The sequence below is a fragment of the Ahaetulla prasina genome, chromosome 1 (assembly GCF_028640845.1).
Source record: "Ahaetulla prasina isolate Xishuangbanna chromosome 1, ASM2864084v1, whole genome shotgun sequence".
Lineage (NCBI taxonomy): Eukaryota > Metazoa > Chordata > Lepidosauria > Squamata > Colubridae > Ahaetulla > Ahaetulla prasina.
In genome coordinates, this window is record NC_080539.1 from 183,653,212 (window position 1) to 184,229,927 (window position 576,716).

Below are 576,716 nucleotides of genomic sequence, written 5' to 3' on the forward strand. Positions count from 1 at the left end.
AGGGATTTGGGAACCTGCTACAAGTTAATCCGAGAAGATTGCTCTATGCGTGCTTGTACATTGTCTTTCGCTAAGAAGAAAGCAGTCCTATATAAAATGGGATCCCATAAAATTTTATAACGGTGTCTCGCATCTCTCAAAGCCATTCGCTATAAGTTTAATTTCTAGATACAGGTAGCGCTTCTTTGTCCCACCTACAAGCCTCCGGCCAGGCTGACTCTTTTTCTCAGTCCATCACAACAAGAGCAATTGCGTCGCGGGATTGCCATGGGTACGAGCAACACTGAAGCGGACGGATACAGGCCAACCTCCTTTGGAAGGAAAAAATGCATAGGGACAATGAGCCCCCATTTTCATTATGTTTTTAATTTGGCAAAAGTGCTTCCTTCTGCTGTTCTTGATCACCAAAGCGCTAGTCGGAACCTTCAGGCAAGAAAGCTGGAAGGAACTATTTTTTTTTTCTGGCGGAGGGAACTGATCACGGCTTTGGCGTACCACTGCCAGTGAATTTGGCCGTGGCCGGGCAACGAAACAGACTCTGCCCCCGGGACGGGGATGGGTAGGAGGTATGGAGGTGGCGGAGAACGGCGTGAGTCCTTTCCATCTGGGACCGTTGACATCTACGCCTATAGAGTCATCTACCTCGACCCTCCCCACACGGGTGAGTGGAGTTGTAAACTGAGTAGTTGGAAATGAGGACGAAGGGAATCGCCCAGCGCGGTAATGTTTTAGGACTTGAACCTTCGGAATGAACCTCGTGTGTCAGGATTCCACAATATCCCCCCCCCCGAAACGCGGACTATAAATGGAGTGACCTCCAAAAATTAAGTAGCATCGGGTTTAGTTACAGATCTAGGGCTTGGCACATCCCTTTACTGCAGAGGTAAAGAATATGGCCCCAGACAAAACTGTACGGACATTGCCACAACCTCAACAGGAGTCGACTTTGGTTTCAGAGAGAAGTTATGTTTTAGCATAGTAACACATTGAGTGCCACACTAAGCTCCACTGGTTCTAGTTCACCCAAGATTGTTGCCAGCCACAAACTATCCAATTGTTTTTATATAGCTTAGGATATAGTGCTAGCTAGTCTATGGTGGTGCCTGCTTAATTAAGTAGTTACTCCATTATATAAAGACTGATAGTGGGCTTGAGATTAAATTAAACATCTGGCCATCCCAGAGTGTGATTCCATATAGAATTTGACATACCTAAAACCACTAACGTCAATGAATGCAAGAACTCTAGGAACATAAGAGTTTGTTACTTCACTGCATTTTTAAATGAAATCAATAGAGTGTATTCTTGAGAAATTTGTAATCAGTTGGGTGTTACACAACATGCTAATTCAGAAATAAACAGGCAGTTGTGTATGAGTTCTCAATCAATTCAAATCTTTATTGTCAGTGCACAACATATGTGCAATGAGATTGGTTGAACTCCCTCAGGGCACCCCCCCAACACATTACAACTCACAGTGAAGACAGAAAATCCCTAACCCAATAAATCATATTAACAAAACACCCAGTCCTATTGCACCAGTTTGAACATGTTACACATTGCGCTGGCCTTGCAGTCCGTTCTTAGAGTTTATGGATTATCCTGGTTAGTTATGGTTTAACTAAAACCATAATTAATTTATATATTTAATTTATACATATACATAACACACATTATACATAACTTAGTATTATGTATAAGACTGCTAACTTTTGCTAAGAAGATTAATGGAGAGAGGAACTTTTCCTCCCATCAAGTTAGAATGTCAGATTAATTTCAGATAGCTCTTCATTTGCCTTAAGGTCCCAGGTACTCCATATCCTAATCTCAAAACAAAACAAACCTAATAAAAAAACACCTACCCCCAACAAAACTCACTAAGATACTTCATTGTGCCTGAGCTCTTTCATTGGTAGCATGTCTCTAAAAGCAATAACAGTCATAGTGTTATAGAATGTAGTATTGCAAGCTAATTCTGATTGCCAGCTGCTATCAGTTTGGCAGTTCGATTCTTACCGCCTCAAGGTTCTGAGATCTGTAAAATAAGGACCCAAATTGTTGGGGGCAATATGCTGACTCTGTAAACCTCTTAGAGAGGGTTGTGAAGCGGTATATAAGTCTAAGTGCTATTGCTATTACAAACCACAGTGACTAGTCCAAACCCAGACAAATCACATAATTATCTACACAGAACATGCTTATCTGTAGCTACTTTGACTAGTTTATGGCATTTATTCAGATTTTTGGGGTTCTTCATCTACAACCACATGGAGGGAAGTATGCAGTGGAGTACTCCAAGGCTCTGTTTTAGGCCCAGTACTCTTCAACATCTTCATCAATGACTTGGACAAGAGGATAGATGGGGAACTCATCAAATTTGCAGATGACACTGAGCTGGCAGGAATAGCCAACACTCCAGAAGATAGGCTGAAGATACGGAAGGATCTTGACAGACTTGAACATTGGGTGCTATCTAACAAAATAAAATTCAACAGTGAAAAAAGTAAGGTCCTACATTTAGGCAAAAAAACCAAAATGCGCAGGTATCGTATATGTGGTGCCTTGCTCAATAGTAGTAACTGTGAGAGGGATCTTGGAGTCCTAGTGGACAACCATTTAGATATGAGCCAGCAGTATGCAGCAGCTGCCAAAAAAACCAACACAGTTCTGGGCTGCATAAACAGAGGAATAGAATCAAGAACACATGAAGTGTTAATACCACTTTATAATGCTTTGGTAAGGCCACACTTGGAATATTGCATTCAGTTTTGGTCACCATGATGTAAAAAAGATGTTGGGACTCTAGAAAGAGTGCAGAGAAGAGCAACAAAGATGATTAGGGGACTGGAGGCTAAAACATATGAAGAATGGTTGCAGGAACTCGGTATGCCTAGTTTAATGAAAAGAAGAACTAGGGGAGACATGATAGCAGTGTTCCAATATCTCAGGGGTTGCCACAGGGAAGAGGGAATCAAACTATTCCCCAAAGCACCTGAGGGTAGTACAAGAAGCAATGGGTGAAAACTAATCAAGGAGAGAAGCAACTTAGAACTAAGGATAAATTTCCTGACAGTTAGAACAATTAATCAGTGGAACAACTTGCCTGCCGAAGTTGTGAATGCTCCAACACTGGAAATTTTTAAGAAAATGTTGGATAACCATTTGTCTGAAATGGTGTAGGGTTTCCTGCCTGGGCAGGGGGTTGGACTAGAAGACCTCCAAGGTCCCTTCTAACTCTGTTGTTGTTGTTATTAGGTGACGTTGAAATATGAACTACACAGACTGAGTGGGCATGATATCCTCAGAATATTAATTGGCAGGTTTGTTGTTCATTGTGTTGTGAACACAACATAAGCCTGAGAATGATATCATATTAAATTAATGTTTTATTTTAACATAATTTGTGTGAATACAAATGTAGTGTGTTAATAATATATATGGTTTAGCATATAAATTCTATTGAATGTATGTATCTAGGCATATTCAACAAATGTAGTATATAATTATATCAGGTGAATTTTAAATAAATCCTAATTCAAGGTCTCTGAACGATATTTCAAGTTTATGTATTATTTTTCTTGTAATTATTGTAATGTTCAGTTTTTCTGGAGTTTTCTGTCTAGTTTTTCTGCCTAGTCTTTAATTTATTCAAGTATATGTACACATACAGTACTTGTGTGTGTGTGCATCCTTTAATAGTTTAAAAGAAATTTGTAAGTTTTAATATATTGTTTTATAAACTTAACAAAAACAAATTAATGGCCTGTGCTTCAGCAATAATATTGCACTGAGAGGCAAGCAAAATCTATGTTTACCAAACATATTGTATGTACAATTAAGAGGAGCTGATAGCTGATTTTAGCCTAGTGCAGAGATTCTCAAACTTAATGGTATAAAGAAACTCTAAAATGATAAATGAAAATGTATATTTCCTTCCACAAAGCTTCAGTAATAAAAATAAAGGGATGCAGTGAAAAAAAGGAACTTAAATATACAGAAGACTAAATTAATAACAAGTACAGCAACTAGTGTTCCAGTATTTGAGAGGCTGCCACAGAGAAGAGGGGATCAAATTATTCTCCAAAGCACCAGAGGGCAGGACAAGAAACAATGGTTGGAGACTAACCAAAGAGAGAAGCAACCTGGAATTAAGGGGAAAGATCCTAACAGTGAGGACAATTAACCAGTGGAACAGCTTGCTTTCAGAAATCGTGGCCACTCCATCACTGGAGGTTTTTAAGAAGAGATTACACAGTTCACTTGTCTGAAATGGTATAGGTTCTCCTGCTTGAGCAGGGAGTTGGACTAGAAGACCTCCAAGGTCCTTTCCAGCTTCTATTCTATTCTATTCTATTCTATTCTATTCTATTCTATTCTATTCTATTCTATTCTATTCTATTCTATTCTGCAAAAAAAGAGTATTGTTGGTTTTGAACTTGTTGGAAAAGACGCCTGAGAATACCTTGGATAGGCGAGTAAATAAACAAATGGATCATCAAACAAATCAGTCCAAAGTTCTCAGTTGAGGAATAATTTGTTATTATTCACGTGAAGATATAGCTCACTTGAGAGGTTTGTAATACTGAGAAAGGTGAAAAGAAAAAAAAAGGGGTGGGGAAGGACATCTACAGCAAAGTGGATGGACTCATTTTTAGTGCAAATCATTGGAAGATCTGAAGGACTAGATTGGAGATTAGACAGAGAAGTCAAATTTATACCTGAAAAGAAGCTGTTCAGATCACATTCATATTGTTGCCAAGTAAATGACATGGACATAATCAATGTAGACAACAAACGTTGACTTCAACTCAAGGAAAACATTATTAGTACCACATGAGTTTATGGTGAGGTGAGGGGGAATTTTGTACATACAGTGCCTGAAGGAATAAAACCTCAACTCCTTTCCCACTTTTTTTGTCATCTAGAAGGAGCATTGAATGGCTCATAGTCATTATTGCATCTTCCCAGCATTTCTAGTTTAGCAGAAGTGAAGTTATTGCAGATACAGCAGAGATCGGTTTATTCAGTTTCTGCTCAAAACTTTAAACAAGCAGGAACTAAGAAAATTACAGTAATTAAGTGCCTTCTTTTTTTAATAAAAGTATTTTGTGTTTAGTTTTTTCTTCACATTGCATAATTTAGAACATTTTTGAAATTTTCATTCGGGCTTGGAGATGAGAGAAGTGGATGGAATAATTGCAGTGTAGAAGCATTTGTTACAGGTTGGTTTGTAAAATGCCTATTCTACAATGCACTTTTTTAAAAATGGTTTTTTTAATGTTTTGTTTTTCAGGCTGATTCCTTGTCATCTGAAAATAGTGACAGTTCAGGAGAAGACTGGCTCATAAAAGTTCGTTGTCCAGGAGCAAGGCATCGATACAGTAAACGAGCTCATGCAAAAAAGGTTAATATTACAATATTATTAATTTAATTAATTAATCAATTAAACATGGTTAAAATTTGTTAAGAGAATAGTGACCCTTTAGAATGCTGGGTGGTATAGTAGTTTTAATGTAAAACCTATATATCCATGATGGCAAACCTATGGCACGCGTGCCACAGGTGGCACGCAGAGCCATATCTGTGGGCACGCAAGTGTTGCCCTAGCTCAGATCCAGCATGCATGTGTGTGCCGGCCAGCTGTTTTTTGGGCCTGACGGGCCCACTGGAAGTCTGGAAACAGTCCGTTTCTGGCCTCTGGAGGGCCTCCAGGGAGGTGGGGAAGGCTGTTTTCACCCTCCCCAGGCTCCAAGAAAGCCTCTGGAGCCTGGAGAAGGTGAAAAACAGGGGGGTTGGGGCGTGGGGGCATTGAATTATGGGTATGGGCACACACATGCACCCCTGCATGATCCCCGCTTTTGGCACTCGATGGCAAAAAGGTTAGCCATCACTGCTATATATCCAGCTATTCAGTTGATCCAAGAAAGAATTTTGTGGAAGTTCTTATTCTATTGCTGTTTTTCACTTCCCACCTTAAGTAAATTAGTCACATGACATTAACACTCAACATGTAGAGAAGATACAGAATTATTTCCTGCTATATTTTGGTATTTTGCTTGTGACAGCAGTTCAGGATGGAAGATGAATATAATATGCATTGATACACATCTACACAAATCCCAAAAGTATTACACAGCATCTAAAAACTTTTAGGGACTCATCCCAATTTTGCTTGACAAAAATTGAAAATTGCAGGATGACTGGCCTCGCACATATGTGCTAGTTGTTCTCAACTCTAGGGGGTGTTGCTCATCTCCGTTTCAAAGCTGAAGAGCCAGCACTGTCCAAAGACATCTCCATGGTCATGTGGCCGGCATGACTAAATGCCAAAGGCACATGGAACGCTATTACCTTCCCACCAAAGGTGGTCCCTATTTTTCTACTTGCATTTTTTACATGCTTTCTAACTGCTAGGTTGGCAGAAGCTGGGACAAGTAACAGAAGCTCACCCTATTACATGGCCCTAGGGATTCGAACCACTGAACTGCCGACTTTTCGATCGACAAGCTCAGTGTCTTAGCCACTGAGCCACTGCATCCCTTTGGTAGGGTATAGGGAGGATATAGTTAGAAATGACTTAATTTACTAAAATTATTTGAGTAATATGCATACTTGGGAACATTAAAAATCAGAAGAAGAATGCCAGCAACTAGGCAAGCACTAGTTACCATATTTTTTGGAGTATAAGACGCATTTCCCTCCCCTAAAAGAGGGTGAAAAAGAGGCGTCTTATACACCAAATGTAGCCCCGCCTACCCTGAAGCCCTCATCCTTGGGCCATTTTCAGCCTCCGCACATCACGTTTTAGACCTGTTCCAGGCTGCAGGGATTGCCACAGACCATTGCCTACTCTGTGCCTCACCTTTTTGGCTTCTGTGCCTTGCGTTTTCAGCCTCCAAATGCTCCATTTTACACCTGTTCAAGGATGCGGGGATCACCAGAGCACATCGCCACCAATTGCCATCTCTGTGTATCATGTTTTCGGCCTCTGTGGATCGCGTTTTCAGCCTCTGCATGTCCTGTTTTTGGCCTCTGCGCATTGCATTTTCAGGCAGTTCCAGGCAGTGGGGAGTGTTGGTGTTGGCATTCAGCATTCGGAGGCTGAAAATGCGAGGTACAGAGTCCAAAAACATGAGGCATGGAGGTGATGATGGTCTATGGCAATCCCTGCAGCCCAGAGGTGGGTTGCTACTGATTTGGACTGGTTCGGGAGAACTGTTAGCGGAAATTTGGCATGTGTCAGCTTTGGAAGCCATACTAGGCCGAAGGCTTCTACACGCATGGTTCTCCAAACCAGTAGTGACCTCTAGCTGGCCATGCCCCTGAACCGGTTCCTGATCCCCACTCGCTCACCCTGCCCACCCAATGCTCGCTCGCCCTACCTGCCTGCCCGCCCAACTCAGCCATTACTTGCAGAATCTAGCCACATACTTCTGCTCACTACTCCTGGCAAAGGTAAGGCCGAAGGGCACGGGCCGGCGGGTGGGCAGAGGAGGGAGAGCTGGTGGAGGGGTGATACCAGCAGCGGGTAGTGGACCGATGTGCATGGGGAGGGAGGGGAGCACACTGGAGCTCTTCCCGTGCGTTTCCCCCAGCCGGTTTGGCCTGCGAGGGAAGCACACGGGAGATCCTAGCTGCAGTTTATTCGTGAGCAACATTGGCCAGGAGAGGCAGGGAGAAAGGCCAATGGTGCTCATGAATAAACTGAGGCTCCTAACGGGGGGTTGAGCCTCCCTGCCCACAACATCTTCATCTGAGGGCATCGCTGGTAGCCATTTCCTGTGCCTCCTGTCCCATGCTCTTCCCGCTGCTGCTTGGCCTCCTCGATGCACAGAGGCAGGAGGCGGCAGTTTCTTTCACTGCCTGCAAGCTGCTGCCTGCGAACAGCAGAGCGAGTAAGCCAGTGATCTGCTGGCTGCCTCTAATCTGCAGTTTACTCATGGGCAAGTTTACTCATGAGCACGGTGCTCACGAGTAAACTGCAGATTACAGGTAGCCGGCAGATTGCTGGCTTACTCGCTCTGATGCTCCCCTGGCAGAGCGCAGACTGGCAGCTGTGGGTCATCTTTCAGCAGTTGTGTGTAGGGAAAAATATTGCAAAGTAAAGAAAAACTTTTCCTAAGTGCGAGAAGTTAATTGCCTCGCACTCACAAGAAGTTTTTCTTTACTGTGGCAAAGTGTTTCCCTGCACGCAACAGCTGAAAGACGACCTGGAGCTTCCACTCTTCGGTAAAATGTGCGTCTCGTAGTGGGGCGCAATTTGGGGTGGCAGGTGGGGCAGAGGATGTGGGGGGCTCGGCAAATTTTGCAGCTGCATGGCTACAGAGGTTGCCAGGCCGGCTCCCCTCTCCCTGCCGGCCAGCGCTTCCCGAAGCTTCCAGCGTTGCATGCAGCCGCTGTGCTGGGACTGATAGGGGCAGCAGCAGCCCTCTCCTGTCTTTTTTCAGCTGGGCGGTGAAAAAAAGGAGGGGGACTTCACAAACAAAAGAGAACTATCTCTTTTGGTACTGGAACCAAAGCTAAAAGAAACTGGTGGGGAGAAAAAGAGGGAGGGTAGGAAGAGGGAAAGGGCAATTTTTTCATTGTTTTAACTCCGTAACATCCTTCCCAGCTACTGCTTTCTCTGCTCAGCAGCAGAGCTTTTTTTTTTAAGGTTAGTCCCCTTCTTCCTAGGAGAGAGAAGAGCAGGGGTGGGGAGAGAGAAAGAAGGCGGCACGGGATAGTGAGAGGTGGGAGCGGGGGTCCTCTTAGTCCCGGCCAATTGCTGCTTCCTTGGGTCCCCTTAACTTTTCAGTCCCAGAAAGTGGCTGAAAAATGCCCCCCTCCTGTTTTGCAGCCATGCACCATTTTCTGTCCTTGCCTCCTTCCTGTTTTCATTTGGTTTTCCCTCCCACCCTGAAAGGAGTTTCAAGCAAAATGAAGCGGCGGTTGGGGGGGGGGAGAAGGATCCGGGAGTGGGTAGGGAAGGGATTGGGAAGAATGAGAACAAGGAGGGCTTCCCGGCTCAGGGAAGGCTCGGAGTCTGGAATCCAGAGTGCGCCTTTCCCCTTTTCTCTTGTGGCACTTTTATTTCCACACACACCCCAGTCCCCTCTCTTTCCCTAAAAACGGAGCTCTTGGTCCAAAGCAGGTGGTGTATAACAAAAGCAAGATTTAAAGGCACAAAGTTGAGGTAGTTTGCAAGGAAAACAAGTACTGTCAAGGTTCATTGCAAGCCATACTAGTATTCCAAACTAATGCGTCTTAATGTCTGGTTAAAATGGGTAGTACTTCCATTTAAAGAAGAAAAGCATAGCTCAGACTATTGCTATGATTTTTTGCTCCTATATTCTGTTGTTTGGGTATAAATTTTGTTAATGTAGAAATTTTACTTACAGCCTATTAAACAACGGACCTAGCTGTCTGCCTGCAATCGTGTATCTATTAGGAGTAAATCCCATTGAAAGAGAGTAGCCTTACTGCCAAGTAAACATGCATAGGTTTTACGTAGTTGAGAGATAAGGTATTGATTAGTAACTGGTGTGTTATAGAGAGAAATGAGAACTTCTGTAACAACAGATGCTTTGTGCCCAGACCAGGTGTGTGTGTATGTGTGTGAGAGAGAGAGAGAGAGAGACAAAGAGAAAGAAAGAGAAAGAAAGAGGAAGTGTGTGTGTGTGAGAGAGAGAAAGAGAGAGAGAGAGAAGAAAGAAAGAAAGAAAGAAAGAGAGAGAAAGAAAAAAAGAAAGAAAGAAAGAAAAAAGAAAGAGGAAGGGAGATAAATGAGAAAGAGACAGAAAGAACGGTGGGGAGGTAGGAAAGAGGAGAAGAGGAAGGAAGAGGGGTAGAAGAAGGAGAAGGAAGGTATAGGGTGGAGGGAGGAGAGGATGTAGATAAGAGAAGGAGAGGAAGGTCTGGAAAGTAGAAGGTAGAAGAGGGAAGAGTGTTAAAAAGGGGGGTGGTGACTGGGCAGGCCCGACTAATTGTATATAACTGTACATTGAATGAGATGTTTGACATGATTGTAAAAATAAAACTTTTTTATGGAGAGAAAGAGACAGAAAGAAAAAGAAAGAAAGAGGAAGGAAGGGAGAGAGACAAGAAAGAAAGAAAGAGAGAAAGAAAGAAAAAGGGAAGGAGGGACAGAGAGAAGAGGAAGGAAGGGAGAGACAGAGAAAAAAAACTCTGTGTTATTATTTTTAATTGTTCCATTAGTTATCATGTGTTAATATTTTACGCTGTCCCTACACCTAGAGTGATTTTACTGCCTTCCTTTTGCCTAGGGTTACCACATATATTTCAGAGATTTACATGCAGTCAGTGTCTGTAGTCCACAGCATAAATATGTGTGTGTTTATTTTGTACATCAGATTACATAAATTTATTTATTTATTTATTTATTTATTTAATTTGATTTTTATACCGCCCTTCTCCCGAAGGACTCAGGGCGGTGTACAGATAAAACCAGCAATACAAATATACAAGTTAAAATTCATATTAATATGCTATTCCTGGTATGTGATATTTTGTATACATACAGAGAAAGAAGCACTCTTGTCATCTTTGACTTTTAGGCTTGCTGTCAAACATCAGCCATAATACTAATTACTGTTTTGAACAATATGCAGGTTGTATGCCTGTCCTACAGTTTCCTTTCATTATATCCAATTTATATAGTTATTACATGCTTATACTCATATATATGCTTATATGTTGTATGATTGCTTCATGCTTATGCTTATGTATGCTGTTATGACAAATAAAATAAATAAATAAATAAATAAATGGCTATTTTATATGTGCAATTATGACTGAAATATTTCTGTACCTATATGGGTTCTCTCTGTCAGGAAGTTCTCCTTAGTTTTAGGTTGCTTCTCTCTTTATTCAGTTTCCATCCACTGCTTCTTGTTTTGCTTCTGGTGCTTTGGAAAATACATTGCCCCCCCTTCTTTCTGGCAGCCCCTTAAAAGCCTGTTACCTATTACACTCTTGGGCAAAGCATGTGAGCCATTTCCTCCTTTCAATGGTCCATGAAAGTGCATCTATAGTATGTAGATAATAAAGTTGAAAAAAGGTGAACAACATTTTTACAGAACTATAGTGTCAGTTTTGGAAGACAATTTTCTTTTTGCTTCTTAACTGCCACATATTTTAGCTGGGGAAGTTGGGAGGGGGTTGTTGTTGGAGCGATAGGAAGTTAGTCATAACAACATTCCATATTCAAGGACTTTTGCCTGCGTCTGATGTAGACTGCCTGAAGATTGTATCCAATTGAGTGGGAAGAGTTGATTGGACAACGTGATGAACTTGTAGCTTTGGGGCAGGGTTGTGAACTATCAACTGGATGTGGAAAACCTGGAAGCTTTCAGTTTTGGGTTTTCCCAGCTGTGCCAACATGACATCTCTAATAAATTGGAACTTCGAGGAACCTCAAGCCTCAGAGCTTTATTTCGTTGGGGGTGTTCCTTAGAACCCTGACATATAGATAGGTTGAGACTGGGTGTGACAAGGCTGGGAGGGGAGGGGCCAGGTGAGGCACCCCTTGACATGAGTGACATTGAGTTGGCCACGCTCACCCAGTCACATGACCATCAAGCCACGCCTACAAAAACAAGCCATGCCCACAGAATCGGTAGTAAAAAAATTTAGAACCCACCCCTGCTGCAGCCTGGAACAGCTGATTGGGGGTATTCCGGGAGGCCGATCCACCCGCCAATCAGCTGCTCATGCTGAATCAGGCTGCAATAATGTGCTGAAGCTGACCTGGGTGTTTGCTGTTTGCTGCAAGAATGCTAGCCAGATGAATACTGATGGATGCTGGTAGGCAGAGGCAGAGTGTTTTTTTCTTATTTTCCTCCCCAAAAACTAAGGTGCATCTTATACTCCGAAAAATACAGTACTTCAACAGAAATTTGACTTAAAACTGCATCTTCAATTCAGAAGCTGTGTAAGGGACTTTGTTTTCATACTCGTTATGGTAGAGTTCACAGCCACCCTTGATTTATATGATAAATATTCAATGAAAAAGCTTGGACAACTTTGCCTGGATTATATGTATTATATTCTGTGGGTTCCGTAATAATTGAGGCTCCACAGATGTTCACACATAACGTTTATTTTAACTCACAGAGACCAGCAACAACCAGAAGAGCAGGCCTGCTTTGACAGCCCTTTTATATTCAGCTGTCAAAAGCGGGAGCCAATCAGAACAGAACAAGAAACCATCTCCACCACTAGGGGCCGCCACTGCCGGTGCAGGACATAACACTTCTTTCCCCCTAGCTTGCGCAATCGTAATCCTGGAGATATGCTGGGCGCCGCTTGATTCGGCTGGACCTTCGTGGCTCCGTTGTAGCCATGGTCACTGGCTGGCCCAACTCCTCAGCCTCTTCTGTGGGGGACGTCTCCGGCCCAGGGACCCTTAGCCCCTCCACCGGCAGAGCAGACAAGGCTTCCTCTTGGTTATCAGGTACAGGGGCTGGGCGTCTTATTCCCTTGTAGCTTAGCTCCTCTGCCCGGGATGATTGGGTTGGGCTACCTCCTGGCTCTTCCTGAGTGCCCCACTCTGGCAGCTGCCAGTCCCCAACCTGACGCCGGGCCCTGAGCTGGTCACAATGTCTGCGCCACACTCTACCCTCATCCAATTCGACCCTGTATGAGCACGGGCCGGTGATTCCCATGATCTTTCCTGGGAACCATAGGGGGTGGCCGCTGTAATTCCAGGCATACACCGCCTCCCCCAAATCAAATCTCCTGTTTGCCCCCATGGAGTCCAATGGCTGACTAGGTGAGTATTGGGGGTGCAATCTATCAAGTGTGGTCCTCAAACGCCTGCCCATGAGTAACTCTGCTGGGCTCTTATTCGTAAGTGGGCACGGCGTGGAATGCTGCCCCAGGAGGTACTCATCCAACCTCTCCTGCCAGCCCCCTGGGCCCGACCTGGCCAATGCCTCTTTCACTGACCGGACTGCTCGTTCTGCCCGGCCATTACTGGCCGGATGAAACGGGGAAATGAGAGCATGGCGTATTCCTAGGCCCGCTAAGAATGACTCAAACTGGGCGGACGTTAGCTGTGGCCCGTTGTCCGAGACCACAAGGTCGGGTAACCCATGGGTTACAAACAACCGTCGCAAAGTTCTAATGACGGCTTCTGAAGTGGTGGAATGCATTAGTGCGATTTCCACCCACTTCGAGAAAGCATTGACGACCACTAAGAATACTTGCCCCTGGTACGGCCCCACAAAATCTATATGGATGCGGGACCAAGGACCCCTAGGCTCCTCCCACTCTCTAGGGGGAGACTTAGGTGGCAGCGGTCTTGTCTCCTGACACTGGTGACAGGCCGACACACAGGCCTCTATGTCTTTATCTAGTCCTGGCCACCACAGGTAGCTCCTACCCAGGGCCTTCATCCTAACAATGCCCGGGTGACCCCTGTGAAGTGTCCCTAGAATGGACTGTCGGAGGGGGGGCGGAACTACAACCCTATGCCCCCAGAGGAGGCAACCCTGTTGGGTAGAGAGCTCGTGCTGCCTTCGCTTATAAGGCTGCAATTCAGGGCTGACAGGACCCTGGGGCCATCCACGGAGAACCCAATCAAGAACTTTTGAGATGACTCTGTCCAAGCCAGACATTCTAGCAATGTCACAAGCAGTAACGGGAAAGGCGGAACCGTCAATCAGAAAAACATGGGATGCTGGAGCCGGGTCTTCCACCTTGGACATCAATGGGCAACGGTTCAGCGCATCAGCATGGCCCAAATGTTTCCCAGGCCTATAGACCAGGGAATAGGAATAAGCTGCCAGGAACACCGACCATCTGGTCATTCTTGGTGATAGTACTTGTGGAGTCTGTCTATCCCCAGCCAAAATCCCCAACAGCGGCTTGTGATCGGTAACAAGTTCAAACGGGCGACCGTAGAGATACTCATGGAACTGCTTGACCCCCACGACCAACGCCAATGCTTCTTTATCCAACTGCGAGTAGTTGCGTTCCGCGGCAGCCAAGGTTCGAGAAAAGAATGCAATCGGGGCTTCCGACCCGTTGGGCAGCCGATGACTCAACACAGTGCCAACCCCATACTGAGACGCATCGAAGGAGAGGACAAGCGGCAGGTTTTCGTTGAACTGTGTAAGAACTGCGTTAGACACCAAGAGTTGCTTGACAGCCTGGAAAGCAGCAGCAGCATTCGCATTCCAAACCCACGGGGACCTGCTATCCAACAGGCGGTGGAGAGGCTCTGCAACCGAAGCCTTGTGTGGCAGAAAGATTGCGTAAAAGTTTAAGAGCCCCAGGAATGCCTGTAACTCTGACTTGTTGCGGGGTGTCGGCGCATCAAGGATTGCCTTGGTCTTGGCCGTAGTGGGGTGTAAACCCGACCTATCCACTAGGAACCCTAGGAATTCTACCTGGGGCACAGCAACTACACACTTGCTTTTCTTAACTTTGAGCCCCACATCCCTGAACTTAACTAGCACCTGGCGTAGTCTGGACATCAGTTCCGGAGTGCTTGCTGCCGAAACCAACACGTCGTCGAAATACGGCACTACCCCGGGTATTCCGTGGAGTAGGCGTTCCATGAGGCATTGGAACAACCCCGGGGCCACACTGACGCCAAATTGGAGGCGGCGGCACTTGAACGCCCCTCGGTGAGTGACAATCGTCTGTGCTGCTGCTGTGGACTCATCCACAGGCAATTGTTGGTATGCCTGTGCTAAGTCAAGCCTCGCGAAGATGGATCCTTGCCCCAAGGAGTGCAGCAGATGCTGCACCACTGGCACTGGATATGCATGGGCTTGTAATGCTCGATTAATGGTTGCCCTATAGTCCACGCAGATGCGGATTGAACCATCCGCCTTAATGGGAGTCACAATGGGGGTCTCCCATTGGGCATAATCTACTGGTTCTAAAACGCCCTGGGCAATGAGTTTGTCCAATTCTGCATCCACCCTAGGCTTCAGGGCAAATGGCACCCGGCGCGGTTTTAATCTGCGCGGCACCACCCTAGGGTCTAAGTTAAATGAAACAGGCATTCCGGTATATTTTCCCAACTGGCCATCGAACACAGTGGGAAATTCCCTGACCAGTGTATCCAGCTGACTAGCTCCAATCGAGTTAACACCCTGAATAGTCAAACCCAGGGCTTCGAACCAATTAAGCCCCAGAAGACTAGGCAATGAGCCATCTACAACTACCAGTGATAGGCGGCCTACAAATTTCTTGAATTGTACCCTGAATTTCCCACTACCCACAATGGGAATTGGCTGTCCCTGATAGTCTTTTAATAACAGCGCACAAGGCTTCAGACGCTTCTTAGCGATAGTAGGCACCAGACGCTTTATCGTGCTCCAGGAGACTATGGAAGTTGCAGATCCGGTATCAACTTCCATCAAGCATGGCCGCCCTTCGATCAGGACGGAAATTCGGATTTTCTGCTGGACCGGTTCCTCAGATCGCCACCTGATCCCTGTTCCTCGCATCTCATCACGGAAAATGGCATAGCAGTCATCCTGCGGCCTCCTGGATCTCAGGTGAGGTCGTCTTCCAAGAGAAGGGCCGGCTGACGGACCCTTTTGTGGAACCCTCTCAGGCTGGACCGATCGGCAAACCCGGGCAATATGGCCCCGTCGGCCACAACGGCGGCAAATTGTGTCTTTGAAATTACAGGCGGCTCGCATATGATTTCTCCCACACCCAAAACAGCCAGTCAGAGGGAGGCTATCTCCCGCATGAGTATTTGGTTTCTTAACCTCTTTAAGGCGATGGACAGCGTCTTCCTCCTCCTCCTCCTCATATAGTGGATCAGCTTTGTTGAAATGAATTGTTGCTCCTTTCGCTATCTGTGGGCTCTGCCCTCGAAGCATATCAGCTAATGAGAGGGTGGCCAGCTCTGAGGCACATGCCTCATCTAATGCCATCTGAAATGTGAGGTCCTGCTTAGCGATGAGACGCCGCTTGAGGCGTTCATCCCGGACACCGCTGACGAGCCGGTCCAAAAGGTAATCATCCAGATCAACAAATTCACAATGGCGCGCCACTTTACGTAAAGCGGCTACATACTGGTTTATCGATTCCCCCTCAGCCTGATCCCTATGGTAAAACAGCTGCCGCCGGGCGATTCTGGAGGGTGTCGAGGCGTAATGTCTTTTTAATTTAGCCATGAAGTCATCTCAAGTCCCTGCATGAATTGACTGGGGGGCCATCAATGTCATGGCTGTCTCGAACATTTCTGCCCCACAGAAACCCAGGAAATAAGCACGCTTCCTTTCACTAGATATGTTTGTGTATTCATTGGCAATAAGAAAGCATTCAAAACGGGCTACAAATGCCTCCCACGATTCGGTCACTGGGTTAAAAGGCACAAAGTTCTGAGGCGATGCCATGGTTTGCTCTGTAGGCCAGGGATCTGAATAGCTCTGAGGAGAAATTCACACTTTGGCTCGCTCAGCAGCTCAGCAACTCACGTACTTTCCTCAGTCCTCGTCGCCAATATATTATTCTGTGGGTTCCGTAATAATTGAGGCTCCACAGATGTTCACACATAACGTTTATTTTAACTCACAGAGACCAGTAACAACCAGAAGAGCAGGCCTGCTTTGACAGCCCTTTTATATTCAGCTGTCAAAAGCGGGAGCCAATCAGAACAGAACAAGAAACCATCTCCACCACTAGGGGCCACCACTGCCGGTGCAGGACATAACAATATGTTTTTTGGGATCATATCCTCAATATGTTAAATTAGCATAAGAGTTATGCTAGTTTTTAACTAACATCACTTTTCAAAAGTTGAATCTTTCCTTCTGTCAAGGGACTGTAGTTACCAATTTTATGTGCAACTAGTTCCTAGAAACAGGCTTACTTCTTTAAAGGTAAAGGTAAAGGTTCCCCTCGCACATATGTGCTAGTCGTTGCTGACTCTAGGGGGCGGTGCTCATCTCCGTTTCAAAGCCGAAGAGCCAGCACTGTCCGAAGATGTCTCCATGGTCATGTGGCTGGCATGACTCAACGCCAAAGGCTCACAGAACGCTGTTACCTTCCCACCAAATTTCTACCTGCATTTTTACGTGCTTTTGAAACTGCTAGGTTGGCAGAAGCTGGGACAAGTAACGGGAACACACCCCGTTACACGGCAGCACTAGGGATTCGAACCGCTAAGCTGCCGACCTTTCGATCAACAAGCTCAACGTCCTAGCCCCTGAGCCACCGCGTCCCCCTTCCTTCCTTCTTTATATCATAACAAATTTATCTCTTTATATCATAATATCATAACATAATTTATTAAATTATAAATTTATAATTTATAAATAAATTATAAATTTATTTAAATTTATAATTTAAATATATAATAAATAATAATAAAAAAGAAAAGAAGAGAAGCAATACCAACTTCACATATTACTTCTTCTTACAGTCCATTTTTAAAATTAATCCATCTTCTCAAATTCAATTTTTTTTCCACTTGTATATTCCTTCAAATTTCATAAGTCCATTTCTCAAATTACAGTCCATCTTCTCGAACTCAAATTTTCATCACTTATATATTTCTTCAATTGCCATAACATTTAATGTCCGTTCTTCTTACAGTCCATTTTAAAAATTAGTCCATCTTCTAAAATTCAAATTTTTTTCACCCACTTGTATATTCCTTCAAATTTCATAAGTTCATTTCTTAAATTACAATCCAGCTTCTCAAATTCAAATTTTCATCACTTATATATTTCTTCAATTGTCATAACATTTAATGTCCAATCTTCCAATACTACTCCATCAATCAAATATCATTTTGAATCAAATCTCTCAAATACAATATTTCCAGCTTAACTTCATAACTTTTACTATCTATAAATGTATCAATTAAAACAAATAATCATTTAAACTACATCCACAATATAATAGTAAACAGTTAAAATCATTACATCCACATTATCTAAATTCATAAATTTTACTTTCCATCCTTCACAATTAAATAATATCATCCCATAGATTTATACATACAAATAGCAAATAACGAAAATCCTATAATTTATATCCTAAACAAATCAGTTCCAAAAATTAACCATAATCATCATATTCACATCTTAAACATTCCTCCCCTCTCCCATTCATATTTTCCATCATTTCCAAACCAATTAACTTAGCATCTAACAACAAAGGATTCCCACTCTTTAAAACATTAATATAAAAATGTCTCGCTTTCATAACTGAATTAAGAAAATACTTTCTGCCTCTAAAATTCACTGACAAACCCATTGGAACTTCCCATCTAAAATATATCTGATGTTTCTTAAACTCATCCACTAAAAAAGCAAATTCTCTTCTCTTTCTTAACATTTTAGGAGGAATTTCCTTCATCATTTTTATATCTTGTCCCAATATTTGAAATTTATTTTTATAAAGGCTTGCAAAATTTCATACCTAATCTTTTTAGTTGTAAAATAAATAACCACATCCCTTGGTACTCTATTTTGTCTTGCCCAATTAACACGATAAATTCTTTCAATATTAATCTCAAAATCTTCTGGCTCCACACCCTTTATCTGAGCAAAGGCTTGCGTAAAAATCTCTTTTAAATTTTCCTTCCTACTTTGCTTCAAACCCCTCACCCTTATAGCATATTCCATCAATCTATATTGTAATATTACTCTTTCTTCATCTGCCCTATCTACCTTTGCCTGTATATCTTCCATCTTATTATCTAAGTTCCAATTGTTTTGATTCTTTTGAATTTCCTCTATTTTCCTTTGCAACTCTAAATTAGCTTTATTAATTTCTTCAAGATCATCTTCCATCTGAATACAAGAGCTTAATATTTGCGCAATTGGATCCTTTACCATTTTCATTTCCTTCTTCTGCTCGTCCACCACTTCCTTAAAATCCAACATCTCTTTCTCTGTTTCATCAAATTTTTGATCTATTTCTAAAAAACGACTCTCCAAAAACTCCTGTAAAGAATTTCTTAATTCCTTTTTGATTTCTTCTTTTAATTTTTGAATCTGAACTGAAGAAATTTCAAAGTTTTTAATGACTTTTAGTACTATTTGCTTAAAAGCCATTTTTTAAAAATATAACCTAATAACGGACCAAAAAAAAAATTAAAAAAGAAAAATTGAAAAAACTTTTCTTCTAAATCACTATAATCCCAAAGAAGAAGAAAAAATATAAATCATAAAATTCTTGTTTCTTCCATTTAGTCAGTATCTTCTTATATATCTTCTAATTCGACACTAGCTGTTAGTAAGCATTTCTTTATCTTTCGTTTCCAGTACACATATTCCACAAAACCGCCATTTGCTTTCTTCTCTCCTATCTTCACAACAAATATATCCTCAGGGGCTTACAGTCTTCTTACAAACAAATGCTAGAACTCCAGTTTCTGCTCCGTCCACGTTACAATCCATCATAAATCAATTCCTGCCGTGGAAATTGGACGCTACGTTTTGTCTGCCATAAAAGGCAGATGCCGTCCCCCAATCTGGAGCTTTTCAAGCTATGGAAGGAGAGCTCCCCGCAAGCCTCAGAAGCTTTTTCTGTGGCTTTATTTGGGTGTCTCAACTTCAGCCTGAATGCTCATCTCTCCCTCTTTGCCCGAGGGAAGAGATTTCCAAGCTGTCAAACCAGATTTACGATGTCCTGACAGCTCTACAGACTAGGGAGTTAGCAGCCTAATCAAGGCTGCTTCTCAACGAAGCGGAGCCATACCGGAAGTCCTATATATATTTTTCTGGATTTCTGATGAGCTGCGGCTTTGGGGCGCTTCTCCCTGCCCTTGCGCCGATCAGCTGAGCTGTGGGACTCTGAGCGGCAGCTTTTTACAGCCAACGGCTTGCATGGAACTTGGACAGCCTATTTGTGAGTTTTGGAGCCGGATTTGCATGCTAAGAGCTGTGTTGTTGGCTCTGCCTTGATCTAGTTCCATCAGCAATCACTCCTTATTGATTTAAAGTTCTGGCATGCAGAGGGTCCATATCGTCGTCCCAGCACTGTTTATTCTACCTGCCTCTACCTTTGACTGCCCTCTGGAGCGCGAAGGGCCATGGTGCCGGCCCTGCACCATTCACTTCTGCCTAGTGTTATAATGTTCATTTTTTTCTGGCGTGTGAGGGACTGTGGTGTTGGCCCTGCACAGTTGTCACGCATTTGTTTTCTAACATCAGGACTGATGTTTTAAGAGCCGTAGTGTTGGCTCTACATCCTACTCCTTCAGTTTGTGGCTTGAAGGCAGAGTTTGGCATAATTGGTGTCGGCTTCACATGTTTTTTGTTCCTCAGGGGCTGCAGGCCTTGGCATAAGGGCATTTTGCACACAAAGACCGATGGTGTCTGCTCAGCGTTTATTCCCCCTGTCAGGAGTGCCTTCCTTGCCAGCGCTGGATTTGCGTGTAAAGAGCTGTGATGTCAGTCCTGCGCATTTAATATTGGAATAGGATCCGTGATGCCGGATTCCTCATTCCCTGGTAAAATGGTGGCATTCTTGGCGATTGGAACTGTTGTGTCAGATTCCCGCCATTTTGTGTGCACTCCACAGATTAACAGTGCCTGACTTCCATTTATGCTTCAGAGCCATGGTGTCGGCTTTTGCATTTTTCTCTGGCCTTCCCAGCCACCTTCAATCACTGGGGTCACACAGACTAATTTCTCTTGAGCCATCCTTAATTTCAGACCTATATTTGATTGCCCTGAGGGATTATTGTTGAGTTTCAAAATGGCATCTCGCAGTCACTCTCCCTCTCGCACCTCGGCCTCCTCTCCTCTCAGTCATCATGTATCAGAGGCTTCATCTCACAAAACAGGCAGATCTCGTTTCAGGGGAGAGCAATCTAGGACTCAACCATCTCTGTCGGCCTCTTCCTCTGTGGCCTCTGAGAAGGATGCTCAAAGGTGCTAACGCACCTTGGAGAAACAATTTGATAAGGCCCAGAAGAGGGCACAACAGGCCGAGAATTCTGCCACCCCTGAGTGCAGCAGAAGATCTGTTGCTTTCATCGATAAAGGGCTGTGCTCCTAGAAACACAACCAGAGCAGCTTGGCTGGTCTCCTAATGCCTCTACTGACATGCAGGATCAGCAGGATCTGACCCAAGCTCCTACCTCGGGGTCACACCTGCCAGACTCGGGATCTCTCCATTCCTGTAGGTCTTCCTGTGCTTTGGCCACATTTATGCCTACCGTGGCTGGGCTCTGCCCGGATGAAGGCATAGGCCCTTCCCTGTCGCAGGAAATATGTGCCATAATAGCATAAAGTATTTTCAAGAGCATTGATACTGCCCTCATTCAACGAGGCATTTTAGCACTAGCACAAGTGGCTGCACCTCCTTTATGGCCCATTCCACCCTCGGGTCATGTGGACAGAGGGGGAACGTCGGAGCCTCATTTTCCTTCACCGTCACAACATTCTGATATGTCATATGTCTGCAAGGAAGAGATGACTGACTATAGTCTTTCAGACAATGAAAGGGTTGTTCCTGACAAATCTTCTACCATGGGTCTGTTCCATCATGACCTTTTTCATTCCTTGCTGTACAAGGCCAAGACTATGACCAACATGGGGGCACTCATTGGGCAACAAGAGGGATCTTTGGACCCTCCAGATCCCACTACTCTTCTGTTCACCAAACCAGTCACTGAGCAAGAAGCAATCCTGTCACCTAGGCTCTTCGTAGACATTATCCAATGCCAATGGAACCTGCCAGGATCTGTCACTGCACCCAGTCGCATGGACCAGAAAATGTATATGGTGGAGCATGAGCTTGAGAAGCTCCTAAAAATATCCCACCACGGATGCCCCGATGGCCAGTTTGGCCTCACCCAATATTCTTCCTTCTGATTTGATTGAAGGTTTGAAGCTGAAGATCACAGGGCTGAACTCGTGGCTCGTAAGACCCATCAAGCAGCTGCCTGGGCTATCCGATCTGCCATGGCGGTGTTCTGTTTCCCCTTCCCAATACTCCCAACAAAAAGTCAGTCAAAGGCCTTCTTTTCAAGTTTATTTACATTTGGCTGGATTCCTTCTGGCACAGAGATGTTCTGGCCACATCTACCCACGCGCCTGCCAAGTCTCTGGAAATAACTAGGAAATTATAGATAAGGCAAGAGTCACTCACGGACATATTCTTCCCGCCATTGAAACAGTTTGCCCGCACAAATTCACTGCTTTGTCCAAGACAAAAAGCCAAGAAGCTCCGCCTCCTGCTTTATAGCCCCTGTGGGTGTCACTCCGTGACTCATCATTCTCTGACCTTGTCCCAACACCTCCTCTGCTGCATGCGCCGGTCATGTCTGTGCAGTCTCGCATCAAGCCAAGATTGTTCTTGGGGCGTTGCCAAATCAGAAGAAGGCCCGGGGGAATCAGGCCTTGCCAGCCCCTCCTCCTCCTCCTGGGTGGGTGCCAGGCCTTGCCAGCTCCTCCTCCTCACTCTCTGAATCATCCTCCTCCAGGAGTCTGAGTCCAGGAACCTGGGTCACAACAGGCGGTGTCCTTTTTTGCCAGCACATCCCTGATTTGGCTTCAACAGATGCAGTCATGTGCACCTCCAGAGGACATCCGTTTGAATTTTTGAATATTAATAAGTTGACTGCGGCCACCAAATATTTCGCGGATGCCACACTTACTTCCGCTAAATTTGTCTCCAGGGCCTTAGTGTCGAATGTCACATCCTGACGGCTATTATGGTTGTGGCATTGGCAAGCAGACATGAAGTCCAAATGGCAATTGGCAGCAGCACCTTTCAAAGGAGGTTCTCTCTTTGGAGAGGCCTTAGATCCTGTTCTAGTCGAATGCAAGGATAAAAAGAAAGTACTCCCTCAAGCATACTGGCAGTCAGACAGAAGGTCAACCTTCCCTTTTCTCAGACAGTCCTTTCGGGCTTCAGCCCAGGAGTTCCAGAACCCAGCCTATCAAAGATCCTTTAATCAACCTGCGGATTGCTCACTTGACAGACAGCCCTTTCGGGATCGTTTTCGTCAGTCACAGGCCAGACATCCCTTTCAGGGAGCGGGCCACAGACCCTACCGCGGTCGCAAGTGACTGCCTGGGGGCCTACTTTCATCAGTCACCCTTCGGTCTTTCCTCTACCCTGAGGACATTCATGAAACTCCTTGATGTAGTGGCTGCCCATCTGTGGGCACAGCCCATCCGTTTGTTATGCTGTCTAGATGACATATTAATCATGTCCTCATCCCATCAACAAGCGCACCTGGACTTCCAGCTCATGATTCGAACACTCCAAGACCATAGGTTCACTGTGAATTGGGAGAAAAGTCACCTCACTCCCGCCACCTCCCTGGTCCATCTGGAAGCACAAATCAATACTCAGACCTGCTTCGTAGTCCTGTCCAAGGAACATCTGTCTAGCATCTGAGCCACAGTGAAATGGGTTGGTAGCGTCTGGAACCCTAAAGTCTAATAGGGTTAGACCCCTTGGGCAGTTTCCAATACTGTGTCATGCCTTTTGGCCTCCAAGGAGCTCCAGCTGTTTTTATGCAACTAATTAATGAAACCCTGCACCCCCACCTCTACAATGGGGTTCTTGTCTACTTAGATGATATTCTTATCTACACAAACAATATCGAAAAACACATCAAATTGGTCAGACAAGTCCTTAAAAAGCTCCTAGCGGCCAAGCTATAAGTCAAACTTTCCAAATGCAAATTCCATAAGGAATCCCTAGACTACCTAGGTTACCGGATATCAAACAAAGGTATCGAAATGGACCCAGGAAAAGTAAAAGCGGTGTTGGATTGGCAACTGCACGCACACGTAAGCAACTTCAAAGTTTCTTGGGATTCGTGAATTTTTACCGCAAATTCATTCCTTCTTTCGCAGAAGTAGCTCTACCATTAACAGAATTGTTAAAAACTGGGCCATTACCCGCCAAACCTACCCAACCCCTACCTTGGACAATGGACTGCCAATGTTCCTTTGAACACCTGAAATGCCTATTCTCAATGGAACCAATTCTTCAACACCCGGATCCAAATAAACCTTTTGTGGTCCAAGCTGATGCAAGTGATGTAGCAGTAGCCGCTGTCTTATTACAACGAAATACCGACAACAATCTAATGCCCTGCGCGTACGTGTCTAAAAAACTGACAGACACTGAACGCAGATGGGCAGTTTGGGAAAAGGAAGCCTTTGCAGTGCGCTGGGCACTCCTCTCCTGGAGACACTTCCTTGAAGGGGGAAAAGAACCATTCGAGGTGTGGACCGACCACAAAAACCTCGAATACTTAAAAACCCCTAGAAGCTTTCTCCCAAACAAGTTCGATGGGCTCAGTTTTTCAAACGGTTCCATTTCACCCTCAAATACATCCCCGGTGACCAAAATCTACTGGCTGACGCTCTATCTAGGAAACCACAATTTGACAGCCAACGTGAAGAGGTAGCACATGCGATGATTCCCGATAGCGAACCGGCCAGCCAAGCACTTACTCGACCGCGTTCACGCCGTAGTACTAACATCCCACCAAATAAACTACTAGCGGAATTAAAATCAGCACTCACTGACGATGCTTGGTTTAAAGAAAACTTGCCAGACCTCACCTTAAGAGATGGGATACCCTGGAAGGGAACCAAGATTTATGTACCCGTCACTATGTGGCTTCCTATACTACAGAGAAGCCACGACTCTCGCCTAGGAGGTCACTTTGGATTTTTAAAGACTCTCCACTTGGCTAGAAGACAATTCTGGTGGCCAAAAATGAAATCAGATGTCGAAGACTATGTCCGGAGCTGTGCTACCTGCACTACCATGAAGTCCAGACCAGGGAAACCCCCTGGACTCCTACAACCCGTAGCTGAACCCACCAGACCCTGGGAAGAGATTGCCATGGATTTTATTGTTGAACTCCCATCTAGTGGGGGAAATACAGTGATATGGACTGTAGTGGACTTGTTCTCTAAACAGGCCCATTTCACTGCATGCACCGGATTGCCATCGGCGAGAAAATTAGCAAAGCTCTTCGTCAAACACATCTACAGACTGCATGGAGTTCCTAAAAGGATAATATCCGACAGGGGTGTTCAATTCACAGCCAAGTTCTGGAGGGAGTTCCTACGGTCCATTGGGTCGTCTCAAGGACTTAGTTCTGGGTTCCATCCGGAGACCAATGGAGCGGCTGAAAAAAGAAAACTGGTTAGATTTGTTACCATTTGCAGAAGTCGCATATAATAATGCTGTACACAGCAGCACGGGGTTAACCCCTTTTCAAGTAACCACCGGCATGGACTTCGTTCCAATGCCTGAACTCCCTGTGCAACCCCCCACTTCCGTTTCCCTAACGGACTGGATGAATTCGTTGAAAAAAGGTTGGGAAAATACAAAAAAGGCCTTAGCTGTGACAGCTCGGAATTACAAAGCCCAAGCTGACAAACACCGTTCCCTTCAACCCCCTTTTCGCATTGGAGATAAAGTCTTTTTATCTACTAAGTATCTGAGGTTGAGAATACCCAGCAGAAAATTCGGTCCAAAATTTTTGGGTCCTTTCCCCATTGTAAAAATTATTAATCCCGTTACCGTCCAACTCAAGCTCCCTCGAATGTTGGGGAAAATACACCCGGTATTCCATACCAGCTTATTAAAACCTGCTAGACAGTCTGGTCTGAGACCTCAACCTGCCGCTCCCCCACCACCCTTGATAGGTGAAACCCACTATGAAATCAAGAAAATCCTTGACTCTAGACTATACAGAGGTCAATTACAATATTTAGTCCACTGGAAGGGATATCCATTATCTGAATCTACTTGGGTCAAAAGTTGGAAAGTAAATGCGGACAATTTGATTAAACAATTTCACGACACTTTCCCTGACAAACCTAAAAAACCTCTTGGAGAGGGGGGGGTAGAAGGGAAGTGTGGACCACTGACACTCTTCTTTATCAACTCTTTGTTTTCTTTCCTAGGATATAGCTTCTTTTCCAAGGGGGGACGCCTGCCAGGCCTGGAAACCATATTAGACTTTAGGGTTCCAGACGCTGCCACATTTTTCCCCTGAGGGGAGGAAAGGGGGCTGAGGGGAATGGTAACATTCTTCAAGCGGTCAAGGTCAGATGGTGTTCACATCTGCAGGAAGAGTGGCAAGAAGATATTCGAATGAACTGGGAGAACGTGGGACCATGTGACCATCAAAGGGGTCAGAGGGGTGGGACTCTTGGGGTTTGTATAACTGGGAAAAGAATCTGGAAATTCAGTTTTGGAATTTCACTCATCGTGTACCAGTTTCCTCATGCTAGTAAAGAACTCTGGAAAACAATGGCTTCTGAGGTTTTTTTATGCAGAAGAGGTTTTTCTGGAACCTTGACACGGGTCAGGTCCCACCCAAGGGTTCCCTTGGTGCTCCTCTCTCAGCTGTTGGGCAAAATGATCTCCTCCCTAGCAATTGTGCCTTGGGCAAGGCTTCACTCCTGGCCTCTCCAGTGGCTTCTTTTACCCAGTCAAAAAGCTGGCCTCAGCAATGCCAATAAACAAATCTGAGTTCCCCTGAAAGTGCAAAAATCCTTGGAATAGTGGACATCAACAGCCATGGAAAAGGGGAGTTCCTTCAGGGAACACCCCCATCTCATCCTGACCATGAATGCCAGCCTGTTCTGTTGGGGTGCCCATCTGCAATCTCAGGTGACCCAGGGTCTCTGGTCATCAACCAATCTCCTCAATGACATCAATTGGCTGGAACTGAGAGCTGTGCACTTGGCGTTACGTCATTTCAAACACCAACAGTCGGGTCACCATGTGCTGTTGTTGACGGACAACATCACCTCCAAGGCCTCCAGGGAGAACGCAGTCCAGAGTGCTGATGAAGGAGGCAGAGGCACTGGGTCTATGGGCAGAGAAGCACCTCCTATCGCTGCAGGTGAGTCAGTCTCCAGAGTTTCCAACACCCGAGCGGATTGGTTGAGCAGAACAACCACCAATCACGCAGAATGGCAGCTTCACCCACACTTTTTTCGTCAAATAGTGGACAAATTTGGTCTTCCAGTAATGGATCTTTTTGCAAGTCCATCCAATGCCCATCTTCCATGGTTCTACACCTGGTTCCAGACACCAGGAGACGAAGGCACCAATGCCCTTAGATGTCCGTGGCCACAGGGCCTATTATATGCCTTCCCTTTGACCTCACTTATACTGAGGGTCATCAGGAAGGTCCTGGAGATGGATGTGGAAGTCCTTCTCGTGGCACTTCACTGACCCGTTGACCTTGGTTTGCGGTTCTCATGAATCTCTCGTCCTCCCTGCCATGGAGGATTCCTCCAGACAGGATTTCCCTGTGCCACGGGGCCATTGTACATCCAGAGCTGCAATGGCTTCAACTGGCCATCTGGCACTTGAACGAGAGACCCTACAGAAGGACCGATTCTCTGGAAGCATAATTGCCACTATTTTGGTGTCTCACCGCCCATTGATGTCCCACATCTACAATGCCACATGGCCTTCCTTCTGCCACTGGTGTCTCCAGAAAAGCCTCGCCCCGACATCAGCAGACATTCCGCACATCCTGGAGTTCCTTCAAGAGGGATTAGATGCCAGGTTGGCTGTCAACACACTCGGCAGACAGATTGCTGGTCTGGCAGCTATTCTGCCTGGGGCTGGAACGGAATCCCTCTCCCATCATCCAAGTGTGTGTAGCTTCCTGAAAGGTGCATCCAATCTATGACCTCCACCAGTACACAGATATCCTTCTTGGGATCTTTCCCTCGTGTTACAGACTCTTAGCTCCCCTCCGTTCGAGCCTATGGGAACCACCAGCCTTAAGATGCTGACCTTTAAGATTGCCTTTCTCATAGCTATAACGTCCGCTAGGAGAGTTTCAGAATTGGCGGCCCTATCCATCCACAAGGACCTGTGTACCTTTTATCCCAACAGAGTTGTTCTCCATCTGGACCCTACGTTTGTTCCAAAAAAACTCCTGGTTCCACAGGGCCCAGGAAGTCATTCTACCTGACTTTTGTCCACAATCCAGACATCCCAGGGAACGGCGGTGGCATTCCCTAGACGTACGCAGGGCTCTGCGCAAATACATCGATCGGACAGCTTCCTTGCGACGAACTGAGACATTATTTGTCTCCTTTCAACCTAGCTCCTTGGGCACTAAGGTGTCCCCTTCCACCATCAGCCATTGGCTCAAGGCTTGCATATCCCTGGCCTATGATCAGAAGTCCAGGCCTTGGCCGCCTCAAATCACAGCTCACTCGAGGGGTGCAGCCACATTGGCTGCCTGGGCCACTCAGGCTTCAATACTCGAGATTTGTCGGGCGGCTACCTGGACTTCACCCTCACCCTTCATCTGCAATTACCGAATTGACAAGTTTGCCTTGGCTGAGGCTTCCTTTGGGCGGTGAGTGCTGCAGCAGGTTCTTCCAAATGAAGGGACCCTGGGTGCTTCCATTTCCTGCCCTAGGGATACTTAGCTTGGGTATATCCCACTGCTTGGACTCTCTGAGCAGCACACAAGAAAAAGAACATTGTACTTACCTGAACATTTGTTCTGTGTGCGCTGCATGAGAGTCCAACCCCCCCCTTTTCTCACGGGGGTCCAGGGTCTGGGAGTGAGTGTTTATTTTTTGTTGCAGGTTTCATCCTCTCCAGATCTAGACCTCGTTAACAAACTGGAGCTCCTAGGAGGAAGGAGGCATATTTAGGCAAATTTTAACTCAGCCTCTGGCCAGTCAGATGAGATTAAACCCACTGCTTGGACTCTCACGCAGCGCACACAGAACAGATGTTCAGGTAAGTTCTTTCCCAGCAGAGTCACCCAAGGTCATCCCAGCTGCCCAGCTAAAGCAAGCAGGCATTTTTATTGGGCAGCAGCAGCATAGGAAAATATCAGAGGCAAATGATCATATTAGTGACAATGGCAAAGGCATCAATTCATACTGAATGGGACAAGGCAGTGGTAACCCACTTCTCTATTTTTATCGAGAAAGTCAGATGTACAGAAAATATAAAATGATTGAGGAGATAGTACCAAATAATGAGTCCCTCAGATTGGATGACACTCAACATTTTATTTATTTATTCAGCTTCTATAGTTGCCCATCTCAACCAAGTAACTCTGGTGGCTTATAGTTCTAAAACTACAAAGTGGTTAAAATAATTAAAGCAATAAACAATAAAAACATCCAAATAATAAGTACATATAGCTGCCAAGGTAGTTAAGCAACTAACAGTAAAGCCAAGAAATGGCACCTTTAACACATTCAGAGCCCAAAGCCCAGGTATGTAGCCAGGTTTTTTAGGCCTTATGAGGCCAATAGGGTTGGGGGAAATTCCTTTTTTAAAAATAATTTTTATTAAACTTTTTTTTTAAATGACAGTTTTGTTCTTCACAACATTTCCACCTCAGTGTACTTCTATTGTGTATTCATTTTCTCACCCTTCAATTTACCTCTAACTATACATGTGGTTCCATCATTTTTTATACATGTTGATATATTAATATATTAAGTTACAATCATACATTTTGTGTCATTTCCATATATACAAGTTTGTTTCTAATTTCTAACTCCTATATCTTCCTCATTTAGTCTTTCCTTAACCTTCAATCCATTTATACCATTTATTTCATAACCTATAGTATTCTGTTTCTTCTTTATCTTTTAGTTCTTTTGTGAGTCTATCCATCTCTGCACACATGGTTGAGGGAAAGTCTAATCTCTGAGGGGAAAGTATTCCACAAAACAGGAGCTGTAGTATCTCCTAGTTCTTGCTAGTCGACAATTTAGCTGATGGGTTGTGCACCATGTCCAAACTGATGGAAGAAAAAGATGGTCCCTCAGATAGCCTTCTAATGGAAAAGAGTTGAGAAACTGAAGTACTAAAGGTGGTTATGTTATGGTTAGATTAAAATCTTTGGGACATCTAGTTGGTGATGTTGCCATACTGGAAAAGAAAATGTGAAGCTGCAAATTACAGTAGAAACATGGAATGTACGAAACAGGAATAAAGGAAAGCTCAACGTAGTGAAAGATGAAAGGAAACAACTGCAAATTGACCTCTTAGGTATCAGAGATGGACTAGGATTGGGCATTTTTGTGTTAGAAGATCACACTTTTCCTGAAAAACTAAGAAGGAATGGCATTGCTTTTATAGTTAGGAAGAATATAGCAAGAACAGTACTTGGCTACAATGCAATCAATCAGCAAATTATATTGATTAGATTTTATGGACAATACTTAATATGATGACCACTTAAGTTTATGTTCCAACCACCAGTGCTGAAGAAGAGGGAGTTGATGAGTTCTACAATCACATTCAATTTGAAATGTACAGAACATGCAAGCAATATATTGTTATTTGAGACTGGAATGCTGTAGCTGGAAACTTGAAAGAAGAAAATATAGTTGGCTTAGGAAACTGGAATAAAGCAGACCCTTCAATGATTTCTTTATAGCTAACACTGTCTTCAGACAAACAAAACAATGGACATCAGATGGCGTATATAGAGGTTAGTTTGACTATATTATTGCTAAAAGCAGGTGGAGGAGCTCAGTTGTAGCATTAGAGGCATGACAAGATGCTGACTGGAATAGATCATGTGCAAGCTCTGAGTTAAGCAAAAGAAGAAAAATAGAGCCAATTAATTTCTGATCATGATTTGAACATGTGCCCACCATTTTCAGGAAGAACATCAGGAACCATTCTGAAGTTCTCAACTTCACTGAAAGAGAACCAGAGGAATTATGGAATGAACTTAATGAAATTGTTAAAGATAAATGTGAAAAGAGACTATCAAAAATGAAGAAAAAGAAGTAAGCATGCTATGAACAAACTGTGGTAATTGCTGTGAAGAGTAGAGAAGCCAAAACCAAGAAAGACAAAAATCTCAGGAATTATATCAAGGATTTTAGAGAGCTGTTAAAAAGACAAGAAGTAATGTTGCAATACATCTGTAAAGTTATTGAAGATTGTAACAGACATGAAAAAACAAGGAAAGTCTTTCAAAAAATTTCTGAATCCAGAAAAAGGTTCCAACATTTAATTACTTTGCTGAAGGATGCCAGAGAACATAGAGTAATCAATTCAAAGGAGTTCAAAGGAAGATGGAAAGAGTATACTGAAACATTGTATGGTAGAAATGTCAAAATCCAAGATACCCTAGAAGATATTCCCTATTTACAAGAATCACTAGTACTAGAAGATAAAGTTACATCAACACTCTGGTTATTACCAAGTCAGAAGGCTACAAGAATGGATATAATATCGATTAAAATATGACAAGCAAAGAAAAAGGATCAGTTTAATCAAGCTATTCCAAACAATCTGGAAAATACAGTGGCCACCTCATTGGAAAAGGTCAATCGTCCAATGCCGGAAAAAGGAAACCTAACAGTGTGTGCAAACTATCATACAATATACTAAATTTCATATACTAGCAAAATAATGCTTAGGATCATCCAATGCAGATTAGAGTCACACATAGAAAAACAGAGATATTCAAGCTGGCTTTAGAAAAGCCTGCATAACACAAGACTTTACTGCTGATGCATGCTGGACAGTTGAGAAAGCCAAAGAAAACCAAAAAGAAGTTAATATGTGGTTCACCAATTATAGATAGCTTTTAATTATGGTAAAACGTTTGGCAGAGGAGTGGGAGAAGGTTGTATCCCCTTTATTTATTCAACCCATATGCTGAATATATATTAAGGGAAGTTTGATTTTAAGAAGATGAGTGTGATTTTAAAATTGGAGGAAGAAACATCTGTAACTTGTGCTAGGCTGATGACACAACTCTGATAGCTGAAAATGCAAAGGATCTGCAAGTCTTGGTGCTAAAAATCAAAGGGCAAAATGAAAAAAACCAAATTAAATATAAAGAATACCAAACTAATAACAACAGGTTGAATAATCAGCCTTAGAAATGGCAATGGAAATATTGAAGTGGTAAATAGCTTTTGCTTTTTAGGATCAATCATCAACAATAAAAAAATACAAGCAATCAAGCAATATGCCACATATTAACATTTGATACAGCAGTCAGGAAGGTTTTGGAAAAGATGTTCAAATGTCTATACAAAGTTCACCATGCATGTCATGGTATTCCCTTTGACACTTCATGGAAGCAAAAATTGGAGTTCAAAAAAGCAGGCTAGAAAGAGTATGCTTTTGAACTTTGATGTTGGACAGAAACCCTGGGATTACTGTTGACAGCCAACATGGATCATCAAATAAATCAACCCAAAATTCCCACTTGAGTCACAAATGACCAAGCTCAAAGTATCCTATTTAGGACACAGTGTAATACTGTAATACTAGAAAATATGAATATTAGAGCATATTGATAAAAATGAGATTTTATACAAAATTATTTAGCATATAAAAGGACACATTTTACTGAAGAAGAATCAATATTGTTTATGCAAAACATAATTAACTGACTTCCTTGCTTTTTCCTTAAAATTTTTTGCTTCTCATCCAAGAAACTTCTTCAGTTCTGAACAACCGTGACTTGGATGATTGAGAATCTCCACAGACAAAAAGCAATGTCAGAAAATACCCAATAAAACATTTTGAACTTTTATAGCTGTCCTTCATTTATTATTGCATTTTGCTATTTTTTTCCCCAAAAATAGGAGTCAAATAAATTGTATTGGCTCTTATAGGTGTTCTTATGGAGAAAAACAATGCAAATATTCAAGTACATATCACTTATTTAATTAAAAAAATTATATTCACATTCCATTGTGAAAGTACATTATTTGTAAATAATGTATTTGTTCAAAATTGTTATTTACATTTAATATGAAAAAGTAATTCAAGTATACAAATGATTTATGAGGTCTTCATTTTTAAATACAGACAATCCTCAGCTTATGACTTTCAATGATTGCTCAGTGAATGGTTGTAAATCAAAGGACTATCTGTTATCCTCCAAATAGAACCCTTGTACAAGCTGTGATTTTCAGATGATTGCATTACAGGCAGAGGATGAGGATGAGTATTTTTTAAACTTTGTAGTACCTGTATTGATTTCCTCACAACTGTGAAAACATTCAGTATGCATTGTCCATCTATTAATTTGTAAAATAAGAATATGTAATTAAGAAAGAGGAATTAGGAAGCTGCCAATATTGTATCTTTTTATCATCTATGTTTGGAATACATTTCTTAGTATAACTGTAGTTCTTCCAACATATAAAACTGTACTGTGAAAATCTTATACAGTAATATTTTACTGCCTTTAATGCTATATAGTTAAGATAAAGAAAGATAGAAAAAAAGCAGTCAGATAAATTATCTTAACTGGAAAAATTCTTAAAATAGGGTTTATAAGGGCCCTTTAATTAAGAAAATAGAAAATTAGAATTTAGAATCAATATAACGAATCTTGATTTAATCTGATCTTGGGTAGTATTGTTTTAGTCAGATTGATGCTAATGGGATATATCCATATAAGTGTAGAATTAATGCTTTTCCCTAATTTAACAGAGCATATCATCACGCTCTACAAAAACTGAAACCTCAAGCATACTAGATAAAAAAGATGACTTCACAGAGAAAACAGAATTGACGCCTACTACATCTTACCAGGTATATGGATTAAACATTTTATTTCAGATCTCAAAGTAACTATCTTGGGGGGGAAAAAACTTTACGAGTACAATGCAGTAAAACATTGCTTAACTGACATAAATCAATATTTTTTAGTAGACCACATCATTTTACAATAGTAGTTATGACATAACACTGGAAAAGTTCTTTCTGTGCACATCAACATTCTGGTAACCAACACCATTTATTTGCTTTAGAGCTTCATTTAACAGTGAGTTACTGGAAGTTGATACAGTTTGGTAACTTGTGTGTGAAAATATAGAAAGCCAATATATTTGTTAAATCTGAAGATTATTTTCTGAGAACACAAAGCAACAAACACAACCTATTTTAACATTCTAACATTAGGAGTATACAAGAGTGCCAAGGCAAGAGAGTACAGACTTGGAGTGGCTGATAAGACTTCGTTGCCCAAGAGCTCAAATGGAACAATTGATGCCAGATCTGAAGCAAGTAGGTTTGGATGTGAATATATCAATATTTTCCAATGCAACATCATCAGATAAATAATTTAATGGTAGAAATTTACAACAGTAAAAGCAGAGTTTCATCTTAGACGTATTTTTTAAAGTCTACCAGTAGTTAATAATCATAAAAGTTCTAATCTAATACATGATGCTAATGTTTCTAATCCATACTTTTTCAATTTACATGAAATACATTCTCCTTTTTAAATGTTCTTAATGAGGAAAAGTATGACTAAGGATACAAACTTAACTTTATCTTGGATTAAGGTGCATTGATACTACATCCAAATAGATTTCTAGGCAATTAACCCTAATTTGACTCTGACTCCACCACAAACAGATTAGATGGCCTTAACAAAGCCATTATCTGTCAGGTCTCAATCTGTAACATAAGGATCACCATACAGTTTTCCCTTCAAAGGTATGTGAAATTTTGAAATCTTCAAATGTTCATCATCAACTCCATCCACTGCTAAATTTATTGAATTTTTTTAATGTGGGTAACGACAGCTCATCATATCCAGAAAAAAGTAAGCATTTTAAAATAAATATGCTGCATTTTGTTTATCTGCATTGTTATGTATATATGTACCTTGCAGTCCCACAGTTTGATCTTGTTTTGTCTTATTTTATGTGAAAGAAAGATCATATAGGCTACTATTTAAATGCAGATTGAAGCCAAATGTGGTGCCCAAATTTCAGGAGAGTACATATATATATAGTCATGATATATTTCAAAGGTAATCAATATTGTGCAGTAAAAGAACAAAATGTTGAGACCTAAAGGAAAGCAAGAGATGAGAGAAAACAAAATCTAAGTTTTTACACTAGCTTCATTTATTTTATTTCATTCTTTTTTATCCATTGCAAATTACGTTTGCTTTCTGTACATTCCTTAGAGTTTTCTCTGTTTTTGAAGATCTCATGAACTCAATGCAACCATGACTTCTTTTTGTCTTCCGCTTCCTAATCCATTTATTCATATTTGTATTTTGCAATTTGATCCTAATTAATTCTATGACCAAATTATTGTCAACATATAGTACTTCTTTCATTCCTTTCCTTTGCTTTTATATTCAGTCAACATTCATTCAGCATCCTTTCTCAAATTATGCCTATTATATTCTATTTATTTTTATCTCTTCTTGACATATTGACTCTCACTTCCTTAAAACAAAGCGGTACAAGCTTCTTTGACAAACATTCATTCCTTGTTGCAAACCATGGACTATCCACTACAAGCATTCTATTTGCATTTAAACAACCATATTTTCCTTTTCTTTCTATTAAGGTATACAAATTCATTTTCTTGCTATAATTTTCCACATTCTATTATAATTTTCAGTTGTTAATTCATTGATCTTTGATGCACTAATTTTCAGATCCGTGTTTTCAGTGTAATTACTGTTTATCTGACATTCACTACAAAGCATTTGGTTCTTAACCAATAAAATGGCATTTTCTGCATAATAAAAATATGTGCATGTTCACATCCCTCCAACCAAAATAACCTTTAACACCACCACAAACATTCCTTATACGTTTGTTCATAAATATATTAAGCAACTAAGAAGACCCCACCTGTCTCTGTCTCACTCCTTGCTCAATATTCAATTACATGCTGAGTATTTCATTTATTTTTAAACTTGCTTTCCTTCCATTATGGGCAGAAATTCTTTGATTATCCACATAAGCTGCTTTTCATTTTAAGGATTTTTTTAAAGGAACTATGACAGAAAACAAACGGAACCCACGATATATTGTAGTTTTATAATTTGAACTAATATTTGAAAGTAAAATACATACATACATACAGTGGTAGGTAAGTTTGATTTTTGGTAGCTAAAAGTTTCATTCATTCACTTGGATTCTTTTCATTTTTCAAATAAGTCTTTTCCAGGAATTACTAGTTTCCTGAGTAAATCACAGAGCAAGGTTTCCGGAAGAAGTCAATCTGAAAAGACAAAAACTTCAGAGAGTTGGCTAACCCAGAAGCACTTGTCCATTGCACAGGTACCAATGTACTGGGGGCACTGAATAGAGACAAACATCTATAACTGGTAATGTTTTGCTGCCTCATAGCAAAGTGCATATTTCAAAAGGCCTTAGAAGGCGAGCAATCCATTCTTTGAGTTCCATGCAGTTTATTGAATGTGTTTGTTGGTGATTAGAAAAAATTGAATTCCTGTCTGCTCTAACTACAAAAGGGTTGTAACATAATCAAAATGCAACCACAGTCTCTTTCTCATTGTGGTTGCATTTTACAACACAATTCTAGCATGCGGATCCATAGAGGGTAAGGGGGTGGACGTGGCTTATGTCTCTACAGAAAGGAGCTTTGCTTGTGATGGGACATGTCTTTCACAGAGATGTCAGTGGAATGCTTCAGCATCTTTTCCTAATATGGGTTTTCTCCAGCAACAGATCCCCAACGGACTGCTGAAGATGTTCTCCTTCTCTGTCATAGATAATAATAACAAAATAAAATAAAATAAAATAGATAATAATAATAAAAGACTCAGTAGTAGGGGACGCGGTGGCTCAGGGGCTAGGACGTTGAGCTTGTCGATCAAAAGGTTGGCAGCTCAGCGGTTTGAATCCCTAGTGCTGCCGTGTAACGGGGTGAGCTCCCGTTACTTGTCCCAGCTTCTGCCAACCTAGCAATTTCAAAAGCACGTAAAAAATGCAAGTAGAAAAATAGGGAGCACCTTTGGTGGGAAGGTAACAGCGTTCCGTGCGCCTTTGGCGTTGAGTCATGCCGGCCACGTGACCACAGAGACATCTTCGGACAGCGCTGGCTCTTCGGCTTTGAAACGGAGATGAGCACCGCTCCCTAGAGTTGGGAACGACTAGCACGTATGTGCGAGGGGAACCTTTACCTTTACCTTAATGGGGTCCTCCCACTCATAGCCCCCACTCATAGCTCCCCTTTCATAGTCACTTGGTTAACTTGGTCCCAGTAATTATTTGCTCTGAATATGATTATCAATAGCCATCAAGCTCCTATTCACCTTGTCTAATTTCTTCAATACTGCCCTCCGTCTATCAACTACCCATGATCAAAACTAAGATTGGTTCATTTGGCTTTTTGAAGAGAAGTGAAGATGATTTTTCTCAGTTTGATCTTTAGAGTTGTAGATTTGTTTTCATACTGTTTTAATATTAAATATTGTTTTAAATATTTAATTTAAGCATTTTAATATGCATATTGTTTAATTTATCAAATTTAATATCTTATTGGTGATATATATAGAAAATTGTATATTACTATGGTAATGAAGAGTAAGGAAAACAGTTATATTGAGGCAGATTTTCTAATTGTTACTTTCTTATCATTACATTTATAAAGCATAATAGAGTATTGTTCTCTGGAGAATTATACTGAATTTGCTAAGTTTAGTGCAACAGATTATTAAAACTTTTATTGCAAAATTTATGAATATTCTATTTATTCCAAGTTATTTCAGGGATTTTAAAGTATTTAAAATTGACATTTCTAATAATCAGAATCAAATCTTCTTTTAAACTTTGCTACAGTTCAGGTAATAACAATAATGGCTTCTGTCATCACTTTTATTATACTGAAATTCAAAATCTACTTAGGGATCCAATCCACCTGTGTTTCAGATATTTATTTTTTAGTTAGATTTTAATTTTTCCTTCAGGAGTTAAAGTCAGCATATATCATTTTTTCCCCTGCAGCAACAACCATATGAGGTTGGTTGGGCTGAAAGACAATCCTAGTGAGCTGTTCTGGTTGAAGGTGGATTTGAATCTGGGACTCATGTTCCCAGTCTAATATAATATAATATAATATAACAACAGAGTTGGAAGGGACCTTGGAGGCCTTCTAGTCTAACCCTCTGCCCAGGCAGGAAACCCTACACCATCTCAGACAGATGGTTATCCAAAATTTTCTTAAAAATTTCTAGTGTTGGAGCATTTACAACTTCTGCAGGCAAGTTGTTCCACTTATTAATTGTTCTAACTGTCAGGAAATTTCTCCTTAGTTCTAAGTTGCTTCTTTCCTTGATCAGTTTCCACCCATTGCTTCTTGTTCTACCCTCAGGTGCTTTGGAGAACAGCCCGACTCCCTCTTCTTTGTGACAACCCCTGAGATATTGGAACACTGCTATCATGTCTCCCCTAGTCCTTCTTTTTATTAAACTAGGCATACCCAGTTCCTGCAACCGTTCTTCATATGTTTTAGCCTCCAGTTCCCTAATCATCTTTGTTGCTCTTCTCTGCATTCTTTCTAGAGTCTCAGCATCTTTTTTACATCGCGGTGATGTATCTTAATCACTAGACCACACTGGATCTCTGAAAAATTAGCCTTGTCAGTGTTGGATCTTGGAACTTGTAATTGATCAACATCTGAAGAAACACAATTTGCCATCCTTATGATATAGTAGCATCATTGATGCACCAACTCAAATTTCAAATAAGGCTTCTAATGTAATTTTATTTTGCATTTCTTCTCAGTGGCATGGAATTCATTGTATCGTATAAAGCTGATCTGTTTATAAAATTATTTTTAATAAGTATGTTTAATTTAGTAGTTCTCTTTCACAGATTTTATTGATATTTTATTAGGCTTTAGTTAATGAAAGCCAGGATGTTATTGGTCCCATTCAGTTGCTGCTGGAAAGAGAAAACTGCTTTATAAGGGTAAGAAATAAACATTGCTTGCAACGTAACATTCTGACTATTGAGAAAGACATAAAAATACCTGAACCAGTAGTTCATACTCGTGACCATCATGCAGGAAGAGAAGATCTTGTTTTTTGATTTTTGGAAATCTTATTGTGAAATAACAATTTTCTATAAAAATAAGGAATAAAAACATCAGTATTAAGTCTCCTCCCTCCCCCCCAATATCTGTATTTTCTTGACAAAAATCACACACATGAAAAAGTTTGTAAAAGATTTAGTTCCTGGTCATTTAAAAAAAAATTGTTTTTTAAACAATTTAATTGTTGTTTAATTGTTGCTTAAATTGTCAGTACTGAAGTATCTTTTACATCTGATCCTTTACTTTTCAGCTATGAGTGTAATAGTTTTTCCAAGGAATAGTGGTCTGTTGTTGGTCATTATGGCTTGCAGTGTTGATAGCGGTGGGGCAGGGATGTCAAACTGGCGGCCCATGGGCCAGATTCGTCATGTGCAAGCCACACCCACCCCAGCTCCATGAAGGGAAAAAACAGTGAAACATCATGTGACGGCAACATCATGCTGCAAGTTTGACACCTGTGCTGTAAGGGCATCACATCTGGAGGGCTTTAAATTAGGGAAGGATGATGTAGACTTTATAACTATTAGGTCAGTGATGGCGAAAATTTTTGGCATCAAATGCCAAAAAGGTTACACGTAACATCACGTGTGTGCGTGCTTTTCAGGGCCACACTCTGGAAAAGCCGAACTTCTAGGTTCTGGCATGCATGCACACCCGAAAATCAGCTGGCCAGTATACTTGCAAACACCGATTTTCGGCACTGCCGCACTCGCAAAGGACAGCTGATTGTTCCATGCGCATGCATGCCAGAAACCCGGAAGACAAACAGGCAAGGCCATGCATGCCGAGCAACATGGCTTTGTGTCCACTTTGGGCACGCGTGGTATTAGGTTATCATTTAGGTTAATTGAAGCTTGTGAGCTTGTTTTGAAAGGAAAAAAGGGGAAAATGGATGGATAAAAAAAAAAAGATGGGTATTAGAATTATCCATGCTTCCCTCTTTGCCCTAGTGCCAAAATACCCTCTTTACTATTAGTCAAGGACATTTTTCTCCCAACAGAATGTCCTCCTCAGTTCCTACCTACTTCTGAGTCAGGGTAAAGGTGGATCAAGGTAATACAGTAGTAAAGTGGGGTTTTCCATTGGAAAATAATACAATGCAGACATCCTGGTTCTTATGGAGGAGGAGCCAGAAGGAGGTCGGTGATCTTCAAGGTTTATGCAGGACTTCCCCCTCCCAGCTAGGCATGGGGCTTGACATTTCTCTGGTTGGTGTATTGATATTAGAGAAAACAAAATTTGCCTGAAAACCAAAGGGGATGTTTTGTCCAGGAAATACCAATTTCATAGAAGATGTTACATGAGGTAACATATTCTTATTTGTATTCAAAAGAAATTAACCTCATTGTTTGTTCTAATTCTGGGTCCCACATTTGTATCCTTTTATTAATGTGCAACAGTACTGTGGTCACTTCTCCAAACAGCTTCTCTAATCCATGAAGGAAAATACATCACTAGTGGTGAGGGGAAAAGCCCAATTTCATGTTTGAGTTCTATCATAAAATTGATATATTCTTATGACCCTTTTATCTAGGAAAGCCATCTATCTGCATTGTCCTCTCTGTATTATTTATTTTTTTGCATCCTGCCTTTATTATTATTTTTTCAAATAACTTAAGGCAGTGAACATATCTGATATCTTTCCTCCACCTGTTTTCTACACAACAGCCCTATGAGTTGAGTTAATAAGAGAGTGACTGGCCCAAGGTCATCTAGTTGGCTTTCGTAGCTGCTTTCTCCTGCTTTCTTGTCTGGTGCCTTAAGAGTAGATTGTGTTTTTATGTATTATTAATTCCACTTGGGATAGATTAGTCTTAACTTTTCTAAATTTGCCTTGACATAGCTAATGGTCATGTAAGGCTTTAGTATTAGAGATCCTGAGAGCTAGTTTTGTGTAGTGATTGAAAGTACCAGGCTAGAAACCAGGAGACTGTGAGTACTAGTCCTGCCTTAAGCACAAAGCCAGCTGGGTGACCTTGGCCTAGTCACTTTTTCTCAGCTTTGGGAAGGAAGCAAGGTCAAATCACTTCTGAAACACCTTACCAAGATAACCGCAGGGACCTATCCAGGCAATCTTCAAAAACTGGACATGATTGAACAAAGTAAAAAAGATACTACATATTTCAAGTTTGATTTCATATTCAAACTATTGAAAAAATATGAAATGAGTTGTGGTTCTAGAGCTGTAGCCAGGAAATACAATGCATAATTTTGAGAAATATTAAACACAGGAGTGGGAAATTTGTAGCCCTACAGGTACTGCTGAAATACAACTCCCAGGAACAACAGCTTACATGTCAACAATACCTGTAGTGCTACAGATTACCCATTTCAAATAGCCCCAAGAATAATCTCATATTTATTTGATCTGTTTTCAATTATGACAAATGGCAACCTTATCTAAAGAAAAAAAAGATTAGAAAAGTTAGATTCTGATAGGTATATCAACAGCCATTAACACTAATATAATAGAGCTTTGACTGATAACCTGTATGTTTTATATCCCTTAAATAGTTTAATATTCTAGTCTTATCTTGTCAAGGTAAATATAACACAATTTTAGTTAAGAAGACTCAGGCCTGTATCTGGCTGCTATATATATTTAAAAAGTCCAACAGATAAATTAGATATCTGTACCAAGTAAGATGTATACTATATATTCAAGTATCACAAAACTGGTTTCCTGTAGCAATTGCATGAAATTGCAGTGGCTTGTAGACACTAGTGATACATATTTTATATATGCAAGTGTTGTCTTTGGAGGAATGTTATAATGTGTTAAATATTTATTAATTACTAGTATTTCTCAATTTCTATGAATTATTTATACTGTCAGATTTGTTTTAAAATTTCATTATTTATTCAAAAATTACTTTTGTTAATCATAGTTTCTCTGTTAATTAGGAAGTAGACAGGTATTTGAAGCACAATGATTTCTTAGCTCTAAGGAGAAGGGAAATGCTGTACAAGAAATGGTTTGAAAGTGTTTCAAGACCTCTGCTTCAGAAAATTCAGGACAAAGTTGACAACCAGTCAAGCAAAGAAATAGAAGAGAGGAAGCGAAAACAGCTCTCCTTTTATCTAAAGTATTGTAATGAGAAGGTATCGGAAAAGAAAAGCTGTTATTACTACAAGACATTGGGAAGCTGTTTGCAAAACTATTGGATTGTGATTTTGGATGAAAACTGAAATTATTACTAGCTCTTTATAGAAGATGTAATTATTTTAATAGTAATATCTGAGGGAAATGTGTTGTTGAATGTGCCAGTTTAAAATAACATGATTAGAATTTCATTTATTTATTTATTTTTAATTACAGTAGTTAGAGCAGTGATAGCAAAACTTTTTGGCCTTGGTGTCAAAATTGGGAAAATATCTAACTTGACTCTTCTGGTGTGTCAATCAAAAACAAACAATTCTGTATTCTATCTCACCTCCTCCCCATCTAGGCCACACTCAACAGTGGCACTCAGCACTGAGGCTGGGAAGCAGAAGCCCGGGCCTTACATTCAGCCCTAATGAGAATCCAGATTGTTAGGGGCAATATGCTGACTCTGTAACCTGTTTAGAGAGGGCTGTAAAGCACAATGAAGCCAGAGGTGGGTTTCAGCAGCTTCTGACCAGTTCTGGAGAACCGGTAGCAGACATTTTGAGTCGTTCGGGGAACTGGTAGTAAAAATTCTGACTGGTCCCGCCCCTATCTATTCTCTGCCTCCCAATTCCTAGCTAATCGGGAGGAAATGGGGATTTTGCAGTAACCTTCCCCTGGAGTGGGGAGGGAATGCAGATTTTACAGTATCCTTCCTCTGCCATGCCTACCAAGCCACACCCACCAAGCTTTGCCACACCCACCAAGCCACACCCACAGAACCGGTAGTAAAAATTTTTGAAACCCACCACTGTATGAAGCGGTATATAAGTCTAAGTGCTATTGCTAATGCCACTGCTGCCACTGAAAAAAGCCACCTCATGCCATTCCCCAAGGACATAACTCTTGGCATAATTGCCCCCACTATGCGACACTCCCCAGGATCTGTTGCATAGCAGTTATCTTCAGGTGGTGCTCTCTTTCTGTTGACAGGCCCCTGCAAACTATCAGCTCCAGGTTGCACAAGGCCTTCGTTCTTGAAGCAGCTTTGGAGCATGCTCTTCCATGGACTTCATAGCCTTCGGAAACTGTAAAAACACATCTCATTCTCATGCAGTTTTCAGAGGCTCTGGGGGCTATATGTGCCACAGCCCTTTTGTATGACTTCTGGAGGGTTCAGGAGCCATGTGAAAGCACACCACATTCTCATGCAGCCTCTGAAGCCTCTCAGATTTTGAAAGAATAGGGCATGCTTTCAAGAACAGTTGTTTTCAGGTGTTGATGAAGCCAAAAGGTCATGGTATGTCTCTTTTGATACATGTTGTAGATTGACCATCACTGAAATGGATCTAGGACAACTCGGCCTGGCCAGCTCACCAATGCCAAGCTGCCTTTCCCAACTCACCGCCACCATGTCACCACAGGACAACTAAACATGGCCAACTCACTGCGGGGACAACTTGCTGCAGGTGGACAGAGGGAGAGCCAGGTTGGCAGGTGAGCAACCGGGTAAGCAGAGCAGCAGTGGCGGCTGGCGGCTTCCCATTTTTATAGACCCCTGCTCCCACTGCCTCTGCCATCACACTGAGCTCCAGGCCAAAGAGGTTGGGGACAGCGGCAGCAGGATGTGTGTGAAAATGAGATAGCCCTGGGCTGCCATTGCCTCCCCGCCACCTCCCCTGCACACCACTGCTACCACCATCCCTGGTCTCTGGTCCAGAGTGTGGCAGCAGAGCTGGTGGGGTGTGTGAAAATGGGAAACCCCTGGCCATTGCTTTATGCTCTGCCCACCCACTCACTCACCTGCCAACCTGGCTCTCCCGCCATCACCTGCAGTAAGTTGTCCCCACAACGAGTTAGCCATGTGGATTTGTCCTGTGGTGACTTGATGGTGGTGAGTTAGCAAACACAACTTGGCAGTGGTGAGCCAGCCAGTTGTGCTAAGTTGTCCTAGACCCATTTCAGTAATGGCTAATCTACAACATGTACTCTTCCTCCAGCTGACAACAGCGAGGTGGCCCTGTGCAGCTGTCCTTTGGTGACGGCAGTGAGTTGGAAGAGGTGACTTGGTGGTGGTCAGATGGTCTCTCCAAGGGAGCCGCACTGAGTTGTCCCATTCTACACTGAAACAGAGTAACTTGCTGCATGTTTAAAGTGAGGCAGAGATCATTGGAAATGGAGGAAATGAAGCCTGTGCAGAGAGAGTCATTGTATATAATATATTCTGAGAATTCACTGAGCTCTGGTGATGCCTTCATGTAAAAAACCTTCAGCATTACTTGGGTTGAATAGACAAATGTAAGATTTCAACTAATCAAAAACATGTTTTCTTGTGAACAGAAGATGATTTTATTTTATTTTGTCACTTAGAGTGAAACAAGGCCCTAAGAGTTGTAAACCTAATTTTACACAGCTTCTTTTCAAAAAACTCTACACTACTAACTAGAGCATACAAAACATTTGCCAGACCTATTCTTGAATACAGCTCATCCGTCTGGAACCCATACCACATCTCTGACATAAAAACAATAGAACGAGTCCAGAAATATTTTACTAGAAGAGTTCTTCACTCCTCCAAAAACAACAAAATACCTTATACCGACAGACTTGAAATCCTGGGATTAGAAAACTTACAACTCCGTCGACTTCGACATGACCTGTGTTTAACACACAAAATCATCTATTGCAATATCCTTCCTATAAAAGACTACTTCAGCCTCAATCGCAATATTACAAGAGCAAAAAATAGATTCAAGTTAAATGTCAATCGCTTCAAACTTGATTGCAGAAAATATGACTTCTGTAACAGAGTTGTTAATGCTTGGAACTCATTACCTGACTCCATAGTCTCTACTCAAAATCCCAAAATCTTCAACCAAAAGCTGTCTACTATTGACCTCACCCCATTCCTGAGAGGACTATAAGGGGCGTGCATAAGAGCACAAATGTGCCTACCGTTCCTGTCCTATTGTTCCCTTCATTATATCCAATTAATATAGTTGATGCATAATTTTAGTTATATATATATATATTTTCTTCAAGATATGCTGTTTTATCTATGACATTTGTTTGTGTATACTGTTGTGACAAAAAAAAAAGGTGCCTGTGTGCAGGAATGTAACAATACAGACAGTAAAGTTGGCTTCCTGTCCTCATCTCTCACTTATTTTGGTACTATAATGATGAAGATCCTGGCCCTTAATAGTTGCTTATTTGCATGCACTATTTGCTGTACTTCAGGGTGAGCCTGGGAGACTCTGCTATGTTTGTTTTTTCTGTAGATGGGTGGAAAGTAAAATGCGGAAGGGAAAGTTATATTTTTTCCTCTATAAGGTCTGTTTTAGAGAAAAAAACAATTACTTCCTCTGATTTAATGTTTTAATGTATTTAGCCAAATGTATTTAGCCAAATTATTAATTTCGTTGTGGGTTCATTATGATGAATGGTTGAATTTTTTTTCTTGAAATATTTGAATATGTGCCAAAGACTTTATATGCCAAGGAGTGAAAATGTAGTGGCAAGATTAATGAGAAGGCAGCATCTATGGTATCTGTGAAAAGAAGACAATCTGCCTGCTTGTAAGAAAAGACAAGGGAGCATAACTCGCAGAGCAAACCAAGCAGGATTCTTCACTCTAATCTACAACATCAGTGAAGTGCATGGAACTCATAACTGCAGAATGGGAAAAAAGACCAGTTATAAGACTTAAACCAGCAAATATAGAAAGTTGAATTTAAATTGCTCTCATGGACTTATTGCACAGCTTTGAACATATAGTACAGGTAATCCTCAATTTACAACCATTCATTTAGTGACAGTTCGAAGTTACAGTGGCATGGAAAAAAGTGACATGACTGTTTTTCACACTTCTTTGGTTATGTGATCAAAAAATTCAGACACTTGGAATATGTTTATGGTGGTTGCAGTGTCCCGGGATCACCTGATTACCTTTAGTAACCTTCTAATGAGCAAAGTCAATGGGGAAGCCAGATTCTCTTAATAACTGAAGCCATACACTTAACACTTGTGGCAAGAAAGGCCGTAAAATGGGACAAAACATGTTTAACAACTGCCTTGCTTAGCAACAGAAATTTTGGGCTCATTGTGGTCATAATTTATATAATATAATCTCTATATAATCCAGGGGTGAAATGCTCCTGGTTCGGACCGGATCTCCTGATCTGGTAGTGATGGCAGCGGATGCCCAGCTGAGCCGCGTGATCATCAGAGGTGGTTTTTTTTTTACTTTTAAAAGCATTTTTTCTTTGACCGAAAAATGCTTTTAAACGTAAAAAAAAAAGCCTCTAATGATCGCGTGTCTCAGCTGGGATCATCAAAGGCTTTTAAAAGCATTTTTTACAACCTCTTCTGCTGAAGAGGTTGTAGAAAAAATGCTTTTAAAAACCTCTGTGTTGTGTCTGCGCCCCCCGAGCCGAGCCTGCTGCCATAAAGTGACTTGGACAGTGAGGGGGAAGGGCCATCAGGATTTATCTCGGGAGCACCGGCTTGCCTGGCTCAGCTCCAGGAGCCAGAAACAGGTCAGGTAGAAGAGATAACGAGGCCTCCATCCCCTGACTCTTCCCCCATGCAGGCCATGCCTGCAGACCCAGCTGATGGCAATCAGGCTTGGTTTCGTAGGCAGGAGAGGAGGGAACAACAGAAGCAAGGGTGGGGCAGGCCTAGGAAGTGCTGAGTCATGGAGCCACACCCCACAGGATATAAAAGTCAGCCAGAGCTGCTGTGTCTCTTTGTAACAGGCAAATCCACTGATTAAGAGCTGAAGTTTGTTTCTAGGTGACTCACCAGCGTCGTGGAAGATAACGGAGGCTCTTGGTAGATGCTGGCTATTCTGCTGCCAGAGCTGATAGTGACGGCTAATTAAGCCATCATTCGGATGGAGGCGAGGGAGGACAGAACACTCTGATGATCAGGCAACTCAACTGGGATCACCAGAGGAGCCTTTTAAAAGCATTTTTTCTACAACCTCTTCTGCCAAAGAGGTTGTAAAAAATGCTTTTAAAAGCTTCTGATGATCCCAGCTGAGCCGCGCGATCATCAGAGGCTTTTTAAAAACTTTTAAAAGCATTTTTTCAGCTGAAAAAAAATGCTTTTAAAAGGCTCCTCTGGCGATCCCAGCTGAGTTGCCTAATCATCAGAGACTTTTAAAAGCATTTTTACAACCTCTTCAGCCAAAGAGGTTGTAGAAAAAATGCTTTTAAAAGTAAAAAAAAAAGTTGGCCACACCCACCCAGTCACATTACACACACCCCCACCAAGCCACGCCCACAGAACTGGTAGTTACAAATTTTACATTTCACCCCGATATAATCTATATAATTTCAATAATCTCAGAAAGTCAAAACAAGTCAGGTTATTTTGCTTACTGCAGATTTTTCAGTTGGAGGACTGACATCAATCAGTTTTGAGCCTCATAATAAAATTTCAAGGGTCTGACCTGGGGGAGTAGAAACTGCTCATTACAATCAACATAAGTAATCATAGTTATTTCTATTCTTGGTTTATTTTGCTTCACTCAGCAAAATCGTCTTCCATTCTCTCAGACATGATATTTACTGAAAAAGTCACATACATACAAGTATGTATGTGTATGTATACAATTGGCTAATCTCCAATTATATATGCAGTATATATAAATGCAAGCCATATATTAGACTTCTGTTTTATTTGGGCTCCTGATTAGCTATATTATTGTCCCAAAATGTTTGGATAAATATATCTTTCTATGTATTATGTACAGTCTCAGAGGCAATATCAATGAGTAATCCTCAAAAGGCAAAAATAGTGATTTGCAAGTATGAAAAATAAGATTTATAATAAATGATTAGAAAGTGTGTGCCATTTCTATATGTGTGCATCATAATTAACACTTGTGAGTGGATTTGTATATAAAACTGCATTCTGTCATTTTAAAGTTTATTATTTCAGTCTCACTTAACTGCCTTTGGCAGTAAGAAAGAATGAAACTTGTCCTTGACTTTCTGCTGTTATTTAGTATATTTTAAAGTCTGTGCTTTTCTGCTCATATATTTGTTTTCTGCTTTCCTTGTATTTTTCCTTCTACTAGGCATCTTCTGCTCCAGGATCCTCCGTCTCATTATGTGTGCTCCTTCCTCCATTTCATCCACTTTTTGAGTCCCAGAGTCCTCCCTATAGTTCCTATTTCCCCTCTTTTCTTCCTCCATTTCCCTTCTCTCTCCTTTCCATCTCCCCATCTGCCTCCCCTCCAATTATCGTGCTCCCCTCAGTCTTACTTCCTCCATCTGTTCCATCTCATTTCTTTCATTTGCTTCCTCCATTTCCCCCTTACCTCCATTCACCTTCTATTTTTTCCCCATCACCTTTCCTACAGCTGTCCCCCACAGAACTGGTCAGTTCTCCAAATGCTTTGTCATCTCTCCCAAAATCTGAAATTCCCCCTACCTCATCTCCTGTCCTTCAATCATCTGCTTCTTCAGCCATGGATAGCTCCTTGGCTTCACAAAATCCTCCAGACTCCGAACCAAAATATGGTTGTGATTTCAGTGCTTATCATTCCCATAACCCTTTCTTCCTCCCTATACTTCCACCTATCCAGTCTCAGAGGAGGTATCAAGCCCGGCAGAAGAATAGTGACAGTGTTAAATATCCCTGAAGACAGAAGATGCTTTGGGTTTCTTCAGTGCTCTGGCCCATAAATAAAAGCCAGTTTTCTACCGTAGACCAGATTCAAATGTTTATGGTGGTAATGCTTCCTTAAATGTTCATTGAAAATGACTGATGATTTCAGAGACTCAGGATTCACTGTTAATTGTATTTTAAGCACCATGGAGTGAAAAAAAAGAACCAAGAGATTGTGTAATTATGGATTTTGTGTATTGTCTGCTCACATAATATTGTTATTTCCCTTAATGTTTGTAAGGCTGTGAACTCTGAAGCAGGAATATAGGCTATATTTTCTGTTTAGTAGGATATAGTTCTTGTAAATCTATATAAGGTATAACATAAAAATCTTACCTGGGATTATTTATTAAAGATATCGAGCTATATGGGAAATTTCATCACTGTCAATGCATTTGGCTTCAAGTCATTCATAATATAAATATACTATATAATAGGAAAATAAATTGTGAGGCTGCCTCATTTTTTTAATGGAGAGTGCTAGTCCTTCCCTAGAAGTGCAGTTTGCAAGGCTCCTTAGTTCAGATATTGAAATATGTCTTACAAATGAACTTAGAACAAATAAAAATTCATTTGAAATGTGGCCTACATCTCATTCTAAAACTAAACCATCATTCCCCATGTGTTATATTTAAATTTATTTTAAAAGCTTGCTTCGTTATGGTAACTTTCTTCTTTTTCAGAAAAAGAAGTTAAGTTTTGCCTTATTGGTATCAGAGCTATGGCATATATGAAGGGAACGATTAATCATTTCCTTCACATTTTTTTATCTTCTGAAAATATTCCCAAACAAAAACATATATTTTGTTTTTCTTTGAAATCATCATTTTCTGCAGTGTGGCAGGAAGAAAGAATGGAGAGGAAATAGTTAACCTCCTTCCCTCCCTGTTGGTCCCCATACACAAGAATAGAATAGAATAGAATAGAAATAGAATACAACACAACACAACACAACACAACAAAACAACAGAACAGAAATTCTTTTTTGGCCAAGTGTGATTGGACACGAGCTCCTTTTTCAGGAGGGGAAAGGTCTCTAGTGATTAAAATAAAAGTCTAAAAATCTGCGTTGTGGAAAGTGTAATTTGGTCCTTTCTGTCTCGAATAACTAAAATTTCTTCAAAAAGGATCCATTAAGTTATAGGTAAAGGGCAAATTGCCCTCTAAAAATGTCAACCTCGGTAATGCTGAAAAGGTGTTGAGGCTTCATTTAATACAGTTTGTGTAGTAACTGAAATACTTGGTTTTTATATTGGCTTGAATGAATCCCCTTTCCTATAAGATGGATAAAAATACCCTGATTTAGTGTTGTTGATTCACACTGCTGATAAAAATAAACTCATTTTATTGTATGGTATGAAAAGATGTTTCAAAAGATGTTATGAAAATTGGGCTATAAGACTAATTTGTGTAAGATATTTGTATTAGGTTTTATTTAAGCTATCAAACAGGAAATACTAATTCTCTACTCTGAAGTAATAATATGTGATGGCCACAAGGTCACGGAGTGCTTTTTCTACTCACTCAGGGAGGTGCATTTTTAGAAAGTTATAGTCCGTCATCTTATGATCCTTTCTTCCTGAAGACTACTCCAGACTTGTGGAAGGTGAGAGAGGCTGTGCATTCCCGTTTTCCTGAATTGACTTCTTTTTCTTAGCCTTCTGGACTGGACTTGTGAAGGACAGGCTTGGGTTAGAGATTTTAAAAGAAGAGGTGGAAAATACCTCACAGGTGAATGGGTAGTTCTGGGATTGGCCTCCTGGCTACCAAAATTTAAATAAAGACACATCATTGCAGAGCTGGTCTTGCCTTTCCTGTGAATATTCTCACCTTTCCCCCTTCCCACATTTAGAGCTTATGCAGTTCTTGTAGTTCCCAGTTTCCATCTATTTAAATAGAATGGACTTGTAATTTCTAAGCATAGGAGGGAAGCACCATGAAGACAAAGAGAGTATTTTACTCACTTGAAATGTTTATTGCTTGTAACTGCTGGAATATAATTTACATAATTTACATAGTTTTACAGAGCAATTAGAGAATAGCACATCACACAATTAGTTTCATCTTGTTTGCCTCTTTGTGTAAGCCTTTTAAACAATGGTGAAAAAAGAGTGATAAAATATTCAAGGTTTCCTAGGGTAAGAATATGTGCACAAGTTCTTCATAGAATGATTACCCTAATGCTCACATCAAAGATAAAGGATGCATTGGTGTAGTTACTCCTATATTATAGATTAGGGAATGCAATTAGAAAATGTTGACTTGCTGAATGTTTCTGGTTGAGCTGAAGATGGAGCAGGCAATCAGAGGGCTTATCCAGTACCTGACTCAGCTGCATTGGCCAGAAACGAGATATTTTTCAGGGAGCCTATTATTTGGCAGTGCAGAAGAAAAAAGAAGGGGCCAACTTGACCTTAATCTTTCCTTGGCAGTTGGGTCTAGCTAAAAAGAATCTAAAGTTGAACTGTGGGATGGAGGAATTGGCTAAGCCCAATAATAGAAGGACAAGTTCAGTATCTATAGTTGTGAACAAAGTATGTTTGGTATCTTCTTGAAGGGTGACATGATTGCATTTTTCTTTCAAGGTTCAGTGTTCAGGCTTCTAAATGTTCCTTGATGCATATAGAAAGTAGTTCTCAACTTACAGACAGTTCATTTAGTGACCATTCAAAGTTGCAATGGCACTGAAAAAAGGGACTTATGACCGCCCTTTACACTTATGACCACTGCATTATTCCCATGGTCACGTGATCAAAATTCAGACACTTGGCAACTGACTCATTTATGACTGTTTCAGTGTCCCGGGGTCATGTGATCAACTTTTGTGACCTGACAAGCAAAGTCAATGAGGACGCCTGATTCACTTTACAACCATGTTTCTGACTTAACAATTGCAGTGATTCACTTAATAATTGTGGCAAGAAAAGTTGTAAAGATTGTAAAATAGGGCAAAACTGACTTAACTGCCTAGAAATTTTGGGCTCAATTGTGGGACTATCTGTGTAGGTCTGACGGTCATGAAGTATTGAAATATGAATAGTAGCTGTTTTTTTTCCTCTAGGCATCAGTTCCTCCTTTACATGACCCCTTGTTAAAGGAAATAGAAGGAAGATATATTGAAGCCAGCATTATGCAGCAGTGTGAAACAGGTTCTGTAATATTTCTGTTTGCTTCTGATAATCTTCAGGTTTAATATCTGAGCGTTTAGAGACCCTAGACCAGATTGTTGAATTATTATTCTTTTACTTTTGCATTAATCTTAAAATAGTATGACTAATTTGAAAATATTGGAAATCGTTTCCTCAGTGTGATATATTCATCAGATTATATGCCTGTAACTTGTGGGTGGGGTGGGGAGATTGGATTTGTCTCAATATTGTACAGGTGTTTTTTCATCAGAAAGCTTGCCAAATGAGGAAAAAGCCTTTCTTCTGTATGCCTTGCAACTTTCCACAGGAAAATTATATTCCTCTAAAGATATTCATGAACTACATAAGACTGAGTTACCACCACTTCCTTTGGGTCGGCAGTTTATGAACCCCGCAGAGTGGCTGAAAATCCCATTCCAGTATATGGAAAGTGATGTCCGTAAAAAAAGCCGGTAAAGTTTGACAAACTTTTACATTTAAAAGTTTACATTTAAAATTCATTTTCTGTTGAATAGCAATACGTATTTCCCCGAAAATAAGACCCTGTCGTATATTTTTTGAACTCCGAAATAAGTGCTTGGCCTTATTTTTGGGGAGGTCTTATTATTTTGGGGCACATGGAGCAAGATGGAGCTCCTCTTGCAGTCTTTACTGATCTCTGCGTTTAAATATTTTTGGGGAGGGCTTATTTTTTGGGGGGAGGCTTATTTTAGCGCATGCGCTCAAAAGCCCAATTAGGCTTATTATCAGGGGATGTCTTATTTTCAGGGAAACGGTAATATATAAACATTGATTATGAAGCGCCGTTTTCACTAGCAGAGGCACTGCGGGCGGGTCATTCGCTGCTTCCAGGGCAACCCTCTGCGCCAGATCTAAGCACCCCACTTTGAGTTTGACACCCCTGAAATAATAGAATCTCTTCTTGTGATGGGGCTCAGTTCTTGTTCTTCTGAATGTTGCTTCTAGTTTCACTTTGTCAGAACTGAATGTAGTTCTCTGTGATAGCCACCTGTGTCTGCAGTTAGCCACAAAGCTATCAAGATGACATTTGCTCTTTAATACTTGTACTTCACCACACAAGGTCAAAAGGGTTTATTGATTGTTGAAATGCATATTTTACTTCTTCTCTGTGTCTCCCCCACCCCATTGATGAATGAGTATATACATTGCTCAAAAAAAAAAGGGGGGGAACACTTAAACAACACAATATAACTCCAAGTCAGTCACACTTCTGTGAAATCAAACTGTCCACTTAGGTAGCAACACTGATTGACAATCAATTCCACATGCTGTTGCACACATGGAATAGACAACAGGTGGAAAGCATAGGCAGTTAGCAAGACATCCCCAATGAAGGAGTGGTTTTGCAGGTGATGACCACAGATCACTTCTCAGTTCCTATGCTTTCTGGCTGATGGTTTGGTCACTTTTGAATGCTGGTGGTGCTGTCACTCTAGTGGTAGCATGAGACAGAGTCTACAACCCACACAAGTGGCTCAGATAGTGGAGCTCATCCAGGATGGCACATCAATGCGAGCTGTGGCAAGGTTTGCTGTGTCTCTCAGCGTAGTGTCCAGAGCATGGAGGCGCTACCAGGAGACAGGCCAATACATCAGGAGATGTGGAGGAGGCTTTAGGAGGGCAACAACCCAGCAGCAGGACCGCTACCTACGCCTTTGTGCAAGGTGGGACAGGAGGAGCACTGCCAGAGCCCTGCAAAATGACTTCCAGCGGGCCACAAATGTGCATGTGGCTGCTCAAACGGTCAGAAACAGACTCCATGAGGGTGGTATGAGGGCCCGACGTCCACAGGTAGGGGTAGTGCTTACAGCCCAACACCGTGCAGGACGTTTGGCATTTGCCAGAGAACACCAAGATTGGCAACTTCGCCACTGGCGTCCTGTGCTCTTCACAGATGAAAGCAGGTTCACACTGAGCACATGTGACAGACGTGACAGTGTCTGGAGACGCCGTGGAGAACATTCTTCTGCCTGCAACATCCTCCGGCATGACCGGTTTGGCAGTGGGTCAGTAATGGTGTGGGTGGCATTTCTTTAGGGAGCCGCACAGCCCTCCATGTGCTCGCCAGAGGTAGCCTGACTGCCATTAGGTACTGGGATGAGCTCCTCAGACCCCTTGTGAGACCATATGCTGGTGCGGTTGGCCCTGGGTTCCTCTTAATGCAAGACAATGCTAGACCTCATGTGGCTGGAGTGTGTCAGCAGTTCCTGCAAGACGAAGGCATTGATGCTATGGACTGGCCCGCCCATTCCCCAGACCTGAATCCAATTGAGCACATCTGGGACATCATGTCTCGCTCCATCCACCAATGCCACGTTGCACCACAGACTGTCCAGGAGTTGGGGGATGCTTTAGTCCAGGTGTGGGAGGAGATCCCTGAGGAGACCATCTGCCACCTCATCAGGAGCATGCCCAGGTGTTGTAGGGAGGTCGTTCAGGCATGTGGAGGCCACACACACTACTGAGCATCATTTTGACTTGTTTTAAGGACATTACATCAAAGTTGGATCAGCCTGTATGTTGTTTTCCACTTTAATTTTGAATGTAACTCCAAATCCAGACCTCCATGGGTTGCTCAATTTGATTTCCAGTGATAATTTTTGTGTGATTGTGTTGTCAGCACATTCAACTACTGTACATTGTGTTGTTTAAGTGTTCCCTTTATTTTTTGAGCAGCTTATTTTAAGGGGAGGAATCTTGGGAGTCATATGCCTGCTTGGTTCCTTCTAGGAATCTATGACATATGTCCCATTTTGTTTTAAGTTACATGTATCATTTGAAACAAAAACACTAACAAAAGAATGCCCATTTAATCAGTCCCTTTAGTGTAGATGCTATTTCCTGTTTGGAAATGAGTAGTCATTTGAAAATACATAATACGATGGCTTATAAGATAGCTGAAGACTATTATTAAAAAACTTCTAGTTATACTTGGCCTTTGGTGAATTTAACATAACTAAATTGGAAGGGATCTTGGAGGCATTCTAATCCAACCCCCTGCTCAAGCAGGAGACCCTATGCCATTCCAGACAAATGGCTGCCCATTCTCTTCTTAAAAACCTCCAGTGATGAAGCACCCACAACTTCTGAAGGCAAGCTGTTCCACTGGTTAATTGTTCTCACTGTCAAGAAATTTCTCCTTACTTCTAGGTTGGATCTCCTCGATAAGACTCTATCCATTTACTCTTTGTCTTGCCCTCAGGTGCTTTGGAGAATAGGCCAACCCCCTCTTCTGCATGACAGCCCCTCAGATATTGAAATGCTGCTATCATGTCACCTAGTTTTTCTCTTCATCAGGCTACACATACCCAGTTCCTGCAACTTTATTGAAGCTTGAAAATTTGCTTACAAAATTTGTTTGGAAGTTTGTGCATTTAATAGGTACATGGTAAACTGAAATTCTTATTACTGTTATCTACACACTAACAGTCACACAATATGAGACTTCTTTGTGTCCAACACGGCCTTCTCAACCTTGGCAGTTCTGAGATCAACTGGGAGCCAAAGTTTTCATATCTCCAAGTTGCTAAGGTTGTGAAATGCTGATTGAACACAATTGCTATTTTAGTGTGTCTCATATATAGGTTGTTTTGTGGTCTATGTACGCATAAAGTGGGAGGCCTACTCAGCCTAGATAATGCTTTAAATCAAGTCATGTTTTTGTCTTGTCCTAAAATAGGGACGTGTGCTGTTAGTAATTTGAATGAGAAATCCTGTTAGAAGTTCATTGAAAACTGTTAATGAAAATTGAAAAATCAGCCTGAAGTGTTAAATCACATCCTTAGATACAAGGCTAGTTTTTATTTTAAAAAAACCACACCTGTGACTTTTGAGGAACAGTTGTAACATTTCCCCCCCAAATAAGATAAGTGAGGAGAAATTAAATTCAGATTTGCCAGAAAAACAATTATATGAAACTGTGGAGGGAGGGAAAAAATTATCCAAGCCAGGATGAAGTTGGCGGAGGAAATCAGTGAAAATACTAAAAATCTCCGTGTGTTGCACAGAATAGAACTGAGAATATTGTGTGCAGGACAGTATGCCAGATAATGATGTTGGTGTATTAGTAATAGAGAGTTGATAAAAAATCCCATAATTTTTTTTAGGTATCAACACTAAATAGTAACCACATGTATGAAGTTCTTACACCAGACAAATGCTTTCTTTTCATTAGTCACAAATTAATCCTTTTGTCCAATCCATTTTCATATAAAAGTATACCAATGTTATTAATTTTATCTTGGAAGAAGTCTGTGGGATAGACATCTGTAGCTGCTTTTTCCGCATTTAGACAATGTATTGTTTGGCATAAAGAACTCTTGATAGAGTGTTTCAGAAGGAATCGAAATATATTCTCTGAAAAGTTATATGATGCTGTATTTTGATGTAAAAATGATAGATTGTGATGGGTAACCACTGTGGGCAAATTTCTGTCTTCTATTACTTTGAAGATTGTTAGGGGCAGTTGAGTATAAAATGTATCTCTTTTATTTTATTTTTTCTAGTTGTATATCTGCCACCTCTTATTTGTGACTTTGGAGAGTTCATAGTTAAAAACAACCAAAAACAGTAACACAACCAATAAACAAGCACAGGAAAACAGTAAAAACACAGTAGCTAAATAAATACCTAATTCAAACCAACATTCATAAAAAAGTAGGCAACTGCAAGTCTTTGATCACTAAGTATAACCATCAGGTCCCATCAGATGAAACTCCTTCATGGGCAGGACTCTTACCATACCCTTTCTGCAGGACCTTAGAAGGTTGGTCCCCCTTCTCTAATAGAGGAAAACCATTCTTATACTCTCACTTGAGGCTTCCCCCAGTCTGTGTTCAAGTATACATAAAGACTATTCATGATGTATCACGCTGAGATTCTGATTTCCAATTTAAAACTGAATGAGTCATATTCTTTAGTTCTTTAATTTTCACTTTCATTGGTTCAGGACTAGGCTGTGTGAGATAATTAATGATTTGTAGCAAGATAACCTCTTCCGTGAAGTGGAATTCAGTATAGCACTTCTAGGGATCCTTCAAGCCCTCCTTCGTAAGAATTACAAATGAAATGATGATGAATGCAACTGACGTTCTAACATATCACTAGCCATCTCTTTTCCAAATGTATTGAAGTTATTTAGCAAAATAACTAAATTTTCTTTTTACTGTTTTTCTCATTAGTTATCCACTTCCTTCCGTATTAAAGGTCAGTTTTAGAACAAAACTGATCCACTTAAAACACAAGGCTTTGTTTAAAAAGTAAACATTCACAGCCTGATCTATATTTTGGAGGAACAATGGAATTAGGTTGGCAATGTTAAAGTAATTAGATCCAATAGTGACCTTGAAATTTCAATTACAGAAAAAAAAAGAGGAATTGGCAGGAACAAATCCTTGTAATTTACCTCTAGGGAAGTGTGTGGTTCCTGTTCTTATTCTTATTCTTTTTTGTAGGAAGGCACATATGAGAGCTAGGAAAGGTAAAGAGCAAGAGAAAGCAAGAAAGAAGGAAATAAACTTTCTCCCTAGGGGCTCAACAACCAGGAAAGCCAGGAACCTGCTCTCCGGTTCAAAACAGGAAATGATCTGGGTCTAGCCCCAGACCTTCTGCCAACACTATAACAGTCTGCCTTTTAAAGCCAAGGGGAGGAGACTTCCCACTGAAGATGATTTGTCCTCTCCCTCACAGAATGTAATTCCATGTTGCTCGTTCACTGTGCATTTTATATTGTCCACAGCTCCACCATCATCAATAGTAACAAGGTTTGGTTTTATGTATCCTTGAAATCAAAAGGTAATGTTTGAAAATTGGCCACCTTTTTGAGTGTCAAGTAGCATCAGTGTAGTACAGCGTACAACTGCTTCAACAGAGGTAAACACTGGTGCTTAGAATAACAGGCAGCATTAACCATCCTAATTTCATTCTGTTAAAAGGCAAAAAATGAGCACAACTAGAAACCAGAATACTATGGATTTCAAGAGCTGGGGTGACCCGGCCTGGCCTCCACTGAAGAAGAGATTCCCCTCTATCAGGAAATCAGAATTCACCCAAATGGCCAGTCTTTTGTCAAAACAAATATTTACCGGCTCATCGGTTTTGAAACCAAAAATAAAATTTGCTTCCTATTGATCTTTCTTTGAAACTGATTCCTCGTAAAGGGATAGTGCCAAAATTTGGTGCATAAAAGTGTGATCCAATTACTTAGAAGGAATGATTAGAAGCTTGTTTCCACGTCCGGGACTACCGAGAATAGTAAAAAACAGGATACAGGGATTTTATTCTTAAATGCTTAAAATTGTGATTGTATATTATGCTTTCAAAAGTATTGCTAAGCAGCTGCTTCATATTTTCTTATGGGGGGAAAATCACAGAACTTGCTACCTAAGTACACTTCATTTCAGAAGTATAAGTGGAATACGGGGAGACAGTGCTTCAGATACAGAGATAAAAAGATGTTTTGGTGCACACAGGGATATGCTCTTAAAAGCAGCTGTGTTTTTTTTCTGCAAGTGTGTGTGCTTGCTGTAGCTGTTGGGAAAAAAGCATTTGGCTTAAGAAGTTGCAATCAGTTGTTAGGTGAGTGCCTTACATGCTCCAAAGCATATTTTGGTCTTTAAATTCAAGGTTCTGCTGACCCCACTTGAATTGTTCCAAAAGATTGAACAACAGACTTTTATAGATTTAGCATGAATATGGCTTTTAGTGTTTCTATAAGTTGTTTTTCTATTCAGATACAAAGCAAATTTAACAGCCTGTCTACAAAGCAGCTAAAAAATATTCAATTACATCATTTCTAAAGGCTCATTGACGGATTAGTGATTCTGCTCCTGGTGCAATATAAACTTTTTACATATTTAAACTAAGGAACCTTCTTCAGTGGAGTTAAGAATTAATTCAAGAGTTTATCTGTAAAGCTCAGAGCTGATGTTTTCTTTCATAAAATCCTCCTCTATCACCAGAAACAATTTTTTTTTATCCATTTAACTTACTGTCTCTTAACTTCATTTGATTCAGTTTTATGGTATTGTCTTTTGTCTTTGTAAAACCTAAATAATGTGCAGGAACAAAGATAGAATTAGTGTTGCAGCTTACAGGAAAATACATAATTTTTTTCAAAAAAAAAAGCAGTATTTTTCCAATTTTCAATTTCAGAGACTTAAGTGCAAGTTATTTCAAGCCAGTTGCCTAATCCTACATTGCTTTATGGCTGTGAACTGTTAAAATATACCTGATTATAAAAAGTATAGTCGTCTTCTGCTAAACATAATCTCTTGAGGTAAAGTGAAAAGTTTCATTGCATAGCAGTAGGACTTGAGGCCAATTATTCAATGGCAAATAAAGTAATGTACACGTTTGATGTTCAGGATACACATATGTGCACCATACACATTTGAGAAAAGTAGAAAAGAACCAGAAATGGATTGATGAATGAGGGTAGTTTTGTACTGTTAGCAGATTACATTCTCCTGATGTGTTTTGGGAAGGAATGGCTGTTAGGGACAATTGAATGAAAATTTCTGCTTGGAATATCTTTTTAATATTGAAATTTTCTCTTTTTCTGTTGGCCTGAAGCATATCAGTTGCAAATAAAAAAGGAACCAAAAATTCAAATGGTCTAAAATTGTGAGAAAATTATTTTTGTAGCACTTTGTAGAGCTATGTTTTGCTTTCTCTGTACCTAAGAAATATGCTTGTGTGTATGAGTACATTAATTTCAAGATAAATTGTATCTCCTGACAGAACCAACAGAATTATTTCCTTTCAAATGTTTTTAATTGTTTTAAATGTAATTGTTTTCTTATGGTATAAACTTGGAGTTTTTCTTTCTTCAATGTATTGGAGTTTTTAAACTGCAATTTGGCTTATGTAAACTTCAATAGTGCTTGTTTCTTTTCCACTTGCCCGTAAATGACTATCATACAGACGTTTATACAATGTATTTAACTTCAATTAATTGAATATATACTTTTGGGAACATAGGCTTTTATTTCATATTAATAAAAATGCATTTCAGAAAACTGTTTCTCAGGTTTGCAATTCACTTAGCTATATGGAAAAGGCAGCACTTGAGGCATACAACTTCATTCATTATTTTAAATTAAAAATAATACATATACCTAAGATGCATATTCAAAATACACATCTCTTTCTCAACCCTTACATTCTAAAAAGAGGAACCCTTCCCAATAAAGAGCATGGTTCAATTGCAGCACATTTTTAAAAATTGCAAATAAATAAACACTAGCTGTGCTCAAGCTCTATTAGTAAAGCCATACCAGAGGAGTTTGGACAAACACTCTTGAATATTGAATTCCATAAAATCCTATATAGCAATTCCAGTAGTAAATGTACCTGGTTTTAAAACATTGATAATTTTGCACTATTTCATTCCTAGATTCTTTCTTACTCATTTACATTCCAGAATACAATACAATTGGCTTAAGAAAAGCAATATGCCACATATTAATATGTAGAGAAATTATAGTATATTCACCAGCTTATTTTATTTATTATAGAGCCCAAGATAACATTAACGTCCTCCTCCTTGGAATCTTCGACTTGGACATGTTTTAGCTGCATGTTTTATTGAGATCTGCAAGAAACTCCACTTTTCAAAACATTATTAGGCGATGTGAATCATTTGGAGGCGCTCTCTGAAGTCATGGCTTGAGCATAAGGGTGGCTTGGCATGGCTGCTTCAAAGGCTGCTCCCTATTGTCTGCACACACACTTTCTTAGGATTGCTGCTGATGGGCCACCTTGAAGAGGATATGGTCTTCTGATGCCTTAAGCAGTGGCTTTAGAGAGAGCTTTGGTTGTTTGCTTCTGCAGATAAGTCGCATAGCCCGAGCCATTATGTCCCACATTATACAAAAGAATTTATCTTATTTACCACCAAAAAACCTTGGTAAATTTCCAAAATTATTGAGAGAGAGAGAGAGATTTTATTGCCTTTTTACAACAGAAGCAAGTTTTTTAAAGGCTGCACTTTGTGTCAATATGCAATTTTGAAAGGATTCTGAAGTGCTGAAACTTCTTCCAAAATTATATCCTGAGATAACCTGAGATAAGGGTCAATCACACTCAATTTTTTGAACCTGAGGAATGATTTTAGCCCAGAACTAAAATATCCTATGCAGGGGTGAAATGCTTCCAGTTCGGAATGGATCGGCCGATCCGGTAGCGATGGCGGTAGGTGGTTCAGAGAACCGGTAGCAAAAATCCCTGCCCCCCCCCGCCCATGCCCAGCTGAGCCATGCTTTTTCTTTTAAAAGCATTTTTTCTACAACCTCTTCGGCTGAAGAGGTTGTTAAAAAATGCTTTTAAAAGGCTCTGACGATCCCAGCTGAGCCATGAGATCATCAGAGGCTTTTTTTTAACTTTTAAAAGCAGTGCTTTTAATAGTAAAAAAAAAGATCACGTGGCACAGCTGATCACCGCCCCCATTCTACTTACCGCATGCCTCCTTTTGGCGTGCACTGTGTGCGCACACCTCACATTTGGTGCATGGTGCGCACTGCGCATGCACGCAGAGCGCGCATGTGCAGCCAGCGAACCAGTAATAAACCGGTTCAGATTTCACTACTTATCGTATGGTTCATTGAAATCTAAGCGGAGATATTTCAAACATTTTAAATTGCCAGATTCCTTGGTAACGCTTTAAAGGAATCTGAAATAAACACTGACATTTGCTTTAAAAAATATTTACTTTCAATAAAGAAAGGCACTGTCTTATATTATCTCATATACAGTATATTGCATAGATTGCCACCAATATAGGAGTGCAAAGCACAAAACTAAATAATATATACCAGGAGAAATAATGTCCGTGTGACCAGGCAAAATGATTTTGCAGCAGTATATATACACCGCTTGTAAAACATACCAGTAAGAGCAGTTCAATGATCTATGCTGGTCCTGGCTGTTATAAATAAAACGTATTTTTTCTCTTTAAACAAGTGTTTTCTGGTCAAATAACTGTAAATCAAAGCGTACCCAAACTTCCCCTGTTGGTACTTCATGCAGTAGTAAACGTTTAGTTGTAGGTCCCTTGTTTTCTTGCTCTGTCCTGATTTTGGCTACAGGAACTTCAGTGCGACCCAAAAACTCTGCATAACAACAACAAAATTCCTAAGTCAGATCACCAAATCGGAAAAATAATCATGAATAGACAATGAAGAGAGATCTTAGAGGAATAAAGAAAATTAAGCATTATCACAGCATTTTCTGGACAATCGAAATCAGTAGGGAGATTGCAACGTTTTGAGCCTATGCTTCTGTTTTCTAGTCACTAGAATTGGAAGGAAATTTTAAATATTTGAAACACAGAATTCCACACATACCATCAGGTGAAAACTGATCCCTGTCAAACATGGTGATACACAATACATCTTGATAAAGGTCTTTGATGAAGAATTGACAGTTAAAGTTCCATTTGGGATTCAAGGTATCCGGCAGTGTCCTGGTAGTATAGCTTTGAGATCCCATGCTAACTTCGCAATATGGATTGCTTTTTCCTTAATTCAAAACAGAAGTGCATTTGTTTATTTATATATTAAATTTATATGCTACTCATCTCACTCTGCAAAGCAACTGTGCGGATTACAATTAAAATAATAAATTTTAAGAACCTTAAATACAGAAATAAAAACCAAAGGCAAGATTGGTATACCAGTGGCATCATATAGATAGTCCTTGACTTATAACAGTTGATTTAATGACGGCACTGAAAAAAGTGACCTGACCATTTTTCATACTTGTGAACATTGCAGCACACTCATGGACAGGTTCATCAAAATTTAGCTGCTTGGCAACTGACTCATGACGGTTGCCATGTCCTGGAATCATGAGATCACCTTTGGCAACCTTCTGACAAGCAAAGTCAATGAGGACGCCAGATTCACTTTACAACCGTGTTACTAAGTTAACAACTACAATGATTCACTTAACAACTGTGGCAAGAAAGGTTATAAAATGGGGGAAAAGTTAGCAACAGAAATTTAAGGCTCAAAATTGCTAAGGACTTGGTTGTACATCGAGGGCTACTTGTTCTTATTAGTCCACCCACCTCCTCCAACACAGAGCACCAAGCCAACTGGCACAGCCAGGTTTTAATACCTTCCAGAAGGCCAAAAGGTCTCCAAAGAATAACTTCATGACTTTAATATCTGGTTATAAATGTCTGCAATTATCTTCAGCATGTTTGTTTATTTAATTTATATCCCACCTGTATTATTCATAGATCTCCCCTGCAAGGCCACATATTATATTTTGGAAATACATTCTTGGCAGCCTCTACTTCTAAGAGCAAATCCCCCCCACAATTAGTTTAAACTATTTGGCCAGATAGTTGACAATCCATCCCTGAATTATTACCATTAGGTTTACAGGCTTTTAATTCCGTTGCTTCAATCACATGCACCATCAAGCGTCCTATTCCTGAACTTTTTTGTGATCGAGCTGAAAAAGAAATTAAAATGAGATGTGAAAAAATCTATTGGCAGGTTTGCACAAAAGCTATTTTTGCTGTTTGTAAGTTTATCAATTTGTTCTGGGATTGTTTCATGAAAACTAGTCACTACAGCAACCAGGTTGTCAATTAGTATTTATACAGATCAGTGTACAAACAGTGTTTTTCTGTTAACACATCTACACCTAAGTAAAAAGGAATCTAGTACATTTTTAGAGATGGTACTACTCAGCTCATTTAAAAACCCAATCTTTGATGAATACTGCTGTCTTAGGATTTTTGAAAATGTCACTTGGCTAACAAAATATATCACTTGACATAAATGCCAAATCCTTCCAATCTCACAAAAACACAAAAATAGTTGCTACTAAAAGTTGTAATCAATCGCAGACCATCACCTTGGTAAGCCTTTTCATGTTTCTTTTTTTCAGTTTCAATATATTGTTCTGAGGCGCCTTTAATTTTCTGGACCCAGGCAGTTCTAAAAGAATAAATTTTGTTAAAGCACAATAATATAGACAAATTCCTTGTGAGTCTAATCACATTTGGCCAATAAAACCTGTTCTGTTCTGTTCTGTTCTGTTCTGCTCTGCTCTGCTCTGCTCTGCTCTGCTCTGCTCTGCTCTGCCCTACCCTACCCTACCCTGTTCTATTCTATTCTATTCTATTCTGTTCTGTTCTGTTCTGTTCTGTTCTCTTTATTTTCATTATATCTGGTTTTTGGTTACAGAGATAATGAATCCTATAATTTCTGCAATTTGTGAAATTATCAATCTATTTTTTAGGTATTAAGATACAAAGCTGAAGTATGCAGCTGATTTTTGATATACCCTTGTGTTTGAACATTTTATTTTCAGTGTTTTTTTTTTCACAGTAGCCTTTTGGATAGTAAATAAAAGATTTACTACAGCCAAAGAATCCAAGAACAAGCATAATAACAAAAAAGAAAACAGCATACATTTTGACATTTCATGGGAAAGAAATTCAGAAAATGTTTTATTCCTTTTTTAGGCAAAATTTGGAGGCTCACCTCTCATTTATATTGTCTGTTTTCAGTGTGTAGACTCGGTCAATATGGGAGATGTGGAAAATTGGCTCATCACTAGAAGGGTCAGTTGGCAATTTCACTAGGACTTCATTAAGAAAAATAGGCTGGAAGAAACAGATTTTGATTCAGTTAATTCAAACATTTCAGCAAAAAGTGACAGGCTGATTAGCAAAGAGGGATTGAAAAATTTGCTAATCTGAAAAGAGGCTTGTTCTGAATAAATTTTGTATCTGAAATTAGGAATAATTTTGAAAGAAGAGTCAACTATTCATGCAAATAACATTTAATTCAGTGCATTTATTTTTTCTTTAAAAAAAACAAGTTGAAGGAATTTGATAACCATAATCACTTCACCTATTATTTTCTTTTTAAATCAGGCAGATATTCTTTCTAAAGAACCTATTGTGCCCACAAATTAAAAAATAGAAGTGTTGAATATAGCTCTATACATCTTAAGCAAGGAGAATAAGTTTAATCTTCACATCAAGGATTCTCTTGGAACTCCTTCCCAAGTGTATATTTGTTGTTTCATCTCTTGCAAGGAATGATGACTTTCATATTTAGATGAGCCAAAAGAAAAGACAGGCTTTTCCAGCAAGTTCAACACAGTTGAATAGCCACAGCACACATCATCCATGTGCTCATAGCCAAGAAAATGCTTCTAGAAACTCACCCAAATTTGAATGCACAAAAGTAAATTTAATAGCATAAAAATAAAATCAGCAACATTTCCATAACCAGTATGGCTCCTTAGTTTATCTTAAGAAGGAAAGACAAGTGTTTATCTAATGGTATGCTGCTGAAATTTGGCTAAATAATGATATTGAATGGAGCAACCTTGTTCTTAAAAAAATGTCCACAATTCGGGTATGTTATGCTTCTAATCAATGCTTAGGCAGTTTATAAAAATTAAGTCCCATTGATACAGATAATGACTTTAGATGAGTTTGATCAGTAAATTCAAAACTATTATTGATAATTAGAAGGTGATATAATACAATTAACATTAGCTGCATATTGGAAGAAGAAAGTTACAGGTTAAAGAACAACATATTTCTATTCCTAGAAATCCCATTTCCTCCCAGTTGAAAGTATTCTGAAATTCTTAAATTCACTCACCACTTTGTATATTTTAAACTGGGAATTTGATTTGGGGCTGAACAGTTTATCTGATCCTGTAGAGACGAACTGCTTCACCATGTAGGTAAGAAGCAGGAAGTCATTGAAGAGAAACCCATAGAGTTCTTTGTTGCTCTTTGTCTTATAAAGCTTGCCACTGTGCAGAAGTTTCCGTGGTCCCAAACAGTTGGTCAGTGAGTTGAAAATCAGTTGCTAGGAGAGAAAGAAAACGATGCAAAGCACACTGATTTTCTTCACGATATAAATTATTCCACTTAAAAACCATGTTGCTGATAGCATGTCTTATGGTTCAATTTTCTCAGTTTGGAATATGACATTTTTACATATTTAGTGTCTATGAAATGCTTTTAATAGGCTTTGAATTTTGCTTTTGTGTTCTGACAGGCTTATAAAGGTATAATGATACAACAGTCCTCTGAACATTTCTGGAACTTGAACTAATTATTTTAGAAGACATAAAACATCTTTCTTTAGCCTTGGGGTTTTGTACTAAAATATTTCATTTCTTTTAACATCTTTTATTTTCTTAAAAGGCATACTTTTCATTCATCTAGAAACAAATCAAGTCTCAGAATGGCTAACTATTTGCAGAAAGCATTATGGAGCTTGCATATCCTGGGGCAGTGCATGGCCCCAGTTTTTCTTTCATTGCCATTGTTACGTAGTTGTTCCAAGAGTTCATTAAATCAGCATCCTTTCCTTTTTTAAAAAAATTCTTGTACATCTGGTAAACTATATAGATTGCCTATATAAAACATGGATTAATATACCATGTTTTCCCTTGTCTTATGTTTTTTTGAAACCTGAAATAAGCGCTTAGCCTTACTGCCATTTCACTGAAAAGCCTGATTGGTCTTATTATCAGGGGATGTCTTATTTTTATTTTATTTTATTTATTTGATTTTTATACCGCCCTTCTCCCGAAGGACTCAGGGCGGTGTACAGGCAAAAGTAAAAAAAAACAGACAATACAATATACAATTTAAAATGCAAGTTAAAAAACTTATTATAATTAGCCTAAAAACTTTAAAATATATAAAAAACTAAAATCCCATTTAAAATTAGTAATAAGAAATTTAAAATCGATAAAACTTAAGCCAGCCCCGCGCAAGTGAAAAGATGTGTCTTCAGTTCGCGACGAAAGGTCCGAAGGTCAGGTATTTGGCGTAAACCCGGGGGAAGCTCGTTCCAGAGTGTGGGAGCCCCCACAGAGAAGGACCTTCCCCTGGGGGCCGCCAGCTGACATTGCTTGGCGGACGGCACCCTGAGAAGTCCCTCTCTGTGAGAGCGTACGGGTCGGTGGGAGGCATGCGGTAACATTATTTTGGGGAAAACAGGGTATAAGGTATGTAATTCAGATATTATCTAAAGATTTATGAGGTGTTATCTAACATTTCTTCCATGCCATAGGAACTATGCAATAGCACATTTGAGTTGGATCTCTTGACCACTGAGCCCATTACCTCAACAAGTCCTTCGCACTGGACATGGGACTGTATCCATTCAAGTCTGTCTGAATTCTCCTTCTCACGCACCCCCTCATTCACCTGGGAACACAATTCTTCAGCACGCTCGAGAGCCTGCTTCAGATTATTGTGATCAGGATGAGTTTCAGGGGTATTTTCCAAAATCTGGTTGCAGAAAAAGACAAATTAACTCATGGCTTAAATAAAAGGCAATATTGAGACAAAAACCTCATTCTTATATTTTCATAAATGTATTTGCCATGCTGTATTCACCCTTCCACATCAGGCAACTTATTTAGAGATTCAGAAAAAGAGCAACCAGGTACTCACACTCTTGATGAGCAGAGGGTAGCGAGTAATTCTCTGCATCGGTTTCAGAAGAAAGCTGGACAGGGGCATGCCTTTACAGCGGGAATCTGAGGCCAATTTCTACAAGTTTAAACAAATTTGAAACAAAAACATTCATTATAGAAATATAGAACATCTCTAGCTTCTGAAAAGTTTTTAACAGTTGATTTTCCATGTTTCGTAACCAGCGACTTGTGCCTGTAATTTACAGAAGAGGATATCTTAACTTTTGAAAACTGCAATAAAGCTGCTTGTCAGGAAATCTGTGAGTTGGGCAAAATACCAGCCTTATATTTAATATTAAGATTGTTCATTTTAAATGTAGCGAAGGGCTTTCATAATTCAGAAACTGCATGATTCCCCTCCAGTGGACATATGCATACGAAAAGATAAATAATAGGATAAGGGTGGGAGTCATATCAATTGGTTCTGACTAAAGCTGCGAATGCACAGACTAGAACTACATAATGAGATAATAAAACCTAACTGAAGGTGTCTCAGTTAATTTAACATTTCCTTCAATGTGCTAAGTATTTTTATAAAGGAAATCTAGAAAGAAGGAAGGCAGATTCATTGATCTAAATCATGGCATCATCTCAGCACCATCCACAGGTTATTTGTCTATGTCAAACCTGCAACACCGCAGGTGTTGGATTGCAATCAACACTCTGTTCCTTTTGTATTTCAAGATGGTGCCGCCGAAGGCTGCCTCGGTGAAATGCTCTCTAATGGTTTCTTTATTTCTAATTATTCTCTGCGACTCATCATGGATTTCTTAATCACAAGACCATCTGCTAAAAATTAAGCAATGTTTCTTTAAGGATCAGCTCTCTGGGATCTCACAAACCACCCATCCCCGTCTTTACAAACGCGGAGGAGAGTCTAACACAGGAAGAAGCAATTTCCCCGGAGCCATTACCAAAAAAACCAAACAGAAGAAGCGAAAAAAGAGAGGTAAATGAGCTGGGATTTTAAACTTATTAAGGAACAGAAGAAATAAAACTCCTCTGCCTTCAATTTTCCTAACCAATGTATGTTCACTTGCTAAGATGAAATACTCCTCTTAAACAGATACAATTCTGATTTTCACAATTCAGCAGTCCTATGCTTCTCTGAAACCTGGTTAAATGAATCAATTGAATCAATTGAAGATAGCAGCTTGCATATCCCAGGGTTTCAGATTGAACGATCAAACAGAATTACAAAAACATCTAGTAAACAGGGAGGAGGCTTATGCTTATATATTAACAACAGCTGGTGTCAGAATTTAACTGTAATTTACAAATTCTGTGATGAAAATTTAGAGACATTAATTACATCAACTGCAAACCATACTATTCGCCTCATGAATTTTCCTCATTTCTTTTAATTGCTGTTTATGATCATTGCATGATTCACCTTGTACCTACTTACAGGCAAAGACTTAAAACCACAAAACCAACAATCAAATCAAGACCTGGACTAAGGAGGCAAAATTAAAGCTGCAGGCTTTCTTTGACTGCACTGATTGGAAAATTTTTGAAGATACCTTTGCAGACCTGGATGAATTCACAGATACTGTAACATCATATGTCAGCTTTTGTGAAGACCTATGTGTATCGACAAGAAATTTGCAAATATACAGCAACAACAAACCTTGGTTCACAGCTAAACTTAAGCAGCTATGTCGTTCCAAAGAGGAAGCCTACAGAAAAAGTGATAAAATGCTGTACAATTAGGCCAGAAATGTATTAACAAGGGAGATCAGAGCAACAAAAAGAGGCTATTCTGAAAAGTTAAAGAATCAGTTCTCAACAAATGAGCCAGCAAACATGTGGAAAACTCTTAAAAATAACACCGCCTACCGCAAACCTCCTTCCCAGGCTGAAGGAAATTAACAACTGGCAGATGACTTGAACGTGTTTTACTGCAGGTTTGAAAGGAAACTACAGCCACCTATCTCCACAACCCCCATCTCAGACACACCAACAACAGCCAAGCCTCCTACAACTGACCCCATCCCATTGGGTTCACAACCCCTAGTGATCACAGAAAAGGAAGTGCAGGACCTATTTCACAGACAAAAGCCAGGAAAAGCTCCAGGCCCAGACAAGATAACTCCTTCTTGCTTAAAAGTCTGTGCTGACCAATTGGCTCCCATCTTCACCCATATTTTCAATAAATCACTAGAGATGTGCTATGTTCCTTCTTGCTTCAAACGCTCTACCATCATCCCAGTGCCGAAGAAGCCCACCATCAAGGAACTGAATGACTACAGACCAGTTGCTCTAACATCTGTAGTCATGAAAACCTTTGAAAGGCTAGTGCTTTCCTACTTGAAAACCATCACGGATCCGCTGTTAGACCCCTTGCAATTTGCATACCGAGCAAACAGATCAACAGATGATGCTGTTAATATGGCTCTGCACTACATCCCACAACATCTTGAACCTCCAAAGACCTATACAAGGTCCTCTTTGTAGACTTTAGTTCAGCATTTAATACCATTATTCCAGATACTCTTCTAACTAAGCTAAACCAGCTACAGGTACTTGTAAGTGGATCACAAGCTTCCTAACAAACAGAAAGCAGCAGGTGAAGCTAAGCAGAATGACATCAGATACCTTTACAATTAGCACAGGGGCCCCCCCAAGGCTGTGTGCTCTCCCCACATCTCTTCTCTCTGTATACCAATGACTGCATCTCCAATGATCCATCTGTCAAACTACTGAAGTTCACAGATGACACAACAGTGATCGGTTTCATTCGAGACAATGTTGAATCCGCATACAGACAGGAGGTCGAACGACTAGCCTCATGGTGTTACTAGAACAATCTGGAACTGAACACACTCAAAACCGTAGAAATGGTGGTAGACTTTAGGAGAAACCCTTCCATACTTCCATCTCTCACAATACTAGACAACCAGTATCAACAGTAGAAACCTTCAAATTTGTAGGTTCTACAATATCGCAAGATCTAAAATGGACAGCTAACATCAAAAACGTCATCAAAAAAGGACAAGAAAAAATGTTCTTTCTGCGCCAACTCAGAAAACTCAAACTGCCCAAGGAGCTGCTGACCCAGTTCTACAGAGGAATTATTGAGTCTGTCATCTGTACCTCTATAATTGCCTGGTTTGGTTCTGCAACCCAACAAGACAGACACAGACTTCAGAGGATAATTAGAACTGCAGAAAAAATAATTGCTACCAACCTGCCTTCCATTGAGGACCTGTATACTGCATGAATCAAAAAGAGGGCTGTGAAAATATTTACAGATCCCTCACATCCTGGACATAAACTGTTTCAACGCCTACCCTCAAAACGACGCTATACAGCACTGCACACCAGAACAACTAGACACAAGAACAGTTTTTTCCCGAACGCCATAACCCTGCTAAACAAATAATTCCCTCAACACTGTCAAACTATTTACTAAATCTGCCCTACTATTAATCTTCTCATCATTCTCAACACTCATCTCCTTTCAGTTACAACTGTAACTTTGTTGCTTGTATCCTTATGATTTATACCAGGGGTGTCCAAACTACGGCCCGCGGGCCAACTGCGGCCCGCGGGTCAGTTTTTATTGGCCCGCAGCAAATTCTCGGTGGACAGTGGGGTGCGGCCCCCGTCCTGGCCCCCAAGGAAGCCGCCGCTCGCCCGGTTGCAGATGCGGAGTGGCTCCGCTGAGGCGATCCCCGCCCACCCGGGGCTGCGGGCCGGCCATTCCGCCACTGGGCTGTAGGGGGCGCCCAGGACGCCCATGGCTCCAGCCCGGCCCACCAGACAGAGGAAGAGGCGGGCAGGCGGCGACGCCCATCGTCCCCACGAGGGGCTTAGCCCCGGAAGCCAGGCGGGTGAGGCACTCTGCTTCCCAGCCCCGCGCGGGATCCTCTCCGGGCGCGGCGCTCTGCACGCGCTCAGGGGGCGCTTACTTGTCGCGGATGATGGTCTGCAGCTCCCGGATCTGGTCGTTCATGGGCAGGAGTTTGAGCTGGGCCGCCGCCGATCCCGGCCAGTCGTGACGCGTCGCCGTCGCTGACGTGGCCGTGGCCTCCTCGGCGCCCCCGTCGCCCGCACAGCAGCCGTTCCCGCCAGCGCAGCAGCATCGGCTGCCGTCGGCGCTGCTGCTGCTGCTGTCCGGGCTCAGGCTGTCACCGCTGCCCGGGCCGGGGTCGGCGGCGCACCTGCCGAGGCCCGCCCTTGCCGGCATCCCGGCCTCTGCCCCCACCGGGCCCACCACGCGCCGGTCGCGGCAAGGCATCGCCTCCCTGCGCCGCCGGAGCAGCCCCCGCGGCGCCCCCCCACACGCCCCGCTTTACCTCCCCCGCGGGCCCGTGTGCCGCCCGTGACGCGCCGAGCTCGCCCGCTCCCATTGGCCGCCGCGCCTGCCGCTCCGCGCGCGCCGCCACTCGGCGTTCGGAGGAGGGCGGTGCCCGCCCACTCGCCCCTAGTTAGCCCGTCCCTTTCTGGCCTGGGTGGAGCCGCGTGGCACACCTGAGTGGCTGCGAGGAAGCGGTGCGGGCCTCGCCTGGGCCTCCCCGGAGTCCCTCCATTGGCTGCTGTGTCTCCCTCAGTGGGAAGAGAGTTCGCGACGGACGGTGGAAAATCCCCAGTAAATACATGCTGGTTGCCAAAAGCTTGACTTTTGATGTAACTGGGGATGCTGCGAAGGTCATAAATGCAAAGACTGGTGGTAAGTCACTTTTTTCAGTGCTGTTGTATTGGTCGCTAAATGAGTGGTTGCAAGCCGAGGATTACTGGTAGCCGCTGTCAGTATTTAGGTCTCTATGTATTTAGGTTTCTATGCCCATAGCCACATCCACTCAGTTACATGAGGAGTTAGCCACGCCCACCAGTCACATGACCACCAAGCCACACCCCAAAATAAGCCACGCCCACAGAACTGGTACAAAAATTTTTAGCCCCCCCCCCCCCCCCCCGGTGGCCCAGGCCTTTGCTTATTTTTCTGTATTTGGCCCTCACTCAAAAAACTTTGGACACCCCTGATTTATACTGATATTGTTTCCTGATTGCTTATTTGTAGCCTATGACTATCATTAAATGTTGTATCATTAAGTGTTAAATTTGTACCCTATGACTATCATTAAGTGTTGTAAGTGTCGTACCTTGATGAAGGTATCTTGTCTTTCATATACATGAGAATATGTGCACCAGGATAAATTCCTTGTGTGTCCAATCACACTTGGCCAATAAAAATTCTATTCTAAATTCTACCTGCATCAACATGTACTTACAAATTCTGCCCTTCCCCTAATCACTATGCATCATCCTTGTTAAACTGCTAACAGCTCTACATTTTTACAGTGAAAAAGAAAAATGGCTTGTGTCCAATTAATGGACACCAAAACATCCAACCATCCGTCGTACAGAACTTTCAACCAGCTGTCATCCAAAACTAGGTATGCACGCCCCTTATTTCCTCTATACCAACCACTACAGAACTTAAATGCAAACTGATAAATGCAAGAAGTATTGTAAACAAAATGCCTGAATTTCTCCTCTTGTTAAATACTGGTACATTAGACATTATATTTGTATGCGAAACATGGCTGAACTCATCCCTCCCAGACTCCATCATTTCAGACAAAGAATATCATGTTTTCTGGTCTGATCGTGAAACCCGCAGAGGAGGTGGAGTGGCTATCTTTTACAAAAAGTCACTGAATCTAAAAAATATTCAAGTTGTACATAAACTCGCTCTTCCAGAAACTATTGTCTGTGAACTGTCCCTAAACATTGCACTTTGCTTCTTGCTATGCTACAGAGCCCCCGACTACAACATTGCACATGCAAACATGTTAACCACACTACTAACGTGGGCTGCCTCTTGCCCTTATCCTCTCATCTTCCTGGGTGACCTCAACCTACCTCTTATTAACTGGATAACAAACGAACGTACAACTGAACCCATCCATACTACCCTGTACAATGCTGTTACAAATCTAGGTCTTGATCAACTAGTAGCTAACAATACAAGACTAAACAACTGCCTTGACTTCACCTTCTGCAACAACGCAAACTCAATTTATGGACTACAAATAAAAGAACCCTTTTCCAACAGTGAGCACAGCATGGTAGACTTTTGTCTCAATATACGCCCTTACAATAATCTCCATAATAATGGTATACTAAACTACAATTTCAAAAAAGCCAACTATAATCTTATAGACACCGACCTTTCATCTCTTGACTGGCAAATTCTATTCTCTAACTGTATCACTGCTGAAGACCACTATAGTGTTTTCCTACTTGAAGTCAATAAAGTCATTAAACTATACATACCACAAACCACCACCAAAATCAGGAAAAACAAACTACCCATTTCAAGAAAAAAACTCCAATCCCAAAAAAAATCCCTCTGGCAAACAAACAAAACTGGCTATGTAGCCAACTTTAAAAACCACTACAAAAATATATGCCACCAAATAAAGACTGAATGCACCAATTACCACATCAAACAAGAAGAAGACCTTCTGCGCACAAAATCCAATCGCACTTTCTATAATTTTGTAAATAACAAACTTAAAGACTTGAGATTCATCCCACCCCTAAAAGGATATAACGGGAAAGAATGTAATGATGGAACAGTTAAAGTAAACCTCTTTAACACATTCTTCAGCTCAGTCTTTGTTAACAGTAATGGCTCATACCCAAAATTCTCCAATCATACCAACAATGATTACGACAATCTAACACAAATAGATTTCACAGAAGATAAGGTTGAAAAGGCCCTTCGCAGACTGAAACCATCTCTATCTATTGGACCTGATGGTCTATGTGCATACTTCTTAAAAAAGCTCTTTTTTTTGTTATAGCAAAACCCCTAAGCATAATCTTTGAAAAATCTTTCAGGACCAGCTCCCTTCCCAAACTATGGTCACTAGCCACGGTCATCCCTGTCTTCAAAAAAGGAGACCCCAGCCTAGTTGAAAATTACAGACCAATTTCTTTATGCTACGTCACCTGCAAAATAATGGAATCAATCATTAACCAATCCATCACCCTCCACCTTGAAACAAACAACCTACTCTCTAATAAACAATTTGGTTTCAGAAAAAAATTATCCTGTAATTTACAACTTCTTCACTGCAAAAACATATGGACTACAAATCTTGATCAGGGCAAAGCAATAGATGCAATTTACATAGACTTCTGTAAAGCTTTTGACTCAGTGGTACATGACAAACTTCTTCTAAAACTAAAATCCTATGGCATCTCCGGACCCCTCCATAATTGGATAACAGCGTTCCTGTCAAACAGACAACAAGTGGTCAAAATAGGCAGTGCCCTATCAAATCCTGCTCCTGTCAATAGCAGTGTCCCCCAAGGCAGCGTTCTAGGACCAACACTCTTCATATTATACATTAACGACCTCTGTGACCATATTATAAGTAACTGTGTTCTCTTCCCAATGATGTTAAACTATTTAACACTACCAACAATACCGCTACCCTTCAAAAAGACCTTAACCTTGTGTCGGAATGGTCAAAAATTTGGCAACTCCAAATCTCAATCAGCAAATGCTCTGTCTTACACATTGGAAAAAAGAATCAGAACACTAAATACAAGCTTGATGGACATTACCTTGTAGATAACCCTCACATTGTCAAAGACCTTAAAGTTTATCAAACGATCTAAGTGCCAATACCCACTGCAACTACATCGCCAAAAAGGCTTTAAGAGTTGTAAACTTAATCTTGCGTAGCTTCTTCTCCAGAAAGATTACACTACTAATCAGAGCATACAAAACATTTGCTAGACCAATTCTCAAATACAGCTCACCTGTCTGGAATCCACATTACATTTTGAACATTAATACAATTGAGCGTGTCCAGAAATATTTTACAAGAAGAGTTCTCCACTCCTCTGATCACAACAAAATACCTTATGCCACCAGACTTGAAATCCTGGGTTTAGAAAATGTAGAACTCCCCCGCCTTCGGCATGACCTGAGTATAACTCATAAAATCATTTGCTACAATGTCCTTCCTGTTGAAGATTACTTCAGCTTCAATCGCAACAATACACGAGCACACAATAGATTTAAACTTAATGTGAACCGCTCCAATCTTGATTGTAGAAAATATGACTTCAGTAACAGAGTTGTTAATGCCTGGAATGCACTACCTAACTCTGTGGTCTCTTCCCAAAATCCCCAAAGCTTTAACCAAAGACTATTGACCTCACCCCATTCCTAAGAGGTCTGTAAGGGGCGTGCATAAGAGCATCAGCGTGCCTATCGTTCCTGTCCTAATGTTCCCTTTGATTGTATCCAATTTGTATGGTTATTTCACGCTTATACTTATATATGCTGTTGTGTTTGACAAATAAAAATAAAAAAATTAAAATATACCACTACAGCAAGTTATACATTCTGTTACGATCTTCCTTTGCTTTTTGGAGAGGGAGTCAAGGCTTGCTTCTATTCTTCAAGTAGAAAGTTACTGTTACACTTGCACATGCAACCCAAAGGGAAAGGAAAGATAGTGAAGAGAGAGTTACTGAATAACAGCCTACTTTCAAAAATTCTTTGAACTCTGGCTCTTCATCCGTTTTTTGCTGTAACAAGGCAGCTCCATTAAGCTGGCAGCTGCAGAATCGAATATAGGCTTGCATATGGGATAACTGAGCAGCCAAGATGTCACCAATCATCTGTACTGGCATTTTCTCCCCCCCAGTCTTCTTGCGCACCCGAAGGGCTCTGGAAAAAAAAAACCATAGGAAAACAGATTGATTCCAGAAATTCCAGAAAGATGTAGCTATAGAAGGCCTTGTAAACAAGGCTTCCTGTTTCACAAGACACTGTGAGAAATAGGAGAGATGTGGATCTGGCAGGCACACCGAACAGGTAAAATATAGACTCTCAGAATTTGCCAATTTGGAATTCAAATATTTTGCAAAATGGTTGTCTTGGTGGGCTTGACAATACACAAAGCTTTTATTTAGCAAGAAGGAAAACTGACAAGATTGCTTTCCAGGAGTTCTTGAAGCTTTCTAGGGCATTACTAATCAATCAATCCCATCACTCAGTCAATCTTATTTACAACCAAAAGGCCCAAAAGCAAGCTACAAATATAAACTTAACATTAGATGTCAACCATCCCAGCTTATCTCAATGTCCAAACGAACATTGGGATTATAGTCTTCTATCAGTTTTATTTCGTAATAATGCTTCTGGAATCTGTGAGAGCCCCAGAAAAATTCTTAGAAAATTATGCTTGAGGCTCACACTGCTTAAATATTCATTTTATTTAAAAAAAAATTAAATCAGAAAGATAAAATCAGGGCATGAAGCCTGGAATGTGCCAGAGGAGGTATCTATGAGCACCGTGGAATTCCCAGTGCCTGGAACTGTGCCTGAAACCCTGGAACTGTAATCAGATGAGACTGTGAATGCCAAACTAGAAATCTTCTCCCTTCAAACTTGTATCAAATCAGGCAATAGATGGCAGATAATACAACGGAATAACCTTAAGGAAGAAAGCAGGGACACACGCTCTTTATATTTTGGAGAAAATTTTAAAACTGAGGTAAGAGGTACTCAAATGTAATTTGTGTCTCCATTGAACAATATTGGTTTGGGGTGGGTGGGGATGATATTGCTGTTTCGGATTGAGGCATTTAGCAGGACAAAAATTAACAAAACAGTAGCAGCACTTACTTCAATAACTTTGTATTACACAATATGAGCTCTTTCCAGTTAACAAAGATTAATCCCATTTCGGCTTCCAAGAGACAGCCTGCTTCAGTCATTTGTTTCTGGAAAACCTACAGAGAGGAAGAACAATATTAGTGATAGTTGTGACTCAAATCACAACTGATTCAATAAATAATAATTTATGAAATATTTTATTTATTCTTTCTATTGGACTCAAACTGTCTGATAATTTTTTTCAAAATATTTGACATTGTTGAATTATAGTAATCAAATGCAAAGGCTGTTTTCTTACTTGTTCAGTTTATCAATTTTGAGAAAAAACACAAAACAGCAGATTCTTTCTCTCCTGTAGCACTGTGACAAGAGGTACTAAACTTTCTGGAAATTCTAGAACTCGATTTTCTATTTCTCCTGATGGAGAAAAATGGTTCTTTCAAATCTGTGTATTTTTCATGTGGGAGACAAACTGATTTTAGCCATTCTTCTACCAAGAGGATCAAACATTCTTCCTTGATCTGACTGAATCATTATATTTCCAACAATATTTAGAAAATGAACTATACCAGGGGTGAAATCTAAAAATTTTCCCTACCGGTTCTGTGGGCGTGGCTTAATTGGTGGGCATGGCTTGGTGGTCAGATGACTGAGTGGATGTAGCCAATAACAATAAATAATAAATATAATAAACAAAGTATAAAAAACAATAAGAGGTATCAAAAACCAACTTTCACACTTTACACACACACAACACAACACAATTGACTCACACACAATGTAAAAGCAGCTGCACTTCACACTTCACACAGTCACAAAAAGCTCAAAAACCAACTTTCACACTTTACACATACACAACTCACACACACACACACTCACAAAATGCCATATACAGCTTTCTGAGATTTTGTGTGTTTGTGTAGTTAGAGTGAAACACTACAGAAACACCCCAAATCTCAGAAAGCTGCAAAAATATTTTATTTTATTATTTTATTTTATTTTATTGTGGACTTCAAATCCCAGAGTTCCTCAACCAGCAAAGAAGGAAGTTAAAGTAAGCTCTTTTTTTCTTCAGTAGCTGAAGAAAACATGCCTTGCCAGCCCAAAAGAGCAGTAATTATAGGTAAGTGAGGAGGGAGAATTGGCTGGGCTTGGCTGGGGGCTCTTGTAAGTGGGGGCTGTTAAAAAGTGAGTTTAAAAACCTGTGAGGATCAGGAAACTCCTCTGGGATCGCCAGAGGAGGCTTTTAAAACCTCTGGTTTTTTTCTTTTTTTCCCCCCCCCTTCGGCTGAAGGGTTTTTTAAAAAAAAAAACTTTTAAAGTGTTCTGATGATCTCTGCTGATGATCATCAGAGGTTTTTTTTTAACTTTTCAAGGCATTTTTCAGCTGAAGAAAAACTTTTAAAAGTAAAAAAACAAACCTCTGCTGATGGTGCGGCTCAGCAGAGGCAGGAGGGGCGGGCCCAGGGATTTTTGCTACCGGTCCTCTGAACCAGCAGCTGCCATCACTACCTAATTGAGGAGCCGGTGCGAACCGGGAGCATTTCACCCCTGAACTATACGTTTTAGCAATCAGACCTATATGCCAGCAAATAAAATACATTACATTAATTTTCTCCAAGTATGGTATATAAATTTAATCCTTCCATTGAAATTCCCATTTTTGCATATCTATTATTATATCTAATTTTGCACTCATATAATTATACAGTCCTTAACTTGTTCAATTTCTGAGTCATATTTCAGCAATCATCTATAGATAAGACCCAGCATTACTCCAAATGTAAGGTGTTGGTTACGACCTTTAAAGCGCTCCATGGCTTAGGACCTGGGTACTTACGGGACCGCCTGCTGTTACCACACGCCTCCCACCGACCTGTACGCTCCCATAGAGAGGGACTTCTCCGGGTGCCGTCCACTAAACAATGCCGGCTGGCGGCCCCCAGGGGAAGGGCCTTCTCTGTGGGGGCTCCCACACTCTGGAACGAGCTTCCCCCGGGTTTACGCCAAATACCTGACCTTCGGACATTCCGTCGCGAACTGAAGACTCATCTTTTTATCCGCGCGGGGCTGGCTTAAATTGGGATTTTAATGTTAATTTATTAATTTTAAACAGGGTTTTTTAGTATGGTAAATTTTAATCACCAGGCTAATTTTAAATAAGTTTTTAAAATCGTATTTTAAACCTGTATATCGTATTGTCGGTTTTATCATGCCTGTACACCGCCCTGAGTCCTTCGGGAGAAGGGCGGTATAAAAATCAAATAAAATAAATAAATAAATAAATAAATAAATAAATAAATAAATAAATAAATAAATAAATAAATGTCATATTGTAAGGCTTTAAAATTCAATCAAATCTCTAAGTATTCCTTTTGTTTCTGCAATTCTTCTAATACAATACTATTCATTTGCAATATTAAAATCAATGTAGAAGATGAGGTCATTACAAAAATAAAAGTATTAGGAGAGTGTCTTATTAATAAAATCTTCAGTTATATGAATAATTTCTCTCTTCTGTGCTTTCTTTCTGCTTTCCTTTTCATAAAAATTAACAAAGTAAGAGATAATAAATCTGGACTAATTCTTTTTTTGTATTTATCCCAAACACTCAGTATGCTGCTCTTTATTACTTGTAAGCTGCTGATTTCTATTCAATCAATTCAGATATACCATCTAGAAGTCCAGCTTCCTCCATAAAGATCTCCAGCCCATAACAAGTTACAGTTCAGTCTGTAATCTTCCTCAGTCAACTATCTTGATAAAATTTAATAAAATTAAAGTTTGGAGTCGCCAGTTGTCCTTTCATTTCCTATATAATGAATTTAATCCTTGGCTTGTTTGTAAAATCCATATACCATTTGATAGTTGTTTATGCCAGTCATTTAATGTCTTGTTTTCAATATTTAATTAAACAATTCCAATGATTTCAAGGGAGACATCATATGATAACTAAGACAATCACATTTTGAACAAGAAATTATTATCTCTGGAGTCCTTGGTGCTCTCTGACTTGGCATTTGCTTGAGATGTTTGATGCTTGAGATGTAACATCATCAAGGCTAGGGAGTGTGGGTTTGCTCCCTGTTATTATATAATAGCTTGTCCTGCCAGTGATTGGGGCTTTCTTCTTGGTAGTTCCTTGTTAGGCTATTGCTTTCTGTTAGCTTGATTGTCTGGTGTTAATTCCTGCTGATTTGGGGGTTAGCTATGGTCTTTTTTTCCTTCTTACCTTTTTTATTGTCTCTTTTGAATGGTGTGTAAATGTGGTTTGTATCTATTTATTTATTGATGGCTGATTTGTCTGAAAGCCAAACAAAATATTACACTGCATATTCAAAAGATTAATGTGTGTTTTTACTGTATAAAATATGGAAATTCTCATGGCTGATGATTCTTACAATACTGTATTGAACGATGAAGTATGCATGCTATTTTATTTATACTGTGTGGTCATTTCTCACAAGACCTTCCAATTTAATTAAAAGCTATGAAAACATTTTTATACAGCAACAACTTTTCTTTCCAAGCAGATCTTACCTCTACGACAAGCTGAAGGTCATCCATGTATTTTTCTTCTGTCTGGATCAACTCATGTATATAACCCTGCTTCTTCCTTTCCATGGGTTGCATTGTGTCAAGGCTCTGGAGATCAGCACACCCTGTAAAATTAAGCATTCTTAATCGTTTTGAGCTTATTTGTTCAATACCAAATAGGCAATGAAAATTCACAGTGACTCTTTTAATGAATAAAAAAACCCAAAACTGACGCTGAAATAGGTGTATAGCACACATACACACTTTCTGATGTCTGCATGGTTCTCATTGAGGGTATAATTTCTAGTTCTCATAATTACTGTAGAAGTTATGTTTTGCTAAATTTATTTTATTGTCTGCTTCTGAGCTGTTCATGTTACATCACAATTTTATGTTTGTAGTATATCCAACATCACTGACTTACAAACTGGGCACAAGTGGCTGACTCTTACTTCCCTTGGCCTGCAAAAGGTTTCTCTCCCCTCCCCCCAATTTTTCCCCCAAAAGTTTCTTTCAACTAAGGAAAAGAGCAACTGGCATAAGAAAGAAGCACCATAATATATGCAACACAGCAGGGGTGAAATGCTCCCAGTTTGGACCTGATCGGGTAGTGATGGCAGCAGGTAGTTCGGAGAACCAGTAGCAAAAATCCCGGCCCCCCCACATGCCCAGCTGAGCCGCGTGATCATCAGAGGTTTTTTTTTTTACTTTTAAAAAAGCATTTTTTCTACGGCCAAAAAAATGCTTTTTAAAAGTAAAAAAAAAAGCCTTTGATGATCACACGGCTCAGCTGGGATCATCAGATCCTTTTAAAAGCATTTTTTCTACAACCTCTTCGGCCAAAGAGGTTGTAGAAAAAATGCTTTTAAAAAAAAAGTTGGCCATGCCCACCCAGTCACATTATCCCACCCCCACAGAACCGGTAGTAACAAATTTTACATTTCACCACTGCAACAAAGCCTTTGAAACTTTGGAGCATAGTGCACCGCTGATAAAATAAAAATGCTAGGTAGTTTCAATCCAGGGATTTGGAAATGGTCATCTGCCTCAAACCAAGTAAAATGTAAAAGCTGGATAGAAAATGTTCAGTAGATGAGAGAAGGTTTGGGAAACAAATGTGTTGATTTAGATTCTGGAATGTAGGCATTTTGTGGCATGCCCAACATGGAAAGTATTTGGGTAAGAGATAAACTCTTCCTTTTATAAAAGTAATCCCAATATATTCTCAAAATGCCGAATATGTAAATAGGTCCAAAATTTTGCCTATCTTCTTTTACTAGTACCTTAAAATTATTCATAAATGTTATCCATGAATAATGTAGATAATTATTTACTAAGAAAACCATTTACCAATATTGATATTTAAACCAACTATCCTTATTGTCCTGCCAATTGGTGAAAAAAACATGATCATTCTCATATATGCCCTAAACTGAGAAGTATAATAAAGTTGGCAAGAGAACAGAAATGTTAGCATGTTATATAAAAAATATTCAAAATAACTCCAAACAAAAAATCTTGCACCATAAGAAATATTTTAAAGCAAAAAGATTATACTGATAGACTGTTTATATGAAGTTGCTCTCAGTCCTCCTCTTTTTGTAAACCATTTACATTTATAAACCAGTTACTGTAAATCATGAACAGCTATCAGTAGAAATATTTTCTGAGAATGCATATGAATTTATCAGTAATTTTTGTTGTTCTCCTAGAGAATAAATTAATCCTCGAAGAAAATAATTCCAAATTCTAAAGCCCCCAGATTTCTCATGGGGTTTGAAGTTTCCATGAATGTTTTGAGTGGCAATTTAAGTACAGACTTCAGTATGCTACTCTTCAGATATAATACAAGCTCAATTGGCCTTTAATCATTTTAATCCTAAATACTGCTGTATCTCCATTATTCTACTGCTGTGAATTATTGTAGCCCTAACACACAGAAGAAATGTAAACTGTATGTGGGGAAGCATATTTAAATAATGTTCAGTTTTATGACAGTGGCAAATGTCCCGGATTCATGTGATCACCTTTTGCGATGTTCTGACAAGCGAAGTCAATGAGGAAGCCAAATTCACTTAAAAACCAGGTTACTAACTTAATAACTGCAGTGATTCACTTAACAAATGTGGGATAAAGTCATAAAATGGGGCAAAACTCACTTAAAAAATTTCTCACTTAGCAACATAAATTTTGGGTCAATTGTGGTCGTTAAGTCGAGGAATACAATGTGTCTGTGTCTGTGTGTGATGAAAAAACCAGCTTATATCGTTCTCCCTCACTTTTATATTCACAACAAAGCTGTGAGAAATTCAGGAGAGTTAGGGTCACAGTGAGCTTCATGGTAAAGCGTGAATTCAAACCTACCCATTATAAATCCAGGACAAAATGCTAATTTCTCTGAGCAATATAAAGGCAGAGATTATTTCCTAAGCTTCATTTTTTTTCTAAATAAGCATAAGGACCTTTAAAACTGGTATAAAACTGTGGTATAAAACCACAGAATTCCACAACAGTCAGCATCATTAGCCATAGCATTAGACTCTCTGGTTGAGAATTATGGAATACCACTATCAATCCAAGTGACTAGAGAAATCTCTTTGTGAATTAGTAAAAGGGTGAAAGGATGTGGGCATATCTTTTTAACCTATGCCACCGGTTTCCCAAATAACATGATTAGTTGAGAAAGTAGCATTTAGTGAGAAATGAAACAATTTAAGAAGGAAACTGACAACCTATAGCACCTGCTAGGAAAGCAAAGATCAGCAATGCATACCGTGTTAAAAGACTTGGCTTTGCAGAGTTATATGTTTATATTATAAATTTAAAACTAGTCTTGATCTTGTTTAGAGATCAATTTTTACAAGTTTGATCCCAATTTAATAGTAATAACTTCCTTCTTACATTCTGGGAATTCTTTTTGATGAGAATTGAAAACCTGTGTTGAATGAAGAGGTTTAAATTGATGTTAGAAATGACAACTTCTCCTCTATCATACACCAAAAATTGATCAAAGTACGCTCTAGCTATGTGATCATCTTCCAGAAGATTTTAGTAATTGGTTGGTTATATAATGAAGGAACAACACAAATGAATAATTTATGAAAATGTATCATCAAACCTGAGAATGGTTAAATGCGCTGAAAAGAAATCACACATCAATAAGGATATTTTCTGTGTGTCTCTTTAATAAAATATTTTTGCATAGTTATTTCCAGTGTTCAAAAAACAATGTTCATGCACAGCATCGGCTGTGTTTGTATAGCAAAACACTGATTATTATTCCACTGCTTTAATACTAGAAAGCTTCAAAATACAAATATCAAAACAGCACACAGCATAGTGATATTTAGGAAACAAACATAATTAATGACAAGAAAGCAGCGTTTTGCGGTAGCAGCCCAAAACACCACTACAGCTGGAAGTCTGTCATCACTGATTGACTTTAATAGAAAAATAATACAAGTCATAGGACATATTTTAGCAAATACTGGTTTGTGCGTTTCTGGCAAATCACACTGGGTAGTACAATTAATTTGTAAAAATAAAAATCAAGAATTCTTGAACTTTTACATTCTTTTTGAAAACAGAAAAAAAAGCATTGTCACAGCTATTTCATACTCCATTCAAAATGTCAAGAAATCACAAGCCTTTCTCTAAAAACTTTAAGAAAGTTGAATATTAATTTCTAAGTTAGGAAACCCCTCATTCCTATTTGGAGAACTTTAGTTCCATTTCCAGAATGGGGACAAATAACATATGCCTCATATGCAATTTGTAGATTATGCAATCTGCAAATAGATACTGTTATCTATTATATTAAAAAACCTTAGCCATCCAAATGAAAAAAATAAAGCTATTCATATCTAAAGAACATAATTTATATAGATCAGAATGCTTAAAACTTGGACTCAACTATCATAATAGTCTCCTTTTTATTTTGAAAATCCCTGTGACAAAGAAAACTATTTTGCAACTTTTGTAAATTGGGATATTGAAATTAAGAGAAGAAAATTTCCCCTATTCTATGTGAATTTTATTTGGGTAAGTTTCTCAGAATCCTAATTGTGAACCCTCCTCAAATAATTTGTTGCACAATACATTTTTTAAATTACTTCTTTCTGAAATTTTAGCAAGTATAACTCACTATAACCATACACAAATTTTATGCATGTTTCTGAATTATTATTTAGTTATGCCGTGATCTGCTTGGGCCTAGCTTTTTTAACATATTAATATACTAGAAATAAAATTATAAATACAGAAATGAATTCTCAGTGAAATAGAATACTAATAATAAATAATAGCAAATTAGCCTGTGCATATCAAACATTCTTATTAATGTCAATGAATAATTTGTACCTCTTTTGAGCTATATTGTACCTCTTGCATTAAAATGCATTTTATCTCTGAAGATTCTTAACTGACAAAAACATCTTTTTTTTAAACTCACCCTACTGGTACAGTAACCATTTGTTCATTCTAACAGTAATAATTAGTGCTAAATTAAGTCCAACAAACCAAAGCAAACACCCTTACTTTTTTACTGGGAAATCAACCAGACATTTGAACTTTAAAATATGGTTAAATTCATTTCTGCAACTGATAAGCCAAGGACAAACAACCTCAAGTCCCCAGTACCCTGAGATTACAGGTAATCCTCACAACAGTTCATTTAGTGACCATTCAAAGTTACAACAGCAGTGAAAAAGTGATTTATGACCATTTTTCACACTTACGACTGTTGTCGTCACCTGATCAAAATTTAGATGTGTGGCAACTGACTCATATTTATGACAGTTGCAATGTCCCAGGGTCATGCGATCCCCTTTTGAGACTTTCTGATAAGCCAAGTCAATGGGGAAGCCAGATTCACTTAACAACTGTGTTACTAAACAATTACTGGCAAAAAAAGATCATAAAATGGAGTAAAACTCAATCAACAACCATTTCACTTAGCAAAATAAATTTTTGGGTCCAATTGTGGTCGTAAGTTGAGGACTACCTGTATCAAACTGAAATTTCATGGCAAAATACCACAATTTCTATTTCCATCCCCCTTCCCATAAGCTCAGAAAGCACAATGCTTCCATTTCTGCCATTAAAACTCCTCAGGCCTCTGAAACAGCCTGAAATTGTACCAAGTTTAACTTTAGGTTAAACATTTTTTAAAGGTAGAAACGAGCAATAAGCCCCTCGGAGGCTTTCTGCTCACATTCTCATCCTTAAAAACCCATGTAACTAACCAATCAACAACCAAAACTACAAAAATTCTCAGTTCCTGCATTTATTGGCAGAGAGGTCATGCCTAGAAGCAAAGAGAAATTTTCTGACAGTGAGAACAATTAAACAATGGAATAACTTGCCTTCTGAGGTTGTGGATGTTCTATCATTGGAAGTTTTCAGAAATACACTGGACAACTATTTGATCAGTATGGTATAACCATTTGAGCAGGGAGACCTCAGGGCTCTTCCAGGCATATGATTCCATGTTCTATGATCTTGGGAGTTCTTACACAGCATAAACCTGAGATCTACCAGGAGAATGATATACTTCATTTTGTTGCTTTTGTTGCTATTTTGGTAAACCCAAATAGGTGAATAAGCACTCATCTTGCCACTATAAATGGCTGATGTACTATAGCTTGGCAAGAATTAACTAACAGAATTTAGTATTTGGTTTTAATTTGGGATTTAGTTGCTATATCTCCTGTAAGAGATCTTCTAGTTGGCAGCTGCTAAACTACAACTGTGCTTTGCAAGAAAAGACTATCATGTACCTTGATTAACATATTAGGTCATATGATAGATATTAGTATGGGATAATAATCAATATTTGCAGATCTGCTATTGATATTAATAATATAGAGATAAGATAAATATTTATTTATAACTTGATTTAGGCACCTAACTGATCAATTTGGCATGAAAGACCCTCCTCCTACAATCCATTATTTTGTACTAGTAATAAAGGCATCAGTGATTTGATAAGCCTATTATATTCATTTAAATAGCAATTCTGAACACATTTATCAGAGACTAAGCACCACTGAACACAATAGCTTATTTCGGACTAAATATGCACAGGCTGCACTGTGAGGCAATGGCACTAAAAATACTTTGTCGAAAATAAATCACTCATTAAAGAATTTTAGGATTACACCCTTAGAATATTGAAAAAAAATGGATATGCACTCCAAATTAAATATCTAATGTTGTACAGAAGAAATGGGGAACTTCTTTCAATCTAAGGACTCAACTAATTTTCATACTGGTGTCTGTAAACCAACAGGGTGAGAGTTGGGTCACTCCACACAGCCCCAAATCCCACCTAATATATGCTCACATGCAAATATACCTCCTGAAAACAGGGCAACTAACTCTGACTGCAGCACAGCACAACTATCCAAGGTGTCTAGAGCAGTTTAGCAGGCAGGACAAGGTAACTTTACAAATGGATATGAACTACATTGGGGGTGGAGGGGTGGGGAAGCTTGATTGTCTGGCCAAAAAGGCACCATGAAGTGAGGTGATAATGGTGAATGCTTTAGCTTTTTAAAAAATGTATCTATAAAAATGGGGCAGGGGAGGGCAACTGTAGAATCTATTTAGCTTCTTGGGCTCTTCAATATCATGTTGGTAGCAAATACCCTGTTTCCCCCCAAATAAGACATCCCCTGATAATAAGTCCAATCAGGCTTTTGAGTGCATGGCATAAAGCCAAGCGCTTATTTCAGGGTTCAAAAAAATATAAGACAGGGTCTTACTTTCCAGAAAATACGGTATCTAATTTTCAGTTGTGTTTTTTTGTATTTTTTTCTTAAGAATAAACCTAAAACATATATTTAATTTGCATTTAAAAGCCTAATAATGGTGGGGGGAGACAAAAATGTGAGCCTTGCCCATTACATTATGACCGGTATTATCCTGTCATAATATAGTGTTCTTTTGAGGATTTTTTCTAACCCTAGGCACAAATAACTAGAATGCAATAACATGCTATTTCCAAATATCTGGTCTCCAAAAGACTTCTTTTAATTTTGAAAGACCCACAATACCCACAGTACTATGTCCTGCTCCTCTCTTGCAACAACCAGGATCTGAAATGCTCTTGGAAGGGTGATAATGCCAGTAGCATTGAGATATTTCCCTTAAGTCTCCCACATTTAAAAAGATTCTTTTTGCTGCTCCACAAATCCCACAACCACCCGAAGTATCAGCACCAATGAGAGGAGTGGACAGAAGGGAGAAGCACCTTTAAGTGCTACAGTATTGGGAATTCAAGACACAGAGGCTTCTCAGACTTTCAGCAAGGTTCTAAAAGAAGTTTTTCTCAAAAACAAACTTTGTCCAGCTTTTAAAAAGTTACTTTCTCCTTTAACATACCAAGAAGTGTGTAGTATTTAGGGCAGAATCTTTCCAACTTCTGTAGCAAAAGCCGCCTTATATATTTGTTTCAGGTGAAACTAAAGAGCTCTAGTATATAACATATATAGACATAACAGTGATATAAAGTGTCTTTAAAACAACACAACAGATTTTATTCTATCTCTGCTCTGTTTTCTCACAATAGCATTGTCACCGTGTACAGGATCATACATGAAGTGCATAGTGAGAGATCAACATAGGAAACATATGATACTAATCATGAGAACACAATTTCCCATGTGATAGTACAAATAGTAGGTCTTTGTGTGCCTAAAGTTGCATTGTGCCAAGAGATAGCTTGGACTAGCATTCTAATAATTCATTATTGTTCCTAAATAAAGAGAGTAGAGAAAACCAGATTGGAGAGTGCAGAAAGCCACACAAAGACCCACTAATCAGTTTGCATAAATGAATTGTAATTGTACAGCATAGAACAAAACGTGAAGTCTTGAGTGGATTTAATACTGAAGCGAAGCAAAGAAATCGTTTCAGAGATCTGAGCAGGCTGTCCACCCTGCCGCCATGCTATAGTCAAACTTGTATAGTGGGTCTCTGAGGTGCTTTCATACTGGAAGACAACAGTGGGTCCTTGAAAAAGAAAAGAAAACAAAATTAGGGATAAAAAATATAGTAGAATATGCTGAAATGTATAAGAAGCAGTACTGTCTTAATAACTAATATTGTAAAGACAGAATTAATATGTTTTTAAATATTTCTGATAATTTAAAACTATGTGAAAACAGGACACACTCTGTGTTTAAACCGCCAGATGCTGTAATAGTTCATTTTAAAAATTAAACTAACATAAGGGAAAATAAAATCAAGCAGCAAGGTAATTTCTTAGAATATTCACTGAACTTGTGATAGGTAAATTTTAAATTTTTAATATTTACACCTGATCTTAATCAAAAGCTCAGAAGCAATGCTTATTTGTCAAGCCTTCTATCCCATCAGGACTGACATATCTTCCCAGATTGCCTGATTCTATGCTTCTATTTGTTTTATTCGTCCCATCTGCAACTGAACATTAGTATTAATTTTGGTGAACCTGACTATGACCTGCATTATATTTATATTATTGTCATGTTATCATTGTATTTTACGCTTTTTACTGATATCTACAATTTTAGATGTGTATGTTTCTATGTAGTGATTTCTGGCCTAAAGGCATAATAAAGGCTTGCTATTTAAATTCAAAATCTGGGTTATATATGTTCAAATTGCATAATACCAAGAGCATGAAACCCAATTAAACAATCAACAGAGATTGTCATATTCATCTATTTTTGTGGGCCAATGAGTTTAACACCTATTTCAAGAGATAAAATGGGCATCAAAATGACAATGAACATTGGTAAAGATAAAAATGGCATTTAACCCCTCATGACTACATGTCCATGTAATTTCCAGAGTAACAGTTTTTTAAAAAATGTTTCTTTAGTTTCCCGACCAGCTTGCAAGTACTAATCATATCTGATTAGACGGTATCATTTGTTGTTGCGAAGCACATAATTAAGATATGTGCTAATGTTATATTAGGATATCCACCAAATTTGGGAGATAAGACAATGTCCAGGAAGACATTTTGGCACCTCATTATTAAATTAATATTTTTTTCACTGACACGTTTTATAAGTAGAATGAACAGACCTAAAAATAGCAGCATCTTGTTTCCTTATGGTGCTATGTTCATTTTATTTAATGAGCTATAGTGGATAAAATGAAATGTAATGTTCATATTATATACAGAATGGAAGACAAACTACACTTATTAAAGATGTATACTCATATGTATATTTATGTGTATGTGTGTGTGTGTGTGTTTATAGGCATCTAATACATATCAGCACTCAGACCTTTGCTGCATTAAATATGCTACAAACTCTTTCCATGTTCATACCAAATATGGAGAGAGGTGAAAAATAGGGTTACAAACTCAGTGTACCTGGAGGGGTATGGGGAAGAGCACTGAAATCTTTGCTAGAGTAACTACATATTTTGAAGAAACAGATTTTCATTTTGAAGTAACTATGATGCCAACACTGAAGTTCATACAAGCCAAATCATTAGAGTAGAATATAAGTAATTACTAACTTTGCATAATATATACAAACCAGAGACATTTTGTTTACAGCAACTTCCTTCTTGGTATATGCATAAAAAACAAACGAAAAACCCAATATTATGATATGGGAATGACTTTTCTTATCTAGAAACTGTCCCTATATAGACAAATGACATGTTTGCAATTGCGCTAAAGGATAAAAATCTGGCCAATCCACAAATATGAGACTGGCCTTCTAGAGGAAGATTAAAAACGCCAGAAAACCTTATCTTGCTATTATCCCAACATAAAACATTGGTTTATCCAATTACTATGGTGCAGCCCAATTTGTTAAATATGTTAAATCTAAAAGTATGAACTAAACTGTTAACTGTGTTAAAAGCCAGAAAAATCATTCTAACCATATAGGAAATAATCCAAATTTCATATCAAGGAAATATTTCAATTAGGCCAAATCACAATCACAAAACAGAAAGCGAACATTCGTGTTTTATTGATCAAATGGTAAACAAAGCAAAAGTCAGAGGGAAGATACAAAACAGTGAATGCTGAAGCCAACACTATTCCAGTTATTCACAAACTGTGACATAAGCCTATATGTATACAAATTCGATTCCACCAGGCACTTTAATTATATTAGGCTACATATGAAATTATACCTAGAACAATTCTTGAATCTCCCATTTTTTTAAAAACAAAAGATAAAATCCTGCTTCAAAACTATCTCCATCCCTTGGCAAAACACAGATCTCTTAATAATTAGAAACCAGAGTAATGAAAAGTTAGTAACCTCTGAATTAATAAGACTGATGTCAAGAAATATTATGTAAATGACCTCACTTTGATTCTCTTTGGTACTAGATGGGCAGAGAGAAACTTTGACAAGTTTTCAGGATTGTTATTTTATTGTTCAGTCTGCTATAGTGGTTAAGGCACCAGGCTAGAAACCAGGAGACTATGAGTTTTATTTCTGCCTTAGGCATGAAGTCAGTCAGGTGACCTTAGGCCAGACACACTCCTTCAGCCCTAGGAAGCAGGTTAGTGTAAACATTGCCAAAAACGTTGTCAAGAAAACTGCAATAAAATTGCCAGGAAACAAAAAGCTAACTTGATGGCACAAAAACCCAAGTCTACAACAATAAGCTAATATGCCTGGAATCAGTGGTGGGATTCAGCCAGTTCGCACCACTTCGGGAAAACCGGTTGTTAACTTACTGAGCAGTTTGGCAAAGTGGTTGTTGGAAGAAATTATTAGGGCAGAGAACCGGTTGTTAAAGTTCTTGAACCTACCACTGCCTGGAATCCTTGTAGGGTATGTTTCCTGACTTGGTCTATCTCAAAGATCTGACAGATTAGACCTGTGAGGTTGGAAGTTATGAAACCTATATTGTAAAACTTCTTTGATGCTTTCTTTTTAAAAAAAGAAAGAAGGCAATAATCCATATTTAACTCTATTGAGGAAAGTTGGACTAAGATATATTATTTTATCTGTGCAGTGTGCCCATTTGATTGTGTTATTTATGTTGTTATTTTGATTTTATTATATTGTTTGTAGAAGTTATGAATTACTGAGCGTTTTTTTGACTGTACCAGACATAAATACCAGACATAAATTAAATCAGTCTATTGCTCTCTTATTCAAATAGCTCACTACTCACAGGAAGAGTTCAGCGTAACATAACTGGAAGCAGGTGGTAAAAATTTAATGGATACTTAATTGAGCTTTCCAAACAATTTCCTTAAAAATTACTGCCATGTTTAAAAAGACACAGTGACTAAACTATTTTAGTCATTATTTTAGCCCTGCAGTTCTAAATAATTCAGCATTTTCCTGTTGAAGAAATGGACGTGACCATACAAATGCACACCTATTTTGAATTAGGTATCTGAATTTATTTCATACCAAAACATGAATACTTAAACAAGTTTTACTTACACTGTTGACTTGGATCAGAGTCTACAGTCATCTTCACATAGTTTGAAGGAAAGAGGCCATAAACGCCATTGACTTCCCCTTGCCACCAATCCATATCTTCTTTGTTCATTACATTTATAAGCTGCCCCTTAGAAAAAGTGAGCTCATCTTCATTGTTTGCTGAGTAGTCATACATTGCTATCACTTGACACACTAATAGAAACAAAAAATATGACAAAGGACATGTTCTTCAGGAGCACCAACAAGAACTATTTCACTACTTGCAAAAATCCCCATCCTTGCCTAGAAATTTACAAACCATAACTATTTAAGTTAGCGCATATTAAATATTTACATTTTACAGTCAAAAATAGTTCTAATTCAGAAATAGCAATCTTATTTTCAATGGCCCGGTTCTGCTTCTGAGTTGAAAAGTTTCAACTTCTGGATTGATTTATCTCAGCAAATGCGGATCTGACCATTCTGCACTCAATTCTTAAAAGAAGCTACCATGGAAGTATAGGACTATAAAAAACAACAACAACCCAATTGCAATAAGGTAAAGGGTGTCGTCTTTTTGAAAGTAAACTTTTGGCAAAAAACATTTACTAATAAATTTGATTAAATTCAGAAACTTAATTTATTTTCCTTAATTTATTTACTTATTTGTATACTGTCTCCTCCAAAGTTTCTATTATATTAATTATAATAAATGCAATAAATATATGTCCCACATTCTGATACAACTAAATTGAAACATGTATAAATAGGATACATACTTCCTAGTTTAATCCTGTCTTTATTTTGCTTTACTTTCATTCTCATTTTATAGACTACCTCTCAGAATAAAGATTTGTTTTTTTCTTCTTCATAAAGTACAAAGCCAAAACTTTATAAAATTCAAATACTTTGGCTATAATGCATAAACAAGTATGCATTATATGATTTTGTCCAGTGGTGAAATGTAAAATTAGTTGTTACCAGTTCTGTGGGCATGGCTTGGTGGTGGGGGTCATGTGACTGGGTGGGTGTGGCCAACTTTTTTATTTATTTTTTTAAAGCATTTTTTTACTACTGGTTCAGGTGAATAGGTAGTAAAAAAGTGCTTTAAAAAGTTAAAAAAGGTTCCAATGATCACAGCTGTACCATGCGATTCTGGGAACCTTTTTTTTACTTTTTACTGGTTCTGGTGAACAGGTAGTAAAAAATGCTTTAAAAAAGTAAAAAAAGGACCGGTAGTTTTTACATTTCACCCCTGATTTTGTCGTAACTCTACATATCAATGGTTTTATGTAAAATCTGAAGAGAAACACACACATATTGGGAAGGGAAGTCTAAGAAAATCAATCAATATAACCACAAACAAAAGAATAAAAATGAAAATAATACCCATTTTATGGCTAGCACATAAAACTATGAGAATCTGTAGTTTATTGAATATATCACAATTGTGTGGATTCCCACATGAATCTAAGTCATAAACTATAGATTACAAATTACAATGGATGAAGTCACACAGTATGCTAAGCTAAAAAAAAAACCCCAAACACTTTGGTTTTATCATAAAGTATGAACTTGGCCACCAATCAGAAATAAGCTTTAATTGCTCACCTGGATGAACAGCTGGCATAGTCTTTTCATTGCTGGGACCCAACAGTTTCACATGAGTAGCAGGAAACCATCCTTTTTGTCTTTTTTTCCCTCTTGCCTGAAAAACATAATTGGCAATCCAAAATCTAATGTCCTTTTACTTGCACACTTTTACCTGTGCTCAGATTGGCAGTGTTTTCTTGCTCATGCTTTCTTGCTCTAGCTAGCCTCTGTACCACATAACCACAGTCTCAGATTTAATACCTTCAATATTCATACATTTTGGGACAGCTGGATTAAGAAAATGTGTTCTTTTTCTACTTGTGGATTCATAAGGAGGAAGAGTGATACATTCTTCTCAACAGTAGATGATGCAAAAGGGATACAGATTTAGGTTTTTGTAGATAAGTGCTTGATATGTCTACTTGCTTATTCCTTGTTTTCATTTATATTTAACTACTATATATTGCTTTTGATTTCAATAATCAATCAACCAACCAATCAATGAGGTCTCCTTTTTTATAGATTTTTTTCTTCTTGAAATAAATGCAGTTTTGCTCAAAATATTTTTTTAGCAACAAGTATTTTTACAGACATAATTTGCTCATCTAGATAAGAAACATGATATCCAGTCAGAGAAACCTTCTACTCTATTACCTGTAGTTCTCCCTGCCACCATCCACTAGAATTTTTCTTCAAAATTACAATCAGCTGTCCAGGAGCAAGACTCAGCTGTTCCGTTCCTGATGCAGCGTAGGCTGTTGTAACTTGAGCAATTTCTAAAGAGAAATATGTATCAGTGTAAAATGAATGATTATAATATAGAAGAACACAAAAATATCAGTAATACTCACCAGGTTTTTTATTTAATGCTCCTGTTTTGCTAGCTGTAGGAGAAGTCTACAAGAAAGAACAAACAATTGGGAGCCTAAGTTTAATTTTTTAAAATTAAACTTTTTAAATTTTTATTGCAAGTAACCATTTTTGAAGCATAACACGATGTTAGAAAATCTAAAATCAATTTTTTCTGCAACAAATTCTGCCTCCTCCCATCATCCCTGCCTTTTATTCCCTGGCCACAAGTGCCATCAGAATGGACAATATTTATTCTCTGAGACAAAGCTGAATTCTTTCCTATTACATTTCCCTGGGCTTGTACCAGTATCCCTGCAACAGTCTCAGTTTTCATCTTGAAATCCTGAATCTCTAACTGGAAAAAAGGAAATCCTAAAAGCAGAATACTTTGGAAGTCTTACATCATGATCCTTTGGTTTGACATAGTTTGAAGGAAAGATTCCACTTCTATCACCAATTCTTCCAGTCCACCATTCCCCATCTTTCTGACTCACTACTATTTCTTCACCTTCAGTGAAAGTTAAATCACCATGCTCAGAACTTGAATAAGGATATAGTGCTATATATTCTGAAAAGGTAGAGAAAAATTCAGTCATGTAGTAAAGCTGTATATGACTAAAAATTGTAAAACACTGATTCATATAATCCTTTCTACTTCAAAATCTTTGACTAATGCTCAGGTAACATCAGGCACAAAGGAAATTATAGATACCTTTCTTAATGACAGAAAAATCAAGTCAAAATGTAATACTGCAATAGCTTAATCACACATGAACATATTCCTCTCATATTCAGACATCTTATACCAGTTGTTGGCAGTGTGTAGTGTCCCTTCATGTATCCAGGTCTAGCATGGCAGAAAATTACAAATATGATGCTATCTACTGTGATTTGTAGTGTAGCTTACTAACGGAGGAAAAGATATAAACATACTCTCATCACACACATATACACTGCACATTTTGGTATTTGCAAGTATAGCATTGCTTTTGCAAAGCATATTTATATTTCACTTAAGTTAATACTGGTTAGCAGATGAGAGTTTGAATACTGTGCTTAGCTTAACTTCTTCAAATCCAGCATGTTAATTTCTTATCATGTGTCACAATTTAACCTGCATTTAACCATTTTAATGAAATTATTTTATTAAAATATTCAGAGTACACTCTTCAGGTAAAATATATGGAGACCAGAATAAAAGGCTTTTCTCTCTTATTACAAATATTTATCTCAGAACATTTATAGTATTGGACAAATATGTTAGTGCTGTAGCATGGGTGTCTGAAACCCTGAGCAGTACTATGCATGTTCTTTATTCCTTGAGACACATACACTCATTCAAAGATTTAAGAACCAGAGTGCTTAAATGCAGGTCTTACTCTCACCTGAAACACAAGTTGATGTGGGAGGATTCTTATTTATAACTGCATAAACAGCTTCGGGTCTGCAGAAGAAATAATTAAGTTAGTTATTTTTCCATAATCAGTTATTCAAACTTAGAGATGCTTGAAAATACTGGAAAGTATCAATTCATCACATCAATTCATGATGAGATAGATCCTCATCTCTTTCTCTTCTCATATACTGTAGCCCTCCCCATCCTACCCTTAGGGTGGATTCAAAGTGAAGCATTTGTTTCACACTAGCTATAGTTTGGTGTTAATATTAATTCTGATTTGTTAAAATAAGCCATAATTGGAATCCATGGTTTAAAGTTGGGTGATTTCCTACAAGCCCATCAGCAGAGGGCATTAATAAGAACACAAATGTAAGAAAGGAAGGGAAATAAGAATTCTAAGTTTTGTGTGAAGATGATATTTGTTAAGGTAAAACCACTGATCTGGTAAAAGGGTTCTTCCAAATATATTTCTCAATTTCAAACTTCATTTTAAAAATTCTGAATTTATCTAAAAATTTGGAAATATAATATATGAACAGTTAAAAAGAGAATAAAATGATCTGTGCAACTGTTCTTAATTCTAAAACTAATATTCAAAGCCAGTGAAGTTTAAAGACAGACATGTTGAAAAATCATCTGTGGGGAAACAGAGACTGTCAATATGAATCCCTCCAAATCTCAACCAATGTCTTCTATTCATCCTGTACACAAACCACATGTATTTTGCCAATAGTTTCAGTTCAAATATTCTGACAGCCTTACTTACTCCTCTCTTTGGCATTCATTTCCAGGCAAAATCTTCACATAGGATTTGGGAAACCATCCTCTTCCTTTACCAGCTTCTCCATACCACCAATTTTCTTGCTGCTCCAGCACAGTAATTATGTCATTTCTTGAAAAGTTTAAGTGATTATCTTTTTTTGCAGTCCAAGAGCAAAGTGCTTGTGCTTTTATGTTTTCTACCATTTGTCCCTGTCAAAGGTAGGTAGTATGTTAATGCCAGCCATGCAAGTTTTAAAGACACAAAATATCTACTAAAATATGTTCACTCCAAAAACATACAAATGATAATTTAAAACAAACTAGCAGCTCTACTTTGGAAGAAGCTAAGCACATTTGGAATATACTGCAATTGATCTGGGGTACTCTAGAAAAAAATGAATAACTCCATCACTTAACTAGAAATACTTATATCTATTACCATCTTTTAAAGTACCTATTAAAATAGATTAAAAGTGTCTTTTATGGGTAATGTAGTTTGTTAACCACAAGAGCTGAAAAAGCTTGGACGAGAAGCAAAATGTCTTCAAAGAAAAACAAAAAAGTCCATTTGCCTCTTGAAAAAGCACTTTTGGAACAACGGTGACTTGGATAACCGAGAATCTCCCTACATATTTGCCCATAAATAAGTTTTTTTTAAAAAAAAATCTATTGTCTTGCCTACAAATTCCAATTGAATTATGGAACATTTTCAATAAAATAGAATCAAGCAGGACAAGGTTTGGTAAACTACCTTGAAAATTTGTGTGGTAGACAGGATAACCTTTCATAAACCAACAACTAGCCAATTATGCAGGTTACCATTATGTATTTCTTGTATATAATGTTTTATATTATATGAAAGAGAATACAGAGTAATTTTCATGGAATATACATTTTCTAGATGAATGCTACAAATTGGACGGTTATAGCAATATAATATTTTAGTTATTTACATATTTATGTGTTTCATATGTAGATTGTTCATTTCCAAAAACTTTGGGCCATTAATAACAGCATCATAAAATAAAATGAGCTCCCCAAAGAAAAGTCAACCCCAAATATACATTTAATGACAAAATCAAAAATATAAAATAAAGTACAGAACCTATGTGCTTCGGTGTCCTTGACATATTGATGCTCCGAACCCTGTGCCAACAGTTCCATTTTGTACCAAGAACATACCTGTCCATGGATGGGAGAAACAGATCCTGGGGAAACAGTGCGAGTAAAGGCAGACTTTTTCTGCCATGAGCTAGCATTTAAATTTGCAAAAGATACATTTTGGTATTCTGCTTCATCTGCTGGTTTACTGGATGAATGTACTCTGCAAGATCAAAACATATACATAAGGGAATTACTTTTAATAAAATCCAATAGGTAAAACTATCATAGCAAACTAGCCAAATAATGTTTAAGATCTCCCAGAAAGGACATATTAGGGATGTCTTTATAATTCATAGCTTCTGCAATGGTTAAGGAATTCTTACTGTGCAGAAAAAGAGAAATTCTTGAAATCAACTTGGAAACCTTTTGCATGCTGATGGACCCTCCAATTATTATCATTTTTAATTCATTTAACATCAAAACACAGTAGAAATACATTTACATTTTTAAACTGGAACGGAGATCAGCTGCTCTTAAAGGTAAAAGGTAAAGGTTCCGCTCACACATACGTGCTAGTAATTCCCGACTCTAGGGGGCGGTGCTCATCTCTGTTTCAAAGCCGAAGAGCCAATGCTGTCCGAAGATATCTCCGTGGTCATGTGGCCGGCATGACTCAACACCAAAGGCGCACAGAACACTGTTACCTTCCCACCAAAGGTGTTCCCTATTTTTGTACTTGCATTTTTTACGTGCTTTCGAACTGCTAGGTTGGCAAAAGCTGGGACAAGTAACGGGAGCTCACCCCATTATGCGGCACTAGGGATTCGAACCGCAGAACTGCCGACCGTTTGATTGACAAGCTCAATGTCTTACCCACTAAGCCATCGCGTCTTATATTATGTTGTTATATTATGTCAAATTAAAAATTTGTGATGGTGGTGCATTGACTGTGAAATAGTTTTATTGTATTGTATTATCTATATACAATCTGTAATATCTGTATTGTATTAATGGTTATTTTTTAATCTCAGCTACTGATTACCTATTTGTGTGTGTGTGTGTGTATGTGTGTTAGGTTATTATTCTTAGCCAGCCAGTCACCAAATAAGTTGAATGTCAGCGTTCCAGAAAATTCCTCCTGCAGAAAAGACTCCGAAGCCAACATCTTTCAAAGTTCTTTTACTAGCATAGGTAAACTGGCACAGTCGGATGAAAACCTAAACTGGGGATTCGGATTCCTCCCTCAGCAATTCAAACTCCAAAATCTCCACCCTCATGACCCCTCTGCTGGTCACATGTTCCAATCCTCAACCGTCCCATGTCGAAGCATCACTCTGGCCACCCCTCCTCCAAATGTGAGCCCAGCCTGACCTTGACTAGCAGGAAAAATGTTACATCTAATAGCCCCTTGTACCCTCACCCCCGCTCTCCTACTTTCCCATACCGAAGAAAGTGGCAGCATGTGGAAGCCTTCGGCTTAGTATGGCTTCCAAAGCTGACATTGAATACATAAATTTATATTTACTCTAGAGGAACTGAAGTAGCTGGTACAGTGACTGTAGGAGGAAGTAAGGCTTTCTTGGGAGGTGAAACAGCTTTTTCATTTTCAGGCATTTTCTCTACATAATTGCATGGAAACCAGCCAAAATGTCCTTGAAAATGTCCATATAACCAGCCAGGTTCTCCTTCAGTTTTCTCAGCAACCTGGAAAGAAAAAGAAAAAAATAATCAAATGTAATTTTTTTTAACTTGTTTACAAATATGGTTTAATTCTGCTATGTGTCAGTTGGTGCATTTTGTAAAGAAAAAAACAAAATTATTTGGGGTTAAGTAAATTATTTATTTAGTATTCAAAAATGATAATTTACCTCAATAATATCTCCAGTATGGAAGCTTATCTCATCTTGATTCCTGGCTTCAAATGGGTATAAAGCTCTATAATTCACAAAGCCTACTGATGTCTTGGAGTCAGCAGCACTAACCACATGGCCTGAAGAGTCAAGGAGAAACTATTAATTGATTGCTAGTTCCTGACAAATGCTTTTTCAAAAGTCTATGTCTAGGAAGGTCAGGATTTCTGCAAGCACACAACCGTATCCTCTTGTTTAAATCTTGGGAAGAGCCAAATACACAGGAATCATTACTACTGAAAAGTTGCCATCCCTTTAAGCTTCTATTTTCTAACCAGTGAGGAACAGCAAAAGACACTGTAGACAGCTATCAGAGGTCACGGTAGATCCTATTTAAATGTCTATGTATAACAAAGCCTTTCCATTAATACACAGGAATCTTCTTCTGTGGTAACTACCACTGTTCCATAAAAGTCTCCTATCCTCAGTAGAAGGTTTCGAAGCAAAGAGAAGAGGAAATTAATTTTCTTCCCCAAGATGGCCCCGACGAAGGCTGCCTCGGTGAAATGCTCTCTAATGGTTTCTTTATTTCTAATTGTTCTCTGCGACTCACTACGGATTTCCTGTTGTGGCTCCCGCCCCCGAACCTGGCTCCATGCCTGAAAGTGGCTCGGAGCCGGGCCTGCTGCCAGAAAGTGGCTCGGAGCCGGGCCTGCTGCCAGAAAGTGACTTGGACAGTGAGTGGGAAGGGCCGTCAGGACTTACCGCGGAAGCACCGGCCTCCCTGGCTCAGCTCCAGGAGCCAGAAGCAGGCCAGGTATAAGAGATAACGAGGCCTCCTTCCCCTGACTCTTTCCCCCCCCCAGGCCACACCTGCAGCCCCAGCTGACAGCAATCAGGCTTGGCTGAATCCTAAGTTTCGTAGGCAAGAGAGAAGGGAACAACAGAAGCATTGGAGGAAGTGCTGAGTCATGGAGCCACACCCCACAGGATATAAAAGGCAGCAAGAGCTGGCGTGTCTCTTTGTATCAGGCAAATCCACGGATTGACTAGAGCTGAAGGTTGTGACTCACCAGCGTCTTGGCAGCTAACGAGGGCTCTTGGCAGACGCTGGCTCTTTTGCTGCCAGAGCTGATAAGAGCTGGCTAATTAAGCCATCGTTGGGACGGAGGCGAGGAGGACATAACATTTCCTATTCACGAGACCATCTGCTAAAAACTAAGCAACATTTCTTCAAGGAGCAGCTTTCTTTGATCGCACCCCCGCCTGTCTTTATAAACACGGAGGAGATTCTAACACAGAAGGAGGCAATTCCCACGGAGCCATGGATTACCAAAAAAGGCAAACAACGGAAGCGACGGAATAGAGGTAAACGAGCTGGGATCTTAAACAGATTAAGAAATTGTGTTAAAACTCCTCTGCCTTCAATTTTCCTAACAAATGTATCTTCACTTGCAAATAAGATGGATGAAATACTCCTCTTAAACAAATACTATTCTGATTTTCGCAATTCAGCAGTCCTATGCTTCTCTGAAACCTGGTTAAATGAATCAATTGAAGATAGCAGCCTGAACATTCCAGGGTTTCAGATTGAACGATCAGACAGGATTACAGAAACATCTGGTAAAAAGAAAGGAGGAGGCTTATGCCTATATATTAACAACTACTGGTGTCAAGATTTAAAAGTAATTTACAAATTTTGTGACAACAATTTAGAGACTTTAATTATGAACTGCAAACCATACTATTCGCCTTGTGAATTTTCCTCATTTCTTCTAATTGCTATTTATGTCCCACCACAAGCCTGTGTAAACAAGGCATTACGAACTCTAGCTGACCAAATCATGGAGGCTGAAGCCAAACACCCTGATTCACTGGCCATTATTTTGGGAGATCTAAACGAGACAAACTTAAGGAAAGAGCTACCAAAATATTTTCAGCATGTCAACTGTCCCACCAGAGGCAAGAATACACTAGACCATTGCTACACAACACTAAAAGATGCTAATCGGTCTTTACCAGTGCAGCTGTAGGACACTCTGATCATTGCATGATTCACCTTGTACCTGCTTACAGGCAAAGACTTAAAACCACAAAACCAACAATCAAATCAAGACCTGGACTGAGGAGGCAAAAGTAAAGCTGCAGGCTCTCTTTGACTGCACTGATTGGAAAATTTTTGAAGATACCTTTGCAGACCTGGAGGAATTCACAGATACTGTAACATCATATGTCAGCTTCTGTGAAGACCTATGTGTACCTACAAGGAACTTGCGAATATACAGTAACAACAAACTTTGGTTCACACCTAAACTTAAGCAGCTATGCCCTTCCAAAGAGGAAGCCTACAGAAAAGGTGATAAAATGCTGTACAATCAGGCCAGAAATGTACTAACAAGGGAGATCAGAGCAGCAAAAAGAAGCTACTCTGAAAAGCTAAAGAATCAGTTTTCAGCAAATGAACCAGCAAACATGTGGAAAACTCTTAAAAATATCACTGGCTATGGCAAACCTCCTTCCCAGGCTGAAGGTAATCAACAACTGGCAGATGACCTGAATGAGTTTTACTGCAGGTTTGAAAGGAAACTACAGCCACCTATCTCCACAACCCCCATCTCAGACACACCAACAACAGCCAAGCCTCCTACAACTGACCCCATTTCATTGGGTTCACAACCCCTAGTGATCACAGAAAAGGAAGTGCAGGACCTATTTCACAGACAAAAGCCAGGAAAAGCTCCAGGCCCAGACAAGATAACTCCTTCTTGCTTAAAAGTCTGTGCTGACCAATTGGCCCCCATCTTCACCCATATTTTCAATAAATCACTAGAGATGTGCTATGTTCCTTCTTGCTTCAAACGCTCTACCATCATCCCAGTGCCGAAGAAGCCCACCATCAAGGAACTGAATGACTACAGACCAGTTGCTTTAACATCTGTAGTCATGAAAACTTTTGAAAGGCTAGTGCTTTCCTACTTGAAAACCATCATGGATCCTCTGTTAGACCCCCTTGCAATTTGCATACTGAGCAAATAGATCAACAGATGATGCTGTTAATATGGCTCTGCACTACATCCTACAACATCTTGAGTCTCCAAAGACCTATGAAAGGGTCCTCTTTTTAGACTTTAGTTCAACATTCAATACCATCATTCCAGACACTCTTCTAATTAAGCTAAGCCAGCTACAGGTACTTGAACAGACTTGTAAGTGGATCACAAGCTTCCTAACAAACAGGAAGCAGCAGGTGAAGCTAAGCAAGATCACATCAAATACCTGTACAATTAGCACAGGCTCCCCCCAAGACTGTGTGCTCTCCCCACTTCTCTTCTCTCTGTATTCCAATGACTGCATCTCCAACGATCCATCTGTTAAACTACTGAAGTTCGCAGATGACACAACAGTGATTGGTCTCATTCGAGACAATGATGAATCCGCATATAGACGAGAGGTCGAACTAGCCTTGTGGTGCGACCAAAATAATCTGGAACTGAACACACTCAAAACCGTAGAAATGGTGGTAGACTTTACGAGAAACCCTTCCATGCTTCCACCTCTCACAATACTAGACAACACAATATCAACAATAGAAACCTTTAAATTTCTAGGTTCTATCATATCGCAAGATTTCTGTCCACAAGAAAAACACAGACTTCAGAGGATAATTAGAACTGCAGAAAAAATAATTGCTACCAACCTGCCTTCCATTGAGGACCTGTGTACTGCACGAATCAAGAAGAGGGCTGTGAAAATATTTACAGATCCCTCACATCCTGGACATAAACTGTTTCAACTCCTACCCTCAAAACGACGCTATAGAGCACTGCACACCAGAACAACTAGACACAAGAACAGTTTTTTCCCCGAAGGCCATCACTCTGCTAAACAAATAATTCCCTCAACACTGTCAAACTATTTGCTAAATCTGCACTACTATTAATCTTCTCATTGTTCCCATCACCAATCTCTTTCCACTTATGACTGTATGACTGTAACTTTGTTGCTGGTAATCCTTACGATTTATATTGATATATTGACCATCATTTGTGTTGTAAATGTTGTACCTTGATGAAGGTATCTTTTCTTTTATGTACACTGAGAGCATATGCACCAAGACAAATTCCTTGTGTGTCCAATCACACTTGGCCAATAAAAAATTCTATTCTATTCTATTCTATTCTATTCAAAAACCAGCATCTGCTATCTGACTGGAACATCCATGAGAGGGACTCTTTTGGGGACAGTCCTATCTCAAGAGTGGAAGCCATCTCAGGATCCTAAATGTTGTTTCAAATTACAGAATAATCTAAACTAAACCACTCACTTCTAAAAAAAGAATAGTTACCTTCATTTTTCAGGGCAGACTTAAGATTTCCCTTTGTTTGTTTAAGAACATTTACGTTTTTCTCATTTAAGTGAGAAACAGATTTCTCAGAATCTTGCAAATTAAAAATATCTTTTCTTTTCTTCCCTTCTTCAAATTGTTTAAGTTTCTCCTCAGCTTCTTTTGCAATTTTCTCATGTCTTTTTTTTTCTTCTGCTTTTTGTTTCTGCCTCTGCTGCTCAGGCTCTCTTAGAATTCCTACTTGTTTATTTTGTCTTTCCTCTTCAAATTTCTCTTCTGCTAGTTTTTGTTTCTGGATCTCCCTCTCTCGTGCAATGGCCTCCTCAGCTCTTTGTTTTTCCTCATGGATCTTTTCCTGCATTCGATCTTCTTTCAGACGCTTTTTTCTTTCTTCTTCTTCCTTCCTGATGGTTTCTTGCCACAAGTTCTCCTTTTCCTGTTTTGCTTTTCTTTTGAAAGATAGAAAAGAAACAAACGTAATTATTCTGATATTAGTATTGAAAAGCAAGAATGAGTAGCAAACACCTTGATGCGAACCTTATACCAGCTTTCTTTTCATTGCTTTCTGAAGGTTTTGGGTTCACCTGTATGATGCAGTCTTGGTTATAGCAATATTAATGTGTACTATTCACTGAAATGCATGTATTTTGATGCAGAATGTTAGAAATAAACTTAAGCCCGATTTTAATTTTGTCACAGCAATATAATCAGTAAAGAGTGGTAAATATTAGCATGCATAAGGACTCTCAAAATGCAGTTTCTGCATTTATTGTTGCCTATTAATCGGAAACAAAGAATGAAGGGGCTAGAGGAAAAATTAGGAATACTTTAAACACATTACCGTGTAGTCTCATCTTCTATTCTTTTTTTCAAAGCAAGTTCAGTTCTTTTCTTTCTTCCCTTCTTCAAATTGTTTAAGTTTCTCCTCAGCTTCTTTTGCAATTTTCTCATGTCTTTTTTTTCTTCTGCTTTTGTTTCTGCCTCTGCTGCTCAGGCTCTCTTAGAATTCCTACTTGTTTATTTTGTCTTTCCTCTTCAAATTTCTCTTCTGCTAGTTTTGTTTCTGGATCTCCTCTCTCGTGCAATGGCCTCCTCAGCTCTTTGTTTTCCTCATGGATCTTTTCCTGCATTCGATCTTCTTTCAGACGCTTTTTCTTTCTTCCCTTCTTCAAATTGTTTAAGTTTCTCCTCAGCTTCTTTTGCAATTTTCTCATGTCTTTTTTTTTCTTCTGCTTTTTGTTTCTGCCTCTGCTGCTCAGGCTCTCTTAGAATTCCTACTTGTTTATTTTGTCTTTCCTCTTCAAATTTCTCTTCTGCTAGTTTTTGTTTCTGGATCTCCCTCTCTCGTGCAATGGCCTCCTCAGCTCTTTGTTTTTCCTCATGGATCTTTTCCTGCATTCGATCTTCTTTCAGACGCTTTTTTCTTTCTTCTTCTTCCTTCCTGATGGTTTCTTGCCACAAGTTCTCCTTTTCCTGTTTTGCTTTTCTTTTGAAAGATAGAAAAGAAACAAACGTAATTATTCTGATATTAGTATTGAAAAGCAAGAATGAGTAGCAAACACCTTGATGCGAACCTTATACCAGCTTTCTTTTCATTGCTTTCTGAAGGTTTTGGGTTCACCTGTATGATGCAGTCTTGGTTATAGCAATATTAATGTGTACTATTCACTGAAATGCATGTATTTTGATGCAGAATGTTAGAAATAAACTTAAGCCCGATTTTAATTTTGTCACAGCAATATAATCAGTAAAGAGTGGTAAATATTAGCATGCATAAGGACTCTCAAAATGCAGTTTCTGCATTTATTGTTGCCTATTAATCGGAAACAAAGAATGAAGGGGCTAGAGGAAAAATTAGGAATACTTTAAACACATTACCGTGTAGTCTCATCTTCTATTCTTTTTTTCAAAGCAAGTTCAGTTCTTTTTCTTTCCAGTTCTTGAATTTTTTCATGTTTGATTTTGTGGAGCTGCTCAAGCGCCTTCTGCTGTGTGCAGTAAGTTTCTCTTAGTTCCTATTAAAAAAGCACAAAATTAAGTAAGCAAAAAAGCAAGCAGATTTTAGAGAAGTGATTCCATTTAATATTCTGAATCCAAATGTTCCTGCAAGTTTCCAATCAATCATATAGACCAAGGCAAAATTATTTTAGTTTATTTTTGCTTTTGAGGCCCTCCATACCATTTAAACTGCCCTTTAAAAGTCATTTTTTATGGTTTTACAAATGTGCAGGAAAACTGCTGCAGTGAACACTGTTTTCTAATCACTTATTATGTGCATACCCTACTTTACAAGTCAGATCCAAATTTCTGTGATGACGATGGCAAAAAGTTACATTTCTTCACAACTGCTACAGCCTTGTAGTGATGTCTACAGCAGGGCAAGAGGACTTCTCGGTCTACCTGATATGATACCACGGATACCTGCCAACGCTTTGAAGACTGTATTATTCTATTCTAATCCCTAAACTGTGAGATAATTTTCAACTGCTGAGGCATGAATATTCTGTTATTTCTCTACTAAATTACTTCAGAACTTTGTTTGAAAAGAGTCACAAAAATACTTCAAAAATGTTAAATAACAGCAATATGAAGAGGAGAAAAACTATGTAATTCAAGGTATTAGTTATGACCTATACTGCCCTACATGGCATGGGGCCAGGCTACCTATGGAACTGGCTTTATCCCATTACATCAGCCCATCCCACCTGATTAGGCAGGGAAGGTATGTTGCAGTCTCTTTCTGGGTCTAGGAAGACAGCCTTCTCTGACATGGTCCCCACTCTATGGAATACTCTCTCCCCAGAGGTGAGGCAGGCCCCCATTCCCTGGCCTTCCGAAAAGGAGTTTATTTATTTATTTATTTATTTTGTCATAACAATATATGTAGGTATCATACAAAAAGATTATATAACATATAAACACATATATGGGTAAATATAAGGAGGTATAAGCATATATGTATATAGGAAGAAGAAAAGAAAAACAATAGGACAGGAACAGTAGGCACGTTTTGTGCGCTTATGCACGCCCTTTATGGTCCCCTTAGGAATAGGGTGAGGTCAATAGTAGACAGTTTTTGGTTGAAGATTTTAGGATTATGGGAAGAAACCACAGAGTCAGGTAAAGTATTCCAAGCACTGATGATTCTGTTACAGAAGTCATATTTTCTGCAATCTAGATTAAAGCGGTTGACATTAAGTTTAAATCTATTGGTTGCTCTAGTATTATTGCAATTGAAGCTGAAGTAGTCTTTAACAGGAAGGACATTACAATAGATGATTCTGTGAGTTAAACTTAGGTCTTGTCGTAGGCGACGGAGTTCCAAGTTTTCTAAGCCTAGGATTTCAAGTCTGGTGGGATAAGGTATTTTGTTGTTTTCAGAGGAATGGAGAACTCTTCTTGTAAAATATTTCTGGACACGTTCAATTGTATTGATGTCAGAGATGTGGTGAGGGTTCCAAACAGGCGAGCTGTATTCTAGAATTGGTCTAGCAAATGTTTTATATGCTCTGGTTAGTAGTGTGGTGTTTTTGGAAAAGAAGCTACGCAAGATTAGGTTTACAACTCTTAGAGCTTTTTTTGCTATGTAGTTGCAGTGGGCTTTGGCACTTAGATCATTTGATATGAAAACTACAAAGTCTTTAACAGGGTGGGGGTCATCTGCAAGGTAATGTCCATCAAGTATGTACTTAGTGTTTGGGTTCTTTTTTCCTATATGTAAGACTGAGCATTTGCTGGTTGAGATTTGGAGTTGCCAAGTTTTAGACCAAGCGGTTAGATGATCAAGATCTTTTTGAATGATAGATGTATTGTCTGTGGTGTTAAATAGTTTGACATCGTCAGCAAAGAGAACACAATTATTTGAGATATGGTCACAAAGATCATTAATGTATAGTATGAAGAGTTAAAACATGGCTCTGCAGGCTTGGGTGGGGAGCCCAGAGGAGCAAGCAATCAGGCTTGCGTGGGGAGCCCAGAGGGGCACGCAGCATTTGTTAGTGCCCTCTCTTTGCCTTTATCAACCAATTGTTGAAAATTTTAATTATTCTTGCCTCCTTAAAAATGTGTATAATTTTTCAATTTTTAACTTAAAATTTTAATTCTAAAATTTTAATTTTTATATACTGTTATCATGTTTTATTGTACACTTCCAGAGTCCATCTTTGAGAGAGATGGGTGGTTCAGAAATGTGAAATATAAATAAATAAATAATCTAAAATCTATGAACACCACCTCACCTTCCCAGCTAAGATGAACAGTGCTTCAAGACTATTTACTACATGTTTATTGGTGCAGGAACTGGAGAATTATTATTTTTATTTAATAATGTTCTGCACAGACTAATACATTGACCTTATTTATTAAGGTCAACATGCACATCTTGTGGATCACACACATATCGCTCTCTAAAGATTGCACCAATTGCCAAAACCTCAAGGTGTTAAGGCCTTTCCTACATTTTTGAGAACATTAAATTGTATCAGCAGACATAGAATTGATGTTTCATTTCCATACAATGAAGGGGCTAAGGATGACCGTATGACAGAGTTATTGATATTCTGATTTTTTTAATCGTTTCCAATATCACAAAAATAACACACAAAGTCTCTGAACAAAAACCAGTAGCTGAACTATTCATATCTATTTCCCACTACATTTCTGACCTGTCATCACATTCTTCAATGAACTTTTCAAATGGTTCTTTTCAGTCCCTCACTTTTCTCTAGTAATTATTGAAGAAAAAAAATAAATGAACGTTTTCATATTTGGGTTACATGCTTTGCTGAAATCAGTTAATCTTCAAATCAGGCTTGTTTTGGTTATGTAATATGTTTCACACTCAGCCCCACTGAGTAGACCAGACCAAGAAATTGCTCCTCATTGTCTATTCATGGAACTTGCATATCTTGGTCCAAGTCATTTACTTTACTTGCTACATTCATTAACAACATGCATTTTGTTGGGAGCATTTCTCATCCCATTTTTCCCCTGATTCAATGAGAGCACTATTAATTCTACTTATATTTAAGTAGTTTTCCATATGGTGATGGGAAATTTTCCAAAGCTCCCCCATCAACAAAGAGTGAAAAAAAACTTCAATAACTACTGTATCTACATATTCTTCATAATTTCCATAAATTGTAAACTATAGCACTATAGGTAGTTGGGGATAGAATTACTGGAAGGAATCATAAAAACTTTGGTGTGAAACACCAATGTGTAAGAAGGCTCCTCAAAGATTCTCAAGACCTTTTGGTATCTTACGTCTTGTCTGAATAATGAGAGGCTCTTTGTAAATAATCTTATTTTATTCAGTGTTAGAAAGTTGCATGCCAATTACCTGAGTTGGGTGAAATGCCTGTTCTGGCTGAGTCACTTTCTTGCAATTACCTTTTATACTGACATAACAATACCATTGTTAAATTGAGTACAGAACATTAGACTCTTCTAGTACACATCAGCCGTATGATTATCAAGTAACTTTATTATACTATTAGACATTATCAGCAAATGTCAAACCAACTGTTAAACAATCAAGATAAATTACAAAATCTGAGAGTTACTAAGGTATAGTAGCTAAGATGCTAGACTAGAAACTAAGACATTGGAGGGAATTTCAGTCCTTCCTTAAGCACAGAAACTGGCTGAATGACTTTGAGCCAGTATCTGTCTCTCAGCCCAATCCACCTGACTGGGTTGTTATAAAGAAAACAGGAAGAAGACACATTATGAATGTCACTTTGAATTGTACAAAATAAAAACAATCTTGTATTTATCCCTTGCTCTTACTTTCATTCCATCGCATCATGCTTTCAAATGGAAAGCTTTAGGTCCAAATCAAATCCCAAGCCAAGTCTTCAAAAACTGTGCTTGCACGTACACAGAGCATTTCTTACATATCCAGCATGTACCTACCTGCCTTTCTCCATCATGCATGTAGGAAAATATAGATTGCTTCCCACCTTCCAAAACTGCTTTGTTGCAGAAACAGTGGAAAGAGGCATTGGTTCTTGCCTGACACACACCTTCTCATTGAGTGGAGACAGCAGCCAAGAATGGGTTGTGCTCTGTTCAGACGGAGGACTGAGCCTGTGCAAAGTTGTTAAGTCCTGCCCTTGTTGCCAGGGACTCCCAGCTTACGGCGAAGACGAAGAAACAGACTTGATGTGTTAGAATAAGGTAAGAAATAGAAAGAAGGAAAGATAGACCAGACAGCAAGGGAGGGGCTGGCTGCTGTCTCCACTCAACAAGAAGGTGCGTGTTAGGCAAGAACCAATGCCCCTTCTCCGTACTGGTGGAGACAGCAGCCAAGAATAGGACATACCCAAGCTTACTGTCCCAAACTACGGGTGGGCCCTAGTCTGGTCTTGGGACTCCCCACTGGTATGAATCAGTGGTGGGATTCAAATAATTTAACAACCGGTTCTCTGCCCTAATGATTTCTTCCAACAACCAGTTCACCAAACTGCTCAGAAAGTTAACAACCGGTTCTCCCGAAGTGGTGCGAACTGGCTGAATCCCACCACTGGTATGAACCCTTTGCAATACTCTGCGGCCAAATGCTGCCTCAGCGGAGGCGAACTGATCTATTTTGTAATGCTTGATAAAGGGTGAAGGGGAAGTCTAGGTAGCTGCTCTGCATATTTCAAGCAAGGATGCCTGAGTGGCCCATGCTGCTGATGTAGCTGCGCTGTGGGTAGAATGCGCCATTAAATGAGTAGGCTGAGGCAGAGAACGCAGTTTGTAAGCCTTGGCTATGGTCTGACGAATCCACCAGCTGATGGTGGATGGAGTAACTCGAGAACCCAAGGAGACTGGTGTAAAGGAAACAAATAAGGACTCTGTGCGGTGGAGGTCCTTAGTTCTCTTCAGGTAGATACGAAGTGCTCGGCGGACATCCAGGGAATGCCATTGCCTTTCCAAAGTGTGGGCTGGGTTAGGGCAAATGTTGGGAAGAATCAGTTCCTGCATTCGATGGAATAGAGTATTGATTTTGGGGATGAAAGATGGATAGAGGCAAAGAACCACACGGTTGGTATGGAAAACACACCGGTCACTGTGGATGGAGAGGGCGGCAATCTCCAAAATTCTCCTGGCAGAAGTGATTGCCACCAAGAAGGCGACAAGCATAGACTGGTCGTCCGTAAAGGCTCATCTGGCACTCCTGTAAGAGAATTCAGGACAATAAGAGATCCCAGATGGGATACCTATGCACGACAGGGGGGCATAAGTTAGTAGCCCCTTTCAGAAATTGCCACATTGTGGGAAGCTGGCATAATGAAGAAAGCGATCCACAAGTCAGGACAGAAGATAACGCTGCCACCTGCCGCCAAATAGTGTTGGGCGAGAGACCGCGGTCGAGTCCATCCTGAAGGAAGTCTAGGATCTGGGCGATTGATCACAGCAGAGGATTAATTGATGCCCAGTCACACCACAAACAAAAGGCCCATCAAGTGGCCGAATAAATACATTCTGTGGCCGGCCTTCGAGAAGCCTGGATAGCCTGGATAACCCTGGAAGAAAGGTGGGCTCCACTCAGAGTGTGCCGTTCAAGTACCAGGCAGTCAGTTGGAGCCACTGAGGATCCAGGTGAACCAATGACCCCTGGCTGAGGGGAGCGACAGTCTGAGGAATCCTCCAGGGCGGCGCTATGGACAGAGTCTTGAGGTCTGCGAACCAAGCCCATCATGGCCAATGCGGTACGACAAGAATGACCTCCGCCTTCTCTTGCAGGATCTTCTGCACCACCTTTGAAATGAGCGGCAGAGGGGGAAATGCATAAAGCAGGCCCCAAGGTCATGGACTCCAGAGCGCGTCCACGCCCTCTGCACGCAGATCTGGAAAGCAGGCATGAAAGCGCAGAAGTTGAGCATTCTCCGGGGTAGCAAATAAATCCACTTCCAGAAGGCTGAAGCAGTCATACATCTGTTGGAAGATGGACGGGTGCAGGTGCCACTCTGCATGGCCAATGGTTTGATGGCTTAGCCAGTCCGCCTGCACATTGGATATCCCGGAGATGTGTTGCGCCTTCAGTGAGCGCAAGTGGTGTTCTGCCCAAATGGAGAATGCGAGTAGAGGGGTCTAAGCGACTTTTTTCCAAGTTTAGCGAAAAGCCGTGCTCCTGGAGACAGGAAATAGTTACCTGTAGGTCCTCGATAGAGGGATGCCTTGACGAGGACTGGATCAAAATATCATCCGGGTAATATTGAACATGGACAGGGATGGCCCAAAGATGGGCTGCCAAGATGACTAGTACCTTAGTAAAGGTACGGGGAGCAGAAGAAAGGCCAAAGGATAATGCCCAGTGTTGATAGTGCTTACCAGCATAACAAAAGCTGAGAAATCTACGATGGGATAAACAAATAGGGATGTGTAAATAAGCCTCAGTGAGGTCGACGGAGGTGAGGAAGTCGCCCTTCCTGATGCCAGCTAAAATAGACTGTAAGGACTGCATCTTAAAACGGCAATACACAGTGTATCGGTTCTAAAATATTGTTCCAGAATGACTATTAAATTAGAGAAAAAAACAATATAGTTGATTTAATGTTCAATTGATTAAAATATTTGATTATAAATTGGAAGATAAAATATATGATTAAATAAACTAATGATAAGTAATTGTTGTTTGCACAAAAAATTGTAACTCACCCACCGACACGTATTTGAAATTTGAATGGAAGATGCTTTTATGTTTGTATGTTTTAAAAATAAAAAACATTTTTTTTAAAAAAATGTATTAGTTCAGTCTTTTAAGGTCAAGAATAGGTCTCCACCCACCCGAGGATTTAGGCACGAGAAATAGAAGCGAATAAAACCCACATCCTGCTTGATCCGCAGGTACATGCTGGATTGCTCTGATGTCCAAAAGATGTTGAACTGCCAAGTCCATAAGTATCTGCCGATTACTGTCCTTTGAAATAGGACAGCGGATAAAAAATTCTGGAGGGGTGGAAACGAATTCTAGGGATAGACCAGATCTTATCATATCCCTGACCCAAAAGTTGGAAGTAAGTCAATCCCATCAGTTGGTAAAGAGAGCTAATCTGCCCCCGATGGGAGAATCTGCCCTGCAATTAATGCTGGCGCCGGAACAAACAACTTCCTCCCCCTCGAAAGGGCCGTTGTCCTGAAAATGGTTTACCTTGGGTCGGTCTATCAGGCTGACCTCGCTGTCTAGCTCCAAAGGAGGGTATCACACAGGAATGTGCTGCACCCCCGTCGGATGTTCTAAACTGCGGCCTGCGGTAGGGAGTAAAGTAGTGGAACTCAGAGTTGCGCTGAGCGCTTGGTAATATCTTCCTCTTATCCTTCATCTACACGAGTAGTGGTTCTAAGGCCAGTCCAAATCAGTTGCCTCCCGCAAAGGGAGCCAAGGTGAGGTGCCACTTGTGGCATGCATCCGCAGGCCAGTGTTGGAGTCAAAGCATCCTATGTGTCGCGACCACCACCGCCATGGACTTGGAGGCGAAGCTTGCCAAGTTCAGTGTTGCATCTGCAGAAAATTGGACTGCTGCAATAATTTTATTCAAGTCTTGTTGCAGTCAGGTGTCCTCAGATGGCAACTTGTCGTGAAGTTGTTGAAGCCAAACCAGGGTTGCCCTGTTGAAGAAGAAGGCCGTAGACGCTGTCTGAATCGCCCAAGCTGCTCCTTGATGAACCCGCTGCAAAGATTGATCAGAGCGCCACTCCTCAGGTCATAATCCCTCTTCTGGTTCACCGGCAATGGTGGAATTGAGTAACAACGCAGTGATCGGGGGGTCTACTGAAGGGACCTGGAGAATCGAGGCCAATTCTGGAGCCATATTGGAAAAACGACAGTCCAATGATGAGGGAAGAGGAGCAGAACCTGGAACCGCCCATTGCTTCTGAACTACATTGATAAACATGGGAGGAGAGGGAACCACATCTATTGCCCTATAAGGCTCCAAAAAAGAGGGCCAGAGGGACCTTAGAGGTAGAAGGAACCTCCCCGTCCAGGGGAATCCCCAATGCCTTCAACAACAAGGATTTGAAGACCGCCAGAGGAAACAGGCCAGGAAACGCCAGTTGTTCGGGTAATAGACCTTTATCATCAGAAAGGTCGTGCTCGTGGTGTTGAAACTCCTCCTCACTGGGCGATGGGCAGCCATCATGAGAAGGGTCCGGAGACCCCTGATCCCAAAATGAGTGGAAGTCCTCCACACTTGGGTTGTAATATGACTCAGAAGCCAATGACACAGCAGGGGACAATTGTCTGGCCTGATTTAGAAAGGCTGCTGCCAGACTGTTGGATAGCCCTGGTCAGAAAATCCTGAAAGTTGTCAGGTAGGGAAACCCCATGTTCCATCATGGGTGACCGATTAGGACCCTGGGATGCAGGCTGGGCAGGAGCAACAGGAGGTAGATGTGGGGCCCACAAAACAGTTGCTGGAATAGGCATGGGGCAATCCTGTAAAGACACCTGATCTGAGGTGCCCCCAGGAGATCCTGGTCGAGGGGCTGCAGTGGCTCCCTCCCAGGCACTATCCCTGGACAGAGGTTGCGGAGTAGATTTACTAGCCTTATGACCAATTTTTTGTAAAGCCTGATCCCTGTGGTGTTTATCTCTTAGGGTTGCCTGACTGCATCCTTGGTCAGATTTCTTTTGCAGATGGGAAACAGAGTTACCCTTCTCTTGCACCAGCTGAGTCACGGGCCCAGCCAAAGGTTGATTAGGTTCCGCCACGTCTACATCTGCCGGAGTTGCCCCCTGCTTATTGGGCCTTGGGCATCATGGATCCCAGTAAGGAATCACTATAACTGCAGGAGTATTAGCCAGAAGGCAAGACTCTGAAATTCAGAAGAAACACCAGGGGCTTAACAAAATGACTGCCAAAATGTTATCTTATTCCGCCCAGTTGCCAAAATGGCTGCCACGCTCGTCCTGCAAGCAGAGCGCGAAGCTCTTGGATCAGACAGCCCCTGTGTGAGAAATGGAATTATTCATGGAATTATTCCTGTAAAGAATATAGCCTAAGTAACTCCATATTATACTCTTCCTATAACCTGAGTTAACCTGAGCTATTTTAGCAATGTAAGACATTTAATAAGGGGAAGTTTGTGTAATGCCTGTTCTGAGGAAACAAGCCATAAAATGATGTTTGTACCCTTTAAGCAGGACAGGCTGACCCAAGCAAAATCATGTTCCATTTAATTGTTTCTGTAAATGACATAAGGGAACTCTGATCTCTGGGGGACTTTCCAGAGGAAGAAGATGGTGCTGAATAAGCCAGAATTGTTATGTAATATGTGAAGAACAATGACAGATGGGGGCATTGTAATTGCCCTGTTGATTGTCTGAAAATGTATTTAAACCATGTATTCAGAGCTGTCAGACTTTCTCTCCCTTGCAGAGAACCCTTTTGCAAAAGCTTTTTGATATATATCTTTTTTGAAATAAACCTGCCTTACCATGGTTGCCATTTCCTTTTTATGAGATTTACCATTATTGTATTTCTCACACCCTGGATATATGTGGATTATGGTCAGGGGAGCTGGCAGCGGTCTGATATTTCCTTTGAGAAATAAGACCAGCAATGGAGCGCAAGGCTCCTGAAAGCTGTGTCTGTGCCAGAGGCCTTAAGCCACAATGACTGAGCCACACGATCCACAGTAGCTGGGAAAGCGCTTAATAGGAATAATGCCAAAGAGGGGTCAAACATAGGGGGGAATCTTAAGTAATGCCAACTAAGAAGCAAACTGCTTCTACTCCGTTCAGGCAGCTAGAATAACACGAACGGCTGCCCAAACAGCCCTCAGGGAGTGTCAGGCTCCTGTACCAAAAAGAGGGCCCAAAGCTGTTTGAATAGCCCTCGTGGAGTGCAAGACTCCTGCACCAAAATGGGACTCCAAAATGGCCGCCCGTCACTCATGCCGAAGCTCCTACAATGGCTGCCCGGCAATTTCGGAGCATGAAGCTCCTGTAAACCTCCCCCAGCCAGCCAAAATGCTCCTGTGTTCAGGACGATCTTAAGTCCCCCAGTGAGATCGGCAAGCTGAGGCTCCAGCAGCGGCTTGAAATGGCAAGGCCAAAGCCTCACCACTGAGAAATAAACCTCCCCCCTCCCCGGATCTAAAGAAGGGAAGGGATCAGAAACTACTCACAACACTCAATCAATGAGAAATGGAAAAATTCCAAGGGAAGGAAAGGTGAGGCAACAGCCAGAAATGGAGAGAAATTTCCAACATATCCATCTAGTCTGAGGACTGAGCCGAAAGCTGGGAGACCCTGGCAACAAGGGCTGGACTTAACAACTTTGCACAGGTTCAGTCTTTCATCTGAAAAGAGCACAAGCCATTCCTGGCTGCTGTCTCCACCAATATGGAGAACTATAAGATCCCCCTTCTTTCAAAAATGTCTCTTACCAATGGCACAAGAAAAAAGGACCTGTGTAGCTTAATACAGCCTAGCAAATTTCCCATCCCATTCTAAATAAGCGCACCTCAGGCAAGACACCCTTCCCACAATGCTATAGGCTAGCACAATCCTATCTTATTCTTGTTAAATGGAGTTATCATTCTGAGTCTTCTGGATATACTTTGATACTAAACAGACAGATAGAATATTCTTTCACAAAGACCGGTGATGTTTCTTAATGATCTTGCACCCAGACTAGGTAACATTATCAATGCTAGTGAAGCATTGAAGCACTAGCACTGATAACATTACCTAGTTTGAGTAATGAAACATCAGAAAGTGCCAAAAACCTGCACATTTTGAAAGCAGCCACAAAACTTTAAAACAAACTGGAATTAAAATGCCAGGAAACAAATCCTGTGATGAAAGCAAATGACAACTCTATTCACACATTATATTGACAATATGAGGAATTCATATATTTGTTCATCTTCTTATATAATCTATTTATCAGAAATACTATGCAACATTCCAAAAACAATAAGCTGACCAGTTACTCTGTGAATAGATATAAAGTATGAATATTGGTATTTCTCAGGATACTCTGTGACTGTTCTCAAAGGGATTATTTGTGAACGAATGATTACACAAAGACCAGTTTCATAATGAAAAATGAAAGTCACAATTCACAAAGTTCAACTGGATAATCTATGATTTTAAGCAGATACCAAAGTGTTTTTTTTGTAAAAAGCATTTATTAACATAGAAAAGTTGTACAGCTAATGACAATTATCAACATCACTGTCTGTAAGTCCTGCATTTCAATTCTCCTTGACTTCTCTGTTTTATAATTCCCTTTGTTCTTTTTCAGAATAATATTCAGTGCATGTGTTGAAGCAATCATTTATAAAATCTCATACCATACTATTGTTTTGCTACAAAAGACCAACACTGCTATATTTCCATGTCAATAGCTCTGGAAATGCTTTCTTCTCTTTGATCTAAGGGGAAACTGGAAAAAGATGAAGGCAATATATGGAAGCCTGTATGCAAGTTATCAGAGCAACTGTCATATTGTGATAGTGGAAAAGCCAAACATAGATGGTCCTATATATAGCATGTTCAGCTATATATAGCTGAACATTTTGGTGCGATGGAACTTGGATCCAAAGAGGTAATCAAATGGGTTTCTGAAAATAGTCTAAAGGTGTAATCCATGAGAGAACAAAGATCTTAAATTTTTTACTCTGCAAAATATAAAGCTTGCCTTAGGGATCATCTATTTGGCAGTTGGTTTGTTATAAAAAGCCAAACATATGGGAGAACAATTCAATATGTAATTGGCTCTGTAATTTCACAAGGTTTTTCTCCCAGGTATATATAGTCTTGAGATTTTATGATCTGAATCCAACTTCCTCTGATTTTAGAACTATTGGTATCTAAAAAGAAAGTTGCAGGCCATTTTCTTCAAGTGTAACTCAGAACTCTAGCTAGTTTATTATTTTTTTCTGTCAATGTTCTTGAGGCAAAATCAAGCATATATATTTATCAGTAGATTTTTGTTGGTCTGGGGAGAAGCAGAGATTGTTTTTCACGAAGTTCTTTTTTTTTTTACCATACTTATTCTGGGAATTCTGGCCTTAGACTTTTCCTTTGTTATGAATATAATAGACAAGTATTTTTCTATGGTCAAAATAGAAAAAATAATAACAATCTTGATTACAGATAGGACTTTGTTTCAGATAAACTGGTAATGAGTAGTAATCCATCCACCAAACTCTATGTGAGTTTTAAGGATTTTGCTTAAAAGCAGCAACGTGAGGATTATTCCTACCCTTTCCCATAATTGAAAATATGTAGTTAGTGGACAGAGTTTAAAAGCAAGCAGAAGGCAAATAAAATCTGTTCCTGCAATAGAGCACCAAATTATTGCATAGGAAAATATTTTAAGTGCTATAGAAATGCAAATTATTTTTAAAACACACACACACTCACACACACAAACATGGAAATCATTAGAAGCAAAAAAAGGCCAAAGATTAGAAAATAACCTTAAGTAAGAGGAAGAGGTTGTTGAGACAGCTTAGCAGATACAAAAGGCACTGAAGAATAGAAGCATCCATAGTCTCACACTGTAAGATAAGGCAGATAAAAAGCAGTTAAACGTTTCACTGGGATTGTTGTAAAGGTGGAAAATTTAAGGGTTATGACAAGGCATTGGAATAATTAATCTAGCAATCAGAGTCAACTCTCATCATAGCTACCCATATATTATGTGGAGGGGTGAATGACAGTGAGAGAGACAGAGTCCTCTATAGCCAAAATTAGTAATATTAATGGTTCACAAATAAGATAAGCAATAAACTCTTGTCCTCTGCAACGTTCCTTTTCAGCCATCGCTGCTTCTGATGTATACGCCATTCCATTTCTATTCTCATTTCCTACAATAAGTCAAGCATGCCATAGAATGGATAAACATAACTGGGCGGAGTTTGGGGAATGGGCATTCCTTCAACTGTTGATCTCTTTGATGCTTCTTGCTTGAGATGAAGTGGTGCTATTTTGTAATATAAGGATTGGTACTTGGGGTAGGCATCTTTCTATAGTATTTGCATGTAAGCTCTACAGTGAAAACAGGCATTACAATGGATTTGGCCTCAAAAAAGCAGGATAGTCTTTTATATTTGTTGCTGTACCCCGTGACTTAGACAGAACAGACAGGTCAGGAACTATGGTCCAATCCTCTTGACTACAGCATTTCATGAAACAGATCAAACAGCTGCTCCTTTACAATCTCCTTTCATTTGCTCACAACATATATGAGTCACAGATAGAGCTTCCTTAATGACTACCATGTTTAGTAATCACTCAAAGTTATAACGGTACTGACAAAGTAGTTTTACAATCAGTCTTTCCACTTACGACCATTGCAGCATCCCCACAGTCATGTGATTGCCATTTCGGCACTTTTACATCAGACGAGTGTTTACGACTACTGCAGCATCCCAAAGTTACGGGATCACTAGTCCAAAAAGCAGAGTCAATGGAAAGCAGTAAAATCATAAGTCACAGTCATGTGATGTCTCATTTAACAACTGTGGCAGGAGTGAGGTTGTTAGTCTGTTGCAGTCACATGATTACTTGTTTAATGATTGGCTTGCTTAGTGATAGAACTAAGCAACCCACTTCGTCCTAATTGTAGTCATTAAGCAAGGACTACTTGTAGTTGGCTAGGTTAAGCCTCCAATGTTAATCAGTCACAAGAGAGCTCAAATATGTAACTGAGAAGAGGAAGCTGCTTCTTCCATATCACCTGCCTATGCTGTCCACATAGAGAAGGGAAGAAAACAAGAACATAAAGAATAGAAAGTGATGGCAGCACTGACTTTCCCTTTATTACATTTACAGGCATACTCTGTTGTCTATCAGTTACATGAAAAGGTTTCAGACACAATATTGTTAAGTAGGAAATAACTAATCACTGCACTCCCAAAATTATCTTAAACACAAAAAATTATAGCTTTGCCAGCCAGTCATATTCTAATTAATATGCATGTATATGTATTTAAAATATGTTTTATAATTTAAACACATATGTTGTAATGTAGCAGGGAAGACTGTCACTAAATGATTTATACATCTCATTTGTGCCCAGGATTTGACAGTTGAAGGAGAATTTCAAGTTCTCCATTCATAACCTTTGGCTCTGGAAGAGATTTGAATCATGCTCTCTGTCATGCTGCAATCATGGCTTTTGGGAGGAGATGACAGAAAACAGGTAAGGAAGATTTCAGGTGTAGCTTAAGCCCATGCTTCTCCATTTTGAAAAAACACTTCTATTTTAGGAAAGCGGTTGAGTGGAGAATCTGACATGCAAAGAACATGGAATAGATTCTTCGTTTAGAAGCTTAGTAACTGCAGTTTGTATACATTTTTGGTTTTCTCATCCTTTTCAAGCTTTTTATTTTCTCCATATTTTCCCCTTATCTGCATATTCCCAATTCTCACTATGGTGACATACATTCTGTAGCTGAATGGAAGGAGAATAGATGGTGTAATAGTAACTTCACTTGCACTAAGAAATTGCTTTTATATGTCTTAAATAATTAATGTATTGAGTGAAATAGCTGGCCTTTTGTTCTTATTATATTATATATAAGCTTTTATTAATTAAGAAAAAGAGTATTTGCAAATTTTATTTTCATCTATTTCCCTATGCCAAGGTTCACTTTCAATATTTTAGTGGAGGTTACTTCGAATAATATTAATTTACCCTACAATATGCAAAATAATACCCATGTGAATCTTTGTGTAAATGGGCCAAACTGTAAAATGCTGGTACTAATTCTTTTTAAAATCAAATTGGAGATTTAATGGGCATTTGAGTATCATCAACAAAATGCATTTTTCATGAACAGAAGATAACACACAGGGCTTAATTGGTTGAAGGAACAAATTGGAAAGTTTTGCTAAATGAACAATCTTAGATGCTTAAATAAAAGGCTACAACAAAATTGTACCTTGAGCTGCTTATTAAAAATATCAATTTCTGACAGCTTGGAAGTGGTTTCTTTTTCTAGTGTATCTAGTTGTTCCTGAAGTTTTTGGCATAATTCTTCTTTTTCTAATGATTTCTTCTGCAGCGAATTTAGCTGTGTATCTGCAAATGAAAGACTAAATATTTAATATTTACTTACACATTTTTAATTTTTTGTCATTCACATATCTATATATTGTATTTACTTAATTTACTAATACTGTTGTTACAGTACAAAAAGGAATGGGAAATTTTTCTGTGTGTCTGAAAAGGGGATCTCGTTTTCAGACATACCTCGTGAGGGAGGAAAAAAACTCTTGAATTCTTAAAAACATGTACACATAAGACCAATGATACTTACCAAAACAGTTGCTAATCTTGTAATTTATTTTCTCACTCAACTGTTGTTTCTCAGGAACAAAAGCAATCAGCTTATTCTGATATTCCTGTAGAGTTGAGGGTGATATATTTTAGAAAAGTATTACCAGTATAATATGTTTGACATAATCTGATAATACAAATTAAAACATAGAGGTAAGAAAAAACAGTCCTGCACCCTTTTAGTGGCTTCCAAAGTACCCTCCAAGTGACTATGGCCCAAATTTTCAAAGTTTCTTGAGAAATTAACAGGGTAAAATGGGTTCTTTAAGTATCGGACTCATATCAATTTTGCACCTTAAAACCCCCAATCTGAGAAATGGCCAGTTCCTAAGTATGAATTCTTAAAGTCCTCATATACTATTATAATGATTTCATTTTAGTCATCCCATGATCCCTGAAGCCAAAACATTTCCAAAAATCTGTGTCCTTTGAATGAAACAAAACCAAACCTATTTCTGATGTAGCAGGATATATTCTGGTATGGAGAATATATCTCCAATAATAAAAAAAAAGTGAGAAAAGAGTAATAATGTAAGTCAAGGGTCAGTAATCCTTATATACGGAATGTATCATTTAAAAAATTCTGCATCATGAATGGATAAATGAAATCACCAACATTTCATGACACCCTGTCAAACAATGTCTTTGCTTTGTGATGTTGGTCAGATAAAAGACATTATGTCCACTACCCCATTTACAACAAAATGAGGACCAAATTATTGATGGTAAGTGAACTCAAGGGCTCAGATCTTGAAAACTCTTCTTGTAGATTGGTTCTCAATTATCAACAACCAAGTTGCTACTTTTGCTCTGCTGCCATTTAAACTTAGAAATACTTAATTTCTTAGTTGTAGCTCTGGTTTATCTTGCTATAATCTTTTTACATCTAATACTCTTTTTATTTTACAGTACTATATTTTACATCACTACTGTTTTATTGTTTTTTATGGCATGGTATATGTAATTATCTATAGTTACAAGAATAAATTTACTTACTAACTTTTCATGAGTTAAGCATGTATTAACAAAGAATTTTTGGAAGATTGGGATATCTCACATATCTATCCATTTTTTCTAACATTTTCTTTTAATGCTGCAGAAGGCCAAACAAAGCAGGCAATCCTGCTTTAGAAAACAGTATGCCAAAACAAGCTCCAATGCCCTGCCACATGCCAACACAGATGTACATACACAAATAATGAGCTTTAGGGCATATATTCTATACTTTAAACTAATTTTGACACATTTTAAAATGTTCTCTTCAATATCTAGCCCCATTCATCTGGGCAAGATCAAGGAAGCAGGAACTACATACATTTCAGTAAGTCATTTTTAATTTAGTTTGGAGTAAATACTGAATCTTAGAAGCTATAAGAAAAATTTCCAATCTTCATTCATAGTGAGTTCATTAAAGCAAAGTTTCTTTGAATAATTTGAAAAGCTTCTTTCCAGGTTTCTTGTCTCTAGGATTGAGTTTATGAGATAAACCTCCAAATAATTTGTCTTCTGCTTTTGATTTTTTGTGTCTTCCCTTGTTCCGTTTTCTTTTCCAATTTCATCACAATCTCTCACATTTGTCAACAAAAGAAAATGTTCACTTAGTTGTAATTAGGTATAAAGACTAATGAATAAGAAGGAATGCTTGATGTGCGTTGGTAGCAGTATGTATGTGTGATACTATTGTATGCAGATAATGCCATGTTGCCGGCTGAGAATCTTAATGGTTTTTAACAAATATGACATAATTACATGATGTGATAATTCTCAGAGACTAGAGCTTGTATTTAATAGAGAAATCACATGAACACAAGTTGTACACAAATGCTGACAATTTAGATCAAAAGAGTGAACTTATGTATCTTGGTAGAATGTTAATTAATAATGGCACAATGGATGAAAAAAATGATTTCTTCTTTTATCTAACCTCCTGCTTTAATTTCTTTTGAGTACCATTTCTTACTCCTTTTTTGCAGTTTGCTTAATATTGCTTACCCCCCAAAAAATAAATGAGTACCATTTCGGTAGGTATCATACATAGGTATAACTCATGGGAACACAAAAGGAGGTCCCAACTGGGCATCCCCCAAGCAACAGTGATGTCACTGGCAAATCCTTTCACCATGGAAGCACTTTGATGCTTCTGACATAGAAGTATTAGCATTACCGCAAAAAAGAGCAGCATTATACATAAGTGTGGGTACACTCACACACTTGTCTATACATCTCTCTCATTTGCTACATTAGTTCGCCACCCTTCACCATATGAACTATATATTTAATCTCTCTACCTCTACCTATCCAGTCCCAACTAAAATAATTTTTCTTTGTGCTTTCTGCAGTTTTCTTCACATGGTTTTACAGAGTGGTTTGCCATTGCCTCCTTCCTAGGGCTGAAATAAAGTGACTGGCCCAATGTCACCAGCTGGCTTTGTACCTATGGCTGGATCACTATCTCCTGGTTTCTAGCCTGGTGCTATACTATATCAAAGTGACTCTCAAAAATCTTATAGCATATTTTTTTAAAAATAATAATAATGGTTGTGCTATATTTTTGCTTTCCTTATTTGCTTTGTATAGTTTTTGTGGTTATGATCTGCATTCATGAAAGGACAACAAATACATCTCTTTAAAATCTTAAAATTGTCATATTCAACTTCTTTGTTAAGAAAGCTGGATAAACACTCCTGCTTAGGAAGGATCCTTAGGAGCCTCTGGTACCTTCTGGACTTAGGGCTGATTAGCAGTGATTCATATTGTTCCCGCTCTGTAGAACGTCGCTCTCTGTGTGCTTGAAGCAGCAGTCAGAGATCAGGAATCATAAGAACCTAAATTGTCAGGCTTCTCAAACATTTTGTATTAGCACTGAGAATAGGAATGAGGAACCTGCTGCCCAGAACCTAATTTCAAAGAAGGTGCAAGGCCTCAATTCTGATATTGGACTGCAGTAATCTGTTCCTTCCAGAGAAACGAACTGTGCATATGAAAATGAAAAACCAAAGAGAGAATGGATGGCAGAAAATAGGCAATCTTCTCAAGAAAAACAACAACAAAGAAACTTGGAACACTCAGAGGACTGTAGCCTTAATAGACAAGTTCAATGTTTTTTTTTCTCTGCATTGACTGTCATTTTGTGGGAATGAATTCCAGACTTATCAAAACGTCACATACTTGAAGCTGTTGTTCCAACTGCTTGATTTCAATAATTCCCATATCACATTTCTTTTCTAGATTGGCAAACTCATTTTTATGCTTTTGTTTTCTGTTACAAACATCTTCTAGTCTTCCAGAGATCTGATGGTGTTTGTCATTCTGTATTAATAAATATTTTAAACATTACATCAATAAAATACACAAATTTCTTGACCTACAATTATTCATTACTTATTTAGGATTTAATCCAAACTCTGGCATGTGTTATTGAGACTTGGCTAAGTAAAAAGACTTCTCTTAGAGTTCTGTCTAGTGAGTTCCTCCACTGAAAGACTACATGCTGGGCAACTTGGATAGGCAGTAGGATGGATATGCTATACATGAATGCAATGACCAGATGCTCCATTTAGCAATTCATTAATTCTGAATATAAGTTAGCTACTTACTGGGACAATGCAGGGATTCTGTTGGTATACTATCCACTCTTTTGTAACTATATTACTCTTTCTAGCAAGGCAATCTCAGGGACAATTTGGACTATCTTTACTGGATGGTCAGTATTTTATATCCCCAATGCAACTATACAATTATCCCAATTAGGATTTGGATTGCAAGGAACTGGATGATTTATTAAGGCAATCTATTCTAAGCATCTGCCAGATCACTGTTTAGTGAATGACTTAAAACTGATTTTTCTACCACTTCTTGTAGGCAAAACTGTAAAACTCTCACCAATCTATGAAAGACAAAAAGTATGTAGGTGATTTACTTCTGGGCTAATCCCATGCTATAAAATATATTTCTTTTGGCACTCTTCTCTCCACTTCAGCCATGGTTTTTAAGGTGAACTGGCAATTTCAGTTGTTTTTAAGTGGGAGAGTGTAAATTGAATAATACAAGAAATAACATCACATTGCTTCAAAGGTAAGTGTTATTGAAATGAATAAATAAAACATAATTGAAGAAATACTAACCAAGGTATTCCCCTCCTACACAGTTACTACTCGTGTTTCCCTGAAAATAAGACTGAGTCTTATACTAATTTTTGCTCCATAAGATGTATTAGGGCTTATTTTGGGGAAAATACAGTACTAAATGCGCCTGTCTTAACTGGGGGTTATTTTTGGGGTAGGGCTTACATTACGAGCATCCTGAAAAACCATGCTAGGGCTTATTTTCTGGGAAACAGGGTATATAGTTTCATACAGCTAAAAGCTTCTTCAAATCTTCTGATGCTGTCCTTTAGTTGTTTTGTCTCTATAAATGACTACTCTTAACTTCAGTATGAGAAGTGAGGAAATGGCATCATAGAAGCAAAAATAAATTCTACAATTTATTTACAATTAAAGCATTTAGACAAAAGATATGTAGAAGTCAGGGGAAAACAACTGAGTTAAAACAGAATGTTTAATTGTAATGCTATACTTTTGTGCAGTATGTGACTCACCAGTGCATCTAGTTCAAGATTAAGACTCTTTTTTTTAGAAGATAACTTCACAATTTCCTCTTGTTCTCTATTACGTTGATTAAGAAGGTCTTGACGACGAATCCTTTCCCATTCAAGCCGTCTTTGACGCTCGAGTTCTTGTTTAGCTGCCTGAAAATAAAACACCTAAACTTTCAGCTTCAATGCTTCTGCAATAATAGAATAATTAATAATATTGTATTCATTTATTGTTTTCATTGAAGACAGTAACTCAGAACCTTGCGGGGAAAAGTTTAGATAAAAATAGTGCATATTTAAAAAAAACTAGTATGTAACATATAAATATTCTTTTACATTCTACATATAATTTTCAGAAAAGCTTTCATATATATCTTTTGCAGCAAAATCAATGCAATGTTCTTTGACCTTATGAAGAATAATGGAGGCATGATAATGGAATACTATCCATTTTAAAAAAATTTAAAATGAAGGTATTTGTTATTCGTAAGTTGCAACTTTTGTATTTATTCCAATCAATGCTCAGGTTCACAAAATGCACCCTAAGAAATTTAGACTATTATTTACTTTAATGATCACTTATTTGTATGAAAACTACCTGCTTATATTAGAATTCAAAATAAAAGCTAAAATATAAAATAATCCCAGTTTCTTAGCTGTTAATATGGAAATATTTTCTAAAAGAGTACACTTAAAGAGCCCCAAACTCTCACAGGAATCGTTTTATTTATAGTCATGGCCGAAATTGTTGGCACCCCAGAAATTTTTCCAGAAGTATTTCTCACAGAAAAGTATTGCAGTAACACATGTTTTGCTATACACATGTTTATTCCCTTTGTGTGTATTGGAACAAAACAAAAAAGGGGAAGGAAAAAAGCAAATTGGACATAATGTCACACAAAACTCCAAAAATGGGCTGGACAAAATTATTGGCACCCTTATTTGGTTGCACGGCCTTCGGAAAAAATAACTGAAATCAATCGCTTCCTATAACCATCAATAAGCTTCTTACACCTCTCACCCGGAATTTTGGATCACTCTTCCTTTGCAAACAGCTCCAGGTCTCTCTTATTGGAAGGGTGCCTTTTCCCAACAGCAATTTTAAGATCTCTCCACAGGTGTTCAATGGGATTTAGATCTGGACTCATTGCTGTCCACTTCAGAACTCTCCAGCGCTTTGTTGCCATCCATTTCTGGGTGCTTTTTGACATATGTTTGGGGTCATTGTCCTGCTGGAAGACCCAAGATCTCGGACGCAAACCCAGCTTTCTGACACTGGGTTCTACAGTGCGACCCAAAATCCTTTGGTGATTCTCAGATTTCATGTTGCCTTGCACACAGTCAAGGCACCCAGTGCCAGAGGCAGCAAAACAACCCCAAAACATCATTGAACCTCCACCATATTTCACTGTAGGTACTGTGTTCTTTTCTTTGTAGGCCTCATTCCGTTTTCGGTAAACAGTAGAATGATGTGCTTTACCAAAAAGCTCTATCTTGGTCCCATCTGTCCACAAGGCGTTTTCCCAGAAGGATTTTGGCTTACTCAAGTACATTTTGGCAAACTGTAGTCTTGCTTTTTTATGTCTCTGTGTCAGCAGTGGGGTCCTCCTGGGTCTCCTGCCATAGCATTTCATTTCATTTAAATGTCGACAGATAGTTCACGCTGACACGAATGCTCCCTGAGCCTACAGGACAGCTTGAATTTCTTTGGAATTTGTTTGGGGCTGCTTATCCACCATCCGGACTATTCTGCGTTGCAACCTTTCATCATTTTTCTCTTCTGTCCATGCCCAGGGAGATTAGCTACAGTGCCATGGGTTGCAAACTTCTTGATAATGTTGCGCACTGTGGACAAAGGCAAATCTAGATCTCTGGAGATGGACTTGTAACCTTGAGATTGTTGATATTTTTCCACAATTTTGGTTCTCAAGTCCTCAGATAGTTCTCTTCTGCTCTTTCTGTTGTCCATGCTTAGTGTGGCACACACAGACACACAATGCAAAGACTAAGTGAACTTCTCTCCTTTTTATCTGCTTTCAGGTGTGATCTTTATATTGCCTACACCTGTTACTTGCTCCAGGTGAGTTTAAAGGAGCATCACATGCTTGAAACAATCTTATTTATCCACAATTTTGAAAGGGTGCCAATAATTTTGTCCAGCCCATTTTTGGAGTTTTGTGTGACATTATGTCCAATTTGCTTTTTTTCCTCCCTTTTTTTGTTAATATTTTAATTTGTATACCGCCCTTCTCCCGAAGGACCCAGGGCGGTTTACAGCCAACAATAAAATACAAAAAACAACACATACAATGCTAAAAACAAACATTAAAAAACTTATTCAATTGGCCCCATTTAAAATACAATATCAACCCTATAAGATTAATAAAAATTTAAAACCCATAAAATCAATTAAAAATTTTTTAAAAATTCAAGCCAGTCAGGTAAGACGAAATAAATAAGTTTCAAGTTCGCGGCAAAAGGTCCGGAGGTCAGGTAATTGTCAAAGTCCAGAGGGAAGTTCGTTTCACAGGGTAGGAGCCCCCACAGAGAAGGCCCTTCCCTTGGGGGCCGCCAGTTGACATTGCTTGGCTGACGGCACCCTAAGGAGTCCCTCTCTGTGAGAACGCACCGGTCACTGGGAGATAGAAGATGGCAGTAGACGGTCCCGTAAATATCCCGGTCCTAAGCCATGGAGCGCTTTGAAGGTAGTCACCAATACCTTGAAGCGCACCCAGAAGACAACAGGCAGCCAGTGCAGTCTGCGCAGGATGGGTGTTACATGGGAGCTCCGAACTGCTCCCTCAATCACCCGCGCAGCCGCATTCTGGACTAACTGGAGTCTCCGGGTGCTCTTCAAGGGGAGCCCCATGTAGAGAGCATTGCAGTAGTCCAAGCGAGAGGTAACGAGAGCATGAGTGACCGTGCATAGGGCATCCCAGTCCAGGAAGGGGCGCAACTGGCAGATCAGGTGAACCTGATAAAAAGCTCTCCTGGAGACGGTCATCAAATGATCTTCAAAGGACAACCGCCCATCCAGGAGAACGCCCAAGTTGCGCATAAACAGCTGTATAGCAAAACATGTGTTACTGCAATACTTTTCTGTGAGAAATACTTGATTTTCTGGAAAAATTTCTGGGGTGCCAACAATTTCGGCCATGACTGTAACTGATAAACCGAAACAAATTTTCCAAAGGTTAAATCCTAAAACAATTAGAAAAACCACCTCTCGTCTTTCAATCTCTTTTTTCCGTTCTTCCTCCCTTTGTTTCTCCATCTCTTGTTGTTTTTCCAAGCGCCTTTCTAGCTCAAGTTGTTTCTTCTGCTCCAGTTCCTTCCTCTCCCTTTCTCTTCGCTCCTTTTCTTCTCTTTCCTTCTGTGCTTTACGTTCCATCTCTCTTTGCTGCTGCTCAAGGAGCACTTGGCGCCGTTTCTCCAGCTCCAGGTTGCCTCTTTCATAGTTTGCCTTCCTCTTATCCTCAAAGGTAACTAGATTAAAGAACAGTGAATGGCATTGAACTATAAACACTGATCAGGTCATATTTTTCTCAATTATTTTGGATTATGGTAGAAACCATGCAATAAGCAAAGGAAGACAAATGGAGATGCATTTAATTTATTTGGAGGCTTTTCAAATCTCAAGGTCTCTATGTACCCTGCAGCTGCTTCAAATGTTCTGCCCAGGTTCAACTGTCCTTACTGCTATTTCTCATCTGTTTTATTATTGAAATGTATGGCTCTAATCAGAATGTACCTGGGCCGCACAATGCAATAATGACATATTTAGGGCTGTAATTCAGAAAGCAGCTTCTAAAGTAAGGTCAACCAGATACATCTCAAATAAGAGATATAATTAACATAATTAAACTGCTAACATTTTTTTTCAAAAATATTACCCCCTATTGCAATGCAGAAAGAGAGGATCCCAATTACCTGGAAGTTTCTGGGGAGGTTCCTCTTCTTGTTCATAAGCTGGCAGAGCACAGTTAATATTTTCCAAATGCTTTCCATTTCTAGTAGAAAAAGAGAACACAGTCGTTTTTTAAAATTTCAGTTCACTTGGCATTTTTCTGTAATTTTAATTACATGTCACCTGGTGTTAAGCACCTCAAAGAAGGGGGCACAAACTCAGGAGGCAGACTTAGTGGGAGTGGGTGCCCAGCTTTGGCCATATCAGTTAAATGCATAGCCAAGATGAACTCCTCTGCTTTCAGCTGTCCATCACCATCAATGTCAGACAGAGACCTAGGAAAGACAGATCTGTGTTAAAAGAACCAAGAGAACTGGGGAGAGCTATTTTGTTCTTTGCATACAATGTCTCCAGGGTATCCATGATGAAGCAGGGACCACTGTTAATGTGTAAGCCGCTAAGACTCACCTTGCAGGGGAGATGAGAAGAATAGAAATTTAATAAATAAATAAATAAATAAATAACAAAATGTTGCTGAAATCCAGACAGGCTGGCGTTGCTGTGAGTTGACATTCATTATCATCCACAAGACATTGGCTTCCCTGTTCTCTATGATTCATTTATTGGCACATACAGTATCAATTTGAGGACTCCAGATATAGTTCAGCTAGGTTATGTGGTTGTGCGCTATTGATTTTTTAACAGCAAAAAGTCAACATTTGCTTAATTTTCTTATTAGTATGATAATAACCATTGTCTTCAACCTACTTTGAGATATCTCTCTATAGAAGCCCTACAAACCTGAGCTCCAAGATAACTTTCACAGCAACTCCTCTAGTGAAACACAGCTTGTTCTCCATGCTCATCCCAACAGATTCTCTAAACATGGGAGGTGAAAAGAATGGAAGTCTGGAAATCCCCCTGGGAATCAACTTGTATTTCTTGTGGCATGATTTGGTAAGGCTGCTAAAGTGTAATGCTTTTATTATGATTATGTAATGTGGTTTTGTAATTATAATTGAAAATATTACCGTATATTTAATGGCTTATCTCCACTATCATGAAAAATGAATTGTTGTAGATTAATCAGCACACAAACTAAATGAATAAATGAACAATCCAGGGGGGAAAATCAATATTCTTTTGCAATCTAGGAATAATAATACAATATTAAATGCATAATGATCTAGTCTGCACATAATGCTGAATACAAGCTACTACATGTATCATGCAAAGAAATAAAAAAGAAACATGCAGCAACAAAAAAGTAAACAGATTAGCAACCACATCCATAAGCAGGCATCCATCTAAGGCCGTTTCCATAAACACAAAAGCAAAGAACACAGAATACAATAATGTTGTACCAGTACAAAACAATTCCATTCTACAACTTACAAGTTATTTGAAACACCAGCTACTACTAAGAAATGCAGGAAAAGCATATTAGGAGTTGGTCAAGCAATCCCTGATTATTCCATCTGGAAAACTAAATCTGAGCTATTCAATAAACTTTCGTTAAAACAATGCTTGTTTTAGCATTATTTGTGGTTGTTGTGAAAGTAGGTAGTTACAGCCATAGTACTTTTCAAGAATTTGAAATAAAAATGTCAATCTATTGAAAAAAAAATTACAAACATGTATTTCTGAACAAACTTACCAGATAGTGGCTAACTGTGTCTGAGATAGGTTTGATTGTAGAAGAGCATTTCTTGCCTGAAATCCTTAATAAATCAAATGTAACCATTTACTACACACATTAACATGTAAAACCAGTTAACGCTATGAACTAATTATCTATATTTTAAAACATTATAGAACTTATTTCATTTAAAATTTCATCCCAAAAAACAATCTTACAAAAAATCATTCCAAACGTATCAGTACCGGTAGCTCTCAATTTATGAGCAGAATTAGGACCAAAATTTCTGCTGTAAGTTCTTGCAGTCATAAAGTGAATTGGACAGAGTTTTTATGATAATTTTTATGGCAGTCAAGTGAATCACACTGTTAAGTGAATCATGCAATTTGTTAAGCTAATCTAGTTTTTCCAATGGGTATGTTTTGCTAGAAATCAGCAAAAAAAGTCCCAAATCATGGGACCGCAGGATGCTGCAAATAATCGTAAATGTGAGCTGCCTGCCAAGAGCCCAGACTGCAATCACATAATTACACTACTTAAGAATGCAGGAGAACTGTGGCCCATAAACCTTAGGAGATATTGTATATGCACTGCTTTTCCTAATTGTAAATTTTAATGTGTATAAGGCAAAAAATAATACACCCAACTGGTATTATCATAATAATTTGTCAAAATTAAATTATATTAAATTTAGTTTTTGTCCCGACACAACTCTCAGGGGACGTCTCCGGCAAAAAGTCATGTATGGTAAATGGCCTGAAAAATATTGTCATTTATTAATAGCAATAGTATTTAAGACTTATCTACCACTTCGTAGTGCTTTACATCCCTCTCTAAACAGTTTAGAGTCAGCATATTGCCCCCAATAATCTGGCTCCTCATTTTAGTGACCTTGAAAGGACGGAAGGCTGAGTCAACTTTGAACTGGTGAGAATCAAACTGCTGGCAGTCAGCAGAATTAGCTGGCAATATTGCATTCTAAACACTGTGCAATCACAACTTTCGGTTCGTCATTTCTAATTTATACACTTATGAAAAACCACAGCATGTTTGCATGCACTTGATAATGGAGTATCACCCCAGCTAGGTGTGAGAACTAAGATTCAATTTGTGTACAGCTCTTTAGTCCATAGTCCAAAGCTGAGCAGGATGGAATCAGATGAATATTGGGAAACTCCCAGGAAATCCAGGGCTTGTGGGAAATCGAAAAAATATTCCTGAAAGGATTTCAAACCATATCCATTCTATGACCAACTATAGAGATACATCCATGAAGTCTCCAAATATTGCCCTTGACTTGAAGGAGATTCTACTTCATTTATTTCACAATATATAAAACACTACTTTTCAAAGTAGTTCCCTTTGAAATGCTATCCATTTTAATTTGTATTGCAAAAATACAGAAAAATCATTTTGTTAATTAAAACTAGGACAATATGATGTGATGTGTAGGTGCTTTTAAAACCAGAAAAATAATTACTGAAAAAGAGTATTAATTTTAAAATAAATCTTGTGTATTTTTATTGCTGAGAGCCAGGCTGGTCTAGTGGTTAAGGCCCCATCTAGAAACTGGGAGACTGTGAGTTCTAGTCCCACCTTAGCCATGAAAGCCAGCTGGATAAGCTTGAGCTTGTCACTCTCTTTCAGACCAGTCCACTTCACAGGGTTGTTGTTGTGCGGAAGACAGGAGGAAGAAGGTGTGTCGGATATGCTTGCTGCCTTGAATTATTTGTAAAAATAATAGAGGGAGATGTAAACAAATATAAACAAATAAATCTATCTTTAAATCCAGCACTAACCTGAAAGGTATCCAGTCATCCCTTTATCAAGGTAGTTAAATTTTTGTCTGTATTTTAATCTTGAAGCCTGAGGAACTGCCCAATCTGAAGATCCTGTCTTTGGTGAATTGCCAGTTAATGAGGTAGTAGAAGAAGAATTTGAACTGTAATATAATCAAGAGTTGATTTTAAAAAAAACTGTGATATTTAAAATTAACAATCTTCTTGTATTTTTCTGCAGATTGCTATTTTTTCCCAACCAATCTTCCCAAATACTGAGATTACACTTCAGGTGTAAAGATAATAAAAAGAAATGATCTTGTTGGGGAAAAAAAGAAATTAAGTCTATCAATTGAGACTTAATATTTCAGGTTTGAAGGTCCATACCTACTAGATCCTAAATCTATCAAGGACTGAGTTTTCTGGATGTTGGAACCACCAAATCCTCCTATCATGGGAGTGTATGAACTAGAATGAGGCAAAGCTGAAACAAGAGAAATGTTGAAATTGGTTAATAATTAGTCGAGTCCTAGAAAGAAACATCATCACCTCTACTTGAAAAAAAGACTTATCCTTGTTCCTGAACCTTTACTGCCAGTACTGAGAAAGACAAAGGATGTGTCCAACCTTGGTAACTTTAAGACATGCCTGGCTATAGAATTCTGGGAGTTGAAATACACAAGTTTCAAAGTTGCCAAGATTGGACATCCCGACATATAAAAACAGTTGAAGGTATGCTTAAGTGCATTTCTTTTAGGTACATAGATCTGATTTTATGAAAACTTTTGGATTAGCTCTGAGAACCTCTCTGATTCCAATGCCTATTAGCCAAAACCTGAGCGAGGAACCTGGAAGGGGGTGGGGTTCCTTAAGCAAAATAATCGGTCTTTTGAGGGGACAGGAGTTAGACTGGGAAATAAAATACTTAATGTAATTTAAGCATCTGCAAAGCCTCCCGGGTCAAAGCAACATGCTCGGAGAACAAACCACAACCAACATCAGGCTGTCAAAACTGGAAACTTTCTGGCATGAGGATACTCACTGGAAGAGTAGGACATAGCTAATGGCTGAAGAAGGCTGGATGTTCCATTTGGCAATGATGGAGGAGTGGCAGAAGGCAACAGTGGGGTTGAAATCACCATGGGAGAAATGGAAGGTACAGATGTCAGATTGGACATGGGAGCCAAAGGTGCTACTGTAGACAGATTTGGCATACTGCCCATACCTGGAGAAATTCAAGTGTCAATATAAATACACCAGTCCAAGACTATGGAATCCACCCCTCTCCCTGAGATTGGTGGCTGGCCCCATTTGCATGTTTTTCCCCTTTATGAAAATTATTTTTAAGAAACTGGCAGAGATATCAAAGGGCTAAACTAAACATTTCTTACTTTGATGGGATTTTTATAAACATGCCTTTAATATTAAATTGTCTTAATAAATTACTATCCTTTTATATATTTGTATTCCACTAATGTGGACATTCGTATCTAGCACCAGAACAGATATTGTAAAAACTAGTTTTAGTTAGGCAGTTTACACTTGCACAAAGCATTATTTCATTTGTTCCATCAAATGGCCAGAGTTTACCCCTTCCAGCTGGGAAAATTACCATAAGTCCAAACACTGGAAAGCAGCATAATGAAAATAATATAATTAAGTGCTTGTTTTTACTGTACCCAATGGCTATCAAAATAATCTTTAACTATATTTTCTTCATATAGTTTTAACAAATGTGATGCTTATACAAATTTACAGAGAAACCTCCATCATTATCACCCATAACAGAGAAGGGGCCAATCTCTAGATGTTTATGTGATTACCAAAACGAGCAGAAATCAAAGGAGAAAATGCTGGAGTCTGTTTCATGATTGGAGGAAGCACCATAGGCAAGGACTGGCCTTGCAGTTTTAGTTTGATGAGTTTCATAGCTATGGAGAACTCCAGCTGATCCATTTTCCCATCTTTATTCAGGTCACTAAGAGCCCTTTAAAACAAACAAAATGCATACAAACTGAGTGTATGTACATATGTTCAATTGTTAGTGACAGTGGATATTACTGGGTCAATTACTCACATCTAACACAGCATGAAGTTTTTTCCACTATTTCTAGCAATATCTGTTGCTGATCCCTTATCTCCAAACAAGTCTCACAAGCCTGGTTTTTTAGCAACCCTATTATGTAAATCAGCCAATGGGCAAGGGTGAGAATTCAGCACACTGAAAATCATAAATCCAAGGGCTGTATTTGGCCATAGTCACCAAATGCTATAACTATTAGGAAAAGGATACAAAAGTACATCCACATTCCTGACATCAAAACTCTCTTTACAAAGTATGCTTAGTAGAAAACTTAACAATCTAATAAACTCTTTGTCAATTAGTAACCATTCAAATGTGCTCTTTGTTAATAAACATAAAAGAAGAAAATGTAAAAGAAAATCCTTCTTAAAGGATGAATTTTCAGAAATGATACTAATGATCCATTTTAAGAGTTCTGCCTTAATAGGACTGCTTTACAGTAGAAATTTAAATTTAGTTGTAAATACGCCATTTTAAAGATAATGCCAATCCATTGAGTATATTGCATGGGTCAGAAGGGGGGCTGAGAAAATATCTATAGATCCTTCACATCCTGGACATAAACTGCTTCAACTCCTCTCCTCAGGATGCTGCTGCAAGGCATTGCATGGCAAAACAACTAGACACAGAGATAGTTTTTCCTTTGTGCCATCACTCAGCTGAAGACCTAAGTCCCACAGTACCGTCTTATGTCTTAGGACCGTGTTGGCAAATCTATGGCACACGTGCCAGCCATATCAGTAGGCACACGAGCTCAGCTTCTTCAGGCCTTCTGGGCCCACCAGAAGTAGGGTAACAGGCTGTTTCCTGCCTCCAGAGGGCCCGGGTGGTGGTGGGGAAGGCCTGTTTTTCTCTCTCATCTGGCTCCAGAGCCTCTCTAGGAGTCTCTGGAAGCTGGGGATATCAAAAAACATCAATTCCTGTCCAACCAGAAGTTGGTAAACGGGCTGTTTCTGGCCTCCGGAGGGCCTCCAAGAAGTGGGGGGAAGGCAGTTTTCATCCTCCCAAGACTCATAGAGAGGCTCTGGAGTCAGGTGAAAAAAACGGGCCTACCGGACCATTGCATGCCAGGAATGAGGAGGGAGTTGTGCGCGCATATGTGGGGCGCACAGAATTATGGGTGTGGGCACACGGGCACCCGACCCCCCCCTTCCTGGCACGTGATGGCAAAAAGGTTAGCCATCACTGTCTTAGGCTATTTACCCATATAATATGGCTTTAGTATTATTATTATCCTTCTCATCTTTTCTACTACACAGCAGCATACCTTTGCAGTGGCACTGGGGCCTTTTGGCAAATGCCATGATTTTGGTTTCTGATAGTTGAGCCCTAACTGGTCTTCCTTTCAATACTGTGCTAATGCTCTCAGTTTCTTTTAAGAGTAGTAGATATTCTTGAGAGTATTGCTGCATTGTCTGCATAGAATAAAATAGATGTGTCTCTAACATGTATGGGAAGTGAAAGTTTGTGTTGAGGAAATGGCTCACCATGGAATTGATATAAAAGTTGAGTAGAAAAAGGGCCAATATTCAGCCTTGTTTTATGCCTTCCGGTTAACAGTGGCAACAGGGAGTGCCAGGACTGCCATTGCTAGGCAATGCAGTCATGTGATGTTGTGGTTAACAACTGCATTGCTCAGCAGTTTAGTAAAGCAAGAGGCTGTGTAGTTTTTATGAGGAAAGGGGGTCAGTTTTGGAGAGAGCATCAACAGTTTTGAAGTAGAAATTTCCATATACAGAAACAATAAGGATCTATTTTAAAAAATCATACAACTACAAGTTCCTGATCATAACATTATTCAATGAGAGTAAGGAGGCTCATCTCATGCAATCATTGGAACAGCATCTTTCTACAGTAGCCCTGGAATCTCTTAATATAATGAATTCACATAGTGAGATGCTCACCATATTTCAGCCAAAACAGGACTTGACAAACCTGACTGTAAAAAAAACATTCGTGCTTGATCACCTGTATGAAGAAAAGAAAGGGGGCAAAAAAGGATATAATAATGCATTTCCACACTCTCAGTTGGCAATTTTGTTCTAAAAGACCCACATTTTTAAAAGAATTCTGTCAAGATTCTAATACACTTAGTTATGGGATAGGTTATAAAATCTGCCTGCCTGAACAATTACAGTGTTATTACTCAAAAGGCAATTCATAATTTTAATTTTCTTATCAGACTGAGTGTGTGTGTGTGTGTGTGTGTGTGTGTGTGTGTGTGAGAGAGAGAGAGAGAGAGAGAGAGGGAGGGAGGGAGGGAGGGAGGGAGGGAGGCAGAGAGAGGGGGGTGGAAGATAGAGAGAGAAAGAGAGGGAGAGAGAAGGCAAAAGACTAATGAGAAGCATACTGGACTGGGTAGGAGCTCCGAGCCTTTGAACAAAATAACCTTGAGGCTTGAGCCTTTCAGAAAAGATGCCAGTTTAGTTTGGAGAATCATAAGTCAACCATAGGGAGAGCATGGATAAGGGATCAAGAGGATGAGATGACTGCTATTCAATGGCCATTTCTCTTCAGCATTTGTAGGTGTCTGTTCCCTTATATAGAAAAAATAAATGTTCCCTGCTTGCTATCTCACTCAGAGACAGAATCTGAATAAATTAGAAGGATCATATATACTTTCTTCCATTCCAGGAAAGTGTGTGGATGCTCTGATACTTGACTCCACTTCCTAACTTTCTTCTCTTCTCTCTTTGAAAAATGATAGAAGAACTGAACTAACAGCAGAAAATGAAAATTCGAAATACCAAAGCCATATGGGGCAAATCTCCCATAAACCAGAAGCAGCTTAAGTTAAAGCTGCTTTGAGCCAGGTTTGGCTATTGGTGTCATTATAGATATGTCCTTGAAGTTTTCTTTGAAACACTATGGAAGTGAATTTCCACTGCTTCCTTCTCAGAAATGTCCCCCCCACTAATTTTCTAGCCCATCTACAGCCCTGGGTTTCCCTAGTTTCTCTAGTCTTCCCATCCAAGTGCTAATTAAATACATCTGTAGCTTTTCTGAAATCAGGCAAGATTGGGGAGGTGGGACTATCTACTCTGATGCCTCCTAGAAGCAGATCTATTATCTTCTTATGTAAAATTAGGACAGCTAAGAGTACTTCTAATTCAAAAAATATTGCTTATGTCATGTATTGTTGTCTAATAAACTGTGATATGATTATTAGATAAACACAAACATGTCTTCATTACTTCCAAAAAGTTATGTCAACCATAATTTTATATGTGGCTTATATCACTACCAATTTTTGTGGTATTGACAGTTAACAATATTTTTTTCAACTAATATTTTTAACCAGATAGCAATTCAATGAACCAAATCTTCAAATCATATAGCAGAAAACCATCTACTGCAGAAGACCACACTAACCTGTAATATATCCCCCAACTGGCTTAAGGCTGTCAAACTGTTTATCATATTTCTTTCTTTCTTCAGAAGTGATGGCCCACATATTTGGGCCTCCTGAAAGACAAAAAGTAATACTTTTTAAAAATTATATTCAATTGGGGAAAATAACTTTTGTTGCCTTAGTAATAATATTAAACCTAAAACTTTTATGACCCATCTTGCTCCTACCAAATTGACAGGAATGTGGTTTTTTTCTTGGCAGTCATTCATTCTTCCTTCAAGTTTTTCACTTTATTATCTAGTTTTTAATATTTCAGACTGCTTTTTCACACATTTTTACAAACTCCCTCTTAAGAGATCAACACTGCCCAAATTCCAGATTTTTTAGAAAGCAGAGATTTTTGTCTCTCCCTTCATCCCTTACACTCAAAAAAAATCACTACTGCTGTTTTGCTAAATGGCAGTCTAATTTGCATAGAATCTAATTGTAATGCAACATTAAAACAACAGTTTCTTTATTTATTTAGATTCAGAACTATATGACTATTATAGATTTTAGAAATGGAGGGACAGGAGAAGTGGGGTAAAATCAATGTTTCTTTAGACACCCACCTAGAACATCTAGGACTGAAGCATACAACTTCCTAAAACATTATCTGAAATATTTTAATTCATTGACATAAAATATAACCCTATTTTGCAAATTGTAAGAATGCAACTTTATGTTACTAATATTTCTTAACATTAAAGGAGGCTGCATCTAAAGCTAGTTGGCATGGGTTTCCTGACTGAAGCAGGAAAAAAAAAGAGGAGTTGCAGAAAAATCATCAGAAAGGGTGAGGCCTTCACTGGACCTTTTCCTCTATTCCAGTGATGGCTAATCTTTTTGCCATTCTGTGCCAGGAGAGTGGGAAGGTGGGAGGGTTGCACGTGCGTGTGCCCAAACCTATAATTCTATGCACCCTGCCCAGTGGTGAAAGGTAAAATTTGTTACTACTGGTTCTGTGGGCATGGCTTGGGGGGGTAATGTGACTGGGTGGGCATGGCCAACTTTTTTTAAAAAAACTTTTAAAAGCATTTTTTCTTCAACCTTTTCAGCTGAAGAGGTTGTAAAAAAATGCTTTTAAAATCTCTGACAATCCCAGCTGGGTTGCCTGATCCTCAGGCTTTTGTTTTCTTTTAAAAGCATTTTTTTTTGCCTTTAAAAGAAAAAAAAGCCTCTGTCAATCAGGCAACTCAGGTTGGATTGTCAGAGCCTTTTAAAAGCATTTTTACAACCTCTTCAGCTGAAGAAGTTGTAGAAAAAATGCTTTTAAAAGGCTCTGACAATCCCAGCTGAGCCGCATGATCATCAGAGGCTTTTTTTTTTACTTTTAAAAGCATTTTTAAAAAAATTTGAAGAAATTTGAAGAAAAAAATATTTTAAAAGTAAAAAGAAACCCCTCTGATGATCGCATGGCTCAGCTGGCCAGGGGGGGCAGGGATTTTTGCTACCAGTTCTCGCAACCACCCGCCGCCATCGCTTCTTGATCATGCGATCCGGTCCAAACTGGGAGCATTTCACTCTTAGCCCTGCCCCCGCGCATACATGCTTTTTTTTAATTTGAATTTATATCCCGCCCTTCTCCGAAGACTCAGGGCGGCTTACATTGTGTAAGGCAATAGTCTCATCCATTTGTATATTATATACAAAGTCAACTTGTATTGCCCCCCCAACAATCTGGGTCCTCATTTTACCTACCTTATAAAGGATGGAAGGCTGAGTCAACCTTGGGCCTGGTGGGACTCGAGCCTGCAGTAATTGTAATTGCAGGCAGCTGTGTGTTAATAACAGGCTGCATTAGCCTGTTGAGCCACTTTCCAGCCCTTGTGCGATCCCCCTGCTCCCTGCCCCTGCTGCTGGCACACAATGGCCCGGTAGGCCCATTTCTCTCTCTCACCTAGCTCCAGAGCCTCTATATGAGTCTGGGGAGGGCAAAAACAGCCTTTCTCACCCTCCGAGGCCAAAACCAGGCCCATTTCCCAACTTCAGGCTGGACAGGATGTGACTTTTTTGCTGTCCCCAGCCTCCAGAGACTCCTAGAGAGGGACATTTCTGGCCTCTGGAGGGCCTGAGGGGTCGGGGAAGGCCGTTTTCACCCTCCCGAGACTCAAAGAGAGGTTCTGGAGCCAGGTGAGAGAGAAAAACAAGCCTTCCCAAAACCCCTAGGCCCTTCGGAGGCAGGAAACAACCTGTTTCCCTACGTCTGGTGGGCCCAAAAGGCCAGAAAATGAGCTGGCTGGCACACGCATGCACACTGGAGCTGAGCTCACATGACCACTGATATGGCTACGCGTGCCGCCTGTGGCACACATGCCATAGGTTTGCCATCACAGCTCTATTCCCTGGATTGCAACCTGCTTATCATTAATCTGGCAATGTATTAAAACCAGCCAAAAGTTCTTCCCTTGTTGGGTTTCTCTTTTGAGGGCATGGGGTGTATTTAATGCACACTGGTCTTTGGGGAGGCCATGTTGAGATGACAGGAGGACCACTACACCCACAACTGGTGAATGTTTGTTAGTGTATGTGTACTATTTGAGACTATTGAGGAAAGAAGGTTAAGTCCCACTTGGCTTCCTGCAGAAATGATACCTGAAGTGAGAGCTTGGCTTCCCCTTCAGAGGATGTTTCCAGTCTACCTGGTGGAAGGTAAGGTTTCTGAGTTCCTGAGTTTTTACTATTTTGATGGTGGGCTGAAAGATTTGTATGTGTATATGAATACATTAACATCTTAATGTATTGTTTACTATTTACAGTTTTTTTTCTTTTCTCTTATTTAAATTGTGTGACCAAATATTTTTACACTTCAATAGAGACCTTTTTCTTGACCAGAAATTAAATATGAAATGTCTATCAGGACTCTAAGTTATTAACATTAGAATATGTTAGCCATATGATATCTTCAATCTGCTGGTTAACTCCAATTGATTGGTTATCCAATTGTATTCTACTGTCTATATTGTCTTTCCTATAGTATTTACTGCATTCTATATTTGTACCACCTTTATTTTTTCTTGAAATAATACCAGTATTAAAATATATATTTTGCAATGCCTGTATGCTTTTCATGAGCATATCTGCACTGTTGATCCTTCATACTTACTGGATTATCAGCATATATATATATATACAGATATAGATAGGTGTGCACACATGGATACTATTATGAATAATTAATTTTTAAATACAAAAACCAAGAGTGAAGTGGTATATTTTAATGTGTAAATAACAAAATGACCAAATATAATGGTGTGTAATTAACAAAAGAACTAAAAGAACAATGCTTTTAAATGAAAAGCCCAATACTGACCAGCCAACTTATCAGTAAATAAGATTCTTAAAAAGTATTACCTGGTGGAGTGAAAGAGCCTTATTCAGTATTGGAAAAATAAATACTTTAAAGAAACTATTTACCATTTATGGTGGTAGGAAGCTGAGCCAACATAGTCTTGAACATAACTTGCTAGTTCTTAGCCATCTGCAAGAAAACATCATGAATAAAGTATTATTAATAACACAAAAGTACCAAAGGAAGCACATCTTTCTATAAAGGGCAAGGAAAATCCATCTCCAACTTCTACATAGAAATTCTGATCTATGTTGAGAGTACCCAAAAAAAGGATTGGAAGAAAGTTTACAAAGTATAACATGCAACTGGAAAAAATACTTTGTTAATTAACAGTACTTTTTAAATTAAAAGTGATACTAATTGTCAAGCAAGTTCAATGAACAGAACAATTGGCTTTTTTGCTATTGCTTTTTCCAGCTTTTTAAATTTAAATTTTAAAATCTTTTTAAATTTCTCAATCTAGCATTCATAGATCTGGCACTACCTGTTGGTCTCTAATCCAAGTATTATCTTTAATTTTTTTGAGATCAGTCACAGTTATTAGATTCTGCCACTTGCTGTGGCTTGGGCTAAGAAAAGGATACTCTTAGAAGAGAATCAATACATCTCCATACCAAAAATTGTAAAATCTCAATTAAAGGATCTCAAAGGAATGAAAAGGATATGAAAAAGATGTGGGGGGAGGGAAAGAAATTAAATACAATAAAGAAAGAGAAAGAATACAGGTAGTCCTCAACTTATTACGGTAATTGAGCCCTGAACTACAGTCCTAGGTTGTTGTGGTCATTATATGTGTCACCATGAGATCAGACCCAATTTTACAACATGTTTTGGGTGCTCATAAGCAAGTGCAGAAGTCTTTAAGAAACGCTGTGGTTGTTAAGCAAACGCTGCACTTGTCAAGCAAATCCATTTTACTCAATGGGTGCTTTTTTATTAAAAATTGGAAATAAAGTCTGGAAACGATAAAAAAATGTCAAAAATCATGGTGATGTGACCTTGGGATGCTGAAAACAGCCATTAAGTTGAGCCAAATGCCAAGGGCCGAAAATGTGATCGTGTGACTGAGAGGATGGTGCAACCATCGTAATTTTGAAATTTCATTGTAAGCAGCTTTTGGGTGTCCATCATAACTTTGAACTGTTGCTACCGTAAGTACCTATTCATAAATGGAGGACTACCTGAGGAGATCAAATAACTTTGATTATTTACATCCTTCACAATCCTAAACAAGTTAAAATATTCATCTGCTAATAGAAAGAACAAAACTATTGACTCTGCCTATGCTGCTAATATCCAGGTATGAAAAACATGCTTGTGAGGAGATACATAGTAGATCAGGCATGTGCTAATTTAGTCAAAAGCTGACTTCTCAGAAAATAAGTCAATCAAGCGGTGGTCATTTAAGTTCTGAATAATTATTCTTTTTCTATTTTCTACCCACTGACATCATTGGCCGGACGTAATCAAAACAAGAGGCAACCTGGAACAATTTCTAAAGACCAGCAATTTATCATTCAGTGATCAACTTTGTCTGGACAAGTTTCTTAACCAAGTAAAAATTATTATTCCACAGTGTAAGAGCTCTCTGCCCACCTCTCAAATATTGCCAGAAAATCTCAGAGAGAAAAACAAACCTAGAGAAGACAGAACTGTTTGCAGAAGCTTTGGTGGTTTGAACAAGCCAAAATTTCCATAAAGAGCAATGTTCCTGATTTTTCCAGATAGTAATTTATCCTCTAGTGTCTGAACAGTGTCATGAACTTCCCTGTAATAGTTTTTGTTTATGTCATGTCCTTATGGTGTTGCCTTTATGTCATCATCAGCTGCACTTAGCTGTTAAACTGATTCAATTTTAAAATTCCATTTTAAACTACTTTCTCCAAATACAAACTTTGCCCTGGCCATGCTCTTGCAGTAGAGAGCATCCAGACTAGTTAGGTGTGTGTGTGTGTCCAATTAAGCAGAGAGGAAAAGCCTGGAGCATGATCTGGGGGGGGGGGGAGAGGACCCTCTGGCTCTGTGTGTAGCCCAAAGCTGGCTCACTGTCAGAACTCACTTCTGTTCTGCCAGGGTAAACCAACAAAGTTAGGATTTTCTACAATGGCTGCTATAAAGAACAAATAGAACTCCAAAATACACATGGAATAGAAAAAAAAGAGTATCAGAGTCAAAAATAAAATCTAGATTGCAAGAATTATGCAAAACTAAGTTCACCTTTTTCATAAAAAATATAAATAATAAAATTTATTTTTGAATGTGAAGAGAGTTTGTTTCATAAAATTGTAATGTAATGTTCAACCCTTCCCCTAATGAAAGAATTACTTCAGAGACACACGTGAAAAAAGCAATAAGAAAGAAAGGTAGGAATAAAAAAGAGTTGAAACAAATAGAAAGGACAAATAGAACTGAAAGTAATCCACTTGATCAAGATTTAATCCCTACTGAAAAAAAGGATTGGAAGATCCATTGAAGCAAAAATATTTAAAGCTTCCAGTGCAGTGAGTTATTTTTTCACCAGTGGAAAACTGGTAAAATTTGAGCAGTTTGATTATGTATTATGCAGGGACGTGCTGAGGAATTTGGAAGGTATCTGCATGATAAAATCGCTCAGATCCGGGACGGGCTGGACGCCGATTGGGTGGATTCAGGCGGGATGACGCAGGCAGGTCTTGAGAATATTGTTTGGGTGGAGTTCGACTCTGTGACTCCCGAAGACATGGACAGGATACTGGGGAGGTTGAATGCTACCACATGTTTAGTGGACCCGTGTCCCTCCTGGCTGGTGCTGGCCACTCAGGAGGTTACACGAGGCTGGCTCCAGGGAATTATTAGTGCTTCTTTGATGGAGGGAGTCTTCCCAGCCGCCTTGAAAGAGGCAGTGGTGAGGCCCCTCCTTAAGAAGCCTTCCCTGGACCCAGCTATTTTGGCAAATTACCATCCTGTCTCCAACCTTCGCTTTGTGGCAAAGGCTGTTGAGAGTGTGGTGGCATGGCAGCTTCCCCGGTACCTGGATGAAACCATCTATCTAGACCCGTGCCAGTCCGGCTTCAGGCCTGGGTACAGCACGGAGACGGCTTTGGTTGCGTTGGTTGATGATCTCTAGAGGGCATGGGACAGGGGTTGTTCCTCTGTCCTTGTCCTGTTGGATCTGTCAGCGGCGTTTGATACCATTGACCATGGTATCTTGCTGCGACGGTTGGAGGGTCTAGGGGTGGTGGGCACTGTTTTTCGGTGGTTCTCCTCCTACCTCTCCGACCGCTCACAGACGGTGTTGACAGGGGGGCAGAGGTCGACTGCTAGGCAACTCACTTGTGGGGTGCCACAGGGGTCGATCCTCTCGCCTCTCCTGTTCAACATCTATATGAAGCCGCTGGGGGAGATCATCCGTGGTTTCGGAGTGAGTTGTCAACTGTATGCTGACAATACTCAGCTGTACATTTCCACCCCGAACCACCCCAATGAAGCCGTTGATGTGATGACTCGGTGCCTTGAGGCCCTTCGGGTCTGGATGGGGACGAACAGACTCCGACTCAACCAATCCAAGACGGAGTGGCTGTGGATACCAGCGTCCCGACACAGTCAGCTAATTCCATTGCTGACTGTGGGGGGTGAATCGTTGGCCCCAAGGGAATCGGTGCGCAATTTAGGCATTCTCCTGGATGCACGGCTGTCTTTGGAAGATCATTTGATGGCCGTCGCCAGGGGAGCTTTTTATTAGGTTCGCCTGATTCGCCAGTTGCGTCCCTTTCTAGACCGGGTTTCCCTTTGCACAGTCACTCATGTCCTCGTTACATCCCGCCTGGACTACTCTCTACATGGGGCTCCCCTTGAAGAGCACCAGGACGCTCCAACTGGTACAGAATGCGGCCATGCGGGGGATTGAGGGAGCGCCTCGTAGCTCCCATGAAACACCTCTCCTGCGTAGGCTGCACTGGTTACCGGTGGTCTTCCGGGTGCGATTCAAGGTTTTGGTCATCACCTTTAAAGCGCTCCATGGCATAGGACCGGGATATCTACGGGACCGCCTGCTGCCGCCAGTTACCTCCCATCGACCAGTTTGCTCTCACAGGGAGGACCTCCTTAGGGTGCCGTCGGCCAACCAATGTCGGCTGGCGGCCCCCAGGGGAAGAGCGTTCTCTGTGGGGGCTCCGGCCCTGTGGAATGATCTACCTGTGGGACTACGTCTTCTCCCTGATCTACGGACCTTTAAACGCGAGCTCAAAACCTTCTTCTTTCACCAAGCAGGGCAGGCCTAATGATAAATTTTTAATTTGAGCGTTTTTAGTAGGGTTTTTAAGGGGTTTAACTTATTTATTAACTATTACTCAGTAATTTTAATATTTAGCTTATTGAATCAGATTTTTAATTGAATATTGTATTTTAAATTTTTTTGATATCTATGTTTTATCTATGCTGTACACCGCCCTGGGTCCTCGGAGAAGGGCGGTATAAAAATACGAAAAATAAATAAATAAATAAATATTAAATATATACTTGAATATATTAGCTATGGGAGCTGCCATGGGAACCCCCTTAACTTTCTTGTACCTTTATTTATTATTTTGATTTGTACTGGCACTGTTTTGCTGCAGTTTTCTTTCCTTATCCATGGCTGGATTTAGTCTGTGTTGGGAAAGAGAGTTGGGCCCTAGGCCTTTGCCCCTGGGGCTTGGGTCTCTCTCTTCTCCTCTTTAACATTTACATAAAACAGCTGGATGAGGTCCTTTGACAGTATGGAGTGTGGTATCATCAGTACATTGATGATATCTATTATACATCTCCACACCTGGTAGGGCAGATGAGGCTATTAGGAGGCTATTAGGTGAAAGTCCAGATAATGAGAAACCAACTTTGACTCAACCCTGGCAAGACAGAGTGACTCTGGGTTTGGGGCCTCCAGCGACTGGTGATTTGCCATGTCTGAGTCTGGATGGCGTGGAATTTGTGCACAAGTTCAGAGTCTACCTAAATTTACAGTTATTCCTCTATGAAGAGGTGGTAGCCATGGCTGAAGGGAAATGGGGGGGCTTTGCACTAATTCATCTTTTGGAACAACTGTGCCCTTTCCTGGACTGGGGGACCTTCCTCACAGTCACTCATGCTTTAGTTACTTCCCGTTTGGAATACTGCAATGTTTTACAGCAAACTATTCTTGAAGACCACCTGGAAATTACAGTTGATCAAGGATGGATTGGTGCATGCAGCATTGGGCACCCCTAGTTGGCCTACATTATATTCCTGTTGTGCAAGCTGCACTGCCTCTAAGTTTCCTCTCAGGTACAATTCAAGATGCTAATTATCACTTTTAAAACCCTACATGGACGGGACCAGGTTACTTGCAAGACTGCCTCTCCCTATAAAGGGCTGTGGGAAACATGAGAAAGAGCTGCAACCAAGCCAACTATCAGATTTGCAAGACTGATATCAGCCCTTCAAGATAAACCAGATTTGGAAACCAAAATCATGAATAATAAAACTACTTTTATTATAGGATTACATTAATAGAATCTTGCAAGTCTGAAAATGCCTCCCATCTCCCTGCCTTTATTTACAACAGAACTAGGGAGGGTCAAGTCTGAGATGTTTTCTCAAATTATATTTCTGCTTCAGACTAAGATTCCTCTTTTCTAACTGCTGTTTTGGTTACAGCTCTTCCTCTTATTTCTCAAGTTATTCTCACAGCCCATTATACTCCCTGGAGGTATCTGCCTGTCCCACTAGAGCATTGCTTCTCAAATAGTGGGGCGGGCCCCCCAGGGGGGGCGCGAGGCTCCGTAAAGGGGGGCGTGTTTGACCTCGGCAAACACTGTCATAACAACCTAAGCCCCGTGTTTACAGTCGCGCGGGGGGGCCCACGAAAAATGTTTTCTTCTTCCTAGGGGGGCATGACAGAAAATAATTGAGAAGCACTGCACTAGAGAGATAAGAAATTATATTTTTTTCAGCACGTTTATTGCAATACTAGCATTTCCCGAGACAAGTTCTTCATGAAAATAGTGTTCACTATTAGATTGAAAACACCACCAACAAGTCTTCAACAAGAAGATTTGTATCTCAAATGTTCTCCATTTACTCTGTTAAGAGTCATTCAAAACCTTCTAGATTTAAGCATAAATAAATTAGCTCATTTACTGAGAAGTTCAAACTGTGCTTCATTTAAATGTTTCTTTAAAGAAAGAAGGAAGAGATGCTTGAACAATGTCAATTTACTCATTGGGTGACAATAATCTCAGCTGGGTGGAGTCAGAAGTTTCCTGCTAGCTTATATTTGTGAGACAATACACTTCATGTCTGGTTTCCTGTGACTAGCCCAGTCTTTCCTCCCTACTATATCTAGAATTTGGATATAGAAAGTCTTCATACCCGTTAAAATGCCAGGTTTTTGAGATGTAAAAAATAATCAGACCAAGACCATTTCAGACCCCACCACCACCTTATTATGGTTTGTCGCATAGTCAGATTAGATTTGGCTTTATTCACCTATTGAGCTTTTCCCAAGACCCTGGGATAGTCAGATGTGGATGTTTGATGGTGTTTATTTATTTATTTATTTATTTATTTATTTATTATTTAAACTTTTATAGATATTTAAACTGTTACAGAATGTAAGCTATTCCAAGGAAAGCTGCCTTTTGCAAGTGACTGATGGTGAATTTGTCAATGCCAATGGTGTTCAAGTGATGCTCCAGTTCAGTACTGGGTTCTACTTACCTTCGCTATCGGTTCGGAATTGAGAGCTCACGCAGGGCGCTTCTGTGCATGTGCAGAACCTTCTGCGCATGCACAGAATATCCATGATGACGTCTGGGTGGGTGAGCGGAGCCATCCACTGCTGCCACTACTGGCTCACTGGAACCGGGGCAAACCGGTAGAAACCCACCACTGCTCCAATTGTTTTGCACCAAAGGCAGCTATTATTACTAGCTTTGATTTCTTTTCCCACATTCGTGCTAAAATCCCAGAGCACTTTAGTTTCTTATTTTTATTGAAGTCAGCCAAATGTTCAGACTGGATTTGGCATTTTATCCATCTATTTGTTGGTATCCCACTTCTATGATTTTTACAAATAACTCAAGGCAGTGAACATATCTACCACACCTTCCTATTTCTCCCACAACCACCCTGTGAGGTGGGTTGGATTGGGCTGACAGAGAGTGACTGGCCCAACTGGCTTTCGTAGCTAATATGGGGACTTGAACTCATGATCTCCTGCTTTCTAGCCTGGTGCCTTAACAACTTTAATTAACAAGCTCTCTTAATATAATACGTGTTTAATATTTAATTTAGCATATAAACTGCTCATAAGATTAATCCAAACCTTATGTAGAATTCCCCAAAAAATCAGGCAACTTGAACAAATAATAGAGTTCACTAAGTCACATGATATTCAAAGCAGATCTGGATCAATATGTCAAATTGCCCTCTTCAGATTATACTACAGATTACCCTCTTCAATTGGATTCATACAAAAATTTGATCTTCTGGTAAAGCCATTATTTTATTGATTTAGACATATGCTTTGGATCGTCATGTTGAAAGGTGAAATTCCTCTTCATCTTTAGCATTTTAGCAGAGGCCTAAAGGATTTGTGTCAAAATTGACCGATATTTGGAACTGTTCATCTTTCCCTCCTTCAGCCCCAGTTCCAACTGAAGAAAAGCAGTCCAAAACAAATAGGCAGGGTTTAGGAAAAGTGCTTTTTCTGTTGCTGCTCCTCTGCTGTGGAACATCATGCCCTCAGAGATGAGGAAAACCCCCAATCTTTTGACCTTCTGCTATGTAGCATTACATGGGGAATAAAGGGATCCACATAACCATGGGGCTGATTGGTCCCACAAGGAATCCCCCCTGCCTGAATTAACTGCTAATCTCATCTTGGAATTCTCCATCTTTTGAAATTTTACAATGTTGTTTTACATGTATATTTTAAATTTTCCTCTTAAATTATTTTGTTTTTTAATGCTTAAATTTACTAATTAAATTGTACCTTTCCCAGAGTCCCTGTCTGAGAGAGATGGGAGATTAAGAAGTGTGAAAAATAAATAAGGCTGCTACCATCATCTTCACTTTGGTGATGCACAGTGTTGTTTTTGAACCAAAATATGTTTTGGAATTATGGCCAAAAATTCGGTTTCATCAGACTACATGCTTTGTCAAGACTTGTAGGTTTTTGCAAAATGTAGCTTGTAGCTGGGCTTGGATGTTTTTCTTTGTATTAAAAAGTTTCTGTCTTCCCACCCTACCAGACAACTCAGAAGAATATGGGACATTGTTGTCACGTGTAGTACACAACCAGTACTTGCCAGAAATCCCTGCAGCTCCTTTAATTTTGCTGTAGGCCTCTTGGACTTGTTTTCTTCTTCTTCATCAATTTTGAAGGGACATCCACTTCTTGGTAATGTCACCGTTGTGCCATATTTTGTCTACTTGTTGATGACTGTCTTCACTGTGTTCCATGTATATCCAATGCCCTGGAAATTTTACTGTAGTTGTGCCCTTCTCCAGACTGATAACTTTCAACAATGGGGCCTCTGTGGCTCAGACTGCTAATGCAGTCTGTTATTAACAGCAGCTGCTTGCAATTACTGCAGGTTCTAGTCCCACCAGGCCCAAGGTTGACTCAGCCTTCCATCCTTTATAAGGTAGGTAAAATGAGGATCCAGATTGTTGGGGGCAATAAGTTGACTTTGTATATAAATATACAAATAGGATGAAGACTATTGCTAACATAGTGTAAGCCGCCCTGAGTCTTCGGAGAAGGGCGGGATATAAATGCAAAAAACAAAACAAAACAATGAGATCCCTTTGATGCTTTGTAAGTTCTTTGCAGACCATGGCTTTTGCTGTAAGAGGCAACTAAGTAGTTGTAAGAGGCAACTAAGACAGAAAAACCCAACTAGAACACCTGAACCCTATATGGACTTGATCAGAGTCATTTTAATTGATGGCAGGTTTGAAATGACTGTTTAATGTCAGTCTGAACGTGACTGGTTAATTCTGAATACAGTCACATTTCTATTATAAGAGGATGTGAATACTTATGCAGCCACATTCTAGTTTCTTACTGTTATTCCCCCTCCCCCCCATTTCAAAATTTTTCAATTGAATTGTGCAGCTTATATGTTATATTAAAGGTGTGGAAAACCTGAAGTGATTTATTCTGGTATGGGGTTTTTTTTACATCTCAAAAACTTGGCATTTTAATAGGTACCAATAAAGGAGAATACAGTATTTGTAGCTCAGGGTTGAAATGAGGGGGTCCTTGGTGCTCTCTGAGCTTGGTTGTTTTCCTGTAGATGTTTCATTACCCAAACTAGATAACATCATTAGTACTGAATGATGTTAACTAGTAATGAATGTAATGAAACATTTGCAACAAAGCAACATAGCTCAAAAAGCACCAAGGACCCCTTCATTTTAATAGGGTGTGTAGACATTTTATATCCACTGTATGTCCACATATATACAAGAGAATCTCCTCCCTAAAATTCAACTTTTGTTATTAAGAAGGAATTCACTTCCTCCTTAATAACAAAAGTTTAGACTGAACAACCAGTACCAGATACCTAAATGATTCTTAGGTATCTGGTACTGGTTGTTCAGTCTAAACTACCTTCTATGGAAATTGCCAAACTCCCATAAAAATATTTTTTGTTGAAATCATTCTGTCATTGACATTAAGATTTTGCCATGCAGATGAATATTTGAGTTTCTCTGTAACTTGATTTGGAAAAATATTAAGAATTAAGGTTACTGAAGAAGGCATATAAACTTCCAGTTTACTTTAAAAGCTACTGACCACTTCTAAGCTTTTCTCTGAATATGGCCTTGTCAGCCTGAAGACAGTGATGCTTATGTCCCGGACATTCATATTTACCTAGAGTTTAAAACGATTAAATACATCATGACAAACAAATTGGGTTGCAAAAAGAACCAATTATTCTCCATATGCATAACCTATAAGCTTTGAATTCCTGTAGATCCAGAAAAGAAATCTTCCCAGGCCCACAAGTAGCTTTGAAAGATACAATAAGTGCACAGCAACTAGTTCAACCTGTTCTACCTGGCAAGGTTGACAGTTCAGATGCCAATACCACCTTTCCTGCTTGATCTGCTCTCTAGTCTAAACATTTCAGTATACTTTCAAAATGTATATCTTCAAAGGCAAAAAAATGCATCTTTTAAATATCTGACCAGGGGTGCTATAGTCTTCTCACTATTTATAGTATTCTTGCCAATCCTCAAATCCATTAGAAAACTGCATCAACATGAACTTTGTTATCTTCATTGTTAGTCTCTATCCTGCTACTATTGTCTCTACCCTTAGTCATTGCAAGCCACCTGACTTCCCTCCAACATAATAGGTGGCAAAGCCTTAATAGATGTTGCACGTTTTGAGGCTGTCCTTAGTATAAAAGGAAAATGCTACCTTTCATCAGATAATACGTAGAGGAAAGAATTTTTTAAGATGGCATTCAAATTATATAAACAAGTGTTTCTCAACCTTGGCAGCTTTGAGATGTGTGGACTTCAGCTCCCAGAATTCCTCACAACTCAAAGCTGCCAAGGGTGAGAAGCACTAGTCTATATAGAGAATACACTCACATCAATTATATCTGATTATATTAAAATGAATTAAGGACCTATCTCACAATAAACGTTGGATCACTTAAAACAATTCATCTACATTTCTAAAAATATCTGCTCTATAAGCAATAAAATTATGTTTAGTTTGACATTTAAGCAATGAAGACATTTTTTTATATTGCAAGCCTGATATGGGATAAGTTAAAACTACTTGTGGGGTGAATATACAAACCTAAAGGCATAATTAAGCTTGATTGAGCTCCATTTCATTTTTTTGCATAAATAAAATATTTGGAACAAGTGACAAACTTCAACGATCCTGATTGCACCATAGCTTTTGCAAATGGAAAGAATCTACTTTCTATTTGGCTGCCTTACTGCACAATATGTGTAGAATGTTTCTATACATATAGAGATGGGTTCACCGCTACTGTGCTTGGATATGTTGGCAATAACACAGGCAGATTTTTTGAACTATAGCTCTACTTTATAATGTATCTCTAGCAATGAATTTATTAGCAGCTTGGCAATGATAGAATGTGAACTCAGATAAAACTCCCACTATTCCTAGGACACTCTAGATGATTATTTTTTGGAAAATCCTATTCTAGAGATTAGAATACTAATCTCAAGAATTTTTAGTGTCAAAAATTAATTACCAACTCAAACATTTTCTTTAGTTTTTCAGAAAGTTCTCATACTAAAGTATTTTATACAAAGAACTTATTTTTATATAAAAATTCACAAACAGCACATAATGAGGTTCACAATATTCCTAGTAATTCAAAAAAGAGGTTAAGCCTAACAAGCCTCTCAGAACACAGCAGAACTGGTTCCTGAGCAAACATTCACACAATTAGTATGTAGTCTAGTTTCTTTCAATGTCATGTATGTTTCCTAAGATGTCCTTTAAATAGTTTTACTCTTCAAAAACCTGTTAACCCAACTGCACTTCTTAGAGTATGAGAAATAAGATTCTGAAAAAATATTATGTTAAAATAAAAATAATAATCTTGATATTTTCATTTCACCTCATGTTAAAAAAATTTTCAAGTCATCCCATTACTTTTAAGTATGATTTTATTCTAAATATTGATAGGATATGGAAAAAGTGTGTGCTCTGTACTGATTACTTTAAACAAGACAAAAACATGGATTTCACTCATCTTATTCTTTTTCACCACACCCTCAATTTTTGCCAAAAAAGTCTAGTATTAGTTAGTCCAAAAGAGAAACTTCTTTATTTTTAATAACAGAATAGAGTTATTCTGTTGACAGTAGTACAACAGAATAACCAGATTGACAGTAGTACAAATACTTTTGTTAATTTTGAATATAAAACAACTTCTTTGTTCCATTATATCCTGGTAATTAAGAGTTATAAGGCTTCTCTATCTATAATACACGCATACATTTATACACGACCATATTAACTCTTATTTCATAGATATAAATATACATAGCATCCTTTGGTTAGCCATACAAATGCATTTACTTATTTAATATCATCCAAGTTATACTACTACAAAAAGCTTGATTTATATAGAAACACAAATAAATATTTAAAGTGTATGCATTTGTACACGTATATAATTTATATATGGATAATTTCACAAAGAAAGTCACTTTTACAGATTTTAAGTTTGAAAGCAATAAATGCAAGTTACAGGAACACTGCAAAAAACACATTAAGAAAGGTGATAGATATCCAAAAGCTTCAAAACACACAAGACTTGCTATTTAACAATAAATTGTTAAAAATCAGCTATAGTTCTAGTTTTATTTTTGTTTTAAAGCCCTGGCCACTGCAACTATTTGTATCCCCAAGTCATTTTGATTGGCAAGGCAACACGCATAGCTGTACTGTATTTATTTTGCCTTTCACTTTCTGCAAGCTACCCCAACTAGAGAACTCACACAAAACGAAGTCATTAGCAAAAAGCGTGCACTTGCAAACCGAAGCCCCTTGGAGCAAAAGCAGCCGGAGGCCCCGGGATTAACGGTAGGAACACTGGGATGCATTTGGCTCCAAGCTTGACAGATGCAGCGGAAGGGGAGCCGACTGGTTGCGCTTAATGGCGACTCCCAATGGCCTGGCGCTCTCGCTCTTCCAAATCCCGAGCACAAGCCCCGCCCCGGACCCTTCGCGGCTGGCTCGCAAAACACCGCCGCAGCTGGCAAGACTCTCTGCCCTTGGCCACGGCTCCGAACGCTTCCCCAGATCCTCGCTCAGCCCGCCGGCCGACCCTTCCTCTCCGATGCGTCTTCCCTGCAACCGCAACCAGCCTCCCCCGCCGCAGCTCTTCAGAGCCCAACCCGCCTTCATCCCGATGTTACCACCGCACTTCCCATTAAACGCAATGAGCAAAGAGACCGCCTACCTCCCCCCCCCCCAAGGCAAGGGATTCAAGGCAGCATTCTCAGATAACTCCGGACCTCGGTCGCCTGCCTGCTTGACTGCGGGTCGCCCTGGCTCAGCCATCGCCCCTCCGGCAGACTCTGGCGATAGGCCTGGAGCAAAAGCACCTGCGCCTACCTGTTGCGCCGCTTGTCAGCACTTTTCTCTTCCGAGAGAGCTGGTGGACTGCCTCCTTCCTCTGGCTTGCACTTCCTCCTCCTCCTCCTCCTCCTGAGGCGGCTGCGGCTGTTACCACCGTTGCGTCAAAACCGGAACATGGCGTCGGGGCCAGCTACTATATATACAGGAGGGAGACGCGGGAGTAGGAGTTCCCTGCGTGGTTGGGCTCGGGCACTCCCGCGGAGTTTCAGGGAGCCTGCAGATCGCCAGTAGAATACCGCCTTCCGGAATTCTTGAATCGATTGCCGAAAGGATATGCAACCCAGACGGCTTGTTTGTTTGTTTGTTACCGATTTAGTTTGCCACAAGTGGACAAAAATGGCCGAAAGCGCACGTTCTTTGGGTGAGCCAAAACTGTGTGAGATACCGATGCTCCCCCTTTCTGTGGATGGCAAACGGAGGTTTAGCCCCACTTCTGGCCAATCACCGTTATGTAGCGAAACTCTCCCGTCGCTCCGCTCATCTGGAAGCCCAGTAGAGCCTGTGACCCTTTTAATCATCACACAGGCTGAAAAGAGAGGCAGGTACTTGTTCACCGATATACTTTCCCAATACTGAATTCTGCTTGATACCCATGAATTTTGCCTAAACTCAATTGCTCCTTAATTGCCCCGGAAGAACCGAAGAAAACTTATTCCTCAGCACTAGTCTCCCCGCCTACCATTACCAACTTGACATTTAAATTTAGTGGGGAAAATGTTTCTAATAAAGCTTTTCTTTTCCTTGGGATTAATTGATTTTGGATTTCCAAGATTAATTTCAGAAATTTGGACGAGAGAGGTAAAGATATGTTTAGCTCTCTAAAGTCTAAAAAGCAATGTTTAAAAAGTAGAATTGCTGCAATGATGAAAACATTAAGGGAAAAACTGCGTTAATCTAAAATTTATGCCAAAATTTATGCCGTTTAATAAAATTGTTAGAAAGGGTGCTACAGATTTTTTCCCCAATGGTCTAGATGTCAGGAAGGGCATAAGCTTTTCAGCATGTAAAATTGGAGTATTCTTTAACAGAGTTGCATCTTTGACTTGTCTATTTATCATGATCAAAAAAATAGGTTGTTTTACCAATTAAAGCTACACATCCTATAGCACGCAATTTGTCATCCAACCCTCTTCCTCATACATGTGTCAAATAGCAACAGTCATAGAAAAAAACAAAGCCAAATGAAGAGCAATAATCTCATAACCACTTTTCAGAACACTGGAATGACTCCATTTGACAAGGTCTCTAGACCCAATGACTGAACCTACCTTAAGCTATTAGCTAGGGACAAGCAAAACATGAGCAAGAATGCAGTACTGTAGCTGCATCTGATACAGTGACTTGAAATTCAACAGATTCTGCATTACAATCTAAAGATTGTTTAAGAGAAAACTGAAAGGTCTTCAAAGATGTGAAGTCCGGTAAGATTATCATACAACATATAAGTTATTTGCAGAACTCATTAGTTAACCCATCTTAGCCTATTGCTGCTATAGGCTACATTATATGAATAGTTTATAATGTTTCAAATTCTGCAAACGCAGAAAACTGATTAGCTTAATATCCTTAACATGTCATGTGAACACGAGCATTCACTATTTAGTGATTGAGCTATGCTCACATAAGGTAGTCTTTGAGCCAAGCTCAATTCCCAATGATTTCAAAGCCTTATTCAAGATAAATGGAAGAACTATTGCTTCTGGAATTTTTTTTATTCTCAATGTAGACAATAGCCCCGAATTCTGTTTCCCATCCCAGTAGTACCATACTGATTTCAAAACATTTACTTTTTACTGAAATGAGTTGAAATCAAAAGCTGATTTCATTTCTCAACAATTAAGAGTTTCTGAAATTAACATGGCAGCATTACTTTGCTACCATGTTTCAAATTAACATGTTATTTATGATGTAAATAAAGCTTAATTTCATTTCTGAATAGAAATTTTATAGTGCATATTATAATCTTGGCCAGCATTTGTTTTTATCCAATTAAATATTATTACATTTTTTTATACAATACATAAACATGAATAAAATTGGATTTATCACTGATTTCTGAATCTGCACTACTATTAATCTTCTCATAGTTTCCATCACCAATCTCTTTCCATTTATGACTGTATGACTATAACTTGTTGCTGGCAATCCTTATGATTTATATTGATATATTGACCATCAATTGTGTTGTAAATGTTGTACCTTAATGAACGTATCTTTTCTTTTATGTACACTGAGAGCATATACACCAAGACAAATTCCTTGTGTGTCCAATCACACTTGGCCAATAAAAAATTCTATTCTATTCTATTCTATTTCTGACAATACTGTGCTCCAATTGAAGGTTTATTATAATGGATGAGTTATATCCTAAAAGTATGTAACAATGTTGAGTAACATAAATTGGAAGATACGATAGCATTTTTGTTTCAAATAACTAAATACTAGTGTTGAGGTTCCAATTACTACAATAGTTAACTATTCTTCTTGGCATATTTACCTTTCTTTACCAATGGATAGGGGCAATACCTGTAACATTATCACTTTACTTTTACTGCTGCTAAACCAACAATAGTAAGAGCAGAGATGGCGCAGTGGTTAGAATGCAGTACTGCAGACTACTTCTGCAGTTCAAATCTCACCAGGCTCAAGGTTGACTCAGCCTTCCATCCTTCTGAGGTTGGTAAAATGAGGACCCAGATTGTTGGGGGCAATATGCTAACTCTGTAAACCGCTTAGAGAGGGCTGTAAAGCACTGTGAAGTCTGTAAGTGTAAATGCGATGCGACGCTATGCTTTATTGCCTTTATAAGGCATTAAACATAGTTACAATAGAAAATGAATTGGAGAATATAATGCTTTTATTGAAGGTATGTTATACTACTTCGATTTCCTCTTACTCAGTATGCCCTACAAGTCCAAAGTCAATCCTACAGTATTTATCTTTTTATTTGCCTTATCAAATACAAAAAGAACTTCTGGAGTGGACATGAGCACCCCTTGGCAACCACTTTCAATTTTGTAGCACTTTGGCAACAAATTAAGGGATTATCTTTGAAATGTGAAAACTCTTTTGAAAACTCCCATTGCAAAAAAGTTAAACTTTGGGGACCAATCCCTTCTAAAGATGTCACCAACATGTTTCTTATGGCCTTCATATGTTCCTCAATTGTCAAAAAGGTTACCTGCTCTTGTTTAGAATGTTTATATATGTAAAGACTGCTAAACACAAAAAAAACCCTAAGTTTTCTTAGGTAACTTAGATACCTTTCATCTACATGCTTTTTCAAGAGTCACTGTTAAAGATATATCCTAAAATTCCTCGAACAATGTTTTTTTCCAAGTAATAGCCCCCTAGCTTTTATTCAGTTCTTCATTCACTTCTTTCTGAATTTCTTTTTCAATTTTCGATGTATCATACTCTAGTATCATATCAAATTGTCTCCAAGGCATTTCCCATTTTTTAATTCTTTCTTTGTCTTTTTCTGTAAGATATTCGTCAAAGTTGATGCCCTGGATATTGTATTTTGGATGTTCCCAGCGTTTTGACCACGGTTTAGGCTTCATTTTGACCTTCATCTAATATAATTCAAAGTAAAATGTGTTAGTATGTGAATATTGTATTCCAGCAAACTACTTTCAAAAATTATATATTATACTCATAGAAGTCCCAGTTCATACATACTGATTTTTATCAATGCTGAGAGATCAGATGTTTCCCAATTATTCTTAGAATGGGTGAACTTGTGCCAATCACCGTTTGCTGATTGAAACTCTCAGGGATTATTATACTCCTTGATGAAATAACAACAGCAACAAAAATAGGTGGGCTGTACTTCACAGGAACCTTATTGGTCAAATACAATGCTGTGCTGAAACCTAAAATCAACTGGAAACCTTTGGAATTTGGCAGTTTTTAGAGAGATCTTCATGCTCATAATAAGATATTTGTTTTTCTTTGTTAACTCAAAAACAATTATTTATATAGGAGGAGAATGCTGACAATAATAAAAACAGGGTAATTACCATATACACGATAGTCCTCAACTTATGAATATTTGCTTAGCAACTATTCAAAGTTATGATGGACCTCCCTGGGGATATTTACAACCAATTCTGAAGTTCTGATGGCCAGGCCCCCTCCGCAGACACGTGTCTGCATGTTGGGTGCTTGGCAACTGGCCCGTATTTATGGTCCTTTGCAGCATCCCACAGTCTTGTGATCTCACTTTATAACAGTTTAGCCAAAAACTAACATTTACTTCTGGTTTTCAGCTAAACTGGCCCCTAGTGAACCATTGGTCCGCTTATCAACTGCAGCTTTGCTTAATGATCGCCACATAAAAAGTCATAAAAAATTGATAATATAGGTGACCTGATTTATGACCATCGTTACTGTGTGGGGCAGGTTCCATTTCAATAATAAGTCAAGGACTACCTGTAACCTGACAGGAAACCTCTACTGGGAAAACATTCTCCAAGCAAGCAGAATTCTGTACAACAGCTTTACAATGCAAAATTATTTTCAAGGACAACAAATTGTTAGCTGCATGCAGCAGTTACCCCTTCATATTACCTTATTGACAGGAACTTCATCATAAAGAATGTAAGACACAGGCTTCATGTTTACATCAACAGTGCTGAACTCTGGCAGAGCATCTCGTAAATACATCAAGTTATCATCCAGCCTCTTCTCCAACTTCAAAACCTTGATCTCATGGATTAGAGGATTATATAATTCATAGCAGATTTCAACACCTTAAAATGAACATTATTTCTTTAATTGATATAGCAAATGCTTACCACACTTAGCTAACATATTCAGGTTTTCTTAGAATGGACCCATAATGCTCCAGATTTTAAAAATAAGAAAGCTGAGTTTTCTTTGTGTGATATGGTCAGTTCTTAGTAATTTTTAACCTTGCTGTTTGAACCCGATACTGTTCCCTTTTGTGAATGTCCTGACTGCATCCTTAAAAGGCATAACAAACTTTGTGTACTCACCTTGTCCATTTATTACATTTCGAAGTTTGAAGGTTGCACCAAGTCCCTTTCCTGATCGCTGAACACAAATTCCTACAAAAGTGTTGCATTTTCCATTGGAATAGGGATCCATTGCAGAAACAGCAAGTATACTTCCTGGGAGAAAAGAAAATAATTCAACATTCAGAGAAACTAAGTAAAGTCAGACCAATGGATTAATATAGAGTAAATATAACACATTAAAAGAAAAGTCAACTATTTTCTGATATAGTTTTGTTGCATGTTGCATACTTTCAACATTCTGGAAATCACATGAACAGCATGGGCAAATACTGCATATGGGACTAGGATTTCTGCATGAGAACTAACGAGAAACTCTGATTCCTTCAGAATTAAATGAGAAGCCAGGCTCACCAGCAAGCAATTGATCAAAAATATACATATCAGCTCCCATGCCCACTCTATTATACTATTTATACATATTTATATAAGGAGAAATATTACTAACTCTGTAACATTTAGAATAGAATTTCTGTCTAAACTGAGTACTGTATTTGGTTGTTTACTTAGGTATGCACAACTATTACATTAATTTGTAGACAAAACCTTCCAAATAATATTGGGGGGAAAATGTCACAGTTTGGAGGTACCTACTCATTAAAGTTAATCCAAACCTTATGCAGAATTCCCAAAAAAGTCAGGCAACTTGAACAAACAGTAGAGCTCACTAGGTTCACATGATGTTCAGAGCAGTTCTGGATCACTTCAATACTACTAAATTGAACATTATATATAAAAACATGTTTTCTTTTACATTACAGTACAATTATTTATGATGTAAGCAATGCCACATTATGAAATTAACATTCCAAATATAGTACAGACCGACATAAAATTCTGGAATATTGATTACTTTTCTTCTTTTTATCATATATTGTCTTTCAAGGAAGAATTTTAAATTATTTGTTCTCTGCCGTGGAGGGATGAATTCAGGACTCAGGAACCTATAAATATAAAAAAGAACATATAAATAACTGCAAAATAAAAGAAAATATGACTTGTTTAACATTTAAAGATCAAATATAACTAATGTTATTTTACCTTTTCTCTTTTGCTTGTTGTTTTAATTCATCGATAATGATTGGCTTGGGAGGTGGTTTAAATTGTTCTGGTTCTCCATCTTTACTGTTGAATCGTCGAACTGATAAAGAAAGGCACCCTTTGGAAGAATATTTACATTAATTAACTATGTTTTAACAATATCTACATATCTTTACTAGTCTTGTGTACTGTACAACCAAACATCCTTGTATTTCAAGTCTGTATAAAAAATTATGAAGACACTTAAGAAATATAATCAGATCCATATTGGCTTCTAATTGTGATCCACCTTAGATATTAATAACTATACATGTAAAGGATGCAGCTGGATTGTTGAAAATGCAATTCATACAATAGAAAAACAGTCTTCGGCTATTTAATACGTTTATCACAGCATAAATTTTTGCGGACTAGGGTTTATTCCATCAAACGCATAAAGTGCTAACCGCAGTTGACAAATGCAAGTTTTAAAAAAAATGAAGATAGGCTTGATTCACACACAAGGTGCAAAAAGCCGAAAAGTAAGACCAGAGTTCTAAGGAAAGATGGGGGAGCCTGAGATGCTACAATTTTCCGTTACGGGGTTCCGGGATATACAAAACTAGAACCAACTGAAACGGCGATCCCTATTTCCATAGCCTCTCATGCGGAGAACAACGACAAAAGCATGCACAAGGAGACAAGCCAACACCTTCACACTCAACAAAGGCCTTTCTTTTTAGGAATAGGTCTCCTCGGAAGGCGGAACACGTTCAGAACGAAAACTTACTACAGCGTCCAACAAGCGGCGACCAAACCTTCCTTGCAAGAGCGGCCATGACGGTTCAGGACTATGCCGTCCAAAGAGAAAAGAGCGCATGCGCCTGAGAATGCTACGGCAGCCTCAGAGAGACAAAATTGTTCTCGCAATGAAAATGCTATCCAAGCGGGAACGTTCTGATTTCATTAGAACTTTTCGTCCGGTTTTGCACCGCTGAAAGTGAGTATTGTCGAAATTAGGGACGCATTTCTGCGCCAAACTGCCCCTCTCCCCATATATTGATGTTCAAAATAAGATTCTTAAATTCTCACTCAGTTTTCCTGGTGACCTGAAGCCCTGTTTTCATTTATATTAAATATATACACATTGGTAAGAAAAAAATCTGTTTCCAGTCTCTAACAAATCTGAGCCTTACTGTCAAATTCTCAATACTATCTTTGTCTAATGTTAACAACAGTTGTCAATGCCTTGGAATATCCCTAGTATACCAAATTCATTTAGTATATATTAAGAAAATATATATATATGTTTTATATATATATTTATTATATATATTAAATTTAATATATATAATATAATATATATAAATTTAAATATAATATATATATAAAATTAAATAATATATATATATATATAAATATAATATATATATAAATTTAAATATAAATTTAATATAATATATATATTATATTATATTATATAGTATATATTAAAAAAGATATATATTATATATATCTTTTTGTATGATACCTACATATATTGTTGTGACAAAATAAATAAATAAATAAATAAGCATTAAGTTTGTACTCAGTTTCATAAATAATGTTGGGCAATTATAATGCACAAACGTAACATATCTCTGCCATGTTTTAAAGCAGCATAGTCTTTGCCTGGAATAACGGCAAGCAGTTGTATGATCTTTGGAAAACGTGCAGCTATTTCAAAAATTGCTGATTGGGGCTATATTCGTGTTTCTAAATGTACTGAAACACCCTTTCCATAATTATTTCCAAAATGCTATACAACTGAAACTAATGCTATACAACTAAAAATATGACTACCGTTGAAAAATTTCTGCAAGATTTAGTTGGTGCAAAAAATAGCATCTAACCTGATTGGATCCTGCCTATTCTGAAATTTCTGTACCAGCTTTCTTCACATTTTCACACATTTCATATTTTAGCATTTGTAATTGTGTAATGATACGTTATTACAGTATTACTCTATATTTATGATTTTATGTTGTTTTTATTGTTGGTGGTGCTTTTTAATTGGTTGTGTTTACTTTTTTGTCGGTAGATTGGCAGAGCTATTAGATCTGGGTTGTAAAAAGAGGAATGACCACTAGATGGCAGCAAAGAAATATTAATATTCAAAAAAATCCTGGCGGCCAACCTATCAGCATCTGGATTTTAAGTTCAGAGAAAAGGTAGCATACAAATTATTAAAAATTAGGTTAACCTGAGGCAGAGCAAATTACCAACAATTCCTGTATGGATTTACTGGGGATCAAATAATATGCAAACTTTTGAACAACAGATAACTGGCATATAATTCAATTCAAAGTGCTGGTCATTACCTTTAAAGCCCTTCATGGCTTAGGACCAGGTTATCTGAGGCACCATCTTTTGCCAGTCTCATCTACCTGACCCATCAGAGTGGGGAGGCAGGAAATGTTGCGGGTCCCATCCCCGAGGGAGATATACTTGGTGGGACCCAGAAGAAAGGCCTTCTCCATGGTGACTCCCTCTTTCTGGAACATCATTTTCCCAGAGATTAGAATGGCCCCCACTCTAACACTCTTCCAGAAGGTGCTGAAGACCTGGTTCTGCCAGCGGGCCTGGGGAATCCAGAGTGGGACGGAGCCCATTAAATGACTCATGTGATCTGCTGTCGCGAGGATAGTGGGTGATTTTGTTATATTGTACTATATTAATTTATTTGATTCTTTTTGTTAGTTTTTATTGTTTTAAATATGATTTTATATTCTGTAAACTGGCTTGAGTCGAATAGGCAGCAATATAAATTCAGTAAATAAATAAAATAAATATAGAGATTAGTATCACATATATTTCAGATTTCTGAGCATACTCTTTATTCTTAGCTAAGTATGAATAAATATTTAAGCAAAATCCAACATTGCTATAATATTTGGCTGTAACTGCTATAAGTAATTGGAGAATAATATAAATAGTAAATCCTTTTCTGATAGAATAGAATAGAATAGAATAGAATTTTTTATTGGCCAAGTGTGATTGGACATACAAGGAATTTGTCTTGGTGCATATGCTCTCAGTGTACATAAAAGAAAAGATACGTTCATCAAGGTACAAAATTTACAACACAATTGATGGTCAGTATATCAATATAAATCATAAGGATTACCAGCAACAAAGTTACAGTCATACAGTCATACGTGGAAAGAGATTGGTGATGGGAACGATGAGAAGATTAATAGTAGTGCAGATTCAGTAAATAGTTTGACAGTGTTGATGGAATTATTTGCTTAGCAAAGTGATGGCCTTCGGGAAAAAACTGTTCTTGTGTCTAGTTGTTCTGGTGTGCAGTGCTCTATAGCGTCGTTTCGAGGGTAGGAGTTGAAACAGTTTAATGTCCTGGATGTGAGGGATCTGTAAATATTTTCATGGCCCTCTTCTTGATTCGTGCAGTATACAGGTCCTCAATGGAAGGCAGGTTGGTAGCAATTATTTTTTCTGCAGTTCTAATTATCCTTTGAAGTCTGTGTTTTTTTTGTTGGGTTGCAGAACTGAACCAGACAGTTATAGAGGTGCAAATGACAGACTCAATAATTCCTCTGTAGAACTGAATCAGCAGCTCCTTGGGCAGTTTGAGCTTACTGAGTTGGCGCAGAAAGAACATTCTTTGTTGTCCTTTTTTGATGATGTTTTTGATGTTAGCTGTCCATTTTAGATCTTGTGATATGATAGAACCTAGAAATGTAAAGGTTTCTACTGTTGATACTGTATTGTCTAGTATTGTGAGAGGTGGAAGTATGGAAGGGTTTCTCCTAAAGTCTACCACCATTCTCCTAAAGTCTACCACCATAGCCAATTGTTTCTCCAAGCTTGTGTTATTCTATAATCACCTCAACACTGAGATAAAAGAGGTTTCTAAAATCAACACTCGATAAACCTGCCCTATTCGCCCATCTCAGGGCTGTCCTGACCAGATTCAGAGAGGCGGGCCTTAAAGTTAAGCGGGAAAAATGCCACATCGCAGTACCCTGGGTGGAGTCCCTGGGATACACGATCGATGGCTCAGGGATTCACCCCATCAAGTCCAAAATTGCTGCCATTCAGAACGCCCCTACCCCGCAAAATAAGAGGGAGCTGCAAGCCTTTATAGGTTTGCTCAATTTCTAAAGCATATTTTTGAAGCATAAGGCCACCATGGCCGAATCTTTGCATAGGCTGCTTGGAAAAAAGGCTTCCTGGTTCTGGGGCCTGGCCGAGGTGGCTACTTTTGCCGCTGTAAAGAACCTGCTGACATCTGACAACCTGCTGGTCCATTACAGTGACTCCCTGCCTCTGATTCTGACTTGTGATGCCTTGCCTTTTGGGGTGGGGGCCATCTTCAGCCATCATCTTTCCAATGGCCGGGAGGCTCCTCTCGCTTTCTATTCCCGCACCTTATCCACCGCCGAGCGAAACTACAGCCAGCTGGATAGAGAAGTGCTGGCTACGGTTGCTGGGGTCCGGCAGTTCCATGACTACTTGTACTTCAGACACTTTACCCTAGTGACTGACCACAAGCCCCTGCTGGGTTTGTTGGCAGGCAACCGCCTGACTCCGACCGTCATGTCGCCTCGAATGGTTTGATGGTTGCTCTTCCTGGCAGGCTACAGCTTCTGGCTTATTCACTGGCCCAGGAAGTCCCTGAGCCATGCCGATGCGCTGAGCCGCTGCCCTCTGCCTACTCTGGTGGAAGACCTTGCACTGGTCTGCCAAGTCCTCATGCTAGAAGACATTGCTTCAGGGCCCATCACTCACAGCAGCTGAGATTGCTCGGCATACTGCTAAGAACACTGAACTAATGCAAATTTTAAACTATGTGTGGCGAGGTTGGCTCAGAAACCCAGTGTCGGAATCGGCACAGCCTTATTTCTCGTGCCGGAATGAACTGTATGTATTAAAAGGTTGTTTGTTATAGGGGGAAAGGGTGGTCATACCCTCCAAATTATCGAGGAAAGTGCTGGAGGTTTTGCCTGCTGGGCATCCTGGTATAGTCAGCATGAAGGGTATGACCAGGAGCTATGTCTGGTGGCTGAAAATGGACCATGACATTGCGGAATGGGTCACCACCTGCTTCCCGTGCCAGGAATCCTGATCAGCTCACCCCGCTGCCCGGCTGAAACATGGGAAGCACCCCAGGGTGCATATTGACTTCTCAGGGCCAGTAAAAGGGCAAACATTTATTGTTGTGGACACTTACTCTAAGTGGTTAGAGATAGTCCTAATGACTTCTACCACTGCTGAGGCTGTCATTAAGGCACTTAGAAAACTGTTCACTACATACTGCCTCCCAATGTGCTAGTCTCGAACAATGGCCCACAATTAACGGCCGTCCCATTTGAGGCCTTTTTGGCCAACTTGGGCATCAGACATGCCCTGGTGACTCTATTTCCTCTGGCCAGTAATGGGCAGGCCAAACGATTAGTGAGATTTACAAAGGAGGCATTGGCCAGAATGGGTCCAGGGGATTAGCAGGCCCGAATAGATAAGTTTTTATTGATTCAACACATCACCCCTTGTGCTGCCACCAATAGAAGACCCTTGGAGCTCCTCATGGGATGGAGAATCTGATCCCAATTGGACTGATTACATCCACATTATATTGCTGACACCACCATCCCCTGATTCCACTGGGAAAATTCAAAAATTTGAGATTGGGGACAAGGTCTATGCCCACAATTATGCCGGGGGTGCTCTCTGGATCCCTGGCATGTTCGTGGAAATATCTGCTTCTCGCTCCTACAAGGTTGAGTTAGAGGATGGGAGATTGTGGTGCCAGCATTTGGACCAACTCCGAGGCCAGATTTCAAACTCTCTGCTTTGCACACCAGGCCAAATTCAATCTGACAAGTGGCCAGACCCTGACTATTCTAAACTGTTAAATCCAATGTCTAACACTAACTCAAACTCAATTGTGCAGCTTGATTGCCCACCTGTGGAACCAAGACTCTAGCGCAGACTTCCAGAGGGGTTGGGCCTTCCAGCTCCTACCACACCCAGCAACGTTTTCCAGGAGGTTCCATTGGCGGGTTCAGAGACTGCAACTAATCCACCCACTCAAGTCAATGCCCAGGATCAAACTGAACTGAGCAGGTCAACTAGGCCTCGAACCAGCCCTGCCTACCTGCCTGATTATGTCTGTAAATATGTACATATATTAAGTAAATGTATTCTAGGAGGGGAGGGGTGTAATGTACTATAGAAGGAGTGAGCTATAGGCTTCACTCAGGTCCTCCAAAAAGGCAGGAAAATGCTTGAAGTTCATTGGTTAAGCCATCTGACAGCCCTCTATAAAAAAGGACACTGCCAGACAAGCAGGTGGTTGGGTTGTACTGGTCTACTAATAAAGAGCTGTTGTTACTGAAAGACCTGTGTCCGCCTCTTCCATTATCGAATCTAACACCATGAGTATCTCCATCCAGAGAGACCAGTGTGCCCAGTGTCAGCAATTTGGCCATCGGAGGAGAGAATGCCCCCTTGAACAACAACATCCCAGTCCAGTTGAGGACAAGGACAACACGGGGTGGGGAGGCTTCAGGCCAGAAACCCCAATACCCTTCAGGCCACAAACCCCAGCTCCTTCACCCCTCATGTCAGCCCAGACCCCTGAATTTTATCCTGAAAATTATTGACGTGCTCTGGAGGCCAATCGCTTCCCCAGACCCTCTGATGGAGCTAAAAGTGGGGGACAAATCTTACTCCCTTTTGATTGAAAGAGGCTACTTTCAGGGACCATCACTGAAGCATTCCTTTCTAATATTGCCACAATGTCCCATCAACCTTTTGGGAAGGGATCTCCTACGAAAGCTGGGGGCAGTTATACAATGCACTCAGCAGGGAGTCTCCCTTAAAATTCCCCCAGAAAGGGCTTATCTTTATTTCCGGTAAAAGGAAATGATCCTTAACGGCCCCTGACTCTAACAAGATAAACTCCCAGAACACCCCAGGGCAGAGACACATAGTAACAATCTAGTGCTTAAATAGAATAGAATAGAATAGAATAGAATAGAATAGAATAGAATAGAATAGAATAGAATAGAATAGAATAGAATAGAATAGAATAGAATTTTATTGGCCAAGTGTGATTGGACACACAAGGAATTTGTCTTGGTGCATATGCTCTCAGTGTACATAAAAGAAAAGATACGTTCATCAAGGTATAAAGAGATAGATTAATGGGTAAAAGTGAGAAACTCATAGAAGAAATGGTTAATTTATGCTGTTATGTGTGGTAAGAAGACCCAGGAGTAGAAATACTGCAGTGTTATAAAGACCTTGATAATTTACTATTCTCAAAAGAGCCAGAGAATTCTGAAAGAACTGTAAATACAGAAAAAAAGGTTTATTTTTCCTACCAGGAAGAATTTATTTTTATTTCCTGGAAATAGCAGGAAATAAAAAGGTAAAGCCTGTCTAAATGGGAAGATTCAGATAATTTGACTAGATCAATTTGGTGAATTTCTTCCAAGATGGCGCTGACGAAGGCTGGCTCGGTGAAATGCTCTCTAATTGTTTCTTTATTTCTAATTGTTCTCTGTGATTCACTACGGATTTCCTACTCACGAGACCATCTCTAAAAATTAAGGAACATTTCTTTAAGGAGCAGCTTTCTTTGATCTCACCCCCCGCCTGTCTTTACAAACACGGAGGAGATTCTAACACAGGAGGAGGCAATTCCCACGGAGCCATGGACTACTGGGGGAGGGGGGTGTCGTATCAAATGTTGGGAGCACGTGCTCGCTGCTTGAAAGCGATCATGTGCTCCGGCCCCTCAGTTCCTACCCGTTCCTCGGGCGGTCATGATCCTCAGAGCTTGGATCTTCGGTTGATGTTATGTAATGCTCGGTCCGTGGTTAATAAAGCTCCCCTGATTTGTGATCTTATTCAGGGGGAGTCCGCGGACCTTATGGGCATTACGGAGACCTGGTTGGGCCCAGAGGGGGGGTCCCCCTTGTTGAGTTGTGCCCTCCGGGTTTCCGTGCATTTCATCAACCGAGGGCCCAAGGTAGGGGTGGGGGGGTGGCGGTTGTCATTAAGGAGGATCAAGAACTGAGGGAGACCACTGTTCCTCAGATTGCCGGCTGTGAATCCCTCTATGTGAGGTGGGGCCATAGGAATCAGTTGGGCTTGTTGATCGCGTACCTGGCTCCTTGCTGCATGAACACAGCCCTGCCCGAGCTGTTGGAGGTACTTGCCGGTGTGGCGGTTGAGACCCCCAGACTTATGGTTATGGGGGATTTCAACCTGCCATCAGCTGGCTTGTCATCGACTGCAGCTCAGGAGTTCCAGGCTTCCATGACGGCCTTGGACCTGATTCGAGTAAATGATGGCCCTACACACATGGGAGGAGGCACGCTGGATCTAATTTATGTCTCTGGACAGTGGTTAAATGATCTGGAATTAGATGATATAGTAACAGAACCGTTGTCATGGACAGATCATTTTCTCCTTCACCTAGACCTCCGAACCGCCACCCACCATTGCAGGGAGACGGAACCTATACGTTGGTTCCGTCCCAGGCGCCTGATGGACCCTGAGAGGTTCCTGACGGAGCTTGGGCCAATTCCTGAGGGTCTGGCCCGTGGCTCGACTGAGGAACTAGTTGCAGCCCGGGAACAGGCCGCGGCTGGGGCCTTGGACCGGGTCGTGCCTTTGCAGCCTCTGACCCGGCGCAGGTCTCGTCCGGCCCCTTGGTTCTCCGAGGGGCTGAGGGAGATGAAACGCCGGAGAAGACGCCTAGAGAGCACCTGGAGGTCCAGTCGCTCCGAAGCTGATCGGACACTAGTTAGGTCCTATTCTAGGACCTACCTAGTGGCAATGAGGGAGGCGAGGCATTCCTACGCCTCCACCCACATTGCGTCGGCAGATAACCGCCCGGCCACCCTGTTTCGGGTGACCCGCTCTCTCCTTCACCAGGAGGTGCGGGATGACCCTTTGCAGGGACGTGCCGAGGAGTTTAGTTTTTTTTTTTTGTTTACATTTATACCCCGCCCTTCTCCGAAGACTCAGGGCGGCTTACAGTGTATAAGGCAATAGTCTTATAGTGGTTATCTATACGATAAAATCGCTCAGCTCCGGGATGGTCTGGACCGAAATTGGGATGATCCAAGCGGGGGAGAGGAGGCACATCTTGTCGAGTCTGTTTGGGATGAGTTTGACCCTGTGGCTCCCGAGGACGTGGACAGGTTGTTGGGGAGGCTTCACGCCACCACATCTTTACTGGACCCGTGTCCTTCCTGGCTGGTGCTGGCCACTCAGGAAGTGACACGAGGCTGGCTCCAGGGGATTATCAACGCTTCTTTGTTGGAAGGGGTTTTCCCTGCCGCCTTGAAAGAGGCGGTGGTGAGACCCCTCCTTAAGAAGCCCTCCCTGGACCCGGCTATTTTGGGTAATTATCGTCCGGTCTCCAACCTTCGCTTCGTTGCGAAGGTTGTAGAGAGTGGTGTGGCGTGACAGCTTCCCCAATACCTGGATGAAGCCGTCTATCTAGACCCGTTCCAGTCCGGCTTCCGACCCGGATACAGCACGGAGACAGCTTTGGTCGCATTGGTGGATGATCTCTGGAGGGCCAGGGACAGGGGTTATTCCTCTGCCCTGGTCCTATTAGATCTCTCGGCGGCTTTTGATACCATCGACCATGGTATCTTCCTATCTCTCTGACCGGTCGCAGACGGTGTTGACAGGGGGGCAGAGGTCGACCGCGAGGGGCCTCACTTGTGGGGTGCCGCAGGGGTCGATCCTCTCGCCCCTGCTGTTCAACATCTATATGAAGCCGTTGGGTGAGATCATCAGTGGCTTTGGGGTGAGATACCAGCTGTACGCTGATGACACTCAGCTGTACTTTTCCACCCCGGGCCACCCCAATGAAGCTGTTGAAGTGCTGTCCCGGTGTTTGGAGGCCGTACGGGTCTGGATGGGGAGAAACAGGCTCAAGCTCAATCCCTCCAAGACGGAGTGGCTGTGGATGCCGGCACCCCGATTCAGTCAACTGCAGCCGCAGCTGACTGTCGGAGGCGAGTTATTGGCCCCAAAGGATAGGGTGCGCAACTTAGGTGTCCTCCTGGATGAACGGCTGTCGTTTGAAGATCATTTGACGGCCGTCTCCAGGAGGGCCTTCCACCAGGTTCGCCTGGTTCGGCAGTTGCACCCCCTCCCTGATCGGGGTGCCTTGTGCACAGTCACTCATGCGCTCGTTACCTCTCGCTTGGATTATTGTAATGCTCTCTACATGGGGCTCCCCTTGAGGTGCACTCGGAGGCTTCAGTTAGTCCAGAATGCAGCTGCGCGGGTGATAGAGGGAGCTTCGCGTAGCTCCCACGTAACACCGCTCCTGCGCAGACTGCACTGGCTACCTGTGGCCTTTCGGGTGCACTTTAAGGTTTTGGTTACGACCTTTAAAGCGCTCCATGGCTTAGGGCCTGGTTACTTACGGGACCGCCTGCTGTTACCGCATGCCTCCCACCGACCCGTATGCTCTCACAGAGAGGGACTTCTCAGGGTGCCGTCCGCCAAGCAATGTTGGCTGGCGGCCCCCAGGGGAAGGTCCTTCTCTGTGGGGGCTCCCACACTCTGGAACGAGCTTCCCCCGGGTTTACGCCAAATACCTGACCTTTGGACCTTCCGCCGCGAACTGAAGACACATCTTTTCATTCGCGCGGGGCTGGCTTAAATTTTATCGATTTTAAATTTTCTATTACAAATTTTAATGGGGTTTTAGTTTTATATATTTTAAAGTTTTTTAGGCCAATTATAAAATAAGTTTTTTAATTTGTATTTTAAATTGTATATTGTATTGTTTGTTTTTTACTTTTTGGCCTGAGTCCTTCGGGAGAAGGGCGGTATAAAAATCAAATTAAATAAATAAATAAAAATAAATAAATACTAAAAAAACCAAACGACGGAAGAGAAAGAAGAGAGGTAAACGATCTGGGATCTTAATCAGGCTAAGAAATCGCATTAAAACTCCTCTGCCTTCAATTTTCCTAACAAATATAAGCTCACTTGCAAATAAGATGGATGAAATACTCCTGTTGTGTCTTGCCCGCTCTCACCGCAGCCGGGGTCTGCTTATCTGCTTCCGAACGCTGAAGAATGTCCTCCCGGCCCCAGCCCTGGCTCCATGCCCAGACAGGCTGAGGAGGGGGCATCTCCCGGCCCCAGCCCTGGCTCCATGCCTAAGCAGGCTGCAGAGGAGGGAGCACCCCCAGGCCCCAGCCCTGGCTCCATGCCCAGGCAAACGGAGCAGCTAGACCCCTCCCCCTCCTCCACAGCATGTGAGCCTGAGGAAAGTTTATTTCCAACAGCTGCTGATTGGTGTGACCCTCGCATCAGAAGACTGGATAGGCGGAGGCAACAGAAGGAAGGGAGGGGCAGGCCTTAATGAGTGCTGAGTCATGGAGCCACACCCCATGGCCTATATAAAGGATCTGCTTTCTGGCAGTCTCTGAGTCAGGCAAAAGTCGAACTTATCTTGCTGAAGTCACTTTCTGGTCTCCTGCCTGCTCTGAGGACTTTGCTAGGACTTTGGGCAGAGCTGCAGAGGCAAGCCTGATTCGGATTTCCCTGACCCGGCCGTCAGCGGAGGAGTGGGACACGACAACTCCTCTTAAACAAATACTATTCTGATTTTCGCAATTCAGCAGTCCTATGCTTCTCTGAAACCTGGTTAAATGAATCAATTGAAAATAGCAGCCTGAACATTCCAGGGTTTCAGATTGAACGATCAGACAGGATTACAGAAATAATGGTATTTCTGGTAAAAAGAAAGGAGGAGGCTTATGCCTATATATTAATAGAAACTGGTGTCAAGATTTTAAAATAATTTACAAATTCTGTGACAACAATTTAGAGACTTTAATTATCAACTGCAAACCTTACTATTTGCCTCGTGAATTTTCCTAATTTCTTCTAATTGCTGTTTATGTCCCACCACAAGCCTGTGTAAACAAGGCATTACGAACTCTAGCTGACCAAATCATGGAGGCTGAAGCCAAACACCCTGATTCACTGGCCATTGTTTTGGGAGATCTAAACAAGGCAAACTTAAGGAAAGAGCTACCAAAATACTTTCAGCATGTCAATTGTCCCACCAGAGGCAAGAATACTCTAGACCATTGCTATACAACACTAAAAGATGCTTATCGGTCTTTACCACGTGCAGCTGTAGGACACTCTGATCATTGCATGATTCACCTTGTACCTGCTTACAGGCAAAGACTTAAAGCCACAAAACCAATAATTAAATCAGTGAAGACCTGGACGGAGGAATCAAAATTAAAGCTACAGGCATGTTTTGACTGCACTGATTGGAATATTTTTAAAGATACCTCTGCAGACCTGGATAAACTCACAGATACTGTAACATCATATGTCAGCTTATGTGAAGACCTATGTGTACCTACAAGGAACTTGCGAATATACAGTAAAAAACAAACCTTGGTTTACACCTAAACTTAAGCAGCTACGACATTCCAAAGAGGAAGCCTACAGAAAAGGTGATAAAATGCTGTACAATCAGGCCAGAAATGCACTAACAAGGGAGATCAGAGCAGCAAAAAGAAGCTACTCTGAAAAGCTAAAGAATCAGTTTTCAGCAAATGAACCAGCAAACATGTGGAAAACTCTTAAAAATATCACCGGCTATGGCAAACCTCCTTCCCAGGCTGAAGGTAATCAACAACTGGCAGATGACCTGAATGAGTTTTACTGCAGGTTTGAAAGGAAACTACAGCCACCTATCTCCACAACCCCCATCTCAGACACACCAACAACAGCCAAGCCTCCTACAACTGACCCCATTTCATTAGGTTCACAACCCCTAGTGATCACAGAAAAGGAAGTGCAGGACCTATTTCACAGACAAAAGCCAGGAAAAGCTCCAGGCCCAGACAAGATAACTCCTTCTTGCTTAAAAGTCTGTGCTGACCAATTGGCCCCCATCTTCACCCATATTTTCAATAAATCACTAGAGATGTGTTACGTTCCTTCTTGCTTCAAACGCTCTACCATCATCCCAGTGCCGAAGAAACCCACCATCAAGGAACTGAATGACTACAGACCAGTTGCTTTAACAGCTGTAGTCATGAAAACCTTTAAAAGGCTAGTGCTGTCCCACTTGAAAACCATCACAGATCCGCTGTTAGACCCCTTGCAATTTGCATACCAAGCAAATAGATCAACAGATGATGCTGTTAATATGGCTCTGCACTACATCCTACAACATCTTGAGTCTCCAAAAATCTATGCAAGGGTCCTTTTTGTAGACTTTAGTTCAGCATTCAATACCATCATTCCAGACATTCTTCTAACTAAGCTAAACCAGCTACAGGTACCGGAACAGGCTTGTAAGTGGATCACAAGCTTCCTAACAAACAGGAAGCAGCAGGTGAAGCTAAGCAAGATCACATCAAATACATGTACAATTAGCACAGGGGCCCCCCAAGGCTGTGTGCTCTCTCCACTTCTCTTGGTATACCAATGACTGCATCTCCAATGATCCATCTGTTAAGCTACTGTAGTTCTCAGATGACACAACAGTGATTGGTCTCATTCAGACAATGACGAATCCGTATATAGATGAGAGGTCGAACGACTAGCCTTGTGGTGCAACCAAAACAATCTGGAACTAAACACACTCAAAACCGTAGAAATGGTGGTAGACTTTAGGAGAAACCCTTCCATACTTCCACCTCTCACAATACTAGACAACACAGTATCAACAGTAGAACCTTCAAATTTCTAGGTTCTATCATATCGCAAGATCTAAAATGGACAGCTAACATCAAAAACATCATTAAAAAAGGACAACAAAGAATGTTCTTTCTGCGCCAACTCAGGAAGCTCAAACTGCCCAAGGAGCTGCTGATTCAGTTCTACAGAGGAATTATACCTCTGTATAATTGGTTCTCTATAACTGTCTGGTTCGGTTCTGCAACCCAACAAGAAAAACACAGACTTCAGAGGATAATTAGAACTGCAGAAAAAATAATTGCTACCAACCTGCCTTCCATTGAGGACCTGTATACTGCACGAATCAAGAAGAGGGCCGTGAGAATATTTACAGACCCCTCGCATCCTGGACATAAACTGTTTCAACTCCTACCCTCAAAATGACGCTATAGAGCACTGCACACCAGAACAACTAGACACAAGAACAGTTTTTTCCCGAAGGCCATCACTCTGCTAAACAAATAATTCCATCAACACTGTCAGACTATTTACTGAATCTGCACTACTATTAATCGTCTCATAGTTCCCATCACCAATCTCTTTCCACTTATGACTGTATGACTATAACTTGTTGCTGGCAATCCTTATGATTTATATTGATATATTGACCATCAATTGTGTTGTAAATGTTGTACCTTGATGAACGTATCTTTTCTTTTATGTACATAAACATAAACTGTTTCAACTCCTACCCTCAAAACGACGCAATAGAGCATTGCACACCAGAACAACTAGACACAAGAACAGTTTTTCCCGAAGGCCATCACTCTGCTAAACAAATAATTCCATCAACACTGTCAGACTATTTACTGAATCTGCACTACTATTAATCGTCTCATAGTTCCCATCACCAATCTCTTTCCACTTATGACTGTATGACTATAACTTGTTGCTGGCAATCCTTATGATTTATATTGATATATTGACCATCAATTATGTTGTAAATGTTGTACCTTGATGAACGTATCTTTCCTTTTATGTACACTGAGAGCATATGCACCAAGACAAATTCCTTGTGTGTCCAATCACACTTGGCCAATAAAATTCTATTCTATTCTATTCTATTTCTGTTAAAAATTCTTGGATATGCATCTATTATAATCTCATGTAGAATTGAACGGGATTGAATTGATCGTGATATGTCTGCCCAGCCTGCAAATTAAGTAAACTTCTCAGCTTGGAGCTGTGGGAAACAGAGAGTAGTTAGGGCCCACAATCACATTTATGATTTAAACTGCTCTCTGAGTTTTCCCACTGCTTTAAGAATGAGATTCTTATAGATTGCCCAAGGAAATAAAAAGGGTGGATTTAAAGGGAAAAACTTCCCCAGGTCTGCAAATGTTGTTTGATGGTGTGTCTGTGTCTGTGTTTGTGTCTGTGTCTGTGTGTAATCATTTTCAGACCTGGTTGAAACCCTCAAAAAATTATTTAGAAAATGGAGCTCATTGGCTTGGGAAAAAGCTCCCTGAAATAAGTGTAATGATTGGTTTGCATGAAATGTGAGTGTGTGCATGAGAAATTGTTTCTGCAAGCAGCCTGATTGCAATGTGTTGCAAGAAAAAGAAATAGAGAAACTCATTTTCTCTATTTCTCGAAGTATGCTGAGGGAGGAAAAGGTGTGAGATTTCTGTGTTGTCCTTTGGATTTTTCTCTCTCTGTCTATCCTCACTGGCTCTTCTTAACTAACCTTCCCCTCTCCTTTCTTGCTCTCCGCCGAACAAGGTTATGGGGTGGGCAAAGGGGGAGAAGTGTGGTTTTCCTACTCATCTTAAACATTCCCTCTCCACTTTATATCAGCCATGCAGATATATTTTCTTTTCCGCCTTGAATACGATTTTGATTTTATACTATTATTATTATTATTATTATTATTATTATTATTATTATTATTATTATTATTATTATTATTATTATTATTATTCAGAGTCAAGGCGTCCCACCCTATGGTATTTTGTTTGTTTGTTTGTATTGTTTGTTTTTTTAGCAGGACAAGATGTCCCTTTTTTTAGCAACTATTTCAGAGGTAAGTTAGAAAATTATAAGATGTAGAAAGAGATTTAGAAGGGTGATCGGATACTGGTGCTGTGAAGGGATTAATTTGTTTATAGATGGGAGTGCTAGAAGGTAAGAGAAGTAGTTCTGAAAGAGTGTAGAAAGTTAACTTGGTCTGTAAATCAAGCTTTGAATTTGAAGCTTGAGGCACTAATTTAGCTGAAGTGAAGGTTTAATGTTAATATGAGAAGAAAGAGTTAGAAAAGTATGAGCAAGTAAGGCAAATGTTAATTTTGCTAAGATGATGTGATTTGTTTTTGGAAGTTTCTGATACTGTGGATTTGTAAACAAGTGAACAAGTTCTACACATGAATAAAAGGGAGGATGTTGGGGTTTTTGTTGTTTGTTTCTTTCTTTCTCTGTCTTCTATGCAACCACGTGGTATGTTTGTTAAGATTTGTGCCTTCCCTAATTTAATTGAGGTTTTTTTTTTGTCACAACAGTATACACAAGCATCAACATAAAACAACAACATATCATATAAGCATATATATGAGCAAAAGTATGCAACAACTATATTATTTTGATATAACGAAAGGAAACAATAGGACAGGAACGGTAGGCACTTTTGTGCTCTTATGCACGCCCCTTATAGGAATGGGTTGAGGTCAATAGTAGACAGTTTTTGGTTAAAGCTTTTGGGATTTTGAGAAGAGACCACAGAGTCAGGTAGTGTGTTCCAAGCGTTAATAATTCTGTTACTGTTCTGTTCTGTTAATTAATTCATATTTTCTGCAATCAAGATTGAAGCGGTTAACATTAAGTTTAAATCTATTGTTTGCTCTTGTTTATTGCGATTGAAGCTGAAGTAGTCTTTAAAAGGAAGGACATTGCAATAGATGATTCTGTATGTTAAACACAGGTCCTGTCGAAGACAGCGGAGTTCTAAATTTTCTAATCCCAGGATTTCAAGTCTGGTAGTATAAGGTATTTTGTTGTTTTCAGAGGAGCGGAGAACTCTTCTTGTAAAATATTTCTGGATGCATTCAATTGTATTAATGTCAGAGATGTGGTATGGGTTCCAGACAGGTGAGCTGTATTCAAGAATAGGTCTAGCAAATGTTTTGTATGCTCTGGTTAGTAGTGTAGAGTTTTTGGAAAAGAAGCTACGCAAAATTACTCTTAGAGCCTTTTTTGCTATGTAGTTGCAGTGGACTTTGGCACTTAGATCATTTGATATGAAAACTACAAGGTCTTTAACAGGGTGGGGGTCATCTGTAAGGTAATGTCCATCAAGCTTGTACTTAGTGTTTGGGTTCTTTTTCCCAATATGTAAGACTGAGCATTTGCTGGTTGAGATTTGGAGCTGCCAAGTTTTAGAACAATCGGATACAAAGTCAAGGTCTTTTTGAAGGTAGTAGTATTGTTGGTGGTGTTAAATAGTTTGACATTGTCAGCAAAGAGAACACAATAACTTGAGATATGGTCACAGAGATCATTAATGTATAATATAAAGAGTGTTGGTCCAAGAACACTGCCTTGGGGAATGCCGCTATTGACAGGAACAGGATTTGATAGAGCATTGCCAATTTTGTTGTCTGTTTGACAAGAAAGCAGTTATTCAATTGTGAAGAGGTCTTGAAATGCTGTCGGATTTTACTTTTAGGAGAAGTTTATCATGTACTACTGAGTCAAAAGCTTTGCAGAAGTCTATGTAGATTGCATCTATTGCTTTGCCTTGATCAAGATTAGTAGTCCATATGCTTTTGCAGTGGAGAAGTTGTAAGTTACATGATAATTTTTTTCTGAAACCAGATTGTTTATTACAGAGTAGGTTGTTTGTTTCTAGGTGGAGGGTAATGGATTGGTTGATGATAGATTCCATTACTTTGCAGGTGACGCAGCATAGAGAGATTGGTCTGTAATTTTCAACTAGGCTGGGATCTCCTTTTTTGAAGATAGGGATGACTGTGGCTAGAGACCAAAGTTTGGGAAGGGAACTAGTCGTGAAAGCTTTATCAAAGATTATGCTTAGGGGTTCTGCTATATTAGTGGAAAGTTTTTTTAAGAAGTATGCACATAGTCCATCAGGCCCAATAGATAAAGATGGTTTCAGTTTGCGAAGAGCTTTTTCAACATTATCTTCTGCGAAGTCTATATGTGTTAAGTCGTTTTACTCATTGTTGGTACGATTGGGGAATGTCGGATATGAGTCATTACTGTTAACAAAGACTGAGCCAAAGAATGTGTTAAAGAGGTTTGCTTTAACTGTTTCATCATTACATTTCTTTTAGTGGTGAGATGGATCTTGATTCTTTAAGTTTATTGTTCACAAAATTATAAAAAGCACGATTGGAATTTGTGCGCAGAAGGTCATCTTCTTGCTTGGTGTGGTAATTGATGCATTCAGTTTTTATTTGGTTGCAAATATTTCTGTACTGGTTTTTGAAGTTTGCTACATAGCCCTTTTTGTTTCTTCTCCAGAGGGATTTTTTTTTGGATTGAAGCTTTTTTATTGATATGGGTAATTTGTTTTTTGTTTTTAATTTTGTTGGTGATTTCTGGTACGTATAGTTTGATTATTCTATTGATTTCAAGTAGGAAAACTCTATAGAGGTCTTCAGCGGTGATGCAGGTTGGGAACAGATTTTGCCAGTCAAGAGATGAGTGGTCGTTGTTTATAAGGTCATAATTGGCTTTTTTGAAATTGTCATTAGGTGTACTATTATTATGACGATTTATGTGAGGGCGTATATTGAGACAAAAGTCTATCATGCAGTGGTCACTTTTGGAAAAGGGTTCTTTTATTTGTAGTCCATAAATTAAGTTTGTGTTATTGCAAAAGATGAGGTCAAGGCAGTTGTTGAATCTTGTATTGTTAGTTACTAGTTGTTCAAGACCTAGGTTTGTAACGGTGTTGTATAGTGTAGTATGGATTGGTTCAGTTGTACATTCATTTGTTATCCAGTTAATAAAAGGTAGATATAGGTCACCCAGGAAGATGAGAGGATATGGGCAAGAGGTAGCCCATGTTAGCAGTATGGTTAACATATTTGCATGAGCGATGTTGAAGTCAGGGGCTCTGTACCATAGTAAGAATCGAAGTGTGGTGTTAAGCTCAAACTGCCCAAGGAGCTGCTGATCCAATTCTACAGAGGAATTATTGAGTCTGTCATTTGCACCTCTATAACTGTCTGGTTCGGTTCTGCAACCCAACAAGAAAAACACAGACTTCAGAGGATAATTAGAACTGCAGAAAAAATAATTGCTACCAACTTGCCTTCCATTGAGGACCTGTATACTGCACGAATCAAGAAGAGGGCCGTGAAAATATTTGCAGATCCCTCGCATCCTGGACATAAACTGTTTCAACTCCTACCCTCAAAACGACGCTATAGAGCACTGCACAGCAGAACAACTAGACACAAGAACAGTTTTTTCCCGAAGGCCATCACTCTGCTAAACAAATAATTCCCTCAACACTGTCAGACTATTTACTGAATCTGCACTACTATTAATCGTTTCATAGTTCCCATCACCAATCTCTTTCCACTTATGACTGTATGACTATAATTTGTTGCTGGCAATCCTTATGATTTATATTGATATATTGATCATCAATTGTGTTGTAAATGTTGTACCTTGATGAACGTATCTTTTCTTTTATGTACACTGAGAGCATATGCACCAAGACAAATTCCTTGTGTGTCCAATCACACTTGGCCAATAAAATTCTATTCTATTCTATTCTAATAGACAGGTCGCATACAATAGTTTCAGGAAGAGAAAGTTTATGTGCAACTTGAATATTTTTTAGGTTCAGTGATTTTTTGTAAAAGATAGCCACTCCACCACCTCTGCGGTTTTCACGATGTGATCGAAAAACTTGATACTCTTTGTTTGAAATAATGGAGTCAGAGAGGGATGAGTTCAGCCATGTTTCACAAACAAATATAACAAATAAATATAAAGATTTGTGTGTAAACCTTCCCCCCAGTTCTGTTATCCCCTCTTTGTCCTTGTTTTTGTGTGTGTATGACTTGCAATGTCTGATCAGACATTGTTCTATGTCTGATCCCTAGGGATATGAATTTTAAATTGTTAGAAAAGAGTTAAAAGTGCTGAAAAGAAGAAAATGACTTTGCCCAGGTTGGTCTGGCTACCTAGACAGGGTGAAGAACAGAGTTCAACTTTCTTTCTTCTCTGTACTTTTGTTTAAATGATTTTACATGATCATCTCCTTCCTGAAGCATGTGAATCCAGCTACCTTTTCTCATATGGGATATCCCCATATTGTACCAGTTTATCCATTCAGTACCTGCAATACTGATGTGTTGTTGTTTCTTTTCAAGTTCTGCCTGCAAGCTCTCTCCTCCCCCACTCGACCCCCCTTCCCTAATCCTCCAACAATGCCTTTCCTCAAGGGAGGAGAAGACCCAGTTCTCATGTCTTTCAGCTCTGCACAGATGACTCAAACCTGTGGAAGCAGAACACATCCATTTGAGCCAGTAATTGGGTTTGGATCCAGCCTCCACTGAAAATCATCACAGCAACCAGAGTGGAGCAGACCTTTCCAAGCCTGACATGAAAGAAAAGACCCTGAAATGGACAAGTAATGACCAAAAGACTCTTTTCAATCCTCAGAAGACAGCTGGAAAGACTAGGAGGGGGGAGGGGGGAAATTCATTGCAAGGTTTTCTTTCTTGTCTCATTTATATTGTTTCAGCAAGTTCTGAATACCTTAGATTTCTGTCAGGTAGGAGGGAAATTTGCCCTGATGAAAGAACTTAGTGTCAAGTGATTCCTGGAGACCATCTGAGAATGAACGTTTTAAAAAATGTGGTCATGATGATATGCATGAGTTTTGTTTGAGATTTTTCTCCTTGTAGGAGAAACAATTTTTGTCTTTCTGGCCTGATTGGTGGCCTCTTTTATTCCATCTGAAGATCCTAAAAGCAACTGTGCAACTTCGCACTCTACAGATTGTGTTGATTTTATGATTGTAACTGTATCACTGAATGCTGTTATTATTGTTGTACTTGTGAACTGATACAGGAATAGTGGGACACTGTGTTTGTTGAAATGTGCAAGGGATTGATCTTATAGAAACCTGACTTGAACACAGTAGTCCTAGGAGATAGTGATATCATAATCCCCGAAGATGTAAGATCTATTGATTTAATGCAATGGTTCAACATTTGAAATTTTCTTATGCATAGGTCAAATGGGAGGAGCAGATAATGCAATGATAAGAGTGAAAAATCATACATTACCAGCAAGGGTATTAACCTGATACAACCTAGTCACCCATTTGAAAATATAACTAGACTGAGTGGGTTATGGATGGATGTGATAACTCTTAATTTGCATGCTCCAGATGGCTTACATTGGAAATTTTGCCTATGTGTAATTGCCTAGCCGCTGGTATGAAGCATGTGTGTTAGGAACTGTGAAACCAATTTTTCCTTTTTTATATACTGCCCATACAACAAGGTAATCAATTGGGTGTACCTGTTTGTGAGAAAGTAGGCCAGAGAAAGATTATTGGCCTCTAGATTTCAGGTAAAAGGCCAACCACCTGGGCAAAAGCTGGAATGTATGCTCATAGGAACACTCCCATTTATATGCTGAATAGAATTATAAGGTTATTCACCATTTAAGTTTGATCAAGATTAAATGCTATTTTACTCAAGCCTCTGTTTAAGTTTCTTGTTTGACGTTTATGAGCTTAAACTTATTATTATTGGACCTTAGTTTATAAACAAGGGTTTCTTGCTAAGCTCTGCCTTCTGGAAGACTGATCAGGGCAACAGTCGTTTCTCCATAAAAACTAGTGATTCCTTGCTTGTTCTCCTTCCATCCCATGCAATAATTAACATTACAGATGAGACACAGTCCTGACTAAGTGTCACCACAATCTCAGGGAATGGTGACAATTTCTTTAAAATCCTCACCCTTGTTTTTGCTACAGTGGGAACAAATAAGTGATTAAAGGTAAAGGTAAAGGTTCCCCTCACACATACGTGTTAGTTGTTCCTGACTCTAGGGGGGCGGTGCCCCTCTCCGTTTCATAGCCAAAGAGTCAGCGCTGTCCAAAAACATCTCCGTGGTCATGTGGCCGGCAGGACTCAACAGCAAAGGTACACGGAACGCTGTTACCTTCCCACCAAAGGTGGTCCCTATTTGCATATTTTACGTGCTTTCGAACTGCTAGGTTGGCAGAAGCTGAGACAAGTAACGGGAGCTCATCCTGTTAGGTGGCACTAGGAATTCGAACCGCTGAACTTCTGACCTTTCAATCGACAAGCTCAGCATCTTAGCCACTGAGCCACCATGTCCCCTTTAATCACTTTAATAAGTGATTAAAGGCAACTAAACATTAAGCATCATGTAGAAATAGGTGGAACATCTAGGGAGATTGTGTATGGAGATTCTCCCAAATGGTTGTCCCAAAGGTGCTTTTTTCAAGGGGCAACTGGACTTTCTAGTTTTTTCTTGGAAGACTTTTCGCTTCTCATCCAACCAGCTTCTTCCACCAACCGGTCAGAGCTGAAGAAGCTTCTGGGATGAGAAGCGAAACGTCTTCCAAGAAAAACCAGAATGTCCAGTTGCTTCTTGAAAAAAAGCACCTTTGGGACATCTATGGAAATTCTCAATCATCCAGGTCATGGTTGTCCCAAAGATGCTTTTTCCAAAAAAGCAACTGGAATTTTCTTGGGTTTTTTTATTTTTAAATGTTTCGCTTCTCAGCAAAGAAGCTTCTTCAGTTCAGGAAAAAAGAAAGCAAAGAAAGTCCAGGTGCCTTTTGGAAAAAGCACCTTTGGGACAAAGATGTAGAACCATCTCCACTATACTTCAATGCAACTAAGACACAGAACGTGCAGGTCCTGCCTAAACCTCGTTTTTCTGCAGTTTCTCAACTCATGGGGAGCTATGGGGTTTTAGCACCACAGTGCAGCTTTAACCCAATTGCCAATTTGCTGCGTCTCTGGTCATCACCTGGAAGCAATCCATGTTCAGAAGCTTTGCAATACCTTAAACACAAAACACCTTTATTATATATGTTAGGAAATTGTTATTGCCGAACTGGTTGGTCAGGAAATATATAAACCAACATTGTGTGTTTGTAGCTAAAAGTATTATGTAGCTTTAAAAACTGTGTTGCATCATCATGCTTCCTGTTTGGCTGAGCTCTGTAGCCAATGTACTTAAGGAAAGCTGAATTCCGGTTTGTTGTGGACACTACACCATTTTACCTGCTGATATGCTGTAACTCTATATTGATCTCTGCATGATCATTGCTTGATCATGGCTATTAATTGTTTTACTAATATTTATTGACTGTTTCTTTTTTCCTGATTTAAACTAAAGATGATCTGTTTTATTGTATTTTTCTACAACTGGTAAGAAGACTTTATCTTGGAGAATATCCCTGGACTGATCTTATCTCACTTTAAATGTCTATGACTTGGATTGTTTTTTGGACTATGATTTTGCTTTTTCCCTAAAAGTAAAATATTAACAAAACCCAGTTTGTTTGTGTTAACCGTTATTATCCACAATCATTCTCAGTCGCTTTCGTGCGTAAACTCAAAAGGCATTCTGCTCAATAACCCACAACATTGGTTATGAGCTAAGAATATCCTTATCAATATACCTCATGCCTCAAGCTACAGGATGGAACAGATGGCATAGAGGAGAGATGGTTTGGTGGATGCCTGAATTACGGAAGAAATCCACGCAGTGGCCTGAAGGATATTTTTCTTCAGAGGCCATGATGGCAAAGGCTGTTCTAATCGACTCTTTTACAAGGATGATAATTTACAAAGAGACTTTTCCCAGATTCACACCTCACATAAAACCCTGATAGAGTTCATTATGCTTGTCGTGTTAGTTTCTCTTCATGCATAATGGGGCAGAACGTGGAATTGGTCGTTGAGATGGGTAAGACTTCAACTCCCAGAATTCCTCAACTAGCTGGGGAATTCTGGGAGTTGAAGTCCACACATTGGTGCCAAGGTTTGAGAAACTCTGGTACAACATAATGGATGCTTCTACAAGGGCAGCTGAAGAGGTCTGTTCTAGATGGAACTGTTTTTACAACAATGAGAAGAAAGAAGGAGATATCAGGCAGAGTTTTTCTTTATTATCTGAAGAGGTCTTCAAGTTCCTAACATCGATGGGAGAAAGAGAAGAGAAAAAAAATCAACATTTTCCTTGCAGACTTTTCAAATCTGTTATTTTAACTCACATGCCCCCTTCCCCACAATTCCAAGCATTGTAATTTGATGAAAGTTTATGGGGAACTCTTCAATCCTTCTCATAAATATGATTTATGATCATTGTATTTTATGATCATATAATCAGAATTTATCATTTGTAGCTTGCATGTACATCAGAGACTTATGCACCAGAGACAAATTCCTTTTGTGTCCAGTCACGCTTGGCCAATAAAAAATTCTATTCTAACACCAGAAGCAACTTTTCATAGGTCAAATTTGCAGATTGTGCCAAGTATTGCTTTACGTTGCCTTTGTGGATCAAATCACAAATAGTTGCATTCATCCAGCATATAAAATCAACTTTAATTGTAAAAAACCATAATTTATTAGTATAAGGTGGGAATCAGGCCTCTGTCTCTTAAGACATAATTCCTCCATTGTGCAAATAACACTTCTCTTAACTATGGTTTATTGAATAAACGGCAGGGACTAAGTTCGTACCACAGGCTAAATCTAAGGCAACAATGTCAGTTATTTTGCAAATGCTTTACCACAATTCACAAACTCACCAAACAACTCTCAGGACAGTTTTGAAATCTCAGCAATAGAGTTAACCAATGATTGCTCCCAATGGGGTTAAAAATATGCTCAGAAGCTAGCAGTTTCCAGATGTTCTTTAAATGGAGAAGGAATTTCCCAGCTGATAAGATACTGTTAGTTCTCCTTTAAAAGCTAAGCTTTTCAAGGATAACTTGGGAATTTGATAGCAGCATCCTCTTACCTCTCCAGAAAAGTATTTCTCAATGAGGGCTAGAGCAGGGCGAGAGACCATGTTATCCTCATGTGTCTGGAGGGCTTCAATCTTCTCCACACCTTTCAGCTCCTTGACCAAAAGGCCCAATTTTTCTTTCTCACCCAACTTCTCAGCTGTCTGGTATGGAAAAAAGAAAACACGAGTAGCAGGTGAAACACTGCCTTCCTCTGTTGCACAAAGCCATGGTTTAATCCCGGTGAATGAAACAAGATACATAGGTTGGATCTACCCATTGCTCCAAGAAGGGTCTGCTTTGAAAGCAAAACTGTGCTTAGGCAAGGTTAGACAATCATGGTTTTATACAAGGGAAGATCCAGGATACCTAAGGGTATAGATGCATGATGGCGAACCTATGGCGCTTGCCACAGGTGGCACGGGGAGCCATATCTGTGGGCACTCGAGTGTTGCCCTAGCTCATCTCCAGTGTGCATGTGTGCGCCAGCCAGCTGATTTTCAGGCCTTCTGGGCCCACCAGAAGTCGGGAAACGGGCTGTACCCACAAGTTCTGAACTAGTTCCACTGGTTAATTGTTCTCACTGTCAGGAAGTTTCTCCTTAATTCCAGGTTGCTTCCCTCCTTGATTGATTCCCATCCATGGTTTCTTATCTTGCCTTCTGGGTGCTTTGGAAGATAACCCCCTCTTCTTTGTGGCAGCTCCTCAAATACTAGAATACTGCTACCCTGTCCCCCCTAGTCCTTCTTTTCTCTAGACTAGCCATACCCAATTCCTGCAAGTAGGAACCTAAGTGAATCAACAGAATGACTGACAATATATCCAAATTCTCTATCATTCCATTCTATAGTTTCCTTTCTTAGCCTTACCTGGAAGAAGTTGGTGAGACTCTCCAAGATCACAAGGATAGTGGTGTTATCCTTGATGGACAACAGGTTGAGCAGAGGTTTCAGGACTCCGGCCTGGATCATCGACATCACTTGCTGCACCGTGCCACCCATTGTGATACTGGCCACAGCCCAAACACCTTCCTTTTGGGCTTTGTAGTCTCCCTACACATGGCAAAGAAGTACAGAACCTTAAGAAATACATGAATATGGCTCTTGCAGGTAGCTCTCAACTTACGAATCGGCGACTTAGCATATGTTCAGTGTTATGACGGACCTGAGAAAGAGGACTTATGACCCGGATTTGAATTTCAGAGGGCTCTCCTATTTTCCCACTTGTCACATGACCGCAATTTGGTGCTGAACACAGCTGCGGATGGCTTTTTGCTGCATCCTGTATCACAGGAGGTTTTACAATGTTTTTTGTCAAAAAGTAGTATTTGCTTCCCATTTTGGCAAAACCATACCATAGCAAACGATAGGTTTGCTTAACAGCTACCACAAAACGGTCATAAAAGTACTCAGTCACATGATCAGCTTATTTTACAACCGTTACAATTTATGACCCAATCGGGCAGGTTCTGTTACGGTTGTGACTTGAGGGCTACCGGTATCACAATTATATAATCTAGCACCTTCACAAAAGCACTCTGTCTGTGGCTGGCAGTTATTGGCAAAGCTCTCTTTGCTACAGTTAAAATTCATTATCAAAAGTCCCCAGAGGTTCCACTTTTTTTAAAAAAAAAAAAAACCACCTGCAACTTTTAATACTTTGGTGAACCCATGAATGATTTAATTCTAGATTCAGTTTTCATTATGTGCAGCTGCCCTAAACTGGAAGGAACTGTAAGCATCATGTATCTTGCTTTGAACACCTGCAAAAATAGGCATTTTCCCCCAAATTAGTAGCTATAAATTTAGAAACTTAGATTTTTGTCTCTAAAAAGAATGCAGAATCCCAGGAAATGCACTCTATGCGTCCATAATAGGTATTTCATTTTATCCAGACCAAATGGTGGACGTGTTAGTTGGCCTACGTCAATCTGTAAGCATGACAAAGGCCTTGCTGCATGTTGGTGTGTGCCTATATATGGTTGTGCATATACATGTTGGTGTGTAGCAATAGTACTTAGACTTATCTACTGCTTTACAGCCCTAAGTGGTTTTTACAGTCACCATATTGCCCCCAACATTTTGGGTATACCCTAATCTGTGTGCATGCATTGTTCATATACTTACAGGTAGTCCTTGACTTACAACCAAATTTCTGTGACTAAAGCAAGACAGTTGTTCTTCCCCATTTTACGATCTTTCTTGCCACGGTTGTTAAGCCAGTCACTTGCAGCTGTTAACTTAGTAACAAGGTTATTAAGTGAATCTGGTTTCCCTCTTGGCTTTGCTTGGCAGGAGGTTGCAAAAAGGGAATGCAGGACCCTGGGATACTGCAACCGTCTTAAGTACATGCCAGTTGCCAAGCCTCTGAATTTTAATCACATGACCCTGGGGAGGCCGCAATGGGTTGTCAGTTTGAAAAACGGTCCCAAGTCCCTTTTTTCAGTGCCGTTGTAACTTTGAATGGTCACTAAGAGAACTGTTGCAAGTCGAGAACCGCTTGTGTTCTGATCTGTGTGCATGTATTGTTCAAATAATAATAATAATAATAATAATAATAATAATAATAATAATAATAATAATAATAATAATAATAATAATAATAATAATATCAGAGTTGGAAGGGACCTTGGAGGTCTTCTAGTCCAACCCCCTGCCCAGGCAGGAAACCCTACACCATTTCAGACAAATGGCTATCCAACATTTTCTTAAAAATTTCCAGTGTTGGAGCATTCACAACTTCTGCAGGCAAGTTGTTCCACTGATTAATTGTTCTAACTGTCAGGAAATTTTTCCTTAGTTCTAGGTTGTTTCTCTCCTTGTTTAGTTTCCACCCATTGCTTCTTGTTCTACCCTCAGGTGCTTTGGAGAATAGTTTGACTCCCTCTTCTTTGTGGCAACCCCTGAGATATTGGAACACTGCTATCATGTCTCCCCTAATCCTTCTTTTCATTAAACTAGGCATACCGAGTGCCTGCAACCGTTCTTCATATGTTTTAGCCTCCAGTCCTCTAATCATCTTTGTTGCTCTTCTCTGCACTCTTTCTAGAGTCTCAACATCCTTTTTACATCGTGGTGACCAAAACTGAATGTAATATTCCAAGTGTGGCCTTATCAAGGCATTATAAAGTGGTGTTAACACTTCACGTGATCTTGATTCTATCCCTCTGTTTATGCAGCCCAGAATTGTGTTGGCTTTTTTGGCAGCTGCTGCACACTGCTGGCTCATATCTAAATGGTTGTCCACTAGGACTCCAAGATCCTTCTCACAGTTACTACTGTTGAGCAAGGTACCACATATCCGGTACCTATGCATTTTGGTTTTTTTGCCTTACTTTTTTCACTGTTGAATTTCATTTTGTTAGATAGTGCCCAGTGTTCAAGTCTGTCAAGATCTTTCTGTATCTTGAACCTATCTTCTGGAGTGTTGGCTATTCCTGCCAGCTTGGTGTCATCTGCAAATTTGATGAGTTCCCCATCTATCCCCTCGTCCAAGTCATTGATGAAGATGTTGAAGAGTACTGGGCCTAAAACAGAGCCTTGGGGTACTCCACTGCATACTTCCCTCCATGTGGATGTAGTTCCATTGAGGACTACACGTTGAGTGCGGTTGGTCAGCCAGTTACAAATCCATCTGGTGGTGGTGCTGTCTAACCCACATTTTTCTACTTTATCTAGTAGTAGGTTATGGTCTACTTTATCAAATGCTTTACTGAAGTCCAAGTAAATTATATCGACAGCATTCCTCTGGTCCACTAATTTTGTCACTTTGTCAAAGAATGCAATAAGATTAGTCTGGCATGATCTGTTTTTGACAAACCCATGTTGGCTTTTGGTTATTATTTTGTTTGCTTCTAGGTGTTTGGTGATTTGTTGCTTGATTATCTTTTCCAGAATCTTCCCTGGTATTGAGGTTAGGCTGATAGGTCTGTAGTTTCCTGGATTTGTTTTTTTTTTCCTTTTTTGAAGATGGGAACTACATCAGCTCTTTTCCAGTCCTCTGGCAGTTCCCCTGTGCTCCAGGATCTTTGAAAGATATAGTTCAGTGGTTCCGAGATTTCGTCTGCCAGTTCCTTCAGAACCCTGGGTGTAATCCATCCGGTCCTGGTGATTTGAACTCGTCTAGGGTAGACAGATGTTCACTTACCATTTTTTCCCCTATTTTAACTTGTGTTCCTAATCTGTTTTTTGTGGTGCTGTTTTTGATAGGTTGGATTGTTTTTTCCTTTTGTGTAAAGACAGATGCAAAAAATGAGTTAAGTAGATCTGCTTTCTCCCTGTTGCTTGTCACCTTCTTGCCACTTTCTCCCAGCAATGGGCCAATTGTTTCCTTGACTTTTTTCTTGTTTTTAACATGTTGGAAGAAGCTTTTTTGTTATTTTTTACTTTTGTTGCTAGCCTTTGTTCATTGCGAGCCTTAGCTTTCCTCACTTCATCTTTACAGGCTCGGGCTGTTGCTAATATTCTGCCTTAGTTATTTGCCCCCTTTCCACTTTTTATATGTGTCCTTTTTGTCTTTCAATTTGTCAGATAGTTCTTTATGCATCCATGCTGGTTTCTTTTGAGATCTATTATTTTTCTTCCTCATTGGTATTGTGCTAGACTGGGCTTTTATAATCTCACTTTTCAAAATTTCCCAAGCTTCTTGAGTTGTTTTCCCCTTGAAGATTCTCATCCATGGAATCCTTCTCAAGCTCTCTCTGAGTTTATTGAAATTAGCTCTCTTGAAGTCCAAGACTCTAGTTTGACTTTGTTCCACTACTTGTGTTTGCATAATATTGAATTCCAATATTGCGTGATCACTTGCCCCCAAGATTCCTATAGCTTCAACACCTTCTATCATTTCATCTCTGTTAGTGAGAATTAAATATATAATCAGCTTCCAATCCCAATGGTTCAAAACTGTATGTCAACCCTGAAGTGAGCCTGGCTGAAGTCATCTTGGAGGCTTCAGGGATGCCACACAGCAGTGGCAGGGGGAGAAATAGTTAAATAGGGTTTTGTAGCCAAAACAAAAACATTTTCCTGTAGGAACCAAGGACATTCTCACAGGTGGCTGTCCAGAGGAGGAGCAAATAACCCAGCAACCAGCCAGCACCTGGACTGGACAGTGTGACCAGTGACTGGGGGGGGGAAGGGAAACCTTTTACTTTTAATTAGGTGAAAGCCGCAGGAAATCTCAAAGTCGGCTTTCACCAGTCTGCGCCAATGTAATATATCCAATATAATATATCTAATATAATGCAGCTGCGCGAGTGGTAATGGGAGCCGCTCGAGGCTCCCACGTAACACCACTGCTCCGTAGTTTGCACTGGCTTCCTGTGGTCTTTCGGGTGCGCTTCAAGATCCTGGTTACCACCTTTAAAGCGCTCCATGGCTTAGGACCCGGGTACTTACGAGACCGCCTGCTGTTACCGTATGCCTCCCATCGACCAGACGCCTCACAGAGAGGGCCTTCTCAGGGTGCCGTCCGCCAAACAATGTCGGCTGGCGGCTCCCAGGGGTAGGGCCTTCTCTGTGGGAGCACCAACGCTCTGGAACGAACTCCCCCCTGGCTTACGTCAAGTTCCTGATCTTCGGACCTTCCGTCGTGAGCTAAAAACATACTTATTTACTCAAGCAGGACTGGCATAAATAGTTGATTTTAAATTGGGGTTTTAGAGATTTTAAACATTTGTAAATTTTTTAAATTATCGGCCATTTATTAATAGTTTCTTTTAATTTCTTTTAATTGTATATACTTTGTATTTTATTTCGGCTGTACACCGCCCTGAGTCCTTCGGGAGAAGGGCGGTATAAAAATCTAATAAAATAAATAAAATAAATAAATAAATATCCAATAATCCAATATATCCAATATATCCAAGGAACTCGAGTGCCTCGCAGTTTGTTTTCTATGCGTGCATTAGTTGGAAGACTGACATTGTACCTTCTCCAGTAACTCCACCAGAGGAGGAATCAGCCCGCAGGTGATCAGCTGCTGAATTTGGCTGCACGGTCCAACAGCAATGTTGCTCAAAGTCCACGCGGCCTCGTTCTGGATCAATGACTTGGGATGATGCAAGAGCTGTGGCAGGACGGACAGAATGCCCGCACTGATGGCCATCTGGGTCTGTTCTTCTGTCCCGGTGACCACATTGCCCATAGCACGCACAGCTGGGGTCTACAAAAATGTCCACCAAAGAGAAAGATAAGATGACCATGGAGGTCCATCACTTATGTTCCCACAAAAGGCATTTTTACAGATTTACAGATTAACAGAGTTGGAAGGGACCTTGTAGGTCAGCTAATCCAATGCCTGCCCACCCCCCGCCCATGCATACACTACACCATTTTTGACAGATGGCAGTCCAATCTCTTATTGAAAGCTTCCAGTGATGAAGCTCCCACAACTTCCGAAGGTAAATTCTGTTCCCTTGGTTGATTGTTCTCATGGTCAAAAAATATACCCTTAGTTCTAAGTTGAATCTCTCCTTGATCAGTTTCCATCCATTATTCCTTGTCTGGCCTTCAAGTGCTTTGGAAAATAGCTTGGCCCCCTCCTCTCTGTGGCAGCCGCTCAAATATTGGAAAACTGCTATCATGTCTCCTCTGGTCCTTCTCTTCACCAGACTAGCAATATCCAGTTCCTACAACTGTTCATCGTCTTTTAGAATAGAACTTAACTAGGGGCTGATCCCCCACTAGTCTAGCATTGTTCTTCAAGAAATCACTCTTGCTTACCAGAATGACGTTGCCTATAGTACATAGAACTGGGGCCTACAAAGATCTCCACCAAAGAGAAAGACAAGAAGATCATGGATATCCATCACTAATATTCCCACAAATGGTATGTTTGGATAGATGATCTTCATGGAGGCTGGACCCTCACCTAACCTAGTATTACCTTCAAAAAAAAATCACTCTTTCTTACCAGAATGTTGTTGCCTATGGTACAGTGTTGGCTAACCTTTTTGCCATTGCATGCCAAAAGCGGAAAGAGTGTGTGGGGGGGGTCGCGTACATGCATGCCCATACTCATAATTCAATGTGCCCCCTCACTGCATGCATGCGCACATGATCCCCTCCACGGATGACCCCCTGCACTTTGTTTTGGGCCTAGCAGGCCACCCTGAAGTTTTCTGACTTCAGGTGAGCTCGGTAGACCCGTTTTTCACTCTCCCCAGGCTCCAGAGGCTCTCTTGGAGCCTGGGGAGGGTAAAAATGGCCGCCCTTGCCCCCCTGGAGGCCCTCTGGAGACCAGAAACAGGCCATTTCTTGAGTTCTGGTGGGTCTGGTAAGTCCGTTCTTCACCCTCCCCAGGCTCCAGAGGCTTTTCTGGAGGCTGGGGAGGGTGAAAATGGTCTCCCCCATCCCCCCAGAGGCCCTTTGGAGGCTGAAAACACCCTCCCAGAGCCTCTGTGCGAGCCCTACACTTACATGGCATCCCAAACGGGCCACATGGAGACTCTTGGGAGGGGAGGTGTGGGTTTGGCCAGCTGCAAATTAGCTGGCAGGCATGCGAATGAGCGCTGGAGCTGAGCTAGGGCAATGGCTCATGTGCCTGCAGATATGGCTTCACGTGCCACAGGTGGCACATGTGCCGTTGGTTCGCCATCACGGCTATAGAAGACGACCATGGAGGTCCCTCACTAATGTTCCCACAAAAACCACTCTTGCTTACCAGAATGGACAGCTCGTTGGTAAACAGGAGCTCCACCAGCCGAGGGAGGACTCCAGCCTCCACCACAACCTGGATGTGATGGTGGGTGGCATTAGTCAAGTAGTATATCGCCCAACAGGTGTCAGAGATAATGTCTTCATCTTTGTGTTGCAGGAGGCAAGTGAAGGTGGGAAGCATCTGCTTCACAGCGTCCAGGGGAGGGGAGGGGTTTTTGTGTTTGCAGAAATTGGACAAGGTCCAAATGACTTTCCTCAGGAAACTCACCTAAGAAATTAAGATGATGTTCCTTAGGTTGAAAACATACGAGCCAAAAAAAAAAAGACATACGAACATGTTTCCAGATTCTCAAGGATAAGGCAGAGCCTAATTCTGATTGTTAAACCAAGGACCAATTACATAAGCTAAATATTTCACTTCAGGGTAGATGTTATCGGGGGGGTGGGGGCAGAGTTCCAATCACAGTCCTTAGATCCCAGTCCAGTATATTTTGGACTTTCTTACCGCTTTTCATTTTTTGAGAATGTTTTGCCTTATAAAGAGTCCAGTAGAGCTGGACTCTTTATAACCTTAACCTTAACCTTCCCGTTACTTCTCCCAGCTTTTGCCAACCTAGCAGTTTTGAAAGCATGTAAAAATGCAAGTAGAAAAAATAGGGACCACCTTTGGTGGGAAGGTAACAGCGTTCCGTGCACCTTTGGCATTGAGTCATGCTAGCCACATGACCACGGAGATGTCTTCAGACAGCACTGGCTTTTCGGCTTTGAAATGGAGATGAGCACCGCCCCCTAGAGTTGGCAACGACTAGCACGTATGTGCGAGGGAACCTTTACCTTTACCTTAGAGCTTTAAAAGGGACGCAGTGGCTCAGTGGCTAAGACATTGAGCTTGTCAATCAGAAGGTTGGCAGTTCAGCGGTTTGAATCCCTAGTACCGCAAAATGGGGTGAGCTCCCGTTATTTGTCCCAGCTTCTGCCAACCTAGCAGTTCGAAAGCACGTAAAAAAATGCAAGTAGAAAAATAGGGACCACATTTGGTAGGAAGGTAACAGTGTTCCATGTGTCTGGTGTTGAGTCATGCTGGCCACATGAGCACGGAGACGTCTTTGGACAGTGCTGCGACTTTGAAACATAGATGAGCATTGCCTCCTAGAGCCAGGAACAACTAGCACATATGTGTGAGGGGAGACAGAGCAATGATAGGAGCACTGGCAATGGCAAATACCAGACCTTAACTCCGTTTTAGGACTGCATTTAAGAAGAACAAAGGAAATGGCGCCTGTACTTAAAAGGGTGTGAAAGTGAAACTTAAGGAAGCCTTTGTTAACATTGTTGCGCTCTCAGTCTTCTTTAAACTTGCCGGATTTTACATTTACATGAAGACATTTTAAAGTGAAAAGTGGAAAGACTATAGAATTGATTTACCTAACCCAAATACAGTGTTTATGTAAAAATTTGAAGACTTATTGAATTTGGAAAGGGTAAATCATAACCGAAATTTTTGAATATACTTAAAAATTACTGTGTATGTGTTTAAATCTTGAAGAAGAGTTTGTAGTAATGTTATTTGATTATATGCGGCGGGTCTGTTAGAAACCTAGTTAAAAATTGATTTTGGGAATATAAGGTGTTGATAAAAATAGAATAAGGAATGGAATTAGTTAAGGATTGTATGATAAAAGGGGAAATTGGGTTAAATGTTAAATTTATATAAGTTAAAAATTTAAGAGGAAAATTTTGTAAAATGTTTTAGAGATGGTATCTAGATTCTAAATACTGGCGTGTACGTATTTGAATTTATAATTTAAATGTTGGAGATCTGGTTGGGATGATACTATTTATTATTATATATGGTGGATACATAAATTTGGTGGATTATACAAAATATTTTGAAGAAGAAGATAACGTTTAAGGATGTAAATTGATTTTAAATTAAATATTAGTAGCTAGACTACCGGTAGTGCATTGGAAGATGGAACATTTGCTTATCATTGAAGACTGGACACTAAAAGTAGTGAATTTACTGGAGATGGCCGAAATTTCAGCGTATCAGAAAGACTATTCACAAGAAAGATGTATATTGGAAAGGAGAAGAAGGATCGACTATTTTTAAAACAAATATTGGATTAAGAACTATCAAATAGCCTATGAATGAATAGAATGTATTGTATATTTTCTTTTTTTCCCCTTTTTTATGGAGAAGGGGAGTTAAGGTTCTAAGGGACGGATGGGAGTTTATGGATAGTTTGCGTATTCTAGCTTATGATTGTTAGATACTAAACCCTGTATTTTGCTCTGGGAAGTCTGGGGGTGGGGGTGGAAGGATTGGGTGAAGGTGGGAGGTGGGAGGGGGAAGGGTGAGGGTTGGTGGGAGGAGGAGGGGATGTATGGGTAAAAAAATTTGTAAAACTTTTTAATGAAAAAAAATCATGAAAAATCTTGCCAGATCAGATCAAGAGAACCAACAAACTAGTGGTGGAATTCAAATTTTTTTACTACTGGTTCTGAGGGCATGGCTTGGTGGGTGTGGCAGGGGAAGGATACCGCAAAATCCCCATTCCCTCTGCACTCTTGGGGGAAGGATATTGCAAAATCCCCATTCCCTCCCCACTCTGGGGCCAGCCAGAGGTGGTATTTGCCGGTTCTCCAAACTACTCAAAATTTCCACTGCCGGTTCTCCAGAACCTGTCAGAACCTGCTGAATAGCACCGCTGCAACAAACCCAAGGGAACAGACTTTCTACATACCGGGTTAGAAAGCTTCACCAGTGACAAAACTGGTGGAATTACATCGAAGTTGATCAAAGTATCTCGGTAGACAGATCCATCTCCTACACAAAACAGTGATGGGAAGGAGAATTGTACTTTCAAAAAAAAAATATCAACAACTCCAGGTAGTCAATTTACAACAGTTCATTTAGCAACCGTTCAAAGTTACAATGGCACTGAAAAAACGTGACTTAGGACCGTTTCAGCATCCCCAAGGTCACATGATCAAAATTCAGATCCTTGGGCAACTGGCTCACATTTATGATGGTGCCGGGGTCATGTGATCCCCCTTTTGCAACCTTCTGACAAGTGAAATCAATGGAGAAGCCAGATTCATTTAACCAACATTGTTATTCTCTTAACAAATGCAACAATTAATTTAACAACGGTGGCAAGACAAGTAAAGTGGAGCAAACTCACTTAACAAATGTTTCACTTAGCAATCTAAATTTTGGGCTTAATTGTGGTCATAACTCAAGACCTACCTGCTTCTTGGAACTATATACCAGCTCAGATAAGTTGGTCAGACCCTGCCAATTTAGAAGAGATTCCGGTTTCTAATCTTCTGCTTCCACAGTACTGCAGTGGTTAGAATGCAGTCCCGCAGGCTACTTCTGCTGACTGCCGGCTGACTGCAATTTGCCAGTTCAAATCCCACTAGGCTCGAGGTTGACACAGCCTTTCATCCTTCCAAGGTTGGTAAAATGAGGACCCAAATTGTTGGGGGCAATAGGCTGACTCTGTAAACCACTTAAAGAGGCTGTAAAGTACTGTGAAGCGGTCTATAAATCTAAGTGCTATTGCTATCCCAGAGTGAAACTAGCTATTGTAGCATAATACAAAGCAGCTGATTTCATGCCATACGCTAAATTTTACACCCTTATAGGTGTTAACTGGAATAATAAAATTAGTATATTTTTGCAATTACACTGGAGTCATTAAATTGCTGTGTGCATGGAATGCACAAAACAATCCAATGATTTCTTCACTTATGACTTCGTCCACCTCCATGCAGAGATGATGGTTGGGTTCCTACAGAACAATAACTGATGGACATTGTTGTGATATCAAAGAAGCCATTTGTAACCTTTCCAGTAAAATAAAAGTCCATTGGACAGAAGATAAAAAGAGATAGGGAAGGCATTCTGTACCACAATCCACTAATAAAGGAGAGCTAAGATACACCTATTCCATTTCCATGATTCTGTAATCGGCGTTCCTCAGAATGAGCCAGCCCCACAACTTACCGGCAATATTGGCGAGTGCCCACACCGATTGCTCACAGATGTGGATGTGTGGAGAAGACAAAAGGACAACAAAGCCCTGAACACCATTGGCATCTATCACAGCTTTGGTTTGCTCAGAGGTTCCTGAAGCAATGTTGGTGAGTGCCCAGGCAGACTCGAACTGCAAGTTGGGAGTATCATGATAATACAAGAACTCCACCAGTTTAGGAATAATTCCAGATTCAATTATTTGATTGATGGGTGGAACCTTCTTGCACAGCATCTTCCTGTTGGGAGAGGAGAAACAAGGGTGACCTTTAAGGTGGCCTCACCCTTTTGGAAACATGACACCAACAGTCTCAAGGGACTTCTAAAATAACTGAAGTCATTTGAAGGTCCTTCAGAAGCAAGCTGACTATGCATTGCCCATATATCTGATGGGATTTCCAATAGGCAGTATGGTTCTTAGAGGCAGGAGAACATGGGGATTGACAGTTTAGGTCACCTTTCATGTTGGATCACTCTATCAGGATTGTACCAACCATCTTTAGATGGGAATTTATGCTCTAGAAACCTAGTGATCTCCATTGACTGGAGCCTGTTTGCTCTCCTATTCTTCTCCTATGCCTGAGAACCAACCCAGTAAGTTAACTAACCAATGGCAACTGAGATTAATTGATTGATGGTGGACACAACTAATGGCTTTTAACATACCTGACTGCTTTGGTTGCCTTCAGCTGAAGAAATAGATCATCCGACTGGATCAGCTCAACTATATCTTTTAAAGAGATCTGAGTAACCTGCAGCAGGAAGCAAAAGGATTGTCAGAACACCACCAGAAAGAGGTCATCAAGATTCACAGATACTTCTGGTCATGTCAGGTATCAAACTACAAAAAGCAGCCAAGAATTTCATCTTCCGGTCAATACATGGTTTACACTTATTATTCACACTAAGCCCCAAATAACAACCCATATCATAGTTTAGTATGCCACTTGAACCAAGCATGACAAAGTCCTCAGATTTTGGTAATGCTCCGTTTCTGCTTTCATCACACACTTCTCCAAAACTCTCATGTTCACAGTCACAAGTCCTACTCATATATGGAGATACGGAAATACGTAAAATATCTCTGGACTCTTATAAAAACCAGGCTCCTTCCAGATGCGTGAGAATTACAGACACAGAATTCACAACCAAATACGAGTGAAATTTGGATTTCTGAACCTTGCAATCCCAAGAGATTTAGACAGCATAGGTTGGAAAGGCTGCGATATAGAAATGTGTACTCTGGTAATATTGTACTACCAACTAGAGCATACAAAACATTTGCTAGACCAATTCTCAAATACAGCTCATCTGTCTGGAACCCCCACCGCATATCGAACATAAATACAATTGAGAGAGTCCAGAGATATTTTACGAGAAGAGTCCTCCATTCCTCTACCCGCAATAAACTATCTTACGCCACCAGACTTTAAATTTTGGCCTTAGACAATTTAGAACTATGCCGACTTCGGTCTGACCTAAGCGTAGTACGTAAAATTATCTGCCACGATGTCCTACCTGTCAATGACTACTTCAGCTTCAACCACAACAATACATGAGCAAACTCAAGGTAAACCACTCCAAACTTGATTGCAGAAAATATGACTTCAGTTAGAGAGTGATCAATGCCTGGAACTTACTACCTAACTGTGGTTTCTTCCCCAAATCCCCAAAATTTTAAACTTAAGCTGTCTACTGTTAACCTTACCCAGGGGTAAAATGCTCCCGGTTCGGACTGGATCGCCTGATCTGGTAAGGATGGCGGCAGGTGGTTCAGAGAACCGGTAGCAAAAATCCCTGCCCTCCCCCATGCTCAGCATGTGATCATCGGAGGTTTTTTTTTTTTACTTCTAAATGCATTTTTTCTTTGGCCAAAAAAATGCTTTTAAAAGTAAAAAAAAAGCCTCTGATGATCACGCAGCTCAGCTGGGATCGTCAGAGCCTTTTAAAAGCATTTTTTATACAACTTCTTTGGTCGAAGAGCTTGTAAAAATGCTTTTAAAAGGCTCTGGTGATCCCAGCTGAGTTGCCTGATTGTCAGAGGCTTTTAAAAGCACTTTTTACAACTCTTCGGCCAAAGAGGTTATAGAAAAAATGCTTTTAAAAGTAAAAAAAAAAGTTGACCACACCCACCCAGTCAAATTACACCCCCCCACCAAGCCACGCCCACCGAACTAGTAGTAACAAATTTTACATTTCACCACTGACCTCATCCCATTCCTAAGAAGTCTGTAAGGGGTGTGCATAAGCACACCAGGGTGTCTTCCGTCCCTGTCCTAATGTTCCTTTTTACTCTCACTTTTTTCATGTATTCAAATTATCTTTATACTTTTACCTGTTACCTTATATATGCTTGACAAATAAATAAATAAAAATAAAATAAATAAAACTAGATGTAATATATTCTTGAACTAAGATCTACAGAGGGAGGAGGTAAAAATGAGTTTTACTATGGAGCATTTCTCCTTATCACACTACTACTACCACCACCCACACATACCATGTTTTTATCTTTCACGGGAGACAGGCTGGCTTCAGGGAAAAAGCAGATGTTCCTTCGCTTTAAAAACTGTTCGTCTTTCCGTATTTTGCGAATTTCAACTGTCATTTCGATTATTTTTCTACGTATAACCTACCAAGGAAGAGGGCCGAGCATTATTGATTTTTAAAACAGCCAGTTATGAGTCGTACGATTGGAAGTGCAGGGAAAAAGAGGAATTCGGGATCATCAGGGTTCAAGATCAAATGTCCCTGAGCAAAACCAATTCTTATCTGCCACTATCAAACTTCAGAGAAGGATAGACAAGGGTGTTTATAATAGTGGCCAAAATTGTGGAAACCTTTTGGGGAAAGTGTATTTTTGAGGTTTGATGGCTAATAACGCCACTTTTTTTTTTTTTTGAGTTTCAAGATAATCATATTCCACTGCTGGAATGGCTTGGGAATAGCCCAGACCTTAACTGAATGAAAAACTATGGAGCCGACTAAAGAAACTTGTTAGTCAGAAGCAACCCAGCAATAAAATCCAGTTAATAGAAGCAATCATTTAATCTTGGTTTCACATTGTAACAGCTGCAGAACTGAAAGACTTGGGTCACTCCATGGGAAGACGTTGTAAGGCCGTAATTCATGCTAAAGGTTCCCCAACTTGAGTATTAACTGACATTTTTGTATATCTCATTTTTTCTACATGTTTCACTTTTCTTCTTTATACTGTAACTGCTATTCTAATAGCAAATCCTTCATAAAAGCTATTGCATAACATTCTTGATTAAATTATCTTTCCATTGATATGTAGTTTTATGGTACTCGTGCAACAAAAGTGATATTAGCTAGTTTTAGAAAATACACTTTTCTCAAAAGGTTTCCACAGTTTTGACCACTACTGTATGCCTTCACCCACTTTGTGTTATGTCTGGGTGGCTGATGGCCTGAGGACACGCCTGCTGCCTTGTTGCCCCTCCTAGCTTTTTGAATTTTGGGCCTTGGTTTTCATCTGGATGTTTTAAATTCTGTTTTTTATCCCAAATGTGCTTTTCTAAAAGGCACCTGGACTTTCTTGGTTTTTTTTTTTCTTTGAAAACGTTTAGCTTCTCATCCAGGCAGAACTGATGAAGCTTCTTGGATGAGAAATGAAATGTTTTCAGGGAAAAAAACAAACCCCCCAAAAATCCAGTTGCCTCTTGAAAAATCACCCTTTGGGACAACCATGATCTGGACGATGAAGAATCTCCATGGACATTCTGTTTTTAACATATCTCTTTATTTCTGTATCTCTATGTGGTTTTATTATGCTGTTATTTAGTTGAGATAGGCTGGGTAGAAATTTACTAAATAAATGTCCCTTCACTTTCTGCTTTATTTTACAAAATCATACACTTCTCAAAATGGTCGAAGCAAGCTACAAAATGAACATGGTCACCTGAACAGAAGTATCCTTCTTTACACCAGGGTGGATCAGAGCCTCTATGAATACAGCTCCAGGTTGTAAGTGCCACCTCTGGATACCAGGAGTGTATTTGTCCCCTTCTGTTCCTGAGCAACTGTTGGGGTTTCATAAGTACTTACTAAAAACTTTTTACTTTTCTTTTTATACAAGTTCTTGTGTTTATTTTCCTCATTTGTGGTAGACATGGCTCGCGTTCTGCAAAGCCCAGAATATGTTTCTTACACCTAGGTAAACAGAAAAATAGTTGACTCAGGAGCTCAACTTCACCAGCCAGTAGTTTAGTTTGGTTTAGTTTAATTTATTGTCATTGCACATACTACAGCGAAATTAAATGCCGTCTTCAGTGTACATTATAACTATAAAAATAAAAACAAACGTACATCCTTTACATTCTATATAATTGAAATTGAAAACCTGATATTGCACTATACTATAGAATTCAATATGGTTATTGCCCTGGGATAGAAGCTGTTTTTCAGCCTATTTGTCCTTGTTTTTATTATTCTATACCGTCTGCCAGATGATAATAGTTCAACAAAAAAAATGGTGCCCAGGATGAGATAGATCTTTAACAATATTTTGAACTTTCTTAAGGCAGTGAGAGCTATAAAGCTCTTCCAAAGAGGGGAGAGGGCAATCAACGATCCTCTGGGCAATGATGTTGACCCTCTGGAGTGTTGTCCTATCTGCCACTGTGCATTTGGCAAACCATACACAGGTGCAGTAAATTAAAATAATTTCTATGGTGCAGTGGTAGAAGGTCACCAGCAGTTTTTCATGCATTTATTGTTTCCTGAGAAGTCTCAGGTAGTATAGTCTCTGCTGAGCCCTTTTGACCAGTGCTGCAATGTGAGTGCCCCAGGTCAAATCCTCTTTTATGGTAACTTTTATGATAGTACAATGTGTTCTACTGCCCCAATAGGATTCTCCTAATGGATTGGATAGCATTTATAATTCACCCAAAATTCATTTTTTAATGGAAGAGAAAAAGAGTGTTCTTTTTTTGCTTTGCAAGCTGCAGCAAATTTAATTTTGGGCTGAGGCCAATGTGCATTGGTCAAGGCAGAGAAAGGAGATTTTAAAAGGCAGGGCAGTTTGGTTGCAAACTAGGCTGAACTGCTAGCACCTTGGAAAAAATAAATTCTAGCCCATGAAGAGCTGCAGAAATTACTTTAAAACAGACTCGGGTGTTGTACTAACATTTAAAGAAGCAAGTTACAAATCCACCAGCTCTATTGGCACTAAGTTTTCTTAATTTTTCACCTTGAGCAGGTGAGGTTTTTCTCCTCTAACGTGTTTGGTGAAGCCAGACCTCCTAATTGTTGTATAGTCTAAAGCTCCATGCATGGGTTAATTATGGGTTAATTATTCATTATGGGTTAACTTAACATTCAAGAGCCAGTCTGGTCTAGTAGTTAAAGCACCAGGCTAGTAAATTGGGAGACCATGAGTTCTAATCCTATCTTGGCATGAAAACCGGCTGGGGGACTTTCGGTTAGTCCCTCTCTCTCAGCCCAACCTACCTCCCAGACAGTGGTGGGATTAACCGGTTGTTAACTTTCTGTGTAGTTTGGCAAACTGGTTGTTGGAAGAAATCATTAGGGCAGAGAACCGGTTGTTAAATTACTTGAATCCCACCACTGCTCCCAGGGTTGTTGTGGGGAAAAGAGGAGAAAGTATATGAAGTACATTTGCACCTTGAGCTAAAAATACAATGGGATAAAAATAAGATAAAAACGTAAGAACCCAGGTTAAGCATGCAGCCATTGAGAGCCACTGGGTAAAAAAACTTCAGAATTATATACAAACCAAACCTTCATTTAATTGTTATTTACTGTGTAACATTTGCAGAAGCAAAAAAAAAAAAACCCCATCCCAGAATGAATAACATATCTTGGACATAAAATTGAATACATTTATAAACTTCCTTCCGCGGCTCTGTTCCTTGTCCACAATACATTAAAACGTCATGCAAAGAAAACCAAATTACACCCCAGCTACTTACTGTCTCCCGGTACAAAATACTTTTAGCAACTGCAGCCGCTCTGAAAAATACTTAAATTTCCCGGGAAGTGGGTCAATCACCCATCCTTGTCTTTTGATTGGTTCACACCTCCAAGAAGCTTCGCCCCTTTTCAGGGCTCTTATTTACACAAGCCTCGGAACAGAACTGCGGGCGAGTGGGTTCCCACTGCGCCTGCGCAAGACTGGTAACTTTTTGCTCGTGTGAATTGTTGCTTATCAAGCCTGTGATGACGGGCGATGGTTAAAAAGTTGCAGAGCATTGTTGATTGGCATGGTCACCTGGAAGAAATCCTCTTGAAGTGCATTAGGACTTACTTCAGAGTAGACCCCTAGAAGTTTGAATCCCCTTATGTTCAATGGGGTTTACTCGTAAGTTTTGGTCCTTCATTCTTCGCAATGGACTTGCTTTCAAGCTGACCTAGATGCAGAACCCGCTTCCTGAATTAACTTTAAAGAAGAATATTTGCAGTTCAGAGTTGAAATGAGGGGTCCTTGGTGCTCTCTGAGCTAGGTGGTTTTCTTGCAGATGTTTTGTGATCCAACTAGGGAACATAATCGGTGTTAGAAGGAAGTGGGGTTTGTGGAAAGAAGGAGGAAGTGGGTTAGGAGGAGGAAGAGGAGAACTGTGGGGTCCTTGGTGCTGTCTGAGCTGGGTTGTTTCTAGCGGAAAAATTTTATGGCCCAGCTAGGTTACATCTTCAGTGCTAGTACTTGCCAAGCACTGATGATGTTACTTAGTTGGGTCATGAAGCCATCAGCAAACCGTTTGACATCAAGAAGTCCTGTTGGGTGAAGGATGAGAAAGACAGCTTCTTGTCTGGAGAGATCCAGTTGGAAACTGATACTCCAGCCACGGTGAAGACCGTGACCAGTCAGATGAATTGATAGAAAGGGGAAAGTCCACTTGGACTTCGTAGGTCTCTTAAGTTAGGACCTGGCAGGGTTGCTCAGATCAAGGGGCGGGGAAGATGAGATAGACCCTATTTTGAACGTTGCATGGAGTGTCTAATGGCTGAAGTTTCCACTTATTAATCACCTGTCTTCCATTGAGTTTTTATTATTATTTATATTTATATATATGTAGGTCTTGGCATATTCGGGTCTTTTCCCGTGTAAGGTTGAGGGTATCTTGGCGACATTTTAATGAGGTCTCACTCATCATCTTCAGGCTGGTGCTTTTGGCTTCATGCTTCTGTGAGCAAAGTGTGGTCGGAGCTGCCGTCTCTCTATAAATACTGGTGGGGAGGTGGGGAGTGTTGCTGTGAGTGGGTTGGTTGGCTGTGTGGTTGCATCTTGATTGGTAGATGAAGTGGGTATTTACAGATTGGTCGGCTGTTTCGTAGCATCCTGTGTGGTTGTGGTCCTAGTCTTTTGTTCCTGAGCTTTGGTGTGTGGTCTCTGGGGTTCTGTGATGTGATGTCTTGAGCAGATGGCTGTGATGCAGCATCCCAGGTTTTGGTTTGGCTCCAAGTATGAGGTCTTGTCATGTGTTCCTGGTGTGTGTCAGCTTGCTTTGTGTGCGGATCGGAGGGGGGCACAGCAGCCAGTGGTGCCAGCATGGTCTGGCTTCTGGATGGTGGTTGTGTTTCTGGATGGTGGTTATCTTATATATATAGTATTATATAAATATATATTTATAAGTATATAAATATTATTATTAATAACAACAACAACAACAACCAACCTGCCTTCCACTGAGGACCTATATACTGCACGAGTCAAAAAGAGGGCTGTAAAAATATCTACAGACTCCTCACATTCTGGACATAAATTGTTTCAACTTTCTCGAATGCCATCACTTTGCTTAACAACTAATTCCCACAAATATTCTTCTTCTTCTTCTCTTCGTTACTAGTATCTATCTCTTCCCACTTCTGACTATAACCATGTTGCTTGTATCTTTCAATTATATTATTTTTATTTGTTTCCTAGTACGATTTGATAGCTTGTCAGTAACCTTGACTATCGCTAAGTGTTGTATCTTTTTATTCTCGATGAATGTATTCTATTCTCCTTATGTACACTGAGAGCATATATACTTAAGACAAATTCCTTGTGTGTCCAATCACACTTGGCCAATAAAGAATTCTATTCTATTCAGTAGAATACGGATAATAGTTAGAAGGATCTTGGAGATATCTGATCTAACCTCTCACCCAGTGCACGAATCCACGATTACAGCATCCTTGACAGATGGCCATCCAAGTGGATCTGTTGATCTGCAGAGAGCTCACCATCTATCAAGGTAGACTGTTAAACAACCTTTGGTGTTTGGGATTTCTTCCTGGTGCCCCACTAGAATCAACTCCCTTGTCATTGAAACCCACTATTTCTTATCTTCAGGAGAGGGACAGGAACTGGTGCTTTACATGAGTTTCCACATTGGTGGATTTATTTCATTTAAGGGCTGACTGACCCCAGAAATTACCCTGGGAGGTTCACGGCTATCTTTTAACCCCCACAATAGATGCTCACTGTCAAGAAGGACGATGTCCAGCAGATGAACCCACCTAAGTTTTACCAGATCAGTGATATGGCCAACATGACTTTCTTGAATGAAGCCAGCATCCTGGATAACCTCCGGCAGTGCTACATTATGATGAGGATCTACGTAAGTGGGAAGATGGGTAGAAGCATTTGAATTGCTTGGGGAATCCCTGGGAGACGGTTAGAACCATCTTCCATTCCTGGAAGAGGCAGATATTTCAGAGATATTCTTGTTTGTTTCTTTCTTTCTTTCATTTTTTGAGTGGTGCGGTGGCCTAGAGGTGGAGCTCTAGCCTCACAATCAGGAGGCTGTGAGCTTGAGCCTATGTAGCAGCAATTATTTCTCTCTCTGGGGACAATGAGAATATATCTCTGAACAAAATTCCGCATTGGCAACAGGAAGGGCATCCGGCCATTAAAGCACTCGGCTAGGTCCATTCAGTTGCCCAGATTCCAACCCGTAAGGGATTATGGGGTAGTTAAAAAGATGACTCACTTATCAAGTCCTTCCCAAAGACCTGGGATAGGCAGATGTGGTCATTTGATAATGTTAAAGCTATCAGTGTAGGAAGTAAGCTGTTCTTTTATAATTGACTGATGATGATCAACACAGACAATGTTCACTCTATAGTATCATAATACTGTAAAGTAATATGGGAATTGTCCCAAAGATGCTTTTTCTAAAAGGCAACTGGACTCTCTTCATTTTGTTTCTCTGAAAATGTTTTGGTTCTCATCCCAAAAGTGTCTTCAGTTCTAACTCACTATTAGTTAGAACTGAAGAAGCTCCTTGGATGACAAGCCAAATGTTTTCAAAGAAAAAAAAAACCAAGACAGTCCAGCAGCCTTTTAGAAAAAGCACCTTTGGGACAACCATGACCTGGATGATGGAGAATCTCCACAGACATTTTGAGCAGGGGGCAGGACTAGAAGACCTCCAAGGTCCCTTCCAGCTTGATTCTGACTCTGATTCTGAGATGGAGGCGGTTCCCTATTACACGATCCACAAATGGAAACCCTGTTTCTCCTTTGTAATGAAGAATAAGATGGCATCTCCTTGGTCGCTATTGGGTTCTGCGTGGAAGTAGAGGATGTTCATTTGGCAGATGAAACCAGTTTCAGCACTGGTAAGTGGACAGCGTCCAATGTTACCAAAACTCTGCAGCAGATTTGGGCAACTACAGGTAGTTCTTTTTTTTTTTTTAATTTGAATTTATATCCTGCCCTTCTCCGAAGACTCAGGGCGGCTTACATTGTGTAAGGCAATAGTCTCATCCTATTTGTATATTTATATACAAAGTCAACTTATTGCCCCCCCAACAATCTGGGTCCTCATTTTACCTACCTTATAAAGGATGGAAGGCTGAGTCAACCTTGGGCCTGGTGGGACTCGAGCCTGCAGTAATTGTAATTGCAGGCAGCTGTGTGTTAATAACAGGCTGCATTAGCCTGGTGAGCCACTTCCCAGCCCCAGTTCTTGACTTACAATGGTTCATTTAGCTACCGTTCAAAGTTACAACGGCACTGAAAAAAATGACTTGTGATCGTTTTTCACACTTGCGACCGTTGCAGCATCCCTGTGATAATGTGATCACAATTCAGACACTCGGCAATGGGATCATACTTATGACGGTCGCGGTGTCCCAAGGTCATGTGATCCCCTTTTGCGACCTTCTGACAAACCAAAGTCATTGGGGAAGCCAGATTCACGTTAACAATGAGATTACTAACTTGTCACCTGCAGTGATTCACTTAACATCGGTGGCAAGGAAGGTGGTCAAACAGGGCAAAACTCACTTAACAAATGTTTCACTTAACAACAGAAATTTTGGACTCAATTGGGGTCATAAGGTGAGGATTCCTTGTATGGCCCCTTTACAACCCTGTGGACTTCAACTCCCAGAATTCTTGAGCAAGAAGGAATTCTGGGAGTTGAAGTCCACAGATTATGAAGGGGCCATAGTTGCCCATCCTTGTTCTGCAGTATCTGTTTACGTGGGAAATTATTACTTACAAGGAGATGGTGCAGAAAATAAAAATCAAATTACAGGTAGTTCTCGACCTACAACTCCATGGGCACCTGGCAACTGGCCCACATAGCTGGACAAAATTTAAAATTTCGATTGAGAACATTCACGCATTATCCCCTCTTCATTTCCAAAGTAACTTTAACTCTTTTGCGACTGAAAGGAAACTTTTATTGTGAAGAAAAAAAAATTTGTTTTCATTTTAATTGGAAAAATGAAACTCACCCTCCTGGTCCGAATTGAGCAACGCATAATTTAAATCGAATTGCAGTTTGGTCAAAGATGCAAAAATACTAAGAGATAAAACAAATTCATTGGGAAATTAAGTTCAGTAATGATTGATACTAGACTTATGGATGAGACGGAGTTGGATTTTCCTGCTCTTAAACCAAACCATGTTAAAATGTGATTGGAAAGTTTTGAAGTGGGCAAGAGTTGATGGGTAGATGATTTTCATCTTTATTATTGTTCTGGTCCGGTTTTCCTTTTTCCTCTCTTTCTTTTAAAGCATAGCAATCAAAGTATGAAGTGGGCAAGAGATGATGGATGGATGATTCCTCTTTTTTGTTGCTGCTCTGAGTTGCTTTTCCCTCTCTCTCCCCCTCTGTTCTTTTTCTCTCTCTTTTTTTAAGGCAGGTGACATGATTAGAAGTTAGATAGGAAAGAAAGAAAAAGCTTCTTAATAAAGGGTACCATGATTAAAAGCTAGAATAAGTGATAGAAATAGAAGGAATATTAATGTATACATTTTTATTTAATAAAATGAAAGCAATAATGAGAAATAGGTGGAATAATTGAATAATGATAGACTGTAATCAAATATAGATGTATATTGTTATTAGAAATACATAACTTGATTGAATGTAATAATAATGTTTAATCTGATAGTTTCATTTGTATTGGAATATATGGCACCCAGGTGCTACACTGTTCACACCAGTGGGGAAATTCAAAAATTTTCCCTACTGGTTCTGTGGGCGTGGCTTGGTGGTGGGGTCATGTGACTGGGTGGGCGTGGCAATTTTTCCCCCTTTTTTAAGCATTTTTAACTTTAAAAAGTTTTAGAAAAGTTCTGACAATCAGCTGTGACAATCATAACCTTTTTTTTTACTTTTTTAAAGCATTTTTTTACTACCAGTTCAGGTGATTTTATTTATTTATTTATTGTTCACACTTTTATACCGCCCCATCTCCCTAGGGACTCAGGGCAGTTTACAGCCATATAAAAACATGTATATATACAGAGTAAAACATTAATTTAAAAAAACTTATTACATAGGCCGAATATTTAAAATAGAGATATAAATAATAAAACCCCATTAAAACCAGATTTAAAATTTAAACATTTAAACATTTAAAAATTCTAGTCCTGTCCTGCGCAGATAAATAGATGGGTCTTAAGCTCGCGGCGGAAGGTTCAAAGGTCAGGAAGTTGGCGAAGTCCTGGGGGAAGCTCGTTCCAGAGGGTGGGAGCCCCCACAGAAAAGGCCCTTCCCCTGGGTGTCACCAGTCGGCACTGCCTGGCCGACGGCACCCTGAGGAGTCCCTCTCTGTGAGAGCGCACAGGTCGGTGAGAGGCATTCGGTGGCAGCAGACGGTCCCGTAAGTAGCCCGGCCCTATGCCATGGAGCGCTTTGAAGATCATTACCAAAACCTTGAAGCGCACCCGGAAGGCCACAGGCAGCCAGTGCAGTCTGCGCAGGAGAGGTGTTACATGGGAGCCACGAGGGGCTCCCTCTATCACCCGCGCAGCCGCATTCTGAACTACCTGGAGTCTCCGGGTGCTCCTCAAGGGGAGCCCCATGTAGAGAGCATTGCAGTAATCCAGACGAGATGTCACGAGAGCATGAGTGACCGTGCATAGGGCATCCCGGTCTAGAAAGGGGCGCAACTGGCGAACCAGGCGAACCTGGTAAAAAGCTCTCCTGGAGACGGCCGTCAAATGGTCTTCAAAAGACAGCCGTCCATCCAGGAGGACGCCCAAGTTGCGCACCCTCTCCATTGGGGCCAATGACTCGCCCCCAACAGTCAGCCGCGGCTGCAGCTGACTGTACCGGGATGCCGGCATCCACAGCCACTCCATCTTGGAAGGATTGAGCTTGAGCCTGTTTCTCCCCATCCAGACCCGTACGGCTTCCAGACACCGGGACAACACTTCGATAGCTTCGTTGGGGTGGTCCGGTGTGGAAAAGTACAGCTGAGTGTCATCAGCGTACAGCTGGTACCTCACACCGAAACCACTGATGATCTCACCCAGCGGCTTCATGTAGATGTTGAACAAGAGGGGCAAGAGAATCGACCCCGAGGCACCCCACAAGTGAGGCGTCTCGGGGCCGACCTCTGCCCCCCCGTCAACACCGTCTGCAACCGATCAGAGAGATAGGAGGAGAACCACCGATGAATGGTGCCTCCCACTCCCAATCCCTCCAACCGGTGCAGCAGGATACCATGGTCGATGGTATCAAAAGCCGCTGAGAGGTCTAATAGGACCAAGGCAGAGGAATAACCCCTATCCCTGGCCCTCCAGAGATCATCCACCAACGTGACCAAAGCCGTCTCAGTGCTGTATCCGGGCCAAAAGCCGGACTGGAACGGGTCTAGATAGACGGTTTCCTCCAGGTACTGGGGTAGCTGACATGCCACCACACTCTCTACAACCTTCGCCGCGAAGTGATTAGATAGTGATTGCGTAGCACAGCTGATTGTCACAGCTGATCATCTGAACCTTTTTTTTTTACTTTTTTAAAACATTTTTTACTAACAGTTCAGGTGAACCGGCCCAAACAGGTAGCATTTCATACATTGATTTGCCATTTTTATAAAAAATAAAAAAATAAAAAACTTTTTAAAAAATAAAAATAAAATGTGATTGGAAGCTGATCTTGACTGCCTTGTTCTCCTTCTAGACATATTCTGGCCTCTTCTGTGTCACCATCAACCCTTACAAATGGCTACCCATCTATGGGGCACCTGTGGCCCAGATGCACAAGGGCAGATAGCATACAGAGGTGCCTCCTCACTTCTTCTCCATCTCTGTCAATGCCTACCATGACATGCTTATGGGTGAGTGCAGAGAAGGTCCTTTAACAGTTGCAGGAATTGGGTATATCTAGCTTAATGAAAAGAAGGACTAGGAGAGACATGATAGCATTCTTCCAATATTTGAGGGGCTGCCACAAAGAAGAGGGAGTCAAACTATTCTCCAGAGCACCAGAAGGCAGGACAAGAAGTAACAAATTGACACTCTTCAAGGAGAGAAGCAACCTAGAACTAAAGAGAAATTTCCTGACAGTTAGAACAATTAATCAGTGGAAGGACTTTCCCTTCAGAAGTTGTGGATGCTCCAACACTGGAGATTTTTAGGAGGAGATTGGACAACCATTTGTCTGACATAGCAAAAGTCTACTTGCTTCTAAGTTGGACTAGAAGACCTCCAAGGTCCCTTCCAACTTTGTTATTCTATTATTCAGTAAAGGTCCTCTCTTTGTCCCTTGTGTTAGGGTTCTGATGAATGCCCTAATTAAATCATGAGCCTTGAGCCAAGCTTCAAAACAAATCCAGTTATTTATTAAGAGCTTCATGTCCGCAGGTTCCAAGTGAAGTCAACTCTGACCCCACATAATTTACGGCCCAGACTTGACCCTGTTTCCCCCCTCCCTCCAGGGTATGTCATCAGTCACATTCACCTATTTATTTATTTATTTATTTAATTTATATACTGCCCTTCTCCCGAAGGACTCAGGGCGGTTTACAGCCATGGTAAAAAGTAAAATCAAAAAGTTGGGTCGATGGGAGGCTATTGGTAGCAGCAGGCGGTCTCGTAGATAACCCGGTCCTATGCCATGGAGCACTTTAAAGGTGATAACCAACACCTTGAATTGAATCCGGAAGACCACCGGAAGCCAGTGCAGCTCGCGCAGGATAGATGTTACATGGGAGCCTCGAGTTGCTCCCACTATTACCTGCACGGCCGCATTCTGAACCAGTTGGAGCCTCTGGGTGCTCTTCAAGGGGAGTCCCATGTAGAGACCGTTACAGTAGTCCAGGCAGGAAGTGACGAGAGCATGAGTGACCATGCATAGGGAATCCCGGTCCAGAAAGGGATGCAACTGGCGTATCAGGTGAACCTGATAAAAAGCCCCCTGGCAACGGCCGTCATATGCTCTTCTAAAGACAGCTGTGCATCCAGGAGGACGCCTAGATTGCGAGCCCTCTCTGTGGGTGCCAATGACTCACCCCCAACAGCCAGCAATGGCGTCAGCTGGCTATACTGGGATGCCGGCATCCATAGCCACTCAGTCTTGGAAGGGTTGAGTCGAAGCCTGTTTCTCCCCATCCAGACCTGCACGGCCTCCAGACATCACTTCAACGGCATCATTGGGATGGTTTGGGGTGGAAATGTATAGCTGAGTATCGTCAGCGTACAGATGACATTGCACCCCAAAACCACGGATGATCTCACCTAGTGGCTTCACATAGATGTTGAACAGAAGAGACAAGAGAACCGACCCCTGTGGCACCCACATATGAGGCGCCTCGCGGCTGATCTCTGCCCTCCTGCCAACACCATCTGCGACAGGTCAGAAAGATAGGAGGAGAACCACCGCAGAACAGTGCCCCCCACTCCTAACCCCTCCAACCGGCGAAGTAGAATACCATGGTCGATGGTATCGAAGGCCGCTGAAAGATCTAATAGGACCAGGACAGAGGAACAACCCCTGTCCCGAGCCCTCCAGAGATCATCCACCAACGCGACCAATGCCGTCTCTGCTGTACCCAGGCCGGAAGCCAGACTGAGACGGTCGAGAATGAAGCAATTTCGCAGGTTGTAGAGACCACTCCCCTCTGGCTGCTGTTGGTAACCCTGGGAGACAGCCTTGAGAGAGGTATGTCCAGAATGTGCTTTTGTCTTTTGGGTGACGTGCTGCTTTGCCATTTTCCTATCCTATTTGCCTATGGCAACTCGAGAGCAGGCCAAGGATGGTTTGCGAGTTGACACCTTGTTCCATTTAAATAAAGCCAAGTGTACCAAGGTTGGGCTAGAAGACCTCCAAGGTCCCTTCCAATTATGTTATTCTAGTATTCTGTAAAGGCCCTCTCTTTGTCCCTTATTCCATTTACCCAAGTGTACCAGCCTGAATTTTATAATCAAGCAACGGTCCATTTCTAAGGCTGATGCTTCCCAAGAGTTTATTTGGATAATTGGCTATTGATCAATTCCATGGGATTTAGGGAAAAAAAACAGTGTTCTCTTTCTCTCTTCCACCGTAGAATGTGAAACGTGATCAGTCTATGCTGATCATGTAAGTGGCCCTATTTCCCTCCCCCCCATATATTCCCTTCAAAAATGTTAATAAAAATGGCTTGGTTTTTAATGCTCTAGACACCATACAAAGAAAAATAAAAGCATATCATATTAATTAACGACCAAATTAATAATAAAAAAGTACAGCTTAAAATCTATTTCCCAGCAACAGACACTAATGAGAAAGTTTGTTGTAGGCATGAAGAAATGTTTCCAGAAGATGTTTTTTTCTGAGCTAGTAAGAAAGGGAGACTACAATTTTATTTAAGGAGTAAATGTTCCATCTTGAAACCATCCTAAACCATTTTTCAGGTGGCTAGCCTATATGGGTCCCATACATTTATACCCTAGACTCACTTTTGACCAATTAGTTCACATATAATCATTAAAAGTTTCTCTTAGCCTCCCAACAACAATCTTGTAAGGTAAGCTGAGCTGAAAGTCTTGACCCACCCCAATTCTCCCAAAAAGTTTCTGAATTTGGAAATATGTCTGTATGTGTGTTTGTGGGATCTTGGATCTTCCTGTTCCAGCAGCTTCTTTTAAATCCATTTTACTTTTTTTTTGCTAAGGAATCCAAAACGGTAAGGTCATTGACATTTATTTTTGGAGAGGGAAAAACGGCTAAACCGGGTAAAAAGATCTTGCCGGCCTTTTGAATCCAAACCCCAAAATTACTGTATCAAATTTAGAATTGTGCGTGCAGCTTATTTCAATTGTAATACACCTTGGGGCCGTGATGGCTCAGCAGCTAAAGAGGCTGAATTTCTTTAGATGGTTCAAGACCCCAGCGCCACTGGGTTAGGTTGAGCTCCATTCTTTGCTCCAGCTCCTGCCAACCTAAAAGTTTACAAAAATGTAAAAATGGAAGTAGATTAATAGGTATCACTTTGGTAGGAAGGTAACAGCATCCGTGTGCCTTTGGTGTGCAGGGTGAAATGCTCCTGGTTCGGAGTGGGTTGGGTTATCTGGTAGCGATGGTGGTGGGTGGTTCAGAGAACTGGTAGCAAAAATCCCTGCCCCACCCCTGCCCATGATCACCCAATTGCCCAGTCTCCACTTGCCAGCTTGCTGCTTCTTTCAGGCTCGCTCGTTTTTCCTGCCTTGCTTCAGCTGCTGCAATCAATTGCATCAGCTAGCAACTCAATCTGCCTGCTTGCAATCAATCTCATCGGTGAGCAACTCAATCTGCCTGCCTTCTGCCTGCAATTTGGTAAATAATTGGGTTTTGGGTTTTTTTTTGGAGCTTTAAAAACAGTTAATTGGGAGTTTTTTAGGAGTTTTTTTTTTAGACATAGAAATTTAAAGTTAAGGAACTTTTAAATTTAGCTGCTTTTATCTAAAAATATAAATAAAATAAAATAAAATATTTGTGCAGCTTTCTGAGATTTGGTGTTTCTGTAGTGTTTCACTCTAACTACACAACACAGAAAATCTCACAAAGTTGTATGTGGCATGTAATGTATCTTTAAATATTTTGGCGGGAAACAAGCACGTTGCTGATTGGTTAAAGCCGCCGGTTAGACTGTATATAAGGAGAGGTTTTTCCCCAGCCCGGTTGCTGGGTTCACCATATATTAAAGAGCTGTTGTCACTACCCTGGTCTCCAGCCTCGTTACTTCCCGAACTTAACACTGGCGACGAAGGTGGGATCTCGAGGCTAAGAGCACCAGGAACGAGCTGAACGCGCGAAAGAACCGAACCCAGCAAATTCAGGGCAGAAACGCAGCGATGGCCAGCTACACTCCGCCCGCACCGTTTGACCCATCCAGGGAGAAATGGGGAACGTACATGACCCGTTTCGAGAGTTTCCTCGAGGCAAACGAACTGCAAGGAGTTCCAGACAACCGCAAAAGGGCGTATTTCCTGAGCCACTGCGGTCCCGAGGTCATCGACATCGCGGAAGCCCTGGCAGAGCCAACGCCGGTACAATCGGTATCGTGGCAAACTCTGCAAAATCTATTGAAGAACCATTTCGCGCCAACACCGTCCAAATATGTACAGCGTTTTGAATTTGGAGAGCGCAGACAGCAAGAGGGCGAATCCATCAGCGATTACATGGCCGCCCTGAGAAAAGCCTCAAAGGACTGTGGGTACCGAGACTTGGATGAGGAGCTGTTAGAGCAACTCATCCGTGGGGTCAGAGACATTCGCTTATGGAGGCGGCTGCTATCAAAAGCAATCTAACGCTGGCAAACGCCTGGACGAAGCCAGAGCTCATGAGATGTCCACCCAAGCGGCGGAAACCCTACAAAGCCACTCACGCCAGGCGGCGCAAAATCAACCCCGTCCACAACGAAGAAATCCAGACCGAATCAGACGGCGAGGATGAGGAAGGAGTTTGCCTCACCGAGAGAAGGGGCAAAGAAGACCGATGAATGCGGAAGTTGCGGAGGGCAACACCAGCGTCAACGATGCAAGTTCAAGGACGCTACATGTCGGTGCGAGAAGAAGGCACCTGGCTCAAGTCTGTCGAGCACCCCAACCTTCCCGCCGAAAATTCAAACCAACCAATCAGAGCGGGATCGCAAGGCGACCGCGATTGGTCAAAACAAAAGGCGCGAATTCAAATCGAACGACCGTGATAATAGGCCGTGCAGCAACCGCGAGAAGAAAATCTTCACGAAACCGAAAATCGAAGGAGTGCCGTGCCGACTAGAAGTGGACACAGGGTCAGCGATCACAATCATGTCCTGGGACACTTTTGCGAAAGCTTTGCCGAAAATCGCCGAACGCAAACTGCAAACACAGCGGCTAAGAGTTCACGATTACCAAGGGAATCGCATCCCTGTTCGAGGGACCACCTCTGTCCGCGTCGAGTACGGACCACACAAAAAGACCCTGCCCATCACGATAGTCGAAGGGACCCTGCCAAGTTTGTTGGGACTAGACTGGTTCCGTGCATTGGGCATGGGAGTGACTGGCATCTACAGAAGTGACTTCAACCTAAAAGACACACTCATGGACGAATTCGAAGATGTGTTCAAGGACTGCCTGGGCAAGTACAAGGGGACCCCTATTTCCTTCAATTTAGACTCCCAGGTAGCCCCAATACGGTTAAAAGCAAGGAGGGTCCCTTTTGCCCTTAAACCCAAAATTGACAGGGAGATAGACAAGCTCATCAGTCAGGGGATACTGGTGCCAGTCAATCATGCAAAGTGGGAGACGCCAATCGTCACCCCAGTGAAACCAGATGGGTCAGTTAGAATCTGCGCTGATTACAAGGCAACGTTAAACAAAGCCTTACAAAAAAGCGCTTACCCGGTCCCAATGGTGCAACACTTGCTGCACTCGCTGGGGCAAGGGCACGTTTTTGCAAAATTAGATTTGGCCCAAGCCTATCACCAACTAGCCGTACACCCCAACACAGCCGAAGCCCAGACAATTGTGACTCACAGAAGTGCTTTCAAGTGTACCCGGTTACAGTTTGGGGTGAGTGTGGCTCCTGGTCTATTTCAAAATTTAATGGAGCGACTTCTGCAAGGGCTCCGGGGTAGTCCCTATTTCGATGATGTATTGGTATCAGAAAATTTAGAAGAATTGGGGAGTTTGAGAAAAGTTCTGGGCATTTTCCGGTCAGCCGGTCTAAAGGTTAAAGTGAACAAATGCCAAATAGGGGTAGAATCCGTAGAGTTCTTGGGCTACAGAATAGACAAGGAAGGAATTCACCCCACTGAGAGCAAGGTCAAGGCAATAAGAAAGGCTCCAGCGCCCAAAACAAAACAGAGCTACAGGCATTCCTGGGTCTAGTGAATTTTTACGCGGTCTTTTTGAAAAATAAGGCAACCGTTGCCGAGCCGCTACATAAGTTACTGGGAAAGAATACTGCTTGGTCTTGGGGAAAGTCGGAAGCTAGGGCTTTCGAAGCAGTAAAAAACCTACTCTCGAGCGATAGTTTACTGATCAGTATCATAGCACAATGCCATTGGTATTAGTTTGCGATGCTTCCCTACGGGTGGGGGCTGTGCTCAGCCACAGGCTTCCAAATGGCACAGAAGCCCCAATAGCCTTCTACTCCAGAACGATGTCCTCGACAGAGAGGAACTATAGCAGTTGGATAAGGAAGCTCTAGCTATAGTGTCAGGGGTAAAAAGTTTCACGAACGTTTTTGGTAGAGACTTTGAAATTGTTACAGACCATAGACCACTGTTAGGTTACTGGCTGGCGATCGCCAACGCCTGTGGCACTTTCGCCACGATTGACCCGATGGACTATCTTTTAGCCGCCTATTCTACAAACTGCAGCATCGGCCAGGAAAAGAGTTGGGGCATGCGGACGATTAAGCAGATGCCCACTACCAGGGGCGATCGAAGACCCCACCCGGGACGCCCATACTGTTAATTGACTCTCTGACTCTGGCCCAGTCACGTCTAAGGAGGTGGCTCGGGCGTCATACCGGACATTACTTTGAGAACTGTACTTGGTTGGGTACAAGAGGGTGGCCCGCTCGGGCGGCGTTTTAAAGAATTTGTAAAAACGTGGGGAACTGTCGGCTCAAGGGGTGCCTGCACGGTCGAGAATGAAGCAATTTCGCAGGTTGTAGAGACCACTCCCCTCTGGCTGCTGTTGGTAACCCTGGGAGACAGCCTTGAGAGAGGTATGTCCAGAATGTGCTTTTGTCTTTTGGGTGACGTGCTGCTTTGCCATTTTCCTATCCTATTTGCCTATGGCAACTCGAGAGCAGGCCAAGGATGGTTTGCGAGTTGACACCTTGTTCCATTTAAATAAAGCCAAGTGTACCAAGGTTGGGCTAGAAGACCTCCAAGGTCCCTTCCAATTATTTTATTCTAGTATTCTGTAAAGGCCCTCTCTTTGTCCCTTATTCCATTTACCCAAGTGTACCAGCCTGAATTTTATAATCAAGCAACGGTCCATTTCTAAGGCTGATGCTTCCCAAGAGTTTATTTGGATAATTGGCTATTGATCAATTCCATGGGATTTAGGGAAAAAAAACAGTGTTCTCTTTCTCTCTTCCACTGTAGAATGTGAAACGTGATCAGTCTATGCTGATCATGTAAGTGGCCCTATTTCCCTCCCCCCCATATATTCCCTTCAAAAATGTTAATAAAAATGGCTTGGTTTTTAATGCTCTAGACACCATACAAAGAAAAATAAAAGCATATCATATTAATTAACGACCAAATTAATAATAAAAAAGTACAGCTTAAAATCTATTTCCCAGCAACAGACACTAATGAGAAAGTTTGTTGTAGGCATGAAGAAATGTTTCCAGAAGATGTTTTTTTCTGAGCTAGTAAGAAAGGGAGACTACAATTTTATTTAAGGAGTAAATGTTCCATCTTGAAACCATCCTAAACCATTTTTCAGGTGGCTAGCCTATATGGGTCCCATACATTTATACCCTAGACTCACTTTTGACCAATTAGTTCACATATAATCATTAAAAGTTTCTCTTAGCCTCCCAACAACAATCTTGTAAGGTAAGCTGAGCTGAAAGTCTTGACCCACCCCAATTCTCCCAAAAAGTTTCTGAATTTGGAAATATATCTGTATGTGTGTTTGTGGGATCTTGGATCTTCCTGTTCCAGCAGCTTCTTTTAAATCCATTTTACTTTTTTTTGCTAAGGAATCCAAAATGGTAAGGTCATTGACATTTATTTTTGGAGAGGGAAAAACGGCTAAACCGGGTAAAAAGATCTTGCCGGCCTTTTGAATCCAAACCCCAAAATTACTGTATCAAATTTAGAATTGTGCGTGCAGCTTATTTCAATTGTAATACACCTTGGGGCCGTGATGGCTCAGCAGCTAAAGAGGCTGAATTTCTTTAGATGGTTCAAGACCCCAGCGCCACTGGGTTAGGTTGAGCTCCATTCTTTGCTCCAGCTCCTGCCAACCTAAAAGTTTACAAAAATGTAAAAATGGAAGTAGATTAATAGGTATCACTTTGGTAGGAAGGTAACAGCATCCGTGTGCCTTTGGTGTGCAGGGTGAAATGCTCCTGGTTCGGAGTGGGTTGGGTTATCTGGTAGCGATGGTGGTGGGTGGTTCAGAGAACTGGTAGCAAAAATCCCTGCCCCACCCCTGCCCATGATCACCCAATTGCCCAGTCTCCACTTGCCAGCTTGCTGCTTCTTTCAGACTCAATCTGCCTGCTTGCAATCAATCTCATCGGTGAGCAACTCAATCTGCCTGCCTTCTGCCTGCAATTTGGTAAATAATTGGGTTTTGGGTTTTTTTTGGAGCTTTAAAAACAGTTAATTGGGAGTTTTTTAGGAGTTTTTTTTTTAGACATAGAAATTTAAAGTTAAAGAACTTTTAAATTTAGCTGCTTTTATCTAAAAATATAAATAAAATAAAATAAAATATTTGTGCAGCTTTCTGAGATTTGGTGTTTCTGTAGTGTTTCACTCTAACTACACAACACAGAAAATCTCACAAAGTTGTATGTGGCATTTTGTGTGGAAAAAGTGTGAAAGTTGGTTTTTGAGCTTTTTGTCTCTGTGTGAGGTTCCTGCTTGTTGCAGGGGCCATTTTGGGTGAAGTGCAGCTGCTTTTACATTGTGTGTGAGTCAGTTGTGTTGTGCTGTGTTGTGTGGTGTGTGTGTAAAGTGTGAAAGTTGGTTTTTGAGCTTTTTGTGCCTCTGTGAGGTTCCTGCTTGTTGCAGGGGCCATTTCTCCCTCATTAATATTCAACACCGGTATGGAAGGGTTTCTCCTAAAGTCTACCACCCTTTCTACGGTTTTGAGTGTGTTCAATTCCAGATTGGTCCACTCGCATCACGAGGCTAGTTGTTCAACCTCCCATCTGTATGCGGATTCATCATTGTCTCGAATGAGACCGATCACTGTTGTGTCATCTGCAAACTTCAGTAGTTTAACAGATGGATCATTAGAGATGCAGTCATTGGTATACAGAAGGAAGAGAAGTGGGGAGAGCACACAGCCTTGTTGGGGGGGGGGCTGTGCTCATTGTACAGGTATCTGGTGTGATTCATACAACACCATACTACAAGTACATCATGTTTGCAGGTTTCTAGAGGTGATAGTGTGCTGCCAAGTCAATCAATCCATGTGTACCAGGCAGCTAGAACTGAATCACTACCTCTAAGATCTGCACTAATCCACCCCTTGCTCCTCTTTACTCAAAAATTATAATAAATTACTACTTTTTCTCCATGTTGGCAAACCTCCACATTGCCTGCCGAATTGCTAACTCTCATGTTTCAGCAACTCTGTTTTAGAGCCCCTTTGTTTAGTTGTGACAGCTGACATGATGGGATGGGTGTCAAGATGGAGTAAAGCCAAAGAAAGCATAGATTATCCCTGGTATAATATCAAATCACAGGTTGTCAGTGTTTCAAAAACAAGCATCCAGTTAATGTAATCAACAGGAGATTTCTTCCACTCTGCTACTGGAACTCCTTTTAAACTTTTAAATGCCATCTTGAAGCTAAGGAGACTTTTCAGTGCCATCTGCTGGCTGGAGATTTCACAACACTTTCCATTTGCTAATTACTATTTTTCTTTGCTGGAATTTACAGCTAGTCCTCGGCTTACAACAGTTTGCTTAGTGACCATTCAATGGCACTGAAAAAAGTTACTGATGACCATTATTCACCCTTACTACCATTGTAGTATCCCCATGGTCATGTGATTTACATTCATGTGCTGACAACAGATTCACATTTATGATGGTTGCAGTGTTCTTGGGTCACGGGATCCCCTTTTGTAATCTTCTGACAAGCAAAGTCAATGGGGAAGCTGTTAGATTGGGTAATCGAGGATGCACGAGACCAGACTAGTGACAATAGCTCTTTTATTTAGAGTGAGACTTCAGCAAAAATACCGATAGAGGGTCCCTCTTTTATACACACCTGGACCAGATGTCAGCCAATAGGATTTGAATGTCTTCCCGCTGGAAAATCCCACCAATAGGAACATACAAAACACTCTTTCTCCCCCCCCCGAATACGCCCTGTTCTTGCATAAATTAGCATACGTAATCGCGCAAATAGCCAGGGCATTCACTGTGTCTACTTGACTTGCGCAGTTCAGTTTTGGCGGGGGAAGCATGCTGGTCGGAGGTGCTTTCGGTTCCTCCCAGCTGTTCCATTGGGGCCCTTTCTTGTGGATTATTGACAGTTATTTCTTCAAACCCTTGTGGATTACTAGCTGTTGGATTGTCGGCGGGGATTGTAGGTGGACCCAAACAGCGCTGGACACTGAAATCGTCAGGTAAGTCATCCGTTTCCCTCGGGTTTGAGTCAGCTGTTGGAGTAATTGGATTGTAGTTAGGGCCTGTTTTTTGTGATGTTTGGATTGCTCGTCTGCGGATTTGATCTATGTGTTTCCTTTCGACTCTACCGTTTCCATGTCTACCGTGTATGATTTGGGCCCGGTTCTTTCTTTCATTCTGCTGGCTACCCATGTGGGGCCTTCAGCGTGGTTTTTCGCAAAGACCGGCTCACCTATTTGGAACTCCCTTGTGCCCTCCCCTCATCCCTGGTACCCGTCAGGGGAGTAGTTTGGGATGAGGCGGTCGAGTGTGCATCGTAATTTATGCCCCATGAGTTCGGCCGGGCTCAGGCCCGTGGCCAAACAGGGTGTTCCATGTTGGACCGTGAGAAAGGTATCAATCCTTTCCTGCCAATCTCCTGGGCCCAGGCGTGCCAACACCTCCTTGGTGGATTGGACAAATCTTTCTGCCAATCCATTTGTGGCCAGTTTGTAGGGCGCTGAGAGGGCATGGCGGATCCCTAAGTTTGCCAAGTAGCCCTCGAATTGTAAAGAGGTGAATTGAGGTCCATTGTCAGAAACAAGGGTGTCCGGAAGCCCGTGGGTGGCAAATAGTCTCTGGAGCACCCTGATCACAAATTCTGCTGTGGTTGATTTCATTAGGAATACTTCCAACCATTTGGAAAAAGCGTCCACGACTATAAGGAAGGTTTGGCCGTGGAATGGTCCGGCAAAGTCAATGTGAATGCGGTACCAGTGGCTTCGGGGGCGTTCCCAATCCCTTATTGAGGCTGCGGGGGGATTGGGTCTGGACTCTTGGCAAGGTGAACATTGGGCAACCTATGTCTCAATATCCGTATCCAATATCCGTACCCTTCTTATGAACTATTCCTGGGTGTCCTTCGTACAACATTTCTAAAACCCTTGTCTGCAATCCCCACAACAAACAACCCCCTTGTGTGGCTAATTCAGTTCATCTAGTGACGAATTGCTTGAACTCTTCTGCCAGACTTCCCTGGAGCCACCCTCTCTGCATCCAGCCCATGACAATTTTGATGGTCATATCATGCTGCGATGCTCTAGCCAGTTCGGTTGAAGTCAGTGGCCCCGAGGTCACAGAGTCTATTAGCAGGGCCAGCCTTCTCGGGGTTGGATCATCCACCAGTGTTGGGAGTGGGCATCTGCTTAGAGCATTGGCATGACTTAAGGCCTTGCTGGGGCAGTGGACCAAAGTGTAGTTGTATGCTGCCAAGAAAAGTGCCCATCTCATTAGTCTAGGTGACATCGCGATGGGAGTGGGTCGGTCTCCCGCCAACAGTCCTAGTAGGGGGCAGTGGTCGGTGATGAGTTCAAATTTCCTCCCAAATGGGTATTCATGGAATTTCTTCACTCTGGCCACAGCAGCCAGGGCTTCCCTGTCCAGCTGGCTTTAGTTCCACTCAGGGCTGGACAGGGATCAGGAGAAGTAGGCGATTGGTGCTTCGGAGCCGTTGGGCAGCCGATGGCTAAGGACGGCACCCACTCCGAAGGGGGATGCGTCGCAGACGAGGACCAGGGGAAGTGTCTGGTTATATTGTAGCAAAAGGCTGTCTCCAGTTAGTAGTCCCTTGACTCTTGCGAATGCTGCGGCTTCCACCTTGCCCCAGACCTAGGGGTTTTTTTTTGCTAATAGTCTATGGAGGGGTTCTGCTACGTTGGCTTTATGTTTTAGGAAAATGGCATAGAAATTTAGGAGGCCCAGGAAGGCTTGTAGTTCGGTTTGTCCCGAGGGGTGGGTGCCTCCCTGATTGCCTTGATCTTGGATTTGGTTGGGTGAATACCTGCATGGTCGATTCTGTAGCCCAGAAATTTGACGGATGGCACCCCAATCTGGCATTTCTCTAGTTTAAGGTGAAATCGTGCAGATCTAAATATGGTCAGGACTTCCCATAGTCTGGTTTTTAGTTGTTGATGATGGTCTGCTGATACTAAGACATCATCAAAGTAAGGCACTATTACAGGGATTCTCTGCAAGAGTCTCTCCATTAAGTTTTGGAAAAGCCCCGGAGCGATGCTGATCCCAAATTGCATTTGAAGGCACCTCAATGGGTTACAATTGTTTGTGCTTCCACTGTGGCATCACCGACGGGCAGTTGTTGGTAAGCCTGGGCCAGGTCAAGTTTTGCAAAAATCTTTCCTGGTCCCAGGGAGTGCAGTAGGTGCTGCATGATTGACACTGGATATGTGTTCTTTTGTAGTGCCTTATTTAGGGTCGCTTTGTAGTCCATGCAGATGCGGATGGACCCATCAGACTTAATGGGGGTTACTATGGGGGTCTCCCATTGAGCAGGGTTGATGGGAACGAGGACCTCCTACTGGACTAGTTTGTCCAGCTCTTTGTCTATTTTTGGCTTAAGGGCAAAAGGCACCCGCCTAGCTTTTAGTCTAATAGGGGCTATCCCAGGGTCTAGGTTGAAAGTGATAGGAGTCCCCACGTACTTGCCCAGGGTTCCCGTGAAGACGTCCTGGAATTCGCGTAGCAGGTCATCCTTCATGCTCTCGCAGCTAGTCTGGATCTCCCTGACTCCGTAGAGACCCATCCCCAGAGCCCGGATCCAGTCCCAGCCTAGGAGGCTCGGGAGGTGTCCGCAGACAATGGTGACAGGTAGTTTCTTTCAGTAGGGACCGTACGTAACGTTGACGGTGGCAATGCCTTCTATGGGAACCCTGTTCCCTTGGAAATCATGCACTTGGAGTCATTGAGGCTGTAGTCAATTTTTTTTGATGTGCAGAAGTGATTCTTGGACTGTGTTCCAGGAGATGATTGTGATGGATGATCCAGTGTTGATCTCCATCTTGATCCGTTGTCCATCGATGCCGACCATTGTAAACATTTTGTCTTTGGTTCTTACATTTGCCTGGCCAATTGTGACTTGGTTGGAATTCGTACTCTTTTTGGGGTGGCCATTTTGGCCATGCCTGCATGGGAATGGTGGCTTGCTGGCCGGTTTCCATTCCGCAGGTCTTTCTGGTGGGAATGTTGAATTGGTTGCATTGCTCTGCATACACGGGGCAGATGGCCCTTCTTCTTGCACCAGTGGCACGGCATCGCGGAATCAGCAGCTGTTCCAGTGGTGATCTCCCCTGCAGTTGGAACATACATTTCCGCTGTTGCAGTTGGATTGATCTGTACAGAAAACTGCCTCTTCTCCAACCTCCTCGTCCCCATCTTCGGCTTGGTTGAATTCTTGGGGTTCAACCTGGATGACCGCTTGGTGAATTGGCATTGCGGGGATTAGCACGTGGTTTGCTCTGGGGCGCTGCATAGTTTCGGCGGCTTTGCTGGACAGCTCGTGTCCCTTGGCTTCATCGATCGCAACTTGCCAGATTAAGTCATGCTTGGAGAGTAGTTGCTACTGCAATCGGGGGTCTCTTACCCCACAAATGAATTGTTCAAGTAGGGCTTCTTCTAACAATCCCTTGTACTTGCCGGGGGTGGCTGCTTTCTGCAGGGCAGCAATGTATGTGCCGATGGATTCTCTCTTATGCTGCAACCGCTGGCAGAACTCAAACTGCTGGGCATATTTAGACAGGGCAGGTGCGTAGTGTGCCTGGAGCATGTCCTTGCTCTTTCCCTGCCTTTCCCCAAGCCAGCAGCATGCCTAGAATTTCTTGCCTTGTCTCCTCTAATATCTTGAATATTGCATAAAAATAGAAGTTCCCTGTTTATTAAAAGAATGATTTCGTTTTGGTATTCATACTAAAATTTTGTGCAAAAAGTTAAGCAAAACCAGGTTCTTTTTCTTTTTGGAGTATGCTCAAGTGACAAGAGATGTGTTATTTTTGTGGGATTGCCCCTATCTGGCCTTCAGTACGTGGCTCGTCGGCCTCTGGACATCAGATTCCATCACCCACCACCATTTCAGTGGTTCCTTTCCCTCCCCCCCACACACATAGAGAAAGGGGGACGGTGGGAAATAGAGAGAGAGAGAGACAAGAGACATACACAAACAGAAAGGGAGGAAAGAGAGAGACACAGAGAGAGATACCAGTTTAAAAGTTTGTCATGTACCACTGAGTCAAAAGCTTTACAGAAGTCTATGTATATTTCATCTATTGCTTTGCCCTGATCAAGATTTGTAGTCCATATGTTTTTGCAGTGAAGAAGCTGTAATTTACAATTTCTTCCCTGCAAAAACATATGGACTACAAATCTTGATCAAGGCAAAGCAATAGATGCAATTTACATAGACTTCTGTAAAGCTTTTGACTCAGTGGTACATGACAAACTTCTCCTAAAACTAAAATCCTACGGCATCTCTGGACCCCTCTACAATTGGATAATAGCGTTCCTATCAAACAGACAACAAGTGGTCAAAATAGGCAGTGCCCTATCAAATACTGTTCCTGTCAATAGCAGTGTTTCCCAAGGCAGTGTTCTTGGACCAACACTCTTCATATTATACATTAATGATCTCTGTGACCATATTATACGCAATTGTGTTCTCTTCGCTGATGATGTGAAACTATTTAACACTACCAATAATACAGCTACCCTTCAAAAAGATCTTGACTTTGTGTCGGAATGGTCAAAAACTTGGCAACTCCAAATCTCAACCAGCAAATGCTCTGTCTTACACATTGGAAAAAAGAATCTAAATACTAAATACAAGCTGGATGGACATTATCTTGTAGATGACCCCCACCCTGTTAAAGACCTTGGAGTTTTCATATCAAATGATCTAAGTGCCAAAGCCCACTGCAACTACATCGCAAAAAAGGCTTTAAGAGTTGTAAACCTAATTTTGCGTAGCTTCTTCTCCAGAAACACTACACTACTAACCAGAGCATATAAAACATTTGCTAGACCAATTCTTGAATACAGCTCACCTGTCTGGAACCCATACCACATTTCAGACATCAATACAATTGAACGTGTCCAGAAATATTTTACAAGAAGAGTTCTCCACTCCTCTGAATACAACAAAATACCTTATGCCACCAGACTTGAAATCCTGGGTTTAGAAAACGTAGAACTCCGCCACCTTCAATATGACCTGAGTTTAACTCATAGAATCATCTATTACAATGTCCTTCCTGTTAAAGACTACTTCAGCTTCAATTGCAACAATACACAAGCACACAATAGATTTAAGCTTAATGTGAACCGCTCCAATCTTGATTGCAGAAAATATGACTTCAGTAACAGGGTTGTTAATGCCTGGAATGCACTACCAGACTCTGTGGTCTCTTCCCAAAATCCCCAAAGCTTTAACCAAAAGCTATCTACTATTGACCTCACCCCATTCCTAAGAAGTCTGTAAGGGGCGTGCATAAGAGCACCAGCGTGTCTACCCTTCCTGTCCTAATGTTCCCTTTGATTGTATCCAATTTTGTATAGTTATTACATACTTATGCTTATATATACAGCTGTGACAAATAAATAAAAGAAAAGAAAATAAAGAAAAGAAAAGAAAATAGAAAAATGGCTCTTTGAGTGTTTAAGGTTGCAGACCCCTGAATTAAGCAAACACCATGGTCGTTAAGTGAACCTTAAGTGGTCATTAAGTGAACACTGTAGTTGTTAAACATTTTCCCCAATGGGCATTTTTAAATGGAAACCAGAAGGAATTGTTGGAAACTGGCAAGAAACATAGAAAACCTCAGTCACATGACTGTGGGATGTTGTAACTGGTCATAAATGTGTGTGTGTGTGTGTGTGTTCATGACTGTCAAAACTCCAAAAACAGGTCAAGTAGCTCTGGGGAGGTTAGTTGTAAATTTGAACACTTGCTAAGCAACTGGCCATTAAGTGAGGACCGCTTGTATTTGGTTTGCCTTAAGTGTTCAGAGCTGTATGGAATCTGGTTTCCTTTGACCCAGGGGTGAAATCTAAATTTTTTTGCTACCTATTCTGTGGGTGTGGCTTGGTGGGTGGGTGTGTCCTGTGACTGAGTGGGCGTGGCCAACTCAATGTCAGTCACAGCTATGCCCACTCAGTCACATCCCCCCCACCAAGCCACGGCCACAGAACCCAGTAGGGGAAAAAAATTAATTTCTATTCTGCCTTATCCCTTTCCCTCGCCACCTGTTCTCCTTTCACCTAGGCCCCGGAGCCGCCACCTGCCTCAACGGGGTTGGGAATGCACCGTTCCCCAACTCCGGCCTCTCTCAGGAGCTGCCTGCTCGCCCTTTGCCTTTGGTCAGGGGCCGGGGCCCAGGGACGCCCCATTCCCTGAGGCCCCGGAGTCGCCCCCTGCTCGCTGCTTCCTCAACCGGGTCGGGGAATGCACTATTCCCCGACACCAGCCTTGTCCCGGAGCCGCCGCCTGCTTTTCCTTCGCGGCTCCGGGACAAGGCTGGTGTCGGGGAATGGTGCATTCCCCAACCTGGTTGAGGCAGGCGGCAAGCAGGGGGTAGCTCCGGGGTCTCAGGGGAATGAGGTATCCCTGGGCCCTGACCAAAGGCGAAGGGGGAACAGGCGGCAAGCGGGCAGCAAGTGGGCAAAGGAAGAGCAGGCGGCGGCTCCGGGGAAAGGTCAGAGTCGGGGAATGGTGCATTCCCTGACCAGATTGGGGCAGGTGACGGCTCCGGGACCTCGGGGAATGGGCCCCAGCCCCTGACCTAAGGGCGAGCAGGTGGCAAGCTGCCTTCCCGGTGTTCCGGTATATAGCTTGCGAAGGCTAGACTGTGGGCCGTGGAATGGTTCAGGGGTGTGGCCAGGCAGCGATTGCTACCGGATCGGCAAACCAGAACCAATCTCCGCTAACTACTCACCCGATCCGGTCCGATCCGGTAGCATTTCACCCCTGCTTTGACCCATTGGGGAATTGCAAAAGGTCTGGATGGGGGAAATCTCTTAGGGGGAACTAGGATCGTGTCCGCCTAGCCACACCCACCCAGTTACATGACCACCAATCCACTCTCACCCAGTCACATGACTGCCAAGCCACGCCCACAAAATAAGGCACGCCCACAGAACCGGTAGTAAAAATTTTTAGAACCCATCCCTGATATATACATATTTCCCCCACCTGAATAGTGATTAATATATTACAACAATATTAGTTTCCCTTCCCTTGCAAAAGAGGTCCAAAAGATTTTAAACTATTAAACTATTATTTTTATTTGCAAATTATTCATCTGTCATCTATATACTATATTAAAGACAAAATAGTTAACAAAAAGAACAATAATAATAAGACAAGATTAAAATTTCAAACTCCTCTGTTAATAACTTGTTATTATAATAAACTCTTAGAAAATTTACCACGGCTTCTTAGCTATCCTAAATCATCCCAAGAGTTAACAATGATTCATCCTTGATGAAATATCTATGTTCAGTTGTTCTAGCAACATACCATATTTTTTGGAGTATAAGATGCACCTTTTTATCCCCAAAAAGAGGGTGAAAATCTGGGTGCATCTTATACTCCGAATTTAGCCCCACCCACCCACTGGCCCCCACCCTTCGGTGGTTGTCAGCCTCCGCACATTGCATTTTCTGGAAGTTTCAGGCAGCGGGGATCCTCAAATTGCTAAAAATGAGCATTGCATTTTCGCTGCAGCAGCAGGAGAACCGCTGCTGCCGTGTTTTCATGAGGGCACGCAGCTCTGCGAATTGCTTCGGGGAATTGGGGAGGAAAATGCCGAAAAACGTGATGCATGGAGGCAATGCTTTTTTTCCTCCCCATTTCCCTGAAGCAATTCGCAGAGCCGCGCACCCTCTTCCTCCTTTTCTGCAGTCTCACTTTCTCTTTCCTCCTGGCGAGATCTGTCTCCCCCTAGCCTGGGTCGTCTGGAGAAGGGGCAGGCCGGGCAGCGAACACCTTTCCTTACGCCTCTCACCAGAAGCACCCACTTTGCAAGAGCTTCCCCTCCATGCATCGTGTTTTCTGGCGTTTTCGTCCCCCATTCTCCAATGCAATTTGCAGAGCCTCGCACCCTTCTCCTCCTTGGTGGCTAAAGGGGAAGCAAAAAACTCTGGGCATGTTGAGAAGACACACACTCCTGTTGCTGGAAGAAGGTCGAAATTGGTTCCCCCACCTCTTGCTCTCTTAAACTGAACTGCACTGCTTTTCTAATTTGTTGATAAATGATCCTGGGAGAAAGCAGCAGCTGGCCACTATGGAGGCAGCACTGATTCGTTTCGGGTGGTCAAAACAGCAAGCGGCTGTGGGGAGCTGAGACATTTCTCCGCCACGCCAGGCCCCCCCAGCTGCTCAGTGCCGTTCCATTTAAGACAGCAGAGGGGGAACCAACCTCAAATGCGGATGGAGCCCCTCTGGACACGAAGACCGTTTGGGAGGAGAAGGTAGCTGAGGAGGGAGGATTGTAGGTGCAAGGGAAGGCGCAAGGATGGTGGGGGACTGCAGGAGAAGCAGCCCTTCTTCCAGCAACAGGAGTATGTGTGTTCTCAACGTGCCCAGAGTTTTCTTTTTCCCTTTAGCCACTGAGAGCTCTGAGTTCTCCCAGGGTCTGCCTGGAAGCAGCTCCAACAGTTCTGTCGGCTGCCTTCACAACTTGTGCGTGGACTGGAGATCCCCATTCCCCACAGCAGTAGACTTCTCCTTAACCTCCTGAGATTTCTGCCCCCATGACTGCTGTGCGACATAGGGTGAGGATGATCCATGCAGACCAACTGCAGGCTTCAGGTGTGCTGAGTGGGCTTGCATCTTAAAGGAACTGGTGGCTTGCTGAGTGCTGCGCAGGAGGTGTAAGGCAAGGCACTGCCACCCAAAAACTATTACCGCGATCTTCGCTGCCTGGAACCACCTGAAAACACAATGCTCTTTCTTTGCCTCCACATGGCCTATTTTTGGAATCAGGGAGGCAGTGGAGATCTCCAGGCAGTGAAGATTGCAGCAACAGTGTTTTTGGATGGCAGTGCCTTGCCTTATGTCCCCTGCACAGTGCCTGCTTTGCCAACCAAGTCCCAACCTGCTTGCTTCTCCGGGCCGCTTCCAGAATCAGTCTCCAACCAAGGCAACAAAGGTGCAGGGGACTTGCCAGGAAGCCCAGCACCATGTTTACAAGATGGCAGCATTCAGAAGGAATGAAGTGCTGCCTCTCTATGGGGCCTTGCTGCGAGAAAGCCAGGCTTTCAACACCTACGGCTATAGGTAAGAAGATGGGGGTTCTCGGGGGTGGAGCCTTCGGTGCCAAGTCCCTCTTCTGCCCCCATGAAAATCATCCCCCACCCCACCAGTTAAATAGAATAATAGGATTTATTTTAAACTGATAAAAAGATTTGTGCTACTCGCTATCAAAATCCAAATGAAAGTGAGGACGCCGCTGATTCTGATGCTGGTAGACAGAGGCAGAATTCTTTTTTTCTTGTTTTCTTCCCCCAAAATTAAGGTGCGTCTTATACTCCTATGCGTCTTATACTTCAAAAAATACAGTATCTGCCAATAACAATGAAACTTAATTCACATTCTAGCCTTCTCTCTGTCCAGGAGATCTTCATGCTATAGCTGTCTAGCATTTCATATTTCTCGGTTTATTTTTTGGAAATGTAAACGAATCAAACGAATCAAACTGATGGACTGTATGCTAAAATAAACCCAGGTCATGATACACACTTGAAAGTAAATCAGGAAGACAGTAATTGTGGAGTCTGTCTGGCAAGAACAAAGAATGCTTATCTACAGGAAATATCATGTGTAAATCTTGTAACAATTCTGGATAGTTAGAAAGCTGATAAAAGTAACAAGAGTTAGACAACTTGCAGGCCTCATCAAAAATTAGGAATATAGATGGCCTGCAGCCAATTAAATGTGTATTAGATAATTCCTGGGGCATTTATTAGCCAAGGCTTAGGAACAGGGACAGCTAGAGACCAATAGAACAAATTGTAGAATTATTACTAAAATGTTTATTAGATGATATTTCTTATTATGTCGCCTTGACCCGCCTTCTCTTTTAGTGAAAATGTATAAAGCTTTCTTAATCCTTTGTTCTTGGTTCTTGGCATTTTGGCCAGGAGCCCTTTTCCTTGGAGTACTCTAGTAAAAAGCAATCAGAAAACCTGCACCTCGTGTCTGGCGTCCATCATTGGCTTTGGTACCAGGCTCACACCCAAATTGGGGACAACAATCATGCATTTTGGAAAAAAAAGACATGTTTATAGAAGTAATGCTTTGAATTGCAGAATTAAGCAATTATTCAGACATAACAAAAACTGAGAAGAAATTAACAGATATATTCTTTTTTCCATGTCTTTACCACGTGCAGCTGTAGGACACTCTGATCATTGCATGATTCACCTTGTACCTGCTTACAGGCAAAGACTTAAAACCACAAAACCAACAATTAAATCAGTGAAGACCTGGACGGAGGAGTCAAAATTAAAGCTACAGGCATGCTTTGACTGCACTGATTGGAATATTTTTGAAGATACCTCTGCAGACCTGGATAAACTCAGAGATACTGTAACATCATATGTCAGCTTCTGTGAAGACCTATGTGTACCTACAAGGAACTTGCAAATATACAGTAACAACAAACTTTGGTTCACACCTAAACTTAAGCAGCTATGACATTCCAAAGAGGAAGCCTACAGAAAAGGTGATAAAATGCAGGCCAGAAATGCACTAACAAGGGAGATCAGAGCAGCAGAAAGAAGCTACTCTGAAAAGCTAAAGAATCAGTTTTCAGCAAATGAACCAGCAAACATGTGGAAAACTCTTAAAAATATCACTGGCTATGGCAAATCTCCTTCCCAGGCTGAAGGTAATCAACAACTGGAAGATGACCTGAATGAGTTTTACTGCAGGTTTGAAAGGAAACTACAGCCACCTATCTCCATAACCCCCATTTCAGACACACCAACAACAGCCAAACCTCCTACAACTGACCCTCTTTCATTGGGTTCACAACCCCTAGTGATCACAGAAAAGGAAGTGCAGGACCTATTTCACAGACAAAAGCCAGGAAAAGCTCCAGGCCCAGACAAGATAACTCCTTCTTGCTTAAAAGTCTGTGCTGACCAATTGGCCCCCATCTTCACCCATATTTTCAATAAATCACTAGAGATGTGCTATGTTCCTTCTTGCTTCAAACGCTCTACCATCATCCCAGTGCCGAAGAAACCCACCATCAAGGAACTGAATGACTACAGACCAGTTGCTTTAACATCTGTAGTCATGAAAACCTTTGAAAGGCTAGTGCTTTCCTACTTGAAAACCATCACGGATCCGCTGTTAGACCCCTTGCAATTTGCATACCGAGCAAATAGATCAACAGATGATGCTGTTAATATGGCTCTGCACTACATCCTACAACATCTTGAGTCTCCAAAGACCTATGCAAGGGTCCTTTTTGTAGACTTTAGTTCAGCATTCAATACCATCATTCCAGACATTCTTCTAACTAAGCTAAACCAGCTACAGGTACCGGAACAGACTTGTAAGTGGATCACAAGCTTCCTAACAAACAGGAAGCAGCAGGTGAAGCTAAGCAAGATCACATCAAATACCTGTACAATTAGCACAGGGGGCCCCCAAGGCTGTGTGCTCTTCCCACTTCTCTCTGTATACCAATGACTGCATCTCCAATGATCCATCTGTTAAGCTACTGAAGTTCGCAGATGACACAACAGTGATTGGTCTCATTCGAGACAATGACGAATCCACATATAGACGAGAGGTCGAACGACTAGCCTTGTGGTGCAACCAAAACAATCTGGAACTGAACACACTCAAAACCGTAGAAATGGTGGTAGACTTTAGGAGAAACCCTTCCATACTTCCACCTCTCACAATACTAGACAACACAGTATCAACAGTAGAAACCTTCAAATTTCTAGGTTCTATCATATCGCAAGATCTAAAATGGACAGCTAACATCAAAAACATCATTAAAAAAGGACAACAAAGAATGTTCTTTCTGCGACAACTCAGTAAGCTCAAACTGCCCAAGGAGCTGCTGATAAAGTTCTACAGAGGAATTATTGAGTCTGTCATTTGCACCTCTATAACTGTCTGGTTCGGTTCTGCAACCCAACAAGAAAGACACAGACTTCAGAGGATAATTAGAACTGCAGAAAAAATAATTGCTACCAACCTGCCTTCCATTGAGGACCTGTATACTGCACGAATCAAGAAGAGGGCCGTGAAAATATTTACAGATCCCTCACATCCAGGACATAAACTGTTTCACCTCCTACCTCAAAACGACGCTATAGAGCACTGCACACCAGAACAACTAGACACAAGAACAGTTTTTCCGAAGGCCATCACTCTGCTAAACAAATAATTCCCTCAACACTGTCAAACTATTTACTGAATCTGCACTACTATTAATCTTCTCATAGTTCCCATCACCAATCTCTTTCCACTTATGACTGTATGACTATAACTTGTTGCTGGCAATCCTTATGATTTATATTGATATATTGACCATCAATTGTGTTGTAAATGTTGTACCTTGATGAACGTATCTTTCTTTTATGTACACTGAGAGCATATGCACCAAGACAAATTCCTTGTGTGTCCAATCACACTTGGCCAATAAAAATTCTATTCTATTCTATTCTATTCTATTCTATTCTATTCTATTCTATTCTATTCTATTCTATTCTTTTTACTAGATATAGTAATGTAAAATTTATCAATTAGAAAAAGTATTTTTCAAACATCATGGCATGCATCATGGAAAAATTATATACTATTCTCATAATCTTGAGACAAAAGAAGATTTTGGAATGTATACAGGAAGCCAGATATCACAATGAAAGTACTGTAGAAATTTTAGAGAACAGAACACTAGATCAGATAGGGTTCAAAAAGTTAAGAAAGTTTTTAAGGAATGTGAAGATGCCTTATTGCTCTAATCCCAAACAGGCATATTTATTTCCCTATAAGCCCCTAAACACTGATTAATTTTTGAGTAAAATAGTAAAGTAAAAACACCATAATGTGTGGTGTGCACATATAATCTTGGATTCGGAATTGCTGGGTAGCTTGAGCCAAAGAATTTTAAGCTGGTCCATTTCTTTCTAAAATAGTAAGGAGAACCATATAAACTCCAGAGAGATTATGCCCCTTGAAGTAGTATTCCTGGGTGAGAGTTCATGTAAAATAAATAAACTCCAAGCACTTCTAAGTAAAAATCCCATAGTCCCATAGAATGCCGGCTTTCCCCAGTCTGATGCCTTCTGGTGAAGCAGAATCAGCAGCCATGAGCGCTCAGCCAGCAAAACCTTTGACTATACTGGGTGACAATGAATGCTTCAGTGCATCTGGAGGGATGATTGGAGAATGCAGCAAGCAACACTGAATTCAGGGTGACACATGGCCAAGTGGAGATGTGTCAGATTGCATTGGAAAAGATTGTATGCATGGTAAACAACCTTAGTAGTCTTTTTAACAGTAACTTGAAAATGCTATTTATATTTTAGCTCACTTCAAAAATAGCTCACTGTAAACAAATGTTACAGGAGTAATTGAATTCTCATGCACTTTCTTCAAGAACAGTAATAATTATTAACTTAAAAGTGATTGAACATATTAAATTGAAGGCCTAATTTAAAATGGCAACAATTTGTACACACACACCCTTTCCCCTTCCTTGTGCTTGACCCTCTATTTGAGCATAATTACATTGTCAGATCAATAGCCATATCAAGCATCCACTTGTTTTTCTTTGTGTGCTCAGCAGTGATTCACAGGAACTGCTGGGGAGGCCTGCCTGCTATCCATCTATTTGGATCCATTTAGGAACTGAATACAGGAAGGTAGTCATTGTACATTATTAGTTTCCTGAATGTTGGTTGTAGCAGAAGCAGCAAACACAGGCTGCATTTATTAGCACAGAAGGTCAGCTAAGAAAAACAAATGATACCACTCAGTTTCCATATGAAATGGAAATAGCCTTGTCTTGACAACTTTCATTATTATCCTGAAGCTGCAGCTAAGGAGAAATTGCGAACAAGCCAATCTTTAGCAGTTACTGTTCCAAGATGAATTGTTAGATTTGGGCAAGATTATTACTGCTACAATCAAGAGACACTTCTAGATATCCATCCATGGGTTAACAAAAACTGACCTTATTTACCATGAATGCTGTTAGAAACCATTGGCCCTGTTTTAATGTAATGCCAAAATTGCTTGAGATTCAGTACTACGTGGAACACTTTGTTTTCAGGATTTGAATTTTCACTAGGGAAAAATGTTTTATTAGTTTACAGTCCTGAGATCATATGACACAAAAGTGATGTGCATAATAAGTGCCAGTCTGTCAGTGCTAATTACACCTCATAATAAACTGTGGGAGTCGACTCTGAACCAAAGCAAGTTAGCAGTCTTTGGAAAACAGAGAGTCAATTAGGCTGGTGACTGGGATGCAGGTATTGAATGACTATAATTATAATGCCGCAGTTTTCAGCAAGCTAGCTCTAAATTAGAAACAAATGAATAATTCTGGTTCAATAAAGTAAACATTTTAAACATGTTGGACAATTTGTCTTATAAGCTTCCCTAGCCCCATCAAGCTGATTTTCATTTTCATGGAACGTTTATGACATCTTTGGAACTCTTGTTTTCTTTACCTTGTAATTTATCTTACCCAGAACTGTGCAGCTGTCCTATAAGGACAGGATATAAAGCAGTGGTGAAATCTGAACCGGTTTACTACCGGTTCGCTGGCTGCACATGCGTGCTGCGCACATGCATGCACAGTGCGCACCACACACCAAATGCGAGGTGCGCACATGCGCAGTGCACGCCAAAAGGAGGCATGGGGTAAGTAGAACAGGGCGCAGGTGGGATGATCAGCAGTGGCGCGCAGTCTTTTTTTTTTTACTTTTAAAAGCATTTTTTTACAACCTATTCGGGTGAATAGGTACTAAAAATGCTTTTAAAAGCAAAAAAAAAAGGCTCTGACCATCGCACGGCTCAGCCGTGATCATCAGAGCCTTTTTTTACCTTTTAAAAGTATTTTTGAAAAGAAGCTGCAAATGGGCAAGCGGGCGACCGGGCGATTGGGTGGGCATGGACCAGGTGTGTATGTGCAGGGATTTTTGCTACCAGTTCCCCCAAACCACCTGCCATCATCGCTACTGGATCGGCCGATCTGGTCCGAAATGGGAGCATTTCACCTCGATATAAAGTGCAACTAAATGTTAGTCAACATTTAGAGCTTCTGATAATCAGGCAGGTCAGGAGCTGTTCTAAAACTGTTCTGCCTAAGAATTCTCCATCTCTGGAAAGTAACAAGCTGCAAGGATGCTTTTAATTCACATCTCAGGCAGCTGATAAACAAACCCATATTGTGATGTAATGTAATGAAGAATATTTATTTTATAAGAATTATAAATATAAACATAGACAAAACATGAACACAGAAACAGACAATGCTTAAATCATAATGGCAGGATATAAATAGAACAGGAAAACAAATCAACTCAGAAATTACAAAGAATCGAAAGACATCTACAAAAGATCCAAAACAAAGAGCCAATTTGATGAGAAACAAACTTAGACAGATATCATGGAATAAACATAAAAAGAGGACTTCCTCCTGCATTAGGAAGCATCACTTATCAATCTGGTTGGTTCAGTCTACCTGGATGGGCAGCTTCGAGCTCACCTAGGCAACACTTGAAAAGAATATCAAAGGTCATTCAGGTCTGATTAGCCTGCCAGCTCTAAAGGTTGTGTGCTTAATTTCCTGTTGACAGGTTTAAGAGGACTTGATAGAGATTGTAGTTGTCAAGTGTTTGTCTTGTTTCCTTATATGGTCTTATATAGGAGGAGTACATAATATGTACTTTTGGGTATGCTTACTATGTGGGCCAGTTTAGTATAGTGATTAAAGGCACTAGGCTAGAAACTGGGAGTCGGTGAGTTCTATTCCTGCCTCAGGCATGAAGCCAGCTGGGTGACCTTGGCCCCAGTCACTCCCTCTCTCTCAGCCCTAGGAAGGAGGAAGGACAAGCCACTACTGAAAACCTTGCCAAGAAAACTGCAGTGCCTTGTCCAAGAAGTTGCCAGGAGTCAAACTGACTTGGACATACAGACACTATGTGGGATACAGACACACCACGTTCCAAAGTAAACTCTGTTACAGTTCATTCCTGGATTCTGTATACCAAGTCCAGAAAAACCCAATACAGGTAACGACTAGCCTTGTGGTGCAACCAAAACAATCTGGAACTGAACACACTCAAAACCGTAGAAATGATGGTAGACTTTAGGAAAAACCCTTCCATACTTCCACCTCTCAAAATACTTGACAACACAGTATCAACAGTAGAAACCTTCAAATTTCTGGGTTCTATCATATCGCAAGATCTCAAATGGACAGCTAACATCAAAAACATCATTAAAAAAGGACAACAAAGAATGTTCTTTCTGCGCCAACTCAGTAAGCTCAAACTGCCCAAAAAGCTGCTGATCCAATTCTACAGAGGAATTATTGAGTCTGTCATTTGCACCTCTATAACTGTCTGGTTCGGTTCTGCAACCCAACAAGAAAAACACAGACTTCAGAGGATAATTAGAACTGCAGAAAAAATAATTGCTACCAACTTGCCTTCCATTGAGGACCTGTATACTGCACGAATCAAGAAGAGGGCCGTGAAAATATTTGCAGATCCCTCGCATCCTGGACATAAACTGTTTCAACTCCTACCCTCAAAACGACGCTATAGAGCACTGCACACCAGAACAACTAGACACAAGAACAGTTTTTTCCCGAAGGCCATCACTCTGCTAAACAAATAATTCCCTCAACACTGTCAGACTATTTACTGAATCTGCACTACTATTAATCGTTTCATAGTTCCCATCACCAATCTCTTTCCACTTATGACTGTATGACTATAACTTGTTGCTGGCAATCCTTATGATTTATATTGCTATATTGATCATCAATTGTGTTTTAAATGTTGTACCTTGATGAATGTATCTTTTCTTTTATGTACAATGAGAGCATATGCACCAAGACAAATTCCTTGTGTGTCCAATCACACTTGGCCAATAAAATTCTATTCTATTCTATTCTTAAGCATCAAATTGGAAGAACACCCACAAGAATTTTCAGCTGTTGAGAAGATCTTCTTAAATTCAAGATGTTTATAAATGACATATGGATTATAGCACAAGCAGCAGAATTCTATGGCTTATCACCCTATAACAAGGATATTGAACTGCTAAGCAATTGTTAGCTTCAGTTTAGCTAACAATCTTAAACTTGACTGAGTAACTAACAGGCAGCCAGTATATAATTGCTTTTGTAATGCATGGTTACCAGTTTGTGAATACCAGAGGCCAAGATGTTCTTGTCTAGGAAAAGAACAAACATCACTTAAGAAAAATATGGCAGGGAATTTCTAGTAATATCCTGCAACTCTGTTCTTTCTGAAAGAGTTGAATCCATGGAGACTTTGGTGCTCTTTGAACTTGATTGTTTGCTTGCAGACATTTCATTACATGTCTGGGCAATATCTTCTGTGCTACAAGGGAGGGGAATTTGCTCTCTGTTTAGATGCAATATTTTGCCCTATCACTGTTGGTGGAGATATTGTTTTCTTAATTTTATTTATTTATTTATTTATTTATTTATTTATTTATTTATTTATTTATTTATTTATTTATTTATTTATTTGTCACAACAGTATATAGAAGCATAAGCATGAAATAACTATACGATATATAAGCATATGTATAAGCATAAGTATGTAATAACTATATTAATTGGATATAATGAAAGGAAACAATAGGACAGGAACGGTAGGCACGCTTGTGCTCTTATGCACACCCCTTACAGACCTCCTAGGAATGGGGTGAGGTCAATAGTAGACAGTTTTTGGTTGAAGATTTGGGGATTTTGGGAAGAGACCACAGAGTTAGGTAATGTGTTCCAAATATTTACAACTCTGTTACTGAAGTCATATTTTCTGCAATCAAGATTGGAGCGGTTCACATTAAGCTTAAATCTATTGTGTGCTCATGTATTGTTGCAATTGAAGCTGAAGTAGTCTTCAACAGGAAGGACATTGCAATAGATGATTCTATGAGTTAAACTCAGGTCATGTCGAAGCCAGCGGAGTTCTAAGTTTTCTAAACCCAGGATTTCAAGTCTGGTGGCATAAGGTATTTTGTTGTATTCAGAGGAGTGGAGAACTTTTCTTGTAAAATATTTCTGGACACGTTCAATTGTAATAATGTCTGAAATGTGGTATGGGTTCCAGACAGACGAGCTGTATTCAAGAATTGGTCTAGCATTTGTTTTATATGCTCTGGTTAGTAGTGTAGTGTTTCTGGAGAAGAAGCTACGCAAGATTAGGTTTACAACTCTTAAAGCCTTTTTTGCGATGTAGTTGCAGTGGGCTTTGGCACTTAGATCATTTGATATGAAAACTCCAAGGTCTTTAACAGGGTGGGGGTCATCTACAAGGTAATGTCCATCGAGCTTGTATTTATTGTTCAGATTCTTTTTTCCAATGTGTAAGACAGAGCATTTGCTGGTTGAGATTTGGAGTTGCCAAGTTTTTGACCATTCCGACACAAAGTCAAGGTCTTTTTGAAGGGTAGCTGTATTGTTGGTGGTGTTAAATAGTTTGACATCGTCAGCAAAGAGAACACAATTATTTATAATATGGTCACAGAGATCATTAATGTATAATATGAAGAGTATTGGTCCAAGAACACTGCCTTGGGGAACGCCGCTATTGACAGGAACAGGATTTGATAGAGCATTGCCAATTTTGACCACTTGTTGTCTGTTTGACAGGAAAGCTGTTATCCAATTGTGGAAGGGTCCTGAGATGCCGTAGGATTTTAGTTTTAGGAGAAGTTTGTCATGTACCACTGAGTCAAAAGCTTTACAGAAGTCTATGTAAATTGTATCTATTGCTTTGCCTTGATCAAGATTTGTAGTCCATATGTTTTTGCAGTGAAGAAGTTGTAAATTACAGGATAATTTTTTTCTGAAACCAAACTGTTTATTAGGTTGTTTGTTTCTAGGTGGAGGGTAATGGATTGGTTGATGATAGATTCCATTACTTTGCAGGTGACGCAGCATAGAGAGATTGGTCTGTAATTTTCAACTAGGCTGGGGGCTCCTTTTTTTAAGACATTAGGTTGTTATGTATTGCTTGATTGTGTATCTACTGTTAATCCTGGTGTTAATCCCTGTATATCTGGGTGCTGCTTGCTGGTGAGGAGGTGTTCTGGTGTTTTTGTTTATTTGTTTCCTTTTTAGCTTTTTTTGTTGTCTTTTTTGAATGTCCTTTATCTCTGTGGGCTTATTGATGACTAATGTATTTGAGTGCCAAGCTTCCAGGAATTCCGTAGTATTTTTGGATTTAGTTTGGTCTACAATGCTTAGTTTTCTAGTTGGAATTTTGATTCAGTCTATCTGTGTGTTACAAATTAAGGAGGTTTCACTGTGTCATCTCACAAGTAAAATTAGAAAGATTTTACAGTTGGCTGAAATTGGTAAAAATCATTCTACATGTGGTATAAAATTCCATCAGTAATATCCAGCATAGACAAAACAAAGTAGTAAATGTTGGAAATGCAATCAAACATAAAAAATATTGTATAACAAGATACACAAGTCCAATACAGAAAGTTTTGGAATTTAAATTTGAAATGAAACCAGTGGTGATATTCAGCCGGTTCACACCAGTTCAACAGAACTGTTTATTAACTCTGCGAACCAGCTGAATAGTCTAGGCTGCCTGCCTGCCTGCCTGCTTATTTGCCTGCCTAACTATTCCAGTAGCTCACACACACCTCAGATGTTCCTGCTTGTTTGTAATTAACCAAAGGAAGGTAAAAGAAAAAGAAGAAATAACCACATAGCCATTTCCTCAGCAGAAAAATTCTAGCCCTTTTAAAACTCAGGGGGGGAAATAAAGTGAAAGGGGTTTATTTTCTTCTCTCTCCCTTAAGTTAATAGCTCTGGACAGACAAGAACCTTTTAACAGGTGAATACTTAATTGTGATAACAAAACCGCATGAATGCAGTCAGCACAGAAACAATAGATACTTACAAATCATACAGATTAACAGAGTTGGAAGGGACCTTGTAGGTCATCTAGTCCAACCCCCACCCAAGCAGGAGACCCTACACTATTTCTGACAAATGGCAGTCCAATCTTTTGGGGAAAGCCTCCAGTGATGAAGTTCCCACAACTTCTGAAGGCAAGCTGTTCCATTGGTTGATTGTTCTCACTGTCAGAAAATTCCTCCTTATTTCTAGATTGAATCTCTCCTTTTTCTTGACAGGATTAGGCCAGAGAAAAAGTTTTAAAATGTTAATTCAGAGCAGAAGTTTCTTGTCAGAGTTCTAATGTCTTTAAATACATGTTCTAATTAGCAGAATTGATTTTATTGATTTGGAATAGGGTTGCAATGCTGTTTCTATGTTTATGTATTTTGATGCTGCATTTTCAGCATATAAGAGTTAGCTTACAGTATTAGACTGCAAAGGTTTCAAATGATCTTGTAACTTTGTTGCTTGTATGTGATTGAGCACCCACAACTTCTAAAGGCAAGCTATTCCATTGGTTGATTTCAGGAAAGTGCCCAGGTCGACCATCACAGATTTTGATGAAATTTGGTGTGAACATGCACACATGTCCCCAATGCCGATGCAATACTTGCGGAGATATAGTCATTTGTATGACCCCATACCGTAGCCTTTGAAAGTATGACACTGAGATTTCAGCAACTTTGTGACATAATATCTCTGGCAATGTTTTGTTGAGAGAAGCAAAACTTGGCCATCTTGTACAGCTTGTTGTGCTCTATTAAACAAAATAATAAAAATATTCCCATGAGCGATCCCCATTAGATAATTGGAAGCAAAGTTGGCCAAAAATAACTGTGGCATGAAAAAATGGTACAATTTGGCTTCTTATTCCTCTGGCAGTAAAGGTATGAGAAACGTGAAACTTTGTGTCTAATAACTTAGCAACACAAAGTTGTTGAATATAAAATTTCATTCTTCTACTGCTTTCCAGCAGTTCACAAATTGAGTGTAAAGTTGATGGTTTTTGTAAAAATGCCTGCTGGAAATAGAGAACATAGAATATAGAATATAGAGAACAACATGAACCAAGATTGATGAGAGCAATAAACCCTTCTTATAAAATATGAACATGGAAGAGAAAAAATTGATTACAATAAACATAAATGGACTTAATTTAGTTACCAAAAGAAGGAAAATATTTCATAAATTAGAGAAATTTACGGTGTTGGCAGGGGGGCAGAGATCGACCGCGAGGCGCCTCACGTGTGGGGTGCCGCAGGGGTCGATTCTCTCGCCTCTCCTGTTCAACATCTATATGAAGCCGCTGGGTGAGATCATCAGTGGTTTTGCGGTGAGGTACCAACTGTACGCTGATGATACGCAGCTGTACTTTTCCATCCCAGGCCACCCCAACGAAGCTGTCGAAGTACTGTCCCGATGTCTGGAAACCGTACAGGTCTGGATGGGGAGAAACAGGCTCAAGCTCAATCCCTCCAAGACGGAGTGCCTGTGGATGCTGGCACCCTGGTACAGTCAGCTGCAGCCGCGGCTGACTGTTGGGGGCGAGTCATTGGCCCTGATGGAGAGGGTGCGCAACTTGGGCATTCTCCTGGATGGGCAGTTGTCTTTTGAAGATCACTTGACGACCGTCTCCAGGAGAGCTTTTTATCAGGTCCGCCTGATTCGCCAGTTGCGCCCCTTGACCGGGATGCCCTATGCACGGTCACTCATGCTCTTGTTACCTCTCGCTTGGATTACTGCAATTCTCTCTACATGGGGCTCCCCTTGAAGAGCACCAGGAGGCTCCAACTGGTCCAGAATGCTGCTGCGCGTGTGATAGAGGGAGCTGCTCGTGGCTTCCATATAACACCAATCCTGCGCAGACTGCACTGGCTGCCTGTGGTCTTCCGGGTGCACTTCAAGGTGTTGGTTACCACCTTTAAAGCGCTCCATGGCTTAGGACCGGGTTACTTATGGGACCGCCTACTGCCACCGTTTGCCTCCCACCAACCCATGCGCTCTCACAGAGAGGGACTCCTTAGGGTGCCGTCAGCCAAGCAATGTTGGCTGGCAGCCCACAGGGGAAGGGCCTTCTCTGTGGGGGCCCCTACCCTATGGAACAAGCTTCCCCCTGGACTTCGCCAACTTCCGGACCTTCGGACCTTTCGCCGCGAGCTTAAGACCTATTTATTTATCTGTGCGGGACTGGCATAGAATTTTAGTTGTTTTTAGGGTTTTAAATTTTAAATTAGGTTTTGAGATTTTAAAAGTATTTTTAGATTGGGCTAATTTAAATAAGTTTTTTAATTAATATTTTATTCTACTGTATGTATTTGATTGTTGTTTTTATTTTGCCTGTTCACCGCCCTGAGTCCTTCAGGAGAAGGGCGGTATAAAAATTAAATAATAATAATAATAATAATAATAATAATAATTATTATTATTATTATTATTATTATTATTATTATTATTATTATTATTATTATTAAATTGAAATTTGATATAATCTGTTTACAAGAAGTACATATCAAAAAGCAACATGAACAGTTATTGGTAGAGCCAAAGTTAGGGAAAATATTTACTTCATTGCCACAATGCAAGAAGAGAGAGTAGCTCTATATATTAGAGATACAATTCCAGTGGAGCAAATCTATACAGATGAAGATGGCAAAATTTTGAAGGTGGAAATAACAGATAATAACAGGAAAATACTTTTAGTAGCAAAATACACTCCAAATGACAATCAAGAAGATTTTTATAGAAAGTTACATATGAAAATAATTGACTTGGACTATGATAATATTTGCATGATGGGAGACTTCAATGGTATAGTAGATGAGAAATTAGATTACAATACGCAGAAGACAATGAAACAAAGTAGAAAGACTCTTCCGAAATCTTTTTTTTTAAATGATAGAGGAAATAAATTTAAAAGATTCATGGAGAGAAAGAAATAGACAATATACTTTTTATTCAAATAGACATTTATCATAGACATGAATAGACATGATATGGATGACAATGGAATTGACTTCTAATATAGGAGAAATTGATATAGAAGCTAATACCTGGGCAGATCATAACCCAATAACGATGACATGGAAAGGACAAAGGAGAAGATCTAGATGGACCCTAAATAATACAGTATTAAAAGAAAAGGAATTTGTACAGAAAATGGAGAAAGAATTGGCTTTCTTTTTTAAAGAAAATAGAAAAGAGGACACATCAATACAAAATCTTTGGGACACAATGAAGGCCTATGGTAGAGGTCTGATAATAGACTATACAAGGAAAAGAAATATTAAGAAAAGACAAGCTTATAAAACATTAGAGGATGATTATAAGAAACTCGAGAAAGAATTATATAAATTTCCACAAAAAAAGGATATTAAAATAAAAATGGACACAACTGAATGTAAAATAGGATTAATAGAAAAGAGGATTTAGTGCAAAAAAATCAGAAGTGCTAAACAGAACTATTTTGAAGATGCTAATAAACCAGGCAGATGGTTAGCGTACAAATTGAAAAAAGAGAGAGAATCAAGGAACATAACACAACTAGTGGACGACCAAGGACAAATTAAATATGGGAATGAAGAGAAGAAAAAAATTATACAAGATTATTATAGAAAATTGTATGAGCAAGAGAATACAGAGGACGAAAGTGTTAAACAATATTTGCAAAAAGCGAATTTACCCCAGATTCCTAAAGATACTGAAATGATGTTAGAAGGAAATATAACGATAATGGAATTAACTGAAGCACTTAAAAAACAAAAGAATGGAAAGGCACCAGGCCCAGATGGACTACCAATGGAATATTACAAGACACTACAGGAGTTGTTGAGTCTCCCACTGTTAGAAGTCATGAATGAAGTTATGTTAAAGATGAAACAAATTAGAGATAATATGAGCATAATTTTAAACACGTTGGAATATTATGAGATACATTCAGAAAAACAAATGGTGATGTTGTTTTTAGACGCTCAAAAAGCTTTTAATAATGTGAACTGGCAATTTATGATAGAGCAACTGCAGATAATGGAATCTGGGGAGAGATTTATAAACACCATAAAAACAATCTATGAGAGACAATCAGCTAAGATAATAATGAATGGAGAAGTGTTAGAAAATGTTAAAATAACAAAGGGTACAAGATAAGGATGTTCTTTATCGCCATTGTTATTTATCTTGACTTTAGAAGTTCTAAGTAGAAATATTAGACAAAATGAAGAGAGAAAAGGGATGAAAATTAAAAAAAGAGTATAAATTGAAAGCCTTTGCTGATGATTTAGTATTCATTTTGGAAGAACCTCGAACAGGCCCCAAATTATTAGAACAAATAGAGAGCTATGGAAAGATCTCTGGCCTAAAAATAAATAAAGAGAAAACGAAAATATTGGTGAAAAACATTACAGAAAAACAAAAGAGAGAGATAAAAGAGAAATTAGATATACAAGTTGTGAAAAAAGTTAAATACTTAGGAATATACCTAACGTCAAGATGTGTAATGATAAAAGAGGATAACTACTACAAACTGAAGGATCAAATTGAGAAAGATTTAGAGAAATGGAAAACCTTACAACTGTCATTTACGGGAAGGATTGCAGCAATATTACCGAGACTACTATTTTTATTTCAGACAGTACTAATAAAAATTGAAAAGACTTACCGGATTTTTCGGAGTATAAGATGCATCAGAATATAAGACGCACCTTAATTTTGGGAAAGGAAAACAAGAAAAAAAGAATTCTGCCTTTACCTACCAGGATCAGGATCAGCGGCATCCTCACTTCCATTCAGATTTTGATAATGGGTAGCACGGATCTTTTTATCAGTATAAAACAAATTCTATCACTCTATTTAACTGGAGTGGGTAGGGTGTGGTGGGGGATAATTTTCATGAGGGCAGAAGAAGGACTTGGCACCAAAGGCTCTACTCTCTAGACGCCCTCTCTTCCTAACTAGCACTTCAGTCCTCCTGGACGCTGCCATCTTGTAAACACAGTGCCCAGCTTCCCAGCAAGCCCCCTGCACCTTTGCTGCCTTGGTCGGACCCTGATTCCGGAATTAGCCTGCAGAAGCGCGGAGGTCGAGACTTGCTTGGCGAAGCAGGTACTGTGCAGGGGGCAAAAGGCAAGGTGCTGCCACTCAAAAACACTGTTGCCGCGATCTCCGCTGCCTGGAGATCTCCGCTGCCTACCCAGTTCCAAAAATGGGGTGTGCAGAGGCAAAGAAAGAGCATTGCATTTTTGGGCAGTTCCAGCCAGCAGAGATCACGGCAACAGTTTTTGGGTGGCAGCACCTTGCCTCACACCTCCTGCGCAGCACCTAGCAAGCCACCAGTTCCTTGAAGATGCAAGACCATTTTCATGAGGACGCGCAGCTCTGCGAATTGCATCGGGGAGGAGAACGCGATGCATGGAGGCGATGCTCATGCGAAGTGGGCGCTTCTGCATGAGAGGTATAAGGCTAGGTGGCTTGCCGCCCGGTCTGCCCCTTCTCCAGATGACCCAGGCTGAGACCAGTCGGCTTCTGCTCCTGGCCTGAGAGGCAGATCTGGTCAGTAGGAAAGAGAAAGTGAGACCGCAGAAAAGGAGGAGGAGGGTGCGCGGCTTCACAGATTGCTTCAGGCAATCGGGGAGAAAAAAGAGCATTGCCTCTATGCATTGCATTTTTCTGCATTTTCCTCCTCAATTCCCTGAAGCAATTTGCAGAGCCGCATGCTCTCCTCCTCCTCCTTTTCCGCAGTCTCACTTTCTCTTTCCTCCTGGCCAGATCTGCCTCCTGGGCCAGGAGCAGAAGCCGACTGCCCTTAGCCTGGGTCATCTGGAGAAGGGGCAGGCCGGGCAGTGAGCCACCTAGCCTTACACCTCTCGCGCAGAAGTTCCCACTTCGCATGAACATCACCTCCATGCATCGCATTTTCCTCCCTGATGCAATTCACAGGGCCGTGCGTCCTCATGAAAAAGCAGCAGCGGGAGTTTTTGGCCGGTTCTAAGCAGCATCCTAACCATTTCAGGCGCCTATCTCCCAGCATGCGGAGACAGAAAATGTCCCGCTGTTGGGCTCGCCAGCTCCAATGGTTGCAGCTCCGTGCCCCCCATCTCCCCCAGGTATGGTGAGCCCCGAATTGGGACTTGACAGCATGCTTTTCACTCCAAGCAGCCGGGACTTAAAAACGCATGGCTGGGGTGGAGGAGCAGTCCTTCTTAACAAGCTCAAAACTGAGTTGCAAGTCTGGCTTCCCCGCACAAGAGTTGGAAGTCCGGTACTCTGGCACACTCATCTCTGTTTCCTTCTATAACCGGCTTTGAAAAAAACCTGCCCTCACAATCACATGTCTGCAGCCAGAGCTGGGCTTGCAGCTCTCGTGCGGGGAACTCAGGCTTGCAGCAACAGTTTTGAGCTTGTTAAGAAGGATCGCTCCTCAACCCCAGCCATGTGTTTTCCAGTCCAGGCTGCTTTGAGTGAAAAGCATGCAACATGCTGGCGCTCCTGGGATTCCCTGTCTCTGCAGCATCAGTCATGTGACTGAGTGGGCGTGGCCAATGACATCACTCACAGCAAGGTGCCACCCACCTTGCCATGAGTGAAGTCAGGTTGACCACGCCCACCCAGTCACATGAACACCTAGCCACACCCACCTAGCCATGCCCACAGAACCGGTTGTTAAATTATTTGCATCTCACCACTGGCTAAAACATATGATGAATGGTTGCTAGAACTGGGTATGTCTAGACTAATGAAGAGAAGGACTAGGAGTGATATGATTGCAGTCTTCCAGTATTTGAGGGGCTGTCACAGAGAAGAGGTGGGTCAATCTATTTTCCAAAGCACCTGAGGGCAAGATTAAAAGTAATAAATGGAAATTTATCAAGGAGACATCCAACATATAACCAAGGAGAAATTTCTTGACAATAAGAACAATTAATCCATGGAATATCTTATCTCTAGAAGTTGTAGGTGCTCTTTTATTAGAGGTTTTGAAGAATAAATTGGATGGCTGTTTGTCCGGAATGATATAGGCTCTCCTGATTGAGCAGGGGTTTGGTCTAGAAGACCTCCAAGGTCCCTTTCAATTCTGCTATTTATGTATTCTGAATCAAAACTCTGGTTTAGAGTATGCAAAATTGTATTATCTTCAAGATCTAGCAAGAGAATGATATCATAAGTGTTCAGTATTTTATAGGAAAAATATAACATTATAGATGCAAGATTTTGGATAATTATTACTTAATTAAAATCTATTTAATATTTAGAATTTGTAGAGAGTATCTAGAGATGTTTGAAAATCATGGTGCTCACAGGCATCATATTACTAATATTTGGAGAGTGCTTTAGATTGAGTGGCTGACCTAGATATTACCCTTGTACACTTAGTGGTCAGCTAGTGGTTGTCCCATTAGATAATATCTTGTCCCTTATGTTTTTAACATCTACATGAAACAGCTGGCAGACATAATTTAGGGATTGAAAGTGCTACTACTGTCCAGCATTCTAACTCCAAGGAAGTAGTAAATACTGTTTAGCAATGCATAATCTTGATAATAGGCTGGAAAAGGAAGAAGAGTCTAAAGTTAAATCCAGACAAGATGCTGGATTTGTTGCTTGTTGTGGCCCGCCAGCAGCCAGCAGAGCTGCCAACAAATTTGGACAGTGAGGAGGTTGGGGAGGAATGTGGGCCAGTCCTGGGGAAGGCTTGGACAAGGGCTCTGTGTCGGAGGCAGAGACATGTTGCCTCTGAAGCCTCCAGAATCTGACATCAGTGAGGTAGCAGAACAGTGTGAGCCTGTTCCCAATGTGCACATGTGCAGAGCTGCCAGAAAGCAAGAGCAATTAAGGAAAAAAAGGGCGACTCAGGAGTAAGGCTTGGAGATGATTGGCCCCTCCCATAAGACATAAAGGAGGAGCAAAGGGACATAAAGCCTTTGCAGGAAGCAATTAGTTCATATAGTCAATCCAAGCTCTGAGAAGTCCATTTGACTCTGTGTTCCATTTGGCCTTGCAAAACTAATTGACAATTAGGTCTGTGGCACTGTTTCAAGGAAGATAAAGGTGAGTGGTTATCAACATTCCCCGAAAAACTGTGTCAACTCGAGCAGACATCTGTTGGAATCTTCACAAACTGTTTGTGAAGCATTATCGGCTGTGAATGACCATAATTCACAGCCAGCTCAATAAAAGGTTTTTGGGGACTAAGATTGTGATTTATTCTTTCTCAGGAAGCCTAGGTCAGAACAGTACTGTTGGGAAAGAGAAATTTGTACTCAGGGAAGGAGATGAAACCTGTCCTGTATATAGTTGGTTCCCCCACGAAGAGCAGGTTCGCACACAGCAACCAATCAATTAACCTTTTCTCCAAGGTAATGGTGGCCAAGCATTGCTGTAGATTGTGGAAAGATATTAGTTTAAGGTACACATTACAGCAGCTTAAAATTAAATTTTTCATGCTAGAACAAATCTGTGGCTTGCAGGGGAAGATCTGTGTTGTCTGGGTACAATTAAGTTGTGATAAAGGACCTTAGATGAGAATGTCAGAAAGAATTACTAAAAGGCTGATGGTTAAGGACGGAGATGAAAGTGGGAGTCACTGTGGTTTATATCATTGAGCTCATTGTTTATTTTTCCCTGGATTACTTGTTCTGAGTTCATAAATAAATATATGTTTATTCATTTAATTTCTTGTGCTTTTCAGTCTTAGTGCATTCTAAAGTAAACATTTCCCATCCCCTGTGTTGGCTAAGAAGGTTTCCAATGAAATAAACAAACAAAATAACGTGGTTACTGTATAATTCAGTAGGCAAGGGAAGCAGTACTGGAGGCAGTCAATTGAGGGACTTAACCAGTATTATCTAGTGATTCTGTCCTTGTAGGAAGCTCATGTTCTTGAAGATTCCCTCCTTGTATTTCTGTTCCCAAAACTATGAAGGTTCCTCCATGAACTGGCTACATTTCTGCCTAGAAGCATGACTGGTTTGCAGCATGCCCTCTCTTTCATGTACATGTATATAAAACTGATTTAACAAACTTCCAGTACATCTGAACTTTTTTCTTTCGGATCAATTCATCTGCAGGACTATATTCCCATTCTAGAAGCTCTTAGTGGTTCTAGAAACTCGTAGTGGTTCTGCACTTGAGAGATTAGAGAGATTAGAGAGGAAAGAGAGAGTAAGCAGGCACACAATGGGGAATACACTGGGTTGTTTCCATACTGCACTTGTAGCTTCTGGTCTTAGTGAATTCCTTTCTATATGTATTCCCATAAAAATGCACAATAGGAAAAATTGCCTGCATTTATTAATTTTTTAATAATCAAGTTTAAAAATGTGTCATTTTCCAAGGTAAAGGTATTTGTCTTCAGATTCAATGCTATTTTACCAGAGCCAAGCCATGTATTGTTCAGAAAATCCCCTGACTGATTTTTTTTAAATCAGTTTTTGGATTTTGGGAATCACTGTATAATTCAGGAGTGGGCAAATGTTTTACCTCTTAAATTTTTTTATATTACTTGTTTGGGTAATACAGGACTATTATGGACAAGGTGATGTCTATCATTTACGGAGCAGTTCTAGGATTGTTCAACCCATGTTCCTCTTTTCAAGAGGATATCATGAACTATAAATACATTAAAACTATCATAGACTTAGTACACCATTTTCTTTGTTTCCCATAAAAAATGAGTTTGTTCCTGGATTTTCATGGTAAGACCATGGAGGCTAGAGGTTGCAACAAGGGGGGAGAAGGATGAATGATTCCAATGCTCTGGCATTTTGATAAACTTGTGTCTGAATGGTACAGTCCACTCTAGACCATGGAAGTTGGGGCTTTTTCATAAAGTGAGTAGTGGGCTCAATATGGCTCAATATCTATGTCACACTGGTGTTTGTAGACAATTGGCCACTGCTGAATGGGTTGGTTGCTTTCTCTCAACATGGGTATTCTTCAGTTTTTCAAGTTTAGGAACGTAACCATGTTTACTACCATAGACAGATTAACGGTTGGAGTATCCTTTGCATATGATTTAAGGGCCAAGCTGTACTGTATGCAGTGAAGCAGTCATTACATTGTCCTTATACAGGTCTCTCTTGTTTGTGTGTAAAATGGAGGTAGATATTAAAGTTTCACATTAAAAGAAGTGAGGGAGACACGATTGGAATACCACCTCCTCCAAAATAAAAATTATCATTGCAACTTACCTCATTTGCTCAGAGTTTAGGAGAAATTGTTTAGCCTCCCAACAGAAAGGCAGGGAGTTGTGACCTCCCGTGGGTCTTCGGCTTCCTTTGCACTCCAACTACATGTTGGAGATGCCCAAGTTGTGCATCTGTCCTCAGAGTAACTCTTCTACCTAGTGTTTCTTTCTTTGACAATCAGGACTCAGAAGAAGACTCAGGAGGCCATCCTGTGGTTGAGAAGAAGCTCCTTACCTGAAAAAAATAAATTCTAGTAATAAATAATAAAATAATAAAATCAATACTCAAGTGCTATAGCAACATGTCTGACACGACCTATGGCAGAAACCTGCTGCTCACTAACTAAACACTGTGGATCTGGATGAGGGCTTCTCAAAAAATAAAATCCCCATGCAAAAGGACTGGAGAACATGGTTGAAATTTAAATGAAAAATGTCTTCTAGGAATTATTCATTACCTTAGGTATCTAAGTGATAGAAGTATGGGGAATGAGGGATTAAGAGTTTGATCAATTTAAAGATAATTGTGTCAAATTCTCTTAGGCTGTCACATTCTCTTTCTCTCTCTCTCGTTAGGCCCTTGAATTTGGAAAAAAACCCATTTTAAAATATTAATTAGATGCAACAAAAGATTGTTGAGAAGATGGAAACATATTGATAGCTTCGTTATCAAGAAGGGATAGTTAAGGTATAACTTGGGAGTAAGTCCTGCTGAACTCAATGTAGTCATGTGCAGAACTATCTGGCATACAATTTAAATAATGGAAGAAATTTTAATTAAACTTAATTCTATTGTCAAGTACAACAGCCTTCTAGTTTTTTCAGGCCATGGAATCTGTTAGCTAGAAAAAAATCCCTGCATAAGGAGCAACACACTCATGATAGAAAACCGGCAATAAAATGAAAAGTAATTGTTTATTGTAAATGCAAAACTAAAATTTCCAGTGTACATGAAGTAGTACTTGAATTTCAATTTTTGAGAGGTTCATGTTTTAGCCAAACAAATCAATAACTATGATGTGATTGTTTTTCCTTGGATAAAAGTTCAGTATTAAGAACTACTGATATTACTTGTAAGCAGAGATCGTTTTCTATATTTGGCTTATCTCTGTACTGGTTTTGTTGCTGCACCTAACAAGAAGATTCTTACAACGGCACATGGTTGCAAATAGCATCAGATATTTCTATGCTTAACTGATAATTTCAGGATAGTCTTTAGAAATTCTACCCAGAAATTCATTACATTCTCCATGTGAAAATGTTAATAGTTTTAATTTCTCAAACTTGGGTCAGCAGCAATGGCATTTGTTTTCTTTTTTTCTTTTCTTCTGTATTGTTTGCATTTATATCAATTTGTAGCCAAAGATCCATATCTAGAAAAAGATCCACAATGCATCAATATTTATCAGGCCTTGAGGGAAAAAAACAGAATAAAAATAGTATGAGTGACAGGGGTTTGTACAGAGGTTGTAGTACAGGGGTTGGTGGCCTGGATTTTTTCCAAGGTGAATGCTTTGCTGAAGCTATTAAGCACTTACCTTCCCCTTGCCTGCCTGGATTTGCAAATATGACTCTTACGTTTACTCTAGAAGTCTCACACCAAAGACATTTGAGATTCAGCTCAGTGCTTTATAGCTGAACAATGCAATCTTTTTTTTTAAATTAATTCCTACTCTTATAAAGGCACTTAGTCCTGTGTAGCTCGGGACATGTGCCTGCATACAAACAAATATGGTCCGCAGTTTGGACAATTAAAAGGGAAGGAGAACTCACTATTATTTTTCTTGTCCTGGTAAGCAAGTTACATAGGTTGGACTGACTTTGGGGTAGGCAGGGAGTTTAATTTTATGTGTCTATGGTGAGAGAAAGACAGCCCCCTGCCATCTGTCTAGAGCCTTTGCCAATGTTGCTGATGAGAAATTGTGATGATGTTTTAGCTAATGAGAAGAGAAGAACACATCAAGGAAAAAATGGATGGCTGAATGAATGTCAAAGACCATGTTTGTAGTCTTCCCTCCTTAATCTTCCACAGAACCCACTCAGCCCAGTTTATGCTTGAAAATACATTAATACGCAGGTCTTATTAGAGATAATTGTTTGGCAGCATTTCTTTTTCTAAAATGATCAGAATTTTCTATGGTTGGTAGAATGAGGCAGAAACGATGGGCCCCTTTGCACACTGTAAAAAGTAAATATTTCAGACTTAATTAAAGTTTAATAAAACAAGATTTTACAAATGAATATTTTATTAGATCAAGGATTTCTAGTGTCAAGCCCTGATATCTGGATGGAATTGATAGTGGAATTGTCTTGGAGATGGCTAATGGATTAGTCAGACCCCCACCTCCTCCCCCCACACACTTTGTTCCCTTCCTTTCCATTATGGTTAATTGAATTTTATCCAGATTTTTAACTGCATGGTAATTATCTATTGTATTAGCATTTTAATGTTTAAATGGTATTATAATTGTTTGACTGAAAGCTGCCTAGGGTCGCCTTGGTAAAATGTGTGGCATAGAATCCTAAGCAAACAAACAAGCAAACCGATAGCTACTAAATACAACTTCTCAAAATACAACTAAAATGCATGGCTATAAATAATAAAAAGTCATTAAGATGAAAAAAATTAATAATTTCTGGAGATATTACTTACTCCAAGTGGTAACACTGGCACCGATGTTCATTTGCCAAAAAGGTTGTTGACAATAATTTTCCTGAATTAATGTCATCACTACAGGGACTGCTGGGACAAAATATCTGTTTAAAAGTACTGTTCTAATAAAAGACTGTTTCCAAATCTGAAAGTATTTCCCCAGGACTAGAGTGCACATTTTCAAGCGAAAGACAGAATTGATCATTTTTACTAATGGAGCTTTTGACTAGAGAAGCAAGAGGCTCCAAAACATAGCAGAAAGCTATATTATAACAATTTTGATTTTAAAAAAAGAACAGCTCTTCAAGGACTTTAATGCTTCAATAAATTATATTTTATTGCATATGGCTATTAAGGATAGCAGCCAAGATCATTAAAGACTAAAGACTAAATTTTTAGTTCCATGTTTTCTCTTCCCCAGCAGCATCACTGATTATTTCTATATACATAGTGTGCATTGGAAGACACAGCAAAATAAATTAAGTGTTTTGCCTTAGCACAATGCCAAGAAATATATTTACTATATCAATGTCCAGAAACAATTATATTTCTAAAAAGAAAACAATGCTTATAACTGTTAATGTTACATAGCAAAAAATATTTAAAATTTAAGGTAAAATCAGGCAGAATGTACAAAGACCCAATATACATAGCAAAGTGTTAGCAAATTTAACGTTTATACATTTTGGTTTCATATTGTAAACTAGATTAAGAATGTAACTATTTGCATATGCCTTTGTGAAATGTAAAGTATTGACAATGTCAGTATATATTCAAGCTTGTTTATTTTAGAAACTAACTAAATTGACTATTATGGTATCAGGAACTGACTTTTCCCCCAAAGTCATTCAGATGCAGTGCTCCTTTACTTGAGGACATGATATCTAGCTATCTTTGTTAACTGACATTTCCCCACAACTTAATGCTTTCAAGATTTTTGGATCACAATTTCTATAACCTAAGCCAGCATGGGCATTAATCAGGAATATTAGAAATTGCAGACAAAAATTTCTGCAGAAATGTGGGCTACTTATTATTTTGATTTGATAATTCCATTCTTCAACATATACTCTCCTCCCATTCCCTCAAAAAAACTTTGAGTGAATAGAGATTACATTCAGATGCATCATTCTATAGAGCCCTCTGTCCCAATGCTCAGCATGAAAGCAGGAGAATTTTGATTATCCTGAGCAATAGTTCAGTAAAGACAGAAAGTACTGCTACTGGTAACATTGTGTTCATTGTTTAAACACAGACAATGTTCAAGGAAAAACTTATGTTTGCTCTTAGTAATGATAACAATACATTTTAAAAAAATCTCTTCAATCAAAAATGGATCAGAAGCAACACGCGGAGGACCATCAAAGCTCTGAAGATATGTAAAAATAGCAGCCATGACACTGTTATTTTCAAAATACTGAATACTTACGTTCTTACGAATTATCTTTAGGAGATCGATAGAAAATTTTGCCCTCACCTCACCCCAAATATTATGCTTTTTTTAAAATGGAAATTGTTATTTCTTGTTGAAGAAAAATATTCAGCTTCACTGAATAATATGTAGAATTTTGTACAAAAGTTTGCCATCTTTTTGACATGTATTATCCTTCGTTTCTAAATTTTAGTTGCAAGAAAACAAACTAATACCAAGAATAGCTGATAAACATAAGCATACAAATAGGATAAAAGATCTCTGAAGTCTGCAGAACTTTAAAGAAACTATCAAACAAATGTGTCAGAGGTATAGAGTGAAATCCCAATACAATTTAATGGTACCAAGTTTTGCTGCTTCCGTAGCAGATCTTATATTTTACCAGAAATATAGTGATAAAAATCTAATCTCTCAAGTTTCATCTTGGCTTTAAGTTTTTCAGGTCCTATCTTTGCATGTAAATAAACGAAGCAGCCAGACAGTAACAGGGTTCTTGATAGATTCGGTAAGGCTGACAACTGTACTATGCCACTGAGAGAAAGGAAATGTCAGCCATCCTAAACCACAATACAAATCCAGTTTGACTTTTAACTGAGGTAGTGCTGTAGAGGTTTGAAAATATGCTAGTAAACACCAAATTTTACTGCTGTAGCATGTGCAAGCAGAACCTCTCAACATGCTGAAGAGTTAAGTACAGTTCATTGGTACTGAAAAGGCAATGATCACAATCCATCAGCTGAGGTCCAAAGTCCTAAAAGATATCACGCTGAGCACAATTTATGCAAACAGCGGCATAGTGTTGCAAAAGATCCTGATAAATGAGACAGGTTGCTTCTTCTCCAATAATAATGAAGAAATGTTCTGAAAGCTACATGAAGTAGGGAGAAAATGGATCTTATAGCAGCTTAAATCTAAAATGATGACAGTTCTACCAAGTATAAGGGTGAAACTGGTTTCTTCATTCTGGAAAGGGGAAAAAACAAGTCAGTAAGTTCTAATCAAAAGTAATCAAATGCACAGACTATCCTTATGTACTAATTTACTGGTTTTTTTTCAATTACTGATTAATGTAGGCATGCCTACCCTCCTCATAGCTGATTCCTAAGTTCTAAGGAACCTTCTTAGGAATTCAGAGCTGCTCCAGAAATATTAGCTGCTCCAGAAGATGCTGCATGTCTAACATTAACTTAACATTAAACCGCTAAGTTTCCCTTCAATAGGATCACTGCCACAATTCTCCTAGAACCAGGAAGCGGAGATCAGAAGAAAAACTATCCACTTCCTCTACTAAAGCTAGAATAAACATAAGTAAGCAATAATTTCAGGCAACACAAAAGACTATTCTCTGAATTATCTGATTTTTTTTTCTACATGCTATTTGGGAAAGAGAAAGTGTAGATTTATGGTGGCCTTTTCCTCTCTTTCATAGCTTTCTTCTTGTTTTACTTAGTACAGTATTTTATTATAGGTTCAAAGGCCAATTTGACAAAGAAAAGACATATGATAAATGTCCAAGAGATATAAAACAAAGCAAAACCGGGGACTCAAGCTCATATATTTTAGAAACACTATTATGATATTCAGGGACTAGATAGATATCATCCATTTCCACAATTTGTAACAAAATTATGAGTATTGAGACACCAATATGATGCATATTGGTGCTCTATAATGCATTAGGAATAATTTAGAAAATATACTTGGAATGTGTAGGAAGAAAGTTGCATCTTTCAGCAACTCTTTAAAACAGCTGTATAATTTCTCAGCTGTCATCAAAGCATCGTTCAGCTCTAATGATCAACCTATCAAAGAGTCAGCAGGAGAGGGAGATTTCCCCCCTTTCCCCATATAACTAGCTGAGTTACTGCCATAGAATGGAATTGGCTCAAATTCTGATTTAGCTATAGTTTTGCCTCTGGTTTGGAGATGAAAGTGTTCTGTAACATTCTCTTTGATGTCTCCAACCTGACATAAAGTCACTTATGAGTATTTTCAGGCTCTGGCCATTTAAGAATCTATTTTACCATTGTATTATTTTGATTTCTGGCACTTTGCAATGTCAGTAATCCAGTTACCTGTGTACTGTATGTATATTGTCACAATCCATAGACAAACTAGGCATAAATGACCATTATATAGTTCTTCCATTTTCAATGCAACATTTTTTATTAGTTACAGATTTTGTGTTAGACAAAACATAACTGCTAATTTCTGTGAGATACACCAAACTTACAATTCCTTGTATTGATTACTTAAGTTACTCTGTTAAATGATAGTATTTTCCTTATGTTTTCCTTATTATTTGGGATGGGTATAATTTTAAAGTTAACATCAATAGATAAAACTGAAAGTGTATTTTGTATTCACTATTCCAGGTTTCCATAACAAACAATTCAAATTTATAGACCTGTTATTGTGTGGCTTTGTTTGAAACTTGTAACAAAAATGCATACCACTGCACATAATGTAATATTCCATAATAGTTGGAATAATAATAAACTGCATAATAAACTGCACTGAATTTATCAAAGTATCAGGAATTACATGAACTTCACATTTGGGAAGGAACCAAAATAATTATCATATAACTCTTGGCTAATAAACGTACATTCAATTCACAGCAGTGGATGCTTGAGGCCCATTTTTTGTCAACATCTGAATCTATTGGGTTTGTCTTTTTTTTAAGGGCCAAGGAAGAAGACTTTTGAGCAATCCTTATTAAGTTTTTTTGATATACATTTTTGGGGTTTGTTTTATATCTCTTGTATTATATATGTTGTACATATTGACCATTCATAGTACCTGATATGTTCCTTTTTCTCTCTCTTTTTTTTTAGTAAAATAAATAAAAATAGTGCTACCATTCCATAACAGGTTAAAGCAATAAGAATTCCACAGTGGGAGAAAACATACAAGAGAGAGAATAAAAGCATGACTTGTTTAAGATCTCTATAGCAAAATAAAAAGATACATGGGCAAAAATGTCAATAGCACAATTTTATTTATGTTTACTCTGAACCTAGCCAGCTTGGCTCATCTCAAAAATCAAAGCAGAATAAGATCTGGTCCATTAAGATTAGGGTATCTAAACTGCAAAAATCTGGTCTTCTAATTCAGCAGCAAAGAATACAAGTCCCTTATCTCTGAACTCCCTCAAATACTTGTCTGATGTTTGGTATGATATGGTAGTCCTAGATTAGTATTTGGGTAAGAGTTATCCTGAGGATATTGCAGATGCAGCAGATTAGATTGAAAAAGTTGAAAAAAAATCCTGGGAGAAAGAAGTGGCAAATGAGTTATATGCTGCCAAGAAAACTTCATGGTCATATTTATGAAATCACCAGGAATCCAACTCCACTGTAAGGAGAATTTACCTACTTATTCTGAACAACATCCTTTTTCAGTAGGAATTAATCAGCTGGAGCATCAACATGTTACTGGACTAAGAAATAACAATGCACTAACTGAGACTCACATATTTAAATTTGGAATACTTTCATATAATCTTAAACTAGCATCTCCACAACAATTTAGCAAAATATTTTAAATAAATAGGCAAAGCATTTTGATTTTGTACTTTCTTTGGCTCTAATGATTCTTTCAAAAATTCAGTTATTGAAAGGGAAGTAGGAGTATATTTGCAAACTCACCTTTCACTAAAGATGTTTTTTTCAGATGCTGGGCCAGAACACTTATACTGGCATAAGTACTGTTGATATTTCCATTGAGAGGATACCTGTCTTTGTGCTCGACTGGGTCTCCAACTGCAAGATCACTTCCATCCAATGCATCAACAGCAATGTAGTTGAGGCCATTCTGGAAGCCAGCTGAGGTTTCACGGCACATGGGGCTGCTGTTCTGTTCCTCTCCCCCCAAACTTTCATTTTTCCTGAGGGACACATTTTCTACAGAGGCCGAATTCTGCCGCTTAGGATGGTGTGCAAAGGAAGGAGAAACAGGAGTCACTGTGGTAGTAGATAAGAAAGTTTCTGAGCTGTGCCTTCGACGCCCCTGAGGATCAGCACGAATGACTTTGGCTCCATGATTGGGATCAAAAGGAGGACTAGCAAAGACAAAAGCCTCCACCTCAGGAAGGGTAAGTTGTTTCAGTCCAGGGCCAGTCACACAAACACTTTCTGGCTGTGGTGGTGCGGTGGCAGGGTTAAAAATCATCTCTGCATAGTCACCAGCTTCAGAAGTCGGACTGGAAAGGCAAGCCATCTGCATTCCAACCTTTAAATAATGCTTGTCTAGCTTCCCAGGGTTAGGACAAGATCCTGGCATAAGTATTTCTTCCAAGGGCCCTAGAGAGATGGCATTTGTCTGTGGACCATCGAAGTTGAGGTTCATATAACTGGAAATTCTTGAGCCATTATGCCCACCTAAGCCAGGGTTAAGCAGAGAAGATAAGCCTTTACAGGTTGGCGCCAGTGAGTAGCCAATATCAACATAATCTCCACTGGAACTCTGAGGTTCCTTTAGAAGAGGCTGTTCATTCATGATGGATATCAAAAGCCCCAGAGAAGGGTGACTGGGCTGGGTATTGCCTGTCTTTTGGCTGAAAGAGGTCTCAGTCTGATTGTGTTGCATGGATAAATGCATTGCAGTGTTGTTGCATGGAGCAAGAAAGAATTTTCCTTTGGGAGTGTAATTCTGTCTGCCTATTGGAGAGTTCATAAGCACGTACTGGTCACTGTCCTTTCTCTCCCCATGGGAATCTGACTGCTGGTGGCATGCATGCAATAGGCTACCCAAGTAACCAGCCTGGTTTCCAACCCTCAGGGCACTGAAATGATCAGTAGAGAGCATAGGTGAGTCTGAAGCAGAAGGTCCTTGCAAAGGGGGCAGAAGCAAAGGGGACATACTGATGTAGTCATCGCTGGCCAATCTTTCTTCTGGACTCTCTCCAGGCAGCCTAGTTCTGGTACTCCACATATGCATGTAACCACAATCATCTGGAGAACTCTCCCTGTTGATTTTATAGGAATAAGACTGTGCAGACTGCTGTGGGGCTGACACACCAGTGGGGTGCATAGACATATAGCCATCAGAATCAGCCTGCAATGACACAACAGATGATATGCTGGGACTCATGGGCATATAGCCATCCTCCTTAGGCACACTGCAACCTAAGTGTGACCTATCACTGCTGATGCCACTACACCCAATGTCCACATCACAATAATCCTCAGGATAAGGAGTATAGGTTGTCTTTGGTGAATATCCCGCTCTTGAAAAGGTGGCTTGCATGAGTGTGTACTCATCGAGGGAGGCAGAGGAAACTGGAGGAGGCAAGGAGCCTTGGTGTGCTGGTGTTGTCAAAGAGTAAGTGCGCTTCCTGGGAACCTTGTCCTCTCCACAAAGATATGGCTGGTGGCGAAGGGGTTCCCGCTCCATAGCAATGTAACCATCCAACTGCCAGCCAGGAGGAGTCTCAGGTGTGTTGCTATGGTGGCTTGTTGCTGAAGAAGATGAGAAAGGCAGTAGGTCTCCAGCTGGACTGGAGCCTAATTCCTCAAAAGTCATGAAGCCAGCTAGGTCACTGGGGGAACCAGAACCAGAAGCACTGCAACTAGATAAGCGCTGAGAGGCCAAACTTGGCTCGGTGGTCAACTTTGGTCCCAGGGAGGAAGAATGCCCTAAAGCTAGGGAGCCACCAGAGTGGATCGCTGCTTGCCCTCCTAGTGGGCTAAGGGCCCCTCTGATTCCAAGGCTATGTGGGATTTGCCCTGTTTCGGGGCTCAAGGGGCTGCCAGACAGCGAATCAACCCTAATTCCATCACTCTCGCTGGCCGTCCGCACCCGGCTGCCATGGCTGCTGCTGCTACTGCTGCTGCTGCTGCTGCTGCTGCTCCCTGCTACAGTCAAGATGTCAGTGCGCGATCGGCGGAGGAGGCCAGTCTGGCTGGGGGGCAGAGGCGCCAGCGGGTGATGGGCGTGATGGCGACGGCTGGGAACTGAGATGGGCCGGCTACACATAGACGATAATCCCACCCCGCCGCCGCCCGCATTCACGGCGACTGTGGTGGCGCCTCCGGACGAGGAGGACGAAGACTGGCTCTTGCTCCGCGGACGGAACTCTACGAGCTCCCGCAGCGCCTTCATGGCCTCCAGGATGGTCTCGTGGATGTTCTGCGCCACCACCGAGTCGTCGGCTTGCATCCAGAGCTCGCCGGGCCCTGTCGAGGCCGAGCGCCCGAGCTCCATGAAGAAAAAGCTGTCCGAGTGCCCGCATCGGCGGATGTTCATAAGCTGCAGCGTCACGCAAGGCCGATCGCAGTTGAGCCGCACCAGTCCGACTGTGCGCGCCGCCAGGCACAGGCGGTGCACGCCCGTGAGGTTGCGGCTCTGGCCAAGTCCCTTCGGCTTCAGCGTCACCTGCCACACCTCGCGGTAGGCGGTGGACGCAGACGGCCTGCAGCCCAGTTGCCCGTAGCTGAAGTCCTCACAGGAGGCCAAGTGGGACGGATGCCGAGGAGAGCCCTGTGCCGCGGCCTGGCTCTCGTGGAGCAGCTCCGTGATCGCTTGGTACCAGGCTTCCTGCTCTGGCTCGCTTTCAGCCGCCAAGGCGAAGTACTCGTCGCGCGTGTAGAGGGCGATGAGGTGCTTGTGCTTGGCGTCGGCTCGCTTGTGGATATTGAGGCAGGCGTCGAGGGCAATGGTCCGCTTGGGAGCCGTGGACTTACTCCGCCACTTCTTCTCACTCTCGTAGTACTCCAGTCGGGCGGGCTGCTGCGGCGACGCCTCCTCCCCCGCTGTCGCCCCGCCACCGGGGGCGCGAAGCACGAAGAAACGTTTGTGGCCATGCTTCTGCTTGCGAAGGTAGCCGCACTTGCGCACGCCCGGCGGTGGCTGCTGCTCCTGCTGCTGCTGCTGCTGCTGCTCCCTGCTACAGTCAAGATGTCAGTGCGCGATCGGCGGAGGAGGCCAGTCTGGCTGGGGGGCAGAGGCGCCAGCGGGTGATGGGCGTGATGGCGACGGCTGGGAACTGAGATGGGCCGGCTACACATAGACGATAATCCCACCCCGCCGCCGCCCGCATTCACGGCGACTGTGGTGGCGCCTCCGGACGAGGAGGACGAAGACTGGCTCTTGCTCCGCGGACGGAACTCTACGAGCTCCCGCAGCGCCTTCATGGCCTCCAGGATGGTCTCGTGGATGTTCTGCGCCACCACCGAGTCGTCGGCTTGCATCCAGAGCTCGCCGGGCCCTGTCGAGGCCGAGCGCCCGAGCTCCATGAAGAAAAAGCTGTCCGAGTGCCCGCATCGGCGGATGTTCATAAGCTGCAGCGTCACGCAAGGCCGATCGCAGTTGAGCCGCACCAGTCCGACTGTGCGCGCCGCCAGGCACAGGCGGTGCACGCCCGTGAGGTTGCGGCTCTGGCCAAGTCCCTTCGGCTTCAGCGTCACCTGCCACACCTCGCGGTAGGCGGCGGACGCAGACGGCCTGCAGCCCAGTTGCCCGTAGCTGAAGTCCTCACAGGAGGCCAAGTGGGACGGATGCCGAGGAGAGCCCTGTGCCGCGGCCTGGCTCTCATGGAGCAGCTCCGTGATCGCTTGGTACCAGGCTTCCTGCTCTGGCTCGCTTTCAGCCGCCAAGGCGAAGTACTCGTCGCGCGTGTAGAGGGCGATGAGGTGCTTGTGCTTGGCGTCGGCTCGCTTGTGGATATTGAGGCAGGCGTCGAGGGCAATGGTCCGCTTGGGAGCCGTGGACTTACTCCGCCACTTCTTCTCACTCTCGTAGTACTCCAGTCGGGCGGGCTGCTGCGGCGACGCCTCCTCCCCCGCTGTCGCCCCGCCACCGGGGGCGCGAAGCACGAAGAAACGTTTGTGGCCATGCTTCTGCTTGCGAAGGTAGCCGCACTTGCGCACGCCCGGCGGTGGCTGCTGCTCCTGTTGTTGCTGCTGGTTGTTGTTGTTGTTGTTGTTGTTGAGATTGGGGCCAGCCGAGGAACTGCTGGGCGATTCCGGTACGGGGGAGGTCGCCATCCCCCAGGATGGGACGGTATTCCAAGGAGGGCGAGCCCCGAGTTTCCGCGGCGCGCGGCACCTGTCCCTAGTATCTTCTGGGTCTGCTCTTACCGTCAGCTCGCGCTCCTTCGCCTCTGTCCGCCCGAGGCTACTGCGCAAGCTCCGTCAGTTTCAGCACCACGGACGCAGCGAGTTACTTCTCGCACTTTGCTCGTCCCCGCGAAGAGCAAAACAACACGTGAACTGCCGGTTACCCAGCAGTTACCCAGACGCTCACGCACACGGAGGGATGGGGTTGCGGGGAAATGCCGCCTCTGGCCTTTCATCCCACCGCGCTCCACATTGGGTGCCATACCGGGTAAAAGGCAGCTTGCTCCACCAATAGCGTGGAAGACAGAAGCTTCCTCCTCCAGGCCTCTAGGGTATTATTGGATTGGAGGCTGGCGTCCTATCTGTCCCTCCTGGTTTTTTCCACACCTGTCTCTGCAACAGTATTTCCGTGCAAAGCACCTCCTGCGCAATAAACTGCGATTTCTGTCCTCGGGAAACTGCCTTGATGGTGCTAGCTTCAAGGGCGCGCCGCTGGATTATTTATTTTACGGTTTTAGACACAGCTGCACGCGCACGCGCATACATACTAGAATTCATCGTGAATTACAGCATCACGTGAAAGCTCTTCTAAGGACTGGAATATTACGGGGCAAGCCATAATATGGGGGAAAGAGAAGAGCAACTGGACATTTTCTGCTCTTATGATGAGGAGGTGGATTCAATAGGTTTGAAAGGATTAAGGTAGGAGAAAACAGAAATTGAAAAAGGAAATAGGCATCGTCTATAGGCATCTTCTATAGGCATTGAAACTTGTCACTTACTTCAACTGTTCCTCCTGGGACTTGTTTCCAGATGCCTGGAATTATCTGATTGCTGTCTTCTGAACTTATTCAAAAGTCAGTGTCATTCTGAACACATGGCATCAACAACTGGTTGCAAAAATTTCAGAATTCCCCCCCCCTTTTTATATATATATTTTTTTATTTTTAACAAAAAAACACATACAAATCATTTTTGAACAGGATATCAGTCAGGTACATAGTTAAATATAACTCAAATTTCACCTCCCATTGTATTGTATCCAATGTATTTCCTTCTCTCTATTAAAGTTTTTATTCTTTGCACATATCTGTCATAAAATCTGCTCCATCCCCCATCCTGAAATCAATACTATATCAAGTCTGTTTCCCATTCCCCCCTTTTTTGCCCTTCCCTCCTTCATTGCAAATATAACAATTACCCCTAGTTATGTCAAAACAATTGTTATTTCATAATCCAATACCCAGATAAAGAACATAATAGTAAAGTAATGAAAACAAAATAAGATCTTAAAAGAAGAAAAATTCTCTCTTACATTCCATTCCAATTTCAATCTCAAAAAGATTAACATCACCAATAGGAATTTCCATATTATCCATTCTCAAAGAAGAGAAAAAAAATGAAATAAAAAGGAGCAAAAATTTCTTATTTCTCAAAAAGTTCCATACTTATATTCACATATTTCATTAGAAGATTTATCGGAAATTATTTCAATTTCATTACCTGTGCTTAAAAGTTCCATAATTCCTTAACTCAAATTCTTTAACATTCCTTTCCCTTTCTTCTCACTGCTTTTATAATTTTTTTAAAAGATCTTTAATACAGGTTTTAATTTTATTTTCAATCTCATACATTTTATATTCTTCACTATAATTGCTACATCCTTCTCTTAGTTTAGCTATCAGAAATTCCTACTTATTCTTTGATGTTTTTAAATCAGCGGTCAGCCATCTGGTTACAGGGTCCTATCTTAAAGCTGTCTTGCACTCGCATAGACATATCCATCTTTCTTGGAACTGTTTGGAAATCACTAAGACGTTTCTATCTTGTATTTCTTCTTCTGCCTCGATATTACTCTTTAATCAACAATTGCAGATCACAAAAAACAAAGTATCCATTATATTTCAATCTTGCTTAGGTATCAGTTAGATCTCTTATTGTTCTTAGGTGTTTAAATGTTAAAGGTCAACTTTAATCCTGCAGTTGCATTGACATACCCATCTTTCTTGAAACTGTCCTGAGATTACAAAGACAGTTCCTTCTTGTATTTCTTCCTCTGCCTTTAGATGTCACTCTTTGGTTTACAGTTACAGTCTGCAAGTAAAAAAGTCTCCATTTTGGTTCTGTAGAAACCACACCTTTTCTTTGTTTCCATTTGTTTCCTTTTTCCAATTTTTGTCCTGTTTTAAAAATTTCTTTATATTCCTTTAAGTCCAAATTTACTGAGAGTTGAGAGACTTGAAATATTCCATTAAAGTCAATTTAAAATTTTCTTAGTGTCCTTTCTCTTTTTTCCCTTTTTTTCTCCCTCTTCTTTTCTTTTTCATCTTGCATATACTTTAAACAGTTGATAAAAACTTCCAGTATTCTCAAACAATCATATAAGTGAAAACGTATTCTCTTTTATTTAATTAGGGCTCTAGACATCAATTCCAAGCCCCCTTTTTCAGAATTTATGTATCTTTTAACTTATTTCTTTCCGTTTTCACTTTCCATTAAATTTAGCCGCTATTTTAGTATTTCTTCTAAGCTTATATTTTCATCTTCGTGAGCTGGTGTCAACTCACCCGACTTCAATATTCTGTTCAGAAATTGTGCTTTATCCTCCTGTCCGTTCTTGTGGCCGTCCCGACTTTGGAGCAGCTGATGGCGGCTGCAGTTCCTCCCTGCTGGGTCGGGGGGGGGGGGAAAGCCAGATCTGCAGGGAGTTTGCAGCCTCCCTGTTCACTCTGGCAGCTCCCCCATTCTTTGCTGCCTCTGCGGGGCAGCTATGGTCCAAAACGGACCCCATATCGGGGGGGGGGGATATCAGCGCTCACCCTGGAGCTGTCGGGGTGTGCGACCGTCTCGTCGCAACGCTGGCCATGCCTCCGAATCCCTTCCCCCTTTTTAATATGGTGGTTGAATTGCATTGCTGGTTTATGGTTATTAAACTTATTATTATTACAAAGCAAGAATTATTTCATCCTGGGAAAAATCATTAACAACAAGAAAAAGCACACACAAAGACACATGTGTGTGTGTGTGTGTGTGTGTGTGTGTGTGTGTGGTGTGATGTGTACATATCTTCAATAGATACATATATATTTGTGCCTGCTAGTCAGCATTGACTTCTGTTGAGTCCCCTGGTTTTCTTGTTAGGATTTTTGAAAGTGGTTTGCCATTGTCTCCTTTCTGGGGCTGAGAGAGAGAGAGTGATTGGCTTATAGTAAACAAGCTGGCTTCATGCTTAAGGCAGGAGTCCTGGTTTCTAGCCTGGTGCCTTAACCAGTATACCAAACTGGCTCTATTAAAATATAACAACAGAAAATTGCCAAGGAGAGTATTGGGCTGCTATATGACAGAACATTAAAAATATGCTAGGTAGTGCATACACAATTAATAAAGTATTTGCTTTCATCTTTGTTGGGGAGGGTATTTAATCTAGGCTTATGCTTAAAATAGTTTTTTTCAGGAAGAGAATCAAAGTAACTGAAAAACATTAGTCATATAATATGAAGTTATATGCCTACTGCCAAATTAAAAATAAGGAAATCCTGAGATCAGGATTTTGGGATCGGATATTTGCCTGAGAATTGTTAAATAATTATTTTTCAAAGCTAGCATTTATTCTCAAAATCTGTAAAGTGTGCAATTTTTTTAAAAAAGAAGCCAGAGAAAATACAAAACTATACACTTGTTAGCTTAATGTCCTTTCTGTATAAAATGCTACAAGATATTTAAAATAAAAACATTCAAATATACAGAATAATGGGATTTACTAAAAAGGACTAAAGTAAGTTTTGTGTCACTTAAAGTTCAAGACTTTTATGGAGATGTCAGCATTGAATCCTTGAGATACTAGATGGCAAACTTGCCAGTTTTGAATACTGGGAGTAGTTCTTTTCAATTTGCTTATAAGAGATCCAAAATTAGGATCCAAAATAAGATGCCAAGTTCAGTGATGTTCTCAAAAAGGGACTGTTGAAGAGCTCCAAAAAGATCCATTCAGATTGGTTGAAAGGACAAAAAAAGGAGGAAAAAACAAACTGTAAGCAAGTATTAGATTTACCCCCCCCCAATCCAAACTTCACTGATACATTAATAGAATGTGAGATGAAAAAAGGGATCAAGAAAGGGATTTTGAGATAATCACAAATCAATGAAAAGTTGAACCTAGTGAGTGGTTGCTGTAAAGTAAGGCAAATTCTATATTTGGACCTTTGGAAGTGGAACTGAAAATAAAACAGGACTGCCTTATATAAATCGAGAGCGAGACCACGCTTGGCATACTATCTAAAGTTCTGGTTACCAGATATTGAATCATTTAAACAATGTAAAAAAAGCACCCCCCTCCTCAGGATTAAGTGGTAAAAGTAGTTGCCCCTTCAGAAAATCATGATTTGAGGTCTATATTATAATGTATGGTATGAACAGTGTGGTGGCCTAGAAGTGAAGATGCCATTTGGAAGGTTAAGAGTCCAATCTTAGGTAGCATCAGATGTTTCTCTCTTAGGGTGCAAAGAAAAAATATCTGCTGCAAACTCCACATAGGCATCAGAAAGGGCATCCAGCTGCATTGAGTTGCCCTGTCTCTACCCTGATTTTTTCCCCCAAGTTTTTTATTTTTTATTTTTTTTTATAAAAATGTCAAATCAATGCATGAACATTTCAGTATAAACAAAACTGATCAGATTAAACATTATTATTACATTCAATCAACTTATAAAATTTCCATAACAATACACATGTATATTAGATTACAGTCTATCATTATTCAATTATTCCAGCTATTTCTCATTATTACTTTCATTTTATCAAATAAAAATGTAATACATTAATATTTCCTTTATTTCTATCTTTTACTCTAGCTTTTAATCGTATCACCCTATATTAAAAAACTTTTTCTTTCTTTCCTGTATAACGTCTAATCATGTCACCTACCTACAAAAAGAGAAAAAGAATAGAGAGGGAGAGATAAGGAAAAACAATTCAAAACAGCAACCAAGAACAGGAATCATCCATTCATCATCTCTTGCCTGCTTTATACTTTAATTGCTATACTTTAAAAAAAGAGGGGTAGAAGGAAAAGCAAGTCAAAGCAACAAGAAAGAAAGAAAAAAATCATCTACCAATCGTCTCTTGCCTGTTTTGATACTTTAATTGCTATGCTTTTTTTTTACTTGTCTCCCCCATTCCTCTCTTAAGTCTCCATCTATATCTATTTCTTGGATTTCTCCATCTATATCTATTTCTTCCTCCCACCTCTACCCTCTTCCACAGCCTATTTTCTAAAATTTTTACTGAGGCCCCTGCTTCTGTTTCAAACATATCTTCCAACCAGGGGTGAAATGCTCCCAGTTCGCACTGGCTCCCCCGATTAGGTAGCGATGGCAGCTGCTGGTTCGGAGGACCGGTAGCAAAAATCCCTGGCCCCGCCCCCTGCCTCTGCTGAGCCGCACCATCAGCAGAGGTTTTTTTTTTTACTTTTAAAAGTTTTTCTTCAGCCGAAACATGCCTTTAAAAGTAAAAAAAAAAAAAAAACCTCTGATGATCACGGAGCTGAACAGAGATCAAAACCCTTTAAAAGCCTTTTTAAAAAAACCCTCTTCAGCCGAAGGGCGAAAAAAAGAAAAGAAAAAAACCCCAGGATTTAAAAGCCTCCTCTGGCGATCCCAGAGGAGTTTCCTGATCCTCACAGGCTTTTAAACTCACTTTTTAATAGTCCCCACTTACAAGAGCCCCCACCCATGCCCAGCCAATTCCCCCTCCTCACTTACCTATAATTACTGCTCCTTTCCGGCTGCAACTGCATGCTTTCTTCAGCTACTGAAGAAAAAAAAAAGCTTGCTTTGACTTCCTGCTTTGCTAGCTGAGGAACTCTGGGATTTGAAGTCCACAATAAAATAAAATAAAATAAAATAAAATAAAATAAAATAAAATATTTGTGCAGCTTTCTGAGATTTGGTATGTTTCTGAAGTCTTTCACTCTAACTACACAAACACACAAAATCTCAGAAAGCTGTATGTGGCATTTTGTGTGTGTGTGTGTGTGTGTGTGTGTGTGTGTGTATGTGTATGTGAGGTGTGTGTGTGTAAAGTGTGAAAGTTGGTTTTTGAGCTTTTTGTGGCTGTGCACTTCTTAGGAGTCTGTTTATTTATAATCTGTTGTTTATTCTCCTACAGCTTTCATTTCCTGTTAGGTAATTTCCCTCCCCCCCCAAAATGTCCCAAAATGCTTAGGTGCCACTTTAACACTCAATTCTGGGCAAATTGTTCTGGTTATTTCTTGGGATTCAATTTAAGGCAAAAGAAAAATGCTCCTATTGGGACATCCATAGTGCTATGATAGTCTCCCACTTTAAACATTTCCAGGTACTCTGGATGATTTTTATGTGTGATATCTACTTGCAGAAACACTTTGAAATTTGGTGGCAAGTTTATTTGACTTCGTTTGGCAACTTGCTTTGCACATATATTGTATTTTAGCTCATTTTACTGTATTTTTCCTTGGTTTTTATGCTTTATAAATTTAGATATGAAATATTATAAAAATCATTTAAGAATATTAATTGAATTTGAAAAATTAGAATCAAAGTAGTTTGATTGCGGAAGTACCAGAGGAAACATTACAGTCTGGAGAGTATCCAAGCGTATGTACTGCTGTCTCTGAGTGAAATAAAAATAACATTTTAACATTTAAGACTGAACATGAATAAAACATGATGGATGAGTCTGCTATCAGAATAATCAGCTTGAGATTGCTAGATATAACTTGTACTAAAACATGCATATGCTGGAAGATTTTATGACACTAGTTAAGTAATGTGTCTTATGCTACGCCTCAAATCATGGAGACAAATGATATTACAATGAATGGTGGAATGCAAGTATATTAAGTTAAGGAAAAACTACTGTGATAGCAATAATCACTGAGTGAGTTACAAAGTAACAATAAGTAGGGCAACAAAATTGTCCCACAATAAGCAGCATTACCCCAATACTTTGTGCCTGATTATGTACTATTAAGTCAGTACTGACTCTTGGCAAGTATATAGACAGCTGTTGTCTAGGACAGTCTGTCCCCAATCCAGTCTTTCAAATATTTCAGTTGTACATCCATCACCATTATAACTGAGTCCATGCACCTTGCTGCTGGTAATCTTTTCTTCTTCTTCCATCTTTTCCAGCATTGTAGACTTTTGTCAGGAAAGTGTTTTGGAAATTAGGTGGATGTCAGAGAATAAAATTGAAATTTAGTATGTGTGCAGTCTGAATGGTGACTGGAAGTGATACTTTCTGTTGGAATTTTTTAAAAATTATGTCTGGAATAAAACAAGTATCACATTTCACATTTGATAATGTAGTTTAATGTTAGCAGCATTAGAAACTGACTTCTGATGGAATAATAGCCAGGAAATAGACTTTATAACTTCTGAGATTCCAGTAACTTCTCCCATTTCTAAGAACACAATTAAAAGATTGTGCTGGATCTGACCAAGGCTTAAGTAGTTTGCTGTGATGTCAAAGTTCTGGACTAAAAAAATGGGAGACTGTGAGTTTTGTTCTTCCTCAAACATGAAAAATGATTGGATGATTCTGATCCACTCATTCACTCTCAATTCAACCCACCCACTGGATTGTTCTTCTGTAGGCAAGAGGATGCAGTAGTTCTTTGTTTGTTGTACAAATAAAGCAGAATACTAATCTAATAAATTTCCCTCCTTTAGTGGCCAACCAGATGCCTCTTGAAAAAACACTTTCCTAATTGTATCAGCAATTGATACTGAGACATACAATGTAGAAGTTATTTGCCTAACACAGCAATTTGTTAATCCTGAACCAAAGTTTCCTGTAGAGGTCACATAATCCCTTGGTGCAGCCCGCCCCCCCAAAACATAGAATACATCTCAATAACTCGATACATTTTTTAAAAAAGAAATCCCTAAACCCAAATAAGTAATAACTAGCATACATTCCCATATATATATTTGTATATAACATTACAGTATATTACACATGTTATAAACATGTTGCATGTTGCGCTGGCCCTGCAAGCCTATCATATTAAACCTGATTGTGATGTTATGTTGCATTCGAGTCTGACGGCCCACCGAGAAAAGCTATTTTTCAGCCTGTTGGTTTGGCTGAATGAACAAGGCTCTGGGGGGACGGGGACGCAAGGGTCCCAGCGTCAGCATTTTAGCCCCCCCTCCCATTGCAAACAGCCCTTCTCTGAAGGCAGCCAGCTGAATCAGAGCCAGGAGGGGTGCCAGGGCAGGGCAGGTGGGAGGGTGGAAGCAGCCAGGCACAATTGGGGAGGGGGCTCCATCCGGAGAAAGAGAGATGTGCCCCTGCAGGGCTGGTCCAGGAAAGGCTTCCTGCCCCACCTGCCCCATCCTTGGGCGGTGGGTTAGACTAGATCAGGAGTCCCCAACCTTTTGGACCTCAGGGACCACCAAGTTCATAATTTTAAATCCCGCGGACCACTAATACGAATCCAGCATGCCACTTGCTGAAGCGCCTGGACTCCCAGTGATGGTATGGGGTCCCTCAGGCACTCTCCCTCTTCTCTCTTTCTCTCTCTCTTTTCCCCCCTCTCTCTTTCTCTCTCTCTCTCCCCCTCTCTCTCCCCCTTTCTCTCATTCTCTTTCTGTCCCCCCTCTTTCTCCCATTCATTCTCTCATTCTCTCTTCACTTTCTGTCTCTCTCCCCCCTTTCTCTCTCCCATTCTTTCTCTCTCATTCTCTCTCCCACTCTTTCTCTCTCATTCTCTTTCTCTCTCCCCCACACTCTCTCTCATTCTCTTATTCTGATTCTCTCTCTGATTCTCTTTCATTATGTCTCTCTCTGATTCTCTCTGATTCTCTTTCATTATCTGACTCTTTCTCTTTCTGTCTCTCATTCTCTCTCATTCTGATTCTCTCTCATTCTCACACTGATTCTCTGTCTCTGTCTCTCTCTTTCTCTTTTTCTTTCTGTCTCTCATTCTCTCTCATTCTGATTCTCTCTCATTCTCACACTGATTCTCTGTCTCTCTCTTTCTCTTTTTCTTTCTCATTCTCTCTCTTTCATTCTGTCTCTTTTTCTCTATTTCATTTTGTGTGGCATCAGCATTCTGCCTCAGTATATTTGTGCCAGCCGGTGGCGCAAAGCAGCTGTCTTCTGCCACTTGGGACTCGGAGCAGTAAATGGCATCTGGTCCGGGGAGCAGCTGGATTTTGCTCTCTATTGTGGATGCCAGATTGGCCCCCTGCAAGCTTTGGTCTCTTGGGGAGCCCGGGCGAAGTTTCCCACACTGCTTCAGTGAAAACTCCTCAAGAGACGAGAGCTTGCAGGGGGCTGATCTTCCGTCGACAATGGAGAGCAAAATCCGACTGCTCCCCAGACTAGACGCCACTAGTCCTAAGTGGCAGGAGATGAGGGCTGCTTTGCTTCACCGGCTGGCGCAAATATACCGAGATGGAATGCTGATGCTTCACAAGTGCAAGTAGCGCTTTGCTCCTGCAGCTTCCAGCCATCGCAATCGCTGCTTCGGCCCACTTGCACTGCCCCTCCCTCACCGTGGCAACAGCTCCATTATTTCATTCTGGATGGAGAGGGCTGCGCTCCTTTTTGTGTATTGCACCACCTGCAAAGTTGCACATTGCACGTGCCCCTCCAGGGCAGAGATTTCCAGCCCTGCCACAGTGATTCCATATTCCAGAGCTGTAGTAGTCACACTCACAGGACTGGCCCATTGGTCATCCTGGAGCAGCTCCTCCACGAGGGTGCACCGGCAAAAATATGAAGATTTCTCCACGGACCACCAAAATTTTCTCACGGTCCACCAGTTGGTGAACACTGGACTAGATGATCTACAAGGTCCCTTCCAACTGTTAATCTAATATATTAAGCTAGGATGTAATAGGGATTAATAATGTATGGTTTGGCATATGAAGGGATTCAGCCATTGGCTTAGCATTTTGTGTGAATGAAGTTGTAGTTGTTAGACTGCAAGAACTGACAATGACATTCTCAGCATTGGAGTTGCTTAGGAAATTTCCTTTATTCTTCTTCACCTATAGACAAACTCTTGCCAGACTAAAGCAACTATTTGTGTAACTAATATTTTGGGAATAGCAGGGTGTAGCTGTTTTAATCCTCTTCCTGCCAACCAAACTTTCAAAATTCTGCAACCTCTTTGCCCTCTGGAAAGCAGCTTCTCCCTCCTGGGAATCGAGACTACGTATCATCAAATAATAGTAAGTTGTGTCCTTGCCTATCCAAGCAAATAATAAGATCTGCTTGGATATAAATTAATATAATTAGCTCTTAATATGCTGTGTTGACACATCAGATATACAATTTAATCAACCTTTAGTATGCAATACTATAAATCCATCCTGTTTCTGACAATGAAAAATTGTAGTTTATGTATTATTATACCTCCTTCAAAGACTACCCTCAATTTAAATCAAGCTTTTCCAAGAGGAAATGGTATGAGGGGAGAAAAAACTGGTCAGGAAAAAAATAAAAGAAGCGTTGTCAATTGTTAAGTTTAGAAGATAACCAGCCTTTCCTAAGCAAAGGCGTATACATTTTTCAGGAGGGATGTCTGCAACTGTTAGTATCACCTTTCCTTATTCAGAGACTTACCAACTGCAAGACATGGGTGTAAAGGATATGGTATATCCATGCTTTTTCATTTCAATTTCTCACTATTTGGATGATCTCTGGGAGTTTTCTGATCAATTTGGAGCCCTGATTTGGAGCTATTAGCAGAGCACAGAGCAAACCAGGTATTATCAGGCACTTAGCAACTGCAAGTGCGTAGGTTGTAGAAATAGATATCTGCCCAGAAAACTATTGGGAGGTGCTAACTTTTTATTACTCAGAAAGAGTGCAACTGAAAACACATATAAACACTCAACATCCTAGCATCTGATATAATATCACCATGTAACAATGTGGAAAATCTGGGAAATGTGCCATGTGCTGTAAACAGCAGATGAAGACTATCTAGCAAAAATGTCTTGCATAGAGTCTTGAAGAGGTGGAGAATCTGTATACAGAGGAGAAACTACAAATACTAGTTTCTTGTAGAACATCTCATTTTGAGCAGATACAGTGAATATTGTATGCATTGTAATTGTGGAAAGCAAATGTGCCAACTTCAGTCTGATGGCATTAATTGTTCTCTTAACTATGATTGGGAAGCTGCAATTACAAAAGCTATTTAAAAGCAACATCTGCAGCTATATTTCATGGAAGAACGCCAAAAAATGACAAAAATGCTTTTATATAATAATGCCATTTTCCAATTCTTCTTCACCTTGTATTTCTACATTTTTTCAGGTATTAGCTATTCATAAAATACCTTTACTAAAGAACTTTGAAGCTTTGTTTCAAATCATAAGCTGATCCCACTTCCAAATGTTGCTACTAACTATAAACATTTAATATTGATGCCAGAAAATTAAAATAGCTGTATGTATGGAGAGGCAAATATAACCTATAAACTAAGAATTTAGTTGTCTGAAATTATGATTCTATAGAGACTGTATCTGTAATGTTCAGAAAGACAGCAAACATATGAAGAAACTTTTTATTGTAGACCATGTTAAATTGGAAAGAAGTACAAAATAGAAACAAGTAAACACACCAGCTTATCATTAAATGCTTCATGTAATGCACGTGACTCTTAATCTTTCCCTTTCTGCCCTTTTTCTAATTGTGCTAATTGAAAGCAAAGGCCAGCTTGATTGTTTGAAGTCATCTCTGCCTAGCTGATTAAAACAATTTGACATTATAGAGCCAAAGAAGGCTGGGGGAAAAGTATTGGTTCCATGAATTTCAGAGTTGCTCCCACTCATTGCAGGGCTGAATACAGCTCCTACGTTTTTCCTGTAGTTCTGAATTTTTATGAACATAAACACAGTGTGGCATTTCAAGAATAGAACTGAAAGAAAAAAATAGAGCAAATGCAGATTTTCATAACTAGGAAGTCTCTATTTTATTATTGGTAAATGTTTATTTATGGCACATTTTAAGTAAGAGTTTGGAAGAGGACAAGAAAAAGTAGTTTGCAGATAGACACAGCATTATTAAGACACTGTTTGCTTATTGCTTTTAAAGAAGATTCCAAGACATGTTAAATACTGACAACTATCTGATAAAGACAGTTATCTGCTACTGTAGTTAGTAGAAAGTTAACAAAAGAGAAACAATGAGCAAAGGATAAGTAACATCATGAAAAGTATGAGGATGAGAGAAAGATTACTATTTTACTCCAACAGTAGAGAATATGTGTAATTTAGGATTGAACTATTGGGTTCTTGGTATTCTCTGAGTTTATTTCCCTGCAGATATTTCCTGCATTGATATTACCTTACCTGATAGTAAAATGTCTGCAGAAATATATTTCAGAAAGGTAAAACTGTTCTTATCCTACAATACAGATTTAAAAATCCCAGAATCCAGATAAGAATGTCCATTAACTCATTTTGCTTTCGTTCTAGTGCCCTAGTTGACCTCTTGTACCTTGCCAGTTTCTTTTTTGTTTGTGCTAAATTACAAACAATGCCAAGATTTACTAGAAAATGGATGCAGATAACTGCAATTTGCAGATATGAAAAGGCATAAACTTATTTTATAATATCAGCTAAAATGCCTACCTTATCCAAGAATGTATCTTTTTTTATACTAAGGTGAAGCAATTCTGTTACTCATAATAAACTGGTATGTTTACATTTGATTTTATGAGACAAATATGGATAGCAAGGCATAGTTTAGTAAATTAACTTGAGGCAGATGACATAAATGAAAGAGACCAATTTAGACCAATTTAATATTTAATACTTGACTAGGACATCCAACCTCTATTTAGCCACATACACCTTGTACCTTCTTCCAAGTTTACAAATAAAGTGGAACTGCAAATTCTTATACACTTCATTTAGTTATATCTAACCTTTTGTTTTGTAAACAAAATTAAGTCCAGCAAAAATATTTTAGAAACAATTTAATTGCATTAGAATATATTATCTGATCAGATTTAAATGAGAGACATCCATGTGACTTCTCCAAAAAGTTAAAACTAGAAATGTATGAATCCTTGAAGTACTGTTTGCTTTGATCAAAGCCATGACTGACTTTGGCTGTTTTGCAAAGTGTTCAGGGATCTGTAGTTCCAAAGGTTCTGCCCATCCAAGCTGCCATGCCATTTGAGGGCTTTTAAGAGGCAGTGCTGGATCTTCTGGTCCAACGTGAAGGTTTGATTAGAGGCAAATTGAACATCTTGGGTTTTTTTGAATTATAACCATAATACTGACCACTGTAAATAGTTAAGACGTAAGCTACAGCAGCACCATTCACATTTATCACCAAAAACAGTGAAAAAAGGAAACATTTAAAACCAATTTCTTTCCACAAAAATAATTGCTTCATTTCTTTGGTAAAGTGGCAGCTGTAGTTCCACTGACTGAATATATTAATATTCAATTTTCCAGTGAGTTGGCTGTTCACACGCTTTCTCATCATCGCCACAAAATCTGTTGTAAGTTGTTTTGGGGTCAAATCCCAGAATTTCTCTTTCCTCATGAATGCGGAAAGAAAATGTTGAGACTGAGGTTCCTATAAAATATCTGTGAAGAGAAAATATCAGTGGATAAAGAAACATATTCCTAAAAATTTTGCTATCAGTTTTCTATAATCCATTATTTATTTATTTGTAAAATTTATTGGCCACCCATTTTATCTCAGGGTAACCCCATTAATTCTATGCGAATAATAAAATAATTCAGTCTTACCAAATACATACGTTTTAGATTTATCCATATATCCCATCAATATAAAATAATAAAGTGACCACGTTAAAAAAAATAGACCAATCACAATGAATCAAAGCACTACAACCAAGAGTATCAATTCCTACTTCAAATGCTCTCTGAAAAGTCTCATTTTGAATAGCCTGTGGAAAGCTGATAGTGTAAATATAAGCACAGGGGTTAGTATGTATCAGGTAGCACTCAGACCACCACATTCTGGATTGTTTCTGGGTAGTCTTCAAATGTGTATCTGTAGTCTTATATACAAAACACAATAAAAGTCCAGGAATAAGGTAAGGGAGTCTCTTGTGGATTTTAACCTGCTAATTGTTGCCAACTCTAGGGTGGGGGGAATGCATTGAGCTAGCGCTCTCCAAAGACTTTTCTGTGGTCATGTTGCCAGCACGGTATCATGGAGTGCTGTTATCTTCCCACTGAAGTGGTACCTGTTTATCTACTCGTACTTGTATGGGTTTTTAACTGCAAGGATGGCAGCAGCTGGGGCAAGTGTGTGTGTGTGTGGGCGGGGGGGGGGGGGAGGAAGATACCTGGCATGTGCACATATCCATTGGTCAATAATTGCTATTCCTCCATCTTTGTAGAGCTCCATTTCTTCCCAAGTAGGTTCAAATCTCACCATCTCTGGAAGAAGTGTTTTTAATTCTTCAACCTCTGGAAAAATACACTCAATCAACATACTTCAAGTGACAAATTTCATCTTATCTCTACTTACATTAAAACAAACCACCTTTTTTTGGCTTATTTAAGGATATAAATAAGAAGAAAATGATGCAGCAAAGTTCTATATTAATATTTTTCCCCGCTTTTTCATTGTATAATGTATACTTTTCTCTCCTTTTTCCTTCTTTTAAAATGCTTTTTAAAAATTGTATTGCTAAAGCTTGGAATCTTTCAGTCAATGAAGATCTATGGATATATCGAAGTTGGACTGTTCCAAAAAGACTAATGATGTACTTATGGAAGAATATTTCAGTCACCAGACTCCAAATGTTGTCTTAACAAATATGATACAGGTAGTCCTCAATTTATGACCAGTTGCTTAGCAACCATTCAAAGATATGATGGACTCCCCCAAAACTACTTATCACTCAGTTTCAAACTTATGGCAGCTGCAGTGCCCCTGCAGTTATGTGCACAAAATTTGGGTGGTTTCACCCTTATGACTGACCTCAGGAATATGGTAGTGGCCCCCGCCTATCTCCCTCCCATCCTGCCCCACCAAGTCTCCACAGGGTCCCTCACATTGGTGCAAAATTTGAGAAGGGGTCCAGCTGGGCATCGTAAAGAAGGTATGCTATTGGCTTCAAATAGCAATAGCTCTTAGACTTACTATATACTGCTTCACAATGCTTTACAGCCCTCTCTAAGTGGTTTACAGAGTCAGCATATTGCCCCAACAATCTGGGTCCTCATTTTACCGACCTTGGAAGGATGGATGGAAGGCTGAGTCAACCCTGAGCCTGGTGAGATTCGATCTGCCAAACTACTGGCAGCCGGTGATGAGCAGAAGTAGCCTGCAGTACTGCATTCTAACCACTGCGCCACCCACGGTTCAAGTACTCCTAATCTCAGTATCTCCATGACTTCTACACAGAATAGGTAGTGAAGGATGGCATGTTTTCTAATGGAAGAAACTGAAATATTCATATCTTTGAATGATATTAAAACAAAAACTGACAATCTCAAATTGTGGAAGAAAGTAATCCAGAATTACAAAGAGAAAAGGAAGGATGTAAGTTATCAGAACTAACATATAGCAGTTGTTCGAACATTCTCCTAATTCAAACACAAATGTTTCAAGAATTTTAAAATCTTCACTGGTGGCATTTCAAATAGCAATGAACCAGCTGAATGAAAAGAGGTGGTTGCACCAAACGTGATTATATAGTAATTGCATGTAAAACTAAACAAGCCGTTTAGATAAACAAGCCGTTTAGATTTGCATCTAAAATCTGGACTCTTAATTCAGCTTTTTTCCTAGTCAAGGTGAATTTCATTTACATTTACAAGCTCCTCTTTGCCACTTAAATTGATAAATATGAGGAGGTATTTCTCACTAATTGTTCCATAAGAATTAATAGAATCTTTCATGACAGTGAACTTCTGTGCCTTTCTTAAATAATTAAAATCAAACAAGACTAAATAATTAAAATCAAACAAGACTAAATAGAATGTGAGTCAGGTGCCCATGGATGAAACTCCTTTACATTAACACAGCTGAAGAAGGCTGCAATTTATCAAGTGTAGGCAGGGGTGAAATGCTCCCGGATTGGACCGGCTCGCACAATCCAGTAGCGATGGCGGCTGCTGGTTCGGAGGACCGGTAGCAAAAGTCCCTCCCCCCCCCGCCTCTTTGAGCCTCACCATCAGCAGAGGGTTTCTTTTTTACTTTTAAAAGAAGTTTTGCTTCAGCCGAAACATGCCTTTAAAAGTAAAAAAAAGCCTTTGAGGATCCCGTCCCTCAGCTGAGATCGGCATAGCCTTTAAACTTTTTTTAAAAAAAATTAAAGGCTCCTCTGGCGATATCACCTGAGTTCCTCATCAGCAGAACTTTAAAAAACCTGTTTTCTGTAGAAAACATGTAGAAAACCTCCTTTTAAGAGAGTCTAAGGCACTTACCTGATTACTGATCGACCTCATGGCTTTTTTCCCAGCCAGAAAGCCCCAGTTTCATTTTCAGCACCAGACAGAACTTATCTAATTTAGCTAATCTATTTCATCACTGAGTGATTAATGCTGGCTGGCTTTGCTGGCTGAGGAACTCTGGGAATTGAAGTCCACAAACCTTAATAATAAAATAAAATATTTGTGCAGCTTTCTGAGATTTGGTGTGTTTCTGTGGTGTTTCACTCTAACTACACAAACACACAAAATTCAGAAAGCTGTATGTGGTATTGTGTGTGTGTGTGTGAGTTGTGTGTGTGTAAAGTGTGAAAGTTGGTTTTTGTGGCTATGTGAAGTGTGAAGTGCAGCTGCTTTTACATTGTGAGTCAGTTATGTTGTGTTGTGTTGTGTGTGTGTAAAGTGTGAAAGTTGGTTTTTGGTACCTCATTGTTTTTTTATACTTTATTATTTTTATTATTTTTATTATTTATTGTTATTGGCCACACCCACCCAGCCATCTGACCAAGCCACGCCCACCAATTAAGCCACGCCCACAGAACCCGTAGGGAAATTTTTTAGATTTCACCCGTGTGTAGGACATAAAGAAAAGCACCAATGCATTTTTAAATACATTCAATAGTTCATCAAGATCTTTTTTTTAATTGAAACATTATATTTGACTCACGTAGATGTGTTTATTTTAAGTTGGTAATTTTACCAGCTTAACCCCATCTTAATTAAAAGGAAAAGTGAATCAAGGAAGGCTATATTTTAGCCTTGTTCCATTTGTTCATCTTCTATCTTAGCATCCTAGTTGACCATTTGGACAACTTGAACCACCATCCCCCAGAAGCTAGCCAAAATATGCATCCGAACTCTTCTTTATGCTGATCATGCCGTGATCCTCTCTAGGACCTCCACTAGCCTTAGGAGAGCACCGAGAGTCCTTGTTCAATACTAAGATCACTAACTAGAGATAAACTATTCCAATTTATGATGCTTGCCAGAAGGTCTAAAATCTATTTCTGCCAGATCAGTAAGTGTTGTATGTGCAAATACCTGGGAGAGAGATTTAATGCCTTAGGCAGTCGAAAGGCACACAAAAACCATGCGGCCTGGGTGCACAAAAAAACTTCAGCAGTTATTTTGTGATTCCACTGAATGGGGTGAGGTGGGGTGGGGATGTTGGCTTCCAGCTGCCCTTAAATTATTTCAAGCTAAATCTTTGATCTAGCTCAGGGGTGTCAAACTCGATTTCATTGAGGACCGCATCAGGGCTGTGGTTGACCTTGGGGGAGCCAGGGGGGCATGGCCGACTGGGTGGGTATGGCCGACTGGGTGGGCGTGGCCAACCTGACGCCACTCCCCAAATTGCTGGCATGTTTCCTCTTTTCACTGGGTAGACCAGGCCGAAGCCAATAGGCCACGACCCAGTACCTGGCTGCAGCCCACAAATTGGGGACCCCTATTACATAACACCATTGTTAAAATATTTCCAGATCACCCAGACATTTTGATGTATCTCTCATATTTTTAGGAGTAAACATAATTAAATTAAAATTGCCAAAACCAGTCCAGTACACTCTATTGTCAAGCTGGCAATTGAACCCAGTAGCTTAAGTGGGGATGCTGCTAGGTAGCAGGGAGGGCATTAAACGAGCAACAATTAGTTTCCTTAACCTCCAAAAGACCTTGCCTAAGATGATCTGCAGTGGAAAATTCCTAAGAGACTGCAAGGAACTATGGATGACAACAGCTACTTCTCCTCCTTCTCTTGAGGTCTTGACTGGGGCAAAACCATAAACTAGGGCAAAATCAGTGGTGGGATTTAGCCAGTTCGCACCACTTCGGGAGAACCGGTTGTTAACTTTCTGAGCAGTTTGGCAAACTGGTTATTGGAAGAAATCATTAGGGCAGAGAACTGGTTGTTAAATTACTTGAATCCCACCACTGGGCAAAATTTATTGGGGCAGCATTAGTTCCTACAAAATGGGGCCTCTGACCGTTGCGGTGGCTGATGGGATAGAGATTCTCACCCTAGGTCACCCATTATCTTGGGTTTTAACTTTTCTATTCAGTTTTTTTTAAACTTTGTTTTAGCACTTTTTAACTCTTTATTATATTATAAGCTGTCCAGTGTTGCTGTATTAGTAAGATGAATGGCATAGAAATCTAGTACATAAAAATAAATAAATAAATATAGTTAGCAATCCTTCTTAGATTGGTTTTTTTTTGTAATTGTTAATTACTTTTTATATGTTTTTATATGCTGTTTGAGCTGCATTGGGAGCCAATTTTCTTCCAAGTTCAATATGTTGCCTACGTTCTTAAATGGCATGGGGCCATGTTACATATGAAATCATCTCCATCCCATTACATCAGCCTGTCTCATCTGATCGAGCAGGGAAGGTATATTATGGACCTCATCAACCAAGATCCAGGAAGAGGTGGGCCCTCACTCTCCTGGCCTTTGGGAAAGATTGAAAACATGGCTCTGCTGGCCTTACTTGGGGCTCACAGAAACACGCAGTCATGAGGCTGGTTAGCTCCCTAAAGCCCTTTCCACACTTTTTAAGCAACTTTTAACAATGAAGTTGAATAATCCCTGCCAGTTTTTAAATTTTATATACTGTTTTTATATTTTATTATTTTATTTGTATATCGTCCATAATCCCTCTGTGAGGGAGATGGGTGCTTTCAAAATTTGGTAATATAAATGAACAAGTAAGTACATTTTTCTTATTGGCTTTCTACTAATTTGTTTTATATAGCCTATCTGTTTTATACACTGTTTAGAATATTTTACCGAGGTAAATTTTTTTGTGGTATTAGTTTTAGCCGCTTCTTCTCTTTCTACTTAGTCTTGGTTTGTCTATCATATATTTTTATAGTATTTATATATATAGTGTTTATATATATATAGTATAGTGACTTTTAATACCAATTGGGGTGGTCCTGACCCTTCTATTACTTGTTTACTTTTTCAAGCTGGTCTTTTACTGTACAGATAGTTCTTGGTTTACAACTACTTGTTTAGTAAGATAGCACTTAAAGAGGGCGACTTATGACTGATCTACTAAGTTGCAGCTGTTGTAGTGTCTCTGCAGTCATATGATCGCAGTTTAGGCACTTGGCAACTAGCTTACAATTACGACAGTTGCAGCATTCTGCAGGCATATGATTGCCATCTGCAACCTTCCCTTCCAGCTTTCCACAAAGTCAGTGGAGAAACCAGCAGGATGTTGCATATTGCTCCCATTACTTTTTCACCTGCCCATGCCCACAGAGGACATCCATCCATCTGTACTCTGTGCTCCTGTCCACCGCACCTGTCTGCATTCCACAGCATCTATCCATGAACCTGACGTGCTTGCAGTTCTCACTCACAGCTCTTATTCACTGGTCAGCTTGCCTGGGGTTCCTGCCTCTTCTCACTTTCAACTCATGCAGTCCTAAAGTTACAAAGGAAACTGGGAATGCTGAGATTACCATCGCTAAGCAATCCAGTCCCAATTGCTGTCACAACCCAAGGACTACCTGTAATTCAAGATCAACAGGTACTGTGAGAGGGAGGAGTCAAGTAGGGAATTAGTCTGGGATCGTTACATAGGCACAAGAGGACAAGCTCTGCCCCCCATCCTGCAATGCTGTTGAACCTTATCTAGTCTGGCCTAAATGCAAATTGCCAGTCTGGGAAGAGTCCTGCAAAGTAGGCATGAGCAATAAAGTAGCTGATTAAAATCTTCACGTGTAGCTAGTTGTTTGGACCAGGCAATAGTGAACAGATAAACAGCACTGCTCTACTTTCCAGCAAGTGGTATTCAGAGGCACTGCGCCTCTGGAAGTAGAAATAACTGGCATGGGATTGAGTTATTTGAAGGACTGCCTCGTGTCAGTTATATCTATCTGATCCATGAGTATTAGAAGCAGCATGTTGCATGTTCTGTCTTCAAAAGAGAGTCATCCGACGGAAGCCAGCCTTTTCTGCCATGGCACTCACCCTTTGGAACATTGTTCCTCTGGAACTAAGATTGGTCCTAATCCTGCTGGCCTTTAGGAAGGCCCTGAAGACATGGCTCTGCTAGCAAGCTTGGGCGTCCAATTTTTAAATTGTTTTGTTGAGCTTGGTGCAAGAATGGACTGTGGTCACTAAGTATACTTTTGTTTTCTACCGTAAGTAGTTTCTGATGTTTTATATGTTTCCATATTGGTTTTTTAAGTTTTTTACTGGATTGTCATTTTAATTGGTCATTAACTAGATAGACAGACAGACAACTGTTTTGAGTTTCCCAGAATCACTTAGATGAGATGAGCAGCCATACAAATCAAATCAAATCAAATCAAATCAAATCAAATCAAATCAAATCAAATCAAATCAAATCAAATCAACCAATAAATAAAGAGCACCTAGCATGAATTTTCCATTTCCCTATTAAAATTGATCCAGGTGGGTAACAATGCATTTCACAGTATTTACTTTTACCTTTTTTAGATCTTCTGATGTTCAGCTTTTGTGGATAATTCTGGATGCTAATATTATCAGAAGAGTTAAACCTTTCTCTTTACATGATACATATAATTTTATATAGAATTACCTGCATTATGCTATGGAAACCTACCTACTGGCCCCTTTTCTACAATAAAAAGTTGTAAACATTTGAATCTTTCATTTACAAGGAAATTGCTAAACGGTGCTAAATTTTCTTGTCCATTACTATACTTTTTCCTGTTCTACAGCATTAAGTTTTAGAGCATGCAATATAAAACAAAGTTATAAGTGGATTGAATGTTACAGACTGGATCTGTCTAAAGAATGTTGCAGATCACTGTCTCATTAAATCATTAATTTCTCTATAGTTTTGTTCTCAAAGGAAATAAAACTATGATCATTCTCAATAATTCGTTGATTTGCAACAGCGGCAACAAAAACAAAACACAACAGAAACTGTATTATTAATCTTCTGAAGGAGTTGGCACTGTAGTGATAACTTATGAATAATCAAATGATTATGATTTTATCTTTGGCACAGATTCATGTACACAATAAATGAACAGATTTTGTTTGTAACAGAATGAAAAATATTTTGCTAATTAGAGAGAAAAATACATACCCTGCACGATGGCATCAGTAGCTACAAAAACCTTCTCCAGCTTGTACAACTTTTTGAGGTTGTGGATTTTCTTAACGGCTCCCTGAATGCTGGGCACATCACTTCTGTGACCCCAGATGAAGTCTTTTCGTCTGAGATGAACACCAAGATATGGGCCACCAATGGCTGTGCCCAGTTTTACCTAGCACATAAGAACCAGTACATGCTGAAACTGAAATAAAATGGCATTGATTCAGTAAGAATATATCTCTACTCTTGAACATATTTTCTGTAACACTGCTTAAGGATAAATTTGATATATTTGATAAAGCTTTCAATATTCATAAATTGTCAGTGTAAATACTGGGTTCGTATACAAGTTTTTAACAATAGCTTCAACTAGGAAACTCTGTATATTGCTCCCAAATATATAAATATACATATTAAATAGAGAAATCCTTTATATCCTTTATCTATGTGGAGAACAATTCCATACTTGAAGAATTTATGTGCTTACGGCACATGCATCTACTTAGTCCAATGTATACATAATATATTATTATGTAAATCACTTTCAATTGTGAGAGAATAACGGTAATGTAAATTTGTCACAATCAGTTGCTAGTAAGAAATGGCAAGTGATATTGCTGTCCACTCTTCAGCAATCCAAGCACTTCTACCCAGGCATACTCTTATCAGTTAAGTACATTGGGATGTGTTCAGATATATGTTGCTCTTCATCTACAGTCTTCAATGGTAACAGGCTTAAATATACTTTGATAGAAGAATGAATCCTTCAGCAGATGTGTGTATTTCCAGAACTGAAAGCCATACAGATTTTACAAGAATTCTATGTTTATGAATACAGCAGTATGTGCCACATTACTCAAAGTTAAGAAATTCTTATCAACAGAATGATATCTTTTGAATCAAGGCTGTCTATCATTAGACGAACCCTTCTTGCAAGTACCTATCAGGGACAGGCAGGGGTGAAATTCAAGCAGGTTCTGGAGAACCGGTAGTGGAAATTTTGAGAAGTTTGGAGAACCAGTAAATACCACCTCTGGATGGCCCCAGAGTGGGGTGGGAATGGAGTTTTTGCAATATCCTTCCCCCAGGAGTGGGGAGGGAATGGGGATTTTGCAGTATCCTTTCCCTGGAATGGGGATGGGAATGGAGTATCCTTCCCCTGCCATGTCCACCAAGCCACACCATGGCCACCAAGCCAGCCACACCATGCCCACCCACAGCCCACAGTAAAAAAACTTGAATTCCACCACTGAGCATAGGGATGTTTTTTTGCTTCTAAAGAAACTTGGTCATCGAAAAATATGGTAGAGTCTTAAAAAAGGACTATGCTTACATAGTCACAAAGTTTTATTATTTTCTTGAGGAAAATAGAAAAATGGTACTTAATCTTCACAGACATGAGAAAGTTATGGCATTTTTGCGTTCTAATTTTGAATGTTGCTTTTATTTAATCTTGCTTGTGCCAATCTAATCTTTCCTCAGACAAAATGAAGCATTCAGTCTCTCTCTCTCTTTTACCATAAATATTTTAAAACAATATAATTTTTAAGCACCTATTATTGGATAAACCTCATTTCAGAAGTTTAAAATGTTATTAAATAGATAAAAACATTCTCTACTTTCCTTGTTGTAATTATAACTGCCACATAATTGATAGCAGTCTGTTTTTCCTATTTCATGATAACGTGTTCTTAAGACAAATCCTTTCTTTAATAAACCAAGTAATAAACTATCTTTCTCAAACAGTAGAATTTCTTCTTGAGCTATTTTTCTGACAAGAGCATAAACACCCAAAGGAAAAGGAGTCACATATAAAGAACTTCTAGGATTAATTAAAGTTTAAATGAAATACACAGCAGCCTAGACATTTATATCCTGTTTCAAAAGAAGAAAAATTTATTTGGTTATCATAGGGAGACAGATTAAAGCCTACATTTACGTAGCCCAGGACAAGAGTGGCAGGCGTGGGCAGCCTTTGATGACTGGGATTAACATTTTTTAAGTAATTGCAGCCTACTTGTATGTAATAGTGCTGCATGAGACTGAGATCTTCTGTCCCCATCACTGTGGGAGGAGTGTCAATTTATGATGGATGCATTACATGGAACCTGCCATTTTAAAACTCTATTTTTTAAATATTTTAAAACTCTATTTTTTAAATATTTTAAAACTCTATTTTTTAAATATTTTAAAACTATTTTTTCATCACTTTTCATTTCAAAATGATAGGAAAGCATGCCACTAATGTTTGGACCATTACAGTTGGAAAACTCAGAGCACCTGAATTTTCCCTGACTGTTCATCACATTTTGTTTATTGTACCATTCACTTTCAGGGATAGTACATGTCTTCAATAATAGGAATGATGTTTTGGTACATAACACATTAATATTGAGTCATTGCTATTTTTTCATCAGTTATTACTCACACATTACTCATAAATCCCAACTCCATACATCAATAGAAAATCAAAGAAGGTATATGATCACTGAGGGTATAAATAAAACCATTGGACTTATTCCCTTTTCATTATTGAAGAAATAAGTAAGGAATATTTGACCACTGTACATGGTCAGTCTTGCTGCTCTTTTCTCCTTTTAAATTTCTGTCAGAATTTTATTATGATTTTTAAATTAAGTTTGACTTAATTTTCTCTTTTTAAATATTTACTCCATTATATCACTGAAATGGGGCGAGATTCTTCTATAGAAATATAAGCAGTACTGAGAAAATTTGGAGCAAATAGAAGAAATATTTAGTATATTCTTCATCCATAACACATTAATTCAGTGCTCTCTTTCTGTAGTTTACAGTTTAAGCCATCTACCTGAATTTTAGGGACCAGTGAACATAACAAACACGAAGGCCTGCAATATTATTAAATTAAACATCAATCTGTACATTACTTAAATTACATTACCTTCATATTTCTCCAATCTTCAGAGTACCATGTTCTGTCCTTTTCATCAGAAGAATTTAAATATTTAGCTCTAAACCTGTCTCCCACTACACGGAGGTGTTTGGCAAACACCATACTTCGACGAGTCTGTTTGACATAAAAATGTTATTGAGAAGTAGTTTATTTATTTCATCATAATTAGAAAGGTCTCCTAAAATACACAAAATTACAGGAAACTGAAATAAATAATTGTTTTATCAGTAAGGCTGATAGGACTGTTAGTTTCAGAGTTGGTTAAAAAAAAATAGTGGTGTCATGTTAAAAATCATGGATGACCAAACTTTTGGTTTGCCTGAGCCACACCAAATGAACAGGAATTGTCTTGAGCTACATATAAAATATGTAATATAATTATTGTATATAAATCACATAATAATGTTAAAAGTTTATAATCTTCTGGGCCGTATTATTACCTGTCCAGGGCTCCATTTGGCCCTTAGATCACAGGTTGGACAAGCCTGTGTTAAATTGCAGTTCGTTACATTAGCAATTACAAATAAATATATTAATCTAAGAACAATTTAAACAACAAGCTTGCAGTAAGACGTGTTTGGACAAATTAGAAGTTCTAACAATTGATGAAGAAAAAAGATCTTTCAGTGGAAACACTTCAATTTTTATGGGAATGCTTAAAGGAATTCAATTGAAAAAAGCAGAAAAATTCAGGTGTAGTACATATCTTCTCTTTATACAAACACAAGGTTCTAATTAACAATAGTAATAGTACCTAGACTTATACACCACCACATAGTGTTTTACAGCATTCTGAGTGGTTTATAGTGTCAGCTTATTGCTCTCAACAATCTGGGTCTTCATTTTACTGACCCTGGAAAGATGGAAGGCTGAATAAACCTTGAGCTTGTCAGGATCGAACTCCAGGCTGTGGGCAGAGTTAGCCTGCGATATTGCATTCTAACCACTGCGCCACCAGGGTTCCTGTGACACAAATGAAAGTTGCACTGAATGCAGAATACTACAGGCATTTTCTTAAATGGATTTTAATTACTGGTACATTTTAGCACATATCTCCTGAATCCCTCAAAATGATGGGCACATTTTGAATTTTAGTAATAAAATCAAATTATTACTACTGAGATATGGTTCCTTACAAGCAGCTGCTAAGGCTAATGCATAGCTAATCATAGATTGGGAGGATTTGGTTCTCATAAATAAAAATAATAATTAACATATTGTATATTAAAAATGACATTATTATGCAGATAATATAATATTATTCTCACATTCCAGTAGTCTTTGCCACCATAATGATCATGAAGAAGATGTTCAGCTCTGTCTAACATCACTGACCTATTAAAATGAAAAAAACTAAGTAAGGTAAAGATACATTAAGACAGGTTTCCTCTGTGAGCTCCACATGGACTATACATCCATGGAATTTTCTTAATAACGGTATGGAAATGGATTTACTTTTCCTTTTGGGGGATCTTTTTTAAACTTTCCAATCTAGCCTACAGCACTGCTACTTCCTGCTCTCCCATCTAAATTAAACCCAGCCTGAATTCCAAACTGCTGCTTTAAACTTTAACTTTAAACTTAAAGCTGACTTACTTAACTTTAAACTGATAAGTAAGGTCTTTCAATAAATTTGAAGTATTTACCACACCACCTACTAACCAGAACATACTTGTTAACTTACTTATTAACTACCTTGCTTAACTTTTCAACAAAGGTATACTACAATAAATATAAATTTCAAAACTGATTAAAGAAATAGGACCTCATACACCTATTGTCAGGCTGCTTTTGATTATATTTAGGAAAGAATACACCTTGACTTCATTTGCAAATAAAGAAAAATACTTTTACTAAATACAACATGACTGCAGCAGTATAAAGTTGAATCTGAGACAAAAATGGCTAACATTCCATATCCCATCGTTAGTCCCTCCTCTCCCCAAGAGGTCAGCAGGTTTGGTCCAATGCCAGCTCCTTCTTGGCCCCCGTGGTAATCTTCTTCCGCAGGTCTCTGGCTGTAAATCATCTCAGGACTGCAATGTCTGTTAAAAGCCCACACTCTAGCATTCCTGTTGAATTCAAACTATCAATCTCCCCTCCCCTTTATCTCATGTCAGACGACACTCTTAAAGAGCCCTCTCTACTTAAACTGAATTCATGAGCTATTTACATTACACATAAAACCCCATGCAATCTAACTACTGAATATAAAGAGTACAAAAGGATGTGAGGATTGGAGTGGAGGCTGACACCTATAGTCTCCTTGTCATTATCTTTATCTGGGCAAAACAGGTTTTGAATGAAGTTACTTTAAATAGGCTTACAGAATGTGTCCAAAGTCTGGAACCCATGACTCCTGAGTGAATGATATACATGGCAATACCACTTACTTCAATATAATGGATTTGTGACCCAGGCCCAAGTAGGTAGTATTAGATGCAATCAGTTCAAAAACAGACTTTATTAGAAAATCTGAGAATTAACTCATTCTCAGCGTAGTCCAAACTAAATCAAAACAAATTCTTCATAACACAATTCTTCAGTCTTATCACCAACCTTGGTCTAATTAGGCAAATTGCCAAAGGCTTTACTTGGCAAAAGTTCAGAAGCAGAAGACGCCGACAAGAAATAAATGCAGCAAGACAAGGAGCAAGTCTATCAACGTTATTTTCCGACAAAGAGCCCAAGAGCCGTTACTGGTCTTTTAAACATTATGAGAGGGGCCAATCATCTCTTGGCCCTACTCCCGAGTCGTCCACTTTGCTTTAGCTGCTCTTGCCTTCTGACAGCTCTTCTCATGCATGCACTAGGAACAGACTCCTCCTGTTCCTCTGCCTTTCTACTGTCAGCCTCTGGAGGCTCTGGAGTCCACACATCACTCCCAGATGGCCCTGGTCCCATCTCTGCCTCTAACGCAGAGCCCTCATCCGGGCCTCCCCCAGCTTCCAGGACTGGCCCATGTTCTTCCTCAGCCTCATCACTGTCCGGCTCCGCTGGCAGTATTTCTAATGATATATTTCCAAACACCCATTGCTTTCAGCCAGTATACTTAATAGTATGAAATGGTGGCAGTGGTGAAATTCAAAACTTTTCCCTACTAGTTCTGTGGGCATGGTTTAGTGGTCATGTGACCGGATGGGTGTGGCTGCAAACTGACTCAAACACAATGTAAAAGCAGCTGGACTTCACACAAAATGGCCCCTGAAACAAGCAGGAACCTCACAGACAATCAAGCACAGCTGATTGTCTCATAGCTGATTGGTAGTAAAAAAATGCTAAAAAAAGTAAAACAAAAGTTCCAATGATTGGGCGGCACAACTGACTGTTGTACTTTTTAAGCATTTTTTTACTACCGGTTCGGATGAATGGTAACAATTATTACTACCGGTTCGGGTGAAGCAGCCCGAACTGGTAGCATTTCACCCTGGCTTTGGAACTCACTCTGATCATAGGCTGCCCATCCTGTTTAGTGTCCAATCCATTGATGCAGATTTTTATTTAGAAGCATTTGAAGCTAAATTTGAAAAATAAATACCCAAGTCTAACAAGCATTTTAACTAAATGGTAAAGTTTCATCTTTCCCATATAGCTAAATTCAACTGCTCTAAGAAAAACTATTTCTGATATTAACTACAATTTAAAATTCCAACAGTACACTTTTTCTCATTGTTAAAGGAATTACAAATGGGAGTCAACTTTTGTTGCAGAATATAAAGTGCTCTTTATAAGTGCTTCAGAATTTGTAGGTGCTCCAAGACTGGAGGTCTTTAGGAAGAGACTGGACAATTTGTCTGAAATGGTATAAGGTTTCCAGGATGATCAGGAGATTGGTCTAGAAGACCTCCAAGTTCCCTTTCAACCCTGTTATTCTGTTATAACCATAAGAAAGATTCACAAATCCCGAATATGTTCCTCAGCCTCAATTTCCAATTTATATTCTTTTCCCTTTACTCTCAACATTAGTAAGTTTGATGCACGAGAAAACATAAAATTCCCTACTTTCTTCTTCTAATCTAAAATAATATGGCAAATATGTGTAATAAAAAAATTAATTCAGGAAGTCTCACCTGCTGGATAAATTCAAAAGCAAAGGAGCTACAACAGAAGCAGAACCTTGGACAGATAAACAAACCACCTTAAGGCCCCGAGTTTCTTCATAACCCCAGAACCATCCCCTGCAGAAACAAGAAGAGTTAATAGTTTCATGAATACAAAGTTGTAATAAATCTGAAATAAGTCTTAATAATAACTCATTATAAATTGATAACTCAATAGTAACTTGTTAGCATGTTATGGCATGAAGTAAAAACATTCAGTGAAAATTGAAGTATAAAGTAACTACTTTAATATTTTATTAAAATAAAAAACTTTTAAAAATTCTTTAATAATGGCTAATAAATCAGTTGAAGATAATAGTGAGTATGGATAAAAACAAACAAAACTGGATTACAAGTTAGTTAAAAGGAAAAATACTGTATGAGCTTTAAACAAAGATTAAAACAACAAAGAACAGGAAAGTCTAATTTCACTTTTTAAAAAATTACTATCCATTCTCTGAAAACAGTACAAATTTGAATCCTCTGAGGAGAGGTTGGTTCCTATTTTTAGGAAGCATACTACATGAACCACATTTATTTTATATTCTTCTTTGGCTTTGCATATCTTCCCAGTGGTGGGATTCAATTTTTTTAACAACTGGTTCTGTGGGCGTGGCTTATTTTGGGGCATGGCTTGGTGGTCCTGTGACTGGGTGGGCGTGGCTATGTGCAAAGGGATTACTCAGAGGCTGAAAAAAATCATTTCTGACCGGTCCTCGCACTTTTAACTGGTCCTTGCACTTATGACTATCCTCACATTTATGCCCGTTGCAGCATTCTTAACAACTGTGTCACTCATTTCACAACGGCTTCTCTTCACCACGGTTACAAGATGGGGTGCAAAACGTAAAATGTGAGGACAGTTGTAAGTGCGAGGACCAGTCAAAATAACTTTTTCAGCCCTCTGAGTAGTCCCTATACACATAGGGACTACATAGAGAGCTGAAAAACGTGATTTGTGACAGGTCCTCGCACTTTTAATCGGTCCTCACACTTATGATCAGTCATCAACTATGCCCATTGCAGCATTCTTAACAACTGTGTCACTCATTTCACAACTGTGGTGCTTCATGTGACCGGGTGGGCGTGGGCACGTGATCATGTGATCACTTCTTTGCCCTAATGACAGTTTGCTGCAATGGTCGCAAGTGTGAAAAACAATCATAAGTCACCATTTTTCAGTACCTTTGTAACTGTTGTAAGTCAAGGATTATCTGTACAAAAATTCAAAAAGCTTCTTTGCTTGCAAAAATTTGCCCTAAATACTAATCACTAGATTAGAAATACCTGCAAACTGGAATTACAAATCAGGCAGGGTGCTAGAGCACCTTGAGGAATTAAAATAGTCAAAATGCAATGATAACTATCAGCAGCCAACTCTTGCTCATAAAGTGAATCCATTTAGCAGAGAGGTCATTTAAGGAGCAAACAGAGTATCTGTTGCTTGTTAAACCAATTACTAGAACAAATAGTCACAGGAATTAGTCAGATTTCCGAAGCTGCTTCTTTTCAGGAACAGAGATTAACTTTTTTCCTTCCAAACAAAGCTGAATAGGGAAAATTATCTCCTATAGGGAATATATCTCCTATACAACACTGTTTCCATTTATCTATCAATATAAGGACTTTTAACACCCCAATAGTCTATACTCATCCCTTCCTGTTGCTCTGCTTGTTCTGTGGCTTTGGGCCCTGATGGTTGAGATTTTGGAACTAGAAGTCCATCTTCTCAGTTATGATACTTTCACCTTGATATGTTCTTCTAAGGAGAGTGATTCTAAGTATTGCTTGAATTCTGACTTTAGTTGTAGTATACCTATCCCAAGAGCCCAGTTTTGAATTTTGAAATGTTTTTCACCTTTTTTCTCAAATACTTCCCTCCTCCCCAGAAAACATGGCTGGAAATCATTTTTAACTAGAGACTATGTTAATATAATAATATAAAGATTAGTATACCTGTAGTATTTATCTTTGTCTGTTGAATACATATGTTGGTCAATGCATGGTCTCTCATCAATCTTCTCCTCCCATGTCCCCTCTTTCCATCCTTCAGCATAGTTTTGCAGGATATATATCTCATTAATAAAAGGACCACCTGACTCTGAGTAACACAGTACACAAATATAAGCATATATCTCACAACAGATAATAGATGTACAATCGTAATGAAGGCATTGTAGCCAGTAGATACAAAGTAGCACCACTGATTGTAAAATAATTGTCTTATACTTTTTTGGAATGGATGTTTGAATAGAAGAAATTGAAATGGACCCAAGTATGATTAAAGGGAGAGCCAAATAACTTACATCAGAAAGAAAATTCCAAAGCATTTGAAAAGTTAATAAAATTGTATTCTCTCTCTCCCCACATATGTAATAACAAGCCTGTAACTACTAAATTCATGAACTTTGCCTGCAATCATTGTGCTTTTCAACAATACAAATATATACCAAAAAGTTTTAAATGGGGAATGTATACGATTGTACTGAAAAAAATAAAAGATAAGCATAGAGTTTGAATGCTGAAATAGTATCTTAATACAGCTCACCTATCTTAATGCACAGAAAAAGCCAGATGAAACTATACTAAGATTTCATATCATTGGTGCTTTAAAGCATATGTTACCTGCAATAAATTGTTCATACTCAATAGTATGTATGTTTTTATTGAGGCTTGGTACATCAAAAAATTTGGACCAAGGAATTTGGACTTGATGAATTTTAGGAGTTTGCCAATGGTAAAGATGTCCCCAAGGAGGCAGAACCAACACCCATGCTTCAGTCTTCAATAAGGTCTTTAGAAGAGATGCAATTCGTATGTATACATCTCTACGTAGGTTGAAACCTTCAGGTGGATTAACATCATACAAAAGATATCTAGAGAAAAGAAATAATATTACAAATAAACTACTGTTAAACAACAATTTATAATAATTTCAATTTTAAAGCAGGGAAAAAGCTAAGCAACTATATTTTGGAAGGATTTTGAATTCAGACATTTTGAAAAGAGCGGTTGAATATAACGACAGCTGCTTTGACATTCTATGATGGCTTCTCTTTATGTAACATCTACTGCATGATATAAAAATAAATTTCCATTGTTATATAAAAATCACTGCATTTCTTCTTCTTGCTAAGAAAGCGTCTAATAAACAATTTTTGTGTATACTCAAGGATTGTCATTGTCTGGATGTGCTTTGGTATAGAGATATTTTTCACTAAAACAAGCTAATTAAGTCTATATCTCCTATCCTTTTCCATAATCGTTACAAAAACAATATTCTTTTCAGCCATTTAAAATCTCAGTTTTTGTGACTATTCAATAATCCCAACTAAGGTTTAAACAACATTATTGGTGTGGTACTGATATAGTCATATATATAGTATATAGTATAATCAGTAAATATCTTGTACTGCAAATAGTGACATGCTATTTTCACTACTGAATGAAACATTGTCCCTTTGTTTACCTATGCTCATCAAAGGGTTTAAGAGCCCCTTCTTAAATATAACATGCTAAAAGCCCTTTGTCATTTATTGTTTTATCCAATTACTCTACAATATCTTGTCTTTGGGATTATACTAGGGATGAGTCCAAGAAATAGCCTGTATTTATAGCCTCTTCCCACCCCACCCCCTCAAATCCTGCTATCTCCTCTGATTACAACTACAGCAAAGTGCTAGTTCAAAACCACTAGGTATCCTATTCCTCTCAATAAGCCTGGCTTTCATGAGTATTTAAGTCTCTCTGTGGCACTCTTGGTGTTACCTGAGCTTGGCTATTTGCTTCCAGACATTTTGTTACCCAAACAGATAAACAGCAGTATGAACTGAGTGTGGGATTTGTTGTCTTTATATGCATGCGGTACTTGCCCTGTAAGTTTCAGTGGAGATGTACAATACAAGCTACTGCATACAAACAGTAATTCAATCTAAACCACCTCCTTTAAATATGCACTGTACGCAGTGGTGGGATTCAGCCAGTTCGCATCACTTCGGGAGAACCCGTTGTTAACTTTCTGAGCAGTTTGGTGAACTGGTTGTTGGAAGAAATCATTAGGGCAGAGAACCGGTTGTTAAATTACTTGAATCCCACCACTGACTGTATGTCTGTATTATATAAGGTAAGAGTAACTACGTTAATACAGGTAGTCTTTGAGTTACAACAGTTCAATTAGTGTCCGTTCAAAGTTATAATGGCACTGAAAAAAGTGAGTTATGGTCTTGTACTTTCCTCAGCCTTTTTCACTTAAATCATTGCAGCAACCCCATAATCACATGATCACAATGCAGATGCTGGCAACTGACTCATATTTATGATGGCTGCAGTGTCCCAAGGTCATGTGATCACCTTTTGTGTCCTTCTGGTAAGCAAAGTCAATGGGGAAGCCGGATTCACTTAACAACTATGTAACTCGGCGCTTGAGCTCTTACGGCTGCGAGGTTCCCCCGCCTCGCAGGAGTGGCCCTCTGTTTTATCGAGGGCCTACCTTAATGAAGGGTCTTGGGACCCAGAGAGATGGCATGCCTCGAAGAAGAATCTCTGGGAGTTTTTTAATAGGTTTTTTAATAAGGGGCTTTTAAAGGGGGGGAGGGGATTGACGGGTAGGGGGAGTGACCCGTCGGGGAGGGTATGTCCAGTCCCAACGCGGGCTCACGACACTATTTCAGTTGGTCTGAAGACAGGGGAGGGATTGTACAGAGCGGAGAACATTATCCCATCTGTACGGTGAGTGGAGGGGCAGATATGGCGGAGGCAGGGGCCGACGCTCTTGGGAGCACGTGTTCGATGTTTAAAGCGATCACGTGCTCCGCCCCCAGTCCTCACTGCTCCCGGATGGTCAAGACCCTCAGAGCTTGGGTCTCGGCTGATGCTTTGCAATGCCCGGTCCGTGGTTAACAAGGCTCCCTGATTTGTGACCTTATTCAGAGGGAGTCCGGACCTTATGGGCATTACGGAGACCTGGTTGGGCACAGAAGGTGTACCCTGGTCGAACTGTGCCTCCGGGTTTCCGTGCATTCCATCAGCCAAGGACCCAAGGTAGGGGTGGGGGTGGCGGTTGTGATTAAAGAAAGTCTAGAACCGAGGAGTCCACTGTTCCTCAGATAGCTGGCTGTGAATCCTCCTTGTGAAGTGGGGCCACCGGAATCAGCTGGGGCTGTTGATCACGCACTGGCTCCTTGCTGCGTGACTACAGCCCTACCTGAACTGCTAGAGGTGCTTGCTGGCGTGGCGGTTGAGATCCCCAGACTATTGGTCTTGGGGATTTCAACCTGCCATCGGCCGGCTTGTCGCCGACGGTGGTTCAGGAGTTCCAGGCTCCATGACGGCCTTGGACCTGATTCAAGTAACTGATGGCCCTACACACATTGGGGAGGCGCTAGACTTGATTTTTATCTCTGGTCAGTGGGTAAATGATCTGGATTTAGGAGATTTAGTGAAAGAACCGTGTCATGGTCAGATCATTTTCTTCTTCGCCTAGCCTTCCAGACCGCCGCTCACCACCGCAGGGAGACGGAGCCAATGCGTTGGTTCCGCCCCAGGCGCCTGATGGACCCGGAGAGGTTCCTGACGGAGCTTGGGCCGCTTCCTGAGGATCTTACCCACGGCACGACTGAAGAACTGGTTGCGGCCTGGGAACGGGCCGCGGCTGGGGCTTTGGACCGTGTCGCGCCTTTGCGGCCTTTGACCCGGCGTAGATCTCAATTAGCTCCCTGGTTTTCCAAGGAGCTGAGAGAGATGAAACGCCGGAGAAGACGCCTGGAGAGTATTTGGAGGTCTAGCCGTTCCGAGGCTGATTGGACACTAGTGAGGTCCTTTACTAGGACCTACCTAGTGGCAATGAAGGAGGCGAAGCGTTCCTACGTTTCCACCCTCATTGCATCGGCAGATAACCGCCCGGCCGCCCTGTTTCGGGTGACCCGTTCCCTCCTTCATCAAGAGGGACGGGATGACCCCTTACAGGGACAGCTGAGGAGTTTAACGGTTATCTATACGATAAAATCGTTCAGCTTCGGGATAGTTTGGACCAAGATTGCGATGATTCAGCTGAGACAACAGAGATGCGTCTTGTTGAGGTTATCTGGGATGAGTTGGATTCTGTGGCTCCCGAGGACATGGACAGGTTGCTGGGGAGGTTACATGCAACTACATGTTTACTGGACCCGTGCCCTTCCTGGTTAGTGCTGGCTGCTCAGGAAGTGACACGAGGCTGGCTCCAGGGGATTATAAATGCTTCTTTGATGGAAGGGGTTTTCCCCGCCGCCTTGAAGGAGGCGGTGGTGAGACCTCTCCTCAAGAAGCCTTCCCTGGACCCAGCTATTTTGGGTAATTATCGTCCAGTCTCCAACCTTCGCTTTGTGGCGAAGGTTATAGAGAGTGTGGTTGCATGGCAGCTCCCCCGGCACCTGGAGGAAACTGTCTATCTGGACCCGTTCCAGTCTGGCTTCCGACCCGGTTATAGCACGGAGACAGCTTTGGTCGCGTTGGTGGATGACCTCTGGAGGGCCAGGGACAGGGGTTGCTCCTCTGCCTTGGTCCTATTAGATCTCTCAGTGGCTTTCGATACCATCGACCATGGTATCCTGCTGCTGTTGGAGGGATTGGGAGTGGGGGGCACCGTTTATCAGTGGTTCTCCTCCTATCTCTCTGACCGGTCACAGACGGTGTTGACAGGGGGGCAGAGGTCGTCCTCGAGGCGCCTCACTTGTGGGGTGCCTCAGGGGTCGATTCTCTCGCCTACCCTGTTCAACATCTATATGAAGCCGCTGGGTGAGGTCATCAGTGGTTTCGGGGTGAGTTATCATCTGTACGCTGATGATACTCAGCTGTACTTTTCCACCCCGGACCACCCCAACGAAGCGGTCGAAGTGCTGTCCCGGTGCCTGGAAGCTGTACGGGTCTGGATGGGGAGAAACAGACCCAAGCCCAATCCCTCCAAGACGGAGTGGCTGTGGATGCCGGCATCCCGGTACAGTCAGCTGCATCCGCAGCTGACTGTTGGGGGCGAGTTAGTGGCCCCAAAGGAGGTGGTTCGCAACTTGGGCGTCCTCCTGGATGGACGGCTGTCCTTTGATGAACACCTGGCGGCGCCGCCAGGAGGGCCTTTACCAGGTTCGCCTGGTTCGCCAGTTGCGCCCCTTCCTTGATCGGGATGCCTTATGCACGGTCACTCACGCCTGGTTACGTCTAGGCTGGATTATTGCAATGCTCTACATGGGGCTGCCCTTGAGGTGCACCCGGAGGCTGCAGTTAGTCCAGAATGCGGCTGCGCGAGTAGTAACGGAGCCGCCGTGGCTCCACGTGACATCGCTGCTCCGTAGCTTGCACTGGCTTCCTGTGGTCTTCGGTGCGCTTCAAGATTTTGGTAACTATCTTTAAAGCGCCCATGGCTTAGGACCCGGTACTTACGAGACCGCCTGCTGTTACCCTTTGCCTCCCACCGACCAGACGCTCGCACAGAGAGGGTCTCTCAGGGTGCCGTCCGCCAAACAGTGTCGGCTGGCGGCCCCAGGAGTAGGGCCTTCTCTGTGGGGCAGTGACGCCTGAACGAACTTCCCCGGCCTGCGTCAAGTGCCTGATCTTCGGACCTTCCGTCGTGAGCTCAAAACATATTTATTCATTAAAGCGGGACTGGCATAATTAGTGATGTATTTTAATTGGGTTTTTTAATATTTTTAACTTCTTAATTTAAATTTTAATAATCAGCCTTTAAAATTTGCTCTTTTTAATTGTTGTTTTAAATTGTATACATCTTTGTTTTTATTTTGGTTGTACACCGCCCTGAGTCCTTCGGGAGAAGGGCGGTATAAAAATTTAATAAATAAATAAATAAATAAATAAACTAACTTAACAACTGCAGTAATTCACTTAACAACTGTGGCAAGAAAAGTTGCAAAATGGGGCAAAATTCATTCAACAAATGTCTTACTTAGCAACAGAAAATTTGGGCTCAATTGTAGTCGTAGGTCGAGGACTACCTATACTTCTTGGGAGATACTTTAAGTTAGCTGTTATGCACAAACACCTCCAACCCAGCTATTATCGGCAGAGGCAATTCTGGGGATGAGATGTGGAGGTGGAAAGCAGGTGAATCTCATCACGTTTCTTTAGAACTTTCTCAATAGACTAACAACATTAAACAAAACAGTCCAAATCAGAAAGAACGGTGCCTTCTGAAGAGGTTGTTACAGTTTCCCTCATTGGGGGAATGGTCAGGAACCAGAGAAGAAAGAGGCTGAGCTGGGGAACCGCATCAGACCCTGAGGAATTAAAGCCACCCAGCAGGGCAAGAAGCCACAACCCCGAGCAAGCTCGGCCTCACATCCCCACAAACCGACGCCGGGAACCCTCCTTCGGGCTTCTTCACTGCAGAAAAAAGAAGCGGCCGAAGAATGCGGCCATGGCTCCCTCAGCCTCAAGGGATGACCCAAGCTCCTCGCCTCCGCGGAAGTGGAGTCAAGGAAGTGCGGACGGGTTGCAAACGCGCCTCTCGGGCCAGGCGCTTGCGCTGCTTCTCTCACCGTCTGAAAGGCGCCGCCACGGCAGAGGCGGGCAGGGAGGAGGCGCTGTGACCCGCCTGGAAGGCTTCGAAGGGTGCCTGGGCGGCGGCGACAACCAAGAAAACCAGGACGGGAGACAAGTGGAGAAATCCCCAGCTGCAGCGGAGCGCCATCTGTGGCTTCTGCTACCGAGAGAAGGGGCGGGTTCAGTTGGGCTGGAGGCGGGCAGAGAAGGTCCGATGCAAAACCTGGCTTGAATTTTGGAAGACGAGGCTGTTGTGCTTGACGTAGAAATGGGGACGCATCGGCGTTTTCGAGTGCAGGACTTTCAACCCTAACCCACCAAATCCACTTTACAGCTTTTGTTCTTCTCTTCTGGGACAGTTACAAAGGGAGAGTTCCTTTAGTAGTTAGTGAAGAACGCGCTTACAGAGCTATGATTATTTTCACTATGGTTTTGTTTCTGTTTCTGTCCAGCAGGTTCTGACAGGTTCTGGAGAACGGGCAGCGGAAATTTTGAGTAGTTCAGAGAACCTACAAATACTTCTGACTGGCCCCAGAGTGGGGTGGGAATGGGACTTTGCAGTATCCTTCCCCTGGAGTGGGGTGGGAATGGAGATTTTGCAATATCCTTCCCCTGTCACGCCCACCAAGCCACACCATGCCCACCAAGCCATGCCCAAAGAACTGGTGGTAAAAAAATTTCACCACTGGCCCATACCCCATTCATTCCGCTACCACTTGTCTCTCAGAGTAGTGGCTTCTAATTGGATCTAAGCTTTGGACTTCTTGTGCAGCCATTTGTCACCCCAACATACTTTGAACAGTCTTCAGAATTAAGTGGCTGGGCACCTGCCTATTGCTGGAAAAAGAGCAGGTAGGGAAGATCTAACGTCAAGCGTCAGCTCTTCTTGGGTCGCATTTGTTTCTTTTTAGAAAGTTGCAAAGGGAGAGGAAGCCAATCCCTGTATGAGAAAAAAGTAAAACACCCTGTTCTTCAGTCATATTTTTCAGGCTGAGAATTATATATGATTAGCATGTCAAAGCCGAAGTTCAAAGAGTGGAAGATTAAAAATTACAGTTTAGCAGGAATATTTGGGAGGTCTCTAGTACTTGCTGTATAACCAAGGTTTTGATACGTGTATATGGGCCTGGGGAGTTAGCAGTAGTGGGTTTCACCTACCTTCACTACCGGTTTGGAACTGTGAGCTTGTGAACCAACAGCAACATTTGGAACGGTGTGATTCATCATAGAGGGGTTATAATTGTGACCTTCAGTGGAAGAAGATATTGCTGGGTTCTCTTGGGTGTGCAACAGTTGGATAGGGATGGAAGAGACAAACAGTGCTTTGACCCTAAAGCAGTTCAAGTACCTGGCCAACACAGTTTTCAAGAGGGAGCAGCAGCAGTGATAAAGGTAGAATAGACGCAGGAGGGCAATTAGGAACTTTCAAAGCATTTTTGTGGCCTGATTGCTACGAGGCTTGAAATTCTGGACTTAGACAATTTAGAACTACACTGCCTTCGGTCTGACCTAAGCGTAGTACATAAAATCATCTGCTACAGCGTCCTACCTGTCAATGACTACTTCAGCTTCAACCACAACAATACACGAGCACACAATAGATACAAACTTAAGGTAAACTGCTCCAAACTCGATTGCAAAAAATACGACTTCAACAACAGAGTGGTTAATATCTGGAATGCACTACCTGACTTTGGTTTCTTCCCCAAACCCCCACAACTTTAACCTTAGACTTTCTACTGTTGACCTCACCCCATTCCTAAAAGGTCTGTAAGGAGCGTGCATAAGCACACCAATGTGCCTACCATCCTTGTCTTAATGTCCCCATTTATTCGTATCCATTTTGTATATTCATAACCTTTTTTATACTTATATCTGTAATCTTATAGATGCTTGACAAAATAAATAAAAAATAATAATTCTAGCAAAATTAGTTCACGGGGAATTGTATTCTGCTGACTGAGGAAGAAGGAGAAATTAAGAAAATAGGAGATTTATTTTAATGAAACAACATATAAATACAACGTTAGAAATGGTGTTTTGACAGAGGTTCAAAGTTTGTGCCTGTCAATTTGCTTAACTCGTGCAGAATTTGTGTTTCCTTTTCATACATCTGAAAAAGAGCAAGGCCACAATGAATGCATAAATTTCCTTTCAAATAATACAACAATGTCTGATCTTACACACTTGATTTGAATTTTGAAATTTAAACTTGTACTGTAACAGTAAATTAGAAAATCTTAGAATGTATTTACATAAGATTACATTTGGAAGCTTTTGAACAATAAAGAAAACTGAAAAATTAGAATTGTATCAAATTAGAATACTTACTTGTTGCCACTCTGTTTCTGTATTGTGTTTATAACCAAGTAAGTGGCACATGCCATGAGCAACTGTCACCTGTTGAGGGAAAAAAGCTTTTAAATGGTTTACATATTTGTAATTGATAGGCAAAATAGAATATTAGAGAAATTCCACATCACAATAATTTAAAATCATAATAGAAATAGTCATCATTTATAGAGAATACAGTGAAAACTTCGGTGTGATTTCTCCCTAGTCAGTGGAAAGAAGTTGACTTGTAGAGTGAACAAATGTATTCGATGTATGCCATTCAATTTAAAAAAACATTTTGAATTTCTAGCAATTCTACTAAAGGGGTTGGCAAACTTTTTTTCATAAAGGGTGAGATCCCACCCCTCCTCTGCTTCAATGGGCACAGCTGGCAGACTAAGGAACATGATAGACATTGGACACGTCCTCTACCAGCAAGCAGGCTGCTGAGAACTCAGCTTGTCAACTCATCTAATTCTCATATTTTATTTTTACATTTTTTATTCTGCCTTTATTATTATTATATATATTTATATTATATATATATATTATAATAATATGTTATTATAATAAATAATTAAATTATTATTTATTACGTAAATAACTCAAGGTGGCCAACACATCTAATACTTCTCCCTTTACTTATTTTCCCCACAACAACTCTGAAGTAGAGAGAATGAGTGGCCCAAAGTCACCCAGACTGTTTTCATGCCTCAGGTGGGACTAGAACACAATCTCTCCCTGTTTCTACCCTGCTGCCTTAACCAGAAGACCCACATAGCATATCATTTTTAAACAATGTTAGATTTCACCAAGATTAAACAGGAGGGAAAGAATGACTTTTGGAATGCCACTGAGTAAGGTGACCATCTGTGAGGGGATCTTAGTTGAGGAGCTGGCAACATTCCTGGAACTGGCAAGATCAACTGACAAGCACAAAGAGCGGTAACCATAATGATTTAAATACCTTAACTATGAAAGGAAAAAAAGCTAGTGACTTGTTTAAGAAAAAAATCTTGCAATAAAACACATGCTAGTAAAAATGAGAAAGCTAAAAATAAAATCGAAAGGAATCATGTTAACTTGAAGAATACTGCAAAAAAAAAAAAAAAAGGGCTACCCAAATTGTGCTATCAAAATCTGGACAAAGACTTGATGGCAGCAAAAGGATATAGATAACTTGTTTCTGCCATCTAGTGATCATTTGGATTTTTATAGTATATGTTATTCTAGATATGAAACAGTAAAATTTCTGTCAGTGGGACTGAGACATTAATGTCATATTTTTTGATACCAAAAAGTTTTTAATAATTGGAGACAATCAAACTGGAGACAATCACAATCAAAACATTTCCATTTTTATAAGTCATTTGATCGAACATTTCAGAACCTTATTCAAATAAAAATTACTACTTTTATAAATGTACACTTACTGTAAAAATACTGTTATAATCATTGTCGTTCTGTCTATATTGTTGATAGATATATTCTACTCCTAGAAAAATGTCTCCCAAATTGTAGTCATCTTGAATACAGGGCTGGGGTAATTCTCCACCTTTCAGATTCTGTGATATCCCCAAAGAAAATTCAGTTACATACATGTTCTCAATTTGATAAAACAAATGCCATGCAGAAAATGAAATGTGGTGTTAAGAACAGAGCATACAATATTTCTAAACATTTCCATATCGCACTAAGCCAAAGCAAACTATATTATCACTTAGTATTAGGTATATATCAGGATTGCTTAAGAATAATAATATATGTAAGCTCAATGGTATACTCTCAGAAGGATAATTCAGTTTTCAATGGGATTTATTTCCATCTTAACTTGCGTAGGACAAGAATTCTAGGAGTAAATTACAGAGAATATGAAGATCATTTGTACTTCTAGCCCCCTACAGAAACTTACAAATAAAACATTTATTCATTTATTAACTTTATATGTAGCCCATCTTGCCTAGTGCTTACTCTAGACAGCTTAGATAGAAGAACAGTAAAACAGGTTAAAACACCAAAATATTAAGGTAATACATGTTATCATTAAAATTTACATTTATTTTATTTATTTATTTATTTATTTATTTTATTTATTTGATTTCTATACCGCCCTTCTCCCGAAGGACTCAGGGCGGTGTACAGGCAAAAATAAAACAAACAGTGCAATATATAATTTAAAATGCAATTAAAAAACTTATTTTAAAATTGGCCTGAAAATTAAAATATACAGTGAGCTAAAAACCCCATTTAAAATTAATTAATAAGAATTTTAAAAATTTGATAAAATTCAATTTAAGACAGCCCCGCGCGAATAAAAAGATGTGTCTTCAGTTCGCGACGGAATGTCCGAAGGTCAGGTATTTGGCGTAAACCCGGGGGAAGTTCGTTCCAGAGTGTGGGAGCCCCCACAGAGAAGGACCTTTCCCTGGGGGCCGCCAGCCGACATTGCTTGGCGGACAGCACCCTGAGAAGTCCCTCTCTGTGAGAGCGTACGGGTCGGTGGGAGGCATATGGTAACAGCAGGCGGTCCCGTAAGTACCCAGGCCCTAAGCCATGGAGCGCTTTAAAGGTCGTAACCAGCACCTTAAAGTGCACTCGAAAGGCCACAGGCAGCCAGTGCAGTCTGCGCAGGAGCGGTGTTATATGGGAGCTACGCGGAGCTCCCTCTATCACCCGCGCAGCTGCATTCTGGACTAACTGAAGCCTCCGAGTGCACTTCAAGGGGAGCCCCATGTAGAGAGCATTACAATAATCCAAGCGAGAGGTAACGAGCGCATGAGTGACCGTGCACAAGGCATCCCGATCAAGGAAGGGGCGCAACTGCCGAACCAGGCGAACCTGGTGGAAGGCCCCCCCAGAGACGGCCGTCAAATGATCTTCAAACCATCTTCCGGCTCGTCATCGACAGCAGCTCGGGAGTTCACGGCCTCCATGACGGCCTTGGACCTGACTCAAGTAGTTGATGGCCCTACCCACATTGGGGGTGGTACACTCGATCTGATTTTTGTCTCTGGTCAGTGGTCGAGAGATCTGGACTTAAAGGAAATAGTCATTGAACCTTTGTCATGGTCAGATCACTCTCTCCTTCGCCTGGACTTTCTGACCGCCATCCAACACCGCAGGGAGACGGAGCCGATGCGTTGGTTCCGTCCCAGGCGCCTGATGGACCCGGAGAGGTTCCGGACGGAGCTTGGGCCATTCCCTGAGGGTCTGGCTCACGGCACGTCTGAGGAACTTGTTGCGGCCTGGGAACGGGCCACGGCGGGGGCCTTAGATCGTGTCATGCCTCTGCGGCCTCTGACCCGGCGCAGGTCCCAACCGGCTCCTTGGTTCTCCGAGGAGCTGAGGGGGATGAAGCGCCGGAGAAGACGCCTAGAGAGTTCCTGGAGGTCTAGCCGTTCAGAGGCTGATCGGACACTAGTGAAGTCCTATACTAGGACTTACCTAGTGACAATGAGGGAAGCGAGGCGTTGCTACGCCTCCTCCCTCATTGCGTCGGCAGATAACCGCCCAGCCGCCCTGTTTCGGGTGACCTGCCCTCCTTCACCAGGGGAGCAGGATGACCCGCTGCAGGGACGTGCTGAGGAGTTTAACGGTTATCTATACGATAAAATCGTTCAGCTTCGGGACGGGTTGGACCAAAATTGCGGTGACTCAGGTGAGACGCTCGAGGGTGGTCTTGGTGACATTGTTTGGGATGAGTTTGACCCTGTGGCTCCCGAGGACATGGACAGGTTGTTGGGTAGGTTGAATGCCACCACGTGTTTACTGGACCCGTGCCCCTCCTGGCTGGTGCTGGCCACTCAGGAGGTGACACAAGGCTGGCTCCAGGCGATTACGACTGCTTCTTTGGTGGAGGGTGTCTTTCCGGCCGCCTTGAAAGAGGCGGTGGTGAGGCCCCTCCTTAAGAAGCCTTCCCTGGATCCGGCTGTTTTAGGTAATTATCGTCCGGTCTCCAACCTTCGCTTCGTGGCGAAGGTTGTAGAGAGTATGGTGGCATATCAGTTTCCCTTGCACCTGGATGAAACTGTCTATCTAGACCCGTTCCAGTCCGGTTTCCAGCCCGGTTACAGCACGGAGACGGCTTTGGTCGCGTTGGTGGATGATCTCTGGAGGGCCAGGGATAGGGGTTGTTCCTCTGCCCTGGTCCTATTAGACCTCTCAGCGGCTTTCGATACCATCGACCATGGTATCCTGCTGCGCCGATTGGAGGGATTGGGAGTGGGAGGCACCGTTTATCGGTGGTTCTCCTCCTATCTCTCCGACCGTCGCAGTCGGTGTTGACAGGGGGCAGAGGTCGGCCCCGAGGCGCCTCACTTGTGGGTGCCGCAGGGTCGATCCTCTCGCCTTCTGTTTAACATCTACATGAAGCCGCTGGGTGAGATCATCAGTGGTTTCGTGTGAAGTACCAGCTGTATGGATGACACCCAGCTGTACTTTTCCACACCGGACCACCCCAACGGTTATCAAGTGCTGTCCCGGTGTCTGGAGGCCGTACGGGTCTGGATGGGGAGAAACAGGCTCAAGCTCAATCCCTCCAAGACAGAGTGGCTGTGGATGCCGGCATCCCGGTACAGTCAGCTAAATCCGCGGCTGACCATCGGTGGCAAGTCATTGGCCCCGATGGAGAGGGTCCGCAACTTAGGCGTCCTCCTGGATGAACGGCTGTCTCTAGAAGATCATTTGATGGCCGTCTCCAGGAGAGCGTTCTACCAGGTTCGCCTGGTACGCCAGTTGCGCCCCTTTCTGGACCGGGATGCCCTATGCACGGTCACTCACGCACTCGTGACGTCTCGCCTGGATTACTGCAATGCTCTCTACATGGGGCTCCCCTTGAAGGGCATCCGGAGGCTACAGTTAGTCCAGAATGCGGCTGCGCTGGTGATAGATGGAGCCCCGTGGCTCCCGCATAACACCTATCCTGCGCAGACTGCACTGGCTACCTGTGGCCTTCCGGGTGCGCTTCAAGGTTTTGGTGACCACCTTTAAATCGCTCCATGGCATAGGGCCGGGTTATTTACGGGACCGCCGACTGCTACCGAATACCTCTCACCGACCCGTGCGCTCTCATAGAGAGGGACTCCTCAGGGTGCCGTCAGCGAGGCAATGTCGTCTGGCGACGCCCAGGGGAAGGGCCTTCTCTGTGGGGGCTCCCACCCTCTGGAACGAACTACCCCCCGGACTTCGTCAGCTTTCCGACCTTCGGACCTTCCGCCGCGGGCTTAAAACATACTTATTTAATTGCGCAGGACTGAGTTAGATTTTAAATTTATGGGTTTTAAATTGGGTTTTATATCTATATTTTTTTAATTATCGGGCTTTTAGAATAAGTTTTTTAATTGCTTTTATATTGTATTTATGTGTTTTTAAGTGCCTGTAAACCGCCCTGAGTCCTTCGGGAGATAGGGCGGTATATAAATATGATCAAATAAAATAAAAATAAATAAATAAACGACAGCCGTTCATCCAGGAGGACACCTAAGTTGCGCACCCTATCCTTTGGGGCCAATAACTCGCCTCCAACAGTCAGCCGCGGCTGCAGCTGACTGAATCGGGGTGCCGGCATCCACAGCCACTCCGTCTTGGAGGGATTAAGCTTGAGCCTGTTTCTCCCCATCCAGACCCATACGGCTTCCACGCACCGGGACAGCACTTCAACAGCTTCATTGGGGTGGCCTGGGGTGGAGAAGTACAGCTGGGTGTCATCAGCGTACAGCTGGTATCTCACCCCAAAGCCACTGATGATCTCACCCAACGGCTTCATATAGATGTTGAACAGAAGGGGCGAGAGAATCGACCCCTGCGGCACCCCACAAGTGAGGTCCCTCGCGGTCGACCTCTGCCCCCCTGTCAACATCGTCTGCAACCGGTCAGAGAGATAGGAGGAGAACCACCGATACACGGTGCTCCCACTCCCAATCCCCCCAACTGGCGCAGCAGGATACCATGGTCGATGGTATCAAAAGCCGCTGAGAGGTCTAATAGGACCAGGGCAGAGGAATAACCCCTGGCCCTGGCCCTCCAGAGATCATCCACCAATGCGACCAAAGCTGTCTCCGTGCTGTACCCGGGTCGGAAACCGGACTGGAACGGGTCTAGATAGATGGCTTCATCCAGGTATTGGGGTAGCTGTCGCGCCACAGCACTCTCTACAACCTTCGCAACAAAGCGAAGGTTGGAGACTGGACGATAATTACCCAAAATAGCTGGGTCCAGGGAGGGCTTCTTGAGGAGGGGTCTCACCACCGCCTCTTTCAAGGCGGCAGGGAAAACCCCTTCCAACAAAGAAGCGTTGATAATCCCCTGGAGCCAGCCTCGTGTCACCTCCTGAGTGGCCAGTACCAACCAGGAAGGACACGGGTCCAGTAAACATGTAGTGGCGTGAAGCCTCCCCAACAACCTGTCCACGTCCTCGGGAGCCACAGGGTCAAACTCATCCCAAATGGACTCAACAAGACGTGTCTCCTCTCCCTCGCTTGGATCATCCCAATTTCGGTCCAGACCATCCCGGAGCTGAGCGATTTTATCGTATAGATAACCACTAAACTCCTCAGCACGTCCCTGCAACGGGTCATCCCGCACCTCCTGATATTTTCTTCTCATACATATTAATTACAATAGTTATAAAATAAAGCTTGAAAAACAAGTAATCTTTTAGGTATCCTTTTATTCACACATTCTGCAATATCCACTATTATGGATATTGATGCATTTTACATAATGAGCCCTGCTGTTTTTCAGGACTTTCATTTTTGATGTGCCACAGTAATTGTCCTTTCCTCTACCATGAAGATTTCTGGGTAGGGCCTGAATCATTCCTAATTTTTCTGACTTTTCCATTGTCCTCGTATATAAACATGATACCGTTCTATGTATTAATACCTGATTTCTGATAAAATTATTGCCAAGCTCTAAAGGAATAAATGAGCAAACACATACCTCATGAAAAGGAAAAGATAACACATCAGTAGGGATATTCTTCTGTCTGTAAATTCTGTTGAGTTGCTGTATGTACATATTACTAACACAAATTACACCAAGGTCAAACTTTTGCACACCCAAAATAGAACGGAGTTGTTCTATGTTCTTGCGAAGTGGGACTCTCCTGATTGGAATAGCTCTCTGCAAATTACGTATGATCAGGCTCATCTCATAAAAATTGAAGAATTTTACACAGTCCTGCAAAGTAGACTATGGTTAGACACCAATTACTAGGCAGGTGGAACAACTTAAAATGAGAAGTATTGCAGTATTTTGGATAACAAAAGAATTGTAGCATTTTCATTTTATTTGGAGTTGCCAGGTTTCCCAAGATAAAAAAGGCACTCCCTAAAGAGTTTTTGCAAAGTTAAAGAATGGAAGATGAAACCTGATCCCCCAAAAAATAGAAATGGCCCAACTGACTTTAAGGTGAAGCCTGATATAGTAACAGCAAAAGCACTCATCAAGCTAAACAATACAATTGTGGGGTTACTGCTTCTTCACTAGAGTTCAGTGCCCAGAGAGCCCTTTTCAGATCCATTTTCAATTGAAGATAGCATCTGAAATGACAGAATGTTAAGATCAAGGCATAAAAAATTATTAAAGTGCAGTGGTGATGCTTCTATCTGCCCCAGCTTTTGTGACTGTATAAGAAAAGAATTAACACCCATACCCAAGTGTTATGACTGCTACACCTGAGCCCTGCCCTTCCACCAAAAATGCAGAGATGAAAACAATACAGGTTCCCAGCCACCACCCCTTTTTGAAATGTACCTTAATGTTGAGAAACATTTCCCTCTACTAACTTCCATGAACACGTTATATGTAAATTGTGAGGGGGCGTTATAATTTAGAAAGTGGTTGTGAATACCCTAATCCAGACTTTCTCAATCTTGGCAGCTTTAAGATAGGTGGTCGCAGTACGTGTGTGTGTGTGGTGGGGGATTCTGGGCGCTGAAGTCCATCCATCTCAAAGTTGTCAAGGTTGTGAAACCCTGCTCTAATCCAGAGCAAAACTTTCAAACTAGAAGTGGGACTTTCGTGAAATATACCTTTGCCGCAAAAGTCGTCCGTCTAATCACTTCTCTATTCACTCTGTATTATAAACTACCTCCAGGCCCTTCCTCGTTTTATAAATATATATATAAAAAGAGAGACGAAGCTCCGTTAAAAGAAGCTCTTATATTTTAAAACTGGTTTGTTCTCAGCACTCTTCGTTTTCGGCGAGAGGCGTAAAACGGAGCCCTGCGCTATCGACAGAAGCTCCGCAATCCTATTCGTGGGTGGGGGCGGGGCCTCCTTCAAGAGCATGCGACGCTCTGTCCGTTGCGTTGCGTCATTTCCGTACTGCGCGGGAGACGGCGGGGAGCTGCGCGGAGTCCCTTCTTTCGTAGGTGGAGCTGAGCCGCTCCGCCTCTTCAGGGTCAATTTCGGTTTGTTTATGCGACGGAGGGAAGTAATTCGGGATTCACGGCTTACTGTTGTAGGAAAGGTGTCCTCTGTACATCTTCAGAGGTATCATTTCTCTCTCTCTCTCTCTCATTTTTCCTGATAGTTGGGCCCGGGCAGCGCAGATAGAAACTAGGAGGCCAAAGTTAAATCTCAGCTCGGAGGTTTACGGGCTGATGAGGGGAAGTAATGATGTTCCACTTGCTTTGTACTCACGGCGGGTGTTGCTGAGGCGGCAGAAGGCAGGCAGAACTTCCACGGTTGGGATAGATTACAACTTCGGCTAACGTGTGTAGAAATTCTCCCTTCTATTTATTTATGAGTGCTAACGTCCAGGGTTATCCAGTGGAGCTGGCGGAAGATTCAGAACAGATTAAAAGAAGTTCCGCTTTACGCCGTATCAAGTGTATCGAGTCTAAATTGCAGTTTCAGGTGTTGGGTTCTCATCCCTAAAACCCTACGTGGCTCAGGGCTGGAGTAGCAACGGGACCACCTTTCTCCTCTGCCCATCCTACAGATCTGGCAGGTTGAGTAAGCTCCAGTCCCATCAACTTCCACTCTCAACTTCCACTGGCTGGAAAATTTCGGGAGTTAGGTTGTTGTATGTAATGGTGTGTGAGAATGACCATGGGAGGTATGGAGAAGAGCCACAGCCAGGGGAATTGTTGGATTCCCCTGTATTCGTCTGGGTGTGATTCTTGTCTGGACTACCTCGCATGGCTGATAGCTGTGAAACATTGGCATAAACAATGGCATTTTGTAAGCTCCTGGATGCCTCTCTTCTCTATCATTTTTGGGTTACCATTCTCCCAGAGGTCTGTTCAGCCCTGCTCTGCTTTAGAAAGGAATAGAAAACGTAGCTTTTCAGAAAGCCCATGGCCCAAGATAGTGTTGTGAATCTAATTAGGGATGAGGGATGGCAGAAATGAGTTGTACCTCTCCCCATGGTTTAGTGAGTTTTAAAATGTAAGTTGTCTTGAGTCTTTCTGACATGGTGATATATAAATCAAATAAATACACTGCTTATTTTATTATTATTTTATTATTATTTTATTATTATTGCTTATTTTCCTCACAAATGATAACTATTTCTGAATTTGAATGATTTTTAAACTCCATTGAAAATTAATGTTGATACTGGTTATTATCACCAGTACCACAGAAAACCTGTCTCTCAATATCAGACGCTGTAAAACACAAACAGGAGAGTACTTCTGCCCTTGTGATCTGCCTGTTGGCTGCCATAGACACATGACTAGTTATTGTAGAAACAGTACTGGAACAGGTAGATCTTCCATCAATTCCAACACTATTCTTATACCATGCTTCTATTCTTAACCTATTTTTTTAATCCTAACTATTTCCTGAAAAATATGGTGTTAGCTTTTATGGGGGGGAGAGGGGTTAATTTAAGGAGATATTATAGAATAGTTACATTTATCTGAGCTCCTATCATTCAAGGTGGCAGTATGATTAAACAGATGTTCCCATGATTGTATGTTCTGTAATTAAATAATTTATTGTAAGTTTTGACTTAATGGACCATGTTTTAACAATAGACTAAATCTGTCTATATGCCATATGCTTCTGAGTATGTATAAAATCTCATTCTCATTTTGTGTTTGTAAAATGCATAAAATACGCATGATTATTTCCATTCCACTCTACACATGGATAAGACACAAATATGCATGGTAAAATTTCATTTGAATTTGATAACTTATTTAATGGATGCCTCTTTCTCCCATACCTATCAAATTGTGGATTGACATATATATGTTACTTATATAGTATAGAAAATAAGCATGTGTACAAGGAATTGAAATACCTGTCAACTGTGTGAGCTTTCGTTTTAATTTGAAGCAGTTTAGTTCATATACACATTTACTCTCTTAAGCTTTTTTTAAACAAAAGCCTAGCATATTTCCGTTCTGGGTCAGTGTCCTATCTAGTCCATCTGATTCGTTTTTCATCTTAGGTAACAATATTTAAAAAAGTATTTTTGTCATTTCTCAAGAAGTTATTTCAGAAGAGGATGGAAGGCCAAAGAACTAACTTAAATAGATTTAGTTATCATTGTATCATAACTCAGTTCTAGTATTTGCATATGTACTGAAGATGTATTTTCTATGAGAATAAAACCATATATATTTGTGTAGATTTGATTAGCACTTTTCTTTCTTTCTTTACAACTAGAAAGAAAATCATTATTTTAAATGACTATTATTTGGGCCTGTCTCCAGAATAATAAGAGTTGTCATTCCACAAGTGATTTATGGTAAGATACTTGTATTTAAAATCATAGTTTAGTTTCAAATTAAGTTTAACAGTGAGAGGACTCATAGTGATATGCTCAGTGTTTTCTAGTGAGTTGTATAGTTTGTAAAAGGCTTCATAAGTCAAGACTCATTTTAATGAAATGGCTATGTTGCATTTGTATCTTAGATGCAGATCAGGTGCATTTGAGGTACATCCTAGATAGCACAATTCAGTTCTTAAATTGGAATATGTCTTGTTGGAGAATAACATTGCAAACCAAGGCAAGCGCTTTGGATTATAATAGGATAGAAATGGAATAAATAAATTAAAAATACACTATTGTGTTTCTTTTTTTAAAAAAAAATCAGCTTAAAAGGATTGTTTATGTTTATTAATTTTATGACTTAAATTGTATATTTCAGGACTAAAAGATGAAAGCCAAAGGAATGTAGACAAAAGCTATTTTATATATATTAACATCACCAAAAATGAATCCAAATACTCCTTTCAGTGGACAGCCTTCAGGAGTTTTTCAAGCATCACCTGGTGTGTCAACTGGAATGTTTTCAAGTCAGCCACCATTCCAGTTCAATCAGCTCTCTCTCTTTGGATTGAACAGTGGAGGAGTAAAGAATCCAGGATTTACTGACTTTACTGTTACTTCAGGACTGCATAATTCTTCAGGGCAAGGTTTGGGATTTGGGCAACTTCCAGGGTTTACACAATCTTATTCTCTTGGACAAACAACATCATTTGTGACTTCCACACCAATGACAGCTTCTGCTCCCAGCAAATCTGGATTTAGTTTCAGACCACCCACAAATCTTGGCAATTCTCAGAGTACTTCTGCTTTTGGAACCGTGCTTGGAGAAGCTTCAGGTGGTAGTTTTGTGAGATCAGATTTCAGTTTCAAAAGTCCTGAAAATGCAGTGTTCAAACCTATCTTTGGGACTAATTCAGAACAAGAGAAAATACCAACTTCCGCTGTTTCTTCTTCTTTTACATTTTCTTTTCCAAGTGGTGCAGGACCTGGAAAATTAACCCCTTTTGTCATTTCTCAGGAAAGCAGCAATTCAAGTAATATTGGTTTCAGTTTTTCCAAACCAGTCAGTAGTAGCAGTGCTTCAGCAGTTTCTTTCAGTACTTCTTTACCAAGTAAGACTCTTGCAGATGATAAAAAGAGACCTATGGCTCTCTTTACAAGTCCTAGTAGTAGTTTTTCTTCTTTTTCAACCTCATCTTTGCCTTTGAGAGATACTTTCCAAATTAACAAAACTAACAAGATGGAACATGACGATTTGTTCATTCCAAGTGAGCCACTTCCCAGTCTTGGGAAGGGAATGAAAAGGAAAGAAGAACAAGAGCATTCCCCAAGACATCATGATTATGACGCTGATGAACTAGAACCTCCATCGAGGAATGATCATGCTTCTAATAAGCGTCCTGTTAGACTGAATCGTCCACCTACACAAGGTCTTTTTGGTAGAGTATTACAAGATGTTCTGAAAAGCAACAAAAAGGAATCCAAAATTGAGCGTGTTCCCATTGAACCTGGAGAAATGGTAGCAACAAGTGTGGCAGGGGGAAGTCAGTCTGGCTTTACAATGGCTAAACCAATATCAACACTAAGAAAAGAAGAAAAGGGAAAATTGAAACATGGTAGGTAGCAGAGCTTAACAGGAATTTATCAAATGGAAGTGGAAATAGTTGCAATTAATTACATTGTAATGCTTATAAGTAGAACATTTTGTATTTTGCTTGATACATAGATATGACTTTGAAATATACATGCTTATTTTTAATACTATTTGATTACTTCCAGATTCTGCTGCCTCTAACCCTTTGCGTCGAAATCGGAGCACTGGGAGTATAGAAAGCCTTGGATGCTCACCAAGTGAACTGACAGCCATCCAGTGTAAAAATATTCCTGATCATCTAAATGACAGAAATGTTCTTCACAAACACTTTGAGAAGTTTATTAAAATCCAACAAATCCGTACCAACCGTAACAAAAAGTTAGCCATTATACGCTGTTTTGATCATGTGAGTTTTAAAATATCAGAAGATTAATAGCTATAGATGGTATATATTAGACTAACTACTGGGAAATTTATTCCATATGCTTCTAAAGTTCGTTGGCTACTATGATATTTTGCAATTTAATCTTGGCTACACTATTTAAGTTGCAATTAAACACAAATTTCATTAAAATTATTGGGATATCAGTGGCCATTCTGAGCTGCAGTTTATAATACATGTTTTATGGAAATGGTGACTATAAAATAATAATTTTACTTAGCCTTCTAAAAACATTTTTTTTCAAATAGTTAACTGTGTGACATAAAACTTTCTAATCGATGATACCAGGTCTGCATGTTGACATTTTCTTAATAGTAGAAATTGCATCCTTTTAAATGGGAAATTCCTGGAAAAAGTAAATTATTGTAGAAAATTGAGACAGAAAAAACATTGGCATATCAAACAGACATTTGCCCTCTTGAGGGACCAATTTTCTCATTTAGTGAATGAGAGAGTGGATTTGATACAAGATTTAAGCTGCACATGTGCTAATTGTTACTACAGATACAACTTTTTTAATTGTACTCCAGACATTCATATAGTTAATAAATATGGGACAGATAGGCAGATATAATTTTCAACACATGTGAATTCTGGGAGAGAATGAAGAAAAATCTCTAAAAAAGATGACTTTCCCAGTGGTTTCAGATGGCAGAAGATATATGAAATCTTCTAGTAAAGGGTATCCCTTCTTAGTTCTTACACTTTGACAAACAAATATATGGATCTTTTCTAAAAAAAATTAATTATTTGCCATTGTTGCATTTGTTTGTGTCTAGTGTGTGGTTTGTGTGTGTCTGTTTGTAAGGGGGGGGCAGGGCGGGAAGAGCACAAGAGCATCTTATGATAAAGCAAAATGTTCCAGGATCTTATCACGCCTGGTTATCTTTCACATTTCACTGAATGAGAAACTTGATGCCCAATTTATTTATTTTTTTGCTCTGTCATTTTCCTCAGATCAGATTTCATTTAAAATTCAAGAAAATCATCTTTGTATTGTTTTAGATTCCTATAAGAGATTGCCAGGACTAGAAAATGTTCCGCTGCAAGAAAGGAACTCCTGTATTGGGCACACTGGTTGGGAACCACTGCCCTAGGGACTCAGGGCGGTTTACAGGCAGATAAAAATACATATAAATACAAAATAAAACATTCATTAAAAAACTTATTCCAAATAGCCAAATAATTAAAAATAACAGTATACATAATATACTGTTATATAATATATATATACATATATATACAGTATACAGTATATAATTTATATATACATATATATTCAGCCTCCAAATTATGGGAAAGAAAGTTCATATAATGTCAGATGAGAATTATTTTCGGTTGCAGTTTTTCATTACTTTACTTTTTGATTTCCCTATTCTAATAATTTGATTTATTTTGTGCCTGAATAGGTATGTGCAATTTATCTCAAGTTACAACTCCATCTTATTAGAGAAGATGGACATTTCATGTAAATCCTGTCTCTAGTGTTATATTGGAGTGTCTGCTTTCACAAGAAATGTCATCCTGTTTCCCATAAAGTGAATAATTGTTAAAAGTCTTCCTTATATAATAAATGGTTGCTGTCATTAAATAATAATATATAACATTTTATATGCCACACTGTTTCTAACTAACCTTTTCCCCCTCTAGGCATCTGCTGTTTTGGCTAGAAAGAAAGTAAAAGACTTACACAAAGATATAGTGACAAATTGGCATAAAAAGAAACCAAGTAAGCTATTTTGTTTTAAAGATCAGATATTAAAATATTGTAAATATTTTTTGTTTCGTAGAGACTACTGGCAATGTTTGAAACTTTTATTAGAATCTGTGACTTAGTGAGACATGCATAAGCATGTTACCTTCTTAGCTTTCCCACATCATTTCTTCCTGTATGAAAAGCTTTCAATTCAGCCTTTGATTAATCATTACTTGTGTCATTTGAAACTAAGACGCAATGGTTAATTTTAACCAATGGTTGTTTATTAAAATGATTTATTTAAATTGGTTGTACTAGAAGTTGCAGCTTGTCAGAACTGAAGGTTAGTGTTTCTGAACTCTTTTTTAGGCCAGGAGAAAGAATATTCAAGACTGAGGATGGGGTGGGGGTGGGAAATTTAGCATTACTCATTATGAAGGTGAAAAATGTCTAACAGGTATATTATCTTTGTGCTATGCATTAAAGTTGCACTCCAGAAAAATGCTGGGGTTAAAAGAAATGAGGAAGTAGGAGAGGTTGAGAGGAAAATGGAAGGGATTATAGCAAAATGAGCATGTTTTAAAACATACAAATTAAAATAAGAGAACCAAAAAAAGAACACTGGTAGGTTTACTGGCCTCAGTTCTTAAAGAGTGCAGCATTAGATAGAACATGGTAGAAGTAAAACCCATCGACAATGTTGACTTTTTCTTTATTCTCAAAACTATCTTATTTTTTACATGGGCAGGATGAACAATTATATAGCACAGCATTAAAAGATCAGAGAGCCTTTTTCTATTTTAATTATGAGACTCTTTGGGAAACAATATTTGTCTTAAAAAAAAGGATAAAGCTAGAGCAAGTAAATCAAGAACAAAATTCCCCACTTAAGCTAGAATTAAAGCAATGGTTATCATTCTGTACTATTGCCTAACTTACCTTAACAATGTCTGCATATGTTTAATTCCAATATGTTTCATGTTTTAGATTATGTTTCATAATGTTTCCGAAATAAATTCAATGGATCAGTAACACTGGACAACACTTTTCCCCAAAAAAGTTTGGCTTCCTGAAAAACTTTTGGTGATACGATAAGAGTCCTTCAAACTGAACAGAAATAAAATTTTAGAATAACAGTATATGTAGCTATCTTGACAAATATGAAATTAACTTTTAATGACTATAATGTATTTAATCACATAATGTAGTGGCCCCCAACCTTTTGGGTGCCAGGGACAGATTCTGGGGAGAGAGATTTTTCCATGGACTGGAGGGGATGTGGTTTTGCTTGCTGCCTGCATCCCGTGGATGGGCTTTGATTGTTTGCGCAGCCTGGTTTCGGGCATGCCACGGCCTGGTGCCAGTCCATGGACCAGGGGTTGGGGACCGCTGACATAATGTTTCCAACATAGTACATGAGTCCAACAGGGCTAAAAATGCTTTGCTGCTGCTTTTTGTTTGTACTTGGTATCTGATACATCTAGCTGCAGTATCCAAGAATAATTAGCCAGCATTAATGGATTCCAGTTGGCCTGGCACTGATTTTCCATTGTGTCAGTGTCCTGGTGAAATCTTTCAGCATGTTCATCACTGACTAGATTTTCGGGAAAGAAGTCTAAGTGTGAATGTAGAAAATCTTCAGTGATATGTTGCACTTCATGGTTTTGTATGCTATAAGAAGTTTGTTGACCAGCTAAATGTAGTTTGGTGCTCTGTAGTTTACTAAAAAAATTCTCAACGACATCCTTAAATACATCTCAGGCAATTTTCTTTGATACCCCACCCCCCACTAACAGATGTTCAAATCACTTTGTCACAGATAATATATTTGATCGGTGGATCAACAGAATGACTTTCTTAATCTTGGCATCAGTTATTCTAAACATGTCTCCAAGTAACAAAAACCATCACTGTTCTTGTTTATTGTTTTCACAAAATTTTTCATCAGTCAGTTTTATGTAAAGTAGAGGCAAAAATACCTTTGTTGGGTCAACAAGTGGTTCATGTGCCACGTTTTTCTGTCCTGGAATCAAATTCTTTTGGAGTGACCATTTCTTTTTAATATAATGTGACACTCTTGCAACACTATACCATTTGCATATGTAACAATAGTATTTGGTATATCCGAACTGCTTTCCAAATAGCAGAGCCACTACTTTTGGATCTTCACAGATACGCCAGTTGTATTTGGTGTGCTGAATGTGCTTCAACAATTCCATGTTTCTGTATGTTTCTTTCATATATGAATATAACTCACCTGGGTATACATTACTATTGTGTAAAAACAGAAGATTTCTATGCAATGGTATATAAAAGGTTAAATTACAGATTATTTTCATGACTAGCAGACAAAAATCTATACCCAAAAGTGTTCAGGAAGCAAAATTTTCATTGTCCAGTGGATCCATTGAAATGTGTCTGTACTAAAGAGAAAAAAAGGGAACATACCATCTTTTTTCATCTTCGTATGTCTGCCTTTATATTTTAATTTCTGTCATTATGGGATAGATTCTGTGAGATTATATTTAAACATATTGAATTGCTGTACATTTATGAATGGTAGTGTTAACTAGTAAAAGATGTTAATTTTTTGTGTTCTCAATGTGGAAAGGTCCTAATAAGAAAGACTATTCACCTAAGGAGGAGAAGCTAGATGAAGGTGATGGGAGGCAAAGCAATGAACAACTGAGTCATCAGCCTTCTATACTTTCGAAATCCTTAATCCGCCCCACTGGAAGCGGGAATCTGTCAAACAAGAGGTATGCATTTCACAATAGTCTTTGTGAAATAAAATTACTAATAAAATTATTATTTATAACATAATTGATAACTTAACATTTAGAAGGGTAGTTCTGTCGACTGTATTATGTCTTTATATATTTGCCATATTCATTTTGAGCTTGCTGTAGGCTTGGTAGTGTTGAATAGAACTGCCACTGAGATGGATTGTATTATGATAAAGTATTTGTGGTCAGTTGAAAACTAGGAAGGTTAATGCTGAGCTAATTGTGAAAGAAACCAATTTTTGTTTTATTTCCTTTACAATATATTCTCAAACATTTGGATAATTATATTTAAGGAAATGTTTACAATTACAGCTTCTAAGGCAGTTTCCACTATAATTATACAGAGAAGATATTTCTTACTCTTTAATAATTTGCTGTTCTAGTGATGAAGAAGACACAAATTGGTTAATCACTTCTAAAAAAAAAATAGATATATAATTAATTTGAACAGAATTGGAGGTTCCAACCTCACCAGCCTCTATCATTATGTATTAAGAGGTTATAGCAGTTTTCCCCATTCCCCATGTGAGTAATTTTCTGTTAGTTAGTAGTCAGTTCACTTTCAGTTAATTCCTACATCTAGATCAAAGCAAGCACATATATTACCAGTGAAATATAGTTGATGTTTGCTTATTCATGTATTAAATACCAGCTAACTAATAATTAACTGGCAAAATGGGATAAAAGGCAAACAGAAGCATGAAAGAAAGAAGCATGAACTATGAGCAAGAATATTTTATATTTCCAATAGAAGAGAATATATATACCTCTCTGAGCTTGGTTAATTGCTTGAAGACATTTCATTACCCAACTAAATATCTATAAAACATTCAAAAGACACAATGTAAAGGTACGAAGAGAACAAAAAGAATAGGACCTGCTATATTTTCTCCAGGGACAACATCCATAAGCAGGAATTTATACCAGGCAAACAAACAAACAAAACAATCTCCTAATCAAGGAACTACTAAAGAGAAAACCATGCCCTCACCAACACTGGCAGGGCAGTTTCGTGTATATAAACGAGTAAATCCCACACTTCCAGTGGTGATATTTGCGTAATAAAACATCTGGAAGCAAAAAATATCAAGGATTTCACAGTTCAGTTCTGCGTTATGGTACATATATTCTCTTCTATAGAAAATATATCGATAATGTAAATTCTTGCCCATGTTTCTTTCTATAACTATCAAAAGAACACAGGGCTTTCCAAAGCCACTGGAAATAATGCCATGGCTAATATTGCTGTAATTGCTTATTTGCTGATTATTATCTGTTGGCTAAGCACTGTAATAATTAAACTTGCTATGGGTAATTAGCATGGGTTGTTCCAAAGGAAGTGGCCTTAATCCTTTTGTGTACATAATAGCACCAGAAGTGAGATGGACACTAAATGAACCCCTTCACTATTCTGTATTATTAAAGAAGCATTTGGTGGATAGGGATGATGTATTGAATCTGAAACCTGCTAGGTCAGGGGTGTCAAACACGATTTCATTGAAGGCCACATAACTCCCACACTATTTTACAGATGAATTTGACATTACAGGTAGTCCTCAACTTACAACAGTTTGCTTAGTGACCATTCAAAGTTACAACAGCACTGAAAAAAGTGACTTATTTTACAACTGTTCCGGTATCCCATGGTCACATTATCAAAATCCAGATCCTTGGCACCTGACTCATTTATGATGGTTGCAGTGTCCTGGGGTCACGCAATCACCTTTTGCAACCTTCTGATAAGGAAATTCAATGGTGAAGCCAGATTCAGTTACTATCTTAACAACTGAAGTGATTCACTTAACAACTGTGGTAAGAAAAGTTGTAAAATCGGGAATAACACAACAACAGAAATTTGGGGCTCAATTGTGGTTGTAAGTTAAGGACGATCTGTACATTCATTTTTAGACTTTTTAGTCTAATATCTTTTCATGAGAAACATGTTTTTGTGAAGTAACTAGCATGATTTAGTTATATTATTCCAGACCAGGGTTAATTCACATCATTACAAGCAGACAGCCATATCCAAGGAATACAAAAGAAACAAGCTATTCCTTCACCAGGTGATCCATATGCTCTACATACATACACTCACACACAATCAGAGACTGTATTGTTGGCATAAAAAAGGTAATGTGTTCTTGGGGACTAGGTAAAGAAATATTCCTTTCTGTATGCCTTGTTTCTTATAGTTCTCCGGCTAAGAAATCTGGCCTTAAAAAGTCTTTGCAATTTGAGCCATACACCTTTGATTGTGGATCTGAAGGTCAGAGCTCAGAGAATGCAGAAGTGTCAGCCTCTTCCTTCAACAGTCTTATAGGAATGATAGCAGAAACCTCTGAGGATAAGTACCGCCTTTTAGACCAGAGAGATAAAATTATGCGTCAAGGTAAGAGTTGTTGAAGTGGTTTGATAATGATACTTGAAATATAAATTGGGTGAGGATTTGTGAAGTCATGAAGCCATATACTTATTGTAACACAGCAATGAGGATATTATTATTGATATACAATACTAGGGTATTCAGGAATGTAGAATTGTAATACTTCCTATATTTTCCCCATAGTATTTTATTTTATTTTATGTTTAATTCTGGCAATTTCTAGTTGGGCTTGTGGTAGTGTACAATAAACAAAAATCAAATCAGGTTAGCTTTATTTCAGTCTTTTTGTTGTTCAGTCATATGCAATTTCCAGATATTACCTGTACAAGTTCTGCAGTTTTCTTGGCAGGCTTTTTAAAAGTAGTTTGCCTGCTTCCTAGGGCTGGAAGAAAGTGACCTGTTCAAGATCAGCCTGCTGATTATATGCCTAAGGGGGACTACAACTCATAGTTCTGTACTGCATGTTGTGATATGCAAAAAATTACTCAGATAACAATAAACCAAAATAAATATAACAGTGATAGATAAATAATACAGAAATAACCTTTAAAGCTTCAAATCATACCTTTCGTTACTGTAGCAAAAAAATAACAAGTCTATTGATGACAGGATTAAATAAATAAATGATTTCCCAAACAGCTCTGTTTCTAAGTCTTTTCTATAAGTCATTGATGGAGTCATCTTGATTTCTAATAGGAGGATATCCATAACGTAGGTCCCAATGATGAAAAGCAGGAGTTTCTTGCTTTCCTGTGGATCTCATAGTGAGAAAGAACCTTAAGCATCTATTTCTACAACATGCTCACTGAATGGGCAGAATCTACTTTTAAAAGGTGGTTTACTGGATACCTGAGTGTCAAACCGTGTAGTGTTTTAAAGATCAAAACCAGCACTTTGAAGTGGACCTGGAAACCTACTGGTCACCAGTACAAAGCCTTCTGCACCAGTATTTTGTTTGAATAGTAGTCTTCATCCATCAGTAAACAGGCTGCTGCATTGTGGAGATGCAGCTTTAGCTTTCAGTGGTCCAGTCAATAGTCAGGATGGTAGAATGGACTGCAAGATATTCACATCCACTAAGTCGTCCTAGGTTTGAGCATCACTGTTCTTCTGCATCCTGATTACCACTTGAACAAGACAGTATCCCCTAGACAGCCAAAGATCAATCTATACATTTATAATTCCTAGGGGGAAAATCAATAATGCATATATAATGTAGTTTTAAAAAAATTAGGTTTGCAAGGGTTCATTAGTGCCAGATACATAGAACTGTTGGTAGAGTCCTTATCTTCATAAATAGCTATTGTGGGACATCACTAATTGCAATACAATTTTCCTAGAGATGGCCAGAATAAAGCTAGAATAATTAAAAAAAAGTTGCTGAAATTTAAAATTTCCCCTTTTACTAATTGTACATCTTATGGATATATTATCAATTCATTTTATGAATCATTTTTAAACATGGACATTTTTCCATGAAAATGTAGCAAGTTTATTTTTGGAAAACATTTACCATATTTTTTGGAGTATAAGACGTACCTTTTTCCCCCCAAAAAAGAGGGTGAAAATCTGGGTGCGTCTTATACTCTGAATGTAGCCCCACCCAGCTTCTCAAATGGAGGTTTCAGACACTGAAAGAAGCTTCAGAAAAGAAGCCCCCAAACAGAGCTTCAGAAAAGAAGCCCCCAAATAGAGCTTCAGAAAAGAAGAGCGTTAAAATAGAGCGTTAGAGGCTTTTTTTTTTGAAGTTCTGTTTTGGAGGCTTTTAGAGGCAGAAAAAAAAGCAAAAAAAAAGCAAGGCACAGAGCTCACAACCAAAGAACTTGTTGCTAAAATTCACCCCTGGGAACAGCTGATTGGGGTATTCCCGGAGGCCATTCCACTTGCCAATCAGCTTTTTTCTTATTTTCCTCTCAAAAAACTAAGGTGTGTCTTGTACTCCAGTGCGTCTTATACTCCGAAAAATACGGTTTATGTATACCACTTTGTATATTTAAGGCAGAGAAGGTGGAACCATGCACCACAGGTAGTCCTTGACTTACAAGAGCTTGAGGGTCGAGGTTCGTTCTCGGAGCTTGTGGGTTGGTTTCCAAACATTTCGTTACCAGGCTAGGTAACATCTTCAATGGAGTTTAGGAAATGTCGGTGTCAGTGTTCTTCTGCTTATAATGGTTTCAGATGTGGGTGTGTCAAGTGAGGGTCTTGTTTTACAACAGCTTGTTTTTATAACGGTTCAAAATTACGACGGCCTTGAAATTGAGTGCTGATGCCTTCTAAAGCACTTTTGATCACTATAAAATATCGCACCCCTCCTGTGGGCATGTGCACTTTGGGTGCTTGGCAAGAAGCTCACATTTATGACTGGTTGCAGTGTCTCAATCACATGACCATGATTTATGATGTTTTTGGTTTTCTGCAAAAACCACCCATTTGGAAGAATGGCTTTGCTCAACAACATTACAGTTCACTTAACAACTGCATGATTTGCTTAACAATCATTATGATTTGCTTAATGACCATCATGAAAAATATTTGAAAAATGGGTCTGGTCATGTGGTTGTCTTGATATACAACCACAATGACTTATGACTAGATTTCTGGTCCCACTTGCAGTTGTAAGTCAAGAACTATTTGTACCTGGGCATAAGCCTATTGTTTTCATTGTTGTAAATATTGATCCTCTCTTTGCATGTGTACTTCTAGTGACATGAATACTCTATATCTTATCTATTTAGCTCGAGTAAAACAAATGCATCTTGGCAAAGCTAAAACCTTTGTTGGCACATGCCCAGATATGTGTCCAGAAAAAGAGCGTTACATGAGAGAAACAAGGAACCAACTTAGTTTTTTTGAAGTGATACCAGGAACTGACAAGGTAAAAATTGAATACTTTCCATGCAGAAATTCTCCTACTTCAGACTTATTATTCGTGTTTGCACACAGCGCTGTATTATATCCAAAATTTTAAGCATGTCTTTGTTTTGGAGCTCTTTTTTATGTGCTGAGGGTTATTGACACATTTTAAAGATACTTCATTCATTCCCAATTCCTTTGCCTATTATTTAATTTTGCACATGGTAAAGAGCTCTCTTTCTTAGACAAATACAAAAAATAGATTATGTAGCACCAACAAAACTATAATGAAGATTTTCTTTTCCAGATCTGAAACTTAGTTTGCTGCTTTTTACTTGAGACAGTTTAGATGATTAGGAAATCAAATAACATTTATTGGATTCAAATTAAATTTAGGAGTATGCTTTCATTCTGTGAGTTCCATTATTTTCCATTTTAAAAAGCTATTTCTTGTTACAGATCTGTATTTAAAAAATATGTGAGAAATTTGAAAAAAGTGAATAAATTTTAGTTCTTGGTTCTTTTTTTTCTTCTTCAGTTATTGTTTAATGGATTTGAAAAAAGATCACAGGTACTCTGTTGAGATGTTTTGTCAACAGTAACAAATTCTTATCTGATTTTGTATGAGTTCATCATCTCTTATTAAGCTTTATTATATATCATTAGTGGGACCATTTACAGTGGCTGAAGAATGGCATATATCCTCATCCAAAGTCAAAACTATCAAAATAGAATATTTAATATTAAATATAAGATCCTCTCTTGAAAATCTTTTTAAAATATGGGAAATGGTTCCAGAATCTAAACATGGTGTGCCTCTCCAGAGTTCTTTCTGACATGAAATTCTAATTCATTTTACTAATTGTAAAATAATTTATAGTCTACACTGTTTTAAAATTATATTAATCAAAATCTAGATTCTGCTGTAGAAAATGTAATCACATTCTTACATATCATGTTTCCCCAAAAATAAGACCCTGTCTTATATTTTTTTCAACCCTGAAATAAGCGCTTGGCCTTATTGCCATGCACTCAAAAGCCCGATTGGGCTTATTATCAGGGGATGTCTTATTTGGGGGGAAAACAGGGTACTATATTAAATACTTATAAATCATTTGATTTGGACCCTTAATCAGGAAGGAATCTATTACAGTATCCCTGACAGATAGCTGACTTGGTTTGAAATCTACTGCAGTTCTAGTAAACTATTCTATTGTTTAACCATTCTTTACAATAATGAATTAATTTCCATAATGAAGATTGAACTGTAAACAGCACTGTAAAACTGGCAAATCTTTTCCTGTTCCTCTCTTATATTAAAACTGAAATGTGAAGATAGGTCTGTTGTTATCTAGCATTCAGAAGATCCAGCTGTGAGTCCATTCTGAACAATATAAACTCACTATATGACTTTGAACAAATCACTGTCTTTCAGCCCAACCCCTCTCATAGGTAGTCATTGCAAAGGAAAAATGAAAAATGTCCATTTAAGCTACCTTGGATTGCTGAAGAAAAGGTGGGATATAAACTTCAATCCAGAATTTTACTGAGGAAATTATTTTCTTTCTTTGAGGTTGACCATGCGGCAGCAATAAAAGAGTATAGTAGGTCTTCTGCAGACCAGGAAGAACCTTTACCACATGAACTGAGGCCTTCGGAAGTATTAAGCATGACCATGGACTATTTAGTAACTCGTATCATGGACAAAGGAGAAGGGAACTACAGAGAGTGGTATGATTTTGTCTGGAACAGAACCCGAGGGATAAGAAAGGTAACCATAAAAAAAAAAGGATTGTTATTTCATAGAATAAATACAATTAGAAGGATAAGGCTGAAGGAAATAAAAAGGCAAGGAAGAGGGACACATTGTGGAGACAGCAAAATAATGCTTACCTATTCCCTCAAACACCACACATTCTTGACCTTAGTTCTCAAACCTATCTACCTACCTTCCTACCTACCTACTTGTTTATAAAATTTATAGGCCTCATCAAGGTAATTCTGGGCTGCTTCAGTCATAAACATATGGAAGGTATTGAGATTCGGTCTTTCTCTGTCTCTTGCTGTCTTTGAACATTAATTCTATTTGTGCTGCTTGATTTCTTGTTTGCCTGGTTTTTTTTACACTTCCACTTCCTCTTGTACCTGGAAATATTGGTTAATCTGCATCACCTTTTTATCTTCTGCTGTTCTACTAATGAAAAAAGTGATCTCTTTTAACTTTTAACTCTTTTAACTTCTTGGGTTAGGATCCGGAGGTGTTTGGAAGACCTTCATTTACATTATAAAAGCATTAATTGAGATTTATCGAAACATATAATTAAGAATAGTTACATAAAGTTTGTAAGTAAATTTTGATGAGTTTTATTTTGTTGGAATTTTATAATTCTAACAATTTGCCATTTTATGTTTGGCTAGGATATAACCCAGCAACATCTGTGTTCTCCTCTGACTGTTTCCTTGATTGAAAAATGTACCCGTTTTCATATTCACTGCTCCCATCATTTGTGCGAAGAACCCATGTCATCATTTGATGCAAAAATTAACAATGAAAACATGACTAAATGTCTCCAGAGTCTGAAGGAGATGTATCAGGACCTTGCAAACAAGGGTATTTACTGCAAGGGTGAAGCAGAATTTAGGGGATACAATGTCCTCCTGAACCTCAACAAGGGGGATATTCTCAGGTGACTTTTAAAATGTTTACAACATTGATTTGACTTGTTTTCACTACAAACATTTCATTGCATTGTTCATAAATCTTGTCAGGAAAAGAATGAATCACTTTTAATATAGAGAAGTGTAACTATATGATGGGGTGTTCAGTGTTGTTTGATTAGGATCTGCATTCCAAAAGATAGACAAGCCAGCATTAAAAAGTAGAACACTAATAGGTAAGAGCAAAAATGCAGTTTAAAATATTTATTATTTTAAATTGATCAAAATATCATTGGATAATATAATATTAATTATTACAATTTGCTGGGAACATTTATAAGAGTTCTGAGGGTTATATTTAAAGGATCTCTGGACATTTTTTGAACTTGTTGCTGATTTTCAGTGCAAAATTAGAAGAGACCAAAGCTTTATTACCATCTAATAGTGCCAAAGACAAAACCATCCATCTATCATTAGTTTTTTTAAATTATCTACCCCAGAACAGTGGTTCTTGCTAGTTGCTAATAACAAATTATATACTGTTTTTTAAATCAATAGGATAGCTGTTTTTGTTCAGCAGTATTAAATTGTCCAGGTAGTAGGCTTCTTCTCAGTAGATAGACATTGTTAATTATTTGTCCCCCCCAATAGTCTATTTCTCTTTTGTAATAAAGAGAATTACTTAAAAGTAAGGTTAAATAATCCATACATTTCATAAATTTACTTTTGCAAAAGTATGCTTTTCAAGCCAGAATAAAACAGTTGTAAGTTACAATAGCTAGTTCAAAAGCAAAGAGTTGAGGCACCTTAAAGGTTAACAGATTTATTATGATATGTACTTCATCAGCAACAACTTCTTTCATCAGACCCATGAAAAAGTTGATTACTGTCTTAATATTGATTTAAAAGATGATAAATTGACAAAGTTGAGAGGTGCAAGAGATTGTTTTCATTCGTTTATATTAACTTCATTACTGTGTCTTCTGATTGTTCAATCAAATCCTTATATCTATCCATATCTGTTTTTATTTGCAGTCCAGGGAAAACTCTGTCATGGCATTTATTCTGGTCTAAAGACTACTTTGATAATAATTATTGTAAATTTGTTCACATGTTTTACTTAGCTGTAGTGTGATGTCTTTTGGCTTACTGTGCTGTGAGTTGGTGTTATGTGAGGATCAGATCACTGATTCACAGCACTTTGAATTAAAAATAATTAGTTCAGCCATTGCTTTTGCTTAGCATATTAACATAGCTATCCATCTTTCATTAATAATGTATATATTTTAAAATAAATATTTAGATACTGAAATAAACGTTTCAAATATTTTGTGGCAGTTTTAAATTTAAACGCATAATTCTGTATGAATTTCAAGCTCAACTATCCCAAAGTTTTTGCAACTTCTTTTAAAGCACCTGTTCCATGCTTCCATTGTGAATAAAAAAGTAAGTGAGCTTTTTTCCATCTTTATCTCAACAGAGAAGTGCAACAGTTTCGTCCATCTGTCCGAAACTCCCCTGAAGTTAGATTTGCAGTTCAAGCTTTTGCTGCATTAAACAGCAATAATTTTGTCAAATTTTTCAAACTTGTTCAAACAGCATCTTACCTGAATGCATGCTTGCTTCATTGCTATTTCAATCAGGTAAGAAATTACAGCCATTTTAATGGTTATTATATTACACAGTGCAAAGGTTTTTTAGTATTATATTACATTACATTGCATAACAGACAACTTCTGTATTCTTATAACAGACTATTTAAATTTTCTATGCATCCTGATGGATCAATGTGCCTTTTGCAAAACAGATAAAATCCTGAAAATCCTGATAATAGTAATGATTTCCCACTAAGCTTTTCAAGTGGGTAGATTTTATTATAGACCTAAGCAAGGTAGTAGACCAAGTATTTTCATTGGTGGACAATGATTAACTTTGTTTTTAAAAGTAGTCTTCTCCACTGATAGGATTCCATGGTTGGTGTTTTCCAAGGACATATTTAGTACAACTGTAGACATGGTTTTATGAGTTAAGACTGAGCTCTTTTTTAAAATATAACATCAAGAAACCTACAAGCATATAACAAACAGTGAAGACATGAATACTTTTCAATGTATTGTTGAGCTTCCAGTATTCATAGCATTGCAGAGATACTTTAGAACCAGTAATATAGACTTCTTTGTCTTTTGCATAAACAAAAGGAAATCTTTATTGTTAAAGATGATCTTCTTAATATTTGTACAGCTTTATTTTTTCCCCAAAAGGTTTCCCCAAAAATGCTGTGTGACCTATGGCCAATACAACTTCCAAACCATTGTAGTTGTGCATGAAACATTCAACTATCTCCCCCCTCCCAATTAATATTTGACAGAGACCATAACATACTTTTAATTTTAGGATTATGTAATAGAATGTTATAAAGTAATGAAGATATTAATATCTCTTAAAATATTTTTCAGATTCGTAAAGATGCTTTAAAGTGTCTCAATTTTGCTTATACTGTGAACTATCAGAGATCCACTATCTTTCCACTGGAGAATATCGTTCGCATGTTGCTGTTTAGAAACCTTGAAGAAGCAACTGATTTTATAAGTTATTATGGGTTGGGGGTGTCTGATGGGTAAGTGGTTGTTTTACGTAACAGGATGGGGAGTTTAAACGAGGTGATCATGTGGGTTAATATCTGTCACAATTCCAACAGTAATGGGCAGCGTCTATTATGGTTGTGAATTGAGGATTTCCTAAGACCAATTCCAATTAATTGATTCAGTTTTATGCATTAAATAGTATCTGACACAGAAACTGTTCTAGTTTAATTTTAATATTGGATTGGCTACGTGTTCCCCTTGTATAATAAAATATTAATCTCCTTTCTGTTATCATTTTAACATCTGCCTGAATAATCCATGATTGAAGATCTCAGATGTTGAAACTGTTTGAACTGGTTTTTGACAGATGATTGGACAATACAGTAGTAAAAATGTTGTGATAAACTTGACATATGACAGAATCTGCAGATTTATTTATTTATTTATTTGGTTTATATAACCTACAATCAGGTACCAAGTCCACTGTGCCCTAGGTTTTTTATTGGAAAGCACTTGCCACAGATGTTTTTTTAACTGATTTAAAATAACTCTACAAAGCCAAAAAGCTGGGGTTTTTTATTGTTCATATACATAATTTCTACAAATATAATGTACTTAATATATTATATTTGGACAGTGCAACTGTTTGTGTCAGGCCTTTTATGTTTTTAAGTGGGATTCATATTAATTAATTAATTTGATGGTCACATCAAAGGAGAGATAAATTAAGACACTATTATGATTTATTGTAGATGTGTTTTGAAAAAAATCCATGTGAAATAGTTCATTATAATCTTGAAATCACCTAATAACATGTTCTGTACTTCCCCTACACAGTTCTGTGGAATTGAATCGATCTGCCTTTTTGGAACCAGAAAGCTTGCCCAAACCAAAGAAATCACTGTTTGTTGGGCAGAAGCTCACTCTGCCTATTGGAGAAATTGTCAGTGGGGGGCCTCTACAGCACATGACTCCTCATGTACCTTTGTGCAGTTTTAATGCTCAAAACAAGTACACAGGAGAGAATTCAGTAGTGGATTCAGCCAGCAATCTTCAGAAAGTCAGTGTTGATATAATAGGTAAGAAGCTACAGTCACAGAATGACGATAGGAAATATGATTGTTTCCTAGAACCTATTATAAAAAATATACTGGCTGCCGTAGTTTGCATTTACTATAGATATTTCATCATTCTGAAACTTTACACTGGATTCTAATTGTAGGTATTTGAGGTAGTAATAAATGTAGGAGGGGTACTTACTTTTTCCACATGCAAATTTGCATTTATGTTTATAGCAATTATATAATGGCTTACAATGGATTACTAGAGATTAACAATTGTTTTTCTCAATGACTGAGCTTCTGATCCTAATTGCGGTTGTAAGTCAAGGATTGTCTATAAAAGGACATATTTGTTATATCCCCTTTATCAATATTGCTGAAATGAAGATCAAATATCTGTATTTTGAAATAATTTGAAATTGTCAAAAAATGCAAGGGGGTATAGTCTCTTTAACATATGACTGTTCTTTGATTTAGATTGTTAAACATAAATGTTTAATGTGAAAATAATTCATTCCAAATCTGAGTATTAATTCATCTGGCTGGGTATTCTGTTATAATAGACGTCTCTAGCAAAAATATTTTACAGTTCAGGTTTCTGAGGTAATTTCCCTAAACCATACCTTTACTCTTGTTTTCAGAAACCAACCTGGAAAAGTCTGCCCTGGATTGAAAAAAATGTTTTTAAAAGTTATGAAAATATTGTTTCTCTTGCTTAATAGCTTGATATTTTACTGCCTGTTTTTGCCCACAGAACCAAGAATAGGAGAGGAAAATGTAAAAATGGAAGCACTTCAATCTCAATCTTCATTTTTACTTCGACCATTTCCATCTTCACTGGTGCCTTCCTCTGCAGAGTCCATCTTCCAGCCCATCTCACAACCGTTGTCTCCCACACCAAAGCATCAGCCTGAATATAGTGATATGGTGAGAAGCATCTGACATTTCTTAAATTATCACACCTTTTTAAAAAAAATAATTTTAGATTTCTACTTTTGTTTTAATGTAACAATTCTTGATATAAGAGATGTAGTTATAGAAACTTAAAGGTAGACTATGGTGTAAAAATAATACTAGTGATTGAGAAAATGATCTTTTCCCCCTCAAAATGGAACATACAATCCCTCAGAATATGCAGCTTCTCCTGGCACTTGTACTTCCTTCCTTCTACAGAATTTTGCCATCAGTTCTTGGTGTTCCTATTCTTCCCAGTGAATAAGTGTAAGGAAAGCTTCTGCATTCAGCTGAAAGGTTTTATATTACTTGATTCTGATCCTTGCCTTAGGGGTCTCGGTTTGATAGGGATAACGAATGGAAGGGTAATTCCAGCTCTTTGTTTGCTTGCATCCTATCTTAATTTTTTATTTTTATTTTTGCAAATAAGGCAGCAACCATCCAATACATCTTCCTTCTGTTTTCACCAGAACAATAAGCCTGTGAAATGGGTTGGGCTGACAGTGACTGGCCCAAAGTCACTCAGCTGGTTTTCACGGCTAAAGTGGAACTTGAATTCATGGCTTCTCAGTTTCTAGCTTGGTACCTTAACCACTAGATCAAGCTGGCTCTCAAACCAGGAGAAGTTTTCTCTGCAGAATACTTGGAAGACAAAACAGTCTTCCTGCCCTTGAAAAATCGGTTTCTATAAGCAGAGCCCTGCATTCTGTTTTAACCCTCTTTTCAATTTTTTCCACTTCCCCTTTCTTTAATTCAGAAAATTTCACTAGGCAAACTTTTTAGGCTTTTACTCCACCCTGATAAGAATTCTGATATTTAGAGACTGAGTAGTATTGTAATATTGCCTTAAATTCTCTATGTTATCAAATGTTTCCATTTTAATATTGTGCTACCATGTACTGTACCATTTTATTTATCTTGGTTTTACAAATATGTGCTAAAAACAGTGTTGAAGGCTAATTCTTACTCTTTGCTTCTTAATGACAGGACATTTTAGAAATAGCTAAAGACCTTATGTATGAGGTACTAGAACAAGAATGCAAAGAAATCAGCCGTGCTGGAGCAGACTATGTACAAACAGCAATATGGTATGTATAGATATTGTTTTTAATGATATTTTGGAAACAGGTAGTGGTGTTTGCTCATTTGTCATTGTAGACATATCCTGAATACTATAATAAGTTAATGCAACTTTCTCTAATGTGGACATGCTCCAAACGTGCATTATAACTTCCCAAATTATGTAGCCAGCATGGCTTTTACTAAGAATTCTAGCAGATGAACATGCTCAGGTTGGGGACGATTCAGATAAAACATTGATCAAGGGTTGATATTGGATAACTTTTCTAATTTAGCACTATATTTAGAGAGAACATGAGAAATGCCACTTTTTTTGTCTGATGCTTTATCATTATCTTTATTTTTATTTAAAATTCAAACTATTACTTGAATATTTTAATATTCAATATAGTTTAAAATAATATAATATTATATTATTTTAAATAAAAAAATAATATTTTTTTTATTTAAATTAAATTAAAAATAAATAATAAATAAAATATTAAATAAATAAAATATTTATTATTTTATTTATAAATAAATAAAATATTAAATAAATAAAATAAAATATAAATAAAATAATAAATAAAATATAAAAATAAATAAATAAATAATATATAAAATAATAAAATAGTTTAAAATTTAAACTATTACTTTGAACATCCAGGAAAATTTAAGTTTCAACTTTTATAAATAATTCATACCAGTACTACATCAGTCTCTCTTTGTTTAGAGAAAAGTCTAAAGGTATCAGAAGGTAGTATCTTTCAACTGAAATCTTTTCTGTTACTCTTGAGCCTTTTGGCATTAAAACTAACATCTGTTTTCTTTCTTCATAGCTCTTTTTGTTCTCACTTCATCATCTTCCAAATCTTCTTGGTTAGATGTGAATGGGAGAAGTTTTTTTTTTTAACTTGCAGTCAGATAGGAAGGGCTTATTGCTTTAGAATTTCAAGAAGGCCTTTTTGTGTCACTCATCTCTCAGATAATCAGTCTTCTTTAAAACAGGATTTCTATATTATCTGTAAGGCTTCTGCAGTTTCAGCACAACTCTTCCCATACTTGTCTGACAGAAGGTTCAAGGAAATGGTTTTATTGTCCTTGTGAGCCGTCCAAAGTTGTGTTAAAGTTTGGAAGCCATAAATATCTGTTAAATAAATATTTTCTATAATAGATTTCCTTAGATTAACAAAAACCACCTATAGGACTGTGTGAAATCTTTCTGTGCATAGAAAAGCATTTTTGACCCCTTCTGCCACCACTTTCTGCCAAGAAAGATAAATTAAATTAATACTGATATTCCTTTATTATAACCAGCCAGATGACAAGATGATGCAGCAGGTTTTTTTGCTGATAAAACATAGATTGTGGCTTAAATGCAATAGTATATTTATTTATTTAAATTTGTTTTTTGTTTTTAATTCAAGTGAGATACTGGGTTTATGTAGTAGACTCATTGGTCTATGTTTGGATATAACTGGAAAATTTAAACTTAGAAGAGTCTTGTACAAGGGTGTCAAAACTGGCAGCCCACGGGCCGCATGCATCACTCACAGGCCATCCCTACTTCCAGCTCCACAAAGGGGAAAAACATCACTATACGTCATGTGATGGCAACGTGACACTGTGAGTTTAACACCCCTGGTCTTACAGGTAGCTAGAAGAAGAAAAGTGTATGCAGCTTTGTGTCTTTAACCAGAGACCTCACTCCAGGGACATTACTCTTAAGTTTTCCCAATAAGGCATACACACCAATTATACACACCAATTATAGCATAGCTATAATAAAAATAAAAAAATAATAAAAATAGCATATGTTTAAAACTACAGATAGTTTTTGATTTATTATCATTTGTTCAGCAATTGTTCAAAATTGCAACTGTGCTGAATGAATGGGCTTCCAACATTTGAGCTACCACAGCATCCTGTCAATCACATGATTGCAATGTGGGTGCTTGGTGCCCACTCATAATTACAATGTGGCAGCATTCCATAGTCAAATGATCACAATTTCTAATATTTCATGCTGTCTTTTCATGAGTGGGGAAGTGGGACAAGTTGGAAGTTGCGGTCACATAAGGTCCTTTTTGAACAACTCAGTCCCAGTTGCCATTGTAACCCAAGGACTACCTGTATCTTTATTATAGCTTAGAGTTTCATGTACCTATGTTGGTATAAAACTAAAACAAATAGGTTGCTCTACTTACAATCTCTACTTTCAAAATTGCACTTGCAGCAAAAACCAGGCAAAGACTTAGAAGCACATGTGCACAGGCTAAAGGCCTCTCCTTGCAAGGGTCAGTCGCCATACATAATTCACAATTCCCTCTCCTCTGAATCAAGATCATTGATTTAGGGGTTTAGGCTGGTTTCTTAGGTAAAAAAACAGGAGATTGTAAATTCTAGTCCTGCCTTGGGTATGAAAGCCAGCTGGTTGTCTTTGGGCCAATCATCTCTTAGCCCAATTCACCTCACAGGGTCAGTGTTGTGGGACAAATAGGAAAAGTATTAGATATGTTCATTACCTTGAATTATTTATTTTAAAAAATAATAAAGGTGGGATTAAAAATAAATAATCAAATTCCATCTAAATCAGAAGACAATCTTATATAGTTTAGGGGATTGTATTTTACATGCCTCTCTTAGGAATCATTTTTCTCAAATTTTTTAGTAAGTATATTACTGGAAGCATGTATAACAAAATCTCTTGAGTCTACTTTTCATCATAAAGAAATCTGAGGCCCAGCAAGCAAATTAGTCAAACAGATAATGGACCTTCAATAGGTATATCAAGCTCATTTGAAGCCATTAAGGGTGTGTGTGGGGTACTCATTATATCACAGTCTCTGCAATCGCAGTAGGTTTTTTTTTTTAATTTGAATTTATATCCCGCCCTTCTCCGAAGACTCACGGCGGCTTACGTTGTGTTAAGCAATAGTCTTCATCCATTTGTATATTATATACAAAGTCAGCTTTATTGCCCCCAACAATCTGGGTCCTCATTTTACCTACCTTATAAAGGATGGAAGGCTGAGTCAACCTTGGGCCTGGTGGGACTTGAACTTGCAGTAATTGCAAGCAGCTGTGTTAATAACAGACAGACTTAGTCTGCTGAGCCACCAGAGGCCCTACTGGAAAAGACATCATAAGGCAGGGGTGTCAAACTTGCAACCCGCAGGCTGGATGCATCACACGATGGGCACGCCCACCCCCGGTTTAGCAAAGGGGGAAAAAGTGATAATGTGACAACTTGTGTTTGATACCCCTGTCATAAGGGAATTGGCATACTCAAGAATTCTCAGACCAGTGAACACTGGCTTAGGCCCACCAAAACAACAGTTTCTCATTCACTCTGCTAGGAAAATAAGATTCACAGTATGTATTATTTTAGAAGCAAATATTTCATAAAATTTGCAGCTTTTAAAAAGTTGTACTTGTTTTTTGCAAGATGAAAAGAAGTAAGTGAACGAGAAAATTTATTTATTTATTTATTATTTATTTATTTGATTTTTATACCGCCCTTCTCCCGAAGGACTCAGGGCGGTGTACAGGCAAAAATAAAACAGATAATACAATATACAATTTAAAAAGCAGATTAAAAAACTTATTTTAAAATTAGCCTGATAAGTTAAAATATACTAGACTAAAAAACCCCATTTAAAGTTAATTAATAAAATTTAAAATTAATAAAATTCAATTCAAGCCAGCCCCGCGTGAATGAAAAGATGTGCCTTCAGTTCGCGACGGAAAGTCCGAAGGTCAGGTATTTGGCGTAAACCCGGGGGAAGCTCGTTCCAGAGTGTGGGAGCCCCCAGCCGACATTGGGGACACTGGGGACCGCCAGCCGACATTGTTTGGCGGACGGCACCCTGAGAAGTCCCTCTCTGTGAGAGCGTACGGGTCGGTGGGAGGCATGTGGTAACAGCAGGCGGTCCCGTAAGTACCCAGGCCCTAAGCCATGGAGCGCTTTAAAGGTCATAACCAACACTTTAAAGTGCACTCGAAAGGCCACAGGTAGCCAGTGCAGTCTGCGCAGGAGCGGTGTTACGTGGGAGCTACGCGTAGCTCCCTCTATCACCCGCGCAGCTGCATTCTGGACTAGCTGAAGCCTCCGAGTGCACTTCAAGGGGAGCCCCATGTAGAGAGCATTACAATAATCCAAGCGAGAGGTAACGAGCGCATGAGTGACTGTGCACAAGGCATCCCGATCAAGGAAGGGGCGCAACTGCCAAACCAGGCGAACCTGGTGGAAGGCCCTCCTGGAGACGGCCGTCAAATGATCTTCAAACGACAGCCGATCATCCAGGAGGACACCTAAGTTGCGCACCCTATCCTTTGGGGCCAGTAACTCGCCTCCAACAGTCAGCCGCGGCTGCAGCTGACTGAATTGGGATGCCGGCATCCACAGCCACTCCGTCTTGGAGGGATTAAGCTTGAGCCTGTTTCTCCCCATCCAGACCTGTACGGCTTCCAAACACCGGGACAGCACTTCAACAACTTCATTGGGGTGGCCCGGGGTGGAAAAGTACAGCTGAGTGTCATCAGCGTACTGCTGGTATCTCACCCCGAAGCCACTGATGATCTCACCCAACGGCTTCATGTAGATGTTGAACAGCAGGGGCGAGAGAATCGACCCCTGTGGTACACCACAGGTGAGGCACCTCGCGGTTGACCTCTGCCCCCCTGTCAACACCGTCTGCAACCGGTGGAAGCAAAATAATTTTATGGATATTTAATGGGATGAGGAGAGACCAGAGAAGCATAGGAAGGCAGAGAAAACAGAGGCTGGGAAGGTTGAAGGAATAGCAAATGGAGCAGTGAAACATTGGAGGAGGAGGAGAAATCAGCATTGGGTAAAGCTGAGGGTTTTGGGATGGAGTGGCAGGTAAGGATGAGAGGGCACTGCCATAGATTTGCACTGATGTTTCAGTGCTGGGTATTTCTACTTATGTGAGCAATAGGACTAGGGCAGTGATGGCAAACCCTTTTTTCCTCAGGTGCCTACACCTACAATGCAATCCTCCCCTGTGCGCCTGCCCCAGCACATGCATGTGTGACCCCCTCTGCTGCCCCACCCCTGTGCATGCATGCATGACCCCTCTGTTGCCCTGCCCCCCACACATGTGTACACAACCCCCTCACCCATGCCCCGTTTTGGGCCTAGCAGGTCTCCCTGAAGCCTCTAGAGGCTGGAAACAGCCCGTTTCCGGACTTCTGGTAGGCCTGTTTTTCTCCTTCCCCAGGCTCCGGAGGCTTTCCTGGAGCTAGGGGAGGGCCAAAATGGCCTCCTCCGGCTTCCCGGAGGCCCGAACCGCCAGTTTTTGGACTTCCGGTAGGCCTAGTAGGCCTATTTTTCGCCCTCCCCAGGCTCTGGAGACTTTCCTGGAGCCTGGGGAGGGTGAAAATGGCCTCCCTCAGCCCCCTGGAGGCAGGAAACGGCCCATTTTTGGACTTCCGGGGGGCTCATTTTTTGCCCTCCCAGAGCCTCCACACGAGCCCTGTACTTACCTGGCATGCAAAACGGGTCACATGGAGACTCTAGGAGGGGAGGGGTGACGTGGGCAGGGCCAGTCGAAAATCAGCTGGCTGGTGCACACATATGTGCTGGAGCTGGCCTAGGGCAACGGCTTGCGTGCCCGCAGATATGGCTCCACATGCCACATGTGGCACACATGCCATAGGTTCGCCATCATGGGACTAGGGGATTATTCTGGTAAATCAACATTACCTAAAATACTTGGGTTGTTTATGCTCAAATTTTAATTAAATTTTATTTTGGAGATGAAACTTCTATTTTAATATTGATGGGTTAATATATGTAACTTGGTTGTGCAAGTGAATAAGAAACACCTGTGTCAAGGAGCTGGTGAAGTTGTAGAAAATTTAGAAATGTGCAGCTGGTTCTTTCAATTAAGGCTTCACAATGAATTTTATTTCTTTTATAGGGTCTCTGACGCTACTGTACATGAACTAGTTACAGAAGTGATGTCTGGAATTTTGAGGCAAATTGCATCTGTTGTAATAAATGAAGAAAAGGAAAGATTTGAAGAAGAAAAGCGTCAGGCTGAAAAAGAGAAGTAACTTTTATTTAACATTTGTTCTGACACAGTTTAAAGTTTCAGTGTGTATAAATTGCAGTACTACAATATATTGCAGTATTGTGTTCTCTGAGCCAATCAGATGTAATGATAAAGAGAGAAATTCATTCAATTATACATGCAAAGAGACATAACAGTGACTGTTGGAGGAATACCTCTATAGTTAAGTTTGCCTGAATCTGCCAAGTATCCATTCACCATGCACCTTGCTATTTTTTCTTTATTTGCATTTATATCCCGCCCTTTTCCGAAGACTCAGGGCGGCTTACACTATGTTAGCAATAGTCTTCATCCATTTGTATATTATATACAAAGTCAACTTATTGCCCCCAACAATCTGGGTCCTCATTTTACCTACCTTATAAAGGATGGAAGGCTGAGTCAACCTTGGGCCTGGTGGGACTTGAACTTGCAGTAATTGCAAGCAGCTGTGTTGTAAATGTTGTACCTTGATGAACTTATCTTTTCTTTTATGTACACTGAGAGCATATGCACCAAGACAAATTCCTTGTGTGTCCAATCACACTTGGCCAATAAAAATTCTACTCTATTCTATTCTATTATAACAGACTGTCTTACCAGCCTGAGCCACCAGAGGCTAGTTATTCGTTTGGCCATTGTATACATATGTAGATCAGTTAACATATAGAACTCCTTCATACTCTAGGGAATCTGGCTGCTAATGGGTATGAGTAGATTGCATGCTGTCATATTCCCTCTTATACATTGTTCCAATTGTGTGATAATTATTTAAACACCACTAGTGTATTTGTAGAACAATAGATTGCACACAGATGGTTCTTGATCCAACTCAAGACAGACAGACAGACAGACAGATAGACAGACAGATGTAATTAACAAAAAATACAACATAACCAGAGGATGTAAATTAAATAGAACATACTTAGTATTACTTGTATCTTAGTAATGTTTTTATAACTTATACTGAATACTTTATTTTTAAGATTGCTATTTTTTTATTGAGAAACTTTGTTATTAAGATAAGTACCTGAAGTTTTCTTAACACATAATGATTGGATTTCATTCCATCATCATCTTAGGCAAAAAAGGGAAAAAGAAGAGAGAATACAAATATTAAGCAAGTCACTGGGTGCAGAACTGATGGAAGAAGTAATAAAGCAAGAAATAAAAGAAATTTCAGTTAAGGAGCTAAAGTACGTGAGCTGCAGAACCATGTTCTTTACTGATCGTTATGTCTTTATCATTATTAGTTTTATTATGCTTGTTCCATAAATAATTATTATGGATGTTTTCTTGCAATGGATTCTTTGTAATGAAAGATAAAATAAAAACACTCTCCTTAGGATAAATAACACTTATTTTTTGCTGTCTTTCTGCCACTTTATAATTTGTCTTTCTTCTTACTGTGGATGTTTCTAATACTCTGGCTCCAGTAATGAAATGTATATCTGTTTCCAAGCACTTTTATTTCTTATTTCTTTTCCCAGAGCTGGGTATTGTTTTCTATACATCTTAAGCTTTTTTCAGTTTAGGGCTTTCCCTGTTTTTAATAACATAATGATTTAGGCTTTTAAATAAAAGGTAGTTATTACTATAACCACTTATAAGAAACTGAGAATTTTCCCAACCTTAACTTCAACAGTTTCCCTTTGCAAGTTGTTCAGAAGTAGGGAAACATTGGAAACTGTGGGGGAGAAATCTCTTTTCTAAATTGTTTTCTTCTTACACAGCCACTGTTTATAAACTGGAATATTTTTGATGATGCAGAAATAATAAATAATTTCTTTTTATTTTATAAATGATAATTTAGTTCAACTTAGATGTCCATTTCAGGCTTGTTTCTTCAATTTTGCAAACTAGAGACATGATACTTTGTATGTAGTGATCAATAATTTCCATTTAAACTATACTGCAGTTCTAATCAACAGTGTTATTTAATTTATATGACATAACATTTGCTTTTAAACAATTCTTGAATTGTTCTTTGAAATGAAATCTAATCATCTGTTGTATGACAGAAAGCCAGAAGTACTAAAAACTATCTTGAGATATCTGTTAAATTAATTTATTATATTTTAGGTGTGCTGTGGAGAGAGATCAAAAGGCACGTATTGTCCGGTGTTCACATGAAATCTGTGCTGAAATGATGGATGCATTTTTGGAGGATGAAATTTTCCAAAATGCTAAAGAGACCCTGCAAGAACTTCAGTGCTTCTGCAAATACTTACAAAGGTATGTCAAGTGTAGTAAAGTTGGCTCTTAAGAAGTTTACCGGTAATTATTCTCTTACTTGTATCATATTTCTTCCACTAATAAGCTCAGGATAAGATTTGTAAAATCTTTTCATTATTCTTGCAATTTTATTCTACAGGATATAACTACACGACAAAACTTGTTTCTTTAAGTTTTAAATTGTGGAAGTACTTCTCTTGCAAATTCTCCTGTGATCTCTAATTGTCATTTATAGTTTACGTATCATAATGTGTTTGCCTGGTTTGCTCTGAATTTATAGTGGTAATGCTGGTAAAGTTAGCTACTCTTACTTTTGCCTAACAAGTCCATCCAAGATAGACTTTTAAATGGAACTTGGGACTAAATCCAAAAATGAAACTTTATATAAGCCAGATATATATGCAGTCTCCATGGAAAGAAAAAAGCTGGGAAATTCATTCATTCATTCATTCATTCGTTCGTTCATTCTCTATAGCTGTCCATCTCATGCAGGTGGCTTTTTAAGGTGACTAAAATAGGAAGGCAACAAGAAAAACACATATCACTTCTCTTTTTTTTTTTCACTATAGGGCAAATGAGCAATTGAATGAAGAGTACATATAATTGCTATGTTCTATAGAGAAGGCTGTATAGCCTTTTCTTCCTTCTCTTCTAACAGTGCAGAAAACATTTGCTTCCCCACTAGAACTGGTTATAATCTGGTATCAAGCAGATAAAATACAGTCTAATTGAAAGGATGGTTCTAGTAAGTTGTGTATTTTGGTAGTCAATGAACCTTGCTTGTACATTCTCTTGAAGATGGAAAGAAGCTGTTTTGGCCCGAAAGAAATTGAAAAGACAGATGAGAGCGTTCCCAGCAGCACCATGTTATGTAGACCCAAAAGATAAATTGAAAGCCCTTTCACCCTCTGCAGAGTGTCCAATTTCCAGGGAGCATCTAATAAAAAGAATTGTGAATTTGGGACATGCCGGGACTCTTGGTACCGCCTGCCTGCAGTAAGTACTGTCTGTCTCCATATACATGAAAGAAGAGCATGTAGCAGTTACCTCTTTCTTCCCCATGCTATGATGGTATCAGGATGATGATATATGCAACATGGTGTTATTATGAGTCGTGGTGGCGCAGTGGTTAGAGTGCAGTACTGCAGGCTACTTCTGCTGCCTGCCGGCTGCCTGCATTCACATTCGCATTTTTGCATTTTTATACCGCCCTATCTCCCGAGGGATATAGGATTTGGCAGTTCAAATCTCACCAGACTCAAGGTTGACTCAGCCTTCCATCCTTCCGAGGTTGGTAAAATGAGGACCCAGATTGTTGTGGGCAGCATGTTGACTCTGTAAACCTCTTAGAGGGCTGTAAAGCACTGTAAAATGGTATATAAGTCTAAGTGCTATTGCTATTGCTATCATGCAAATGATACAATATCATTCCCACTCCCACTTCTCACAGTGCTTTGTATTTTATCCTGAGGAATCAGCACATTTTTTTTCTCTGATCACTTCCCTTGTCTTCCTGTTATATTGGAGGATATATGCTGCAGAGAATTAGGGCCAGTTATTTCTGATGCATCTACATCAAGCATTTTGCTTGCTGCTTGTATAAATGCTTTGAGATCCAAACCAACAATGAGTCATATATAGGGCAGCCTGCCTGGGGAGACTTGCCGTTTTAGATGGGAGGAACAGGATATTTCCTCTGAACTCCTGCCATTCTTCCAATATCCTTTCCCTGAGAACAGTACATTTGTTCTCATTCTTCAGTTGCACTTTCTGTAGCTTTTAAGGAATTCTCCTTAAAAGTGATAAGTTGTAAGGTGGCTGCTTGAATAGAGAAGTACTGTAACTATTTCCCAGGACATTTCTTTGAGGATCCCATCGTAGCAGTGATGCTGGCTAACAATGGTAGATGCTGGGAGCTATAATTCATTACTTCCAGAGAGCTACAGATCCTTCATCCCTGTGTTTGGTTGATTAGTTTAAATCTTACATACTTCAAAGTATCTTTTCTTAAATAACGTCTAGCTTTCTTTTCTATTTATTTACGTTTAAATCTAAGATAAATTAATCTAAATTGATACAGCTACTCCTTAACTTATGATTTACAGCCAGTTTCCAGTTATGTGATTGCATGTTCAATTTTCTCTGTCGGCTTTCCTAGAAGGTCTATGTGGAAACTGACAGGGAAGGTTGCAAGCTGCTGCCACTTAGCAAGATGATTCCTTTTGTTTCTGCATAGAGCTGCCTCCTGAGGGAAGCTGAACACTTAAAGATTTTAGCTCTGTTTCTGGATATAGTCAGAGTTGATACTTGGTGTCAGCATAAAATAAAAATAAAATAAAAGCTGTGTATTCTATCAAAGAAAATATTACAGGAGGACTTTTTAAACTGATAACTATTCTTAACTTTGGTTGAATGTTAGATGCAGGTCCTTATACATTTGACAAATCAAAGGACACAAGGTGGTGGCTAAGTACAAATGAGAAATGTTTGCTGTTTGATACAGTCAAGTGATTCATACAGTGGTATTTATTTTCAGGTTTCAATGGATACGGAACAAGACCATCCACCAAATGAAAGTACAACATTTTTATCAGCAATTATTACAGTATGTTCTATTTTAATTAAATTGTTAGAACAAACTGAAAGCTTTGAGATTACTGTCAATCATTGTAATCTAACTAAAGTCATGAGAGATTTAAGAATTAAATATATTTTGAACCAAAAAGTAATCCATACTGTTTTTATGAAGAATAAGTTTTGTAACACCTGAACAGAGAAGGGACATATGTCACCGGAAGAGGGTTACTGGACAAAATGCAGGAGAAAAGTCAAAAACTGACTGCCCTGCCCAGAGAACTCCTCTGATTTGTCTCTGTACAATGAGTTTTAAAATGCATTTAGACAACTGCTAATTAAATAAATGCTGTTTCATCTAGTGCATGAGCTGCAATCTTTTTAACAAGATTTTATAAGAATGGATTTTTACATCTCCTAAAGCTTTGGAATATATTATTTTAGAAAAAAATCAAGTTATAAACTAGTATGTTTTAACCATTATGTTTAATCAACCATTAAGTTGACTGTTGTAGCAACTATTAAATGAATACATAGGCTTGTTCTGGAAACAAATTTTCAGGAGATTTATTTTAGATTTATTGTTTTTTGTTATTAAAGTAAATAATTTTAAATGGCTTAAAGTGATCTATTTTTCCTGAAACACTCTTTAGGAAATATAATCTACAATGAATATGGTTACACAGTTTAATATTATGTTGTGTGTCTCAGAGATACAGCATGGAGTCCACTAGATCTACCAACATTAATTGCTGAAAATATTCCTATGCAACAAGAAAAGATCTTTTGGAAAACACTGCTGGTGTTGCCAAGTTATGATGACTATCCTGCTGAAGATCCCAGAAGGTACTGCTTGAAATGAGACAGTGCAAGAGTCAGTGTGTTGATTGTGCAGTTCTCAGGTTGAATAGGATAGTGTTCCCATTCATATTTTGTTAGTAATAATATGCTGTTATCTAAACTCACAAGAAGTGTTTCAGCTCCTAAGTATATTGTTCATAACTTCAGTCTTCTAGGACAACTTTTGTTCTGCTTTTAAAATCTATTTTGTTATTTCTTTCAACTGCTTAATTTTTCACTTCTTTGGCCCATTTGCCACATTTTCAATTCCTCAGAGTTCTCTGCTATCACCAGAGGAGACCTTTTTTATTTGCTGCAGGAAGCAAGCACATGTGCTTTTTTCCTTTACCCATTGTTTTCCTGTCGAGAGAAAAATCTTTAATATTTGGAGGCTAATTACCGTTATTGTCTGTCTTCCAAATGCATGGATGAAGAACAGGAAGAGATATTATACTGGCTGGCCTCCATAGGGATGGCTTGCCCAAGAGTAGGCCTCAAATCTTTCATGCCCTCATTTTACCTTTGAATCTAGAGGGTGGATTTAAAAAGTAAATCATATTTAATTTATATTTGCATTCAATGGAAATTAAGTTCAATTAAGGATATTATTTTCCTCCCATATATTTGGTATTATCCTAAAGCTGTCACATTGAACATTACCTTTGGGAGGGGTTCTGGAGGCTGTACTCCTGATTGTTGTGCATCCCTGGATTAAACTCTTCAGGTTATATGCTCCTAGATTAGAGTGGCAGAAGCAGATAATTTTTGGAATATTCTTAGATTAAATCTAGAGAAATTTTCTAGGACAAAATCATTATGCCCTGGAAATGTGAATAGCCTTTTGCATGTTTATAGTTTGTAGGTTAGCATTTGAACATAGTTCCTGTTTTATAAATACAGAGCAGGGAAGAGAGGATTATAACTTAGAGGCCAGTATCAATGTCACTAGCCAATGTCTTTGGATAGCCTGTAGGCAAAGAGTGCTATCAGTTTTATATAAATAAATTAACTTCAACAGCTGTATTAAAAGTGGCTTAGTATTTCTGTAGGTGAAGATATCACACTGAGGTTATCTTTGATTCTCGGCTTCTCACTGTATACTGTAATTTTTTTCCTTCTCTATAATAACAACAGAATGCTTCCTTTCTTGTCTTTTCTCAGCAAAAAATTTTCAGACTAGAAAAGTAAAGGCTATGGTATCTTTATACCACATATACAATCAATAAAGTCAAGTAATACTAAATGGTTGGTTAATTTAGGATCCTTTAAATCCCATTAAACCTAGTAAGGATATTTTTTTCTCAGAGTAAGCATGTATGGTATTAAGCTCTGTTTTTTTAACCAAATAAAACTTGAGTAAATAAAGAAATGATTAAGAAAATACAAAAAATACACAAGAATACAAAAATACAGGAGAGAAAATACATATTGCATCTGCAAATCATGTTCTATATTTCCATTATTTAACAATAGATGTTGCTAATACAGTATATTGTTATGTTGTATAGCTAGAATGACAACTATAAACAAGAACCCTAAGATTTGCAATAATAATAATAAAAAAATTTTTTAGGAGGAAATCTCCCTAAATGTGGAGTAGAACTATACATAATCCAGATGAGGTTGAGCCTCTTCAGTGCTTGTTGGGTGTTTGAAAGTAATGATTATGGTTGTTTGCACTGCACACTACTGTTGCAGGTTCTTTAGATTTATTTTCATAAGTTGATCTTAATCAGTGCTTCAAAGTTTAATATTAAGTAAAAACATCTTCATTATAATTTTATACCATTTGATAAATTAATGTTTTTTGTATGTTAACAAATATTTAACATTTTAATTGGACATAGTGCTAGGAATCAAATCTGTGATACAGTTCTGAAAGTACTTATTTCTTTTCTGGTTATAGAATTCTAACGGAATGGTTGAAAGCTAAATTTCAAATCAAAAGAAATGAAAAGGAATCTGCATCTCAGGCAAATAGCAGAATTCAGACACTTGCACTGCATACATCTCTCCAATCACAAGAAGATCAAGAAACCTATCTTAGTGTGTGCATAAAGGTCTGCTCAAGTAATAATTTTCTGATGCTACTATCTTGACAGATAGTACAAAACAAGTTCTGTTTTGGGCAAGGACAGTAATCTTCTGTACTCAAAGTAGCTGCATTAATTCAAAGATTGTGGGAAGGGAGGGCAGAGGTAAAGAAATGAAATCCATAATCAGAGAAGAGAGTCTTGAACAGGGGCCTCTGGTGGCTCAGCAGACTAAGTCTGTCTGTTATTAACACAGCTGCTTGCAATTACTGCAAGTTCAAGTCCCACCAGGCCCAAGGTTGACTCAGCCTTCCATCCTTTATAAGGTAGGTAAAATGAGGACCCAGATTGTTGGGGGCAATAAAAGTTGACTTTGTATATAATATACAAATGGATGAAAACTATTGCTTAACACAGTGTAAGCCGCCCTGAGTCTTCAGAGAAGAGCGGGATATAAATTCAAATTTTAAAAAAATTGCTACTTTTAGTTCAGCTATGCCAGAATGAAAGAGTGGTTCAGAAACAGAAGCATGAGAACTTAAGTCTGGGTTAGTAGTTAAGGGCTAGGAAGACTCAGGTTTAAGTCCACCTACAGCCCTGGAAACTCTCTGAGAATTCACTTCAAGACTGATGGGTTTAAATCAATGTCTCCCAACCATGGCCATTTCTAAGGCTATGGACTTCACCTGCCAGAATGGCCATGCTGGCAGTGGAATTCTGGGAGTTGAAGTCCATACGCCCAGAAATGGCTACGACTTGGAAATATTGGTTTAAATCTTACTAAAAAATATGAGACTAGAAGATAGTGAGCTTGCACCTGGCTTTATTTCAGCAACTAGCGCCCCTCTTCAAGGGAGACAGATGGTTTAGAAATATAAAATAAAAATAAACTGCCATCTGAATGTTTTAAAAAATTCTATTTGAAAGTTTTAAAAATCTGAATCCTTGGACTTGTAATGTTTTTGAGAACTCTTTTATTTATAAAACTTTACTGCAGACTTTGAAGAATGCTTCTGAATTTTAAAGTGGGAACTTCTTTGCTCTTTCTATAAATGGAAATAAACTGTTTTCCTTTGTAGGTGGCTTGTGGAACACTTGGCACTTCTGAACTTGAAGACCCAGAAACTTTGAAAGAACTACTTGGAACTAGTGGGCTTCTTCTTCTTCTATCACCTCAAGTAAGAAGTGATGATCCTGCAGAGGAAGATGTATATTGGCTTTCAGCCTTACTTCAGCTGAAACGACTCTTTCAAGTAATACCTTTCCAACCAAAACTACCTCTTGTGGTTCTTGTCCCCAGTCTTGGAAATGAGACTGTGAAAAAGGAAGTAGAGGAAGGTATGTAAAGAACTTTAAACTAATATAAGTCATTTATGATAATATCCAAGATAGAAACAAATTTAATTAGCTTATAAATAATGTAGAGTTTAGAACTCTAAACAGAAAATCTAGGTACAGCCCCAACGAAAGAAGACGCTGATGCTAGAAGTTCTTCAAAGTTCCATTTTATTGGAGATGTCATATTGGCACATCTGGGAAAACCCAAATTTGAAAGCTTCCAGGTTTTCCCCACCCAAAAGAAAGTCCAAGTCCCTTCCCTTGCACCCACATGTCCATCAGATGGTCCAATCAATGCACTGTCCCAACTGGAGATGCCTCTCAGTCACGCCACTCCAGGTGCAGGCTGAATGTCCTTGACTCTCAGAGAAAGGAATGTTGATATGGCTAGATATCTCTAACACTTTATGCAATCCCCCCTCCCAGTTTCCCACAGCATTAAGTGTGGCAGCCCTGAAGATCCAAAGAAAAAGATGGCCTCTAGGGCTGACAGCTAGAGCTGAATCTTCTCAGGATAAGTTTTTTAGATGGATGATAATGTTGGTTGGTATTTTCCCCTAAAAAAGGAGTTGGCTAATACCAAACCTCCATTAGTATCTGCTGAGGCTCTCATTTTTCACTTTTTATCTATTAGGGCTCTTGTGTTAAGTGCTGAAATTTGCAAGGGACTAGGAAAGGAAAAAGGAAGTTCTGTGGTTCTCATTCAGGTGAAGCTAAATCTCTATCTTGAGCAGAGGGAAGGTTTGTGCATGAGTGCAGATCATGTAGTGAGTAGCCGCGTATGAGACTGTATATGAAAAGTTTTTTATGTGCATCTGTATGTGGGGGAGAGCAAATAACATGAACATGTACACAACATACTAATTAATGTATCCTAGCATTTGATATACTTAAACCTTTAAAGATTACTGACTCCTAGCTTAGCTTGTTCATATAGTTGTCCCCGTTTCTTCCTGTGCATATCTGGGGAGAATAAGAAGTTATGTGTCAACCCTAGATGCCACATAGACCCAACAATTATTCTTATTAAGATTGCCTTGGCAACAGAATCTTGCAAATCTAAATGTGTTTCCCTTCCTTCCTCTTTTACAGGTACTCCTTGACTTACAACAATTTGTTTGAAGTTACAACAGCAATGAAAAAATGATTTATGATTGATTTTCACACTTACAACCAGTGCAGCATTCCCATGGTCATGTGATAAAAATTTGGGTACTTGGCATGTATTTATGATAGTTGCAGAATCCCACGATCATGTGACCGTCATTTGTGACTTTCCTAGCTGACTTCTGACAAGCAAAGTCAGGGTGGGAAAGGCAAATTCACTTAATGATCACATGATTCACTTAACAACTGCAATGATTCACTCAATAACTATGGCAAGAAAGGTCATAAAATGGGGTGCTACTCACTTAACAACTGCATTGCTTAACAGCACAAATTTGGAGCTTAAGTGTGGTCATAAGTCAAGGAGTGCCTGTATATATCATACGAATTAGGGAAGTGCCTGTTTGAGATGTTTTCATAACCCTCCCTCATCTGGGTTTAAACAGTGTTTACCTGTTGCCTTGGCAGTAAAACTCCTCTCCCTTTATCAAGATCATCTTCTTTATTCTCTGCATTATATGACTAAAGTGCAACTTCTTGTTTTCAAAGGTTTGATGCTGCCTGACTTGATTTCAGCTAAACTTATCTCAAACTACAGCGTTGTTGAAATCCCAGATTCTATAAATGATTTGCAGGGTTCCAGCAAGGTAAGAACTTTCTATGGATGAAGTTTGTAGTCTACCTTCTGCATTCCCATCCCGCACTGAAGCAAACTAAATGGGCTGGAGTCTCCCTGCTAAGCAGCCCCACTGAGCCCACTTGCAAACTTTGACAAGCGCAGCTCCAAATGTTCAGCTTGCACATCCCTCCCAGCCAGCGGCAGCAGGGAAGGTGCGCGCCCTGCCTGGTCTATTCTCATTGGCCAGAGGTGGGGCTCCACGCTGCCACCTCCCAGCCAGAGCGCCACGTTTGTTTGCTTGCTGGTCGCGTCTGAGAAGAGAGCTGCGCTCAGGGTGCCCGGGCCCCTGCGGGAGAGAGGGAGAGGGAAGGTGGGGGGGGGGGTTCTCCCTGACAGGATCCAGATTGGAGTTGCCTTATTTTGTGTAGATCTCCAACACTTGGCTTTGCCTGCCAGGCTCCACTCCCCCTCCACAGCCCAAGTGCTTGGATTCACATGACATGTGAAGCTGGACAGGAGAGCATAGATAGATAGATAGATAGATAGATAGATAGATAGATAGATAGATAGATAGATAGATAGATGGATGATAGATGAGACATAGAGAGAGATAAAGAGGGAGGAAAAGAGAAAGAGAGAGAAAGAGAGAGGGAGGGAAAGAGAGAGAGGGAGGGAAAGAAAAAGAGGGAAGGAAAGAGAGATTGAGGGAGGGAAAGAGAGAAAAGGGGGGAGGGATAGAGGGGAAAGAGAAAGAGAGGGAGAAAGACTGGGGGAGAGAGGGTGGAAAGAGAGAAATGATATTAATTTTTTTTCTTTTTTATTGTTGCTAAACGTAATATTTCAAAAGCAGAAAAAAATTGAAGGGGCATAAAAGTGCATTTATCACGTTTTTCTTAGAACAATTAGCTGAACTCTGCGTTTATCATTATTTTAGGTAGTAAAACCTCATTATTCAGGTTAAATTGCCGTGTTGGCACATTGCGATAAATAAGTGGGTTTTGCATTGCAGTTTGGGCACTCGGTCTCTAAAAGGTTCACCATCACTGGTCTGAAAGGTTGGCTAAAAGGTTGACATTTAAAAAAAACCAGTTTATTAGATCTAAAAATGATGGTGTAATACTAATGCCACTGGACTGGTATTTGGGAGACCCAAGTTGAAATCCACCCTCAGTCATGGAAGGTGACTTGAGCTGTCAGTCCAACAACTTCAAAAAGTTGCTGTTGGGAGTGTGGAATGGGAGAAGGAATTGCTGTGTATGGTGCCTTGACTTTCTAAACAAATATAAATCTAATAACAAAATAGTACAAAAGAAGAGCTGGACTAAAATGCTTCAGTCTAAGCAAGAGTCTTAATTTGGGAAGGATTTGCCACAGGATTTGCACTTTACCTTTTCTGTTGTCAGATTGTGAATTTGTTGTCTCTGCTTTTATCCATAGCTCTCTGAGGCAGTACAGTGGTTGGTCACTCAGTATCCACAATCTATCAAACTTTGCTGCCAGACCATCATGCAGTACCTTGAAGATGGCCTTCACTGTAATTTCACTCAGGCTTTCTACCAAGATAAGTGGGAGAGACATATGGCTGGGTTACCTTCTCAAGACCCCAGCATCATAATAGAGCTGTACAACAGTGTGATACAGTTCCTGGCTGAAGTTGCCACTTCAGGAGATCTCAGGGATTTGTCCTGGCCTGTAACCGAATTTGCAGAAGCTGGAGGCAATAAGTGGCTTCCCCACCTCCAGTGGAACAAACCCCGCCATCTTGCATGGCTAAAAAAGGCACTGCTGTCCTTTCAGATTCCGCAAATGGATGTTCCTCCTTTTGGTGGTAAGAACCTTCTATCTAAGGGCAGATCACAATTTTAATGTGCATTTTTGTTGTTAGTTGGAAAGTCGTGTCTGACCCATCGCAACCCCATCGACAACGTTCCTTCAGGCTTTCCTATGCTCTACCATCCTCTGGAGACCATTTAAGCTTATTAATGTGCATAGAGATTTAAAATTGAATAAGCAGACATGGGTTAATACGTGTCTCGATTGGGCCATTCCCAAATTTTATCTGAATAAAATTGGGATATAAAATAAAAACGGTGATTTCCCCATAATTTGGCATAGTAAAATAAATGTTTTTCTATTCCCCCTTCTCTCAGCTCCCTGGCTTCCTGTTTGTGCTATGATTTTCCAGTATGTGTCCCAAACGGCTAGCTCTCATCAGACCCAGGAAATACTCCAATCTCAGGTAGAGAATTTGTTGAGCAACATTTACTTGAAGTGGAAGGATCAGAAGCATGCCAACGCAGAAAAAGATGGCCCTTCTGTTTGGGAAATTCCTTGGGATCATATCTTGGCACTGTGCATTAATCATAAATTGAGAGACTGGAACCCTCCTCACCTTTCAGTAGCACCAGGTAATAAAGATTCTTTGAGCAATAATTTTTCAGTTTTGTTACAGGTTTCTTTTTAAATTGTATTTGATATATTTGTTTTGAAACCCTATACTTTAGAAAAAGCTTTGTGTTTTGTTTTTTTAGTAAAACATTATTCAGGGAGACATGATCAAGATGTATAAAATTGTGCATGGCATGGAGAAAGTGGATTTTTCCTCTCAAATATTTCTCCCACTGAAATCAGGGATTCAAAGACTACTACTCTTGAACTTTCAGTGTTACCACCAGTTTGGAAGTAACATTTTTGATAGCTCTGATTTGGGAAATGCTTGTGATAATTGGGTGCCCAATCCTTTTCAGTTTAATATTCATAAAAATGCATGGGATTGAAATACAATCTTATTTAAATTTAATATTAAACTTAATTGTTTTTTACTAGTCCCACCCCAATTTAAAAATCATCTCAATAACAACTCTAGAAGCCTCACGGAGGGACATTGTTTTTATGCTCCAAACGTCTCATTGTGCTTCTTGATAAAGAAAATATTTTAATATTTTCAGTCTTTTGTTGATACATTGATATTTTAAAATATATCAAATATTAGTTAGATTCACATGAGAAAAACAAGTATTTATGCCATTAAGAGAAAAAGTCAAATCAATTACTTTATAGCATAATTTAATAAAAATGTCTGAAAGAATAACTTCATTAAAAATTACAAGTTTAATCATTTCCATTTTAAATTAATTTTTCTACTTTATTTTTTGCAAGAAAAAATCAGAAAAAATGAAAAACATGAAAAAAAGCTGTATTCTTTTTATAAAAATTGTTAAGCATACTCAGATTTCTTTATAAATCTCATTGTAAGTGAAGAGGTAAAGGTTTGTATTGCTGTTATATTATTATATTAAATACTTAAATATTCTATATCTGCATAGACTAAAATAAAAGGATGGAAAGGTAGATTTGTTTTTTGTCTCCTGCTTAGTTAAACTAGCATTCTATATAAATGAATACAATTTTTATTTTAAGAATAAAGTCACTGGGAGTTGAGCAGTGTAAATAAATAAGCATAAATAAATTGTGATGAACTTGGAAAAAACTGCTTGCTGTTAATTTTCTGATGGTTGTATTTTTTTGCATCTTTTAGAAGCAGTTAGTAAAGATGGACAGATACACGTATACTTTTTAAAGGAACAATTGCAAAAATTCATTTGTCCTTTCTCATGGGAGGAAGCCAGATTAAAAACTCAGAAGGAGATCCAACAAAATCAAGAAAGGTAGGATTGTCTTTTTCTGTAAGTGTTGTATTTATGAACAATTTCTGTTTAAATGATTTTTATCCTAAAAACTAAGTATAGCTGGGCTTGGAAATAAGGCATTTTTATTATTACTATTGCCCTGAGTCACTTTCCTTTCTTCTTGATTTAATATCCTTATTCAGAAGTAAGTAAGTATTAACAGAAGAAAATGTAATATGATGTACTTTGTGGCAAAATTTGTAATTACCAATGAAGGGGATTAAAATGATTATTAAGCCACAATAATAGACTTCTTTAAGGTGAGGCATCTCCTCCTGGGGAAGAAGAAGACAGGTCCACCAGAGCGGGCGAGCTGAGAAATTTACAAGTTTTCTCGAAGACAAAGTTGCTTGATTTTGTTCCCAGTTAGATGCCAGCATAGTTTCTGGTCCAGTGCAGACCCTTGGGGCAGGTTTTTGCCCTGTTAACTGGGAACAGTTTGACCCTGTTGCTCCTGAGGAACTGGACAGGTATGCAAGTACCTGTGTTTTAGTCCATGTCCCTCCTGGCTTGTGAAAGCTTCCGAAGATGGGACAGACGGGTGGACTCTGGCGGTGATTAATGATTCCCTACAGGAAAGGGTAGTGCCCCAGCACTTTAAGGAGGCTGTGGTCTGCCCTCTTTTCAAGAAGCCATTGTTGGATCCCATCCTGTTGGATAATTTCTGACCTGTCTCCAATCTTCCCTTTCTGGGGAAGAATGTTGAGTAGGTGGTTGCGCGGTAGCTCCAGAGGTTTCTGGATGAAACTGATTATCTAGAATCTTATCAGTCAGGATTCAGGCCTGAATATGGGACAGAAACGGCATTGGTCACACTTGTTGATCATCTCTGGCGGGAGTGTGATGGATGTGGTGTATCCATCCTTGCTCTACTTGACCTCTCAGTGGCTTTCGATACCATCAACGAGGGTATCCTTCTGGAACTGCTTCAAGGGTAGGGAGTTGAGGGCTTTGTACTATCTTGGTTCACTTCCTCCCTTTGTGGCTGCTCTCAGTTGGTGTTAATAGGAGGTAAGAGATCCAGTCCTCACCCACTGCTTTGTGGGGTTCTGCAGGGCTTGGTGCTCTCTCTGCTCCTATTCAACATCTACATGAAGCTGTTGGGTGAGATCATCTGTCACCATGGACTGAGAGATATTACCAATACGTTGATGATACTCAGCTGTATATCTCAGCCCATGGTGAGTTAAGCGATGCTATGACCTCCCTCTTGCAGTACATGGAGGCTGTTAGAGACTGGATGGGGAGCAATGGGTTGAAACTTAACCCGGCAAGACTGAGTGGCTCTTGGTTTGGGGTTCTTTAGTCCATGGAGAATTGCCACCTTTGGTCTTGGTTGGGGTGGTACTGCCCCAAATAGTCCCAGTGCATAATCTGGGTGTTCTCCTGGACTCGTGAATCCTGGTCGAAGAGCAGGTGGCAGTCATGGCCAGGAGAATCTTTGCGCAATTGTGGGTTGTACACTAATTACACCCTTTCCTGGAATAACAATCCCTACTCATGATCACTCATGTCCTAGTCACTTCTCGTCTTGACTATTGCAATGCACTCTACATGGGGTTGCCCTTGAAAAGCATCTGGAAGCTGCAGTTGGTGTAAAATGCAGCGGCCTACATAGTTTTGTGCAGACCTTGGAGTGCACATGTGTCATCTCTCCTGCGGGAGCTGAATTGGTTGCTGATATGTTTCCGGGTGCAATTCAAGGTGCTGGACGCTACCTTTAAAGCCCTTCATGGCTTGGGACCAGTTATCTGAAGGACTCTCTTGTGGGGAGGGAAGAAATGTTGCGAGTTCCGTCCCCTAAGGAGATACATTTGACGGGACCAAGAAAAAGGGCATTCTTTGTGGTGGCTCCCAGCCTCTGGAACATCATCACTCCGAAAATTAGACTGGCCCCCATTCTGACGCTCTTTTGGAAGGCCCTGAAGACAGTTCTGCTAGAGGGCTTGGGGAATCCAGAACAGGATGGTGCCCATTAAATGGCTGATATGTGTGTTTGTTGTCGTCGGGGAGTGGGTGGAGGATTATCATTCTATTATTTTTATTATTTATTATTGTTATTTCTTTTATATTGTGTTTTTATTTTCTGTAAGCCACCTTGAGTCTCCCTGAGTGAGTAGGTGGCAATATAAAAATTCTAAATAAATAAAATATTTTAGGATTCTGGTCACTTGGCTTAATTAGAAATGCCCAGTAGTGATGAAAGTGGCCAATTCTATGTTTATTATGAAGGGACAATTCTAAATGCTGCTACTCTCATTTCATCAACTGCATGAACCCTCAATAATCATACAATGTTATCTATAAATCAGCATTGATGTGATGCAAATGTTGAAAAGCCATAGCACCTTTTTATGCTTTAAAATATCATTTGATTTTTCTCCCTCTTACTCAAGATATGGGTAAAACTCATCTTTCATCCACTTCAACCTTCAGTCCATGTTTATTTTGTCACTAGAAACGTTGCTAGTTGCACTTCCTAGCTCCTAGCCAATTTTGAATTTATCCAAGCTAGGATGTTAATTCTCAAAAGCAGTTTTGTTCATGTGCTATTTTCATGGGGAATTGTTGAGGCAAGTTACCTGGGTGAATAAGCCACTAGCTGCATTTGTCTCCAAGGTCAAGATAAAATTTATTTTCATTGAATGCCTGAATCAATTGTATTAGTTTAAAATCCTGTGATGTCTATAGTAACATGCAATTGTTAATATTAGAAAATGCTGCTGAGAGTTTAAAAAGCACAGAGTTTTGACTTGATACCTTTCAAAACTGTCAATAATATACAACATTGGTTTTTTCAGTATTTGGCCTGTATGTGAGTTTCCAGATTGCAATCCAGTTTATTCTGGAATCCATTGATTTTCTATTATCTGTGAAAGAATGCAGTTTTTTGGTTAGAACAGGAGGGACCCGAAGATGGAAGGTCTTTGGATCTGAAGACTGTGCAGTTTCATTAATACTACTTATGGGTATTTCCATATCTTAAGCATTTTATCTGCCTTTACATTTGATTGAAAGGCTCCAGTAACCATTTCCTGGTGCCCAGCTCAAAGCATTTCAGTTGCTCAATTTGAGACTATTTAGTTTTCCTGAGTTTTATATATTTAATGTACTGTTTATCTCTACCTTTTCAACTTAATTGTTTAGAAGCCTATCATTTTGGAGAAGTTTATATATTACTTGTTATATTATGATAGTGTCCATCTTCCTTGGTTATTTTTGAACTTTATAATTATACTTTCTTGCTCTTGATTTCTGAGATGAGTATTCTTATATGTGTGTTTTTGCATGTAACTTTGCTAATGATTTGTCTTTTAATTAACTTTTTCTCAGCTTTTCAGTATTATTAACTTCACTAAATTTATTAATTATTGGTTTGGATGATTGATTTAAAGAATAAAATTGTTTGTGATTTGGAGTTCAATTTTGAATGAAACACATATATGATATACCGGTATATTCCACATTATATGCAAATTGCACTAAAATTCATTTTTTCCATAAACACTATTAGATGCTGATCTTGCTGTACTTTAAAAGGCTTGGATGAGCCTCTATTTCTTTCTACAATTCTTATTGGAGTTTTCAAATTGATCAATCCTTGCCTCGTGAGACACTGTAGTCATGTTTAACTCTTTCTCATATTTATGAGATATGCTGATTTTCTGAATGATTGCCTTGATAGCTGAATGCTTTTGTCAGTCAAATGAAAATTTAAAACCATATGACGTCTCAGAAATGCAGATAGAAGTTACAATAACTTTCTAATTCACCCAGAATAGAATGAGCAACATCAGATATACCCATAGCATCAGCGATAATTAAGTCCACTTACATGCTTTTCTAGAGAAAAGATTTATTTCTTCTTCTGGACTCCTTCCTACAACCAGGTCAAGAAGTAGATTGTATAGGAAGACTACTTTATTGTAGGGCATAACAGATTTTTAAAATTCTTTGATAGGCTCCCCACTGCCCCCTCTTTTAGCAGAAAGATTTAAGATGGAATTATTTTGTGCTTTTTTATCACATCTTCTCCCCCCCCCCCAGAGTTGTCTCTTACCTTCTTGAACTATTCCTGCATACCGTCTTCTAAGTTATCTATGCATACAGGTAGTTTTCAATTTATGACCATAAATGAGCCCAAAATTTCAATTGCTAAGTGAGGCAGTTATTAAATTAGTAGGACCTCATTTTAGAACTTTTGTGCCATGGTTATTAAGCAGATCACTGCATTTGTTAACTGAATCATGCATTTGTTAAGCAAAATTGGCTACCCCCATTGACTTCGCTTGTTGAAAGCTGGCTGGGAAGGTTGCAAATGGTGATCACACATCCCCAAGACAGTGCAATTGTCATAAATGCATGCCAGTTGCCAAGTGCCTAGATTTTGATACGTGACCCATGGGGATGCTGTGACTATGTTAAATGTAAAAACTGGTCATAAGTTGTTTTTTGATTGGTATTGTAACTTCTGTTTGTGTGTGTGTGTGTCTCTCTCTCTCTGTCTCTCTTTCCCTCCCTCTCTCTTTCTGTCTCTGGAGGCTGGGGAGTACTGCTCTGCCGCCCAAAAGTGGGTCTGTCCGAGGCCTCTGCATGTCCCATTTTTGCCTGCCTTGGCCTCCAGAAGGCAGGTGGTGGCTGGTGGGTAGGTGGGGCAATATGGGCGGGGCGGCCTGGTCCCACTCGGGCCAGATTAATTTTATTTGTGAGCTGCCTAGAGTCTTTGAGAGTTGGATGGATACACAGTTTAATAATAACAACAACAACAACAACAGCTATATTTTCTGTCTTCTAGGTCTAAATTAAAGACTATGGCAAAACTGTATTCCCCTTTATTATCTCCAAATGAGCATTGTGTCAGCCAAGAAATTAAAAACAACAAGGAACTCAATATTTCTGGTAGAGATCTCACACTGGCAGTTTCAGAACTAGATCTTCTGCCAGAATGCCTGTCTGTTAAGCTACAGTTGGAGAAAGTAGAGAGCAAGAGGTAAGATTTCTCTCCTTCTTTACAATTGTTGAGAAGTGCTAAGACTGGGAATATGAATGGGTAGAAAGAACAGAAAAAACATAAATTGATGGGATTCAATATTCATTCATTTAGTTCTAGTTCTGATATTCTAGTTGCTTGGGAGGCAGCAAATCAAATCAATCAATACATAACATTAGAAGAGGAATACAAGAATAATAATATGGAAGGAAGATGGAAAGTTGAGAAAGATGATAACGGAGAAAACATATATTAGAAAAGTGTGGAAAGAGTTCATACAAATAGCCTATGCTGGCTGTGTGGGATGTTAGTTGGTTAAATGGAAAGGTTTAAATTAAATGCAAAATATAAAGTGAAATAAGATAGGGGTTTTATTTTAAATTCTGTACCAGAGCATTATCTCAATCCGTTAGGGATTGTCACCAGTACCCCAATCTAGGGGGCATGGCCAGAGGAGAAATAAATCACAGTCTTAGTTACCCAGATTTGAGGGCTGTAATACATATGTTGAACTTCTTCTTTGATCAGCAGTCATATATTTGTCATGAGAGGGTATTGCCAGACAGAAGATTGCATATTTTTAGGTTTTTAAAATAGTAGGTTCAGCCCATGTTGAAAAGCTGAAAAGTATTTTACTGAATAAATCTTGAGAGTTACAGTTAAAGTTACAGAGAAAGAAAGGTATACAAATCTGCATATTTTCAGATTATCAAACACCCAACAAATGGTAATATATGTACAACTGAAAACTGACATCTAGTTGCAAAGCACCTCCTAGAACTTAGGGTCTACAGTGTGGTTCAAACTGTCTGATGCCTTACCAACACTCCCACACTTAGAGATTTATAAATCACAAGATTATCAAGAATCTTGTGACAACCAAGATTCTTGATAATTTTAGTCCCACCTTAAACACGAAAGCTTTGATGGATAGTTTTGGGCAGTCAGTCTCTCAGCTCAATGCACAGGGTTCTTGTGTGGGGAAAATAGGAGGAAGAATATTGTCTATGTTTTGTTGACTTATATTATTTGTAAAAAAAATAGGATAAAGATAGGATTTTTAAAAATCTAGAAAAAAACATAGAAACATAGAATTATAGGGCTGGAAGGGACCTTGGAGGTCTTCAATATCCTGCCCAAGGCGGGAGATCTTATACCATCGTGGATAAATAGATATCTAATATTTTCTTTAAAAATCTCTAGCAATAGAGCACCCACAACTATGGCAGACAAGCTGTTCCACTGATTCATTGTTCCTGCTGTCAGGAAACCTCTTAATTCCAGATTGGATCTCTCTTCAAACCCACCACCAAATTGATGAAATGCCTTACAGCCCATTTTCCAGTGGTAAAGGTGTAATATAGTTTTATTCCACAAGCATAAATGTTTCTTTTACATAATGGGTTAAACATGATGCTCAGACTTAACATACTTTATATACATTGATTGTACTGCCCTCTGTCCTGACTAGATTTGGAAAGAAGTCTGTTCTATTGATTCCTTAGAGGAGCATGCTTGTTGAATATTTCTGTCATTATACTCTTTCAAAATATATATTTTCAAACTCCTAATGAAACTTCCATTTGAATTCACTCTATTTTCCTCAATATTTTATTTTTTGAAAATTTTTGGTGACATCAACTCTTCTGGTCAAATCTCTGAAATCTCTAAATATTACTTGTGTGTATATCAGTTCTTCGAAATAGTTCAGACAGGAAATCAAAACCATAAGTACCAATACTACTTTTGTTGTAAGGTTATACAGTAACTGAATCTTGCAAGTCTGAAAGCAGGTTCTCCCCTCCCCAGCCTTCACTTTTCAGAGAACAGGAGTGTCCTCTTTGAGCTATTTATTCTACCCCCATTTCTCCTTTAGGCTGAGATTTCATTTAGCCATAATTCTCAGCAATTGCTTCATTAGCAGTATCTCCTGTGGGCTGATTTCTTTCAGTTAACGCAGTTTCATTAACTCTAGTTTTGTATCTTGATCCTGCCAACTATAATTAAATCCAGCCAAATATAATTGAGATTAGAGAACAGAATCTCAATATATTTTGTTGTTGACTCAAGAAATTGTACTGCACTGCATTAACCCAAGACGGTCGAGTGACTTCCCTTCCCAAGTTGTTTGATGTACAGAAGTGGGCCTTAAGAAGCAATTCCTATCTACTTTCAGGTACTGATTAGTGGTTGAAATAATATATTTCATCCATGTTTTAGTGCTCTCCAAACTCTGAAATTCACACCTGTGATTCAAGAGTATTCTCCTGAAAAACATTCTTACTCATTTCTCTTGTTTGCATTATTTCACATCATGGAATCTACGGCTGGTGCTAAAAACTCTTATCCAAGCACTTTGGCATAAATTCCTCTATGCTGCTTTTACCAAAACTTGGGTTCCTAGTGGCAGTCCCACTGGTCAAGAGACTCTCTGGAAGGGATTCTTTCCTCTTCTACAATGATTGAGTAGAAATAAAAGACTGTCATCTGACCCGAACCTTCATTTATTTGTAATAAACTCTGAGCTCAGCTGTGTGGAGAAATTGAAATCTTCTCTCCTTTCGTCCCAGATCTTCTGATGGCACAAACTGAACATAGATAAAAATGTCAAACAAAAAAATGCTGTTTTCTTTCATCCTAATTCCAAAGACAACATCAGTGTTTAGCAAGCTGGCTTGCATCTTCTTGCCTTAGATGACTCAAGCCCTCCTGCAGATCTTTCATAACAAGTCCCACAGCTATATTTGCTGCATCCCCTACTATTGCCATTTTTCCAGAGATCTGAAGGGTGACAATTTCATCAACTCTAGTAGATACCTTAGCTTAGCCATAGATTTTATTTTGAAGAAGAGTTATTTGATATGTGGTGTTAGCTTTTATTGCCAATGTCAAGTCAATGGTAATGAGTTTTTGGATTAATAGTCCATGACTTTGGTATCCTGATGTTTCACTAGCAACTGTGGCTGGCATCTTCAGAGATCTAAGTAATCTGCTCTGCTACTTGCCTATTAGCTTGGAAGCTAATCACCACTGAGTGGTTTAATATGTTTTTCCATTTCTAATTTCAACCTGCCATACCATGAAGCTAGCTGATACACATCTGATTCAGAGCTGCCTCTTGACATTTACTTGAGAACGGAACATTGGTTACTTTGGTTTTGGTTTCTTTGTTGAGGAAGAAAACTACACCATACCCTAGTTTGTGTGATTCAATTTTTTAGGTTTGCTGCATCCTTTCATATCAATTTCCTTTCTCTGTCTCTTTTTTATTCTTGGCCATTGAATGTGAGGTTCCAGGATGCTAAACTTTAAATACCTGTATTTTTAAATGTCATCTGATCTTTACTTTTTTGGGATGATGATGATGGTCAATATTCATTATTAATCTCTTTGGTCCTCTATTGAACTGTCATGGGAAATAATCAATTTTTGTTTATGTGTTTCATTTTCTTTTGTCTAGATTTGAGGAACAACTGCAGCAGTTATTAGTTAAAGATTCTGAGACACTCCAGGACACCTTGCCTCTGCCTCTTTATCTTCCTGAAACTCTAGTATCTATTCCCCAGATTATTCAGCCATTCACCAGAATTCCAAAATCAAGAAGTCCAGAGGTAACATATAAATTAAAATATAATGGTGGTGGGCTGCAAGATTAGACTCTCTATTCACTTCCCTTGACCAGTCTCTTCCTATTTTTGTGAACTGGTGCAAGTCAGTTACAGGAAGGAGCCAGAAACAATAGTATTCATTTCTGCCCAATCAGCTTGTTAGGTATCCTGAGCAAACTGTAAACCTGGCACTTTTATTGCAGTGGAACTGCTATGATTAGGCTTTGTATAGTGGCTGCATCAAAACCACCAGATTTGAGTTGGATATGACCCGCAAAGGCAATCTCAAAGTTCAGTGAAGCCATTGTATTCAATCCATAGTGCTGTTCTTGTCCATTAATACTCAATGGTTGACTTAGTTGGGAAAGATGTGGGACTATAACTCAGGCAGAATCAGTATAATATAAAATCATATAAAATTGTGACACGATCCAAGCATATTTCTATATTCTAGAAATAGAATTACCATTTTTTATGACAGCTTATATTATAAAGTAGTCAGCACATCCACAGGCAGAGTAAAATGTCAAGATAGGAATAGCATCGTAACAATTGTTCCCCTATTCCTTTTGTATAACACATAAAAAAGGATAAAGCTTTAATAATGCTGCCACAATAATCTTTCTGACCTCACCATTCATAGTAATTTTTAACATATTTCCCTAATCCAAACATACTTTATTTTGGGCATTCAATCAAGCTCAGTATCCAGTTAAAATCTTACTCAGGCATTACACTAATATAAGGTATGGCAATGTGTAAAAAAGGTATGATTGTTGACTCAAATGCTGACATTCTATACTTGTTAGGGTCGATCTTTCCTCCATTTTTGGGGGTTAATGGATATATTTTTTCCTTTTATTGTAATGTTGAGGTCTTGATGCATTGTATTATTTCATGCAGATTTCATTGAACTAATATTTATGTAGTATTATTAAACATTCTATTTAAGATAGATAGAATAGATAGAATTCTTTATTGGCCAAGTGTGATTGGACATACAAGGAATTTAATTTGTCTTTGGTGCATATGCTCTCAGTGTACATAAAAAGAAAAGATACATTTGTCAAGAATCATAAGGTACAACACTTAATGATAGTCATAGGGTACAAATAAGCAATCGAATCATACTAGGAAACAATCAATATAAATCATAAGGATACAGCAACACGTTACAGTCATACAGTCATAAATGGAAGGAGATGCCAAATTCAGTCTAAATATCTGGCTGATTATGTAACCATAATTATAGAACAAACTGTTGATTTAGGATGCCTGTTTCCTCAATTGCATGTTTTCTGTGGTGATCAAAAACAGCTGAAAACAGCTTTTTCTTACATATGTTTGAATATGTAAGAAAAGTACTCAGCATGCAAAAAAGTACTCAGCATGTTTGGGAATATTAGGATTAACTGGGTTGATCCAACATATATAACCCATGTTTCTTACAACCATTATATCCTATTCAAGTCTCTAGATATTTGTCACTTTTCATTACTGGTTATCTACTTCAATTTTGAAAATGTTTTATGCTTCTCACCTTTTCAGGATGGGACAAAAACAGACATGGATACCTCTTTATTTGGCAGACTGGCATTGCTGAAACAACTGATTAAAGTTAATAAAGAAGAAGAAACAGCTTGTGAATTCCACATGTCTGCATTGCTAGACATGGTAGATACTTGATCAGCATTTCCTTAAAACTGTAGAACAAGAGAGCTGACAATGTATAACATCAGACATGAATAACAAGAGTTTGCTTGAAAAAAGTCATGATAGATGGATGAGTGTCTGATAATTCTTGCATAGGTAATGCTTCCTCGATGAAGTTGAATGAATTTTTTGATCTTGCTCTTTGATCTGGTTAGTTTGATATATATGTTTACCTGGGAATGCTCCATTAATCTGAATAGGATTTATTCCTATGTAAGCCAATTCTTACTTTTTTTATGAATTGTGCACCTCTTTTTCTGCTTTACAATTCAGAATGAAGTTCTTATTTCCAGTCTACATCATAAATCATATTTTCAGATCTTGGATTTTATCTGGAAAGTGGAGCATTCTTTGCATGATTTATTTTATGAGAATTTTATTTTATAGAGCTTATATTAAACAACTTCTAATGATTACTTTTTACATAGTCATAGTTTCTATGTAAAAATTTTCTGTATCCTGTAAATTGTATGTTGCTACCTTATGGACATGTAATGTGTGCTATGTAGGAAAAGGCTTGAGTTCTAACAAAAGTTAACATAAAGAAGTTCATAAACAGAACATTTCCTGTTTCGTTACTTCTTTCCCTAGGATTTGGGAAAGTGTTTTCTGGATAATGTGGAATGTGGCAGAAGAGGAGGCTAAAAACGTTTTTTTATGGATTTCCTTAAGTTCACTCATATTAGGATTTGTCAATATGAATTTTATAAATATTGGAATGAATTTGTCGCCTTAGTGTATATTTTACATTTGTATTGAGATTTCCATGGTTGAAGAGAGATTTGAATTTCAGATGGAGTTACTTTCAGTCATGAAAGAGACTAAGAACATTTGGCATCTTCTTTTTTTTCTGCTCAAGCAACCTCTGTTCCATGAATTTTTTTTATTGTAAATGTTCTATTCTTTGTCTTCTGAGATCTATAAAAATCTTAATCTGACTAACTCAGCTCATTCTTTTGGAATAATTTTATGAAGTGACTTCAGACTTTGTAGTCCTTGACTTAGGACCATAATTGAACCCAAAGTTTTTGTTAGTGAGAGTTCCTAAGAGAACTTTGACCCATCTTATGACCTTTCTTGCCACAATTGTTAAGTGAATCACTGCAGCTATTTAGTAACACAGTTGTAAACTAAATCTAGTTTATTGAATTTTGGTTATCAGAAGATCGCAAAAGGTGATCAAATGATCCTGGGACACTGCAACAGTTGGTAAGTATCCAAATTTTGATCACATGACCATGGGAATGTAGCAATGGTTGTGTGAAAAATGGTTGTCACTTTTTTCAGTGACATTGTAACTTTGAACAGTCACTAAATGAACTGTTGTAAGTTGAGGACTACCTGTATTAAAAATATTAAAACATTTTTAATGTGTAGGGCAATATCTTTATCCAGAAAACATTATCACTGATGGAAACATTCTTAAATACACAGATTATAAGGTGGGCAGTAGCTTATTAAGACTAAGAAACTTGGTAACTATATTTCTCTTTTAAAACAATTAGCTAAATGTAATGTTTTGAAAGTGGTATTTTATATTGTGACCACCTATTTTTCCCCAGGTTTTGCATTTTTTCTAATATACTGGATGGGGTGTATATTTTTTATAATTTGCAACTGATTATTATTTTTCCACTATTTTTACTGAAATATGATTAATACACAATATCAGGTAATTACATGAACAAAAATCCAAGATGCATATAAAGAAAAAATATCAAGTTCAAAAGAGAATTACCATGTAAATAGACAAATACTGCACATATACACATTTACCATATATGTAAGATACACTATATTATAATCTATTGCTAGTAAGATAAATAATAAAATCCATCAAAATTTGGTAAATTGTAGTTCCTACTGTTGATGTCTCATTATTTTAACTTTATCTATAATGAAATTCAAGTGTTTCAATCATATTTAATGTATATCAGCTACAAACTTTAAAAGCAAACAAAATTACAAAGTTTGCAGCTGAGGTTGTACATTAAACATGATTGAAACACTTTTAAATTTAATTGGTCCATTCTCTAAGGTAACTTACAATTATAAAATGGAAATGTTTTTAGGCAAAGTGGAAGACTTCACGTACATATATGTTTGGTTGATTGCCATAGAACGGGTAAACAAGAGCCTTAATGAACACTCCCAATTTGAGAATTGAAGTATGAGCTACCAGTTGCCCGAGATTGAACCAGGATGATTTTTGTAGAATATTAAGACTAGGTGGCTGGTTTCTGGGGGATTCTATTTAAAATTGAATATCTATGTCTTGCATTCAGACTGAGGTTCAGTACTATGGTTCAGTCGATAAAGAAAGATGAATTCTGTGATTTGATGGCAACTTCTGGAATCCCATTTTAAAAAGTTCTATTACCATATACACATAGTCTTCAAATTAAAACCATTTGTTTAGCAATCATTTGGAGTTCCAATGGCACTGCAAAAATTTACTTATGACCATTTTTCACTTACGATCATGTGTGATGTCTCAAACTGATTTGCGCATTATGTATATGCCATCTACAAATAGTCCTCAACTTACAAATATTGAGCTCAAATTTTCTGTTGTTAAGTGAGACATTTGTTAAGTGAATTTTGCCCCATTTTATGACTTTCCTTGCCTCAGTTATTAAGTGAATACTGCAGTTGATAAGTCCCACTGCAGTTGGTAACCCGATTGTGAAGTGAAATCTGGCTTTACCATTGATTTTGCTTGTCAGAAGGTCGTAAAAGGGGATGACATGATCTTGAGACACAGCAATGGTAATAAGTCAGTTGCCAAGCATCTGAATTTTGATCACATTATTTTAGGAATGCTGGAAATATCATAATTGTGCAAAAAGGTCATAAGTCACATTTTTCAGTCCAGTTGCAACTTTGAAAGGTCACTAAACAAATGGTTGTAAGTTGAGGACTACCTGTACTTGTTTTATTCTAAGCAGCTTACAACACATGGAAAAATTATAAATCTATAGCTGGTATCAAACAAGTCAGTATGCTGTCTTAAAGAGGAGTATTTTTTATATTCTAAAATGTTGGGATAGGATAGGGGTCGGCAACCCATGACTACGGAGCCACTTGTGACTCTTAACCTTCTGTTGCGGCTCCCTCCTTTCATCCCTCTGCTGCAGAGAGAAGCTGCTGCTGCTGCTGCTGTTGCTGCTTCCATGGCCTGCCCGTTACTCTCGCAGCACCTTGCGCAGGACAGTGAGCGTGCTTCACACTGGGGAAGACAGTGTCCCCTCCTGGAGCGATGTGACCCTCCCCCACTCGCCCCTGGTAACAGTGGCATTGGCTGCGGCGCAGGCCAGTGTCTTGGGGTGGAGTGTCGGTCGTGTGTCTCCCTGAGCAACCAAGGCACGTCAAGCACCAACAAAGGCCGGAAGTAGCCGCCTGCCGTTTCCAGCTGCAGTCTGTTTGGCAGCGAGAGAGGTAGAGAAAGATAGAGACAGAGACACAGAGAGAGACAGACGCACACACACACACAGACAGAGAGAGAGAGAGAGACACAGAGACAGACACAGAGGAAGACAGAGAGGTGAACAACACACCTGAGGCCGGGTGTGGCAAGAGGTGGCTGGGCGGGGAGGGGTGATGCGGGGCTGGGCATGGCAAATTTAACAACCGGTTCTCTGCCCTAATGATGGCTGGTTAGGTGTGGCTGGGGTGGGTGGGTCATGTGACTGGGTAGGAGTGAGTGACGTCAAGTTGGCCACGCCCATCCAGTCACACTGGTTGTTATATTATTAGCTCCCGGTGTTTTGTAGGAAACGGGTCCAAATGGCTTTGAGTGTTTTAAGGTTGCAGACCCCTGGGATAGGAATACACCTATATTTAGTAAGAAAGCTTTTCCAGAGGCAATGGGATACTACTGAGAATGTCAATCTTCTGGTCTCAGTCACCCCATACCCCCAATTTCTTTCAAGTTGGCTGATTGGTGCATCCTTTTGCTATTAGATTGTGTAAGATAAGCAGATTCTACATAAAGACAGTTCTGAATAGGCATATATAAACAATGTCACTCAATATTATACTAACCCTTTAACAATCAAGATCATGAAGAACGAGGCAAACCAATCAATATGTAGAACTAGAAAGTTTTGAAATGTATAGTTAAAACAATTAGGACAAGATGAATGGGGCATCCAATTTACTGACATATGTCAAAATGCTCTGTTTGAGAGAATGCACCAAGACAAGTTTTCAACTTATATTTATACTGTGTAAAAAATAACTATATTGACATCAAACTTGAAGGCTTTATTTCTTCAAACTATGAGCCACAGGCTAACTCTGACCTGCCATTTGTTTTTATACAGCCCATGAGCCATGAATGGACAGGCAAGTGGGCTGCAGATTAACAGCGCCATACCTCAGCCAAGGGTTGTGTGTGGATAAATGTCCTAGATCAGGGGTCTCCAACCTTGGTCCCTTTAAGACTTGTGGACTTCAACTCCCAGAGTTCCTCAGCCAGCAAAACTGGCTGAGGAACTCTGGGAGTTGAAGTCCACAAGTCTTAAAGGGACCAAGGTTGGAGACGCCTGTCCTAGATGGCCATAAAGGCCTATCAGCAGCCTTCTTGCTGACAGGCTGGCAGTGTCCAATGTTCTATTCAATATGCAAAGTGAAACAGGATAGTTTTCTGTCACAGAATGATTCTTGAAATACAGTATTCCCACAGATTGATGCTCTGCTCTGATGAAATACATTTTAGGAAAACAACCTGAAACACATTTCCCAGTAAAACAAGCTTGTCAACTCATATGAGTAGAAATCATTGATGCAGCAAGAGTGTTCCACTGAAACCTTTTTCTTTGGGCAAACATTATTTCAGGAAAAAAACTACAGTGCCTGTTTCCGAGATATTGAGACCAGCCAAATTGTTCAGTCACTGTTTAGGAGTTTTTATGATATTAGACCCAAAATTTTGGATGGAATCACCAATGTTATTACACATGATCAACTCGCAGATAGGAGTTTGTTAGCAGCTATCTTTCAAAAGGCAATTCAGCCCAGGAAGAAAAGATTCAAAATGTTCAGATTCTGCCTTAAACTTAATTATAATGAGAGCTAGAAATTCCTATTGCAGTTAGTGTAATTCTTACTTTTTGGATTTCACCCTGTTGTGAGGGGCCTAAGGGCCCCTCTAAGTATAGTTCTCATTGCACATCCGTTTAGTGACCATTTGAAATTACAACACTACTGAAAAATGGGACTTACAATCAGTACTCAACCATTGCAGCATACCCAGTGACATGATCAACATTTAGATGCTTGGCAATTGTCATATATTTATGAGGGTTTGAGCAGGGGTGAAATGCTCCCGGTTCAGACTGGATTGCCCGATCCGGTAGCGATGGCAGCGGGGGGTTCGGAGAACTGGTAGCAAAAATCCCTGCCCCCCCCATGCCCAGCTGAGCCACGTGATCATTTTTTTTTTACTTTTAAAAGCATTTTTTTCTTCAGCAGAAAAAATGCTTTTAAAAGTAAAAAAAAGAAGAGACTCTGATGATCCCACAGCTCAGCTGGGATCATCAGAGCCTTTTAAAAGCTTTTTTCCTACAACCTCTTTGACCAAAGAGGATGAAAAAAAATGCTTTTAAAAGGCTCCTCTGACGATCCCAGCTGAGTTGCCTGATCGTCAGGCTTTTTTTTCTTTTAAGGGCAAAAAAATGCTTTTAAAAAGAAAAGAAAAGCCTCTGATGATTTACTTTTAAAATGCTTTTAAAAATAAATTTTTTAAAAAGTGGGTCACGCCCACCCAGTCACATTAACCCCCCACCACCAAGCCACGCCCACAGAACCAGTAGTAACAAATTTTACATTTCACCATTGGTTTGAGCGCTGGGTGTGTGGGTGTCACATGATTGCCATTTGCTCTTTTCCCAGCCAGCTTACAAGAAACAAAGTCAATAGAGTAAATTGCATTTGCTTAATGACCATGTGATTTACTTAACTGCTTAACAACCCTGGCTGAAAAGTTCATAAACTTACACAATTCACGTAACAACCACTTTGCTTAACAATGGAAATTCTGGTCCCAGTTATGATCATAAGTCAAGGACCACATATGTATTGATACAAGTCTTTTCAGTTCAACTTTATGGGAAGATATGGGTACTCTTACTCAACAAATGTTCTTGGCATTTAATTTGATAGAAATCTATGTGATACGGTGAACATCTACTTCATTATCATCCACATACAGAATTCTCATTAGATGTCAACAGTAGCTTTCTTTAATTGGAAAAAGCTGTCAGTTTCATCAATAGGAAGCATCATTCAGAATGCAGAATTTAAGGTCCACCTGACATTACAGTTCACGATCATTTAAGGGTTTTCATAAGTATATTTACACAAACACTGCAGCAGCTAGCCCATGATCCTTGGCCTACTGGTGCTAAATGGACATCTTGGCAATAATCACCAACTTTGTTAGTAAACCAGCCAAATCTCTTTATTTAGCAATAGCAGATGGTAAATTTGGTAGATAACACTATGGGCTAATTTCAATAACTAAACCAAACTGTTTCAATCGTTAACTGCACCACCCTCAACACAATCTGTCACAGTTAGGCATAATCCAAGAACACATTTTATCACGAATGTTGTGAAGCTGTAAATCACCACTTTAAATTCTACAAAGAAATCCCCAGCATAATGCCATTTTTCCCTAGATGATTTCCATCTGGTGTCAATGCCCTACAACTATGGTACCTATATCTGGGGAGTTACATTGGATTGGCTGGCTTGAAAGTTATTTTCCTGAGCAGTTTTGCCCCATTTCCTGCAAGGGGCTGTAGCTCCAAAACATGATTTTTGTACTTCTTAATTTAGAAGCGTCTCTTCTGTGCCCGTCGCGGCTTTCTTCCCATCCCCATTTTTCGGTCACTGATCTGAGCCAGAGTCGCTTCCTTCGCATGGAAGCTCTGCAGCAGACCATATTTAAGCTCCAAGGAGAGCCAGGAAAAGCGCGGAAGGGCTAGCGCTCCTCCGTGGCCTCGGCCTTAAATTTGCAATGGTGACAGCGGCGCGCTTTGACTTGCTGAGTCCCTGCATTTCTTTGTATTTTCTCGCTGGCTCCGTTAAAGCTAGCAGCGCCTTCGTTACTGTTCCACAGCCAATAATTCAGTTTTCCGTTATCGCTTAGCGAGTCCAAACTCCCTGCAAAGACACCTTTTCCCAGAGCGTCGAGACCAACAGCAAGCTTTATTTGGAAACTGACTCCGCCTTCAACTAATTAACTAAATAAGTAAATAAACTCTCGTGATTGGCTCGCACTTTCACTGACTTAGATCAGATCAGATCGGATGTTTCGAATAGCTTCTTGGGAATTGTAGTCCTCAAGAGGGAACTTCTTTGGGCCACGATTCACACAAAAGACTTCATATCCCAGCGTGCCGCTGAAACAGTCGAGATGTGAGGTATGTGATAAGTCCAGCCCTGGCTGTATTTTATTTTATGCCGGTCTTTGTGCTACTGCCTGCAGGCTTCAACCTTAGCTCAGAGTGGCAGGATGGATGGGACGTGAGTATTTTGGCATCTCTCCTACTTTTATTTCTTTTTGTCACAACAGTATACACAAACAATTGTCATAGATAAAACAACATATTAATTTGATTTAATGAAGGGAACAATAGGACGGGAACGGTAGGCACTTTTGTGGTCTTATGCACGCCCCTTATAGTCCTCTCAGGAATGGGATGAGGTCAATAGTAGACAGCTTTTGGTTGAAGATTTTGGGATTTTGAGTAGAGACTATGGAGTCAGGTAATAAGTTCCAAGCATTAACAACTCTGTTACAGAAGTCATATTTTCTGCAATCAAGTTTGAAGCGATTGACATTTAGCTTGAATCTATTTTTTGCTCTTGTAATATTGCGATTGAAGCTGAAGTAGTCTTTTATAGGAAGGATACTTTTATAGTATTTTATACTTTATGTTTTATAGTATTTTATATATATATATATATATATATATATATATATATATATATATATATATATATATATATATATATATATATATATATATATATATATATATATATATATATAGGAAGGATACTTTTATAGTATTTTATAGTATTTATTTTATAGGAAGGATACTTTAGGACCAGAGCTTCCTGGTTGTTTTAGTTTTAGCTTTGTTTGGAAAAATCAGTAGGATGCTTTACTTGTGGCGATGCAAAAAAAAAAAAATCTAATTAAAAGTCCAGTACATAATTGGTGATAAAAAGTGGCACATTTTCCCATGGTCTGAGAAGGGATTTGAATCTTCTGTGATCATCTACCCGTTAATTTTTTGACAAAGTGGGAATAATTAAAATGTAATGTTTTGCACAGATATTTGTACTATGCATATATGATGTGATACATACATTATTGCCCTGTGCTCTTATTTATTTATTTACTGTGCTCTTTCCCATGTTAAACAATTAAAATCACACAAAGGCTCTTTGTGGTTAGGTTGTCCTTTTGTTTCACAAAAAAAGTTAATTTTGATAATGTTTCATACTATCCATCAAATTCATTCTTTTATTTTTTAATATATATTTTTCTTCTCCTTTATTATATTTCTCTACTACATCATAAAAAATCTTGAATTGGTTTGCAATAGCATAACTTTTTCTAGATTAAACATACCGTGTTTTCCTTAAAATAAGACACCGTCTTATATTTTTTGAACTCCAAAATAAGCGCTTGGTCTTATTTTTGGAGAGGTCTTATTATTTTGGGGTGCGTGGAGCAAGATGGGGCTCCTCTTGCCGTCTTACCTGATTTCCAGCTCTGCATTTAAATATTTTTGGGGAGGGCTTATTTTCAGGGGGAGGTTTATTTTAGCGCATGCGCTCAAAAGCCCAATTGGGCTTATTATCAGGGGATGTCTTATTTCCGGGGAAACAGGGTAGTAAAATTGACAAATCCCATATAAATGGCAGAATAAAAAGTTACATGGTAAAAATAATCCATTAAAATAGACGTGCTGAGGGAGTTAGTGACCAAAGAAGGCTGATGTAAAAAGGCTGGTTTGGTAAGAATGCCTCCAGCACATCTGCTTGGAGCCGGGTACCCTGCGGAAGAAGGCTGTTGTTGGATTCTTGGTACTCTGAGCTCAGAAAACATCAAGAACCTAACACTTTAACCTTGAGCTACATATATTCTCAGCTATTGGAAAGCAAATCATTCCCAAACATGTAAAAAGGTCACCAATGTAGCTCTTTCAATGGCAGTCCCAGAGAATAGCGGTTTGAAAGGAGTTTGATGTCAATGGACATTTTTCTTTGGTTCATCTACTTGAGGTATCTAGAACTTTGTCCCAAAATAGAAGCCCTTTTAAATTAAATTAAAGCATTGTATCTTTTCCCAGAGTATCTGTTGAAATTGACACAATCCACAGTATCCATCAGAAGTACTTACTGGTACATTTTTACTCTTAACAGTTTAAGAATATTGGCTAAGTGCAGGTAGTCCTCAACTTACAGCCACAATTGAGCCCAAAATTTCTGTTGTTAAGTGAGACATTTGTTAAGTGGATTTGGTCCCATTTTATGACCAGTTATTTAATTTTATTTATTTATTTATTTTATTTAATCACATTTTTATACCGCCCTATCTCCCAAGGGACTCGGGGCAGTTTACAGCCTATTAAAAACACAAATACACAAATATAAATACAAAATAAAACACTAATTAAAAAACTTATTGAATAAGGCCGAATTAAAATTTATAATTAAAATAATAAAACCCCATTAAAAACTACATTAAATTAAAATCCTAGCCCAGTCCTGCGCAAATAAATAGATGTGTCTTAAGCTCGCGGCGAAAGGTTCGAAGGTCGGGAAGTTGACGTGGACGTGGACAGGTTGCTGGGGAGGTTGCATGCAACTACGTGTTTACTGGGCCCGTGTCCTTCCTGGTTAGTACTGGCTGCTCAGGAAGTGACACGAGGCTGGCTCCAGAGGATTATAAATGCTTCTTTGGTTGAAGGGGTTTTCCCCGCCGCCTTGAAGGAGGCGGTGGTGAGACCTCTCCTGAAGAAGCCTTCCCTGGACCCAGCTATTTTGGGAAATTATCGTCCAGTCTCCAACCTTCGCTTTTTAGCGAAGGTTGTAGAGAGTGTGGTTGCATGGCAGCTTCCCCGGCACCTGGAGGAAGCTGTCTATCTAGACCCGTTCCAGTCCGGCTTCCGACCCGGTTACAGCACGGAGACGGCTTTGGTCGCGTTGGTGGATGACCTCTGGAGGGCCAGGGACAGGGGTTGTTCCTCTGCCTTGGTCCTATTAGATCTCTCAGCGGCTTTTGATACCATCGACCATGGTATCCTGCTGCGCCGGTTGGAGGGATTGGGAGTGGGAGGCACCGTTTATCGGTGGTTCTCCTCCTATCTCTCCGACCGGTCGCAGACGGTGTTGACAGGGGGGCAGAGGTCGTCCGCGAGGCGCCTCACTTGTGGGGTACCTCAGGGGTCGATTCTCTCGCCTACCCTGTTCAACATCTATATGAAGCTGCTGGGTGAGGTCATCAGTGGTTTCGGGGTGAGTTATCATCTGTACGCTGATGATACTCAGCTGTACTTTTCCACCCCGGACCACCCCAACGAAGCGGTCGAAGTGCTGTCCCGATGCCTGGAAACCGTACGGGTCTGGATGGGGAGAAACAGACTCAAGCTCAATCCCTCCAAGACGGAGTGGCTGTGGATGCCGGCACCCCGGTACAGTCAGCTGCTCCCGCAGCTGACTGTTGGGGGCGAGTTAGTGGCCCCAAAGGAGGTGGTTCGCAACTTGGGCGTCCTCCTGGATGGTCGGCTGTCCTTTGATGAACATCTGGCGGCCGTCACCAGGAGGGCCTTTTACCAAGTTCGCTTGGTTCGCCAGTTGCGTCCCTTCCTTGACCGGGATGCCTTATGCACAGTCACTCACGCTCTGGTTATGTCTTGGCTGGATTATTGCAATGCTCTCTACATGGGGCTGCCCTTGAGGTGCACCCGGAGGCTGCAGTTAGTCCAGAACGCAGCTGCGCGAGTGGTAATGGGAGCCGCTCGTGGCTCCCATGTAACACCACTGCTCCGTAGTCTGCACTGGCTTCCTGTAGTCTTTCGGGTGCGCTTCAAGATCCTGGTTACCACCTGTCGTGTCCCACTCCTCCGCTGACAGCCGGGTCAGGGAAATCCGAATCAGGCTTGCCTCTGCAGCTCTGCCCAAAGTCCTAGCAAAGTCCTCAGAGCAGGCAGGAGACCAGTAAGTGACTTCAGCAAGATAAGTTCGACTTTGCCTGACTCAGAGACTGCCAGAAAGCAGATCCTTTATATAGGCCATGGGGTGTGGCTCCATGACTCAGCACTCATTAAGGCCTGCCCCTCCCTTCCTTCTGTTGCCTCCGCCTATCCAATCTTCTGATGCGAGGGTCACTCCAATCAGCTGTTGGAAGTAAACTTTCCTCAGGCTCACATGCTGTGGAGGAGGGGGATGGGTCTAGCTGCTCCGTTTGCCTGGGCATGGAGCCAGGGCTGGGGCCGGGGGATGCTCCCTCCTCTGCAGCCTGCTTGGGCATGGAGCCAGGGCTGGGACCGGGAGGTGCCCCCTCCTCTGCAGCTTGTCTGGGCATGGAGCCAGGACTGGGGCCGGGAGGCATACATTCCTCCGTATTCGGGAGCAGATAAGCAGACCCCGGCTGCGGTGAGAGCGGACAAGACACAACACCACCTTTAAATCGCTCCATGGCTTAGGACCCGGGTACTTACCAGACCGCCTGCTGTTACCTTATGCCTCCCATCGACCCATACGCTCTCACAGAGAGGGCCTTCTCAGGGTGCCATCCGCCAAACAATGTCGGCTGGCGGCCCCCAGGAGTAGGGCCTTCTCTGTGGGAGCACCGACGCTCTGGAATAAACTCCCCCCTGGCTTACGTCAAGTGCCTGATCTTCGGACCTTTCATCGTGAGCTAAAAACATATTTATTCACTCAAGCAGGACTGGCATAAATAGTGGATTTTAAATTGGGGTTTTAGTAATATTTTAAATTTTTAAATCTTTTAAATTACCGGCTGTTTAATAATAGTTTATTTTAATTTCTTTTAATTGTATATATTCTGTATTTTGTTCCGGCTGTACACCGCCCTGAGTCCTTCGGGAGAAGGGCGGTATAAAAATTTAATAAAATAAATAAAATAAAAATAAATAAAAAGTTGACGGAGTCCCAGGGGAAGTTCATTCCAGAGGGTGGGGCCCCCCACAGAGAAGGCCCTTCCCCTGGGTGTCGCCAGTCGGCACTGCCTGGCGGACGGCACCCCAAGGAGTCCCTCCCTGTGAGAGCGCACGGGTCGGTGGGAGGCAGTCGGTGGCAGCAGACGGTCCCGTAAGTAGCCCGGCCCTAAACCATGGAGCGCTTTGAAGATGGTTACCAAAACCTTGAAGCGCACCCGGAAGGCCAAAGGTAGCCAGTGCAGTCTGCGCAGGAGTGGTGTCACATGGGAGCCACGAGGGGCTCCCTCTATCACCCGCACAGCCGCATTCTGGACTAACTGGAGCCTCCGGGTGCTTCTCAAGGGGAGCCCCATGTAGAGAGCATTGCAGTAATCCAGACGAGATGTCACGAGAGCATGAGTGACTGTGCATAGGGCATCCCGGTCTAGGAAGGGGCGCAACTGGCGAACCAGGCGAACCTGGTAGAAAGCTCTCCTGGAGACGGCTGTCAAATGGTCTTCAAAAGACAGCCGTCCATCCAGGAGAACACCCAAGTTACGCACCCTTTCCATTGGGGCTGTTGTGTCTCGTCCGATCTCACCACAGCCGGGGCCTTCTTATCTGCTTCCGAACACAGAGGAATGTCCTAGTATGCCTCCCGGCCCCAGCCCTGGCTCCATGCCCAGACAGGCTGAAGAGGAGGGAGTATCTCCAGCCCCCAGCTCTGGCTCCATGCCCAGGCAAACGGAGCAACTAGACCCCTCCCCCTCCTCCACTGCATGTGAGCCTGAGGGAGGTCAATTGCCAACAGCTGCAGACTGGAGTGACCCTCGCGTCAGAAGACTTGATAGACGGAGGCAACAGAAGGAAGGGGGGGCAGGCCTGGATAAGTGCTGAGTCATGGAGCCACACCCCATGGCCTATATAAAGGACCTGCTTTCTGGCATTCTCTGAGTCAGGCAAAGTCTAAACATATCTTGCTGAAGTCACTTTCTGGTCTCCTGCCTGCCCTGAGGACTTTGCTAGGACTTTGGCAGAGCTGCAGAGGCACGCCTGATTCGGATTTCCCTGACCCGGCCATCAGCGGAGGAGTGGGACACGACAGGGGCCAGTGACTCGCCCCCAACAGTCAGCCATGGCTGCAGCTGACTGTACCGGGGTACCGGCATCCACAGCCACTCCGTCTTGGAGGGATTGAGTTTGAGCCTGTTTCTCCCCATCCAGACCCGTACGGCCTCCAGACACCAGGACAGCACTTCGACAGCTTCGTTGGGGTGGCCCGGTGTGGAAAAGTACAGCTGAGTATCATCAGCGTACAGTTGATACCTCACACCGAAGCCACTGATGATCTCACCCAGCGGCTTCATATAGATGTTGAACAGGAGGGGCGAGAGAATCGACCCCTGCGGCACCCCACAAGTGAGGTGTCTCGAGGTCGACCTCTGCCCTCCCGTCAACACCGTCTGCGACCGGTCAGAGAGATAGGAGGAGAACCACCGATAAACGGTGCCTCCCACTCCCAATCCCTCCAACCGGTGCAGCAGGATACCATGGTCGATGGTATCAAAAGCCGCTGAGAGGTCTAATAGGACCAAGGCAGAGGAATAACCCCTATCCCTGGCCCTCCAGAGATCATCAACCAACGCGACCAAAGCCGTCTCCGTGCTGTATCCGGGCCGGAAGCCGGACTGGAACGGGTCTAGATAGACAGTTTCATCCAGGTACTGGGGTAATTGACGTGCCACCACACTCTCTACAACCGTCGCCACAAAGCGAAGGTTGGAGACCGGATGATAGTTACCTAAAACAGCTGGGTCCAGGGAAGGCTTCTTGAGGAGAGGTCTCCCCACCGCCTCTTTCAAGGCGGCAGGGAAGACCCCCTCCAACAAAGAAGCATTAGTAATCCCCTGGAGCCAGCCTCGTGTCACCTCCTGTGTGGCCAGTACCAACCAGGAGGGGCACGGGTCCAGTAAACATGTGGTGGCATTCAACCTCCCCAATAACCTGTCCATGTCCTCGGGAGCCACAGGGTCAAACCCATCCCAAACAGTCTCAACAAGACAGCTCTCTGACCTCTTATCTGGATCCACCCAATTTTGATCCAGACCATCCCGAAGCTGAACGATTTTATCGTATAGATAACCACTAAACTCCTCAGCATGTCCTGCAATGGGTCATCCCGCTCCCCCTGTTGAAGGAGAGAGCGAGTCACCCGAAACAGGGCGGCCGGGCGGTTATCTGCCGACGCAATGAGGGAGGAGATGTAGTCACGTCTCGCTTCCCTCAATGCCACTAGGTAGGTCCTGGTATATGACCTAACTAGTGTCCGATCAGCCTCCGAACAACTGGATCTCTAGGAACTCTCTAGGCATCTTCTTCGGCGTTTCATCTCCCTCAGCCCCTCGGAAAACCAAGGAGCTGATTGAGACCTTCGCCGGGTCAGAGGCCGCAAATGCACGACACGGTCTAGAGCCCCAGCCGCGGCCAGTTCCCAAGCCGCGACTAGTTCTTCAGCCGTGCCATGGGCCAGACTCTCAGGAAACGGCCCAAACTCCGTCCGGAACCTCTCCGGGTCCATCAGGTGCCTGGGATGGAACCAACGTATTGGTCCCGTCTCCCTGCGGTGTTGAGTGGCGGTCAGAAAGTCTAGGCGAAGGAGAGAGTGATCTGACCATGACAAAGGTTCAATGACTAAATCTCTCAAGTCCAGATCCTTCAACCACTGTGCAGAGATAAAAATCAAGTCTAGCATGCCACCCCCAATGTGAGTGAGGCCATCGACTACTTGGGTCAGGTCCAAGGTCGTCATGGAAGCCGTGAACTCCCGAGCTGCTGTCGATGACATGCCGGTTGATGGCAGGTTAAAGTCCCCCATAACCATGAGTCTGGGGGTCTCAACCGCCACTCCAGCAAGCACCTCCAGGAGCTCGGGCAGGGCTGCTGTCACGCAGCAAGGAGCCAGGTACGTGACCAGCAAGCCCATCTGACACCTATGACCCCACCTCACAAAGAGGGATTCACAGCTGGCAATCTGAGGTACAGTGGTCTCCCTCGGCTCTAGACTCTCTTTAATAACAACCGCCACCCCCCCACCCCTACCTTGGGCCCTCGGTTGATGGAATGCTCGGAAACCCAGTGGGCACATTTCAACAAGGGGCACACCCCTCTCTGTGCCCAACCAGGTTTCCGTAACGCCCATAAAGTCCGCGGAACCCCCCTGAATAAGATCACGAACTAGGGGGGCCTTGTTAACCACGGACCGTGCGTTGCACAACATCAGCTGGAGGCCTAGGCTCCGAGGGTCTTGACCATCCGGGGAACGGGAGAAGTCTGAGGGATCGGGGCACGTGATCGCCTTCAAACATCGAGCACGTGCTCCCAAAAGTTGATACGATCCCTCACTTCCGCCATATCTGCCCCTTCCAGTTACCGTGCAAATAAGACCACTCTCACCAGAAGGAAGGCAATCCTCCCCCATAACCTTCGAACCTATGGAATGAACGCCGCGAGCACACGCAGGAACTGGCCCTCCCCCGGACAGGTTTCCCCCAGCACCCGCCCTAACCCTCCCTCCCCTTAAAAATTCCCTATCTAAAAATCCCCAGAGGCTCTTTCTCGACGCATGCCACCTCTGTGGGTCCTAAGACCCGTCATTGAGGCCAGCCCTAGGTAATGAAGCGGGCCACTCCTGCGAGGCGGGGCACCTCGCAGGCGCAAGAGTTCATGTACAGAGTATCGCATTAAGGAATAAGAATCGGTGAAAGATGGTCATGTTCTCAGATAGGCAGAGCGTCTTAAATGATGGTTCCACCAGTGGAAACCCATTTGTCAGATGGTAAGTCAAATGGGGGCTGGAATATGATGACAAAGATGGTATAACAAAAATAGACAGATAGCATTTATGGCAATTAGCCCATAAATAAAATCCTCGTAAAAGATCTTAAAAAGACAAGGAAAATACTGCCAGTCCGTCCATAATCCAGTCCAAAAATCCATTGGATAAAAGGTGAGTGGCATTATCGTTCCCGCCATCAATGCCCACTGTTGATTCCCGGATGAGTCCCCTGGCAGATCTCAAACCAGTCTAAATCATCTTCCACAGTAGTCCCCAAGAACAACTCATGGCCTAAGAGTCTCAAAAGGCCATGTAAAGTGCCGATGACATTGCACTAAATTAGGAAGAAGCAAGCCATAATAGGCCAGGACTCCTCCAACATCTGCCCTGTTGGCCCTTCTCCATCTAGATGCTCCAAAGGCAAGCTGCTCCAAGGCCCAAGACCTGTCCACAGCAGGCAGCTCACTCCAAAGGGCCAGGCCCTGCCCAAGGCCTGACCAATCCACAAGACCAGGCCAGTTCCAGGGGCAAGGCCAGGCCAAACATCCCCTCAGGGGGCCAGCAAGCTGTAAAATGCTGTGAAAAGCTGCAGATCCCAACGTGGCCACGTTGCGGGGAGCGGCATCGGGGCATCATGGTGGTAAATCAGAACGGCAGAGAAGGCGACTGCAGAGCTGGGTAACATCCCTTCACCCCTTCCTCGCCCAAAAGGCGGGGGGGAGGGCCGAAGTACCGAAGGAAACAACAGTGGAAACAACGGTGGAAAAAGAAGTACAGGCCGCGGCCTCACCTCCCAGCCTCACATTGGGCCTTCCTCTCTCCGTGGCCTCGCCCTCACGCCAGATGAATAACGATAATAATAAGCGGGACGATGATGAAGGAAACGCCGATGATGAAGGAAACGCCGATGAAACAACTCACCATGCCGCGGCCTCGCCACCCGCCACCCGCCACCCGCCGCGGCCTCGCCTTGCGCCCAAGCGCCGATCGTAAAATGCGGGCCAAACGCCGATGGTAAACTACGGGCCGAGGCCGCGGCTTTCCACGCGGCCTCACCATAGGCCCGAAAAAATGGCCAACACTCGCCGTTCGCCGCTTTCCCTCCGGCCCGTTCTTCACAGCCGCAAACCCGAGAAGGTCCAGGGACCTCTCCTGCGGCAGCCAAGAGGATGGTCCAACAGGCCGAGGGGTATAAGCAGCTCGGCAGATCGTCAGGGTACCACCATCCTCAGAAGACCATCCACCGCCGGCTCCCGTTGCTCTAGCGAGCCTCCATTCTCGCGCATGCGCAGAGCCTAACCATTAAGTGAATTGTTAAGTGAATCACTGCAATTGATAAGTCAATAATCTGGTTGTTAAGTGGATGTGGCTTCCCCATTAACTTTGCTTGTCAGAAGGTTGCAAAAGATGATCTTATGACCTTGGGACACAGCAACAGTGATAAATAGGAATCAGTTGCCAAGCATTTGAATTCTGATCACGTGATCATGGGGATGCTGCAAAGGTCATAACTTTGAAAAATGGTCAAAAGTTCCATTGTAACTTTGAATGTGCCTTTGTAACTTTGAATGGTCACTAAATGAACTGTTGTAAGTTGAGAACTATATAAACATTTTATTTATTTATTTATTTTGTCACAACATCATATAAAAAGATTATATAGTATATAAACATATATATGTAGGAAGAAGAAAAGAAAAACAATAGGACAGGAACAGTAGGCACGTTTGTGCACTTATGCATGCCCCTTATGGTCCTCTTAGGAATGGGGTGAGGTCAATAGTAGAAAGTTTTTGGTTAAAGCTTTTGGGATTATGGGAAGAGACCACAGAGTCAGGTAAAGTATTCCAGGCACTGATGATTCTGTTACAGAAGTCATATTTTCTGCAATCTAGATTAAAGCGGTTAACATTAAGTTTAAATCTATTGGTTGCTCTTGTATTATTGCAATTAAAGCTAAAGTAGTCTTTAACAGGAAGGACATTACATTGAAGAAAGCCAAGGCTCATTGAATTACCATTGGATGACTAATCGGCTGTTTGCTTGTCATGATATAATTAAAGGAAGGGGTGCAAATGCTGAGGAGCAGGAATGGGGCTGAACCCATCCACAAGCCAAGCAGTTGCACATTGGAAACATGCAGGGAGAAGCAGCAGAGGTTTTATTTCCTAATTTAATTTTTTTATTGAATTTTGAGATTACATATTTAAACAGATATCGAATAACAGAATTGGAAGGGACCTTGGAGGTCTTCTAATCCAACCCCTTGCTCAGGCAGGAAACCCTATACTATTTCAGACAAATGGTTGTCCAGTCTCTTCTTCAAAACTACCAGTGTTGGAGCATTCACAACTTTCGGAGGCAAGTTGTTCTACTGATTAATTGTTACGTTTTACTTATTCAATGGGTTTCTTTCCTTACATTTTCTATTTCATGTGGCTGTAGCTAGTTTTAGATTATCCACAGTTAATCCATAGTTTAGTTTTAAGCTGAAGTCCTAACAATAAGCTTCAGACACTGCTTGGATCCTAATGCTTGGACATTTTTCATTTGCAATGCTAGGATAAAGGCTTTACCTGGTGTCTCTCTTTTGCTTTTCACTCCTGTTAGATATTTACGGAGAAGAGGAGGCCCATATAAGACAGAACCAGCCACAGACTTAACCCGCTGGCGTTTGAGTAATGAAGAAGGTCGGCAGCAATGGCGATATCTAGCAGATGGCGAGGGTGTGGAGCGGGAGCAGACTGCACTGGAGGCTCATTCTCTAGGGCTGGACACAGTAAGTGACTGATGCTGTTATGAATATGAAATAGGAGGGGGATGGACAGTTGCACAACTCTCAGCAATTTCTTTCAAGATCCGGCCAGCTTGTCTGTTGCAAAATATTTCTGTGTTCTAGCACAGACATGGAAGAGAGCAAATTCACAGTGCATCTTTGGGTCATGTGAGGTACTGTGAAGATCTGTGGAGTTCTACTGTTAACCTGAGTATCCAGGAATTGTGCAAATGACACACATTCAGTCTTTGCAGAAGGGAAAATGGTAATGGTGGGAGAGTGCTTCATATTTCTGGAGAGCTTGTCTGTTATTACTCAATTTCTTTTGGAGAGGGGCAGATATGGTGAAACTGATTTGCTTGGCAAAAACCTCTGAAACAGCAAATGTAAGAAGATGTGATGGATTCAGAATGGTTTATGTAAATTGGAGAAAGGATGCAAGAATGATCTAGAGTTCTCTTTTTAGAAAGATACCATCTGAAATACATAAGTCTTATACTGCAGACTTCAACTTTTATTTTTAGTCTTCTGAAATTAGAAATGTTACTTCCCAGTATATACAAGAAAGGATTTGAAGAAGGTTCATATTCTATATATTTCTCTTACCAGTATCTTTTAGTGTTTCAGGCACTAGAAACACTGGATCTTGAGTCCAGAAGCAATACTCAGCAGATTCTCGCAAGGTAAAAGAGGATACTGCCCTTTAGGAAGCATGCAGATACTGTCTAATTCCATAAAATAGTAGATTAGATGAAAGCAGGGCTAGATAACCTGTGATTTATCATACAGTAGGGTTGATCTAATGCTTAAGGCACCAGGCTAGAAAGTGTGAAACTGAATTCTAGTCCTGCCTTAGCCATTAAAGCCTACTGGATGACCTTGAGCCAAGCATTCTCTCAGCTCACCTCACCTCACAGGGTTGTTGTGGGGAAAATAGGAGGAGGAAGGTGTGCTGAATATGTTCAATCATTTGTAAAAAATAATAAAGGCAGGATCCAAGTAAACAAATTTACTATGAATCATTTCTGGCTGGTATCTGAGACTGTCTTTGGTTTGCCTAAGGGAGCAAATCCAAGGTCAGTTGCTATCCTTTCTGTTGTACCAGAAACAGGGAGAGAGAGCAGCTAAGTGCCCCTCTACAAGTTGTGCTGCTTGAATAAAGCAGGAGATTTCAGTGAACATCTTTATACATATGCCAGTTTGCTTTAGACTTTTATGGACCTACACTTTGGTCATTTATTTCACTTTCTGGTTCCAATTCCTTCTACTTTGCAGACTAAAGTCTTCCCAATCTTGCCTACAGCCTGCACTGCAGAGGAGGCAGCACTAAATGGGATGAAATTTTTCTCAGGCCTACAAGCAGAGGATGGTCATTGGGCTGAGGATTATGGAGGACCTCTCTTTCTGTTGCCAGGTATTATTACAAGAAAGGTCCCAACAGCTGCTTCTCACAGATTGTCTTGCATTGGTCAGATATTTTTTTTTTATTTGCATTTATATCCCGCCCTTCTCCGAAGACTCAGGGCGGCTTACACTATGTCAAGCAATAGCCTTCATCCATTTGTATATTATATACAAAGTCAACTTATTGCCCCCAACAATCTGGGTCCTCATTTTACCTACCTTATAAAGGATGGAAGGCTGAGTCAACCTTGGACCTGGTGGGACTTGAACCTGCAGTAATTGCAAGCAGCTGCTGTTAATAACAGACTGCATTAGTCTGTTGAGCCACCAGAGGCCCTAATCAATGTTTTGTATCAAAGGCAAAAAATTTGCTAAGCTATATTGGCTGAAGCTACTTCAGAATTAATTAAATGTTTCTCTACATGCTACCCATTGCTGACTAATGGTTTAAAAGGAATAGAGGGATTTATTACATTAATGTAGAGTACAGATAGAACAAATTGTCTCATGACGGTGGTGAGTTTAAATGACGGGTCGTCTCCAGGCTTCTTGGAATTTTTTTAGTCTAAGCATTCCAGTTCATTGGATTTCAGCAGAAGTGAGAGCAGACAGAGACCATTCATTATTTCAACAGCTTGTTGTTGTTGCTGCCTGAAAAAGCTTTCCAGCCTTAACTGAATTTTCCTACCTTCTTGTTTTCTTCCAACAGGACTTCTGATTGTGTGCCATGTTGCTAAGATTCCACTCCCAGAAGAAAGTAAGAAGGAGATGGTGCGCTATCTGCGTTCAGTGCAACTCCCAGATGGAGGATGGGGCCTGTGAGTAAAGCACAAAAGCTGCTGCTTCAAAAGGACTTTTGCAGCTTTCTGCTATTTCATTATCAGGGTAGTGGTGGCGGCGGCAGCACCAGCAACATTTCAGTTCTCAACCTAAATAGAGATGCCCCAGAATCCTTTTTTTTTTTTCATTGCGAATATCTGACAGTCACTTCTTTTTCCAGTGGGCAAATGCCATCCTGGCTCAGAAGGGACTGATATGCTGCTCTTGGTGTGAATTTATAAGAATATTACACAGTGGCATATCATACATGTTTGAACCAAAGGCATAAAAAAGCAAAGGCTCTTCTTGCTGATGGGCATCAATGCCTAGCCAATTACTTCGGGAAGAAATGGTTGGGACTTCCTAAGAAGAAGATTTCAGGAATTGGCCAAGAGCGTTTAGTGCCTTAAGAAATCTACAATTACTTTGCATTTTGAAAGGGTGGTAGAAATTTGTTATCTTGCAAAAATCTACTATTGCAGTGAAAGATTTTATAAAGCCTTCGAGAATCTTTCTCAGTCTTATGTAAGACATTTGTTAAGTGAATTTTGCCCCATTTTATGACCTCTCTTACCATAGTTGTTAGTGAATCACTGCAATTGTTAAGTTAGTAACATGGATGTTAAGTGAATCTGGCTTCTCCATTAACTTCGCTTGTCAGAAGGTCACAAAAGGTGACCCTGGCATACTGCAACCATCATAAATATAAGTCAGTTGCCAAGAATCTGAATTTTGATCATGTAACCACAGGGAAGCTGCAACAGTCATAAGTGTGAAAAATGGTTATGTCACTTTTTTCAGTTCTGCTGTAACTTCAAACGATTACTAAACAAATGGTTGTTAATTGAGGATTACTTGTATAGTTATTCATTTTTCTATCTCTAGGAAATATATCAACTTGAACCAAAAAATCTGTTTTCTAATCCTTGTGCATAATCTATGCTCTTTATTCCTTATTTCCTTCCCTGCTGATATTTTGTTTTATCCAATTTATCTGCTATTGTAATGGCCTCTAGTTTATTCTGTTTTGTATCTTATATATGTCTTTGATCATGTCGGCTAATGTTTATTAATTTTGGGGTCCAACATAGTTCACACTTGTATTTATTATTTTTAATAACATTTGTCCTACACTAATTCAAGCATATGCATAGGTTTCCCTTTACATAAAACACTACTTTCTTAATAACTGTCCAGTAACTCTAGCTTCAAGATTGACATTTTTTTTATGAAGCCAACACTCTGCAAAGTTTTGTTATGGCTAATTCTACTTTACTCATGCAATCCCCCCTCCCAACTTCCCACGGTAGGATTGTGGCAGGCCTGGATCCTGAAGACACCAAGGTAGTATGGCTTCTAGGCCTGACAGCCACAGCAGGGGGACGAAAGAGCTTCATTTATCTGGGAACCTGAAATGACCCTTGATTTAAATCATATGGTAGAAAGCACCCAAAGAAGAAAAAAGAACAATATCAGCAAAACAAAAAAACCAACCCTTGCCTGATTTTGGAAATGGTTCAAGATGGAACACACACACATATGAGAGAGAGAGAGAGAGAGAGAGATGGGGAGAGAGAGAGAGAGAGACAGAGGTGAGAGAGATGAGATGAGATAGGGAGAAAGATATGAGAGGGAGAGAGATGGAGAAACAGACAGATGAGGGGGAGACGGAGATGAGGAAGAAAGAGGAGAGAGAGAAAGATGAGAGAAAGAGTGAGACAGAGCTATGAGAGAGACAGAGAGAAAGAGACAGATGAGAGGGAGAGGGAGAGAGAGGGAGGGAGGGAGAATGAGAGAGAAAGAGAGAGACAGATGAGAGAGGAGAAAGATATGAGAGGAGAGGAGAGAGATGGAGAAACAGACAGATGAGAGAGAGAGGAGGGAGATGAGGGAGAAAGGGGAGAGAGAAAGAGAGAGACAGAGCTATGAGAGAGACAGAGAAAGAGACAGATGAGAGGGAGAGAGGGAGATGAGAGAGAGAAAGAGACAGAGGGAGAAAGAGAGATGACAGAAAGAGAGATGAGGGGGAGACAGAGAGAAAGAGAGACAGAGATGAGAGATATGAGACAGGAAGAGATGAGAGAGAAAGAGAGGGAGAGGGATATGAGAGAGAGAAAGAGAGAGATAGAGATAGAGAGAGATACCTGTTTCCCACAGAAAAGAAACCACTGGGAGCCACAAAACCTGGGTAAGCGTGGCTGGGGTGATGTCATGTGACTGGGTGGGAGTGAGTGATGTCGAGTTAGCCACACCCACCCAGGTTTTGTGGCTTTTGGTGTTTTCTTTCCTGTGGGAAACGGATCCAAATGGCTGTTTGAGTGTTTAAGGTTGCAGATCCCTGGATTAGAAGATCTCCAAGGTTCCTTCCATCACTATGGTTCTATGTTTTATTACCAAAATAATATAAAACAAAGGCAGAGGGAATGACTTCGGTAGAAAAAAAGTGTAAGAATGTGGAGCTTAGAACAGACAGTGGCTTTGTTTGGAATAGGTGGAAATTCTGTTTCTTAGATCTATTTATGTTTCTTAAGCCCCACAAAGTTTGAAACATCAACAGATGAGAATGAATGAATTTCAGGAAGACTTCTTAATGCTAGTTTAATGTGTAGTCTTGAAAACTATAAAAATACGTTCCAGACAAATTCATAGCAGATCAATTAAGGTGGAGTTACTTTGAAAGGTTTCCTATTCACCGATGGGCTGGGAACTCCTCTTCTGGCTTGTTCCTGCAGTCGTTCCCTATGATTCTCTTAACAGATACATTAATTGTAGCTACAGATAGTGAAATGTCAAGACTTCTTTGTTTTCTTTTGAAAGCTATCCTTCATATAGTTATATTTCTTGGAAAGAAATTTTAGATTTACTGTGTTGTTAAAATGGGCTAATAGCTTCCTTCCACAAATGAGGCTGAGGAATTACTTCCTATCTAAAAGACATTGTCTTCCACATTGTCTAGAGGGTAGAATTTTTAATTAATAGAAAGTAGAAAGAAGCACAAAACAGCCCAGATAACACCATATTCCTAATATTTATATGGGATCCTGAATGAATAGGAAACAAATCCATAGAGTTCTTATTGCTAGTGCTCATTAAACTTTGCTTCTCTGATTCATCTGAATGATTAGGGATTACAGTATTAATGTTTCTGATTTCTGATGAATTGATTCTGTAAGCAAACTGTAATTCTACCCAATCTCAATCTGCAGTGTTATATTTCTCTTTTATGCATTTAAAATAAAACTCTAAAATATAGTCATTGTTAGTCAGGTTGTAATAAAATTACTCCATGGTCTTTTATTTTGCCTTCTTTGGTTTAACCAGTTCTTAAAAATTCACAGAACTTGAAGAACATGTGTTCTTGTGTGAACACATCTACCTAACACTTTTCTTGTTTGTTTTCTGTTAGACACATTGAGGACTTGTCTAAGGTATTTTCGACTGCTCTGAACTATACAGCCATGCGTATTCTTGGAGTCAGCGCTGATGATCCAGACTTAGTGAAAGCTCGAAATAACCTCCACAGCAAAGGTGAATAACCAGCTGGAGCCTGGAAATAAATGTGTGGTTTTTATTTTTCATTTTATCATCATTTCCTCCCTTTGGAAAAAAGGACTTTCTGCATATAGAATAATCACAAATTATGATTTATGTGTTTATGGATTAAGTTGATGCCAGCTCTTAGGGCTCATGTCGGTACACTGTCTTCAGGAATATTTATCCCCATTCTGGTCCTTCAGATCTTCCAGTGATGTGTCAATTGCCATTGTAATCAAGCCCAACCATGGATAACTTACTGTCTTCTTTTGGGCTGTCTAGATTAGTTTGCATCAGTAAAACTGTTTCTTATTATTCTGCTTTTCTAAAGCCATCTTGAACATCTGGCATCTCCCTTTCCATATCAGGCCCTAATCTACATTGGCTGATCCTAAGCATTATTTTGCTAGCATGTGAAATTAAAGGTATAGTATAATAGTTTACATATTATGTTAAGTCTCTCTTTTTGATATATAGATTGGCTTCTTCCAAATTGTTAGGCAATATGTTATTCTCCAAAGTTGCAATTTGGGGATAATTTGGTTATAATCTGTAAAGACTTTTCTCCTGTTGCTTTCCATATTTCTATAAATATTTTATCAATTTCTGTACTCTTCCAATTGGATAATGACCGGTGTGCTGATCTATCTTTGGTTTCTAATTCTAGATGTTCTTGTAAACAGGGTTCATCTTCTAAAGGGAAATTGACATCTCTGCTGTACAGAGTTTCAATATCTCCTTCCATCTTTGTTTGATCTTTTTGGAGCCAGTTACTAACTGACATTGATATCATTTGTCATATCAATTTGAGTTAAAAATGTTCTTAGTTTGGGGATATTTGGAAGACTGTTTTTTTTTCCCATATCTTTTTCCCTCTTCAATGTCTTTATTAGTGTTAATACTACTTCTTGTCATTTGTAATAGTTTTCTGTTAAGTTGCTTCCTCAGATCTTTGCCTGTATTTACTTTAGTTTCTGTTTTCCTTTTGGCAATTTCCACTTCTTATTCTGACATCAAGTTTTCTTTATTCTATTTTTGTCAGTCTTTGTTTCACATTCGTTCTTAACTATTTCTGTGATATTATTCCTCATTTCCTCTTATTCTCTGTCAAATTAGGTTCAGGGCTTCCAAGCAATTCCTGACACTCTCCTTGAAAATGGTGGATATATGCTCAAGATTGTATCATAGAAACAAGTTGGCTTTGTTCTTCTGCTTTAGCTTAGTTTGGAACTTGTACACAAACAGTTCATGGTCTGTTCCATAGTCAGTGTCTGGCCACATTTTTGTTCTTGTAGCTGAGTCTTCCACATCCTCCTGCCAGTAGCATAGTCATTTTCATTTTTGTATTCATCTTCTATGATGTCCAACACTTTGGTTGTTTGAAGATTTTGAAAGCAGTGAAGTAATTAGATTGGAAGAAACTGATAAATTGCTCTGTTCTTGTAAGAGAAGGAGCGGCAGAACCTGGGGGCAAGTCAAAAGAGGAATTAGCGTAGAGCCATATGGCTAACCTATGGCACGCGTGCCAGAGGTGACACGCAGAGCCCTCTCTGTAGGCATGTGCGCTGTTGCCAACTGCTCTTCTGGTTTCTGGCACGTGCATGTGTGCCAGGTGATCTTTGTGCATGCCGTGGCCCCAGAAACCTGAAGACCAGCTGGCTCCGGCACATGTGAAGACCAGCTGGCTGGCAGGCATGCCCATTCAGTCACCTGACCACCAAGCCACACCCACCAATTAAGCCACGCCCACAGAACCGGTAGGGAAAATTTTTAGATTTCACCCCTGCTCCCACCTATAAGCGGCCCTTTTAAATGGGGAAAGGTGAGAGAACGAACACATTTAGCAGGAAGCTTTGAGTAGCCCGATCATCAGCCTAGTGAATTCCAGCTCTAGAGCCACTCCAAACCCCATAGCCCGCGAGCAAGGTGAAAGTGGAGGCTCCTGGTTTTCCCGGCTGCCGAGCGCTCACTTAGAGAAGAGCAGCTGGGGAAGCAGGTGAGGTGTGGCAGCGGCAGGCAAGTGTCGAGGAAGCGCCAAGGGCAGCACACGCATCAAGGATGCCCCTCTTTGGTCTTTCTGCTTGGGGAGCAGCGGGCGCAGCCAGTCCCGTTCCCATCTGCTCAGCCTGCGGCTCCCAGCAGGGAGGAGTCCAGGCAAGCCATCTGTTCGGGGCTTCCTTGGCAAGCTGACAGTGATGCCATCAGCCAGAGAAAGGCAGCTTTCAGCAGGGAGGAGCCCAGGCAAGCTGCACGTTTGCAGCTTTCCGACAGGGCCGAGAGCACTGCCACCAGCCAGGGAACGGTGGCTTCCAGCAGGGAGGAGCTCAGGCAAGCTACACGTTTGCAGCTTCCCCAGCGGGTGCATGGTGGGGCTGAGAGCGCTGCCACCATCTGGGGAATGGTGGCTCTTAGTGAGGAGGAGCCCAGCCCACAGGCAGCCCACCACCACCATCCCGCCCTCACCAGCTGCTAGTCCAGACCGCCTGGGGCCATGCAAGAAGCCCGCGCAGGCAGGGAGGGAGGGAAGCCCTGGCTTACCTTGCTCTGCTCCCTTAGGAAGCGACCGCCGGGATCCCCTCTCTGCGTCTTTTGGCACGTGTGCATGTTGCCGATTTTTGTGTGTGCTTGCGCACTAGAAACTGGACCAGCTGGCCGATGCACATGCGCACTCACCACCATCTTCCTGGAGCACTCATGCGCAATGGGCGGCTGCTCTTCCAGTTTCCAGCACGCCTGTGCATATGAAAACCAGCTGGAACCCAGAATAGCAACAGGTGATGGCTCCGCATGCCCGGAGAAATGGCTCTACGTGCTACTTCCGGCATGCGTGCCATAGGTTCGCCATCACAATCCTAGGAGGTCTTTAAGTAGGAGGCACCATCTCTTCTTTCCTAAGAATTCCCCTGCTTTACTTAGCCTTGTTAGTAAACTTGTTCTTCTGGTGTCAGCTCCAAGTACAATGAATAGTAGGTATTTGTTCTGCAGGAGGTAAGGAGTTATTCACTAGCTCTTTCTTGCTTTCTCTCTGACTGGAGAAATTGAAGCCACCCTTTACTTTCTGTTTTCTATGTTCTACATTTTCCTGGCCAGAAACTCCAGGAAAGTCTTATCTGTAGAGAATGACCCATAGAAAAACTGCTGTTATGATCAGGACTAATGGAAGAAGAGGAAGGGTGAGGTCAGACTATTTGGTAGCAAAGCCTTTTCAGGACTGAGAGGACAAGACACACCACAAAGGCAGAGGGGAAAAGATCATATCTCCCCTTTTTTCCTCATCTGTAATAACTATGAACTGTTTATATTTTATAAAGTTGGCAGCTGTTTTGATGTTATTCTGTTTTGGAATTCTTCAGGTGGTGCTGTAGGAGTCGCTTCCTGGGGTAAATTTTGGCTGGCTGTCTTGAATGTCTACAGTTGGGAAGGAATGAATACGTTGCTTCCTGAGATGTGGTGTGTAAATCATCATCAAGAAAATTATACCAGCTTCTGTCAGTCTTCATTATATAAATGGATGCACTTGACCAAAAAAACCCCAAAACCATTTACCATCCCCCCTCCCAAAATATAAAGGTTTTTTTAGAATTTACACATACTGTATGCAAGTCAGTTAATTACCTATTCATTCAGATCAGTTTATTACCTTTCAACCTATGTTCCAGATTATGTCCCCATCTCCTTCCAAAACAGACCACTTGTAAGTTTAAACTGCTGAAAATTTATTTATGAGGTAAGAATTATAGGGAAAGCTTCACAATGAATTCTTAGTTGTATTTTCATTGTGAGATTTAAGAAGCCACATTATTAATGGAATCTGTTTCAGTATTTACTATGAGAGTATTTTTGGATTTTTTTTCCTGATATGGGCTCTTGAATGTCGTCTAAATGCATATTTTATTTTCTCTTCTGTTTTCTTTTCTACAAACTGAAGAGAAATTTCCTATATTTACTTTTTAAAATTCACCTCAACATTTAAGATAAGAATCTGATACCCCCTTCCCCTGAGAAGGAGTGTATGGTATTTTAACCACTACCAAATAGCTCTCTAAACTTGTCTACCTGTTGGAGTAGTAACAGTAAATAGGTTCACTATATCACAGTTTTTATCTAAGACCAATGGAGTACAATCTGATTCCAGTGTTTTTGATACTGTCCCCAAATGTGAAATTATTTATACACTGGACAACTTCATGGAGACTCTTTGAGGGCTGATATGGGCATGCCAGTGGCCAATTTTTCAAAGCCTGCTGGATGAAGTGTGTATAGGCAGCCACTCCATGTTTTGTTGTCATTATCTTTTTGCAGATTTCCTTCAATCAAGTTGTTACGTTGTCTTTGCAGGCATCAATCCACTGTTATGAGCTTTTTCCTTCTTTCTATTTCACAATAGGCTGTTTCCTTCATGGATGCCAGCTAACCCTTCCACACTTTGGTGTCACTGCCGCCAGGTTTACCTGCCAATGGCCTACTGCTATGCTGTCCGCCTCACTGGAGAAGAAGATGAACTTATCTTAAGCCTTCGACAGGTAGTTGCCAAAGCATAGTGTTCTGTCCCCCTTAACCACAACCCAAAAGACACGCGAGCTGACTATATTTGCCAGCAATTTATTCCTACTACAGATATCAGTTCTGGCAACGAACCTCCGATTGCCTGCCAAGTCCTCCTATCTCTTCAATGCAGCTGTGGTCTGTTGTTGGAGCAACCCAGAGTTCAGGAATAAACAGAAGTCCAAGAGCCAAGTCCTTAGTCTCACAATAAAGCAGCCAAAGTTTCCAAAAGTCAGTTTTTGTCCGTCACAAAGCCCAATGGCAGCTCCACCCACTTTTATACCCTGTGGGGTATGGCTCCGTGACTCAGCACTCCCTGGGCTGGCCCCTCCCTTTCCTTTGCTGCGCACGTTTTCCTCGGCGTTGCTGCCTTGCATCTAGCCAAGATTGATCCTCCTCAGCTGGCTCTTGGGGCGTGGCCAGGGAGAAGGAGGGGTCGGGGAAAAGAGGCCGTGTCAGCTCCTCCTCCTCCACCTGGCCTGCCTCTGGACTCTGGAGCAGAGCCAGAGAGGAAGGTCCTGCAGAGGGAAGCCCTGTCGGCTCTTCCCCCTCACTCTCTGAGTCACTCTCTGCCAGGAGGCCCAGGTCAGGGGCTGAAGACACAACACATAGCTTTCCTATTAATCCAATGACTTTCAATTAATGGAATCTCTGATCTTGTTTAAGATGCAGGGTTGGACCAATTTTCATTTCCCAGTCCCCAAAGAATTCCAAAATTGAAATTTGATAGGAAAATGCCCTTTTGATTTTTTCTTCTTTTTGTTCTAAAAATATATTTCAGAGTTATATTAGACCAATTTAGAAGGGATGTACATGCTTCAAAAATTATTTCAAGGCATCGTTTTAAAGCAGCCACATTTTTCAAGCTTCCACATATTCAGCTCATTAAAGCACCTGTGCTTGTGCTCTTTCATATTCCAAAGTATCTTTTCCAAATAGTTTTCAAAGAATGCGCAGCCTTACTATTTAAGGGACTGAATGAAAGTTGTCAGCATATGGAACAACTGTACTGATATGTACACATGCCTCATTTTACTGTACAGAAACACACATAATGAAAACATAGGAAAATCATTCACACAATACTGCATCATACAAAATCAGTACATTTACGTATGCATTGTTTTCTCATGTTTTAATCATTCTGAAAAAAGAATCAATTTTAGTCTGTTTCTTATTCTTGTTATGAAGGTACCGTATTTTTTGGAGTATAGGATGCTCCGGACTATAAGATGCACCTACCATTTTGGGGGAGGAAAACAAAAAAAAATCTGCCTCGGCCTCCCAGCAATTTGCCTCCTTGCAGCAAACAGCCCGTTTCAGCTTCAGCTTCAGCACAGCCTGATTAGCACAAACAGCTGATTGTTGGTTGGATCAACCTCCTGAAGATCAGCTGTTTCAGGCTGCAGGCATTACCATAGCCTATTGCAGCCTCCATGCTCCCCATTTTCCTGGGGGTGGATGGGTTGGGCTACATTCTGTGTATAAGACACACCCAAATTTTCACCTTCTTTTAGGGAGGGTAAAAAGTGTGTCTTATACTCCAAAAAATACAGTAAGTGGAGAAAGCACTCTGAACGCTGGCCCTACCACTCAGCATACCTGGGCATTTTTTCCTGGCAAATGATTTTAATTGCATTATCAAATGACTGACATCCTCTTCTTTTGGAATATCTGCAATTTCTGTGTCCTCCTTGTTTAATTCTTTTGCTTCATCAGTTGCTTCCAGCACTTTTCCCCTGGGTTGCACCTTGGTCAGTACTGATTGGAAAATTGCTTCTGGGTCAGGTTCATTGCAGATTACCACATCGTCATCCATTGCAACAAAATCTTCAAAATCTACTCCCTTGAATTCCACCATGGGAGGTGGACTGTCTAGAGAGGCTGCAACATCTTGCTCTTGGGTTGTAACAAACCCAGCTTTCTTGAAGCACTTCTGTATTGTTTCAGGCTGAACTTTATTCCAAGCAGAACTAATCCAGAGAACTGCGTCCAAAGCAGTAACTGATGAAATGGATGATTTTGATTCTGCAGACGAACCATAGGTTTGAATTTTAGCAATGACCCATTGCAGAAGCTGGGCTCAGTAGTGCATTTTGAATGTTTTGATTATGCCTTGGTCAAGCGGTTGAATTTTTGATGTAGTTTTTGGAGGCAAAAATTTCAGTTTCATGTTTGTAAGATGATTCACTTGAGGATGGCTAGGACAATTGTCCACTACAAGGAGAATGGCGCATTTCTTCTTCTTCATTTCTCGGTCAATACCTCTTATCCACTCCTCAAATAGGGCATCAGTCATCTATGCAGATTTGCTAGATTTCGAGGTAACAGGAAAGTCTTTGGGGTGCAGGTTCTTGTATGAGGGTGGCTTTGCCGATTTACCAATTACCAAAGGTTTTAGCTTCTCTCCGGTTAAGCTACTCCACAGCAGAACTGTGAATTGTTCTTTAAAAAGTTTTCCTTCATGGATACCAGCTAAAGTGCCCTTCCACACTTTAGAATCATGTGGTTGTTAAGCGAACCTCACTTCCCCCATTGACTATTTCTCAGAAGCCAGCTAGGAAAGTAACAAATGGTGATCACATGACCCCTGGACATTGCAACTGTCATAAATACATGCCAGTTGCTAAGTAGCTGAATTTTGATCATGTGACCATGGAGATGCTGCTACAGTCGTAAATGTGAAAACCAGTTATAAGTCAAATTTTTCAGTGCCATTGTAACTTTGAATGGTCACTAAACAAATGGTTGAGGACTACCTGTAGTCCAGATATCTCTACCAAGAGGCAGCACAGCAGGACCTCGCTCACAGCTTCTGTTTGTCCCTCACCTATTCTTTAGCGGTGCTGCTAAATTGGCTGTTGAAAAGAGCAGATGGAAGGGCATTACAGTGGGCTAATCTAACTTATTTATGAAATGTACTTATGAAATGTATGCAACACTCATCCCATTGTAAAAGTGACTCTGGATAACTTACAGCATAATAAAAAGATAATACAAAACAATTTAAAAAATAAGAAAGATTAAATACGGACTAAAAAACCAAAAGGACATATGACATGGTGGGGATATTCTCTCTGCAAAGTTAGCCCCAGTATTAAGCAGCCCTATTGGCCAGCAAGCAGAGCCAGGTTTTAAGGCTCTTCTGGGAGGCCAGAAATGTGGGGCCAACCTCACCTTCAACGGAAGAATCTACCAAAAGTCAGGGGCCACAGCAGAGAAAGATCTTCTCCTAGATCCTGCCAAGGAAATTATTTGGCACACGGGATCTGAAGAAAGGCTCTTCTGTTGGAGTGAGTAGGACTAGCCAATAACAGAATAACAGAGTTGGAAGGAACCTTAGAGGTCTTCTAGTCCAACCCCCTACTCAAGCAGAAAACATTTCAGACAAATGATTATCCAATCTCTTTTAGGATACAATGTTAAACAAATAATGGACAGGCACAATTGTTTTTTTCTGATCTCATGATGCTAAACTAAGGTGGAATCTCTCTAAAGGCCTTCTGGAGGTCAGTGCTTCTGGCATTTTCTTTAAGAAACAATTTTGCCTGTTCAAAACTCACTGAGATTTCTTATGGATCTTCAAATGCTAATTCTTTATTCTTCTGGGCTTCTTTTGTAGGAACTCTATGTACAAGATTACAACAGTATTGACTGGCCAGCACAAAAAAATAATATTGCTTCTGGGGATTTATACACACCACATAGCTGGCTACTGAAAGTGATCTATGGTATGTGAACCTGCCTCTTGCCAAAGGAGCCCCCTCATTTATTCTTGTCAGATTCCATTTCACTGCAGAATAAAAACACTGTCAGGGAAACATCTTTGTAATTCTAAAAGGGTCCTCAGGAAGATAGGAAGATAAGCCTAATAGGTGTTTTTTCTAACATTTCATTGTATCTAATGGTTCCCCAAAATAACAGTGATAGTAACAGGTATATTATTCTCCTATGTGACAGCACCCTCCCTAGTCACATACTGTCAGCCTCCACTCCACTCTTCATTTACTTTTAAATGATTATATCAGTAGATAGAATGTAAAATGTTTATTTCTGTATTATAAACTCTTAAGATCATGAGATGTATCATACCACCGTCCGGGGTAAGGGAAAGGAGCTTATTAAGTGTGTCGGCTGACATAACAGGGAGGAGGGATGATTAATGATTGAGTGTTATCAGCGCGCGCTTTTCTAACCGACACTGCGTTCCTGAGTTGACTGACATCCAGAGACCTGTGGAAGAAGATTACCACGAGGGGCCGTGAAGGAGTTGGCATTGGACCAGACCAGCCTGACCTCCTGGAGGAGGAGGGACAATTGGGGGGATATGATATGTTAGCCATATTTTGTCTCAGTTCCAGCTTTGCTTGGCTGCTATCAAGACTGTAAAAGTAAAAGTACTTGTTTTCATTCCAAATGGAGTCAAGGTGAATTCTTTCCTATTTACCGTCGGAGGTAGCCTGACATTAAGCTGGAACTCCCATCATGTCTACCAACCAGGATTGCAATCGCAATACCGGGGAAGAAACCCAAATGTGATGGAAGGCCTGCTGCCGGCTGAGCTGGGGAGGCGTCCGGAGGAATTTCTGCTGACACTTTTAACCCTGAGCTGGAAGTTTGCAGAGCTCGGTGGATTGAGCAATTAAAGCTGGAAGAGGAAGGTGGAAACCAAGTGCCAAGAGTTTCAGCCTGGAGTAACAAAAAGAGAAAAAAGGGACGGTGAGACTTTCGGATTGGCAGGAGAGAGAGATAAGAGACAGACGCCAGTTGGAGGAAGCCTTTGTCTTTTCCGTGAAGTGAAAGTAAGGCTAGCTGTTCGCCAAAGGTATGAATCCCTGTTCAGTCCTCCAGGGGAGGAGAAGAGGAGAAGAAATTACAAAGGGCCAGCTAGAGGTGATTTCCAGGGTGGTGAGATTTCTGAAGAGACGGAAACTCTCCCAGAGGAAGCTGAATTGGATGGGGGCGCCACCTGCTGACCAAGCAAGGCCACGAGGGGAAGGAAAGCCAAAATTCCCCCATATCAGAGAAATTTGATGGAAATGTGAAGGAGTTGGGACTGTTCCTGGCGAAAGTGAATGACCACATGATAGACTGGGGGGAAGATTATTGGTCACAGGCAGCACAAGTGAGAGCTGTGACCCATAATTTGACCGGAAGAGCAGCTGCGTGGTATGTGTCGTTATATACAAACCACTCCCCCTTACTGCAAAACTACGAGCATTTTATGACTGCACTGAGGAGGAGGTTTGAGGACCCCCTGGCAGAGCAAAGGCCAAAGGTCGGATGAAAACCATCAGGCAAGGGAGGAGACCGTGGCTGATTATAACCAGGAGTTCAGTGATTTAGTTCCCTTGATGAGAGGGTGGTCGGAGGTGACCCTTGTAGACATTTTCAAAGATGGTCTGAATGGAGATCTCTATGAACTGTGTCGAGCACGAGCCTCTCCAACTACGCTGTATGGCTGGTACACCCTGGCAGCAGAGATGGAAATCGAGCTAGTGAAGGACCGTGGCAGAAGACAGCGCACTGGAGGGCCATCCCTTGGCCGTTATCCAGAAGGCACCTATAGGGCCGCCCTTAGATTGGAGGGAGGAAGACCACGTTCGTCTGCGTGCTACAGATGTGGAAAAGAAGGCCACCGAGCAGCCGACTGCAGGGTTAAGTTGATACCAAGCGCGACCTCTGGTGGTGAAAAGGAACCAGTGAAGCCAGCGGCTAAGGCGCGTAAACCAGCAAAAATGGGGGAGGGCGTTGCCAAGAAGGGCACTCCCATCAAGGAGGATGGCGAAGTGTCGACCGATACTGACGACAGCAAAACCACGTCAGAGTCCGATGAAGACCTTCTGGTGAGTTGGGCACGGGGCCCCTTGGACATTCCAGTTAATCTACATGTACCCTCTTCGGGTAATAAGGGGGAACTGCTAGCACTACTCGATTCTGGATGCACTAGATGTATGGTCAGTCCCAACTAGTAGAAAATGGAACTAAGGTTGAGAACCCTAAGTAGGCCCATAGCGTTTGCCCAGTTAGATGGCTCTGTGGCAGGAGGACCCGCCCATTTCGTAACGGAACCCATAGAAATGATAATAGGAGACCACCGCGAAATTCTGAACTTCATAGTAGCCCCAGGAATGGACCAACCCCTGTTGTTAGGCTTGTCATGGTTGGAAATGGAACCCCATATTAACTGGAGAACGGGAGTCCCACGTTTCCGTTCCAAAACCTTAAAAGGGAAAAGGAACCCAAGAAGGGACCTACCGTGACCTTGCACCAGGATAAGTTAGGGGCAATGATTGAACGGATAGATGGGGGAAGAGAGAATACCAAGGAATACTGGGACTCAGAGAAGTCTTTAGTGAGAAAGCATCAGACGCATTCCTCCCCATAGGCCTATTGACTGTGCCATAGACATCCTTCCGGGGTAAAGCTTCCAAAACCAAAAGCTTATCCCATGACCCAAAAGGAATTGGGAGAGCTACGTAAATTCATAGACAAAAACCTAGAGCGGGCTTTATCCAACCAGCTGGGCCTCGTGGCGGCGCCAGTGATGTTCCGAAAGAAAGATGGCTCTTTCGTCTTATAGTTGACTATAGAACCTAAACGCAGTGTGCGCCAAAACATATACCCCATGCCACTCATGAAAGATATGTTAGCACATTTAGCGAAGGAAAATTCTTCACCAAACTGGACCTCGAGAAGCCTACTACAGATATCAGTTCTGGCAACGAACCTCCGATTGCCTGCCAAGTCCTCCTATCTCTTCAGTGCAGCTGTGGTCTGTTGTTGGAGCAACCCAGAGTTCAGGAATAAACAGAAGTCCAAGAGCCAAGTCCTTAGTCTCACAATAAAGCAGCCAAAGTTTCCAAAAGTCAGTTTTTGTCCGTCACAAAGCCCAATGGCAGCTCCACCCACTTTTATACCCTGTGGGGTATGGCTCCGTGACTCAGCACTCCCTGGGCTGGCCCCTCCCTTTCCTTTGCTGCGCACGTTTTCCTCGGCGTTGCTGCCTTGCATCTAGCCAAGATTGATCCTCCTCAGCTGGCTCTTGGGGCGTGGCCAGGGAGAAGGAGGGGTCGGGGAAAAGAGGCCGTGTCAGCTCCTCCTCCTCCACCTGGCCTGCCTCTGGACTCTGGAGCAGAGCCAGAGAGGAAGGTCCTGCAGAGGGAAGCCCTGTCGGCTCTTCCCCCTCACTCTCTGAGTCACTCTCTGCCAGGAGGCCCAGGTCGGGGGCTGAAGACACAACACATAGCTTTCCTATTAATCCAATGACTTTCAATTAATGGAATCTCTGATCTTGTTTAAGATGCAGGGTTGGACCAATTTTCATTTCCCAGTCCCCAAAGAATTCCAAAATTGAAATTTGATAGGAAAATGCCCTTTTGATTTTTTCTTCTTTTTGTTCTAAAAATATATTTCAGAGTTATATTAGACCAATTTAGAAGGGATGTACATGCTTCAAAAATTATTTCAAGGCATCGTTTTAAAGCAGCCACATTTTTCAAGCTTCCACATATTCAGCTCATTAAAGCACCTGTGCTTGTGCTCTTTCATATTCCAAAGTATCTTTTCCAAATAGTTTTCAAAGAATGCGCAGCCTTACTATTTAAGGGACTGAATGAAAGTTGTCAGCATATGGAACAACTGTACTGATATGTACACATGCCTCATTTTACTGTACAGAAACACACATAATGAAAACATAGGAAAATCATTCACACAATACTGCATCATACAAAATCAGTACATTTACGTATGCATTGTTTTCTCATGTTTTAATCATTCTGAAAAAAAGAATCAATTTTAGTCTGTTTCTTATTCTTGTTATGAAGGTACCGTATTTTTTGGAGTATAGGATGCTCCGGACTATAAGACGCACCTACCATTTTGAGGGAGGAAAACAAAAAAAAATCTGCCTCGGCCTCCCAGCAATTTGCCTCCTTGCAGCAAACAGCCCGTTTCAGCTTCAGCTTCAGCACAGCCTGATTAGCACAAACAGCTGATTGTTGGTTGGATCAACCTCCTGAAGATCAGCTGTTTCAGGCTGCAGGCATTACCATAGCCTATTGCAGCCTCCATGCTCCCCATTTTCCTGGGGGTGGATGGGTTAATATTCTGTGTATAAGACACACCCAAATTTTCACCCTCTTTAGGGAGGGTAAAAAGTGTGTCTTATACTCCAAAAATACAGTAAGTGGAGAAAGCACTCTGAACGCTGGCCCTACCACTCAGCATACCTGGGCATTTTTTCCTGGCAAATGATTTTAATTGCATTATCAAATGACTGACATCCTCTTCTTTTGGAATATCTGCAATTTCTGTGTCCTCCTTGTTTAATTCTTTTGCTTCATCAGTTGCTTCCAGCACTTTTCCCCTGGGTTGCACCTTGGTCAGTACTGATTGGAAAATTGCTTCTGGGTCAGGTTCATTGCAGATTACCACATCGTCATCCATTGCAACAAAATCTTCAAAATCTACTCCCTTGAATTCCACCATGGGAGGTGGACTGTCTAGAGAGGCTGCAACATCTTGCTCTTGGGTTGTAACAAACCCAGCTTTCTTGAAGCACTTCTGTATTGTTTCAGGCTGAACTTTATTCCAAGCAGAACTAATCCAGAGAACTGCGTCCAAAGCAGTAACTGATGAAATGGATGATTTTGATTCTGCAGACGAACCATAGGTTTGAATTTTAGCAATGACCCATTGCAGAAGCTGGGCTCAGTAGTGCATTTTGAATGTTTTGATTATGCCTTGGTCAAGCGGTTGAATTTTTGATGTAGTTTTTGGAGGCAAAAATTTCAGTTTCATGTTTGTAAGATGATTCACTTGGGGATGGCTAGGACAATTGTCCACTACAAGGAGAATGGCGCATTTCTTCTTCTTCATTTCTCGGTCAATACCTCTTATCCACTCCTCAAATAGGGCATCAGTCATCTATGCAGATTTGCTAGATTTCCAGGTAACAGGAAAGTCTTTGGGGTGCAGGTTCTTGAATGAGGGTGGCTTTGCCGATTTACCAATTACCAAAGGTTTTAGCTTCTCTCCGGTTAAGCTACTCCACAGCAGAACTGTGAATTGTTCCTTAAAAAGTTTTTCTTCATGGATACCAGCTAAAGTGCCCTTCCACACTTTAGAATCATGTGGTTGTTAAGCGAACCTCACTTCCCCCATTGACTATTTCTCAGAAGCCAGCTAGGAAAGTAACAAATGGTGATCACATGACCCCTGGACATTGCAACTGTCATAAATACATGCCAGTTGCTAAGTAGCTGAATTTTGATCATGTGACCATGGAGATGCTGCTACAGTCGTAAATGTGAAAACCAGTTATAAGTCAAATTTTTCAGTGCCATTGTAACTTTGAATGGTCACAAAATCTAGAAGCTCTAAAGACTCCTAGAAAACTTTCACCTAAACAAGCCGCTGGGCTCAATATTTTAACCGCTTTAATTTTACTTTACATTATATTCCTGGGGAAAAACTTCTTAGCAGATGCTCTTTCACGTTTACCCCAATACAATTGCACTCGCTCCGAGGTGGTTCAACCAATACTTCCTGCAACAGTTGGCGGCCCCAGCAATAACTAGAAGCCACTCCAAAGCTGACCCTTCACTCCCAGATGAACTAACCAAGTCGTTTAAAGGAGCTTTAAACACCGTTGGCTGGTACTTAGCGCATTCCCATGAATGCACACTCCGTGATGGACTAGCTTGGATCGGAACAAAACTATATGTTCCTCTATCACTCAGAGAAACCATCCTACAACGATGCCATGATGCCAAAATGGCAGGGCATTTTGGATTTGTGAAAACTTTGCATCTTCTTAAAAGACAATTTTGGTGGCCAAGTCTTAAAAAAGACATTCAAGCATATGTAGCAAGTTGACCTATTGTGCATCATCCAAAAGGCCTCCAGGAAAACCTCCTGGACTACTTCAAATCGGTAGCCAGACCAGGAACCCCATGGAAAGAAATATCCATGGATTTCATAGTGGAATTACCTGAAAGTTCAGGCAATACTGTTATATGGGTTGTGACTGACCTTTTCTCCAAACAAGTCCATTTTATTCCATGTTCAAAAATACCCTCCTCAAAGACTCTAGCAAAGTTGTTTGTACAACACATTTATAGACTTCACGGAGTTCCTGATCGCATCATTTCAGATCGAGGAGTTCAATTCACTTCTCAATTTTGGAAAGAATTTTTACGACTCATTGGCTCCGCCCAAGGATTAAGCTCCTCCCATCATCCTCAAACTAATGGAAGCTGTGAACGTTCGAACTCTGTACTAGAACAATATCTCCGATGTTATGTTAACTACCAGCAAGATAATTGGGCTGATCTCTTACCTTTTGCTGAAGTTGCCTACAACAACTCAATTCATAGTAGCACGGGATTTACTCCCTTTAAAATAGCTTCAGGTCAAGATTTTGTTCCTATCTCGGAACTCCCACAGGAAGAAACTACTGTTTCCTCTTTATCAGAATGGATAGATCAAATACAAAGCACATGGAAAATGACTACTAAGGCGATCGGACGCTCACCGTGCGCATAAAAACAAGCAGATAAAAAGGTCCCTGAGAACAATATCAAGTGGGCGATAAGGTTTATCTTTCCACCAAATATCTTCAAACCACTCAGAAATCTAAGAAACTTGGACCCAAATATGTGGGACCTTTCCCATAGTAAAATCATCAACCCGTGACGGTACAACTAGATTTACCAAAAACACTTAGAGAATCCACCCGTTTTCCATGTCAGTTTGCTGAAACCTGAACACACGTCTACTTTCCGTCCTAACCATACACCCCTCCTATACCAATTCTCATAGAGGAGAACAACACTTTGAAATAAAAGAAATTTTAGATTCAAGAAAACATAGAAATAAAATTCAATATCTTATTTCCTGGAAACACTTCCATTATCCCAAGCTGAATGGGTGAACAAAGAAGATGTTCATGCATCGGAAAAATAGCACAATTCTATAAAAATATCCTGACAAACCCTAACTTCTCTTTTTCTTTCTAGGACTGACGTCCTTGTTGCAGGAGGGCCGAATGTCAGCCTCCACTCCAATCTTCATTTACTTTTGAATGATTATATCAGTAGATAGAATGTAAAATGTTTATTTCTGTATTATAAACTCTTAAGATCAGATGTATCATACCACCGTCCAGGGGTAAGGGAAAGGAGCTTATTAAGTGTCGGCTGACATAACAGGGAGGAGGGATGATTAATGATTGAGTGTTATCAGCGCGCTTTTCTAACGACACTGCGTTCCTGAGTTGACTGACATCCAGAGACCTGTGGAAGAAGATTACCACGAGGGGCCGTGAAGGAGTTGGCATTGGACCAGACCAGCCTGACCTCCTGAAGGAGGAGGGACAATTGGGGGGATATGATATGTTTGCCATATTTTGTCTCAGTTCCAGCTTTGCTTGGCTGCTATCAAGACTGTAAAAGTATAAGTACTTGTTTTCATTCCAAATGGAGTCAACGTGAATTCTTTCCTATTTACCGTCGGAGGTAGCCTGACACATACCCTTGCACATCCTCTCCCATGAGGCAGCAGCCACCCCAAGCCACACTGCATTTGTGCCACTCCTTCCTGAAATGTACTTATGAAATGTACTTATGAAATGTACTTATGAAATGTACTTATGAAATGTACTTATGAAATGTACTTATGAAATGTACTTATGAAATGTACTTATGAAATGTACTTATGAAATGTACTTATGAAATGTACTTATGAAATGTACTTATGAAATGTACTTATGAAATGTACTTATGAAATGTACTTATGAAATGTACTTATGAAATGTACTTATGAAATGTACTTATGAAATGTACTTATGAAATGTACTTATGAAATGTACTTATGAAATGTACTTATGAAATGTATGCAACACTCATCCCATTGTAAAAGTGACTCTGGATAACTTACAGCATAAAAAAGATAATACAAAACAATTTAAAAAATAAGAAAGATTAAATACGGACTAAAAACCAAAAGGACATATGACATGGTGGGGATATTCTCTCTGCAAAGTTAGCCCCAGTATTAAGCAGCCCTATTGGCCAGCAAGCAGAGCCAGGTTTTAAGGCTCTTCTGTTGGAGTGAGTAGGACTAGCCAATAACAGAATAACAGAGTTGGAAGGAACCTTAGAGGTCTTCTAGTCCAACCCCTACTCAAGCAGAAAACATTTCAGACAAATGATTATCCAATCTCTTTAGGATACAATGTTAAACAAATAATGGACAGGCACAATTGTTTTTTTCTGATCTCATGATGCTAAACTAAGGTGGAATCTCTCTAAAGGCCTTCTGGAGGTCAGTGCTTCTGGCATGTTCTTTAAGAAACAATTTTGCCTGTTCAAAACTCACTGAGATTTCTTATGGATCTTCAAATGCTAATTCTTTATTCTTCTGGGCTTCTTTTGTAGGAACTCTATGTACAAGATTACAACAGTATTGACTGGCCAGCACAAAAAAATAATATTGCTTCTGGGGATTTATACACACCACATAGCTGGCTACTGAAAGTGATCTATGGTATGTGAACCTGCCTCTTGCCAAAGGAGCCCCCTCATTTGTTCTTGTCAGATTCCATTTCACTGCAGAATAAAAACACTGTCAGGGAAACATCTTTGTAATTCTAAAAGGGTCCTCAGGAAGATAGGAAGATAAGCCTAATAGGTGTTTTTTCTAACATTTCATTGTATCTAATGGTTCCCCAAAATAACAGTGATAGTAACAGGTATATTATTCTCCTATGTGACAGCACCCTCCCTAGTCACATACCCTTGCACATCCTCTCCCATGAGGCAGCAGCCACCCCAAGCCACACTGCATTTGTGCCACTCCTTCCTGACCACCTGTGCACTCCCTTACTCACCCACACACTCCCTCTTTCTCTCTCCCACCAGGCAGCAGCCACTTTTCTACCTGCTGTCTGCCTTGTGAGCACCTGGGACTTGCAACTTTCTGCTGGTTTCCCTACTGATCTTGATTAATGGAAGTTGGCAGGAAGTTGCAAGGAAGTACTCGCTTAAAAATCCATGATCCTTGTTTAACAACCACAATAGGGACTGCAGGGATTGCTGTTGCAGCCATGTGTCTTAGGCTTTATGATCACATTGTTTAGCGATATAAATTTCAGTGCCAATTGCCATCATTACCTGAAGAGTATCTATACATTTAACAGGGAACGGCAAAGCTATAAACCAAAGCCTGTGGGGGTGGAGGCAATAAAGATTAAGAAAGGTGTAAAAACTAAACACTGTTTGCCTGGAGCAATATGTTAAATGGAAATTAGATGTGTTTCCTAGTTGCAGCTTGAATTACAATGGAAACATATGTTGGGTTTGCAAATTAATTGAATAACAGTTTCTGTTGTATTTGCTTCCGATTTTTCAGAATGTAAATTGAGTCTTCCATAGGTCTCTTTCTGCTTCTATTCCAGCAATAGCTAATATCTATGAGCAATTCCACATCAAAAAATTGAGACAACGAGCCATAGAGGAATTATATGATCATATCAAGGCTGATGACCAATTTACCAAGTTCATCAGCATTGGCCCTGTAAGTAGTTTTTAAGCATCATTTAGCTCAATAATTCTATATTGTATCATATTGTAAATTGCTCTGCAGAAAATCAGTGGCACCATAGTTTGTGGTATCCTTGGTGCTCTATGAGCTTGAGTTGTGTGTGTGTTTTGTTTTGTTTTGTTTGCAACCAAGTTTCATTACTCAACAAGTACCATCATTAGTGCTGATGGGTGTAGGGTTTGCTCCCTGTTTATATTCAGCAGCTTGCCCTGCCGGTATTGGTGGGGATGTGGTTTTCTCCTTGGTTGTTCCTTGATTAGGATATTGTTGTTCTTCTATTAAGAACGAACAGGAGCAAATATGTGCTATCTTGCACAAGCACTAGCCCTGTCCAGAGTAGAGGAGTTTTTAGAAAGTATCTGGAATTCTCATCAACTTTTCTTGGAAACATTTTTCTTAGTGTACTATGTTTTACAATCAGGCTGATGGTACATATCCTATTAGAAAGATGTGGAGGGAGAAGAGAACCTGTTTGTCTCCTCCACATCATGAAGTATAATATTATAAAGTCTATGACTCTATGCCTAGCCACTAAACCTAAATATTAGGTTTAGTGGCTAGGTTTACCTAGATCTGGATTCAATTATCCAACTGAATATCGTGGAAGAAGAAAGTTCCCTGGTTTTAAATAGTAAACTCATAAATTTTGGTTAGGTTGTTTTATAAATGTATTTTAACTTTGTCTTAATCATTATTTGTATCTATCTCTATATGTATAGATATATCTAGTTACAGAGCCTTCTGCTTGTTTATATAGACTGTAATAAAGTGAAAGTGAAAGAGAAATTGATGTAATACTTGCTGGTGAATCAGGTTGCATTTACCTCCAATGCTCTGAGCCAGCGGTTCTCAACCTGTGGGTCGCGACCCCGTTGGGGGTTGAATGATGATTTGCCAGGGGTAGCCTAAGACCATTGGAAATATGGGAAGTATACTTGCGAGTCGAAGAATTGCGCTCCAATGGTTGATTTCACAAGCCAGCTGCAGGCTCTTCAAATCGCTAGCCGAATTCGGCTTCAGGCACGATGAATTAAAAAAGAGAGAAATCTTTGCTCTGATGTCTCCCTCTCAAGCCAGCTGCAATCACTCCCAATCGCTAGCCTCATCTGCCTTCTGGCGCGATAAACTTAATAGGGGAGGAGCCTCTGCTTTAATGCCTCTCTCCTCAAGGCAATCGCAAGCAGTTCAGATCGCTAGCCAATATGGCTTCAGGTGTGATAAATTCAAAACAAAAATAATTTTACGGTTGGGGTCGCCACATCATGGGGAATTGTATTAAAAGGGTCGCCACATCGTGGGAAATTGTATTAAAGGGGTCGCAGCACTATAAAGGTTGAGAACCACTGCTGTGAGCCCTTGGGGATGAGGACTCATTGCTCTTGACAGTCAATTGTACTCACCTCCCACAGAAACAGCCTGCAGCCCTAGCCACAGTGTGGATCTATGAGTGTGCCTTAAGGGGAATGTTTTCTTTCTCTTGCAAATGCGGAGGAGCAGCGTAGATTGCAAACAATGAACACATCATTTCTGAACATACCAGCTACCCAACAACCTCATCTAATCCACTTTCCTCTCTTTCTATGTCTAATATTTTCTGCAGCCACTCTGGTCTGCTTTCTGGGCATAGGAATAATTAAGACAAATGTTAATTTTGTGGAGGAAACTTCTCTGTGATGAGTGGTGGAAAACACTGTAGTAATGGCCAGTTTGCAGTGGGATAAGGGATGGTATTGCTGGTTGCTACTCTGTGTGCTGATGCTGTGGAAGGAGTTGGCATGGGAAGGATGCATAGGATGCTTTAAGGGAGATGAGGCATTCAAATGAATTGAATATCCTTCACACCAGAAAGACCTGATAGTGTTTGGACATCAGTCTGAATCGGCTTTTTTGTGGTTTGCAGGTATCAACTGTATTTTTGGTTTCTTATAGCCTTGCAGAAAGGAAATGCATCAGTAGGCATCATGCATTTTTCATCAAATGGAAATATTCCATCTTTTAAAATTTCATCCATTTCTAAATAAAATGAACATCACTTTTAATTTTTTTTTGTAAATAAAAAACTAGATTACATTTGTGGAGATTCCATGTTTCAAGGTACTTTCCTCTAATATTTTTGTCCTTCATAGTTAAACTCAGTGCTGTTTGAAGATATTATTATTATTATTTTATTATTTATTAGATTTATAAACCGCCCTTCTCCCGAAGGACTCAGGGCGGTGTACAGCCAGGATAAAAGAAAGCAATATACAGTTAAAATGCAATTAAAAACTTATTATACTATATCCCTTTGATTTTATGAAAAAGGTTGTGCTTTTAAATATTCTCATCTGTGTCTACACTTAAACAGAAGATACTGGTTTTCTCAGGAGTTTTTGAAATGATGAAGACCTACAGCTATTACTCTGATGACTTTACACTTTAGGAGGAAAATAATAGTTCTTTCTTTGCCTTTGTAGATATCTAAAACAATTAACATGCTAGTGTGCTGGCATATCGAAGGAGAGAAGTCTCCCGCATTCCAGGGACATGTTTCTAGAATCTCTGACTATCTCTGGTAAGGCTTTGTTGAAATCCAAACTTGTCCTGCAAACTTTGTTAACCTGGAATCTTCCAGTTGTGTTGGACTGTAGAATCAGCAATTCTGGTTAGGTATCTTGGGAGTTAATTTTGCGAAGTGTGAATTCTAGGTCTACTGCAACATAGCTAAAAGATAGCGTGTTATGAAAGCCGTTATGTAGTTTGAAAGTGCAACATGACTCTTTTAAATACTGCCTACTATCCTTTAGAAGATACCATATGTACTCCAAAATACATGTAGAAAGTAATTCCAGAATATAGATGGATTATCTAAGGTTATACAGGTAGTCCTGACTTAATAACCATTTATTTAGTGACCGTATGAAGTTACAACGGCATTGAAAAAAATGACCTAAAATCAGTCCTCACGCTTATAACCATCAGCACATCCCCATAGTCACATGATTAAAATTTGGGCACTTGGCAACTGGCATGTATTTATGACCGTTACATCATCCCAGGGTCAGGTGGTCACTATTTGTGACCTTCCCAGCCAGCTTCCAACAAGCAAAGACAATGGAGGAAGCTGGATTCACTTAAGAATCTCTTGATTCACTTAACAATAGCAGTGATTTGCTTAACAGCCATGGCAAAAAAGGTCGTAAAATCTGGCATAATTCACCTAACAACCACCTTGCTTAGCAATGGAAATTGTGGTTCCAGTTGGATTTGCGTGTGGCTGAGCAGCCAGATTTTCCATATCCAGTGGACAGGCCAGATGCACCTGGTATCACCACACCACACTTACCCACTGACAATAAGGAATGCACAGTGATGATGCCTCAAACCAATGTTGATGAGAGTTCTGAGCAAGCCAGTATACCTGACAGCAGTCAAATGCTGGACGCCCCAGTAAGTGGTGAGAAGAGCCCAGCAGCCTCAGTGAGGTCAGAGACGTTCTTAGTGCAAAGAGAGCCAGTCTGCACAAGAGGGCCAGTCTTCACCCGTGGTGGCAGATGTTCGCAACCACCTGATAGACTTAATCTGTTGAAAATGTTAGTACTGGTTCTCATCTGAACTTTTACAATGTTGTGTGCGGTTAAATGAAAAGAGGAAGATGTTACAGGTGTTAGTTACATCTGCCTTGTATGCAGCTTTATTCCTCTCTAGCATTCATCTCCATTGTTTTGTGATGCATTTCCTGCCTCTCTAGGATTCACCTTTATAAATAATTTTTTTCAACTTCTACCCTCAAAACGGCACTATAGGGCTCTGCACACCAGAACAACAAGACACAAGGACAGTTTTCCCCCAAATGCCATCACTCTGCTAAACAACTAATTCCCACAACACTGTCAAATTAACTACTAAGACTGTATTCTTCTTCTTCTTACAATATATATGTGTGTGTGTGTGTGTGTGTATGTATATATGTATGTGTATATGTATGTATATACATGTATATATGTGTGTATATGTATATGTATGTGTGTTTGTATATACACATATACATACACACACATATATATATGCACACACACACACAGATACTGTATATTCTTAATGATGGCTTGTATAGCATTTTTAACTGCATTTTATTAAACTACTTGAAATAGTTGTAAGTCAAGGATTATCTGTATTGTAGGAGAAAGATATCCTGAGATGAGACGTCACTTTAAAGTTCCATGTAGAAAATCTTACAAGGTTGTTTTTTTCCTTCCATTTGTGTTGTGGCCCACCCCTCTAGAAAATCACTGCAGAGTTTGAGCAGTAGGCCAATAAGTAGGTTAAAGTTGAGTGATCTAGCTCAAGTCTGCCTCTTTCTTCACATCCAGTCCTAATTTAGCCATTGTGTCTTATTCAAAAGGCCTTTCCAGGAATGGCTAGAAGTCCAGTGTTCATGCTACTCATGGCATTGGACTCACTGTTTATGGTAGTGAAACTTACAGGCCTCTTACCTATTTCTGCTTTTCCATGCCTCTCATGTTTGCTTTTGCTTTTTTTGCAGGCTGGGTCTGGATGGCATGAAGATGCAGGTAATAATTCCTGGCATGTTTTTCTTTTGCTGAAGTCTGAACCCATCTCACCGGGTAATGACTACTGCAGGCTCTGCTTGGAGCTCTGTTTAAAATTAACGGTAACAATAGTAATTTATTAAACTTTTTTGTCATCTGACTCCTATCAACTTTGAGTGGCTCATAACAATAAAAATGTACAATAAAACCAATAAAACATAAAAAATTAAAAGCTAAAAGATGGCAAGCATGATGAAGTGAAGGGTCCTCCATGTCAAAGACCTAAGTGAAAAGCCAAGTCTTCCTAACTCTTCCAAACAATAACAGAGTGGGGGCCATTTGGATCTTGGGGGAATCTGTTCCCAGAGAGCAGGTGCTGCTACTGGGAAGATCTACTTCTAGAGGCCCGATAAATGTCATTGTTTAATCCAAGGAACCCAAAGCATGCCAACCCTGCAGGAACAAATCTGCCAGGCAAATGCAAGGAGAGACAAGCAGTCCCTGAAGCAAGCAAGCCCTATGCCAGTAGTGCTTTATATGTAACAGTAACAGTAAATCACACCTGGAAACAAATGACAAGTTCAGCTTGTAAAGCGGAAGCTTTAGATAGGCATTCTGATGGGCATGCCCATCGCTGTCTGTATTGTTGCTACATTTTAGACTAATTGAAGCTTCCAAGTAGCCTTCAAATGAAGCCCCATTTAGAGTGCATTGAGTAGTCAAGCCAGGATGTGACTGGGCATGAGTGACTGTGTAAAATTCATTTCCAAAGAGGAAGTTGGGATTAGGGAGGTGGAGAACTGTTTCTCTTCTTCTGATTGATTTTCTTCTGATAAATTCCTACACACACACACCCCAGCCATTAGGTGTGAGAAAATAAGAGTGATAAAGCTATGAGATCAGGAAAGACAAACATTTTTTCTTGCTCCATGTGTGGAAAGGGGTACATTTAGAAAGTAATTCCTAAATAGCAAAGGGCTGTCGAAGTTTTTATTGCAGGAGAGAGAGATTGTCTTAAATAGTACAGTAAGGTTCCAGGTAGAAGCTGTCGGTGCTAGAGGAAGGGTTCCTGGAAGCCCTTAGCGTACTGTACTCTAGGAAGGGAGACCAGCTGAAATTGATTTTATGTAGTCTGCTGGCTGAAACAGTATGCATGCTGAATATTTCAAAATGCAATCAAAAAGCGTTACTTCAAACTATCTTCTCTTTTAGGGCACCAATGGATCACAGGTTTGGGATACAGCATTTGCTGTTCAAGCTTTTCTGGAGGTAACAGCTTTTTTTCACAAGTTTTTCTTGTTAATTTTAATGAACTTTGTGGAAAAATTGACTAGCTGCACTTTCCTATATCATAATCTAAACAAGAACCCCGCCTCAAAGCAGCTCTTTCCATTTCAAATTGCAATTATGAGAGAAAAACAAAACAAATGAAATTACATCACCTATCCATTCAGGGTGCTAATAGCCTTATTCTGGCTTCTTTTTCTTCCTTATTTTCTTTACATTTTTAAACTGTATATAATTAATATATATTGGCTATGATTTGCAGTGAGTGTACATCGTATTCTAGTGATAAACCCTGAACAAGAAATTAATGATAATAAAGTATTAAATAAAAAATTACAGAGATTGATTGGAATCTTAATGATGTCTTTACTTGAAGTTAAACTCTTTTATTTAAAAGGCTGGTGCCCAGGAGAAGCCTGAATTTGACAGCTGTCTGATATTTGCACATCAGCATTTCAGAATCGCACAGGTAAAAATGTCACATTCTAGTCCCTGATTATATTTGAAGGATTCTTTCCCAGCAACCACTGAGCTACGTCCTACAGACATCGTGTCTAGTTGCACATTTGATTAAAAAGAACTAATCACATCAGAGAACAAACTAACTATTTCTGTTAGTCCCAACAACAACATCTGCCTATCCCAGATCCTTAGAAAGTACTTGATAAAAAGTTCTAAGTCCATAGCTCTTCTTAAAAATGAAAACCCTGAATCTGGAAATAGAACTATGGAGAAAGGAAATGAGACCTCCTATCCTTTCTTATTTTTTTATTTATTTTTTATATCTTGCCTTTATTATTTTTGTAAATAGCTAAAGTTTTCCCCCACAACTACCCTGTAAGGTGGGTTGGACTGAGAGAGAATGACGGGTCCAAAATCACCCAGCTGGCTTTCACACTTATGGCGGGACTAGAACTCATAGTCTCCAGGTTCCTAGTCTACCACCTTAACCATACACCAAACTGGTTCTCTCTCCTCAAGCCCCATAGCTAGAACTAAATAGCTTTGTTATGGTTTACTCCTGCAAGATGTGTTTCATTATAATATTCTATCTCCTCCAGATTCCAGATAATCCACCTAATTATGAAAAGTACTACCGTCAGATGAACAAGGTATGATTGTACGAGGTGACAGAAAGTGGAAACAAAATAGAATAGAATAAAATAGAATAGAATAGAATAGAATAGAATAGAATTTTTTATTGGCCAAGTGTGATTGGACACATAAGGAATTTGTCTTGGTATGCTCTCGGTGTACATAAAAGAAAAGATACATTCATCAAGAATCATAAGGTACAAGATCTTAAATTAGCTGGGAAAGGTTCGCTGTGCCCTAGAATAGAATAGCTAGGGTGAATAAAAAGGGTGAAAGAAGCAAAGTGGGTTTATAATTGTTGAGTGGATTTTGTGATTTGTTTGAAGGAGCCTTCTGCATTCCTGCTTGTACGCTGAATGATCTAACAGTGTAAAACATCAGGGACAGTCACACTGTAGGATTGTGGATGAGATTGTTCAGTGAAAGGCTGTAGCCATTGGGCCATCTTTTAGCATTTCCCTTTCTTCTAGATGTGACAGAATTGTTCTCTTTTCCCCAGTGGGTAAAATAGGGCAAGAGTGGTATTGGAATGGATTGTAATGATAGATTATGGACTCTCATTCACTCAAGGCATTTAAAATAAAACTGCCAGATTCATGCTGCAAAAATCTGCATCATCGTTAGAGAAGTAGAGTTTCATTCCTGCCATCTTCTAGATACAGATCAACAAATATCTAGACTTGCAACTCACATATGCTAAACAGAGGCAAATAGAGTATCTGCCTGGTAATTCTTACCCCCAAGAAGGAGTTGGAGATTTCCAATATTTTCATAACCGTGTTGCTAATTCCTGAGTGCTAGAGCAATGTGTTTAAATCAACAGTTATGACCATGCAGAAGATTTATATGCATACATATCATTTTGGGGGTAAACAGTGCTATGCAAAGTGCTAAAAGAGAGAAAGAAATAGTAAGCCAGAGAAATTAGAGCATAAAAATAAGAAAAAAAGGAAAAATAATTGAGCCTAACACCACCATTCACTTTTCTGTCTTTGTAAATCATTCTTGATTCCATGTTCTGATACTGCTTCATAGATGCCTTGTGTAATTTTTCCTTCATAGATGCCTTGTACTATTTTTCCTTTTTACAATCTTGTCAACTCCATCCAAACATACAATAAGTTTTAGTTGTCCCCTTTCTCTCAACTCATTGACTTTTCCTTTATAATCTCAATGTACATCTTTTGTATTGGTTATTTTGCATTCAATTAATACTCATGTAAGCATACATTCTTGGTTTTTTCTCTTTCTGTTCTATGACACATATTTCTCAAAGTTACCTTTCCCACCTCATTCAATATACTCATTCCTCCTAACAGTTTACATACTAATCACTAGCTTTTTACAAGTAATTTACCTGTGTTTGATTTTGACCATATTTCATAAACTTTAGTTAACCAGGATATGTAATTCATTTATTTCTTCTCGATGAATGTTGCTATTTTAGTTTGCAAATTTGTTTTCTTTTGTGTTCTTTTTTGGTGTTCTGTGCTCCAAACCAAACCAAACCAAACTATTATTGTCTAATAACCACTAGGGTGGATTTCCCTTCAGTACTCGTGACTGTGGCTGGATTGTTGCTGACTGTACTGCAGAAGGTCTGAAATCTGTGATACTGTTACAGGAAAAGTGCCCATTCATCAAGGAACACATCCCCCCCAGTCGTCTCTTTGATGCTGTAAATGTGGTAAGCACAAAAAAGTAAATTTCTTCCTGAGAATCCATCTCCCCCACTTATCTTTTTGGCCATGCTGTGCAGAGCAACCAAAAGGGCAGAGATACTGAAGAGATAGCTTGGGGGGGGGGAGTGGATTTAAAGCAGAGGCAATTTATGCAGGGCAGAGAAGTGGGAAGCCCTTGTCCATTGACCATTGCTAAATGCCATGATTCTGCAATGTTTTGCTTAATGACAGAAAATCCATTTCCAATTAGGGTCATAACCTGAGGACTACATGTAGAGATTTCCAGACAAGGAGTAGGGCTATTTATATGCTCTCTCTTAATTGTATTTTTAGACTGCCCTGATCAGTTATGAATTTAGGTGGTAAATAACAAAGCAAAACAGAAACAATAATAACCAAATAAAAGCAGCACTATAAGGTGTGCCCACAAACAATAAGCTTAGATTGAATTAATACCTTGTGGTTTTCAGGGAAGTAGGGGGCTGAATGTACATCCAGATGGAGTTATGGCTCCATTAGAGAAGATTTTCAAGGCAGACTTTTTGCGGCTTCCTGAAGACTCCTCTTTGGCCAAGTCAGATTGTTCTTTGTCCTCTCTCTTCAGCTGCTAAACATGCAGAATGCTGATGGTGGCTTTTCAACCTACGAAACCATGCGCGGGGGCTGGTTGCTGGAGCTGTTGAATCCTTCAGAGGTATTTGGTAAGAATGAAGACTTATATGGCTTCTTTCCTTTCTCTAGAGCAGTGATGGCAAAACTTTTAGAGACCGAGTGCCCAGACTGCAACCCAAAACCCACTTATTTATTGCAAAGTGCCAACACGGCAATTAGCCTGAATAATGAGTTTTACTACCTAAAATAATGATAAACAAGGCAGAGTTCAGCTAATTGTTCTAAGAAAAACCTGATAAATGCACTTTTATGCCCCTTCATTTTTTTCCTGCTTTTGAAATATTATGTTTAACAACAATAAAAAAAACTTTTGTAATATCATTTCTCTTTTCCCCCTTTCTCTCTCTCTTTCCTTCCCTCTCTCTCTTTCCGTCTCTCTCTTTTCCTCCCTCTCTCTTTTTCTCTTTCCCGCTCTCTCTCTTTCTCTCCCTCCATCTCTTTATCTCTGTGTGTGTGTCTCATCTATCTGTCTGTCTATCTACCTATCTACTTACCTACTTATCTTACTTCCTTCATCTATCTATCTATCTGTCTGTCTGTCTGTCTATGCTCTCCTGTCCAACTTCATGTGTCAACCACTTGGACTGTGGAGAGGGAGTGGAGGCTGGCAGGCAAAGCCAAACGTTAGAAATCCACACAAAATAAGACAACCCCAACTTGGATCCTGTCGAGGAGACCCCCCCTCCCTCTCCCGCTCTCCCCCCCCCCATGGTGGGGGCCAAGGTAGCCTGATGCAGCTCCCTCCTCGGAGGTGACCAGCAAACAAGCAGACGTGGTGTTCTGGCTGGGAGGTGGTGGCATGGAACCTCACCTTTGGCCAGCAAGAGCGGAGCAGGCAGGGCATGCACTTCTCCCCCCCCCCGCCGCTGCGCCACTGACCAGGAGGGACACGTGAGCTGTGGAGCTGTGCTTGGCGGAGTTTGGAAGCGGGCTCTGTGGGGCCGCTTAGTGGGGAGACCCTGGCCAGTTTGGTTCACTTCAGCGTGGGGTGGGAACACAGAAGGCAGAGGAAATCTGTGCCTCTCAGCATTCAGCCCTCAAAGACTCCTTTGGGGTGACTTTTTCTGCTTTTGAAACATTACGTGAAACGTTTAGCAACAATAAAAAAGAAAAACTTTTCTAATATCATTTTTCTTTACCTCCCTCTCTCTCTTTCCCTTCCCCCTCTCTTTGTTTCTCTCTCCCTCCCTCTCTCCCACCCTCCCTCTGTTTCTCTCTCTCTTCTCCCCCCCCATGGGGGGCGGGAAGGGAACTCCTGAACTGGTGCTGGGTGGTGGAAATGATGGCCACCAAGGCCGACTGAGGCCAGGAGCAGCACACCCACGCTCAGCTGGCTGGTGGGGAGGTGGGGCATCTCAACACAGGCAACTCTGCAGGAAAAGCAACTGCTTTTTTTGCCGAGCCAAGACCATGCAGGGTCACATTGTGGCTCCACATCATAATGGGCTTCAGGAGGAGGACGGGACTCTGTCTCCCCCATTGTGAAGCACCCGAGTGAGAAAGTTCACTCAATCAGTTCCAACTTCTTGAGATCTTTTTCTTTCACGAGAAGTTGGAATTGATTGAGTGAAATGTGATGGAGAAACGTGATTGGAGCTGGGCTGGGGTAACTGCACGCATGCAGTTACATGGTATGGTACCATGGTAACTGCACGCATGCCCACAGAGAGGGCTCTTCATGCCACATCTGGCCCGCATGCCATAGGTTCGCCATCACAGCTCTAGAAGGTCTTTAGCTCCCCTTCTGGACAATTGATGTCATTCTCTGTTTATTCTGACCAAGGGATGGTTGCCTCTGTAGAATAAAGATGGTTTGAATCTACCACCCCTCTCCCACTTTCCCGCTGCCGAGCAGTTTTCTTGGCCTTTTGATGGCTTCACCATGTAAAACATGTACCAGAATTTCACTGGAAGAAAGACAAGTATATTCCGCATCCAACATCCAGATCATCCTGACCTACTTGTTGCTGTGTGTGTTTTAGGTGATATCATGGTTGACTATACATATGTGGAATGTACCTCAGCTGTGATGCAGGCGCTGAAGTATTTCCACAAGTGCTTCCCGGAACACAGAAGCCTGGAAATCAGGTAAACAAAAGGGAGTGAGGATGGAAGAAAAGATTCTTTCAGAGGTTACTTTTATTTTACTTTATTTTATTTTACTGGACCTTCTTTCTGAGAAAGTCTTCTGGAGGACAAACTGCAGAATCAGGGCAGGGGAGGAAACAGATCATTATTCCTTAAGGGGAGAGAAAATGTTAATTGCTTAGGAGGGAGAGAACAGAGAGTGGATATGTTGAAATAGTTTCCCATTGTGTTCTCCTTTTTACCTAGAGAGATACTGCAAAAGGGCTTGAGGTATTGTCAGAAAAAGCAGAGAGCTGATGGATCCTGGGAAGGGTGAGTATCTTTTAAATAATGCAGCTTGACAGTTTTAGGGCTGTCTTTTATTCCAGACATTTCTTTGGCTAGGAAAATGTGTCATCGCAAATAGTGAGATTCCTGGTTTGTTTCACAGATCCTGTTTTCTCACTTGTTGGGTTGCACTCAGTGGTCCTTTATCATTGTAGCAGAAGGATACCCACCCTGGATTCAGAAGATTCCTCCTGCTTCTGGCAGGCACATCTCCATCTCTCTCTCTCTCTTCCTCCCTCCCTCCTTCTCTCTCTCCCTCTCCCTCTCCCCTTCCCATCCCCTCCCACTGCTGCAGAGAATGAACAACAGACAGCCCAGTATATTTTACACTCCCTTCCCTTCTGCCCAGAGCAGTCTGCATTGGCTGACTGATTTCTTTTTCCTTTTTAGAAGCTGGGGTGTGTGCTTCACTTACGGCACATGGTTTGGATTGGAAGCATATGCTTGTATGCAGCAGACGTACTGTGGTGGGTGAGTCACCTCCTTTCTCCTTTCATTTCTGCTGGCTAGAAGGAAAGATTGACAACGGAAGAAAGTTCTCATGAGCAGTGTAGGATAAAATCTTTTTCCTTGCTCTTCCAATCACTTTTTTGGCAAGCGTGGCTCTGGATTTCCATCCTTCTGCCTTTCTCCTCCTAGGGTGGCCTGTCAGGCAGTGTCCCGGGCTTGTGAGTTCTTAGTCTCCAAGCAGATGGAGGATGGTGGTTGGGGAGAGGACTTTGAGTCTTGTGAACAACGCAGATATGTCCAGAGCACTGCATCGCAGGTCCACAACACCTGTTGGGCTCTCTTGGGACTCATGGCTGCTAGGTAAGAGCTTGCAGGATGCATTGCCTTTGGTTTCCTATAACAGTGGCCTCTGTTCTAATCATGAGTCAGGTAGCACTGATTGTTTTGATATTCTGATTATCTGGCAGCTGGGGTGGGACAGTATTTCCATCTAGGTTCACACAACCACTTCCAATATAGGTGTTGTAACTGATTGTACAAAACAGTATCCTTAGGATGTCTACTGAAACAGCATTTTCTCCATAGTCTCACATCCACATTCAATTTTCTATCATTTCAAATAAAGTGGGCTGAGCTGGGAATCTGAAGACCTATTATACACCACAAGACCCTTCAGCAATGCCCTCAGCCACCTTTCTAGTTGTTTGCCGTGAACTGGGTAACTAATCACAGGCTTCTGATGGAAATTCTAACAAGAGATTGGACTGGATTTTTGTCCTTGGGATATTGCAGCAAATGGAAAAAGAACTTTTCTGAACATAGATGTTTCCTATGCTACCTTTTCTATCTCTAAATTTAACCGGAACGTAAGTTCCCTGAATCTGCCTGCAGCAGTTTTCTAGGGAGCAGGTGGAGAAGAAGGGGAGGATGGTGATTTCTATCCTGCCTTTATGATGTACACTCAAGGCAATGCACATTATGCTCTGACCTCCTCCTCTTGCCCTCTGTGGGATGAATTAGATTGGGAAAGAGTGACTGGCCCAGAGTCATCTATCCAGTTTTCATGATTAAGGGAGCACTAGAACTTACTGGCTCCCAGTTTCTGTCCAGCCTCTTAACCACTACACCAGATTGGTTCATTCTGCTTTGCAGGTACCCAGATGTCCGAGTTCTGGAAAAGGGAATTAAACTATTGATTGAAAAACAGCTACCTAATGGGGACTGGCCTCAGGTAAAATGTCTCTTTTTTTTCAGTTTACCTGTCTTTGCTTTAAAAGCATTATGCCTCAATTACTTATGCCTTATAATCCTTCTCCCTGGGTTACATGCAAATTTTTCAGCATCAAAGAAGGTCCTTTGCTATTGTCTGTAGGATCTACTGATAAGTTTTTACTTATTTTCTGCACACCATACCAGGTAGGTGGTATATTCTTTCCCACTCGTAGGCTACTCTTGAGGAACTGCCATGCCAACAGTTATTAATGCTTAAAAGGCTTAGTTCTCAAAGTCCTCTTCTCCCAGAAAGCTTAGGTCCTTTTACCTGGCATGCAGATCCAATAAACCAAACCAGATTGGTGGAAAGCAATAAGACTTTTATTTGCAAATGACAGATTGCCCAGGAGCAAGTTCCAAAATGGGCACATCCCTGCTTACAGTGGAATCCCTTTTATGCAAGTTTGAAAAGCATACATTGCCATGAACCAGTCACAGAAACACACATAGAATAGAATAGAATAGAATTTTATTGGCCAAGTGTGATTGGACACACAAGGAATTTGTCTTGGTGCATGTGCTCTCAGTGTACATAAAAGAAAAGATACGTTCATCAAGGTACAACATTTACAACACAATTGATGATCAATATATCAATATAAATCATAAGGATTGCCAGCAACAAGTTATAGTCATACAGTCATAAGTGGAAAGAGATTGGTGATGGGAACTATGAAACGATTAATAGTAGTGCAGATTCAGTAAATAGTCTGACAGTGTTGAGGGAATTATTTGTTTAGCAGAGTGATGGCCTTCGGGAAAAAACTGTTCTTGTGTCTAGTTGTTCTGGTGTGCAGTGCTCTATAGCGTCGTTTTGAGGGTAGGAGTTGAAACAGTTTATGTCCAGGATGCGAGGGATCTGCAAATATTTTCACGGCCCTCTTCTTGATTCGTGCAGTATACAGGTCCTCAATGGAAGGCAAGTTGGTAGCAATTATTTTTTCTGCAGTTCTAATTATCCTCTGAAGTCTGTGTTTTTCTTGTTGGGTTGCAGAACCGAACCAGACAGTTATAGAGGTGCAAATGACAGACTCAATAATTCCTCTGTAGAATTGGATCAGCAGCTCCTTGGGCAGTTTGAGCTTACTGAGTTGGCGCAGAAAGAACATTCTTTGTTGTCCTTTTTAATGATGTTTTGATGTTAGCTGTCCATTTGAGATCTTGCGATATGATAGAACCCAGAAATTTGAAGGTTTCTACTGTTGATACTGTGTTGTCAAGTATTGTGAGAGGTGGAAGTATGGAAGGGTTTTTCCTAAAGTCTACCACCATTTCTACGGTTTTGAGTGTGTTCAGTTCCAGATTGTTTTGGTTGCACCACAAGGCTAGTCGTTCGACCTCTCGTCTATATGCGGATTCGTCATTGTCTCGAATGAGACCAATCACTGTTGTGTCATCTGCGAACTTCAGTAGCTTAACAAATGGATCATTGGAGATGCAGTCATTGGTATACAGAGAGAAGAGAAGTGGGGAGAGCACACAGCCTTGGGGGGCCCCTGTGCTAATTGTACAGGTATTTGATGTGATCTTGCTTAGCTTCACCTGCTGCTTCCTGTTTGTTAGGAAGCTTGTGATCCACTTACAAGTCTGTTCCGGTACCTGTAGCTGGTTTAGCTTAGTTAGAAGAATGTCTGGAATGATGGTATTGAATGCTGAACTAAAGTCTACAAAAAGGACCCTTGCATAGGTCTTTGGAGACTCAAGATGTTGTAGGATATAGTGCAGAGTTTATTGGTTTACATCACTGTAAACCAATCATTAAAAGTAACATCATGCATACATTTCAGTAGTAACAGATGTTCTGGCTTCCATCTATTGCTATTATCCCTGCCTAACAAAGCAGCTCAGTCAGTGGATAACCGTACCATCACTAAAGCTATTGCTGTATGCTATCTGGACCCGTTCCAGTCCGGCTTCCGACCCGGTTACAGCACTGAGACGGCTTTGGTCGCGTTGGTGGATGATCTCTGGAGGGCCAGGGATAGGGGTTATTCCTCTGCCCTGGTCCTATTAGACCTCTCAGCGGCTTTTGATACCATCGACCATGGTATCCTGCTGCGCCGGTTGGAGGGATTGGGAGTGGGAGGCACCGTTTATCGGTGGTTCTCCTCCTATCTCTCCGACCGGTCGCAGACGGTGTTGACGGGCAGAGGTCACCCGCGCGCCTCACTTGTGGTGCCGCAGGGCCGATTCTCTCGCCTTCTGTTCAACATCTATATGAAGCCGCTGGGTGAGATCATCAGTGGCTTCGTGTGAGGTACCAGCTGTACGCTGATGACACCCAGCTGTACTTTTCCACACCGGCCACCCCAATGAAGCTGTCAAGTGCTGTCCCGTGTTTGGAAGCCGACGGGTCTGGATGGGGAGAAACAGGCTCAAGCTCAATCCTCCAAGACGGAGTGGCTGTGGATGCCGGCATCCCGCACAGTCAGCTGAGTCCGCGGCTGACTGTCGGGAGCGAGTCATTGGCCCCGGCGGAGAGGGTGCGCAATTTGGGCGTTCTCCTGGATGCACGGCTGTCTTTGAAGACCATTTGACGGCCGCTCCAGGAGAGCTTTCCACCAGGTTCGCCTGGTGCGCCAGTTGCGCCTTTCTAGACCGGGATGCCTTGTGCACAGTCACCACGCCTTGTGACGCCTCGCCTGGACTACTGCAATGCTCTCTACATGGGGCTCCCTTGAAGGGCATCCGAGGCTGCAGTTGGTCCAGAATGCAGCTGGGTGATAGAGGGAGCCCTCGTGGCTCCCGAGTGACACCTATCCTGCGCAGGCTGCACTGGCTACCTGTGGCCTTCGGGTGCGCTTCAAGGTGTTGGTGAACGCCTTTAAAGCGCCCATGGCATAGGGCCGGGTTACTTACGGGACCGCCTGCTGCTACCGAATACCTCTCACCGACCCGTGCGCTCTCACAGAGAGGGACTCTCAGGTGCCGCCGGCGCGACAGTGTCGCCTGGCGACACCCAGGGAAGGGCCTTCTGTGGGGGCTCCCGCCCTCTGGAACGAACTCCCCCCAGGACTTCGTCAACTTCCGGACCTCCGAACCTTTCGCCGCGAACTCAAAACTTACTTATTTATCTGCGCTGGACTGGGTTAGTTTTTTTAAGTTATGGGTTTTTTAATGGGTTTTATCTCCAAATTTTAATTGTGGCCAATTTAAATAAGTTTTTTACTTGTATTTTAATTGTATTTATAATGTATTGTGCATTTTTACTTGGCTGTGAACCGCCCTGAGTCCTTCGGGAGAAGGGCGGTATACAAATTTAAATAATAAATAAATAAATAAATAAATAATAATTAATATATGAATTAAAATATATTAAAGTGGGTTGTCCCCAAACTCTCATGAAGTTACTGACATCATGCTTAAATATGGATGGAGAACAAAAAGCATCTGCCACTACTGCCTTTTACTTTGCAATAATATCATGGGTTCAGTTTTGATTTATTCTGATACCCTTCTTGGTTAAGTCCATTTCAACAGCAGCAAGTCCCTCCTTTTTGAATCCCTACATTATCCTTAACATGTTCAGACTTTTTATTCTTTTGATATACAAGGCAAGTCAACTTGTTAGAAGCTTCCTAATATGTTAGGTGGCAGGTGACTCACATGTTTTCCTTTCCTTTCCTGCAGGATCTTTTATGCTATGAAATGCACAGGAAAGATGAGAGGGAAGCTTTACATTGTATTTCTTGTTTTGCTTACAGGAGAATATTGCGGGTGTATTCAACAAGACTTGTGCTATCAGCTACAGCTCCTATCGAAATGTCTTCCCCATCTGGACCCTGGGGCGCTTTTCTTCCCTATATCCTGCCAGCCCCTTTTCAGGCAAATGCTCAACAAAGGCAATAAGAAATGGGAGGAAAGAACTGGCTGCAGAAATGACCAACGGACATAGTTTAGGATTTGCTGCTTCGTAAATGAGGGGCTTGTAACCAATCTTGAGGGAACACCCTACCTGTCTATCTGAGGTTCTTTTTGAGGCAGTAACTTGAGGCCAGTCAAGGGACTCTTTTCCAAGGAACCAGTGAAGAGTGAAGTTAGTGAAACCCTGCTGCTGCCTTGTTGGTTGTTGCTCCTTATAAAGTGTCTCTAAATTCTGCTACATTTGGAAGAAAAAAGCCCTAATCTGGCAAAGACAAACACGTCTGAGGAAGAATGTAAATATGGAATCTTGAAGGCTTGTGGAACTTCTCGACTGGTAGAAACTCGCCTCTCTTAAGTAGAAATAAGAGGAAAAACCTTTATTCCACTTTTATTCTGTCCAGTTATTTTTATGCCCTACTTGGGCGTAACCCTAATGCTAAGATTTTTTTTCTCCTTTCTTCCTTTTAATATTTCTTAAGATACCCTTACTTCCTTTTGCTACTTTCCTTTATCTATATTTCATCCCTGTTCACTATTTGTCTCCTCCTTGAAGAATTGGTTTATTAAGATCCTTATTAAATAGTTTTAAACTCCTCTGGATCTCTGCTTTTAAAAATGCTTGTCTTTTTTATGTATGATCTAAATTTTCTGACTTTTCATTCATCATAGGTTTAGTTTAATAAACAATAATTTTAAAAATGTTTGTAATATTTGATTGTAATCCAGCGCTGTCCAAAGATGTCTCCATGGTCATGTAGTTGGCATGGCTAAATGCCAAAGGCATATGGAATGCTGTTACTTTCCTACCAAAGGTGGTCCCTATCTTTCTACTTGCATTTTTTATGTGCTTTCGAACTGCTAGGTTGGCAGAAGCTGGGACGAGTAATGGGAGCTCACACCGTTACGCGGCACTAGGGATTTGAACCGCTGAACTGCCAAACTTTTGATCAACAAGCTCAGCATCTTAGCCATTGAGCCACCGCATCCCCTGTATTTGCATACAGCATGCAAAATATAGTGTATTAACACTCTGTTTGCATAAACAGAAATTATCCAAATAACATTGGTTTTTAGACTAATCCCCAGCCTGACCTAGTGCAAATAGTTGTGTAATTTACCTAGGCTAAAAACCAAAAATTTATATTAGGGAATATAAATAACATTAGAGAAATATGATCTGGTCCATCCATAGTTTTTATATGTAGTAATAAGAAGTATAGGTTTTAGAAATATTAAAAGATGACAGATGATAAGATTTTTTTCTTCTTTTCTTAAATATGGATTTCTTTCCCTTCATTTTTTAAATGGAATGCTTATTTTTCCGGAGTCAGATGGGTTATCCAATAGATCTATATACATACATACATACATACATACATACATACATACATACATACATACCACAGAATGGAAGCTGAAGTTGCAGACAAAAAAGTAGTCTTTTAATTTACACTAGGCAATTCAGGTTCTGAATATTACAGAATTGCGAAGGGGGAACCTGCTTGAAAATAGAAAATAAGCAACAAAATATTTAAGCACAGCTGTAGCATTTCTTTGGCATAGTTGCTCACAAGCAGATAATTTACACAATTTGAATAAAGTAATAACAATAAAATTCCTTCTTTGTATTATGAAAGAACATTCTATTCTTCTGTCTTATACAAACACATATTTTTGTAATTTGAATATCTCACAAGGATCATCTACTCCTGTTGTGTCTCGTCCGATCTCACCACAGCCGGGGTCTTCTTATCTGCTTCCGAACACGGAGGAATGTCCTAGTATGCCTCCCAGCCCCAGCTCTGGCTCCATGCCCAGGCAAACGGAGCAACTAGACCCCTCCCCCTCCTCCACAGCATGTGAGCCTGAGAGAGGTCAATTGCCAACAGCTGCCGACTGGAGTGACCCTCGCGTCAGAAGACTTGATAGGCGGAGGCAACAGAAGGAAGGGAGGGGCAGGCCTGGATAAGTGCTGAGTCATGGAGCCACACCCCATGGCCTATATAAAGGATCTGCTTTCTGGCACTCTCTGAGTCAGGCAAAGTCTAAACATATCTTGCTGAAGTCACTTTCTGGTCTCCTGCCTGCCCTGAGGACTTTGCTAGGACTTTGGCAGAGCTGCAGAGGCACGCCTGATTCGGATTTCCCTGACCCGGCCGTCAGCGGAGGAGTGGGACACGACAACTCCAGGGGTGCCAAACTCAATTTCACTGGGGCCACATCAGGGTTGTGTTTGACCTTGGGGGGGGGCTGGGGTGTGTGGCCAGGGTGGGTGTGGCCAGCTTGTCATCATTCATGTCAGGGACCTGTGGCAGCCCAAGCATTCTGCCAGTGAAAACGGGCTTCTGAGCTCCGTTTTTGGCTGCAACAGCATTCTGCAATCCTCTGCCAGTGAAAATGGAGTGTGGGAGGGCTGCAGCCTTCGCGAGCTCTGTTTTTACTGGCAGAGGCAACCTGGGCCAGGCCTTTGCTGTTTCCAGGGCAGTCCTGCAGGCCAGATCTGGCCCCTGGGCCTTGAGTTTAACATCCCTGATTTAGTCTAACCCTTTGCAATGTGCAGGAAACCAAGTAAAATGTATTCTTGTGTTTGTTCCCAGACTATATTATTCAGATTATTATTTTCTCATTGCCAATGTTTATATAAGCAGACTTCAAGTTGCTTATACATAGAATCTGGCCTAGCTGTAAGTGTATACATTTTGTATTTATGATTTGTATTAGAAAATCATACTCCCAGGGGAGGCGTGGCCAGTATTGCGATGAGACAATGCTTTCTTCTGGAGCTCCTGAAGAAATGTTGATGTCGAAGCCATTTGGGGATCTTTATTGACTGAAACTGTCTCGGAGGGATGGTGAACAAGAGAGGCATGGACTGGCTAACACAGGGAAATCACAAATTCCCTGGTTAGTCAGAAGCAGCCTCTCAATCAGATGACTGAGAAAGAGGCCATTGAATGAGCCGCAACAAAGTTGGGGCAGTCACAGCGGAAGCGGAGAAGCAATGGACATGGAATCATCTGGGTGAGAAGCTGGCTTTTTGATTATATGTTTCTTTTCATAAATCCCTGGAAATACCCTGAAGAGAAGTGAATGGCACAAGGAGAGGAGGGGAGAGTGGGGCGTGTGTCAGCTCTCCACCTCCAGTAGCTTAGCGGCAAAGAAAGTGGATTGGCCCAAGTGGAAGAAGTGAATTGAATGTATTAGCAAAATTGATTTGGGAAATAAGAAAATAAGAACAGGAAGCCTGACTGAGTATTTTTAAATTTTGGATTTTTACTAAATGAAATAGAATTGAGTTGAAGGATTGCATGAATTATAATTATAAAACTTCCTATTTTTCCTGAGTGAAAGTGAATTGCAGCACCATCTAGAGGTACCAGTAAAAAGATATTGTTTTGAATAAACTGAATAAGAGGACTGGCCTTGAGACTGTAAGTTGGACTGATGAGAAACAGCTGCGTCTGGCAGAGAGCTGCATATTAAGACTGTTATTCTTAACACAAGCCAGAAGAGTGTGCCTTTTGAAGTTGTGAATAAGCAGAAGCAATAGCAAGATTGTTGATATTTTATACACAGCCTTGACTGTGAGAGCTCTTTCTTTCTTTCTTTCTTTCTTTCTTTCTTTCTTTCTTTCTTTCTTTCTTTCTTTCTTTGGTTTGGGACTTTATCACTATTTGTCCACTTTTAGTGATCCTTTTTCCCCCCCTTTTTTCTTTTTGTGGACCAAGAATGTGGATTATGCTTTTTCCTTTTGGCCTTTTCCTTTTCTTTGCACAGTATTTTTTTATTTTTGGTTGTTGTTCTTTTTTCTTATTTTCTTGGTTGGCTGGTTTTCTGGACGTTTTAACTTCTATATTACATAAAAAATTGGATTAAGGTAAGAAGAACCTGAAGAGTGTGAAAGTTTGTATTTTTTGGTCTTTTTTTGGTTTTTTTTCTTTTTTCCTTTTCCTTTTCCTTTTCCTTTTCTTTTTCTCTTTTTTATTTTTGTTTTTGGATTGATAGAGTTTTTTTATCTCTATTTTTAGCTAATCCATCCAACAGGTGGATTAGGTATTTGAATTACAAATTAAAGTTGTACTTGGATTATAAACCCAGTGGATTACAGTATACAAGACATGACAAGATGAAAAAGACAACAGCACAGTTACCTTCCACAACATCAACTTCAAGCCCTGTGGCTCAGAGAACATTGGACACTTTGGCCAGTCAATTGGAATTTATTTTATTTTTATTTTATTTATTTTTATTTATTTATTTATTTTGTCACAACAGTATATATAAGCATAAGCATGAAATAACTATACGATATATAAGCATATATATAAGCATAAGTATGTAATAATTATATTAATTGGATATAATGAAAGGAAACAATAGGACAGGAACGGTAGGCACGTTTGTGCTCTTATGCACGCCCCTTACAGACCTCTTAGGAATGGGGTGAGGTCAATAGGTCAATTAAAAAATATGATACAGGTTTTTCATGAAGATTTTAAAGAAAGAATAGGCAAACTGGATGAGAGAATGGAAAAGGTAGAATGGGAGCTTAAAGATGTGAAGGGGTTGATTTGAAAGAATGAAGAAAGAATACAAAAAGTGGAAGAAAAAGTAGACTTAACAGAAAAAAGTGGAGGAGATGGATGATTGACTCACAATAACTGATAAAAAGCTGGAAAAAACAATTATTTCTCTGGAAATGGATCGAGTGGATTATTATTTAAGATTTCAAAATATAGAAGAAGAGAAGGGAGAGAATTTGGCTGAAGTGATGGCAGAGATGTTGGTGGAAGTGATGGAGGAAACCAAGGAAAAGATATTAAATGGGATTGGCAAGATATTCAGAGTACATATGCAATGAGAAATAAATTGCCAAGAGAGATGCATGTAAGATTTATCAGGAAAGCAATAAAAACAGAAATATTACAGACAGCAAGAAATACTCTAATAAAGTATAAAGATAGAGAGATAGTGATGTTAAAACAGATACTTAGAAGAGTAAGAGATCTGAGGAAAGAATATCATTTTTTGACAAAACTTTTAATTAAAAAAGGAGTAAACTTTAGATGGTTAATACCAGAAGGAATATTGGTGTACTGGCAAGAGCAAAGACAAGATTGGACTCAGTAGAGAAAGTGGAATTATTTTATGATCATTATTTTATTTGGGGTTTCAAGAAGGGCAAAGATTGAGAGAGGAAAAAGAAACTAGATTTCAAGATGAAGCGATGAAAGAAAAAGAAGAACGAAAAAGAGAGATGGTAAAAGAACAAGAAGAAAGGGCAACAAGAAAAGGGGCAAGGTCAAAAGATCCCAAGGACCAAAGAGAAATAAGAATGACAAGATCAACAAAAACTAGTAACAAGTAAAATATGGAAGAAGAAATAAAAGCAATATCAATAAATATTAATGGATTGAATTTGGTGATAAAAAGGAAAAGAACTCTTAATAAATTGGGAAAACTAAAAATGGACTTAGTATGTTTACAAGAAGTTCATATTAGAAAGCAACACAAAAAATATTGGAGTATCCAAAATTGGATGATTTACTGCATTGACACATCAAAGTAAAAGAGGTTATATAATTGGTTATATATAATATAATAGGTTATATATAATAGATATATATCTATTATCTAGATATATCTAATTTCTTGATCTAGAAATTAAAATCTAAACAAATATTTGCTGATGAAGAAGGGAGGATCCTTATGGTGGAAGTAACAATGAACTATAAACAAATACTTTTGGTAGCAATATATGCACCAAATGATAAGCAAGAAGAATTTTATGGAAAACTGCACAGGAAAATAATAGAATTTGAGTATGATAATATTTGTATAATGGGAGACTTCAATGCGATAAGGGAAGTTGTTTGGGAGTATAAGACAACAAAAATTAATAAAAAAACCTAGGAAAAAGTACCCAAAGGCTTTTTTTTTTACAATGGTACAGGAACTAGGCATTCAAGATGCCCGAAGAGAAAGACATTTGAAAGAAAAGCAGTATACCTTTTATTCAAATATACATAGGTCATGAGACAGAATAGATATGATGTGGATGTCAATTGACTTATTAGCTAATGTACAAGATATAAACATTGAAGCAAGTATTTGGGCTGACCATAATCCAATTAAAATTACATGGAAGGGACAAAGAAAGAGATTAAGATGGACTTTGAATCAAACAATATTAAATGAAAAAGAGTTTCAACAATTTGTGGAGAAAGAATTGGTATTTTTTTTTCAAGGAAAATAAAAAGGAAGATACCTCACTGCAAAATGTGTGGGATACAGTAAAAGCATTTCTTTTTCTTGGGAAAAAGAAATAAAAAGAAAAGGCAAACACACACAAAAAAACTGGAAGAGCAATACAAGAAATTGGAGATGGAATTACAAAAAGACATGCAAAATAAAAGGATTAAAAATCAAATGGATTTGAAAATAATATGAAATTAATTTAATAGAAAAAGAGGACTAAGCTTATAAAATAAAGAGGTCTAAACAAAAACTTTTTGAAAATGCTAACAACTCAGATAGATGGCTGGCATACAAAATGAAAAAAGAGAAAGAAAAAAACTAATAGATGAAGGATATCTATGTTATTGAAATGAGGAAAAGAAAAAAGTGGTACAGAAATATTATGAGAAACTCTTTAAACAAGAGACAATACCAGAAGAGAAGATTATACAATATTTAGAAAAGTCTAATTTACCAAAAATACCGGAAAAATACAAGGAGGCCTTGGAAGGAAGGATAACAATGATAAAACTGATAGAGGGAATCAAAAAACAAAACAATGATAAAACACCAGGTCTGGATTTTAGGGGATGTAATTAGCGATACAATGTTGGAAGTATTTAATGATCTTTTACTGAATGCAAAAATACCTGATTCTTGGATGGTGGCATATATTACTCTTATACCGAAGGAAGATACAGATCTACAAGAAGTTAAAAACTATAGACCAATCTCTTTGTTAAATGTGGATTATAAAATATTTGCATCAATAATGGCGAATATTGATTGTTGGGGGCAATAAAAGTTGACTTTGTATATAATATACAAATGGATGAGACTATTGCTTAACACAATGTAAGCCACCTTGAGTCTTCAGAGAAGGGCAGGATATAAATTCAAATAAAAAAAAAAAGAATAGATTGAAAAGGTTGTTAAATGATTTCATTCATGCAAATCAAAATGGTTTTTTACCAAAGAGACAAATTAGAGACAATATGAGGATAATTTTGAACACTGGAATATTATGAAGCAAACCAGAAAAACAAATGGTATTGATATTTCTTGATGCACAGAAGGCTTTTGACAATGTGAACTGGCAATTTATGATAAAACAATTACAGACTATGGATTTTGAGGGAAGATTTATAAATATGATTGAGACAATTTATAGCAAACAATTTGAAAAGATGATAATAAATGGAGATATGACAGAGAAAGTTAATATCGTGAAAGGAACGAGGCAGGGATATCCTCTATCCCCATTGTTATTTGTGTTGACATTGGAGGTGTTAAATAGAAATATAAGACAAAATGAAGAGATAAAAGATGAGAATTAAAAAAGAAGAGTATAAACTGCAAGTATTTGCAGATGATCTAGTGTTTATTTTAGAGGAGCCGTTAGAAGTAGGACCTAAACTGATGGAACAAATAGAGGACTTTGGAGAGGTGCAGGATTGAAAATTAGCAAAGATAAAACAAAGATATTAGTGAAAAATATTACAGCAAAACAGAAACTTAATAGAGTTTAATAGAGAATAATACAGAGACTTAATAGAGAAACTAGATATTCAGATTAGCAAAAAGGTAAGGTATTTAGGAATACAATTAACAGCAAGATGTGTAACGATTAAAGATGATAATTATGAAAGGACAAATTGAAACGGACCTGGAGAGGTGGGGAAAACTGCAATTATCATTAATGGGAAGAATAGCAGTAATCAAGATGAATATACTACCTAGACTGTTGTTCTTATTTCAAACAATACTGATAAAATTGGAAAAGAAATGCTTTGAAAACTTGAACAGAATGATATTGAAATTTATATGGCAGGGAAAAAAGGCGAGAATCAATATGAAAATGTTACAAGATGCAAGACTAAGGGGAGGATTTGGCCTACCAAACTGGGAATTATACTACCAAGCAGCAGCACTATCTTGGATAAAAGAATGGATTGTATTAAGAAATATGAGGTTACTGACTTTGGAGGGGCATGATTTACAATTGGGTTGGCAGGCTTTTTTATGGTATGGGAAAAATAAGATGCATAGTTATTTTCGAAGGCATTATATAAGAAATGTGTTATTATTAGTATGGGAGAAGATTTAGAGAAAAACATTACCTGAAAATACCAACATGGCTTTCAACAATGGAAGCATTAGTACATCTAAATATTATTAATATGGGAAATATTATAAGATATAAAGATATTTTATCAGCAACAGGGGAATTGAAAATGAAACAAGAACTAGAAGAACAAGGGATTGAAATGGAGTGGTATACTCAGCTGCAAATACAATCGAGACAAGAAAAAGATGGAAAGTTAAGTTGGAAATGACAGTATTGGATGAGATACTCGCAGAAACAGATGAGAAAATGATTAAGAAATTGTATAGTTATTTACTTGCGGTAAAGTTGGGAGAAGAAATGCATGGGCATAAATTTTTGGATATACAATTGAGTTAGATAAATGGCAGCAATTATGGGAAAGAAATTATAAATTAACAATGGCCACAGCATATAAAGAAAACTTATACATGTAATAAGGGCGGCAAGAATGGTATTTGCACAAAATTGGTAAAATAAAGGAGAGGAAATGTTAAAAGGTCAGTCCTGAACAAATGAACAAGTAAAAGGATAAGATGAATGATTAATGATTAATGATTAATGATGGATAAGAGACTATATATTTAAATATGTTTATGAAAATAAAAAAAAACTTTTTATAAAAAAAGAAAAGAAAATTATACTCCCAGTTAAACGCTAGACAACTTTGCTTTGTTTTAGCAGACAGCCCATTACATTGTCCATTGTCCACCAATCCAAAACTTTCTTTTTATTTTGGGAAAACAGTATGTGCCTTCAGAAGACTCCCATCACATGGCCTTAATCTTCTCAAGCTGCAAACAACTCACATAAATTCCTCACCTTCCTCCCAGCTCCCAATACATTTCAAGCATTCTCCTCCCCTCTTCCTTTCTTTCTGTTATCAAGCTGTGAGTAGAGGTGCATTACGAGTAAGCCTTGACATTTCTACTGTATTCCATAACAAAAATAAGAGATTTGCTTTAGTATTAGCCCTAATGAACAAAATAGGAATAGAGCCCCAGGCTTGGTCTTTCTCTCTTGCCGCCTTATTTTGACTAGAATAGGACAGACAGGTACCATTGTTACTGATGAACTGGATGTTCTATGTCTGCTGATGCAGTCAAGAGTTGTAGTTGCTTTTTAAACACTATATCATATTGCTGATACATGTAAAATGCTTAAGGTGTACTAAGACTCTACAATTAAGTATTCTCAACACCAGTCCATCCTCTCCTTTGGACATTGTCTAAACCAGGGGTAGTAGACCTTTTTATACCTACCACCCACTTTTGTATCTCTGTTAGTAGTAAAATTTTCTAATCACTCACCGGTTCCACAGAAATCCGCCATGTATCATTGTCTGCGCATGTCTTTTCGTTTTAAATAATTTTTTTATTCCATTTTTCAACATCATATTTATGTACAAACTATTATCCATCATTAATCATTAATTTTTTATTTATTACTGATTCAGGCCTGCCTGACTGCCACTTCCTTACTACACAACCTCCCTCTCTACCCTCTACTACTTTCCCATCCTTCATCTCCTTCACTTTACTACTTCCTCTCCTCCTTCTCCACTCCTCCCTTCTTCCACCCTATCTAACCCTCTTATTCCCCTCCTCCTTCTCTACACTTTCCTACCTACTTTCTTCCCTCCTTCTACTCCTCTCTCCTTTTCTTCCTGAAATGGCAGTCGAGCATCCCCAATATCATTTTAAAATTTTTAATTTCATATCTTCAAAAATTACTGTACATTAATAATCAATCCATGTATCACTTGTTGATTCATTTCCCCCCCTTCCCCCCCTTCAGTATCAGACAAAACCCCTACCGCCCACCATGAAACCTGGAATGCCCACTAGTGGGCGGTAGGGACCTGGTTGACTACAACTGGTCTAAACCAACCACTCCAATTTCCATGATGGCAATCTAGTGTTCAAGATGTCCTGATAGGAATCTTCTTTCTGATGGCTGATGTGATCTTGTACCTCTTATAATCTTATTCCACAGGAATAGTCTGCCTGGGACTAGGTATCCAGAGATGGACAATTCATTCTTTGCAGGCCTCCTGTAGCTCCTGGAGTCACTGAAAGACATGCCATTGAAATTCAACAGCAGATGATGTGCTGATTTGGGATCAAAAATGAATGGAAATAGATTCATTAATCAGGGTTATTATTCCTATTAATGAGAAGCATCCCTGAATAAATTGAGAAATAATAAAAACAAAACAAAACAAAACAAAATATGGATCTACCACTGACAGTCTGTAGTAAAAAGTATGTTAGGGTTCCAAGTAACACCCTCAACAAAAGAAGGTTAGAAGTTCCTCAAAGTTCCATTTTATTAGAGATGTCATGTTGGCACATCTGGGAAAACCTGAATCTGAAAGCTTCCAGGTTTTCCCCACCCAAAGGAAACTCCAAGTCCCCTCCCCTGAACCCACATGTCCATCAGATGGTCCAATCAATGCACCATCCCAACTGGAGATGCCTCCCAGTCACACCACTCCAGGTGCAGGCCGAATGTCCTTGACTCTCAGAGAAAGGAATGTTATTATGGCTAGATATCTCCACGACTCTATGCAATTCCCACTTCCAGTTTTCCACAGCACTTAGTGTGGCAGTCCTGAAGATCCAAAGAAAAAGATGGTCTCCAGGCTGACAGGCTGCCCCCCCCTCCACCGATGATTGTGTCCTGCAATGAGAGGAACACAGAGGATTAATGCCAGATTCCCTAACCACCTCTCCCCCCCCCCCCCGTGGACCCTTTGGCTTATTAGGGAATTTATCATGGAATTGCTTCACTAATCTGTCTGCTTTTACGTCCCAGCTTTTAACCCAAGTAGCTTCAGACAAAGGGTACCCTTTCCAATGAACTAAATACTGTAATGGACCTCTATGTAATCTATTTCCTTAACTTCATAATGGGCCTCCCCTTGCACCACTATAGATTTAGGCGCTGGTCAGGTCTGCGGCCTTAATCTCGACCCTATCACCAGCTTTAGCAAGCTGCAGTGAAAGACAAGATGCACTTTCCCTAGTATGCTTGGGAGGTTAAGCCGAACTGCTACTGGATTAATTACTTTCACTATTGGTAAAGGCCCTAAAAACTTAGGTCCCAGCTTTTTACTGGGCAACCACAATTTTATGTATTTGGTTGATAGGTAAACCTGATCTCCCACATGGAAGAGAGGCTAGAGAGATTGTTGTTTGTCCGCTTGCTTTTCATATACCTTCTGCTTCTGCTAGCGCTTTTTTTGGTGTTTTCCCACCCTTTCTTTAGCGACTCCATCCACTCAGTCAGAGTAATGGATGAAGGTGGTTCTCTTAGCAGCTTGGGCATGGGGACAAAGTCCATGCCGCTGGTGACCTGAAAGGGGGTCAATCCAGTGCTGCTATGTATGGCGTTATTGTAAGCCACTTCTGCGAACAGCAACAGGTCCGCACAGTTCTCTTGTTGGTAATCCACATAACATTTAATATATTGCTCCACCATTGTGTTCGCTCATACCGCGGCTCCGTACATACTCAGATGGAAACCTGAGCTAAATCCCTGAGTGAATCCAACTGATTTCAGAACTCCCTCCAGAACCTAGTGGTGAATTGGACTCCTCGATCTGAGATTACCTGGTGGAGTACTCTATGCAACCACTAAATCTGTTTGATAAACTTTTTTGCTAGCTTCTTCACTTAGGACAATCCTGAGCAAGCAGTGAAGTGGGCTTGCTTGGAAAACAAGTCAATCACTGTCCAAATTATTGTTATTTCCTCCACTCTCTGGGAGCTCAACTATAAAGTCCATTTTGATTTCCTCCCAAGGTCGGCTGGAGTTGGCCACTTGCTGGAGGAGCCCAGGAGGTTTCCCTGGTCTCATTTTCATGGCTGCACAGGTGGCACAGCTTTTTACATACCATATTTTTTGGACTATAAGATGCACTGGGGTATAAGATGCACTGGTGTATAAGATGCACCAAGATTTTGAAGAGGTAAGTAAGAAAAAAAAAGGTTTTTGCACACCCTGACTCCCAGGAGCACTCTGAAGGTCTCCCAAACTCTCTGTGTGCCCCATTTTTTGCCCATTTTTGCAAAATGGAGACTGGGGGAGGGCAAAAATGCCCCCATTTTTGAAAAAAACGGGTTAAAAATGGGCCTGTTTTTTGCAAAAACTGAAGTGTTTTTGCTCTCCCCAGACCCAAGGAACACTCTGCAGTGTGTGTAGGCCTCCCAAACCCTCTGCACACCATTTTTGTGAAAAAAAGGCCCATTTTTTGCAAATATGGGATGAGTGAGGCGGGGCTTCGGGGGGCCAAAAATGGCTGTATTTGGTGTATAAGATGTACCAACACTTTCACACTCTTTTAGGAGGGAAAAAAGTGTGTCTTATACTCTGAAAAATACGGTAATCTTCCACATCGGCCTTCATCTTTGGCCATCAAAACTGTCTCCTGGCTAGGTGCACAGTTTTCAAGAAACCAAAATGACCTACTAGTCATGAGTTGTGGCTATGCTGTAAGACTTCCAGTCTCAAGCTGTTAGGAACATACAGTTTGGACCTCTTCCAAGCCAGTCCATCTCTCATGGTCAAGACATCTTTATTATCTGTGAGCCATTGGTTGGCTGGGAGTGCTGCTTTCAGTGCTGCTGTCAGTTTCTTACGGGATCGGGTTGGCATTTGGCTTGACCCCTAGTGGTGACTTGTGCTGCTTGTTGCAAGTGGGGGGGGGCGGATGCCAGCCTCTGGAATTCCCACACTAATTCTTTGGGGGGCTGGCCCGCTTGCTTCAAGGCTCTGATCTGGGCTTCGGCTACTACCCGGTGGGCCATGTCCTCGAACTGGCCTCAGAGCAGTTGGACAAACTCATCTGCATCATCTAGCTCCGTGGCTCCTTCATTGGGTAGTTCAGCTATCCACTCTGCTGCTTCTCCTTAATTCATGCCATCCGCAATCACTGAAATCATATCTCAATCGGTCTGATATTGGTCCCCATAGCAATCAATGTGGGACCAAGCCCAATTGAGGAAGTAGACCAGTTTCCCTGGGGTCCCGTCAAACGTTGCTCTAAACTGTGGTGGAAGAGCGGCTGGCAGGACCAATTGCTGGGCCTGTGCTGGCTGTGGGACTGGTACCAGCGGCAGAGCCAGTGCTGGTGGAGGGGCTGGGGCCTGCGGTCGGGCCGGAGCTGGTCTCTATTGTTATTTACCCCACCCCAGGCTGGGGTAAAAGGCCAAGCCAGGGGGGATCTGATCAGCAGGAGGCAGTCTGAGGACCAGCTGCTGAGGGGGGGTGTTGGGTCTCGGCAGTCCCAACGATGGTCCTTGTAGCACCAGACTGTATAGGCTTAACAGGCCTTGCTGCAGTGCCGCTCCAACTCCAGCAGGAGCTTTCATCCCAGTAGACAGGCCCAATGGAGAAGGTTATGGTACCATCCGCAACATGCTGAGTAAAATGAGGCTGATGCTCCACTCGATGCCTCAGTTACTTGGTCCAGAAAGGTCAACATGGGCTGAGCCAGAATACAGCCAAGTGGACCAGTACTAAGAGGTTGTGTGATGCTGCCCATGCTGAGCTGGTCAAACTGCTCTGGTAGGCCCCCCCAGCGACTGGCTTCGCATCAGCGGTGGAAGGCCTCACTCAGGAATCGCTGAGATCAGCTGGTCCTGGTGCTCTCCATTTGAGGGCTTGGGTCTGCTCCACTCTGTTCACTTCCATCTGCTGTTCCCGCAGTATCACCCCAGTCAACAACTCCTGGGGCAACACAGCTCCTGAAGCCTCACCCCACAGAGAAGGATCCTGTTGAGCGGCTTGCCAGGGCACTGGCTCTTTGGGCCAGCCCCTGTTGGCATTCCACTTCAGCAGTTTCTGCTGCCTTCACCACAGATTCGGAAGGGGAGTAGAGGGTCTCAATGTGGACCATTGAACCAGTCCCAGTGGTTCCCTCTGTGGTCGCCCTGTTCTCCTCCATCTTCACTGAGTCTTCACACTGCCTGGTGTCGGGTCAGGGTTGGGGCTCAGGACCCCAGACAGCACCCCGGAGATCAGGGAGTTGGTTGAAGTTTTAATGGAGATTCAGTTTAATGTCAGGATTCCAAGTAACACCCCCAACGAAAGAAGGTTCTGAGGCTAGAAGTTCCTCAAAGTTCCATTTTATTAGAGATGTCATGTTGGCACATCTGGGAAAACCTGAATCTGAAAGCTTCCAGATTTTACCCACCCAAAGGAAAGTCCAAGTCCCCTCCCCTGAACCCACATGTCCATCAGATGGTCCAAGCAATGCACCATCCCAACTGGAGATGCCTCCCAGTCACGTCATTCCAGGTGAAGGCTAAATGTCCTTGACTCTCAGAGAAAGGAATGTTATTATGGCTAGATATCTCCATCACTCTATGCAATCCCCCCTTCCAGTTTCCCACAGCACTAAGTGTGGCAGCCCTGAAGATCCAAAGAAAAAGATGGCCTCTAGGGCTGACAGCTAGAGCCAAATCTTCTCCACAGCTCCACAGCTGACAAAGCATTTCAGATTTTTTGAAAAGCCTTTCTCAGATTTAGTCAATGGTGGGATTCAAGTAATTTAACAACCAGTTCTCTGCCCTAATGATTTCTTCCAACAACCAGTTTACCAAACTGCTCAGAAAGTTAACAGCTGGTTCTCCCGAAGTGGTGCGAACTGGCTGAATCCTACCACTGGATTTAGTCAGTGCTATTTTGAGACGTTATTGTCAACAATGCCATGTGATCAGGCCTCTTAGACATACTGTTCCATTCTATATAAAAAATCATACCTTATTTCACAGCAGAAAGGCCAGTCTGAAAGAAAATGCTCCAGTGGAGTATCCAAGTGTTCTCTTAAGAACACATGACATCATAATTGTGTAGAAACATTCCAAGCTTCATAATGTCCTCTGAACCTCTTGAAACACTGAGGTGACCTGTCTAGTCAAGGCTGTCCCTAATAAATTAATCCTTCCTCACCAGTGAGGAAGAGGAGGATGACAGAGGAAAGAGAGTGGATAAAAAGAATTCAGGAAGAAAATGCACATCTCAAAAATCAAATTAAACTGCTCAGAGAAAATTATGAATTACGCACATTGTTGAGTCAGCAGAGTGAGAACAACAGTCAATCCCAGTTCATAGCACCTCAGATTTCTCCTTTATATCCTGATACTGGTTTATCAGTAAAAACAGGTAAGAAACATCCCAAATTAGCTTGTTAAAAGCAATTATATAAATATTGTAAATATGTCTAATTGTGTATCCAAGTTGATACATAAAATTCAGTAGGACTTTTGTGAATGCATCTATCAGAAGAAGACACTTTGGTCAAATCTGTATAATAGGAAGTATTTTGGGCCAACTAGGAAAGGCTAGACATGATTTAAATAGCAGGAGGACAAATTATCCTGATTTGCTCATTTATGAATGTGCATACATGCACATGCACATACACATCTTCAGGAGTTTCACAATTTTAATCTCTATGAGCTTTTACTTGCATCCCTGCATCCTTATCACAGTATTCATTATCAGGGTAAATACCATTATGGAAAGTACAAAAATTAAAGAATACATTGAAAGCCAAAGAAATTAAGGACACAAAATAAGGAAAAGGAAGATCTATATAGAGAAATTGCATTTATACTTCCCATAGCTTTCTATATTTTTCTAACGCATAACTTCCTTCCCCCATACCTGTAGATTGGTTCATATATTGCCTTTCTTTAGGCTTTTTGTCTCTTTCTTTTTGAGAACTATCAACTACTGTACATCCAACGACAACTTTTTTGGTTTTCTCTTCTTTTCAAACCATTTACTCTTCCTTCATATTTTGCAAGTGAGACCCCCATCAAAATGGCCAAAATAATTCAGTAAACCTGTTTAATATTTGTCTCTCACTTTGGTATTCAATCAACATTCATTCAGCATCCTTTCATTCCTATGATCCATGATACCACCCAGTTGTTTTTAGGTCAGCTGATACTTTCACATAAAACATTTTGATAAAATTGAAAAGGTGGTGTAGAACAGCTTTAATGCTATCCATGCTACATGAAGCATTTTCTGTGAACAATAACATTTTCTTTCATACTCATAAAGTTGAAATATACCTTACAGTAATCTTGTCCAATCCTCTTTCCATCATAGGATATACTCCAGTACAATATATCTGGCAGTTGGCCATCCAGTGTCTCTCTGAAGGTCTCCAGTGAGGGAGAACTCACCATTTTGTGGGACAGTCTGTTCCTACAGTGAGATCTTGTATAGTCCAGAAATCAAATTGGTCAATAAGAACACCTGGATCCCCTTTTACACATACTACTGTCAAACCAGTTCACCTAATTCTATACTGGAGCCTTTCCTTTATTTCCCCAGTTTTGCATTTCTTTCTATTAAACTCTGTAAGATAGTCCCCAATTTAGAACAGTTTATTTAGTGAAGGCTTATAACCGTTTTTCACACTTATGACCATTGCAGCATACCCATGGTTGCATGATTAAAATTTAGATGCTTGATGATAGTTGCAGTCTCCTATGACCTTTTGACAAGCAAGGTCAATTGGAAAGCCTGCTTCACTTAACAACCATGTTATTAACTATACAACAGTGATTCACTTACCAACTGTTGGAAGAAAGGTCATAAAATAGGGCAAAATTCACCTAATAAATGTCTCACTTATCAACATAAATTTTGGGCTCAATTGTGGTCACAAGTCAAGGACTACCTGTATTACTCATTCCAACCTACTGCTTGAGTCAATTTAGTTCTATTTGAATGTTCTCTCTTTCTTCCAAAGTATTAGCCATCCCTCCCAATTTTGTATCATCTACAGACTTGGTAACTTTTTATTCTGCCCTTAGTTCTCACAGAAGTCCATCAAGGTCTTGCAGAAATCTGATCCAACCCACTTGTTGCTATTTTATTTTATTAAGGAATATCATAAGACACTCTTGCCACAAGCTTTGTTATGGACCAAGTACACTGCATCAATGGTATTATTCTACTAGTAATAATTATTAGCATAATTTGCTTTATCAAGTCCATGCTGGCTTTCATTAACTGTAGCTTCTTATCTATGTGCTCAACATGCATGTTGCTAGACCTTGCTGTGTATAGACTTCATCCTGACAGGCCTACAGTTTCTCAGATCTGCCTCCTTTCTTTTCTTGAAGATGAGAATGCATTTGCTCAGGAGGAGGAATTCTTAAAGGTTACCTAGATTAGCTTGTTTCTTCAGTACCTCTGTGAAAGTAGCATTTCCTGTTGTTTGATATTTTTTTTCATATTTCTGTCGGTTCTGGAGAGTTTCAATGCTTCTGATTAGGACTTACTTGATGCATTTCAGTAGACCAATAATCTCCTTAAATCTTTCCAGGCCTCCCACTTGACTGCTCTTGCCAAACTCCTATTTACCCTTACCGTTGGTTTTCTCAGAGAGCTTAGGCCAACTTTTATTTATTCATCTCTCTTTCTCTCTCTCTCTCTCTCTCTCTCTCTCTCTCTCTCTCTCTCTCTCTCTCTCCCCATCTCTCTTCCTCTCCCCCCCCCCCGGCTCACACAAACGTTTTTTTCCCATTCTATATACAAAAATGTTAAAGCTCCCAGAAAAAATGACGATAATATTTGCTTGTAGTAATGTCCTTGCTTTAATACGCTGTTCAGTTAGGATACAAAAGTCACATTCACTATCAAAAAGAATTCAATACAACTTATTGATGTTCAAGAAAACATGTTTGGACTGTGAAGATTAGATGATTTCTGCATATTTTTGGATAGATATTTTGAAGCATTTCAATCAGTACAGATAGACCTGTTATCTCAGTCAATTTTCCAAGGACAGGTCTATCAATAGACACCACACTAGATGTGTTCACTGATAATGTTTTCTAGAAATAGCATATGCTCTGATGATGTCAAAAAGTATTTTGCTAAATCATGTCAGTGCCTAGATATGTACATGACATACATGACATAAATGTAACTATTTCTATTGTTTGTTTTTCTTTTCAGCTCAGTCTGTCCGAAAAGATTATAATTATTCTCCCCACATCCTTTCCAAAGAGGCCAACATGTCAAGTCCTAGCACCCAGTCACCAATTAAATTGTTCCACACTGATCCTGTTACTGTTCAATCTAGAAATGAAGATAGGAAATCTGCACACATCTCAAATATACCATATTCTACCATGCCTGGAAAACAGCGTGAAGAACCTACAGACATATCAATGTTGAGGAAACCTTGGGCTACAGATGGTCCTTTCCCTGGTGGTGATAAGGTTCAAACATTTCCATTTAGCGTTGGTGAGAAATTATATTTGATGTCAACATTTAATGTGTGTATTTTTAAGTACACGTCTGCAGAGTTAATGGGATAGAGTTTGTTTTAGAAGCATCCAAATGTTTTCCATCTTTAGTCCATAAGAATAGTGTCAAAGTAATTATCATGAGTGACTAAGTTCTATCTGTGGACCAATTTAAGTATCAACTACACAACTCCTTATTTTAGTTGCTATTTTTTAGGTCTTCATGATCCAATTTAGAAATAAAGTAACCTGAAATGTTAACATATTCCAATTATGGTTTCACAATAAAGCTGTATAACAGATTTAACTTACTAGCTGTGATTTTCAGTTCCTTATCTAAAGCTCCTAGAAGTAGAACTGGCCCTCACAGCAGATTAACACATCAAATTGCTGTTTTGATCAATATATCTATAAAACATCAACATTCTGTCAGTCACATTTAGTATACATTTAGTTATAAGCTTTCCTCCGTAAATAAACTTGCTTAAACAGCTTATATAAAGCTACATCTAAAATATTCTTTCCTTCCATTTGAAAATAACTTTTTGAAGGTCTTCTTCATTTTTAAGTAATGTTGGGTATTTAATTGTTTATTAATAAATTATCAATTTTAGTAAACTAATATGTTAAAAGCAATGTCCTGATGTTTTAGGAACTTCACTATTTGCACCCTTTATTGGGAAAATGATCCATTCATTCATACTCAGAACTTTTTAAAAAAATCATGTTAAGATTTCACAAGAAATTGGAATGCCTCACCACTCAAACCTTTTGTCATAACTTCACAAGATTTAAACAGTCAACACTCCAAATATTTTTTTAAAGAGTCCTAATGAAAATGGAAAAAAACCTTGTTCTTTATTGCTAAATGAAAAAACACAGATATCTATTTCATTTATCTTGAGATATCTCAAGATATCTTGTAAAGAAACTTATCAGATAAAGAAGAAATCACAGCATGGTGATTTCTCTATTAGATGATCGATTATGTGCAATCAAGTCATTTTCAACTCCTAGCAACCACATAGATTTTCTTCATGAGGTTTTCCTCCATGATATCACTTCTATTAGATTGGGAGGTCTCTAATAGAGAAATGTGAGCTTTGTGGTATATGAATTGCACACTGCACTAACAACAATTTCAACAAGGTGAGCCTCTCTCTCTCTCTCTCTCTCTTTCTCCCTCTCCCTCTCTCCATTGTAATTCAAAGGGGAGAGCAGAACACAGCCTTTATCAAGCCCCGGTTATTTATGGCCTAGCTATTCACAGATGTGGAGAACAGTGGGAGGAAAATATTTATTTGGGGTGGATGTGCCCACTAAAATGAATTTCTATAATCCATTTGCTGTTTTATTACTCTTGGTGTAACTGGTGCTAAATCTGCTTAACTGCAGCTCATTACAAAACAGGAGGACTCCTGAATCCAAAAGAGAAGCTCAATTCCTCAACATTGTGGCCAGAAGAATCACCTTCTTCAAGGACACACAAAGAGGAGGCCCAAGCACAGATCACATTTTCTAACGATGTAAACATCCCAAAAGGAAGGAGTCCTGAGAGACAGCCCTATTGCTTAGGAGGTAATGCTCTGGACACCAGCGTAGACAAAAACCAGCCTGAATCACAAGAGATGCCTCGGAAGAAGAGAGTCTGGTTCTCTGATTCACCTGCTACTGACAAGTTAAGGAAGTTCCATACGTTCTACCTGAATGGTAATACTGAGATTTTGTGGCTGTTTCATGTAGCAGATGTTGTGAAGTGAAACCCTCACTTCCCCACCAAAATATTTTTAGAGTTTTCACATCTCTGTGTGGTATGTTTGTATATTTGTATAACAGAACAAGAAATTTGAGAATTTAAATATGTGTAATATTTTTATAACTCATTAGAAATATTTAATTATTAATTAAATAAATCTATACAGTAAAACTACCAAGCTACCCACATGAACTCTGGGTGGTAAATAAAATGAGAACATAATACAGAAATCAAATACTGTATATGTCAGATATATAATTATTTTTGTTGCTTTTTAAAATGTATTATATATAATTTAGGTATGCATAAAATGCTGCTTCCAGAAATAAATAGGAAATCATGCAGCTTTACTTAGCACTCTTATTCATATTGTTCTTAGTACAGACCGCTACCCACTGCCGCAAGGAGACGGAACCAATGCGTTGGTTCCGTCCCAGGCGCCTGATGGACCCTGAGAGGTTCCTGACGGAGCTTGGGCCGCTTCCCGAGAATCTGGCCCACGACACGACTGAAGAGCTGGTCGCGGCCTGGAGCTTTGGATCGTGTCGTGCTTTTGCGGCCTCTGACCCGGCGTCGGTCTCAACCAGCTCCTTGGTTCTCCGAGGAGCTGAGGGAGATGAAACGCCGGAGAAGACGCCTAGAGTGTGTCTGGAGATCCAGCCGTTCTGAGGCTGACCGGACACTAGTTAGGTCCTATAGCAGGACCTACCTAGTGGCACTGAGGGATGCAAAACGCTCCTACGTTTCCTCCCTCATTGTGTCGGCAGATAACCGCCCGGCCGCCCTGTTTTGGGTGACCCGCTCTCTCCTTCAACAGGAGGGGCGGGAGGACCCCCTACAAGGGCGTGCCGAGGAGTTTAACGGTTATCTATACGATAAAATCGTTCAGCTTCGGGACGGATTGGATCAAAATTGGGTAGATCCAGACGAGAGTTCCGAGACCCGTCTTGTTGAGGTGGTTTGGGATAACTTTGACCCTGTGACTCCCGAGGACATGGACAGGTTGCTGGGTAGGCTGAATGCCACCACATGTTTACTGGACCCGTGCCCCTCCTGGTTAGTACTGGCTACACAGGAGGTGACACGAGGCTGGCTCCAGGGGATTGCAAATGCTTCCTTGTGGGAGGGGGTCTTTCCCGCTGCCTTGAAAGAGGCGGTGGTGAGACCCCTCCTCAAGAAGCCTTCCCTGGACCCAGCTGTTTTAGGGAATTACCAGCCAGTCTCCAATCTTCGCTTTACGGCGAAGGTTGTAGAGAGTATGGTGGCATGTCAGCTACCCCAGTACCTGGATGAATCTGTCTGTCTAGACCCGTTCCAGTCCGGCTTTCAGCCCGGATACAGCACGGAGACAGCTTTGGTCGCGCTGGTGGATGATCTCTGGAGGGCCAGGGATAGGGGTTGTTCCTCTGCCCTGGTCCTATTAGACCTCTCAGCGGCTTTTGATACCATCGACCATGGTATCCTGCTGCGCCGGTTGGAGGGGTTGGGAGTGGGAGGCACTGTTTATTGGTGGTTCTCCTCCTACCTCTCTGACCGGACGCAGACGGTGTTGACGGGAGGGCAGAGATCGACCCCAAGGCGCCTCATGTGTGGGGTGCTGCAGGGATCGATTCTCTCACCCCTCCTGTTCAACATCTATATGAAGCCGCTGGGCGAGATCATCAGTGGCTTTGGGGTGAGATACCAACTGTACGCTGATGATACTCAGCTGTACTTTTCCACCCCGGGCCACCCCAGCGAAGCTGTCGAAGTGCTGTCCCGGTGTTTGGAAGCCGTACAGGTCTGGATGGGGAGGAACAGGCTCAAACTTAATCCCTCCAAGATGGAGTGGCTGTGGATGCCGGCACCTCGGTACAGTCAGCTGCAGATGCGGCTATCTATCGGGGGCGAGTTGTTGGCCCCGATGGAGAAGGTACGCAACTTGGGCATGCTCCTGGATGGTCGGTTGTCCTTTGAAGATCATTTGGCAGCCGTCTCCAGGAGAGCTTTTTATCAGGTTCGCCTGATCCGCCAGTTGCGTCCCTTCCTGGACCGGGATGCCCTATGCACGGTCACTCATGCTCTCGTTACCTCTCGTCTGGACTACTGCAGTGCTCTCTACATGGGGCTCCCCTTGAAGAGCACCCGGAGACTTCAGCTAGTCCAGAATGCGGCTGCGTGGGTTATTGAGGGAGCGGTTTGGAGCTCCCACGTAACACCTATCCTGCGCAGATTGCACTGGCTACCTGTTGTTTTCCGGGTGCGCTTCAAGGTATTGGTTACCACCTTTAAAGCGCTCCATGGCTTAGGACCAGGCTATTTACGGGACCGCCTACTGCCGGCCTCTATCTCCCAATGTCCGGTGCGTTCCCACAGAGAGGGACTCCTCAGGGTGCCGTCGGCCAAACAATGTCAACTGGTGGCCCCCAGGGAGAGGGCCTTCTCTGTGGGGGCTCCTACCCTGTGGAATGAGCTTCCCCCCGGGCTTCGACAACTACCTGACCTTAGGACCTTTCGCCGCGAATTTAAAACTTATTTATTTCATATGGCTGGACTGGCCTGATTTTAAATCTTAAATTTTAATTGTGGGTTTTAAATTTTTGTAATTTTTATGGGGTATAATGGTATTTTAAATTTTCTGGCATCTTGAATCAGTTTTTTAAGGGTTGTTTTAATTGGTTGTTTGTTGCTGTTTGTATTTTATTGGCCTGTTCACCGCCCTGAGTCCTTCGGGAGAAGGGCGGTATACAAATTAAATTATTATTATTATTATTATTATTATTATTATTATTATTATTATTATTATTATTATTATTATTATTATTATTATTATTATTATTATTATTATTATTACAGTATAAAAATGATCCTTCCTAGGTATTTTTAATATATTGCATTGTTATTACAGAGCCCTCAAGGACATTTCATTTCCCTAAAACACAAACAAAATGTAAAAAAAGGATGACTAGTACTAACGACTCTGTAGAGCTGTTGTGCAATGCTTTTCTCCCTGGTCTTTTTATGGGTTATCACATAGAGCCACTCTCTCAGACTATCCTGTATTTGGCATTATTTATTTAGAGTATAGTATATCATACATGGACTAGCAATTTTAAAAAACTTACTTCTCTTTTCTTCCCCAGGACTCAGGGTTTCAGTTTGCTTTGCATATGTAACAATTGTTGCATATTTTTGTCATCTCCCTTACTCACTATAGATGGTGACCTGAGTGTGCCCGAATTTGTTATATTATAATTATTGTATTGGTAGGATATGCAATGACCATCAGTTTTAAGTTATGATACAGCAGTTTGGAAAACTGTCCTGTTTTCATTCTGATGATTAGAGACTTCCTAATTCAATTTAGTAACTGAATTTGCTCCTTGTATTTATTTTTTTGTTTACTTTTTAAAGCCTGTTTTAATTTCTGAATGGTCCCTAAAATACTCTATTGTAGGCAGATTGGCTAGTTAATTTCTCTCTCTCCCCTCTTCCCATTCTAGCATTTACAATTAAAAGTCAAATAAATAGTTCAATAAATGTAAACTGATGGCAAATATACCACTTCTTTTCCGCACCTTTAAGAAATGCTAAATTTCTTGTAAACTCCTGATAGTCTGACTTTTATTTGGGTCATATCAGGACTTTCCCCTTTTGGGGGAATGCTATGATAGAAAAGAAGTGGCTTTCTTTCTGCTATCAGTTATATTTTATACCCAAACAAGCAAAATCTGACCATTGTTATTTCTCTGGATATCGTGAAAGCTTATGATAAATTGGTTGACAGGATTAAAAGACTTTTTTGCATTTTGCAAAAAATTGAATGACTATGTTATATATTTATTCATAATTAGTAAGAATAACAGAGTTGGAAGGGACCTTGGAGGTCTTCTACCCAACCCCCTGCTCAGGTAAGAAACCCGATATCATTCCAAACAAATGGTTGTCCAATCTCTTCTTAAAAATTTCCAGGGTTGGAGCATTCACAACTTCTGAAGGCAAGTTATTCTGCTGATTATTCTAACTGTCAGGAAATTCCTTCTTAGTTCTAGGTTGCTTCTCTCTTTGATTAATTTCCATCCTTCTTTTCATTAAAATAGACTTACCAAATTCCAGCAACTGTTCTTTATACGTTAATTTAATAATGTATTTATATATTTATTCATATATGAGTCGTGATTTATTATAAACAATATATATTCTTTCTTATGTTGAAATGAATGCTAAAAATGTATCTGATCTCCTTACTTCTTAAATACGATTTCAGAGTTGCTTTCTTGTACCATTAATAACATATTAATGAGAGCCAAATTGTGTAGGGGTTAAGGGGCTGGTATAGAAACTGTAGATCGTAAGTTCTAGTCCCACTTTAGGCATGAAAGGCAGCTGGGTGACTTTGAGCTATTCACTGTCTCTTAGCCTAACTCACTTCACAGGGTTGTTGCGGTGAAGAAAATAGGTGGTGGGAGCATTAGTCACATATCCTACTTGAGTTTACAATAAATAAATAAATAAGTATTACATTTCAGTGAAATTAAATATAAACTAGTTTTTCAATCAGATAACATCAGAAATTATCACTGCATTTTTTATTTAATAGAAATTTGATTTTTATTCTGATATATAAACAAATATACATGAATTCTGATGCCACTGGGCTCTAGTAAGACCTTTGATGTGCTCAGGATTTGTGATTTAAGTTATTTCCATTCTCACTCTCCTTCAGTATTAATATGATGATGAGTATTTTTTTAATCTAATAAGGGAAAAGTTCATTACAGACAGGCTATTTCATAAAGTGTTTTTAGCCTCTCCTAGATCACCTCTGTTTTTCTTCTAGATATAGAAATTGCTCAAAACAACAAGAAAAATGGGCGCATTGTGGGAGAGATTGCTTTCCAGTTAGACAGGCGTATCCTTGCACATGTGTTCCCTGGAATCACACGGCTCTATGGATTCACAGTATCCAATATCCCTGAGAAAATAAAGCAAGTAAGTAATTCTATCCCAAACACTTAGAGATAAATGGAGATTTTGCCAAGATTGTAAACCTGACTAAAATTTAAAGGTCCAGCTTTTGTGCCACCCGGCAGCATTATTGAGCAGAAGAAGGCAGCCTCTTAAGGTTGAGAACTCTGGACATAATAAAAATGGACCTCCTTGTATTCCCCAGGAGAGCTCAGTTTAAAGTGTAAAACAAAACACCTTTTTCTCAGGCCAGGTGATAATTTCTTGTCAATAGAATTACTTCTGTCAGTAGAGAGAAGATAGTTCTATCTTCTATTTTCTATAGTTAGATAGAATTACTTCTATTGTTACATTCCACACTTGATATATCAGCGTTCTTCATAAACTGATAAATTTCAAGTTTTCATTTTATAGGTCACATCAACATAATCATCACCATACTACACCATACTACAAAAAAGATATTGAGCTTTGGAAAAAGTTCAGAGAAGAGCAACTAAAATGATCAAAGGCCTGGAGACTAAATCATATGAAGAACAGCTGAAGATTTTGGATCTAGCTAGTTTAAAGAAAAGAAGGATTGGGGTGACATGATAGCAGTATTTGAGTATTTGAGGAGTTGCCCTAAAGAAGAGGGGGTCAAATTATTCTTCAAAGCACCAGAGGGCAAGACAAGAAATAATGGTTGGAAAGTAATCAAAGAGAGAAGCAGTCTGGAATTAAGGAGAAACTTCCTAACAGTGAGTTCAATTAACCAGTGGAACAGCTTGCCTTCAGAAATCATGGGCATTCCATCACTGACAGTTTTTAAGAAGAGACGGGACAGTCACTTGTCTGAGATTGTATAGTTCTCCTGCTTGACCAGGGGGCTGGACTAGAAGACCTCAAGATCCCTTCCAGCTCTATTCTAATTCTCATGAAACCTCATTTCTCTTCTAAAACCAAATAACTTTCTAAATTGTTGTATGAATGTAGATTTAGGCAAAAGACACTAATTACTAATAAGAGCCAAAATAGCATGTTTGCATTGTGCTAACTGGTGTTTTATCTACTTTTGTTTGCAAAATATCCTTTGATTGTCTAATAAAACAGACCAATGATCTCAAAACAAAGTTAACTATGAGCAGAGATAAAAACTATTCTTAATCAGATCCAGAGGACATCTTAATAAATGAAGAAATAATTGCATTTGTTAACTCTAGCTGAGATATTTCGATAACCTATTTTAAACCACCTGTTAAAGAAAGGGATTTTAATTTTTATTAAAATATGCTCTAAAAACATATCCTACCTCATATCAAAACATTTTTCTATTTCCATTGAAGCTACCACTGCCAACTCAATTTCTATGCATATGTTTCTGAACTAATAGTTAAAAGTGTGATATTCAGTTCTTCATTTTTATTTTGGTCACTGATCAGCATAAAACGTTTAGGACTGCATGAATAGGTTTTATTTCAAATTTCAGTAGAGAACTAGAAAGAGAACTAGAAAGGTTTTCTTTATGCATTTTTTTTACAAATATACAAGATGAATACATAATAAAAACCCAGAAGAGTCAGAATTAATTGTTGCTACATTACATTTTTCAAGTCCAGCTACAAATTTGAATCTTCTGAGCCTTTGTTTTTTTCCAAGACGCACTGTATTTTTATGAATTCATATTCAGGCTATAAGTAACTGTAATGATATTGTAGAAATATTGTGGTAGAGGACTCTGAGTTTATGTGTGTGTGTGCAGGGGTTGTGTGTGTATGTGCGTGTGTATGCATGGATTTAGACAGAACTATCTTTTTTGCATTTATAAGAACTTTTCCACGACTATCAAAACTGAAGGTTTGAATCATGCATGCATGGGGAAACTTACACCAATAGTACAAACATCCACAGAATCGCAAAACTTCAGAGTTGTATCAGAAGATTAGCCAATTTAAATAGAAAAAATTATAGACAGGACCCAAATCAGGGGTGAAATGCTCCCGGTTCGGACCGGCTCAACCGATCCGGTAGCGATGGTGGCTGCTGGTTCGGAGGACTGGTAGCAAACATCCCTGGCACCACCCCCTGCCTCTGCTGAGCCGCACCATCAGCAGAGGTTTTTTTTAATCTTTTAAAAGCAGTTTTTTTTCAGCCAAAACATGCTTTTAAAAGTAAAAAAAACCAAAACCCTCTGATGACCACGGGGCTGAGCAGAAAACATCAAAACCCTTTAAAAGTTTTTTTTAAAAAACCCTCTTCAGCTGAAGGGAAAAAAAAGATTTTAAAAAAGAGGTTTTAAAAGCCTCCTCTGGCGATCCCAGAGGAGTTTCCTGCTCCTCACAGGCTTTTAAACTCACTTTTTAACAGCCCCCACTTACAAGAGCCCCCACCCATGCCCAGCCAATTCCCCCTCCTCACTTACCTATAATTACTGCTCCTTTCGGGCTGGCAACAGTATGCTTTTCTTCAGCTACTGATTACAGCTTGCTTTGACTTCCTGCTTTGCTGAATGAGGAACTCTGGGAGTTGAAGTCCACAAACTAAGTTACTAAGGTTGGAGACCCCTGATCTAAAAAAATAAATAAAAATAATAAAATAAAATATTTGTGCAGTTTTCTGAGATTTGGTGTGTTTCTGTAGTGTTTCACTCTAACTACACAAACACACAAAATCTCACAAAGCTGTATGTGGCATAGTGTGAGTGTGTGTGTGTGTGTGTGAGAGAGAGAGAGTTGTGTTGTGTGTGTGTAAAGTGTGAAAATGTGAGGTTCCTGCTTGTTGCAGGGGCTATTTTGGGTGAAGTGCAGCTGCTTTTACATTGTGTGTGAGTCAGTTGTGTTGTATTGTGTGTGTGTGTGTGTAAAGTGTGAAAGTTGGTTTTTGGTACCTCTTATTGTTTTGTATACCTTATTTATTATTTTTATTATTTATTGTTTTTGGCCACGCCCACCCAGTCATCTGACCACCAAGCCACACCCACCAATTAAACCACGCCCACAGAACCAGTAGGGAAAATTTTTAGATTTCACCCCTGACCCAAATTATTTCTTGTTGGGTTCTGCAACCCAACAAGAAAAACACAGACTTCAGAGGATAATTAGAACTGCAGAAAAAATAATTGCTACCAACCTGCCTTCCATTGAGGACCTGTATACTGCACGAATCAAGAAGAGGGCCGTGAAAATATTTGCAGATCACTTGCATCCTGGACATAAACTGTTTCAACTCCTACCCTCAAAACGACGCTATAGAGCACTGCACACCAGAACAACTAGACACAAGAACAGTTTTTTCCCGAAGGCCATCACTCTGCTAAACAAATAATTCCCTCAACACTGTCAGACTATTTACTGAATCTGCACTACTATTAATCGTTTCATAGTTCCCATCACCAATCTCTTTCCACTTATGACTGTATGACTATAACTTGTTGCTGGCAATCCTTATGATTTATATTGATATATTGACCATCAATTGTGTTGTAAATGTTGTACCTTGATGAACGTATCTTTTCTTTTATGTACACTGAGAGCATATGCACCAAGACGAATTCCTTGTGTGTCCAATCACACTTGGCCAATAAATTCTGTTCTAATATGCAAATGGAATATAGAATCGAATGGAATATGGAAAGGTAGCGGGACTTAAAATTAATAGGTTAAAAACAAAGGCGTTAACGAAAAATCTTACAAAACAAAAAGGAATTAGAAGACAGAATGGGTATACAAATGACAAAAAAACACAAAATGTCTAGGAATATGGCTAACAAATAAAGGTTTGTTGATCAAAGAAGACAATTATAATAAACTAACACAACAGATAAAGAAAGACTTGGAAACTTGGAGCAATTACAATTATCTTTTCTAGGGAAAATAGCATCAGTTAAAATGAATGTGCTACCAAGCATACTATTTCTATTCCAAGTAATACCTATAAAATTAGGGAATTTTTTTTAAAGACCTAAACAAACTTATAGTGAATTATCTTTGGCAGGGGAAAAAAATCAAGGCTCAAAATACAATAATTACAAGATAGCAGAGAAAGAGGAGGATTTGGACTCCCAGATTGGGAAATTTATTATAAAGAAACATCATTAATATGGATTAAGGATTGGATGGAATTAAAAAATAAACGAATCTTAACACTAGAAGGACACTATCTAAAAAGAGGGTGGCATGCCTTTCTATGGGAGGGAAAAAGTAGACAACATGGATATTTTCAATGACATTTAATTAGAGAAGCACTGCTACAGACATGGAAAGGAATAAAAAAGAACCACTATGATAAAATTCCGGAATGGTTATCCACAATGGAAGCACAAATCTACCCAAATGCATTAGACATTGACAAAATGAAAAGATATAAAGATTTGTTAAACAGTCAAGGGGAACTGAAAACAAGGCAGGAAATAAAAGAACAGGGTACAGACATTAATATAATATAATATAACAACAGAGTTGGAAGGGACCTTGGAGGCCTTCTAGTCCAACCCCCTGCCCAGGCAGGAAACCCTACACCATCTCAGTCAGATGGTTATCCAACATTTTCTTAAAAAATTCCAGTGTTGGAGCATTCACAACTTCTGCAGGCAAGTCGTTCCACTTATAATTGTTCTAACTGTCAGGAAATTTCTCCTTAGTTCTAAGTTGCTTCTTTCTTTGATCAGTTTCCACCCATTGCTTCTTGTTCTACCCTCAGGTGCTTTGGAGAATAGTTTGACTCCCTCTTCTTTGTGGCAACCCCTGAGATATTGGAACACTGCTATCATGTCTCCCCTAGTCCTTCTTTTTATTAAACTAGACATACCCAGTTCCTGCAACCGTTCTTCATATGTTTTAGCCTCCAGTCCCCTAATCATTTTTGTTGCTCTTCTCTGCACTCTTTCTAGAGTCTCAACATCTTTTTTACATCGTGGCGACCAAAACTGGATGCAATATTCCAAGTGTGGCCTTACCAAGGCATTATACTTCATTAATTGGTGGCCTTATATGCAAATAAAATCTAGATATAAGAAGGATTTTATACAAGACGGATTTTAAAGAGAAGTATATAAATTGGACAAAATTCTCCAAGACACATAAGACAAATTGATAAAAAAAGTACAATTACTTATTAAGATACAAATTGGAAGAGAAGGTAGTCAGAGAAAATAAGTGTATGATAATTTGGGTGAAAAATTTTGGATAGAACATTGAATTGGATAAATGGGAGAAATTATGGAACAAAAATTATAAATTAACAATGTCTATACCCTATAAAGAAAACATTTACAAAATGTTTTATCAGTGGCACTTGCTACCAGCTAGACTGGCAAAGATGTTCCCCAATACCTCACCATTATGTTGGAAATGCAAACAGCAAAAGAGAACGTATTACCATATGTGGTGGTCCTGTCACAAATTGAAACAATATTGGAGCAAAATTAAATTACAACTAGAAAAATCATTAAACAACATATAGAAATGAGGCCAGAAACATTTTTACTAGGAATACTTTCAGGGTCATATGAAAAAGAAATACAGCATTTAATTATTCATATAACCACAGCAACACAAATAGTTTACACACAGAATTGGAAAAACAATAATATACCAACCGAAGACAATGTGATTAGAAAAGTTTTGTAATGTGTGGAAATGGATAAGTTTACAAAGGAGATACAAGAAAAAGAGAAAACAGAATATTACTTAGTATGGGAGAAATGGTATAAATGGTTGGAGGAAAAAGAAAAAAGACAAGGAAAGATTAAATAATGGTTGAAATAGGAGTAGAAACACAAGAACAATAGGAGGAAAGAAAAATTGCTGAAAGGAAATTGTATGCACGTTTACATCTATGTATATATGTAAATAAAATAATTAATATTAGAAATATATGTATAAAAGATACATTAGGATAAGGGAGAAAAAGTATAAGTATTGGTTACCGACATGAAACTATTGAAAAGGAAAAAGTGTCAAAATTTATTTTTGTTTTTAAAAATGTTTAATAAAAATATTTTTTTAAAAAAGAAAATATAGTAATAGTACTATAAGACCCAGTTCACAAATTTAAAAAAAAATTGTGTAATTGTCATTTTTTTCTTTTCTGCTCCTATTAGTATTATATAAAATTCAGGCTGATTTACACTTCCATAAAATATTAACCATAGGTTTATATCTGACAATTCTTAGGTCTCCACGAGATCTTTAGATGGTTCTCTAGATGAGAAAAAATATCGAGCTATAACCCAGCGTTATCATAACCTGATTACCCGCTTGGAGAAAATGGGCTACCGTACCGATGTTCACCCAGTGTTTAGTGAATTTCTTATCAATACCTATGGCATCCTGAAGCAAAGGCCTGACCTCAGCTCTAACCCCATGAATGACAATCCTAATGATCTCAGAAAGATGGTGATAGACATTGTCCCAGCTAAATTCCTTGGCGATACCTTACTGCTCTTGAACTGTTTGTGTGAACTTTCCAAAGAAGACAACAAGGCCCTTTTTGCCTGGTAGTGCCTCCTGCAACGTCCCCATTTTTAATAGAAAGAGCACCTAAGCACAGCATGTACATAATAAAGAATGCTGCTAAAAGAGGGTGTGGGATAACATGTGTATGATTTTTTATTAAGCTGTGGCTGTCCAAATCACTGCTTCATGTTGTATGTAATTTGGTTTTGGCAAAGTTTATATTTCATGATATTTTTGAAAAACTGGTGCTGTATTGATAATTTTTCATTGGTAACTTGCTATGTCCGGTATATTTTGATGGGAATATCAATAAAATAATATAGAAGTGGTTGTTTGTTGCAACAGTTCACAAATTCCCAATTAAATCCTGCATTATTTCTGTGTGAGAAAGAAGCACCTGTCAGACTATAATTTTATTTTGCTTGTTCCACAAAAATACAGCTATAGGTATGACATGACTTACTTTAAAATTTGAGTGCTGTTTAAGAAACACATCTCTTTTTCATGCCTATAAAAAACCCGGGACATTTTGCTTCAGTGGGAATAAAATGTATATAGCTTCCTTTGGATTAATACAGCACTGTATATCACCATTTACCTGCATTGGTGGTACAAAACATTTCCGGTACTTCCAAAATATTGGATTCTGGAATCCTGTCACTTAGCATGACATATGTGCATTCAAATGTTTGTCAATGTATTTGAAAGTATAATAGACTTTCCTAATTAGTGTTAGGATAACAAAGGGAAGGATTAACTTTTACTATGGGCTTAGTTCCAATGAGAAGTTTGTACATTTTTTCACAATGAACACAACTGCAATTTCAAATGCTATTTCAAGGCTTCATTTAGTGGAGTTGTTGATGGCTATCAACATTCTGCTTTATGCCTGTAATTGATGATTAGGCCCCTGTTGAGGCTGTACGCCACTAATGGAGCCGGGAATATATGTCTCCCCACATGCTGTTAGACTAGATTGCCTCATCACCTCAGCCAGCATGGCCAATGATAGGCAATGTGGAAGCTGTATACAACAACTCCTGAAAAAGCCAGGGATTCCCAGACCTTTCATCAAATTTTATCTTCAGAAATGCTAGGCAGTTCTTAGAATCATCTGTCTTGTTTGTCTTCTTTCTTCAAAGAGTTTCTCTTCTTTTACATATTATTTATGTGCCAAGCATGAATTCTGTCCAATTTTGGAAAGGATGAATTATTGTTGAGTTTAATAAACTATTTCAGTCAAATGACATTGGAATGCTATTACATCTTTTGTCCTTCACAGGGTTGGTTTGATAAGGGAGACCCAGGTTTAAGACTATCCTTAGCTACAGAAACCCATTGGGTTACTTTTGCCCACTCATTCTCTCTCAGCCCAGTTTACTTCATAGGGTTGTTGTGGAGGGAGTGCTATGCTCACCACACTGAGAATTAATAAGAAAGTGAGTTGAGCGTGTTCTAGAGAGCAAAATCTTACCTTGGCAAAAATGAGTGGGGTCAGGGGATTAGGCAAAGCTTCGCTCTGAGGAAGTTACACATCCTTCCAGGCAGAGAACAAGTGACTATCAGAAGACCCAGGCATTTGCAGGGAGCAAGTGAGAAAGGATATGCTGTGATATGTAAATTATTCTCCTTGCCTCTTTTTGTGTAATATCATGATAAAAAAGGTAGAGTTTTTTTCCTCTACTGATATTACAATTCATAGTTTGACATTTTGGCATCATCGTGGTGATGGACCAAGGCCTGTGAAAAAGAGGCAGGAAATATCCTGTCATTAGCAATTTCTAAAAAAGAGGCAGAGAGAAGGGTAAAGATCAAGATCTGGGATTCCATTTCATCTGATGCATATATTTCTAAAGTGGATTGCTAACAATTCTACTGTTACTTGTTTGCTACTGTTTTGACCTGTGTTTTTTCCTCGTGTGTTACTGTTTTTTATATATGTGGTATTATGTGCACTGTCTAGAATTGCTAAGGTAACAGAGGCAACTTAAAAGTTGATTAAATAAATAAATGTAAATAAAGAAGGCTTACAGAGGAAATCCCTGCATTTTTATTTACATTTTAAACCTTGTGGTCAGAAAATTGTGAGGCTCTAAAGAGTCAGTGCAACTATAGTCATATTTCCAATAAAAACACAGGAAGATTCTAAATGGATGGAAGACAACATTTTAAAAAGTGTGTTGTCAAAAATTTAAACAATGCCTAATTGAATAATACTGTAGTGCATTGCCTCTAAAATTAGCACAACTTTCCTGTTAATTAGTCCATAGAAGAAAAATCAGTTCTATTCGTAACTTTGATGGGGATAAAGATCCTTTTGTCAATCAGAAAAACTACAAATTCTGTTTATCTCCATTCAATTTTTTACAGAGCAGCATGAATGTATATTTTCAGCAATACTCTGCTTTTAAATGCAGCTGCAGCTGCTGAACCCCAACATGATGAACAGGGCCAGGGCTAAATTTAAAATAAATAAAATAAAGGTCAGTCCAAAGTGCCAGCAAAATTCTTTGTAGCTGGTGTGCCTTGGTTAATGAGAAACGATGAGGATTGAGAAATCCCGTTAGATACAAGCTATAAAGACTTCGATTCTACTTTACTTTCACTTTAAAGCAAAAAAAGCAGAAGGAAAAATACATCCAGGATTCTCATAAGTCTAAAACAAGGATAAGTTTCCAACTAGAATAATGTCAAAATTAGTGGAATGTGTTCCCAATTTTTCCGAAGGAAACAATAAAAAGGTAAGTTCTACATAATTTTCTTTCTAACGAAATCTGTTGTGTTTTTGTGTAAAGGACTAAACAGTTATGAAATCCATTTTTATAAGAGACTTTTATACTCCTGAGCTGTTTGAATAAACTATAAAGTGTAAGAAAAATGATCTTGACTGAGTTATACGGGAATGAAGGCAAAAGACAGTGAAGCATTTTTAAGATCCAAAATAACCAGATAACATTTGAAAGTGACTCAGCAGACACCTTCCTTATTCAATGAACTCTAAGAAGGAGGCAGCAACACAACACAATCACACTTGCAAGATTTTATTATTACAATCACTCACAATAAAATGTAGTTCTGGTCTTCCTGTGGAGTTGATTTCCTGGTCTGGTTCATCTAGTGGAGCTGACGGCAGCATACCTATCATCTCTATACCATCAAATACATTTGGAAATGTTTCACAAGTCACTGAAAATAGTCCTTCTACATCTATGGACACAGATATCTGTGGAACAAGACTTTAAATTAGCATGTGTTAATAAATTGCATATACCATGAGGGCTAACTGCCGGTAAACTGCCAAGAAAACAGATTTTGGGAGGTGTGAAGCATCATCTTCCTACAAAGTAACTATGAAAAAATCCATGAGGTGAGATTAAACTTTTGATTTTTATGTGGCATAAATATTTATTTATATATATTTCACTTAAACAGAACACAAAAACAGAAATCAGCTTTCGCTTTAAAACTATCCATGGGAGAGATACCAAACTTGGTGATCAGTGCTGTGCACAAGAAGCAGTTTCATTCCCTAGATTAGGAACTGTTGTCTTTTGTAAGAGTTCCTCAACTTGATTAATTTACTCTTGAATTGAGTCCTAATCAGTGGATTCTACTATAATTGTTTGAAGTGATAGGGGAAAGTTCATTCCTAAATTCTTCAGGCTAACATGAATTAGACTAATTGTAAGAGCATGGATATCTAGTTTCCAATTAAAGAAAGTGATTAGAGTTTACTGAGGTACGGTATATCACCAGGTGCTTCCTTTCCAAGCTCTCTGTCTCTTCTCTGCTACAGGTGATAGATGAGATTGGCAAGGCCATCTCTCAAACAAAGGGTTGTCTCCTGCTGGATGTGGATGCAGGCCCTTCCACTAATCGGACTGTTTACACCTTTGTCGGAAGTCCAGAGGATGTTGTTGTGGGTGCACTGAATGCAGCTAAAATTGCTTTTCAGCTTATTGACATGGCAAAACATAAAGGTATACAGAGAAGAGGAGACGAATTATGAGAGTCAATGTAGGAGCAAAATGGTCTGAGATATAAGGCTACAGCCTGTGTTTAGTGTTGCAACAACTCTGATATATCTCTAGATGGCTCAGCATGAAAATTCTCTGGGTCCTGACAATTTAGATAATGCCATATGGGGGACCAGTGATCGAACTTTTGGAGCCCAACCTCAAATCACTGCTCAGACAGGAATCTTGAATATCCTTGATGAATCTCATGAAAATGTAAAACTAAAATGCAGCATTATACAGATTGCTGCTTGGAGGCTTTGTAATATGATAAATATAAGATTATCCAAGCAAACACTTCCATCCTCTTTTATACAATGTGTCTTTATATTTTTGAGAAGATTGGAATGTGCCACACTTACAAATATTGACCAAAAGATGGATTGATAAGCGTAAAAGGCATGTGGATTTGTGTGATTAGCCAATGGGACTGACCACCTCTGCTTGGCATAATGTGATAGACACCAATACAGAAATATAGAAATTTATATCATCTCCAATTTGGCCAAATCGTGCTTCAAAAGAGGGCTCTGTCAAATTTCAGAAGAAAGACGGTACTGCCCTGAATTTGTGACAAGTTACGTGTTGCCTGGAACTAATGTTTCTGAAAGCAAATACACAAAGATTAATCAGTAACTTTCCCCAGACCTGACAATGATCCTCAATGTTAACTTAGTCCTTTAGTAGAGTTCAGGGGTCCTCAACCCCTGGTCTGTGGCTCGTTAGGAACCGGGCAGTGCAAGTGGTGAGCAAGCGAGTGAAGCTTCATCTGCACATGTGCGGGATCTAAATTGTGTGCAAAACCACCAAAACCCTGGTCTATGGAAAAATTGTCTTGCATGAAACCAGTCCCTGGTTCCAGAAAGATTGGGGACCACTAGTATAGTTTATTCAATATTTCCCAACAAATGAAAACAAAACATACTCTATATTTTATCTGTTTTATGACTACTTATTCCTGATATCCTTTCTGATTTTGTTACACATGGTTTGCTTTTGTATACAGGTGAGCATCCCCGAATGGGAGCGCTGGATGTTTGCCCATTCATTCCTGTGAGGAATGTTACCATGGAAGAGTGTATTTGTTCTGCTAATCTCTTTGGAAAATGCTTAGCAGATGAACTGCATGTGCCTGGTAAGCCTGTCATGGAAAAATAAGTTGGGTCTGAAAGACTGCAATGACTAATCAATTTCAGTTTGAAATTCTGTTTGACCATTCACAGAAAGAAGCCTTTGTTCTAATCCCAAAGATCTTCTTGCTCAGGGACAACACGCCTATCAAATTTGAATATATGCAGACCTGTTGAGGAAGTCTCTTACTCTGCTGTGATGAAGTTCTGAACAGACTATTAAATCTTATTTCCTTTCCCTATATGAGCAATAATTAGTGCTCAGTTTTATTCTGAAGCAGTCAGTATTCCAATTCTGAAGAACACTAAGTGTAAAGCCAGAAGATGGCGCTAGAGTTCTACTACTACATCCATAATAGGCAAGCACTGGGCAATCAGCCAAAGAAGGACATTCCAATTCATGCTTTACCCCCCATTTCAGTCCACCAATTCCATTTCAGTGAAGCAATCCTGTTTTCCCATAGGTAAAATTATTTTAGTTTTCAATTTCTAAATCTTCTCCAGACAAGACCTAGCAGATGGAACCGCTGACTTTTTTTTTTTTAGCTTTGCTCTACCTTCTAAATTATGATATGGGGTTGTGGATAGAAGCCCAGGAAAAGCAAATGGCAGGTATAAAAATGATAAAAAAGGAATGGGCTCCTGAGAGAAAGGAAGACCCTCAACATCTCAACTGGACTATCAAAGCCTAAAGCTAACACTAATTATGCAGCACAGGTTTGTACAGCTATTGGGCCTCCTAGCCATTCTTTTGATTTACCATTGATTTCTTGCAAATTTAGATTTCTTTAGATTTCAAGATGACAACTCTCAGTGAATTTAGCCTTTATTTGCAGTGTACCTATACGGTGAAGCAGCTCTGAATGAGAGCAGAAGATCTTTGCCTGCTATTCGAGCAGGGGAATATGAAACCCTGCCTGAAAAAGTAAGATAACAATAGTATTTTTAACATTAGCTATACCATGGGTGTCAAATTTGATTTCATTGAGGGCTGCATCAGGGCCCTTGGGGTGCTCGGTGGGCATGGCTGGGGTGGGCTGGTCAGCTCAACATCATTCATGTTGCTGGTTGCCTGTGGAAGCCCTGGTGTGGCTGGGGGTTCCATTATCTGTAGTGGAAGAAGGCAAGACCAGGGCGAGTGCTAAACCCTTGTTCACCAGAGGAGCCTTGCCATCCCACTCAGGCCACACGGAGGACCCCTGGATGGCGGTGCAGGCTGCCAGGAGCCCTGGGCATTGGAGGGCAAGTGCCCAGACCGGCCCTCAAACTCCCAGGGCACTGGGATCCCACAGCCCAGCCCAGCCCCCCTTCCCCAAACTGGCGCCTGGCTACACTTACCTCCTCCTCAAGGCTGCTGCTGCTGTGCTTGCTGTCCTTGGCCAGATTGCCCATGGTGTGCACGAGCGGGCAAAGTGTGCGGGTCAAAGTGTGTGGCCCACTGCCTCTCTTTGTGAGGAGACCCAGCTGTTTAACCAAAGCGTGCTTTTTTTTTTTTTTAGTTTTAGTTAAACTAAGGGGCGTGCATAAGAGCACAAAAGTGCCTACCGTTCCTGTCCTATTGTTCTCTTCATTATATCAAATTAATATAGTTATTGCATATTTTTTTACATACATACATATATATATATATATTTCTTCAAGATATGTTGTTTTATCTATGACAATTGTTTGTGTATACTGTTGTGACAAAAAGAAAAAAAATAATAAAAAATAAAAAGCATTTTCATCTATAGGATGGGAGACCACCAGGAAAGGAGGGGGTAAGGGGATGGCGAAAGAGCAGCAGAGCTGCTGGTGGCAAAATGCTAAGGAAGGACTTCCTTCAGACCTTCCCTCCCTCTCATAATCTCTTCTCTCCCTCCCTCCCTCCCTCCCTTCCCATTCCCATCTTCCTTCCTTCCTTTCTTCCTTCTCCTTCTTCTTCCTTTTCCCCCTTTCCTCCTTCTCTTCCCTCTCCTCCTCCTTCCTTCTCTTCTTCCCGCCATCCTTCCTCCTCCTATCCCTATGCTAAGGAAGGACTTCCTTCAGACCTTCCCTCCCTCTCATAATCTCTTCTCTCCCTCCCTCCCTCCCTTCCCATTCCCATCTTCCTTCCTTCCTTTCTTCCTTCTCCTTCTTCTTCCTTTTCCCCCTTTCCTCCTTCTCTTCCCTCTCCTCCTTCCTTCTCTTCTTCCCGCCATCCTTCCTCCTCCTATCCCTATGCTAAGGAAGGACTTCCTTCAGACCTTCCTCCCTCTCATAATCTCTTCTCTCTCCTCCCTCCCTTCCCATTCCCATCTTCCTTCCTTCCTCTTCATTCTCCTTTCTTCTTCTTCCTTTTCCCCTTTCCTCCTTCTCTTCCCTCTCCTCCTCCTTCCTTCTCTTCCTCTTCCCGCCATCCTTCCTCCTCCTATCCCTATCCTTTTCCCTTCCTCCCTCCCTCCCTCCCTCCTTTTTCCCCTTTTCTTCTTTTTCCTTCCCTCTTCATTCTCCTTTCTTTCTTCTTCCTTCCCCCCTTCCTTCTTTTTTCTTTCTTGGTCTCTTCCCCTCTTTCCTTCTTTTTTTTTCTCTCTTTCGTCTTTCCTTTTTCCTTCCCTCTTCATTCTCCTTTCTTTCTTCTTCCTTCCCCCCTTCCTTCTTTTTTCTTTCTTGGTCTCTTCCCCTCTTTCCTTCTTTTTTTTCCCTCTCTTTCGTCTTTCCTTTTCTCCTTTCCTGTCCCTCCTTGGATGTTCAAATGCAAAATGGGAAACATTTCTCAATACCTCCTTGGCTTGTGATCAAATGCCACTTTTGCTAATAGTTTGTGGCCACTTAAAAGACTGAGAACAAATCAGGCTCAGTTTATCCCATGCTTGCCTTTAGTGGAGGCATCCACAGACAACAGTACAGCAAAATTGTCAAAATGGTGTCTGTGATAGTTGATCAGAGCTCCTCTGTTTTTTTATGTACAACAGCTTTAGCATTTAAGAACAGAGGTAAGTTAGTTGTTGTTCTATTAATACATAATCCTTAAAAGGGCTCTCCTGTAGGGACCCTGCCAGGGTCTAATTGAGACTGGAAATACAACAAAGGAAAAAATGTTTTCCACACTCTGCTTTGTCCTGTTTTCCCCACTGGAAATGGCTGTTTGCAATACACAAGGAGGGGATATTTTCCTAAGACCTCACAATTCAAGAATAACAATGTTAATTTGGATTGCCAACAAAGTCCTATCTGTGATAAAAATTGCTTTCTCCTTTGAGCCCAAATGTCAGTAGATCCAGATCTCTGGGGCATCTCCCTCCTTCCTTTCTCTTTCCCTCCCTTCCTCCTTCCCTGCATTTCCATCTCCTCCCTCCCTCCCTCTCCTGCTTCTCATTCCCATCTACTTCCTTCCTCCATGCTCAGGAAGGGACACGGGGCGGGGGAGAGATTGGCAGCATTGCCGGTGACTGTGCTGCTGGCAGCTGTGGGTTTCCCATGTGGGGGTGGGTGGAAGTGGTCATTCAACACAAAATTGAATCTACTGAAAATAGATAAAAACATGCAAAATTATGAATATACATTTTTAGATTAGAACTCAAATTTATTTTGTTGTAGTTCTGTTGTGGTCTAATAAAATAAATTACTCCTATAACCAAACAACTTCTTGTATTTTACTTTGCTAATCGATATGTTTAGGTATTTTCATTGCTTTGCACTGCCATAAGATATGTTGGCATTTTTGTTGGCAAAATTAATGTATGTTCCACACCCAGCTTCTTTTAATGTATGTTCCACACCCAGCTTCTTTTAAATAGTATAAGAGATTCATAGATAACAAGTAGATGCCATCTGTTGAATATTGTACAACATGTCATTACAGAATAAGTAGAAAATTTGCTTTAGTTTGATGTCTTCACACCAATGCTGATCCTGTATAAAGGCTTGCAGTTTTTTTAAAAAAATAGAAATAAATCAATATCTCCTGACCCCTTTGTAATTGTTTGGATACTTCAGCCTATAAAATAATTCCAGTTTTTAAAGAATTATTGGAAATATCAGTTATGTGTCTTCTTCACTGATGATTTCCTCTTCATTGTGTATTCCAAGTTCAACAGACTGTAGAAAATATATTAAAATCTTCTTAGTATATTTCTTATGGAGAATCAAAGCATAGCAACTATAGAACAAATTCAGTCTAGAATACTAACATCCAAGACTTAATACAATATATTGTTGTCATCCATAGAACAATAGTCTTTTCTGATTTTGAAATCACTTCAGTGTCAAATCATTTCCATAGAATGTTATTGCCCAGAAAATTATAAAATTTGGCAAAGAGCATGTTCATAGTATTAAAATAAAAGCACGCTTTACTTTCGCTCTTTATCTCAAGCTAAAAAAGGCAGAATGGACTCCTGATTTTGGTCCTGCAACCTTTGTTCCAAGATGGGGAGCCACTGTAACTGGAGCAAGAAAATTCCTCATTGCATACAACATCAACTTGCTGTGCACAAAGGAACTGGCACATCGGATAGCACTTAACATTCGGGAGCAGGGCCGTAGTAAGAACCAGGTACTCCAGGGAAGGTTGGCTTGTAAATCTTCCTATTCTGCACTCCAATGAAGTCTTAAAACAAGGCAAGACAGACATCAGATTTGTGGTTCCTGTTTTTTTTTTTTTAAAAAATAGATCAACAAATTGGAATCTAGTACAAAACACTGAACTTGTCTGCTTTTCAGAGTCTTCTCTGTTTCTCACTTACAGCCTGGGCGGTTGAAACAGGTGCAAGGCATGGGATGGTATTTGGATGAGGAAAACATTGCTCAAGTCTCTACAAATCTGTTGGATTTTGAAACCACTCCTCTTCATGTGGTCTATGAAGAAGTTTGCAAGGATGCCAAGGTGAGTGGCACAAAGATGATCAATTGAATGAACCTGAGATTGGGCTGAAGTAGAGCAAAATGCACTGGGCTTGGGGAAGTCCTGTCTGAAATTCCCCCTGAAGCCCTTTTATTCATTTCTACATAACCGTCAATGTTAGATTCGGGCAATAACGAGGCAGGAGACCAGGATAGTGACAACAGCTCTTTACTATATGGTGAACCCAGCAGCCAGTGCTGGGAAAAACCTCTCTTTATATACAGTTTAGCCGGAGGCTTCAACCAATCAGCAACGTGCTATTTTCCCGCCAAAACTTTTAAAGATACATTACACTCCTTTCCTCCCAGAAAACACTTTACCAATATTTACATAAAATTAGCATCTTATTTTTCTACGTAATCACGCAGGTAGACTGGGCGTCTCCTGACTCTTTCGGACCTGCGCAATTCACTTTCTGGGAGTGAGTCGAGCTGACCGGAGGGACTGTTTGTTCCTCTCAGCTCCTCCTCTAGCCATCCGGCCCTGGATTATTTGCAGAGTCGTCCCTGCTGTCTTCAGGATGGGCGGTTGGTGTCGCTGGACCTCCTGGAACTCAGATAAGTCTCGCGTTTGCCCGGGTTTGAGTCAGCTGTGGATTCAAACATTGGGTAGTCAGGGCCTGTTTCGTCTGTTTCTGATTTACGGTTATCGTTTCCTTATCTGGTCTATGTGGCACTTCCATACCCGGCCACCCTCTATCTCTACTAGATATGATTTTGGTCCTGTTATCTCTAGGATTTTTCCTGTTACCCAGGTCGGACCCTCCCTGTAGTTGGGTGCCCACACTAGCTCGCCTACTGCCTTCCCTCTTGATTTACCCTGTACCCCTTTGTAACCGCCTGGTGTGTAGTTTGGGTTTAAACGGCCTAGTGGGCACCTGAGCTTCCGACCCATTAATAGCTCTGCCGGGCTTCTGCCAGTTGTGACACAGGGGGTTCTGTGTTGGACGGCCAGGAAGGTATCGATTTTGGTTTGCCAGTCGCCTGGCCTGCTTCTGGACAATGCTTCCTTTGCGCTCCGAACGGGACGTTCTGCAAGGCCATTCATCGCAGGGTGGAAAGGCGCCGAGAGGACATGCGGATGCCCTCTTCTGCCAAATATCCTTCAAACTGGGTTGCCGTGAATTGTGGGCCATTATCAGAGACTAACGTGTCGGGCAACCCGTGGGTTACAAATAGGTGCCGAGGACTGAAATCACGGCCTCGGCTGTCATGGATCTCATGAGAATGATTTCCAGCCATTTGGAGTAGGCATCGACTACTACCAGAAAGGTTTGGCCGTGGAAGGGCCGGCAAAATCGATATGGATCCTAGACCAAGGGCCCTGGGGTCTCTCCATTCCCGAATCGGGGCCGTTGGGGTAGTGGTCTGGACTCCTGGCAGGCCTGGCATTTCCTACCCTTTTAGCAATTTCCGTGTCCATTAATGGCCACCACACATAGCTTCTCGCTAAACCCTTCATTCTGATGATCCCTGGGTGGCCTTCGTGAAGGAGTTCCAATACCTTTTCCCTCAATTTCTCCGGGATCACCACTCGATCCCCCCATAGCAGGCACCCCCCTTGGGCTGAGAGTTCCCCACGTTTTTTTACAAATTCTTTGAAACTTCCGCCCGGCGCAGCGGGCCAACCTCGTTGTACCCAACCAATTACAGTCCTTATTGTAATGTCCTTGTACGAAGCCCGAGCCACCTCCTTGGATGTGACTGGGCCAGAGTCCAAAGAGTCAATTAGCAGAACTGGTATCCCCGGAGTGGGGTCTTCGATAGTCTCTGGTAACGGGCATCTGCTCAGGGCGTCTGCATGCCCTAATTCCTTCCCCAGCCGGTGTAGTAATTTGTAGGAATATGCCGCTAGGAAGATAGTCCATCGGGTCAGTCTGGGCGAGAGTGCCACGGGCGTTGGGCGGTCGCCTGCCAACAACCCTAGCAAGGTCTATGGTCCGTGATGATTTCAAAATCACGACCAAATACATATTCATGGAATTTCTTTACTGAGACTATAGCCAAGGCTTCCTTATCAAGCTGGCTATAATTCCTTTCAGCTGATGACATGGTTCGGGAGTAGTATGCAATAGGGGCTTCTGTGCCATTTGGTAACCTGTGGCTGAGCACAGCCCCACCCCATAGGGAGATGCATCGCAGCTTAACACTAATGGCAGCGTGCCATTGTATTGAATAAGGAGGCTATCGCTAGATAGGAGATTCTTTACCCCTTCGAATGCCCTAGCTTCCGCCTTTCCCCAAGACCATGCAGCTGTCTTTGCTAGTAGTTTGTCCAGCGGTTCGGCAATTGTTGCCTTATTTTTTAAAAATACCGCGTAGAAATTGACCAGACCTAAGAATGCCTGCAACTCCGTTTTGTTCTTTGGGACTGGGGCCTTCCTGATGGCCCGTACCTTGCTTTCAGTGGGGTGAATCCCTTCCCTGTCTATCCGGTAGCCCAGGAATTCCACAGATTCAACCCCGATCTGGCATTTGTTCAGTTTAACTCTGAGGCCGGCAGACCGGAAAATGCCTAAAACTTTTCACAGTCTCACCCCTAATTCCTCTAGATTCTCAGCGGATACCAATACATCGTCGAAGTATGGTACCACCCCTGGTAGTCCCTGCAACAGCCGCTCCATTAGGTTCTGAAATAACCCTGGAGCCACACTAACCCCAAACTGTAACCGGGTGCACTTAAAAGCCCTCTGTGAGTCACAATTGTCTGCGCTTGGCTGTGCTGCTATCTACGGGTAGCTGTTGATAGGCTTGGGCCAAGTCTAGCTTGGCAAAACTTGCCCTTGCCCCATTGAGTGCAGTAAGTGCTGTACCACCGGACGGGTAAGCACTCTTTGCAACGCTTTGTTAAGCGTTGCCTTATAGTCAGCGCAAATCCGGACCGACCCGTCCGGTTTGACTGGGGTGACTATAGGGTCTCCCACTTAGCATGGTCAACTGGCACTAGAATTCCCTGGTTTACTAGTTTGTCCAGTTCCCGGTCAATCCTGGGCTTTAGGCTAACGGGACCCTCCTAGCCTTTAGACGGATAGGGCAACTTGGGGGTCTAGGTTAAAAGAGATAGGGGTCCCGTGTACTTGCCCAGGCAGTCTCTGAAAACGCCCCAAATTCCTTCATGAGTGCGTCTTTGAGGTCGACTTCGTTTCTGAAGATTCCAGTCACCCCATGCCCAATGCTCGGAACCAGTCCAGTCCCAACAAGCTTGGCAGGGTCCCATCGACGATGGTGATGGGCAGAGTTTTCTTGTATTGTCCATACTCGACGTGACGGACGTTACCCCTCGAACAGGGATGCGATTTCCTTGGTAGTCTTGTACCTTTAATTTCTGTGGTTGCAGCTTGTGCTTTGCGATGGCGGGTAAGGCTCTCACGAGATTGTCCCAGGACATGATCGTGATCGATGAGCCGGTGTCCACCTCCAATCGGCACGGCACCCCCTCAATCTTTGCTTTCGTAAAGATTTTTTTTTCTAGGCGTGTTGTTGCGTGACCCACTCTCACGACAGTCTGATTCAACTTCGCGCCTTTTTAAACTGACCACTCACGGGCCGCTCGCTGCTCCCGCGCCTGATTGGCCGGTTTGAATTTTTGGCGGAAGGTTGGGGTGCTCGACAGGCCTGTGCTATGTGCCCTTCCTTTCGCACGCCGACACACCGCATCCTTAAATTTGCATTGTTGTCGTTGGTGTTGCCCTCCGCAACTTGCGCAGTCACCCCGGTCTTCTTTCTCCGCCCTCCCGGTGTGGAAGACTCCTTCCTCTTCCTCACCGTCCGACTCAGCCTGGATCTCCTCATTGTGGACGGGGGTTGATTTCCCACCAGGCATTGATGCGGGCGGCTTTTGTAGGGTTTCCGCCGCTTGGGTAGACATCTCGTGAGCCCTGGCTTCGTCCAAGGTGTTTGCCAGCGTTAGGTTGCTTTTAGACAGCAGCCGCCTCCGCAAACGGATGTCCCTGACCCCGCGGATGAGTTGCTCCAGCAATGCCTCATCCAAGTCTCGGTACTCGCAATGTTTTGAGGCTTTCCTCAGGGCGGCCATGTATGCGCTGATGGACTCGCCCTCTTGCTGTCTGCGCTCCCCGAATTCGAACCGTTGCACGTACTTGGACGGCGTTGGTGCATAATGGGCTTTCAATAAAGTCTGCAGAGTTTGCCACGGTACCGACTGTACCGGCGTTGGCTCCGCCAGGGATTCTGCGGTGTCGAAAACTTCTGGACTGCAGTGGCTCAGGAAATATGCTCGTTTCCTGTTGTCTGAAACTCCTTGAAGTTCGTTCGCCTCGAGGAAGCACTCGAAACGAGCCATGTATGACCCCCATTTTTCCTTAGCTGGGTCGAATGGCGCTGGTGGTGTGTAGCCGGACATCGCTGCTTTCCGCCCCTTGTTTGCTGGGTTCGCGTCTTCCTGGTGAGTTCAGCTCTTTTCCTGGCGCTCTTAGCCTCGAGATCCCACCTTCGTCGCCAGTGTTAGATTCGGGCAATAACGAGGCAGGAGACCAGGATAGTGACAACAGCTCTTTACTATATGGTGAACCCAGCAGCCAGTGCTGGGACAAACCTCTCTTTATATACAGTTTAGCCGGAGGCTTCAACCAATCAGCAACGTGCTATTTTCCCGCCAAAACTTTTAAAGATACATTACAGTCAACCTTTCAAGGTAATCCAGAGCAGGAAACCAAAATCATGGACAGTAATACTACTTTTATTGTGATGTTACCCCAACAACATTTGGCTATTTGAAAGCAGTTATCACTCCTTCCAATTAAGTTTATTTAAGTAACATTCAAAATTACAACAGATATCCAAAATTGGATACAATCCTGCTTCAAAGTTAGGACTGTTGCAACGTCCCTGTGGTTATTTGCTCTTACAACTGACCACAGAGATGTTACATGTTTCCCATCTCTCTCCACCCACCCCACCCCACCATGACTTTGCAGTGCTTAGGCCTCCTCTCCACATGGCCATCATCCATAGCACTTACCTTTTGAAGTTCTCTGCTGGACCTGATGTTGGGGAAGGAGGGCAGGACATGTGTCCCTGAGCTGTGTGGTCATAACCATCATTTTATCCTGCCTTCTTTGGGGACAAAATGGCGATCACTAGACAAACTAGTCCTGCCCACTTATGGGTGTGACAAAATGATGGCTGCCAGATGGTTTGTTTATTTATCTTAAGAGGTCTGCACAGTGGTACAGACGCTTTTGAACACTGCAAAAGCTTCTGCAGACTGCACAGTCCTTGTTAAGGCAGCAAAATGAAGCAGTTTGTTCCTGGGCCACACAGTGGTGACCAGAATGAAGCTGCCATTTTGTGGGTAGGATAAACTGGCCTCGGCTCTGGGAGCCACACTATGCAGCCGCACAAAGAAGCAGTCCATTCCAGTGCTATGGAAAACCTCAAAAATAAGTGAGGGGAAGAGTGTTTGGCCTAGTGGGGTGAGAATCAAACCTAAGGCCTGGGTGGACAGGTAGGAATGGGAAAAGGTCTATGGGGGCCCAAGGGGGGGCTGCTCAGGGATGGGGGAGACCTTGCGAGAACTTCATTGAGAGAGCAGAAATGGGAGGGGGTTGTTAGGTGAGATGCTTCACCTCACTATGTCATGATAATGGGCAAGCTTCCCTATGGTCATATCTCAAGAATTATCAGGATATTTCAATGTATGTGGACTATTCAAAAACTTTTGCCTGTGTAGTATTTTAAGGGAAATTAGGCTATGTTTCATGGCTTTATAGATTCTGGGCATATGGCAGCTATTTCACTGCTGAGCTCATTTTGTTTTAGAATGTCTCGTCACTTGGAAAGTAAAGGCAGGATGTGAGGGCAATTTGGCTGTGGCATCTGTCACTCTATTGATCACCAGGGTTGATTTGGCTGATCTGGCTGGCTAGGTGGGTGTCCCCTTCCTCCCCCACCGCTCCATGTGTGTCCCTCCCGAAGCTGTGTGCTCAGTGGAAGAGGACGACCATCCCAGATAGAAGGAGGGTACCAATCTTCAGTCAAGGGTATATGATAGCTGCGCTCCCCTGCTAGAACCTCCAAACAAGCTCAAGAAAATAAAGGCATTTCTTTGATCTTTCTGAAAATTATATGGCTACAAAAACTGCTTCTGAGTATCCTTGTTATGGCATTTTTCTCCCCATAATGTTTCATATAGAACAGGGGTCCCCAACTCTTGGTCTGTGGACTGGCACTGGGCCACACAAATAAGCAAAGGCCTATTCGCCGGATGCAGGCAGCATGTGAAATGACACCCCCTCTAGTCTGTGGAAAAACCTCTCTCCACGGAACCGATCCCTGGTGCCCAAAATCTATAAATCAGCAATGGAAAATTTTAGATAATACTTGAAAAATGGCATTCAAAGATATGACAATATGGCAGTGGTGAAATCTGTAGAATCCTCTAGGTTATGACGCCGGCTCGTGCCTTAGCCTCAGCTGGTGCTCGCTGATTGGCTAAGGCGCGAGCTGGCTAAAAGGCGGGAACTGTGAGGCTGGCGATTGGAGCCGCCTCCTGACAGCCGGATATATAAGAGCTGTCAGAGACGGAGCGTTTTTGGGCTCTGAGGTGTTTGTTCGTTCCTGTTGAGTTGTTGTTGAGCACCGTTGGCTCTTATAATAAAAGACTGTTCTTTATTACCTGGCCTCCTCATTGCCTCCTCTCAATACGCAATACTGGCGACGAAGATGGGATCTTTACAGCGGTGATTGATAAGCCAAATAGACGCCATTTGTGAGGTATGGCCAATCAACCCTTTTTCGGGCCGTTTGAGCCAGCCACCGAATCCTGGGACACTTTTCTGGAACAATTTGAATGCTTCTTACAAGCAAATGAAACCACAGAGATGCCCAATGTTCGGAAGAAGGGATTTTTCCTCAGCCTCTGTGGCCAGGAAATGTTCGGAACAGCGAAGGCACTGGTGGCCCCACAGTTGCTGCGTGAAGTTCCGTGGGACGTTCTGGTTGATAAATTAAAAAACCATTACGCCCCAGCGCCTTCGCGAATAGCCAGAAGACATTCATTCCGCCAACGGGTGCAGAAAGAGGGGGAATCGGTGGCGAGCTATGTGGCAGCACTCCGGTCAGCCGCATCACAGTGCGAATTTCATGACCTGGACGATAACTTGCTGGAGCAGCTGGTCAGTGGAGTGCATGATTTGAGGCTCCAACGGCGGTTACTGGCCCGAAAAGAATTGACTCTAGCGTCAGCTATAGATGAAGCCCAAGCGACTGAGATGTCCGAAAAGTCAGCGACTGAAATTCATAGATTTCATGCTTCAAAACCGCCGCCCTCAGGGGAATCTGTCATTCACCATGCAGATTCAGAACTGACAGATTCCTCAGATGAAGGGGACAGCGTGAGTCGCCTAAGAATGGCGCAAAATAAGAAGCGTTCCTGGAAGCCAAAACAAGTTCCATTCAAGTGTGCAGGCTGCGGCGGTAATCACGAAAGAGCAAACTGCAGTTTCAAATCAGCAGTATGTCTGCGTTGCAATAAAAAGGGGCATTTAGCCAAAGTTTGCCGGGCCGTTTTGCCTCTGGCGGAACCCTGGCCAGAGACAGTGAAGAATAAAAAACCGTTCAGAAAACCTTTTAGCCAACGTGATGAGTGTTTTGAAGTGAACCATGCCACCTCGACTAAGCCCAGCAACAAGATTTACCTCACGGTAAATATCGAGGGGGTACCCTGTAAAATGGAGCTAGATACGGGGTCCTCCAAGTCAATAATTTCCTGGGCTACACTTGCGCCTGATGCCGGAAATGTTAAAAGTCAACTCAAGCAATGCACCATTCGACTAAAAGACTATCAAGGTCACGATTCCTGTCATCGGCTGCGATCTCTTCAAAGTTAGCCATGGCGATTCAAGGCGTCTTCCATTGGTGGTGGTAAAAGGAAATTTACCCAGCCTCCTGGGGCTTGATTGGTTTGAGGCATTCGGCCTCAACGTTCTAGGAGTCCACTCGGCTAACTCAGACGTCTGCGGGGACATCCTCCAGGAATTCACAGATGTGTTTGACGGCAAATTAGGTGAATATCGGGGAAAGCCCATCTCTTTTAATTTGGACCCCCAAATTACGCCCATTCGATTGAAGGCTAGAAGGGTGCCGTTTGCCTTGCGTCCTAAGGTAGATCAGGAGCTTGAAAAGCTTGTTGCCCAAGGAGTACTGGAACAGGTAGAACATTCCCCTTGGGAAACACCTATTGTGGTTCCCATAAAGCAGGACGGATCCATACGGATCTGTGCTGATTACAAGGGAACCATCAATAGAGCTCTACAAGCTAACCCCTACCCGGTGCCTGTGGTGCAACACTTGTTGCACTCCTTAGGCCGGGGATCCATTTTCGCAAAACTCGACCTGGCACAATGATGCAACGGCTTTGGCGCAGACTATTGTCACACACCGAGGGGCATTCAAGTGCAAATGCCTTCAATTCGGCGTTTGCGTGGCCCCCGGTTTGTTCCAATGTCTGATGGAGCGTTTGCTCCATGGGATTGAGGGTGTCGTCCCTTATTTTGACGACATCCTCATTGCAGCCAATAGTCGCGATAACCTCAGAACTAAACTCAAAGCGGTTCTGAGCAGAATCAGGGCTGCGGGGCTCAAGTTAAAAAAACATAAGTGCGTTTTTGGAGTACCTAGGGTGGAATTCCTGATTCCTTAGGACTCCCGGGCATCCACCCCACACCTCGAAAATTGAAGCAATCAGGAACGCCCACCCCTGCCAATAAAAACCGAGCTGCAGGCTTTTCTCGGTTTACTAAACTTCTACGCTATGTTTTTGCCTCATAAGGCATCCGTGGCAGAGCCTCTTCACAGACTCCTCCATGCCAAGTGCCCTTGGCAGTGGGGTCGACATGAAGAGGCGGCTTTCCGGGGCGTGGAAGGCTTGGTCACATCCTCATCTGGCTTAGGACAATATGTCCCTAGGCAGCCACTTTCGCTTTCTTGTGACGCCGCCACGGGATCGGGCTGTCTTAAGTCACATCCTGCCCAACGGCTCCGAGGCTCCAATTGCCTATTATTCCAGGACGCTCTCGGCGCCCGAGCGGAATTATAGCCAATTGGATAAGGAGGCGTTGGCAGCTGTGGCAGGAATTAAAAAATTCCATGATTATGTCTATGGGCGTTTTTTTCAATTGGTCACCGACCACAAACCTCTTTTGGGGTTATTGGCCGGTGACCGCCAAACGCCTCCTATTCTTTCGCCTCAAATGTCCAGATGGACCGAATTTTTGGCAGCATATAACTATCAACTAGTGCACAAGCCTGGCCGAGCACTAGGGCATGCTGATGCCCTTAGCCGTTGCCCGCTTCCGGAGGTCGCAATAGACCCGGCCCCCACAGCATCAGTGTTGCTCATTGACGAATGGCAGGGGCCTATCTCGGCCGCTGACGTCGCCAAGCACACTGTCTCGGATCCTACCCTGATCCGTGTTCTCGATTGGGTACGCAGGGGATGGCCCAACACAGTCATGCCCCCTGAGTTCGTGCCTTTTCAGCGTAGGCAACATGAATTGTCTGCGTTGAAAGGCTGCCTAGTCTGGGGAAATAGAGTAGTTGTACCCAAGGAGCTAAGGGTACCAATATTACAGAGCCTTCATGAGGCACACCCTGGCATCGTGCGCATGAAGGCATTGGCCCGCAGCTACGTCTGGTGGCCCAAGCTGGACCAGGACATCGAGCTGTGGGTTTCCAAATGCCAGCGCTGCCAGCTCTCCAGGCCAGTTGCACCTGCAGCCCCGATCAGGGACTGGGAAGGCCCCAAGGCGCCTTGGTCCAGAGTCCATTTGGACTTCGCTGGACCATACATGGGCCAGACCTTTCTAGTGGTCGTGGATGCCTACTCCCGCTGGGTGGAATTGGCACGCATGCCCTCCACCACGGCGGAAGCCACCATCAGAGTGTTAGAACAGCTCTTTGCCACCCATGGGTTGCCCGACGTCATAGTGACAGATAACGGGCCCCAATTCACAGCGGCACCCTTCCAAACCTTCTTGGCCCAGCGTGGCATTCGCCACGCACCCACGGCTCCGTTCCACCCGGCAGCTAACGGACGGGCAGAACGGGCCGTAAGATCGGCCAAAGAAGCATTAGGCCGGTTAGGGCCTACTGATTGGCATACCAGAGTCTGCCAGTATCTCCTGGCACAACACGCTACGCCCTGCCCCACTTCCAATCTAAGCCCCGCGGAATTATTAATGGGACGCCGGATCAGGACAACTCTGGACCAGCTGCACCCTTCGTACTGCCCGGAGAGGTTGCCGGATTGAGGGTGTGGTACGAGGACATTCGGAATTGGGGATCCAGTTTTTGCACAAAACTATGGGGCGGCGCCCAAATGGGTGGCCGGCCACGTAATAACCATAACGGGACCCTGTTCTTACAGGGTCCGGTTGGAAGACGGGCGAGAATGGAGGTGACACATAAATCAACTACGGCGGCGACCAACGTTACCCCCCTACGGGCATACCAGCCACTCTCCGCCAAGCCAAGACCAAGACCTGCATTTTCCACCAAGCCTCTCCATGCCTAACGGAGAACCCTGCCAGGCCTCCCGTTCAGCAGACACTAATTCAGATGACTACCAGGCCTCCGCCCCACGGCAAACTGTTTCGGAGGGACACCAACCCTCTAAAACCGGAGCGTTCTCGTCGGGGGACTTACCGGGAGATCCAGGATTCCGGACATCAGCGAGGCCTCCAGTAGCAGCAAGGGCAACACCCCCGGCCAACTTCCAAAAAGTTGCGGCCGCTCCTCTTGGGCTGGGCTCCGCCCCTGTTCTAAGACGATCAGGGCGGAGCCGACGCCGGCCGGCGTATTTGTCCGACTACGCATGCGCTTGCTGGGAGGGAAGGGGTGTAGAATCCTCTAGGTTACGACGCCGGCTCGTGCCTTAGCCTCAGCTGGTGCTCGCTGATTGGCTAAGGCGCGAGCTGGCTAAAAGGCGGGAACTGTGAGGCTGGCGATTGGAGCCGCCTCCTGACAGCCGGATATATAAGAGCTGTCAGAGACGGAGCGTTTTTGGGCTCTGAGGTGTTTGTTCGTTCCTGTTGAGTTGTTGTTGAGCGCCGTTGGCTCTTATAATAAAAGACTGTTCTTTATTACCTGGCCTCCTCATTGCCTCCTCTCAATACGCAATTTTTTTACTACTGGTTCTCTGGGGGTGGCTTGGTGGGTGTGGCGTAGCTTGGTGAGTGTGGCAAGGGAAGGATACTGCAAAATCTCCATTCCCACCCCACTCCTGGGGCCAGCCAGAGGGGTTATTTGCCGGTTCTCTGAACTACTCAAAGCTTTTGCTACTGGTTTGCCGAACTGCTCAAAATTTCCACTACCGGTTTCCAGAACCTGTCAGAACCTGCTGGATTTCATCACTGCAATATGGCTATAATATGTAACAATGTTGTGGTAATGAAATATTCCAGTTGTTGTAAACTAGTGATATTACTGGAGTGATGTATATGAATACAACAGCTGAAAATGAAAAGCAGTTCTGGGTAGATCTGCTAGGAGGGATGTTCTGAGGTGATGCTGCTTACATTTTTTCCTGATTGAGATCTAATGCCTCAGCCTCTGTGGACATGGCTCCTGGGACTTCTTGGACTTTAGGCTGACTATAAAATATCTGTTTTATTTCTAGGCTCTCAGTCTGCCAGTGGTAGGATCTCAGCTAGTGGGACTGATTCCTAAAAAGGCCATGTTAGATGCGGCAGAATTTTATATCAAGAAAGAAAATGTCTTCATCCTTGAGGAGGAACATAAAATTAGACTGGTAACTTTTGATATCCATTTATATCTTGGTTTTATATAACAGAAAAGTTAAAAAAAACCTCATGTGTCCTATAAAATGCATTAAGTTGGATGTTCATTACCTCAAACTGCAGTGAATGGTTTTCCTTTAATTTCTCATGACAGATATTTCTAAGCTCTTAGTTTGAAGATACTTTTTATTCCTTTGTTATTACCTAACATACCTTTCTAGAGAATGGGATCCTGCACTATGTTAAATCACAATGTGGTTTGTTTGGTTTTATCATGTTGTGTAAATCTAGTCAACTGTGATTTATCTAGTACAGGTGTTGGCAGCCAACGGCTCCGGAGCCACATGTGGCTCTTTGACCCCTCTCCTGTGGCTCTCTACCAACCTGCTCTCCACCTCTCCATCCTGAGACAGTGGCCCAACCCGGCTGTGGCCAAAGCTAACTTCACTAACATGAGGGCTGGCGGGGTGGGAATGGGATCCAGGAGGAGAGTACGACGGAAAGGGGGACAGGCCCACAGCTGAGGAGCGAGCACAAGCCGTGGCAGCGGTATCTGTCCCGATACTTAGCAGTCTACATTACACTGCTCAGTGTAATGTCAGTGAAAAATAAAGGAACAGAAGACCCTCATCTGTTTCAAATGCCAATTTCTATTTAATAATATGAATTTTTATTCTTCAATCTCAGGTAATTAATCGATTGGGCTTGGATTCTTTGTCTCCATTCAGTCCTAAGGAGCGCATAATTGAGTATGGATATTTTCATTTTCTTACAGTTGGTTGTATGGTGATAGTGCATGTCTGAAGACTTTGGCTGGATGGGTGATATATGGATTTTTAATTGAAGTTAACATACATAACATAACATAACATCAGAGTTGGAAGGGACCTTGGAGGCCTTCTAGTCCAACCCCCTGCCCAGGCAGGAAACCCTCATATATTGTGTATATATAGGTCTTAACCTATGGAGCCAGAGATAAAAGTGCAATCTGGAGAAACAAACATTATCTGCTAGTTCTTAACTTTTTCAGAAGAATGGTCAAGTTTCAAAAAAGCATGTTGTATATCTTAAGCACAAGTTAAAAGATGCAATTCATTTCCAGTTTATAATTATGCAAATGTGTTGCACCTGTTTAAGATTTAATTAAATACTTTTTTTTATTCAAAAAGTTTTACAAAAAATTTCCCCCCCTTTCCCCCAGCCCCCCTCCCCTCTCCCTTCACAAATAATTACTTCACTTAATTAAGTATTATTTAATTCACATAACATTATGATACCAAGAGATCTGCTTTTGCTTGGGAAACTCAAAACCATATTCCAAGTGAGCAAATTTTTTACATTTTTCTGGCTCAAATAATGTCTTGTTACTTTGGATCATTTTCTCATCCAAAAATCTGTATTCCTATATCTGGCAGAGAGATGTCTGAGTACACTCCTTTCTTGACTTCACTTTGTTTTTAATCAGCAGCATTTTATAGTACCAACGGAAGAGAATATTTGTACATCAGGGTTGAAATGTGGGATCCAAGGGTAAAATGCTACCGGTTCCCACCGGTTCCAGCTAACTGGTAGTTAAAAAAAAGCTACCAGTTCGTCCAAACTGGTATTTCCAAAAATCAGCTATGCCGTGGGATTTATATTCTCTAGAAAGCAGGAAATCCTGCTTTCTAGCGAATATAAATTGTGCGGCACAGCTGTTCCCCCCCTCGAGGTTCTACTTACCTTCTTAAACCTCCTTTTTCCACACAAAGAGCGCGTTTGGTGCACACTGTGTATGCGCATGCACAGTGTGCATTTAGTGTGCATTGTGCATTTGTACGCAGCATGTGTTTGGTGTGAAATGTGGATGGGCGTGCGCAGCATGCATTTGGTGCACACTGTGCAGGGGTGCACACAGCACGTATTTGGCACACACCGTGCAGCGAACTGGTGGCAAACCACAGAGGATCTCACCACTGGTGGGATCCTTGGTGTTCTCTAACTTGGTTGTTTTCTTGCAGGCATTTCTTTGCCAGACTAGGTGCACCAATGATGTTACCTAGTCTGGTAATGAAATATCTGCAAGAAAACCCCCAAACTCAGAGAACACCAAGGACTGAACAGCATTTTAAAGTTTCTGAAAGTGATTTTTTTCAAATGCTTTTTACTTTTGGAAGGGACATGGTGGAGGACGACAAAGAAAAAGGCTGTCTAGTGTCTTTGTCTCTTCACACCTTTGTGCAGAAAGTTGGTGCAAGATCAGCTGCTCCTGGAGGAGGATCAGTATCAGCAGCAATATCATCTCTGGTATGTAGCTACTTCAATACCCCATTTTAAAACTATTATTCTAAACAGTGATTCCACACAGGACTTCTCCTGTAATGCTGATGCTGAGCTTCATCAGCAAGATTTGAAATTTGAAAATAAATTGCTCTCAGCCAATGCTGAGTTCAAACTTTTCCTGTTTTTGATCATCCTTGGAAATACTTATTCTGTATTTTTGTTTGAGTGTAGCTAAAAGATTGCTTCTTGATCTGCCAGCCAAATGACATTGAAATCAACACCTGAGGAAATTTTTCTATATCTATGAGCCATAGACACACACAGTCCAGAAATTAATTCAATCAATTATACTGTAATTATGCTTATGCTCTTCCTTCAGCTTTACTTTACAGATCTGTGAAGGTAATAATAAAGTTACTTTTTCATCATCATTTTAACTGTGAACTGTTGTTAATTGCTGCAGTCGCTAAATGAGAACTACATGTAGTTCAAAATAATATGGATATCCAAAAATATTAACTAATATCTCAAAATCAGATCGTTACGTGCAATTACTTTTTCCCAGAACATCACTACATCACAGTTTTAGAGCAAGAAAATTTACAGCAATGACAAGAAAATTTTATTTGGAGTAGAATTGGAGTAGAATAAATCATTATACAAGTTTCAAAAAAGAAATGTGGCCTTGCTCTTCCAAATTTTAAACTGTATTCTAGAATAAGCTGTTTGACAGCAGAATGTTACTATTGGAAGGAGTTGGCCTAGCTAGCGGGCTCCAGATGGTACAGTTGCGCCCCTTTCTAGACCGGGATGCCTTGTGCACAGTCACTCACGCCCTCATGACATCTCGTCTGGATTACTGCAATGCTCTCTACATGGGGCTCCCCTTGAGGGGCACCCGGAGGCTTCAGTTAGTCCAGAATGCGGCTGCGCGGGTGATAGAGGGAGCCCCTCGTGGCTCCCGTGTGACACCTATCCTGCACAGACTGCACTGGCTACCTGTGGCCTTCCGGGTGCGCTTCAAGGTTTTGGTGACCATCTTCAAAGCGCTCCATGGCATAGGGCCGGGCTACCTACGGGACCGCCTACTGCTACCGAATACCTCTCACCGACCCGTGCGCTCTCACAGAGAGGGACTCCTCAGGGTGCCGTCAGCGAGACAGTGTCGTCTGGCGACACCCAGGGGAAGGGCCTTCTCTGTGGGCTCCGCCTCTGGAACGAACTCCCCTCAGGACTTCGTCAACTTCCGGACCTCCGAACCTTCCGTCGCGAGCTTAAAACACATTTATTCATCTGCGCAGGACTGGACTAGATTTTAAATTTATAGGGGTTTTAATTGGTTTTAATATTTATACTATTTTTAATAATTGGCTTTTAGAATAAGTTTTTTAATGGTTATCTTAATTTGTACATATATGTTTTTATTTGCCTGTGAACCGCCCTGAGTCCTTCGGGAGATATGAATAAATAAATAAATAAATAAATAAATAATAAATAAAAGAGGAACACATCCTGAAAAGCAAATTATAAAATAAAGCTTGACAAAAATATGGAACTCTTCTTGGAAAATAATGCCCAATAATTTTACCATTAGCCTTTTTTGAGAATACTTTTCATGTTGGAGATGACTACAGTAAGAAAAGTATAATTACATATGCAAACATGGAATAGACTAAAGACAAAGAAAGAATTTGATGTACAAAGACAAACTGCTGGAAGAATAAAATCTGACTTCAGAAATGAGGGACATTAAGAAAACGACAGAATTTGAAATCCTTATTGAAAATCAAGATTATCTATATATAACCTTCTAATTAGTTCTGATACGGGGACAAAACAAATGAAAGCATTTATGTTAAATTGGATGCAAAACTTCAAAGACATTGTCTCAATACAACAATGGGAAGACTTATTGAAGAAGCTATGATCTGAGAGAAAACTGGTATAAAAAAATTTACAGATTGTATACAGCTCCATCAATAATGGCCAAAGCAATCAAATTATATGGTAATCAGAGCTGGAAATGCCACAAGGCAGAAGAAACATTCTGCCATATGTGGTGGATATGCAAAGCTTTGGAAAGACACACCACCATTCAGAGAATGTCAGGATCAGGGACGGATTGGGGAGGGTGTACCAGGGTGCAAGAGGGTTCAAGGGTTGGGGAAGGTGCCCAGAGTGAACAAGTGTTAGATAAGGAACTCTCTCTCCCTCTCCCCCCCCTCTCCCTGTCTCCCTCTCCCTCCCCCTCTCCTTCTCACTCTCCTCTGCAAGCAGTTTTTCTCCCCAGTATTTTGATGTAACATAAAAAGTCCCTGCCGCCTGGTGATTGGTGAAATTAGGAAAGTGTAGACATATTGCCTTTTTCCCCTCCTGTGTGACAAAGGCATTTCAGAACATCAGGTCTCTCCTTCTAGGGAGCAGCACTTGGTTGCATGGTGGGATTAATGACATATGGAAAACGTCAATTTGAGGACCTGGACCCAGTTATGAGGCAACTCATACCCCCGTTTCATCAGGCCATGAATCAACTAATTGCTATAGTAGATAGGGACTCCTTGGCATTCAGCAGCTACATGGTGAGTGAAATGTTCATACTTTCAGCAACTCTGTATTTTGTGCATCTTGTATCTTTGGATAGAAGAATGTGGGATGGAGTTGGGGAGTTTTTTGCTTTTTGCTTGATGAAGGCTGTATTTTTGGGGAAAAGGTGGAGTGCATATGAAAGGTAAGGTGAAAATAAGTTCTGGGAATCTATCTTACAGCCTCACCCTCCATTCCTGTTCCATAGAATAATAGCCTAAATATGTGTTTGTGTTCTCTACAGGATGCTATGAAACTTCCTAAGCAGACCTCTGAGGAGAAAGAGAGGTATTACTGGGCCTTTTGTTCAGATGAAACTACAGTACTTGCTTTCATAGCAGTTCAGAAGTTGCTCAAAATATTCCAAAATGTACATTTTGATGAAATTCTATGGTTACTTGTTAAAGGTTCTTAGTACATTTCATAAATCCTAAGTGATTTGTGAGTGATTGAACCTCATAAATCCAGTCTAAGGTTGTTTAAAAAACCTGTTTAAAGTGCAGCAGGACAGGGAATTCAACATTTGGCCAATGAACTGCCTGCAGATCAGCTGACCAGCAGAGAAATGCAAGGTGCTCCTTCGTTTCCTTCTCTCTCCATATCCAGGATTGCTGACTTTCCTGTGTGGATGGAAGTAGAAATGGGTTTTGTTCCCTGGGGCTGATGAGAAAAAGCAAAAAGTCTTAGGCTTCCTCTTTCCTGCCCAAGTTCAGCTGTTTTAGGAAATGATGCAAATGATTATCTTGGAGTGGAGAAAGCTCCATGCAGTGTCCACTATTGAATATTGTGACCAATGTGATCTTTGAAGACAAAACTTTTTCTATCCTACTCTAGGCGTCAGACTGCCCTTTATTAAATTCTGTAAAGAAATTCTCAGTGGGTGACAATGTTTGTTCATCTGTTGATCTAGTATATTGTATGCTATACTTGGGAGTTGGGACTAATGTTGTGGTCTCCTGTGTTCTAGCCTGACGCCTCAACCATTACATCAAACTGGCTCTCATGTCCCATGTAGGGCCATGCAAATTTTCTTAGAAAAGAAGAACTGATAGTTTAGCTTCATATGTTGTAAAGAAAATAGTAATATTCCTACTTTGCAAGATAAAGATGTTTTTAAGCAATGAAGAGAAAAGAAGGAAAACCTTATGGAGTGAGCAAGTAAGGAGCTCTTGCTTCACACAGGGGAGAAATAGTCACTGAAAGATGTAATGGCTGAATGGGTTATGAGTTTCTCATTGTAAGGATAGCTCAGACTACTGTTGCATTAATTGCACAATTATAAAAGAAAAGAAACTAAGTAGAAAATATAGCAGATCTTCAGTCTAGGAGGAGATAGCTGCATAGGACAATGACCTGGAGCCGGAGCCAAGGGGACAGGTGAGACCCTCTAGCCCAGGAGTCTGCAACCTTAAACACTCAAAGAGCCATTTGGACACGTTTCCCACAGAAAAGAAAACACAGGAAGCCAACAATTTAACAATCGGTGTGACTGGGTGGGCATGGCCAACTCAATGTTACTCAGTCCCACCCAGTCACATGACTCCCCCAGCCACGCCCACCCAGCCGGTCATTAGGGCAGAGAACCAGTTGTTAAATTATTTGCCATGCCCTGCCATGCTGCACCCCTCCCCTCCCAGACCCTCTTGCCACATATGGCCTTGGGTTTATTCTTCATCTCTCTCTGTCTCTCTCTGTCTCTCTCTGTCTCTGACTCTCTCTCCACTCCCCCTCCCTTTCTTTTTCTCTCTCCCTCTCTCTCTCCTCTCTCTTTCTCTCTCTCCCTCCCTCTCCTCTCTCTTTCCCTCTGTCTCTGTCTCCTCTTTCTCTCTCTCTTTCACTTTCTCTCCTTTCTTTCTTTCTCTCTCTGTCTCTGTCTTCTCTCTCCTCTCTCCCTTCCTCTCTCTTTCTGTCTCCTCTCTCTTTTTCTCTCCTCTCCCTGTCTCTCCTCTCTCTGTGTGTCTCTTTCCCTCTCTCTTCCTTCTCTCCTCTTTCTCTCTGTCTCATCTCTCTTTCCCTTTCTCTTTCTCCATCTCCCTCCCTCTTTGTCTCTCTTCTCTCTTTCTCCCTCTCTTTCTTTCTCCTCTCTCTGTCTCTCGTTCTTTCTCTCTCTTTCTCTCCTCTTTCTCTCTTCTCTCTCTCTTTTTTTCTCTGTGCCTCCTTCCCTCCCTCTCTCTCTCTCTTGTCTCTCTTTCTCTGTTTCTTTCTTTCTCTCCTTTCTCTCTTCCCTCTCAGTCTCTCTCTTTACCTCCTCTGTTTTTATTGCAAGATAGATGGTTTTACAGTTTGCTTCTTTTGGCTTTCCCTGGGTTGGGATTGTCCTCCCAGATTTATTTCATTGTTTTCATTCCCTGTCTGCAGGCGTACAGCAGCCATGCAGCTAGGCCTGAAGAATGCTGTTGATGTCCCTTTCTCTTTGGCAGAAAAAGTTAACTCTTTATGGCCTTTTTTGAAAGAAATGGCACAGCATGGAAACATAGCCTGCAAATCAGATATTCAGGTATTTGTGCTGCCCAGTCTGAGGCAGACTGGACAGAGCTGATCTTCAGTTGTGCAACTAATTATTTCATTGAGTTGAACTCTTGTCATAAATTGGTTGAGGCCATAGTTGACTGCATCAAGTTGGTAGGTTCCATTCCCCCTGGTCACTGGCTTCTCTTCTCCTGTTACTGATTTTAGGTGGCAGCTAAAGCTTTAGAAGCAAGTGTGTTTGGAGCCTATTTCAATGTCATCACCAACTTGAAAGATATAACAGATGAAGATTTCACACAACAGGTAGGAATTGTTCACATTTGCTTAGAACTATGGACAATTTAGCATTAGTTTGAAACAGCTCTGCAGCTATATTAAGATTGGTTGAGATTATTTGGATTCTGTGTGGTTTGAGCTGGACTGGAGGGCTGGTTGTTAGAAGGATAATGGAGGAGGCAGAGACAAGCAAGTGACAACAGCTCTCTTTATTAGAGTGAGACTTCAGCAAGGGGCATCGGTAGAAGGTGCCCCTTTTATGTACCTGGCTGAAACACTAGCCAATGAGATTTGAATGTTTTCCCGCTGGGGTATCTACCAATAGGGTTGTATACAACACTGGTGACTCCCTTGCTAGACTGCTTTTTTTACATTTTTCTCTAAGATAACAGACACTTGACAGAAGGTGTTTTCCAGATGACTTAGATCAGGGGTGTCAAACTCACATTGTCACAGCAGCATCATGTGATGTATCATGACTTTTTCCCCCTTCAGTAAACCAGGCATGGGCATGGCCAGTGTGTGACACATTTGGCCCGTGGGCCGCAGGTTTGACAGCCCTGACTTAGATGATGGCATTCTTTAAGTCAAGGGTTTCAATCACAGTTTCACAGTTAAGGAAAGTCTAAGAGATAACATATGATACAGTTTTTAGACAGATGTCAACCAGGTCTAACAGACATTGTCCCCTCTCTCAATCTTAGTTTGAGTTCATGCATTAGAACTTATTTTTAACTGTGCCTTACTTAGTTCAAGTATGGTAGGGAATGAATGCTTCACCACAATGACTCAAGAAATTCACTAAACATCCCCCTCATGACAAAGACCTCACTTCCCTTAGAGATTGTTTCTCTACTTTGGCAACTTTAAAATGTGTGGACTTCAACTTCCATAATTCTTCAACCAGCATTCCTGGCTGAGGCATTCTGGGAGTTGAAGTCTTAAGGTTGAAGTCTTAAAATCTTAAAGTTGCCAAAGTTGGGAAATAGTGCCTTAGACTAGAGCTGCTTGTCAGGGATTTGTCAATTTTAGCCGGTCTTTTGAGTCAAAATAGTTTTAAAAGGACAAGTTCCCACCTCACCCTGTTATTGTCTCATGTCTCCTTCCTCATCCTCCTACATTTTTTTCTTCCTGTTATTTTGCTTTATTGCTTCACGCTAATTGGCTACTCTTGAGATCTACATGTTGTGTTTAAACCACATTTTATGCACGGTAATCACTATGGTAGCTGACCTACGTTCCATTCTGAGAATCTGATCTTCCTTTGTTTATTTTGCTATACTTATGTATTATATTTATGCTATAGTTTTTGTAAAATCTTATCATATTATATTACACAGTCTGAAATCAATCCAGGAAAAAATCCTTTCCTTACTGTACCTGGCAACTGAATTGCAGTGCCCTCACAAAATGTGTTCAAATAGGATAATTAAAGCCTCACTATGCAAAATACCACTCCTTCATAAGTAATTCAGGACTAAAGTAAGTAATTCTCTGTCTCTCTGCATCTCTCTGTCTCTGTCTATGTTTCTCTCTTCCCTTTTGCAGATGCACAGGAATATTTCATACTTCTTGGAGGAAGCCCAAAAGAATACAACAGTTATCCTAGATCATCTGGACAAGCGGGCAACATGAAATATTGTATCTACAACCAATTGGTTAAACATAAAATTCTTATCTATAATACTGTTCAGCTACATTCAGACAGATTTAACACTTTTGAGAAAAAGAAAAAAATATATAACTTACTTTCTATCCTATACGTGCATGAATTTTGTTACAAATCCAGTTTTCTGGTGTGACTAAAAGGGATCTCTTTTTGCTGCCTGTTATCCTATCTTAATAATCATGATAGCAATATGAAGCAATGTTCAAAGTCTTCTGTAGAAAGCATTAAATCTACAAAATACGAGCTATGTAGCATATTGTTTTAGCCAATATGCCAAGATTGTTAAATTAAGTAAAGTTACCGATAGGAAAATACCGAGCCCACCAGCACATTATTTCATTATTTGAATGACGAGTGTATCTTGAGTGGAATTTTGTAAAGTGGAAATAAATCATGTTGTCCTCAATAAATTCTGGCTATGAGGAGGGTTTTTTGTGTGCATCAATGCTTAGATATATATACTGCTGTGACATTATGATTATGGAAAGATGTACTGCATTTATTCTTATACTGATTACCAGGTCTCGTCATGATACTTTCTCTTTTATAAGTATATTCTTTCGTAATTCTATAAAGAATTGCTTGTGCAGTAATATTTCAGCTGACTAATGTTACCTGACGTTATTTGGAGGGCTTTGTTTTTCAAAGTAGGAATGGACAGTCTTTATACATAGACAGAACCTAGACAGAACAAGTCCCATGGAGAGCCTGCAGGAAAAGACTCTTCGCGAGCCAGTATGAGACTTCCATCTCCAGTGGGAGAAAAGAGGGCAGGGACTGGTTCTGAGGACATTCACAGTGTCAGTTTTTCTGTCATGGACATACACTGTGGTGATCAAGTGTTTGTAATCAAACAATTTTTTTTCATTACTCAAATTTTGTCAATGAGTGGGCCTTTTCACTAGGTTCAAATATTTTTTCACCTGAATAAAGAAATTGGCATGCTGTACTCCCTGCTGTATATAGCTCTCTTTTTTTGCATTTATACTTTTATTGTTTATATATAAAATACGAAGAGAAGTAGAAATGGGAAATTAGGGCAACGAAAAAGAGAGGGGAAAAAAAATGTGAGGTACGGGTGGGGGAGAAGGCACTGACTTTTGATTCTTTTTAGCATAGTACAAGATAAAAAACACTCCAGCCTCAACTTTTTGCTTTTACGCATTAATATATAACTAGTCATTTCTATAACAACAAATCTTTCTGATCAACAAAATCAAAGTTTCATTTTTTTCATCACAAGCACAAAATCCAGAAGTGATATACAAATGAAAAATGCACTTAAATATATTCTCTGAATAAAACCTATATAAAATAGAATAGAATAGAATAGAATAGAATAGAATAGAATAGAATTTTATTGGGCAGGTGTGATTGGACACACAAGGAATTTGTCTTGGTGCATATGCTCTCAGTATACATAAAAGAAAAGATACCTTCATCAAGGTACATTTACAACACAAATGACGGTCATAGGGTACAATTTAACACTTAATGATACAACACTTACTGATAAGCATAGGGTACAAATACAAATACAAATATGACTCAGCAGTGAATAATATTCATACAGTATCATTAATTGCTATTTGCAATTTGTCCTACTAATGAAAATCAGTGTATTTATCTCAACTCTTTGACTGGCACAATCATTCCCTCTGGCCTGCATGGTGCAGTGGAAGCTAAAACCAATTCTGAATATACTTTGATTTCTGTTCACAATTCTATACCAAGGGAACTTTATATAAGAACAGGCAAAAGGGGCATCTTGAGTATAATTGTACAGATCTTCTATGAGCTGAAAAGTCCTTGTACGTGGAATCTTGGCATCTGTCAATGGGAAGGCTTGCCAGCGGAACAATTTCCCCCAGTATTGCCTTTCCCTTGCAGGCCTAACTCCTAGATATGGTTATTCTTTTATAGGGCAAAGTAATAGTAGTGTGATGAGAATACAGCATGTATAGCTGCAAAGAAAATACTTTCTCCACCTGCAGCTTTCATAAACTCCAATGTATGCCCTCTTGTTTTTCATCAGATTCCATATATGAGTTTGCCTTTAATTTGAATTTTTCAGGAGAGACTTTTCAGAGAAAACCTAGAGTGAAAAAGAAACTTTAGTCAGATTTTAAAAATGCTCTTCTAGCTTATGTTGACCACTATTAAAGGCATTGTTTGCTTTTGTTATATTTTTGACTACTAAATTAGCTGATTTAGTGAAATATAGGCAAACTTATCAATTAGAAAAATACATTTTCCGTAGCAAAAACTAATTCTGTGCTCTCAGGAAAGATTTTCATAAAAAATTAGAGTTGGTAAATCCACTTGAACACTTCTGTCTAGTGGACAAACGTGGCTGATAATTTACTGATGTAATTACTTACTGAATGCTCCAGAAGACAAAAAAATATAGCTCACCTTTATTTATTTATTTATTAGATTTTTATACCGCCCTTCTCCCGAAGGACTCCTTGAAGCAATGATTTTCCTGCCACTCCTCAGTTTAATTTGTATTATTACTGTGTACCTAATTTCCAATACAATCTTTCAAATTTTTTATTTATTTAATTATATAAAATACAAAGAAAAAATAAAAATAGGATATTAAGGGAAGGAAAAGGAGTGGGGAAAAGGAGGTGTGAGATATAAGAGGGGAAAAAAGAAAAAAAGATGTTGACTTCCGACTCTTCTTAGCACAGTACAAGATAAAAACACTCCAACCTCAACTTTTTGCTTTTACAAATTAATATATAACTAGCCATTTCTATAACAACGATTGTTTTAATTAAAATTTTTAAAAAACAAACAAACATAAAAACAAACATGACACTTTTTCTGAATAGAATATTGACCGAGTCAAAATTTATTCAGCTTATAACATAAGAATTTCCCAAATATAATTTATATATTTCAATTTCTGTCATAATATTTTCCCCTACTTTTTTATTTTTCATCTCTACTTAATATTTAATATACAATCAATATTGCCATGCGCCCTAACATCCTATCTTAATTTTATTTCCTTTCATTATCTTATTTCTCCATTTATCACATATATTTCTCAAAATCACCACATTTGTAAATTATCATCAATTTGTTTTCTCTTATTTCTTTATTTCTATTGAAACTCTTTAATTTAAACATAGTCATTTCCATCCTTAGTTTCTATTTTTTTAATTATAGCTTGATATTTCACATTTATCTCTTAATGTCAATTATTTTCTAGGATGGACCAATTTATCATTTCTTATTTCCCTATTAATCATTTACCATTTTACCAAAGTCAATATATTTCTTCAGATTTGCTTTTCACGCCACCTTTTTCAGGTACAAACATTATCTTAATCTCTTAATCCTCTTCTTTTTCTTAATTTCTATTCATATCTTATTCAATTTCAATTTCATTTGAAATTTCATATCTTAATCCCTTCTAAATACATCATATTTTATATTACAATCACAAATATTAATAATGATAGTTACTTATTACTATAGGTATATATCATATTATCCTTCCTCCTTTCCATTAATTACTCCTTTTAACCATTTTTTTTTGCAAAAAGTTTTTTTATTTTTTAAAAACATAATAGTAAAAAAAAAAAAAGGTGGCTGGATGGAGTCACTGAAGCAGTAGGCATGAGTTTAAATGGACTCCAGAGGATGGTAGAGGACAGGAAGGCCTGGAGGAATGTTGTCCATGGGGTCGCGATGGGTTGGACACGACTTTGCAACTAACAACAACAACAACAAATCATTGTGAACAGATTGTCAGTCAGGTACATCCTTAAACGTATTTCAAATGTCATTCCCCATTGTATTCTATACAGTATATTTTCTTCTCCTTCATTAAAATGAATAGTTATTGCACATATCTAATAAAAAATTGTATTCCATCCTGTTAAAGTTTAAATGAAGTCTAGTCCCCATGTATTAATTCCCCAAAACATCATTAATAGTTATTCTGTTAATTTCTTAAATTCCAGAAATTTAAACATATCTGTATTGCTTTTAATCAGAGGTCAGACCATCTAAAAACCCTTTCTTAAAGCTGCCCTGCAATCACATAGACATTTCCATCTTTCTTAGGATTAGCCCTGAAATCACAAAGACTATTCCGTCTTATCGACTTCCTCTGCCTCTAAATAACATATGCTTGAAAAATTTCCATATCATCAGTGCTCTATAAAAAAAATAGTTTAAAATTGAAGGGGGTGGATACTTTTTATTTCTCCCATTCAACTATTCCCTTGGAAGTTTTATCACTAAACATTTTAAATCCCTTACATATTCTTAGGGAAAAAAAGCCTATTCCTCGATATAAATTCTTTAACACTCATTTCCCTGTTTCCCCATTTTAATCTGTAGTCTTTCCCTCATTCCCCAAAATATCATTAAAAAATTATACTATAATTGTCACTTGTATTCTTGCATAAATATACAATTCTCCATTAAATTCCTTAGTATAGATCTGAGAGCAGCCATTCAGGATCCTTTCTTGAAGCGGTTGTGCGATCCCACCAACCTATCCATCTTCATGGGAATAGTCCTGAAATCTCAAAGACTATTCGATTCTTGCATTCTTCCTCTGCCTCTAGAAATCACTTTTTAATGCAGTTGCAAATCATAAGTAACAGTATTCTTAAAAAATTTAAATCATAGAAACCAACTTTCTTGTCCAAAATCTTGTTATTCCATAGTTATCACTTGTATTCTCGTTTAGCTGACAAAGTTCTCTGCTTAGATCTTCAATCTAAAGGCAGCCATCCAAAATCCTTTCTTAAAGCTGTCATGCGATCACAACAACATATCAATCTACATGGGAATAGTCCTAAAACAAAAGCTATTCAACTCTTTTCTTCCTCTGCCTCTAGATGTCACTCTTTAGTACAGTTGCAGACCACAACTAACTAAGTAGCCATTTCAGGCAGCAATTAAGTTTCTTCTTATTCTTAAGTATGTTAAATCATAAAAATCCATTTTCTAGTCCAGAATCTTTTTAAATGCATCTTAAAATCACGCTGAAATTATCTTAAAATCTCAAAAAACAATTTCTTACTTTCATTTTTCTTCTGTCTTTACGTATCTTTTGAATTACAGTCGCAAGTAACATAGTGTTCATTTTAATTTCTGTAAAAATAAACCACACCTTCCCTTTGTCTCTGCTTGTTTTCCTTTTTCCAAATCTTATCCCATTTTCATAGTTTCTTTAACTTTCTTCTAATCACAAATTTCAGAGAATAGAGGGATTTGAGGTATTCCATAAAGTCTAAAATAAAATTCCCCTTGACTTCTTTTTCTTATTTCTTTTGTATCTTGAATAGTCCATCAAAACTTCCAGGGGTCTCAAAACCTGCTTAATTAAGGGATGTTTATTTTCCTTTCTTGTTTAATTAGGGCTCTTAACTTCTGTTCCAAGTCCTCTCTTTTCAAAGTTTAAGTATTCTTTAAATTGATTCTTTCCATTAATTAGGGCTCTAGATTTCCATTCCAAGCCCTCTCATTCAGAGTTTAGGGTATCCTTAATTTATTTCCTTCTGTTTTCAATTTCCATTAAATTTAGCCGCTAGTTCCAAATTTCTTCAATGCTTGTGCATTTTTTAAAAAAGCATTTATTCCTCCGTGAGCTGAAGACAACTCACCCGACTTCAACATTCTGTTCTTTAAGAATGCTTCTTCCTCCTGCCCGATTCTTGTGGCTGTCTCTGACTTTGTAGCAGCTGATGAAGACTGCCATTCCTCCCTGATGGGTTGGGGGAAAAAGACCAGAGCTAAAGGGAGTTTGCTGCCTCCCTGATCACTCTGGAAGCTCCCCCATTCTTCGCTGCCACTATGAGGCAGCTATGGTCCGCAACAGACTCCCATTTCGGGGGGGGGGATTTCGGCGCTTACCCCAGAGCTGTCAGGGTGAGCGACCGTTTCGTCGTGACGCTGACCACACCTCTCTCCTTTTAACCATTTTCTCTTGGTCCATCCAGGAATCCACCTCTTAAAATTTTCCTCCCTTTATCCCATTCTCTCATTTTTTTTCTTATTTTTTTCTTCTTATAATTATTATGGCTTTTCTTCTGTATCCTTCCTTTGACTTTTAAATCCTTTACTTGTATAGTTTGCCCTAAGTTCCCATCTGATCTATTCCCCTTTTCTTGTCTCCCTTTTCTTATTTCCCCACTGTTGATCTCAGTGTAATCATTTAACGTTTTTGTGCCTAATCCTTTCCCCTTTTCTTTTCTCTCTTGCTTCATCCTATCCTCTCTATTTTTGCCAATGTTAATCCCAGTGTAATCATTAAAAATATTTTCCTCTAGCTTTTTCCCTTTCCCTTTTCTTCCCTTAGTTTTTTTCTTTTTTGTAGGTTGTTTCTTCCTAACCCTTCTCTTTTTTTCATTGTTACTCCTCATGTAATCATTTAATTTTTCATCATCAATGTCTTTATCTTCAGTGCTGTTTTCTTGCTTCTAGATCTTAGCCTCTTTATCCAATTGAATATGTTCTGACACAATTTCTCATTTTCTATCAAGATTAAATGATACATGCATCATTTTGGCCATCTCAATTAGTCCCTGCCACATTTTGATGTTTTGGTTTGTTTTTAACTCCAATTTACAGTTTTGTTATTTTCCACCTCCTTTGGTTGTTGAGATCAAATAGCTTTAAAAAAAACCAAATCCTCCTTCCAACTTCTCATGGCTCTTGTAGCTCAAGGTCACTGTAATTTTATCCAGATTTCAAATTGTTCATTGTAGTGCTTTTTTTTTGCCAGCAGATGTCTCCCTCCAATCCACAAGTTTCAAATCAACAAAGTCGCAAAATATCCAATTTGTGCATTAAATCCTCTTATCAAATGCTTTTCAAGTTTTTTTTTCTCTTTTTAATTTTATCCCAAATTCCAGTTTAAAATCCAATTTCAAATCCAATTGAAAAATTTCCTTTTCAGGGCTTTTTTATTTTGAATTTTTCTTTGTTCTTCCTCAAAGTTCAAAACTTTTAAAATTATGTCTAGTCTTGTTCAGAAACTATTTTCTTTTGGGTTTCTTTTTTTAATAATAATTTTAATATTTCCGATTCAATTTCCAATCCAAATATCAAGCTCCATTTTGGACTTTAGTGCTTTAACTTCCGTTTTGTTCTTCTCCCTCTGTTAACATTCCCCAACTTCAATTAGCTGCTATTTCCTCAACGGGATTTCTTTTGAAAATTTTAAAATACTTCTTTTTTACCTGTGAATTGGCCAATCACTCACCTGGTACCAATACTCCGTCCAAAACACTGCTCCTGCACAAATCTTATTCCAGTTGTCCCAGCTTCATGACAGTCATAATGGCCACCGCTCCCGCCGCTGGCGGATCAAAGAATTTCCTCTGACCTCTGAAGAACTTGCCTATTCCTCTTGGTTGTCCAAGGTGCCTCTCCTTCTTCACCATCCCTACAAGACGGATCCAGTCTGAAGACCCCCTGACAGCGGTTTGTCTGGTTGGATTTTCGCACGGCTCATCGGAGCCTGCTATTTTCTAGCCAGTCTCGCCACGATGCTTCCGGTTCTCATCTTTCTGATGAGACAAATCTTTCTGATCAACAAAACCAAAGTTTCTTTTCTTTTCATCATAAGCATCAAATCCAGAATGATATCCAAATGAAAATATATTTTCCTCTTTGAATAAAATAATCAATTTATCCATTCCTTCTTTATCTTCCTTGCTATGGAAATAGTATGTACTGTATTTCTATTTGCACCTAATAATCTTTGTGAATTGTCACCATTTTTATTATTAAGATTCATTGTATTCTGACAGATTTTTTTATCTTACTGGAAAAAAAAACCACTTTTTCCCCACCTTTTTTTTGAAGTGCTAACCTTTCTTTAAACCCTTTTTTTAAGTCAAAACTTTCTAATGCACCTTTTTCTTTGATTTCTTAACATAAAAACTTCAACTTTCAGTATTAAATTTAAATCCCTCCCTCCAAACTATCCTAATTTCCAATACAATCTGATGACTTTGTGCTTGGGTATGAACATGCAAGCTTGACTTTAAAAGAATGAAAAATGAAAAGTCAATAAAAAGGATTTAAATTTCTGGTGGATTAGTTTGCCCACAATTACATTTCCTGGACCTGCTCTCTGATTGGCAGGAAAGTCTTTTTAAGATGCGTTATATAATTGAAAATTCAGTATGAAAAAGGCAAACCAGAAAGATAATGTGCTATGGTGAAGTCTTGAATTTAGGTAAGCTTCAGCTTTTTTAAACAGATTAACAGTTGAAAGGGACCTTAAAGGTCATCTAGTCCAACCCCCCACCCGAGCAGGAGACCCTACACCATTTCTGACAGATGGCAGTCCAGCCTCTTCTTGAAAGCTTCCAGTGATGAAGCTCCCACAACCTATGAAGGCAAGCTGTTCCATTGGTTGATTGTTCTCACTGTCAGAAAAATTCTTCTTATTTCTAGGTTGAATCTCTCCTTATTCAGCTTCCATCCATTGTTCCTAGTCTGGCTGTCAGGTGCTTTGGAAAATAGGCTGACTCCCCTCCTCTCTGTGGCAGTCCTTCAAATACTGCTATCATATCTCCCCTAGTCCTTCTCTTCACTAGACTAGCCATGCCCAGTTCCATGCAACAGCTCATCATATGTTTTAGCCTCCAGTCCCCTAATCATCTTGGTTGTTCTTCTCTGCACTCTTTCTAGAGTATCAACATCTTTAGTGTGGTGACCAAAACTGGATGCTGTATTTTAGGTGTGGTCTTTTTAAGGCTTTTAGAAGGGTATTAGTTATCTCACTTGATCTTGATTGTATCCCTCTGTTAATGCAATTTAGGATTGCATTGACTTTTTTGGCTGCAGCTGCACACTGTTGGCTCATATTTAATTGGTTGTCCACTAAGACTACAAGATCCCTCTCACAGTTACTGGTATTAAGCCTGGTTTCACCCAGTCTATATGTGTACTTTTGGTTTTTCTTGCCTAAGTGTAAGGTTTACTTTTCTCTATTTTGAATATTATTTTGTTAGATAGGGCCCAGTGTTCATGTCTGTCAAGATCATCTAGGGTGTTGGTTATTCCTCCCAGTTTAGTAACATCCACAAATTTGATAAGTTCCAATTTTATTCCCTCTAAGTTGTTTATAAAGATATTGAAGAGTACTGGACCTAAAACGGAACCTTGTGGTACCCCACTGCTTATTTCCCTCCATGTAGATGTAGTACCATTAAGGACTACTCATTGAGTACGGTTTGTTAGCCAGTTACAAATCCATCTGATGGTGATGTTATATATCCCACATTTTTCTAGCTTTCTAGAAAGCTTTTCTAGCTTTCTAGAAGTAAGTTGTAGCCTACTTCAGCCTTGCTGAAGTCTAAGTATATTATGTTCACAGTATTTCGCTGATCTACTAATTTAGTCATTATATTGAAGAATGAAATAAGATTGGTTTGGCATGATCTATATTTAGCAAACCCATGCTGACTTCTAGTTATTACTTTACTCTTTTCTAGATGTTGCAGATCTGTGTTTTAATCATCTTTTCCAGTATCTTCCTGGGTACTGATGTTAAGCTGATTGTTCTGAAGTTTCCTGGGTCTGTTTTTTCCCCTTTTTTGAAGATGGGAACCACATTAGCTCTTTTCTAGTCCTCTGGTAGTTCCCTGATGCGCCAGGATTTTTGAAAGATGTGATACAGTGGTCCTGAGATGACAATCCCATCCTCATACAGACGGGACGTTGAACAACTAGCTTCGTGGTGTGACCGGAACAATCTGGAACTGGAATCTGGAACACACTCAAAAACATAGAAACGGTGGCAGATTTTAGGAGAAACCCTTCCATACTTCCACCTCTTACAATACTAGACAACATAGTATCAACAGTATCAACAGAGACCTTCAAATTTCTAGGTTCTACCATATCACAAGATTTAAAATGGACAGCTAACATCAAAAACATCATCAAAAAAGCACAACAAAGAATGTTCTTTCTGCGCCAACTCAGAAAGCTCAAACTGCCCAAGGAGCTGCTGATTCAGTTCTATAGAGGAATTATTGAGTCTGTCATTTGCACCTCTATAACTGTCTGGTTAGAAGAAAAACACAGACTTCAGAGGATAATTAGAACTGCAAAAACAAAACAAAACACCCCACAATTGCTACCATCTTGCCTGTATACTGTATGAGTCAAAAAGAGGGCTGTGAAAATATTTACAGACCCCTCATATCCTAGACATAAACTGTTTCAACTCCTACCCTCAAAACGACACTATAGAGCACTGCACATCAGAACAATTAGACTAGTGTTAATTCCCTCAACACTGTCAAACTAGTTACTGAGTCTGCATTACTACTAATCTTCTCATCGTTCCCATCACCCATCTCCTTCCACTTATGACTGTATGACTGTAACTTTGTTGCTTGTATCCTTACGGTTTATATTGATATTGTTTCCTGATTGCTTATTTGTACCTTATGACTATCATTAAGTGTTGTATCTTATGATTCTTGATGAACGTATCTTTTCTTTTATGTACATTGAATGCATATGCACCAAGACAGATTCCTTGTGTGTCCAATAAAAAATTCTATTCTATTCTATTCTATTCTATTCTATTCTATTCTATTCTATTCTATTCTATTCTATTCTATTCTATTCTATTCTATTCTCTGCCAGTTCCTTTAGAACTTAGATATAATCCATGAGGACCCAGTGATTTGTATTAATCAAGATCAGACAGGTGTTCTCTTACTATTTTTTTGTGTGCTTATTTTAACTTTTAAATTTAAATTTAAAACACAAATCCTGCAATTGTTCTTCATATGTTTTAGTCTCCAGGCCTTTAATCATCTTAGTTGCTCTTCTTGGCACTTTTTTCAAAGTCTCAACATCTTTTTTGTGTAGTGACCAAAATAGGATGCAGTATTCCAGATGTGGCCTTACTAAGGCTTTGTAAAGCAGTACTTTCACGTGATTTTGATTTTATGCCTGTTTATATAACCCAGGATTTTATTAGCTTTTTTGGAGGCTGCTGCACACTGCTGACTCATGTTTAAGTGATCATCTCCTAGGACTCCAGGTCCTTCTCGTAGTTACTGTTTTTGAGCCAGGTTTTGCCTAATCTGTACTTGTACCTTTGGTTTTTCTTGCCCTGGTATAAAACCTAGCTTTTCTCCACATTAAATTTTATGTTGTTGGATAGGACCCAGTGTTCAAATCTGTCAAGATCTTTTTGGATCCTGAGCTTGTTTTTTGGGGTGTTGGCTATTCCTGTCAGCTTAGTGTCATCTGCAAATTTGATGAATTCCAGTTCTATTCCCTCATCTTAAGTCATTTATGAAGATATTGAAGAGTACTGGGCCTAAGATGGAACTTTGTGGTACTCCATTGCTTTTTTCCTTCCATGTAGAGGTAGTACCAGTGAGGACTACTCGTTGAGTAAGTTACAAATCCATCTGGTGGTGATGCTGTCTATCCCACATTTTTCTAGCTTACCAAGAAATAAATTGTGGTCTTTGTTCAATGCCTTGCTGCAGGGTAGGTCATTTTCCTGACTGAAAAAAAGAATCCATTGTTCCAACTAATTTTTAAACTGAATGAAATCCCTTTTAAAGAAGATCAGCAACTAAAAAGGGCTCAGTATCTAGGGGGTCACGCGTTCGATGTCTGCAGGCGATCGCGTGCCCCGATCCCCCTGACTTCTCCCGTTCCCCGGATGGTCAAGACCCTCAGAGCCTGGGCCTTCGTCTGATGTTATGCAACGCACGGTCCGTGGCCAATAAGGCCCCCCTAATACATGATCTGATACAGGGGGGTGCCACGGATATTATAGGCGTTACGGAGACCTGGTTGGGCACTGAAGGGGGTGTGCCCCTGGTCGAGATGTGCCCACCGGGTTTCCGTGCATTCCATCAGCCGAGGGCCCAGGGTAGGGGTGGAGGGGTGGCGGTTGCTATTAAAGAGAGTCTAGAGCCGAGGGAGACCACTGTACCTCAGATTGCCGGGTGTGAATCCCTCTTTGTGAGGTGGGGTCATAGATGTCAGATGGGCTTGCTGGTCGCGTACCTGGCTCCTTGCTGCGTGACAGCTGCCCTGCCCGAGCTCCTGGAGGTGCTTGCCGGGGTGGCAGTGGAGACCCCCAGACTTTTAGTCATGGGGGACTTTAACTTGCCATCTGCCGGCTCGTCGTCGACGGTAGCTCGGGAGTTCCTGGCCTCCATGACGGCCTTGGACCTGACTCAAGTAGTGGATGGCCCCACTCACATCGGGGGAGGCACACTGGACCTGATTTTTGTCTCTGGTCAGTGGTTGAGAGATCTGGACTTAAAGGAAATAGTCACTGAACCTTTGTCATGGTCAGATCACTCTCTTCTTCGCCTGGACTTTCTGACCGCTACCCAACACCGCAGGGAGACGGAACCATTACGGTGGTACCGTCCCAGGCGCCTGATGGACCCAGAGAGGTTTCGGACGGAGCTTGGGCCACTTCCTGAGGTCTGGCTCACGGCACGGCAGAGGAACTAGCTGCAGCCTGGGAGCGGGCTGCGGCTGGGGCTTTAGACCGTGTCGTGCCTTTGCGCCTCTGACCCGGCCCAGATCCCAACCGGCTCCGGGGTGCTCCGGGGAGCTGAGGGGGATGAAACGCCGGAGAAGACGCCTAGAGAGTTCCTGGAGGTCCAGCCGTTCAGAGGCTGATCGGACACTAGTTAGATCCTATACCAGGACCTACCTAGTGGCACTGAGGAAGCGAGGCGTTCTCGCCTCCTCCTCATTGCGCCGGCAGATAACCGCCCAGCTGCCCTGTTTGGTGACCCGCTCCCTCCTTCACCAGGGGAGCGGGATGACCCGCTAGGGACGTGCTGAGGAGTTTAACGGTTATCTATACGATAAAATCGTTCAGCTTAGGGACGGTCTGGACCAAAATTGTGGCGATTCAGGCGGGGTATCTGAGGCGGTCTTGGTGATGTTGTGTGGGATGAGTTTGACCCTGTGACTCCCGAGGACATGGACAGGTTGCTGGGTAGATTGAATGCCACCACGTGTTTACTGGACCCGTGCCCCTCCTGGCTGGTGCTGGCCACTCAGGAGGTGACACGAGGCTGGCTCCAGGGGATTACGAGTGCTTCCTTGTTGGAGGAAGTCTTTCCGGCCGCCTTGAAAGAGGCGGTGGTGAGGCCCCTCCTCAAGAAGCCTTCCCTGGACCCGGCTGTTTTAGGTAATTATCGTCCGGTCTCCAACCTTCGCTTCGCGGCGAAGGTTGTAGAGAGTATGGTGGCATATCAGTTTCCCCTGCACCTGGAGGAAACTGTCTATCTGGACCCGTTCCAGTCCGGCTTCCGACCCGGTTACAGCACTGAGATGGCTTTGGTCGCGTTGGTGGATGATCTCTGGAGGGCCAGGGATAGGGGTTATTCCTCTGCCCTGGTCCTATTAGACCTCTCAGCGGCTTTTGATACCATCGACCATGGTATCCTGCTGCGCCGGTTGGAGGGGTTGGGAGTGGGAGGCACCGTTTATCGGTGGTTCTCCTCCTATCTCTCCGACCGGACGCAGACGGTGTTGACGGGGGCAGAGGTCGACCCGCGCGCCTCACTTGTGGGTGCCGCAGGGGTCGATTCTCTCGCCCTTCTGTTCAACATCTATATGAACCGCTGGGTGAGATCATCAGTGGCTTCGTGTGAGGTACCAGCTGTACGCTGATGACACCCAGCTGTACTTTTCCACACGGGCCACCCCAATGAAGCTATCAAGTGCTGTCCCGGTGTCTGGAAGCCGTCGGGTCTGGATGGGGAGAAACAGGCTCAAGCTCAATCCTCCAAGGCGGAGTGGCTGTGGATGCCGGCATCCCGGTACAGTCAGCTGAGTCCACGGCTGACTGTCGGGAGCGAGTCATTGGCCCGATGGAAAGGGTGCGTAATTTGGGCGTTCTCCTGGATGCGGCTGTCTTTTGAAGATCATTTGATGGCCGTCTCCAGGAGAGCTTTCCACCAGGTCCGCCTGGTGCGCCAGTTGCGCCTTTCTGACCGGGATGCCTTGTGCACAGTCACTCACGCCCTTGTGACGTCTCGTCTGGACTACTGCAATGCTCTCTACATGGGGCTCCCCTTGAAGGGCATCCGGAGGCTGCAGTTGGTCCAGAATGCAGCTGCGCGGGTGATAGGGGGGGCCCCTCGTGGCTCCCGAGTGGCACCTATCCTGCGCAGGCTGCACTGGCTACCTGTGGCCTTCCGGGTGCGCTTCAAGGTGTTGGTGAACGTCTTTAAAGCGCTCCATGGCATAGGGCCGGGTTACTTACGGGACCGCCTGCTGCTACCGAATACCTCTCACCGACCCGTGCGCTCTCACAGAGAGGGACTCCTCAGGGTGCCGTCGGCGCGACAGTGTCGTCTGGCGACACCCAGGGGAAGGGCCTTCTCTGTGGGGGCTCCCGCCCTCTGGAACGAGCTCCCCCCAGGACTTCGTCAACTTCCGGACCTCCGAACCTTTCGCCGCGAGCTCAAAACTTACTTATTTATCTGCGCTGGACTGGGTTAGTTTTTTAAGTTATGGGTTTTTAATGGTGATTTTATAGTTTAGGGTTTTACATCGGTCGTTTGACCGTTTTTAGTTTTAAATTGGCCGGTTAAATATTTCATTTTAAATGTATTTTAAATTTATTGTGTACCTATGTGTTTTAATAAGGCTGTACACCGCCCTGAGTCCTTCGGGAGAAGGGCGGTCTAGAAATCTAATTAATAAATAAATAAATAAATAAATTTATATTGCTGGTAGGAATGCCAGGTGGACTGCCATGATCACAGGCCATTCCTCCTGCTCCTGGACCACAAACTGGACCATACCCTGGACCAAGAATGCAACCATGCCCAGGTCCTGGTTACCCTGGCCAGCCTGTTCTTCCATATGAATTTCCTGGGGGATCCTCTCCAAAATCCACATCATCATGGATTGTATCCACCATCTGGTTTACCTGGAATGTTCCCTGGGGGCCTGGATGTTACTCTCCTGCACCACCTCCAGGCTATCATCCTCCTGCAAGTCATCCCGGACATCACAAAAAGAATAAGCATTGTAAGTATTATAATGGAAACAATAGGAAGAAACATATAGAAACGAAACAATTAATACAGAAGTTAAATAAATAAGGAAAATAGATGCGAAATATCAGCAACTGTAATAAGCTTTAATCATTTTTTTTCTTTCAGCATAGTGGCAGTTCCAGCAGCAGCTCAGATTCAGACTGAAGAACTTTCACCCCAGCATGAGTACAGCTCTTCACGAACTCCCTTCAATCAAAAATATTTTAAAATTCTTCCATCCTTTTCACTGTACATTCTTATGCCCACGAATCATAAAACATATAAGTTACTTATCCCAACTTGGTGAGCTCTAAATGTGTTGAACTTCAATGTAAGTTCTCCATCCAGCAGAGCTTTTGAATTAAAGGCAACATCTAGATTTACTACAGTGAAGAAGCCTGATATGATATATTGTTAAATTCATAACAATTCCTGGAAGAAATACTAATGAAAAATATTTTTTGTATCAGCTATTTGGTTTATCATTTATAGATTGAATTATTAAGAGACTATCGTTAAATCCAAAGGTATAGACTAGATGTCCAAGTCTAAAAATTTAGACAACTAAATAAAGTGGCAGTAGCAATGTATTTCCATATTGATATTTCATAATATCAATGGAACACGTTCATATAATAACCAGGAACTGAGCTGCACTTGAGGGAAGCATTATAGAAAAGCAAAGACTGTAGTATAGCGTTTTGTGTCAATTTAAAAAAAGCTTTGAATTTAATAGGAAATTATGAATTAGAACGTATATTGCATAAACATTTGCTTTATATTCTTGTCTGATTATTAATTCTAATAATTAAGAAAATAATAAAACAAGCATATATGCTAAAAGAGCTATATTGGTTCTTCCAACTCTAAATCGCTACAAAATGAATGACATTAATATTAAGATATTGTGAAAAAAGTTTTTATTTATCAGGAGTGCAATTTTGGCTCAAGTAAGGATGTTATTTTAGAAACAGTATGTCAGGAATACATTGACATTGGGTGTTCATTGCTTATCAATTAGTATGGCTTTGCACAGTGGCCCTTTGGATAGTTCACACTATATTTCAGAGAAAGTATAATCTATGATTTAGGAAAGAATGAGATTAGCAATTAGAAATAAAACCAAAGATATATTTTCACTAGAAGATTGAAAGTATAAGAAAGAATCTGTGGTGTGGAACAAAAAAACAACAACCCCAAACAAACCACAAATTATTTGGAATAAAAGTGTGCAAACCAGTAAAATGTTCTCCATGTTAATAGGGCAGAATTCTGAATTACAACCATGTTTGTAAAACCATATTTTTGGTTTCATATGTTCATAATTTATGGAATTCTTATATTCATCTTTGTTATGTAACAAACACTTCAACTACCCTTCCCCCCCTCTTTAAAAATGTAGTCATGCTTTCTTTATTTTTTTTCATGTAAATTTGTAGGCTTTAAAATAATTGGTTGTTATGCAATTTCCTTGATTGGGGAAAGCAAATTGATGGAACTTTTTATTCTAATGAAGACCTAATAAAAGCAGAATGCTCAAATACAGTTCCAATAGACTCCTTTATGCACACAGTAGTACACTTTAAATTGGGATTCAGTTCAATAGTGCTTATCATCATTATTGTGAAAAAAATAAAAATGGTCTGCCAAGTCAAGTCAGGGAAATTCCTGATTTATACATGGAACATTGAAAGCTGATGGCACTTGGCTTCAATTAAATGTAGCAGGAAATCCAAAAGAGGATCCAGCAGAATCTCTTTACATTATACTGATGTCCATTTTCAGTGAAAGACTCCTTCTTTGGGAGTAGAACAGTACTGGCACAGGAAGACTGGATGCCATATCTCATCAGTACAAGCAATTCTCCACTTACAATCTGTCGCTTAGTTATGACAGATCGCCCAAAAGTGACTTACGACCCAGTTTCAAAGTTCAACCTCACCCCCTTCCCTGGTGCTCCACAACTAGTGTGCATTTATGGCTATTTGTAGTACTCTGCAATTTCTGTTTTTGCCAGAAATGGGCTTTACTTCAGGTTTCCAACAAAAACTGCCTCGTAGAGAACGAAGAGTTTGCTTAAAGACCATGGCACTCACTTTATGACTGCTGTATTCACTTAATGACTCCCATAAAGGTAGTAAAAATGGGTGGGTCATGTAGTGAGTTGCTTTAGAACCATCATGACTTTGCCAGGCTCAATTACAGTCATATGTTGATGACTACCCGTATAGGAACAAAGCTTCTTTTCCTAGATATTTCTAAGATGAAGTAGCTACAGATATCTTTGTGAAGTCCATTTATTACATGCATCATGATACAGGGGGGACGATCCAATGTTGCAACCCTGAAGCAAGTACATGGAAAGAAAGCAAGGAAGACTAGATATATACTAATGCTAAGGCCAAGTTCGAGACAGTACTGATAAAAATATTTTCTGTTATTGTTTCAACTGCAAAGTACCTCTTTGAAAACAGAGGAAATGTTAGTATCACAATCAAGGCACAATGGAATTACCCGTCTACCAGTAAATGGATGAGTGGGAAATAATGGGAGAGGAGGGTTAAGATGGATCCTTGGGGCAGCTGGAGATGATAGTTCTTTATGCTTTATGTTGAATGCAAGGTTCCTCTATTTAGCACCAAAAGTATTACAATATAGAGATTTTAAACAATGTTTTAAAGCGTGACAAATGATACCGTGGTGTTCTGTAGCCTCCTATTATTTTGTTTTTAATTAGCACCATAAACATTATTTGAAACAAGCCTACCAATTTGCAATATAAAAATAAATTCCCTTGAAAATTTGTGCCTGCTGCCTTCTGGCAGCATACTTTTGCTAAAAAAAAAACCACATGTAACAATATAGGAGCTTAACAGCTTTGGTGTCTACCTCACAACTAACAGATCCACTTAACAAATCTATCAAAGAAGTCAGGCTGGGAGAGACTTAGGTAGTCCTTCTCCCGGAAAATGGCTGACCGGTCTCCTAGACTGATTTTCAGCAGGACATCCATGTCCACATCACTGCCTAGGGCCACAGCTGTAGGCATAACATTGTGCTTCTTCATGGAATCAATAGCCTCTTCCAGGTTTTTGTTGCTTGTAATACCATCTGTAATGAAGACAAAGGACAGCTCCGCATTACGCCGAGCTGCCTTCTGCCTGTCTTGTGTGTTCATGACAAGGTTGTTGACAGCATATATGATGGCAGACCCAATGTTGGAAGAGGAATCCAAATATTTGATCTTGGCTAAACGATCTGTGATGTCAGTAATATTGTATGTCAATGGGAAAACTATGTCATGTTCATCCTCATTTCCATATTGTAGCAGGGCAATGCGTGCATTCATGTCATCACTGTCACTTCTGGCCAGGGTAAGTTGCTCAGCCACTGCTTCTATAAAACCATGGGCCCTGCGAAAGTTCTGGCTGCCAATTCTTTCAGAACCATCCAGGAGGAAGACAATGTCAACTGGACGCTGTGTGCACTGGGCGACAGAAAGCTCTATGAGTAGGGAAAGAAAAAAAAAACAATCAGGACTCTAGAATACATAAAACTCAAAAAGCTGGAGAAATCCATTCTGAGATTCTAAGACTGGAGATCAGGTGGGGGAATGTTTAGTCTTTTCTCATCTTCTTCCCCCATAACATAAACCCATTTTTGTAATTCCATAGGGACACTGAGACTTTAAACTCTGAGAATGGCAGAGTGTAAAAATCAAATTTTTGCTGTGTGAAGTGGAAATCCATGCAACCAAAAAGAAAAGTACAAACAGAAAAAAGAAGTTGTATAGTTAAAAAATTGAATTTCTTTGGGTTGGACCATGTGCCCCTAGCCCCGTAGTAGTCAGGGTTTTAACTGAAGAACATTTTGACCAGTATATTTGTGCTAAAAGTTGATATTATTATGGTATAGAATACATAAAACAATTCAAATGGTAAAAATATTTAATTTTGAGTAATTTTGTGGTTGTGCAGCATTTATCTTAAAAAGCATTTAAAATAGAGGAGGCAGGAAGACAGATGTAAATACCACTCAGCCATTAACTTCTTCACCAAAAAACTCTGAACTCCCCTGGGTTTAAAGAGTAAAACATAGGAAAGGGGCATTGTTTAAGAGGGTGGTGACTATATTTTCCAAATGCTTCTTTAGTGCAAAGAATTTTGAGAAATTTTGCAAGTTTCTCAAATAAGAAAGGGATGTATTGGGAGAGCACTACAGATAGTCCTCGTTTGCTGACTGTTTGCAGTTACAATGGTAATGAAAAAGTAACCTTGAGACCAATTCTCACTTTTATGATCTTCACAGGTCACAGCAGAGGAAAACTGAAGGCAGATCATAAGCATAGTCACAGTTTCAATTAGTGACTACTTTAGTTAATGGCTGTGTTGCTGGTCCCAAATGTGGTTTTTAAACAAGGATTATCTTTACTTGGAATAAGGCCTAAGCCTAGCTAGATTTTTGTTAGAAAATATATATTAAAGTTACAATAAATAATACTCTATTAGCCAAGGTTTGCAGTTTTTATTGAGATTTCATCTCTTGCTTTCACATATGAAAGCACATTGCACATATTGCTATTGACATGATTAGCAAAAATGACAATAAAAAACAGAAAACATATTCATAAACCATTTTATGGAGAATAAAACTTTTACTGGCTAAATAAATTAATTGCAAACTTTTACCCAAAATAAAAGCATTATTGTACATTAATGTCTCCTTGGGAAGAACACTGTAAAAAGTCTCAAAATCTTTCATTTGTTTTCTGTTACATCACAACTAAAACAGATTTACACAGGGGATAGGGAACATCGCTGAGGTTCCTTACCACTGGCCATGAATTGCCAAAAATGAAATAACAAGAAACAATTTCCATTAATTCTGTTTAAAATTATTTCTAAGGTTATGTAAAGGTGTGATTAAAGCCTATGTTAGGGAAGTAAACAGAATAAAACCAGTGCATAACTGTACACGCAATATGACAGACTGGCCAGGCAAGTTCCTGAGCATGAATACTAGTTTCTGAGTGGAATTTTCTTCAGATTGAGCCAGTTTATAAGGAGTGTATCAAATTTAACCAATTGATGTAAACAGTGGATAAACATTTACAAATTAATTAGATTATATACTTTTCCTTATACATTTCCAGTTATTACTATTTCTATGGATGCCAGGAAACATTAGTAGGCATAGTCTGTACCAGCAAATTTATGCCAAAAGAGGGGTTCTATTGTTTTAGTGTATTTTGTTGTTCAGCTGCCTGAATGATACTGTGCCAAATCTTTCTTTAAAGTCACTTCTGGCCTCCTTACACATTACTCCCTGGCATTATTGCATATGTTGCTTTGTAGCCTTTTTTGTTTTGACCTGCTGACTGAGTCAGGTGTTATTTGAAAAATGCAGTTTCAGAGGTAAAAGGGAAAACCTGTAACACATCTATCTCTAGGCTTTCCCCCAAAATAAGTGTTAATTCATATTCTTTTCCTTGTATGTTTTGGTCCACTTACACAGGTTTTGTAAAACTTGCAAGCAATGAGAAATGCTATTAGCATAACATAAAATGTTAAAAGAGGAAGGATAACTGGGAGACAATAAGAAACTGAGCAAATAAAAAACAGAAAGATTGCATTAATATAGATTTCTTTTTTAGTTTCACCATCCCACATTTCATGCCTTGAAACTAGAACCCAATCAATTCCAATTATCTTCGCTATGGTTTTTGACAAATCCAGACAATAAACAAGGTCATTATATCAGTAGATGTTCTGGTGGACCACCACTAAATTACAACCCAGAGTGTAGAATTAATTAATAAAATAGCTTGTCTCTTGGGATTGTGGCTACTCCATCACTGGAGGTTTTCATGAATAGATTGGACAACTAGTTGAGTGCTTTTGTGTAAGGTTCCTGCCTTGAGCAGGGTGTTGGGCTAGAAGACCTTCAAGGTCCTTTCCAGCCCCATGATTCTATGTATCTTACACAATTGTTAAGAGCTTTGAGAGTTTTCTGAGTATAGTAACAGCTTTTCATGCCATATGGGAATGGTCTTTTGAAGTGAGAAAGAAAACTCCAGAGCCAGAGGTTTAACTTAGTATCTCTTGAGTCTCTGAGATAATCTACAATATATGGCAGGTGTCAGCAGCTATACAGACTGCTTCCAGCATGCTATTGGGGGCCCTATATTTCTGAAATTGCTCAGAAAGGCAGTGAACCTTCAGTAGCATCAGTTTTGGTGTGAAACTGCTTGATATCTAATATGTTTTAATTTTGGGTCCCTAGCCTTACTTATTCTTAGCACAATTTTTCTAACATGCTTAGAATAACTGCAGATAGTCCTTGACTTACGACCACAATTGAGTCCAGAATTATGGTCATAAGTCATGGTAGTTGTTAAGTGAGGTTGGTGATCTAGGTGGAGCATGGGGTGCACTGCAGCACCTCCCAGCTCACACATGGCCTGCCCCAGTCCTTCCAGGGATTCTCCCACTCCAAGGGAGCCCTTGCATAGTTTCCATTCCTGCTGGGTCACACACACTCTTGGGCCCCTCCACCATGCCTCACTCCACTTATTTTTTTCCAAAAATTACCTTTGGGAAAGAGAAGCACCTGATCTGCTTCATGGCCTTCCTATATAGAGCTGCATGGTGATGTCCAGAAGCAGGTGCCATTTTGGTAGTGACTATAATTCTTGGATCATTTGTGGATGCCCCCAAAATGATACCTGTTTCTGAGACAGTCTCTGTATAGAAAGGCTGCACAGTGGACCAGCCATTTCTTTTTCTCAAATCTTTGGGAAAGGTAAGTGAAGCAAGGCAGTAGGATGAAGGAGGTCCAAGTTGTGGGACCAGTGGGGCAGGATGCCATCCCAGGGCCTGTGAGGACCATCTGGGTAAGAGGAAGGCCCAAGAGACCCGGAGGTTGATTGACAAAGTCCAACAAGTAATGGAAACCACTGTATGGTATTAGTAAAGGTAAAGGTAAAGGTTCCCCTCGCACATACGTGCTAGTCATTGCCGACTCTAGGAGGCAGTGCTCATGTCCGTTTCAAAGCCAAAGAGCAGCGTTGTCCGAAGACGTCTCCGTGGTCATGTGGTCGGCATGACTCAATGCCAAAGGCGCATGGAACGCTGTTACCTTCCCACCAAAGGTGGTCCCTATTTTTTCTACTTGCATTTTTACATGCTTTCAAAACTGCTAGGTTGGCAGAAGCTGGGACAAGTAACGGGAGCTCACCCTGTTACATGGCAGCACTAGGGATTCGAACCGCTGAGCTGCCAACCTTTCGATCGACAAGCTCAACATCCTAGCCCCTGAGCCACAATCCCTGTTTGTATGGGATTACCTACGAAATTATCTACCAAAGCTCTTGGAAGTAAAAGAAAGAGTCAGACAGACAGGCATTTACAGATAATTAGTTGGCAGAAGAAGGGACACAAGATATTCACCAGTTCTTAAAAAGCAGTTAGGGTTAGACACATGATGGTCATGCCATGGTTTCACTAGAGAAAGAGACACACATTGAACACTTAGAAACATTCCATATAGCAACTTGTAATTGTAAATATCATGTTCTAAATACTATTTGGGAAGTCAAAGAGCAGAATGTTGTCACTCTTCTTAATTTGGATTTTTCAGAGTAAGGATGTTATATGTTTTCTGGAGGGGAGTCACCATTGGTCTGCATTTCAAATATAGCAAGCATTTCATATACCATATTAATTAAAATATAGGTGGCCCTTGCTTAACTTTGGTAATTGGGACTATTTTACATTTACAACCACATCATTTAGCAATGGTAATTGCGACTGGCAATTCTATTGCTAAGCAATGTGGTTTTTAAGCACGACATCACTGTCCCAATTGCTGTTGTTAGGCAAATCCTGCACAGTTGCAGCATTCCGTTGTCACTTGATTGCCATTTGCGATCTCCTGTCAGCTTTCCCATTGACTTTGCTTTTTGGAAACTGACAGTGAAGATCACAAATGGAGAACTCATGACTATGGGATGTTGTGATATCATAATTATGAACCACTTGCCAAGAACCTGAATCAGAATCATATGGCTGTGGGGAACACTGTAATGGTTGCAACTACAAGAATCTGTTGTAAATCCCCTTCGTGGTCATTCAGTGTAGACAGCCTCTAAAAATTAACCTCCTTACCCTCTAGCCATCTCTTTAATGCTTTCCCTGCTTCTTACCAGTTGGTAACAATCTCTTGGGACTGACAACGAGATTCTTGGAGGAGTGTGTGTGTGTGTGTACCATGATCTTAGAATCTCTGCTTTAGCAAATATGCCAGTCTCTCATCCCAGACAGGTTTTAAGATAAGGAATTAAAGGTTTACACTCTCCTGCCTTGCATGTGTCTTTGTTTGGAGATGCAGTGGCTGGAAACATTTCTTGGCCAGGATCAGGACACTGGTTATTAAGTAAAGCTGCATGTAAGCCTTAGCCACACCAGAGCAGACATTTGAGAACATTCCTATTCTAGAAGCTTCTTTGTTATAATCTGGAATTAATAAAAAGTAAAGGAGAAATCCTTCAGCTAAAAGGGCTGTCCTTTTAAATATCTTTAAGTTCTGTAGGCCAAACCGTAAATTTATTTTTGTCTTAGAGGCAAAATAATAATTTCAGCAAAGTCCTATTACAGTCTCTGGATCCCCCACAATTTCTCTGTGCACCATTTTAAAAGTATCAATGAACAAGTCCATCCACTCCTGCCGCTCATGTCCAGTGGCAAACTTGGCTTTTTCGGCGGTATAGGCCAAGGTGGCCACCAGTTGGGTATACATGCTGGGGTCCTGGATCTCCCTCGTGGAGTTCAGGAACTGGGCGATCATAGGTTTGGTGCTGGGCAAAGTTATCTCGACCTCCACAGGGCGGAAAGTAATTGGGTACCTCCCATCTGCAAGTGAGTGTCAAAAGAATATTTTCAGGACTATACTCTGATTTCAGATCCTGCTGGTTTTATACACCGATACTGGTGCTGAATTGCTAGCTAGTGAGTTTAAATATGGTAGTCCCTGGATAATACCTTCCCTAGAGCCCCAAATGCTATAGTTTGTTAGGGCCATAAAGAGTCCTTTTATATTTTCCAAGGCATTTAAAAATAACTTTAGTGCTTTTAAAACTTCATATTGCTTATTCTGCAGTTGGCTTTAATGTGATCTTATGTGCTGCATTTATGATTCCTTTGAGAGAATGTAATTATTGGGACATTTAAAAGTTAACAAGCAAAAATAAACATTTTAAAGTAGCCATTTCTACTACTATTTAAACATGAGAATTACATATAGATATTTAGCTAGAAATCCAAATAGGCAGTAATATTAGTCTGTTACAGCTCACAGAATGAAGAAAGTTGTAGTTCCTTAAAGATTATCAAAAGAGTGATGGCATTTTGTGGACCAGAGCAAATGGACTCTAGCCCACAAGCACCCATATTACAGGTAGGCAACATGGTGTCTATTGGTGCCAGGCTGGCTACAAGACTCTTTAAGAGACCAGCAGACCCTCAATTTATAGTAAGTTCCAGAAAGTCCAGGTTCAATTCAGCTTGATTTGAATTTTACCCTGGATGTGTTAATATTAATTTGTTGTTGTTTGTCTTTTTAGTTACTGTATACTACAGAGAGTGTACATGTTTATGACAGGTATTAATATGGTGAGTAAACAAGGTTGAAAATGTGGTTGTTTTTACGAAGGAAAAAAATCTTGCCCAGTACAAAGCCCAAATGGCAATACAGCACATTTTTCTCAGTATCAACTGATAAGCATTAATACACTTAATATTCTTCTCTCTACTTTTCATTCAGGCACGGTTTTGATCAGGCTAATGTATTACCCTGCCCAGGCTGCTTTCTCCTGAACCCATACTTGTTTTCACTGTACAGTGCTGAATCTCTTGATCCAGATGGGGAGCACCTTATCCTCCCCCACTGATGCCCCATCAGTCTTTTCTATTCATTGCAAAGAGATGGAGATCCAGTACTTTAGGACTAAACTGACTACAATATGTACAAGTTCTATCGTTCCTTTAAATGAAGACATGATGGAAATTTGTATTCTCTTATGTTCTTTGAAACAATTATTCTTGAACAAAGGAAAACAGCAAAGGAGCAATATCAGCGATGTATGGTGTATTATTAAAGGTTGCTGGAATGCAAATTCCAACTTTGAATATTTAGGGAAATGGAAGCTTACAAAACATCCATCAAAGTCAATGAAAGGTGGAACAATGGTAAGACTAGTCTCTGGAAAGATTAGGACAAGTTCACTGAAATTCAGACAATAATGATATCATATCCCATTTTTAAAGCTATAATTATAAGGACAGTAATCAGGCATTGTTTGTGAAGAGATAATGCAAAACTGGAACAATATCAGGTTGCATTGCCCAAGAATCCAAGAACTTTGAAAATGTATTTTAAGCAGATATATAAGGTCTATACCATCTAACAAGACCAGGATTTATGATTACTTGGAGGAGAATGGGAAAACAAAGTCAGAGTCAAATTTATACTAAAAATACCCAGAATGGAAGTACAGCAAGAGATTTGTATCCCAGCTTTAAATTTTTGCTACTCGAAATTATTATAAATAATAATATTTATTATTATATAATATATAATAATAAATAATAATAAATAATAATATTATATTATTATCTGGATGGGGAGAAACAGGCTCAAGCTCAACCCCTCCAAGACTGAGTGGCTGTGGATGCCGGCATCCCGGTACAGTCAGCTGCAACCGCGGCTGACTGTTGGAGGCGAATCATTGGCCCCAATGGAGAGGGTGTGCAATCTGGGGGTTTTCCTGGATGGACGGTTGTCTTTTGAAGATCACTTGGCGACAGTCTCCAGAAGGGCTTTTTATCAGGTTCGCCTGGTCCGCCAGTTGCGCCCCTTTCTAGACCGGGATGCCTTATGCACGGTCACTCACGCCCTCGTCACTTCTCGCCTGGACTACTGTAACGCTCTCTACATGGGGCTCCCCTTGAGGTGCACCCGGAGACTTCAGTTAGTTCAGAATGCAGCCGCGCGGGTGATAGAGGGAGCCACTCGTGGCTCCCATATAACACCGATCCTGCGCAGGCTGCACTGGCTACCTGTGGGTTTTCCGAGTGCACTTCAAGGTGTTGGTTACCACCTTTAAAGCGCTCCATGGCATAGGACCGGGATATCTTCGGGACCGCCTTCTGTTACCACATGCCTCCCACCGGCCGGTACGCTTCCATAGAGAGGGTCTTCTCATGGTGCCGTCAGCCAAACAGTGTAGGCTGGCGACCCCCAGGAGGAGAGCCTTCTCTGTGGGGGCACCTACCCTCTGGAATGAGCTTCCCCCAGGACTTCGACAACTTCCTGACCTCCGGACCTTTCGCCGCGAGCTTAAAACATATCTATTCTTCCGAGCAGGACTGGCTTAATAGGGTTTTTAAACATGGATTTTATTGGGGTTTATTTTATATTTTGTATTGTATTTTAAATTTAGGCTTTATTGAATAAGTTTTTTAAATAGTGTTTTTATTGTAATATATCGTATTATTTTATCCGCCTGTTCACCGCCCTGAGTCCTTCGGGAGAAGGGCGGTATAAAAATTAAATTATTATTATTATTATTAATTATTATTATTATTATTATTATTATTATTATTATTATTATTATTATTATTATTATTATTATTAGTTATACTGAAAAAACTTCTGCTCATAGAACAGGAATGTCAAACTCAATTTCATTGAGGGCCATATCAGGGTTGTATTTGACCTCAGGGGACTGGATTGGCGTGGCTGGATGGGCATGGCCAGCTTAAAATCACTCGTGTCGGGGGCACCTGTGATGGCCCAGGCGGAGCTGGGGGGGAATCCACTGTCGCCAGCAGAGGAAGGCAAGACAAAGAAGAGCACCAAAGTCTTGTCCTCCAGAGAAGCCTTGCTGTCCCTCTCAGGCCACCTAGATGACCCCTGGATGGGGGCGCAGACTGTCCAGAGCCTTAGGCAGTGGAGGGCAAGTGCCCAGCCTGGCCCTCAAGCTCCCAGACACTGGGACCCCACAGCCCAGCCCAGCCCCGCTTCCCTGAGGGGGTGCCTGCTGCGTTTACCTCCTCCTTGAGGGTTCTACTGCTGTTCTCACTCTCCTTGGCCAGGTTGCTCATGGTATGTGAGGGGAAGGCAAAGTGTGTGGGTCAGAGGGAGGGCCACTTCCTCCCCATGCAAGGAGACAAGGCTTTGTAACCAAAGCATCCTCAGAGATGGGATGGGAGACCACCAGGAGAGGTCAGGAGGAGGAGACAAGGGGATGGCGAAAGGGCAGCAGGGGCAGCAGGGTTGTTGGTGGCCAAGTGCTAAGGCAGGCCCTTCCTTCCTTCCTTCCTTCCTCCCTTCCCTCTTGCTTCTCATTTCTTCTTCCTTCCCCTCTTTCCTTCTTTTTCCTTCTGTCATCTATCTGGAAAGAATGGACCTAAGTCACTCATGCACTAGTGATATCCAAGTCAGAATCTGTAGCTTGTTCATGAAGGCGTCATAAAGATATTGCTGGGAATTAGAGATTTACTCATATGATACATACATTGCCAGGTTGCAAAGGTTAGCAATGTGTCTCTGAATAGAAATTAGAATGCATTTTTCACTTAGAAGCAATGAATGCTTGAGTTGAATTGATCACCTCAGCATTATAGCTGCATCACTTTACTACCTGCAGTGGAGGTACTTCTGTTTATGACAGCAGTCAGAATGGTGAGTTGTGAGAGAAGGGGCCTTCTCTGCACATTTCCAGAACATAACACTAATTGTGTTATTAATTTATTAATAAGTTATTAAGCCCCATCATTATTCTCATCCCTTAGAAGCTGCATTTTATGGAATAGCAAGTATTAAGTTGGAATGATATTTTATTAATTACTTTTATTGATTGTAATATTTAATGTTTCTATATTTTATCTTATGAGCCATTTTGGACTTTCTACCTTAGAAGATGACATGTTTATATAAACTAAATTAGCTAATCATGTAGTAAGACACGAAAGGATGGCATGTTTCATGTTGTACCAACAAGGGAGAAATGAAGAACGTAATGTAAAAATTACTGAGGAAATTCCTGAAATATCAGAAATTTGTCCTTAAACTTTAGAGCCCAGAATTACTTTATATGCATTGATCAACAGTTCAATCTCTTCATTATGATTAGAATTGGCAGCATTTAACCAGTTTCAAATGTGTCAAAACATAAACCAGCATTTGATCACTAAGGATCAATGGCAATTTTCCCAAGTGCTTCTGTTAAGACATTTACTTTCTTATGGTTTGTCTCTGGGCCAAAATTAGGTTGCTATTCTGAAAAGGGACATGTCAGAAGAGGTTTTTATGCTTTGAGAAACTACTGGTTCAGAACACTTGGATACTATGGATACAACATATCCATAAAGCAGAGTAAGAATAATACAAGAATGTAGAATTAAACATTAGGAAGGAATAACATTTAGAAATAATGTAAAAATATGAGTTAGAATGCTCATTCTTTGTTTAGCTCAGAATTCTTTTATATACTACAGTTAAATTGGAGAGGAAGGGGAAAGAGGATCATAGTTTAAATTATTTTTGTTTTACCTGTTTGGCAGGGCAGTTCAGGGCAGACAATCTGAGGATCTGAAAAAAGAGTAAAAAATACTTGATGGAAATCATTCATATCACATTTAGCTTACAACTACAACAGTATGCAATGTAAAGGTTCCCCTCGCACATATGTGCTAGTCTTTCCCGACTCTAGAGGTAGTGCTCATCTCCGTTTCAAAGCTGAAGAGCAAAGCCACATCTCCGTGGTCATGTGGCTGGCATGACTAAACACCAGCGGTGCAAGGAACACTGTTACCTTCCCACCAAAGTGGTACCTATTTTTCTACTTGCATTTTTTATGTACTTTCAAACTGCTAGGTTGGCAGAAGCTGGGATAAGTAACGGGAGCTCACCCCGTTACACGGTAGCACTAGGGATTCGAACTGCTGAACTGCCGACCTTTTGATCGACAAGCTCAGAGTCAACAATTAGGCAGGATATTGAAAATATTAAGTTTTAAACTAGTGCAACCAAGAGAAGCTAATTAATTCTTTTTCTTGGGCCATTTATGATTCAAAATGATCTTCCATGCAGGGAGAATGTCAGGTTGGCCTAGGAACTTTTCCCCCTTTGGCATGAAAGTGAAGCAAAAGGATTAAGAACAGAATAATTGAATCTCATTTTCATTTAGGATGATAGTCTAATCAAGTGTCAGAGTGTAGAATTGATATTCAGACTCACTCTAAGATTGGCAATGACTACATTGATCAATCTTTGAAAACTGTCCTTTAAGACTTTATTAGTGGTACAAAATATGGTGAGTCTGTGCTTTGTGCTGCACAGGTCTTTTTAATTAAACTGGATTAGCAAATACAGTTTTCTTCATAGTGAACTATAAATGCAGTCGGGTATGAATGTTATCTTATTGAAACAGTGCAATTTTCTCCCACACAAACTATGATTTAAACTTTCAGTCAAGATTTGAAAATGAAAGCCTCACTGCTGGACCAGAGCATTCCCTTCTGGCCATTCCTTCCAACTCTGAATCTCACTTAGACCTTGACAGTTGCTACTTTTTAAAATGGAGATGCCATGAACATACATTAGTTTTCAAATTTTTGAAAACTCTGACGTGCCATATTACTTTCTTGCAATTAGCCTTAGCGAAGCTTGCATTGACTGACCTGGACAGAGTTCAATCTCTATTTTGTCAAGGAACTCTTCAGCCACTAAATCAGTGAACACTTTCATTCTTTGGACTCTGTCCTGGTCATTACAAGCAATTGCTTTCAGAGTCTCCGATTCTTCATCTACATTGAACATGTCTCCAATCCCAATGGCATTGACCACAACATTTCCATCACACAGGGCTTGTAAGTTTGAGTCTTTATCTCGAGGGTCATGACGTCCATCAGTCACCACCACAGCAAACACCCGGGCTTTATCTCTCCGGCTTTCTTTGATGAGTGTTTCATAGGCAAACTGAAGTGCAGAGGGAGTCCAGGTGCCCCCTGCAATCCACTCCAGCCTTTTCACTGCTTCTTTGAAACTAGAGAGTGAGTCAATGCGCTTATCATTGAGCTGGATGGCTTCAAAGGTTCCCTTATGACTGTACTGTACCACTCCAACACGGGCACCTGCCAGGAAAATAAACTCAGTCATGATTCCTAGATTTTTGATATTCTCTTTCCCCTTCATCACAGTGATCTCTAACCCCCAGACTGTTTGATTGCAGATTCACATATATACTGGGCCAATGATTTGAAATCATTTTTAGAGACCATTAATACAGTTACTGTAAAATAATCCTCAAAAAAAGTATCATTTTTGATCTTTAGAGAAAGAGATGGTTCCCATGTCAAATAACAATTGACACTGACATAATGTCACATCCCAAGTGGTGGTTACAAAGACATCAGTTGCCATTGATATTGCCCTCTAGAACAGACCTAAAAGGACATTTTGCATTTTCTTTGTACTGATGAATGACACCATTGGAGGCTCTTCTACTGTATCATCCGTCCCTTAAGAGCAGCACTAATGAAGTAGAAAACCAACTACTCCAATGAAGCTTCCAACATACATAGAAGTTGATCAGAAAGGGCTGCGGGTATGTTAGAGAAAACTAGGTCCAAATACAGATTTTTCTATATATCTTTTTTAAAAATTAGACCAATGTGGAATATTGGTAGGTCAAGATAGCAAATATTTGCACTAGTGACATGGATCAGATAGTGCTTCCCATCTTGCAATTAATTAGTGACTGTATGTCATCATAAAAGTATTGGAGACCATTACAGCTATGGAGAATATTCAGCTGTAAGAAGAAATCATCAGTCACTGACCTGTCTCAGATTTCGGATCTTTGGCAATGGACCCTAGCCTGCTCACCACATTGATAACAAAGTTTTTCTCCAGGGAAAAATTGGTATAGCCGATACTCTCTGAACTATCTATGACAAAGACAATGTCCAATGGACCACACCGCTTCTCACAATCTATGAAAAAGGAAAACAAAATAGTCAGGAGCTGTACCATAAATTGAGTCCAGAACCATAGCAATGCACTGTAAATAACTGAGAAGTATTTTAAAGTATGGAGCCTCCTGAAGCCTGTTTGAACACTGCACATGTGAACAAACCAGGGGCTAACCTTTTAAGTGGTTGCATACATTATGCTAAACTAGCTTTTCCCAACCTGGCATTCTCTAAATATGTTGGCCGGTTCCCTCTATTCTCCCCAGGCAACACGGCCAATAAGAATGGTGAAAGATAGTGATGCGAGGGCACTAGAATACAAAATGTAGAAAGTCAAGCAATACCATAGATTATCCAGGCCATGTGTCCCCAGGCAAAGCTGGGCTTTTAAACTGTCCCTTCCAACATAGTCTGAAGTTTGGCATTTGGAAGCTTAAGCTTCTGGTACAGCTTAATTCTGGATCACATTAATTAAGCAGCTTGGTCAGTCATTGTTAGTTCAGAGTGAATAATGATGTCAGTTCTGATCCCAGGAAAGAAAATAGTAAGAGTACATTCTTTCATTTCTAAATGCAACCTTTCTAAATTAATGGCCAATAATTTTAAAGGAACCAACAAAACAAACAATATCCTTCTGGGTTATTTCCCACATTAGGCACATATCCATGGTAATGATAAGCTGTGACTATTTCTGCCTATTTGCAATGAATTAAAAACAAATCTACTGCTTAGAGTCATCTACAATTCTGCAAATCCTTTTGATGTAAGGGCTACTAGTCTTACCCTAAACTGTCCAAAATTAGCCTAGCCATCAAATAACTGAAGAACACCATGATATGATGGCAACTTTCCCCTATCAAAATGGTATAATTTTCCTCTTCTCAGAGAACCCTTCTACTCTAACTGAAGATCATGCAAAGACTCCGAACAAACCACAGCAGCCACAGGTCTCTCTGATGTAGGTCATCACATCGCAATCCTATCAACGACAACAACAGCAACAATTATGTATGCAAGAGATACATGAACATCAGTAGATTATTATAAATATTATACAGTAATGTGCATTCCAATGTTCCATTATTGTAACACTATAAGTACACAAATATCTGCCTTACCTCAACAAAACTGATCAGAGAGTACATGCATTAAGATATATATGAAACAAAATCAGCTTCTGATTATAATTTCTATTATGCCAAATAGTGCGAAGCAGCATTTGCTGTGCTTTTTCATAGCTCACAACAAATTATCACTGATACCAGAAAGGCAGCAAAGTGACCAAAGTGAGTATGCAGTATAAGAAATGTTCTTGACTTACAGTCAGGCCAGGATCTCCAGGAGGACCAGGGTCACCCTAGAAAAGAAGATGATGGAATTCACCTTTCTGAGATTTCAGGATGTAAGTATATCCACTTGCAATATATTTTTAATATTCACTAGCTTTTGGAAATATAAGTGTTGCTTTAAATAAGAAGTAAAATTAAGAGCACAGAAAACGTGTCATGGCATGTATAAAAATTCATCATTCAGAGACTTAAGAATGATTGTGAATGATGTCACAGTTTGCTGATTAATTACTTAGGAAAAAGTTTATTGGTTTTGAACATGAGCATGTGGTTTAAGCATAAATCTATTTCTATGTATAAATACCCTGTTTCCCCAAAAATAAGACCTAACCAGAAAATAAGTCCCACCATGATTTTTCAGGATGTTCATAATATAAGCCCTACCCTCCTCCCCCACAAATAAGCCCCAGTTAAGATTGTCAGCCAGATGGATGCATTTGGTACCGTATTTCCCCCAAAATGAGACCTAACCAAAAAATAAGCTCTAATGTGTTTTTGGAGCAAAAATTAATATAAGACCCGGTCTTATTTTCGGGGAAACATGGTAGCAAACAGATGTATTTAAAAGTCTCACTGATTTGATTATTTTTTATACAAAAGGCCTGAATGAGAGACAGTAGCAGATATGAGAATAATGAGATGGTTCTGATTGAGGGACTGACCGTGTTTTGGTAGAGCCAAAAAATGGTTCTTGGGAATAAATTCAATATAAATAGGAACAGAATAACAGAAATTTGACAAAATGACAGAATGCTTCTAGTGCACCATTGTGTTCAAAGGACAAGGAAATGGGGGGAGGGGGATGCTCAGCATACAACTTGCTCTCCTTGAAATCCTGAGGTAAGCAGTATATTAAACGGGAAAGGACTCCTCCACCTGGCCTGCTTTTTTACAGCCTACAGAAAATAATGGATGTTACTTGCGGTGCTGGCAGCACCATTACCAACCTCTCTGCAGACATGCAGTAAATGGACTGCTGTCAGAGCTTAGAAAGTTACATACTTTCTTCCCATCTTAGGGACAAAAGCCTATTACCGGTGGTATCAAGGTAGTCTCTTCTTTTGCCTCCTGCTTCTCTGGATTGGGATTGCTCAAATGCCTCACCCCAAGGGAAGGGAGCCATGCAATAATGTTCCAACTTGATGCACAACTATAATACCTCGGGTCCAGGTTCACCATCTGGTCCTCTGGATCCAGGTGGACCTGGAAGGCCGACACCTCCCTAGAGAGACAGAGAAAAGCAGTTAAAGGCAGTGAATGAAGAAGGTTTTACTGAAGAGTACAGAAAATGAATGACAGCTCTTTGGAGACAGATAATTGTTTCAAAGACGGTTTAAAGGGTATTTATAACTCTCTGGTTATATAGTTATTTCTCTCCCTGCCCCTTCCCCTTCCCCTGCCCCTGCCCCTGCCCCTGCCCCTGCCCCTGCCCCTTCCCCTCCACCTCATTCTTTCTTTCTCACACACACACATCATTTGCAATGTTTTTAAAAACCTCTATAAGATCATTTCAGCCAGAAGCAGAAATGGAACCAAGGGGGAAACAGTTCCCAACCAGTACAACACTTAAATTAGGTTTTTGAGGTTCTACCTATGATTCATTAAAGAATCCTGAAAAAAATTCAGCAGGCTTCAGATATTATTACCATTGCAGGGAACATACGGTACCCCAGTAAACTTGCAACTGTATTTTAACCACAGGCCTGAGAAACATGGAACCACAAGCTCTCTGGTGTTTAAATCTCCTTGTCATAAGTATATGGTATGCATATCATCTACATACAATACAATAATTGTAACTGTGTATATTCAATTATATATGAGATATAAGGGTTGTTATAATTCTTAAGATTACATGGGCCACAGTATAATTTAAAGCCTATGAAAGAAGTTGTAAATTTATAAAAGATATGAGTTTACTATTATGAAATATCAGCTTATCATTAGCTAAGTTCATGATAAGCCAAAGAGCAGTGGAAGAGCACACAGGAAATGCTTTTTAAATCAGAATATTAAATTAGTCTTCAAATGGTTAAAGTTCTTAAATAGTTTAGAGAATGTAAGCTCAAGAGTCTACTTACATCATCACCTGGCCCTCCTTTTTTCCCTTTAAGTCCTTTTGGTCCAAGGTCACCTCTTGCACCCTGTCTCAAAAATCGTATAAAGAAGATATTGTTTTGTATTTTCCTCTACAACTCACTATTTCCTTCTCAACACCTCATTTTCCTGACTCAGTTAAGGGCTTAAGCTAAATTGAAATAAAAATTAGTTTGTGAGAAGAACATCTCAGCAGGAGGTGATTTCTGAAAGATGAAGTCCACACCTCTTAAAGTTGCTGAGCTGAGAAATACTGGTATTAATCTTGTGGCTTGTTTTGGTATCCTACTGGCAACTCAAGAGACCCCCAGAACAACTCCACTATGGACGCTACCTATACCTTCCTCCTGCCAGTTCTCATAGCTGCTTCTGGGATCAGTTCCTCAACAAGCGAAGGAAAATAACATGACATCACCTAATGTCCAATTTATTAGCAAAAGCAAGTACATAAGTGTACAATACCTCTGGGCCTAGCTGACCCTTTCCACCTTTGTCACCCTAGAAAGAGAGAAAAGTGTTCCAGTTTATATTTTGTCATGCCATAGATTTATTCAAATATAAGAAAGTATAATGACATTTCATATGGTGATCAATAAGTTAATTGGGGCATGCATAAGAGCACCAGCGTGCCTACCATTCTTGTCCTAATGTTCCATTTGGTTGTATTCACTTTGCATGTTTATTTCATGCTTATACTTATATATATTGTTTAGTATGTGTTTGACAAAATAAATAAATAAATAAATAAATAAATAAATAAATAAAATAAAATAAAATAAAATAAAGAAATAAATAAATAAATAAATAAATAGGTCAGTTAACAGACAAACATAATTTTTGGAGGGCCAAGGGAATCAAGCAATTTCCCTTGGTTTCAACAAAGAATGAGAATAGTAAAATATCTGATGAGCAACATTCCAAAAAAACTGAATCCATCACAACACATTAAATCACAGTTAATAATCATTGAATACGATACAGTTGGTTTGATTCACATAACATTTTTGAACATACAATGTACCTATTATGGCTAAGTATGGTCTGTCAGTGTTTTTTCTGTCAATGAACATTGAATTGAATGTATTTGGCTTAAACATTCAAAAAATATATTCTTTACCTCACAATAACAGTTTAAAGTATACTGTATGTTAGTTGTATATAAAACATTTCCTTAATTGCTCTTTCATTTAAGTATTAAAAGTTTTGCACTTTTTTAATGGATCTCCATTTAAAATAATCTGTTGCAAAGATAATTGCTTCATCTACTTGTAAAGGAAAATCATTGTAAAATGCTTAGTTAGAAAATAATTTTCTGTTGTATGTTTTTAATCAATCCTTTGCTATATTTTCCACCTCATTTCCTTTACTTATCCATGATGTGAGCAAAAGAGATGGAAAGAAGAGATTAATTTCTTTAGAAAATATTGAGAGGCAGCAGGGAGGCGGGCTGTGTTTATTTTAGTAAAGGTTAAAAGAAGGATAAGGGCTATCTTGTGTTTTTATCTTCCACAATAAAAATGCTCACAAGGGCATTGTTTTTACAGCTTTAAATTTGGCAGCATTTCCTGAAACTGTCAGAAAACCACGCTCCTGCATGTTTGCAGGATCATTCTAAGAAGTTCAAAAGAGAAGGATGTGAATGTAAATGACTCTGTCTTCCCAGAGAGAGATTTTTGGATTCTAAACCAGCCAGGAAATCGCTGTTCTTGGAAGGATTAAAAATATAAGTAGGTGAATAAAAGACAGAGAGAAGAGACTTTCTCATGGATTGTTCCACAAATGAAATTTTCTAATGGTGCTTCTGCTTTGTTCTGGGAAGCCTCTTCATATTAGCAATTAATATAAATATGCCACACCATAAAAACATACCCGGGGTCCCCTGGGACCAGGAACGCTTAAGCCAGGTCTTCCCCTATCACCCTATGATTAAAAAAAAAGAAAATAAACATGCAATTCAAACATTTCATGTATAAGACTCCAGAAGTTTGCTTCTTACTAATCTGTATGACAATTGAGCTTAGCTCTTATTATTTATATATTACAATTATTTGTATACCACCAACTCTAATGACTCAGGACAGTTTACATAGATTAAATTATATTGCAACATCCATAAAATCACCAATTCCATAAAATATACTCCAAGCTTTCTTTTTTAATCTGAAAGAAAGTTAGTAACAAATGTTTTATACATGGTACACAACTCTATCAATAATTTCCATCATAAAGAAAACATACAATAATAGACAATTGAAATGCCCGGAAACAGAAAAAAAAATTACCAAAAGTGGTAGAGACATTTTTTAAAAAATCAAAAGTACCGGAAAGATATGTATAGTACAATGCAGAAAACTTAATTCAAAATGAAATCTCAACTTTCTTACTAGGTTTAATCTCGAAAAACCTATATAAGAAATGTAAAATCTAACCAACTTTATGTTTATCAACATTAATATTTTAGAAACATAGTTAATATTGATATAAACTTTTTTACAACTTAAAAGTTTGTTCATGACTGCCATTAATAAATAACCGGCTGACCTTTTGTCTGTGTGTGTGTGTGTGTGTGTGTGTGTGTGTATGCGAGAGAGAGAGAGAGAGAGAGAGAGAGAGAGAGAGAGAGAGAGAGAGAGAGAGAGAGAGAGAGTATGTCTGTGGGCATGCACATGTGTGTGGGTTCACATGCACCTTTAAGTCAGCACTAACTCCTGACAACAGCCTGGACAAGTCCCTGCAGGTTTCTTGGCAAGGTTTTTTGGAACTGGTTTGCTATTGCCATTGCCTCCTTCTTCCTAGGCTTCTCATTCTAAAGGCTAGGAGAGAGTGACTGCCCCAAACCACTCAGATGACTTCATGCCTAAGATAGGACTAGAATTCACGGTCTCCTAGTTCTATCCTCAATCATTATATCAAACTGACTTTCCTTTTTAAGTTTAATAGCCCTTTAACGAGCAAGCAGTACAGAAGAACCCAATTCAGTTGGCAAGAAACACCGACTGAAAGATAATGAACAATTTATTAAAAATGCTTTGAATCTGAATTTTCAAGAAAGACATGGAGAATGACAAAAACATCTCTTCTGTCTTGAACACAGTCTTAAAACAAGGCTGCCTTAGGTGATTAAATCAAATTAATATTACAAAGCAAACTAGAGCAGACTTCTATGTCTGTTCCTGGTAGCTACAGGCCTTACCTTGGGTCCTTTAGGCCCCATGTCGCCCCTTTCACCTTCTCTCCCAGGAGTTCCAGCTGAGCCCTGCAAACAGGAAGTGTGGAGAAAACCAAGAGATGGAATATAGAAATGAATGATCAGAGGTAGCATTTAGAATAGCATGATCAATATCCTTTCCTCCACTTACAAGGGGTTCTCTATATTACCTTTTTTCAAATATAGCCAGTCATGTTTTCCTTCCATCTGCTCTTTACCAATCCATGACAGGCAACAGAATGCAGCCACTCTAGATTTTCAGGCACTGCTTTTTTGTCCATTTAAAGGCTGCAGTTTAGTATACTATTGTGTCAAATTTCATGCTAAAATTCCTGACCTAACCATTGAACTTTTCTGATTTCTTCAATCCCTTGATAATTGCATCACTTTTTCTAATGAAGACTGCATTCCTTATTATAATATTATGTAACAATTAAAAATTATAATCAAATTACGGTATACTCAAATCCTAAAAACACATTAACAAAAATTGAAAAAACACTTTCCCGAAAGTTGAAATGCAGTTACAACACATCATTTGAAGTGCTGTAATTGTTTATTCTCTTGGGTTACTATGGACAATTCTAATAAATAACAAAAGAAGAGTAGTAGATTTTGGATCATCTCAGAGATGCTGTGAAAAACTGGACAAGTGAAATCTATAGCAAGAAGCAAAGAGCAAGGGTTTTAATCTTGACTGGAATAATTTGTACGGGGAAGAAAATGTATTATTTTCTTATTTTGCTGCTTCTTGAAAAGCAACAACATAGAGAGTAAGTTAATGGCTGTATCGTGTAAATGTGCTTAGATAAACTTACAGGATTGCCCTTTTCTCCAATAGGACCTGGTGAACCACGCTGGCCTGGTGATCCTTGATCTCCCTGTGAAACAAAATGTGAGATGAACAGTCAGAGCTATCCCTCACTTCAGATACCACTTCAGATACACATATAGTCTGGGTGAAACCAGGCTTAATAGTAGCAACTGTGAGAGGGATCTTGGAGTTTTGGTGGACAACCATTTAAATATGAGCCAGCACTGGCGGCAGCCAAAAAAGCCAATTCAATCCTAAATTGCATTAACAGAGGGATACAATCAAAATCAAGTGAGGTACTAATAGCAGTGGTGAAATTCAGCCGGTTCTATCGGCTCGGGCAAACTGGTAGCACTGGTGGAGGGAGGCTCCACCATTCGACCAGACATCATCATGTTTGTTTTTGACCCTCTGCGCATGTGCAGAAGGCTCTGCACATGCGTGGAGGAGGTGTGTGCACTCCCATTTACGAACCAGTAGCAAAGGTAAGTGGATTTCATCCCTGCTATAAACCCTTAGTAAGACTACACCTAAAATACTGCATCCAGTTTTGGTCACCACACTATAAAAAGATGTTGAGACTCTAGAAAGAGTGCAGAGAAGAGCAACCAGGATGATTAGGGGACTGGAGGCTAAAACATATGATGAACAGTTGCAGGAACTGGGCATGCCTAATCTAGTGAAGAGAATGTGTTCTAGCTGTGTTCCAATATTTGAGGGACTGCCACAGAGAGGAGGGGGTCAACCTATCTTCCAAAGCACCTGAAGTCCAGACAAGGAATAACGGATGGAAACTGAACAAGGAGAGATTCAACCTAGAAAATTTTCTGACAGTGAGAACAGTCAACCAATGGAGCAGCTTGCCTTCAGAAATTGTGGGAGCTTCACCACTGGAGGCTTTCAAGAAGACATTGGACTCCCATTTGTCAGAAATGCTGTAGGGTTTCCTGCTTGGGCAGGATATTGGACAAGATGACCTACAAAGTCCCTTCCAACTCTGATAATCTATCTGTCTGTACCGTAGACATATAGAGGCTTACCTAGAGAATAAGGTCATCCTAAGTCATAACATGTGAAAATGAGCCTTTTTATTGTATTATATATAGTCAATCCTCACAACCCACAGTCCTTACAACCACAATGGAGCCCCATATTTTTGTTACTAAGCAAATGAGTTGTGCTCCATTTTACAATCTTTTTTGCCACAGTGAATGTGAAGTTAATACTGCAATTAAGTGAAACATATGCTTGTTAAGTGAATCTGGCTTTCCCCATTGACTTTGAACGTTGGAAATCAGTTGGGAAGGTTACAAATTGGTGATCTCATGAACCCAGGACATTGCAACTGTCATAAATACATGCCAAGTGTCAAGTGCTCGAATTTTGATCACATAACCATGGGGATGCTATAATGGTCATAAGTTGAAGACTGATCATAATTTATTTTTTTCAGTACCACTATAACTTTTAATGGTCACTAAATGAATGGTTCTAAGTCCAGGACTACCTATATTAGAATATCACAGAAAAATTTTGCTTATATGTTGTCAATCTTATTTTAGCCATAACTGATTTCACAGATTTATTTCTATCAAATCTGAACTCATTCAACCATATGTCAACAAGCAACTGATAGTCAATCCTTATAAAATCAATTTAATGATTATTGCAAAGCAGGAAACAAAAATATTTATTGTTCATCAGAATTCAATTTTCCTGCTGCATTATATTTCAGACTTTGGGTTGCACCAGAGACTTAGAATCTCATGCTGTACAAATGGCCAAATTTTTTTTCATTGCAACAACAAATAAGGAGGAACAATTTCTATTAGATACCTTTAGACTATATTTCGTTAAATGCACACTATGAAAGATGTGTTAACATATTTGAGGTTCCTTAATCATATGGAATGTATACATCACAATGATGTATAATGTTTCTTTTAACTATGTTAAAAGATAGTTTCTTTTAAAAGTTAACTTTTTAACTGTAAGCTACCTTAGAGTCACGGAGCCTCAAAATTGAAATATTAAACATTAATATTAACCCAGTTGGAAAGGAGACCCAGTCTCAGAAAGTTGTATGAACAAGGAGGCAAAACTGGATGAAAGTGAAGAATCTATTCTAGGACAATATTTAGAACACAAAGTGATCCAGACAATTAAAAATTAAAAGTTATCCATACAATTTTTAGAGGACAAAAGTTATCCAAAAAAAGCTGCAGATTTCCTGTTTCCCATCAACTCTATTAAGCAGTATAATTAATAGTAGATAGTAGTGACTGGACTTCTTGTCCTCCTTCTTCTTCCCCTACCATCTTTCTTTTTTTCTGTCAGGAATTGAGCATCAAAGTTTTTTAAATTTAACACAATAAAGTGCCATTTTGCCAGGATATTTTAGCAGTCTCCCCAATTTTAGTAATATATGTACATCAATAATATGTAAATATCTATAATAATAGGGAAACATTTTTCCATCTACTTTTAAAGTAGTGGCTAGAGAAGTCTAAATGGGGGTGGCATTGACTGATATTCTATCATACATTTCTTCCTTTCTCTCCAACTTCTCCTGGTAGACCCCTTTGTCCCTCAGAACCAGGATCTCCCTGTGAATAAAGAAATAATTCATATTAGTTATTGCTTTCAACTCTGTTGTAGCTTACTATGTATAATAACTGGATGTATGAGAGAAAACTCCAGCAAGACATCAATCCATCCATAAATTTAATATTTAAACCTTGATGTAAGGTAAACATTGGGGACCTGGATTAATATTCCACTACTTTCTTATTTCTCTAAATCTATTTATTGTCCTATTTATTGCAACAGGTAAACGTAAGTAAAAATAGCAATAGCAATACCACTTCGACTTATATACTGCTTCACAATACTTTATAGCCCTGTCTAAGTGGTTTACAGAGTCAGCATATTGCCCCAACAATCTGGGTCCTCATTTTACTGACCCCAGAAGGATGGAAGGCTGAGTCAACTCTGAGCCAGTGAGACTTGAACTGCCAAACTGCTGGTAGCCCACAATCAGAAGAAGTAGCCTGCAGTACTGCATTCTAACCACTGCGCCACCATGGCTCTTAAAAATAAAGTCAAAGGCCTAAAAAGGGCTTACAGACATTTGAGTCACTGGATATACTTAAATCTTTCAGAAGATGTAATGGACCTTGTCAAATACAGTGAACATGGCCACATATAAAATACTAATTTGCCAGAAGGAAAGAGATGCTGCCTCTTTCTCCTGTCCCCCATCGGCTTCTCCTTATCTATCCTTCTCTTGTTTTGTGGACCAGCTACCACCATGCTCCATTTTTATTTTCAACGAATGCTCATGGAACTCAGATAATTCTAAAGGCTGGAACTTTGCTTTGCAGAATGTCATTTTCCCAATTTTATTTTGTTAAACTTTAAAAGTCAAATCAAACAGGCAGCTGCCAAGAAATACACTGGTGAATTGACCGAAGTCTATAAGCACCATGTTAAGAACTCCAACTAAGAAATAAAATTCACCAATGTGTCCTGGAAAATTAATAAAGGCAAAAGAACATCATAGGTAACAGCTCCCTTTATCTTCCTGGACTGGGAATCAAGCAAGTTTCTTTAGAAGCAAGGAAAACTTTTCTCAGACAACCTTTGGTTCTTTATTATAGCTAATTCATTTCCACTAGAAATCTCCATGTATCTTTCCCAAGATTTTTGTAAGCACTAGCATTGAAAAGGTTTATATCTGTTGTTTTGGATACCAGATGAACTTACTTTTTCCCCCTTGGATCCTTGATTTCCAGGTTTTCCTATGTCTCCAGGATCACCACGACGACCCTGAGCAAAACAGAGTAAAATTATTTTTAAAAAATCAAACTCCAAATGTGGATTATTTAACAGAAATGCTAAACAGCTGCACAAAGAGTACCTACTCTATTTTAAGACACAAAAATACTACCAGGAAAGGAAAGCCAAATAAAAGCATTTGATTATTAAGAACTAGAGCATAATTCAGACCAGAGCAACCTTTCAAAATTAAGATTTCTGCACTTAATAGAGCTTTTGGTGGATCAGTTCTCAAAGAGGAAGAAGACAATGTATTTATTTTAAAATTAAAACAATTCCTATTTGTTTTTCTGTGCATTTCATCCATTAATACGTGCCAAGAGGAGACATTTTATTAAAATTTAAATATTAAGGCAGAAAACTAAGGGTCAGACATTACAGTACATTTTTACATGATTACATTTCAATGTCATAAAAAGAAAGAAATTGGACGCTCCAAATTTTCATACGATTGATACCATGAATTGTTTCACAAGGTATTATATAAAGAAAGCCAACCGCAAAAGTCTGGCACCTGCATCTAGATACTGTATGCAGCTCTGAAGTATTACCCTTCTGAGTGTCTTTTAAGACTTGTAATGCAGCCTGCTTTTAAAAAGCATTAAAAAAGCAAAGCTAGAAAGCATCAATGGTCTTACAGCTTCTCCTTTTGGTCCCCCAAGTCCTTTGGCGCCTGGACTTCCCTTGGGACCAGGAAGACCAGGTTCTCCTTTGTATCCTTTTGGTCCCTTTAACAATAAAAGACAGACAATAGAAACAAAACCTGTTAGAAAAGGCTTTTGGACAACAAAAGGTAGTGTTCCAGAGGATTATTTGAGTTGATCACACTGAACCACACTTCCAAATGTTAGGTTTTTGCAAAACTGTTTCCTGTCTCTTATAATACAAATCATTAATTAATTATCATCAGGATGGAAGGACCAAGTTTTAAGGGGTCTATTTAGATTGTTTAAGCCAGTTTTTTATTTTTATTTTTAGTCCTGCTAAATACAACTCTGAAAAGAGTGGGTTAGAAGAAAAAGTCTCTCCAAAAAAAGCGTTGCTGGAAAATGCTTACCTTCAGACCATCTGCCTACAGATAGTTTCAAGCACAATGTTAGAGAGTTCATTCAATAGCGTGGATTATGAAATTTGTACTGGAGGGAGTGCAAATGTTGCAGAAAACCTTGGATTTTGCAGTTTGGAAGCACATACTCTCTTAGGTACTTCATTTCAATCATACTTCCAATAAGTAGTTGTCCCCAAATATAATGAATGTTCCCCTTAACATTTGGGGGTTTACTAGAGGAGTTTAGTTTAAGTTTAGTTCAGCCTAATCAAGTTTAGTTCAGTCTAATCAAGGTTCATATTTTCCTAAAGGAACATATCCTTTATGTATCATATCATATCATATCATATCATATCATATCATATCATATCATATCATATCATATCATATATCATATCCGCATTTTGAAATCATGCTACTGATGCACTACAGTCAGTGTGTGGCTCTGAAGTTCAAAGAATTTAATTATTTCAGAGAAGTCACAGGGTTACATACAGAATCTCCGAGTTCCCCAGTGGGACCAGGTGGGCCATGTCTGCCAGGCCGGCCAGGATCTCCCTGAAACAAGATGTAGTAAACAATGCATGTAAGTTACAATTTAATTATAGTTGTTACATTTACAGTTGTTATAGATATAGTTGTTTTAGTTACATATGTATGCATGCATACACATATACTGGAATCAGAATGAAATTAGTCCCAATCAAGCTATGTTATGGTCACACCCAGCAGAAGGATGTATGGTGGAAGCTGAGAAGGAAATTGAAAGTGTGGAGAGAAGGGAAGTTGAGTCAAAAATTAGATGGAAGAGAAGAGAAAGAAAGGAGCAAAAGGGACTGGCATGGGACAGACCAGATTCAGAGGTCTAGGTGCAGGCAAAAGAGCACCAGCTGGGAAGAGATGGTGAGGAAAGGGGCAACTGGCAAGGAACAAATGATTGAAACCCAGAGCAGCTGTCAGTGAAACCAGCAGTAAAAGAGACGCTCCAGCATGACTTGGTCAGAAAGAAGCGAAGATGTAATAACTAACTCCTACCTAAAGTTGATACAGTAAAGGCTAATCCATCTAGCCTGCTCTGAGGAAGGTGGCTGGAGCAGTGGTGTACTTTAAAGGGGGCAAAGCTGTCTCTAAAATCTAGGCTGAAAGGGAAGCAATTGTTACTTGATCCTCTCAAATAGACAAGGACTGTAAAAATTAGTGGAACTATATTCACCAAAAAGGTAAAGTGGTGCGGCAAAGGCAGTGTTATTCTGGAATAGATATGTTTCTCAGAAGAATGCCTCCCAAGTAAACTTATTTATCCTGGAAGTCAGAAATTAGGGATGGGGGGAAAGCTTTTAGCCTTCTCAACTGAGAAATCACCCAGATTCATGTACTGCTTTTTGTTTGAATTTACTCTTCCTGACTATGTCATGCTGCCTTTAGTCTCTGCCAGTATGGAATAGTACCGACCTTTATTCCTTCCTCTCCCGGTAGTCCTTGATCACCAGGGTTTCCCGGGTAGCCATCAGGACCCTAAAAGAAAGAGAGGATTTAGTCAGAAGTCATTTAGAAAAATAGAATGTAAACAACAGGAAAGTGTTTTGTGACAGTAGAGATCATAATAGTGAAAACATCTCACAATATCCATCCTGATGCTTATTTTTGTCCATGCCTTAAATAGATGGCATTTTAGAAATGCATCTGAGAGAATTCAGATAGGATCTAAATAGAGTTATCTGGTGGCAGTATAATAGAAAATATGTAAAAAGACTCTGCAGAGATATTTAGAGGTAGATTTCACCCTTCTCAGAACTTTATATGGTGCAAATCTGAATGCTGAGGATGGAATCCAGTATAGTAGTAAACATGGTGGCTTTGCTCACATATCAGTTCTGCCAACAACCAAAACTATGTTAAACTTTTTACTTTCCAAAGTAAAGCTAGTTCCCATGTCTTCTGTACAAAAGGTGTGTGAAAGCTTAATACCTTTTATGGACTTTAATGGAATTCAGTTTCTATTCAGCATAATGATGTAAATCACATTCTGACTTAAAAAGAATGCTGAGAACTGGACACACTAATAATAGATCATTATTCTAGAGTAGAAATGGAAAAGATGGTAATATTTGTGAACTTGGAGCAGAACAGACTTAAGACCCAGCAATTGCTAATACCATTCTGGTGTTAAGTCACCTATATGTAATACTTATTGTTGTGTTATTTTTACTGCACTTATAAACTGCATCCTCCTAAACAAATCCCAGTCAGCTAATACTAAAGCAACAGGTAGAAAAATATTATCAAATCATGTCAAAACCAAGTAAGTTGTGCAGATTGCCTCTAAAAAGAGAAAACAAGTTGTATCTCATCCATGGATACATACTTGAATTTGCACTGCTAGGTACAAGCAGTTTGACTAATGTTACTGAATGTGTTGTATAGAGATGTGATTGTTGGTGGATGTTACAGTATTATGATTGAATGATTACAGGCAACTGAAAAGAAGCATGAGCTAACTATATATCCATGGTGCATTAAACATTACTGAATCATTTTTCCTAAAGGATTTCTATTGGTTAGTCTTTTTCCCTCGTTCTGCTATTAATTCATTGACTAATTTGCTTGCACACTCTGAAAGTGCTCTTTCAGAACACTTTGTATCACTGTACTTTATTATTCACCTTGAAGAGCTGTACAGAATTTGTAAATTTGTAAAGAAGTCACCTTCTTTTTTCAGGTTTTCATTTGTTTTATTGCTAAACAAACCAATGACATTTGTTTAATTTATTTTCAAGGTATGCTTTTATAAAAAAAAAACTGCTAGTATTTTTTATCATCCATAAAATTCCCAAGACACTTTGAGTATAATAATCTCCTTTACATAAATTTTTTAAGAATATGAAAAAAGAGTTGACATAGTAGAGAAAGCACTCCTACCCTTTCGCCTGGATCACCCTTACAGCCAGGAGGTCCAATCCGCCCCATCTTGCCCTGAAAGCATTAGATATAAAAGGAGGGATTGTGAGCAACATTAAACGGGTGAGGTGGAAGAATCACAAAGGTACTTAAATTTCTTCTTCAGCTCCCTCCACCAGCAATTCAGGGCCTCTTTAGTGAATGAACTGGGGAGAGATTGAACCGGGAGGAATGAGCTGCATTTCAGAATGAATAAAATAGAATAGATCATAAGGCTGGAAAGGGGCCTTTCAGGTCTTCTAGTCCAACCCTCTACACATGGCAGGAGACCTTATATCAGCATTTCTATTTTTTTCATCCTCCCAGGGGTTACATAAGTGTAAAACATCTATGTATGGTGTTTTTTAAAAAAAAGTCATTGTAATAGAACTTGTCATTTTTCCACTGAATGTTAATAGCGTTATCCTGTTAAGCTGCAAAAAGTAAGGCTGGGAAGTTGCCTGAGGCCTGTTTTCCATGAATTACCCTACTTTGATTTACAGAAGCAGCAAATGATTACAGGCCAAATGCCAAGAGAAGAGCAGTAACTCAAGTCTAAAAAAGTTGTGGGTGATAAGGCGATAACTCATAGGGGCTCCACTAATTTTGGATGCAACTCAACTATTTAGGATCAATACACAACATGGTGTTGACAAATTTTCAGACAGGTCAAATGACTGTTTCTGTAAATTAAATAGTTATTTTCTTCCAATTAAATTAAATTAAATGAGGATGTGGATATTTGAGTGCTTCAGGAATGAGACAGAAGAACTTGCCAACAAGCAATGAAAATTCAGTTACAAAATGAAAGGGAAAACTAATGATCTGTCTGGGCCACTCTCCTATTTCAGATTGCTAATTAAAGCTTATATTTAGGGAGCTCATTCTCCTTTAAAATGCATTTTATCAATGTAAACAAAAGACTGACATTACAGTGTTAAAAACAACATTACCTTCTGTCCATCCGTGCCATTTCTTCCAACAGTACCACTAGCTCCCTGAAATCAATTACCAAAAGCATTAGAGAGAGCTTTTTCCATAAGACCAATAGTGAAATAATGTCTTACGTTCCTCTGTCAAACCTTACCTTTCGTCCATCTGCTCCAAACTCTCCCTACAAAGGATATAATAAAAACAAGATGAGTCGAGCCCTGCTTCCTTTAAAAACAGCCACAACAGTGTGGCAGCTAGTTAAGAAATTATTTGGGACAGAGTGAAATAATTCTGTGTCATTAAATATTATCCTAGAACAAATGACATGGCAGATCTTCCCCACGCCTATACCCACCACAAGACTTCAGTTGCAATGTTAAGTCCTGTCTGACCAATTGGGTGAAAATATTTTTTTTAGGAATAGAAGTTTTTCCAAGATGGCTCACAATATGAAAGTCACAAATTATAACATAGCTCCATAGTGCAAACCAGTAACAGCCCAACCCAGAAAAAGCTGCTTTGGGTTGAAAGAGTTGTGCTAGAGAATATATTTCTGCTTCCCAATTCAAAACTCTGTCCTAGTGGCAGAGGTTCTCCTGCGTTCCAGGAGCTTGTTTCAGGTTCAGCTCAACCCAGGATTGCAGGTTCTGCATGCAGGCGAAGATCTTTTGCTTCTATCTCCAGGAAAGGTGACAGGGAACCCATTGCTCAGGGGTCTCCTTGAAATGCAGAATTATACTAAATAAATCATTCTAATTATAAAGCACACTTCCCAAAGTCTTCTGAATGTGTAAAACTACCTTACCTTTTCTCCTTTTAGACCAGGAATACCCTGGAAAAGAAACAAAAAGTACTTTCAGTTAGTGTTTGTGGATATAGCATAGTTTAGTTCTGATATGCTAGTCTGACTAGAGTGAATTGACTTAGATTTGTTAATTAGTTGATTTAAACAAATACATTTAAGTAAATGATTAGTTTGGAATTTATGCTGTCCCAGCTTGCCTCAACCTATCTTCTCCTATGTCTTGTCCTTCTGTTTGGTCCCTGGCTTAGACTAGACCAGGGGTGTCCAAACTTGGTCCCTTTAAGACTTGTGGACTTCAACTCCCAGAGTCCCTCAGCCAGCAAAGCTGGCTGAGGAACTCTGGGAGTTGAAGTCCACAAGTCTTAAAGGGACCAAGTTTGGACACCCCTGGACTAGACACTTAAGGTTGCTTCTGCAGGCTATCAGTTACTGTGGAAGAGTGATGCTTTGCAAGCGATTCCCACCTGTCTCCCACCAGGTTTTCATATTTCCATTTTTGTTTCAGTGCTTAGAAAATCTCTTCTAACTTCTCTACTGAATTCACACTTTTCATTTTCTTTCTATCATTCAGATTTCTCTTTTTGGGATATAGTTCATGTCTTTCATCAATGTTATTGGGAGGGGAGTACCACACCTTTTTCTTCTGTCTATAAAACCTAAGATAAACTAATTGTTCCTAATTCAGGAATGTTTAGATATTGAACAGGATAAAGGAATAGATATCTCATCAGCCCAATAACCATTTACTTGAATTAATTATCTGTCCTATTTTGAGAATCAAAATAAATTTGGTTTCTGCAGCTTTAATGATTACTGGTTACTACCAAGATCGCTCTCTCTCTCTCCCCCCCACTCCAACCCCCTCCCTCTCTCTCCCACTCCCTCCCTCCCCCTCTCCCCTCCCCATCTCCTTCTCTCCCTCCCTCCCTTTCTCTTATTTGGTAAAGTTCCAAGCACAAGAACAAATGCTTAAAAGTGAGACCCAAAATTATTTACCTTAGGCCCAGGATGTCCAATTGGACCTTCAATTCCTGGATCACCCTATATGTAAAAAGAAAATGCCATTATTAGTTGACATAATCTGCATAACATGTTCATTTACCTTAGGCAGGCAATAATACATATTACTTACATTAATTTGAACAAAGTAATAGTTGAATTATGCAATATTATTAATTGTACCAATTTTATCAGTTTAAATTATGGTTGCAATCCTATATACATTTACTTGTGAATTTAATATGATTAACCTACAACATTTGGAATAGTTAAAAATTAGTGATTGTTTCTGCTTCCAGACTGAATAAACATATATGATGAGAATACAAAAATATTTTAAAAGAGTTGAAAGAATTGTGTTAGAGTTTTTATAAGCAGTGATGAATATATTTCTTTTGTCCTATTATTGCATTCAACTATATCAAATGTTTTGTTTATTAGATGTCAGTGTGGAATGAAAGCAAGCAGCAGGAACAAACAATACAAACTGCTTTCACACATTGTAAAAAAGATATAGGCTTAGTTCTGGTGTATTGTTAAGCTGTGCTGAGGTATATTAGCAAGTTAGAGAGTCAAATGTACTCTTTCTCCTCATCTTCCCTTTCTCCATCCAGGAAGAAACAGCAGTCAGGAATGGGTTAACTCCGTCTGTTAACTTCTTGGACGGAGTCTGCAAAATTGTTAAGCCACACCTCTTCCTGTTGCTTGCTGCTTTTTAGATTCAGTCTAAGTGGACAGACGTTTTTCCTTGAGCTGCCCATTCCTGACTGTTTTTTCTTTAAAAAATCAGGAGAATTCTTTTTATTTTATTTTATTTTATTTATTTTATTTTTCCTTTTATCTTTGATTAACTTCTCAGTTTTATTCCAGCGTGAAGGGCGATTCAGCCTGAGCCCGCTGAAGGCAGCAGGGGCGACGAGAGGGATCTCTCAGCTGAGGACCTCTGGGCAGCTGTCACAGGCTTTGCCTCAAACAGCTGACCCCCAGGGGATTTGAGGCTTCGATCCCTCTGCAAATCTAAGGCAGCGCCCACGAGCTCTGCTCCATAGCGCTTGCCAAAGGAGCGTGCATGAGATTGGCATCACTGGAAGCCTCTCCAATCAGCACTCATGAACCTGGTTCCATAGCAGAATCTTGTATTTTGGAGGGAGATTCGAAGACAAGCGATGGCTGTTTTGGAGCCACGTAAGTTTGCGGCAGCTGTTTTCGAGCCAGCTTTCTGTTGCAGTGGCCGATTAAGGAGTGGTGGTCATTTTGGGAGCTTGGTTTGGCAGTGGCCGTTTTGAAACCGCATCTGGGAAGCTCAACGGCCACTTTGAGTGCCTTGGTGTTCGATAAGGTAAAGGTAAAGGTTTCCCTCACACATATGTGCTAGTCATTGCCGACTCTAGGGGGCGGTGCTCATCTCCGTTTCAAAAACGAAGAGCCAGCACTGTCCAAAGACGTCTCCGTGATCATGTGGTCGGCATGACTCAACACCAAAGGTGCACGGAACGCTGTTACCTTCCCACCAAAGGTGGTCCCTATTTTTTCTACTTGCATTTTTACGTGCTTTTGAAACTGCTAGGTTGGCAGAAGCTGGGACAAGTAACAGGAGCTCACCCCATTACACGGCAGCACTAGGGATTCGAACTGCTGAGCTGCCGACCTTTCGATCGACAAGCTCAACGTCCTAGCCCCTGAGCCACTGTGTCCCTTGGTGTTCGATATCGGCAGCTATTCTCCAGCGGCACGCTTCTCTTCTGGGTAAGACCGATCCTGTCGTAGGCTTATAGGCACCCTTTTATAAGGATTCTGTAGGGAGCTCCCAGGGTCAATTTATGTTCCCTAGAAGAGGGAACTGCGATTCAAAGGCCCTATTGAGGGGAGTGGCATTGAGGTTGGAGCCCTAGCATGCTATTCGGCTTCCCTCTATTATCTAACAATGTAAGCCCTGTGAGTAATCAATATTTCTGCAGTCTGGGACTGTCTACCATTATTTATTGTGTCCTTATTCTCCTTGCAGGAGTTGACATTCTGGCATTATGGCTTTGGGGCATTCCAGATCCAAGTCTGGATCAGGTCTTCCTGATCAAGACAGTGATCTCGGGGAAGGGCCTTCTGGCTCTCAGTCCCTTGGGTGGGACAAAGCCCTCACTTGAGCTAAGCAGCCTTCTTCTCTGTCTGTAAGGCATTCTAAAAGAAAGTCCAAGCAAAAACATAGGGCTTCCGCTGAGACACCTAAACAAGTTCAGAAGGACACGGTTATGAGGGGAAAGAGTTCCCAAGACAAGAATCTCCCTAGAGCCCAAATTGCCTCTGAAGGGATACAAGGACTGTCGGTCATTCCTGAGGAAGCTCCTCCTCCGGTCTGGTTTCCTGATGGGGACTCAGCACAGGCTCCTTCCTTGTCTAATGGCAGTGAAGTGCTTTTTGGAGCTATGCCTTCTCTTGAACCATCGGTGTTCCCTGGGAACAGCAGGTGGTACTTAGATCTCCTTCTCCGGGAGCTTCTTCCACTCCCATTGCTGCAGGATTGCAGCCTGGTCAGCCAGGTAGTTCCCAAGATCCTGATCATTTGTCTATATTGATTTCTAATGCCATAAGTCAAGGCATTGAAGCTGGTTTACAAAATATTTCTGTGGCTATGACTGCTGATTTTTCTAGAGCTCAATCTTTCCATCATAGACAACAGGAGTTGGGATCTTCCCTTCAATTTCAGGATCCTGAATATTCAGCGGCTTCTTCCAGCAAGGCTTCCCTTTCAGGGAGGAGATGCAGCGTGATATTAAGCTCTCTGATGATGAGGATTTTTTACCTGACCAGCCATCATTTATCGGACTTTTTAAACCTCTTAAACTCTTGGGTCAGGGAGACTGTAAGGTCAGGCCTCTCCCTGGAATTCCTGTCCAGCCCTCTGAGATTCTTCATCTGCTATTCATCAACCTATTTCTCAGGATCCGGTGAAGTGGCATCTCATGGATTCAGCCATAACACACTTATGGCCATTTAGGCCATTCAGCCAGTTCCGGAGATGCACCACAGTCAGGGATTTTATTCCAGACTGTTCCTAGTTCTTATCAGAAGTCTTTGGGAGGCTGGAGGGCAATTCTCAATCTCAAAACCCTGAACCATTACATAGTTTACTGAAGGTTCAAGATGCATTCTCTCCACTTCATCCTGGAGTGCATCAGAAAACGCGATTTCCTCACATCGGTGGCTCTCATGGAGGCCTATCTGCATGTCCCCATTCATCCAGATTTCAGACAATTTCTCCGGTTCCAATACATGGGGAAACATTATTAGTACCAGGCTGTGCAATTTGGCCTGTCCTCCGCTCCACAGGTGTTTACAAAGCTGATGGAAGCTTTGGTGGGCCATCTCAGAACCTTGCCTATCAGGATACAGTTCTACCTGAATGACATCCTCATCCAATCCAGTTCAGAATCCAGGACCAGATAGGACCTAAATCTCACCATACAGATTCTTCAATGTCATGGTTCCTCCATAAACCAATCCAAGAGTCATCTGATCCCAACAATGCATTTGCTTCATCTAGGGGCTATAATAGACACAGTGGAGTCAAAGCTGTATCTCTCGCCAGACCACCAGTCCAGCCTAAGGGACCTGGCTGTCAAGGTCAGATCAGATCGAGCTACTTCTCTGTTGCTTCTCTCTCAGTTGCTGGGAAAGATGGTATCGTGTTTCAGCATCACGCCTTGGGCTTGTCTCCACAGCAGGAGATCCAGCTCTGCAGTGGTTGCTCCTTCCATTCCAACGAACTAAGTGTAGCACGTCATCATGGAGAGTGGAGGTTCCACCAGCGGTCCAGTCTTCCCTTACTTGGTGGTCTTCCGACGCCATTGCCCAAGGTTCCAGGAGCCACATTGTCTGGTCCTGATGACCGATGCCAGCCTGTTTGGCTGGGGAGCTCGGACCCAACATGACTCAAGGTCAATGGTCACCAGAGGACCTTTCACACAACATCAGTTGGTTGGAGCTATGAGCGGTTCACCTGGCTCTCAAAAGTTTCGAGTTCCTAGTATTGGAGAAGGACATCTTAGTGCTGACAGACAACGTGGCTACCAAGGCCCACATAAATTGTCACGGAGGGACCAGATCCTTGGCTCTGTTACAGGAGGTGGAGAGGCTGATCCTCTGGGTGGAGTCTCATCTGTCTTCCATCCGAGCGGACCACATTTTGGGACTGGCAAATGTCCAGGTGGACTGGCTCAGTCGGACCTCAGTCGACCAGGTGGAGCGGTGCTTGGGTCCGTCTCTGTTCATGGATCTAATGGACCGGTTTGGTCTTCCGGTGGTGGACCTTTTCACCACTCAGGACAACCGTCAAGTTCCAAGGTTCTTCTCCCAGTTTCTGGCTGCAAGGGTGGAAGCAGTGGATGCATTGCAGAGTCTGTGGCCATCAGGCCTCCTATATGCCTTCCCTCCTCTTCCTCTGATTCCCAGAGTCATCTGGAAGTTGTTGGAGGAGGGGGCATAACTTATGCTTCTGGCTCCTCGTTGGCCCAGGAAACCTTGGTTTGCAGATCTAGTGGTCCTCTCAGTGGACCGACCCTGGCGGCTCCCTTAGGACAGGATATCCCTCAATCAGGGGGCGTTGGTACACTTGGACTCTCAGTAGTTTCAACTAACTGCTTGGTGCTTGAGCGGGTCCTTTTGACTGGTGACAACTTTTTCTCCAGGGTCATTGCTACTATCCAGGTTGGAGCCACAACACCAGGCTTCCCGCAGGGATTCCACCAACCACATCTATAATGCTACATGGAGGGCATTTTGTACCTGGTGCAAAACAGGGGACCTGGTTCCCACTTCAGTTTCTTTGGCTCAGGTTTTAGAATTTCTGCAAAAGGGTTTAGATGATGGGTTGGCTCCTAATACTCTTCGGAGGCAGGTGGCAGCCCTTTCTTCCATTCTGGCCTGCGGGACCTGGGATTCCCTGTCGAGACACCCAGTTATTCGGCAGTTTCTCAGGGGGGCCACCAAACTTAGACCTCCTGTGGACCATCGGTTTCCCATGTGGGACTTAAACAGGGTCTTAACTACCCTTACCCAGGGTCCCTTTGAACCTCTATGAGAGGTTAGTTTAAAATTCCTTTCCTATAAGGTAGCGTTTTTAGTGGCTATTACTTCTGCTCGGCGTATATCTGAGCTGGAGGCTCTGTATATTCCACTCTGACAGAGTAGTTTTATGCCTCAATCCGACGTTCCTTCCCAAGATAAACACTTGGTTTCATAGGGCTCAGGAGTTGATCCTTCCCAATTTTTGTCCTGAGCCTTCCCATTGCTTGGAACAGGTTTGGCATACATTGGACGTGCAGAGGGCTCTCCGCATATATATTAAAAGGACCTCTTCTCTGAGGAGGACAGAGTCCCTTTTTGTTTCTTTTCAGCCTGTCTCCCTCCGCTGCAAGGTTATTTCCCCCACAGTGGGACATTGGATCAGGGCTTGTATCTCTATATCCTATGAGACCCAATCCTTACCTGTGCCCAGGCATATTACCGCTCATTCCACCCATAATGCTGCTACTTCAGCAGCTTGGGGTACGCAGGCCTCTCTGGAAGAGGTCTGCAGGGCGGCTACTTGGTCTTCTCCTTCTCCCTTTGTACGTCACTACAAAATTGATTCTTACGCCTCGGCTGAGGCTGCCTTTGGCAAACGGGTTCTACAGAGGGTCCATTCCAATCAGGGTCCACAGGCCTGGACTTCTCCCTCCCAATAGGAAAGGCTTTGGTAATGTCCCATTCCTGGCTGCTGTTTCTTTCTGGATGGAGAATGGGGGTTGGTTATTACCTGATACGCCCTTTCTCAGCTTAGAAGAAACAGCAGTCAGCCCTGCCCGGGTTATTTGTCCGGCCCTGGGATTTGGAAGGGTAGGTCTTTGTTCTTTTGTCATTACAGCTCAACACATCAGTCAGTCTGCATCACCGCCTTCGTCAAAAAGCTGGCAAGCAACAGGAAGAGGCATGGCTTAACAATTTTGCAGACTCAGTCCAAGCAGTTAACAGACGGAGTTAACCCATTCCTGACTACTGTTTCTTCTAAGCTGAGAAAGGGCATATCAGGTGATAACCAACCCCCATTCCATTCACAAGTTCTGATTGTCAGAATTATCAACCAATGTATGATAATGTGCGTGAGACTGAGGCTTATTCACTGAAAGTCACACCACGTTACAGCATAACATCTGGGTCAAGCCTGTTCTTCATTCTGATCCTAACAGACGGAGATATGGATGGAAAGCTAATGAATGAGTGGAGGATACACACATTTCTTTAGATTCCAGTTGCCTTCTACATGCACACATTATATATAAATAAAGACACACACATCTTCAATATAAGTACTAACATTGCCCCATATAGGACAGGCATATTTTTGCATTGAGTGGAAATGTTCTGTTAAAGCATACAGACTATAGGCTGACATCAATATAATAACATGCCTATCTCATTGTTGAAGTGATTCTGGGAAGCTTACAAAATGATAAACAGAAAAAATTAAAAAATTAAAATCAACAAAGATTAAATAGAGACTAAAAGCCAAGAGGATGGATGACCATAGGGTTGAGGATCTTCTCTCTATCCCATCAGCCACTTTCAGCATAGAACATCCCCAGCAAGATCTTCAATAACAATGATATGAATCTTATTTAAAGTGTGTATTTAAGTGTGGGGAATCCTAATCTGGAAAGTGCCCACCCCAGCATGGCTAAAATGGGCTTTAATTCTTTGACCCCTAATAAGGATCTAATCTGTATTTAGAAATCTGATGCATTCCACTTAAACTTCTATTATTAAAGGAAAAAAAGGAGAGAGAGAATCTGTATCATGATCTAAAAGAAAAATTAAATGGAAGGTTTTGATTTTCTTTATGAATTAGGGGATCAGAGCAGCGTGATAAATGAATGTACACAGATTATATAAATAAATAAATTCTTATTAAAGCAAGTTGAAAATCCTACGACCAAAATAATATACTGACTGAACATTCTCAAAGGAATTCAGATACTGATTGAGTATCACAGGCTAATTTTAAAATTAAATGCCATCCTAAAACTGGCATGTAGGTGAGAGTCTGATTCAATATGATCTTGTGTACTCCGTGTTCAAAGAAACAGAAATTGTATAGTACTTATTAGAATTCTTCCTTTTTCCAGTTACTTACTTGTCGTCCTTTTTGCCCAAGATAGCCTGGAATCCCCATGTTCCCTTTTGCACCCTAAAAGTAAAAAAAAGAAAATAATTAGTTCAGAGATTTCTCATAAAACAAAAGGCTGAATCAATTCCTATGCTCACACATCATTTCATGTGACTTGTTGGCTCAGGCTTTTCATATTATATCTTCAGAGACTATTCAATGTCATGCTTCTTGTCCAACCTACAAATCTGGAAGAAATCCCTTCCAAATCTAAAGGCTAAGATATTGAAAGCAATGATTGCCGCTCACTCAAGGGATCAACCCTGAAAACAGGAGATCACTGAACCTGGTTGCTGTTATCAAGGAACCATAATTGCCAAAGTACTTAGATAATAGAGGTAGAAACTAGGAATTTAATATTGTTATGTAAACAAACTGACTCAGACAGCACGCTGTTCACTAAGCACTTATTGTATACAAAGAGAAAATATATAAATGTTGTTATTTTTTAAAAAAGGAACCCTAATTGCAAAGGTTTCATGTACCCACTGCTGTTTTAGGAGTGAATCCAAAGTTTTCTGGCCAATTTCCTAAGCTTCTTGAAATGTCTCGGCAGATTGATCTTGCAAGAGCATTTCTAATTTTTTATTTTAAAAATGCCAAAGAACATTGATAAGACAAGATGTCAGCCTTTGGAAGCAAAGTTGAAGGTCACTTGTTCCAGAAAAGAGAATATAGGATTCTAGGCTAGGGTTAGGAGACTTACTTTTGCTTCTTTACATACTGCTCTTTGCAAATACGTAAGAAGCTGAATTGCCAATGAATTGCTTATATTCTAAATACAGCAAATACTAGAGAACTATGCAGCTGTAGAGGAGGCAGATTTATAGGGAATAATTCTCAGTTACGCAACTGTCTAAATTATGAATGTAAAAATCTGGTACAATCACAGCAAAAGTTGATTCATCAATTGTGGTCTGAGTCTATCATACTTGGTTCAAGAATTTCATATAAAACTTATGGAACAACATATATAGTATTACAGAAAGTTGTATATTAGAAGAATGATTATTATACAAATTTGTCTACTAATCCTCTTTCCCTACAACCCAAAAAGCCAAAATTAATATCAGAAGTAGTAGTATTAAATGAAATATAATCAGGAAAAGTTTACACAGAAACGTACATCTTTGTGTTATATATCAGATTCATAAAAATGCTGATGTTAAGGGAATGTATATTAAAAAAGAACCAAATGTATTTTTCCTAGAAATTTTTAGGAGACAAAATTCAGGTTAATCTGTATGTATGTAAGTGACTGTGCTGAATTATTAATGAATTGTGATTATTGTATAGACTGAAGCATTACATTACTTCCTCACTTCATTTCCCCAAAGCTACAACCCATTGTTGCATGATAGTCACACTCTTGAAATTGTATCTTTGGTATTTTTAAGCCATTAATGTGGGATTTCTGTTGAAATCCTTAGGAAGTATAATACACAACCTGTTCTTTCTTCTTACAGATTTATTGTCCATTTTGCCCTTATATTGTTACCTTTTGTCCTTGAAATCCCTTTGGACCACGCGGACCTTGAATTTCAAGGCAGCTCATTTTATAGCACTAAAAGAAAAAGAAAATATAAGTGAAGATTTCATAATAAATTATATGGTTTCTGTTCTTCTACAAGGATATCTTGGAGCTGTGGGGCAAAATTATATTTAAAAGGAGGACCATCATGTTTAATCAGCCTCATTAAATAATTCCATTAAAAGCATTTTTTCTGCTTCTCTTTTATAATATTTCTTGAAGGAAGGCTGTCTAATCTGATATCATGCACTTGTGAATTGCACATTCTTTTCTAAAGATTTTGCAATAGAGAAAATAATTCAATTTCTGCATATTTTGTATTCTATCCCTTCATTAGTATTTCTGAAGACAAATCCATAAAAGAATTAAGCTGGATTGGATAGATTTCTATGACACTGCAACTCAGCCTAGAATTTATTTTCTGAGAAAGAAGTCTCACTGCATCAGAAGGGGTCTTCTTCTAAACAAAATGCACAGTTGGCAGTGATTCATAACCTGCAGCTGCGTATTGTTTCCAAAAGTTCCTGTTCATAATATTGTTGTATGGACACAACTTGTACACTTACCTTTGCAAAGGCATCATGTTTCTGTTAGGGAGTGAACAAAAATAAAAGAAAATTATAAAACTGAAAAAAGAAACCAGCATAGCTCTTTCTTTTGAATCTGTGTGGTTAAGCAAGTTCCACTACCCCTCTCCTCTAGTGCTAGTGCTGTGAAGAACCTTTCCCCAATTCTATAGACATCAGAAGGGGGCCTCACATCCAGCTATAAAAAGATAAATACTAAGGAGTATGTGATTGGCTTCTATTCCATAATTTTTAAACAATTGAATACTAGATTCTGAGAAATGTGATTTCAGTGCAGAAAAGATGCTTTGAACTTTTTCCAATCTATTGATAAGTTCTGGTTCTAGTTCCAATTGAACTGCCAAACTGGGATCACTTTCCATGGGAAGTGACGTCTCTCTTCATGAAATGCTTTTGCAGTAAAATTAATCCATAATATTAGAAATATTCCTAACAGGAAAAGAGGAAAGCCCACATTTTACTCCATTTGGCAGAACCTGGCCCACATGACTTAGTTCTCATAAAAGAACAAAGCTCATGGCCTTAGAAGACTTCTAAGGTGTGACTGTTGTAAAGATAGAAAGGACCCATTTGTTAAGCAAAATCTTTCCTATATAGTACTTGAGGCAGAAGGTTTGTGGGGAAGAAAAGAGAAATTGGAAGACATCAATAAACATAGCAACAGTGTAAATCCATATGATGCTTTCAAGACAGGTTAAAAAATCCACTGGTATTTGTTGGAAACTAAAGCAACCGAGCATTCTCTCTCTATACCATTATATAGAGTATATACAAGATTGCTGGAAGTGATGCACAACAATCAGACAATAAATCTTTATTTTGGTCAAAAATCTGCATAATATTCCACCTATTTACAATTATTTGTAAACGGCCTAGGAACAACAAGCACTACTGTTAGAATCACAGATTTAGGAAAAACCAGGATGAACATGTTGAAACCAAGATAGCCAAGGGCTTTCATCCAAGTTGTTTGAAATGCCATTTCTTCTACCTCTGAGAAGCAGGGAGAGCTATCTGCTCATTTTCCTCAAGGAGATTGAGGTCAGAGTTTGGAAATACAAAAGGAATTTTGGGCAGAGTTTATGCACAAAATCTGGGATGGCCACTCCATTTTTTATTTTTTATTTTGCATTATCTAAGAACAAAGTCAAGCACCATCTTAAATTCTGGAGCAGGACCTGGAATCCTGCCTCCTTAGAGGTCTTTTCAGGTAGCAGGAAAAGGAATAATCTTTGTTCTCCCTGTTCATTTCTTCTCTAAAATATTTTGTTTCTAATGATGGCCTGAAGTATTTTCATGCAAATTAAGCCAATTAGTGCTTGGTTTTAACCTGCAGCTTCCAACTTAGTAGAGAGTCAATCTACTAAATGATCCAGTAAAACAATGCTCTAACACAATTCTTAGGTATCAATTCTTACCATAACTTGTATGATCTTATCCATGGTCTCAGTATCTTCATCAACACTGCCTTTCTTTAGGGTGGCATAGTTGTTCCGAAAAAGCTCATGTGGAAGGCTGGCAATTTCCTGGAGACCTTGCTCATAGATTTTCTGGCTGGGGGCCACTGCAAAGAGTTTGATCCCTACATCTCGTGCTCGATCAGCTTGCTGCTTCATCCCTCCACAGGGATTCCCTGTCACGTGGCCATCAGTGATCACAACAGCATAATTCATCCCCAGTGAATTGAGAGGCATCTGAGCCGTCATGTTGGAGAGAGCACAATCTGTGAAAGTGCCCCGACCAATGTAACGGATTTTTTCCAACCGATCATTGAATATCGCCTTGTCTTGGGTTAAAGGACTAAAGATTATCACTATATCTGAAAAATGAAGTCCCCCAATTTGCCAGTTTATGGATATTTGTTGTTGGTAGACCTCATTGGCCAGCTTATTGACGAATTGAGCAACAAACTTCTTGCTATGGTTCACTAAACTCTCAATAGGGTCAGTCTGAAGGGCAATGCTCTCAGATGTGTCAATGACAAAGTACACTGTGATAGGACAGTCAGTTTTATCTGTATAAAAAGAAAAGGAGAAAGAATGTGGTAAGGAGACTAGATACATACCCACCTAGAGGCTTGCCAGGTGTTCCTGGGGAATGAAACGCTTGGAGTTTGCGTAGTTTTTCATTCTTATGGTGCAGTAGCTGAGTTAAGGATCAGTTCCTGAATTGACTCTTACAGCTTCATGGAGACATGAGATCTCTCCCTCCCTTTTTCCCAAATCACATTCTCCAAGAAGAGATGATCATTCTGATCTCCATTACAGGGTAGCATCAGTATGTAACATATAGAATATTGCATGAGCCTTATTTATTTCCACTTGGAACATGTATCCCTTAAACCAGTGGTTCCCAACCTTTTCTTGTTTGAGGCACAACCTTTTCTTGTTTGAGGCACCCTTGGAAAGCCTTTCAAAAGTTCCCGGCACCCTTATAAGGAAATAGATATTTAAAATCTCCGTAGCTCAAAAGTTCCCGGCACCCTCAAAAGATCTCACGGCACCCCTTAGTGCCGCGGCACACTGGTTGGGAACCACTGCCTTAAACAGATGAGGCTAATCTAAATTTACAGATAGTGAGTACTGTACTGTGAGAGTTTTGGTCAATACAGTTTCTCAGCCTAAAGTTGAATCAATCTCAGAAATTAACAGAATTATCAGAAACATAGTCACTCACATAGCAAATATTTACTATATTTATTAAGCCAAACGGGCTACTGGAATTTCTTTTTTCCACCCCAGGTACATCTCCTATATCCCTTCCCAAACTAAGTTCCTAGATGTGATTCCCTCTTTTTAAGCAGGGATCCAGTGTCTGAAATATACTGAAACTGCATTAATATGACACACATGCAGCCACATCATTTATTTATTTATTTTTATTTTATTTATTCGATTTTTATACCGCCCTTCTCCCGAAGGACTCAGGGCGGTGTACAGCCAAAAATAAAAACAGACAATACAATATACAATTTAAAATACAAATTAAAAAACTTATTTTATAATTGGCCTAAAAAACTTTAAAATATATAAAACTAAAACCCCATTAAAATTAATATTAAAAATTTAAAATCGATAAAATTTAAGCCAGCCCCGTGCGAATGAAAAGATGTGTCTTCAGTTCGTGGCGGAAGGTCCGAAGGTCAGGTATTTGGCGTAAACCCGGGGGAAGCTCGTTCCAGAGTGTGGGAGCCCCCACAGAGAAGGACCTTCCTCTGGGGGCCGCCAGCCGACATTGCTTGGCGGACGGCACCCTGAGAAGTCCCTCTCTGTGAGAGCGTACAGGTCGGTGGGAGGCATGCGGTAACAGCAGGCGGTCCCGTAAGTACCCAGGCCCTAAGCCATGGAGCGCTTTAAAGGTAGTGACCAAAACCTTAAAGTGCACTCGAAAGGCCACAGGTAGCCAGTGCAGTCTGCGCAGGAGCGGTGTTACATGGGAGCTACGCGTAGCTCCCTCTATCACCTGCGCAGCTGCATTCTGGACTAACTAAAACCTCCGAGTGCACCTCAAGGGGAGCCCCATGTAGAGAGCATTACAATAATCCAAGCGAGAGGTAACGAGCGCGTGAGTGACTGTGCACAAGGCATCCCGATCAAGGAAGGGGCGCAACTGCCAAACCAGGCGAACCTGGTGGAAGGCCCTCCTGGAGACGGCCGTCAAATGATCTTCAAACGACAGCCGTTCATCCAGGAGGACACCTAAGTTGCGCACCCTATCCTTTGGGGCCAATAACTCGCCTCCAACAGTCAGCCGCGGCTGCAGCTGACTGAATCGGGGTGCCGGCATCCACAGCCACTCCGTCTTGGAGGGATTAAGCTTGAGCCTGTTTCTCCCCATCCAGACCCGTACGGCATCCAAACACCGGGACAGCACTTCAACAGCTTCACTGGGGTGGCCCGGGGTGGAAAAGTACAGCTGGTACAAAGATGTGATGCAAGTATAGAAGTCAATTATTTCATTATGGCATCATAATGCATGCTTCTTCTTTCCCCAAAGCCTACAAATATAGTCTAAAGGCAGTCTATGCTGCTTTCAGTAACAACTCCTTGGAGGACAAGTTTCAGATATGATCAGAATTCAAGCTATAAAAATATTGACTTCATAATGGTAATCTTCATCTTTACACTTCTTAATTTGAGAGGAACTATATAAAGTTCCTTGGATGCACAGTCGTATTTAGAAGTGGCCACCTTCACATAAGTGCTTGTCCATATTAACAGCACTGTACAGGTAGTCCTCAACTTACAACCACGATTGAGTCCAACATTTCTGTTGCTAAGTGAGACATTTGTTAAATGAGTTTTGCCCCATTTTATGACCTATCTTGTCACAGTTGTTAAGTGAATCACTGCAGTTGTTAAGTTAGTAACATAGTTGTTAAGTGAATCTGGCTTCCTCATTGAATTTACTTGTCAGAAGGTCACAAAAGGTGATCATATAACCCTGGAGACACTGCAACTGTCATAAATTTGAGTCAGTTACCAAGCACCTGAATTGTATCGCATGACCATGGGGATGCTGCAAAAGTCGTAAGTGTGAAAAACAGTCCTACGTCACTTCTTCCAGTGCTGTTGTAACTTCGAACAGTCACCAAATGAACTCTTGAGGATTAGAGGCATTGCCTTCAGCTCAGTAATTTATCAAGATCTTGTTGCCACAATGGCTTTCATGAATTTGTAAAAGCAAGAAATGAATACTCTCTACATTTATCTCATGCTTCCTCCCAAATGATGGAATTCAATGCAGCATGAAGAATGTCTCAAAGTGATCCCCACTGGACACAAGGCTATTTTCTGGGTTGCTCTCCCAACTCTCTGGGATATGCCTGAGGAACTGCATGCAGGCCAGCATCCCGCTTTGCTCTCGCTCCTTTTTTTATCATTTCTGCCAAGTCACAAGAATCCAAAGGTGTGATGACTCTCAGCTTGGAAAGTCTGTGTAGGAAATCCTCCTAGCTTATCCCTCCATAACTTTTCAGAAACTCACCAAACCACTAATCAATTTGCTGAATGGTATTCAGTTTTAGTACTACAAGGGAGGGAGAAAGAAAAAAAAATCACTAGGTTTTTTTTTTAGTAATACTTACTTTTATATTTTCCCCCAAATTAAGAAACAACTCTTTTCGTAGAGAAATCTTTTTTCTCAAATTCAGAAATAACTCTCTATATAGGGAAACTATCCAATGATTTACAGAATAACAGAGTTGGAAGGAACCTCGGAGGTCCTCTAGTCCAATCCCCTGCTCAAGCTTGAAACCCTATACCATTTCAGACAAATAGTTGTCCAATCTCTTGTTAAAAATTTCCAGTGTTGGAGCATCCACAACTTCTGAAGGCAAGTTGTTCCACTGATTAATTGTTCTAACTGTCATGAAATTTCTCCTTAGTTCTAGGTTGGTTCTCTCCCTGATTATTTTCCATCAGGGATGAAATGTAAAAATGTTTGCTACCGGTTCTCTGGGTGTGGCTTGGTGGTCATGGCCAACTTGACATCACTCACTGTTAGAGCCAGGAGCTGCACATTTTGAAACACATTCTGCCCTTCTGAAGCCCCCAATGCTTTGAGTTTCCCTCTGCCACCCAAGTGAACATTGGAGCCTTCTCTTGCAGAAGTAGAATCCAAGCACAGAAATGGAAAAATGGGGGAGGGAATGGGGAGAAGAAGGTGTAAGAAGCAGAATCCAGGCACAGAAATGGAAAAACTGGGGGGTGGGGGGGAATGTGGAGGAGAAGGCGGAGAAGGTGTAAGAAGACGTGTCCTTAGATTGCTGACATTTGGCGATCTAAGGAAACATCTTCCAGCTCTTCAAGATCGACTTTAAGAAGCTGACAGTAAAAGTAGTGGCAGCGCGGGCGAAAAATGTGTGTGTGTGTGTGTGTGTGTGTGTGTGTGTGTGTGTGTGTCCCTCTGCAAGGACTTGAAGGCAGACACCGCCCCTCATAGGAAAAGTAGCTGCCGCTTCTTTTGCTGTCGGCTTCTCGGAGCTCTTAAAGTTGATCTTGAAGAGGTGGAAGACCCTTAGATGCTCCGAACAATGAGTTTGGCAGCATGGAGGGCAGGGAAGCATGGCAGGGCTGTGGTCTGGTCTGGAGGTGTGGCCAGCCAGCAATTGCTACCGGTACGGCGAATCATCCCCAATCTCCGCTACCAGTTCTCCCGATCCAGTCTGAACCGGTAGTATTTCACCCCTGGTTTCCACCCATTGTTTTTTATCCTGCCCTCAGGTGCTTTGGAGAATAAGTTGACCCCTTCTTCCTTAGGTCAGCACCTCAAATATTGGAACAGTGATAATTTTGGTTGTGCTTTTCTGCATCTTTTCCACCTTTTAAAGCTGAGTCAGATAATGCATAAGCTCCAGCTGAAGTATGTGTGTGTGTCCGTATGTGTTTGAGTCTGTATCATTTTCATTGGAGTTTTGTGGCTGCTGCAGATGACAGTCACAGAATTCTAGAAAAAATGTAGCTGCTTTAACGAATTAGAGATATATGAGTACACTGTATGATTGATAACACCATTTTGCCTTCAGACTCAAAGCACTGCAGAATCCTAGATATTCAAATATATGATTTTGGACATGGATTGTAATCATAGATCATCTTCAGTATAAGATTTTTAATTATTTCTTACATTAAACTTATAGCGTTACATATTTTCAGAAGGCATGACAGAAGGAAAAAGCACAAAGAACTGAAGTAAATTGAGAAACTATGTTTCTTACCTGCACAGGAAGTTCCTTCATCATTTTGAGCATTGAGGAGGACGACAGTTGCGCAGAGCAGAACAGCTAAAAGGGTTTGTGAGAACATCCCCACAATTTTCCAGTCTGCTTCACGTGCTGCTAGAATAGAGTCAGCACAAAAGTTAAAAATTTTTGAATTGACTAAGACACAAAGTAGTGAATGCTGGGAAAGTCCCTTAGACAGAGTGAAATTTTTAGTCCACCTAGTCCAGCAGAATTCACATGGCAACAAAAGCTGGAGAATAGAATAGAGCTGGAAGGGACCTTGGGGGTCTTCTAGTCCAGCTCCCTGCTCAAACAGGAGAGACTACTCAGTAGCCTGTAAGCTCAGCCACCTGCTCTCTAGATCCATGCCTCTTCCAGCTGGTTAAAGCAGTTCAGGGGGATGTTGTGTGAGTGGGTACTTGCAGTGATTAATTCTTCTTTGAAGGAGGGGTTGTTCTTTACCTCTTAGAGCAGTCATGTTTTCCCCTCCTCAAGAAGTCATCACTGGATCCCAGCATACTGGAAAATTTTCATCCAGGATCTCACCTCTCTTTTCAGGGAATGAGTACCAAAAAATGGTATGGAAAATGGTTGTGTAACACTTTAGAGGGATTTAGAAGAAGCAACTTATCTGGATCCTCTTCAGTCAGGATTCAGACCTGGCTATAGGATGGAAAAGGCATTGGCCACACTTTTGGATGGGCTCTGCATGGGTGGGATGGGTAATGTATCCATCCTTGCCCTATCTGATTTCTCAGGTTTTTGATACTTTCAAACATGATGTCCTTCTGAAAGAGCTCAAAGGATTGAGGGTGGGTAGAAGAATGTTATGTTGCTTGTCCTCCTTCCTTTGGGGTCTGTTCCAGTCAGTGATGTTGGAGAAGAGAAGTATGGCCCTCGGCCCCTGCTATGTGAGGTGCCACAGAGTTCAACACTTTATCTTTTCTTTTTTAACATCTACATGAGGGTGGGTGGGTGAACTCATCTGTCATCTTGGGGTGAAGTATTATCAGTACGCTGATGATGCCCAATTATATATCTTCACCTCTGGCGAATTAAGCAATGATGATGTGGATATCTTATCCCACTGTCTGGAGGCTATGCATGTCTGGATGGGGAACAAAAGGCTTCAGCTGAACTCTGACAAGATTGAGTGCCTTTGAATTTTGGGGCCCACAGATTCCATCTTTGGTGCTAGATGGGATTGCACTTCCCCAGACAGAACCAGTGCACAATCCGGGGGTTCTCCTAGACCAGGGGTGTCCAAACTTGGTCCCTTTAAGACTTTTGGACTTCAACTCCCAGAGTCCCTCAGCCAGCAAAGCTGGCTGAGGAACTCTGGGAGTTGAAGTCCAAAAGTCTTAAAGGGACCAAGTTTGGACACCCCTGTCCTAGACTCATAACTCCTGCTTGATAAGTAAGTGATAGCTATGACTAGGAGTTCTTTCACATAGCTTTGTTATGCGTGCCAGTATTACCCATTCTTGGATCTGCAGCCCTGCTCACAGTCATTCATGTCCTCCAGATTGAACTATAGTGATAAACTCTACAAGGGACTTACTCTGAAGAGAGTAGAGAGAAGCTTCAACTGGTACAGAATGCAGCAGTATGGGCATGTGCACTCCCAGATCAGCACAGGTTACATCTCTGCTCTGCCAGTTGCATGGGTTGCCAGTTTACTTCTGAGTCCAATTCAAGCTACTGGTTTTGACCTTTAAAGTTTTTCATGGCATTGGATCAAGCTGTCTGAGAGACCAACTCTCTCTGGCTATATCAGCCTGCCCCACTAGATCTGATAAAGAAGGCATGCTGTGGTTGGGATCAGTTAGATATCTACATTTGGTGGGTCACAGGAGTCAAGCTTTTTCTGCTGTGGCACCACCTTATGGAATCTCCTTCATTTTAAATCTCCTATCATAGAGATTTGTCTCTTTCCCCCATTCTTGATTGATCTTGTTCCATCAATTTGCTACACTTTTATGGGAAATCATAATTAAATGAGAAAAAAACCACATTCATTGAATGAATATGGAGGAAGGGATGGAGATGTCTCATTATTAATCTGAAACTTAAATCAGGATATTTATTTCATCAGTCTTGGGAATACCTTGGTTTTAGTGGAAGTTATCTGGTACAAATCCAGTATGAATGTGGCCTGGGGAAGGACTATTTTATTTATATTTATATTTATTTATTTAATGAACATATACAGCCACCCATTGCCCAGAGATTTCAGTATCTAATAAAATAAATAAAATGAGGACTCCCTCATACAAAACATACTTTGCATGAAACATTGGGGTGGATACAAAATGGCAGACTTCATGTGATGGTGCAGACTTCACCATTTTGGTATCTCTGGTTTGTTACAGATGCCAAGAAAAGAAAGGATAATTACTGCAGAGTAGTGTTACTTCTCTCAACAGCAGTTGGGGAGAAGGGAAGTTTTCTATGATATAGCAGATATGGATAATTGGGCAAAGTATCCAAAGTCGTATATTAAGAGGCTGCTTTTGTACCTTTTCTGAGAGATACCATAGCAGAAGTTTAAGGATCTACATTTGTGGGATTCTCTAAATCTGTAACATCCCAGCTGTCATGTTTTCAGTGTACAAACAATAGCCATAGCCATAGCACTTAGACTTATATGTATACCGCTTCATAGTGCTTTACCACACTTTCTAAGCAGTTTACAGAGTCACCATATTGCCCCCAACAATCTGGGTCATATTACTTACACAAAACATGTAAAAGGTTAAAATCATGGCAACTGGACCAAAGCTTATTAAACTGAGATGTTTTGTTACTCATCCAAGTAACTCCTTCAGTCAAAATGACAATTTTTGATTGGGCATAGAGTCAGAGAGTAGTAGGAATGAACTAACTCTTGCAGGGGGTTCTCCCCAAAATGAAAGGTAATATGAAATAAAGACTCAATCATTCAGGCCAAAAGCATGTAAAAGGTTAAAACATGGCAACTGAACCAAGGTTTATTAAAGTTAGATGTTTTGTTATTCATCCAAGTAGCTTCTTTAGTCAAAATGACCTTTCACATACTTTTGGCCTGGATGATTGAATCTACATTTACATACCTCCACAAAAATTCTACATGGCAGTGAGAGTCTGGCCTGAATCACTGACATTGTAATATATTCTTTGGCATTGTTTCTAGAGTGTACCATCTCAGCATGCAGGGCTTATTTTCATGGGTGGTATTAAATAAAGGCCCCCCTCCCCAGAGAGCAATGCCCTTTGTATGTCAATAGAAGGAATGGCATTTGTTCGGAAGAGTATCCCATCATGCAAACAACCTCCCTACTCACACTGAAACACAATCAAGGATTTCCTCAACCCCCCTGTGGCTCCAGCCTCATCAGGAATCAGCCCAATGACTTGCCCCAGACCATCAATGAAGTCTGAGGTGAGCAGAACCTTCCAACAGCACATCCCTGCATCATTGCCCAGGCCACATCCTGCTCAAGAAAAACCTCCCAAGGTTGTTCTAAAAGAGGAGTGGATACCCACGATAGGGGAGGTGGAACCACATATTTTTCAGGAGGCTTAAAAGTGCAGTTCCCAGCAGTGTCTTTTTGATTTCATCAGATATTAGGAGCTTCACAAATTGGTTTTGTTTGGTTTTTTTTGGCTTCCACAGCCAGTACTTTTTAAGAAAAAATAACTTTAAAATCTGTATCTGGATTTTAAAAAGCACTGAATGTTCCTGAAGTATTTTATGTAAGAAAAATAATGAGGTCATAAATGAGTGTTTACCTGTTAGAAACTCTGGTTTGGTCTATATATTCACACATTATAAACACATTCTTCTATAGTTCAATAATCAAGAATATTTTGCAGTGACAACGTTTCAAAAGAAAGGAAAACAATCAAGATTGCAAATCAAAATTATTTCCCAACCCTGATACTAAAAAAAGGCAATGGACAAAAACTGAAGTCTTTTTTAAACAGAAATAAATACTGAGCTGCATACTGAGCTGTGGCTTCTCTCCATAACTTGGGTCTCATAAACCATAGAACTGAGGAATATAAGCTGTTAAGGAAAGTAATATTTTACCCCTACAAATCTGATTTGATATGCAGCCATTTTAATAAAATCACTACACTCTCAGTTCTTAGGTTTAAAGTGCTTATATTTACAATTAAATAAATCAGGCATTTTCAGGCCTGCAAATCAAGGAATTCCAGCTGTAGTTTGGGTTTCTAAATTGCATTGTGTCTTTACATGGAAAACGGTTTGTATAGGACAGTTAGCTCTCCTTTATAGGGAGGCCCACAAAATTTCAGAAATATGTGGAACTTCAAACAATCGTTCCCAGTATGCTATATAGATTACATTTCTCTGCTGAGCAAAAAGCATAATAATTATGTAACAACAAGCTGTTCTAGGTGCCCAGAGCGGAGATACTTTTAAGTTTTCATATTAACAGCTGGTCTTGATTTTGTTTTCTTAACAAAAGGAGACATTGAATAGTTCCTCTAACATTGACCATTATTAAGAATATTCTTCTCTTCTCTTCTCATTGCTTTGCTTGCATTTTCTCAGTGTATTTCATGTTGTACTAATGTTCTCTTGAACCATATGACATTCAATCTTAACTAAAAACCTGGATATAACTTTCCTTAAAGCTTCCAGATCACTCAGCAGACTAGCCTGATGCAGAAGAAGACCATGTTCTGTGGTAGATCTAGACATTTTCCAATCCAATTCAATCCAACCCAAGATGACCAGATCAGAGTCCTTTCTAAAGACCAGATCAGAGTCCTTTCTAAAGAACCACGCAAGGCTGGGCCTCTCCTGGCACTATGGCTGCTGCTTGTGGTGATACCTTTGTGAAAGGAGCTGTTTTTGGACAGAAACATGATCTCAACTAATAGCTAAAGAGAGATTCTTGATGTGTAACTGCTCAGAATGTTCTTCCTCCCTGCATTCATGTCCTTCCACAAAGCAGAAGGCTGGGCTGGGCTGATTTCTGTAAGCTTAGAGACCAAGGTCTGAACTCCGAAGCAGCAAAACCAAGAACCAAGCATGTTATTTGCTAAAGATGCTACTACTTTTGTGTCAAATGATACAAAACAGGTGGGCAAACAGTGTTGATGAATAAATTATTGTTCTATCAAGTTCTAGACACACACACACACTTCAATTTGTCAATCAAACTCACTAGTTAATACAACTCATAAATCTGGAATAAAGACAGAAATTTAGAATAGTCAGTGAATTTTTCACTTTCCTTTGAGAGACAGTGAAAGCAATATATCTAGAATGGCCAGGATTAAAGGAAAGAAAACTAGCCAGCTTTTAAAAATTAAAATAATTGCAGCATCTAACTGTATTCCTAGATTATTAGAAGATGAAAAGTCCTCACAAATAATACAGTCCAAATATTCTTCAGTTTCTTAAGCAGAATTAAACCAGAGATATATTTTAAAACCAGACGTGATTTAAAAATAACCCAATGATCATTTGTGCTGATATGACCCCACGAACAATACATATTCTGATTAATTAGCTCTCTACGTTACACCTCCATCCCCCAACTTTGGCAGCTAAAAGAAGAGTACCACTGTATTCTGAAGTCATTTTCCTGCAGGCATAAGATGAACTTCTGCTGAGAAAAAGGCTTTGTGAAAGCAAAGAGGGTGCACAAGAGGATTAGCTTTGCCTCCCCATAACTGAACATCAAAGCAAAAGTTCAGCAAAATTTCCCATCTGTTTGTGCCAAAATAAAATTTGCTTCACTTGATAAACAAGTGTTTCTAAACTTGCTTGTCCTCTGTAATTATTAAAATAAAATCACAAAATGGGCAGGAATACAAAGTTGTAGTCAGCTTACCTGCAAAATACTGAGATCAATACACTTTTAGAGTGAAAAGTTTCCTTTGGTTTCAAGACGGGGTCTGCATTTTCAGGGAGAAAAGATCTCTTTTCTCAGTTTTTGAGTGAAGGGAAGGAGCCAATCGGGTGTGGCGGCGCTTTCTTCAGCTCCAGACTGAACTTCTCTGATGAAAAGTAACAGCCTACTTCTTAATTCTCCTCCTTCGAGCCCTGAAAGAAAGCCCCGAGCAGCGTAGTCACATCCGTTATCCACCAGGTGGCGCTGTGGGTCTATCAATCCCACCTCGGGAAAGGGCGGGGTGCGCAGTTCCTGGATTTCTCCTCTTCAGAGCAGGAGTTGGTGGGACGTGAATGAAGGCGGGCGAGGGTGGAGGAGGGCTGAATTTTTGAGTGAGTTACAAACCCACGACAGGAGGAGTGACCGCCTTTGGATGACAGAGGCTTGTGAAAGAGGGGTTGTGTTGATCTCGTTAACTTGCTTGCTTCCTGCTATGTCTGTACTGTACAGTATTCCGACCGCCCCACCCCCCGCATCTCCTGCTGAATTTATTGGGGAAAAGAGATTTTGTAAAATTGCTCAAAACGAAGCCTCAGACTTCAATGGCAGCGTAACTTTTGCTATTTTCAAATCAATTTTTCTTGTTCTTTCTGATCCCAGAGTTGGTGTGAAAGGGGCACAAGACAAGCAAAATAAAAATTAAACGTCATCAAAAATAAAGAATAATAAGCGTGCAGGAAAAATGAATATTTCTTTGCAGGCACAACCTTAGACATCCAGTAAGGCAGAAACCAAGCCTCTGTCTCAAATTAGTGAAATGGTTGGCAACCGACCCTCATCATCTCCATTTCCCTGCCATAAATTGTGTGGTGCAATTGTTTCCCAAATGGACCCTTGCACCCTTTGTTCAATTCCACCCTTTTATATCCTGTCTCTAAAATACACCATCCGCTTCGTTTTAATTTCAATTGAAATAATTTCAGTCATTTATCTTTAACTTGTTTAGCTGGAGTCTCTTTATCTTCAACCACTGTCAAAACAATGCAATACTTTAACAGAATAACAAGACTTGGAAGGGACCTTGGAGGTCTTCTAGTTCAACCCCCCTGCTCAAGCAGGAGACCCTATATCAGGGGTGTGAAACTGAATTTCTTCAAGGGCTGGATCAGCATTGTAGTTCTCTGGAGGCTGACGGGGGGGGGGGGGGAAGATGGGATGGACGCCTCCTGCAGCACTTCACCAGCCAAAATGGGGTGGGGGGGCTGTAGACGGCCCACACACACCTCATTTTCGCCCTCCATGGCCTCCTGCAGCACTCAGCTGGCTAAAAATGGGCCATGCAGGGGCCTTGGGAGTTTTTGGCTGGCAGAGTGCTGCAGGAGGCTGTGGAGGCCAAAAACGGACTGTAGCGTGGCCTCATGCAGCCCGTTTTGGCCAGCAGAGGCACCATGGGCCAGTCCTTTGATATTTCCAGGTTAGCTCCATAGGCCGGATTTAAGCAACCTGCAGGTTGGATCTGCAGGTTGGGGTGAAATCTAAAAATCTAAAAATTTTCCCTACCGGTTCTGTGGGCGTGACTTAATTGGTGGGCGTGGCTTGGTGGTCAGATGGCTGGCTGGGCGTGGCCAATAACAATAAATAATAAAAATAATAAACAAAGTATAAAAAAACAATAAGAGGTACCAAAAACCAACTTTCACACTTTACACACACACAACACAACTGATTCACACACAATGTAAAAGCAGCTGCACTTCACATTTCACACAGCCACAAAAAGCTCAAAAACCAACTTTCACACTTTACACACATACAACACAACACAACTGACACACACACACACACACACACAATACCACATACAGCTTTCTGAAATTTTGTGTGTTTGTGTAGTTAGAGTGAAACACTACAGAAACACACCAAATCTCAGAAAGCTGCACAAATATTTTATTTTATTATTAAGGTTTGTGGACTTCAGTTCCCAGTATTCCTCAGTTAGGAAAGCCAGCCAGCATTAATCACTCAGTGATGAAATAGATTAGCTAAATTTAGATTAGTTCTGTCTGGTGCTAAAAGCGAAACTGGGGCTTTCCGGCTGCGAGAAAAGCCATGAGGTCGATCAGTAATCAGGTAAGTGTCTTAGACTCTCTTAAAAGGAGTTTTTCTACATGTTTTCTACAGAAAACATGTTTTTAAGGTTCTGCTGATGAGGAACTCAGGTGAGACCCCCAGAGTAGCCTTTAAATTTTTTTTTAAGTTTAAAGGCTCTGCCAATCTCAGTTGAGGGGCGGGATCCTCAAAGGCTTTTTTTACTTTTAAAGGCATGTTTCGGCTGAAGAAAAACCGGCTTTTAAAAGTAAAAATAAAAACCCTCTGCTGATGGTGCAGCTCAGCAGAGGCAGGGGGCGGGGCCAGGGATTTTTGCTACCGGTCCTCCGAACCAGCAGCCGCCATTGCTACCGGATCGCGCGAGATGGTCCGATCCGGGAGCATTTCACCCCTGCCCACGGGCCTTGAGTTTGACACTCCTGCCCTATATCACTTCAGAAAAATGCCTGTGCAAAGCCTCCAGTGATGGGGCACCCTCAACTTCTGAAGGGAAGCTGTTCAACTGGTTAATTGTTCTTGCTATTAGGAAAACAATTTCATTAAAAGCACTTTGCATTTTCTCTGCCTTTTACCACTTTAGCCATTTTTTTTGCTATTGACCATATTCCTTTTTCTTACTGAGTATTTTATACAGTATCTTTGTTTCAGACTTTTTTTTTTCAGCAGCCACTCTATCCTGTCCAAAAAGTGAAGATGGGAACAAAGGTGTGATCAAAATTCTTTCTATGTTTGTCAGATCACAAAGGCATACCTTCTGTCTTGGCTTTTTGCCTGCTCCCTGAACATGCCCTTGATACACAGGTACAATGCTAACACTAAGTAACACCAAATAACAATACACTTGGGAGTCTTGAGAAGTTTGCGCAGAGATGACAGTCTCTTTGTACAGTACCATCCTCTGCAAATGGATTCTTCAAGGGACAATACATGACAAAAGCACTTATGGTTTTTACCACAACCAACTCTGTCCTGTTCATTATTAAAAATTGTTCACAGCCATTTATATACTACTAAAACTCTTGTGGATGCTTGTCTGCTTGTAACTTTCAATTGGATGAAACGATGCATCACAAAGCAACAATTTTTGAATGAAGATACCTAAATTGGCTAATCCTCATTTATGGGGAGAGTGCATGGGGTGCATGAGAGGTGCTTGTGGGTCAGAGGGTGTGCAGGGATGCTAGGTGGTATGCAAGAGATGCTGCATGAATCGTGGAGGATGCATGAGAGACACTGCATGGGTCAGGGAGAATGCATGAGGGGTAACTTGGGATAGAGCTGCCTTATCTGTGAATTAAGGCAGAGGCAGCTTGTCTGCATTTTGACACTTCACTGCATTTCAGCAAACATTTAAGAAATGCAATCTATCTAAATATTATTAAGGGACTAAATTGTATAAATTGTATCTTCTTTGGTCGACAAACAAGGGATTAAGAAGTTGATTATGTTTCCCTGCAAAATATATTTTAAAAATAGTCTTTATACTAAGGTCATTCCATTGGGACACAAAAGCAACTGAATCCTTAGAGGTGACCTAACAGGCAATATAAGGTCATGGGGATTCTTTTGAAATAGTTTTGAATTACCTTGCTTGGAAAGGTAGACACATTTGGAAACTTGGAAATATTTATATGAATATAAGATATTTTACATCTATATGTACTGTTCACTTAGATATATCTCATTTTGTAGAATTCTTTATTGCCTGGAATCCCACTTAGATTCAATTTTTAAATTTTTCAGGGCTGGAGTGAAAATCTGAAAATCTACAGTATGGGTGTCAAACTCGACTGCCTCACATGACATCATATGATGTATCGCGACTTTTGCCTTTGCAGAGCTGGGTGGGCGTGGCCTGCACATGATGCATCTGGCCTGCGGGCCGCCAGTTTGACACCTCTGCTCTACAGGCTTATTTAAGCAATTAGGTCTTTGTTTCTTCCCTTATTACTGCATTGCTCCCTCCCTCCCTCCCTCCCTCCCTCCACCCCCTGAAGTATCTTCTGTCTTTCTGTCTCTCTCTCTTCTGGCTGTCTTTTAAGCATAAGGTATTGAAATATGTACATAGCAGAAGGTTCAATATAACACCATTTTTATTTAATTATTTAAGATTGAAATTGAGACAATAGTCAAACACCATTGTTTCATTGGGTGAAAAGTGGATCTTGGGGGGAAATGGACCTGGGAAAAAGAAAAAGCAGATATAATGAAAGATGATGGAGAAAATGTTTGAGCAGAATGAAAAGAGTGCCACAGAAATGTGTGGAGGGACACTGATGACATCAGAGGAAGGCGTGGAATGACAAAGAAAAAAGCATTATGGTTTAGAAATAATTATTACAAAAATTGAGAAACGTGTCCATTATAGCTGCAAGGAATATTGTCAAAGTTGGAAGAAAATAGTAGAAAATAGAGATAGTGAAAATGTAAAACTATTTTGCTGGATTTTTAAAAAATTACATCATGATATTTGTCACTTCCACTTTGCCAATGGAAGACCTCACCTAGCAGCTTCATCTAGATGTTAATCAGGTGGGGTGATAGTGTCAACCCTTGTGATATCCTGCAGGTCAAGGACTTTTGATTTCTCCTCTTACATTAACAGTGACTGGAGAACTCCCATAATGCTATACAGTACACCCACTCCCATTCTCCTTAGTCTGACCACGATAACGGTATTGAAGGCCACTAAGAATTCAGAGAGAGCCAAGATGGATTGCAGCACCCCCATCCTGGCTCCATCAGAGAATATTTTGCAGTGACAATGTTTCAAAAGAAAGGAAAACAATCAAGATTGCAAATAAAAATTATTTCCCAACCCTGATACTAAAAAAAGGCAATGGACAAAAACTGAAGTCTTTTTCAAACAGAAATAAATACTGAACTGAATACTGAGCGGTGGCTTCTCTCCATAACTTGGGTCTCATAAACCTTAGAACTGAGGAATATAAGTTGCTAATGAACGTTTCTCAATAATGTTTCTCAAAAAGAGAAGGTTGGAAACTGGATGAAAGTTGTCCAGCACTCATAGAAGCAGTGATATTCTCTTGAAGAGGAGATATACCATTGCCTCCTTCAAGGAAAGCAGAACCATCATTTCCCTCAGATAAAGTTACCACATAAACCCAACTACATGTCAACTCTTGGGAGGCCTTTGCTAACCAAGAGAGACAGGAATGTAACAAATACATGAGCAGGTTAACCATCCCAAGGAACAAGACCCCTCAACTAAACCTGCCCAGACAGAGCCTGACTAAGCAGATCTGACTGGTTTTATCTGTCAGATGCCTAGAATATTCTTCAGTACGACTCTATATATTTTTGTGGTTATTCCTCCTAGTGGGGAAGGACAACTCATCATCTATCTGCTGACATGATAAGAATAGCAAAATAGATAACATTTTGCCTGACTTACCACCATGGCGTAATTCTTACTGAAGAGTGTTACTGAGTTCCTGGAGTTTCTAGAAAAACCAACGAGCCCTCTGAGAGCTAACCAACATTAAACCAGCATGCCTGCATTTAGATGGCAGACAATATGTTCCAAGAATGAAGGGGCTGAAAAACAGCTTTTTAAGGCAAATAGAGCATCCTGAGATTCATTTGTTGTTTCATAAACCAGACAAGGGTTTGTTTCCAACTTGTGAAAGCTGGCATGGCATTTTTTTTATCAAGGACAGGGTGCTGGCTGCTCAGACTATACCAGGAAGTAATGGGCAGTGCCTTTAGCAGGACAAAGAGGCAGCAACATCTGAAGGAATCTGATGATAACAACCCAGAAGTACCAGGGATTAAAAATGAAGTGGGATATCCCAGAATCTGCTACTGCTTAATATAAATTATATTGCTGCCCTTTGAACTGAGTTTTTGTTCAGACAAAGCCTTAGGAAACATTTTCTTCTTTTATCTTAAGAGAATCAGTTTTAACATGCAGAACTGATTATTGGTCTGCTCCTAGAGTAAGATAGGAAGACTAATCATTCTCCCGAATGGGAAATTCCATTTATATTCTTGTTTTAAAAACTTTCCATAAAAGTATATATTTTTTTAAAAAATCCAGAATGGATAACCGTGATACTCTTTCTACCTTTTCCATAGCCATGCAGTAGAAAAAGAGCAGAGAAAATTAATACAAGCTATACGTTTAATGCATTCTTGTGCTTTTTCACATAATATTAGTATGGTTTGTGGGATGTGGTCAGGAGTAAGGATTGGAAAATCCAGCTGTATTTTTATTGTTTTCTAGTCACCAGAGTAACCAAAAGAGACTGGTCTCTCAAGCAATCCAGCTGAGTGTAGCAGCAAACATGGATTCTCCTTATGCCGTGTTCAAAGTTGCCCTGCCATAGGAACATTTTCCTTAATAGCTTCTTTGGGCAACTCGGACATGGTGCATCACCCTTTCAAAATATACTTTGTAAACATTTTGCATATTTTTCCTTTATCCAAACATCTTATTTTGTTCTGCATGACTCAAATAATAGTCCCTGGAGAAAAGTTTGTGGCAGAGGAAAGATAGTTATGTTTTCTGTTAAACTTTATTGGTTGAATGAGTAATATTACTTTAGTACACAGTAGTTTCTGGAATGCATGTATTTATTTTATTTATATTTCATGTATAACTGTCTCAGAGAGAGTTCTGGGCAGTCTGTATGTATGTATGTATGTTGGGTGACCTCTCACTGAACAAATGGTCATAGTTCAAGGAATATCACACATACACACACATGTAGGGGCTGTGTGTGTGTATGTATGTGTGGGTGTTTGTATATAGATCTTTGGTTATTCGGGTTTTATTTCGCGTAAACTTGTAAGTGTCTTGGCAACGTTTTGACGAAGTCTCATTCGTCATCTTCAGGGTGGGGTTTACAGCTTCGTGCTTCTAGGAACAATGTGTGATCGCAGCTGTTTCTTCCTTTTAACTGCTAGTGGGGGTTTGAACTGATTGGTTGGGGGTTTGGCTGTGCTCTGATTGGATGGTGGGGTTGGCTGTGCTCTGATTGGATGGGGGTGTGTTCTGTTTGGGTGGGGTGGCTTGGTTGTGATCAGGTTAGTCTGAGTTGCAGGGGGATTTGAGTTGGTGAGCTGCATTGCTGTTGTTTGGCTTTGCGTTCATGGTCGTACTACATCTTCATGGTGGGTGTCAGTCTGCTACATGTATGGATTAGAGGGGTTTGAAATGGCTAATGATGCAGCTGTGGTCTGGCTTCTGGTCCGAGGTCGTGCTTCATCATCAGTGTGAGTTTGAGTCTGCTTTCTGCATGGATGTGTGGTGGTGACATGCTGTGTGGCACTCGTGAGTGTGGGTCTTGCGTCATTCTTCATGTTAGGGACTCATTTGTCGATAACGGCGGGTTTCCAATGGCTGGTAGGCGGGAGTTGTCATCTCATTTATTCATGCTGTGTGGGCGTTTTTCTATCTCGATGGCTTCTCTGATTATTCTGTTGTTAAAGTGTTCAGTTTTGGCGATAGTTCTGGTATTTTTTAAGTCAATTTTAAGTCCTGTGGCTTTAAGGTGTTGGACCAGGGAAGAAGTTGGTTCCTCTTTTCTGACTGAGTTCTTATGTTCTTCAATGTGTGCACTTATTCTTCTGTTGGTTTGTCCGATGTATGTGGTGCTGCAGGCAGTGCATGGGATTTCGTATACTCCTTTTCTAACTCAATTTTGTCTTTGGGGTTTCTTAGGATGGTGGATATTTTTCGGCTTGTGCAGAATGCTGTCTTGATGTTGTGTTTGTGGAGGATCTTGCTGATTTTGTCTGTGGTGCCTTTTATATATGGGAGGAGGGCTTTGCCGTTTTCTTGTTCTCTGTCTTGGATTTTAGTGGGGGTTTCTTTATGGATTAGTTTGGTAATCTTATTTCTTTGGAATCCATTGGATGTTAATACATTAGTGAGAGTGTGTTTTTAGGTGTTCGGTTCGGTTTTTAGGTGTTGTTCGTCAGCTAAGCGTTTTGTTCTGGAGATGAGTGTCTTGGCTACGGAGTTGATCTGTGCTGGGTGGTGGTGTGAGAGTGCGTGCAGATAGCAGTTTGTGTGTGTTTTCTTCTGGTAGATGGTGTGTCCTAGGGAGCCATTGGATTTCCTGTAGAACACCCACCATGAAGATGTAGCACGACCACGAACGCGATGCCAAACAACAGCAATGCAGCTCACCAACTCAAATCCCCCTGCAACTCAGACTAACTTGAGCACAACCAAGCCCCCCCTCAAACAGAACACACCCCCATCCAATCAGAGCACAGCCAACCCCACCATCCAATCAGAGCACAGTCAAGCTCCCAACCAATCAGTTCAAACCCCCACTAGCAGTTAAAAGGAAGAAACAGCTGTGATCACACATTGTGTCAGCCTGCCCCAGATCAGTGTTTGAGAAAATAAAAACCCAACTTCATCATGTTGAAGAATTTGGTAATCTTTATCATACAAGTCTGGATGCAGTGAAAGCAAAGCTGGAACTGGAAGTAAATCAAAACCCCAAAGTCATATTCTCTCCTGAACCCTCCCCCTACTAGAGGTCATACAATAATAGTCCAATGTCTTCTTTCTCCTCAGCCACGTGTAGTTTCACTTCCAATATTCTCCCTCTGTCAATCTTCCGAATGGAATGTGGAATCAGCAGCTGCCGTTACATTCACGCGTCAACACAATTCAAACCTCTGGTTTTAAAAAAGGCATTTCCCCTCTCCCCCACATACAATGTCAGCCGACGCTGGGAACAGTGAAAACCTCCCCCCCTTCTCCATAAAGTATGTAAGACAATCAGTAGAGCAAACTTTTAACAAGGTAATAAAATAGTCAGATAATCTAGTAGGAGAAATACACTAAATTAAAGCGGAGGCTGACATTCGGCCCTCCTTCGAAAGAAGGACATTAGTCCTGGAAAAGAAAAAGAAAAGTTAGGGTTTATCAGGATATTTGTTATAAAATAGTGCTAGTTTTTTGGGGGCCTGAATATCTTCTTTGTTAACCCATTCAGCTTGTGATAGAGGGAAGTGTTTCCATGCTACCAAATATTGGATTTTATTTCTATGTTTTCTAGAGTCTAGAATTTCTTTAATTTCAAAATGTTCTTCTCCGTTGATGAGGATAGGTACAGGGGGCTTAGTAGGATTTGGTCTAAAGGGGGATGTGTGCTCAGGTTTGAGCAAACTAACGTGGAAAACCGGGTGAATTCTTTTGACAGATTTAGGTAGTTCCAGTTGGACCGTTACTGGATTTATGATTTTCACGATGGGGAATGGGCCCACATATTTTGGTCCAAGTTTTTTAGATTTTTGAGTTGTTTGTAAATACTTAGTTGATAAGAAAACTTTATCTCCTACTTGGAACTTTTTCTCAGGAGCTCTCTTTTTATCTGCTTGTTTTTTGTGTGAGTGATGAGCATCATCAATTGCTTTTCGTGTAATCTTCCATGTACTTTGCAATTGTTCTATCCGTTCAGCCAAGGACGGAATTAATGGTGTTTGTTCAGGGAGTTCGGGAATGGGGACAAATTCTTGACCAGAGGCAATTTTAAATGGGGTGAATCCAGTGCTGCTATGAACAGAATTATTGTAAGCTACTTCCGCAAATGGTAATAAGTCTGCCCAATTATCTTGTTGATAGTTAATGTAACATCGTAAGTATTGTTCCAGTACTGAGTTCGAGCGTTCACAGCCGCCATTAGTTTGAGGATGATGGGAGGAGCTCAAACCTTGGGTGGAGCCTATTAACCGCAAAAATTCTCTCCAAAACTTAGAAGTGAATTGCACCCCTCTGTCAGAGATTATTCGTTTAGGAACCCCATGGAGTCTGTAGATGTGTTGGACAAACAGTTTTGCCAATGTTTTTGAAGAAGGAATTTTGGAACATGGGATAAAGTGTACTTGTTTGGAGAACAGGTCAGTAACCACCCAGATTACTATATTTCCTCCACTTTCAGGTAATTCTACTATGAAATCCATGGATATTTCTTTCCATGGGGCTTCTGCCCGGGCTACTGTTTGCAGCAACCCAGGAGGCTTCCCTGGTGGTCGTTTAGACGATGCACAAACAGGACAGCTTGCTATATAGGATTCAATGTCTTTTTTAAGACCTGGTCACCAAAACTGTCTTTTCAGGAGGTGTAAGGTTTTGACGAATCCAAAATGGCCAGCCATTTTAGCATCATGGCAACATAAAAGTATGACCTCTCTTAGAGATGCAGGCACGTACAACTTTGCTCCTACCCAAGCTAGTCCATCGCGAAGAGTGCACTCGTGAGAATGGGCTAAGAACCAGTCATCCTTGTTTAAGGCTTCCTTGAGGGAATAGGTGAGGTCGTCTGGTAACATCGGATCGGTATGAGCTTGGGTACGAGTAATCGCCGGGGCTGCTAGCTGTTGCACTGGGAGTATAGGTCGTGCTACTTCCTTGCGAGTACTGTTGTACTGAGGTAAATGGGAAAGGGCGTCCGTGAGGAAGTTCTTTCCCCCAGGGATGTAGCGCAAGACAAAATTAAAGCGGTTAAAGTATTGGGTCCATCGAGCTTGTTTTGGTGATAGCTTCCTGGGAGTTTTCAGGGCTTCTAAGTTTTTATGATCAGTCCATACTTCAAAAGGGTGTTTGGCCCCCTCTAAGAATTGTCTCCATGTTTGGAGAGCCCAGTGCACTGCAAAAGCCACCTTTTCCCAGATGGCCCATCTCTATTCTGTTTCAGTGAGTTTACGTGATGTGTAAGCACATGGTTGTAGCTCACCTTTAGCATTGGTTTGGAGTAAAACTGCTCCGACTGCTACGTCGCTAGCATCAGCTTGAACCACAAATGGGGATTCCATGTCAGGGTGCTTGAGAACAGGCTCGGCGGCGAACAATCGCTTCAACTTCTCAAAAGCGGCCTGACACTCCATTGACCACTTCAGTGGTAAGGATGGTTTGGGTTTAGTATTTCCTCTTGTTTTGAGGAGATTGGTGATTGGCAGGGCAATGTCAGCAAAAGAGGGAATGAATTGACAATAAAAATTAGCAAATCCCAGAAAGCTCTGTAATTGTTTGCGGGTGCGAGGAGGTGCCCACTCTAGTACTGCTCGGACTTTGGCAGGGTCCATCTCCAAGCCGTCAGAGGAAATACGGTATCCCAGATAGTCGATTTTTGATTGGTGGAATTCACATTTTGACAATTTTGCATAAAGTTCAGCGGCCAGCAATTTTTTAAGTACTGCTCTTACTAGTTTCACATGCTCCTCCATGGTTTCAGTGTAGATAAGTATATCATCAAGATAAACAAGAACCCCTTTGAACAAGTGTTCATGGAGAACCTCATTTATTAGTTGCATGAAAACTGCTGGGGCCCCTTGCAACCCAAATGGTAAGACTCGGAATTGAAAGCAACCAAGGGGACAATTGAATGCTGTTTTCCATTCATCCCCTTCCTTTATGCGTACTCTGTAATATGCTTCTCGTAAGTCCAGTTTAGTAAAGAACTTTCCGTTGGCCAAGTGGGCGAGCATGTCTTTCATAAGAGACATGGGGTATACATTTTCTACGCACACACAGTTCGATTTCTATAATCAACTATTAAGCGAAAGGTGCCATCTTTCTTTTCCCGGAACATGACTGGGGCTGCAACTCGAGGCCTAGCCGGTTGAATGAATCCTCGTTCTAAATTTTATCTATGAAGTTCTGTAATCCCCCTAATTCTTTTTGGGTCATGGGGTAAGATTTCAGTTTCGGGAGTTTCACTCCTGGTAGAATGTCTATTGCACAGTCTGTGGGCTTATGGGGAGGCAGTACGTTAGAGGCCTTTTCACTAAAAACCTCTTGTAGGTCCCAGTACTCTTTAGGAATTTTTTCCTCCCCCTCTAGGCACTCAACCATCACCCCTAGTTTCTCAGGGCAATCAGGATCAGGGGTTTTTAAAATTATGTTCTTCTTCTGTAGTGCCTTTGTGCGGAGTCGCACCACCCCTGTTCTCCAGTTTATTTTAGGGTTCCATTTTCGGAGCCACGAGAGACCCAGCACGAGAGGTTGGTCCATCCCTGGAGCAACTATGAAATTTATGACTTCTTTATGGTCATCTATGGTCATCTCTATGGGCTCTGTCACAAAGTGTGCTGGGCCTCCCCCCGCTATCGATCCATCTAGTTGGCAGAAGGCTATGGGCCTGCTCAATGTTTTTAGTCTTAGTTCCATTCTCTCCACCACCTCGGGGCTTAAGATACATCGGGTACACCCAGAGTCTAAGAGGGCTAGCATTTCCCCTTGCATTCCTGAGGATGGGATATGCAGTTGTACCGGAACGGTAAGGGGCCCCCCTTTCCAACTCACCAAGAGGTCCTCATCCGATTCCGAAGATGGCTCGGTGTCATCTGACCCGGTCGGAGTCCCAAGTTCCTTCTCGATGGGAGGAGCGTACTTTGCGTCATCTGTTCCCCTCTTTGCAATCTCTCGCGATTTTGGTTCCACCTGCGCCATTGGTTTTTTGCCACTAGGGGTCGCCTTTGGCGGCAGCTTTGCCCGACAATCAGCGGCTCGGTGGCCTTCTTTTCCACATCTGAAACAGCCAGTGGGTTTCTTCTTTCCACTCTCCACTGCAACAGAATCCTTGGTTGGTTCCCTCTGGAATTGAGGTTGGGTTTGCCTCCAGCTACGATCGCTTCGCAGGCGGTCCTTGGCTAGGTCTATCTCCATTTCTGCTGCCAGGGTGTACCAGCCATGCAGGGTAGTTGGGGATGCTCGGGCTCTACATAATTTATATAATTCTCCGTTTAGGCCGTCTTTGTATAAGTCCAAAAGAGCCACTTCCGACCACCCTCTCATGAGAGGTACCAGATCGCTGAACTCTTGGTTGTAGTCGGTCACTGGTCTCCTCCCTTGTCTGATGGACCGCATGCGAATCTTGGCCTTTTGTTCTGCCAAGGGGTCCTCAAATCTCATTCTCAGGGCGGCCATAAAATGATGGTAGTTTCTTAGGAGAGGGGAATCCTCTTGGTATAAAGTCACGTATCAGGAAGCTGCCCTACCACTCAAGACTTGAGTCACGCTTCTTACTCTAGAGGTTTCTGACAGATAATCTTCCCCCCATTCTTGCATGTGGCTATCCACCATAGCCTGGAATAAGCCTAATTCCGAAGCCTAATTCTTTGGGGTCCCCATCAAACTTTCTGGGAATTGGTGGAATTTTAGGTTTTTTTCTTCTACGAGGCAACATTTGTGGAGTGGGGACCCCCATACAATCAGAGCACAAAAAACCCTCATCCAATCAGAGCACAGCCAAGCTCCCACCCAATCAGTTCAAACCCCCACTAGCAGTTAAAAAGGAAGAAACAGCTGCAATCACACATTGCTCCCAGAAGCACGAAGCTGAAGCCTGAAGATGACGAATGAGACTTTGTTGAAACGTCGCCAAGACACTTCCAATTCTACGCGGGAGAAAACCCGAATAATTATATATATATATATATATATATATATATATATATATATATATATATATATATTCTCCAGGTCTCATAGAATGACCTGGAACCAATGGTCACTCTGATTGAGCTCCAGAGATCCTATGTAAAGATGGACAGAGTGTCAACTGTCCAACTAGTGAACCCCAAAATAAGGATACACTCTTGGGGGCTTTGAATTCCCAATAGTAAAACTTCATTGGATACACCATATTGATACTGAAGAAACAAAACTAGCTCTGGTTTTCCAATGCAAATACTTGCCTAGTTAAACAATTGCTTCCTCTTCTCCCCACACCTGGGTGATCACATTGTCCAACTATGAGATTGACGTCTCACCATCTCATCATACATTCTCAGCATTTCATTTCCCCCTTCTCTCCCCCCTGTTCATTAGCAAGTTGAAAAGCATTATGGTTTGAAAGAAGCAAAGTGGTTCAATCTTGACATGCTGGCCCACTAAAGGAAAAGGGCACCTGGAAAATATTGAGCATAGTGTCAAGGCTCTGACTAATGAACCCAAGCAAATCAGAGACTTGCCTCCTTCTCAAAGTTCTTCTTTTTGAGTACATCGTATCAGCATAGCTTCAATGGAAAATCAATTCTAAATCTTTGCCGCAGTTTCAGTATAATTAAATTAGGGAATAACCCCATCCCTATGAGTCACAGATCACTTTGGCCAATTGGGTTAATTGGCAGGCTCTTTGGGCACTCCTTCTCCAACCTTATCTGTTGCCAGTAGAGATTATCTTGATTCTCACAAGAAAGCTCTTTGTTGTGTCTAGTAATGCATTCGAACCTCCTTTCCTCCTTCCCCCTCTGTGTGGCAACTGAGAAAGATGGCTGTGGCCAGGTTCAGTTCAAAGTTAACACATAAATTAATATTGTTATTTAGGTAGCTTAGCCTTCACTAATCTCTTTGGTCAATTAAAAGACAAAAAACTTGGAAGGGACCGGGACCGGATGGCCTACCAGTGGAACCATATAAAACCTTCCAAGAATTAATGAGTAATGTAATGCTAGAACTGTATAATGAACTTCTAAACAAAGCAAGAATGCCTGATTCATGGAGAGAGGCATATGTAACACTTATACCCAAAGAAGATGCAGACTTACAACTGATAAAAAATTATAGACCAATTTCACTACTAAATGCGGACTATAAGATTTTTGCTTTAATAATGGCAAACAGATTAAAAAGACTGTTAAATGAATTTATTCACATAGATCAAAATGGTTTTTTACCTAAGAGACAAATTAGAGAGAATACAAGGATAATATTAAATGCGTTGGAATACTATGAAGCTTATTTAACTTTATAGTACATTGCTTTTATATTTATTCTCTAACCATTGATAAAATAAATCCCATATATTATAGTAATCAGATTCTTCCTTTCCTTTAATTGCAAGTGTTAATCTATTCAGTTCTGCACATTCTATTATCTTCTTAAACACATTTTCATCCAATTTTGTGCAAATACAATTCAGTGTTCCTTGGAACCCTTACAGCTGATCTATAACTTGATGGCAGCCATCTGGGCCAAAACATGGTCAGCCTTAGATTCATGGGGCTGCCCTAGAGCTAGCAAGGGACTGCCCCGCTCTGTCCCCTGGGCATGTGCAAAGGAGATAGCGTGCATGTGCAGGGCCTGGCATCTCTGGGGACTGTCTTGCCTCACAGGCTGTCTGCATTCTGAGAACTTTCCTCTCATCCAGAACACACAGACTTGTTGCCTACTGTGTGCACGCCCAGGGAGTGGAGCTGAGGCAGCGGGGAGTCTCTCACTGGCTCCAGGGTGGCTACACGGGTCATATCTAAGGCTGACCATGTTCCAGGCCGGATTGCTGCACCAAGTTGTAGTTCAGTGCTGCACCCACATCAGCACCTCCATGCCCCACTCGCCAACCTGGTCTCGCCACCCCCTTTCACTGGAACCACCCCGACACATGTGTGAAAGCCACAGCCAGTGGCTGCACAACCATTGCCAGTACTACCAATCACTTCCCCTCCTCTCGCTCTTCTTGAGCGCAGAGGAAGGAAGGAGATGGGAATGAGATGAAATGGGACCTTTAGGACCATGGTGCTTCTGCCCTCCAGCCTGGGATGGGCAATAGGCGATTGCAGGGGCTGTGTGTGTGTGCGGCAGGTGAATGGTGGTGGTGTGCAGCTTCTAGCATTGTGGGGGGAGAGGGGGAGGAAGCAGAACTGCCCTTTCAGCATCAGGCACAGAGTCAGTCCAGATGTGGAGGCAACGGAGGGGATGGTGGACAAAAAGAGAAGCCACTGCTCCTCAGGGTTTTTTGTACCTGCCATTTTGGCTTCCCATTTTGATCCCTCGCCCCGTCATTGCCTCTGCACCTGATGAGGCAAGGGAGGGAACATTTAAGGCATTTCCCATGCAGGGGCATCCTTCTTGAGAATCCCACTTTCTAGAGAAGATTTTCTTTAGCATCAGAGGATGTGAGGCAAAATGGGGAAGGAGGGAAAGTTACACCCTAGGGCAACAGTAACTGTGTTTTGGTTCTGCAGCGAAATTGTCATAAGAAGGAATTAGGAAGGAAGGATGTTGCAATTGCAAATGTGTCTTTTTTTTCTGAAGCAAAATCAGGGATGAAATGTTCCCGGGTTGGACCCGATCGCCTGATCCGATAGCAATGGCGGTGGGTGGTTCAGAGAACTGGTAGCAAAAATCCCTGCCCCCCCCATGCCCAGCTGAGCCGCAATCATCAGAGGTTTTTTTTTTACTTTTAAAAGCATTTTTTCTTCAGCTGAAAAAGTGCTTTTAAAAGTAAAGAAAAAAGCCTCTGATGATTGTGCGGCTTAGCTGGGATCATCAGAGGCTTTTAAAAGCATTTTTTCTACAACCTCTTCAATCAAAGAGGTTGTAAAAATGCTTTTAAAAGCTGCTGACGATCCCAGCTGAGTTGCCTGATCGTTAGAGGCTTTTAAAAGCATTTTTTTGCAACCTCTTTGGCCGAAATGGTTGTAGAAAAAATGCTTTTAAAAGTAAAAAAAAAAAAGAGTTGGCCATGCCCACCCAGTCACCCTCCCACTAAGCCACACCCACAGAACTGGTAGTAACAAATTTTACATTCCACCACTGAGCAAAATTGTACCTGCTTATGACAAGCTGGACTAAAGAAATATACTCTCCAAGAAGGAAAGGCTGTATTCTGATGACTAAGTCATTGTGTGACTTTTCCATACTTTTGGAGAAACTTTCCATCATCCCACACGGAAACACCCCCCACCCACCCCCGTCTTTGAGTTCTTGATTCTCATCTTAGCAGGCTGCCTTGCCTCTCTGAATTAAGGTTCTTAGTGAACAGAATTTGGCAGATGGCAAAGGAGATCCTATTTGGCAGGCTCTCTCTCTTTTCCCAGGGGCAGGACCATTTGACATCTAGCAGGCAATACATGTACTAGGAAAAAAATGACTGTGGTACAAAAATAGAGTCCTCCGTCAAGGTCTCCATTACAGGGAACAAAAAGTGTTATGAGATCTTATAACCCTTTTTATATTGCATAGGAAGATGACTCATGCCCTGCCCATCCCCTCAATAATTATGTGTGAATAGGGGAGGAATAAGGAGGGAAGAGAATGTGTACTGTACTTGCATGTTCTGATGGGTTTCTCTGTATGAAGGCAGTTCATATGTATGAACAGAAAATAATGGTTTATAGATGCAGATGGAGATTCATTTGTTGGTGGGGGCCCTTATTTTATAGGCAATTAACCAGTAGTCATTAATTTAGATTTATTTTTGTCCTGGCCCTGGAATGTGAGTTTAACACATGTACACCCAGCATGTGTGTGTAAACGTTGACTTTTATAGGAGAAGGAATATCCTACTATTCAACTTTTTCACAATATATCTGAGCATGTCCTATGCCGTTAGTTGGAAATGATCTTTAAACTCAATTTATTTAGTCAAGAAATTATCTTCTTTTAAATAATAATATAAGCATAATCCCTTTAGGTATATGAAACATTTTCTCTTTCTTTAAGTAAATTATTTATCCAGTTGAAAACATTATTTATCTTGGGAGTTCTTTTTCTGGCAATGAAAATGTAATCTCTCTCTCGATTGATTTAAAAATAAATAGCTACTTTCGTGACCACCTTTTCTCCTATTAAAATATAACTGTTAGAGCTTTATCAAACTTGCTGACAAGCTATTGTGTGGTTTCTGATGTGATTTGCACAAAATCAAATCACAAACAAACTGTATCCATATGAATATGTTTGTTTGTGTATTTATATATATATGTGTAGATTATTCTGATTTTGTTAGAAAAACAATCATTGATAGACTGGAAATAGGCCAAGTGGTCACTTGTACCTAGCCCTCTTGTTCCTTTATTTGGCCAACTATAAAGCAGGAAAATATAGAAGACTCCCAATGTACCTAGAGATTCTGTAGTTCTGATGTGGGGGGAGGGGCAACTTGAAGGGGAACCTGGAAAGACAGCTATAAACAGGGCAGGCTATGTTGTAATCTCCTGTGCTCATATTTAGGTGTGATTTTCACCAACAGAAATACTACACACGCCTAGGTATATTTGAATTGGGCTTCTCCACAATTGCCTTCAGGTTGTGTTGGGGGGCACTATACTGTATATCTTCAAGTGAGATAAAACTATGTTTCTGGCTCAAGGAGGTACCTCTTAAAGAGGAGGAAATGGAGATGCTG

At 40.4% G+C, this 576,716-nt stretch overlaps 13 protein-coding genes across 18 annotated transcripts; 5 read left to right on the forward strand and 8 right to left on the reverse strand.

The window, feature by feature from the left end:
• The first annotated feature begins 377 nt into the window (after positions 1-377).
• On the forward strand, positions 378-59,827 carry LOC131199149 (uncharacterized). Of its 2 annotated transcripts, XM_058184575.1 has the most exons (11): positions 378-661; positions 5,294-5,404; positions 33,397-33,498; positions 33,868-33,972; positions 35,877-35,999; positions 38,580-38,654; positions 41,683-41,880; positions 50,073-50,150; positions 51,606-51,693; positions 52,001-52,145; positions 57,168-59,827. In XM_058184575.1, the coding sequence occupies exons 1-11, from the start codon at positions 569-571 to the stop codon at positions 57,307-57,309; spliced, it is 1,260 nt and encodes a 419-aa protein (XP_058040558.1). In that variant the 5' UTR covers positions 378-568; the 3' UTR covers positions 57,310-59,827. The 2 variants fall into 2 exon arrangements, with proteins under 2 accessions (XP_058040558.1, XP_058040567.1); XM_058184584.1 differs by lacking the exons at positions 38,580-38,654; positions 41,683-41,880; positions 50,073-50,150; ... (1 more) ...; positions 52,001-52,145; positions 57,168-59,827 and adding an exon at positions 47,952-49,113.
• On the reverse strand, positions 59,827-155,157 carry ITSN2 (intersectin 2). The gene is made up of 40 exons (XM_058184619.1): positions 154,858-155,157; positions 141,797-141,860; positions 138,361-138,453; positions 136,893-136,956; positions 134,729-134,892; positions 133,948-134,130; positions 133,293-133,389; positions 132,927-133,069; positions 131,146-131,209; positions 129,686-129,823; positions 129,512-129,591; positions 128,805-129,067; positions 125,585-125,734; positions 124,156-124,296; positions 120,968-121,052; positions 120,590-120,729; positions 118,121-118,201; positions 105,572-105,708; positions 104,972-105,179; positions 99,367-99,459; positions 99,024-99,202; positions 97,577-97,718; positions 96,399-96,604; positions 95,619-95,677; positions 94,635-94,801; positions 94,233-94,278; positions 94,036-94,157; positions 93,400-93,496; positions 91,810-92,001; positions 80,387-80,508; positions 76,856-76,962; positions 75,712-75,895; positions 67,169-67,267; positions 66,836-67,003; positions 65,352-65,564; positions 64,215-64,336; positions 63,583-63,665; positions 63,091-63,174; positions 62,058-62,231; positions 59,827-61,823 (listed from the first exon to the last, which is right to left on the reverse strand). The coding sequence occupies exons 2-40, from the start codon at positions 141,837-141,839 to the stop codon at positions 61,666-61,668; spliced, it is 5,091 nt and encodes a 1,696-aa protein (XP_058040602.1). The 5' UTR covers positions 141,840-141,860; positions 154,858-155,157; the 3' UTR covers positions 59,827-61,665.
• A 2,563-nt stretch (positions 155,158-157,720) lies between these two features.
• On the reverse strand, positions 157,721-161,815 carry MRPL19 (mitochondrial ribosomal protein L19). The gene is made up of 6 exons (XM_058184596.1): positions 161,731-161,815; positions 160,962-161,079; positions 160,746-160,864; positions 159,882-160,016; positions 159,454-159,635; positions 157,721-158,456 (listed from the first exon to the last, which is right to left on the reverse strand). Exons 1-6 carry the CDS (start codon positions 161,777-161,779, stop codon positions 158,232-158,234), a joined length of 828 nt encoding a protein of 275 aa, XP_058040579.1. The 5' UTR covers positions 161,780-161,815; the 3' UTR covers positions 157,721-158,231.
• A 22,912-nt stretch (positions 161,816-184,727) lies between these two features.
• Positions 184,728-264,325, reverse strand: LOC131199178 (importin subunit alpha-1-like). The gene is made up of 13 exons (XM_058184657.1): positions 263,698-264,325; positions 254,185-254,271; positions 251,536-251,766; positions 201,451-201,555; positions 199,883-200,014; positions 198,049-198,134; positions 197,356-197,621; positions 196,088-196,170; positions 193,345-193,608; positions 191,611-191,844; positions 186,552-186,734; positions 185,697-185,846; positions 184,728-184,863 (listed from the first exon to the last, which is right to left on the reverse strand). The coding sequence occupies exons 4-13, from the start codon at positions 201,514-201,516 to the stop codon at positions 184,840-184,842; spliced, it is 1,488 nt and encodes a 495-aa protein (XP_058040640.1). The 5' UTR covers positions 201,517-201,555; positions 251,536-251,766; positions 254,185-254,271; positions 263,698-264,325; the 3' UTR covers positions 184,728-184,839.
• On the reverse strand, positions 251,782-262,477 carry IRS2 (insulin receptor substrate 2; the record flags this gene model as incomplete). The annotated part of the gene is made up of 2 exons (XM_058182674.1): positions 251,782-256,579; positions 259,267-262,477. Coding segments are annotated over 2 exons (3,216 nt in total), but the record flags the coding sequence as incomplete, so codon positions are not given.
• Positions 262,480-263,704, reverse strand: LOC131198234 (insulin receptor substrate 2-like; the record flags this gene model as incomplete). Its single annotated transcript, XM_058182756.1, has 1 exon — positions 262,480-263,704. A coding segment is annotated over exon 1 (1,125 nt), but the record flags the coding sequence as incomplete, so codon positions are not given.
• A 12,321-nt stretch (positions 264,326-276,646) lies between the features above and the next one.
• Positions 276,647-300,940, reverse strand: POFUT2 (protein O-fucosyltransferase 2). The gene is made up of 9 exons (XM_058184670.1): positions 300,763-300,940; positions 294,866-295,116; positions 294,197-294,341; positions 292,211-292,318; positions 289,409-289,475; positions 288,129-288,254; positions 285,200-285,380; positions 278,012-278,135; positions 276,647-277,280 (listed from the first exon to the last, which is right to left on the reverse strand). Exons 1-9 carry the CDS (start codon positions 300,912-300,914, stop codon positions 277,127-277,129), a joined length of 1,308 nt encoding a protein of 435 aa, XP_058040653.1. The 5' UTR covers positions 300,915-300,940; the 3' UTR covers positions 276,647-277,126.
• A 614-nt stretch (positions 300,941-301,554) lies between these two features.
• Positions 301,555-311,369, reverse strand: YBEY (ybeY metalloendoribonuclease). 2 transcript variants are annotated; one of them, XM_058184700.1, is made up of 5 exons: positions 311,134-311,369; positions 310,040-310,641; positions 304,534-304,665; positions 303,098-303,166; positions 301,555-302,879 (listed from the first exon to the last, which is right to left on the reverse strand). In XM_058184700.1, exons 2-5 carry the CDS (start codon positions 310,247-310,249, stop codon positions 302,793-302,795), a joined length of 498 nt encoding a protein of 165 aa, XP_058040683.1. In that variant the 5' UTR covers positions 310,250-310,641; positions 311,134-311,369; the 3' UTR covers positions 301,555-302,792. The 2 variants fall into 2 exon arrangements, with proteins under 2 accessions (XP_058040683.1, XP_058040676.1); XM_058184693.1 differs by having other exon boundaries at positions 301,558-302,879; positions 310,040-310,279.
• An 80-nt stretch (positions 311,370-311,449) lies between these two features.
• On the forward strand, positions 311,450-366,582 carry MCM3AP (minichromosome maintenance complex component 3 associated protein). Of its 2 annotated transcripts, XM_058184633.1 has the most exons (30): positions 311,450-311,596; positions 313,727-313,808; positions 314,212-315,448; positions 315,612-315,832; positions 317,519-317,597; positions 320,176-320,323; positions 322,543-322,739; positions 325,469-325,608; positions 327,160-327,357; positions 328,005-328,273; positions 329,725-329,887; positions 330,701-330,861; positions 331,667-331,908; positions 332,645-332,817; positions 333,832-333,932; positions 339,849-339,980; positions 341,063-341,176; positions 342,063-342,215; positions 343,014-343,211; positions 344,752-344,820; positions 345,501-345,635; positions 347,536-347,689; positions 348,742-349,000; positions 350,657-350,754; positions 352,164-352,554; positions 352,877-353,134; positions 354,265-354,394; positions 359,211-359,405; positions 362,866-363,016; positions 364,562-366,582. In XM_058184633.1, the coding sequence occupies exons 3-30, from the start codon at positions 314,278-314,280 to the stop codon at positions 364,697-364,699; spliced, it is 5,838 nt and encodes a 1,945-aa protein (XP_058040616.1). In that variant the 5' UTR covers positions 311,450-311,596; positions 313,727-313,808; positions 314,212-314,277; the 3' UTR covers positions 364,700-366,582. The 2 variants fall into 2 exon arrangements, with proteins under 2 accessions (XP_058040616.1, XP_058040626.1); XM_058184643.1 differs by lacking the exon at positions 313,727-313,808.
• A 5,593-nt stretch (positions 366,583-372,175) lies between these two features.
• On the forward strand, positions 372,176-424,911 carry LSS (lanosterol synthase). Its single transcript, XM_058184713.1, has 22 exons — positions 372,176-372,259; positions 383,360-383,528; positions 384,801-384,939; positions 385,639-385,747; positions 389,155-389,276; positions 392,636-392,732; positions 393,670-393,805; positions 397,450-397,558; positions 407,290-407,408; positions 409,892-409,989; positions 411,961-411,988; positions 413,180-413,236; positions 413,652-413,723; positions 414,316-414,366; positions 415,887-416,036; positions 416,636-416,732; positions 418,686-418,791; positions 419,038-419,103; positions 419,509-419,589; positions 419,758-419,928; positions 420,721-420,799; positions 424,545-424,911. Exons 1-22 carry the CDS (start codon positions 372,249-372,251, stop codon positions 424,755-424,757), a joined length of 2,280 nt encoding a protein of 759 aa, XP_058040696.1. The 5' UTR covers positions 372,176-372,248; the 3' UTR covers positions 424,758-424,911.
• Positions 424,912-440,019: 15,108 nt separating this feature from the next.
• SPATC1L (spermatogenesis and centriole associated 1 like) lies at positions 440,020-456,510 on the forward strand. The gene is made up of 5 exons (XM_058184681.1): positions 440,020-440,215; positions 443,036-443,326; positions 444,724-445,038; positions 449,904-450,055; positions 456,184-456,510. The coding sequence occupies exons 1-5, from the start codon at positions 440,020-440,022 to the stop codon at positions 456,508-456,510; spliced, it is 1,281 nt and encodes a 426-aa protein (XP_058040664.1).
• A 2,594-nt stretch (positions 456,511-459,104) lies between these two features.
• Positions 459,105-488,367, forward strand: FTCD (formimidoyltransferase cyclodeaminase). Its single transcript, XM_058164805.1, has 14 exons — positions 459,105-459,206; positions 460,262-460,445; positions 461,488-461,616; positions 462,448-462,536; positions 465,948-466,127; positions 466,320-466,457; positions 478,113-478,244; positions 478,921-478,982; positions 480,390-480,519; positions 482,913-483,074; positions 483,323-483,366; positions 485,437-485,575; positions 485,755-485,850; positions 487,372-488,367. The coding sequence occupies exons 1-14, from the start codon at positions 459,153-459,155 to the stop codon at positions 487,456-487,458; spliced, it is 1,626 nt and encodes a 541-aa protein (XP_058020788.1). The 5' UTR covers positions 459,105-459,152; the 3' UTR covers positions 487,459-488,367.
• Positions 488,368-503,442: 15,075 nt separating this feature from the next.
• On the reverse strand, positions 503,443-558,685 carry COL6A2 (collagen type VI alpha 2 chain). 3 transcript variants are annotated; one of them, XM_058184734.1, is made up of 28 exons: positions 558,493-558,680; positions 552,635-552,751; positions 547,335-547,930; positions 545,896-545,916; positions 545,297-545,362; positions 543,766-543,819; positions 536,598-536,642; positions 535,602-535,628; positions 534,951-534,977; positions 534,817-534,861; positions 533,846-533,899; positions 532,379-532,441; positions 531,422-531,484; positions 530,517-530,606; positions 529,807-529,869; positions 528,585-528,647; positions 526,046-526,108; positions 525,213-525,275; positions 523,889-523,939; positions 522,482-522,517; positions 522,004-522,066; positions 521,082-521,144; positions 519,895-519,930; positions 519,507-519,552; positions 518,442-518,594; positions 517,281-517,733; positions 516,151-516,189; positions 503,443-506,043 (listed from the first exon to the last, which is right to left on the reverse strand). In XM_058184734.1, the coding sequence occupies exons 2-28, from the start codon at positions 552,720-552,722 to the stop codon at positions 505,436-505,438; spliced, it is 3,039 nt and encodes a 1,012-aa protein (XP_058040717.1). In that variant the 5' UTR covers positions 552,723-552,751; positions 558,493-558,680; the 3' UTR covers positions 503,443-505,435. The 3 variants fall into 3 exon arrangements, with proteins under 3 accessions (XP_058040717.1, XP_058040707.1, XP_058040725.1); XM_058184724.1 differs by having other exon boundaries at positions 552,635-552,754; positions 558,493-558,679; XM_058184742.1 differs by lacking the exon at positions 503,443-506,043 and adding an exon at positions 507,049-511,448 and having other exon boundaries at positions 552,635-552,754; positions 558,493-558,685.
• Between the last annotated feature and the right edge of the window lie 18,031 nt (positions 558,686-576,716).

Excerpts from the sequence above, each read along its gene's own strand:
- LOC131199149 (XM_058184575.1), top strand. The coding sequence starts at position 569 with ATGGAGGTGGCGGAGAACGGCGTGAGTCCTTTCCATCTGGGACCGTTG. Across the intron at positions 662-5,293 it reads CCTCGACCCTCCCCACACGG|GCTGATTCCTTGTCATCTGA; the intron begins GTGAGTGGAGTT and ends TTTGTTTTTCAG. Across the intron at positions 33,973-35,876 it reads TGATGCCAGATCTGAAGCAA|TCTTTTCCAGGAATTACTAG; the intron begins GTAGGTTTGGAT and ends TTTTCAAATAAG.
- ITSN2 (XM_058184619.1), bottom strand. The coding sequence starts at position 141,839 with ATGTTCAAGACTATGTTGGCTCAGCTTCCTACCACCATAAATG. Across the intron at positions 129,824-131,145 it reads ACACAGTTAGCCACTATCTG|GTCTCTGTCTGACATTGATG; the intron begins GTAAGTTTGTTC and ends TGTCTTTCCTAG. Across the intron at positions 99,203-99,366 it reads ATACTGGAGATATTATTGAG|GTTGCTGAGAAAACTGAAGG; the intron begins GTAAATTATCAT and ends TTTTCTTTCCAG.
- MRPL19 (XM_058184596.1), bottom strand. The coding sequence starts at position 161,779 with ATGGCCGCTCTTGCAAGGAAGGTTTGGTCGCCGCTTGTTGGACGCTGT. Across the intron at positions 160,865-160,961 it reads CAACAAGCAAAAGAGAAAAG|GTTCCTGAGTCCTGAATTCA; the intron begins GTAAAATAACAT and ends TTATATTTATAG. Across the intron at positions 158,457-159,453 it reads ATGAAGTTCCTGTCAATAAG|ATGAAGGTCAAAATGAAGCC; the intron begins GTAATATGAAGG and ends GAATTATATTAG.
- LOC131199178 (XM_058184657.1), bottom strand. The coding sequence starts at position 201,516 with ATGTCTACCACAAATGAGGAAAATAAACACAAGAACTTGTATAAAAAG. Across the intron at positions 198,135-199,882 it reads CCGTGAAAGATAAAAACATG|GTTACTCAGATCTCTTTAAA; the intron begins GTATGTGTGGGT and ends TTCCTGCTGCAG. Across the intron at positions 191,845-193,344 it reads CCAACGAGCTGTCCATTCTG|ACCCCAGCTGTGCGTGCTAT; the intron begins GTAAGCAAGAGT and ends ACATTTTTGTAG.
- POFUT2 (XM_058184670.1), bottom strand. The coding sequence starts at position 300,914 with ATGGCGCTCCGCTGCAGCTGGGGATTTCTCCACTTGTCTCCCGTCCTG. Across the intron at positions 289,476-292,210 it reads CTTTTGAATTTATCCAGCAG|GTCAGTGATGTTAGACAGAG; the intron begins GTGAGACTTCCT and ends TCATTTTAATAG. Across the intron at positions 288,255-289,408 it reads GTGGCAAAGACTACTGGAAT|ACTCGTCGAAGTATGGTGTT; the intron begins GTGAGAATAATA and ends TATGTCAAACAG.
- YBEY (XM_058184700.1), bottom strand. The coding sequence starts at position 310,249 with ATGAGCCTGATCATACGTAATTTGCAGAGAGCTATTCCAATCAGGAGA. Across the intron at positions 304,666-310,039 it reads TATCTTTTCCTTTTCATGAG|AATCTGAAAGGTGGAGAATT; the intron begins GTATGTGTTTGC and ends GGGATATCACAG. Across the intron at positions 303,167-304,533 it reads ATTATAACAGTATTTTTACA|GTGACAGTTGCTCATGGCAT; the intron begins GTAAGTGTACAT and ends TTCCCTCAACAG.
- MCM3AP (XM_058184633.1), top strand. The coding sequence starts at position 314,278 with ATGAATCCAAATACTCCTTTCAGTGGACAGCCTTCAGGAGTTTTTCAA. Across the intron at positions 354,395-359,210 it reads ATCCAACAAAATCAAGAAAG|GTCTAAATTAAAGACTATGG; the intron begins GTAGGATTGTCT and ends TCTGTCTTCTAG. Across the intron at positions 363,017-364,561 it reads CAAAATCAAGAAGTCCAGAG|GATGGGACAAAAACAGACAT; the intron begins GTAACATATAAA and ends TCACCTTTTCAG.
- LSS (XM_058184713.1), top strand. Across the intron at positions 384,940-385,638 it reads ACCTCTCTTTCTGTTGCCAG|GACTTCTGATTGTGTGCCAT; the intron begins GTATTATTACAA and ends TTCTTCCAACAG. Across the intron at positions 419,929-420,720 it reads TTGGGACTCATGGCTGCTAG|GTACCCAGATGTCCGAGTTC; the intron begins GTAAGAGCTTGC and ends TCTGCTTTGCAG.
- SPATC1L (XM_058184681.1), top strand. The coding sequence starts at position 440,020 with ATGACAGAGGAAAGAGAGTGGATAAAAAGAATTCAGGAAGAAAATGCA. Across the intron at positions 445,039-449,903 it reads CCATACGTTCTACCTGAATG|ATATAGAAATTGCTCAAAAC; the intron begins GTAATACTGAGA and ends TTTTTCTTCTAG. Across the intron at positions 450,056-456,183 it reads TCCCTGAGAAAATAAAGCAA|GTCTCCACGAGATCTTTAGA; the intron begins GTAAGTAATTCT and ends GACAATTCTTAG.
- FTCD (XM_058164805.1), top strand. The coding sequence starts at position 459,153 with ATGTCAAAATTAGTGGAATGTGTTCCCAATTTTTCCGAAGGAAACAAT. Across the intron at positions 466,458-478,112 it reads AAGTTTGCAAGGATGCCAAG|GCTCTCAGTCTGCCAGTGGT; the intron begins GTGAGTGGCACA and ends TTTTATTTCTAG. Across the intron at positions 483,367-485,436 it reads ACCTCTGAGGAGAAAGAGAG|GCGTACAGCAGCCATGCAGC; the intron begins GTATTACTGGGC and ends CCCTGTCTGCAG.
- COL6A2 (XM_058184734.1), bottom strand. The coding sequence starts at position 552,722 with ATGTTCTCACAAACCCTTTTAGCTGTTCTGCTCTGCGCAACTGTCGTC. Across the intron at positions 535,629-536,597 it reads TTGGACATCCTGGGCCTAAG|GGTATTCCTGGTCTAAAAGG; the intron begins GTAAATAATTTT and ends TTTCTTTTCCAG. Across the intron at positions 530,607-531,421 it reads CTGGGGAACTCGGAGATTCT|GGACCAAAAGGATACAAAGG; the intron begins GTATGTAACCCT and ends TTATTGTTAAAG.